This window comes from Homo sapiens, chromosome 15 (assembly GCF_000001405.40).
Source record: "Homo sapiens chromosome 15, GRCh38.p14 Primary Assembly".
NCBI classification, from domain to species: Eukaryota; Metazoa; Chordata; class Mammalia; order Primates; family Hominidae; genus Homo; species Homo sapiens.
The window spans coordinates 97,186,788-97,728,627 of record NC_000015.10 but is presented as its reverse complement, the minus strand read 5'-3'; the positions used below and the strand labels follow the sequence as shown (position 1 = coordinate 97,728,627).

The 541,840-nt window shown below is 37.1% G+C and overlaps 5 long non-coding RNA genes and 2 pseudogenes across 9 annotated transcripts, besides 9 other annotated features; 4 read left to right on the top strand and 3 right to left on the bottom strand.

Moving 5' to 3' along the window:
* Window positions 35,276-35,775: an enhancer, noted in NCBI's record as "H3K4me1 hESC enhancer chr15:98236083-98236582 (GRCh37/hg19 assembly coordinates)". NCBI's record gives its function as "activates a minimal SCP1, AML or CMV promoter by ChIP-STARR-seq in naive H9 embryonic stem cells {active_cell/tissue: H9 hESC(naive)}" and the evidence as "EXISTENCE:reporter gene assay evidence [ECO:0000049][PMID:30033119]".
* Window positions 35,776-36,277: an enhancer, noted in NCBI's record as "H3K4me1 hESC enhancer chr15:98235581-98236082 (GRCh37/hg19 assembly coordinates)". NCBI's record gives its function as "activates a minimal SCP1, AML or CMV promoter by ChIP-STARR-seq in naive H9 embryonic stem cells {active_cell/tissue: H9 hESC(naive)}" and the evidence as "EXISTENCE:reporter gene assay evidence [ECO:0000049][PMID:30033119]".
* Window positions 35,776-37,288: a biological region, named in NCBI's record as "P300/CBP strongly-dependent group 1 enhancer GRCh37_chr15:98234570-98235769".
* Window positions 36,089-37,288: an enhancer, noted in NCBI's record as "P300/CBP strongly-dependent group 1 enhancer chr15:98234570-98235769 (GRCh37/hg19 assembly coordinates)". NCBI's record gives its function as "activates an origin of replication core promoter dependent on BRD2, BRD4, P300/CBP, MED14 and CDK7 cofactors, with strong dependence on P300/CBP, by STARR-seq in HCT116 cells {active_cell/tissue: HCT116}" and the evidence as "EXISTENCE:reporter gene assay evidence [ECO:0000049][PMID:35650434]".
* Window positions 99,535-99,747: a silencer, noted in NCBI's record as "fragment chr15:98172111-98172323 (GRCh37/hg19 assembly coordinates)". NCBI's record gives its function as "represses an EF-1alpha promoter that drives an FKBP-Casp9 reporter gene in an ReSE screen in K562 erythroleukemia cells {active_cell/tissue: K562}" and the evidence as "EXISTENCE:reporter gene assay evidence [ECO:0000049][PMID:32094911]".
* Window positions 163,005-174,501, bottom strand: LOC105371007 (uncharacterized). 2 transcript variants are annotated; one of them, XR_001751696.2, is made up of 7 exons: window positions 174,208-174,501; window positions 171,291-171,367; window positions 170,672-170,819; window positions 167,720-167,881; window positions 166,796-166,887; window positions 166,631-166,704; window positions 163,005-163,161 (listed from the first exon to the last, which is right to left on the bottom strand). It is a non-coding gene; the product is annotated as an uncharacterized LOC105371007 (long non-coding RNA). The 2 variants fall into 2 exon arrangements; XR_007064804.1 differs by lacking the exons at window positions 163,005-163,161; window positions 166,631-166,704; window positions 166,796-166,887; window positions 167,720-167,881 and adding an exon at window positions 169,637-170,246.
* Window positions 167,930-175,344, top strand: LOC101927310 (uncharacterized). The gene is made up of 4 exons (NR_110756.1): window positions 167,930-168,569; window positions 169,530-169,727; window positions 174,126-174,309; window positions 174,970-175,344. It is a non-coding gene; the product is annotated as an uncharacterized LOC101927310 (long non-coding RNA).
* Window positions 175,345-206,816: 31,472 nt separating this feature from the next.
* LINC02254 (long intergenic non-protein coding RNA 2254) lies at window positions 206,817-358,257 on the top strand. Its single transcript, NR_120324.1, has 5 exons — window positions 206,817-207,047; window positions 213,204-213,341; window positions 300,676-300,977; window positions 330,888-330,971; window positions 357,287-358,257. It is a non-coding gene; the product is annotated as a long intergenic non-protein coding RNA 2254 (long non-coding RNA).
* RNA5SP401 (RNA, 5S ribosomal pseudogene 401) lies at window positions 256,376-256,502 on the top strand (annotated as a pseudogene).
* Window positions 296,538-494,336, bottom strand: LINC02253 (long intergenic non-protein coding RNA 2253). 4 transcript variants are annotated; one of them, NR_183855.1, is made up of 8 exons: window positions 494,144-494,336; window positions 492,309-492,407; window positions 438,818-438,918; window positions 394,766-394,819; window positions 317,350-317,436; window positions 299,424-299,579; window positions 298,739-298,858; window positions 296,538-296,837 (listed from the first exon to the last, which is right to left on the bottom strand). It is a non-coding gene; the product is annotated as a long intergenic non-protein coding RNA 2253 (long non-coding RNA). The 4 variants fall into 4 exon arrangements; NR_183853.1 differs by lacking the exons at window positions 394,766-394,819; window positions 438,818-438,918; NR_183854.1 differs by lacking the exons at window positions 299,424-299,579; window positions 394,766-394,819; window positions 438,818-438,918.
* Window positions 309,486-310,052: an enhancer, noted in NCBI's record as "NANOG-H3K4me1 hESC enhancer chr15:97961806-97962372 (GRCh37/hg19 assembly coordinates)". NCBI's record gives its function as "activates a minimal SCP1, AML or CMV promoter by ChIP-STARR-seq in primed H9 embryonic stem cells {active_cell/tissue: H9 hESC(primed)}" and the evidence as "EXISTENCE:reporter gene assay evidence [ECO:0000049][PMID:30033119]".
* Window positions 340,828-342,027: an enhancer, noted in NCBI's record as "P300/CBP strongly-dependent group 1 enhancer chr15:97929831-97931030 (GRCh37/hg19 assembly coordinates)". NCBI's record gives its function as "activates an origin of replication core promoter dependent on BRD2, BRD4, P300/CBP, MED14 and CDK7 cofactors, with strong dependence on P300/CBP, by STARR-seq in HCT116 cells {active_cell/tissue: HCT116}" and the evidence as "EXISTENCE:reporter gene assay evidence [ECO:0000049][PMID:35650434]".
* RN7SL677P (RNA, 7SL, cytoplasmic 677, pseudogene) lies at window positions 374,813-375,131 on the bottom strand (annotated as a pseudogene).
* LOC105371006 (uncharacterized) lies at window positions 409,307-456,456 on the top strand. Its single transcript, NR_188334.1, has 4 exons — window positions 409,307-409,392; window positions 410,932-410,984; window positions 416,578-416,656; window positions 456,104-456,456. It is a non-coding gene; the product is annotated as an uncharacterized LOC105371006 (long non-coding RNA).
* Window positions 432,018-432,659: an enhancer, noted in NCBI's record as "OCT4-NANOG-H3K27ac-H3K4me1 hESC enhancer chr15:97839199-97839840 (GRCh37/hg19 assembly coordinates)". NCBI's record gives its function as "activates a minimal SCP1, AML or CMV promoter by ChIP-STARR-seq in primed H9 embryonic stem cells {active_cell/tissue: H9 hESC(primed)}" and the evidence as "EXISTENCE:reporter gene assay evidence [ECO:0000049][PMID:30033119]".
* Window positions 432,660-433,303: an enhancer, noted in NCBI's record as "OCT4-NANOG-H3K27ac-H3K4me1 hESC enhancer chr15:97838555-97839198 (GRCh37/hg19 assembly coordinates)". NCBI's record gives its function as "activates a minimal SCP1, AML or CMV promoter by ChIP-STARR-seq in naive and primed H9 embryonic stem cells {active_cell/tissue: H9 hESC(naive and primed)}" and the evidence as "EXISTENCE:reporter gene assay evidence [ECO:0000049][PMID:30033119]".
* Window positions 494,337-541,840: the final 47,504 nt, after the last annotated feature.

The following is a 541,840-nucleotide window of genomic DNA, read 5'->3' as shown; positions in this document are numbered from 1 at the left end:
ATTGGGAGATCATTATTCATCCTTAATTTCCAGACTTAAAAAAATAAATTAAGGACTGCTAGTTTCGAGCACTATATAAAAATATTAAGCAGATCTTATTGTCACTCTAACTAGCTTTTTCACAAGCAATGCAGCAAATACTTGTAGTATGTGATCAAATGCCTCCTTTCTCTTAATTATGTCTCATGGCAATATGAGGGGATGCAATTAGGGTCACTGATAGAGAGAAAGCTTCAGATAACAGATAATTTTTTGAAAACTTCTCAGTTTCCAGCACCATGACAGGTACCGATCCTCTGAGTCCAGACTGCTCACAATATGCACCAGAGGTACTGCCATCAGGTTTTTCAAATGTGATAAGCTCAGATAGGTGGGGAGGAAATGGACGGCAGCTTCAAGGCTAGATGATTGTTAAGTCTTTTTTGTTTGTTTTGTTTTGTTTTTGAGTCGGAGTCTCGCTCTGTTGCTCAGGCTGGAGTGCAGTGGCACGATCTCTGTTCACTGCAGCCTCTGCCTCCTTCAGGTGATTCTTATGCCTCAGCCACCAGAGTAGCTGGGATTACAGGCACGCACCACCACACTTAACTAATTTTTGTATTTTTAGTAGAGACAGGGTTTCGCTATGTTGGCCAGGCTGGTTTTAAACTCCCGATGTTAAGTGATCTACCTGCCTCGGCCTCCCAAAGTGCTGGGATTACAGGTGTGAGCCACCACAGCCAGGCTGGTTAAGTCTTATTGTCAGATGATTCCAAAACTCTGCTGAGAAGGCTTATTAATTTCTCAATAATGAAGGAGAGGAAGAAATGTAAAGTGGAAAATTCTGCATGGTAGGGGGAGAGTAATGTTTTCTTAAAACAATATTCCAGTTTTTTATAAGGTAGGTGAGGTAGAATTATGCCATGGAAGAAAATCTCTTCTGGCATTTTGGATATGAAATATGTTTTAAGGAGAAATAAAATGAACCCAGACATTGGTTTTGGAATATGTCTGGTCTTCCATTTTAGACAGTCCTTTTGTTCACTTTCATATTGGCATATTTTCCTAAGTTCTCAGAATTTAGATACTTGGTGGTCTTATGACTGTTACTGAGATCCTACACAAAGTCACATCCTTGGGAAAACAACAGAGAAATCCAACCACTCATGGCTGGGGGCAGCCTCTTGTCTACAGGTAAGAATGAGAGCTGAGTTGGAATTCTGGACTTGGAGAATATCTTCACTGGAAATCTGAATTTAGAGACAGTATCGTTAGCTCTCAACAGTTCAGATGTGTTCTTTCCTTGAAGGCAAGAAGAATGAAAAAATATTTTTTATTGCACGTGACCACTGATTGATCAATGGGGGTTACCTAGCGTACAAGGTTAAAGGGAATGCTAAGATTGCACCTGGACTCAATGGCAAAGACGTGATGTTAGATTATTGACATCTGCTCTGTGTGCCTATGTTTGCATATTGACAGGGATAGTGGCATGCACACTGCATTTTTTTTATTCCTGGATTGGGTTATATAAAGAATTCTTTCATTCCCTGAGATCCCAGATACTACAGGGCTATTATTGACTTCTATTTTATCTTGTAATTAATAATAAGGTGGCTCTTGTGATTCAGCCTCGGTATAGCAAACACCGCTGGTCCTATCTTCGTTGACTTTATCTGCTTAGGAGAAAGCTACGTTCTGCCCAGTTTTTGTGGAGAGGGAGTTCATTTTGCTTAATGTGTTGGTGGTAGATCTATTATCCTGGCAGTGTTTTGAAAAAGGGCATGCAAGGCAATTCAGATCAAGAAAGTCTCTTCCCTAAGTCACAATTTGCTCAATTTTATTAGCTTTAATGAGGGATTCGAAAGAAGAGAGCATTATCTTCTGGTCTTTGTTTTGTGAGAAGGTAATGATTAGAGCTGTTCTATCCATGATAGGACAAGGCTGAGGGGAAAATAATAGCATGCTGAGTGCAGCATTGCAAAAAGATAGAGAAAATCTGCTTCTCTGATGAGGTTGTTGAGCTCTGAAAAAGCCAAGTTGGAACTGCACTATCTGCAGACTTCTTGATCTGTGAGCTAAATTCTACTTATAACCCAACTCAAGACAGGTATAAAACATCAGTGGAAATCTGCTGGGTATGTGCCCATGAGAAAGGGAGGAGGTTCTGAGAGGAACTTGTAAAGAAAGGCACACTGGAAGAAATAGCACTTGTTTGCCTTTGGCCACTGTTCTGTTAGAATGTGATGCTTGGAGCTTCTCTAGCTGTCTTGTAACCACAAGATAAGAAGCCCAGGTATAGATGCCTGGGCTCTTACCAGCACTCTGAAGTGCTGGTAAGCTGACTTTATTGAACAGTAAGATCAACTGTCTTTAAAACTAATGTACCCTTTTTTATTTTTTATTTTTATTTTTTTGAAATTGAATGTTCCTTTAATTTTCATGGGGCAATGAAACAAATAACAGGAAAGGTTTTAATATAGAAATAAGCATATGTCTGTAACCTCTGAAGGCTAAATGATATGATGAAATACTATACAAAAGATGGTTTCACCCTAACTTTGTAAGTTCATTGAAGTCTATATAATGTTCATTAAGCTGAACATATTAACAGTGCATAACTTGATCAATTTTGACATCGCTATACACCTGTCAATACTGTTTTCAGTGTAAGATCTTTTGCAGGTAGTTGTAGTGGTATTATTTGGTAAGCTTCAGTTTCTAATTAGTCATTGCTAGTATATTTTTCTGTATATAATTTCTAATAATATCCTTTTTATATTAGTATTGTATCTGCAACCTTTTTAAACTCATTTATTCTGTATCTTTTTTGCAGAAAATGACAGATTTCTAAATAGACAATATATGATCTATAAATAAACTCAGTTTTATTTATTTATTTCCAATATGGATGGCTTTTGTTTGTTCTTCTTGCCTATTCCATTGGTTAGAACTCCCATATAATATTGAATAGAGATTGTGAGAACAGACATTCCTATCTTACTCCTAATCTGATAGGAGGGGACATTCAGTTCTTTATCATTAAATATGATGTTAGCTGTAAATTTTTCATAAATTTCCATTATCAGATTAAAAAATTTCCTTCTATTCCTGGTTTGCTGAAAATTTTTATCAGAAATATTAAATAGATGGATTTTACCAATGTTTACGTTTGCATATAATGAAATAACTATAGAGTTGATCAATTTTGGTTTGTTAATGTGGTGGATTATCCTGCTTAATCTTTGAATGTAAACCAACCTTGCTTTCTTATGATAAACTCCACTTTTTTATAATATATTATAATATCATTTGGATAAATTGTTGGATTCAACCTACTAAAACATTGTCTAGCATTTAGGCTTCTATGTTCACGATGGATATTTTCTTTTTTCTTTTTTTTCTTTTTTTTTTTTTTTTGAGACGAAGTCTAGCTCTATCGCCTAGGCTGGAGTGCAGTGGTTCCATCTTGGCTCACTGCAACCCCGGCCTCCCTGGTTCAAGGGATTCTCCTGCCTCAGCCTCCTGAGTAGCTGGGATTACAGGCATGCACCACCACGCCCAGCTAATTTTTTGTATTTTTAGTAGAGATGGGGTTTCACCATGTTGACCAGTCTGATTCTCGAACTCCTGACCTTGTGATCTGCCCGCCTCAGCCTCCCAAAGTGCTGTGATTACAGGTGTGAGCCACCGTGCCTGGCCTAGAAGAATATTTTCTTTATTTGTTATTATAATTTATGTGCCTGAATTTGGTATGCATGTAATATTAGCCTCGTAGATTACATTGGGAAGTATTTTCTCACGCTTAATTTTCTGAAAGAGCTTACATAGAATTAGTATTTTATCTTCTTTAAATGTTTGTTAATATTCACTCATGGAGTCATCTCAGCCTGGGGTTTTATTATTTAACAAATATTTAGCCATATATTTAATTTCTTCAGCAAATATAGGGCCATTCAGATTATCTGTTTCTTTTTGAATGAGCACTGGTAGTTTGTATCTTTCAAGTGATTGATCCATTTTATCTAAGTTGTGGAGTGTATTGACATCATGTCCTTAATATTTCTGTATTAGATCCGTAACATCTGCAGAGTTTAAAATGATGCTACCGTCTCACATTCATGGTATTTATAATTTATGAATTCTGTCTTTTTCTTTACTGATAAGGCTAGTTAGAGGTTTGTCAGTTTTGCAGATCTCCTCAAAGAAGCAGATTTTGCTTCATTGATTTTTCTATTGTTTTTATGTTATCTATTTTATTTCTACTTTGACCTTTCTAATTTTCTTTCGTCTTTTTACTTTCGTTTTATTTTGCTCTTGTTTTCCTTCTTTTTCTTAAGATGGAAGCTGATATTAATTTGATAACTTTCTGCTTTTCTAATTTAAGAAGTTTCTTGCTATCCATTTTTTGGTAACTCTTGCTTTAGAAGCATCCCACCTATTTTGGCATGTTGCATTTTTGTTTCCATCCAGTTCAAAGTGCTTCCTACTTTTCCTTTTAAACTCAGTTATTGGGTTGTGGGTTATTTTTATGTGTGTTATTTTGTTTGCAAATCTTTGGAGATTGTCTGGATATCTTTGTGTTAGTAAATTCTAATTTGTTTCCTTTCTAGTTAGAGAATATACTTTGTACCATTTGATTTTTAAATTTTATCCGCATTTTATGGCCCGTAATACAGTCTGGCTTAGTAAATGTTCTCTGTGCACTTTTTATATGCATTCTTCTATTGTTGAGTAGAGGTTTTATAAGTTTCAATTAGGTCGAATATTTTGAGAGTATTGGACATCTTCTATATCCTTACTGGTTTTTTGTCTAATTGTTTTATCACCTATTAAGGAAGGTTGATTCAATCTCCAAGTATAATTGGGAGTTTTGAATATTTCTCCTTGAAGTTCTATCAGTTTTTATTTTCGTATTTTGAAGCTCTGTTATTAGGTACATAAACATTTAGGATTGTTATCCTAAATATCCTAGGATTGAAATATATCCATTTATCATCAGGAAATGTCCACCTCTATCCATAGTGATATATTTTCTATGAAACATACTCTATCTGATATAAAATAGCCACTCTGACTTTATTTGACTATTATTAGCGGTGTGTAACTTTCCCTGTTTTTTTCTTTTAACCTATTTGTGTCTTTATATTTGAAATTCATTTCCTATAGGCAGCATAAAATTGGATCTTGCTACTTTATTCACATAATAATTTCTAGCTTCTTAATCAACTTTTTAGACTATTTAAGTTTAATGATTATCAATATGATTGGATTTACATATACCATGCTTCTATATGTTTTGATAAGCTACATCTCTTCTTGGTTCCCTTTTCCCTCTTTTTTCTACGTTCTTTGGGATTAAAATTTTTGTATGGTTCCCTTTAACTCCATCATTAGTTTATTAGCTGTCGCAGTACTGTTTGTTAGTGGTTGCTTTAGGGTTCATAGCATGCATTTTTGAATTATCAGTGTTGACCTTCAAACAGTAGCACATAAATTGATACATATTACGGAAACCTTACTGTGTTACTCTTCCATGTCCATATTACCTTTTCTTTATTATTATTACTTCTACATGTGTTACAAACCCTTTTAAAACATTATTATGTTTTAAATAATCACATTTCTGTGCAGAAGATTAGAAATTATGATCAAGCTTATTTAAATGAAAGAGAAAAATTATGTATTTACCCATGTAGTTGCTATTTCTGGGCTCTTCATTAGTTTATGTCTGTATTTCTCTCTGGTATAATTTTCCTTCTACCTGAACAACTTTTAACATTTATTGTAGCATTACTCTGCTGCTGCTGAATTCTCTCAGCTTTTGTGTGTCTGAGAAAGCCCTTATGTTTTGCTGGGTATATAATTCTAGGTTGAGAGACTTTCTCCATGTTTAGTACTGTAAAGAAATTTCTTCACTGTGGTCTAGCTTGAATTATTTCTGAGAAATCTGCTGTCATTTAGATGATTGTTCTACAAATAATCTCTTTCTCCCCATCTCTGGCTGCGTTTAAGATTTATTTTCATTACTTCCTTTAACAATTTCATCATGATATATTTTGGTGAAGTTTTCATCACTTTTCTTTATGCCTGGAGTTTTTTGAGATTCTTGGATCTGTGGGTTTATAGTTTTTATCAAACTTGGAAAAATTTCAGCCACTATTTCTTTAAATAATTTTTCTCTTTCCCTTTCCTTTACTCTCTCAGGGACTGCAGTTACATGTATACTAAGTCTAAATTGCTTAAAGTTGTCCTATGCCTCACTGATGCTATGTTTACTATATTCAGTCTCTGTGTGTATGTTCTTTTTATCGTGGATTGTTTTGTGTATTTAGTTCAATAATCTTTTCCTTTTCCATATCTAATCTACTGTTGGTTCAATCCATTGTATTTATCACCTTGTATATTATACTTTTTATTGCTGTAAGTTCAATGATCTATTAAAACATTTATTTGTATGTTTCTTGTTAGTATGGACAATCTTTACTTTCTTGAATATATAGAGTATAATATAATAACTTTTAAAGTGTTCTATTATCTTTGTCATTTCTGGGTCTATTTCTATTGATTTATGTTTCTCTTAATTATGGGTCACATATACCTAATTATTTATATACCTGTTAATTTTTTATTGAATTTCAAAGTTTGTGGAATTTTCCTTATTCATTCCTGGATGTTTTTATGTTTTGGTAACTATCCTTTTGCTTCGTAGTGTGATTATCTCATTCAATTTACCTGGAAGTGTCTTTTTTAAAAAACTAAACATCCTGCATCCCAGGAACCTTTCTATCCAGGGAATAGTTTGATGATTATTCATCCTAGTTATTCAGAAAAATTTTGATCCAGTACATCTTGCTTTTAAACTTTATTAACTGGATTCAGGGCATCATTATTCTAAGGCTAAACTTGCGCCACTAGTGAGGCAATATGCTTCTCAGTTGTCTGCCTGATTATTTTTGAATTATGATATTTTTTTGTGTGGCAGTGAGAGCAATAACTGTGTAAGCTTCAGGGATTATTCCTATTGCTCCTTTTAGGTGGTTCCTTCTCTGATCTTTGTCTCTTTTTTTTTCACAAACATGTACCCAGGAGTACTTAGCTGAAGCATCAAGTGTGACCCTTTGCTAATGTCTGGAGCTATCTATGCAGCTCTTTCTTGTCTGGTCTGCTGCCCAGTATACTTTAGCTGATTTTATCTCTCTAGAATTCTAGTATTGTCTCCTCAGCTCCTGGAGACCAGTAGACTGACAGGTTCTCTTTCTCTGCATTGTGGCGTGGCAGATTTTTATAGACTACCGTCTACACAAGTACAATATAGTGTATCTACATTTACTGATTCTTTGTGTGATCACACCTTTCAAGTTGCCATTTAAATAGACACTGTGGATTGCTTATTTGGTAGCCCTTTACATCCTTTCTTACTGGCAGAGATCTGATTTTGTTTAGATGTTCACCTGACTTCCTTCCTCCAACTTGGGTAGATTCTGATTAGAGTAAATTAACACAGACATTATATTTGTAAAATTAATCCCCATTGAGGCATGCAACTCTAAATCAGTTCTTTCCCCACTGCTGTGAACATTTCATTGTGTAAATACAAAGGAACTTCAAAAAATTCACAGAAAATGTGTATTATGAAGAAACTGTGCATGGATTTCATTTTTTTGCACCAAAATAAACTTGTACTAACTTGTTATAACATGTCTGAAGGGGATCTAGTTTGAGGTACTAAGAAGGATAAGACATCAGTTTGAAAAGAGCCTCTATCAGAGCAACATAAGTTCTGAAACAAGAACAAACAACAAATTTTTGGTGAAGCTTGGGTGGAGAAGGGTGAAATCATTGATACTTTATGAAAAGTTCATGGATACTATGCCCAAAGTAAATCAGTATTTACAAATGAATAACTCATTTTAAGAAGGCATAAGACAATGTTGAAGATGAAGCCTGTAGCAACAGATCATCTACATCAATTTGTGAGAAAAAATTTCATCTTGTTCATGCTGTAATCGAAGATGATCCTATGGTTAAAAGCAGAAACAATAGCCAACACTATAGACATCTCAATTGATTCAGCTTACACATCTCAATTGATTCAGCTTACACAATGCTGACTGAAAAATTAGAGTTGAGCAAGCTTTCTATTCCATGGATACTGATACTGTTATGACCAGATCAGCTGCAGACAAGAGCAGAACTTTCAATGGAAATTTTAAACAAGTGGAATCAAGATCCTGAAGCATTTCTTTGAAGAATTGAAACAAGTGATGCAATATAGTTTTAACAGTATGATCTTGAAGCCAAAGCACAACCAAAGCAATGGCTACCAGGAGGTGGAAGTGGTCCAGCCAAAACAAAAGCAGACCAGTCAACAGCAAAGATCACGGCAACAGTGTTTTAGATGCTGAACGTATTTTACCTGTTGTCTTTCTGAAGGGCCTAAGAATGATAACATCTGCTCATTATGAAAGTGTTTTGAAAAAGCTAACAAGAGCTTTAACAGAAAAACAACCCAGGAAAACCTCATCAGTTTTTCTTTACCATGACAACACTCTAGTTCATTCCTCTCATTAAACAAGGGCAATTTTGTGAGAGTGTTAGTAGGAAATCATTAGGCCCTCACCTGAAGGTTCTGATTTGGCTCCTTCTAACTTCTTTTTGTTTCCTAATCTTAAAATGTCTTTAAAGGGCACCCATTTTTTTTCTGCAAATAACAATGTAAAAATGATTGCCTTGACATGGTTGAATTCCTTGGATGCTCAGTTCATTAGAGATGAACTAAATGACTGTATAATCTCTTATGAATATGTTTTAACCTTCATAAGGCTTACAGTGAGAAATAAAGAGTTTCTTAAAAAATCTTTTAATTCCATTTTTCCCCAAACTTTTAAAAGTCCCCTCTTAAAATGGATCAATCTATTTTCTTTTCAACGGTTATATTGATACTTTCTTGCTTTTTTTTTCATCTATGATACTAATACCATGAGCATCCTTGTGCATGCCCTTTGAAGTGGCAAATTTTATTGTTTATTTCTTTCTCCAAAGAAACAACTTTCACTTGTATTCCTATATGCTATGTTTCTGTTTCTTATTCTGTTTTCTTTTTCTTTCTTTAATTCTATTAAACAGTGTGCTAAAGAGGCAATTCAGAGCATTAAGAAAAACAAAAAAAACAGAAAAAATCAGTCATTGTCATTTACTTGGGGTTGTATTGACCATTTTAATTTTAGTCTTATGTATTTATGTTATTTTACAAATAATTAATAGAATAATAGAATTAAGAGAGAAAGGATAGTGAAAAACAAGTTTATTGGAAATTTTAGTAAGAGTATAAACATAATAAATTCCAAGTTTTATTCCAGATTTTCTTTAAGTATAAACACATATTAACATATTTATAAATATAAATATTATGCCCCAAACAAGCAATGTTTTTAATGCAAATAACTGCTCATCAACTGTGAATATTTATCTGGCTTGTATATACTGATTCCGGGTATCAAAACATCTCTAAAACTCCAGCTTAATGTTATCAGTTTCTTCTTGTATTTGCATTGTCAAAATAAATACTTTTGAAAAATCTGATGGCTCATCGTTTTGTTGAAGGGTTGACTACCTTCTTTGCTCTATTATGGAAAATGTTTTCTTATTTTGACTAATAAACAAATTATTATAATCAATTCAATAAGCTTTTATATATTTCATATCATCTATTCCTTTCTAATCATCTAAATACCTGCCTTCAGCATATCTCTATGTAAAAACTGTATTTTGGAGGTAAAAGCTGTAGATACCTGCTACAAGTATCACTGACAAATATAGGGATGTCAGGCAAACACAGCATATGTTTGAGAAGGGAGCAAAGAAAGGGTGATAAGGTGTTATTTTGAAAGCACCTTGGCTGGGCATGGTGACTCATGCCTATAATTCCAGCACTTTGAAAGGCCAAGGTAGGAGGATCACTTGAGGCCAGGAGTTGAGACCAGCCTAGGTAATGCAGAAAGATCCCTATCTACAAAATATAAAAAATAATTATCCAGGCATGGTGACATGCACCTGCAGTCCTAACTACTTCAGAGGTTGAAGTGGGAAGACTGCTTGAGCCCAGGAGTTCAAGATTACAGTGAGCTGTGATTGTGCCATTGCACTCCAGCCTGATTGGCAGGAGTGCAATAATAATTAATAAATAAAATAATTAATAAATAAAAATAAAAATTATCTCACATATATTACTCTTAATTTTCATTCTAAATGTTGTTTTATGACATCTTCCATATTTCCTAAGAGATAAAATTGTTCTAAATTTAAAACTTATTTTTCTGTCAAGAAAGGGCTAATTAATATTACGAGAGTTGAGATTTAATATTATTTTATTGTATTAATAATGATCTCAATTATTTCTTTTGATTTTACTCCTTCTAGGTCAGTAAACTTTGTAAAGAAGAAGTATGATTTCATCTGTGTTTAATTTAAGATAATTTTGTTGCAAAGAAGAGAAATACACTAAAACTTTCTTAGGTGGAGGGGTTTATGAAAAGGGATGATGAATGGAATCTTGTGAAAAATCCAAGAAATGGAGTTATACCAGAATTACAGCACTGAGCCTCTATCTTTTGTAGCTATTGCTGCAGAGTGCTGTGTAACAAACTGCCCCAGGCTCAGTGGCTTAAAATAGCAAACAATTATTTCTCACTCCCAGGTCTATTGTCTAGCTGTAACTCTACAGGGACAGTACAGACTCTCCAGGCTATCAGAGGATTCAAGTGTGCTCTACCAGATCTCATTCTGGGGACAGACTGAAGGAGCAGTAACTACCAATGGCATGCTTTTCTCAAGGTGACCTTTGCAGCATAAGAGACCAAGGAGGTGACATAAGCACATCAATGGCTTTGCTACCATCTTGACTGCTGACATTCTACCGGCCAAAATGATTCACGTGGCCGAGACCAATAGCAGCGGGATGGAGAATTAGATTCCACTCAAAGTGGGAGGGTATCGCAAAGTTCCATGACAATGCGTGTGAATATATCCTTATTATTCACTGGATTCGGGTATTGGGACCCATAATTCAATCTCCCACAGCTTTCTTGGAGGCTGACATGGGACTTAAGGCTATTCTGAGGTTCTTAGCAAAGAATTTTGTTCCTTTAATTTGAGATTACTATCTCAGGAGTTTAACATGTCATGCTCCCCTCTTTGTAGTGTCCTTGACAGTCGAGGTCATTAAGACTGTAGTCAGTGACATGATCCCATGCCTCTTCTGCTGCACTAAAACTTGAAAGAATCCACAATGGCCACGTGGCAGTAACAGCTTTCAATTTAGGGGAACTACTATTTGATACCATGATGGAAGCATCTCACTCTTACATTTAAAACCATGAGATATACAGAACTAGAGTCTTTATTAGAATAGCTGACATTTTGCTTGCAAATCATGTGTTGTAATTCTGCATGGTGGCACATTTGTTTTTATATCTTTTTATGCTTTTGACTGTGGGAGAATCATCTCTATATGTCAGTAACTGATTTGTTTCATATGCCATATACTACAAGACAATATTGTGACAATGATATTCAATAATTAAATCTACAGCTGAATATTCAACTGGGCATTTGTATTAGTTTGTTCTCACACTGCTGTGAAGAAATACCTGAGACTGGGTAATTTATAAAGAAAAGAGGTTTAATTGCCCTACCGTTCCACATGGCTGGGGAGGCCTCAGGAAACTTACAATCATGGTGGAAGGCACCTCTTCACTGGGCAGCAGGAGACAGAATGAGTGCTGAGCAAGGGGGGAAGCCCCTTATAAAACCATCAGATCTCATGAGAACTCACTCACTATCAAGAGGACAGCATGGGAGGAAACTGCCCCTGTGATTCAATTACCTCCCACCGGGTCTCTCCCATGACACGTGGGGATTATAGGATTACAGTTCAAGATGAGATGTGGTTGGGGACACAAAGCCAAACCATATCAGCATTCCAGTATTCTATTATGTCCACTGCTTATGGATGATAAGTACATGGTGTGACCAGGAAATACCATTTCAACCTCCCTAGGCAACTGCAATAAGAGTGGGACTATTTCCAGCACACTTAAAAATTGCTTTGTTTCCTGCAAATGATGCCCTTAACGTTTCACCAAAATTAGGTGATGCATTAGAACTTAACGTTTGAGGCCCAGTCTGTGTGTTGGATATATCACTTTGTGTCAGTTAATTTCTCGGTGGTATTCTTTGTTACTTACAAAATAGAAACAAATAATCCTAGTTGCCGCTGCAGATTGAATACCTGCAATGCGTGTTTCTTGTTAGGGTGGGCTACACAGAATGGTTGGAGGATAGAGCAAGGCAGCAGCCATATAGTAGTAGTACACACCCTCTCTCAGTTATTCTGTCAAACATGAATCTAGGTGCTACTGCGAATGTATTCTGAAGATGTGAATGAAATATTTAATACATTGACTTTAAGTTAATCAAAAAATAGATCATTCTGAGTAGCCGTGCCCAATAAGGCAAGCTCTTTAAGAAAGGGCATAGGTCTTTCTTGGGTCCAGAAACTTCAAACAGCTGTTGGCTATGCAATTGCTCTCCCTACCCTCTGGGTTTTCCTTCTTGACTGAGGCATGTGGACAAAAAATTCAGCCTGTATGCCTAGGGTTCCAGTCTGCTTGTGATCTGCCCTTCCCAATTGCCTCGTCTATGAACTTTGAATTTCTCTAGCTAGCCCCAACAATTGCATGAACCAATGCCTTGAAATAAATCTCTTTATTTATGTACATATAGACATATATAGATAAAGATATAGACCTATATCTATATATTTATTTCCATCTAGATACCTATATCTCCTACTAGTTCTAATTCTCTGGTTGAACCCTGACTTATAGAGACCATCAGGATTCTTCTAATTTAGCTTCCAGAATGCCAACTGGCATTACCAATTGGATGAAGAAGGATGTTCCACAACATAATTTTTGAATCCTCAGTTATTTCATGAGTAAGTCTTACCAGTCAACAATGTCTTTAACCCCAGATAGATCTTTGATATTTTAATCAGACTGTATTCCGTATTAAATAGGACTGGAAAGCCAAAAATCACAGGACATTTAAGGAACACATCCAGAATGAAGGCAAACTGAAATAAATATAGAAAAGGAATCCAGAGAAAAAGGAAAGTAGAAGAAAACTCCTCTTCATTCCGCAAAAAAAGTAAACAAAGAATTCGTATCCTAAGACAGTTAAGAATAGATATCTCACTCATGAAAGAACAATTTGAGATGAAAATAATTGAGTTGAGAATAAGAAGGGACTCGTGGAAACTAAAAAATGTTTCAGCCAAAATAAAATCTCAGTAATCAGGTTAGATGTTAAACAAAAAATATTAATAGAGTACATATTACACGATTCAATTATATAAAATTCAAGAATAGGCAAAACCAATCTATGGTGATAGAAATCAGAGCAGTGATTATTCTACAGAGTATGGGTGGAACTGTCCAGATGGGGTCATGGAAATGCTCTATATTGTAACTGTGTGGTCACATGGGCCACACAGGATGGTCACATAGGCCTACAGGCTTCCCTCGCTTATTCTCAGGAAGTAAGTTCCAAGGCTCCTGGTGGATGCCTGAAACCATGGACAGAACCAAATTCTATATATAATATATTTTATCCTACATGTAGATGCCTATCATAAATTTATGAATGAGGCACAATAAGAGATAATAATAACTAATAATAAAATAGAACAATTATAACAATATACTGTAATAAATGTTATATGACTATGTCCTCTCTCTCAAAATGTCTTATTGTACTGTACCTTGGGTAACTAAGACTATGGAATGTGAAACTACAAATAAGTGGTAACTATGGTATACACCCTTCAAAACTCATTCAACTGTACATGTAGAATCTTTGCATTTCACTCCATATACCTTTTACTTTGATTTAAAAAATCCTGAAAAAATGGAAACAAAAAGTGAGAGATAATTATTTTAAAAAATAAGAAATTCAATATAAAATCCAGGAGATTCAATATTGAACTGATAGGATTTTCAGAGTAAACCAACAGAATGAAATTATAAATTAAACAAGTTACTTCTAAGAATCCAAGGCTATGGATTCCCAGATTCAAATGCCCCCACTAAGAATTCAAAGTAATGAATGAGAAAAGACCAGCATCCAGGTAACATATCATGCCATTTCAGGAATTCAGGAATAAAAGTTTTAAAGCTCTCAAAAGGAAGAACAGATCACATATACATACAGAGTAGGAAGAATCAGAATGTCTTTGGCCACTTCAAAAACAATATGGAAGAGAAGAAAGTGAAAGAATGTTTTTATAATTCTGAATTTTTTTTTTCAACCTAAGACAGGCCTAAACTATGGATCCGTTGTGAGGAGAAATAAAGACATTTTCTTCTAAAAGTTCTCAAAGTGTTATTCTTTCATGCTTCTTTCTCAGAAAGCTACCAGAGGATATGCTCCGTCTAAATAAGGAAATTAAGTCAAGGGAGTGAAAGAGAAAGCAGGGATGTGTGCCACCAGACTAGGGCAGGACATGCCTAGATGACAGCTGTGCACTGGGCCTGGAGACAAAACTGTCCAATCTGGGACAAGAGGCGGCCTGAGTATTTAGAAGAATGTATGTTTGTGTGTTTTTTTTTTTTAAATACCATTACCTAAAATATAAGATCAAATTGAGAGGAGTTTGGGATAAGATTCTTGACAGGTACCTAGGAAACTAAGAAAAAATATTACATTTATTAACTTCAGGGGAGAAATAAAAACAAGAAGTTGAACAAAACCGTGAAATACAGACAGGAAATTTAGTACTTTCTGCTGTAACTGTAAACAATATTTAAGTGGTCATGGTAATGTAAACACTAAATATTGACTATTGTTTTATAACTCTAGTGAGAAATTGACTAAGAAAGTATGTATTTGTGTGTGTGAGGGGTGGGGTTAAGAGCCCCACAGTAGAAGTCAACAGGTAATATCTAAAACTGAACAATTGGGAAATAGCAATGCAAAGTTATTATTTATAAACATGGGGATAAATACCAGAAGCAATAAATAAAAGAGTTGAAAATGGTTTGTTTCGAGGGATGAGGATCTCGAGGGTGAAAGGTCAAGGAATGGCTGTTTTTCATTTTATTGTACATTACAAAATGTGTCCATTTTGCTTTTATACAAATATTAGGAAAAAATAGAACAATATAGAGAAGACTCATGGGGCTGCCCTGAAAATCAAACGTGATAACATGACATACCCCTGTTAAACTGTAATTTGCTATATAAATATTTGTTATTATTGTCACCATCATAGAAGACAACATGGATAGATCACTATAATAGGTATCAAGAAAATGGAGACCTTATCACAATCCTGTCACTCACTGCCTGTGTGAAACAGGACAAATCATTCATCAGCTCAAAACATCAACTTGTTCATTTATAAAATAACCTAATTTCTGCCTGCTCACTCTATAGAGTGGTATGAAGCTCAAGTACATGTGAAAGTATTTCACTAGCTATAATTGCTGTTCCTTGATGGATAATGATTATTATTTCAAAGATCTGACTCAATAGGCTAAATATGTGGGAAATTTTAGATTGACTTAAAATCACATTTGCCAAAGTGATTTAATTCTGCTTCCGGAGACAGGCCATGTAAGAGTTTTCATTCATTCTTTCACTCATTCATTTCCCCGATAAATAAGAGTATAAGAGCATGGGGGATGATCTGAATATTGTGCCCACTGGCTTTTCTTGTTCTAAGCCAGTCTGTCACCATGGCTTTTTGACTAACATGGGTTTACTCTTGCTTTCTGTGTCAGGCAGGAAAATGAGAGCATAAATATTTAACCTTCAAAAGGGGACTCGTTTACTGGAACTTTGACTGTACGAAACACGGTTATAAATCTTTCTGAGCTATTTCAATATGCGTAAGAGAATGAGACCACATGAATGACGGAGTGAACCTTAACCTTTGACTGTTTAAAAGCATAGTTTTTTTTCCTCTCTCTTAAAAAAAGGGGGCCTGTGAATGTATATATGTTTGTCAGACATACATGATGAAATTTATCTCTTAAAGTGGCCCCTCCTTTTTTTCCTGTGCTCTGAAATTTATAACAAGTCTGTCAAGAAGCTGAAAGGAAATTATATTTTATAGCTGCCTATAGGTTTTGTTATGCTGGGAGAAAATCATTTCACTTTGCTCACAATAGACTGAAAGGCAAATTCTCATTCTTTGGCTGCCTGTCAATAAGAAGAGAGCAGAGGATTGATCTTCAGTGCAAAGATAGGCGACAGATTCCTGTAGACTGAGGTCCATTGTGGTACTTATATGTGTTTCTGAGGGTTTATATTTGATTAAAATAAGTTGTTAACCAGCAAACAGAAACAGTTCTTTCTCTATGCATGATACTGTCTTAGATGCTAATACAAGATGTAATCTAAGTAGATGCAGAGGTTGTGCAAAAACGCTTACACACTCAAGCTTGGGAGCAAACTAGAGCTGAAGCTGTAGGAAGGAAGAGGAACAGAAGTTTGCCGGTCCCATGTGCAGATGGTTGTACATTTGCATGTAATATTTTATTTAACCATTATGGTCTCCTTTACAATCCACATTCCACACATAAGAATATTGAAATTCCAGGAGTTTAACTTTCCCTCAAGTCACTCAGGTGAGATATGGTGGAGCCTGGAAAAACCCTATTATGTCTTGTCTGGGTCCTTTTCACCTCTTACCTTCATTTTGATTTATTTCAACAAACAAAGATTTACTAAACACCTAGTATGAATCAATCATTATCCCTGACCTCAGGGCATTTTGAGATTTTTTTAATTAAAATAGATGTTTTATTATCATCTTACCAAACATCTAATTTACTGTATCATATTTATAGATGGCTAGTATTAATGTCATATTAAACTTAGCACAAGCCTTGATTCTGAAGACAGTTTTTCCATCGGGTGAAATACCTTATGTATGTGTTGTTAAAGCTCTAGGTTGTGACTTATTCTCCCATACTTCCTCTCTCTTTAGCATTCCCCATCTTAAACCATAGCACCATTTCACACCCTGTAGCTCAAAACAAAATGCTACAAACCACCTCTGACTCCTTCCTTTCCCTGTTCCCCCACTGTGATGCATTGCCAAACCTTGTCTGTATTTATAGTATCTGTCAACTTCTTGTTGCTGCTGCTTCCTCTCCTCTGGCTCTACCCAGTTCCCAGACATTATCTTTCCTCCATAGGCTTTGTATTAGCGTTCCCCAGAGAAGTAGATCTAATAGGATAGATGTAGATATAGATGCATAGGAGATATGCCGGAGGAGAACGAGGGAAAGTCCATATTGCAATTCAGTCTGAGGCCAAAGGCTTAACCCTGTGGGGTTCACCAGTGTTAAACCATGCAGTCCAAAGACCCGAGAACCAGGAGCTCTGATGTCCTAGGGCAGGAGAAGATGGAAGTCACAGCTCAAGAAGAGAGAGAACTCACCCTTCCTCTGCCATTTTTTTTTCCATTTGGGCCCTCCGTGGGTTACATGATGACCACGCACATTAGTGAGGCTGGATCTTCTTTACCAGTCTCCTGATTCAAATACTAATCTCTTCGGGAAACATCCTCACAGATATGCCCGGAAAGATTGTTATTCCAGTTCTCTGGGCATCTCTTAGCCCAGGCAAGTTGACACATATAAATAAGCATCATCGACCCTATGGCAACACCTTTCCTGCTTCTACTGTTACCCTAATCGATTTATCTTCCACATGCAATTTGTGCCAACCTTTTTCAAACATAGATGATCCACTGCTTTGAACTCTCCCAGGATTTCTCATTTCTCTTAGCATAATCTCCAGAATCTTTGCCATGCGCACTAGCTCCTGCACTGTCTGGCCTCATCTCTCTCCACCTCATCCCACATCGCTTGCCCCTTGCCCAGGAGGCTCTTCCTCTGCTGCCCCTCCCTGGTTGGTGAGTACGCCAGAGCCTTCCCACATCTGGGCCTTGACACTGGAGGTTGCGTCTGCTGGAAGTTCTCTTCCCTCCCTAGCTCCGCTGCATAGATGGATCCTTCTTAATCCTCAGGTCCTTGCTCAAATAACAACTCCTTAAGGAGAGCCGAGTTTCCTAGTGAAATTGACCACCCGCCCAGTACCCTACGCCCCAACGAGTCTTAATAGCGCTATTGACAATCTGCAATTAACTTGATTATATCATCTTGTTCTTATTAAAATACTCTGTCTGCTAGTGTTCTGCTGTCGTTCTAGCACTGAGAACAGTGCGTGGCACCAAGGAGTTGCAGCAGAAATATCTATTTAATGGATGCATAAGCCTGAGTGAGTTGCTCTAAACATTGTAACTGAGGAGAATAATGAACCTGTGAGCTCACTTGGAACCTGTCCCTATTCTTGCCAATTGTTCTTTGTTGAATCCACCTGCAGGCTTTGCCTTGCTAGGGCCTGAGATTGGCTCCTGCTCTAACAGAAAACAGAACCATCTGTGCAATGCTCCCTCTCTAAGGCAGAATGCCTCCCTTAAACCCCTGGAGTTGATGCTTACTTTTGTTATCATGCAGCTTTCATACAACAGACATGTGGTTAGTGCCTGTTCCGTACCAGCCATTAGTTGAAGTACTAGACATAGACATGAAAGTGTAGTCTTCCCCCAGTGTGGTGCAGTGGATAAGAAGATGAATGCAGCAACTGGGATGCCTGGGTTTAAATCCCAGCTCCACCTCTTACTAGCTGTGTAATGTTGAGAAGATATTTAATCTGTGCTTGCCTTAGTTTCTTCATATGCTGAGTGGAAGAAAATAATAGTACCTACCTCATAGGGCTGTTTTGTAGATTTAATGAATGTATGTTTGTAATTTCTTAGTGTTTCATGTAAAGTAACTGCTATGTAAATACCAGCAAATAAATATACTTGTAAATAAAATATTACCCTTTTCCTAGAAGGTGATAGGCTTTTGGCGGCTTATCACTGCCATGGTGTTAAGCTTCATCAAAAATCCTCTTCCCTAACTCTTCTTGCTCACCCTTCTTGCTCAGTACCGGGGGTATTGGTGGTTCCTGGGCCTCACTGGCTTCACTTTTGGTCTGCTGGTAGTCCTTGCACATAGCACGGCGTTTCACTCATGATAGATGTGCAATGCAGAAAAAAAAAGAATTAATAAAATGAACTGTTGCATCTTTTAAGGTCAACCTGACATCCGGGACTCTGCAGCCCCTGTCTTCTCTGACCTTCACTTCCTCACCAATCCTTTAAAACTTCCCTTAGCATTTGTGATCCATGAATTTCATGCCATCTCTTTACTGTTTTAACTGTGCAATTGCTTCTGGACACCATTGCACTCCTTCCTTAGAGCTTATTTAGCTCACTTTTTATTTGAATCGATTTTTTTTTGTTACAAGAAAGTTCTAGCAGCTGACCTGGTAGCATACAAGTCCAGCTTTCTTCTGGTGTGTTTGTGGTCTCTCTGTAAACTTAATTTTTTTTCAGTTTTTGAAAGCAGAAACAATATTTGGGAAGTCTCACTTTTAATCAGTGAAGTTAACATGAAAGTGTGACCTCTAAGCCAAACCTTTAAACACTTGACTTGACAATTTATTACTTTGGCAGTTATTGTTATTAGACCAACCCTAGGAACAAGTAACTCATCTAAAACACGTTTTTCGCCTGCTGTTGTTATTAAGACAGGTGCAAACCTACATGGCATCAGGCAACCAGTCATTTACAGACAGCAAAACATTACAACCTGGAGTTACCGTCCACACTCCAGACACTTGGCATTGTGACCTCCTTGTGCCTCAATAAACTGGCCATAAAAATTGACCTTTTAGTGAAACAGATCTTTTCTTAGAGATAGGAATGGTTATATATGTTAATTATATCTCTGATCTCTCAAAGGCACATATAGCCGTCATTCAATGTGAATCATCAAATGTGGCCCAAACACTTCAAAAGAAAATCAAATGGAAAAAAATTAAAGTGTTTTTCTTGCATTTGCGTATGTATCAGTACAATTGGATTTCTGACTAAACAGACAAAACTGTTTGCTTTTTATAAATGTACTTAAATAAGTCGTAATACTGATATAGCTATTCCAGTTCTAAGTGGGATCTCAAATTTAACTTAAACATCGTAAAAGTCTCCACACCCTAAGTCTGGATTAGGTTCAAATGAGCTAAGCAGCTGGCTGTTTCATTTTCATTGTTTTTCTGAGTACATGGTGTGTCAGACTTTTCTCAAGAGTGAATGAGGGGGCCACATTTCTCTTATTATAAGCTAAACATGTTCTTCCAGTATAAAATGTCTTTAAAAGAGAAATTGTACTGATAGGAATTTGGGGAAAGTGGGAATAAAAGCTATATAAAATACATAGCAGAAAATACAGAGACTTTACTCATGGCGAAGGTTATCCTTGAAATCTTTACTATTCCTTTAATAAACGACAGGGTTATCTCCCGCTTTTCTAATTCGCAACATTTTAACAATAAAAATAGAAGTTTTGAGAAGTTCCTAGAGGCAGGTAAACTCACGGCCACATGGACTGCCAACTGAGATCCTCAAAATAGAGGATCGAAAAATAGTAACAACAGCGTTATTGAAAGTAACAATTATAGAAAAAGAGTTCTTTGGGGCCACTTAGGATAGGGATAAGTTGTCTTCCTGGAGACACTCCTATTGCACCCTAAGGCTAAATTTAATATTCAGTATAATGATACCTTAGAGGCAATTCCAATTCTTCTAATATGTAAGTATGTGTTAATAACAGATCTCACTGTTAGCAAGAGTTCCATCCAAAAATATAAAAAAACGGGTATGTGTGACTGCTCAAAGTATTAAGCCTTAATCACTGGAAAATTCACTTATGAGACATATATTATCCTCAATGCTTCATAAGAATGGCAAAGGAATAATCATTAATAATAAAGGTAGTAATAATTAACCACCTCCCTGCCAGGCTTTGTTTGAAAGACGTTGCATGATGGTCTCACATAATTCTTACAATAACCTGTGAAGTAGCAACTACTGTCATCTTCATGAGGGCATTGAGGCACAGAGAGGGTATGCATCTTGCCCAGCATCACACAGTGAAGACAACATTCAAACCTGTATGCCTGAGGTAGAAGCCCTACACCATGTCACCTCTCAGGTCTCAGGGCAGTCAAGTTCCAAGGTTCCATGATCTCAGGGACTCCCAGTGAGTTCCAATGGGGAAAAAGATAAGTGGCATAATATTAGCAATCTATAATTTTACTAAAAACCTAAAAATAAAAATAAATATGTGCTATGAAATTTTAGTGTAAACACCCAATTTGTTATATTGTACACTGTCTAATCCTATACAGCTTTGGCGATCGAATCAGCTTTCACAAATGAATACATGATTTAATAAAATAACATTTTAGACACTGTAAGTGAAGCAAACATCCTACGTAAGGAATACAAAGAGAAGCCAAATACTAAGAATCCTATGGGTGCACACTTTACATCTTAAAAGAAGAGTTAAAGAAACCACAGTTCAGTGCTTTTGGGGACCTACTACAGATTCAGATACTCATGGAACTGGGTTTCGAGTCTCCTACCTAGACAATAGGAAATCCATTTGTGAATTCTAAGGACTAAAATAGTTAAGAAATATAAACTCACAAGAAACACATAAATTCTTGATAATTTATTCAGTATACAGCAAGGATTGGAGATCAGTGTAATATACAAGATCTCCTGCCAGAAAGCTTATGTTGAGTAAAACGAAACAGACTTTATTCGTATTCTTGTGCTTTTCTTTTCTTTTTTCTTTTTTTTATTGAGATGGAGTCTCTCACTCTGTTGCCAGGCTGGAGTGCAGTGGTGGGATCTCAGCTCACTGCAACCTCTGCCTCCCGGGTTCACATGATTCTCCTTCCTCAGCCTCCCTAGTAGCTGGGACTACAGGTGTGCACCACCATGCAATACAATTTTTGTATTTTTAGTAGAGATGGGGTTTCACCATGTTGGCCAGGATGGTCTTGATCTCTTGACCTCATGATCTGCCTGCCTCGGCCTCCCAAAGTGCTGGGATTAGCTCTTTTCAAGTCCAAATTTCCCAACCGTGACTCTTCAGTGCCCACCTAATCTGGCCCTGCTCACCCTCCATCATGCTTTCTTGCTATGCCCATGCTTGTTTGCTGGGCTCCTCAAAGTTCCTCCAGTTTTTCTGAGCACTTACTCCCCTCAGGCCTTTGGACTCACCCTTCCCTCTGCGGATGATGCTGCTAAACAGAGTAATCTCAGTTCTAAGTGTCATGTGCTACTTCCCTTGGAAAACCTCCCCTGGCCTAGGTGCCACCATGTGATCCTTTGGGACCTGCCTCCTGTCCTTAGCACTTACCCTTTTGACCTGTGACTGTTCCTTTGGGTGTACCTCTGGTCCCTCCCTTCCTAGGCTGTAAGCTCCACCTGTGCAGGGACAGGGTTTGTCCTGTTTGTCTGTCCCAGTGCATACCACATGAGAGGCACTGAATATGTTTCTTGACTGAATAAACAAATATATGATTTTATTATAATCTTGTTTTTCTACAGAGGGTTCCACTGACAAAGTTTGCTCACCTGTGTCATCTTATTTACCATCTCGACCACACTGAGCCCCTCTGAGACATCAGCATGGGGCCTGGGACTGCCAGCCCACCTTTAGCACACGTGAACTGACAAAGTAGGGTTCCCCCACCCCTATTTTGTAAGCTTATTCATGTGAGAGGTTTTCTAAGAAATTTTAAGGAAAATTACATTTAATCGGATATTTGATGAAGATCCATTTATAAAGATAAGAACATTTTACGAGCTGCCTAGGAGACGCCCGGAGCTGGGGCCCCATATGGACAAAGCTCTCGTTTGCCAACAAAAGCAGTTCTTCCCTATCCCCAGGCAGCAGCTCTAGAAAACGATCTACTGTCATTTGAATCCTTTTTACTGACAATCTCCCTTTACCACATGGTTTTCAGTGCGCTTGACAGAATTTTTTGTTAAATCATATTTCTAAGCTTAGAGTGTGCGTTTTCCCTATTTATCATTCTGTCCTTGGTCTAAGTTTCTCCTCAAGGCCACTTTCACTTTTCCGACAGGCTCAAGCATATCTGAATCGAGAAAAGCAGACATGATTGAAGCGCATTTATCTCCACTAATTAAGAGGTGAGTATCAGTTCTAACAGCTGGGCCCTGAGAGTGTCACTACAGCAGTTAAAGCAATGGGCTTTCCACAATTTGACATATTTCTTTCGCATCCTTCCCAGGAAAGCTTACCAATAAGGTCCCAGCTCCTTGTCTTGGCATTGAAGGTCTTCCGTCTCTGCCCCAAGCTACCTTTTGGACATTTGTCTCCTTTTAGTTCTGTGCACACATTAGATGCCTGTGGCCCATGCAATACTCCTTGTCTGGAACTTTGCTCCTAATGTCCTCTCTACCTAATGGCTTTTATCTACCTGTGGGAATTACATTAACTCTTAATTCAGCAAATGTAATAACACCATGGCTTACCTACCTATCCTAGGCATTAGGAAATTCTGTGTTTTTGTTTTGTTTTGTTTTTTGTTTTCTCTGAAGGGAATGGTTGTCCCCAGTAAAACTCACCTGAGAAAGAAATTGCTCCTGGGAAAGGAGCAAGAGACAAGGAGAGGAACAAATATGTACCTCTCTCAGAATGGGGACAAATTGGTCCAAAGTTCAAGTTGTGAAGATTCCCAGAGCCTTTCTGGAAGTATCTACCCTTGGAAAATTTGAAGGAGGTTAGGAGCAAGCAAAGCAAGTGGTCTTCCCAGGAAGGCCCTATTAATAGATTGGCTTGGGCAAATAGTTCAAGTGGTCTGGGGCCAGGGTAATACAGAATAATTGCATCTGGGTAAATAGCAGTGTTTTTGCTTGCCACCTTGGAGAGGAACACGAAGTTTCTCTTTGTTCAGGTTTAAAAGAGCTGTTGGAGATCCGAGTTGGTGTTGGAACTTCCACTTGTTCTTCAGCTAGGAGCCTGCTAGCTGTTCCGGGCACTCCCATGTTATAGATACTTTGAGAAAAAAAAAAAAACCCTTGGTTGTCTGAGGCCTTCTATTTCTAAGATAAACCATGCTGCCACTCCCGAAGGTGGTTTCAATGACAGAGTATGTCGTTGTCTTAAAAATGCTGTGTATCCCACCTCTTGAAGACAACTGGGGAGGAGAGGCAAGTGTGTACAGGGACCAAGTAATCTTCTGGAAGAGAAAAATAAATATTCAGGCACCCTGCCCTTTTGAAAATAACATGATAGAACATCTCCAATGATAGTGAAACCCTATGGGAAATGTGACTGGGCCCAGCCACCTCCCAGGAGGAAGTTTAAGATAGATAACCAAAGCTCAGTCCCAAGACTGAACTGGTTTTGGAGATGTAGCTGTTAGAAACAGAATGGAGCCGAGACCGGAGTCCTTTCCTATCCAAGCCAATGGGGTGGGCTTTGAAATCATGACTGTGCATTAAGCATATAATGCAGAAGTGTGCCATTTTGTGTCCAGGCTTATGCCAGGCTGAGCTGAGATTGTAACACCAGATGAGCCTCCATTTCATCCCGCTACACCTGGAGAAGCTCCTGTGGGAGGAAGACTCATGGAGACACTTTAAACTGGAAGCAAGAGACCCCAGGGAAGAGTGTTCTTAGGCAGAGGGAACATAACATGCTAACGTGCTATGAGGGGGTAAGTTTGGCTCACAGGCGCCAAACAGGTAAGTGACAGTTCCAGGTATCTTCAGTCTGTTTATGAAGCACATACTGGTGTACACGCAGCTACTGTTCATTTCTTTACGCATTTTTAATGTTATATTTTGAGACGATTGCAGATTCACATGCAGTTGTAAGAAATGATGCAGAGGGATTCCATGTACCCTTCACCAAGCCTCCCACAATGGTAATGTTTGCATAACTACAGTATGGTATCTTAACCAGAAAATCAACATTGTTATAATTCACCTAAAACATTTCTCCAGTTTTATATACCCTCATTTGTGTGTGTGTGTGGGGGGGGAGGTGTATTTAGTTCAATATAATTTTATTACCTGTGTAGACTTTCATGACTACTAACACAGTCAGCGTGCAAAACAGTTTGAGGACAATAACGCCTTGTTCTTGTTTTGCATTCCGTCAAAACGTATTTAAGCAAGCCTGTGTCAAATGGAACCCTGAAAAATATGGCTTTATTATACTGATGTCATTAGAGGTCTTCTGAGTAGTTTAAAGTATACAACAATCTGTTTAGTTGGGCTTTTTGATCTTAATAACAAGATCACTAAGTGGCAGTTCTACATGGTGTAAGGCTAGAAGACAATCTAGTCACAATTCTCGAGACTGAGTTGATCTAGAAAAGGTGTTGCATCAATTGCTTTGAACACCTAACACATAGAACCAATGCACGAATACCTAGCTCCCTGGACACCTGATCAGTGACCAGTGAGCTGGAATAACTAGATGAACATTTAGAAAGAATAAATTCATTTGGAACAGAATAGTCTTAGAAATACTGTACATTTCGTTCATTTGAAAAATATATAATATCAATTGTTTCTTCTTCCCATATCGACATGGAAACTAGATGTGGTTAATGACTCAGCTGGTAGTGATTACAAATAAGGAGAAAATGACCATGTTAATGCTATGGAGTACTAAGGTACCATGCTGGAATACCATGCTGGAATACTAGTATTGACAGTGATATATTATTGAAAGCGTGGTGGGGTCATTATTGTGTTGTATACTCCCACCTGATAGAGAGTCAAAGTCCAGGGCCAAGGTTCCCCTGTGCTTCCTATTGGAATTCTCCTCCCAAGAAGGATAAATGAAGAAGCCTGGAGGTAAAATTAAAGTTTTCCTAGGAGTGACTGCATAAGGATAGATATGGTGCTGGAGGAGAGTGTTGAGAAAGAAGACGGGATTAGGCTGTACTGGAAGAGCTGAAAATGGTGTCAGGGAGCCTGTCTGATCACTTTGTTGGTCTCTGACCCTAGATCCCACCACATCCACACTCTGCTCCTCTTTCATTTAACACTTCTATTGCTCACCCCACAAAAAGTAGATAGAGTAATACTAGTGTTTCTCTGGGAAACACTTCTCATTAATAAACATTACAAAAGATACTTAATCTTATTAATGACCTGGGAAATGGGAATTTAAACCAAAAGTATGATGCTTTGGAATGATAAATAATCTCGGTCAGGGAAGGATACTGAATAATTGTTTCTGAACGATAGACCTTTGTTTCTTTTGAAACGGTAAGGTAGAATATAAGTCTCTGGACACAACTGATATATAAATTAAAATAATATTTTGATACTTAAAACAGCATTGTGCAATGGAGTTGCAGTTATTAGACTTCCCCTGGCCAGCTGCACGTGGACTAGGATGCAAGTGGATGTGCCACATCACCTGGATTTTGAGGCTGCAGTTCTGGCTTTTGGTCTGGAATGCCCTTCAGTCTCTGCTGATGGCAACCCAGACTCCCAGAGGTGGAAGGCAGTGATGATGCCTTCTAAGCTGACCTCAAATCACTCACATCACACCCTGGAAGGAAAAAGCCAAGATTTGCTTGAAACTTCTTCGAGAAAATGTACCCAGTCCTCCCTGGTCCATTTATGCTTTCAATCCAGTATTTTTCTTTTATTGAAGTAAAACTCACTGCCTCATAACTTCTTGACAGCAGCTCTATGCTCCAGAGTACACAGAAAAGTTGAAACCTGTGTGCATATGACAGGCTTTTAAAAATGGGAAGACAGTCCTCATGTCTCCCTCCCAGTGCTTTTTCTTTCCCAGATGAAGTAACTACTTCTATTTAGTGGATGTGAGCTGTGCAAGGTACATCCTTGATGTGTTACCCACATCGTCTCATGAATCTTGTCAAGAGCATCACCAGAGAGACATCATTATTGACACTTTCAGATGAGAGAATTGAGGTTCAGAAAGGAAATGGCCTCAAGGTCCCCCAGCTGTGTTAAAGCTGAGGCTGGAGCCCCAAACGACTCACTGCAGAGCGGATGTTTCTTTTATGCAGATTAACTCCCATGGCTAAATGCCCACCATGCCTTTAATCTTCCCTTCATATCCCAGACCCTATATTATCCTGTTCTCAGTGAAACCTCCTGCAGTGTATAACTCTTGGTTTTTTCTGCCCTGCCCCTGGCTTCCTTGTGAATGGCTGGTCCCCACATTCTAATCAGAAAGTTACTGTAGGAGCATGTGAGACTCCGTGAACTTTGCTATATGGGATTTAGACAGGGGTGGAATCTTTACATAGGCCACATATAGGGTTCCCTGGGAGTTTTTTTTTTAAACTGGTACTTTGAGAGAGAGGTCATCCTTCTCTGGTGGGGGAATGGTAATATGTAAAAAGTGAGAACTGCTTGCAGCTGGTAATCGAAATTTTTACAGTTTTTAAATTCGTCAGTTTTCTACAAACTAACATCAATCTTGAAGTTTGTAAAGTGTTTGGGCCCTAAGCAATAGTAAGTAGTCAAATGATCCTTAGGAAAACTTGCAGAATGCCATAACTTAATAATGAAGATTACTCCATCCTTTCTGTTTGCCTTACTTGCAAGTATTTGACTTTTTAAAAAAATCTTACATAAGATGTCTATGAAGTGAAGCACTTTCTGTGTGTAATTCATGGTCTTTATAGAGCAACACATTTTTGCCTTACCCTAATATTAGAGCACTAATTTGGAAACCTGAAACCTTTAATTTTGAATGGGGATATCCCAGAAGAATCATCAGAATCACAGACAATCATGTCCCGTAGAAATGCCTATTCCTGCTAAACCCCTCTCTGACAAAGATTCCAGAGGACTGGCATCAGCTCTCTTCTGGCTAACCTAAAATATAGTTTCTCATTTGTACTCCAAAGCAGAGTCCTTAAGTCTTGGACTAAGAAACTGAAATGTAAATGCAAAGTCCAGATTCAAAGGCCATGGCTAGAGTATATATACAAATATATATGTATATAAGTATATTTATTTTTAAATATATTTGTAATTATATATAAATATTATAAACCTATACAAACGTGTATATATTTATGTTTATTTTACATACATTTTTATATAAAGTGTTGATTATTGGCAAGCTTAGAAAGATACCATATTCAGATTGATACACAGATGACTAAGGTTTAATCAGAAGAAGGGCTTTGATTGAATAACCCTTTAGTAGTAGTACTCAGATGTTACTGTGTATAAGAATTGACCAGGAATTGTGTTAAAAGATCAGTTGCTAAGCTCCATACTTAGAGATTTAGTAGGTCAGTGTTAAAGCCCAGTAATCTAGTTTTTAAATAATTTTTAAATGTCATGGATTCAAATGCTGGCTGTCTGGGAATACCACTCTGAAAGGGTCCTTCAAATCTATACTAGACACATGGCCTCACATTAACTGTAAATGCGAAGTTAAAAGTGTATACTTATTGTTAGAGGATTTTTTTCATTTTCTTTTTGTTGCCTATCTATGAAAGGTATTGAATCAGATATAAAAATATCACATGGGGCAAAGTATGGGTAATCCAGAGTGGCTGAGGAGTGAATTCACTTCAAAATTTAAAAAAGTGAATAAACTAATGGACACCCGAATGCTTTTTTGAGCCTATCATTTCTCTTTACATGCCTGATTAGAAGAAAATGACACACAATGGGACACTGAACACCATTTGATCTTTCTACTTTTCTCTTTTTCAAATGGGGATTTTACTGAGGCTTTTTCTGCCTTTCACCTACCATTATTCAAATGTTTTAGGCTTACTGAATTTAAAATTTAGATAATATATTTCAGATGTATAAGGGGCTACATGTAGTTCTCAACTCTACAAGGAACAGAAATACATTGAAGAGGAAAGAGTGGACCTATGACATTATCTCTGGATAAATTAATTAGCTTATTCCTATTTGGAAGGGCTGGAAAGAAATACATTCATGGTAATACATGATAATTTTTAAAAATCCAATACTTGAAGGATAAATACTCTTGAATATAATGTTGAAGTCATACTAAAGAAATCTATAACATTCTAATAAAATCATATATATGAGAAGAAGGACACTTGTCTACTGGGAAGTCAAGGGGTGGACTGTAATAGAAATATTTAAGTTAATTTAATGAATCAATTAATTAGTTAATTTATGTCCTCATCTTCTTCAGGTACATTATTTGTTTCCTTCTGGTGGCTGCATATCCCCCAATTCTAACAATAAGTTTCTCATTGTCGATTCACAGTATGTGTATTGTAGATATACTTCTAGGCACAGTAATTTGATCCATGGGAAAATATTCAAATGAAGCCACACAAATTATTCAGGTAAATAGAATATTTCCTTGATATTAAAAAAAATATATTAAAAAATGAATCAGGCAATCTCTCCCAGAGTTGAAAGATGTCAGTTGTTAAACGCAGGGTTTGATAGTATCATAGTATTTATTGGTGATGGAGGAAAAGAGTCAGAGAGATTGATTATATTCCATTACCTATCCTTTGGACTTGAGACTATTCTTTACTGAGAAAATGACTCTGTTAAAATGTGGTTAATTATTCAATTAAAAGGCAAGTTAAAACATAGAATGTGTGTAACAATAATAATGCCAGCTTTGGGTCAGAGGCACTGGGTGTGTGCCACGCATCCATGACCTACTGTTTGAGTGAACGTGGACAAATCATTTTAGCTCCCTGTGTGTTGAGGGTCTCATCTATATAAAATAAAAATTTACTTAAAAGTTGTTCTGAAGCTCTACTAAATTAATAAAAGAGCTTTGTAAATTGAAAATCATGCTACAAATAGAATGAATAAAAATATAAAATGAATAGGGTGAGGAAAATATTTTTGGCAGTTCTGTCTCAGAAAAACAGCTATGATTTACCCCACATTTAATATGCCAAGAACCATACCATACACTTTATGTATATTATTTATTTCATTTAACCTCACTTTTACCCTGTAGCCTACCTCATATTACCCAAACTGTAAGGATAAAATACATGAGGTCTAGAGAATTTGAGTAGTCTGAACAAAATCACACCTTAAGGTTTGTGCCTAGGATTAACACCAAAAAATATTCCATAAAAAGAAATGCTGATAAATTTGACTCATGAAAACAAAAAGTTTTTCCTCTGTGAAAAAATTCTGATTTGTTGATAAATTTGACTCATCAAAACTAAAAATTTCTGCTCTGTGAAAAGGATAAAAAGACAAGCTACAGACTGGGAGAAAATATTTTCAAATAACATATAGTCTCAAACTCAACTATAAAAAACCTCCGATTAGAAATGCACAAAAGATATGAACAGACAATTCATTGAAGGGGATATACAGATGGCAAATAAACTCATGAAAATACATTTAACAACATTAGCCATTAGAGAATGCAAATTCAAACCACAGTAAGTTAATACTACATACTTGTCAGAATGGCTAAAACAGCAAAATAATGATAACATCAAATGCTGGACTGAATGCAGAGAAACTTAATCACTCACACATTGCTAGTGGAAATGTAAAATGGTACAGTCATTCTGGAAAAAGTTTGGTAGTTTCTTACAAAACTAAACATGTGATTGCCATACAACTCAGCAGTTGCATTTTGGGTGTTAATCCCAGGTAGTTAAAAGTTATGTCATACAAAAGCCTGTATGTGAATGTTCATAGCAGCTTTATTTATAATAGCCCAAACCTGGAAGCAATGCAATCCTTTTTGATGGTGAATGAGCAAACTCTGGCACATCCATATCATGGAATACTACTGAGGAATAAAAAGGAGCAAACCACTTGTCTTTGTTCATGCTGTGCCGCTATAACAGAACACCACAGACTCGGCAACTTATAATAAACAGAAATTTATTTCTCAGAGTTCTGGAGTCTGGGAAGTCCAAGATCAAGCTGCTGGGATCTTGCAAGGGCCTTCTTGCGAAGTTGTAACATGGCAGAGGGCATGATATGGCAGAAAGGTGAAGAGAGGCTAAGAGAGAGAGAAGGAGGGGATAAACCCACTCCCGAGATAATGACATTAATCTATTTATGAGAGCGGAGCACTCTTGACCTAAACACCTCTTAAAGACCCCACCTCTTAATACTGCTACAATGGTAATTTGATTTCAACATGAGTTTGAGAGAAATCAAACATTGAAAATGTAACACCATTTGTGAGGTCCAGAGCAACTCCATCTTGGATTCTAATCTGCCATGTTGACTTCGGATTAATCCTTGTTCCAGGAAGTCCTCTAAGTTTCCAGTTTATCTATTGCTCCTTGTGTAACAGCGGGTACTTACTGTAAATCCTATAAATCCTACCCTTATGTCAAATAATCTTGATGTTACCCTACCTCAACTGTCCTGCACATGCCTTCTGAATCATGTAAAACGCTTCCTCATGTACATGATTCCTGGTTCTGGGGTGTTTGACGCAGGGGTTAGGATGCACTATCTTGTCTTGCCACTGCCAGAGTCATAGACGTGGCTTCTGTTCCCGAGTCCCTGTTAAATGTTTCTTTTTAAGAAACTGGAAGTGTCAGCCTCTTTCTTTGGCCTTTCAGCTTCCTCAGGTTTTCGGGCAAGGTTTCATAGACCTGCCCAATGTGAAACATCACTGATATGTGCAAAGAATTGGACGTATCACAACGGAAATGCATGGAGTGAAAACAGCCAGTCCCAAGATATTACGTACCACATGATTCTGTTTGTGTGACACTTTTACAGTGAAAAATTAGAAAGATGGAGATGAGATTAGTGCTTGTGGTTGTCAGGGTGTAAGGCACAGGGAAAAAGAGAAGGCGATTATCGCTACAGAGGGTAGCATAAAGGATTCATGTGATGCACCTGCTCTGTATCTGTATTGGGGTCACATGTATGTGACTATACATGGATAATATTGCACCAAACTCACAGACAACCTCTGCTGAAATATCAGCATGGTTTGCTGGGTTTCATTGGTGTCAACTTGTTGTATAAATTTCCTGGTTATGATTTTTTTACTATAATTATGCAAGATGTTATCAGTGAGAGAAACTGGATAAAGGGCACATGAAATCTCTCTGTATTATTTCTTACAGCTGCAAGTGAATCTGCAATTTCCTCAAAATAAAAATTTACAAATCCGTGTGTTCGGGCATGGTGGCTTATGCCTGTAATCCCAGCACTTTGGGAGTCTGAGGCAGGCAGATCACTTGAGGTCAGGAGTTCAAGACCAGCCTGGCCAACATGGTGAAACCTTGCTTCTACTAAAAAGAGTTACAAAAATTAGCTGGGCATGGTGGTGTGTGCCTGTAATCCCAGCTACTCAGGAGGCTGAGACAGAGAATCACTTGAACCTGGGAGGTGGAGGCTGCAGTGAGCCGAGATGGCACCACTGCCCTTCAGCCTGGGTACAGAGCGAGACTCTGTCTCAACAAACAAACAAACAAACAAAAAACAAAACAGGCACTGTGGAGTAAATTCTCTGTGTTCCCATCTGAGAATCTCTGTTTACTTTTTAGGTGACATTGGGCATTCTGCCTAACCTTTCATGGCGGCAGTGTGCTCGTTTGGAAAATGGGACTACCCTAACATTTAACTCAGACTTATTGATTAAATAGTTATAAGTATATACATATATGAAGTCAGCATAGTGCCTAGCACAGAGTCAGCAATCAATCATTGTTATTTATCATTGTTAATTGTAAGAGAATGCTGAGAGTTAAACACTAACCTGTCTAGTATAAATTTTATTATTTCATTCAAAATTAAAACGATAGGCCAGCTGAGTATTTTTTTCTCTAAATTCGTTTCAAAGTACTAGAATCACCCAAAGAGCCTTTAAACAGTATCAATACTGAGCGCTCATGTCCCTAGAGATTCCAATTTAATAGCCTGGGGTGCGGTCCAGCAATTATTTTTAATGCTTTTCAAGAAATTCTAATGTGCAGCCTCGGTTAGGCATCACTACAGTGTATGTGTTATTTTCTTATTCTGTCGTTTAAAAGTACCAAGCTGATTTAGTTCAAAACTTGGTGACATTGCCAGTTTTGCTCTCCCTGCTCTGGCAAAGGGCATCATTTATTAGAGGATAGCTCACCGAAAGGATTACAACTCCCCTGGATGCTTAATAATGGAGTGATTACTAATCTATAGATAGTCCACAGTCAGATGGAGGCAGCATTTTCCCAGGAGAATCTTGGAATGCCTCAAGGAATCAGCAGGCACTGGAGCATCAATACGTAAATTCGGCTCAGCTAAGACCCAGCACAGGCATGAATGGGAACATTTGGAGAAGAATTTCTTTTTCTAGTCACCTATGAATGACAATTTTGGGCCTCTCTTTTAGAGCAAATTATGCTTTTCAATTCTTGTTATTCAATAGCAGATAAAAGACATGGGAAATATTCTAATCGATACCACTTTGGTAGTTTTCAGGAGAAGAAAGATTTAAAAAGAAGAAAATTTGTTTGGTTTTTCAATATTCTATGTGTCTTAATAAAAGAGAGGACCATACTATTGAATTAAAAGGTTTTTTTTTTGTTTTTCTTTCATTTAAAAAAAGTTGTATGAAATTAATATAAAGGCATTCCAACTTATTTACTTGTTTCAGATACAATCTCTTTATTCCATGTCTGCACGCCCTCCAGCTCACACCGTGGGGCCTCTAACCTTCCACCATGGTCCTCCCCTGGACTCTCTGTGTGTGCAGATCCTCTTCTGGAGCAGAACTGGGTTGTCACAGGCCTGGAGCGTGTGTTTGGAAGGTTCTGACTTTGCTGTCTTGGGAATCAGTTGCCAACAAGGGTGACCAAGCTCCTCAGCTAGAGACAGGCCATGTCCAGAGGCCCTGCAGGAGGACATACCCCCTAGAGGGAGAGGCAAGGGTAGGAGAGCCAGCCTCCCGCCCCTAGAGGGAGAGGCAAGGGTAGGAGAGCCAGCCTCCCGCTGACAGTGAGCACCAAGGCCTGGATGCAGGATGCCTGCCTGGAGAACATCCGGCCCAGCCCAGCCCGGCTGCCCGCTGAACCCAGCCTCCTTGTGAATGGTGTGTATAGCGGAACTGTCCAGGCCAACGCAAAAGCATGGGAAATAGAAAGTCCTTATGGTTTTATGCCACTTAATCTGGGGGTCATTTGTTATATCTCAATTGATAGATGAAACTCATGCCAGCTTCCTGATTTTAGGAAGAGTTGATCCAATTTGTCTGGTGCTCAGGATCACAAATATCTCAAACAATGCTCATTGGTACTCAGTCTCTAAAAATTCTATTGATATTTTTCTTAAGAAACATAGTTCTTGATGACTATCTTCTTGAAGACATAGACACGCACCACTACCACATTCATTAATAATAATAATAACAACAACGACAACAAAACTAGTATATTGTGATTTGCTTGGAGTGGCCAGCTTCAGGAGGGAAATGAATAACTGTTTTCCAGACTCAAGGAAGATTCAACTCGAGATGTAACATTAGGCAGGCAGGCAGGCCAGTGTTGAAGCACTGGTTTACTGGGCCGGAGATGGGTAGTTCACAGACTCCATGCATGGTTTGACTATGAAAGAGGAGTCCATGAACACAGATTACATGTTCATTCTCTCAATGCAGTTTTTGGCTAGGTTGCATTAATACATATTCATCAATAGATCAGTAGAAAAACGCTGAGCTCTGTTAATCATACTATAGATCTGTAGTCAAAAGGTGTTTTTTTTTTAAAGGTGTTTTTGAGGAGAAGTAATGTGAAAAAGGGAGCAAACCATTTCATAACACAGATTAGATGCCACATAATATACAAAGCTAAGAGAAAGGAAACTTATTTTGGGCTCCAAAAATGTTGGGATGTGAGACTGAAATTAGTACTCATGTTTCTGATGAAAGGTCTCAAACTGAGTACTGTGGATTATTCTAGGCCATTAATAACCACAAACTGCTTGAAATAACCATGGCAACAACCAGTAGCTATGTACAGTACAATCACCCTGATTACCATAGAATTAGCACAAAACAAATGTTTGTTCTTTTCCTAAATAGATGTATTATGATGATGATAACAGCTTCCTATTTACCCCAGGTTTTCCCATCACCACTCCTACTCCAAACAATGGAAAGATGACATCTTTGCATGATATTTGTTTCCATTTCTTTTTTTCCTTAAATAAATTTTATTGTATATATTTAAGGTATGTTTCTGATTCTTTTCTAAAGAGCCTAGGACAGTGCAGAGGGGAATGGGTGCTAGCCTACCTTTCATTCCCATCCCCCTTTGGCTCAGTGATACACAAGAAAACGTAACACACACTTTGATTCATTGATCACCGTCTGGGCTCCAGGAGGAGGGATTATAACCTTTAAAAATGTGCCTGGAAGCTTTAAATTCAAATGGCCAGCCTGAACTGCATGTTAATTGAAATCATGTAATTTTGGTGTCTTTGGTATCCACAGAGCATGGGCCCCAAATTTCATCTGCTCCTGACACAGAGACGTAAACACACCCCAGCCTAGCGCATGTTAAGTTACCTGTCTCTGTGCCGCCATTGTGTACAACTCACAAAGACACAGCCAGACCAGGTATCATCGAGGTAGGCCAGCAAGTGAAGACTGAAGTCTAGTCTCAGCCTCTCAGCTTGCTGGCATTGTGAGCCGTGACGACAGCTGGCACTTGGCTGTCCCCAAAACCCCCTTTCACAGTACCCAGCACCACGCTTCCACATGCGATTGAAGCAATTAGCTGCCGTGCGGCTGATGTACCCCGCAGAGGACTGGTGGCTCGTCTGACACATCTGGGCACAGAAAGTAATTGAAACAGCTGCTTCCGCCCATATGGCAGCAAAAGCTGGTTGTGCAACGTCTGCTGCCTGGGCTGCACCAACCTCGGGCAAATTAGCCATCATTAATCCCCAGATCTGACCAGCATACACAGAGCCACTAATCAAGACAGCTGGGGGGTTGGGGGAGGTGGCTGAGAAGGACAGTCCCTTTAAGATTGCTAAATGGCATCCCAGGTTAAAAAATAAAACACACACACAAGCACAAATTGCAGTCTTCCTCTTCCAGAACACTTTCACTCCCTCTGCCTGGCGAGGACAGGCTGTGTCTGTTGGTGCTCCTCGTTAGGAGATTGCTAAAATAGCAGTGCGACTTTCTGGAAGTGTCACACTGCTCTATGCAAGCCTGGCATCCTGCAGTTATAAATAGCTGGTTGCGTGGAGAGTGAGAACACGGTATTGTGCTGTCGTGGTGAGCTGGCTAGCCATGAAGCCCAGAAAAACCACAGTAATTGGGGGCCTGCTTGAGAAAGGGGAACAGCACCTGACTTGGGTGGGGGAGCACAGGCAGCTCTGCCTCTCTTCTGCAAGGTGCCATGCATGGTTTGGGCAGGATTTGCCTTCCATCTGTCCACTGACCTCTCAGGGATGCGCCTTCTATTTATGACATGGAATTTTCAGGTAATGACTAAGAGTTAGTTGTTGCAAATGAGCCTTGTTGACAGGTGAAAGGTCACAGGCCATCTCGCAGGTAAAGGGTAGCTGTCTCACCTCTGACACAGACATTGATTAAAACACACGCTGCTGTAGCTTCAAAGGACTGTGTTGACTCAACTTCCACACTGTGGGATGGAATAGGCGGCTGTCTTATTTACATTCCAGAACTGATGTCATTATTCAGATGGCTCATCGTTATGCCTGACGGTGACCCATGTAGGTGGTGCAGTGCATCTGGGCAGGGAGTGGCAGGGGTGATGTGTCATCCCAGAGGTGTCAGAGACTCATCCTGAGTGGTAGGGGTACAAGCACAGGGTGGGTCTGCATGCCCCTGTCACTAACCCCTGAGGGCAGAGAGGCAGTCCAGACTTGGGGATTTCAGTTCTTTGAGAAATGGAAGTTTACATAATGAGTTAGATTTGAACAAAAAAAATTAGCTGCTATTAGAGTCATTGTCAATTACTCTGAGATAAGTGTTTTCTTCATTGGTAAGTCTGGACTTCAGACAGATAAGAAGACTTCAGAGAATAACTTCATCCTGTGCTTTGGAAGAGACAGAGGGGATGGAGAGGTCAGAGAGAACTTGATGCTTCTTTTTCAATTCAGCATGTCAAATAAATCACTAACTTCATCTTGAGTTCCATAAGGAGAAGGCTTTCCTGCAATAGAAGCTCTTGTCTCCACTGCACAGGCCCTGCAGACTTCTTCCTGGTGTCAGTGTGAGTTGATTCTACTTGCTTCTTTGGAGAATGTTTTGACTTTCTCCCCACTGTTGTTCACCTCTGCCAACCTGTTCTATGTGATAACTAACAAAAAAGGAATAATAAATAACCCTTGCAACATGAGACAGTTATTCAGATTGTTGCTAATCTTTCTCATCAGTGTTGAGGTCATTGTGATGACTGTTGTTTTCTGGCACTTTTGCTTAGGGCGTGAAGGGGAGGAGTGAAATCCTTCTGGAAAATATAACAGAATAGCAGTTTTTGCCGGAATAGCTACTTGCAGAAACGTGGTCAAAGGTACAGAAAAATATGTTCTGATATATTTTCAAACCCTTCCCATTGTAATTGTTATTATGTTGGGTTGACTTTTAAAGTAGAGGTTAGTTTTACCAACAGTAGGTGATGTGGTTTGGCTGTGTCCTCATCCAAATCTCACCTTGATTTATAATAATCACCTTGTGTCAAGGACAAGGCCTGGTGGAGACAATTGAATCATGGGTGCTGTTTCCCCCATACTGTTCTCCTGGTAGTGGATAAGTCTCACGAGATCTGATGGTTTTATAAATGGGAGATCCCCTGCACAAGCTCTCTCTTGTCTGCCACCGTGTAAGATATGTCTTGCTTCCCCTTCACTTTCTGCCTTGATTGTGAGGCCTCTCCAGCCATGTGGACCTGTGAGTCCATTAAACCTCTTTTCCTTTATAACTTACTTGTCTCAGGTATGTCTTTATTAGCAGCATGAGAACAGACTAATACAATAGGTTATTGTTGTTGTTATTGTTGTTTTGTTTTGTTTTGTTCTGTTTTTTTTGCATTCTTCCCCCTCAGATATTCCTTTAAGAGGATTCTTTAGCCCAATGGGCGTGTCTTCTTCTTTAGTGCATGTTCTGTGTTCTTGTCCATATTTCATATTTATTCCACTTTGGCTGCATGCTTTATGGGGTAGATAATTACTTACCACCATGCATAAATAATAGTATTTATTGCAAAGTAACAATTGCTCATATTTACTAATTTATTTTTATTAATGCATTTATTTGTCAAATATGTATTCAGTGCCCACTGTGTGCTAGGTACTGTGGTATAGCCACTGGGGATGTCATTGTGAACAAATTCTTGTCCTTGTAGAGCCCAAGGGAAAATGTCCCTTTTCCCTCCGAAGGTTTGCTGAAAGTCAGCTGACAAAAGGCAGATTAATAGGAGAAAAGGCACACAAACTTAATAACATGCACGGAAGGGGTGGGGAATCAAAGAGTGATTATCCCACCATGCAATGGGGTACAGATGGTTACATACCCTTTTTCTTAAAGGGAAGGGAGGTGGGGAAGTGTGGATGATTTTAGAGGGATAGTAAACAATTTATATGGGAAGTCAATGGGCTTGAAACACATACAATGGCCAGGGACAAAGTCTGTTTGGCCCATGCAGCAGACAATGCTTGTGACAAAACTCTGTCCTGGTGTGTTGACCGACTGCAGTCTTTCTTCCTGAGATATGAGTTCAGTTAATGAAAATTCCAAAAAGGGGCCAAAGGTAATTTCCTTCTTTGGTGAATCTGGACTTCAGGCAGATAAGGAAACTTCAGAGAGCAACTTCATCCTGTGCTTTGGGAGAGACAGAGGGGATGGAGAAGGTCAGAGAGAACTTGATGCTTCTTTCTCAGTTCAGCATGTCAAGGCACCCAGTTGTGGGGTATCAGCCTGAGCCCCAGCATCTTCATGGAGTTTGCAATCTAGTGATGGGAGACAAATGGGAGACAAAGAAGAAATGAATAAGTAAAATACACACACACATCATATATACACACACACACATGCATATGTATAGTATAGTATAGTATGCCCAATGGTGGTGAGTACTGGGGGAAAAAAGAATAAACATGGAGGAGGAGTGGCCATGATTGGGTGTCAAGCCCTCAGATTATCACTGAGGGGTGGACATCTGAGCAATGACTTGAGAGAAGAGCGGGCAAGAGTCAGGTGAACAGGACTGGGAAGAGCCTTCCAGTGGGAGAAGCAGCTCTCAAGGCAGGAGTTGTGCTCTGTGGGTTGGAGAGCACCAGGTACTCAGGGTAGCTGGAGGCAGGGGCAGGGGATGAGCTGTCGAAGTTAAAACCGGAGAGAAAGGGGTGATGAATGGGGGCACGGATGCTGTAAATCTTTGCAGTATTTATGTTTTTTCTAGATGAGATGGTAAACTACTGGAGAGTTTCAAGCAGCAGAGTGTTAAATTAAGCTTATCCTAAAGCTGCCTCCTTACATATTTCAAGTTCAGCCTGAAGGACTCTTCTTACATAGTGAGCTGTAAACTAACTGGATGTGTAAACAGACTATAACCTACTCTCGTGTCAATCACTGAGTTTCTGCCAATCACAGGTGGCCAACTGTTCAAACCGGGTTTAAATAAGGCGAACACTGAGCTGTAACCAATCCAGCTGTTTCTATATCTCACTTCGGTTTTCTGCATGTCATTCTCCTTTTTCTGCCCATAATTTTATCTGACTGTGCACAGCTCCAGGATCTGCCTGAACTTATTCTGGTTTGGGGGCTGCCCAATTTGGGAATTGTCCTTTGCTCAATTAAACTATTTTAAATTTAATTTGTCTAAGGTTCTCTTTTAACAAGAGTGATATATTCTGACTACAATTTTAGCAGAATATGTTGACTGCTCTGAAAATTGTTTGTAAAAAACAGGAGGAAGAAATAAGACCTGTTAGAAGGCTATTGCTATAGCCATGTAAGAGATGCCTCTGGCTTGGACCAGGTGGCCATGGAAGTGAGCGAGGGTAGAATCCGGATGCACGTTGAAGGCAGAGCCCAAGGATTGTCTGAGGAATCTCACGTAGAGTATGAAAGGGAAGAGTCAAGAACCACTACAAGGCTTTTGGCTAAGGTTCCTGAGTTTCTGCTCTGCACCAGACTCTGTGTTCAGCACTTTTCATTTATTATTTCACTCATTGAATCATGAAACCTTAGTGAGTTAGGCATAACTAAGATCTTCACCATGCTACAGAATTGAAGTGACTTGCCAAGGTCATGTTAGACGAGCAGTGACAGACACAGGTGGAAACCTGAGACTGTGTGACCAGTGCCCTAGAATTTCATCACTGCTCTTCTAGATGCCAAGGGGAGTGTAAAACTGGGAGCTAATTCTCAATGTTGGCTTGATTTTTCAGTCATTACTTGCCGTCAGCCATCCCCTTTTCTATTTCTGTGGCAGCTTCTTGTTTACGAGAACCGGGATGGAATGATTCTGATGTTATGCTTAGTTCACAGCCTCTAGTTAAGAACAACAAAAAACGACTTTGCCTGGATGGCTTTGTGTACCTTTATAAAACTGGGGTCCCCATCCCCAGTAAGTTCTTTATTTTTATTTACCGCACTGATTATATAATATCCCCTATTTCCTTAAATTTTCTTCCTCATGGGATAAAATTCCTGACCCAATCATGATAGAATGACTTCATCATTAGATAAATGTTTTCAAACATTATCTAGATAGTCACTGCTAGGACTTAGGTCTCTGAAATTTATTTTCTAGTGTGACCATATGTCCCCACTGAGCTTAGGGTGATGTAGTCAGGAGTCACATTTCAAAATTCATCAGATGCTTCTAAATGGAGTGTTCCTTGGGGAGTTACTTGACAGCATAGTATTTAAGAGTCCATGTTCTGAAGTAAAACTGCCTGCAGTTGATGGCTTGCTCTGCAATTCCTAACTGTGTGCCATTGGGTGAGTTACTTTACCTTTCTGTGCTTATGTTTCATCTTTTATAAAATAGAGATAAATAGTATCAATGTTAGAGAGTGGTTATAGGTATTGTTACCATGCATATGGTCCGTAGAATTACAGCCTAATAAATTCTTAGTAAATATTAGCAGTTTTAAAATCATCATCATCATCATCATCACCACCACCACCACCATCATCATTATATCACACAATCCTGGCTAAAATGTATCTCACCAAGTTTGGGTTGAATTGAAAACAGTCAACTGGAGATAAGTAATATTGACATTGCCTGCCTCAACCATTTAGATGTGTTTTCCATCTAAACACTGATATATTATTTGCATATATAGCTTAGACAATTACTAAAAACATATGCTTTTAAATTATGGATTTACAAGCAATTTGGAGACTATGACTAATTGTGATCCAGAGTCAATTACCGTCAGTCCAACTAAAAATTATGAAGCACTTTCCCAAACCCACCGGTAACATTTGGGAGGCCCAGGGAAAGAGCACAGACGGAGGATCACATACCATATATTTAAATATTTAAAATAGATTGCACCCTGGACTGTGTAGCCCATATCTGAGAATGACTGCTCCCTCCTGGACTCTGGATTGGATATATGATCATTGGAACTGAACTTTATGCTTCATTCTCCCTCCATGCACTAACAGTCCATTTACCTTTTGCCCCTGAAACCAGAATGACCTTGACGGCAGGTTCATAACAATGAGTTATCTCATGAAGGCAAGAAAGGAGTCTGATGGTTTCAGATAGCTCTGGTGGTAGAAGCCCTTGGAAAAACAGGTCCACACAGCCCAATAACATGCCCCAGCATCGCTAACATAAAAGAAATAGTCTTCATGCAGACCTCAAAGAATCTTATCTATTTGGACTTGCTAGAAATGAACTGCAAATGAACTTTGGGAAAAAGAGTATATTGTTCTTCCTTTTCAACCTAATTTTATGTTCCTAGAATGACTCTTTTCAAGAATGAGGGCTAGAAAAATATATAGAGAGAATTAAAATAGTACAGAAGAAAGACCCACAAGAAAACTACCTTTACCTTTCATAGGTCTAAGGTTTCTTTGACTTCCATCTCTTTTGTAATAAATAATGGATGACATTTTCACTAGACAACATGCTTCCCTGTTTTATCTCCAGGATAGACTTCTATTTTGCTTACTTGGCATTTGTTGATTCATCAGAGAGTTTTAATTGAGTTATCATCGGGATAGAGGAAGGAACTAACTTCCCCGTCACATACAACACACTTTACATATTCCAAGAGTGAAGAAAGACCTCATGTTCTACATGAGAAAGATTGAGTCAGACCCAATTATCAAACCCCATTCTGTTGGCAAAGAGCATCTTCATTTCAACTGCTTCTTCAGGGTGTTCGTGGATAAAACTTACTGGTCAGGTGTGTAATCCCAGCAATTTGGGAGGCCAAGGTGGGAGGATCACCTGAGCTCAGGAGTTTGAGACCAGCTGGGGCAACATTGTGAGACCAAGTCTCTACAAAAAATTTAAAAGTTAGCTGGATGTGGTGATGTATGCCTGTAGTCCCAGCTACTTGGGAGGAAGAGGTGAGAGAATCACTTGAGCCCAGGATGTTGAGGCTGCAGTGAGCCACGATTGCACCACTGCAAACCAAGCCTGAGTGACAGAGCAAGACCCTGTTTCAAAATAAAATAAATAAAATAAAATAAAACTTCTTTACCATCCAGCCCTGGAGGGCAGGGAATCACCTCCAGCGCGATATAATTTGCCTCTGCTCTGTGTGTGTGTGTGCGTTTGTGTGTGTGTGTGTGTGTGTATGAAATGAGGGAATCTCCCAAATCATGTTAAGAGTTTTTGTGGTGTAGTGGAATCTGAATCTGGGGATGGGAATGGGTGGGTTACAAATAAACATCTTTTCTTCTTTTAGTTTAATACTTCAGAAAAATGAATGCCTGCCTCAACAGTGCTAAAGAGGCGGATAAATTAGTTTTTTTTTTTCTCTCTTTTTCTACCAATATTTAGGGTTCCTTTTCTTTCATAGCATTGTGATAAATATGAGTCGGAAATTAATTCATAGGGTAAAAAGACACAGTCCAGTTATTTCCTCTTTTAGTTATTTGCATCTCGCTTCTATTGTACACCCTTTGAAAGGTGATCTTTATGGATACTTAAAAGAGGAGAGTAAGCATCCAATCACAAAGAACCTGATGTGCAGCAATGTATTCAGTATTATTTTGCAAATTTCCTCTATGAAAGCTGATAAGTAAGCAGTAGAGTTGGAAAATGAAATCCTCTATTGACTTCAGACTCAAATTTTGTCTCAATTGCTGACAAAACATAACCAATCTTTTAGTTATTGCCAATAAAGATTATATACTTTAGCAACAAATTTCTTCACTTATTTCCAAGTGTATTTTTAACAGCCTAATGGGACAAGAGCTCTTGTCGATATTTTTACTTATTAGAAAGTACTTATTTTCTCATTGACAAAAAGATTTCGAGCGCTCACATAGAAACAGTGGTTAAAATTTTTGATAAATATACTTATTACTAGAATTCTCTGAAATATGATGTGTCCTTATTCTATTTTCTTATGTTTCAGGTTAGAATTTTTTAGCTTCTGGTTACAGGCTGGTGTGAGACATACAGGGAAAAGGGTAGATACACTGTGATCTTTCTATGTTTGTTTGTTTTTTCTAGTGATCTATAAACTAATATCATAAAGATCTGAAATGAATATACTGTGTTTCTGAGTCAATGAAGAGATAATAATTTAGAACTGACTGCATGAGAATAATCATTAAACCAACACAGTTTTTTTCTTAAAGTGGTGTTTGTATTAGCTTTTCCTCTAGTTTTTGAAACAATCAGTGCTAAATATGGTCAGAGGAGAGCGTATATAAATTACTTTCCCCCGATGCTTCTTGAGTAAATGCTAACTAAAATCATCATTTCCCTAGGCACTTTTTAATTGGAGGCTGAGGAGAAAGAGGCGAATGCAATGCCAGTCATACGCGTATTGGTTCCCAGCTTCCAACACACCTTTTGTGGTATTGAGAGGGAGACTCTGAAACCACACTTCTGCTTTGCCAGCTGCCCATGTTATAGGCTCTGCAAATAGCGGGCGATAGAGAGTGAGGCTAAAGGAGGAGGAAGGCACCACCCAGTCTTGCCTGTTTGCTTCCTGTCCCTTTCAGCATCGTTCCAACTATGGCAGCTGTTTCCTGCCCCTCGTTCATTCTCGACTCACAGAACAGCCTAATTGTGTCCTTTCAGAAGTTTGAGTAGCAGCCTAGAAATGTTTCCTCATTGGAGGTCTGAGCCCAAGCACCACGAAGTTCCTCCTCTTTGCTCCCAAGATCTGATAACCACAACCACTTCCCTTTTATTCCTCCAGGTATGATCTTTGGGTTATTTAACTTGGTGCTGTCTTTTTGTTCTTTAAGCAGCCCAGCACTCATAATGTCTGTTCCTTATATATTAAATTCTGGACACTGGCAGACAACAAGTTCGTATATTCCTGATAGTGTGGAGGCGCTGGGAGATGTAGGGGAGAAAAAAACTTCCTTTTGAGGCAGGAGAATAGGGTGTGGAGGCAGGGAACCTAAGGCCGATTCACACTGACTTCCAGGAACTGAATCTAAAGGGGAACCTCAGCTTTCCACACCTAAGTGACAAGGGGGAAGCTACTCCCTTTGCAAACCACACCACCCCCTCCAGCCCCACCCCAACTTTTTCTGCATGGCAGCTGGAAAATTGAAAATACCTCTGATTGGTTGCTTCTGCAGAAATGCTTTTCTGGATATGTCCTGTGATAGTAAATCACCTTCTTCTTCTTCTTCTTCTTCTTCTTCTTCTTCTTCTTCTTCTTCTTCTTCTTCTTCTCCTTCTCCTTCTCCTTCTCCTTCTCCTCCTCCTCCTCCTCCTCCTCCTCCTCCTCCTCCTCCCCCTCCCCCCTCCCCCTCCCCCTCCCCCTCCCCCTCCCCCTCCCCCTTCTCTTTTTTTTTTTAGATGGAGTTTTGCTTTTGTTGCCCAGGCTGGAGTGCAGTGGCGTGGTCTTGGCTCACTGCAACCTCCTGCTCCTGGGTTCAACTGGTTCTCGTGGTTCTCCTGCCTCAGCCTCCCGAGTAGCTGGGATTACAGGAAACCACCACCATGCCCGGCTAATTTTTTTTTGTATTTTTAGTAGAGACGAGGTTTCACCATGTTGGCCAAGATGGTCTTAAACTCCTAACCTCAGGTGATCCACCTGCCTCGGTCTCCCAAAGTGCTGGGATTACAGGCTTGAGCCAACGTGCCTGGCTGTAAATCACCTTCTTATATAAACTATTCTGCAATTGGTCTTCTTTTACTTTCATTCAGTGGTATCTCAATTGATTTACAGATTTATCAGTGGAGGTCCAGATTCAGTAGGGGTGGGGTAGAGTATTCCTATGAACTTCTGTATTTGATAAGCTCCTCCTGAGTTTCTCATGGGCAGCCTGGAGACTGGCCTTGTAATAAGATGTATTAACTTGAGTTGAAACCAGAAGTGTGACTTTGTACCCCAGATTTAAGGAAACATACTTGAATCATAGATGGGCATGGTTCCCTTCTCCTCTTTACCTAAATATGTCCCTGGCATTATAATTAGATTTTTGGTAGTGAGGGTTGGATGGGGACAGTTGGCCAAGAGCTCCAAATTCAAAGGCTTTAATCCGATCTAGAGCACAGAGCTGTTCTTTCATCCACTCTCCTCATCCCATTCTGCTCCTCCTGTGCCTCTGGCTGCGCTTCTGCTCCAGCATTTGAAGGGTCAGATCCCTTGAACACCATGTTTGTTTGTTTGTTTGTTTGTTTGTTTTTTGAGACGGAGTTTTGCTCTGTCATCCAGGCTGGAGTGCAGTGGTGCAATCTCTGCTCACCGCAACCTCCACCTCCTGGGTTCAAGCGATTCTCCTGCCTCAGCCTCCCGAGTAGCTGGGATTACAGGCAAGCGCCACCATGCCCAGCTAATTTTGTATTTTTAGTAGAGACAGGGTTTCTCCACGTTGGTCAGGCTGGTCTCAAACTCCTGACCTCAGGTGATCCCCCTGTCTTAGCCTCCCAAAGTGCTGGGATTGCAGGCGTGAGCCACCACGCCCGGCCAAGACCATGCTTCTTATTCAGAAACTATGCATATCTTCTTCTTATAAAATGTGTCTTTTGGTTGGGAATTGTGGCTCATGCCTATATCCTCAGCATCTTAGGAGGCCAAGGCAGGAGCATCACTTGAGTCCAGGACTTCCAGACCAGCCTGGGCAACATAGTGATACCATATTTCTACAAAAAAAAAAAAAAAAAGAAAAAAAAAAGAAAAACATATGTCTTTATACAGTACATTTTCCTAACAATCCTTAGATACATTGTTTTTCTTGAGAACTTAAACACGGATTGTTAAATCCTGATAGAACAGAAATAATTATAATATAGAGCTCATGTCCTGAGACTAAGCTAAGACAGAATTTGCAAATGTACCTCAACTGTTTTAAGTCTGTGGTGGAATGATGTAAAAATTCAGCCATTCTTCATCAAGACCATCTTCTCTCATTTCAGCCTTTACAATCTTCTTCCGTGCCCTTATGGTTTCCCGATTTTCTAACCTCTTTTTGGACCTTCAAATTTGGACATTCTATTCCAGCTCAATGTGGCATCCTCTTGGACTTAATTCTGCTATTCAGTAATTGGCTTCAGCAGCATATTTCTCTCTTTTTCTGTTCATTGTGAAGTCAGGTGATATAGAGTTATTTTTCTTAGAGGGTGTACTTGGATGGCAGGCAAATTGCAAGAATGGAGACACTAGAGCTTAGGACAATCTCAAATACATATGGCTTTCAGAATTGTGCATGAGCCCCAAAACCTTAAGACAGATGTCTATATCTCCTTGACCACTATTAAGAATATTGGCTATATTTACAGAGTTCTTGAGAATTTTCGTAGCAGGTTAGCATTTATTCTTGTAGGGAGATGGGATTTTGTCAACAGCCATTCCATTTCTCAAAGCATAAGTAGAATCTCAGGAATGGGCCAAGAGTCACCCAAAGCCACATCGCTTGATGAGGCAGAGTGAGTAGAGAGTCCAAGTCTTCCAATTCTGGAGGCTCCACCAGATCACGCATAGGGAACTGAGACAGTTCGGAGCCAGTCAGGCCAGTGTTCTAGTTTCCAAATTTAGTTTCCCTGACCAATGCAGCCTAGTTCAGGAAGAAAAGAGATAGAAATATATTGCCTGTGCATTGCATATTTAATTTACGTAAAAATATATTTAATTTAAAGAAGTTCCTGTAAGGTGATAGACTAGTAACTTCCTGTAAGGTGATAAACTAGTAACTGTCACTGTGTCCATCTTTCTACTGTATTACCATGAACTTTGGTAAAAGTTACAAATAGGGATGGTATGTCTGCTTCAAATATTCAAATCCAATTTAAGAAATAGTTTGTCCCACCAACACATGCATGGGTTTTCCCAGTTCAAATTTACCTTGTAGCTTATTCTCAGTTATCAAATGAAAATTGTATTATAGGTGCTTTTTCTTATCATCTGTTGACTTAGGAATTGTCCACCTGTGTAACAGATGGAATGCGCACTGCCTCAGCCCCATCATTAGTCTGGGCGGGAACCTAGCTGTGCAGGTGGATGACGTCACCTGCTGATCCCACTTACTTCTATTACTCCTGCGGTAGCCCAGGGCTGTTTCTGGGCTCTGTATTATCTGTAGTTCCACCACTCAACATCCTCCCTACCCACTCCCTTCTGTGCTTCCCACACATTCAGCATTCAGCTTGCATCTAAGAATGCAGGACCTTGACTCTGACAGGCCTCTGGGAGTCATGTTAGAGGTGAAACTTTTCTCCTCCTCACCCTCTGCTCCCAGCTCTACCTCCATATTTGCATTTGCTGAGTGCCTGTGGTTGCCTCCTGCACCCGAGACTGATTTTGACTTCCTCATTTTGAACCATGTTATTCCTTAGGCCAAGGCTTGAAGTTACCCTCTGGCTCTTTCTTGCTGCCCCAGGACATAGTTACATTCCATATGGGTCCAACTCATAAGCTCATGGTTTCTGCTCAGAATTAATAAAATTTCCTGCTTGGATGACGACATTCTCCCTGGCCACATACACTCTATCCTTCTTCTCTCCTACTATTTTGCAGCTTAAAAATATCTCTTTTTCCATCTCTTTAATGGCACTAATTTTCTTGCTGGTGTAACATAAAACAATATTACATACTGTATCTATCTGTCTATGCTTATAAATTAATGTGAAGGATAGGTAGAGATGTGCAAATTGTTTTAAATCAGAAACATAGCTTTTGTCACTTATGTTCCAGATTTTTCGTTTGGCATGTATCTCCTCACTGCTATGTGCATTGACTCTTCATTTCTGTATGCCATAGTGACTTGGCCACTGTAGCTACTCAATAAATGTTTATTGATACTGACTGGTAAGGGTGAGATGTTTAAGTCTGAAGTTCGGGTAAATTCATTTTCATCGTATTTCCCCCCTTTGGAACCAAAATATTCGTAATGTTAAAGTGTTTAGTTCTGGAGATATGAAATTCAGTTAGAAGATTTTTAAGAGTATGTAAGTGAAGGAAAACAATTATTTTGGGAATAGCTGGTTTAAGTGGGAGTTAAATGAGGTGCAATTTGGGAGAGAGAAAAGAACAGTGTAAACTCGAAGAAACTATGCTTAAGATTAAGAGATACTCAAGTAAATCTGAATACACTTGAGTAGTCTCTCCAGTAAAGTTTCATTTGTAGATTAATTTTGCAGTTTACTAACTTAGAAAAAAGACATAAATTATTCTTTGATACTAATAATATGTTGCTCCTTTTCTGTTCTCTTATAGCTTGTTTGCTAAGACCTCACATTTTCTCTTCATTGATTAATATTGTTTTACATTTCTGGCACTGTATTTTTGATATGATAGTAGATGTACAATGGTATTTTGGTAGGCCAAATACTGATATAAATACTGTTTTCACCTCACATTTTTTTGAAGCTAATATTTTTATTTTAAAAATGTAGGAGACACAACATTCCATAACAAAAGAAAAAGGTGTGTTTATTGAAGTAGGTTGTAAGAACATTTACAATGCATGCTAATCTCCAATTCAAACAATTTTTTTCTATCCATTCATCCTTCTTATGTGACTGTTTATAAGTCTGCTTTTATATCTCTGCTGGGTTATTCTTATGTTAGCTTTTATCTCTATGCTTATTGCCCAGAGGTTGCAGGAAGGCTACTACAACTCCAGATAATATGTCTACATTCCAGACAGAACAGAATAAAGGCTTTTCGTTAAGCTCCATTTAGGAGAATTCCCTTATCCCTCGTCAACCATATCTAGGCCCCATGGCTACCATGAGACCTATCACTCGCCAAGGGAAAATAAATTACCCACGTTTAGTCCAGATACTCTCGGCAGCCACTGAAGTAGATACCGGCCTTCTCCAAGATCAAGAGATTTCCATGGCTACCTGAACAAAATAGTTTTGTTTTGATTTATTTTATTATTTTTTACTTTGTAATGAAGTTGAGGGATAAGTGTAGGTGGTATGAAGAGTTTAGCCAACTGCAAAGTTAAAGGGAGCAGTCCACACAATTTCCCTTTTATTTCTCACACAAATTGCAATTTGGGGGCTCCCCATAAAGCATGCTCATGTTTGATCATACACTAACTAGAAAACTCACAGAAATCACCGAGAACTGTTGTACTTCTTGCAAAGATTTATTACACTGAAACCAATAAAAGTTAAAATTAGACAAAGGAGGAAGCACACAGGGCAAAGTCTAGGGAAGCACCTAATGTGAAGTGTCCTCATTGCCCTATCTCTGTGGAGTCAGGACAGTATTACTCTCCTGGTATTGACGTGTGACAGCATGCACACAGGATTGCCAACCAGAGAAGCTCACCTGAGCCCCATCACTACAGGTTTTATTTGGGTTCCATTATGTAGGCATCATTGTTAACTCAAATGGCTGTTCCTAGTGTCTAGTTTCCAGCCTCTCTGGGTGGGACCCAAAGTCCTCACCATAAATCATATTTTTTGAGTTTCTCATTTGGCTAGCTCCCTTCCTAAGACTATGGGGTATGGCCAGCCTCATTTGAAATCACACGGTTAAACAATCTAGTGTGTCCCAAGACCTACAAGGAAACAAAGATATTTCCATCAGGTAGGACATTTCAAGGACTTAGAGGTTACTTCTCAGGAGCCAAGAGTAAAGGTCAGACCTTTCTTTGGGCAAGGTTAATTTCTTTCCTACATATGTGGACAAAAGATAGTATTCATCACAAAGACAATTTTGGCTAAAACATTCAGGAACACTGGGGGAAATGATAAAACTGAATGGGATGACTTTTTTTCAAGATCTAGGGATTTGAAGATTTAGTAATTTAAGAATTACAAGAGGTAAGATCATTCTCTGTGCAAGAATTTTCCCAACTCTGCCTTACAGAATACATATTTCTAGAGATAAGGACACTGCATGTGAAAGTAAAGTTTGATCAAATATATTTGAAAAAGACTGGGCTTTACCAAAGTTAAGCCAGTCTCTATACCACTGGACTCCCCATGGTCTTTAATATGTTAATATAGCAGTTCTCAAATTTTTGGTCTTAGGACACTGTACATTCTTAAGAATTATTGACAACTCCAGAGAACTTTTGTTTAGGTAGGTTTTATCTGTTGATATTTATCATAATAGAAATTAAACTAAGAAGTTTTATATTTATTTAGTTATTAATTCATCTAAAAGTAAAAATAAACACATTAATGTTAACATAAATAATTTATTCTTATGAAAGTAACTGTTTTCCAAAACAAACAAAAATTAGTAAGAACAGTTATATTGCTTTCTATTTTAAAAAATTACATAGTGTTTAAACGAGTAGAAATCAGCTAGGGCCAGGCGTGGTGGCTCACACCTGTAACCCCAGCACTTGGGATGCCGAGGCAGGTGGACCACTTGAGGCCAGGAGTTTGAGACCAGACTGGCCAACATGGAGAAACCCTGTCTCTACTAAAAATACATAAATCAGCCGGGCACAGTGGCAGCTGCCTGTAATCCCAGCTACTCGGGAGGCTGAGGCAAGAGAATCCCTTGGGCCTGGAAGGCGGAGGTTGTAGTGAGCCAAAATGGCATCACTCCACTCCAGTCTGGGTGACAGAGCAAGATTCTGTCTCAAATAAATAAATAAATAAATCAGCTATATTTTCATATATGTTTCTGTGTATAACCAGTTAAAATATATTATTTTAGTTAAAATATATGAAGAAAATCTAGCCTCACACCTAAATGTAGTTTGGACAAGACAAACCATTTTAATAGGCTTAGAAGATAATTTCAGATATGATTTTTAAATAATATACTAAAACTTTATAAGTCATGGTTTCTTAAAAATTAGTTGCAATGTAGAATTTTTTAAAAAATCAATGTAATATTCATATTCTATACTATTAAAATCTATTATTTTATCTTGCACTTTCAATGGTTGTTTTACACATGCATGGTTTTGAAACATTATGTGTTGGTTGTTTGAAAAAATATTGTGTTACTAAGTTATATAGATCATCCAAATATTAACACATTTGAGTATACAATATCAAACACTTATATTTCTTAATATCAACACCAGTCTCATCAAAAACTTTTTAAAAATTGAGAAGCTGTCAAGATCAAGAAACAAGGTTTGCAAACTTATGTTTTTTCAGGAGCAAAATTATTGCACTATTAGTTGTCCTTGAAAACTACAGGCTCACTTATTTTATCATCAAGAAAGTATCTGCCAAATATCCATGGTGAATTACCAGTAGTTTTTCTATCTTTTGTTTATGAAAAACTGATGTTCCATTTAAAAAATGGTTAATTCAGCTTGCGAATCAAACAGTTCCACAAGTGATTTTCCTTAAAAGCAAACAATAACAATAACAACAAAATGTTAGGGAAGCAGGAAGCTAGGAAAGCCACAGTAACGCTATTTGAAAATCAAGTCCATCTTAAAACTGACAAGGTACATTCCTGCCAGTCATGACCCATGGATCCAAGATGTTTACAGCTAAAGGATCAGCTTTGTAATGCTTGCAAAAACAAACTCCTGCAACAAAGGAAAGTCCAGATATCCCAATACACATAACAATATATGCTTTCAAGAAAATTACAGTTATGCTTTGATGTACTTACATGATAAAATGTCAAGGATAGTTTTCTTTAAATCAATAGAATAACAAATTTTGTCATGCTGTCAGCCCACCCACATGTAGTTTAATCTCACAGCCTAGTTTAGTCTTTATATAGACAAGACCCCTATGTACAAAAAACGTAAAGCAAAGACAGTGCATTCCTTCACTTGTTTCCTGAGGATGTGCTACTATGTAATGGAATAGCTTTCAATAAACTACCCTCTCTTGGAGTTTGGATTGGGACCTCAATTTTTTTTTTTTTTTTTTTTTAAGACAGGGTCTCGCTCTGTCAACAGGCTGGAGTGTAGTGGTGTGATCTCGGCTCACTGCAACCTCCACCTCCAGGGTTCAAGCGATTCTCCTGCCTCAGCCTCCCGAGTAGCTGGGACTACAGGCAGGTACCACCAGCTAATTTTTGTATTTTAGTAGAGACGGGGTTTCACCATGTTGGCCAGGATGGTCTCGATTTCTTGGCCTTGTGATCAGTCCACCTCAGCCTCCCAAAGTGTTGGGATTGCAGGCGTGAACCACCGCGCCCGGCCACACGTTGTATTTAATATGTAGAAGTGCTTTGGAGTATGTCCCATTTTGTCATTTTTTAGTATTAAATATTAAAAAGACATATATTGAATTTGATTTTTCCATACCACATGCAAGGAGCTTGGAAGTGGCCACTGTATCCTAACAAGTAAAAAGCTGAACAAACTGAAAAATCATGTATCTTCTTAGGTCTTAAGAGAAGTGAGCTCAGAGGGCAAACTCCTGCTCTCCCAATTGGAGAAACATGCAGGCAGGTGAAGAGAATCACAACGTGCTGGAGCAGAAACCTCCTTGGGAAACAGTACTGGGGTAGGAAAGGCTTAACTGTAATTGACGAATTGTTTCTTGGGGACTCAATGTGGACAAGTCTGAGTTAAAAACTCCAGGGGGACCCCGTTTTGGGGTGGGGTGCACGCTTTTGTGACCCCTACCTCCAGGAGCACAACCAAGTTCCCACAATAATATATCAGGGAAAATTCCCCTCATGTTTCCAACAGGGAAAGGGAAAAAATAACTATTTTGAAATACACCAGAGAGGAACTATTTAACCAGAGCTTAAACTGCTGGGGTTTTACTAGATCCTAATTGACCTGGGAAAAGGAAAATATCAGTTGTAGCCAACTCTGGATATCTTGTCCTATCTAAGGAGGGAGAAAATAAAATTAGAAAAACAAACAAACAGAAAGAAATATTTGTGAAATTCAAAGTCCAGAGGCACAGGTTCACCAAAAACCTGGGACCTAATCACGGCACTATAGAATCCTTCCCCTCTCCCAAACTTTAATGTCCCTCACCCAGTACATCATGTTTGGCTTGAAAAAAAATTAGAAGGCATACTAAAAGGCAAAAAAACACAATTTGAAGATACATAGCAAGCACAGAGCCAGACATAAATGCTTCCTCTCCTCCAAACTTTAATGTTCCTTTACCCAGTACATCATGTCTGGTTTAAAAAAAAATTTACAAGGCATACTAAAAGGCAAAAAACACAATTTGAAGAGACAGAGCAAGCACAGAGCCAGACATGGCAGGGATGTTGGAATTATCATACCTAGAATTTAAAACAGCTTTGATCAATGTGCTAAGGGTTCTAATGGCTAAGTAGATAGCATGCGAGAACAGCTGGGCAATACAAGCAGAGAATGGAACTTCTATGAGAAAAAAAGAAATGCTAGAGATTAAAAACCAACTATAACACTGTAATAGGAATGAAGAATGCTTTTGATAGGCTTATTACTAGACTGGACACAGCTGAGGAAAGAATCTCTGAGCTTGAGAATATCCATAGAAACCTTCAAAATGGAAAAGTAAAGAGAACAGAGACTGAAAAACAGCCCTAGAACATCCAAGCACTGTGGGACAGCTACCAAAGGTGTATATATCTGCAATGGGAAGATCAGAAGGAAAAGAAAGACAAAGGAATAGAGACATATCTTGAGAAACAGTGACTGAGAATTTCCCCCAAATTAATGTCAGACACCAAACCACAGATCTAGGAAACTCAGAGAACAACAAGCCAGAAAAATGTCCCAAAAAACTACTTAGATGGATCATTTTCAAACTACAGAAAATCCAAGATAAAGAAAAATTCTCATAAAGAAGCTGGATAAAAAACACCTTACCGAGGCAGAGCAAGATGGCAGCATAGAAAGCTCTATCAATCATCCCCCCGGAGGGATACCAAGTTAACTACTATCTACACAGAAAAGAACACCTCATAAGAACCAAGAATCAGGTGAGCACTGACAGTGCCTGGTTTTAGCCTCATATTGCTAAAAGGGGCACTGAAGAGATAGAAAAAAACAGTATTGAATTACTGACCCCACCCTTCTTGCATCCCCAGTAGCAGCAGGTTGGTGTGCAGAGTATCTCAGGGCACTGGGGGAGGGAAAACACAGCAATTGTGAGGCATTAAACCCAGTTCTGTCCTGTTAGAATAGAAAGAAAAAATGGACCAAACTCTGCTGTCAGCCACTCATGGAGGGAGAATTTAAACCAGCTCTAGCCAGAAGGGGATCACTGATCCCACTTGTCCAAACTTGAGTGCCTGCAAATCTTGCCACTGACGGCTACAGCAGCCTGTGTCTCCACATAAAGTTGAAAGGCAATCGAGTCCATAAGGACTGCAACTCTTAGGCAAGACCTAGTGGTGAACTGGGCCGAGACAGTGGACTGAGGGTGCATACAACGTGTTAAGACACCAGCTGGGACAGCCAAAGGAGTGTCGGCATCACACCACCCCCTGATCCAAACCCAGGCTGCACAGCTTGAGGCTTCAAAGGAAACCTCTTCCTTCTGCTTGAAGAGAGGAGAGGGAGAGTGCGGAGGAATTTGTCTTGCGTCTAAGATACCAGCTCAGCCACAGTAGGATAGGGCGCCAGTCAGAATCGTGAGTCCCCCATTCCATGCCCTAGCTTCCAGATGGCATTTCTAGACACACCCTGGGCAAGAGGAGAACCCACTGCCTTGAAGGGAAGGACCTAGTCCTGGCAGCATTCATCACCTGCTAACTGAAGGGCCCTTGGGCCCTAAATAACCAGCAGCGATACCCAGGTTCTACATTGAGGGACTTGGGTGAGCCTCTGAGACTCGCTGGCTTCAGGAGAGACTCAGCACATTACCAGCTGTGGTGGCTATGGGGCCAAACTCCTTTTGCTTGAGAAAAGCATATGGAAAAGTAAAAGGGTCTTTTTCTTACATCTTAGGTACCAGCACAGCCACAGAGGAGTAGAGCACCAAGCAGGCTTTTGGAGTCCCTGATTCTAGGACTTGACTCTTAGATGGCATCCCTGGACCTGCCTTGGGCCAGAGGGGAGTCCACTGCACTGAAGGGTGAGTCCTGGGCCAGGCAGCATTCAGAAGAATCTGACTTAAGAGACCTTGGGCCTTAAGTGAACATCAGCAGTAGTCTGACAGTACTTCCTGTGGCCTGGGGTGGTGGCAGCTACAGAGTGAGGTTCCTCTGCCTTTGGAGAGAGGAGGGAAAAGTGCCGAGGGCTACATCTTATGATTTGAGTGCCATCTCAGCCACAAGGCAATAGAACACCAGGTAGACTTCTAAGGTCTATGACTGTAGTCCCTGACTCCTGGATAGCACTTCTAGAGCCACCTGGGGCCTGGGTGACCTCACCACCCTGAAAGGAAAGACATGGGCCTGGCTGCCTTTGCCACCTGCTGACTGTAGAGTCCCCAGGACCTTAGGTGAACACAGAGAGTAACCAGGTAGTGGTTAAAGCAGGTCTTGGGCGAGACCTAGTTCTGTGCTGGCTTCAGATCTGACTCAGCATAGTCATATTAGTGGTGGCCACAGAGGTGTTTGTGTCACTTCATCCTCCAGCTTTACTTGGCTCAGAACAAACAGTGAGATTCTGTATGTTTAGGAGAAAGTAAAGGAAGAGAACAAGAGTCTCTGCCTGGTAATCCAGAGAATTCTTATAGATCATGTCTAAGATCATCAAGGCTGTACCTCTATGAATCTGCAAGAACCACAGTGTTCTTGCAGATTATAGGGGGCTTGGGATGCCCCCTATAACAGATAAAGCTTAGATCGCAATACTCCAGTATTTTCAAATAACTAGAAAGCCTTACCAAGAAGGTTGCCTACAAATAAGCCCGGACAGTGAAGACTGAAATAAATATCTAACTCTTCAATGCCCAGACACCAGAGAACATCTACTAGCATCAACACCATCCAGAAAGCATGACCTCCCCAAGCGAACTAAATAAGCCAGCAGGAACCAATCCTGGAGAAACAGAGATATGTGACCTTTTCAGACAGAAAATGCAAAATAGCTGCGTTGAGGAAACTCAAAGAAATTTGAGATAACACAGAGGAAGAATTTGGAATTTTATCAGATAAATTTAACAAAGAGATTGAAATACTGAAAAAGAATCAAGCAGAAATTGTGGACATAGAGAGTAGAAGGATGGTTACCAGAGCCTGGGAAGGGTAGTAGGGGACTGTGGCAGAGGTAGGGTGGTTAATGGGTGCAGAAAAAATAGAAAGAACGAATACAACTTACTATTTGACAGCACATCATGGTTGACTATAGTCAATAATAACTTAGTTATATACCTTTAAACAACTCGAAAAGTGTAACTAGATTGTTTGTAACTCAAAGGATAAATGCTTGAGGGGATGGATATCCCATTCTCCATGATGTGATTATTTCATATCACATGACTGTGTCAAAACATTTCATGTACCCCTTAAATATATGCACCTACTATGTACCCATAAAAATTTTAAAAATTAAAAAAAAAATAGAAGAAAAATTGAAGGAAAAAACCTTAGCTATAGAGGAATACACCTACTGTGGAGAACAGTTTGGAGGTTCCTCAAAACACTAAAAATTTAGCTACCATGTGATCCAGCAAGCCGACTGCTGGGTATATGCCTCAAAGAAAGGAAATGAGTGTATCAAAAATATATCTACACTCCTGTTTGTTGCAGCACTGCTTACAACAGCTAAGATTTGGAAGCAACCCAAGTATCCATCAACAGATGAATGGATAAAGAAAATACATATACACAATGGAGTACTATTCAGCCATAAAGAAGAATGAGACCCAGTCATTTGCAACAACATGGTTGGAATTGGAGATCATTATGTTAAGTGAAATAATCCAGGCACAGAAAGACAAACATCACATGTTCTTACTTATTTGTGGGATCTAAAAATCAAACCAGTTGAACTCATGGACATAGAGAGTAGAATGATGGTTACCAGAGCCTGGGAAGGGTAGTGGGGGGTTTTGAGGGGGTGGGTCGGGATGGTTAATGGGTATAAAAAAATAGAAAGAATGAATAAGAACTACTATTTGACAGCACAACAGGGTGACTATAGTCAATAACAATTTAGTTATGTATTTTAAAGTAACTTAGAAACTGGAACTGGATTGTTTGCAACTCAAAGGATAAATGCTTGAGGGAATGAATACCACATTCTCCATGATATGATTATTTCACAAAACATGCCTGCATCAAAACATCTCATGTACCCCTTAAATATATGCACCTATTATGTACCCACAAATATTTAAAATAATTTGCTTTTTTTTTTTTTTGAGACTGAGTCTCACTCTGTCGCCCAGGCTGGAGTGCAATGGTGCAATCTAGGCTCACTGCAACTTCCGCCTCCCAGGTTCAAGCGATTCTCATCCCTCAGACTCCTGAGTAGCTGGGATTACAGACATGTGCCACCATGTCCAGCTAATTTTTGCATTTTTGGTAGAAATGGGGTTTCACCATGTTGGTCAGGCTGGTCTTGAACTCCTGACCTCGTGATCCACCGGCCTCAGCCTCCCAAAGTGCTGGGATTACAGGCGTGAGCCACTGCACCGAGCCAAAATTTTTTTAAAATTTAGAAGAAAAATAGAAGAAAAAGAAAAACTTGCCTATAGAGGAACAAAAATAAGAATTACATTTGAGTTCTCAGAAACTATGTAAGCAGGAAGAGAATGTCGTGAAATATTTAAAGTGTTGAGAGAGAGAGAGAAAAAAAAAACCCACCAACCTAGAATTCTATAAACTGCAAAATTATCATTTAATAGTGAAGGAGAAATAAATGCTTTCTCTGACCAACAGAAACTGAGGGAATTTATTGCCAGTAACTTGCCTTGCAGGAAATGTTACAAGACATTCTTTAGAGAGAAATAAAATAATACAGATCAGAAACTTGGATCTACATAAAGAAGACAAAAGCATCAAAGACGGAATAAGTGCAGGTAAAATGAAACTTTTAATTTTTTAATTCTTAACTAATCTATCATATAAGAGCTTGTTCAAAATAATAATGGCACCAATGTATTTAATTATACTTTCACAAACAAAATCTGTATTAATCTCTTCCCATATAATGAATGACACCAAAATTTAGTACTTAAGGCAACAAACATTTATTACCTCACAGTTTCTGTGGTTCAGAAATGCAAGCTTTGCTGGGTTACTGTGACTTAAGTTCTCTTATGAAGCTGTGGTCAAACTCCCAGGACTGTATCTAACTGAGAGCTACGCACCAGAGGATCGGGGGGTATTTGCCTAGAAACTCACTCATGGGTTTGACAAGATTCCGTTGTTTCCAGGTTGTTGGCTAGAAGTCTCTTTCTGTTGCTTGCCATGTGAGCCTCACCAAAAGGCAACTCACAATACAACACGGCAGTTGGCTTCTTTCAGAGCGAGCAAGAGAGCAAGAGACAATGAGTGCCCAAGCCAGAAGCCAGTCTCATTGTAACTAACCTTGGAAGTGACATCCTTTTACCTTTGCCACAGTATGTTCATGAGAAGGGAGTTTTAAGACCAGGCGTGGTGGCTCATGCCTATAATCATAGCACTTTGGGAAGCCAAGGAGGGTGGATCAGTTGAGCTCAGGAGTTCAAGACTCGATTGGGTTACATGGTGAAACCCTGTATTTACCAAAATACACACACACACACACACACACACACACACACACACACATTATCTGAGCGTAGTAGCGCATGCCTGGGGTCCAGGCTACTGGGGAGTCGGAAGGTTGGGGTATCCATTAAGCCCAGGAGGCAGAGGTTGCAGTGAGCCTTGATTGCACCACTACACTCCAGCCTAGGCAACAGAGCAAGACCCTGACTGGAAAAAAAAAAAAAAGGGAGTTTTAGAAGAATTACTTCAAGGTGATGTAAATGGTAATTACCCTAACTTGACCATCGTACAATGAATATATGCATTGAAACCTCCCACTCTACTCCATAAACATGTACAATTATTTTGTATCAAGTTTAAATAAAACAATTAATGAGTAAAAATGAAGAGATTCATTTGTTCTAGTCACATTCAAAGGAAGGGGACTGCACAAAGGCATGAACACTAGTCAGTGAAGGCTATCTTTGAAGTGTTTATATTCACGTTTATGAATGTAATCGTGAATTCTCCTTTATGTAAATGTAAAGACAAAATACATTTAATAATTCATGAGTTACAGGAGAAATCTTAATGGGACTTAGTGATTTAGCAATAAGCAGCAAACTAAGCAACAATAATTGTTTTATATAATAAAACTTGCAAATGTAGCTGTAAGAGTATCTTTTGAATGAAATCTAAATGGTATATGCTTATATTAGAAAACAAAGGGCTAAAAATGAGTGAGTAAATACAAGCTAAAAATTTCTTACATCAAGAATGATTTTTTTAAAAAAGGGTAAATGAAAACAAAAACTAAACAAACAAACAAAAGGAATAAAAAAACAAACAGTAGATTCTCTGAAGGTATCAGGCTCAGATGGTTTACCAAAGCTTAAGGGAAAAATGTAATCTTTATATTTGCAATAATTCAGAAACTAAATTAGAAAGATAGCCAAATCTAGCAATGTATTAAAAATAATTTATCACAAACAAGTAGAGTTTAACCCAGGCATGAAAGAATGGTGCAATGCTAGAATGTCTATTGATGTGATTACTAAATTACCAGATTAAGGAAAAACATTAAAAGCTCCATAGATAAAGAAAAAAGTCATCATATAATATTCAACCCTATTGATGATAAAAACTTTAAGTTCACTATAAATGGAAAGGGACTTCCTAACTTGGTTAAATGGTTTCTATTAATACCATAAAACAAGTAAAATTCTTAAGATTCAACTACTTGAAATCAGGAACAAGACAAGGATCCCTGCTATTACTGCTACTAGTCATCATAGTGTTGGATGTTCTAGATAATGCAATAAGACTAATAGAAGAAATAGATATTAATGTTAGAATGGAAGAGTTGACATTATTCGGAAATACAGTATATATTTTTTGAGACAAGGTCTCTCTGTTGCCTAGGTGGGAGTACAGTGGCATTACCATGGCTCAGTGCAGCCTTGAACTCTCAGGCTCAAACAATCCTCCCACCTTAGCCTCCCGAATAGCTGGAACTATACACGTGCACCACTATGCCTGGCTAATTTTTAAAAATTGTTTTGTAGTGATGGGGTCTCACTTTGTTGTCTAGGTTGGTCTCAAACCCCTGGGCTCAAGTGATCCTCCTTCCTTTTCCTCCCAAAATGTTGGGAATATAGGCATGAGCCACCACATCTGGCCAACAATATGATTTTCTAATACAGAAAAATACAAAACAATCTAGTCAAACTATTAAGATTATTAAGGAAGTTCAGCAAGTTTGCTAGCTATAAGACCATCATAACAATAATACAAAACCTTGTAAGTGTCCTATATACCCCAAATTACCAATGAGTTCCTTAGTCCCAAATCTAACAAAAGAAAAATTCTAAATTAAGAAAAATTATTATGTTTGAACGGGAAGTATTAGCAGTATAAATAGATAATCCTATCTAATTAGGTTTATAAAATAAATTATATGACAGCTAAAATCCTCAAAGGATTTTTTTATTGGATTGGACAAATTGATTCTAAAATATTAGAATAAATAAACCAACAATAGAAATCCCAGGAGCAGACTCAGGTATACATATGACCTTGATATATGACAGAGGTAGCCCTGCAAACTAGTACAGAAATGATGGACTATATCATATGTAGCATTGGGACCACTGGATATTCACATTGGAAAAGTAATTAGATGCAACAATACTTTCAGATGGATTGCAGTTATAACTAAAGAAAGCAAATCTTCCAAGCCTTCAGAAAATATAGAAGAATCTATTGATAATATTTGGATAGAAATCATTTTTAAAATAAGATACAAAAATTACAAAGAGAAATTAGGATAAGTTCAACTCACAAAAAGTATAAAATTCAATGTAACAAAACCATTAATAAAAGTTGAAAAAAGCATTATGTTGGCAATATCTATTTGCAACACCAATCACAAGTAAATGATTAGTGGGGTCAGGTGCATGAGAATACTTAGTATTGAAGAAAAAAACAATAAAAAATAAGCAAAATAATATAAGGTTATAAAGATATCTGCAGAACAATGCTTGTAACTGTGGAAAATTGCAAGTAAGCTGAATATCTCTCAAATGGATGGTATAATACACAGCAATCAAAACAAATAGATCATGCATATATATGTCAACTTTAACATCTTAAAAAGCAAATCGATACATTAACAACCTAAACAAACAAAAACATAGTATTGACTAGAAATGCCAACCTGTAGAATGAAACATGCAATATAGTAAACTTATTTATATTAAAATACATAACCAATATTAATGTAAATTCAGATGTATTAAAATATTTTTAAAAATACATGGGCAAGATAAATATCACATTACTTTTGTGGAGAAAAAGAGGACTAAGAACAGGGTGGGGCCTCTTCTTGCTTTGACTTTGATGTAGGAGATAATTGAAGGAGCGTGTCCAATTACTCATATCAGTGGTTCAGCCCATGCATACCTTTGCCTGTTTTTCAGGGATCCTCCAAATCAGGGGGAGAGAGGATGGGTGGTCCTAGGACATCAGACGGGTGCATTCAGATGGTGCATTCAGATGGTGGTGCTTTTTGTTCTCCACCTCATCTTAGAAGCTTCATTCTAGATGGCTGGGTGGGAATTCACCCTAGACATAGTTCTTACTCAAACACACCATGAATCTAAAGTGAGACAATTTTCTTGAATTCTCTGAATATCAGCTGTGAGTCCCTCATCTCTTTGGAACCTACATGAGCAATCTTCTCCCTATATCAGGCTTCCACTGACAACCTGTTTATTGACTTCTCAAGGATTTTCCAATGATCAAAAATATATTTTTGTATTTTTTCAGGAATTTTCTATACCATTTTTATGGTTAACCATCATGGGAGATTAAAAAATAACTTTTCTGAGAGAGATCATCTATAAATTAGAACATGCTTATATGTATATACTTAAATTCCACTGGGGCCTCATGGAGAGGGGAAGAGTGAATGGGTAGGAAGGTGGAGAGTACTGCCAGCATGCTTTGATCTTGAGCATCATTAAGGTGTTGGTAGAAGAAAAGTCCAAGTCTAGCTGATATGGAGTTTACCTTCCCGTAACACACTTTTCTGTATCAATAACGTACATGATAAATAGATATGGCCAGCCACACATGACTTAGTTTCTCTGTTAAGCTCCTGGTATGATACTTCCATTTCAAAGAGAAGACTGGAGATTTACCACTATGAAGGGAAACAGAGGAAGGTGATGGCATAGGTCAGGGATGGGCAAACTTCCATTGTGAAGGGCCAGATAGTAAATATTTTAAGTCTTGGGTCATTTGGGGGCATCCAGGCTCTGAAGGAGGGAGTGAATTTGCTCTTTGTTTGACTTTTTGTTCCATTCAGGACCTCAGCTGATTGGATGATGCCCACCATATTGGGGGAGGATCTTCCTCACCCAGTCTACCAACTGCCATGCCAATTTCCTCCAGAAACACCCTCACAGACACACCTGAGTAGCCGAATCATTCTAATTGAAAGCTAAACCACCTGGATTTTCCTTACAGCAGAAGAGGAACAAGGTCAGTGCCTACTGAAGCACTGAGAATAATGAATGTTTTCCCAGCTACCTGGGTATCCCTTAATTCCGTCAAGTTGACACTTAAGTCAACTATCACAAAACTTAAGAAAAGCAATTTTTCTGAGTTAGGGAATGTAAAGAGAAATTGTATAAAATTAGCTTTTAGTTTTAAAAAAGGACGCAGAAATAAAAGAGCCTATCTCCAGCTGGCTGAAGGCCTGGGAAGAAAATTATCTGACAATGTTATTTGGGAACTGCAGCACAAATGGTTTCTAGAAGGACTCATTGAACATTTGCAGGAAGAGAAGCACGTAGAAGTCAAATCGTATTTGTAAAAGGAGTAGAGTGAAAGACAGAGCTTTACTTTTTTGTCATGCAACAGGATTCCATCTGAGATGAAACTTGGAGCCATCACCTTTCCCACTCAGACCTGTTCCATTTTCACAATGTGACCTCTTCAGAGAGCAAAATCAATAATGTGTCTGTCTCAAAAGCTCTGGTTGTGATACTTACTTTTAAGGCTTATCATGACTTTCATAAAAACAGCAATAAATGTCCTAATAAATGTGCAATTCTAAATAACATAAGGATATTTTCTTAAACTGGCTGAGGGCAACCCCCTATTCGGTCATTTACCTCTGTGGATCAGATAGATCGTGACTAATATCAACTCTAAGTCTTAGTTTACCAAGAACAGCTTCAGCAGACTAGAGAGTTATGATGCACAATTAAAATGAGAATTACAGTCTGTTTAGTTTTTTCTCTTATGTGAACAAGTTCAGTCAATATAGCATTTTTGTCCTTGCATAATTTTGGCACTGAGAATCATCTCATGATTGCTAAAATCCCTGCAGGAACTTTCATATGACTATGTGGTACATACTGAATGCAGATTCAGAATAAAGTCAACAAAGGCAAGAAGAGGCAAGCTGGAGGGACGCTGCGAAAGGGAGAGAGAAAAGGACAGGTCTGATGACCTTATTTGAAGTCCTAGACTTGGATATCCCTAAAACCAATTTAAGCCTTGGTATTCTAGTTATATGCACTAACACCAGTTATTGAGGTATAGCTGACATTACAACACAAAACACCCAGATATTAAAGGCACGATTTGATGCATTTTGGCAAATGTATACACTCTTGTAACCCACAACCTCTTTTAAGACACAAAATATTTCTATCATCTTGTAGAGTTCCTCCATGAACAACAATCCTCCTGCTATGCCCCAGAAGCAACCATTGTTCTTATTTCTATGTTCTTGGGTTATTTTTGACTATTCTTTAACTTCAAATAATAGAATCATTGAATGGTTCTGTTTCTATTTTCTTTTGTGTCTATCTTCTTTCACTCAACATGTTTTTGAGGTTCATATATGTTGTTGCATATAGCAGTAGTTATTTTTATTAATGAATTTTAACTTATAGTATGAATATGCTGCAATTCATTTATTTGTTTACCTGTTGACTGACATGGAGCTACTTCTGAGTTTTCATGATTTTAAATGAAGTTGATGTAAACATTCTAATATCCCTGTACAAGACTTTTGGTGGACATGCTATTTTTATTTGTGAGGAACGTAAATACCTAGTGGTATAATTTCTGTTTCATGGGTAAGTATATAGATTTATTAGAAAGTGTCAGTTTTCAAATGAGTTGTACTATCTTACACGTCTCTGTGTCCGGAATTAGCTCCTTCTGGTGGGTTCTTGGTCCCACTGACTTCAAGAATAAAGCCGCAGACCCTCATGGGGAGTGTTACAGTTCTCAAAGATGGTGTGTCCAGAGTTTGTTCCTTCAGATGTTCAGCTGTATCTGGAGTTTCTTCCTTCCAGTGGGTTCGTGGTCTTGCTGACCTCAGGCGTGAAGCCGCACACCTTTGCAGTAAGTGTTACAGCTCTTAAAGGTGGTGCGTCCGGAGTTGTTTGTTCCTCCGGTGGGTTTTTGGTTTCACCAACTTCAGGAGTGAAGCCACAGACCCTCGAGGTGAGTGTTAACAGCTCATAAGGGTAGTGTGGACCCAAAGAGTGAGCAACAGCAAGATTTATCGTGAAGAGCAAAGGAACAAAGCTTCCACAGCATAGAAGGAAACCCTTAGCAGGTTGCTGGGTGGCCAGCTTTTATTCCCTTATTTGGCCCCACCCACATACTGCTGATTGGTCCATTTTACAGAGTCCTGATTGGTCCATTTTGCAGAGGACTGATTGGTCCATTTTACAGAGTGCTGATTGGCCCGTTTTTACAGAGTGCTGATTGGTGCTTTTACAAATCTTTAGCTAGACACAGAGTACTGACTGGTGCGTTTTTACAGAGTGCTGATTGGTGTGTTTACAAACCTTTAGCTAGACACAGAGCACTGACTGGTGCGTTTTTTACAGAGTGCTGATTGGTGCGTTTACAAACCTTTAGCTAGACAGAAAAGTTCTCTGAGTCCCCACTCCACCCAGGAAGTCCAGCTGGCTTCACCTGTAACTTCCAGCAACACATACTTGCCAAAATTTGGTATTGTCAATGATGTGGTTTGGCTGTGTCCCCACCCAAATCTCATCTTGAATTGTAGCTCTCATAATTCCCACGAGTTGTGGGAGGGACCAGGTGGGATAATTGAAGTATGGGTGATTTCTCCCATACTGTTCTCACAGTGAACAAGTCTCATGAGATGTGATGATTTTATAAGGGGTTTCTCCTTTTGCTTGGCTCACATTTCTGTCTTGTGTGCCGTCATGTAAGACATGCCTTTTGACTTCTGCCATGATTGTGAGGCCTCCCCAGCCACGTGGTACTGTGAGTGCATTGAACCTGTTTTTCTCTGTAAATTACCCAGTCTCAGGTATGTCTTTATCGGGGGCATGATAATGGACTGATAGAGTCGGTTTTTATAATTTTAGGTATTCTGTCTATAAAAGTTATTTGCCTATTTAAAAATTTTTCATTTTTTGTATTTTTGCAATGTTTTGTGAAACTCTTATATGTGATAGATATAAGCACTTGGTCAGACACATGAGTTACAAACATTTTTTTTTAGTATGTGACCTCTCTGTTCATTTTCTTAATGAAGTCTTTTGATCGTTGGAAGCTTTTACATTTGATGAAGGACAATGGTAGTAGACACTGTTGGTGCCTAACTCAGGTCTTCTTTGTTAATGGTTCTCCCATTCCTCGGGTAATGTGACTTTGGCTGTAAAAGGCTTATTGCAATAGCCTTCTCAGGAGAACCGGCCTCAGTCAATGGGAGCCATCTCATCTAGAAACAGCTGGGAGTCCATGTGCTCTTCTGGTGTGGCTTAGACAAATGACTGCATAATATGAGGGTATAAACGGCATGTCCACTGACCTCCATGTGGAATGACTATGAGGTGTCATTTTTGTTCTGGAACTCTCTATGGGATTAAACAGAGGCTGGATGCCAGCTGACCCCACTTCTTTCCTGAGCTTCTTCCTCTGCCCTATCTGCTTCCCTTACTTTCACAGATTTCTCTTGCAGTCACTCAGTAAATGTCGCATACAAGAATTTCTGTCTCTAGAGAACTGACTCTAAAACGCCAACTCATCGATTTTTCTGCCTCTAGAGAGCTTACTCTAAAACACCAACTCATCAATTTTTTTTTCTTTTATTTTTTTCTCTTGAGACAGGATCTTGTTCTGTCACCCAGGCTGGAATGCAATGGTGTAGTCTTGGCTCACTGTAACCTCCACCTTCTGAGCTCAAGCAATTCTCCTGCCTCAGTTTCCCAAGTAGCTGGGACTACAGGCACACACCACTGCACCCAGCTAATTTTTGGATTTTTTTGTAGAGATGGGGATTGCCATGTTGCCCAGGCTGGTCTCAAACTCCTGAGCTCATATGATCCACCCACCTCAGCTTCCCAAAGTCCTGGGATTATAGGTGTGAGCCACCATGCCTGGCCTCCAGTTTTTTTTTTTTTGTTGTTTGTTTGTTTTTTTATGCTTAGTTTCTTGTTTACAGCCTAAGAAATCTCTGCCTACCCCATGTCATGAAGCTATTCTTTTGTTTGCCTTGAGGAGCTTTATCATCTTACTATTTATATTTATTTCGGCTGAGGATCTATTTTTAATTAGTTTTTGTGCATGACATAAGAATCAAGTTTTATTTTTATTTTTTCTTAAAAACATTCAGGTGTTCCAGCACATTTTTTTCCCTAAATAATTGTATTATCACCATTGTAAACAATCAGTTGACCACATACTTCTGCAACATTTATTTTCATTTTCATTTTAACTAGTTTGGAATGGGTTTCTATTTTTTGGACTGAAAAGTCCTGGCTAATTTAAGGTATCCTTTTTATTTGGCTTTCCACTAGGGCTGCTAGATTTAGCAAATAAAATGTAGGACACTGCCTTATTCTGTTTTCTGCTGCTATATCACCACAGACTGGGTCATTTATAAAAAAGAGAGTTTATTTGGCTCATGGCTCTGGAGAATGGGACGTCCAAGAGAATGGCACTACATCTGGTGAGGACCTTCTTGCCACATAATTCCATGATGGAAGGTGGAAGGGCAAATCAGTGCAAGAGACATTGAGAAAAAGTGGATCTAACACCCACAATAACTAACCTGTTCTGGTAATAATGACACTAATCCATTCATGAGGGCAGAGCCTTCTTGACCTAATCATGTCTTAAAGGCCCCATCTCTTAGTATGATTACAATGGCAATTAAATTTCAACATGAGTTTTGGAGGGGGCATTCAAACCAGAGCAGATACCAAGTTAAATATGAATTTCATGTATACAACAATTTTTAATAAATATATTCCACAAAATATATGGGACATACTTGTACTAAAAAAGTATTAATGTATAACTGAATATCCCCTACTTTGTGAATATTTAATATTGCATCTAATACAAATGGGCATCATGTATTGTATCTGAAAAGCCTACTTCCACCTGACTTACTGAATTCTGATGTTCTGCATCTTGTCACTGCCTTTTGTCTGACCTTCTCCTATCTCATCTTTCCAACTACCTGCAAGATGAGGCTTTCCAAACCTCTTCACTCTGATGTCTTAGTTCTCCTGTCTGGAAAGCTGGAATGGACAATTCACACTCTTATCACAATCTTCGACTCTCTTGGCTGTCAGCTACCAAAGAAACTTGATTATTTTTAAAATAATGTTCCACTTCTGAGGTGCAAATTCGATGTTATTGACCTGTCAGAACAGACAGAGAGGTGTTATGACTTCCTGACTCTCGTCAGCAGTGGGAGTGGGTTTAGGTCAATCAACTCATATCCTTACACCTGAAGCTCGGTACTAGGACTCCAGCTGCCACCTTTGACTACTAGACAGTGCCAAACTATCAGACTTTGGGGAAATTTAATCTGTGATTATGACACCATGAGGATCAATTTGTGAGCCGCTGAGAACACACCTCCCCTAACCTGCACACAGGCATTACAACCCTCAGCCATGGAGTGGGAAGACTGTGGAACTCTCCATAGAGATTGTGAGAGATGCAAAGTGAGGAGGGCAGGCATGGAGGGAAGATCACAAGCCCACAGCCTGTTCCGCAGTAACACTTTCTTTCCTTACCAGGAGACAAGGATTTTAAAAGTGCAGATGTTGTCTTATCGTGAAGTATTGCCTGACTCTCTAAGATGAGATGAATCAAATGCAGAATCACAGACGGTAACAAGCTAAAGCCTCATTATGGATTCTTGGTGACAGAGGCAAATTTCCTGCAAAGCCAGTGAAACACAAGGCCCTCCTTTGATTAATTACAAATTTTGTATTTTTAATTAATTTGTTTTTCTATTTTTAAGAAGATCTCCCAAAAGGTGTGAGTTTTAGGCTCCACAAAGCCTGAAGCTTACCCTTCTCATTGCTATGAGGGCAAAGACAGGGATGTGCAGATTGGAAATTCATGGCCCATGGACATGGTGGTCCCTCTCTTGGCTCATCTATCTGTCTCACAACCTTCAGGCCAGTCCCCAGTAATCTACACCGGACAACAGCTCTGAGACCAGGATTTAGTTATAATTTGCTTCTGTAATCTCTCTGAAGAGAGCATTCCAAGAGTACCTCTTTCTGCCCTGCTCTGCTCATGCATATTCTTTTCCTTCCCAACACATTTTTAACCACCCTCCAAGGCAGTAATTTAGTTCACATACTTGTGAACCAAAGTTACTTTGTTTCTGTAAAAGCAATGCAAAAGTAAGGCTGCATAGGCTTGATTTTGAATAAAAAACACATGAAATAAAAATTTTGATCTACTCCCATTAATGCAGTATTGCAAAGGCTAGTACATTCTGAGTGTTTATTAACTAAAGAACAAAACAGCAACGATTGATGTACAAAAATATGTAAAGTTATGTCCTACTTTATGAATATTTAATATTGTATCTAATACAAACTGTTATGTAAAATCTAAACTTAAAAAATCTCTTAAAGAAGTAAATTCTTGAATGACATTTGGCAGAGTCTCTAAATTGAGCTCCCTTAGTTCTTTTAACAGATTATTCTGGTTGATTATAAATCTATTTCTGATAAATTTCTAGAACAGTCTTTATGAGTAAATAGTAATGTACTTACATTTAGCCCCTCTAAAAATGTTTGATTTATTATCACCAGAATTAGAGAATTATACATTTTACCTTGTTCTGGCTAGAACTATTAGATAATTACAGAAGTTTAGTAGCTTAGTTGTTTAAATTTTGCTAAAAGCTTTACTGTGATTCTGATTCTGTTTGTTTCACACACATACCTGCAAATCATTCCACTAATCTATAATTATTTTAAACTATGCTTAGTACTTAGGAAACAAAGTAGAAAATATCTTGGAATATCATTAAATTTTTTTCTTATGATTTACTTATATACACTTCTTTATTCTACTTTATAAAATGTATTTTTATATATCATTTAATCTTTATAACACTCTTATGACACAAGCTGAGCAGGTAATTTTTTCTTTATTTTAGAGGTCAAATATCTTAAAAGCAGACACAAAGTTGGTACGTAGATTTATAACGTGTATCTTGGAACTCTTTCTACTGAATTTTGTATGCCGCCTCTTCCTTTCTTTATCCTCCTCTTTATCTGCCTGACCAATTGGTATGTACCTGCTTACTGTGTGCTCAAAATTAGAAAAGTTATATGGACATTGACTTCAATGAGATTAAAGTTTAGTTGGCAGGATATATACATATGTACACACATACATATATATATACACCTATATATGCATGTATGTGTGTGTGCACAAATTTACATATATATGCGTATATAGATACTATTACAAATATATGCATATACAGACACTAATTATTTTAAGAATCATACAAAATGGCATATCAACAGCTGTCTCAAGATGTGATTTATATATTTATTTTGAAAATTTATTTAGGGCCCTACTGTGTAAGAACCAAATGAAAGCTTCTGATAAAAGCTCTTGCTGACATTTAGAGGGAAAGGGACATTTGGGTTGGTCAAAGAGAAAAACATAACCTTCCTGAATCCTTATGAATCTTCATGGATCTTTAAGGAGAGTGAGACGAGGATAGGCAGAGAGAAGATGACAGGTCATTAAGGGGAAGAAGTCTGGAGGCAAGAAAGAACAAGAGTACCGTGGGCACTGGTGAAGCTATTTGACTGCTCAGAGAAGAAGGATTTGGTAAAATAGTATGTATTTGCATACAGAAATGGGCACAAATTGTGGAAACCTCATATTCAACATGAACATCAATTTCTTAACTATTGATAATGCTCATAGTTCCACCATTGACTCTCTTATTGTCTACAAAGATAGTTTTTAGAGGGTTATTGATCCTTTGAGAATTTGTTTTACATAACAAATTTTGCCTTATTAATGTATATATAAGAATGCATAATTTTATGAGGTTAAGGACCTTAAATGCCCCTGAGGCTGATCTGAAGACTTCTAGGGTTAGAAAATCTTCCTGCACACTCTAACTAGAACCTAAATCTCTTTCCTAAACTCCAGATCTACATATTCAGTTACCTACATTCTGATGCCCCAAATGCAACTAATTATGTATCTTAAATAATCAATTTATCTGATATTTCATGACAGAATAATTCAGTACCCCTACCTACAGTAAATGGCAGAATGGTAGATCCTACACATAGGCACCGAAGCCAGAAATTCAGGAGACACTCTTGGCCCTACCTCCTCCTTTCTTACCACTTGTTAATTTCTCAGACAATGCTTCTTCCCACCCAATAAGCTCTTTCGCTATTTATGGGTTTTATCATTTCTACCCTGGATTGTCACAACAGCCTTTTAACTATGGTCTCTGCCTCCAGTCTTGCTTCTCCCTTCCAGTTTATTCTCCCTATTGTTAGAGGAGTAACTTTAGTAACACTAATAAGAAATCTGATCACATCCTTCACCTGCTGAAGATTCTTCAATGATTCCCCCAATGTCTTAAATAATACAATTGATACTCTGATATCGTACAGATATTTGTCCCTGTCCAAATCTCTTGTTGAAATGTAATCCCCAGTGTTGGAGGTGGGGCCTGATGGGAGGTGTTTGCGTTATGAGGGCAGATCCTTCATGGCTTGGTGCTGTCCTTGCCACAGTGAGTGAGTTCACTTCACAGGAGATCTGGTCATTTAAAATGTGTGGCACCTCCCCTTTGTCTTGCTCGCACTATGTGACATGCCTGTTCTTACTTCATTTTCTGCCATGAGCAAAAGCTCCCTGAGACCTCCTAGAAGCTAAACAGAAACTGGTGCCATGATGCTTATACAGTTTGCAGAAACATGAGCCAATTAAACCTCTTTTCTTTATAAATTACCTAGTCTTGAGTATTTCTTTATAGCAAACAAGAATGGCCTAATACATCCTCCTCAGTAGGACGAGGTTCAGCCTCTATTTTCTTTGCTGGCCTCGTGCCTTTCACATGCCCACTCTTAGCTTCACATCTGTGCGTTGCTGTATGTTTTCTCCTGCTGAAAATGTGCTAAGATTGTCTTCTTTCCCTGGCCAATACCAATTCATCCTCAGAGATGCAGCCCCTGAATCATGCTGTTGTGCACCCTTTTCTCACCTCTCAAATCCCAGAAAGGTGCCGGTCCTCTGCATAACCATAGTGCTCTGGTCTTAAATCTATTAGGACAATTTTTAACATCAGAATTTCCTGTTTCCTGTCTGTCTCTTCCTAAAGTTGTGACTCCTCTGAAACTTGGGGCGGTTCATTAGTTTCCGGTGCAGTGTCCCCGCATGAATATCAGAATGAATAAATGCTGTAGGCCAGCGGTTTTCAAACTGTTCCCAGGTGCTCCAGAGAACACTTCCATGATGGCACAGACATGAAATGTTTTCTTAGAAACAAAAATTTAAACCATCCAAAGAAATTATTCATGTCTAATTGGCAATTTCCTATTTCTCAATTCCTATAATATATTTGCCAAAAAAAGTTACACTCTAAAAAATATTTTTGCAGGTAATAATGACAAATTTTTGAATTAAGGACTAATAGGATAATACTGTTTTGATAACAATTACTTGGCAGAGTGAGCAATAGGTATTGGAAAATGGCAAATAATTGATCTAGTGAGAAATATAGATTAACACAATTCGTTTCTAAGTCCAATAAAATGTACATTTATTTTTTAAACATTTCTTTTGTTTCTAACAGGGGGCTTTGGATTTTAAAACATTTCTTTTCTAAGAAATGTTAAAACTAGTGCCATGATGCTTATGCAGTTTGCAGAAACATGAGCCAATTAAACCTCATTGGCTGTTGAGGTTTAGCAGGAGGCTTTGCATTTTAATAGCAAGCACTTTTGTTCAGCTCCCTATCTTGGTCATATATGGTAAAGTTCAACATTCTAGAAGTCGACAATGCCACACATTCAGTATTTTCAAATCCTAGCAAAAACAGAAAACATCCACTATGTATGCTCTAAAAATATGATTTCTACTTTTAAAAAAACTGAATACTCACCTGTGGTTTATTGTCCAAAAGTTTTTAAAAAGTAGAAAAGACTTTGCATCCTGAATAAAATGCGATTGACATTTCATATTCCTTACTTCTGAAGTACAAAAAAAGTGAAATGGTCTTCCCCAAAAGGAAAGCTCTCTCTTATATTTATGTTTAAAAATAAACAAAAATTCCCTATTGGATGATCATCTAAAAAGTCCCAGTCTATAGAAAATATATACTCTGACTTTTAAATGTCGACCAGCCTTGGAAATCTATATGACATAAACTTTTGCCAAAAAAATCAATCTTGAGTTATGATTTGATTAGCAGAAAATTGCTATCACATTTGTTTCTACATTTGTCTACCTCATGTCCTTTTCATTCATAGGCTGGCTGATTCAAACCTTCTTTAAAAACTCCCCGAGAAAGTCTGTGACATTAAAATGTCCTTTGATGCTCTTTCGCTAAGCAGTGAATATTAACAGTTATGGTGACCCTGTTCCCTAATGTGTCTCAGCAGGATCAATAGCAGTTAAGTGCCACTGTTTTACAATTAAAAAGGGGATCATTTTAAATTTAAAAGCTCGTAGCTAATTTTCTTCTTGGCACTTAATGGCATAATTCATTTTTGAAAAACCTCATTGGGAGAACATAGACTTTTTTTTTTTTTTTTTGGTGGCAGCACAGGAAGAGGCTAGTTTCGCACCCCTTGTTGCCTCTGACATGATTTGTAGTGTTCCTTCATTAAGCTGTCAGCAGGGCATCCGTAAAATTCTCTCCAAAATAGGGACCCGGATGGAGAGCATGAGCAAGCATGGCGATTCTCTGTAAAACTGTTCAGCAGCCAGTTTTCTTGGAACTTTCTTTCTGAATGCTGCTGTTTTCAGCCAATCTTGCATTTTTGTTCACAATTTTTTCCTCATTTTCACTATTCTTTTTGGCGACTGCCTCCTGTTCCCTATTAGGAACCTAGGCACATGACAGGTGGTTCAGAGCAGTGCATACATATTTCCAACATGTAATTGGCCAACATTATGCTGGAAATGTCATTCTGATTCTACCTCATTGACATTGCAGAGAGCCTCAGCTTCTTTCCACACAACGATGGCTTTCCTTTTCCCCAATTACAACAGTAACAGAGGCATCAAGTTACATATACACTATATCCCTGGGGATAAGCACTTATATAGATCCACTTTGGGGTAAGTCTCATGTCTGCTTATGGAATTTACATTATCTTGAGGCAAATGAGAGAGATACTGTCATTTATATTTGTTGCTTGAACTTAGAAGAATATATTAATGCACTTAGTCCTTTTTTGAGGTATTTTTGAATGTCTATTTTAAAAGTCAAAGATATTTACTTTTCTCCTAAATAATACTACTACTCCTAGGAATTAAAAAAGGGAAGAGTTGAATACAAGGCACTGTGCTTAGAGCTTTATACATCTTTTTTCTATCCTTCTAACCTTACAAAATGGACATATTTTTCATAAACTACAGATGAAGACAATCTCAGAGAGGTTAGGTTAGCGGCTTAAAGTCACACAGCTTACAAGTATTGCAAATGAGACAAAAGTCTTGAACTGCCTTGCTTCTAAACCTCTCATCTTTCAACCACAGTGTCTATCACATTCAATGAAACTGCTTTAGGTTTACCTATATATCCTTAGACTTACATTCAAAACTAAACTCCTAAGAATTCATAGGTTTTTCAAGAACATTTCCAGGATACTAGTAGTTAGAAAATTAGGACCAGTCAAAATATATTACATTGTTATTCATGTAAAATTTAATCTATTTTTACAATTGTTTTTGACTTTTGTTAGTTTAACACAGTATGTCTATCACAGACCACGAGCTGTTACTCATTAAAGACTAGATGAAATATTCCACCTTATTCAGTTTTTTGTGTGTGTCTGATAATTGCCTCTGTAAATATAAATTTTTGGTGGAATGCTAATTTTCCAGGGGCATATGCATATTATATTAGAGTTTGGAATGGAATATTAGAGCATTCAAGGCCCAATGTTCTCTGAGATTTGAATTAATTTCTACTACAGAAGTTTATATCCAATTGAAATTTTCATAAATGCCCCCCTCCCCACTATTATTCTGTAAAAATATTATTTTAAGAAATAATATTATTTTTACAAAATAATAATAATTGTGGGAAGGGGGACATTTATGAAAATTACCATGCCTTATAGAAAATAGAAGTGATTGTAATTTAAAAAAACGTATGTATACAAAACTCATTTTCCCTCTTTCTTCTTTTTCTGTCCTTTTCCCTTTCCTCCTTTCCTCCCTCCCTTTCTTCTTTTGCCTTCTTCCTTTTTAAATATTTTTCGAACATGTTAAAATCTAATATAGCCTTTGAATTCATTTTTCTTCTTTTCACCAGACATTGGTGTGCAAGTGGCAAAAAGAGTCCTGTCCCAGCACTGCAAGGGGAAGATAAAGGCTCGTCATCTGTGCGTGCGTCCATCTGAGTGGAACGTGTGTCCCGGGGGCTGCTGCCACCGCGCCGGTCCCTCCTGTAATCCGAGCCCGTGTCAGAGGACGCGGCGCCTGCAAGGCAAGTGCGGTGGCTCGGGTTGCCCTTCGCGCGCTGGTCTAACACGCCACCTTAAAACACAATTAGCCGCTGACACCAGGTGCTGCCCGGTTCTTGCCACGCTGCACTTCTCACGTTTCTCGTAATGGTGTTTGTAAAGTGCTCCCCCTTCTCAGTTAGCAGGGCTGCTCCTTCCACTTCCCCGTTCACCTGTGCAGTTGCCGGGGTCTCAGGGAGCCCGCCGCTGGCAAACAGGCTCTGCTAAGCGCAGCGTCCGCGCCCAGTGGTGGCAAAATAGCTGAAAGCCTGTCATCAGGCAAAATTTATTCCACATGCTGTTGATGAAGCCAATCAGTGCTGTGACTCTCCCCTTTTGTTTATGTTTAAAGAAGAGACGAAGGAAAGCGTCTATAAATAAGCTCAAGCAACATCGTCGCTGCGTGTGTCCGTTTCTTACTGTTGCGTGCTGGGCATGGAGGGGTTCGATCCCCCGGTTTCACACTCTGCCCCTCTTTGAAGTGGCTGCAGGTTCCCGGGCTGCTTTGTACATCCAAAGCCCCGCTCCTCTGCATCCCTGCAATAAGCAATACCTGCTTCATTTTTTTTTCCCCGTGGTAATTATCCTTTTATATTTACATAAAGGGGCTGCCCTCTGAGTGGGCATAAATGCTGACGACCATAGGAGTTAGTTACTCTGTGCCTGCCTGAATTGCATTAGCTGCTAATTACTCTGAGGTCTCCCTAATGTCTCTGGTCTTCTCCACTAAAGCACACTGTGTAATTTAAATTTACATTGTGTCATATTACACTGGGGTTATGACACAGCCAAGTGTATTTTGACATTACACTTTGTTTTCCCCCTAACGGTGCTTGCAGGAAGAAGGGTTGCCGCAGGTGTGGCCAGATCCTCTAGGCAAGAGGTGTGGATTCAGGTCCTACTAGTCTTACTCCTGATGAAGCTGGGCAAATCAGTTGGCTCTGGAGTAATTAGTAGCCCCTTCCTCACTGACCATTGCAAGGTAAGTGTTTTTGCATTCTTTCTGTTCTGGTGAGAGATTACGTGTTTATGAAATGCTAGTTCGGCGATTTACATTTATTTCTACAGCACCCCATGAACTGGGCGTCATTATTCTCGTTTCACTGCAAGGAAAATGGTACTACTCAGCTTTATGAAGCAAATTCTCTCAAGACCATCCTCTCAGAGAGTGGGTGCAAGGCCCGAATGTGAATCCTGGTCTCTGAGTCTCCTAAGTACTAGTGTGCACCCCTACACCATAGGATTAGGTGATACATTGGAAAACCAAAAGAGTTACATTGTTGTAGGGTTGAGGTGTGTTTATATGTATTATGCAGATGTATCTTCATTGATATAATTTTTATTTATTTATTTTTTTGAGATGGAGTCTCGCTCTGTCACCCAGGCTGGAGTGCAGTGGTGTGATCTCAGCTCACTGCAACCTTCACCACCTGGGTTCAAGTGATTCTCCTGCCTCAGGCTCTCGAGTAGCTTGGACTACAAGCGTGCACCACCTGGCCTGGCTAATTTTTTTTTTTTAAGACAGAGTTTCGCTCCTGTTGCCCAGGCTGGAGTGTAATGGCGTGATCTCGGCTCACCACAACCTCTGCCTCCCGGGTTCCAGCGATTCTCCTGCCTCAGCCTCCCGAGTAGCTGAGATTACAGGCATGTGCTACCACTCTTGGCTAATTTTGTATTTTGAGTAGATATGGGGTTTCTCCATGTTGGTCAGGCTGGTCTCAAACTCCCAATGTCAGGTGGTCTGCCTACCTCAGCCTCCCCAAATTTTGGGATTACAGGAGTGAGCCACCAGGCTGGGCCTAATTTTTTAATTTTTAGTAGAGATGGGGTTTTGCCATGTTGGCCAGGGTAGTCTTGAACTTCTGACCTCAAGTGATCCACCCACCTTGGCCTCCCAAAGTGCTGGGACTATAGGCATAAGCCACCATGCCTGGCCAATTTTAAATTTATTTTATTTTTAAAAATAAGAACAGGGTCTTGCTATGTTGTCCAGGCTGGTCTCTCTAATTCCTGGCCTCAAGTGGTCCTCCTGCCTCTGTCTTCCAAAGTGCTGGGTTTATAGGCATAAGCCACCACACCCAGCCTGATATAATATTTGATTAACTGATCTTCACAAACACCATACACAGTAGGTCAGACCTGTTGCTCATGCAACATTGCAGGTCATTCCACAGGTTCGAGGTGAACAGGCAATCTGCCATGGGCCAGATTGCCAGAAACTCCCATCGGCCCTTTGTCCAACAAAGCACACGTTACCTCTAGCACATTTTAAAATTTGTTGTTGTTCTACCAACTTGATCACTAAAATTCAGTGTTCCAAACTAGCTCTTGCTTTTATTGGATACTTTTGAGTGCTATAGAACTGTATGACACATTCTCAGGAATGGAGGTTCAGGAGTAGCAAGACACGAGTGCAGTACCTTTTCTGTTATGTCAGTTCAGGGGTATAACTTCTATTAAAAAACAGAGTTAGTCTCTGCTGCTCCAAGCAGGGAATCATACTCAAAAGACATTTGACAGTAATCAGAGCAAAATTTCAGGCTAATGCTAAGACTCTCTGAAGTTAACATGGTTCAATAAAAGGTATTAGCCTTTTTCATAGTTAGCCCAGTCGTTCTGGGATGAAGCTGCCATATCATGAGCAAACAGAGGGGCAGAGAGTTGTAGTAGAGTAAAGGGCATGATTTGAAAGCTAGCTCCACTCTTCACTAGCTCAAGGGAACAGGCAAGTTACCAATTCCTCTGAGGCTCAGTTTTCTCTTTTGCAAAGTGGAGATAATAAATACACATCTATTTTTTGGAAATACAAGGACAAAGTAAAATGGGGATCTAATAGCTTCTGGTACAGAATAGGAACTCAAGGCAAATCTTCCTCTTCTTCCTTCTTTTTCTCTTCATTGTCTTCTTTCCTTACTTATTCTATATCTTAGATTTTACTACTGCATTCCAAAGACAATGGAAGCTGACTTCTCCCTTTCTTACACCGCTGGCATTTCACTGAACAACCTCCTGTCTCTTCCGCATTTTTGGTGTTTCTCGCAGCCTTGTGGCCATTCCCATGGCCTTTCTCACTTTCTGTGTTTTTTCCGACCTTCCAGCCACCTTTCCCAATGCTGGCGGACTTGTCCTTCTGAAATTTAGGCCAAGCCATGTCATTCCATTTTATTTATTCAATACTGACTTCTTCAAATCTTCAAAAAGTAAAGAAGCCCAGTTTTTTTGTTTGTGTGTTTTTACTGATTTTTACTCAAGTATATTTGATGATGGGGTAACTATTAACAGTTTATGGAGTATTAGAAATACAAGAATCACAATTTGAGAATCAAAAAGCTACACGGTAGCCTCCCCCTTATCTGCAAAGGGTAGCATTAAGCCCCATATATACTGATTTTTCCTGTGTATACCTAGCTATGATAAATTTAATTTATAAATTAGGCACAGCAAGAGAGTAACAAGAAAACTAATAACAAAGTAGCAGAATTATAACAATATACTGTAATACAAGTTACCAATGTGGTCTCTCTCTTTTTTTCTCTCTCTCTCAAAATATCTGATTGTGTTGTACTCACCCTTCTTCTTGTGATGATGTGAGATGACAAAATGCCAAGTAATGAGTTGAGGTGAGGTGAATGACTTAAGCATTGTGGTACAGTGTTTAACACTTGTGAATTATTTATTTCTAGAATTGTTTATTTAATATTTTCAGACCACCATTGACCTCAGATAACTGAAAATGTGGAAAGAGTAACTACAGATAAAGAAGAACTATGATATAAAGCTTTTTGTTTGGCTTCATGGAAGCATTTCTTCCTCTTCCATTATTACTTTGTTGATGACAGTAAAGAGAAACATTGTCAGTAGGTCCATTTTTAGGCTCACGTTTAATGAGCATTTACTCTATGGCGGGCACTGTGTTAGGTATTTTACATGTACCATATTGCTTTAATCTTTCTCAACCCCTATTAGGAAACAGCTATTAATATTATTTTCCAGAGTGAAAAAGAGGCTGGATAACTCTTCTAAGCAGTTAGGTAGGCTAGTTGAGCTGGGATATAAATGGAAATTGGGTTGATGCCATTTTCAAGCAGGCAGACCTATTTTGGCGTTCTGTTTGCACCCAAGGACTATTTTAAAAGTTTGGCACACATCAGGACATTTGCCAATCCAAATTCTTCTAAGATGCACTTGCCTTGTTGTAATTAGGGAAGGGCCTCTGACACTCACATCTGAAATACAGGGAAGACATTTAGATGAAACTTTTAAAAAGACTACATTTGTTCTCTCAACTCTGTCTTGTTTTAGATCTGCTTGTGCCTCCAGTCATGTTGTAAATGAAATCAATTATTACCCCTGCTTTCTGATTTTCCACCAAGAGCTAAAATTTCTACCACTCTTTTTTTTATTATTACTAAGGGGTTTGTAGTTTAAGATGATTTATCTCCTTTGGTTTAATAACAGGAGGTTGGGATTTCAATCCTGAGTTTGGTTCAGAAATAAAGTAAAACCACATGGTCTGCAGGTTGAGGGGAGAAGGCAAATACCCATGCTAGAGTATAAAGAGAACTTGTGGGGAATCACAACAGCTATGAACATCCTGCTGCATGGTTTCTTGTCTGTCCCATTAAACAGTGCACACTGCAGCCTCAAAACTGAGTGGAGGGCCTCCTTTGGATGACATGAGACTGCTCATCGTCAAGAGAACAATTGAGTTTCTATCTGACCTATCTGAAAGTGGATAGTTGTGCGACCTCAAGCAAGCCACTTCTTTCTTCTGGATTTGGAGTTTTGTAATCCATATAGCGAACCCACCCCAGTGACCCTGGCATCTTGCTCTTTCTCAAACCCTGTAGGAGTCCTCATGCCTCTGCTTCCAAGGCTCCTTCTATCATGTTCCCCTTCCCTCAGATATCTGCAGCCTCACTTCTTTATGCCAAAGCGTGTATCATTGTTTAGCCTATTTTACTTTTTTAAAACTTTATTTTTAGAGCAGTTTTACATTTATGAAAGATTGCACAAAAAATAAAGTTCCCCTATAACCCTTCCTCCCCATCCCCCCTCCCTCAGTTTCCCCTATTATTAACATCTTGCAATAGTGTGGTCCATTTGTCAGAATTAATGAGTCAATGTTGATACATTATGGTCTACTAAATCCCATAGTTTACATTAGGGTTCAATCTTTAAGTTGTGCATTCTATGGATTTTAACAAATATATAATGATATGTATCTTTCATTACAGTATCATATAGAATAATCCCTTTGCCAAAAAAAAAAAACCCACACACAAACCCTGTATTCCATCTACACATTTCTCCCTCCTTTATCCCAAACCTCTGTCAACCACTGACCTTTTTACGGTCTCTTCACAGAATTTCAAATAGCTGGAATCATACAACATACAGCCTTTTCAGACTAGCTTCTTTCATTTAGTGATATGTATTTAAGCTTCCTCCATCACTTTTAATGCTTGATAGCTCATTTCTTTTTATCATTGAATAATACTCCACTATATGGATATTTTTCTTTATCCATTCACCTATTGAAAGGATGTCTTGGTTGCTTCCAACTACTGGAAATTGTGAATAAAGTTACTATAAACATGATGTGCAGATTTTCTTTTGGATATACATTTCCAATTTATTTGCATAAAAAACCAGCAGTGCAATTGCTGGAAGGTATGGTAAGCCTACATATAGCTTTGTAAAAGACACCAAACTGTCTTTGAAAATGGCTGTGTTAATTTACTTTTTTACTCTTAAAAGTTTAACTATATGGCTCACCAATTATGAAAGTGCCTCTTTTTTTACAGTTCCCTCAATGGAACCTGTTGCCAAACTTTCAGATTTTTGCCATTCTGCTAGGTGAGAAATTGTATTCCAGGGTAGTTTTCATTTATGGTTCTCTTTGTGTGAGATCTTGGCATGTTTCACGTGTTTGAGGGTTACTTGGTTTTCTATTTCTGTGAACTGGCAATTCATATCTCATGCTCATATTTCAATCAGGTTCTTAGTGGGTTTTTTGGCCTCTATTTTTAACAGGTCTATGTATACTAAGGGTGTAAATCTTCCATCCGTGGTATAAATTAGAAATATTTTCCCAAATTTGACATTTGTCTTTTTACTTTACTTTTTTTTTTTTACTATGACACATTGTCTTTATTGTAGTCAAATTTATAATTCTTTCCCTTATAACTTACTGATTTTGAATTATAGTTAGAAAAACATTTCTCTTCTGAGGTTATGGAAGAATTCATCTACTTTTTAAAATCTCTGATCCATTTTGGAATGTTTTCTGCTGTAAACTGTGAAAGAAAGATCAAATTTTATGTTATTCCATATGGTGATCCATGATCCTAACATCATTTATTAAAAGCTCGACTTTTTTCCCACTGATATTTCAGATGTCATTTTTATATAAGCCAAATTTCTATTTGGAATTGTAGACTCTTTCTGGGTTTTGTAATTGTTCTGTCCACCTGTTCATTTATGCAGGCATCAAAACATACCATTTTCTTTATAGTTCATTTATAATATTTTAATATCTGGTAATAAATATTTCCCAGTATTGCTGCAGAAGAATATTTTTATCAATTATTAAGATATAATTTATGTGCAATAAACTTCATTCATGTAAATTGTACAATTCAAAGTACTTTGATAAGTGTATTCACTGTGAAACCACTGCTACCATCACAATGCCAATAATTTCCAAAACCAGCGTACATTTCCTGTTGCCCCTTTGAAGTTCATTCTGCTCCTAGTAAATGAATGATCTGCTTTATGTCAATGTAGATTAGTTTGCATTTTGTAGACTTTAAAGTAAATGGAAACATGCCGTATTTATTCTTTTATATATCACTTCTTTGACTCAGCATAATTATTTTCAGAGTCATATTATGTGTCAGTAGTTTATTCCTTTTGTGATCAAGTAGAATTTCATATTATATGAGTAAACTACACTTTATCCATTCACCTGTTCATGGACATTTGGGGGGTTCCACTTGGCTCTTAAAAATGAAACTGCTATAAACATTTCTGTACGATGCTTTGTGAACATATACTTTCCAACCTTAGGTAGATACTTAGAAGTGGAATGCTGAGTCATGTAGTAGGTGTCTGTTGAATTTTTTTAAAACTGCAAACCGTTTTTTAAGGTTAATGTTCCATTTTACATTCCACCAAAGTTCCAGTTGTTGCATCTTTCATCAATGTGTGGTGTTGGCAGTCTTCTATATTTTGACTGTTATAATGGATATGTACTGGTATCACTTGGTGATTTTAATTTGGATGTATCTCATGATTCATAAAGTTGAGCATCTTTTAATGGGATTATTGGCATTATTATTTCTTTTAAGATGAGTATGTTCAAATTTTTGCCTTCTAAAATATTGTTTTTTATATTGGTGGATTATATGAGTTCTTTATGTATTCGGGATATATGTATTACAAATATTTTTATCATTCTATGCTCTGCTTTTAATTGTTTAAAATGCAAACTTTTTTACTTCATTACAATCATATTTATCATTTTAAATGGTTTGTGTGTTAAATGCCCAAGCTAAAAAATATTTGTCTATCCCAAAGTTGCAGAAATTTTTTCTACTTTTTTTTAAAAAAGGTTTCATCTTTGACATTATATCTATGCGTCATCTCTTATAAATGCTGTATATCATGTGATGTACGGGTCACTTTGTTTTTCATTTGGAAGTCTAGTTGTTTCGGCGTGATATGTTGTAGAGGATTCTCATTTCTTATTGCCAAGAATCAACTGGCAACATATGTGTGAGGCTACTTCTAAACTTTATTTTGTTCTATTTATCTGTATGTTTGTTCTTTCTCCAATACCACGTGGTCTTGAAATCAGGTAGTGTAAATTTTCGATCTTCATTTTCTATCTTGATTCTTTACTCTTAGAGCTTGTTTGAACTTCCACACAAATTTTAAAACTGCCTTCACAAAGTGCTAACATTTTTTTTCTACAAAAAAAAGCCTGGTAAATTTTTAATTAGCATGAAGTTGAACATTTAGATTAATTTGGGAAGAAACACTGTTTTTTAATTCAGGAAACCAGTATTTCTCTGTATCTATTTAGGACATCTTTCATATCTTGTAACAATATTTTGTAGTTTTTAGTGTAAATTATATACAGCTCTTCTTAAATATTTCTAAGTATTTTGTGTTTTTTGATGTTATTGCAAATGGCAATTTTTGTTTTAGTTTCTTTTTTTTGTTGTTATACTTTAAGTTCTAGGGTACATGTGCACAATGCGCAGGTTTGTTACATAGGTATACATGTGCCATGTTGGTTTGCTGCACCCATCAACTCGTCATTTACATTAGATATTTCTCCTAATGCTATGCCTCCCCCAGCCTTCCACCCCTGTGATAGGCCCCGGTGTGTGATGTTTCCCACCCTGTGTCCATGTGTTCTCATTGTTCAACTCCCACCCATGAGTGAGAACATGCAGTGTTTGGTTTTCTGTCCTTGTGATAGTTTGCTTAGAATGATGGTTTCCAGCTTCATCCATGTCCCTGCAAAGGACATGAACTCATCCTTTTATATGGCTGCATAGTATTCCATGGTGTATAAGTGCCACATTTTCTTAATCCAGTCTATCATTGATGGACATTTGGGTTGGTTCCAAGTCTTTGCTATTGTGAATAGTGCCACAATAAACATACATGTGCGTGTGTCTTTACAGTAGCATGATTCATAATCCTTTGGGTATATACCCAGTAATGGGAAGGCTGGGTCAAATGGTATTTCTAGTTCTAGATCCCTGAGGAATCGCCACACTGTCTTCCACAATGGTTGAACTAATTTAAACTCCCACCAACAATATAAAAGCATTCCTATTTCTCCACATCCTCTCTAGCACCTGTTGTTTTCTGACTTTTTAATGTTTGCCATTCTAACTAGCATGAGATGGTATCTCATTGTGGTTTTGTTTTGCATTTCTCTGATGACCAGTGATGATGAGCATTTTTTTTCATATGTCTGTTGACTGCAAAAATGTCTTCTTTTAAGAAGTGTCTGTTCATAATCTTTGCCCACTTTTTGATGGGGTTGTTTGTTTTTCTCTTGTAAATTTGTTTAAGTTCTTTGTAGATTCTGGATATTAGCCCTTTGTCAGATGGGTAGATTGCAAAAATTTTCTCCCATTCTGTAGGCTGCCTGGTCACTCTAATGATAGTTTCTTTTTCTGTGCAGAAGCTCTTTAGTTTAATTAGATCCCATTTGTCTGTTTTGGCTTTTGCTGCCATTGCTTTTTGTGTTTTAGTCATGAAGTCTTTGCCCATGCCTATGTCCAGAATGGCATTGCTTAGGTTTTCTTCTAGGGTTTTTATGGTGTTAGGTCTTACATTTAAGTCTTTAATCCATCTTGAGTTAATTTTTGTATATGGTGTAAAGAAGGGATCCAGTTTCAGCTTTCTACATATGGCTAGCCAGTTTTCCCAGCACCATGTATTAAACAGTGAATCCTTTCCCCATTGCTTGATTTTATCAGGTTTGTCAAAGATCAGATGGTTGTAGATGTGTGGTGTTATTTCTGAGGCCTCTGTTCTGTTCCATTCATCTATGTCTCTGTTTTGGTACCAGAACCGTGTCATTTTGGTTACTGTAGGCTTGTAGTGTAGTTTGAAGTCAGGTAGTGTGATGCCTCCAGCTTTGTTCTATTTGCTTAGGATTGACTTGGCAATGTGGGCTCTTTTTTGGTTCCATATGAACTTTAAAGTAGTTTTTTCCAATTCTGTGAAGAAAGTCAATGATAGCTTGATGGGGATAGCATTGAATCTATAAATTACCTTGGGCAGTATGGCCATTTTCACGATATTGATTCTTCCTATCCATGAGCATGGCATGTTCTTCCATTTGTTTGTGTCCTCTTTTACTTCATTGAGCAGTGGTTTGTAGTTCTCCTTGAAGAGGTCCTTCGCATCCCTTGTAAGTTGGATTCCTAGGTATTTTATTCTCTTTGTAGCAATTGTGAATGGGAGTTCACTCATGATTTGGCTCTCTGTCTATTATTGGTGTATAGGAATGCTTGTCGTGTTTGCCTATGACATTATTATATATTTAGAAAACCCCATCGTCTCACCCCAAATTCTCCTTAAGCTGATAAGCATTTCAGCAACGTCTCAGGGTACAAAATCAATGTGTTTTAGTTTCTAATTCTTGTTAGTATACAAAAATACATTTGATTTTTCTATATTTACCTTTAAGAGTTTTCTAAATTTACTTTGTTGTTTTGTAGAATTCTTAGGATTTTTGTGTAAACAATTATGTCATCTTCAAATAAGAGTTTTATTTCTTCCTTTCCAATCTCTATTCCTTTTGTTTCTTCTTCTTGCCTTTTAATAACAGGATACTTAGTATAATTCTTTTTAAATTTTTTTTAATTTTTAATTTTTATGGGTAAATAGTAGGTATAAATGTTTATGGGGTACATGAGATATCTTTATCTGTATCATACACTATGCATACAATGTGTAATAATCACTTCAAAGTAAATGGGGTATCTTATCACCTCAAGTATTTACCATTTCTTTGCGTAACGATAAATCATTCCAATTATGCATTTTAGCTTATTTTTAAATTTATAATAAATTATTGTTGACTGTAGTCACCGTATTGTGCTATCAAATACTAGATCTTATTTATTCTATCTAATTGTATCTCTGTACTCATTAACCATGCCCACACCCTCCTTTCCCACTACCCTTCTCAGCCTCTGGTAACAATCATTCTACGCAGTATTTCCATGAGTTCGATTCTTTTAATTTTTAATTCCCACAAATGAGTGAGAAGATGTGAAGTTTGTCTTTCTGGCCTGGCTTATTTCACATAACGTAATGTTCATCAACTCCATCCTTGTTGCGAATGACAGGATTTCATTCTTTTTTATGGCTTAATGGTACAATTTGAAGTCAGTAAATGTGATTTCTCCAGTTTTGTTCTTTTTGTTCAGGACAGCTTTGGCTATTCTGGGTCTTTTGTGATTTCATATAAATTTTAGGATTGTTTTTTCTATTTTTGTGAAGAAGGTCATTGGTATTTTTATAGAAATTGCATTGAATTTGTAGATTGCTTTGGGTAGTATGACCATTTTAACAACATTGATTCTTCGAATTCATGAACAGGGAATATCTTTCCATTTTTTGTGTCCTCATCAATTTCATGCATCAATATGTTATAATTTTCATTACAGAGACCTTTCACTTCTTTGGTCAAGTTTATTCTTGGGTATTTTATTTTATTTGGAGCTATAGTAAATGAGATTTCTTTCTTGCTTTCATTTTCAGATTGTTTGCTGTCGTCAGATAGAAATGCTACTAATTTTTGTATGTTGATTTTGTATGCTGAAACTTTACTTTTTTTTAATCAATTCTAATAGTTTTTTGGTGGAGTCTTTAGGTTTTCCCAAATATGAGATTATATCATCTGCAGACAAGGATAATTTGACTTCTTCACTTGCAACTTAGATATCCTTTATTTCTTTCTTTTGTCTGATTGCTCAAGTACTGTGTTGAATAATGGTGGTGAAAGTAGGCATCCTAGTCTTGTTCCAGATCTTACAGAAAAGGCTTTCAGTTTTTCCCCATTCAATATGGGTCTGTCATATATGGTTTTTATTGTGTTGAAGTATGTATATAAATCTCTTCATGATACAAACTCTCAAAAAACTGGGTATAGAAGGAACATACTTCACATTGTATTTCTAATATTATTATTATATATAATTACATATTATATATTATATAATTATATATATTATATAATTACATATTATATATTATATAATTATATATATTATATAATTACATATTATATATTATATAATTATATATATTATATAATTACATATATTTCTATAATTATATATTATATAATTACATATATTTCTATAGTTATATATAAATATATATAATATTTAACTATATATTATATATAATTATATATAATTATTATATATAATATATTATTACATATAATATATAATTATTATATATAATTATATAATATATACTGTGTAATATAATTATATATTATATAATATACAATATATAATATGTAATATAATTATATATAATATATAATATAATGTAATACATGATAATATATATGGGAAATATATTATATAGGATATACATAAATATAATATATAAAATATATGGGATAAAGAACATATTTTTAAACAAATATGGGATTTAGTTTTATATATATTATTTATATATATCATATATATTTTTTAATATGTTTTATCAACCTTTTAAAAGTGTTTTCAACATTTTTTTGTTGTCAGTAAATGCAGATATACTATCATAATTTACCTATTAATTCTCTGATCATTGCTTGTTCAGGTTGTTTTAAATTTTCCTCAATTATAAGTTACATAGCAGTAGATACCTTTATGTGGACAAACTAATAATATTTAAACAAAATTGAAGAGAATTTTTTCTAACATGCAAAATATGATCATGTTTCAATAAATAAGCAAAAGAATAGTGAAAAATAAAATTGCTGCCAATTTTACAAAAATTCACGTATTTAGTTTTCATACCATTTAATCAATATGAACCTCTTTAAAGCCTGATAACTAGCCAAAGAATGTGAACATAGACTAGAAAATGCATACTGGAAAAAAACAGAATAGTTACATATTACATCTCATGTAAAAACAAATTTTAAAAAATAGAATTTCTGTACTCATTAAGTGGACAATTAAAATGAAAATCTTCAATTTGGAAAATGTGTAATGAGACAGGGATTCTTATGAATCACTGATGGGTATCCAAAATATCCTTTGTAAAGAACTTTAGCAAAATATGTTACAAGTCTTACAATATTTATTCTCTTTGACCTAGTTCCACTTCCTGGAATCAATCTTAAGAAAACAATCCTTTGTACAACATTTTGTGGAAAACATTTAAAAATAATAATAATTGTTTAATTCCATTAAATATGGAAAACAAACCTCAACATAATATTATAGGGACATTGAGCTAATTAATATGAAAAAATGCAGAAATTAATAACAATTTTGACAAAATTACTTCAATAGTTGAAAAATGCTTCTATTTTAAGAAAAAGTGAGCAAAGTAAAATTCAAATTCTATATATAGAATATGAGATAACAATATGAAAAACAATATGTATAGATAATAACTAGATGAGAGTTCACAAAAGTACCTGTCTTTGAAGACTAGTATGAAAAGTAGCAATTATTTTAACAATTATTTCTTTCTTTCTTCCACAATAAGGATATGTTAGATTTGTAATTGGAAAGTAATCTTTATTTTCAGTTTTATGTGATTTCTTGTTTCATTAATTTGACGGTATATTTTTAAATGTTCTAATGTACACATGGGGCATAGCCCCTAGATTCAGAAATTAGATAAGGATGCTTGCTAGCTCCACTATTACTCAGCACTGTTATGGATACCTTACACAATAAAATAAGAAAAGGAAAAGAAAGATGATGTTTAAATATTATAAAGAAAGAGTGAAAAAATATTTGTAGATTATCTGATAGCTACATAAAATTGGAACCAAATTTAATACAACAGAAACAAAGAAAAAAGCAAGAAGAGAGTTTGGTGCTCTTTACAAGATAAACATATCAATAGTCCTTTCTGTATTGTACCAACGTACAGTAGGAAAATGGGAGGACAATCACATCTACATACGTAAGTCTCTAGAAATGAAACTAATGAAAGTGTTCAGGACCTAGATATGAAATAAATGTTAACAAATTACTAAATAGCTAAGCAAATGGAGATATATTTTTCATGTTTTTTAATGAGAGAAAATTGTAATAATAATGAAAATAATGTTAGTTAACTATATACTAGGCACCTTTAAGAGTGGTCATATAGCACTCATTTTATACTTATAACATTTTCCATGAGGCTTGGGCTATTAATTTCACCATTTTATGCATATAAAGTTGAGAAAGAGTAACCTGCGTGGGCTGAGCCACTCCTGCAAGGTGCTTTTCTTTTTTTTTTTTTTTTGAGATGGAATCTCGCCCTGTCACCCAGGCTGGAGTGCAATGTCGCGATCTTGGCTCACTGCAACCTCCGCCTCCCGGGTTCAAGTAATTCTCCTGCCTCAGCCTCCCGAGTAGCTGGGATTACAGGCACCTGCTACCACGGCCGGCTAATTTTTTGTATCTTTAGTAGAGACGGGGTTTCACCATGTCCTGACATTACGATCCGCCCGCCTTTGCCTCCCAAAGTGCTGGGATTACAGGCCTGAGCCACGGCACCCTGTTGGTACTTGGTTTTAAATCCAGCTCCCAATAGAATATTTTAATAAAATGTTGCATCTTAAATTTATCTTAAATAAAAATGGTGCTAATACATACAGTACTATTTTGAAAGCAGTACAAATTTTGAAAAACTATAGTCAAATAGGTGATGTTGGAAGAGAAGGGACAATTTTGTCAATGAGATAAAATAGGAAATTTAGTTTTTGTTGCAATCTCAAGAGTGGGGAAAGGTGAACAATTCACAGTGGCTGCTGTGCCAGTTTCCATCTCTATGATATAAATAACATTAGACATTACAAAATGTTTGTAAAATAAATTCCATATAGACCAAATAACTACATTTGAAAGATTATGAAGTGTTACAATTATTCTATATTAGGAAGATCTTTCTAAGTAGGACATAAAACTTGGAAATCTCTCAAAGAAGACTTCCTGTTTTGACTAAATATAACTGAACATCCTCTTCGTGAAAAAGACACCTCCAAATTCAAAACCAAGCAAAAAATCAATGTGATAACATACCTTGAATATATACAAATCTCCCATTAATCACTAAAGAAGTAGAAAGAAAGGAAATAAAATGCAATTTTCAGAAGAAGAAATACAAATAACTAAGACATACATGAGAAGACACTCAGTCCCATTGACAATCAGGAAAATACAAAATAAAATAGCTTCTTTTTATTTCCCCATAAGAAGAATGAACAAAACGAAAGATTAATGTCAAGTGTGGGTAATATTGTGGAAAAACTGACAATTGGATTGTAACAAGTTAATTTTTTGATGACAGTTTAGCAGTATGTATTGAAATTCTCAATTTGTGTACTGTTGGACTAAGCAATACTACTTCAAAGAAATTGTCTTACATAAATACGTCCATATATCTTTGTAATAGTAGAATTTGGACACAATCTAAAAAAGAAATCAAAAGCAAATTTCTTCGGCAATAATAATACATCAGTATCATGGAATACACTGTAGCAACTAAAAAGCATGAGGCATTTATGAACATTTTTAATGTCAAAATAAGCCAAGGCATATTTTAAAATAAGACAAGCATGTCTAAGAGAAGATGGTATAGTAGCATCTCATTTAAGTAAAACTAAACACTAAACTAAACTAACTTCTTGTCATCTGCCATCCTGCCACCCCCAAATATTGCTGCCTATATGTACATATTAAGCTTGTCAATTTGTTTGTAGTCTCTTTCATATGCAAGTATTTTGGAAAGTTCCCATGTTAAGCATCCTCTGTTGGCTCAGGCAAATCAGCTCAGTTTCCAAACTTACAGATCCCACTCAGCAAAACAAAAGTCTTTGTGGTTAATCAAATAAAAATGCCAACTAAAAGAAGCAGTGTTCAAAATGTTATATTTATTATGATTCCCAATATTTATTTTGCATTACTTAGTTTTCTGATAATTAGAACAATTTTGCCACAGCTTTACTTTGAATGTATGTCCTTTATTCCTTGGCTCCATAGAGGCTGTACAGACGCCTTAAAGATGAATGCAGGTATAGTGAGATATTGTAGTTCCCACCATTTTGCCTGATGAGTCACCCTTCCTTTCTAATAATACAGTCATGTTTCAGAGAACTGATGGCTTCAACTTTAAATATAATATATTAATTTGAGGGCAATTCTTTATTATCACTTACAGATATTTTTCCTTTTTAAACAGCTTAAAATATCAATGAATGGTTAAAAAATAAGTGTTAGGCTTTGTCTTTGGGCTCATATTTATAAGCACTTCCAAAGACCTGGTTGAAATTATATGTTAACGAAGCATATTCTTCTTGCATTTCAGTTCCTTGAGCTCAAACACACCTACCTCTTAAATTGACTGTCTTTGTGATCTTGGCCAAGTTACTCAACATCTTTGGTCCTCATTTTTCTCTTTGGAAAGTTCAAACATCTAAAAATATAAATAAGGTCTCTTCTACCTCAAATAATCTATAAGCGAGTAAGTCCAGGAATCAATATAATTTTATGTCTATGACTGAATTATAATAGCAATAATTAAAATCCATTTAAAAGAACCAAGATGACAAATAACTCAATGCAAAGTTACTTATTTTTTAAAGGTCTGTGAGTTATCAATACAACATAAGTGGGACCAATATTTGCATGTGTCTCAGATACTTTATTTGATATACACCAAAATATAGCTTGAACTTCATTAACATGTGAGAAAAAGTCAATAGCAGAAGATGGGTCTTGTTAGGTGACTTCTTGGATACAATCAGCATTTCAATTGTCTTACATATATCAACCAGTTAACATTGTTTATACAATGTGGAATAAGTACCACATTAGAGTGTTACAACATCACACACATAGGAATAATTAATCTATTATACTTTCAACATGAAGGCATGCTTTTTCTTTAGCTTGTCATTTAAACAAGGCATTCTAAAAAGAACTCCCTGGAAGAAATTGGGAGCTAGAGGTGAACATAGATTGAAAGTACAGTGGTCAGATATACCAGATAGTTGTAATGTATGGGTATAACTTAGAGAGACACCAGCCTTTCCATAACACCATAGAAAATCTCTGACTATGGGCTGATGTTGTATTCAGAGCCAGTTGAGACAGAAAGCCTTCTGCTACAAAAGCCTAGAATTTGTTGAATTCCTGACCAATGTATAGGTGTATTAACACAGTTATGGATTTATTAAGTGGAAATAGGTAAGGGATGCCAACCACTGCATGTCATTTAACAAATTTCAACCTATGGGCTTGGGATATATGTTTCAAAGGGAGTACAAGATGAGATAAAAGAACCCTACCCTGGTATTGTTAAATGATGAGGGCTCATGAAACCTTGTGGATATTTACATATTGACCAATGTAGTTAATTAAAAAGGTGAGTGAATAAGGAGTGAAAACCTGCCTGAGGTTGAGTGGGATGATCACCATCAGTAGATCTAATTTTAACTCTGCAACGTTTTATTAGATGGATTCACCATCACCAGCAAAGAAATGCAGAGCAAGCGTGAGGCAGAGGTCTCCATATTTGCCAGACCACAAAATGGGGGTGGTTGTAGCCAAGAGACATGGAAACTGGATATTCTAGGGTATTTTTTTTTTGTATTTGATAAAGTGCTGATTATTTGAATCAAGATCTTTAACAAGTTCTTGACATCATGTGTTGGAGACAATTGTTCTTTCTTCTGTTTCTCTTGCCTCATATTAATGCTTTTTGTCTGAACTTTTTTTTTTAATGATGATCTGAACATCTTTGAAGAGCGGTTGTCACTTCTAGGTGGTTGAAAGGGCAGGATGTGTGCCGCATGGGTGGCATGTTGCACCAGTGTCCTCGCTTGTTGGGCAATTATAAGCTGTGACCATCTAGTCCCGCCATCCTGAGAGGTAATCCTTAACTCTATGCTGTCGAAGTCTCCCTCTGAGTATTCAGTTGAGTAAAAATTAGCACACATCTGTGAAGAATGTGTACTCAAGGCAGGGGAAAGAGCATCTGAAAGGATTAGAGTGAACAACGACCAACACTCTTGTGGGGAGATTAGTGGATGTCAGGGGTGGAAGGAGAAGGAGGAGGGAGTGGCTGCCAATGGCTACTGGTTTCTTTTAGGGTGACGAAAATGTTCTAAAATTAGATGTGGTGAGGGTCACACAGGAATAAGTTAAAACCCACTGAATTATATATTTTAAAATGTTAAACTTTATGCTACATGAATTACATCTCAACAAAACTTTTTCTAACATGCTGTGATTTTGTAGAAAAATTGGAGTGGCTATATTAATATCAGAAAAAGTGTATTTCAGTGCAAAAATATTTTCAGGCATAAAAAGGTAAATTCATAATAATAAATCTGTTGATTCATCAAGAGCACATAATGTATCTAATAACAGATTTCAAAACACGTGAAGAAAAGCTGATAAAATTGCTAAGAAAAGTAGACAAATTTACAACTATTGTCAGATAATTCAGTACCATCTGTGTAATAATTTATAGAATAAGTAGCCATAACATCAGGAGTAATAAAGATTTAAATAACATAATTAACCAAATAGACCAAATTAATATTTACGAAATATTTCCAGCCAACAACAGCAGAATACACATTCTTTTGAAATGTACATGGAACACTCACTGAGACAGACCATATTCTGGGTCATAAAACAAGCTTTAAATTTAAAATAATTTATGTCATATCAGATAGATTATCTGAACATCATGGCATTAAATCAGAAATCAATGATAGAAAGATATATTTAAAAAATCTCCAAATATTTGGGAGCTAGGTAACACATTTCTATAAGAAAAAATTACAAGAGAAATTAGAATTTATTTTTATCAGCATGAAAATGCAAACAGAAGATATAAAAAATGTTTGAGATGCAGCTAAAGTAGCATTTGAGGAAAACTTATAGCCCTAAACAACTTTGCTACAAAATAAAAGAAGTCTAAACTTAATGATATCAGTTTAACCTTAAGAAACTATAAAAAGAAAAGTAAATAAAGCCCAGGAGCAGAAGAAAGAAAACAATATGGATCAGAGTAGAAATCAATGAAATAATACAGGGAAACAATAGAGAAAAATGCGAGAAATGAAAGGCAGGTTTAATTAATCTCTACCTAGAGTGATGAGGAAAATAGCAAGAAGACACAAATTGGCAATATTAGAAATACAAGAGGTAGACAGACACGATGGAGTTTAGAGATTTAAAAAAATGATGAGAATATTATGTACAACATTATGCCAATAAATTTGACAATTTATATGAAGTGGGCAAATGTTTTGAAAGACATTAACCACCAAGTTCACTCAAACAGAAATATGTAACCTGAATTTCCCTATATCTGTTAAGGAAATTTAATTTTTAATAAAAGCAAAAAGAAAACAAACAAAAACTTCCCACAAAGAAAACTCCAAGCCCAGGCAGCTTCAAAAATTTGACAAAATATATGGCTTTTAAGTAAGAAATAATACAAATTCCATATATACGCCTCCAGAATATTAAAGAGGAGGGAATATGTCTCAACTTATTCTATGAAGATTGTATATCCCTGATACAAAATATAGACAAAGCTGTCTCAAATAAAAAAGAGACAGAAAAAAAGAGAATAAGAAAAAAAATCCTATGAACGAAAAAGTCACAAAAATATAGATACAAAAATTCTAAACATATTTTTAATAAGTTAAATACACCAAAAAATTGGATAATAAAGAATGATGTTTTTCCTAGGCTTCCAATTTTGGTTAACTTTCAAAAATTAATTAATCAATGCAATACACAATATTAACAAGGTAATCTGATGCACATCTCAATCAATGATGACAGAAATTTGGCAAAATATCACATTCATCACTGTTATCATCTCTAAACAAACCAGAAAGAAATAAACTTAGTCTGATGGAGTATACCTGTGAATAAACATATAGCTGGCATTATACTTAACAGTGAAAGAGTGAATACTTTCACTTTAAGATTTGAAAAAAAAAGACAGGTATGTTTGTTCTCACAACTTTTATTCAATATTAGATTGAAGGCTACTCATCTGCACAATATGACAAGAAAAATAGAGAAAAGGTTTTCAAATTGGAAAGGAAGAAGTAAAACTCACTTTATTCCCAGACAATATGAGTATCTACATAGAAATTCCTATAGAATCTAGGAAAAAGCTACTATAACATCTAACTATTTAGTTAGAGAATATAAGATCAATTATAGATTAATTATAATTCATATGTTAATACTAACACAAGATAATTGCAAATTAAAATGTAGAAAACAATGCCATTTATAAAAGCATAAACAGATTTAAAAATTAGAGATAATGAATTTGTGCAAGGGCTAAATACTGAAAACTACAAAATATTGCTAAGAGAAATAGAACAATATCTAAATGTGTGGAGAGATATACCATGTTCATGGCTCAGAATACTTGATATTGTTAAGATGTCAGTTATCCCCATATGCATTTGTAGATTGATGTTCAGTCCTAATCAAAATCCTAGCTGGCTTTATTTATTTTTTATGTGTGAAAATTGGCAAGTCAATTCTAAAATTCACAGGAAATGTAAAGGCCAAAATAACCTTAGAAAAAAAACAAAGTTGAAGGACTTGTAGTGTCTGACTTCATGACTGATTATAAATCTAAAGTAATAAAGACTGTGTGGTATTGGTGTCATGATACAAAATTAGATTAATGAAACACAATAATGAGTTTCAAAATAGATGTGCATTTATGGTCAATTAATTCTTGACAAAAGTGAAAAAGCAATTTAATTGAGAAAATTATTATTTCAGTAAATGTTGCTGACAATTTGATATTCATCTACAAAAATGGACTTTGATACAGAAATGATATAATCTCTTGGAAAAATATCTCAGTAATTTCTTAAAATAAATGTTACATATAGATGTACCATGTAACCCAGCCATTCTCATCTTAGAAATTTTTCTAAGATAAATGAAAACATGTGAATGTCATAAGGGGGTATAATAGTCTGTTTTCACACTGCTATAAAGAAATACCTGAGACTGGGTAATTTATAAAGGAAAGAGGTTTAATTGACTCAGTTCCACATGGATGGGGAGGCCTCAGAAAACTTACAATCATGACAGAAGGGGAAGCAGGCACCTTCTTCATAATATGGCAAGAGAAAGAAGGGAATGCAAAGGGGGAAGAGCCCCTTATAAAGCCATCAGCTCTCGTGAGGACACACTCACTATCATAAGAACAGCATGGGGGAACCACTTCCATCATCCAATCACCTCCCTCCCCCAACACATGGAGATTACAGGCTCCTCCCTCAACACATGGGGATTACAATTCAAGAAAAGATTTGGGTGGGGACACAGAGCAAAACCATATCAAGGGGCAAGAGAAAACGTTTGGATGTGATGGATATGCTCATTATCTTATTTGTGGTGATGCTTTCATTGGTATGTACATATGTTGAAATTTATTAAATTTTTCACCTTAAGCATTGCATGTTAATTAACACTGCATGTTAATTAGACTTCAGTAGAGCTATTTTGAAGAATGATACATAATGGGGGATATATTTTAGGTTTAAAACCTATGTACAAAATGAAGGTATACAGGTTTAACCAAAGCATAATAGTAAAAAATATAGAACCTTCTATTAAATATTTCACATGCCTCATTTCATTTAGATTTTCATTAGTGCTTTGATGTAGATAGTATTATTTTATTTTATAACAGAATAATTTGAGACTTATGTGTTAAGATGATTATTGGGAGGAGAAGTATGGTTATGAACTGTTAAAATGATTATTGGGAGGAGAAAAAGAAGGGTTATAAAGAAAGATTTTGCTGCGGTAAGTACTATGCTTGCTTGTGGTTTATGAGGGTGATTAGGGATTTTTTCTTGACTTTAATTATAGACCTACATATAGTATGAGGGCTTGCATTTACTAATGAACTCTTAAATTACTTAAAACTGGAAGTAATAGTACTTACAACGATGGAACAGATACACTAGTATTTTGCAATAATCTGTGTCTGTTTGATACATTGGGCTGGGTTCTGTTCTTTGTACTTTAGGAAATACCAGTGAACTTGAGTTTCTCCAATGAAGGTGATCACAGTGATGAATGACTTGGCTTCTGCACAGCAAAAGACATGATCATCAGAGCGAACAGACAACCTACAGAATGGGAGAGCATTTGTGCCATCTATCCATCTGACAAAAGTCTAAAATCCAAAGTTTACAAAGAACTTAAACAAATTTACAAGAAAAAAACAAACGACCCCGTTAAAAAGTGGGCAAAGGAGATGAACAGACACTTCTCCAAAGAAGACATTCATGCAGCCAACAAAGATATGAAAAAAGCTCGACATTACTACTCATTAGAGAAATCCAAATCAAAACCACAATGAGATACCACCACATGCCAGTCAGAATGGCAATTATTAAAAAGTCAATAAACAACAGATGCTGGTGAGATTGTGGAGAAAAAGGAACACTTTTACACTGTTGGTGGGAATGTAAATTAGTTCAAACATTGTGGAAGACAGTGTGGTGATTCCTTAAAGAACTAGAAGCAGAAATACCATTTGACCCAGCAATTCCATTCCTGGGTATCTACCCAAAGGAATATAAATCATTTCATTATAAAGATACATGTACGCGTATGTTCATTACAGCACCAATCACAATAGCAAAGACATGGAATCAATCCAAATGCCAATCAATGATAGACTGAATTAGAAAAAAAAAGTAGTACATGTATACCATGAATACTATGCAGCCATAAAAGGAATGAGATCATGTTCTTTGCAGGGTCATGGATGGAGCTGGAAGCCGTTACTTTCAGCAAACTAACACAGGAACAGAAAGCCAAACACTGCATGTTCTCACTTATAAGTGAGAGCAGAATGATGAGAACACATGGACACATTAGGGGGATCAACACACACTGGGGCCTGTTGTGGGGATGGAGGGAGGGAGAGCATCAGAAGAATAGTTAATGGATGTTGGGCTTAATACCTAGGTGATGGTTTGTGATATGGTTAGGCTTTTTGTCCCCACCCAGATCTTATCTTGAATTGTAATCCCTGTAATCGCCAAGTGTCTAGGGAGATACCTGGTAGGGGGTGATTAAATCATGGGGGCGGTTTCCCCCATGCTGTGGTTGTACGGAAAAGAAAGAGAGATCAGACTGTTACCGTGTCTATGTAGAAAGGAAAGACATAAGAGACTCCATTTTGAAAAAGACTTGTACTTTAAACAATTGCTTTGCTGACATGTTGTTAATTTGTAGCTTTGCCCCAACCACTTTGCCCAAACCACTTTGACCCAACCTGGAGCTCACAAAAACATGTGTTGTATGAAATCAAGGTTTAAGGGATCTAGGGCTGTGCAGGACGTGCCTTATTAACAAAATGTTTACAAGCAGTATACTTGGTAAAAGTCATTGCCATTCTCTAGTCTCAGTAAACCAGGGGCACAATGCACTGCGGAAAGCTGCAGGGACCTCTGCCCTTGAAAGCTGGGTCTTGTCCAAGGTTTCTCCCCATGCGATAGTCTGAAATATGGCCTCGTGGGATGAGAAAGACCTGACCGTCCCCCAGCCCGACACCCGTAAAGGGTTTGTGCTGAGGTGGATTAGTAAAAGAGGAAAGCCTCTTGCAGTTGAGATAGAGGAAGGCTACTGTCTCCTGCCTGCCCCTGGGAACTGAATGTCTCGGTATAAAACCCGATTGTACATTTGTTCAATTCTGAGATGAGAGGAAAACCACCCTGTGGTGGGAGGCGAGACATGTTTGCAGCAATGCTGCCTTGTTATTCTTTACTCCACTGAGATGTTTGGGTGGAGAGAAACATAAATCTGGCTTACGTGTATGTCCAGTCATAGTACCTTCCCTTGAACTTAATTATGACGTAGATTCTATTGCTCACATGTTTGTTGCTGACCTTCTCCTTATTATCACCCTGCTCTCCTACTACATTCCTTTTTGCTGAAATAATGAAAATAATAATCAATAAAAACTGAGGGAACTCAGAGACCGGTGCCAGTGCAGGTCCTTGGTATGCTGAGCGCCGGTCCCCTGGGCCCACTGTTGTTTCTCTGTACTTTGTCTCTGTGTCTTATTTCTTTTCTCAGTCTCTCGTCCCACCTGACTAGAAATACCCACAGGTGTGGAGGGGCAGGCCACCCCTTCAGTCGTCATGATAATAAGTGAGTTATCAAGAGATCTGATGATTTTATAAGGGGGTCTTCCCCCTTTGCACGCCACTGTCTTGCTTGCTGCCATGTAAGATGTGCCTCTTCCCCTTCCACCATTATTTTAAGTTTCCTGAGGCCTCTCCAGCCCTGTGGAACTGTGAGTAAATTAAAGCTTTTTTCTTTATAAATTACCCAGTCTTGGGTATGTTTTTATAGCAGTGTGAAAACAGACTAATACAGGTTGATCTGTGTAGGAAACCACCATGGCACACATTTACCTATGTCAAACTTGCACATCCTGCACGTGTACCCTGGAACTTAAAATAAAATTGATTAATAAAAGGAAAATATAATTGTACGAAGATACAATGTTATTGAGCCTCAGTAAGAGAACTATTGGCACAATCATAATTTAATATCTTAATTACTGCTATATGGCACAATACCGTAGTTCTCCTGGGCAGCTCCAAAGGTAAGGATTAAGACTTGAACAGGCAGACTTGAATATGAAAAGGTTTCCCTGCTGACACAGTAAAATGGAAAAATGTGTTTGCTTTTCGTGGGTGGTGCTTGCAGTGGCTGGATGGCACTGTAGAGAAGATCCTAACATTGGGCTTATTTTGAATCAGTAAACATTAAGGTCCCTCTCTACTCAATAAGATAAAAATAAAAGTGAAACAAACAACTTTGACAATCAGTATGAATGTATATGTAAGTATACATAAGGAGAGAGTAATGAATGATACATGAAATAAGTAAAAATAGTCAAATTTATCAAGTGTTTAATATTAATCAAGGAATCATACATAATATCAGCTGATCATTACTGCCACTCTATCAGATAGATACTATTTTTGTCTTCCATGATTTATAAGGTAAATGAAGGTAAGAAAATTTAAGTTATTTGTCCAAGAATACACAGCTAGCAAGTAGTGGAATTTGGTTTTGAACCCGGATCTCCCTAAGTTCATATACAGAGCTCTGAATTACCATACTGTATTAGGAATTTGTTGATAAGTGTATGAATTTCTTGATAAATTTGAGTTTCCACGAATGTTTATCCCACATATATAATGTAACTGAAATGAAACACTAAGGAAATATAGTAATTCCTGGCTACCATGATGATGGAAGCACTCAAGAGTCTGTTATTTGGATTATCCCTTAAGGAATAACCTGAACAAAGCACAACTTCAAAAGGTATAAGGCCAATAGAATACAACATTGATATTGTAGAGGGATGAGGAGTGATCCTGAAAAATTTGCTGACCACAGATTTTTCTTGTTTTTTGAATGAGGGAATGTAGATGTTGGCCTGGTATCTATAAACTGGTTTATATCTAAAAACACTGGTCCATTGGGGTTATTTTGAGCAAAATATAGACGTGATAAAAACAAGATTTCAAGTGATACACATCACCATTTTTCACATTCTTATATACTGCTAGTATGTAGGAAATATTTCAAATGGTGTTGGGTATACTTGCCATTAGAAAGGTCTGTACTCAAGGGCTCCAGATCCCAGAGTAATTGGGCAGTAGCAGAAGTAAAAGAAGTTTCAAAAATCAGGAAAGGAAGCAGAAGGAATTCTTTTAAAGCTTCATATTGAAACTCTGGGAAGGCTACTTTAGGTTGGTATTTTTCTTAGAGAATAAAATAATTTTAGGGTTGGAGAAGTTATTGGCCTCAGCCTTACCGTTGAGGCTGGGATCCCCTAACAACCTTGACCAACCTCAATTTGATCATCCAGAGGTCCCCACTTCTCAAGGCTACCCATCTGTCAAGAAGAGATGGCCAGCTATCTACAAAATTCCTGTTCGCCTTCTTCCCTAGAAGAGTTATCCTGGCTATGCGCATGGCTGCTCAGTTCATTGTCATATCCCGGCCTCCCCTGCAGTCAGGTGTGGCCATCTGACTATGCTATTTCCCACGGAAAGTAAAGTGAAGACATGTGTGCTGTTTCTGAGTCTCAGATGGAAGACATTTCAGGTATTGATAATAGATAGTGATAGAAAGGTAAGTGGAAAACACTTCTTCCTGCCCTCCACTCTTGGCTTGGTGGGGAGCGCGGGGGCAGCAGGAAGAGGAAAGTTCAGTTAAATTTTATTTGTGAGTAGAAAAGAGGAGGTATCACCTACAGACCCTTCCACAAGTCTTCTAGCCTTCTGAATGTTAAGATTTAGTATTCTTTATGAGACTTTTGAGCATCTCAGTTTCTCTCCCTGCATTAAACAATCATTGCAAAACAATTACATCTCTATTTTGATAATGTGGACATACGTATATTTATTTTACTATTGTCCCAAGTATGATGTTGCATAGAAGCCACAGGGGCTGCACTTACTCCATAGAGGAAGGGGGTTTGTGCTACAGGGTGACCAGATGGAAGGCAAAATAATAATAATAATAATAATAATAATAATAATAATAAAGGAGTGACTCAGATTCTTCTTCACCCCTCTAGAAAGACAAAATTGCAACAAATTTAGATCTAAATGGCTTTTATGCAGAATTTATGATTCAGGACAGACTCCATTCTACAAAATAGAATGAGACCTCTCACGGGGCAGTGGCAGAACAGTGAGGTCTGTAAGCGGGGAGCAAGGAAACAGAATAATAGAAAAAAAAGCTGATTGGTTAACATCAAATTACTTTTTTTTTTTTTTTGTAAGGGTTAAAGCAGAGAGAACTTTCTTAATACTTGGACTCAGGTAGACTGGAGTCTCCTGTTTTCAAGAAAACTATTCTGTTTGGGGATCCATCTACTTCCTTAAAGCTTCAGTTTGATCATGTGGCATTTAGCATGAGTGACTTCATTTTGGTTTGGTCTGTTGGGGCCTAGTGCAGGAGCTCAGTCCCAAGCAATGGCCTCCTCCTGTGCCCCAATTAAACAAATTTTGCCAAATAACTGTATTTCTTCTGGAAAATATGATCAGTTATATGCATATTTTAATATTGTCCCTAACATGAAGTAGCCTAGAGGCCCCAGGGGCCACATTTACTCCACAGAAGAGGAGGAGTTATGCTAAAAGGTGAAAAGATGGAAAGCAAAATTTTAAAATAATAATTAAAAAGTGGCCCAGATTCGTCTTCACCCCAAATTGCTGAGATGTGGGGTGATAGAACACTTGCCTCTGCATGAGTCTGTGCAACTGTCTGCTAGCTCCCAGTGGGTAAGAACTCTCACAGCACACTTGCTTGATTTCATGCATTCAGGGATGACCCCAAATTGTTCAAAACGGTGGAAACATGAAACTGAATTTGGCGTGACTGAAACGAGAACTGCATTACAGCACATTTATTTTTAATTTTTCAATATTCTGAGAAATGCAAAGTATAAATGAAGGAAGAAAATGGCATTTAATTGAATTCACCTTTTATTTTGATAGAATGGCAGAAAGTCTAAGTAGAAGCAGGGCTTTGTGTATTCTGTAAAGTTAACCTACCTCCATCTGCAGCTGACTTTGCTAGGAGGAATACACAGAGAAGTCTGGCATCCTTAGAAATGTGCTGTTGTGACACAGTTACCTGAATAACTAAACACACTGGAATCTCCCCTAAACACAGCTCAGGTGGCTAATGCTAACAATTATAGGGTTACCTATAGGGAGAAACTAATGACCATTTCAACCAAAATAATGAATACTGATAATAATAAGAATAACACATCAGCTGGCATTTAAGAGCGTGTGTCCCTACTGTGCTCCTTCTTGAGGATGTTGATTATCATGCCATTAACTTAGAAGAACTCAAAATCTCTGGTTGTAGTGGTCACGCTCCCTAGATTTACATGTATCTAATTTACATTATCTCATTTCATGATCTTTAACCATTCTATTGCTTAGAAAGAAAAACTCCTGAGATCAAATAATTTGACTTTGTTACAATTGTTAAGAACAAACAAACAACAAAAGAATTGTCCCTCACTTGTCTTTGCTGCAGGCAATGGGTATAACACATGCCTTCTTTTCCAGCTTTTAGAATTCCAGCCCTAATTAAGTAGCAGGTGCTTCTCAAAGCATCAGACTTACCTGGAAACCCATTAGACACACACATTCTCAGGGCCCCACCTTGGATCTACTGGATAAGAAACTCTGGGAATGTTTTTGTGCTGTAATGAGGCCTCCAGGTGATTCTGATTGACCCTCAAATCTGAGAACTGCTGTGATAGCCTGATGCTTACGAAATGCTATGATGATTGAAGACTCACAAAAATGTATGGACAGCTTTTAAAATACCACATCTAGGTAAGCAGACTGCTTATCTACACTTAGCTCTCAAAATGAAATAATATTTTTTCTCTTTTAATTACCGATGAGTCCTTCTAAGAAGACTGGGGAGTAGAGGGGAAGAATGAATGAAACTAGCATTTATTTAATGTCTGGTATCTGCCCAACACTGTCCTGAGCTTTTCCAATCTATATCTCTAATCTTCATGAACAACCATATGAAACAATCAGCCTTAATCTTATTTCAAAGATCAGGAACCTGAGGGATTGCAACTTATCCAAATAACAGAGCTAGTGTGTTTGTTTTCTGTGGTCAAAACTCAAATGCTTAACACATGGGTAATATAAGTAAGTGAAATAAAACCTAGAGTAAATGAGAAAAGATACGATTTTCATGGTAAAGGACAACTGATCCTCAGCATTGATTTTCAGGAGAAATAGAGCGAGTGGGGAATGACACATCTTTTAAAGACAGCAGCCGTTTTTCAGTTCTTCCAAGTTGTGGCCAAAATATTATGCGCCCAATGTTGTCTTATTAGTTTTTTTTCTCCCAAGGAAGCCTAAAATTAAGATTTGAACCTAAAATCTCCTGTTTTAATGATGATTTTAAAAAAATCTCCTTTTTTAATGATGACTTATAAAATATGTGCATGAAAAGAATTTTGAATAACAAACTAAACACACCTGCTAGTTGAGTTTGGCCAGGTAGTGACCTCTGATATACTGTAATGTCAAAAACAGCCTGCTTGTCCCCAAAAGCCTATTTCTTTCTGATGTCTCTGCTGAATTCCAGCTTGATAGAAATAGTATGGAAGATCTCTACCCCCGGTATTTATTTTAGCATTTGTTCAGGCCAGTGTGTCTAGTATTTTACCCCTTGGGGAAGAAATACAGACTTCTATGTCTAACAAAGCTCACTAGGCTCAGTATATCAGAGGCAGTGAGGCTGCTGTCATGGGGCAGAGCATCTCAGGGGATCCCCTCTTAAGTCCCTGGACCTGCAGGGCGTTTGTACTGGGGTGAAGGTCTCCACACTGGCAGGACACAGGCCTGTCTTCCTGTCAACTGGCAGGAGCAGCAATCAATATTTCTGTAATTACTAAGCCTCCTCTTTGGCATAGCTAAAAAGGCAATTCAATCGTGTGCTAGTTCTGCAAACAGAGCTTTTCTAAATTCTTCTTTTTATCCTTCTTTACATATTTATTAGAACATTTTGGACGGATCCATGCAAAGTGACTGAGAGTAACCGGCAGAATGAGCCCCACTGATGCCTGCTCTCCCCAGACTATCAAACCATCAGTGGAGATTGGACAGGTCTTGATGAAATAAATGTTGGCTGCTGACTCGTCCAATTTTGCTGCACTCCTTTATGTCACTGGCACAGCCTTGTCCAAGATTGAGATATTTGCAGACTGTCATCTTTCATAAATATCTGCCTGAGTGACACTTTCTCCCTCCAACACTTCTCTTTGAAATGCACCTGGCTGACTCCTAGCCTGAGGAATTTCATTGCTTGTGATGGGTGATTAGCAAAGGGATGCTTCTTCCTCCTGGTGCCTGCCTCTTCTCTTCTGCTCCCCTTAAGTCCCAGCCTCCTCACATCCCCACTTCCATCCCTTCCTTCCCACCTTTTCTGGGAAGGCCTGAGTCATAGTTCTAAAATGCTAAAGACAGCAAATTTGTCAGAGGTGTTATGAGCCTACTGCAAAAAATACTTTTATTCAACTTGCTAAAATCACAGTGATTAACAACCAACCAAAAGTTTGTCATAGCTTTTCAAATGAGTTTAACCTCCTCTTAACACACAATCCTCTAAAATTTCCAGGAGGGATCTCACAATGTTAATATGCTTACAGAAATGGATATGGCCTTTTAAAATGCCCTTGGCTCTAACGTCCAACAGCAATGGAAACAGCAATGTTTAAATGACAAAGTTAGTAACAATATCCATTATCATTTCCATAGCCTGTTTTTTTTAAAGGATTGATGTAAGAGCCCCCTGAAGCAGCCAATACCGCCACTGCACAAATGAATCAATATGCTTGCACATAAATGTTGGAATTAATATAAGCACTGAGATATCAAATTCAAATCTCCAACTGGAAAAGGATCACTACATTAAATGGAATTACCCCTTATTAGAAATGAATATGTAGAGATTATAGGATAATCAACATTCTCAGTTCCTAATGTATCTGATCAGATTTCTCATGCATAATTTATCTGAAAGAGATTTAATACCCTAATGTAGGATTATTTTTATAAATTTGGATGGAAGAAATTTTAATCAGTAAGATTAAGGGAAATTCTTATTTAAGGTAAAATCTTGGTAGATTTTTAATACCCATAAATAATATAATCTTACATGTAAAACCCTTAACAACCTTATTTTGCTGCATTTTTTTTCAATTTTTCAATCTAGTATCAACTGAAAATTATTTTAAATCTAGCATTCAATGAATAAATTATCTCTCTAGGTGATATGAAAATGTATCCTAGAAACAAAAATGCAGTTTTGCTCAGTGTACGGACAGTATGCCTTAGCATTTCTGATTTTCATTGCAAAGCTATCCCGAAATCAATGTGATTAATGTAATGTAATATAATACTATACTACACTATCCTATACGGTAATATGACATGACAATATGACATACATGCTGTTGGCTTGAATTTCCATTAGAATTTTTATGTACTACATAAGATTTATAGTACTTATATAATGTGATTGGCATCTAAGTTTTATAAGCTCATGTAAGTCTTACAATATACATTTTAAAATTTGTTCTTTTAAAAATTTTACAATATTTATGATACATAATTATATATTTATTTTATGAGATGCACTGTATTTTAGTTACACTTTTTGACACATTGGACAATGATGGATTTAGAGTGAGCAATTGATAGAAACTTAGAGGGTCTCTCATTCCATCTCAGAAATACAATTTAACCATGCTACATGAATAAAAATTGTGAACATAACTAGAGAAGAAAAGTTGTCAAATTTAATTAATTTTCACATATCTCCTTGGTTAAAGAGATGTTTTATCACATTCAATTAACATTTCCATAATAAAAGATTATTTTTTCTCTTTTAATGCTATCTATAACAGATACAGCAAAAATGAGACCCCAACTATTCAGTTACATTCACTGGCAGATTTTGGAATTTTGATCCTGTACCAATCACTGAACAATTCTAAGCATTTTTACAAATTTTATCTCATGTATTCTTCACAATCACTCTGCAAGAAAATTAAACGTTATAATTCCCATTTTGCAGATATTTACACTTGACTTGAGAGACATTAACAAAACTTTTCTCCAAAGGCAAGCGAGTATTTTTCTGGCTAGTGGTGGGCACCTAACCTGGTTCTCCTGACCACACCTGTTTTCACAATTCTCAACGTGGCTTGTTTCTCATTTTCTTTTGGGTAATTGGCCATCATTACTGGGCAAATTCAGCACAGTACAGCAACCTAGAGCTCTAGCAATTGCGAACCTTGTGTAGATATGAAGTTTTTTATTTTAAACGAAAGTAAGGCTTTCTAAAACCTGTATAATTTGACCTCTTCAGGATTTTGTGCTTGAGACTTTTGATGGCTCTAGAATACAAGCTCTAGCTAAACCCCAAATAATGCAAGACATAAATATAATTTGTTTTGAATGTACTACAGCTGAGCTATTGATAGTTATTTTTGGTTACTGGACATATATGATCAAAAGTGAGAGCACAATGATAATTTTGCATGGGTTGTTAGTGAACATTGAGAAACGTATTTTTATCTGTATGTTCTTCACAGACTCAAAGAGTACCAGAAAAGAGTCCTGCATTGATAACGAGGGACTATTTTAGACATAGATAGCTTCTGAAATATTTCCAACTCTAACACCAGAAATCTACAAGAGCTATACTTAATAATTTTTGTTAATCAATTCCTTAATAAAACTTGCATTAATGTATCTTTTAAAGCATTTTCCAAAGATTCAGTTGAGTTTTTTACATTATCGATTTGGATTTCCGATAGAAGTTTGTATACTTAAAATATTTAATCTCCATTTATTTTCCTGACTTGGAAGCACTAATAGATCCTGAAAAAGGGTGGAGCAAACTTCTACCTCTATAGTAAATCAATAATAAACCCATTGAAGAGATTATTTTTTAAGTTTTTATGTCTTCCCATTTGATTATGAGATTTCCTATATAATTATTATCTTTGTATCACAGAAAGGTTATGTATGAACTCAGCGACTAATTTCCACCACCAATGAGCCAAATATTAAACACGACTTGAATATACCCTTGAGTTATCATCAGCCTAATTCATACGTATCCACTGCTTTCATTGGTGACTTTTAATTAGTCATTTTGTAATCCTGTTGTTCAGTATTCTTGGAAGTTATTTAATTTACTTTTTAAAACCGGGGCACGTTTCTTCAACTTGAAAAGCCAAATGAGGAGGAAAACATCTCTTTCAAATCAAAACAAGGTATTTTCTTATTTATAAAGCACCTTATAAAGATACATATGACAACATTAGTGAGTGCATAAAGCGCTATAATCTCATTAGCAGGTTATTAATATATCTACTTTATTGACACTTGCTATTTCTAAGATGATTTAAGAGGGTGAGACTACTATAATAATTTTGCATGGCTTGCTAGTGAATATTGAGAAAAGTATTTCTGTCTCTACTGTCTTCACAGACTCAAGGAGTGAAGGCAGTAAAGCCTCAAATATAATACAGATGCATTATTTCTTTCAAATGCTGTTTGTCAACATTAATCAAATTTACCTAAAATATTTATGTAATAACAAACTTGTTTATTGACTAGTAAGTCAAAGAACTGGAGTCATTGACATGGGAAGAATATCTTTCCCACCTCTGTCATCCAAGAGAACAATGTAAGAGTTGGGTAAAAAATCTCAGTCCTGTGCCTAGCACTTTGGTTGACCCAGAGTAGATGCTTGTTACATATTAGTTGAACCAAGAAATAAATGAATCAACTAAAAATACACTGGAATTTCTGATTAATCCAAAAAACCTTAGCTGCCATTCCATTGAATCTTTCAGTAGCATATCAATTTCACTTTTGATTCATGGCCATGTTTATTAGTAGTGTGTCTACTACATGAAAGCCTTCTCGGCCAGGAGCAGTGGCTCACGCCTGTAATCTCAGCACTTTGGGAGGCCGAGGCGGGCACATCACAAGGTCAGGAGTTCACCGTCTCTACTGAAAATACAAACCCTGTCTCTGCTAAAAATACAAAAAATTAGCCGGGCATGGTGGCAGGTGCCTGTAATCCCAGCTACTCGGGAGGCTGAGGCAGGAGAATTGCTTGAACCCGGACGGTGGAGGTTGCAGAGAGCGGAGATTGCACCACTGCACTCCAGCCTGAGTGACAATGTGAGACTCCGTCTCAAGAAAAAAACTAAAAAAACAAAAAAAAAAAACAAGACTTCTCACTATGTGTAATAGGAGACATAAGAATAAATAAGACAGTTTTTGACCTCAGGAAGCTTACAGAATAGCATTTTTTTCTTTCATAGGATTTAGTTAATCTTGAAAAGCGCTCAAATTCTATTGCAAAAAACATAGTAGTTGTAATTGCAGGATAGAGATTCTGGACATATGAGTCTGCAGCATGTTTCTTTTGTGAGTTCACTGCTATCAAACAGAACATTAGATATTTACTTTGAAGAAACAGCCTTCAGTGCATTGCCCACATTTGAAAATTGTGTTTGCATATGGGGCTGCCTGGTTTCCAATGGCCAGATGGATCCTGACTACATGCCAAGTAATGTTTTGGGCCCATGAAATTCATTAGTACTATTACTTTTGGCATGAGTTTAGGGAAAAAAAATCATTGCCCTGAAATAAACATAATCTCCTGCCTTTTTCTGGCTTTCTAAGCTACCCATATAAAGTTTTGAGTATCCTGTCTGAATAAATGGGGGGCCCCAGCAAATTCCAAGGTTGCTTCCTGATTCACATTTCAAGACACAAATGCGTCCACGTGCGTTCATTGTTTAATTTAGTCTGCTTGCATAAAACTGCAGGTATACTCCTCTTTCCTTGCTATCTCTCTCCTAATCGTGCTCTGTACATTGATGTTGGCTTTGATGTAAATGGGTCACTTTATTAAGGCTGGACTCATGTCATTGTTCAAAAACATGCACTCCTAGCTTTACATTAGTATAATGATGTGCCCCACATTTATCTCTGTATGTGAAGAGGCACTTCAAAATCTGAACACCACTTCCTCAACACACAAACACAGATGTACACAAAGACACCTATGTATGCCATTTCTCCTCTGAGTTAATCAAATGTAAAAGGTTTATTAGGAACTAAATTCAACATTATGAGAGAAATTCTGGACCTTGGCACACCAAAAAAGACTGCTCATTTGCAGGACATGTGGAATGAGTCCCCAGAAACTAAATATCAAGCAACAGTTCACCCATTACCATTGTTAGTCTTGAACCTTTGTTTCATGTTTCCTTTGTATTCTTCCTGGGTTATTTTCTCACTCGTGATGAAAATAAACATAAAAACAAGGAATACAGATATAATGTAATATTTTTCTAATGTTTTCAATTAAGCAGCAGCTGCTATTACCAAGCTGTCATCTCTGTTGCTAAGGGGGTTTTGTGTGTGTGTTGGTGCAGGACTGGTAACTTTAATATACTTATCCCATTGCTAGGACTCTTATAAAGTACCTCTGTTAACACTGTTAATCTAATAGGGGCTTGAAAGCAGCACCATTTTTTCTATTAAATCTACCTGTGGTTGATAGCTCATCTTTATCTGAAACTAGTTAAGATTCTCATGAGTCAGATGAGACTGCTAGGACAAAGAGAATCCAAAAGTTAAGAATTTTTTTTTTTTAAACCAAGTCTCCCTCTGTTACCCAGGCTGGAGTGCAGTGGAGTGATCTCAGCTCACTGCAACCTCTGCCTCCCAGGTTTAAGTGATTCTTGTGCCTCAGCCTCCGAAGTAGCTGGGACTACAGGTGTGAGCCTGTAGCCTGCCTGGCTAATTTTTGTATTTTTAGTATAGATGAGGTTTTACCACGTTGGCCAGGCTAGTCTCGAACTCCTGACCTCAAGTGATCTGCCCGCCTCAGCCTCCTAAAGTGCGGGGATTACAGGCGTGAGCCACTGCACCGGGCCTAGAGTTAAGAATCTTGTTGGCATTTTGTGACTAACTGAATCAGCTATGTTTCTTCAGTTTCCCCAGTATAACTGAGCAGATCCTAGGTAACAAAAGTAAAGTCTCCCAGCATGCAATGGATGGAGAGTTGTCACTTCATGCACACAGGGCCACCCTGCAGTAATGAACCACTCAGAGAACAGACTAAATTCAAGAGCTAAACCCCACAGATCCAGCTCCTGGCATCAAGTCTGGCATACAAGAAGTATTGGAAGGGTCTTTGCTGAATGAATGAACCCATTCAATGAGTATCTTCTTATTACCCAGCCTTTCAGAGTCTTTGAAATGGAGGGTATAGGAATTTTCTCCCATCTTCAAGCCTTTGCCTCCTCATCTAGACCTGTAAAATCCTAAGTAGAAAATTGCTACCTTCATGAATGGAGAGACTTATTCCTTTGACCTGGCATAGTTTTATCCGACAATATATTTTAAAATCTGCAGGGATATTTCCTGCATATTCCACAGTGATGTGAATCTCTTCCTAGTCTTGAGGATGCTACTGAAATATTTTGGTTGCAATATATGTGACCTGGTCTATTCTATCCTTTAGCTGAACAAATCAAATAAGCTAAAACTTCAAATAAACTAATAGGAAAAATAGCATAATATATTCTACACTTGCTATCTTTTTGCGACCAGGTTGTCTTCTCATTGAGAACAGGAATTATATCTTATGTTTCTTTCTATACCTTGTGGTCTTGCATGTAATAAACACACCTATTTTGAGAGATTAGAGAAGAGACTGCAAAAGCTCATCCTACACCATCTGCCCCGTCTTTGTCATCACAGCCATTGATATTACTCTGGGTTTCTCAGCCTTTCTTCCAGCCATTTAAAAATACCTCCTATGCATTTTAAAGTTTTCTTTCTGTTTCAAGGCTCTTGAAGACCAAATATAACTGTATCCTCAGAACAAATCTTGTGCCCATAAGCTTTTTTTTTTTTTTTGAGATGGGGTCTCACTATGTTGCTCACGCTGGTCTTAATCTCCTGGGTATACACAATCCTCCTGCTTTAGCCTCCTGAGTAGCTGAGATTACAAGCATGTGCCACCACGCCCAGCTCTTATGAGTATTTTATGGACAAATGGCTTATTGATGTTTTGGGGGCTAGAACTTAGGTTTCCTGATCATGCTGTGGGCTGTGAGTGAGAAATAAACCTTTGTTGTGGTAAAGCACATTTTAGGGATTGTGGGTTTCTGAAGAATAACCTATACCTTCTCCTGACTAATACAGCTTTCTTTCCACTACACTGTTGTTTTATTTCTTCATAATATGTGTATATCTTTAGTTTTGTTTGTTTGTTTGTTTGTTTGTTTTTTGTCTCACACTGTCGCCAGGCTGGAGTACAGTGGTGCGATCTCCACTCACTGCAAACTCTGCCTCCCATAGTCAAGCGATTCTCCTGCCTCAGCCTTCCAAGTAGCTGGGATTACAGGCGCCGGCCACCATGCCTGGCTAATTTTTTGTATTTTTAGTAGAGATGGGTTTTCACTATGTTGGCCAGGCTGGTCTTGAATTCCTGGGCTTGTGATCTGCCTGCCTTGGCCTCCCAAAGTGCTGGGATTACAGGCGCGAGCCACCACACCCGGCCTATATCTTTAGTTTTATAGCTCTATGTCTTCCATGTATTTACTGCCATCCTTGCCTGGGAAGTATATGATCATTAAGAATAATGATCACTTAAAATATCCCTGTACTAACTAGAGGTAAATAGATGTTTTTCAGCAAAACTCCTCTATTATATTTTGTACCTTTCAAATATATGTATATATTTGAAAATTATATATATTATGTAATATACGTATATTTCATTTATAAACTTTATTTTGTCCTATTCTCTTTCAAAGCAGTAGAGTGAATTTGGAAATAACAGAAATAGAGGACAAGTATGGTGGCTCATGGCTGTAATCCCAGCACTTTGGGAGGCCAAGGCAGGAGGATTACTTGAGGCCAGAAGTTCAAGACAAGCCTGGAAAATATAGTGAGACCTCCCATCTCTATAAAAAAATTTTAAAAATTAGTTAGGCTTTGTGGGGTGTGCCTGTACTTGCACCTACAGGGGAGGCTGAGGTGCAAAGATTGCTTGAGCCCAGGAGTTCCAGGGTACAGTGACCTATGATCATGCCACTGAACTCCAACCTGGAAGATAAGGGGAGACCATGTCTCAAAAAAAGAAAAAGAGGAGGGGAGAGGAGAGGAGAGGAGAGGAGAAGAGAAGAGGAGAGAAGACGAGAAGAGAAAGAAAGGAAAAGGAAGGAAGGAAGAAAGGAAAGAAGGAAGGGAGGGAGGGAGGAAAGAAGGAAGGAAGGAAGAGGAAAGGAAGAAAGAAAGAGAGAGAGAAAGGAAGGAAGGAAGGAGAAGGAAAGAAAAAAAAGGAAGGAAGGAGAAGGAAAGAAAAAAAGGAAGGAAGAGAAAGAGCAATTATAGTTATATTCTGGTTATTAATTCCTTGTTAGATAAATAGTTGGCAAATATTTTCTCCCATTCTGTGGGTTGTCTCTTGGGTTTGTTGTTTCCTTTGCTGTGCAGAAACCTTTTACTTGAAGTGATACTACAGTTGCATTTTTGCTTTGGTTGCCTGTGCTTGTGGGGAATTATTCAAGAAATCTTTGCCCAGACCAATGTCCTGGAGAGTTTCCCAATGTTTTCTTGCAATAATTTCCTAGTTTGAGGTCTTAGATTTAATATTTAATCCATTTTGCTTTGATTTTTGTATGTGGTGAGAGATAGGGGTCTCATTTCATTGTTCTGTATATGAATATCTTGTTTTCACAGCCTCATTTATTGAAAAGACTTCCTTTTCCCCAACATATGTTATAAGCACCTTTGTCAAAAGAGAGTTCATTTTAGATATAGGGATTTATTTCTGGGTTCTCTGTTCTGTTCCATTGTTCTGTGTTTCTGTTTTCATGCCAGTACCATGCTGTTCTGATTAATATAACTTTGTAGTATAATTTGATGTCAAATAATGTGATACTTTCAGTTTGTTACTTTTTCTCAGGATGGCTTAGTCCATTCTGGATATTTTTATGATTCCATATGAATTTTAGAATTGTTTTCTCTATTTCTGTGAAGAACGTCATTGGTATTTTGATAGAGATAGCACTGAATGTGTAAATTGCTCTGGGTACTATGAACATTTTAACAACATTGATTCTTCCAATAATGGACATAGAATATCTTTTCATTTTTGTGTCCTCATCAATTTTTTTTGCATCCATGTTTCATAGTTTTAATTGTAGAAATTTTTAACTTCTTAGGTTAAGTTTATTCCTAGGAATTTATTTTATTTGCAATATTGTAAATGAGATTACTTTCTTGCCTTCTTTTTCAGATTGTTTGCTGTTGGCAGATAGAAATGCTACTGATTTTTGTATGTTGATTTTGTATGCTTTAACTTCACTGAATTCATTTATCAATTCTAATAGTTTTTTGGTGGAGTTTTTAGGTTTTTCCCAAAATAAGATCAGATCATCTGCAGACAAGAATAATTTGTCTTATTCCTTTCCAATTTGGATGCCCTTTATTTCTTTCTCTTGTCTGACTCCTCTGGTTAGGACTTCTAGTATTCTATTGAATAATGGTGGTGAAAGTGGGCAGCCTTGACGTGTTCTGCATCTGAGAAGAAAGTTATTCAGTTTTCCTCCATTCAATGATACTAGCTGTGGGTCTGTCATATATGGTTTTTATTGTGTTGAGGTATGTTTCTTCCCGTTTTCTTTTTGAGGATTTTTAATCACGAAAAGATGTTGAATTTTATCAAATGAGTTTTCAACATTAATTGAAATGATCATATGGATTTTGTCTTTCATTCTGTTGATATAATGTATCACATTGATTGATTTGTGTATGTTGAAACATTCTTGCATCCCTGGGACAAATACCAGTTGCTCAAGTTGAATGATCTTTTCAGTGTTGTTGAATTCAGTTTCCTAGTATTTTATTGAGGATTTTTTGCATCACTGTTCATCTGAGATATTGGCCTGTAGTTTATTGATGTGCTTTGGTCTGGTTATAGTGCAAAGATAATACTGGAGACATAGAATGAGTTTGGAAATATTCCCTCCTCTATTTTTTGGAATAGTCTGAGTAGGATTGCTATTTCTTCCTCTTTAAATGTTCAGTAAAATTTTGCAGTGAAGCCATTGGGTCCTGGGCTTTTATTTGCTGGGAACCTTTTTATTATGGCTTCTGTCTCTTTACTTGCTATTGGTCTATTCAGGTTTTGGATTTCTTTATGGTTCAATCTGGGTAGGTTGTATGTGTCTAGGAATTTATGTATTTCTTCTAGGTTTCCCAATGTATTGACATTTAGTTGCTCAGTGTAGTCTCTAATGATCCTTTGAATTTCTTAGGTATTGGTTGTAATGTCTCCTCTTTTTTTTATTTGAGACAGAGTCTCGCTCTGTCGCCCAGGCTGGAGTGCAGTGGCACCATCTTGGCTCACTGAAAACTCCTCCTCCCAGGTTCACGCCATTCTCCTGCCTCAGCCTCCCGAGTCGCTGGGACTACAGGCACCCACCACCACGCCCGGCTAATTTTTTGTATTTTTAGTAGAGATGGGGTTTCACCGTGTTAGCCAAGATGGTCTCGATCACCTGACCTGGTGATCCACCAGCCTCGGCCTCCCAAAGTGCTGGGATTACAGGCGTGAGCCACCGCACCCGACCTCAATTATGTCTCCTTTTTCATCTCTGATTTTGGCTATCTAGTCTTCTTTGTTTTTTTTTCTTAGTCTGGCTAACGGTTTGTCAGTTTTTTTTTTTTTAATGCAGCTTTTTGTTTCATTGATCTTTTGTATTATTTTCATTTCAATTCCATTTACTTCTACTCTGATCTCATTTTATTCTACTAACTTTGACTTTAGATTGATATTACTTTTTTACTTTTTTAAGATGCATCATTTCATGGCTTATTTGAAGTTTTTCCATTTTTTGATTTAGGCACTTATGACTATAAACTTTCCTTTTAGTACTGCATTCACTGTATCCCATAGGATTTCTATATTTTGTTTTCATTGTTGTTTGTTTCAAGAAAATTTTTAATTTTCTTCTTAATCTCTTCATTGACCCACTGGTCATTCAGAAGCATATTGTTTAATTTTCATGTATTTGTATAGTTTCCCAAATTCCTCCAATCATTGATTTTTAGTTTTATTTCATTATTGTCAGAGAAGATACTTATTATTTCAATTCTTTTGAATATTCTAAGACTTGATTTTTCGTCCTCACATATGTTCTATCCTTGAAAATGACCTATGTGCCGAAGAGAAAGAATGCGTATTCTACAGCTGTTAGAGGAATTCTTCTGTAAATAGCTATTAAGTCCATTTGGTCTATAGTGCAGATTAAGTCCAATGTTTCTTTGTTGATATTTTGTTTAGATGATCTGTCCAGTGCTGAAAGTGAGGTGTTGGAGTCTTCCGCTATTATTGTATTGTGGTTGATCTCTCTCTTTAGCTCTAATATTATTTGCTTTATTTATATATAGATATATATATCTGGGTGTTCCAGTGTTGGCTATATTTGTATTTACATTTGTTATATTTCCTTGCTGAATTGACCCCTTTATCATTATATAATAACCTTCTGTTTCTCTTTTTATAGTTTTTGTCTTGAAATCTATTTTGTTTGATGTAAGTACAGCTTCCTGCTCTCTTCTGGTTTCCACTTGCAAGGAATATCTTTTTCCATTCTTTTATTTTTACTTTGTGTGTGTCTTTATAGGTTAAGTGTGTTTCTTGTAAGCAACAGGATCATTGTGTCTTATTTTGTTTTGTTTTGTTTTTCATCCATTCTGCCACTCTGTCTTTTGATTGCAGAGTTTAGTTCATTTACACTCCATGTCAGTATTGATAAGTAAGGCCTTACCCTGCCATTTTGTTATCTGTTTTCTGGTGTTTTGTGGCCTTCTTTTCCTTATTTTCTTCCTTTCTGTCTTTCTTTCAGTGAAGGTGATTTTCTCAGGTGGTAAGTTTTAATTTCTTTTTTATTTTTTGTGTATCTATTGTATTTTTTTTCAGATTGCCATGAGGCTTGAAAATAATATCACATAACTTATTATTTTAAACTGATTACAACTTAACACATTGTATAAACAAACCAACCAACAAAGAAACCAAGAGAAAACTAACAACAACTGTACACTTTAACTTTATCCACCCACTTTTTAAATTTTTGTTGTTTCTATTCATATGTTATACAATAGCTTTATTAGTTGCCATTGTTATTATTTTTGATAATTTTATATTTTAGTCTTTCTACTCAAGATATGAATAGTTTACACACCACAGGTACGGTTTTATAATATTCTGTGTTTTTCTGTGTATTTACTATTACCAGTGAGTTTTGTACCTTCAGATGATCATTTACTTCCATTTCTATCAGATTGAAGAACTCTCTTTAGCATTTGTTATAGCACAGGTCTGGTGCTGATGAAATTGCTCAGCTTTTGTTTGTCTGTAAAGCTCCATGTTTGAAGAATATCTTCACTAGATATACTATTCTAGAATATAAGTTTTTCTTCTTCAGCCCTTAAATATGTCATGCCGGAATTACAGAAGAATTACCTGATGGAGCCTCTTGATCTCTTTCGTTACTTTCCCCAAAACAAACGGAGACTCTCTCTCTCTCCTGAGCTACCTGGAGCCGGGGGAGGAGTGATACAAGCACCCCAGTGGCCACCACCACCAGGACTGTGCTGGGTCAGACCCAAAGCTAGCACAGCACTGGGTCTCACCTAAGGCACACAGTAACAACTCTTTCCTGGTCTGTAAGGTTTCCACTGAAAAATCTGATGCTAGTTGTATTTGAGCTCCACTGTATGTTGTTTGTTTCTTTTCTCTTTCTGCTTTTTGGATCTTTTCTTTAAACTTGACCTTTGGGAGTCTGAGTGTTAAATGTTTTGAAGTACTCTTATTTGGGTTAAATCTGTTTGGTGTTTTACAACCTTCTTCTACTTGAGTATTGATATCTTTCTCTAGGTTTGGAAAGTTCTCCATTATTATCCATTTGAATGAACTTTCTACTATGATCTGTTTATACCTCCTCTTTAAGGCCAATAACTCTTAGATTTGCCCTTCTGAGGCTCTTTTCTAGAACTTGTAGACATGCTTCATTTTTTTATTGTTTTTTCTTTTGCCTCCTCTTACTGTGTATTTTCAAATAGACTGTCTTCAAGCCCACTAATTTTCTTCTGTTTGATCAATTCTGATATTAAGAGACTCTGATGCATTCTTCAGTATGTCAATTGCATTTTTTAGTTCCAGAATTTCTTCTTGATTCTTTTTTATTATTTCAACCTTTTTGTTAAATGTATCTGATAGAATTCTGAATTTCTTCTCTGCATCACCTTATATTTCATTGAGCTTCCTCAAAACAGCTATTTTGAATTCTGTCTGAAAGTTCGCATGTCTCTGTCTCTTGAGGATTGGTCACAGGTGTCTTATTTAGATTGTTTGGTGAAGTCATGTTTTTCTGGGTGGTCATAACGCTCGTGGATGTCTAGGCATTGAAGCGTTAGGTATTTGTTGCAAGCAGCAATGATACCTGTCCTTTTTAGGAAGGCTTTCCAGGTATTTGAAAGGACTTCGACATTGTCTTTTGTCACCACAGCCATATCTGCTTTAGGGGGCACCCCAAGGTGAGTAATGCTGTGGCTCTTGCAGACTCACAGAGGTATCATCTTGTTGGTCTTCTATAAGATCCAGAAGAATTCCAGAGGAATTACCTGATGGAGCTTCTTGATCTCTTTCCTTACTTTCCCCCAAACAAATGGAGACTGTCTCTGTGCTGAGCTACCTAGAGCAGGGGGAGGAGTGATACAAGCACCCCTGTGGCCACAACCACTGGGACTGTACTGGGTCAGACCCAAAGCTAGCACAGCACTGGGTCTCACCCAAGACACACAGTAACAACCACCTTAATACCACCTATATTCACTCAAGGCCCAAGGGCTTTACAATCAGCAGGTGACAAATCCAGCCAGGCTTGTGTTCTTCCTTTCATGGTGGAGAGTTCCTCCCAGCCCCAGGTGCATCCAGGGATGCCATCCAGGAACCAAGACCTGGAGTCGAGAAACTTAGGAATCTACCTGGTGGTCTATTGTACTGCATCTGGCTGGTACCAAAGCTGCAATACAAAGTCCTTCCCAGTCTTCCCTTCCCTTTCTTCAAGCAGAGGAGTCTCTCGGTGGCCACCACTGCCTTAGGCCCATGGCAAGTACTGCCTGGCTATCATCGATGTTCACAGAAGGTCCAAGGGCTCTTCAGTTGGCTTGTGGTGAATGTTGCCAGTCCTGAGTCTCTCTTTTCAGGGAAGTGAGCTCCTCTCTGGCCCAGAGAAAGTCCAGAAATGCTATCCAGGAGCTAAGGCCTGGAATCTAGGACTCCAGGAGCCCACTTGGTGTTCTACTCCACTGTAGTCAAGTTGGTACTCAAGCTGCAAGACAAATTTCCCTTTACTCTTTCCTCTCTTTTCCTCAAACAGAAGGTGTCTTCCCCTCTAGCCATCATAGCTGGGAGTGTTCTGGGTTATACCTGAAGCCAGCACAGCTCTGAGTCTCACCCAATTTCCATGTCAAGTACTGCCTGGCTACCACTGCTGATTTTTTAGGGCTCAAATTGCTCCTTAATCAGCAGATGATAAATTCTGCCAGGATTGGGTTCTTCTCTTCAAGGCAGTAGGTTCCCTTCTGGCCCACGGTATGTTTAGAAATGTTCAGCTAGGGCCTTGAATGGGGGCCTCAGGACTCTGCCTGGTAACCTGTTCTACTGTGGCTGAGCGGGTATCCAAGTTGCAAGACAAAGTCCCCTTTATTCTTCCCTCTCCTCTCTTCAAGTGGAAGGAAGGAGTCTCTCCTGGACCTGCGAGCTGCACTGCCTGGGCTTGGCGGAGGGGTGACACAAGCCCTCCCTTTGTTGCCCTGGCTCGTGTCTCTCAGTAGGTCAGTGCACTCCATGTCCACTGGCCCTGAGCCCAGCACAGCACCAGAACTTGCCCAGGAATTAAAGTCCTTGTAGCCTAGACTGCCTTTCAAGTTTATGACCCCAGACCACTTTAACCCACAGTGTCAGTCAGGGCTTATTCAAACTCAGGTTCCAACCTAGGATGGATGATTTGCCTCTTGCTAGGGCTGGTTTAAACACTCTCTCCATGGGCTCAGGTTGAATTCTGCCCTATATTGCTTTCTGCTGTGACAAAGCAGTGCTTAATTCCAATGCAAAGTCCCACAATCACTGCACTTTCCTTCCTCCAAGAGCACAAGTTGTCTCTCTGCACCCCATGGTCCCTGCTGGGGGATGAAGGAGAAATGCTGTAGTGATTCAAGACTACCTTTCCTACCCTCTTCAGTGCCTCTTTCCTTAATATGACGTTAAAATCAGATATTGTGATTGCTTACTTGATTTTTTTGGTTCTTATGAAGGTACTTTTTTTGTATGGATAGTGGTTCAATTTGGTGTTCCTGCGGCAGGATAATTGCTGAAGGCTTCTCTTCAGCTATACCACCTCCCTCCAGCAAATTCAGTATACATTTCTAAAAGACAAAGATCTTTAAAAATATAAACACAATACTATTACAGCACTTAAGGAAATCAGTAGTAATTTCTTCCCATTCTCAAATACCTGTTATTGTTCATATTTTCTTGATTTTATACTTCGTAAAAGTTGGCTGACTCAAATAGTATTTCCCCAAAAGGTATACAGCTATAAAGTCTCTCTCTCTTGCTGGGTGTGGTGGCTCATGCCTGTAATTCCAGCACTTTGGGAGGCCGAGGCTGATAGATCACCTGAGGTCAGGAGTTTGAGACCAGCCTGACAAACATGGTGAAACTAAAAATAAAAATATAAAAAATAGCTAGGCGTGGTGGTGGCAGGCACCTGTAATCCCAGCTACTCGGGAGGCTGAGGCAGGAGAATCGCTTGCACCCAGAAGCAGAGGTTGCAGTGAGCCAAGATCATGCCATTTCACTCGAGCCTGGGTGACAGAGCAAGTCTCCATCTCAGAAAAAACAAAAACAAACAAACAAAAAACTCTATCTTTTTTTTTTCAGCTGGAACAAGAACACTTAATATGAAATCTACCCTCTTAAAATTTTTTTAAGTGCACGATATAGTATTGTTAATGATAGATCCAATGTTGTATATCAAATTTCTAGAATGTATTAATCTTGTATAATCATGCAACAACATCGAGGAACCTTGAGGAAGGAAGTAAAATAAGCCGATCACAAAGGGACAAATACTGCATGATACCAGTTATTGAAAGTGTATAACACAGTCAAACACATAGAAGTAGCGTGGAATGGTGGTCTTCAGGGGCTAGAGGGACGAGTGGGGAGCTGTACAGTCTCTTTTGATCTGTATATTTCCACTCTATGTATTTTTCCCTTGTAATTCACTTTTTGACAAACCTCATATATTTGTTTTTCTGTAAAATTTCTCACTTTCTGAATTTTGCTAATTTCGTCTTTGTTCTGTCATGCCTGCATTTCTTCCTAACAGGCTGTTGGATCAGAGGTGGATCAGCTTCAGGTTCAATCATTTGGCAAAAATATCTCATAAGTGGTGGTATGTTTTTCCATCAGGAAACGCTATCTAGCTCTGTGTGTGGGTGTGTGTGTGTGTGTGTGTGTGTGAGAGAGAGAGAGAGAGAGAGAGAGAGGAGAGAGAGAGAGATGTTTGAGTTTACCCAGTTATTTAAAATTCCCTATCAGCTCTCACCTAGGGGCAAAATTACCTTCTTGGAGAATAAGAGCCTTTCAAATCTCATAGCTGATCTTTGTATGGCCTTTTCCAACAAATTAAGTGCTTGGGCCAAATGGAGTCATCTCTTGTAAAACTAATCATGAAATTTCCCAATCATGGGAAAAATAATCATGCCAATGTATCAGCAGCCACTCTGGGTACTCTTTTGCTATTAATTAAAAATTATAAGTAAAAAAAAATCAATAATAATGTGAAAAGATACCATTTATTGAGCACTCAATATATTCTAGTGATTGTTCTAAGTTCTTTATATGTATTTACATTTATTTCCTTTAAAATTCTGATAAAGTTTTCCAGTCAGGGTTTCCTCATCTATTTACCAAAACTTATTGAGCAGCTACCATCAATGAGGCACTGAGCATGAGCTTGGCTCATAGAGGTTAAATCACTCGAGATCAAATTTAGACCCTAAGGCATTGATTGAATAGCCTAAAGGTATACCTACACAGTGGAATATTGTGTAGCTATAACAAAAATGGGAAATATCTTCATGTTTTATGTGGTTGATCTTCAGCATGCTTTTTTTTTGTTTTGTTTTGTTTTGTTTTTGGGATGGAGTCTCACTCTGTCACCTAGGCTGGAGTGCAGTGGCGCAATCTTGGCTCACTGCAACCTCTGCCTCCCTTGTTCAAGTGATTCTCCTGCCTCAGCCTCTTGAATAGCTGGGATTAAAGGCACACACCACCACGCTCGGCTAATTTTTGTATTTTTAGTAGAGTTGGGGTTTCACCATCTTGTTCAGTTTGGTCTGGAGCTCCTGACCTCATGATTCGCCCAGCCCGGCCTCTCAAAGTGTTGGGATTACAGGCGGGAGCCACCGCACCTGGCCAGCATGCTTTTTTAAATGAAAAAAAAAAAGCAAACTGGAGAAAAGTATCTATGGTAGTTATATAGTATTTATGTCATAGACATTGTAGGATTGTGCATGCGTGTGTGTGTGTGTGTGTGTGTGTGTGTGTGTTTGTGTGTACACAAAGGAAGGATTAATTAAAACCAAAGAAAGGGAAAACATTTGTTAAAGCTGGAGGAGGGTTGGAGTGAGGTGAAGGGAATAAGAAAGGTAGTTAGCCTTCTTTGATCACATTCCTTGTTTTCCAGATTTGTAAAAGAAGGAAATTACCTCTAGAGGCATTATCATGGAACGGAAGGAAAGGGAAGAAACTATGAAAAACCAGAGCTAATTATATAAATAGGACTCTCAGAAAATATAAACAATTTTTATCACTTAGAAGAATATAAATATTATCACTTATATTAATTTCATTTATATTAATTTCATTTACATAGATATATAAATAATTGTCAATATTATCAGAAAGATATGAAATATGGTAAATCCACAGAAACACAATCATCGATATGCCTTAGAAATTTAATATTTGATTATTCAGGTAAAATAAAACACTAAGTAAACAGGCCAAATGGCAAAAGGGCATAGCTGAATGGAAATTAGTGAGCTCAAAGGTCATTCTGACGAATATCTACTAGAAGACAATGCAAAAGAACAAAGAGATACAAAAATGGTAGAGGAAAATGTAAGCGACATGGTAAACATACCACGAAATCTCCATGTCTTTTAATAAGGAGCTCAAAAGGAATAGAGATGCAATTGGATGGAGAAAGGTTGTACTTGAAACAATGAGAGAATATTCCAAGAAAAGATGGCCTTACACAGAAAGAGCTTCCCCAGCTCCAGAAAGAAAGAACAAGAGGTAGAAGACCCACCCAAATACCCTATAATGAAACTTCGAAACTTCAAATTTTATGATGGAATTAGCTGAGGAGGAACACACACATATGCAGACACACATACATACATATATACCTCTAATCACACATTCTCTCATACACAACAAATAATGCACAGAAGAAAATGAATCCATTATTTGTGTTTGCCTTTTCTTACAAGACAAATAGAGAGCAAGTCTTGGTCACTGGTGTCTTACCACAGGGCTCAGCATATAACCTGTCATTCAGCAGGGGAGAAATCAGTTTATTGCAGGAAATAGGCATATAAACAGGAGGTTGAAGGTCCGAAGAGAGCTGCCATGATTTACTGTGCAGAGGGAAGATACTACACTTAGGATTAGAAAGCCTTAGTGTTGGGCTCAGTCTTCCCATCAAATAGCTGTGTGACTTTAGGCAAATTTCTGAAGCTTGTTAAGTTCCCGCCCCCCCCCCAAACTTTTTTTTGCCTATCAAGGTAAGAGTTAACTTTAGTGATCTCCAAAGCCTATTCTAGCTTTATTTTTCCATCTCCAATGAAGCTCATCCACTCCAACTAATTTTTGACAATTTTATCCACTATTGAAGTTGCTTCATATGGCTGGCATCATGCTTTCTTTAAATTTCAAGGAATTTTCCACTTCTTATTTTATGAGAAAATCTATGTTGTTCCTGCTGACTCTTGTTAGATAAGTTTCAAGCTTTTTCCTCAAAATTCTGTGTTAAAAAAATGTCTTTATCTCATGTAACATGAGGATTTCTCCATGGACAGAGAAAGGAGATTTCTGTAAACTGGATGCAGCTTCTGGTATCTGATGATTTCCGGGTGCTGGCCACAAGGCCTGGATTGTCATGGAGCAAGACCATTGCTTCAAGTGCACTAACCTGTGCATTAGGGACCCCCATACCCAACTTTGGCTGCATTTCCATCTAGTTATTATTCCAGGTTTAGCAGTCTAATGGCACACTATCTCCTAAGGGCCGTATTTCATGCTGATATGATACTGTAGGAATAGAGAAAATTATTGAATGATTGCTTACTGAGCACCTTCTATGTGCCAGACGCTTTCATTATGAAACCCCTCAGCAGCTCCGGGAGGTGTTATTTCTTCTTTACAGGTGCTGAAATGAAAGGTCAGAATACTAGTCATTTGGCCAACCAAAATCTCTACTCTATCCTGCCTCCTCAGAGTTACAGAATTGCAGCACTTTCTCGTAATAATAATACCCGGTAGTGGAGCCTCGATTTTTAACACTTAGGAGTAATGCATTTTGAAAAAAGCAAAGCTCTGAACTTTAATAAAACAACTTCCTCTTGTATGATTTCTTACATAGACTATAGCATATTTTGTTTTTTTAATTTAAAACTTTTTTGACCAATATCAAGATGGCATTTAACATAACAAGATATAATTATGTATTGCTTTTTACGATCAAATTAGGCTAGCAACAAATTTCTTCCTAATATGTAGTCATGGATGCAAGACTACAAGGGGTCCCTATAGAAAAACTTTGGCATAACCATGCCCTTATCTGTAGTTTTTACTTTCTGAATGATAGCTTAATTTGGGGACCCAATCTTCATTTACAAATAATTTTTAGGAGCTATTGAAATGATGTGCTTATAGACTTCTGCTTCAAATTTCTTAACCGTGGATCGTGTTTCATTAACATGCTGGATTCTTAGTGCTTTTGTTTTAAAACTGAACATCTTGTCTTGACACTTTGATGAGCGGTGCTATTTTGTGGCTGATTAATGTGTCCCAGGCATTTCTGCAGGCCAGAAGCAGGTTAGAGTCAGCGCTCAGCATCCTGCAAGAAGGTGATCTTAAATTTTTGTCGATGTTGGTGAAATAGAAGTGCAAACAGGTCACGTTAAATTTCTTAGCTGCAGAAAGACATTAAAAGAGGTTTTCAAAGTTACCTCACCTTTAATAAAATGAAGTCATCTTATATATTAATATATTAATATTACAGCTGGGTTTAAACTCTAGTAGACCAAGCTTTACTTAATAGTTAAATCAAATTGAATCTCAGATTTTATGAGCGATAAAATGACAATAAAATAGGTCTGGTCAGTAAAGATAATAACTTGATTCAGTACTTTGGATGTAAGTGTTTAAGGTTTCCATGATAAAACTGTAATTTTATACCCCAAAGTGTGTTAATAACATTAAGTGAGGTAATAAGCAAAGTGCATTGACAATGCAATACCCGCAGGACCACAGTAATAGAAATAATTTATAATATATCAGCAATAAAATCTTCAGTGTTATCTCAATTCAGGCCAGGCACCATATCTGGGGTTTCAGATTACACATGCCCCCTTTCCTCCCCCTGCTATGGGCACAAGTGTTAACCTAAAATAATTAAGAAGATGGTTTTCAGAGTGCAGAAACCTCTCACAATTATGGACATAATGACTATCCTATTAAGTACTTCCACCCTGATCCATTTATGTTTGATTGATAGAACTTACTCTAAAGTTAATAAGTAAGCATTTCTAAAAATAATCCTGAGAGACATTTGAATTCACTCTTGGTTTTCTGTATTTCAAACAGAACCAATTCCTAATTTTTAAAATATACCAAGGACTATTTTTCAGACAAGAGCCAGTCATTTGTATGGCTGTCCAAGTACTTTACTTCGTAAAATCTTTGTTCCATGGTTTTATAGTTCGGAAATGAATTCCACAGGTTTTATCTTTTTTGAATCATCCTAAAAGAATGCTTTCCTAATGATATAAAGTTAAACAATTTTATTGGGTGACTTTACTTACTGTCACTGAAATCATCTATTGGCCTAGGTGCATTTCAGCTGATAACAACTCGAATTGCAGCACACAGGAAGAAGGCCACATTTAAAGAGCTAATCCATAAAGCACCACCATTTCATAGGACAACAGTTTTCTAAATGGTTTAAAACTACACGTATGAATATATGGAGATGCTTGAGCTTCAGCCCCTGCAGTTTCATCCTGGTTTTTAAAGCCTGTTCCAAATATTCTTCTCATTGACTCTAAAATTCATGGAAAAAGACAGATATTTTATGCTTGGGCATTCAAACTAATTATAATAATGATAATAATCATCATAGCCTACATTTACTGAGTTTACTATGATTCCAATGTTAAATTACATTTAAAATTAGTTTAATTTCATAACAACTCAATCATTATCTCATTTAGTATGAGAGGAAACTAAGAGAAGGAGAAACTTAAATTACTGCACCAACATCCCTGGGCGGTAGGTAGAAGAGGGCTACTAGTGGAATAAGACTGTCCAACTCTAGAGTTAATGTTCCTGAGCTACCCATCACACTACAAGGCTGTATCTAACAAAAGTTGTCCATAAGTTCTTTCTGTAATTTTTTTTCATATAAGGTTGTTATGCCTAGAGGTAAAAATAGCTTTCAAATATCCTATTTCTAGGAAGTAATTCATAGCATCTCTGAATATTACTTTGCCTGATGATTATCCACAAGGGACGTAAAATGCACAGAAATGATATGGAAGGCCAGGGGAAGATCTCAAGAAACAAATTCTGTCATCCTTCTTGATTCCTTGTTCCTATAAAATCTTTTACTTCCAAAGGCCTTCAGGTCCACCCAAGTGTGGGCTTTGATCATGTCTTGGGTTGGTCGGGGCTCAGAAATACAAAGTCCATTGCTCAGATAGTTCAGCAGTAAGTTCAACCTTCCTAGCAATTGTCCTCTGACTTTAGTAGGTCCCACTCTCACCTCACCCTGTGGCCTAGTTACTGGAGAGACTTCTACTCATATATCCGCAGATGCTGAGTTTCTGCCTGGAGAGCTTTCCTGGAACTCCTTTTATACATGATAGCATTTACTCACTCTCATACAATTCCCTCTTCTCCAAAGAACTAAAATTCAGCTTCTGGATCTGGGGGCCAATAACTTACTGCCTGTTGCAAGTGTCTCCAATTGTTGCTTGGATAGATATTTTTGCATGTTATCTAGAGAGGTGCTAATGATAATAATAACTTCTATTTCTGATTTGATCATGTTCCTCACATTTTATCTGGATGAACTTTTCTCTTTAGTCTATAGCTGGGCCTTTTTCTGGAAGGTGAAGGAATGGGAGAGAGGCCTGATGGACTCCAGTTCCATTAATGAGAGTTAGCTCAGAGGAGTCAAATGAACTTGGTTTTGGTCAGGTGCATGGGCTCAATCTTTGAGCCGCTGCTCACTTACTAAGGGACCTTGACAAACTCTGAATCTTAGTTACTGCCTCCTTAAAACAGGGATAATACTGCTTAGCTTTGAAGGCTGCTTTGATGTTGACATGTTTGAGTACTGACTATGGGTGAATTATAGCCATCGTGGAGATCCTGGTCCTTTTCCTACAGTTTTCCTGTTTCTCCTGGGTTGACCCTATCCATTGGCAATTGAGTTCCTAGGCACTGTTGTAGAATAAAACCCTTTCACTACAGAGATGGTGATTTTGAGCGTACCCTAGAATACCCCTGGGATGTGGAATCTAGAACAATAAGATATAAAAGCTCATGTCATACAATTTGTTCATAAGCCTCATCTTAATGAAACTCTCCACATGAAAAACTACAATGAAGAAAACAAATAATTCAGTGCTATCACCTCTTTTTAAAATCTTGTGGCCTGAACTGAAGCTCAAAATGCTGGTTTGCAAAAACCCAGCGTTGACTATGCAGTGGCCATCCCGCATTGATTCAGGCTTCTAGGAAACTCATAGGCAAGTTTAGAGAGGATGCTGTGTGGTTTCGGAACTGAAAAACCTCTTACCACACGTCAATTGGATCTGGTTGTTGTCAGTCTCTGTCTAATTTATCATGCCTGCAGATGTGTCTACTGAGAAAACTTCACCCATCAGCCTGGGAGTATTTGCTCCAGCGTCTGAGCCATCTGGAGAGAAGCAGGAAGTTTATCAGCAAACTCAGCATCACCATATTGTGGGTTTTAGAATAAAAACTGGTGAATGTTTTGCTAGGGTGGAGCTGAAACATCCCCTCTACAGGGTGTTTCTGTTCTACTCCATAGGCCACTGATCAACTGGGCTTCATTTCGGATTTTCTCAATTGATAGGCTATGTGAATTCTCTGAAGAAAGCCCAGAGAACATTGGATAAAAAGGGACAGATTTTTGGTTTTATATTCTTGGGGAGCTGCAAGTAAAACTGTGCAGATAGATTATCACTGAACAACAGGAATGTGTGTCCTTCACGTAGACTCTACTGTGACTTGCGCTCTATGGAGCTGGGCAGGACACAATCTGCCCAAGCTTACATGATAATCCAATTAGCTCTAACCCAGCGTCTGGTACCTAACAGAGGTAGACGTGTTCAAAGAAATTTTGAGTGACACCTCACTTTCTAATTAGGTCTCACATACTGACTCCCTCATACCAATAATAGTTGCTTAAATTCTGTTTGAATATTTCGAGTCCTCTGGAGATTTTTCATGTGCCAGTTCTGTTTTCTTATGCTCATATCTGTCCCATTTGGGTGGCTTCCTGCTTCTTTCAGGCACACCTTACTGTAATCCCAGCCTGCCTTATTGTTGAGCCTGCTCCTAAAAAATCCCTTAATTTATCTAGTGGATCTCACAATGTATGTTGCCAATAAACAAATTGTTTTATGTCAACATAAAGACAATAAATGTATGACTCAAGTAGCTATATGTTCAAGGAGAATATCTAGAATTTCTTGGATCTGAGAACACATTCCTAACTGCAACAAGCTGGGAGGCAACATTATTTAAGAGGGAGCGTGTTGCAGAGTATAACCCTTTATTAAACTCTGACACCACCATGGCTACTTGCAGGAATAGAATAATTTTCAGTTGAGGCTTTCTTTCATCTTTTAAAAAGACTTTAGTCTTTGTTCTAACTTGTATACCACAAATTCTGATCTGTTAAATTATTTCCTACATATTTAGAAACAGAATCTCTTACAGTCACTATCTATCCCATGTGCCTTCCAATTCCATAGGTGCATTTCACATTCTTACTGCTCCAGCAGTCTATACCGCCAGACAACACAACTCTTGATCTGTCTCTTCAGGTGGCTCAGACTAGCTAAGCAAAAATAATAATCTTATCTTCTCAAAGCTCCTAAATGCAAAAATAGTCTGGCTGTTTATTGCATCAGGCTTTTAGACCCAGGTATATCAGCGGAGTGGAGAAAGTGGATTATCACTTCCTTGGCTGGATATGGCAGCTTCAAAGGAAACAAAGAGTCATAGATTAAAGGGAGTGTAGCCATACCCAGCCTTTCCCAGGAAGGTTTAAAGCTTCCACACTTAGGGCCTTATCAGTCTGGAAGGGGGATCCAGAAGATAAACATTAAAAATAAATGTCCCAAAACTCCCGATTATCTTTTCTGCCTCCTTCTCCATGTCTGGTCAGCAATGTGTTAAGTGAATTGAAACTAGATCGTAGGGAGACAGTCACAACCTGGTTATCAGTGGCAGTAAATGGAAGATAATAGCCCCACTAGAGACTTATGAAATGGCTTGTCTTTGAGCTGCCAAGTGTTTAGTCTCTCTTTTATTAAATTCACAGCAGTAATCCGATATGTCCTGACTTCTGTCATCTGTATGTAATGCTTATCAACTCTCTGTCAGTGATTCACCCTCTTGTCAGGGACAATTATTCCTCAAAGTGCCGAGGTTATGACTGAAGTAATATTATGACTGGAAAGAAAATATGAAAGGTGTAGCACATCACAGCAAGCAATCTGGGAGCTGACGTCAAAGTAAAGGAAAACATTGCCGATAAAAGGAGAACAGAAGCCCAAGTTTTGTTCTCTGTGCTTGGGGCACGGCTGGCATGGCTGAGGCCAAATGGGCAGAAGACCCCCGTTGCGAAGATGCTTTACTAATTCATGATGGTGGCACTGCGTACTTCTGCCCTCGCCGCTGTGTCACCATTCCCATTTCACATCGCCATTTATAGGGGCTTTGAACGAGGTTGCTAAAGTGCATGCTTGGTGAAGAAAGTTGAATGGAAATAGGGTAGCAGAGAAGCTCTGTTTTATAACAAAGGATGGAAGCCTGCTGCTCTGTGCAACACCCTTTGTGCTCGAAGATCTTTACTTACGCTTGGGACATGTTTTAAAGGATCTCACATCATCCTTGAGAAGGCAGTGACGGTGCCCCAGGGAGAGCTGGGGATTAGAAGGAACCAGATTAAGCCAGATGGTAGGGAGGGAGGATAGTGGAATGATCAGGAGAATTAGATGTTAAAATACTGAAGAAGTAAAAGTTGTAAAGACAGACAGGATTGGTTTTGAATGCCTTATGAAGCTTCTGATGCTTCATGGTCGTCTGATCATGAACAAGCTACCTCACAGCTCTGAGCCTAACACCGTCTTATAGAGGATAAAATAGCTGTTGATAATACCTGTCTCACGGTGCGGTTGGAGAATCAAGAGATAGTGTATATAAAGTGGTTGGGTTAATGCCCGACAGATACCTTATGATAAATAGTAGCATGTGACTAGATATAAGATATTGTTTAATCTCCTAGAGTCTCATTTCCTCATGTGCAAATATTTCATGGTTCCCCTGACATAAGCCAGAGCACCTCGACATAATCTAACATAACATAACATTCGGTAATGAAGACCTACGCTTTGGTTCATGCTCCATGTGGTGCCATATGAAGCAGCTCCCCGATCATTTCCATGGAGGGAGAGCAGGAATGCCGTTGAGGACCCTGTTGATTATATTACCAGAATTCCCTGTGTGAGGAGTCCTGGTTGGGACCAAGACGGTGACAATAATTTTTTTTTTAACTGGGGATACAGTTTCTGCTGAGCAATTGGTTTGTATTTTATTTAAAAATCTAGAGGATTGCCTAACTTATGTCATGCAATTGGATTACTGCTGAGGAATTCACAGGCAAATATGAGGCAAGCGCATAGAGGAGGCTGATGTTCAAAAGATTTAGAAACCAGCAACACAAGGGCCTACCTACTATTTAGAGTGTGCCCTGGCTTTAGAGTTGGAGCAGTCTCCTAGCCTTGCTGCTTAACTGGCCGTGAATCCTAAATTGCCGATGAAGTTTGGTTGCCTAGAAAAGGGGCTCAGCAGCTTGAGTACTGAGTACTGACTGGAGCCACTTGAAGGTTTAGGAAGCAAGCAATTTCTCTAATACAGAAATATTTCACTCTTTTAACAACTGTCTGGCTGTACTGGTGGATACCTGACAACTGCCAGCCCTACCTATAGGAAAAGCATAAACTCCATGGCACACATTTTTATATTGGTCTCTATGTTGTGTTCTTAACCTCATTTTTCTTTCCTTTAAAATTTATTTATAAATTATTATTAAAGGGTACATATGGCAACATGTAAATATTTAGAAAGTAGAGACCATCTAAAGAAAAAAGTAAAATAAATGATCTTTTCAAAATCTCTGGGCCGGGCACGGTGGCTCACGCCTTTTAATCCAGCACTTTGGGAGGCCGAGGCGGGCGGATCACCTGAGGTCGGGAGGTCGAGACCAGCCTGGCCAACATGGAGAAACCCTGTCTCTACTAAAAATACAAAAATTAGCCGGGTGTGGTGGCGCATGCCTGTAATCCCAGCTACTCAGGAGGCTGAGGCAGGAGAATCGCTTGAACCCGGGAGGTGGAGGTTGTGGTGAGCTGAGATTACACCATTGCACTCCAGCATGGGCAACAAAAGCAAAACTCCGTCTCAAAAAAAAAAAAAAAAATACATATATATATATATATATATATATATATATCTCCCTACCCTGACATCACCACCACCAACTTCTTTGGGCCTCCATCCATGTGTATAAATCTTGACATGTTATTGATTTTAATGAGAACACACTTTGAATTTTACCATTAGGCATGAAAATTGTGGTTTATTTCAGAGAGAAATTCAGTAGGATATTTTGGAGTATAAGTACTTAATATCAGTTCTTAATGTCAGTAATTAATTAAATAGTTTTTCTTTTTTAAATTAGGAAAGAATGTAAAATGTTTCAAAATAACTTTTTGGCAAATATTAAGATTAGCACATAGGATTTCTTTTCTGAACTTATGAATTATTTAACTTGGATATCTAATTTTAAACCATCGTCATATTTCTTTAATAATCCCCAATTAATCCTGGTGTAATAATTAAAATGACTAACTTATTTTAGAAGTTGTATATGGGGAGCGTCTGCTGTCTTTGATGCCAGGGTTGTCTTAGCTTTGGAAAAAGACATGGAAGGCTTCCTTTTCTTATAGTTTGGACAAGTTCATGGGACATGAACATGATCTAATATCTAAGTACCTAAATATTTGAAGGTGCTAAAAACAAAATCCAAAGCTGAGCTTTACAGAAGTAGCTGTGACTTTTTCAACATATTTTTATAGCTACCGGATTATTTGTGTATTTTTTCTTTTTAGTAAAATTTTGGCATTTATGTTTTTCCACAAAGCTTTATATTATGTCCACATTTCCATATGTTTTAGGATAGAATTGCACGAGTGGCTCTTATGATAAAATGTCCTCAGTAACTGGTATTGTTTTCCGTTTCTTTCTCTGATTACTGTAAGTCCTCTCCCTCTTCTTACATTTTCTAGGCCAAAATATGTCTTTTGGTTGATATTTTTAAAGAGGAAACAAACTAATTTTTGTTTGTCATTTAAATATTTTGTTACAATTCATTATTTTTTACATTACTGTATATTTTTTCTTGCTTTCCTTGGACATCTAGTTGTTCTCATTAAAGTGTTTTAAATCAAATGCTCTGTTTCTTTATATTTTTTGTGCAATAATAAAAGCATTATTTATTATGTAAAATTTATTCTAAATATAGGTGGAGCTGCGTGTCTTAAAAAATCTGATTATTACCATTTATCACTATTTTCTGTTCTTCTGATTTCCACTATGACCCAGAAATTATTTTTATGAAGGAATACCTTCTAATTTCTAAGTGGATGGGATTTCCACTGAAACTTTTGATACCATGTTCTAGTAATTTTATTGTGTCCAGTGAATGTGACTAGTGCACATTTTACTTTGGAAAATTTTTAAGACTTTGTTTTTGAACCGTAAGTGGCTTTTGCAACTAACCCCTTTGCTTCTGGGAAAACAACAATAGAATTAACCGCAACAGCAGTGGAAATCCAAGCCATACTTCCTATCACCTTTCTTATTGATGTTATTTTGGTCTGTGTTATGTTGGCTTTTAAATGGGGAAACCAGTTAATTTATCATCCTAATGGGAACACTTTTGAGAGTGAAAGGGACTGTTAATTATTTCTGGACAACAAGCTACACTAGGTTATCCTGGATGAAATGGGAGATACGTTCACCTGCCTCATAATACACCTTAAATTATTTCTGAAATAATGCGGGACATTAACTCAATAACAAACCTTGCACGTATTATTTGTTGTAAGATTTAAACATTGGGATATTTGTGGCCTAACATATGATCACTTGTAAAAAATCCATGAGTGACGGAAAAAATGTCCTTACTTTCCAATTGGGCCATTTGGGCACATTTTATATGTCACTGAAAACAATTAGAAATCCTTCAAATTGGAAAAGGTCCAATATTAAATAATTAAGAACTTCCATAGCTTTTATAATGTTTGACTAGTCAAATGTGCAAAAAAACCAGACCGTGTCTGGTCCGTAATAGATACTGATGTTACTCTACATGAGACTTTGGTAATATATAGGGGTATGTGTGTGTATGTGTATGTATACACATTTATACTTTTTTATATATTTCCTACAGCAAAAGTATACACCTAATGTACAACATAAAATATATCTAGTTATGGTCATTTTGTGTTGATATGATTTAGAATTTTAGAAGTGGCCGAGTCATGCTTTTAAGATTCTGGGATCTCCTTTCATTCTTTACATGGTCTTAAATTCCAATAAAATATGCTTTTGGAACTAATTAAAAGAAGATTTATATTTCAGTTGTAGCAAACCTGTATTCATTTCCTCAGAAAGTATTTAAGTGAGGTTTAAAAGGTGTAATTTTAAAATAGTTTTAAGCTATTAAATATAAAATGTGGCCTTTAAAAATATGAAATGAAAAGTAGCTGAACAAACATGGAGGATGAAATGGATAGCAGGAAACATGGCCTCCATGCTCCTTTTCCTTTTTAACAGCACTAACAATATATCTTGAGATTCAGGCCTACTCCAAAACAAATTTTAGAAATTAGTCAAGTTTTTTTCTTAGACCAGTACGTCTCTACCAACTGTATATTGTTTGTAAATAAATATTAATTTCACCGAGGATTCAGAAATTTTTTTTCCTTGAATTTTCCAGGTCGAATTGGGAAAATATTTTTAGGGGATTCAAATATTACAAAGACATATTAAAATCTTCCTGACCATCAAATAATTAAACATGAATATACATCGACATATATTATATTGATTTATATACTTTATATATATTGAGGCCTAACACACACATAAGACACACATGTGATGCAATGTGCCATCATTGCCTTTATAACTGCGATAGTGTAATTACGTAAAAGCACAGGTAGAAATATGTTTTTCTTTATGGGATTTGGGGATCAATTTGGATAATCACTTGTGAAAAGTGAAGAATGGAAAAACTGACTGACTCTAATCATTAATAAAATAGCTCAAGTGAGATTTCTTAGAATGCCTTTCAGGTCTGATTAGAAATTTGAAATATTGCTGTGCATATCTATGGGCATGACAATTCTTTTATTTATTATTTTATTTTATTTTACTTTAAGTTCTGGGATACATGTGCTGAACGTGGAGGTTTGTTACGCAGGTATATATGTGCCATGGTGGTTTGCTGCACTTATCAACCCATCATCTAGGTTTTAAGCCCCACATGTATTAGGTATTTGTCCTAATGCTCTCCCTCCCCTTTCCCCCACCCCGTGACAGGCCCTGGTGTGGGTGTGTGATGTTCCCCTCCCTGTGTCCATGTGTTCTCATTGTTCACCTCCCACTTATGAGTGAGAACATATGGGCATGAGAATTCTTGAAGAGACATAAACACTAAGGAGGGTGTCAGAAGAACAGCTCGCAGAGGGCAGGCAGTGCTGGTGGGTACCCAGCCACTATTTTATCCTGTCCCTTGGTTCTCTCTGAACACCAGAAAAAATGCAAGACTGATAACAACAATGGTGTCATAATCCCTTCCTCCCTGATGACCTCACTCCACAGTGCCCCATTTGTCAGTTTTCCTAGCTCTGAAGCTCTGCGTCAACAGCAACGCTAACCATGCAGAATCCCTTCTTCCTGACTGTTGTCATAGCCAGAATTGGGGGACCCGCAGCTGCAGGTTGTTGGGGTTTCTATGGCAACTGACTAATCCACAAGTAAGTGAAGATGGGGCACTTCAGACACCAGAATTCCATTTTGAAAGATGTTTGTCACTCTTCTGTTCCGTGACGTGAATTAAATGTGCAATATCACTCACAGTGGGTGAAAAATCATTACAGCCTGGTATAGTCTTGTACCCTTAGCAAGTGAGTGCATGTGGTGCTTTTGGACATCGACTACTATATATCCATCAGAGTTCTACCAAAGAAACAGAACCTGTGTGTGTGTGTGTGTGTGTGTGTGTGTGTGTGTGTGTGTGTGGTGTTTGCACCATCGTTTAGAAATTTTAGTTCAACGAATTGGTATATGCCATGTGATTGTGGGGGTTGACTAGGCACATCTGAAATCTGCAGGGCAGGCCAGGAGCAGGCAGGAGCTGATGGCGCAGTCCGCAGACCACATTTCTTCTTCCTCAGGGCAACCCCAATTTTGCTTTTCAGTCTTTTGATTGATTGGATGAAGCCCACCCAGATTATTGTGGATGATTTCTTCTCAGTCATCCAACCAATCTGTGACCAATCTGTGATTTAGTCAACAGACTGAGGTGTTAATCACAGCTACAAAATACCCACAAAGCAACAGCTATTTTAGTGTTTGATTGAATAATTGGATATTATTGCCTAGCCAAGATGACGTAAAACTAACCACAACACCAGCCATAAAATATTCTGAGGTTCATTTATTAGAATGTTTTTGGATTATTATCAACAAGCATGACCATCATCAGCTCTGGATGATTATATATTAGGGACAGGAAGACTAGACTTTTTTTTTTTTTTTTTCTGAGTCATATTGCTTCTGAAGATGGACTGAAGGGTTAAACACTGCTTCTCTGACGAGACCACAGAGGTCTATGCATTCCAAGCAGTCACCTTTGATTTTGGACAAGAATTGCTGCACCACCTTCCAGCCTGAAGAATGGGAAGCAAAAATGCTCTTTAAACTTTGTCACATCCAACAGCCCTGCACCCCAAGTACAGCAAGAACCGTGGTTGTCTGCGGTCATGTGGGACCTGGGTCATATGAACTTATATCAATATGCAAAAGGGAATGAAAGTACTTACTGGAGAGGCAGAAACTGCCCATTAGCTACCGAGCTAAAGTTGTTTGTGAGGAATGGATGAACAAAAAGTAGAAGGGGTTCATGGTACTTTACTTTTTGCTTTTCCTGTAACTGATTAAAGCTACCCTTCATGTACCTGATGGCTAACCCCAGGACTCTGGTGTTGGACAGCCTGAGTTAGCACACTGACACCTCCACTTAACCTGTGTCAGCATAGTGATCTGAAACATGGAAAGCATGAAAGCACACACTTCAAAGGTAATTGTGAAACAGGCATGAGAAAATACATGCAAAACTCTTCCAACAGTGTGAGACACATGGCAGGTAAGTGCACACCCAGTGCTAGCTGGTAAGGCACCGTGCACATGTGGCATATGTTATGTCTTCAGAATACTCTTACAGGATTTTTCTAGTTGAAGGAACTGAGTATCAGAGAGGTTATTAGCTTCCACAAGGTCACAGAGGTGGCAAGCGGAAGCATTTAAATAGCAAATAATTTCAAAGCTGAAGATCTAAATCACTAGGCTATGCTATTTTCCTAACAGAAGAACTGAAATATCAGGAATAAACTGAAAATCAACAGAAATAAACAGGAAAAGTCTGTAACATACTAATTTCGAGCCCCTATTTTTCAGTCTTTGTTCATTGTTATTATATACAATCTCTGTCTGTCTTTAACTGTGTGCACTAATACACACAGGGTCACTCTCTGGGGAAAGAATCTGTTCCATTCATTATTGCATCTCCAGAGCTATCTATGTATCTGGCTCATATTAAAGGCTTATTTAAAAGATGATTGAATATGATATATATGGCATATGCTTTTTTTGTAGTAAACCAGAATATTAATAAAGATATCATAAATATACTCTTTATTAGATAGTCCATAGCTAGTTTTCATCCTGTTAACAGGGAGCGCTGTGAAGTCCGCTATCATGTGAAGGAGGGAAGATGGTGCCACATTTGTAATGGGAGAGGAACTGGGAGCAAACTCTCTGACAAGTGCAGATTTTCAAGCACGCTTCTTAAAAAAATGGAGTGATGAGATAAAAACTTGGGAGTGACAGCAATCGACCGATTAATACCTAGAGAGATGAAATTCCACATACACTCAGGAATGAAAGTGTAGGTTAAGAAAAACCAAACATTCAGTCTCCTCAGCTATTTTGTTCTATTCAGGCTAGGCAATGGGGCTGCTGTTTACACTGTGACATCCTCAGTGGATGCAAGGCACATGTCAACTTTCATTTTACATCTGCGCTCTCTCTGAAAAGCATTAGAGTAAACTTGTGTTGAATGAGTGAAAATCCAGGAGAACCATCTCACACAGTGGGAACAACAAGTAGAATGTCTCCAGAAAGATGAAATGAAGAAGCTGTAGTAATGTGAAAGACTTTGAGCAAGGTTGACATGGTCTGGGGGTCCCTGGTCTTTGAAGAATGGGGGAACAGGAAACAGGCGGGATGGCAAAAGGAGGAAGAGAAGGGCACAAAGGAGAGACTAGGAAAACTGATACGGACTCAGAGCCAGATTCTGGAGATAACAGTTTCAGAATCAACACAGATTGTAGAGGAGGCACAGTCTCATAAGGCCTTCTTTTTGTTTTATGTTACTTTTTGCAGAGCCACTGTGACAGCCACAATATAGATGGGTGTCAGTGAGTATATACAAGTCTTCTCCTAAGACACCCGTGAACAAAGAGAGGCATAGGTGCAGCTGTTGAAGTTAGGAGATTGAATTATTGTATCACAGGCTGCTGGATGGTAAATTGAGGTCCAAATTGAAATGTGATTTCTAGCTGTATGTTACAGGGATATCTGTTTAATGTTGTAGGGAATAATTGAAAAAAAAATGGAGAAATCAAAACAGAGTTCACAAAACTTGAAAAATTAGAAAACATTTCCAAATAGATCCAGGGCCTTATAAGTTCATAATCAACTAATCAGTGGGCTGAATAAAAAGTTAGGAAAATTTAATGGGAATCAGTGTAATAACCAAACTTTGGGCCCAAAAAGTCAACAGCACAAACCCAAGAAGGAGATGCGGTGATTTTATGATACCCTATATAGCTGACCCTAAGTTCATGCATAAGAAAGCAAAATAGTAATCTGGATGCAAAATTCCTGACTTGGACTTCAGCTCTTTTAAAGAAGTATAAAGTCTGTCATAAGTAGTGAGAAAGCCACTTAGGCCTATGGACTATGTGGATCATCTCTGGAATTTGGAATTAATTTCTGTACCAATAGCTTTTAGTCATAAAACACATTTATAGACTCTGGAGTCCAATATACAAGAACTTGAGTACTGACTCTTTATTTATTATGATTTTTCTTTCTCTTTGTTTCCTTCTCTGTAAAACAGGAATAAGACAACATCGCTCATGCTATCTTTGTGAATATTATAAATATGTTAAATCACCTAACACACAGTAAACAGCCAATTAATGTTAGCAAGGATGTGACTCAAGAGTAATATTGTTTTTTCAAATATTTACACATTGACATAAGATGGGAGCTTAGACTGGGGCTCCCAAAGAGGGATCCTAGTCTGCCTTAAGGTCAATGTTAACTCATTGGCTGTGATCACACTCCATGCAATTCCCTCTTCCTCATAATCACACTCTTACCCAAAGTTGTAGGAAGGAAGAGATAAAAAACAAAAACAAAAACCAGAAACCAGTCAGTTGATTTAGTTGATCTAGAATAGAAGTCAACTATTCAATAGCATGTCACCAGATGTATGCCACTGAATCCAGAATTTCATGGCTAGAATCACTCATGTCACTGGAACTGAAAGTGACTAGTGTCTGTTGAGGGAAAGGGTGAAGATTAGGGACGTGGGTTTCTGGGATGGGATCCTGATTTGGATTCACCAGCTTTTGCCTTAGTCTTTTCCTGAGCTCTTGCTTTTTCTCTTCATGCATTGTGCTTGCATCTCTAGGGGCACAAGAGGTTATCTAAGCTCTAAAACTTTCATGGAAAATTTCTTTGGATCACTAAAAGGAAGAGCTGCTCAAGCATAAAATGAGCCACCTCATAAAGTAGTGAGTTCTCTGTTTCTAAATGTGTGTGAATAGAGGCTGGATAATTACTTCACTCAGGCATCAGAAAGGAATATGTACGGGCAATAATGGATAAAGAATTTCCCAGGATGGAATTCTATGATTCCAGTACATCAGTGAGCATTATGCTATCTACACTGATTCATGGCATTAGCATTTTAAAATCTGAATTGACAGAATATTATTTAAAATATATTTAATATTGACATATAATCTTTCTATATTTTAAAAATAGCCATAGAGTTGTTTTCACTAGTTAAGCTATTGTATACTTTAACACATATTTTTATACTACCTCCAAGTAGACAAATCACTGGTAATCACAACTTTTATTTAAAACCATTGTTTAATTTCTTGGTCACCTTAATCACATTTTAAAGCAAATCACAGACATCATGTCACCTCACCCCTATATGTATCCATATGCCTCTGTTTAAAGAAAAAAAGTTTGTTTTTTATGTAGTCGTAATGCCATACTTATATCTTACAAAATGATCAATAATTCATAGATATTACCTTGTACCCAGTCTATATTTAAATAACCTAGGTTTTCTTAAAATATAATTTGAGTTGATAATATATTAATGTACTGTAGTTTATTCAAACATTGCCCTATTGAAAGATATTTGGATTGTTTTCAATTGCTTGCTTTTAAAAATAATGCCACAGAGAATATTCTTGTGCCTAAGCAATTTTTTTTGGCCAGGTAAAATTGGGATAGATTTCTAAAATTTGTACTATTCAGTCAAAAAATTTGTTTGTCATTTTGCCAGGTATGATCATTTCTTTTTCCATGTGTCTACCATTTTGCATTGCCACCATCAACCCATGAGAGTGTAGGTTGGCCCACTGCTCTTCCAACTGAGTCTTGTGTCAAAACTTTCATGAGATGTCCGTTTAAATTTGTATTTTTCTTATTAAAATTGAGGTTGAGCAATTTATCCACAACCTTGTTAAAATTGTTATCTTTTATTTATTTTTAAAATAATAGTCATCCTAACAGGTGTGAAATAGCTCTTTGTGGTTTTGAGTTGCATTTCCCTGATGATTAGTGACCTTGAGCACCTTTTCGTAGACCTGTTGGCCATTTGTCTGTCTTTTGTGGAGAAATGTCTATTCAAGTCTTTTCTCAATTTTTAATTGAGTTGTAGGAGTTCCCTATATATTTTGGTTATTAGCTTTTTATTGAATATGTGATTTGTGAATAATTTCTCACATTGCTTAGGTTGCCTTTTCACTGTAGAGTGTTTTCTTTACATGTAGACGTGTTCTAACTTAGTATAAGCCCATTTGTCTATTGTTGCTTTTGTTTCTGGTGCCTTTGATGTCATACCCATGAAATCATTGACAAGACCAATGTCATGAAGCTTTGCTCCTATGTTTTCTTTGAGGAAATTTACAACTTCAGTTCTTTCATTTAAATTTTAATCCATTTTGAGATCATTTTGGGGTATGGTGTAAGATAGGGGTACAACAGTTTGCTCGTTAGCAGATAGGAGCATAGCAACCAGTTAACATTCTTTGGCATGTGGATGTCCAGTTATCCCAACATTATTTGTTGAAGATACTCTTCTTTCCCCATTGTGTATTCTCAACATGCTTGTTGAAGATCAGTTGACTGTACGTGCGTGGGTTTCTTTCTAGTTCATGCACTCTTGTATCCCCAAGCCTTCTTGTGTGATATTCCTTTTTGTTGGAATACCACAAGCACTTTCTGACAGGCTTTTGTCCATTAGGAAGATTTCCACTCATCCCACAGCATCCATTCAGATATTACTTCCTCCCAGAAGACTTCCTGACCCCCAATTCTGAGGAGACTGTTCTACGATAACATCTACTTCATATACTATGGCATTATGCTTTGTTCAAACTGCTTATTTAATTTCCATAAATACCATGGGGATAGTGATTATACCTGCATTGTTTGTTCTAGTGCCCAGAACATTATTCTATGCAGGATAAATGTTCCACCAACATGGGCAGAATTAAGATTTTCCATTACAATGCTATTTACAATAGTAAAAGATTGAAACTCATGTATATTTTCAAAGATAAGAACATGGTTATCCATATTATGGCACATGGATATGATGAAGTCCTATGCAATAATTGAAAAAGCATGTTTTGAAGCACTTTAATGACAAGAGATTTTATGAAAAACATAGGTTAAAAGCAATCTGAAATATATTCTCATTTTCATAATGAAGATAGCTAATATTTTAGAGATTACATTTGCAAACATTTTGCTAAATCCTTTAAGTTAATTATTCTGTTTAATTATGCTAGGTATTCTAGGTAAGTGAAACGCATACTATTATTATCCTCATTATAGAGTTGGGGGTAACCCAGGTAGAGAGTGATAAGTCAAAGTAGTTTTATACCTTTTTTTTTTCTTCAACATGTATTTTAAGTTCCGGGGTACATGTGCAGAATGTGAAGGTTTGTTAGATAGGTAAACGTGTGCCTTGGTGGTTTGCTGCGCAGATCAACTCACTAACTATGTATTAAGCCCAGCATTCATTAGTTATTCTTCCTGAAGCTCTCCATCTCTTCACCCACACCAGTGGGCCCCAGTGTGTGTTGTTCCCCCTCATGTGTCCACTTTTAAGTGGGAGCTGTATGTTATCACCATTCTAGTTAGCTGCTCCTCTAACCTTTTATCAAGGTTATCTATAATGATTTATATATCTTTCCTTACTGGTGGATTAAAAACCAGGTTTTTTCTGACTTTAAAATGCATACTTTAAAACTCTAGGAAGACACAGACAGACAGAACTATGAGTGCAGTGGGTGGGGCCAAGATGGCCGACTAGAAGCAGCAGTGGTAGGAGGTTCCTGTTGAAAAGAATCATAATAGCGTGTGAATCCTGCACGGGTAACTGAGGTATCCAGGTTCTCTCATCAGAACTGAGGAGGTGGCTGGCATGACCCACAGAGAGGAAGGAAGAGCAGTGTGGTGCGGGGGCTCATCTAACAGCCACACGGGACAGGGGAGCCCCCACCCCCACAACCAAAGGAGGTGGTGAGTGAGCGTGCTTCCCAGCTGGGAAACCGCTTTTCCCACGGAACTGTGCAACCCATGGATCCTAAGGTCGCACTAGTGAACCCATCCCGCCAGGACCTAGGTTCCCAACCCTGGAGCCGCGCAGATTCTCAACAGCCTCTCAGCTAGAACCTGGTTAATCCTCCGGGCTCCTGGAGGGAGAGGCAACCAGCACCACAGCTGCAGCTGCCTGCTGTCTAAGCCATTTGAGCTCCTTGTATTAGGGGCAGCAACCAGCACTGGAGCTGATAGCTGCCTGACATGCTAAGTTCCCTGGGCATAGGAATGGTGGTGGCAGCCATCTCCATAGCTCCAGGCTGTGCTTTCTCCCTGCTGGCACCAGCGAGGCTAGACACTTGGTCCCAAGTGGTGTCCCCCACAGCCCAACACACCTGCTGTGGCAGACTGTGGCTAGAGCACCTCTTTAGGCCTGACCCTGACCCTCCTCCTCACTGTATGGGGCCTCCCTGCAGGAACTCCAACTCCAGCCAGGGGCTCAGAGACAGAAGTCTAATCTCCCTGGGCCTGAGCTTCTAGGGGAAGGGGTGGCCGTAGTCTCTGTGGACCAGCTGACTTAGCCTTTCCTCCCGCTAGTTCTTAGGAATCCAGCAGCCCAGATGAGTGGGTTTCCTCCCAGCTAAGCACACCCTCTCCACCAAGGGACAGTCAAAGTGCTTCATTAAATGGTCCTGTTCCCCATGCCACTCAACTGGTTGAGACCTTCCAACAGGGATTGTCAGGCACTCTATATAGGAGCCATCCTACTGACATCAGGTTGGTGCTCCTTGAGGTCAGAGATCCCAGAGGAATGAGCAGGCACCCATCTTTGCTGTTCTCTAGCCTCCTTAAGTGACATCTCCAGGTGCAGGAGTGAACCAGATGAGTAGGGTCTGAAGTGAACCCCCAGCAAACTGCAGCAGCCCTGCAGAAGAGGGACCTGACTATTTAAAGAAAAACAAACAGAAAGCAACAACAAGAGCATCAAAAACAATAAAAAAGTACCCACAAAAATCCCATCCACAGTTCAGCAGCCTCAAATATTGAAATTAGACAAACTCGTGGAGATGAGAAAGAATCAACAAAAAGAAAGCACTGAAAACCCAACTGGCCAGAGTGCCTCTTCTCCTCCAAATGATCGCAACACCTCTCCAGCAAGGGCGCAGAACTGGACAGAGGATGAGATGGACGAATTGACAGAAGTAGGCTTCAGCAGATGGATAATAACAAACACCACTGAGCTAAAGGAGTATGTTCTAACCCAATACAAAGAAGCTAAGAACCTTGATAAAAGGTTAGAGGAGCAGCTAACTAGAATAACCAGTTTAGAGAGGACCATAAACGACCTGATGCAGCTGAAAAACACAGCATGAGAACTTTGTGAAGCATACACAATTATCAATAGCCAAATCGACCAAGCAGAAGAAAGGATATCAGAGATTGAAGACCACCTTACTGGAGTAAGGCATTCAGACAAGATTAGAGAAAAAAGAATGAAAAGGAATGAACAAAGCCTCTGAAAAATATGGGACTGCGTAGAAAGACTGAATCTACAATTGATTAGAGTACCTGAAGGAGATGGGGAAAATGGAAAAAGCTGGAAAATACACTTCAGGATATTATCCAGGAGAACTTCCCTAACCTAGCAAGAGAGGCCAACATTCAAATTCAGGAAATACAGAGAAAACCACCAAGAAACTCCACGAGAAGATCAACCTGAAGACACATAATCATGAGATTCTCCAAGGTCGAAATTAAGGAAAAAATGTTAAAAGCAGACAGAGAGAAAGGTTGGGTTACCCACAAAAGGAAGCCCATCAGACAAACAGCAGACCACTCAACAGAAACCCTGAAAGCCAGAAGACAGTAGGGGGCAATATTCAGCATTCTTAAAGAAAATAATTTTCAACCCAGAATTTCATATCCAGCCAAACTAAACTTCGTAAGTGAAGGAGAAATAAAATCCCTTCCAGACAACCAAATGCTGAGGGATTTTGTCACCACTAGGCCTGCCTTGCAAGAGCTCCTAAAGGAAGCACTAAATATGGAAAGGAAAAACCAGTAACAGTTACTGCAAAAACACACCAAAATATAAACACCAATAACACTATGAAGAAACTGCATCCACTAGTGTGCAAAATAACCAGACAGCATTGTGATGACAGGATCAAATTCACACATAACGATACTAACCTTAAATATAAATGGACTAAATGTTCCAATTAAAAGACAGATACTGGCAAATTGGATAAAGATCAAGGCCAACCGATGTGCTGTATTCAGGAGGCCTATCTCATGTGGAAAGACACATATAGGCTCAAAATAAAAGGATGGAGGAAAATTTACCAAGCAAATGGAAAGCAAAAAAAAAAAAAAAAAAAAAGAGAAAGCAGGGGTTGCAATCCTAGTCTCTGACAAAACAGACTTTAAACCAACAAAGGTAAAAAAAGACAAGGGCATTACCTAACGGTAAAGGCATCAATTAAACAAGAAGAGCTAACTATCCTAAATATATATACAACCAATACAGGAGCACCCAGATTAAATAAAAAAGTTCTTAGAGACCTACAAAGAGACTTAGACTCTCACACAATGATAGTGGGAGACTTTAACAACTCACTGTCAATATTAGATGAACGAGACAGAAAGTTAACAAGGAGGCCGGGCGCGGTGGCTCACGCCTGTAATCCCAGCACTTTGGGAGGCCGAGGCGGGCGGATCATGAGGTCAGGAGATCGAGACCATCCCGGCTAAAAATGGTGAAACCCCGTCTCTACTAAAAATACAAAAAATTAGCCGGGCATAGTGGTGGGTGCCTGTAGTCCCAGCTACTTGGGAGGCTGAGGCAGGAGAATGGCGTGAACCCGGGAGGCGGAGCTTGCAGTGAGCCGAGATCCTGCCACGGCACTCCAGCCTGGGCAACAGAGCGAGACTCCGTCTCAAAAAAAAAAAAAAAAAAAAAAAAAGAAAGTTAACAAGGATATTCAGGACTTGAACTCAGCTTTGGATCAAGTGGACCTAATAGACATCTACAGAACTCTCCACCCCAAATCAACAGAATATACACTCTTCTCAGTGCCACATGACACTTATTCTAAAATTGGCCTCACAATTGGAAGTAAAACACTCCTCAGTAAATGCAAAAGAACTGAAATCATAACAAGCAGTCTCTCAGACCACAGTGCAATCAAATTAGAACTCAGGATTAAGAAACTCACTCAAAATCAAACAAATTACATGGAAACCAAACAACCTGCTCCTAAATGACAACTGGATAAATAATGAAATTAGGTCAGAAATCAAGAAGTTCTTTGAAACCAATGGGAACAAAGAGGCAATGCACTATTATCTCTGGGACACTGCTAAAGCAGTGTTAAGAGGGAAATTTGTAGCACTAAATGCACACATTAGAAAGCAAGAAAGATCTCAAATTGACACCCTAACATCACAAATAAAAGAGTTATAGAAGCAAGAGCAAACAAATCCAAAAGCTAGCAGAAGGCAAAAAATAACTAAGATCAGAGGAGAATTGAAGGCAATAGAAACACAAAAAAACCCTCCAAAAAAATTAATGAATCCAGAAGCTGTTTTTGTGAAAAAAATTAATAAGATAGATAGGACTTTAGCTAGACTAATAAGAAAAGAAAGAAGCATCAAATACACACAATATAAAAATGATAAAGGGGATATCACCACTGACCCCACAGAAATACAAACTATCATCAGAGAATACTATAAACACTATGCAAATAAACTAGAAAATCTAGAAAAAATGGATAAATTTCGGACACATACACCCTCCAGATACTAAACCAGGAAGAAGTCTAATGCCTGAACAGACCAATAACAAGTTCCGGAATTGAGGCAGTAATTAATAGCCTACTCACCAAAACAAGCCCAGGACCAGACAGATTCACAGCCAAAGTCTACCAGAGGTACAAAGAGGCACTGGTACCATTCCTTCTGAAACTATTCCAAACAATTGAAAGGGAGGGACTCCTCCCTAACTCATTTTATTAGGCCAGCATCATCCTGATACCAAAACCTGGCAGAGACACAACAACAACAAGAACTTCAGGCCAACACCTCTGATGAACATGGATATGAAAATTCTCAATAAAATACTGGCAAACTGAATCCAGCAGCACATCAAAAAACTTGTCCACCACGATCAAGTTAACTTCATCCCTGGGATAAAAGCCTGGTTCAACATATGCAAATTAATAAACATAATCCATCACATAAACAGAACCAATGACAAAAATCACACGATTATCTCAATAGATGCAGAAAAGGCCTTTGATAAAATTCAACATCTCTTCATGTTAAAAACTCTCAATAAACTAGGTATTGATGGAACGTATCTCAAAATAATAAGAGCTATTTATGACAAACCCACAGCCAATATTATATTGAATGGGCAAAAACTGGAAGCATTCCAAATCAGTACAAGACAAGAATCCCTTCTCTAGCCACGCCTATTCAATATAGTATTGGAAGTTCTGGCTAGGTGAATCAGGCAAGTGAAAGAAATAAAGGGCATTCAAATAGGAAGAGAAGAAGTAAAATTGTCTCTGTTGCAGATGACATGATTCTATATTCAGAAAACCCCACTGTCTCAGTCCAAAGCTCCTTAAGCTAATAGGCAACTTCAGCAAAGTCTCAGGATACAAAATCAATGCGTAAAAATCCAGAACTCATAAACATCATGCTTTATTTTACTGAGCTAGAAAGAGCAGAGGTACAGGGAAGTCAAGAAATGAGGCACAAGGTTGTGATCAACATATAAGTGTATAGCAGTTCCTGTTTTCATAATTTTAAACATCAGGAAGCATAACTAAAAAGTCTACGGCATTTTAGAATTTACAAAGCACTTTCACTTGGATGGTCTCAAAATCAATATAGGAACCTAGATAATCAGGTTCAGTGTTCAAAGACCTAACAGAATCAGCAAGGTTCTGTCTAGGATGACTTGAACATTAAGCTATCCTTAAAAAAAAATCTGCAAGAATACACAGGAGAAAGTTTTTAAGACCTTGGATTAGGCAAAGTGGTTTTAGATATGACACCAAAAGCATGAGCCCTAAAATAAAAAATTGTTAAATAGGGCTTTTTTAAAAAACACCTTTTACTCTGTGAAAGACAGCGTTAAGAGAATAAAACAAGTACATTAAACAACATGTATATTAATCTATTTTCAAATCACATATCTGACAAATGACTTATATCCACAATATGTACAACAAAAACAAAAACAAAAAACAAATCCTTCAAAACTCAACGTTTAAAACAATCATCCAATTTTTGGTCAAAGATTTGTTTTTAAATGCTTCACCAAAGAAAATATACAAATGGGGCTGGGCGTGGTGGCTCACGCCTTTAATCCCAGTTCTTTGGGAAGCCGAGGTGGGTGGATTGCCTGAGCTCAGGAGTTCGAGACCAGCCTGGGCAACATGGTGAAACCCTGTCTTTACAAAAATACAAAAAATTAGCGAGGCATGGAGGCGTGCACCTGTAGTCCCAGCTACTTGGGACGCTGAGGCAGGAGAATTGCTTGAACCCGGGAGGCGGAGGTTGCAGTGAGATGAGATTGCACCATGCACTCCAGCCTGGGTGACAGAGCGAGCGAGACTCCCATCTCTCTCTCTCTCTGTGTATATATATATAATGTATACATTATATATATTATATATATAATATATATATAATATGTGTGTGTGTGTGTGTGTGTATATATATATATATATATATACACACACAAATGGAAAATAACCTCAATGTCATTAGTCATTAGGACAAAGAGAAAATTAAAACCACAATGCAATGCAACATACATCTATTTAAATAGCTGAAACCGATAGAACGAACAGTCATAAGTCTGGCAATGATGCAGAGCAACTGGAACTCTCACACATTGCTGGTGGGAATGTAAAATGGCACAGCCACTTTGAAAGCGGTTTGGCTGTTTCTTCTAAAGTTAAACATACACTTACCATATGATCCAACAATCCCACTCCTGTTTATACAAGAGAAATAAAAACTTAGGTTTACCAAAACACTGTAAGCAAAGTGCTTTATTCATAACTGCTAAAAATTGAAAACAACCAAAATGTCCCTCAGTTAGTGAAACAGTTGCACATACATTCAGTGCAACATTGCTCAGCAATGAAAAGCAACTACTGATATGTATGACATGAACGATCTCAAATGCATTATGCTAAGTGCAAGAAACCCCACTCAAAGACTATGCACTGTATGATTTCATACACCCCCACCCCGAGAAAAGTTTGCTGTAAATTAAATAAAGAATAAAAAATGTCAAACATATATCACAACCATTCCTATACATCCACAACAGACAGGCAGAGAGCCAAATCATGAGTGAACTCCCATTCACAATTGCTATAAAGAGAATAATAAAATATCTAGGAATAAAGTTAACAAGGGATGTGAAGGACCTCTTCAAGGAAAACTACAAACCACTGCACAAGGAAATAAGAGAGGACACAAACAAGTGGTAAAACATTTCATCCTCATGGATAGGAAGAATCAATATTGTGAAAACGGCCATACTGCCCAAAGTAATTTATAGATTCAGTGGCATTCCAATCAAACTACCATTGACATTCTTCACAGTATTAGAAAAAATAAAACTACTTTAAATTTCATATGGAACCAAAGTAGAGCCCATATAGCGAAGGCAATCCTAGGCAAAAAGAACAAAGCTGGAGGCATCACGCTACCTGACTTCAAAGTATACTACAAGGCTTCAGCAACCAAAACAGCATGGTATTGCTACCAAAACAGACACACAGATGAATGGAACAGAATAGAGAACTCAGAAATACGACGGCACATCTACAATTATCTGCTCTTCAACAAACCTGACAAAAACCAGCAATGAGGAAAGGATTTCCTATTTAATAAATGCTGCTGGGAAAACTGGCCAGCAGTATGCAGAAACTGAAACTGGATCCCTTCCTTACACCTTATACAAAAATTAACTCAAGATGGATTAACGACTTAAATGTAAAACCCCAAACCATAAGGACCCTAGAGGAAAACCTAGGCAATACCATTCAGGACATAGCCATGGGAAAGGACTTCATGACGAAATGGCCAAAATCAATTGCAACGAAAGCCAAAATTGACAAATGAGATCTAATTATAATAAAGAGCTTCTGTACAGCAAAAGAAACTAGCATCAGAGCAAACAGGCAACCTACAGAATGGGAGAAAATTTTTACAATCTACTCATCTGACAAAGGTCTAATATCCAGAGTCTACAAGGAACTTAAACAAATTTACAAGAAAAACACAACCCCATCAAAAAGTGGCTAAGGATATAAACAGATACTTCTGAAAACAAGACATTTATGCAGCCAACAAACATATGAAAAAAAGCTCCACATCACTGATCATTAGAGAAATGCAAATCAAAACCAAAATGAGATAACATCTAACACCAGTCGGAATGGCAATTACTAAAAAGTCAAGAAACAATAGATGCTGGAGATGTGGAGAAATACGAATGCTTTTATACTGTTGGTGGGAATGTAAATTAGTTCAACCATTGTGAAAGACAGTATGGCAATTCCTCAAGGATCTTGAAGTAGAAATACCATTTGATCCAGCAATCCCATTACTGGGTATATACTCCGAGGAATATAAATCATTCTACTATAAAGAAACATGCACATGTATGTTTATTGCAGCACTGTTTGCAATAGCAAAGAGATGGAACCAACCTAAATGCCCATTAATGATAGACTGGATAAAGAAAATGTGCTACATATACACCATGGAATACTATGCAGCCGTAAAAAGGAACTAGATCATGTCCTTTGCAGGGACATGGATGAAGCTGGAAGCCATCATCCTCAGCAAACTAACAAAGGAACAGAAAACAAAACACTGCATGTTCTCACTCATAAGTGGGAGTTGAGCAATGAGAACACATGGACACAGGGAGGGGAGCAAGACACACTGGGGCTTGTTGGGGTGTGGGGGGGAAAGGGGAGGGACCCTAGAGGACAAGTCAACAGGTGCAGCAAACCACCATGGCACACATATACCTACATAACAAACCTGCACATTCTGCACATGTATCCTGGAACTTAAAGTAAAATAAAAAAAAAAAGAACTGTGAGTGTATACACACCTGTGCGCATGCAGACACAAACGCATACGCACACACACACACACACACAGTGTCAAATACAATGTTTTTCTATTTATACCACAGTGGGTGGGAGCATAGCAACCAGTTAACAGTTGCTGTATCTAGATAAGAGAAATATCAGTGACTACAACTTTGATTTTCTCTCCCTCTTACTTTTCCCATGGAAAGCATGCATTATTTAAAAAGGAACTAAAATAGTACTTTCAAAGAGAAATCTTTCTGTTATTAATCCTCTAATCCACATGACTTCTCTAGCTCATTTGCAGACCTACAAAGGAGGCCCTTGGGATACAAAGGTGAGACTCCCATTTCCTGGTGCATTTTATTTGTTCGTGGACACACCTATTCTCTGATGGCAAGCATGTGACTTACAAGCATCCAAATCGTCTGCACAATACAGACCTTGTCCCTATATATAATACTGGGCAAGCTGTTGCTCTATGGACAGCATTTGAGTCTCATTCATATGGCCAGAGACAAATATTTGTTTCTAAAAATGGGAAATGAGATCTTTTTCATTTGAGTGTTTTCATTCATTTACAATAATTCGACCAAATATTTTTGAATACTTTCTACACACCAAAAACCATCCAAACATCTGGGGCATCTGTAGATGAAAGACAGATTTCTGCCTTGGGGAGAGGGAACTCACAATAGGGTTAGGAAGAAAGTCATAAAAGCAGAGATGAAAACAGTGTAATGATTGGTGTGGAGGAGATACGAGTAGGAGGATGGAGTGTACGGGAGCAGGGTCCTCATCTCAGACATTGGTATAAGCTTTGGGGACTTGCTAGTGACTGAAGTCCCCATCTTGTATGTAACATCAGCACTTTCAGAGTACCTTCAATGAGATTCATATTTCATTTCAGGTGATCTTCTCAACATATACCTCAGTTAACATTGTGCGGATGGCTGCCTTCTCCTCTCCTGGAAATATGCAAATTGACAACACATTTGTAGGTCTCACTGGTTTGTATCAGAGTTGGCGTAGAGGTTAGTTTTTACCTGTTGCTCTTTCTTGCTCATGGCCCTTTGGACCTTTTGCAGACTTAATTGTGTCCAGCTGGGTCTACTTTGCCTTTTCCCCAAATTGGACAAAGGAATACTTACCCTGACCCATTTTCAAAGGTTTTACCTTTTCCCTTTGGATTTGTGGGTCAGCAAACCACACCTTCCTTGACTCAGCTCCCAAATTACCTTAATCACCGATAGCATCGAAAGGGTGACCTCCACCCTGCCCTGGCTTCTTTGGTGCCTTTAAATCACACTTGGAGTCATTTAAAACAGTATCAGCAAGCTGTGGTCAATTCCTGACACCAGCTGGAATTCAAACCTTTCATTCCTTACTGGACCAAGGTGTGATTTATAATTAAAAGAGTTCTTTGTCTTCCACTTTCAAACATTTAAAAAAAAATGCTCTTGAACTAACTCTGTCTCTCTCTCTTCCCTGCATCTATTGACTTCAAAATCTAGGGTTTCATCCCCACATCAAATAGTTCTATTGTCACCTCAAAACCTCCATTTCTTCACTCGTAATATAAATAACCATTTATATTTGAGGGAAGAAACAGAGACAACGATGTATAATTTTAAGAGTAACAGACACTAAAAATAAAAATAAACGTAAAAGGATGAAGAGTACTGATTGGTGGTTAGTTTCAGGTCTAAAGGTCAGGGAAGGACACTCTGAGGAGGTGACATTTGGCAAGACACCAAAGAGAGTGAGGGAGTCAGAAAGGAAAATATCTAGAGAAAGAGTGTTCCAGGCACAGAGGATAGCAAGCGTATGTGACTTGACTACGGGAAGCTTGCTTGGTGTGCTCAAGGGACAGCAAGCCAAGAAGTGTGGCTCAAAGGCAGGAGTGAAGGAGGGAAGTAACCAGATCATATGTCACAGCGGCGTACAGCCAAGGGGATGGTTTTGGATTTGGAGATTAAAAGCCATTAAAGTATTTTTAGCAGAAGTTGGGGGTAACATAATTATATTTTCATTTTATTATTGTTTTCTTTTTCTTTTTCTTTCTTTTTTTTTTTTTTTTTTTTTTTTGAGATAGGGTCTCGCTCTGTCACTCAGGATGAAGTGCAGTGGCATGGTCTGGGCTCACTGCAACCTCCCCCTCCCTGGGCTCAAGGAATCCTCCCACCTGAGCCCCCTGAGTAGCTGGGACTACAGGCGCGGCACCACCAAGCCCAGCTAATTTTTAGTGTTTTTTGGTAGAGACAGGGTTTCGCCATGTTGCTCAGGTTCATCTCAAACTAACTCGTGGGCTCAAGCGATCTGCCCACTTGGATTAACATGGACTTGGATGGGGTCCTTGTCGTGACAACCTGAAACAGTTTAATTCAGAACAGGGGTATAAGAGGAAGAAATAATAAAAAACTATGATGCTTTTGTCCTGAGCAATGGAGTGGATGGGGTTGCCATTTACTGAAATAGGTAAAACTAAAGGAAGGTTCATAGGGGAGTGCAAATCAAGAGGTTGGTTTCAGATACCTCATATGTGATAGGATTAACAGATGCCCGATTGGAGATTTTGAGAAGGGAAATATATATGCAAGTTCAGCTTAGGGGGTGATGGTGGAGATGGAAATTTGGATTTTAGTGTATATACCAAATGCTGTGAGGCCATCTGGTAAGACGGGCTCAGAACTTGAAACTTGCCATAGAGGGCTATTGATAACTGCGATAGGCATTTCAAATGAAGTGGTGGAAACAAGCCCAATGGGATTATGTTCTGCCCCAAAGGAAATCTGTGTAGAAACAGGAAGTATGGACAACTAAACTGAGAAATATTGAGATAAAAGAGGAGTCAGAAAATGATGCCCATTCACAAGGCAAAACTTTGCTATATTAAAAAATAGGTGATACAAAAATACAACGTAACATTGTAACAATAAGTAGAAATGTCTGATAGCATTTTTCAGACATTCTGATCACAGGTAGATAAAAATATGCAAAGAAAAGACTCCAGAAAAAAATACCTCCCAAGTATCAATGGTGGTTTTTAAAAATTTTATAGTAGCATTATAGATGTTTGAAAAAAATCTTTATTCTTTTTTGTATATATCTTATCACGCATATATACTACTTTCAATTTTTACTACTTTTTACTAAAATTCATGAATCCATCTCCCTTTTTATATTTAAATTATTGCAGTTCAATTTAATTTGGTCAATAGGTGTAGTCCTCCCTGAAAATATATTCCAGGATTCTCCCCAGATATTCTCATTATGATGGGTTCGGGAAGTATTCAGTTCAGAATTTACTCAATATTTATATCCTATATCTGAGCAAACTTTTCTTTTCTGTGCTCACCTCACTCCTTTCATAGGCATTTTACCCCTTAGTTTATTGTGGAATAAATTTTACAAGTGATAAAAACTTGATAGGGCTTTAGATATTTATTTGTTTAAACTAATTCTTGTATATTCCCTCTTCCATTTTTATTTTTGAGTACATTCTCTTATGGTTATTTCAGAGAAGTTCTATAAATTGTAAGGTTTCTATGTCGGAAAGAAACTTTATTATCCCCTTCAATCTCCAATGATAGTTTGGCTGGTTTGACTGAGTATAGCATGCTAGGTTTGAAATACTCTTTCTCAGAATTTTGATGTCACTTTGCTGGGTTTCTTTACTCCATACTGCTAAGGAGAAATCTGGTGTCAGTCTGACCTCCCTTTCCTTCTAGATAATCTTTCTTTTTCTTCTGGCATCTAAGATTACTTCTTTCAGTATTAGTTTTATAAAACTTGATTTTATTGTTGTCTCAATGTGAGTTTTTGGTTAGCTTGTGATTAAATTTTGTCCACTCAGTACCATGTACTCATTCAACTTGAGGACAGATGATATTTATTTGTTTATGAATATATTTATTATGCAACATTTCTGGGATATTTATTGCTACTGTTTTTTTCAATCTTTTCCTCTCTTCCACTCTCTTGTCACTCAATATACAAACGGTTTTACATAGACATTGAAAATTTGGATCTCTCTTTAAAATATTTAGACCTCATTTTACACATTTATTTCTCTTTAACTTTTTGTGCTGTGTTCTACAAATGTCTCCCAATTTGACCTTCTAGCTCTTCAATTTGCCCTTCATTTTATCTAATTTGCTATTCTGTACATGTAATGTGCTTATTTATACATGTACGACAATTATTACAGGACTAACTTTTCCTCCCCAAATCTCTATTTTGTTCTTTTCACTACTACTGGTACTTGTTTCCTCACATATATTCTTTTATTTTTTTAATGACAATCATAATACCCCCTGTAGCTCCTATTTTAAGATTTTTTTAATATATATTTGCTCTATTACCTTTATTATCCTGGGTATAAGTTATTCTTAATTTTGGATTTTCTATTTCTCTTTCATGCGCATCACCTCTCTCAAATATTTGGTAAATCTTGATTCTATACTCAACTTCTGTGATTGATTGACTTCTGCATATTTCCTGGTCTATGGCAAATACCCATTCTGGGGGAACCTTAGCTTATAGCTATGGCTGGTCAACTGTCTTCTCCAGGTGACGGCTCATGGCTTTATTTTCATTGTGACTGCCTTTTCTTTTTTCAAATTTGTGTATTATTGGCGTGTTTTCCTATCCAGTTTATTATTAGCAAATTTCATATATCTAGTTTATATCTTTTTTACTAATGTTATGAATCGACTCTTAGTATCTTAAAACCTTAAAGAGCTGGACATACCCTTGGCGGGAGGTGGTCTCATCATTGGTTGATTGCTTCCAGCATTTGTTTAGGTACTTCTGGAATTTTGATGGTCTTTATCTCATGATGTCAAGATGGATGCCTCAATCTAGTCTTCCCTTCTGCCCACCAGTATCCTTCACAGGAAACAACAGAGTGAGGACATAACAGGACTCTTCTTCCCAGAAACTTCTTCTCAGACTTCCACTCAGAGGTCACTGGCCAGAAATGATGACATATGGATTCCTTAATTTAAGAGAAACAGAAAAATAAGCATCATCTGCTAAAAGAGAATGGAGTTATACTGACTGGCTGAGGACAATCATGCCCGAGCCACTAGGTCTGGGCAAATTGGGCACTTCCAAAGTGCATCATGAAAGTGCTCTTAAGAAAAACGTGGGGTATGTGGATTCTGGATAAGCAAAGTATCTGCCACACTGAAATCCTTATCTAGTTTCCTAAAATCCTAGATTAGAAAATTCAAACGGCTTCACTTGTGTGATTATTATCTCTGCTATATGCTTCAGAAGAAAATAAAAGTATGTTCATAACGTTCATTTTAAATCTATCAGCATGACTATAAGTTTCTTAACTTCATATAATGTTCATTTTTATTTGGCAGAGGAAAAGGAAAAAAAAACTTTTGATTACGTGGAGAATGATTGTCATAATAAGGGTTCTATAAATGGAGAAATTCTACTCTACCCTTAAGCCTGCCTCCCTTTCCAAAAACAATGGAAAACAAAACAACAACATTTATTCCTAAACATTGGGATATACAATGTTGATAAGGGTGTGCTGAAACAGATACACTCACAAATTGATGGTGTTGGTACAATTATAAAAAGCTTTTAAGAAATCAGCTTGGAATTACAAATTAAAAGCTTTGATTGATGGTGTTTCTGTATTTTGATTCAATCATGTCCTTATTGGGAATTTATGATTAGAACATTTGAAATCCAGGCAAAGTTTTATGCATAAAAATAAAATTATAAAAATGAGGCATCTACAAACTTGAATAATACAAGGTTTTTAAATTATACATATAGAAAATTTTAAAGACATAGATTGTTTTCATAACTAGTAAGTGAAAAATCCAGATACAAAATTATTCATAAAGTATCACCTCATTATGTAAAAGATAATTTGGAGAGACTAAACCCACAATTCTAAATCATTTCTCTCTAGTAATTTCTGCTGGTTTACCTGTATTTTTCTGCTGGTTCTAACATTTCTACTTTAAAGAAAGATGGCTTTGACAAACTGTAAAAGCCAAATAATAATAGCAACCCCAATATCTGTGGCTCTCCCTTGTGAACCACATTACATACTGTAAAATCCTCCCACATTTATTTGGTTTTCCCAACACTGTGAGGATGAAAAGACAAGCATACTTTCTCCATATTCAGTTAAAGAATGTGAGGTTCTTGAGTTAATTTTTTTATACAGTGTAAGGAAGGAACCCAGTTTCAAATTTCTACATATGGCTAGTCAGTTTTCCCAGCACCATTTATTAAATAGCGAATACTTTCCCCATTGCTTGTTTTTGTCAGGTTTGTCAAAGATCAGATGGTTGTAGATGTGCGGTGTTATTTCTGAGGCCTCTGTTCTGTTCCATTGCTCTATACATCTGTTTTGGTAGCAGTACCATGCTGTTTTGGTTACCGTAGCCTTGTAGTATAGTTTGAAGTAAGGTAGTGTGATGCCTCTAGCTTTGTTCTTTTTGCTTAGGATTGTCTTGGCTATTTGGGCTTTTTTTTGATTCCTTATGAACTTAAAAGTAGTTTTTTCCAATTCTGTGAAGAAAGTCAGTGGTATGGGCAAATGGGCAGTGGATGGGCAAAGACTTCATGACTAAAACACCAAAAGCAATGGCAACAAAAGCCAAAATAGACAAATGGGATCTAATTAAACTAAAGAGCTTCTGCACAGCAAAAGAACTATCATCAGAGTGAACAACCTACAGAATGGGAGAAAATTTTTGCAATCTACCCATCTGACAAAGGGCTAATATCCAGAACTACAAAGAACTTAAAAAAATTTACAAGAAAAAAACAAACGACCCCATCAAAAAGCAGGCAAAGTATATGAACAGACACTTCTCAAAAGAAGACATTTATGCAGCCAACATATATATGAAAAAATGCTCATCATCACTGGTCATCAGAGAAATGCAAATCAAAACCACAATGAGATATCATCTCATGCCAGTTAGAATGGAAATCATTAAAAAGTCAGAAAACAACAGATGCTGGAGATGCTCTCTGTTTTTACACTGTTGGTGAGATTGTAAATTAGTTCAACCATTGTGGAAGACAGTGTGGCGATTACTCAAGGGTCTAGAACTAGAAATACCATTTGACTCAGTGATCCCATTACTGGGTATATACGCAAAGGATTATAAATCATGCTACTATAAAGACACATGCATGCGTATGTTTATTGTGGCACTATTCACAATAGCAGAGACTTGGAACCAACCCAAATGTCCATCAATGATAGACTGGATTAAGAAAATGTGGCACTTATACACCATGGAATACTATGCAGCCATAAAAAAGGATGAGTTAATGTCCTTTGTGGGGACATGGATGAAGCTCGAAACCATCATTCTAAGCAAACTATCACAAGGACAGAAAAACCAAACACTGCATGTTCTCACTCATAGGTGGGAGTTGAACAATGAGAACACATGGACACAGGGTGGGGAATATCACACACTGGGTCTTGTTCGGGGCTGGGGGCTGGGGGAGGGATAGCATTAGGAGAAATACCTAATGTAAATGATGGGTTGATGGGTGCAGCAAACCAACGTGGCACATGTATACCTGTTACAAACCTGCATGTTGTGCACATGTACCCTAGAACTTAAAGTATAAAACAAGAAAAAAAAAAAAAAAGAATGTGAGGTTCAGTTGTTCCAGTCATGGTGAGCGACTTCCCCAAGGTTATCTAGCTTGTAAGTAGTGGGACCTCAATTCCTGGTTTCTAGTTCAGTGTTTATTCCACTCATCAAGACGTTTCTTTCCTTTGTATGCAGTGCCTAATTTCTATCTTGAAGAACTCATTGTAGATTACTTGGATTTGGTAGATAATCTGAATTCCACTTCTGGGCTCCAAGTAAACACTCCTGAATAATTCCAGGAGTCCTTCCAGTAACAGCTGAGAAAGATAAGGTTTTCTGTGACAAAATAGCACAGATAATATGGAGTGGGTCCACAGTACCAGGTTTACAATAAATACAGAGGAACACTCCGGGTCGGTGGCCACCCTGAAACCCACTGTGAAGTCATTTGGCAATTTGGAGAAAAGTAAACTGTTGCAGGTCAGAAACACTTTCTTTCTGTCACCGTGACCTTAACAACTGTGTGCTCTATTCTCTCTAAATTGGGCAAAAATTCTCTTCATCTGGCATTCTGGGATGGCATGAGAATTAATCATACTTTTTACTTAAAATTTCTTCTACAAAACAAAAACACCTGTGCATGCAATTAAATATAAGGTTATGAAAGCAATTGTTTTCACTTAGTCTTTGTGATTTAATGACTACCTTATTAGCACATGCCATGTGGGACTACTAGCCCTGTGTAATACATTAATTCAAGAAAATATAACTATAATAACTATATCATGAGTAGAAAAAAGCTCTTGCTGTATTTCATAAAATGAGGAAAAGATAGAAATACAAATAACCAGCAATCATTCTGAATTTTGTTAATTTTCACTATTTTAACTTGAAAATATTTTTAAAAAATAAGTGTCTCATCCCCACTTTTTTTTTATTTTTTATTTTAATTTAATTTAATTTTATTTTATTATTATTATACTTTAAGTTTTAGGGTACATGTGCACAAGAAATGCAAATCAAAACCACAATGAGATACCATCTCACACCACTTAGAATGGCGATCATCCCCACTTCTTTTGAGTCACTGAGAAGGTTAGTTTGTCTTTCACAGCAGGGCTATTAGTAAAAATTCTCAGTGATCTGGCACTTTCAGCATATTTTTCAATCCCAAAACTAATGTAAATTTCATCTATCTAGCAACTTTCTCGTGTCCTTGCCCAGGTGCCCACCTGGGATCCCTCTAAGCACCCTTCATGCACTAGCATAAACGTTGATTTCTCCCTGGAAATTTCCCTGATCTTCCCTTGCTCATACGACCTAGTACTTAATAAACAGTTCATTTAGTGCAATTATCTCATAGTATTATAGTTAATTGCACACACAACTGGTTTTCCTACTGATCGTGAATTCTTTAGTAGCATGGACACTATTTGGGAGCTCTTATTGCTAGGAAAGTTAAAAGAACTTAAAAATTATTATTGAATAAAAATGAATTCAAAGACCCAGTATCTCATACTCTGGTGGGCTCTTCAAAGGGTTTTCTCTCATGAAACATGAGAATATATTAAATAAAAATATTTCAAAATATAGACATGAATATGATCAGAGTTTTTTCTATATTCCAAGGACACGAAATGGAAATTGATTCAGGTTGTTCGTTCCAAGTTAAAATGAACCTCTTTATATTTTAAGAGCAAGCAATGTAATTTTTGTTCCTCAAAAAGTCTAAAGACAACTTAGTCTTTATGAGCTAGTGACTGCTTTAGAAAACCTCAATAATGCATAATGTACATATAGTTTCATCTGCCTATGGAGAGGATTATGACCTAATAGTGGTTCTTAGTGTTGATCGCAGATTGGAATCACCTGGGAGCTATATAAATCACTGATGTCGGGGTCCCACCCAAGTGCTCAGAGGTGTAATAGGTGTGGATGGTTGTGGCTAATAGCTCCCCAGGTGAGACTAATGTGCAGTGGAGGTTGAAAACTCTTGCCTTATAATAAAATAGCATCCAAATGTCATACGAGCCACACCTGGACCCAAAATGGACCCTGCTGATAAATTAGCTTATAGAATCTTGTGAATACCTACGTCTTCTCAAACATTATGGAACTGAAGCTGAGAAGTATACCATCTGCCTCCAAATAAAAATCCCCAACATAAGATAAAACCTTCTCTTACTCCAAGTGTTGAATCATTGGAATACCAACAGATCCAGAGCACAGAGCTAGAGCTGCAGCATGGGAATACCCATGCACATATTATAGACTTAGGACAGGCTGTGATTGACTACCCTGTTACGTCAGTCCTGGGGGTAGTACTTTCTGTATTCATGTGGGTGGATTGTAGACAATTGTCTGGAAACTCCAAAATTCATAATTTCCCATCTAGGAGTTGAAAAAGAAATTCATGTGAGAAATAGGTTCCTTTCTGGCTAGGGCCAAAATATCCAATAGATACTGCAATGAGGAGAAAACAGGGATATATCCAATGACAATTTTAAGTAGCAGCGCATGATTTCTATTTTGCTGTGGTATGCATTTGTTTCATTTCACATCCCCACATCCACACCCACACACATATACCAATAAATCACAATTAAGCAAGTTTGGGAACAAAGAATTAGAATCAGAACACAATGAACTTTTCCCACAAAATCCAGATATGTGTTTTGCTTCTATTTGCAACAAGCTGTGATTCCCATGTGAAAGGTATCAGTGTATTTCCTCTTCCTGTCAATCATGCCAGGAAAACTTCTGGTATGTTGGGTTATGACCTTTCATCCTGGACATGAGCCAAAAGCCACCAGTAATTTGACTGCTGTAATTATTTAGGCTGTTTCTAATAAGCCTAAAAATGTGATGTTAACATTTTTCACATGTTTGTAGGCTTCTGGCTTTCATGCTATACTCAGCATGCCATTATAAGCTTTTGTTTCATTATATTGGAAGAAAATATAATTTTTCAATAGCTGAATTCTGATCATTGTTTACTGCTAGAAAATATCTTGCCTACAGGGCCATAAGATATTATTTCTTTAAAATTTTGGCAATTTTCTCATGTTAGGCCAAACTTTTAACAATAATAAAAATCCATGCAACATAAATTTACTGAGCAGGTACTATGTGCTAGACATTGTACTAGGTTCTGTGAATGAAAAGATAAATAAGACCAAGTTCAGATCCTTAAGTAGATGAACTGGTAAAAATTAAATTAACATTTAATGCAACTAGCAGAGGCACAGAGTTTAAGTTCCAGCTCTATGGATTGTGAGTATGTCACTTTTAAATATGTTATTATTGTATAGACTGGGAAACTGAGGCACAAGTTCACACAGATGCTATGCAGCAGAACTGAGAGCTAGACCTAGGGATTTTGGCTACACACACTGTATGGAACCCATTATGTCATCATGGTTCTGGAGTCTAAGTTGATTCGTTGTTCGGTTTAAACAGAGAAGAATGTTAAATACCATCGTGAGGAAGGGGAAATACATATATTATATATAATATATATAATATAAATATTTAGACACTTTACAAATTTACTTATTTTTTTATTTATTAATTCATATTTTATAATATATATTTTTGTATATATATATATAAATATTTATAATTTTTAAAATATAATTCAGTAGCATGGAAAGAATCACATGACCTTAATCTGAGCCAATGAGTCCCTCTTGTCTCTTTAGAGAAGCTTATCTTCAGGGTCAAATTTCAAATACTAAACATCCTGGAAGACTTCATGCTTCTGAATGCATTTCGTAGAGCCAGGTCTCCATCATAAACATACTCTAGAATGGGTCATCCTGCCTGACTTGGAGACATGGGTAGTCTGGTAGTCATACAGGTAAATATCCTTAGCCTGTCATAAGCAGCACAAAACAAAGTCAATCATTAGGAGTTGGACTCTGCAGTTGAAGGAGTTGGACTCCATTAGTTTGAAAAATATTTATTGAGTGGAAACTGAAAAAAGATGCCAACTGGGTTGTACAAATAAGCAAGGATTCCTGTTTTATTTTTTATTTTTTTTTATCTGCCGCCTTAGTAGAGGTACAAATGGAGAAAAGGTAATGCAGGCAAAGTTGGATGTGCTGTGCAAAGGGAGGCTCAGGGGCCAAGTAAAGACTGGCAAGGAAATTATGCTAAAAGTTGATGTTCTCCTTCAGTTAAGAAAATATAGACATCCAATTGCAACACGAAGTTGAAAAAGGCTGCCACAATTACCATTCTCTTTACATCTTTTTATAAAATCCTTTAAAAGAAAAGAAATAACTAATTAAGACACGTAGATAGTTTAAACACTAGTGCTATTCTCTGGCTCATCCACTTTCTAGCCATGTTATTTTGAGCATGCAAGTTACTTACCTGTGACTCATTTTTCCCTTCTCTGAAATGGAATGAATGATTGTTGTCTAACTTGTAGAGATACTATGCGATAAAACAGAAAAAAAATAAGCTTTTACATATAGAGACTAGCAAACATTGAAAGCTCAATAATTTAGATTTCTTACTGTATTCTTAATATGATCACAAAGAAATGTGGTTTTTTGAGGACACAAATACAAAAACAGAACAAATGCAAGCTATTGACTTTCTCTATGGACAGGCCAAGAGAAGCTAGCGGATTTCTGTGAGATGATTTCAAAGCTACACGCAAAAAAAGGGGGCTTATGAACAAAATGGCCTGTCTTATACGGTGGCCCTTCTAATCATCCTTGGCCCCTACCCTGTGCCCCACGACCCCTACTTATTTCCTCTATTGAAATCTCATAGGTACAATTTTTGTGAGAATGGGTCACTAAAAAAAATGAGTCTAAGTTCAAAGAGACACTTTGGGCCTGAAACAAAAATATAAATTAGCAGAAGGCTCAGACTGTTGCTCCCAGCAACTAATGCAAGGACTGAAAATGCACTTGCCTTAATATTTCAAGTTACTCTTAAAGAGGGTACCAGACGCAATTAAGTTTCCTTGCCTCTTGAGTTTGAATATTTCAAATTTATCTGCAAAAGTGAGTGAGATGACCTAATTGTACCTCTGCTTTTCACTTGAATTTATCTTTTTGAGTGACAGGAGGTTGCTTCTTAGGCAGATGCCTTCCTTTTAATAATTCAGTAATTAGATGCAACGCTGTCAGCTGTGAAATTTCCGACAGCTTTTCAGTGACAACATATTGGAGGATTTTGTCGTCCTCCAAGGTCTTTCTCAGTTGTCTTTAACAGGAAGGACAGAGATACAAGACAGCATCCTCACTCAGGTGTGTGCAAACCCAGGTGTGGAGGTGGCTGAGCATTTACATCCAAATACCTTCATTTCCTCACTTTCAGATCACATTAGCTGTAAAGGGTCAGGTATGGCCTGAGGAAGTGCAAAAGAGTAAAAATAAAATGTCTCATCATCTGTGCACTCTGATTTTGCAGAGAAGTTAACCTATGGTTCATTCAGTGAGCATCACCTTGCTGAAGAAAAGGGAAAGATATTTTAGAACGCCATTGTGTAAATTCTGCCTACACAAAGTTATGGCTTTGGTTTGAATCTCAAAAATTATTTTTGCAAGTAATCTAATTTTTTTCAAGAAGAAACCTACCAAAGAAACAAAAAAAGGTGAAAGGTGCTAACAGCAGCAAACTAATTAGCAAATACAACCCAGCCATTTTGCATTAGCAGACTTAGTCACATTATGTTTTATGTCTTTGTTCATTGGCAAGGACTTCCAGTAGCTTAATACTTCACTCTCAGACCTGCTTTATCAAGAAGACACTGTGTTTTAGAAACTATAAAAGATCATTTAGAGCAGTAACAAATTACTGCTTTTAATAAAATGCTTTTTTCACTCAATAGGATACCGTAAAAAAATAGTCTACAGAGAAGTAGTCTATAGAAAAGGAACATTTTTAGCTTTGAGAAAATAATACTGGGAAAATGATAATGTAGTCATGAATCATGGTACAAAAGAGGATAAAGAGGCTCATTCTCTGACATCTCTCTCTGTGGCTGCCCCATCAACCTGTCGGATCATTCCTTTAGAGTCTCTTTTTACAAGCTCCTCTTTCTCCAAGCTCGATCCTTAAAGCTGGGTTCTACAAAGACCAGTATCTTTGCCATTTGCTCTTTACACAGCATTCCCCAGTGTGGCCCAATCCATTGGTTTCCAAAACTGGACACACGTCAGATTTCCTCAGGGGGCTTTCTAACCATGCAGGTCTTGGCCACCTTACCTGACATGCTGAATATAAACCATGATGGAGTGGGCCAAGGAATCTGTGCTTTTACAAGTTTTTCCAGGTGATGAAAGATCTGAGAATCTAGGTTGAAATTCACTTGCATCACTGAAGCAGCTAGTAGCTATAAAGATCTGTGTTTTTAGCTCTCATTTCCCTTTTAGTAGCAGGCATGGCTGTATAACTGCCTGATAAATGCCTGTGTCTGTAGGTCACTCATATTCTTCACATGCAATGTGCCCGAATCGGCTTCTCCCATAGTATTCATTTGGGCGACCCTTGTATCCGCCCATGCAACTAATACCTTCAACTCTTGTCTCTCCCTCGTCCTCTCTGTACAGTTATCAAGCCGTAAGACATGCCCTCGTTACTCCATTTTACTCTCTCTGTCGTAGTTTAGGATTTCCTTACTTAAATTTTTCCTGTACTAGAGTGGCAATGACCAAGTCAAGAACTGCTGATGGGTGGGATGTGAGGAGACAGTGAAGGCAGGGAGCCAAGAAAGGCGCTAAGAATTTTGCCTTAAGCAGCTGGGGATACTGGCACCCTTTATGGATATGACTAAGCCTGGGACGGAAAAGTGTCCTACAGAAGAATAAAAATTCAAATATTGGACATATTAACTTTGAGATGCCTATGACATGTCCCAGTTGAGATGCCTATGACATATCCCAGTTGAGATGTCAAGTAGGCAATTTTATATATACATATACATATACGTATACACATACATATACATATACATATATGACTTCAGATCTCTTGGGAGGTGCTTAGGAGATATAAACTTGGGTGTCCCCTGCAAACAGATGACATTTAAAGCAGTGAGAAGGGAAGAGACTATCAGAAGAAGAGAAGAGGGGGGTGGCCAAATTTTTGAGAATGGCAAGCAATTTTCCAGGCTTTTACTGCTCACCCTAATCCATCACCTATGTTCCAGCCACATCAAATCATTCTCTATGCCCCAGATAAATACAGGCAGTGGGGAGCCAGATGTACTATCCCAGACTGATTCTTCCTGTATCTGCCCATTGCAACTTCTACTCTATTGCAAAGAGCCCTAAGCCCCAAATAGGAGGTGAATTACCTCGTCACCATATCTGAACATGGGATTGCTCTTCTTTGAAAGGACTCAGAAAAACATCTTAGCCTTAGACTTGTGCCTCTAAATTACTCCAAGTTCCTCCCAGCCCCAGCAAGCTTTCTCATTCTGTTTGTTGCAACGTTCTTTAGGTTTCAATGGCTTACAGTAAACCTCTGTAGTCAGTCCCCAGAGCTTCTCTAGGGATATGCTGAAAGATGTTCCTTGGGATTTAGAAATCGTTTATTAATTCAACAAAGCTAGGCTTTTAATATCATGAACTTAAAAACAAAGTTAGTTTGAAATTCTAGCTGAGCAATGACTTCTTTGTCCTAGATGGCATCTGAAATCCTCCTGAAACAATTAATGCCATTGATCCAGTGAGTGAGAAACATCAGTGCAAAATGATTGGCAATGAAGGAAAAATACATTGTTTTCAATTTCACCCCCCTCCCCATCTACTTTCTCTCTCTTCCAGACCTTTGCACCTTTGAAGAGCACATTTGTTTTCATGAAACTGCTCTCCACTCCTCTTCCCAGGAAGTGGGTTGTCGGTTTTCTGTGTGGAGCTGCCCCCGGGAAGAAAGCCTTGCTCACCCTCTGAGATATTGTTGAGCCTCATCTAGGTTGAGCAGACACCCATCTTCTAATGCAGGGCAGAAATAAATTATCTGAAATGAACAACGAGTGTTTGTCAAGCAGAGACAGCAAAAGTAGCATGGCCATAGAAATCCTTCCCACCTGGATTGCAGGCGTACTTACTTTGGAACCCATTGTGTGTGAGTTTGTATTTGTCCACAATGCCTTTACCCATAAGAATTTCAGTTGTCAGATCTATTCCTGTTGGCTATAACCTGAAAAGGGAAGTGAGAATTGAGAATAAAAAGGCTGGGGTTGGGGGTGGGCAGAGGCAGAGAAGATGGCTGAGGTGAAGCCAGATATTTTTGCTTTTATTTTTTTCAAAGAAGCCTTAGGCAAAATGATACTGAGGGGGTGAAATTTAAATTTTAACACCATTGTCTCTTAAGAAGGGAGCTGAAACACACATATTTATTATGAGCCAAAACAAAGTACTTTGTCATAAGTTTATCATGAGTAAAATTGAGACCATATAACCTTGCATGTTGAGTTGGTTAAATACTCAAGCTAGTTCTTGATTCTGAGACCACAGTCACACACACACACACACACACACACACACACATACACACCCCCACATGCAACAGGCCCAAAGTGGAGAGAATGAAACTCAGAAAACTTGTTGTACATACTTACATACTATGGGACAAACAAAATTTATAAGTATTAAAAATGCTAAAAGTTTAGGTCCTCAAACTATTTCAAGAAATTAATGAAGATAAGTCATATTATTTGTTCTAAATATATTTATTCAGACAGAATTATAAAATATAACAGGCATTATGTCGTAGACTGGCCAGATGTTTTGTTTTAGTTATATTTTCTCTGCATTCATAAATCTATATAGTCAGTCTCAGAGCTACGGCATGTGCAAAAGACAAAGTTTAACGGAACAGCCTAATTAAAAAGAAACTCCTTATTTTACTCACAGGGCATCAGAATATGAAGTACTTAGAAACATTAAAAAAAAATCTCCTTTTTCTGGCTGTTCATCTTTCTTTGATCCCAGAGTTACTCTAGCACGTCTTTTCTCAGGTCATTACTTACCAAATTCTCTCCTTAACTCCCCACCTTCTTCCTCTCCACATGATTCCTCTTTCTCTCTATTCTTCCCCTTGAAACTGTCATTACTTTATGGCTTGTAGTGCTAGGTCATTTCCTTGACATTCTTCAGTCCCTTTCTTCTTTGACTTTCTTGGTCTCTAAGTTCTGCGTCATAAAAATTCAAAGAACAGAACCTTGACAATAACGTTCTGTACTTATCAAGCTGAACATATCCTTAATCAGACCACAGTGCTTGGAGCACAATGGGCCCTTAAAAATGGGGACAAGAGGGAAGAAGAAAGGAAGGCTGGGGCAAGCAAAAAGGAGAGCCAGATTTCTTTGTCAAGTTTTAAAAGTATCGCTGTACGGAAATTTTACAGAAGAAATTTTGAACACCACAGATTTTTGCCTTTTGAGTTATTATTTGCATTAACGTAATATTAACAGGGCAACAATGTTTTTCGATTTATCATGTGGTTAAGCAAATTGTTAAACACATTTGATTACCGAAAACAGGGAATATGGTAGAAGATCAAAGACATGCCAGAAATTTTTATTTTATGTGGGACACTCGGAATTTAGTTGAGCCTGACAGAGTCCTGCTGGCTAACACCAAGGAGAGACTATTGCTGGCCCCATGCAAGTGGCTGGAATAATGGAAGTCAAGAAGGAAATCTCCACATGGTCGACACTTTGAAGTTGGTCATAGATAGGAAGTTAGAACAAACTCCAGTGGGTGAGGGGTCATGAGTTTACCAGGAGAAGGTAACTTAAGACTGAATGAACAAAAAGAATTTGTGGTCACACGAAAATAAGGAGCAAAACTTCAGGAACAGTCTGAGATAACAAGAAGGTTGGTCCCCCAGGGCTCAGTCTTATGTCCCCAGTGCCATTTGACTTTTTGAAACCAAGTCTCGCTCCATCGCCCAGGCTGAAGTGCAGTGGCATGATCTCGGCTCACTGCAACCTCCAACCCCCAGGTTCAAGCGATTCTTCTGACTCAGCCTCCCAAGTAGCTGGGACTACAGGAGTGTGTCACCATGTCCAGCTAATTTTTATATTTTTAGCAGAGATGGGGTTTCACCATATTGGCCAGGATTGTCTCAAACTCCTGACCTCATGATCTGCCCACCTCGGCCTCCCAAAGCCATTTGACTTTTATTTCAGGTATAAACATATGTTTATACATCATAATAAATAAATAATATAAGTTATTTATTTCACATATGTTTATACCGAAGTAAAAGTCAAATACATTTCCTGAAAAGAATAGTGGGTCCTTGTCACCCAGAAGATGTAGAAGTGGTATGGCAGGAGAAATTCCTATTGCCTGTGTTAATTAATTGTTGCTTTACTTCTAGTGCAACAAGTGAAGTACTTCTTCTTTGTCTAAATATTCAGATAGACTTTATATTGCCTATTTGCTCTTCATTCCCAGAATTTCTTAGATTAGAGTAAGGGTGCTGATGGGTATTACAATCTTACAAATCAAGTTTAAGATTATGGGCACTGTGGAGTTCACATGTAAATGAGAGTTGCTTAACATGCCTCAGTGACAGTGAAACATAGAGGTGTTGCCTAGATTTGAAAATATTTCCGCAAATTATATACTGTTTTGTCATGAGCGCTTACTAAATATCTGCATACATTTGTGTGTGTTCTTTTATGACCACCTCAATGGCTTCTGTTGTACTTGTTATTTGCTGTCTTTACTATCTTTGCCACGTGTATGTATGACATGTTAGCCATTACTGAGTTGACAGACACTCCCAAATCTGTACATAAATGCAATCTCCAACCTTTTCCTCTATAGCTTTATTTCCAATATATGGGTCCCATCCCATTGTAACACTAATTGAGAACTTCCCGTCTGGAGGAAAGAAGAGAATGAATGACATGCAACATTGGACCCTAAACAGAACCAATGACAAACCTGTGAGCTCACAAGCACACTTCTGGAGAACCTGGCTACCAGAGAAGTGTTACTTCCAAGCTGTAAAATCACTCAGCAGTAAGTCCGATAACCCAGACTTGATTTCCTCTCTTCACTTCATTCCTTTGCTCGCACTGTTCCTGGGGATTGAAATGTTCTTTCATGCTCTCTTTACCGCATTAACTCCTGGTCATTCTTAGACCCCTTTTACATAAAATTCTTGTATGTGTTCTTCCTTGTGTCAATATCCTCATATTGAATATTTGATTCTTCCAGTGTGTAGTAGCTAGTCCCTCTGTCACTCCAAAGAAGTACATGTCTTCTTCTCCAGAACTTGTGAATATATTACCTTACATGGCTAAGGGAATTCAGGTAGCAGATGGAAGCAAGGTTGCCAATCAGCTGATGTTAAAATGAAAAGATTACCCTGGATTTTCTGGGTGAGTCCAGTTTAATCAGAGGGTCCTTAAATGGTGAAAGGGGAGGCAGAGGAGTTGGAACCAGAGAAATGCATCATAAGAAAGATTTTCGCAGAATTGCTAGATTTGAAGATGGAGGAAGGGGCCACAGCCAGAGAATGGAGGCAGGCTTTAGAATCTGAAAAAGGCAAGGTAACAGATTAGGTTTAGTCTCCAGAAAGGAATGCAGACCTCTATCACCTTGGTTTTAACTTGTGAGACTCAGGTTTGACTGCTGACATCCAGAACTCTAAGAGGATAAATGTGTATTGTTTTAAGCCACTAAATTTGTGGTAATTTGTTACAGCAGCAAAGGGAAACTAGTACACTGTCTGTGGATAAAGACCATTCCAAAGGGTTTGCTTGTATGTTTCTTCCACTAGGCTGGGAGCTTCCTAAGGTCAGAAACCAGGTATCGTTCAGTCCTATACCCCTAAAGACCTATTATAATATGTAATTAATTCCTGAGTAAGAAGAGACATAGACAAGAGAGAGGAAAGTCAAAATTCTAACTGTATGTTTAAATCTGTGATCCACAAATACTCTTCTTACAGGCTAAACTACCTGAGAGTATCATCTGTGGCTTGTGTGGTTGTCAAAATGGTGAACAGCAATCTTCTCAATAGTGGTTTGGCTCCTCTGTTCCTCATGAGCCCAAATGATTTACCTTCCAAAAATCACCAAGAAGATAAGGCTCAAACCAGCTGCATAGCTAGAAGGATTTGAGAAAATACAATTACGGGATAAGACCAAAGCCATACTCTAGGATAAATCATAGCAACCAGTGATTTTATTCTTCAAAAAGAGAAATAATATCAAATATTGCAAAAATATTAAGAAGAAAAACAAAAAATAGGAGGACAGTAAAGAAAAAGAAAATATTATCAAAACCAAATATAGATATATGCCACTGATCAATAAATAAAAGTTTTTAGCCTATAGAGCCAATCAAAGAGACAAGACTTAAAGCATAGATAAGCAAAATTAATTGAGAGAAAGGCTGTAATGCTGAGTCTTTGGGGAATTGAAAAGCTAGGTAAAGAAGGGATTAAGAAGGTATTGAACAACCAGAAAAGATCAATGAACATAAAACAAATTTAAAAAATATTTTCAAATTTTATAAAATATAGGTTCTAGGACCATGAATTATTTTAGACTTCCATGGAATATATAATTTTCATACCATTTAAGTTGTCTGTAACAAATATGGAGAAATTCAAAAACCATTTCCTGAAGCTGGCACAATCTTGTTCTGAAAACCTGAGGGATGACATGAAAAGACAACTATGTATTATTATATCTTATAAGAGTAAACTACAAAAATTCTAGGAAAAATACCAATTCTCCTACAACTACCACTACCATTGTTACATTATTTATTGTGTTCTTGTTATCTGACAGACAATGGGTTAAGAATGCTTTATCTCAGATAATTTTTATATCCACCTGTTAGTAGATGTCATTATTATTCCCATTTTACAGAAGACAGCTAAATGTTAACAATATTAAATAAATGATTCAAGGTTACAAACAAACAAGGAAAGAGCAAGATGTTAATATAGATTTTTCAAACACCAGAGCCATTCAATAATAATAATATTGTAAAATAATCATCATTGAAAATAAACAGTGGTGATCCCAGGAATATTTAAGAGGCTTCATATGGGTAAACACATACATACCTAAAGACCAAACAAAAGCTATGAGAACCTCAACAGAAGCCAAAATCCATAGACTTTATCACCAACTTATAATAATAAATAAGTAAAACAAAAGAAAGCAAAAAGCTATACACAGAAAAATGAAACTCCTATTCAAAACCTACTACTTTAAGAAAAACATAACGTTCTTAACATAAATGCATAGAAATACCAGCCAATATAACGTATTAAATGGATGAAATTTTTAAAAATTTCCATCAGTCAGAAACATAACTATAATACATACTACATGTTAATTACTGAATTTTTTCATAACTTCTAGTCAATATGCTAATATATTAAGTAGAAATGTTTACAAGGTATAGTAGAAAGAGACAAAAAACGCCCTCATGATTTGAAAATAATTTGATAATGTACCTAACGATTCTTTGGAAAGCAACTGAAACACTAAGAGCTAACAGCATTTTGTAAAGCAACAGGATAATTGGTAAGTACAGAAAAATCAATATCTTTTGTATAAGTTCTCAATACAAATCCAAAGAATTAGAAAAAAAATGTAAGATTGCACAGGAGTCTGAAACACATAAGATACTTAGAGCTAACCTAAGCTGAAATATATGTAAACACGGTTAAATAATAGAACCTTACAAAGAGAGACAAAAGAAGCTTTAATAAATGATATATATGTATATAAATACACATGCATATACATATATACTGATGTTCCTGTATTTCAAATTAGTTTATAGGTTTAATTCAATTTCTGATAGAGTGTTCTAAAACTTGTAAAATCATTTTAATCTAGAAGAATAAATAGATGAAAATAAGTAAGACATTTGAAAAAGTACAGTAATAGAAGCATACTTACTTTACAATATATTAAAATATAAAACCACAATAATTAAAATGAGAAGTTATCAGGGAATATATATTTTGAATTATTTTTAAAAAGGGTTTATGATTCTAAAGTAGAGGTATTTCTGTCTGCTTGTGTGTGTACGTGTGTGTGTGTGTTTCAACCTGCAATATAATAGTGAAAGCATTTCAAATACATGGAAAAGTGACCTATTATTCTAAGATTCATCTTACAAACATCAAATATTATTTCCAAAGTAAGTTAAATATTTGTATTGCAGTGATACATGGAGTAATTCTTCCACTAACCTGAGACTTAAGAGAAATTGTGTTATTTAGTCTCAGGATAGAGAAATAATTGCTAATATATAAAACAAGTGGAAAAAGTACAGATAGTATACAAATATATACAATTTTATTATTTTACATAACCCTAAGAAAAAAATGACACAAATGACAAAATGGGAAACATATTTACAGTAAACCAAAAACAATAATATTATTTATATTCAGAGAGTTACTAAAAACCAGTGCACAAAATTGTCAACATTCTAACTGAATATCCAAAAGATATTACAGAAACTTTGCATATGAAGGGCTGTAAGTGTTCAATAAACAATTGTTTAATGAATATATTTTCAACTGAACAGTAGATTAAAGAGGAAACAGGTTAAAAAAAGAGTGCAATAACTTTTTTATTTCCTAACAAAAGGGCAATGATACATAAAATTATTTAATAATACTTGTCCAGATATGGTTGTCTTATCTATAGGTGGAAGTGTAAATTATCAAAAATATCTTCAAAGCAATTTTTAAAACTATTGTCAAAAGGTCAAGAGCCAAGAATATACATGCATTTTGATTTAGTAATTCTATTTTTATAAATTTACCTTCCTGAAATAAGCAGCATGCTTACAAACTTTATACACAGGATGTGTATTATATAGTGTTATCCTTATAAGAGCAAAAAATGTTAGCAATTTACATGTATAAACGTATAATGGGTTTTATGCAATAAATAAATGAAAGCTTGAAGGAATATTTTCTGCACAGAAACGTTACTCAATATAATTTTAACTTAAAAAAGTAGCATGATCCCGATTTGGCATATATTATATATATGCAATGAAAAAGCTACAAGGAAGTATGCTGTATAATTAATAGTAGTTATCTCTGGTTGATAAGAGAAGAAAATTTTACTTTTATATTTTCTTTTTTAAAAAAATTTAATGCAATCTTTTTCATTAGCTTTATATGAAAACATACACACATATATTTCTAAACAAACCACTGAAAACTCTATTACTAATATTAATTGCTAAAATAATGAATCAAAAATTAGAAATTTAATTTTGGCACATATTTTAATAAGAATCATTCATATTCTCTATTTCCCTCCCAATTCCTCAAATAGAATTAAATAGGATAGTAAAGAAATATACAAACTAAAATTTGTACTATCAATTTGTGAGTTCTAGCAGACTTTTCACTTTTACTTCTAGGTCCCTGCAACTGATGCAACCTTTACTTTAAGAGAATAGGAGGACATCATGTTCATAAAGAAACCTTGGATCTCGAACGTACCTAAAAAGCAGCTTAAAGTCCTTGGAGCAAACAGTACAGCTGAGAAATGTTACACCAGTTGGGTGTCAATCCATAAAACCCGTTCTAGAGAAAATCGTGGAGGTAAAAATAAAGGAGGAAGAGTATAGGGCAGGATGGTAGCTTTACAAATGAGTATAACACCTGAATGGAAAAAAAAATTAAAAAGACCTTCTTGGTAGTTGGAATTATTTGTTTAAAATGTTACTGTGTAAGAAAGAACAAGTCATTCTGAGATTTGAGCATTATGTTCAGTTCTTTTTCAGATGGTGCCCAGTTTAACTCAGTTGAGGTCTTAGACGCTGAAAGTATTTGAATTTAGAAGGAATGAAGAAAACAATTCAAAATTTACAAAACCTCACACCCATTAGAAAATATGGCACATGTTTCTCTCATTCAGTCTAGCACCCCTTTTTTTTCTCATTGCATCTCAAATTTCCCAGTTGGTCTTGGATTCTTATAATGATAGTAGGCATACAGGGAAAACGTAGAAAATCGGTAATTTAGGCAGGAAGTGGAATTTTCAGTTTGTGTTTTCTAGCTTCTCCCTCATTTAAGTAAGTTGTTAATGTTTAATGACATAACTGTGACTCTGAAGTTCAGCAGTCACAGAGAAATTCGACTGAAGAAAAAGAACTTTGGAATATTTTTCTTTGTCACTTCCTTGAAGAGTGTTTCAAAGATTAGGGGCCTATGTACTTTGCTTTTCTCCAAGTTATAATAAAGATTATTTCGTTTTTGCAGATGTTTAAAGACATGAAGGCAAAGACAAATTTTTCAACCAGAACCCTCAAGAAATGTCACTTCTCTGTCTTGCCAAGAGAGATCCAGCATTTTTTCTACATAAACATCTGCTGGAAACATTTTAAAGGGAGGCATTTTAAATAATGACGTTTATAGCTTCTTGGTCTTTAATAAGTCTGAAAAAGAAGAAAAATGAATTTGTGATACATTCCTTCCCAAAGCAACTTTTCTTCACTGATATGCATCATATTAGATGATCTAAAAGCGAAAATATTAACATTATGTTGGGGGAAAATGATTAAGAACATTTCTCTGAACTGTCTGTATCAATCATACCTGAGAGTCAGTCATAAATCACAGGTTCCTTAAACTCCAGAAACTCCATCAGTTCATTGTTTCGCCTCTTGTTTGTGGCAATTATACTACATTTATATTTACATAATAATTGGATTTTCTATTAAATTAAACAAAAAACCTCTCAAAAAAGAGAGTCAGGGAACCATAACTTAGCTATACAACCTGAACAATGCAAACTCATTTGTAGTTAGAATGGAAACTTCATCTTGTACAAACTAACACGGATGTTTGGGGATAATTCTCTGTAGGAAATGCAAGATATATTGCCAGGCTCTTTAAGGTTCCATGGAAAAGACACACACACATTGCCTTTGGTAATAGGTGTTTATTGCAAAGATACACAAAGATGTAATTTAGCAAGAAATGTTATCTCATAGTTACTTTGGGTTTCACTGTTCTAAAGAATCAAGTGTACTGCAGGCATCATGAAGAAGTGAGAAAATGGCTTGGCACCTTTCAGATTACAAACTAAGCTCAAATGATATGTCTGTTTTTCCTTTACCCAGCATTTTAACTTCCCCAAACAACTGATTTGATTGACAGCTTTGCCACCATCAAAAACCTATTGTCATGAATTTCACCCAAGTCAGCTCAGGGTACTTATGCACTAGTACTTAAGTAAAAGGTTGTTTCTCTTGACACATGGAGTTCAAGCAATTAATGACCAGTTCAATGAAGTGCTGGTTTTGGTCCTTTTAGAAATTAGCAATGGCCATGGCTGAAACAATTTTCCTGGAGTTCTTCTGCAGCATGTTCAATAAATTAGATAAAATGGAAAAAAGTGCATAAGGCAAGGATTCAGTATGTATGCCTTCAAATGAAGACAGGTTATCACCTGAAAATAGCTTTGGAGACTGACAGTATACTGAAAAACATTATTAGTAATTACTACTTTTAGGATGGTGGAGTAAGATCCTCCATCAAAACATGAGTTTCCTAAACTCTGACATCAGCCTCCAAACCACATACACCCATCCAATGAAACAGGTAAAAATCTGTCTGGCTACTAGGTGTTAAATGCAGCCTTTGAGGAATAAGTATCTTATATGAACCAGGGACAACACGTAACTAATCAGGTGTCAAGATGCAGACATGGGTTAAAATTTGAGCAGGAACAGCAGAAATTTAATGCTATAATGGAAATAGACTATAGAATTACTTCACCAAACTTACTAAACAAATAAATAAACAACCACATACACAGCCAAAACAACCCTTAGTGTGTGTTGGTGAGGGGAATTAGAATAGGGACTTGCTAGAATATATTATTTTTAAAATTTCAGTTTTCAACAGCAACAACAAAAATGTCATCTACGAAGAAATAGGAAAATGTTAGACAGAAGAAAGGAAGTGGGCAATGGAAATATTGCTTTGGAAGAGGCCCAGATGGTGAATTATAAAACACCTCCAAGCAATTATTACAGATATGTTCAAAGACTAAAGAAAAACCGTATTTCAATAATTAATGATTATAATGACAATGTCTTATCAAATGTATTATATATCAATACAGATAGAAAAATATCGAAAGGAATCAAATGGAAATTCTATATTAGAAGTAAAATAAAAACAAAATTAAAAGTTTACTAGCAGGGTTCAACAGTAGATACAAGGAAGCATGAGAAAGAATGTGTAGATTTGAAGATAGATTCAAAAGAGATCATGCAATCTGAAGAGTAGAGAAAAAAATAATAAAAACATGCAGGCAGCCTCAGAAAAATGTGGGATAACAATAAATACATTAACATACATATAATGGAGTTACCAGAAGTATAGGCAAGAGAGAAAAGGACAAATAAATATTCAAAGAAAAAATGAATGAAAACTTCCAAAATTTGATGAAGACATTATCTAAACATCCAAGATCAATTAATGAACTAGAAGGAGGATAAATGCAGAGATATATCAACACCCACACACATCATAGTCAACACGTTAAAACCCAGAGATAAACATAATATTTTGAAACTGGTAAGAGGAAAAGTACTCAAGTACCAGGAGATTCCACTAAAATTAATAGCTGACTTTGCAACAGAAACAATGGAGGTCAGAAAGCAGTGGGGTGACATACTTAAAGGGCTAAAAGTAAAAATAACTGTCAGCCAAATATACACACATTGAAATTATTTTTTAAAAATGAAGGTTCAGGCCAGGTGCAGTGGCTCATACCTGTAATCCTAGCACTTTGGGAGGCCCAGGCTGGCAGATCACCTGAAGTCAGGAGTTCGAAACCAGCCGTGACAACATTGAGAAACTGCATCTCTACTGAAAACAGAAAAATTAGCTGGCGTGGTGGCACATGCCTGTAATCCCAGCTACTCAGGAGGTTGAGGCAGGAGAATTGCTTGAACCCAGGAGGCAGATGTTGCAGTGAGCCAAGATGGCACCACTGCACTCCAGCCTGGGTGACAGAGCGAGACCTCCTCTCAAAAAAACAAGCAAACAAACAAAAAAAACAAAAAGAAAAAAAAGTAAGAAGGTGCAGTGAGTACCTTGCGAGCTAAATAAAACCCCAGATAATTGTTTCTATAAGAACTGCTTTTCAAAAATACCAAAGGAAATTAATCAAACTGAAAGCAAGTTAAACCAGTCAGTAATCAAATCCACAGAGAGAAAAAAAAAACACTCAAAAAGGCAATTAGGTAGGCAACTACAAAAAATGAGATAATTTCCTATTTGTTTTTTTCTTCTCGTAACCATTTTAAAAAGCAATTGTTAAAAATATGTAAATAATTATATTATTGAGCCTATAATATGTAGAAATGTAATATATTTGAAAATAAGAGCATAGAGGAAGTAGGTAGAAATAAAGCTATATAGGAATGAGAAAATGATACCACAACTCAAATACCTAGGAAGAAATAAAGAGAACCAGAAAGAGCAAATAAGGAGATTAATATAGCAAAGTCTATAATATGTGATTTATCTCCTTTCTTCTCTTAGCTTCCTTAAAAACCTTAAAGTATTATAAAGCAATGATTTTATCAGTGTATTTTGGGGCTTGTAGCATACAAAGACATAATTTATTTAGCAATAATAGCACAACAACTCAGGGTGGGAATTGAGCTATATAGAAGTAAATTTTGATATTTCACTGGAACTAAGTGACTGTAAATCTAATGTAGATTCTGATAAGTTGAGGGAATATCATAGTCCTTCAGGAAACCACTAAGGAAATACCTAAAAATATAATTAATATTATTAAAATATTTAAATATTCCATTAGAAAATATTCATTTAATATGAGAAGACCAAAACAAGTAATCAAGGCAGAAAAAGACATGAGGCATATAGAAAGCAAAAAGCAAAATGGCAGAAGTACATACAATCATGTCAATAACATTAAATGTAAATAGATTAAATAGTCCAATCAAAAGGAAAAGATTGTTAGATTTGAGCTACAAGAGACATATTTTAGATTGTAATATGTAAACAACCTGAAACAACTTGCAGACTACAACCACAAAAGAACTGAGATGGTTATGCTAATATTATAAAGGAGAAACATTAAAACATAAAATGTTACTAGAGATTAAGAGGAACATCTTATAATAATAAAAGGGCCAAGCCATCAGAAATATATAACAAGTATAAACATATACTCACCTAATCAAATAATCAACTAAACATATAATATAGTATTTGGAGACTTCAATACTACACTTTCAATAATGAATTGAACAACTAAATAAAAAATCAACAAAGAAATAGAAAGCTTGAACGACACTATAAATCAACAAAACCTCACAGAAAACTGTACAACCCTGCACCCAACAAGAATAATATACACATTCTTCTCAAGTGCAAATGAAGCATTCTCCAGGGTCAACTATACGTTAGGCCATAAAATAAGCCTCAACATTTTTTAAAATTTAAAATTAATACAAAAGTATGTCCTTAGTCCACAACAGAATGAAAGTAGAAATAAATAACAAAAGAATACTTGGAAAATTCACAAATATATGAAAATTAAAGAACACGCTGCAAAATAAACTAGTAAGACAGAAAAAAGATCATAAAAAATTTATATAAATAAATACTTCAATATGAATGGGACTGAAAGCAACACATACCAAAACATACAGTATGCAGCTAAAACTGTGTTAATAGGGAAATTTATAGCTGTAAATGCTATAATAAAAAAGTAGAAAGATCTCAAATAAATAAATTAATTTTCAGATAAAGAAAATAGAAGATAAAGAATAAACTAAATATGTAGCAAACATAACAAAGGAAATACTAAACAGAGAAAAAAATTAAAGAGTAGAATAAAAGAAAATCAAGGTAAGCAAATATTAATTCCTTCAAAAGATCGACAAAATTGACAAAACCTTAAGTAGTCTAACTGAAAAAAAAAACAAAGAAGAGTCGAATTATGAAAGTCATACACATGAGAATGGACATTGCTGCCAATCTTGCAAAAATAAAAGTGCTTATAAGGGCTGGTTGCAGTGGCACATGCCTATATTCCAACCTACTTGGGAGGCTGAGGCAGGAGTTGCTCAATGAATTCTCGAACTCCCAGGAGTTCTCCCAGGGAATTGCTTTCATTAAATTCCTGAACTTCCAGGAGTTGAGTCCAGCCTGAGCAACATAGTGAGACTCCATTTTCAAAAATAAATAAAATAATAAATAAATTAGATGTATTATGTGCTGTTAATTATTATAATGGAATAGTATGAACAATTGTATGCTATTGTATGCTAATAAGATAACGTAGGTGAAATACGATATCTGGATTAATGTACCAAAATACCCATATTCTCCTAAATTCGCTGAACCTACAGAAGTAGCACAGTCTTCTCTATTATGTGGTAGTGTTTCCCTTAGCAAGAAGATAATGAAGAGACCTCTTCTATGCAAAATAGCATGTATCAACCTTTGTATCAGTGCAAAAAGAGAAAAGCACCATATTTCTGTTTTGGTAAGGAGCTGCAGTCTTAGCCAAAATATATTGCAGAAATTGGGAGAGTATGTATGAAACTAGAATTTGAGGTCCATGAGGGTGTAAGATAAGATGGAATAAGAGAAAGTTATCAATTTGGGAGTACTCTCCCCAAATACAGTATTCAACACCATTGAAAGAAGCAAGTGAAATAGTGCAAACATGCTGCTAGCATGGCTCCTAAAGGCAGAGAGAAAGTGATGACTTAAATTAAGCAAAGTGGGCATACCAGAATTACTATGGCAGGTGCTGGAAAACAGGGATTTAAAAGTCCGAGAAATGAGCATGCTGGAGGAGGTATACAATGAAAAGTAGAAACACCCATCAAATGACTGTTCCATAGAAGGGCTTGATTATTTTTAAAAATCATTTAGGAGGAAACTAGCATAAGGGGCACTAGTATCACTAAGAAGCTCAAAGGTGTCTCCCATCTGTAGGCCAGAAACTGTTGATGGGAAAGTTCAATAGAGAACAAGGCTCAGTGATAGCAGTGGACATGAAGAACGGACAAAAGAAAAGAAAACAGAAGAAAACAGGTGGCATCGCGCGATCATCAGAAGCTGATAAACTTTGGGTGTTTGTCCCACCCAGATCTCATGTTGAAATGTAATCCCCAATGCTGGAGATGGAACCTGATGAGAAGTGTTTGGGTCTTGTAGGCAGATCCCTCATGTCTTGGTACAATAGTGAGTTCTTGCAAGATCTGGTTGCTTAAAAGTGTGTGGCACCTCCCCGTTTCCCTTGTTGCTTCCTCTCCCCATGTGATGTGCTGGCTTCCCTTCACCTTCTGTCATAATTGTGAGTTTCCTGAGACACTCACCAGAAGCAGATGCCAGCACCATGCTTCCTGTACAGCCTGCAGCATCGTGAGCCAATTAAGCCTCTTTTCATTTTAAATTACCCAGTCTCAGGTATTTATTTATAGCAATGAAAGAATGGTCTAACAAAGAAGCCAGTTGAATGTAATTATTATAATTATCAGTATGGTCAAGTGGAAACCAATGGTCTTGACCTGTAGAGAGCCATAGGTAACAAAACTTAGTTTCCACAGGGTCAAAACACTTGGATAGCAAAGGAGGATCCTTCTCAATCTGTAAGATCAAAATAAACTAAGGAAGCATAATTTGTAGATAAAGGCAGCCACTTCAATAAGTCACAATATGTTATCCAGTTTCTGCAAGTTTTCGGGTCCAGACTTACTGGCTTAAGTAGTGCCTAGGTCTCCCAGGAATTAAGACTCTGCAACAGTATGTGTATATGCAAACTTTCCCATTCCTTTCCTAAATAAACACATGATTATTTACTCAGGTAACAGTAGACTGGGCAGAGAAGAACATGGAAATATTTTGAATACTTTTGAAGTTGGGTCCTAGTTGATATTGATGTATAGAGACTTGAAGTATCATATGAGCTTACTGTTGGAGTGGTTGCATATGGGCATATAGAGTAGCTATAGTGGTAAAGATTGATACTAAGCATGGACCCAACAGTATGAACTTGTACTTGCCAAATCTGATCTAGCTACTTCCCCTGCTAGATATCAACTCTGCCAAAGACACCAAGGCTAAGTTCCTGACACAGAACCATCCCTAAAGGAGACCAACCACCAACTTAATTATAAATTATCTACATTGGACATACCTCCCCCTGGAAGGATGTTGTTAATTTTATGTGCTAACTTGACTGGGCCATGTGGTGCCCAGATATTTGGTCAAACGTTATTCTTGGAGTAATTGCAAAGGTGTTTTTGGATAAGATTAACATATGAATAAGCAGACTGAATATATCAAGTTGCCCTTTCTAAGGTTAGTTGCCCTTATCCAGTCACTTAAAGGTCTGAATAGAACAAAAAGCCTGATCTACTTATAAATAAGAAGAAACTTCTCCTGCCTGAGTATTTTAAGGTGAGATATTTGTCTTTTCCAGCCTTTGGACTTGGACTGAAGCTTTAGTTTTTCTTGAGTGTCAAGTCTGCTGTCCTTCAGACTGGAATCTATACCATAGGTTTCCCGCCTTGCTGACTAGAGATCTTGGGACTTCTCAGCTTTCAAAATTTCATGGGTTAATGTCTTAAAATAAATTTGTCTATCTATCTATCTATCTATCTATCTATCTATCTATCTATCCATCCATCCATCTATCTACCTGAAACCAGCCCAATTTTCCCATAGAACTGATGTTTTGGGTTTTTTAAATAAACATAGGATTTAACCCTCACAGTCTTAAGCCTTGAAACTTAAACTTGTCTTATCTGGGTTCCTTTCTCAGGAAACCAATCCTCAGGCCTCCCAGAGAGTATCAGGGAACTGAAACTGACCAGATCACGGTCTTACCAGACAATGAGATGCCAGACCCCTTATCTGTCATGATTGCCTAACTCACCATCTGCTTCCTGTTGACCAGTGCCTCTTTCTTACCCCTCACAAATTCCTGTTTTCCTGTGTGTAATTACATTCCTTCCTCTCTATATAAACTCCTAATTTTAATCAGTTGGGGAGATGGATTTGAGACTTATCTCCCATTACCTGGCTGACATCACCAACATTAAAGCCTTTCTTCCCTGGCAATACTCATCTCAGTGATTGACTTTCTGTGCTGTGAGAAAATGGACCTTAGATAAACCCCTGGCATTTGGCAATCTGTCTATCTATCTATCTATCATCTATTGATCTATTGATTCTGTTTCTCTGAAGAGCACAGATTAATACAGATTTTAATACTGAGAAACCAGGTGCTGCTGCAACCAATACCTAAGCACCTGGAAATGGTTAATGGGTAGAAGCTGGAGAGTTTTCAGTACATCCTGGAAATATGGATGTTAAAGGAGATTCTAGTAGGGTCTCAGATGAAAATTAGGAGCATATGATTAGGAATGGGAGGAAGATGATTCTTATTATAAAGCAGCAAAGAACTTGATGGAAATGCATTCTAGTATTTAATGGAAGGTAGAAATTGTGAGTGATGAGAGTTGTTATTTAGCTGATAAAATTTTTAAGCAAAGTGTTGAAAAGGTGGTTGCTTTCTTTTGATTCCTTATAGTAAAATGCAAAGGAAGAGATAAAGAAGGAATTGTTAAGCAAAAAGGAACCAGAACTTGAAAATTGAAAATTCTCATCCCATCCATAATGCAATAAATGAGAAAGCATGTTCTGAAGAGAACACCAACGGTGTGACTACTAGACTGTCCTTCAATAAAGAACTATGGAATTATATGAGCACAGACACTGCCAGTTGGAACTAAAAGGGATAAAGATGGGATAATTGGACAGAATGAGAAGATAAAGCTATTTGGCTGCACACATGCACTATTTTCCAGGAAGAGGAAGAATGCCCCATTTATTGCACTATGGATGGGCTCTGAATTATCCAGGCAATTCAGAGATCAGGGATACTTCCTTGGTTTCAACAGGCCAAGAAGCTTCTGCCTAAAGCATTGGGGGTTAGGAGCATGCTGCAGAACCATTGGAATGGGACTTCCATGAGCTTTGGGAACAGGAAATTGACCCATAGTGTGGGTGTGATGCTCCTATCTCAGTGGTCCTGGAGAAAAGACTATTAAACTAAAGAAGAGTGCTCTTTAGCCTTAAGATCAAATGGAACAATTTGACTTGCCTGGTTTTGTACTTGTTTTAGATCCCTTGAAATTCATGTGTGAAAACCCTAAACCTCAATGTGAGTATATTTGGAGATAGGGTTTTGAGGATGTAATTGAGGTTAAATGAAATAATAGTGGTGGAGTCTTAATCTGAAATAATTAGTGTCCTTATAAGACGAGAAGGGAAAAGGCCAAACCTATGACTGTTTGGAGTACCTGAAGGAGATGGGGAGAATGGAACCAAGTTGGAAAACATACTTCAGGATATCATCCAGGAGAACTTCCCCAACTTAACAAGATAGGCCAATATTCATGTTCAGGAATCCAGAGAACCCTAGTAAGATACTCCATGGGAAGATCAACTCCAAGACACATAATCTTTAGATTCTCCTAGGTCAAAATGAAGGAAAAATTGTTCAGGGTAGCAAGACAGAAAGGCCAGATCTTCTATAAAGGGAAGCCCATAAGACTAACAGCAGACCTCTCAGTAGAAACTCTACAAGCCAGAAAGATTGGGGGCCAATATTCAACATTCTTAAAGAAAAGAATTTCCAACCAAGAATTTCATATCCAGCCAAACTAAGCTTCATAAATGATGGAGAAATAAAATCCTTTTCAGACAAGCGAATGATAAGGCAATTCATTACCACTAGGCCTGCCTTGCAAGAGCTCCTGAAGGAAGCACTAAATATGAAAAGGAATAAACATTACCAGGCACTGAAAAAAAAACACTGAAGTACAAAGACCAATGACATTATGAAGCAACTACATCAACACGTCTGCCAAATAACCAGCTAGCATCATGATGACAGGATCAAATTCACACATAACAATATTAACCTTAAATGTAAATGGGCTAAATGCCCCTATTGAAAGGCACAGAATAGCAAACTGGATAAAGAGTCAAGACACATTGGTGTGCTGTATTCAAGAGACCCATCTGATATGCAAAGACACACATAGGCTCAAAATAAAGGGATGGAGGAAAATTTACCAAGCAAATGGAAAGCACAAAAAAGCAGAGGTTGCAATTCTAGTTTCTGACAAAACAGACTTTAAACCAAAAAAACATTTAAAAAGTCAAAGGGCATTACATAATGGTAAAAGGTTCAATTCAATAAGAATTAATTCTAAATACATATGCACCCAAGACAGGAGCATTCAGATTCATAAAACAATTTCTTAGAGACCTATCATGAGTCTTAGACTCCCATACAATAATAGTGAGAGACTTTAACACCCCACTGTCTATATTAGATCATTGAGACAGAAAATTAACTAGGAAATTCAGGACTTGAACTCAGGTCTGGATCAAGTGGACCTGATAGATATCTACAGAACTCTCCACCCAAAACAACAGAATATACATTCTTCTTGGTGCCACATGACACTTGCTCTACAATTGATCATATAATTGGGAGTAAAATCCTAGAAGAAACTCTAGGTATTACCATTCAGGACATAGGCATAAGTAATGATTTCATAACGAAACATCAAATACAATTGCAACAAAAGAAAAAATTCATAAATCAGATCTAATTAAAATAAAGAGCTTCTGATGATAGCAAAAGAAACTATCATCAGAGTGAACAGACAACCTACAGAATAGGAGAAAAATTTTGCAATCTATCCATCTGACAGAGGTCTAATATTCAGAGTCTACAAGGAACTTAAACAAATTTACAAGAAAAAAACAAACAACCCCATTAAAAATTGGGTGAAGTACATGAACAGACATTTCTCAGAAGAAGTCAGTTATGCAGCCAAAAACCATATGTAAGAAAGCTCAACATCACTAATCAGTAGGGAAATGCAGATCAAAACCACAATGAGATACCATTTCATGCCAGTCAGAATGGCGATTATTAAAAAGTCAAGAAAGAACAGATACTGGTGAGGTTGTGGAGAAATTAGAACACTTTTACACTATTGATGGGAATGTAAATTAGTTCAACCATTGTGGAAGACAGTGTGGCAATTCCTGAAAGACCTAAAACCAGAAATACCATTTGATCTAGCAATCCCATTACTGGGTATATACCCAAAGGAATATAAATTATTCTATTATAAAGAAACATGCACATATATGTTCACTGTAAGGCTATTCACAATGGCAATGACATGGAACCAACCCAAATTTCCATCAATGATAGACTGGATAAAGAAAATGTGCTACATATACACCATGGAATTGTATGCAGCCACAAAAAGGAATGAGATCATGTCCTTTGCAGGGAAATGGATGGTGCTGGAAGCCATTATCCTCAGCAAACTAATGAAGGGACAGAAAACCAAACACTGTATGTTCTCATTTATAAGTGGGAGCTGAACAATGAAAACACATGGACACAGGGAGGGGAACAACACACCCTGGGGCCTGTTGGGGAAGTGGGGCGGGGAGAGCATCAGGATTAATAGCTAATGCATGTGGGGCTTAATACCTAGGTGATGGGTTGATAGGTGCAGCAAACCACCATGGCATACGTTTACCTATGTGACAATCCTGCACATCCTGCACATGTATCCCGGACTTAAAATTAAATTATATTTTTTTAAAAAAAGAGAGAGGTAAAGAGAGATATATTCTTCTGTATCCATAGAAACATACTTCACATATGAGCACACAGTAGAAGGCAGCCATCTGCATGCCAGGAAAAGAATCCTCACTAGAACCTAACCTTGCTGGCACCTGGATTTGGGACTTCTAGCCTCTAGGACTATGAGAAAATAACTTTGTTTTGTTTAAGTCACCCAGTCTCTCCTATTTTGTTATGGCAGCCAGAGAAGACTAAGACAAGAGAGCAGGGATAGATACATATTCTAGTTATTAGTTTCTTTTTCTAACCACAGAGGCACATCACCACTGCCTGAGGGCTCATAAAATGTTTGATATGTCATTATAAAATCAAATACAACATTGTGTAAGACCAAGGGAATCATTTGCAGTAGAAGAGTTGCAGGAGTGAGACATGACCCGGGATCCACTGCTCACATCACATTTCACACCCCACAGATGCTGCTTGCCTGACAGAGGAATGGAATGACTTGCTGAAGGAGTAGCAGAAACACTGACTTGGAGGTGATGACTTGCAAGAGAGGAGAGTCATCCTCCAAGATGTCAGGTGCAGTATAAATCAATGATTTTCAAAGGGTACCTTTCTGTAATAGGAGAAGACATTCATCTGGGAATTAAAGGGTGGAAGCAGGACTGTCTCCTACGTATTCGATTAGGAAACTTTTCCTTCATATCCCCGTAATTATTGGCTCTGTGAGTTTAGATATCTTGGTTTCCAAAGGTATATGCTTTCACTAAGGAATGCAGCAGGAATCTCACTAAATTATAAGTCATGATTACTGCTTGTGAATTTGGGGGATCTTTGCGGCAAGGGGACAACAGACAACAAGAGGAATCACCATCCTAGAATAGCAGCTGACCCTGAAGATCAGAAGCTAGGGCTGTCAAGACACAATGATGAATATGTCTGACAAGCAGGAGACCCACTTGAATGCTTCTCGGTGTTCCCTTGTCCAGTTTTGTTGGTAAGTGGACAGACCAGCAGCCCCAAGCTGAGAAGAAAGAACACAATACACAGAGCTCAAACCCTCGAGGAGTGAATCTGTGTCATGTCACCAAGTAAGCTATGAAAGACAGCAGTCTATAAGGAATCTAGGTTTAAGAAGATCTGTGAATTGCCAGGAGACCAACTTCAGTGTTGGACCCTAAAGTTTGTTCTTCAAATCTTCCTTTTATAAGTCCCCCTTAGAAACAGAGTCTCACCAGCATCCTGAAAGAGCTGCTTCCAGAACTTACATGAAGAAGTGAATACAAACAATATGAGTGCTATACTGTAGTGGATTATATAATATGCCACTTACCTCTCCCTTCTTTTTCCAGGTGCTGAAGTATTTATCTCAGGCCACTCTTAGCTGCCAGTCCTCCTTATGAATTACCTAAAGCTAAGATAATTTTTTCATCCAAGGTCACACTCCCTTGCTGGGGAAGCCCACATTCAATTACTGGTCAGTGTGGGAGTATAAAAGCTGGTTCTTTCCCTTCAATTTGGTACAATGTGAGGGGCCATCTTTGCTTCAGCTCCTCATATAAGTTGGCTGAGACTTTCATGGAGGTGATGTTGTAGCCCAGTTGCTTTGTGTCCAATCCTGCTGCTCTTTTTCTATCTACAGGTGTTCATCTTAAGAACACTCCCTAAAACTTCATGCTCACTAATCCCCTTCTCAGAGTCTGCTTGCCAAAGTACCTGACCAGCAACATTCTTAGCACAATGACTTGTACAGAGTATGGTTATTAAAAAGAACTATTAAACTTTTAATAAAAAACTTGGGGGAAATTATATGTATATATGTATGTGTTTATGTGTGTTATAAATACATGTATGTATGTATTTATGTGTGTGTGCACTCTCTCTCTCTGTCTCACACACACACACACACACACACACACACACACACACACCTGGCTTTGCATCATGTAAAAAAACAAACTCAATTTTAGGCAGAACATAGCTATTCTAATACGTGTAAAATATTTGCATGTGATTTTGGAAGTTTAGTTCCCAGGTCAATTTATATAATTTTTATGTTAGGGCCTAACTCGAATTAAAAAATTTGTAGAATAAATTATATTGCATTTCCCAGAAGCTTGAAAATACAATGTTTTAAAACACAGCCCTTACCCTTTTAGAAGAATCTCAGAGTTTGGTAAAAACTTCAGATTTAATGACCATGTGGAAATAGAGTGGCAGGATTTTTATTCTATCATCATATTGGAGAATTCCTCATCAGAGTGATTGGTGGTACACCTTGACAGAGTGAGTTTTCTTTTTTTTCTTTCTTTCTCTTTCTTTCTTTCCTTTCTTTCTCTCTCCTTCCTTCCCTCCCTCCCTCCTTCCCTCTCTCTCTCCCTCCCTCCCTCCTTTCTTTCTTTCTCTTTCTTTCTTTCTTTCTTTCTTTCTTTTCTTTCTTTCTCTTTCTTTCTTTCTTTCTTTCTTTCTTTCTTTCTTTCTTTCTTTCTTTCTTTCTTTCTTTCTTTCCTTCCTTCCTTCTTTTTTTCTTTCTTTCTTTCAAGACAGAATCTCACTCTGTTGTCCAGTCTGGAGTGTGGTGGTGCTATCTCGACTCACTGCAACCTCTGCCTCTTCGGTTCAAGCAATTCTTCCTCCTCAGCCTCCCGAGTAGCTGGGATTATAGGCCTGTGTATAGGCATATAACCATGCCTGGCTAATTTTTGTGTTTTTAGTAGAGACGGGGTTTTACCATGTTGGACAGGCTGATCTCGAACTCCCAACCACAAATGACCCTCCTGCCTTGGCCTCCCAAAATGCTTTACAGGTGTGAGCCACCACACCTGGCCAAGAGTGAATATTTTTAAAAATGAAAATTATGTCACTCTTCTGAACCCACACTTCCCATGGCTCCCCATCACACCTGGAATAAAATCAAAGCTCCTATTCCAAGGCCACATACAACCTGACACTTGCTTCCGCTGAAGGTCCACATGTTTCTTCTTTTGCCTTGACTTAGTGCGTTCAGCCTCTCTGGCCCTCTCCCATTTGCAGGGATTCACCATGCTCATTCTTTTTTTGATGTTGTGCTTGGTCTTCCCCCTTCTTGGAGTAGGTCCTGCAAGATACTCCCATTGTTCTCTGACCTCATAAAGTTGCTGGCTCAGGCAGAGCTGTGAGGACAGCTATGCATGAAAGGACAGCTCTGCCTGAAACAGCCCCCCACCTCCGCTAACTCAGGAGCTCCTGGAACTGCTTTATCATGCTGCAGTGCACTTACCACCATCTGGAATTACATTGCACATGCACTTATCTATGTAGTTACTTATTTTCTCTTTCTTCCACTAGAATGTAAGCTCTTTGAGGACAGGGATTGTTTTCTGTTTTATGAGGACAGGAATTATTTTCTGCTTTTTTTTTTTCTTCCTCCTCAGATCTAGAGGAATACCTGATACAATATAGGCACCCCTAATAAATATTCAGTGAATGGATTGCATTGATTTTCCTGTTGAGTTTGTTGCATATGAATGGAGAGTTCAAGAGTTTAACAATTCTTTTTCTGATTTGGTGAGCTCCACTTTTATCAAATGGCATGAAAACCTGAGATTAGTGGGATTGAAAATTTAGAAAATATCTCTTGGGAATTGATGTAGTATCTAGTATCTCCTCTTGGGTTAAGAAAGGTGGTCCCAGAGAAAAGGTTCTGGTAGAGAAACAAGAGGTTTCATAAAAGGAGTAGCGTTTTATTTACTATGAAATCAAATCTATGTCACTACTGTTTTTATTCCAGGCATGTAGAAAACAAACAAGCAAAACACCTAAAATAATTCTACAAAAAGACCCTCAAAGGGCGTTTTATTAGATTAAATAAGTATTCATACATGTGTATGCATAATCTCTCTCTATATATAGATACACATGTACCTCTCTCTCTATATATATATTCTTGAATATAATTAAAGACATGTTATCACAGTTCTTCGTTCCCACAGTGGGATAAAATACATTTGTTTGGTCCAAGTCTAGTCCCTGCCATTTCCCCATTGCTTGAGCAAATTATTTAATTTCAGAGAGACTGAGTTGGCTCATCTTTGAAATAGTGATCAAGCCTAATTCACTGGAGTAGTGCAAAGACTAAATGTTGTAGTCAATGTTAAGTGCCTGGTACCATGCCTTGGATTGAATGCTTACAATGTATGCATTCCATAAAAGATAATTCTTCATTTTTCCTGAGGAACCTTCTGAGTTTAAGTTACTCTTTATTTAAATCCTCCTCAGCTTTATAAAACACATCATCATTGAATTTGAATCTTCCAGAGTCGTGTTTCTAACTCACATTTTTCTCATAAGCAGTACAAATTTACCTGAGATGTGACGGATACATAAATTTGTTAAATTAGCCCTTCCAAATGAAATAAATAAATGAAAGGAAAGGGAATAAACTATCAAAATCCTCATGCGTCTATTTGTGGCTGAAGTGTTTTATTAGATTTTATAACAAAGTTTAAAAACAATATCAAGTAGGAATGTGTATGTGCTTCTTAGGTAGGTAACCGGATGAGCCCATGTTACAATATGTTGAATTTTGTCTATATGGGAATGCCTTTAGGATGCCGTCATGGTGCCAAAACTTAAGGTGGACAGAGAATGAGAGGAAGGCCCTGACACGCAGAGCAGGAACTGTGATCTGCTAACCAGGGTCCAGATGCTGGCCAGGAAAGAATTTCATTTCACAGTCTGCAGGGAAAAAAGGGAAATCTAGAAATTCCTTAAATTGAATATTGTTCCTACCACACTGTTTCATTCAGATTCACTTACTAAAAGCTTCAAATGTGTTTAGCATAATACTCTTATTAGTACAGGCAAGATTACAATAAGTTGTCATTTCCACCTTCCTGGATCAAGTGGGATGAAATAATTCTCAGGTCTTTCCTAGGTATAAAACACCTCTGCAGAGGAAAGAGAAAATTCACCCAGGGTTTCAGCATGCTGGAGCATGTGGAATGCAAGTCTTGAAGCTTTCCAGCCATGGCATTTAAAAATAAAAATATGAATTGAGACAATGCCCAAACTTTCTTATCTCAGACAACAGTCTTCTTCAGAAGACCTACCAGGCTGAGAAAATAGCTTTCTTTGAAGGAGTAGACTATTTGTAATTCCCTGGGATCTATCTCTCATAATTTTAAGAGGTTTTTTGTAAGTCATGTTTTTCTCTGTTTTCCCTGTGACTCTTTACACCTCTATGTCTCCATTTTCTTGTACAACCTCAGCAAAAAAATAGAAAAAGAAAGAAAAAATGTGCTGTGAGCATTTAGCAAGTTGTTAAAATGTGCATTAGAAAATCACTAATGGAATAGATCCACCCCTGCTTCACTCCCTGATCTTAGATAATTGAAGCTTTAATCCCAAAGATGCACCTTCTCCCTGGAAAAGTTCAATTTGATCTCAAGAGTAATTCTTGCTTGAGAGATTGAGAATGCTGAATCCACCAAAGGATCTGCAAAGTGTGCCTGTTCCCCTCTAGGTATTGAAAGAAGTGCCCTGAAGAGAAATTTACTAGGGCCTAAAGAGCAAGATTTCAGTCGGTATCACCTGTCGAGATGTCAAGACCCTGTCTTCTTTGCCCCTCCCCTGTGTGTGTATGTGTTCATGGATACGTTTATCTATTGGATAATTCTCTGGGGTTTCATGTTGAGCAAATGCCTCTCCGGGAAGAAATTCCTATGTATTTAATACAAATTGGAATGAATCTTTCATATATAACCAAAAACATATTTAGAAAACACAGTACTTAAAATTGTGTATCACAGGTTTTATGGCCTATACAAAGCCTAACATCCAGAGACAACCTCAACATCATTATTTTGGTTTAGAAATATGGAAAGTCATACTTTAAATACCTGCTTACCTGAAGACATGTCAATATATACAGAATAAAAATGAGTTAGGACTTTGTAAATATTGTTTTAATATTAGTCCATGTTTTGTGAACCCCTTCTAGAAAACCCCTTTCCTTAAAGAAATAGTCACTCATTTAAAATATTTTGTACCAAATAGATTGCCATATAATCATTGAGCCACCTAATTTTTTTAGTTTACAATAAGCCATATATAATCACTGTCACATATTAAAATAAAACAAACAATTTGACTATAAGGAACCAAAAACTTTTCTTAGAAATTCTACAGTATAAATTTTGGATAGGTTATTGTAAACTTCAGGCTGTGGGTAGGTTATCTTTTACTTGGTGGAAGGGATGTAGAAGAAACAAATAAAAATATTCCTTTTTTTTAATTCTTCCTTTGAATTGAGAAGAAACCATGTTCAGAAGAAAGACAGTTTCTTTCAAAAGAATTTGTACAGATATATATAAAAATATGTTTACCTTTTCCAGTAGATGGTCTTGAATGGTGGATCCTAGATTCAATAATAGAGCCACTATGGCTTATACATAAATATTTTCTATAAAGAAGTCTAAAGATAAAATCAAAGGAGAAAGGTCAACATGGAAGTTACCAAAATTTTAAAAAAATTATGACCAGGCTGGGCGCGGTGGCTCACGCCTGTAATCCCAGCACTTTGGGAGGCCGAGGCGGGCGGATCACGAGGTCAGGAGATCGAGACCATCCCGGCTAAAACGGTGAAACCCCGTCTCTACTAAAAATACAAAAAATTAGCCGGGCGTAGTGGCGGGCGCCTGTAGTCCCAGCTACTCGGGAGGCTGAGGCAGGAGAATGGCGTGAACCCGGGAGGCGGAGCTTGCAGTGAGCCGAGATTGCACCACTGCACTCCAGCCTGGGCGACAGAGCGAGACTCCGTCTCAACAACAACAACAAAAAAAAATTATGGCCAAATCTCTCCAAATGTATTGATATTCTTCAGACCTATAATTATAGAAAGCATTACATACTTAGTTCCAGAAATTCTCCATTTCCATTATTGCTGGATAAGCCATCTAAAAAGCACTTGAAGTTGATGATGTATGTTGTTTACACTCTTGAAAAAACATCCTCTCCAAATAGGGGGAAAGGTTAGAAATGATTTGTACTGCATTGATCAATTTATCTGAGTTGTCTTTCAGCAGATTGTATTAATGGAACTTCATTTTCTTTTATTCAGTAGACGGCCAATTTTTTGTTGTCTCTTAAAAAGATCAATGAACATGTCTCGCCATCTTTTCACAAAACAAGATGATTTTTCCCTTAAAGTTTCAAAAAGACTTTATTATTTTGTTGTAATAGATGTTTGTTCCCCTCTTTCTTGCTTTCAAACCCCTGCAGTGAGTTTTCTAATGCCTGTCTATTCTTTCATATCTCTTTGTAGTTCCGACTTCAATACCTTAAATTTCCCTATTTTTCCATCATTCTGGGTCTACAGATATCTTCAGGGGCAGCAGCTTCTCCACTCTTTGGCCTGCAGTGGGTGGAGAGGCTGATGGTATTCACCACCGCAATGAATAAACACAATCAAAACGAACATCCACAACAAGAATGCACTTTGATTGGGGCATTATGCACCACATCTTTCATAGTTCATAAAAAATGAAAGCTTGCTGCTTTTTACCAAGGCTAGGTAAAAACCGTTGATTCTTTTTCTCTGCAAGGACGGTAGGGTGACTAGTGGCCCCCATATGTCATTTCTTAACATACAGGGTATGTTTCTATGAATGTAATTGCTTCTTTCTGGCTGGTGGAATAATTCATTTTTATTATTTTTTTATTGCAACGGAAAATATGAAAAGCAAGGAGACAGTAAAACTCAATTTATCTACTTGTCTCTTTATTGTGCATAGCTGATCTCTGGTTCCTTCTGTCCCTCCTCTGCCCTTCATTATCTTCACAACCCCTCTGGGCCTAACACATGCCCAGACTATTGACATCTGTTAGGGGTCGCCACTTCTGGAGAGAATTGGTGCATTCAATAGGAGATTTTTTATTGAATAGCAGTGAAAGCCATGTGATATATACTAACTTCTCCCAACCACTCACCACAAAAGAAAAGAAAAAAAAAAAAAGACAAACACACAATGAGCAGCTTCAATACATATATTAAGCATAGTAGTATAGATATCTACATGTTGAGGATGGTATTGCACTTCTTCATTAAACACTCAGAAGCATTTTTGAAACATATTCTGGGGAGAAAATAAAAGAAAAATGAAAATCAGTTTTGGCATATTCATGCATGCATTACTTTGCAAAGTCATGATGGCAAAACAATGTTAAATTTTGATAGGACCAGTCCTAAATTATGGCTTCCTGCGGAATGGGTTACCCATGGGTTAGGAGCAATCACAAATTACCCTTCACTCCCAGGATCCCATAGTATGTGGAAGAGGATGAATGAAGACTGAAACTGTGGTGTTTCAATGGGAGAAGAAAGGACAGAGGTGTTTCCTTTATCTTGAGGATTATCATTACTCTCACCTAAGTGGGACATCCAGGCATTAGTCCATATTCCTCCCTCTTACTTAATCAGTCACCAAGTCTTACAGATTATCTTTCCTAAAAGTCTCATATCCATCACCTTTTCTATTCATTCTGCCAGTTTCTTAGTTCAGGTTTGCATCATTTCTCACCTGGATGACTAGGTCAGCCTCCCAACTTGTCTCATTTCCTCCAGTATGGCCCTTGAAATGATCCCCCACACTCTGCCAAAATAAACTTCCTAAACTGCAAATATGATCATGTCATTATACTCCCCAGACTACCCAAAAGCCCCCGCCTTAGTTTCAGAACAGAGCTCATATCATTGCCATTTCTCCTTTATAGCCCCCCCTCCCATCTCCCTCCTGCATATGCATGTGACCCTGCAGAAATGGGGACTATCTGCAGTTTCTTTCTTCATCCTGATATTTGACTCCTCAGAACTTTCCCTTTACCAAGAAAGAAAAGTTTTTTTTTCATCAAGCAATTTCCTACTTAGTTTCAAAAGTGAAACAATATGAAAGCAAAAATGATGAATCTATCAAGCAGAAAATGCAATCTCAAATAAAATATTACCTTCTCAGAAGTCCCACCCCGACTCCTGAGTAGGATAAAATGTTCTTTTCATAGGAACCTCTGCTACCTCTTTATAAAACTGACCACAGTTCTGTGATCATTGATTTAGTTGATACCAGACGATTGTGGCCGTTCCTTTAGCTTTCATTTCCTAGTGTTGAGTGTTTTGCATAGTAGACACTCAATAAATATTTTTGGTATGTTAAATGAGAAATTTGGACTAAACATCTGTACTTGACATGCTCTTTGGGTTGGAAATCACAGGAGCATTCCAAAGCAAATAGAGTGATAAAGGGGCATTGACTTTTGAGAAACCTCAGGTATTACAGAACCCAAGGGCAAGAATTAACTGCTCCTGTGAAGGTGACTCCCAATGACTGAGCACTGAGTAGTAAACTCTCCTTCCTCAATCTCTTTAAGGATATGTGCTCTCTTGTCTCTTGTCTCTGCTTCTCTTTGCTTACTGGCACCACTCTTCTCTACCCCTAAAGGCCAAAATTTGAAACTGCCCTGGTTTATATGTGTTCTAGCCCAGTCCTAGTCTTATATAACATTCTAATTCAGGCACTTATTAGACATTACTTGTAGTTCTGAGTCTCTAACCCAAAGTCTCAATTGAGAGAGACAAATTACCCCAACTTGGGTAAGTATCCATCACTGGCCCTGAATGAGCTGGATCAGATAGTTAAAAATGGAGTCAGTGGCCATTCCTATGGGGAGGGGTAAGAAAGAAAGGGCAGTACTTATAGAAGGTCAATTGTGGTCTACTTTCAAAACAACCAACGGCTAACCCTCATCCCAATTCTCCAATTTATTGTAGAAACTTCATAGGGTCCATGATCAGAAAGTCATGCTTATCATTATGCTTAATGATGTGCTTTCCTTGGGTCCACTTAGCATTTTATGAAGAGTTGATCCATGAGATTCCTTCCCAGTTGTAATATCTGGTGATGCTAATTCTCCAGGATTACAGAGCACAAATTCCTAGGGACAAAACTGACTGGCAGAAGGCAGAGAAACATCCAATCAGATTCATTCTTAATAATTCAATTTTAAAAATGAATAAAATAATGCAGTCCTAAGCAAATTTGGCTTATTAGTGTTGTTGTTAATTAGTAATCATGATAAGGACCTCATTTAAAATGTGATTATATTTTGATGGTTCTCCTGTAAACATCTATTACTGCGACTTGCACCCATAAGACAAAGAAAGACACCTCTTGCTTAGGTACTGTGCTTTCACTTAGAAACAAACAAACAAAACAGACTTCTAAAGCATGCATTATGGGTTGAATAAATTCACACGTTGATGTGTTAACCCCCATTATTTCAGACTGTACCTTCCTTGGGAATAAAGCCATTGCAGACATAACTAGGTAAGATGAGGTCGATCTGGAGTAGGGTGGGCCATGAGACCAATATGACTGATGTTCTTATAAAAGGGGGAGCTTTAGACACAGCTACACACAGGGACGATGCCACTTGAAGATAACAGCAGAGATTTGTAGATATTTCTACAAGCCAAGGAATGCCAAAGATTTCAGTAAACCACCTGAAGCTAAGTGAGAGGCATGGAATTCATTTCTTTTCACAGTCCTGAGAGAACCAATCCTGCTGACGCTTTGATTTTGGACTTTCAGCCTCCAGAACTGAGACCATCAATTTCTGTTTTGCAAGCAGCTCAGTTTGCGGTACTTTGCTATGGCAACCCTGGGATATGAATACACACAATAAAATGAAACAGTCTATAAGCTTGAAAATTGTACAAATATTAGAAAATATAGGAAATTCCAAGATGGTCACTAACTCTTCCAGAAATAGAAGTACATTTTTGAGATTAGCATTCAAAGTGTTCAGTTCACATTGTAGTCTAGGGTTTGGAAACTCTCTGCTTCTGTGAATCTTTCTTGGAACTTTTTTTATTCCAAGAAAGATCACCCTCATTACATTTTAATCAACTATAGGTGTCACATAATTACCACTCCTGGAAATCTTCTAAATTAAGACCATGTATGTTTTCCTACCTCATTTTCCTTCTTTATAAATCGAAGATGTAATGGACAAATATCTCCTAGAATTTATGTGAAGACTGGGTGAGAAAAAGCATGTGAATTGCTTAGTAGCCCAGTGCCTAGGACAGATTAAATGCATGATAAAATTTATCTATTTTTCTTAAAGTTAGAAAATATTTATACTCCTCAATTTGTATTTTGATACCCATAGCTGGGATGATTACCTATCTTTTTCTGTTGGTTAAGGCCCATCTTTCCAAATGGATCATATTTAAAGTAAACCTTTAATATAAACAGATCACTTTTGGAAAAGGGGATCATAATTTTACAGTCTATGTTTCTTCCCCATTCTCCTCAAAATCTAGCGTAGTGCTGAGCACACAGCATATGCTAAGATAGTGAACAAATATGTGATGTATGAAGAGACAGATGAATTTTTCCAAGCACAATTGGAAATTGAAATGAAAAATAACACCATTTGTAATATTAAAAACCTATGAAATACTTAGATAGAAATCTGACAAAAGATGTGCAAAACCTATGTAATAAAAACTTTAAAAACCCAGCTGAGACAAAGTATCAAAGGCATAAAGAAATGAAGGGATACACTGTGATTATCTCTGAAGGACTCAATATTGTTAAAATGCCAATTTATCCCAGTCATTTACAAATTTAACACAATCGCACGCAACATCTCATGGGATTTTCATAGGCCTTGAAAAGATGATTCTAAAATTTACATAGAACTTCAAAGGACTAAGAAGAGCCAAAACAATTTGAAGGAGAACAAAATTGGAGAATTAACACTACCTGACTTTAAAATCTATAAAGCTATTGTCATCAAGACAATGTGGTACTGATACAAAGATACAAAAATAAGTCAGTGGAACAGAATAGAGTCCAGAAATTTCCAGCTAAATATATAGGCAAACAAATGATTTTCAGTGAAAGTGCAAAAACAATTGAGTGTAGAAATAATAGTCTTTTTTAAATAAGTGGTACTAGAACATGTGGAAATCTATAAGAAAAAATAAAATCCTAAGCATACCTTACGGTATATATAAAAACTCAAGCTGTATAAAAGAGCTAAAGAACAACTTAACGCCATGAAATTTCTAAAATAAAATATAGTATGAATCTTTGTGACCAGGAGTTAGGCAAATATTTCTTAGCTGTGACAGCAAAAGCATAATTTAGGAAAACATAAATTGATAAATTGGGCTTCCCCAAAATTCAAAGTTTCTGTTCTTCAAAATACATCATTAAGAGATTGAAAAGATAAGCTACAGACTGTAAGAAAGTGATCTCAAATTATGTAACCCATAAAGGAATTGTATGCAGGATATATCAAGAAGTCTCAAAATTCAGTAAGAAAAAAATGCAATAAAACTATGGACACAAAGTTTGAACATACGTCTCACCAAATTAGATGTAGCCAATCAGCACATAGAAAGAGGCCCACCACCATTAGTCATTAGGGAAACGCAAATTAAACCCATGAAGAGTTACTACTACAAGTCTATTAAAATGACTGAAATTAAACAAAAAACTGACTATACTAAGTCTTAGAGAGGTGTGGAGAAACTGGAATTCTTATTCATTGCTGGTGAGAATGTAACATGCTGTTCAAACTTTGAAACGTGCATCAGCACTTTTTGAAAAAGTAAAACACATACCTACCATACGATTCAGCCATTTCCACCTTAGGTATTACCCAAGAGTAATGAAAGCATATGCCCATCCAAAGACTTGTACATAGATGTTCAGAGCAGCATCGTTTGTAACAGTCAATAACTGGAAATAACTCAAATATGCATTAACTTGTGAATGGGTAAACAAATTATGATATATCCGTATAACAGAATATTACTAAATAATAGAATCAATGAACTATTAATAAATGCAATGACATGGATGAATTACAAAATATTTTTTCTGAGTGAAAGGAACTAGACAAAAGTGCATATTGTATCATTTAATATATATACAATTCTGGAAAATGCAAACTAATCTATAGTGGCAGAATACAGAGCAGCTGTTGCTCAGCGATGGTAGGGGAGGGCAGGAAGGAGGGAGGGACTTACCAAGGGTTGGAGAGGGAACAGATATGTTCATTGTCTTGATTGTGAATGATCATTTCACAGGTGTAAACATATGTCAAAACTTCTAAAATGATATACTTTAAATAAGTGTGGTTTGTTGTATGTCAATTTTGTTCCTCAATAAATTGGTTAAAATACCCCAAACAGTAACAATAAAACAAATAAAAAGAAACAGAAATAAGGGAGCCGGGCCCACTGAAAAATATTCTCCATATACGTACATTTCCTTTACATAACGTTCTTGAATAGACAAAACTTATCCAAAGTGATAGTAGCCAGAATATTGGCTCCTTTAGGGGAAGATGACGGGGAAAGGGTAGGTGGGGAACTTCTCAGGGGAGGATGTTCTGTATTGTGATCTTTGTAGTGTTATGTATGAAAAAATTGAAAAGATGTTTAAATGATAAAAAAAAAAACCCTCACCTTTTAGAAACGTTAAGATACAATACAATGGGGTGGAACACATAAAACTTGACTTCCCAAATTATTTTGTTTAAAACATTGATGCTTCCTGTTCGTTCCCAAGTCCCTTGGAGATTTTTATACAATTAGCATTTTCAAGGCTGTGAAGATTTTGCAGTAAAGGGACTTGCTTAACTTTGTTTTAAACCAATGTTTCCAAGACTTATTGGACTGCTGAAACATTTTTTTTTATTTAACACTTTTAAACATCTGATGGAACAAGTGTTCCAAAGGGATATATTTTAGGAAACGCTAAACAAGCCAATTAAAAATATACCATTTAGAATCTATGGAGGTTTAGAGAGGTTAATTGTTTTTGTCAGAGCTCACACTGCTTGCAAAGGGTAGAGGAAGGATTGGAAACGCAGAGCCATTGGACTGGAACGCCATTGTGTATTCCTCCCATCCTTTCCTGCTCCAGGCCTCAGTTTTCTCATCTATAGACTGAGGAGATGAGAACATACATAGCATGAGATAGCAATTGCTGCCGCCACTTTGTTCAACTGTGTTTTGGGGTAGCTTAATGAAACATTCTGAGCTTCAGTTTCCCTCCCGTAAAATGAGAAGAATGATACCTCAACTGCTTTTCTTCTTTTCATTTTGTAACTTAAAAAATAGCCAGGTAAAATAAGATGCTTTTAAAGGTTGCCCAGATCCACCGCTTACCACACCTTGATGCTTGATTTCTGTGTGTCAAAGTCATTTGTGTGTGAACAGTTATTCTTCTGCTTTGGGTTTCTGTCAATAAGTACCTTCAGGCTTGGCACACACAGAGAATCATTAAATGTTCCACCTCACCCAACTAGATTTACAAAAAGCATATTTTAATTTGAATATTTGATGTATTTATCAGCAAAGAGAATAGGCATCACTTATGCATAATGTGCCTATGATCATGCTACTAATGAGTTTCTATAAAAACATCATTTCATTTAATCTTAATAAAACACTCAGAAGAAAGTATTATTATGTCGATTTGCACATTAGAAAAATACATTCCAGAGTATTCAATCAACTACCTAAACTTTGGCATTATCAAGAGGTGAAACCACAGGATAAATCGGGTCTGTCTTCCTCCCGAATCTTTCTCTTTCTCCCTAGATCACTGCTGGTTTGAGCACATTGGTGTGGTTTAAAAGGGGCTTACGAACCAGGCGTCTCTCTAGGGCTTATTGCTGTGCTTATTTTTTATCTTACAGAGATAAACAGAACTCATCTACGGTGCGTCTCTGAAGCCTTGTCATTTGGGATTTGGAAAATTCAGTGTTTTTCATTCTACCTACTTACCATTTATAGAGTTCTTGAGCTCTGTCCAAATATCTCTTTGATAAAAACAAAAACAATGTCAAGTTTGATATGGAAGTGGAATAACAAAAAGTGCAGAAATCTGCCCCCCAAATAAACAAGCCATATAGTTTTTGCCTTTAGCATTATGGAAGAGGACTGTGTTAGTCCCTTTTCATGCTGTGAATAAAGACGTACCTGAGAGTGGGCAATTCACAAAAGAAAGAGTTTTAATAGACTTTCAGTTCCACGTGGCTGGGGAGGCCTCACAATCATGGTGGGAGGCAAGAAAGAGCAAAGGGAGAGTTTGTGCAGGGAAACTCCTTCTTACAAAACCATCAGGTCTCATGAGACTTATTCACTATCACGAGAACAGTATGGGAAAGACCTGCCCCCAAGATTCAATTACCTCCTATTAGATCCCTCCCACAACACATGGGAATTAAAGATGAGATTTGGGTGGGGACACAGCCAAACCATATGAAGGACATTATCAAAACATGGTCTTCCAAATTATCAGGAAATAAATGTGTGCCCATAACAAACTAATTCATAATGCAAAACACACATGTAATGATGAAGCAAAACATAACATGTACATTAGCTTAACTATGTGAATAACCAGATGTGGTCTATTGGAATATTTTCTAAGTAATGCTCTGCAAACGCCAATGTTTTGTACAGATTAGCCAGTAATATTTACTAGTCATTTATTTATAAACAAACTCCTAGTTTTGAGTGTCTGCCATATATCATATCCTGTGGTAGGTGGATGTGGAAGATAAAGTCATTCTTGATTCCTTTCCTATATAACATAATATTTTAAAGGAAAATTTAAAAACTACAGGGTTATTCAATAAATCAACTAAGCTGAAGAATAATAAGTATTAATTAAAATAATAAAATATGAATAAATACAAGCAGTTATGACTCAAAGCTCTGTTCCATCTGATCCTTTGGAACCTATCTCATCCAATGCCATTCCCCCCTATATGTGCTCCAGTGATATTGGTATCACATCACTCCTTATCCACTTTTAATTTCCTTTGAATTATTAATATATTATATAGTTTTAAATATTTTTACTTTTTATTCCTATAGTTTTTTTTCTTTTATTTTTATTATTTGTGTCATATACAGCTAACAACCATGGGCAGAGAGGATAGGCTTACTAAAGGCAGCTGTGAGAATTCCTTGACCTAAGCATTTATTCCCCAATATTTACTGAAAACTGGCTAGCTGCAGGCACCAGGTTAGGGGCTGGATTAGAGATGAGCTCTCTAGTTGGGTGACTCTGAGGCTGCTTACCAAAGATCAGTCATGCCCATCAGCTCTCTTCAAGAGAACACCAGGTATACTGATGAAATACTCCTATTTTTAAATATTATGAACCATCCAGTCCTATGAGTCATGCCTTTTTTTGAAGCATTGCACTTGGCATAGACTGCATAGTATTAATAGTTTGCATGTTGGTAGAATGATTGGTACATTCAAATATATCATTATCTCATTTGATTTTATTCAAGTTGTAATTTTCCACAGCATGCTGCTATAAAGGTGTTTCCTTCTTCTATCCTTTTCCCCTTCTCTTTCTTTTTTTCCTCCTTCTATCCCTTCTTCTTTCCTTTTTTCCATCCTTTCTTCATTTCCTTCATCATTGCCTAGGCTACAGATGATAGGCAAGTAGCTTACAATCTACAGTGGGACACAGACAAACATTAACAACACTGATGTAGTGAATTCCATCATTCCAGAATTACAATGAGTTATGAAAATATGAGATAAAGGTAAGGGATAGGAGAAGGTCACTCTAATTAAAGTTCCATTCTTGAGATCTGATGGGCTTTTTTTTATAAAAGCGTTACCGGCAATGATGGGATGGCTACCGTATTTTTATGTTCACTAGTCCATGGATTTCAACAAGAAGTAAATTTTTCAAGGGGACAGTGGTAGTTAGTAATAGAACATATCTGACACATGTTATATAGTTTCCCAGGCAGAAGCACCTGGTCCATAGGCTGGATTATGCTAAGCCACCTATGAATTTGAAGTCTGAGTCCTTTTATGAAGAGCATGATCAGGACACAACATACTAAAGCTGAAGGATGTCTTGTTGAAGAGAAACAAGTGATTCTGCTGTTAGCATTGATTGCGAATTGACTAAGAGACTAAGTGCAAATCTACACAATCCCTCCAATGAAGAAAACAACAGACTAATGGCTGCAAAATATTTGCTTTCATCTTGTTTTATGAGATATTTCTTAGGAAGGAGTATTCTGTCCAGGAGAAATGAACCCTTTATCATAAAGTGATGCTTATGCAAATAATCTAGATGTGAGAAATACAAAATAGCATTTCTTATAAACCTGGAAAGAGCTAAGAATCTTCACTGTGGAACTATACTGATCATTAGGTTCACATCAAGCAATGAATCTAATTAACTCTTTCAAAATAAATAAATTTTATTATGGCCATGAAGCAAATTTCTAATGTATTTTTGAAACTCAGAAAACTGTTTTGACAATGCCATATAGAGCTGAAGAAAAATAATCATTGGCTCCCTCAGGTGCAGTGGGCTCAGCAGTGGGCCAAGTGTATGAAGGCCGGCTGTTATCTTCATCATATAATCTCGATCTGAGTGAGAAGAAAGAAGCAAATAGCCCAAACATTTATGGAATGAGAGAAGCATACAAGTTAATGTTCTCTTCACTCGCCAGGTGAGTGAAAGGACGTAGGTTTTCTCTCATGCCCTGGAATCCAACACATGAGTTATAAAAGACCAAACAAAAGAGAATAGATGCCACCAGGAATCTTTTTGGAGGAACCGTTATTTTTTACAAGGCGGGTAGGGGAGTAACCTAAGTGCCCATCAATAAAGGAATGGTTAAATACATTATGGTAAAGAGAAAGTGAAATACATCTAAAGAATGAGATATTTTCGTTATTATTGATATGGGAAGGTGTTCAATATAATTACAAGAGAATGAATATGGAAAAATTCTCTGCTATAAAGAAAAAATATATACACACAAGTATCTATGTGTATATATGGTTCTATACATTTATGCGTATATTTGTGTGTGTAGGTATAGAGAGATATCTATAAATAAGAACGCTTCGGGAGCAACAAGCCTATTGGGCTGGAAGCAGAGGGTGAGGCTGGCTCTGGTGAACAGGAATTGCACTTATAGTTTCTCTGTGTATATATATTTATGTATATTAGTGTGTGTATTTGTGTAGTTTGTGTGGTGTGGGTGTGTATGTGTGTGTGTGTCTGTGTGTGTTTCCAGAAAGCCATTAGGATCAATCACCCTTTGGTTAATTTTATGATTAAATAATATTAAATTTGGGTGTCTTGATCCAAAACATAAGTGAAAATTAACTGCTATGAACTCTAAACCTATTTTAGATTTAAGGGAAATTATAATCATTCTCCTGATAATGAGTAGCAACATAAGACCCACAAATGTTTTGAATTAACTCTGATGACAGCATAGGATTTCTTCTGGCTGTTGCTCTCTTGTTAAATCATGTCTGAGGTATCCCTTATACAAAGGTATTCTCAAACATTTGCAATTTTAAATCAGCTTAGACATACCAATGTGAAACCAACTTAGAAATGAAGTCTGTATTCATTTCTCTTTAGATAGAAGACACATAAAGTCCCAGATAATATGTGTTAGCCAGGTGTAATCGAGATCATATTTTATCTTTCTCATTCTTTGTACCTGTGCTAAACCTGGCCCTGGTTAGCTTTCCCCATCTTGTAGGACTTCTAACAGTATTTCAATAAAACCAATATGTGATACTGATTTGCTCCTTGATCCCTGAACAGTGGTACATTTTTAACCATATTTCACTCCAGGCCATCTTGTAATTCCATCACTTGACTCCATGCCTAACTCTAGCTCTCCCTGTCTTCTTTGTCCATGTTCCAGGTAATGTGATTGGTACTACCACTGATGTATGGAACCCACAGTAGACAATGTCATGTTGGATTCTCAAGGCAAAGTGGAACTGGGTATACAGCTGTGGTGATTTTTAAGGGTCAACCTAGCAGAGCTGGAAATATGATTTCCAGAATTGCCTTCCTGTTATGGTTTGAATGAAGGTTGCCTGCAGAGGAATTTGTAAATGACTGGGCAGGTGAAGTAAAACAGTCGTCCTAAGGTTCAGAGAGTTGGAGTAGGGCTCCCAGCCTCACCAGAGCTGGGGCATATTGTCACTGACCCACTGGCTCTTCTTGCTGGGAAGGGCAGCCACTTGGACCCCCTCTCCTCCAGCTCCTCCTGTCTCTTCAAGTCTTAGGCCAAGTCCTGTTCAGAAATGTGGCCTAAGGTGTCACTCCTTCTTCAGATCACCCATGCCATCAAACTTGCAGGCAGTGAGAGACAGAAACAGTACCAATTTGTGCTCACAGGTTCCCATTTGTCTCTACGGGTTCCAGTATGTCCTCACGGATTTCAACTTGTCCTTGCGGTCACCACTTTCTGTCCAGCTTTTCTTCCCAGCCACAGGTCCTGCTGACCTACAGTGACTGGAGCCTCACCACATCCCACAATTACATAAGATGCAGCCCATCATAATCCCCACAGTCTGTGTCACTCTTAGTGGAACTACTTCCCTGACTGAATCCTAAATAACACAAGAGCAACAACGTTTCTCCATTGTTTCGTATGTCGGCTAGGTCTGAGGGACGGGACGGAAGCCCCCGGGGCTGGGGCTCACTCACTCTGTTCTTCATGTAACGCATTCACACCATGTGTATGAGCATTCAGCTTGGCGGGTGGAGCAGTTCGGCATTACTTGCTGGAAATAATTCAGAGCACTTATGACCAGGCTTTGGAACCCAAGCCAAGTGTTCTCGAGCACATCCGTACGGGGAACAAAAGTTTTGTTTTGTCCCCATCGTTCCCTCACCCGCTTCGGATGGGGAAATATTTGAAAAACGGAAGTGCCTATAATATTCTGCTTGTGCTACCAAAGTTCTAATGGTGTTTACCTGAAATGTTTCTATCATTCCCAAACTTTCAGGGTTTCTGTTGGTGATTGGCGAGGAACAGATTGCACTTTCCTGAACTGAAATCTAATGAATGCCACAAAGTGAAAATAAACTGGAGACACTTCAAAAAAGAAAAAGAAAAGAAAACTCACTTCAAGAAACCGAAGCTTTCCTACCCCCCTTCTTTTCCCCTCACTTGCAGCCAACTAAGCTCCCCACACATTCTGATCGTCTCCCTGCACAGTGTCTGTGGTGGTGACAACTGATTCATGTGTTCATTTGCATATCCCCCGGTGCCAGCAGCAGAATACAGAACGGGCCTCCTGTGCCGGCAGCCAACACAGCACTGGCAAATCAGGGAGCTGTCAGAAACAGCTGTCCATTAACGGAGTTTGTGGAAACAACCAGGAGCTGTTTGAAAATGCTAGGTGGTAGAATTTAATTGGAGTAGCAACTGTTCAAAATTAAGATTAAAAGGACCAGTCAGTCAACGTGGATTTCGTGACACCTTAAAAATAACGTTTCAGGTTTGATTAATGCTGCAAGAAGTTTGCACATTTCTCTCCTTTGCTGATAGGGCCTGCGTGCTGATAGTTGATTCAGTGAATATATGTAGCAGTGATAGCTCATGGGCTCCAGAGGTCAGATATCTTATTCTCTAGGCTGAAACCCTTGTTGCTTTAAGGAAACAGGATTTTAATAGGAATCACATGCAGATTGACTACAGGGAGCCAAGCGGTAGTGGAAGAAGCAAAGTTGGCGGTTTTGGAGACGGACGTCTATCTATCCACAGTGTGAGTACGTCTCAGCTCTGAGCGGCCCACCCTATCCCCTAAGCCCTCCTGGCCAGATACAGGAATTTACAGAATACACTCGCTTCCCAGCGGTGAGTTGAGAAGGAAAAGAGTTTTCATGGCCGGTTTAATCCTTGGCTTCTCTCCTGAACATGCCGAAAAGGGTGTCAGATGTTGCCAACATTGAAGCAAAGCGGGGAGTGGGTGGATGGGGTCACTGAAATACGAGGATCCGTAATGGTTTCCTAAAAAGACTTTTTATCCTTCTGAAAAATCTCAACTTTAGCATTCATTAAGATCAGAAAACAATCCTAACATGCCAGGCACAGCTACTTGTAATTTGAAACAGAGTTTGTAACCCCAAACACCACATTTTAACGATTTTTAATTTATGATTGAACTCTAGGTACTCAAGTCAACATTCTCAGTTCCACATTGATGATTCCTATTGTGGTCATTTAGTTTAATTCTTTGACTTTTATTCTTAAATAGATTGTCATGCTACTTCTTATAAACATCCATTTTAAAATTGAAAAGAACATTGAATGCAATTGAGAATGACAGCACATTTAGAGTACATTTAGATGTAATTGAGAGGGAAGGGGGTAAACTTGTTTTTCTAAGAAAACATCAGAGCGGATATACAGTAGGGTCAGGGCAATGAGTGCAAGGCGACAGTTCCAGATAGGTAGTGCACGACAGCCAGGAGAGGAAGTGACAGCTGGTGGCTTTAGTAAACAGATTTCAGTTTAGGATTTTCTGAACATTTTAATATGCTTCTCCACTGTACCTTTTGTTCCCAATTCAATAACAAAGCCGTTTCTTATTTGTTGCCTTGAAGTATCAGATTGGTTAGAAAACAGATATAGAAAAAAAAGAAAGTCACTTGGTATTAAAACAAAACATTTCTAAATATCTGACGCAATGTTATAGTAAAATGGGGGAGGTGAAGGGAAGGGAAGTTCTCCAAAAGAGAGCCTGGTGGGAATGCTTGCAAATGGAAAGACGTGGCATTTCATTCCTCGGAGGCTTTTTGCTTAAATTATGATCTCCTCCCAAACAATGTATATCTCCCAACTTCTACCCAACTGATCAAGAGGCCCAACTGACTGGTAGGGTCTTTAAAGAGAAAATAAAAGCTGTAAAGAATGAAACTGAGTAACACTGAAGGCATTAGTCTTATTAACAGCCAAGCTCATTTCAAAGATGCTGGACATTGAAAGAGATGGTTGTCCTTGAGTCCTGCTGTCTGTGTGGCATACACTGCCTGTCTCAATGAAAAGCACCAATTTGTGTTTGTTGTGAATATCTGTGAATACTGTCTTATGGCAGCTAGTTTTTAATTGTTGTCAGCCTCAAGGGAAAATGTGATTGAGTCCTCCATGCTGCAATAAGGCAAGAGGAGCTGTTCTTTGAGTGAAAACGTTCCCATTCAGCTATAGGGAACGACAGAAATGCTTCAGAATTCAGCATTTCCCTTGCTATTTTTAGTTAAATTAGGCTCACAATCATGAGACAGCGCTGCTGCATTGGCCCATGATATGACCAAAGTAAGCTGCTAACATTTCTGTAGCTTACAGAGATTCTAAGGGAAGTAGTTGTTGGAAAATACTAGTTTTAAGTAAAAAGATAAATGAAATCGAGGAAGAATTAAACATAACGTGATGGAAGCTATCCTTTCATTTCACTAAATTCTACTGAGGGGATCATGGAAAGAATTCATGTTTCAACAGCATCCTGGTCTCGATTTTCAATTTTCTCAATTCTAGTTTGAACATTCAGGAAGAATGCAGATTATGCCAATAGATTTATAAAATGTATGGTTAAGACTTACTCATGCTAGCTCAATTAAAGAGTGGCATATAGTAAAAAATACTGTGAGGATTTTAAGAAAACAACAGTGAAGTAAGTGGAATCAAGACAGGTTCATGGTCTCTCTTAGGACTTTTCCTCTCTTTTCTTCCCTGAGCAACGCGGCCATCTCTTTATGTCCCTCATAAAGCTGGGCCTTGAACGTGACTTGGCTTGTTCCTGTAGCAGGTCACCAAAAATCTGTCTTTCCACACAGGCAGCCCTACTAATTTCCAGGCTTGCCTTGCTATGAAGGGTGGTCCCATGATGTGTTTTGGTCAATGGTATCTGAAAAGAAGTAGCAGCTTCAGAGCCCAGGTTTGTAAGAAGTGGAACCCTCATGCTAGTGGATGGCCAAGCCACAAATGCGCTCGGGGATAGTACAGCCACAAACGGGAAGGATCCTGGGTCCCTGAGCCACTGATGGAGGAAAGCTACCCATGAACTAGAAGCATCTAATTAGACTGCCACACAAGTGACCATAAACTTGTCTTTGAGGCATTAAAAGTTTTCATCAGTTAGTTATTGCATCCTGTCCAAAGTGAACTTCTGCACATGATCCTGAACTTTATAACCCAGTTTCTTTCTGCCACCTGCCATTATTCCTCCAACCCATCTATTCCCCACTCCCACTGATATAATTGACCAGCTCATAGTTTTATTTTAGGCCTGGCAGGCAATAGGTTTCCGACCAGCCGATGCCTCAGCTGCAGTTGCTTGTTCACACTTGACCTAACCAGCTCTGGTCATTGTGTCTAGTCACAGCTGTGGGCCTCACCTGTCAGAGGATAATATAAGTACCACAGGGTGGGAGAGTGAATCCTGGGTGGAGTTGCAGTAGAAACAGTGGGGAGCACTGCATGTCCCTGCTGTTATGAGCTTCCAGCAGAAACCAGACTTTCACAGCTCTAATGTGTAAGACTTTGTGAAGTCAAAGATATCACTGCAAGCTTATAGGAATGTGTTTAACTTCTTAAGGTGAATTCTGAGTTAAACCTGCATGTGCCAAAATTGTAAATGGACCACTACTGCTGTCATCCTCAAATTCCTTCTCATTCCCAATAATAAGTCTCCTTCTCCTTCCAAATGAAGGTGTTATTTTGTCATATATTCACACAAGGAATGTGATCTTTGTCCTTCAGAAGCTTCCAATGTAGGAGGGGCTGTCGGGAGCCAATATCACAATGCTAGGTTTTGTAGGTATAAAGTTGGATGACATAAAGTATGATTTCTGTTCATAATTCATGCATATGACAGGCATCCACAGGGCATGTGCACCTTGCAATCTGCACAAAATGTCATGGAATCCCATGGGTAATGTGCACATATTCAGAGCTATAACTGGTCCATATATCTATAGAGTTTTAGCTCTGGTTGATACATATATATGTATATATATATGAGTATATATGTATATATATATATGAGTATATATATGAATATATGTATGTATATGAATATATGTATATATATGAGTATATATATATATGAGTGTATATATATATATATATATATATATATATATATATGAATGTTCATGTAATGACATCAAACAATTTTTATCTCGTTTGACCAAAGTATATACTACACTTCCTGGAGAAAGGTAGAAATGTTGGAATAGCTTGGATAGCCCTAATCAGTAGAATTTTAAAGCTGAGAAAGTTTTCTTCTTAGCAGTAGAGACAAATGAAAGCAAGAGCACTTTCCTCTGGGCTGACTCTGCATTGCCTAACAACTCAACAGAGCATTATGAAAACAACTTATTTTGTAACACAACTACAAAGGAATTTTATAAGTATTTTTTTTGAGACTCGGTTGCATCATGCTGCCCAGGCTGGAGTTGCTATTCACAGGCACGATCATGGTGCACTACAGACTCAAACACCTGGCTCAAGCAATCCTCTAGCCTCAGCTTCCCAAGGAGCTTGGACTACATGCAGGTGCCACCTGGCTTAAGTGTATATTTTTTGGACTGAATATGAACATTTTAAGATTACCTGTGTACAGACATTATGTGATTCTTTCAAAAGAGTATTTAGCTAAGTAACTTGTTTCTGTTGAGGAGGTATTCTCGTTTACATGATCAGTAAATCTTTTTTGTATGGCTTTTCGGCACATCTTCAGTGATTTTACACTGTGTCACTTAAACTATTGCTCCAATATTACCATATTTAGACAATGGAGTTTTTTGGGTTTTTTTGTTTTTTTGTTTGTTTGCTTTTTGAGATGCAGTCTCGCTCTGTCACCCAGGCTGGAGTACAGTGGTGCGATCTTGGCTCACTGCAACCTCCAACTCCTGGGTTCAAGTGATTCTCCTGCCTCAGCCTCCTGAGTAGCTGGGATTACAGGTGCACGCCACCATGCCTGGCTACCATTTTTTAAATTTTATTTTAGTAGAGACAGGGTTTCATCAAGTTTGTCAGGCTAGTCTTCAACTCCTGACCTGGTGATCCGCCTGCCTCGGCCTCCCAAAGTGCTGGGATTACAGGCGTGAGCCATTGTGCCCAGGGTTGGAGGTTTTTCTTTAAAAAAAGGTAATGGCTAGAGAAGAGAATGGTACCATTAGTATAGGGGACTAGGCAATAGGGTGTACCTGTAAAACACAATGTGACCTATTGTCTAAATTCATGCTTCAGCTGAGTCTTTTAAAAAATTGTCTCTGTTTTGCTTAATTTTATACAAATAATTTGAACCACAGAAAAACAGGAAAAGGAAGAAGAAAAGAAAATTCAAAGGAGTGATGTAGTGTAGTGTTTTAGAGCTCTGCCTCAGGAATCAGAAAGGAAAAGAGCCAATAATGACTAGAGCCATAATCAAGACTTTGGATAACATGGCGGACCTCCCCTCTGAGCTTCAGTTTACTCCTTGTTATAATGTGAATACCATGTTTTCTTGGGAGAAATGAATAAGTTACTCCATGCAAAGTGCTGCAGATGGCACCTGGCACATAAGAGTGATCAGCCCATCTAGGGGTGATGCTCTTAGGATAAGCATTACCATTGTCATTGTCATCACAATTTCCCACATCCCAGCCCTCTAACACATTGAGGTTTCTTTCTTTCCCATGCTTTATATTATGCCTATTTGTCTTCCATATTTGGATCAGACTGTATATCTGTAGCCCTAAAAGTTGATATTACTATGTTTTAAAATAAATGTTTTTCAGTTGTTTTTAAAGAAAATATAATACTGTGCAGCTGTAGTACTTTGTTGTCACATATTTGTCACATTAATCTTTTGTTTGCTAGCATTGACTAATTATGTTCTGATAGGTAATCAGTACCTAATGGTAAATGCCATACTACAGGGTGACCTCATACAAAAAGTGTCATTCTTATTCTGTAATATCTGAATTAGAAAAAGATGCACTGTATTTTCACAGAGCCAGTATTTATATTCTCCCAGCAAATGATTTCCAAATTTGTATAGTCCTGCCTCAACTTTTTCAGTGTTTATCATCACATATGCACATGATACATACACACATGTCCTTTGCTCTAGCACAGTTAGAATAATGCACAAATATGCAACTTTCTTTAAATGAGCCGGATAATCTATGTTTATTACTAGAGAAATTCTTATGACTAAGCAGAGCCTCCAGATTTGAAAATAAATACACACATGAACACTATCTACACCTGTAACCGCATGGGTCACATTGCCTAGCCTGGCAGCAGAAATCTTAGCTAGAGCTGAGACACAATAAATAGAAATGTAAATTTCAAAACAAGGAGAGGCAGGCCAGAGAGAAAGGGGCTGTCTTCTAAATGGGAGGCTGCAGCAGGTCACCTCGCCCACTCCTCTGTGTGTGTGTGGCGTGACTCTCATTCAGTCCGGTAAGATTCTCAAACAAAGTCCAGTGTCCTAAAAATATTTGGAACTATTACAAAGCATAAATTATAAATGTGTCAGGAAAATGGGAAAAGGTGTCTTGGGCCTACTTAAAACACAAAATGATCTCAACCATTATTCAACAATGATATGAACATCTTTTATTTCATTTCTCCTTAACCATTCCTTCTGTTTGCTATCATTTCCTGCTCAGCACCATGTCAATAATTACTAAATTAGCGGGACGCCTGTACAATTTCAGCTCAAGTGTTATTACTGACAAGTCAAACAATGGGGCTGATGGAAAAGATGGGACTCCATCTCCTTATTTAAATGGACCGTGTTCAGAAGGAAAGATTGAAGCCCCCTTTTTCTTCAAAAGAAGGAGGGAGGGAATGGTTTACATTTTGTGCAGCTCAAGGACACAGAGTCAGAGGAAATGCCTTTTTAACAGAAACCTCTTTTCATTTCCAGGGGACAAAAATGAAGGTTATTGAAAAGAATCATGCTTGGTGGAAGAAGTAATTACATTTTTTTTTCAAATCTCAGAGGAATAATGCTTTTATATTTCCTGCGATGACCCAATTTGCACTACGATATGCTCCCTTAAATGTAAGTGTGCGGACACCCTCGCCCTGTATTGTTTTTCACTGGTAAAGATGCCCTGTCGTACCTCAGATTAATTTCTGTACTGGTCTCCCAATACACAAAAGCAACTGCACCATGGTTGTCCGTTTTTACAATGATGAGTAAAAAATGGCAGACTTGGCCAGTTGTCCCCCCAAAAAAAGTCAGAGAGTCAAGTAGCTGCAGCTATAAATCATCTTCTCAAATTGTGTGATTCAGGGCCACTGACCTGTCTTGAGCGGGAAGGAAGTGGCCTGAGTGCTCCAAAGGAGAGCTGGGGCTCTAGCTTCAGCAGCCAGGTGCTGGTTAATTGGACTGGAAGAAAGGGTTTCTTACTCCTAGTCCTTGTTCTCCAGCCTTACTGTATATGCATCTATCTCTAGAACTCTGCTATCCACAGCTATACAGGAACAAGCTTCAGAAATATCTTTTCTCTACAATGAGAGGTAGTATTTTAAAAACTGTATTAAATATTTGTTAAAATGTGTGTATCTAGCAACATGATTGCTAAGAAAGACTCCAAAATAGTGTTTAATACCTCTGAGCCATTCTTTGATTATTTTTATTAAAATGCTTAAAGCACTTTCTGGAAATTTATTTGTGTTTGATATAGATAGGAACTCACTGTGCATAAAACTAAGCTTAGTTTTGAAATGTCAAACAAACCTTCTATGACCTTTGGCTTGCAGTGAGGTAAACATTTATTTGGGAAATACGTATGTGTGATTGCTTCTCGCTATTTTGGCTAAGATCAAGTGTAGGAAATATATGTATGTCGCCTGTTCCAGTTTACTTACAAACAAATTCTTGATTTTCGGAAAAAAATGATCACGCATTGTGTCATTTAGCATGTTAGAAGGCCCTAATCTTAACTCTTTTCAACCTCCAAAAAAGATGGGTGCTTAAACAATGTTAATGAGGAAAATAAATGAAGATGTTAATGAGGTTTCTACCTTTCTTAAGGAAATGTTTAGATTTTTATTTCTTATACTCATTTTCTCATACTAGCTATGGAAATAATGATGAGGATAATTTGGGGTGATTTGTTCTGAGAGCTGACAGGGAGGTAGGGTTTCTATCACCTGCAGTAACTCAAAGGGAAGTACACACGAGCCCTAGACTACCAGATATTCAACAAACACTTGCACTGTATGACTAAGAAAAGAGAATTTGCTTCTGTTTCACTAACATGGACTTCTGACACTTTACATAAATGATCATAATGTTGATGTTTAGTGGTTAATGGACATTTATGGCCTCTGAGAAGGCCTGTGCCACCAGATAACTCATGCTCAAGAACACGACTGTAGATTTGAGTAATCTTGTAATGAATCATTAGGTATAAAAAGACCCTTAATATTGCTCTCTTTTCTTTCTTTATTGTACTTTAAGTTCTGGGATACATGTGCAGAATGTGCAGGTTTGTTACATAGGTATACACATGCCATGGTGGTTTGCTGCACCCATCAACCCGTCATCTAGGTTTTAAGACCGCATACATTAGATATTTGTCCTAATGTTCTCCCTCCCCTGGCCCCCCACCCCTGGACAGGTCCCAGTATATTTTGTTCCCCTTGCTGTGTCCATGTGTTCTCATTGTTCAACTCCCACTTATGAGTAAGAACATGTGGTGTTTGGTTTTCTGTTCTTGTGTTAGTTTGCTGAGAATGATGGCTTCCAGCTTCATCCATGTCCCTGCAAAGGATATGAACTTATTTTTTATGGCTGCATAATATTCCATAGTATTTATATGCCACATTTTCTTTAGCCATTCTATTATTGATGGGTATTTGGGTTGGTTCCATCTCTTTGCTATTGTAAATAGTGCTGCGATAAACTTACGTATGCATGTGTCTTTATAGTGGAATGATTTATAATCCTTTGGGCATATAACAGTAATGAGATTGCTGGGTGAAATGGTATTTCTGGTTCTAGATCCTTGAGGAATTGCCTCACTGTCTTCCACAATGGCCAAACTAATTTACACCTCCACCAACCATGTAAAAGTGTTCCTATTTCTCTACAGCCTTGCCAGCAGCTGTTGTTTTCTGACTTTTTAATAATTGCCATTCTGACTGGTGTGAGATGGTATCTCATTGCGGTTTTGATTTACATTTCTTTAATGACCAGTGATGATGAGTTTCTTTTCATATGTTTGTTGTCTGCGTAGGTGTCTTCTTTTGAGAAGTGCCTGTTCTTCTTCACTCACTTTTTGATTTTTTTTTCTTGTAAATTTGTTTAACTTCCTTGTATATTCTGGATATTAGCCCTTTGTCAGATGGGTAGATTACAAAAAATTTCTCCCATTCTGTAGGTGGCCTGTTCACTCTGATGCTAGTTTCTTTTACTTTGAAGAAGCTCTTTAGTTTAATTAGATCCCATTGGTCAATTTTGGCTTTTGTTGCAATTTCCTTTGGTGTTTTAGTCATGAAGTCTTTGCCCATGCCTGTGTCCTGAATGGTATTGCCTAGGTTTTCTTCCAGGGTTTTTATGGTTTTGGGTTTTACGTTTAAGTCTTTAATTCATCTTGAGTTAATTTTTGTATAAGGTGTAAGGAAGGGGTCCAGTTCCAGTTTTCTGCATATGGCTAGCCAGTTTTCCCAGCACCATTTATTAAATAGGGAATCCTTTCCCCATTGCTTGTTTTTGTCAGTTTTGTCAAAGATCAGTGTTGGAAATGTATTGGCAATGTCTAAGCTCTGACTAGTGATTGAGGAGATTCATAAGAAAATGGAAGAAGGAAAAAGAAAAGAAAAAAGATACAATTAAAATAAAAATATTTCTAACATTTGAATGTCATGATTTTACCTGGATATGTTCATGGGTCTCTTACTCTGTCAACTGATTTTTCTTCTCACTGAATTGACTGGATTCTGATTGTGTTTGAATCCTTCAGCATATGTTTTATTGTACAGGATATGTAGAAACATTTTTTGAACCATCAGTTATTTGAGTTTATTATTTATCCCAATAGGGTTTATTTCTTTGTTTACCATTAATATTTTTTGCAAGATATTTCTGAATTTTGAGGCACTGACTAGTAATTTGGGTAGATTTTTAGATGATAATCTTAATAGAAAAATCATAGATAGATGTATATAATAGGTATTTCAATATTCTATTAATGGGGATTGTGGTGTTGCGAAAAATATGTTAGCAGACTCTTCAAAATCACATTTTGCAGGGAGTGTAGAAGATGATGTTGATTCCCCTGACACTAAGGGCTGGTAGTTTTCTCAGTAGGGCTTAACATCATGCTTTTGAGTGGGGCTCTCTGTTTTCTGGAGTTCCACAGACCCACACTTCCATTCGTCACAGTAGAGCGAAAGGACCTTTTCAATTAGAGGTTCCTATTAAAGAGTAGCTTAATTAGATATATTAATTTGGAAGTTCCTAGCATGCACATGTCCAAAATAAAGGATTAATCTGCTAAGAAAAGGACAAGTTTCCCAGGATTATTTTATGTAAAGCCTGATATTTCACTCAGTGTGGTCAGATTGCCTGGAGTCAATGTGTAGCTCTGCCATATCAGAGCTAGGGGACTTTGGTCAAGCTTCTTAACATCTTCCCCCTTTGTAATGTGAGGAAGACCATTCAGTAATATTCACTGCCTCATAAGATGATGGTGAGAGTTGAATGGATTAGTTAGATTTGAATGACAGAGCTCAGAACCATGCCTAACACAGAGTATATGCTTGCTTGCTAATGGGGAGCTATTGTTGTCATTACCATTATCATTGTTATTATCATTATGGCAAAATTATTCTGAAGTCTGTCCTGGTTATTTCATTTTTTCAAATTTATGAACATGGACTTTCTAAATCAAAATGGAATTGTCCTTTGTCACTTGCAGTCTCCATTAGGCAAATAAACATTTCTATCAACAGAAACCATAGAAAATGGTCCACTGTCAGGTACTGACACAACCGATTTATTTATCATCCGTTCACTTAACAGATATTTATCAACTTCACGTAACGCCTTTGGTAATCAGATATTTACCAACTTGCATTATATGCAAGACAGCTTATAAAAATGAAGGTGTCCCAGGTATGGGGTTGATAGTGTAGCTGGAGAGAAGATAAGAGACATGATTGCACACATGCATGCATATTCATGTGTGTATTTTTTTATAGAGGAATTAGAGAAAATTTTTGAGAATTTTGAAAAAAAAAAACATGGAACATTAAAAAAATTAATTTGTGGAACACATTTATCAAGCACCTAGGTGATTCCAGTAATGGAGCCTAGTCCTGTGAGGTAAAATATATGTCTTGGATGATAGTTAACACCCCATAATTCTAGAGGGGCTAAAGAAGAGGCTAATGACTGATGTATGTACTCAAGAGGGAATAATGCCTGTAATTCAAAGAATTATTATATAGTGTTAAACCTAATTTACAAAATGTATGTTAAGGTATGTGATTAAATTATATTGTAGAGAAAGTCTTGCAAGTCAAGGAGTTTCACATTTCTTTTGGTTCTAGCAGTGCCAAAGGCCCCTTTCATATAACGGCTGCTATTAAAGGGGTAGTTCAAATGCACAACAGCTCTTAAAAGCTCCTATCAGTCCCTATGTCTAAAATGAGGCAGCGCTGGTTCATCCCTGATGCTGTCCCCAAAAGGCAGCCCTTTTTCTTGTCATTTACCATGTTAGTTCTTTCAGAGGTCATGGCTATATATTTAAATTATATTTTTAGTGACTATTTATTGATAGGCTGTATTTGGGCCTTATTTATTTATTCATTACCTGTTATATTTTCCCTATTTACTATCTTCTTGACTCCCTAATTTGTAACTCATACCTTTCCCTTGCCATGCCCCTTCACCTCTGAGAATCTATGCTCTTATTTTTACTTTAACATTGCCAAGGTTGATAAGCTTTCCATTCTCCATGGCATCCAATTAACCATAGGTAAATTATGTTTTTCTCATTATCCCTTGTGTTCTTAAATCTCACAATTAATATCTTAGGTGTGGTCTTGTCCTATTTATTTTTCTAAGAATTTGTTGGTCCTTTCAATTATTTTTCTGAGAATTCGTGGACCCTTTCAAGTATAAGTTTCATGTAAGGAAATAACTTCTCCATCATTAGTTCCTTTATTAATCCGACTGATATTCATGGAGTTCTACTATGTAACAGACCCTATTTTAGGCACTTGAAATTTGTCACAGAATGAAAAGAGAAAGAATCCTTGCCCTGGGGGAGTTTACATTCTATTTGGGTGAAGACAAACAATAAATAATAAATATAATAAATATACACATTTATATAGTAACTGTGAGTAGGATGCCTGGGAAGGAAGGAGAAGTTGCAATATTTAATCAGTTGGTCGAAATAGCTTTGTTAAGAAGATAATATTTGAGGTAAGACTTGAAGAAAGCAAAAGAATTAACACAACAACAACAATTTGAAGGAGAAGCATTTCAGGAGGAGGAAACAGAAAATTATCCAAAGAGAGGACATGGCTGGTATGTGGTTGGTGAGGCTGCAAGGGCTTGAGACCTGAGGGGAGGAGAAGGAAAATACATGGTCAGGGAGGTAAGAGACAGTGCAGAGATCTATTTTAAGGTCCAAGAATTTTACTCTGAGTGAAATAAGGGGATATTTGAGGGTTTTGGAAAGAGGAGTAATATGAACTGGTTTGTATTTTTAAAGAATCATTTTGAATGTATATTGATAATGGGCTGCAGAGGAGAGCAAAGGTACAAACATGGAGGTTGTACCTTAGGATGTTGTTGTGGTAACCCAAGTGAGCAGTCATCATGGTTGAGGTCGATGAATGTGGTGAGAATGTGGTGAGAGGTCGATGTGGTGAGAATCATCATGGTTGAGGCAGAAGTGGTGAGAATGTACATCCACATATACTTTCTGGATATCTTTATACACAAAACACCCAGAACTTGCTGAGGAATTGGATGTGGAATATGAGAAAAAAGATCTAAAGGAAACTTTTGACCTGAGCAATAGGATGAATGGTGTTGCAATACTCTGATACCAGGTCTGGGTGTTAGACATTATAGTTAGACATTATAGTGGGGCGGCAAGTAGGGTAGGGATAACAACACAAGGTGTAACAACACAAGTCATCGACATACAAGGGAGTATTAAAACATTGAACCAGAACGAGACAACCAAGGGAGTGAGAATGAACAGAAAAGCATATCAAAAAAATAATAATGCAAATTGGGCCTCCAAGTAGATGAAGTCTGAGAAATGTCTACTGAATCTAGCAGTATGACGGTCATTGGTGAACTTGGTGAGAGCAGTTCTTCTGGAGATGTGCAGTGAAAAGCCTGGTTGGAGAGTCTTCAAAGAGAGTAGCAAGAGATTGATGGAAGGCGATGCATATAGACAACTCTTCTAAGCACTTTTACTGTGAAGAGAAGCAAATAAATGAAGCCAATATTGGAGGAAGAAGTGAAGACAAGGACATAAGCGTATGTTTGTGTGTGTGTGATCTTTCAAATGAGAGAAATAACAGATTCTATATGATGTGAAAAAATCCAATAGAGAGCAAAAATTTGGAGTAGGACAGAGGGGAGAATTGCTGGGGGGACGTTCTTGAGTAGGCAAGAGGGGATGGTATCTAGAGTGCTAGTGCAGGGATTGTCTTGGGTGAGAGTAACAAGCCAAGTGTGAGAGCACGGAGGCTGACACTGATAAATGGTGCATGTCATAGTGGAAGACGGAAATTATCTTCTGTCGTTTCAGTTTTCCTGGTGAAACACGAAGCAAGGTACTAAAGAGTGAATAGGGAGGGAGAAAAGGTATTTGGGTGAGAAAAAAGAGAAGGTCCAAAATTGGCCTTTTTTAAATTTTTTATTATTATACTTTAAGTTTTAGGGTACATGTGCACAACGTGCAGGTTAGTTATGTATGTATACATGTGCCATGTTGGTGTGCTGCACCCATTAACTCGTCATTTAGCATTAGGTATATCTCCTGATGCTATCCCTCCCCCATCCCCCTACCCCACAACAGGCCCCAGTTTGTGATGTTCCCCTTCCTGTGTCCATGTGTTCTCATTGTTCAATTCCCACCTATAAGTGAGAACATGAGGTGTTTGGTTTTTTGTCCTTGCCATAGTTTGCTGAGAATGATGGTTTCCAGCTTCATCCATGTCCCTACAAAGGACATGAACTCATCGTTTTTTATGGCCTCATAGTATTCCATGGTGTATATGTGCCACATTATCTTAATCCGGTCTATCATTGTTGGACATTTGGGTTTGTTCCAAGTCTTTGCTATTGTGAATAGTGCCGAGAACAGTGCTGCTCCAAGTGTGTGCAAACTGGACTCCAGGTCAACAGTCTCTGATTAAATAAGTAGTAGCCAATGAAAATAATTATTCATAAAGTTTTACAGTAAGTTCATATTGCCTCAATGTCCAAGCTCATGATTCATATCAGTAAATGTGGTTACATGCCTATTTTGTATATGAGTATATTCATTTGATGGCACAGCTGCAATGCAAGGTAAATATTATTTTTTATTTTTTGAGGCAGGGTCTCGCTCTGTTGCCCAGGCTGAAGTGCAATGGCACCATCTCGGCTCACTCCAGCCTCCACCCACTGGGTTCAAACGATTCTCGTGCCTCAGCCTCTCTAGTAGCTGGCACTATAGGCATGCGCCACCACGCACAGCTAAGTTTTATATTTTTAGTAGAAATGTGGTTTCATCATGTTGGCCAGGCTCGTCTCGAACTCTGACCTCAAGTGATCCACCCTCCTTGGCCTCCCAAAGTGCTGGGATTACAGGCATGAGCCACCACGCCCAGGTGGAAAACATTATTAAGGTGTTACCTAGATTAAGGTACTTGAACCAGAAAATAAATCAATAAACTGCTTCCTTCACTGAGAATGTTTTGATATGAAAAACGATGTCAGCTGAACTAAACAGTGACTTAGTAACTTGGTAAAAATTGTGAATTACACAAAGCCTAGTGTATTGCATTTCAAAGTGTTTTCATTTTATGGGATAATATGGAAACTGATCATGAACAATGATTTTTTTGCTGAGGTACAGATTTTGAAGAGAAAAATCTTTGTTTCAAAAGTCTAAACTGGAAGATTAATTATTAGTGTTTCTGTAAGAGAAGTCACCAGTTTGGACCCAACTTTTTAAAAGATGCTAATTGGACAACCAGACCTGCTTGTTTCTGTCATATCTTTGGTATTTTAAATTAATAGTAATGTTCCCACGCAAATAGAAGGTAAAATTGAAGGGCAAAAGCAAATATTAGAACCTTGTAAGAACAGAGTTTCTACAGATTGTTTTAACATATTTCATAATTTAACAATGATTTTTAATAAAAAGTTGATGGTCTTGATCTTGCACATTTATAAAAGGTCATAATAGTACAAACTACAAGTTGGTGGACAGTTTAAAATTTTTACTTTCTATCAAAAGTTGAATGACACATAGGAAATTTAGGGATACAAGCTTCATCTTTTCAATCAAAACTCAGATTTATGTAGGACATTAGAAGATTGGAACTTGCTACCAATGAAGAATTAAAAATAAAATTTTATAATATACCATTATTTGCTTCAGTATGAATAAAAGAAAATAAAAGAATTTTCTGAGCTTGCTTTAAAATCTCCTCTTCTAGTCTCATAACATACTGTAAGATTGCTTTCTCTCCTTTGAGTATTGTTAGAAAAAAAACTTGGAAACAATTCAGGTATACATTATCAACCACAGGTAGGGCTGCCACAATTCAATATAGATTACATGAGTTAACAAGCAAAAGCAAGCAAATTTTTCACAATTATGATTTACACATGGACATATATGAGTATTGGTTCAAAATATACTTATAAGCATTCAATATGGGGATTAGCTATTTTCTTTAGTTTTTTTTTAATTTTTGATTACAGAACAACAGAAAATTATGAGTACAATAAAGATTTTCTCTGTATATTGTCTGTACTTATATTTTCAGTGACTAAAGCCATTCAAATTCTTTTGTTTTCCATTATTTTATCCTGAGTATAGTAATTAAAGTATAATTTTATATCTGCCAAATCTAACAATAAACTTGAACTCCATTTGTAGCTCCCATTTTTCATTTATTTTTAATTATGTTTTACACAAATATCAATCTGAGGTAAATTGGGGGAGAAGCTACTACTTTACTATAAAATATTTAAGAAGCAGTGCCTTCAGTAGTGAGTAATTTAAGGTTCTCAAGCCAAGGAGTCACATGGTTAGAAATATACTCGAACAGTACACAAGAAGATGGATTGATGGGTGTCCATAAAATCATGTAATAGCAACAGAATGAGTTAGTAGTAAAGGCCAGCTGGCCTAGAATTATAAGTCAGAAATAATACTAAGGAAATGTTTGCAATGACGTTGTGGTAAAGGGAAGGGAATCTAAGGTCTTGGGTGCTAAGAAGACTTCAAGGCAATTACAGGAGGAGAGACTATCACGAGATTTTGAATATTTTCAGCTGGAAGTTTTGTTGTTGCAATGAATGACTAGAGGAGGATTAGATTAGTAAAGAGAAAAAGACTCCATCATACAATATTCACTCAACAAATATTTGAGTGCCTATGGAGTACTAGACACAGTTCTAGAAACCAGGGGGAGAACAGTGCACCAAAAACTTCAAAGTCCTTGCCCTCATAGAGCTTATATTCTAGCTGCAGAAAGATAGACAATAAATAGTAATTAAATAAGTTGCTAAATGTAGAATACGGCAGATAGTGATCAGTGCAAAGTTAAAAAGCCAAGCATAGTAAGAGAGATTCGCAGTGTTGACATAGGGACTGGAGTGATTATTAGTGTTTTAGAGGGTGATCAAGGAAGCCCTCACTAAGCTTTTTCTTGGGCAGAGACTGGGGGAAAGTGAGAGAATGGGTAGTGAAGCTATTCGAGGGAAGAATGCAAAATACCTGAGGCAGAAGTTAGTTGGGAGGGAGGAGGGATAGCATTAGGAGATATACCTAATGTAAATGGCGAGTTAATGGGTGCAGCACACCAACATGGCACATGTATACATATGTAACAAACCTGCACGTTGTGCACATGTACCCTAGAACTTAAAGTATAATTTAAAAAATGTAAAAAAAAAAAAAGAGAAAAATAGCCAGGAATCTAGTTTCAGGGTATTGAGCAGAGGCAAGAGATGTAGGTAGGAGATGATGTCAGAGTCATGGGTCAGGCCACCCGGGCCCCTGGAGAATAATATAAGAATTTTGATGTTTGTTCTATGTGACAGGGGGTACACTTGGAATATATCAAGAGGAAAAATGACATGAATTAGACGGTGATGTTTTAAAAGGATCACAGTGACGTTATACTTATAAACTGTGGAAGCAGGGCAAGACTGAAAGAAGGCAATCCAGTTTTGAAATTATTGCAATAATCCAAGCAAGAAATGATAAGAAGTTTGTTGCTAAATGACAGTAGAGAGAAGAAGAAGTATTTGAATTCAGTATATATTCTGAAAATGGAGACATTGGATAGAGTGATGAGAGAAGTTTTCCCTGGCAAGGTGACATTAACCTGAGAATGAAATACAAGAAGAAAAAAAAAGGGGGTGGAAGAAGGCGGGAGAGCATTCCTGTCAGAGGAAGGATTCAGCACACAGTCCATGGGATAGAAACAAGCTTGGTTTATTTCCGACCAGAGAGAAGGCCATGAGCTAGAATGCAGTGTGCTGTAGGGAGAATAATATGTGAAGTCAGAGAAGGCAGGACCCCATAGGGTAGAGTATGTTTGGATGTGGAAGACTTTGGGATGTGTTCCTAGATTGTAAGCAGATGAATGACCTAAATTTAGCTTTATTTTTAAATGAACTTTCTGAACACTATGAAGAACTAACCATAGAGGTGGAAGACAAAGTAGAGGTGGATTTAGTTTTCTGACGTATTGAAATTTAAGCAGATTGAGACTTCTAGTCATGTGCAGATGTTTCAAATGTGGGGGCCAGTCAAGCTAAAACCAGTTTGAAGCACGGGATACCAACAGCTATGAGTCACTGTCATTTCCCATCTATATCATGAGGCTATGACTCACCAGTGTCACAATTTCTTTTCTCTAGAATATATTTCTTCCGTAATTAGATTTTATATATGTCTGGCCTGTTTCTGATAAGAACGCCTTTCAATGATGCTTTAGGGATAGTGTTTGCTTTGGCAGGAAACAGAGTCTTTGCTAGTTAAGGACTTTTTTTGTTTTTTGTTGACTTTTACATCCATTACATGGAATTTCAGCAGCTCATAATATTCCTAATAGAAAGAAAAATCATGGCCAATTTTGAAAGCCAAAAACTTAACCTGTTTGTTGCCTCTAGGTCAAATCATTTAATTGAACAAGTAAAAGAGAATGCACTTCTGCCTGTTGGAGACACAAACTTTTATATTATTTTCCAGCACCCTACTCAGAGCAATGGAGGCTAACAGCACCGGGAGAACGATAACAGAATGAACAAGGGCCAACTTCCAACTCACATCTACATTTTTCATGTTTCAGTTTGGTTTCTGACTTAAATGTTAAGGAAGACAAAGATTTTGTTTTGAGCGATGACTACACTGGTTTTAAAAGTGGAACACTAGGATGGCCCATAAATATCCTTGAGATCAGACCATGTGGATGGTCATTTGCCTCTTCTACTTACTAATTGGAATTTTAGTAAATTAAATTTTCTTCGGAAATTTATTCTTTCTGGTCATAGTGTTAGCTAAAATACAGATAATACAACTGTTGTTAAAATGTTACTGAAAAATTAAATGTACTGATGTAGGTAAATTGGAAAGTGCTTCATTAACAGAACACTCTATAGGAAGAAAATATAATTGCTATTCATGTCAGTATTTATATCCAGATATAAGAATTTCAAAATTCATATTTTGGATTTTGTCTCTAAGTAAATAGAAATATAATATAATCAATAGTATCTTTAACAATACCATCACAGAAAATATACAGCAACATTTACAAGGCTAATCTTTATAAAAGTCTTCAACTTTAGATAGAATCTTAAAAAGAAAAACTTTAAGTAGAAATCCAATCAATGGCCTGCCATAGCCTATAAGCACAACCTTATCACAACCCTTTGTACTCTCAGAGGTATATTGGGTAAAATGCATTACTAGACTGAATGATACTTAGGAGGGAATATACTATGCTTTTGAAAAACATTTCTTGTAAACTTTACAAGAACAAGTAAAGAATAATAATTTCTATGCCTTTCAATATTTGTGATATGTTTCCCAGGAACTCATTGTGATTAAAAGGAGAATCAATTTCATAGCCTTGATCCCAAAGATCTCTTTTTTACTCTCATTCCATAATCCAGGTGATCCACGGACATGCTCAATCATATGTTCATGAATTAACAGCTAATTGACTTGATACTGGTTAGTTAAAGGAATGGTCTTCTTTTTTTTAATTTTATTATTATTATACTTTAAGTTTTAGGGTACATGTGCACAATGTGCAGGTTTGTTACATATGTATACATGTGCCATGTTGGTGTGCTGCACCCATTAACTCGTCATTTAGCAATGCTATCCCTCCCCGCTCCCTCCACCCCACAACGGTCCCCAAAGTGTGATGTTCCCCTTCCTGTGTCCATGTGTTCTCATTGTTCAATTCCCATCTCTATGAGTGAGAACATGCGGTGTTTGGTTTTTTGTAAAGGAATGGTCTTCTAACCTGTGCATACTTTCAGGGGGATAGTGCCCTTTCCAGAATTAAGGTATGTAAAACAATGATTACTGACAAGTGAGCACTCTTCTTTGCCATTTGCAGAGCCAGGCTACCCAGCACTGATTTTTGTGTGTGCATGTGTGCAATTCTTTGTCCATTTCTAAGTCTTGTAGATCAGATCTTTCACATCTTACATGAGAATTCTAAAGAGAAAAATGCAGATTTTTCAAGATCTCTGATGGGTTTACTTTAGAGCGGGGAAAATGGCAGCTTATGTGTACATGCCAAAGTTCCCAGAGTCCTGATTGTTACTGAGGGCCTAGTATGAGTCACGTCCTGTACCAGGCCCTGGAAATTAAAACAAAACAAAGCTAGGTGAATAAGCCATAAATCCTCTGAGGACAGTGCCTGTCTATGGACACACATGGACAACTTTAATTTATTTTCTAAGTGCTCAGGTAACTGTTGTAGGAGTGAGTTTAATTCTTGCACTGGGTATTTTGCAGTCTGAATGATAATAATGGAAATAATGACAAACATTTATTAAGTGGTAACTATGGGTAAATGGCCAGTATATTATTTCTAATCCCTAGAATAGTTCTAAAGAGCAGGTGTTGTTATCCAATTTCCATTATCCTCCCTTTAAAAAGCAGAGGATCAGAGAGGTGTAGCAACTTGCTCAAGGATATATGACTAGTAAGTTTCTGAGTCAACATTCATACCCAGATCTAGCTTCAAAGGCTATCTATCTATTTTCTTTGCTGGTTCTCTAAATACCATACAATCTATTATTATAAAATATCGTCTAGGAATTAGGTAGTCTGGGTGGGTCTTGCATGGTATAGTAGTTAATACAAGGCAATTAATGTAGAAGAAAAATATTTTCCTTTATATGCTTAAATAAGTTTGCATTAAAACATCATCTTATTTTTTACACATCATGGAACAGAACCATCATACTGTTCCTATTGTACAGAAGCAGAAAGGGCTAAAAAGATGAAATGCCCTGCGTAAGGACATACAACTAGAAATTTGCAGACCTGTGGCTGAGATCTGCTCTGCACATCCCAGTGTCACTTCCCCTGTGTGGTTCTGAGCTAGCACAATAGGGATCAAAGAGGAACTTGCTGAGCTGCAGAAGCAGAAGTCAAGTGGTGGCTGTTGTTCTCAGATGGTTGTCTCAATCAACCTGGAGATGAAGAGAGAAAAGTCACCCACTGGGTATGAATCCAGCTTTCCTCTCTCTCCTCCACTTCATATCCAACTCATCTTCTTGACTACTGGCTTTGTGGCCCAACTGCAACCATAGGCCCACCAGTAGATGTTTTACCATAAGCCTGCAGAGGCAGTAGCTACACAGAGACCACAACTTCTATGTAACCCTTTTGTGAACTCCCTCTTCATGGTTCCAGTTGGATACTAGACATGCTTGAAGTCTCATATTTCTCTTTAAGCTTTAATCTTTCATTCATGCCAGCAATTCAGGAAAATTTGTTAGTGACTCTCTGGTCTTTGACTATCCCTTCTAGAGCTTCATTTTTCTATGTCTGCATTTGTGTAAGGTCTAGTTTCTATAACACATCTCTTATTCTCCTAAAACTCATAGTGGCTCTACTATCTTGAGGGGACCATGACTAATGCAGTAATTGTTCCAAGAAGAACCTTAAAGTTGGAGTTGGTTCTCTGATCTGACTAGACGTAGGAGCATTGAAGACCTGATGTCACTGATAAACAGGACACTGGTAGTCCCTGGCATGCATTGGCAAAACATTCTTTAGATTATCATCTATAGTCAGCTGGAGGCAAGTGTTCTTTGAAGGCAAAGCTTTGGGCAAGTAACTAATAACAAATAATGTTTTAATGATGATAGAGAATATAATGTCTCTTGGTCTTGGTTGCACAGGATAACTTGAATAAAGAAAATGAAAAGTTCAGGCTTTAATTCTCAGCTTCTTTTCTAGATCAAGGGCTAAGAAGCTTTTCTGGCTGCCCTAACATAAACTCTTATCCCCGTAGCCACAATGGTAAGATTTCTGAAAAACAAACCTCAAAGCTAATCCTGATGGTGGCTAAATAACAATGCAAATTAAATTCACAACTTTTAAGAATCTCAACTTAAAGCTGGGGCATTCATTGGGAAGAGGGAGAACCTATAAATTTAGGATGGAAACATGTGGGGAAATTCCAGTGAAGCTGAAGACATTACACTTTAAATTCTGGCAAGCCTCCTTTGCCAGTAGAAGCAGCCATATTGTCTCCATCCAAGGAGGTGACGATTTTTCCTGAATAACCTGTAATAACCTTTACTTAGGTCACCGTCTTCAGGGTACTGATGATCTTCAGGATTTACCCACTGTCTCTCATTGCTTTTGGACCTGAAACCATAATCCAGTCCCTGAGGACCTAGAGGTATAAGTACATGCACCAACAGACTTGTAAGTTGTTGCCAATTTAGATTAACAGAAACCTGTAGACAAGTTATGATATTGGCCCATAAAAGTGTTGGATCAAGTTAGAAGGGATATAATATTGAATCAGAAAAAAATTGTATTTTATTTTATTTTAATTTGAGACAGGGTCTCACTCTGTTGTCCAGTCTGGAGTGCAGTGGTGCTATCATAGCTCACTGCAGCCTTGAATTCCTGGGCTTATGAGATCCTCCTCCCTCAGCACCCTGAGTAGTTGAGGACCACCATGTCCAGCTAAATTTTCTTTAATTTTTTTTTTTTTTTTTTTTTTTTTTTTTTAGAGACAGGGTCTTACCGTGTTGCCCAGACTGGTCTCAAGCTCCTAGGCTCAAGTGATCCTCCTTCCTCAGCCTCTCGAAGTGTTGGGATTACAGATATGAGCCATCTCACTTGGCCAGGAGAATATTTACTAACAGAGATGTAATAAGTAGAGAGTTTGGATTCAATGCAGTAGAGCAAGAGGTGGGACCGACTCTATTCAATTGTGCAATTGCTTGACTAGAGGCTGAACTAAATAGTAGCCAACACTATTAGGCTACTAGTAGGTAGGTAAGAATCCTGAGCCTCCTTTACATACTGAAGAGAAGGCTCCTCAAGGCTTAGGATGATAGGGGTGTCTTTGTGTACTCTATGTAATCGTTCCTCGCTTAACTCTAGCTAGATTGCTATGCTACCCTGGAAAGTTCAGAGAACACTGCCTCTACAAATTTCTCAGTGCGTTGAGAGAGACACTGCTAAGAGAAGCATTGTCTTCAAGAGTTCTGTGGTGGCTGTTCTGTTTAGGTCAAGATTATGAGCGGGAAATGCTGCTATAGAACTGGACCCTTGAAGATGGGTTGCTCGGGAGACAGGGGCCAAGGGAAGACAACTACCAGAGACAGTTCAAGTGGTGATTCTAAATAGGCAACAGAGCAAGAGTAGTAATCAGAATGGTTTGACCTTCAGAGATCTTTCTGTTAGGCCAATTGACTGCAGTGTCTTTAAAACTGAAATAAATGAGGAGTCTTCAAAAACCTTCCATATTTGTGTAATCAGCAAAGTTTTAGGTTTGTTAACAGAAGTTTCACTCAAATCACCACATTTTGAAAGTCTTGGTTCCTCAGCTAGCATCCTTTAAGTGGATACAAAGTCCAATCCTCATGAGAGATAAACCTGCAAGTCTGCCAGCAATTTATATAATATTCTTCCTTGTATTCCCATAAGGGACGTCTAGCCCTTAAATAGGGTAACTATGCTTTGGGAAAGGGGACTTATTCAGACTTTTCATGGATTACTGGGTACTGGCTCTGTCATAAATTCTTTCTGGAGTTCTCAGATATTGCTGTTGTCCACCCATCATATTAGGGATTTATAGAGACCAGGCAATTAATTAACAGAATTTTGATTCAGGCCAAGTGGGTCCTTCAACTTGGCCTTTTGTTATTTGCTCAGTTCCAAAATGAATAACATAAACAGGCATATTTAATAACTCACCAAATCTTTATATTATTTCAGTGAGCTTTCTAGTAAGGACTATTACGGAAGCCCATAGTACAGCTTCTACCTACCAAAACAGTAATCCAAGAGCAATATTGCTTTTATTTTATTATTTTATTTATAGAGGAATTCCAGAGATTCAGTACTGCTATGAAGCACTTGAAGAATGTAGAGGTGAATTGCTATTGTATTCCCTTTCGATTTGCCTATTTGACCATGCATACAAAATATGGATTTTAGAGAAGCTAGGAAATTATCATAGACTTAATCTAATGATAATTTAAATTGCAGTTATTCTTGATTTACTGGAGCAAATCAATGTATCTTCTTGTACCTAGTATGTGGTTACTGATTTGTAAAATGTGTTTTTTCCCTCTGTATCTGTTAATGAAGACTACTAGAAGCAGTTTGCTTCCATCTGGAAGGAACAACAATGCACTTATACACCGTCTTATTTTAATTACCTAGCCCTCTGTAATATTATCCAGCAACTAGAGAACTAGCTAGTAAATATTTTACACTTGCAGTCCCCATATAGTCTCTGTTCCATATTATTATTTGTGTTTTAAAAAACCCTTCAAAATGTAAAAACCATTTTTAACTCATAAGCCTTATAAAAACAAGTCACAGGCCAGGTTTGGTTTATGGTTTATAGTTTTCTAACCCCTGATCCAATCCACAGGACCTCAATCATATCTGTATTACATAAGACCCCATATTAGCCCACTACATTGATAACATTATGTTGACTGGACCTTGTAAGCAGAAAGTTGTAATTATACTGGAAATCTTAGGAAGGCACAAGTGTGCTAGAGCATGGAAAATACATCCCACAAAAATTTAGTCCTAATTCCTTGGTGAAATTTCTAGGAATCTAATGGTCTCAGCATATAAACATATATCTTCCAAGGTAAGGGAAAATTGCTGCATTTGGGTCCTCTTAGCACAATGGAAAAAAAAATGAGTTTCTTTGGATTTTGGAGGCAACATATACCAAATTTGGGCATGTTAATCCAACCCATTTACCAAGTAATCCATAAGACTACCAGTTTGAGTGGGGCCCAGGGTAACAGATAATCCTCTAACAAGTTCAGGTTGCCAGGTGAAATGTTCTGGGATTTTGGCCCATATGACAAAGCAGTTCTATTGGTGCTTTGAAGGGTCACTGGCAGAAGGGATGTCGTACAGAGCCATTGACAGCTTTTGTAGGTGAACGCCCTCAATTCACTATGCAACATAAATCATCAGAATTTTGAAACAAAACTTTGCCATCTTCTGTGTGTATTTACTCTTCTTTTGAGGAACAGCTCCTGTTTATTACTAGGTCCTAGCAGAGATAAAACACTTGACTATGAATGACAGTATTACCAAGCCAGGTGACCTAGGCTACTGATTTAAAACTGCATATTTTCTGATCCACACAGTCATAAAATTGGCCATGCACAGCAGTACTCCATCATTAAACAGAAGTGATATATATAGGATTCAACATTGGTATGTCCTGAAGCTTCCACTCCTGCTATATTCCCTTCTCTCTCTACCTCTCTTATGACATTATGGGGGGTTTCTGGTGAGTAAGTATGAACAATATTCAGATCTCATTACAGAGAGTCTGCGTAAAATGCTGGAACCAGCCAAAAACAATGACAACTGCAGCACTGTAACCTTACTCAGGGGAGGTGCTGAAGGGCAGTGGTAAAGGAATATTTTAGCAGTGGGCGACATTGAGCAGTACACCTCTTTGTTTATTTTTCTCTGCAAAGAGAAGTGACCAGAGATACAGATCTACACTGATTCATTTCAAGTAGCTAAAGGTCTGGCTGTGTGGTCAGGGCGTTAAAAGGAAATGATTGGAAAATAGGTAACAATGAAGCCTAGGAAGTGTTTCTTCTTCAGGGCACAATATGTAAAGATACTTATGTTCCATTTGAATTATGATGAAAAGTCATCCACTTCAGAGGAGCTTGTCTTAAATAGATGGTCTCTTCTGTATATGTCAGTCAGGTCCTTCCCCCAGCCACTGCTGTCCTTGTCTGATGGACTTGTGACTAGGGTAGAAGAACAGTGATTTTGCATAGGTTTATCTATGTGGGCTTCCACTTGCCAAGTTCAATCTAGTTGTAGTTACCTGCTTTTCAACAGGAAGCAGCAACAAATATCTGTTATGGCATCATAACAGCGGATGCTGGCATCATAATAGGGGATGATCACAGGGGAGTAATCAGCCTCCTCTGCTTTCTAACTTAACCTAAAACACCTTGTTTTCACAATACATCCTTCCAGTGTTAATGACTGGAAAATATTAATTTGCATTTTTAGCAATTCAACAGCTTGGGAAAATAGCCTATCTAAAATAATCTTACTTACTTTGAACTCATTTAAATTGATTTTTTTTTTTTTGGTGAAGGAGTGATAGATTCTAATTCTTATCCAAGACTTCATATAAATACAACAAATAGTTCTCCTACATAGCCATGTGGATATTGCCATCAAGTCATTTAGCTATGCTCCATCATAACTTCATGATTTTTGCTAACGTTCTATAGAGAAGAGAAAATAAGCAAGACTAGCTGATTTAAAGCTTTCTACTGTCTAGAGAGTGTCTTGCAAACCCTCAGGTATAATATTTATTCCCCTTCCCCATCATGATTTACTCTACAATTTATAGTCACACTTGAACTGCCAGTTCTAAATCAAAGAGCATTTTTGAGATGGTAACACAATTCTGTAGAGGACTACTAAATCTCTCCCTACAGCATACTTGAACTTTCCAGGACTCCTTGGGGAAGACTCATAAGATGCAACACCGTGGTATTCAATTCACTCGTGTGAAAATATTACAATTTTTGCTAATTGGACCATTAAAGCACAGGTTTCAATAAAATCTGAACTATTCCTTGAATAAACTTAAGTATGATAACTTGAAATAAATACTTTTTCATACCGTACCCTGCAAAACTGAACCTATCATTTCATTCAGCCAGGCAATAGACAGATGCTAGACATGAATGACTAACACAAACCAATATTGGCTATCTTGTGCCCACTCACTGGACTGACCACCAAAATTAAGCATTTTTACTATTGAAGTTTCTAGACTAAGACTGAGGCATTGGTGAGTAAAAAAGAAATTAGAAATCTGTTTCTCAGATGAAGCCTCAAGGTTGGATGGTAGAGAGGTGTGTAAAATCAGGGAGAGGAAGGAACTGAGGATGACATCATTGTCTGTCTCATTCTCTATGAACCTATAGCACCTTTGCTATGCTTCTATGGTGAACTTTCTTTCCCCTCAACCTTGTGGTCAGAATTTATGCTACTATAATTTGTGGAAGAAGAAGGGACATCTGCAAACCTCTCCTTATTCTTTTCAACATTACTTTCCTTTTGAAACTTAGGAAACCCATGATCAGAGTTGAAAAGCAAAGGTGCTGACAACTACATCTAAATTGAAAATAATTGGATGCTTGTGTGTCAAAGCACCAAGGCATAAAGCCAAGTATCTGAACATCAATGGAAAGGCAAGTGGGTCAGAAGATAACCTGTATATCCTGTATCCCTCTGTATCACTATCTTCTGAAGGCTCCTTTTGGAATACATCGTGTTCTCTTGTAACCCAATGAAGTCAAAGCCTCTTATTATAGTATGTTAATAGTGCTGGACAATTCAGACGAGACCTCTCGAATGGAAAGGAGTCATCTTTAAAGGCTTGAGAGAAAGTAAGGACCTAAAATAAACCTTGGCAAATCCCTACACTATAAAGTAAAATATTTGAAATATTCCTAAACCAAGTCTCTGAACATAAGCATCTTTTCTAAGCTAAAAAGAAGGTAAAGGCAATGATCTGACAATCACAAATCAGTCACTTTGATGCAGTAATTAGATGACAAATTCTTACATGTAATTCGTACAGAAGAAATTTCCAAATTTCACTCGATTTATTCCCCAAAAGATATTGAAATAAAAGACGTTTATTAATATAGAAATTAGTATTTTTAATTAACATGGTATACATTTTTATTGGTGTGTAAAATAAATTTCTCAAGGAGTAAAAATATTTTATAATAAGAAGCTTCACTTCTTTTTAGGCTTTTGATGACACTAAACACTGGTATAATACATTTTGGACTCTGGGCGCTGTGAAATGATTCTGCCCTCCACCTTGGTAAAAACCAACTTTTAATAGAGTTCCAGTAGGCAATGCTATCCCATCTAGATGAGATAGATAATGGTTTGGAGTTAGTGAACTTGGTCAAAACTAAACTCGGTCATGTCCTAGTTATATAAATTCAGAAAAGGCATTTAACCTTTCTGAATGTTAGTTTCTTCCTTCTTAATATGGTAATCATAGTATCATATTGTTTGCTGTGATCATTAATTCCAATAACCCACTTAAAGCAATAGTAAATGTTCACTATACATTCATGTATTTTTCTCTCCTGACCTTCTTCTCTTTTTCTTTCATAAAAGAGTTAGTACTACATTAAACTGCAAGTAGCTGAACACCTAAAGTAACAATAGCTTAGACCATATAGAAATTTATATTTTTATCTTCTGAAAATATAGGCAGTCCAGGGCTACTAAGATGGTTCTGTGATCACCAACTCATGTCCTAATATAGCTCTCCAGGCCTCTCTATCACAGTTATATTTGAAGGGAAAGAGTTGGGGGATGACCATATACCCTTGCTCCAGGGACACTCCTTAGAATCCAGACTCAATGTGTCCACTTGTATCTCACTGGGCAAGTCTTACTAACAAGACTTCTGTGATGGTTAATTTTATGCATTAACTTGACTGGATCATGGAGTGCCCACATATTGGGTTAAACATTATTTCTGGGTGTGTATGTGATGGTGTTTCAGGAAGCAACTGGCACTTGAACTGGCAGATTGAGTAAAGCAGATGACCCTCTCCAATGGGAGGGGCAGCATCCAACCACTGAGGCCCTGAACAGAACAAAAATGCGGAGGAAAGGAGAATTCACTCTCTCTGCCTGGGTACACGAGCTGGGATGCTGGTCTTCTCCTGCCGTCAAACTGGGACTTACATCATTGGCTTTCTGGTTTTCAGGCTTTTGGTCTTGGACTAGAATTTATACTCAGTTCTCCTGTTTCTCAGGCCTTTGACCCAAGACTGGATCTATAACACCAGCTTTTCTAGATCTTCTGCTTGCAGATGGTAGATCATCAGGCATTTCAGTTTCCATAATCCTGTGAGCCAATTCCTTATAATAAATCTCTCTCTCCATATGTAGATAGGTAGATATAAATATATATCCTATAGGTATGTATGTGTATTTGTGTACAGGTATATGTATATACACATATATACACATGTATGTATGTGTGTGTATATATGTGTGTATGTACCTATATATGTGTATATGTGTATATATTTGTGTGTGTGTGTGTACGTGTGTGTGTGTGTGTGTGTGTGTGTATGCTCTAGGTTCTGTTTCTCTGGGGAACTCAATATGGCTTCAAAGAAAGCTTGGAAATGTAGTCTTTATTCAGAGAGTCATATTTCCAATTAGAAACAGCTTGTTTTGTTTTTTTATAACAGATACGTAAAAGAAAAATACAGAAAAATGGAGAATGGATAAGATTAAAAACTCTCAGCCTCTAATATACCTCCCCCTTCTATTCTTCCCATACCACCCAAAGGGAGTCAAGAATTCCGATGGAATTACACCAAGTAGTAATTTTAAAGATTACAGTTGTATCTCTATAAAATCAAATTATTCTTTGATTCAATGGACAAATTTTAGTGAAAGATTGACTGGATCAGTTGCTTTGACATTATATAGAAGGAGTCCAAAATGGAATTACATCTTTTTTAGTAATCCAAATAGCAGATGACTTTACTTGAGTCTATATTTACACTGTCAACTGAGAAATTTAGAAAATATTGAAGAGAAATGATTATAAAAGGCTTTATTTTTAGGAGAATGAGTTATTTTAATAAAACAATCACATCACTTTTTCACATATTTCTACCAAATGAAAAATAAAAAGCAAAAAATAAAAAATAAAAAGTAAGATGTGGCTTTGCAAGTAAGAATCCAATTAACAGATGAAAACCACCAGCTAAAGCAGTTTTCTGCTTTCATATGGAAGAGAATTGGCTGGATAATCAATTTAATTGTACATAAATGGGCCTGTTGGGAAGTAAAAATAAATTTGGCAGAAATATATTTCACTCAGGGGTTTGGGTATGTGAGTTAGAGAAACAATGTTGGTTTGAAATGAAATTACACACACTTAAGTCTATAGATGTAACAGGTTTTCAACACTTCTGTTTCTTTCTGTCTCTCTGTCTCTCTCTGTCTCTCTCTCTCTCTCTCCAGACATTTAGCTGGAAACTTTGAACTTTTATCCTCTGCATCCATACAATACGCAGCCTTTGACTCTCGGGAGTGAGCCTGATCAGGCCTGGAGTTAGGAGAGCTGGGCTCTAGACTGGATCTTCTCCAGGAAATCTGGCCTTGGGGTCTTCCCTGTGAGATCATGAAAGAGTAGATGATTTCAAGATGATTGTTTCTAGAAAAATCTTTCTAGCTCTAGGATTCTTCACCTCTGTGCCTGCATGACTTGAATTTACTGACAATTTACCCAATGTTTGGTGTAGGAAAAGTGCATTTTGTCCAAGGTGACCCAAGAGTGCTATGGCATCTTTACTTGGTAAGATGCCTTCTCACGTTTGAAAATCTTTTCCTGTCATGAATGCAGTGTTGCTTTGAATGTGCACGATTTCCCACTGCTGCTGTTTAAATGATAACAGCAGGTTCAAGTGATTTGCAAACTGTCAGGAAAATGACCTCAGACACCCCAGTTATTTTCAGTGACTGTAGATACACCCTTAGGCTAAAGCCACAACAGAATTTTAAATAAAGCAGGATAAACCCAAACTGACTACCTTCCCCACTTCTGACACTTTGAATGGTTAAGGACCCTTCAGCCTGGCTCCAGTTCCTGTTCTGTTAGAAACACCACATTACCTGCAGAGGGGTGCCCAAGAACTGACATATTCTAAGGAGAAAAATGTATTATAACATTTGCTTTAAATCTCAATTATTAATCTCCTCTCCTAACTATCTGAAGGGCCTCTCTCCTCCCTCACCCCCAGTTTATTCCAGATATTTTCAACACACTTAAACACAATTTGGAATTATTTTGTTTCTTTGTTTTATTTTTTATTTTACTTTAAGTTTTGGGATACATGTGCAGAACATGCAGGTTTGTTACATAGGTATACATGTGCCATGGTGGTTTTCCTGCACCTATCAAACCTGTCATCTAGATTTTAAGCCCCGCATGCATTAGGTATCTGTCCTAATGCTCTCCCTCCCCTTGTCCCCCACTTCCCGAGAGGCCCCGGTGTGTGATGTTCCCCTCTCTGTGTCCATGTGTTAAAATCTGACCCCTTTACCAGAATTTCCCATATTAAAGGGAAGGGACCAAGCCTATTGCATTTGTCATTATTTTCCCTGATGCCCGATACTGTGTCTGGCTCATAGTGGGTGCTTAATAACTATTTGCTAAATGAAAGAATCAATAAATAGATGAATCCAAACTCAGAAGATAAGTCTATGCAAAGTAAAGCAAGTAGCATGGTTGGGGTTAATAATTAATCTATTTAATCAATGCTAGTGCATTATTCTGACATAGCCGTGACCTTATACCAGGCTGGGCAAATTTCTGCCCACCAGTAAGTTCTCTTGTTAAATTTTGTTTCAAAGCATATCATTTTTCTTTCTGTGCTAATGTACTTTTTACCGTTATAGATTTTCTAAATGTATTCAAACTGTACCCAAGATGGCTCATTTTGTTATCAATTCCTCAAGTGCTGGCTCCCTAATCATTAACTAATTGTCTCTGTGCTCTATTGACAACTTGGCCACCTTCTTGCTAATTTTTGCTGACATGATGGAGGCCCCCAAGAACTGGGCTAACCTTTGGCTGTTCACACAAGAGCCACAGGTGGTAAAACAGTCGATCAGACGGGCCCGTATGTTCAGGAAAACCTCATCAGCATTCCAAGTGATTTGTCTAATGAGGCATCATTAATTGACAATGGGCGGGTAGATGAAGAAGTTCCTTTACTGAGATTACAATGTTGCTAAAATAGACCAGAGGCTTAGGGAAACAAAACCATGAGTAAAGGCAGAACTAGTGGTGGAGGTAAAGACTATGCTTTAGGCTAAGATAAGAAACAAAAACTACTGATCACTTCATCAAACTTCCGGTCTTGTAAACGTTGTAAAAGATGGATGTGCTATAAATCAGCCACCACTAGTATTTCACAGTTATAACTTGTGAGATGATTGCACAAGATTAGAGATATTGGTATTTACTTATTTAAAGAATAGCTGGGGCATGCTAGTGATATCGCTGTGAAGGAAATGGCAAGAGCTGGTATTGAACTTTAAATATGATATGGCCATTTAGCCTGTGCAGCCCAGGTATGCTTACACTTATATATCAGCCAGTGGTAACACTCATTCACCCAACCTATATGTGCTGAGTACTGATAGAATGCAGGGATGTTCTGATGTATGTGGATAACTGGGATGTGATGTACACATGGGTAAACATCAGTTAACAATGGAAATACAAGAATATCTGCCCACTAGGAGTGTACCTTCTAAAGATGAGAGAGAGATGATAAACAGGAAAGTTAATACATGAATAAACTATATAATGTTACAAGGTTATAAATGTTCTATATTGACAAAAGAGAAAAGAGTGGAGTGAAAGGTATCAGAGTTGGGTGGGTGGAGGAGTATGGCAAATTTTTTAATTTTTAAAAAGGAGTTAAGGCAGTTAGGACAAGCCTCGTGGAATCTTGAAGAAGTTGAGGAAATTACCCAAGATGGAAAAAGAGCCAGCCTAACAGGCAGGCAGAGACTTTCTGTGGGAGCCAACCTGGCACATTGAAGTAACCTGTTGTGGAGGTGTAGCTGGAGTGGAGTGAGCAAGGAGGAAGGAGATGAGCTTAGAGAGGTAGGGGTGACCAATATGAATGAGAGAAGCACATCACAGTCTTTTGAACTATTGAAAGAACTCTGGATTTCAGGTGTAGCGTAACTACAAATCATGGTAGAGAATTTTAACAGAGTCAATAAACTGATCTAAGCTGTGTATGAAGAATTCTCGTTGCTGTATTGAGAATAGAGACTATGCGCATCACTGTATGCTTTAATAATTTAAAAAACATTGAGTTGGACATGCACCTGCATAATGATTCATTTGCACTAATTTGGAGTTCTTGGTATTCCTCTACTTGCTTGTTTTCTGGGAAGTTGTTGTGGAAAGGCTTTGACTGGCTTTAATAAATGAGCTTATTGTCTTTCACAAGTGCACCTGTCAAGGGAACACTAAGGGAGAGAAACCTGCACTGACAAATTACGCCACTTAAATAACTAAATGTTGGGGATCTGGTGTGAAAATGCCATGAATCTGCAGGACCATGGGAAAAGGAGCACCCATTTTGGCTGAGCTGATCCTGTTACTAGTTTCCAAAACCAAATAAATAATCTGGCATCTAATATCCAAAAAGGAATAAACTTAGTGGACAATTCAGTTTCATGAAAGTTTCTCTGTCCTTGGCTACCCAGCCCACCTTGGGACTGAAGTGCAGCATCAGGGCTATCATATGCTATTGGGACACCACATAGCTATTTCTCGTTGCGCATACCCTTGGGAAAAAATTAGGAAGAATATAAAAACTACCATTATTTTTGCTACCCAGAAAAGAATATTGCTTACATGTCTTTATGCCTCCTTCCAGATTTTAAAAACAATTGAGTTCATTGTGTATTATTCTGAACTAGTTTATAAATACATTACACTTAATATGTATGCATTAATAATTATTCAGTGAACACTGGTTCAATGTGTATGCCATGCATTATTTTATATCTCACTGCCCCATCATGCTATTTTCAGGTTGTTAAAAGCAATTTAGAAATATAATTTTGATTAGTTACACTTACTGGTCCATTACATGGAGGCAGTACAGTGCAATGGTAAGCATGCAGGCTCTGGAATAAGATGTGTCTGGTTTGAATCCTGAACCAGCCAGGATTTGCTAGGCTTGTTAGGAAAGTCACGTAATTTTTCTGAACTTCCATTTCCTCATCTTCAAAATGAGGAATATCATAGTATCTACTTCCTAGGGTTTTTTAGGAGGTTTGAGGTCATGTAAGTAAACCCTTTGGCAAATTTCCAGACAACTAACAATCATTTAGTAAATAAATGATAGTTTTATTATTATTTTATTTACCTGTAAAACATTAACTATTGTCTGGAATTTGTGTTTTTTTTTCTAGTTGTTTACTATTAAAATAATTCCACAATGAATATTGCATTAGTCTGTTCTCATGCTGCTAATAAAGACATATCTAAGACTGGGTAATTTAATTTATAAAGGAAAGAGGTTTAATGGACTCATAATTCCACATGGCTGAGGAGGCCTCACTATCATGGTGGAAGACAAAGGAGGAGCAAAAAGATGTTTTACGTGGCAGCAGGCAAGAGCGAGCTAGTGCAGAGGGACTCTCCGTTATATCCACTATCACGAGAACAGCATAGGAAAGACGCACCCCCGTGATTCAATTACCTCTCACTGGTTCCCTCCATGACATGTGGGAATTATGGGAGCTACAATTTGAGATAGGACTTGGGTAGGGACACAGACACACCATATCAAATATATTTGTGGTAAAGTTTGTTCTCATTTATAATTCTTTCTATGAGGGTTAATCCTTAGAATTAGTAGATAAGATTATCTATCTATATATATATATATATATAAAATATAAGAAATTTTAATCATTGGCATTGAGTATCATAGTCTTTATTTGCAATGTTAGAGAAAACAAATAAAAAACCTCAAACTATTATCTTGTTATTGCTTTAGTTCACATCTATTTCCTACATTAATAGTACAAAACCAACTTTTGTTTTTCTTAGCCATTTTTGTAGATTGCCTGTCCATGTTCTCTGCACTTTATTCTATGGTGGGATGGGGTGGGAAGAATTGTTGTTATTTTTTCCTACAGATATAAGTGGATTTTGAAATTATTTCTGAAAAGATCATTTCAAAATATGAAATTTATATTTAAATATTTTACAGCAGATGATTTTACTTTCTATGATTGTTAAATGAAGTTGAATTACTTTTTATTTTTTTTCCTCTCTTTGGAAACTTCACTTGTAAAAAAAGTTCTAAAGGTTAGCTCTAACACTTTTTAAAATAGTATTTATTATACCATACATTGATGCAATTAATATAGATACAGAATTACACACCAGGTCTAAGTGCCACTAATATTCATTGCTAGTAACACAGAACATCAAGTACTGTAACACATCAATAGTGTAATGGAAAAAATAATCAGAGAGAAGGAATTAAATCTATGCACATCTTGGCCTTGTGGTGTCTGTACTAGAAAGGGTGACCTCTTGAGAATACCTCCATATTCTTGGAAATTATTATTTTGTTGTTGTTTTCTTATGTATTCTGCACTATTCATTTCATTCAAATTTTTTAAAATAATAACACTGCAATCAAATTTCAATGAAATGACAAAATATGATGATGTGGAATTTAGTAAGTTTTTATTGCATTTGAGAGAAAAAAAGCGACTAGAGGCTAGATTCAATACATAAATAATTTTTATTTCTGTTCCAGTCTATCCCTGTCCCAAACGAACCTACACTCGTGCTATCATCACATTATGATTCCCACGCATTTGGCTAACTATCAGTCTGTAAGGGCCAATCAACATCTTGTGCCTGCCCCCAGTAAGGTAAAAGACTTAGTGTTGTCAAAATTTTCCGTCCCTACTTTATTTCTTCTATGGTTTTGTTCCAACTTTTATTTTAAGTTCAGGGGTACATGTGCAGGGTGTGCAGGTTTGTTACATAGGTAAACGTGTGCCACAGTGGTTTACCGCACAGATCATGCCATCACCCAGGTATTAAGCCCAGAATCTATTGGCTATTCTTCCTGATGCTCTCCCTACCCCTAGCCCCCTACAGGTGCCCAGTATGTGTTTTTCCCCCGATGTGTCCATGTTTTCTCACCAATCAGCTCCCACTCATAGGTGAGAATATGTGGTGTTTGGTTTTCTGTTCCTGCATTAGATTGTTGAAGATAATGGCTTCCAACTCCATCCATGTCCCCGCAAAGGACATAACCTTGTTCCTTTTTTATGACTGCATAGTATTTCATGGTGTATATGTCCCATATTTTCTCTATCCAGTCTATCATTGATGTAACCCCCACTTTAAACAGAAAAGTCAGCCTTATCACCACTTCTTTTTTTTTTTTTTTTTTGAGACGGAGTCTCGCTCTGTCACCCAGGCTGGAGTGCAGTGGCGCAATCTCAGCTCACTGCAAGCTCTGCCTCCCGGGTTCACACCATCCTTATCACCACTTCTGTGTGGTGTCATAAGAAGACAAGAGCTTGTGCTGGAAGATCTACATGACTCATCAGTGGCACCGAAATATGGGAGAAGTGGGTCAACCTGGGATACTGCTGCTCATCAACAAAAACTCAGATTCAGATAATCCACAAGACATTATTCTATTCTGTTGTTTGCATTTGAATTATTTATTGTTTTTATCTTGGCCAAATTTTTCAGTATCTTCACTTATAACACAGAGAATAATATTAGTAACTTCCCTTAAGTGGTTTTGTGAAGAGTAAATGAGTTAATATGTGCAAAGCACTATGAAGAGTAACTAGTGCATTATAAGCATTTGGTTAGTTCCATTGTCAGAGTATTATTATTGTTTACTATTGTTGTTATCTTGACTTTGGCTTTGTGTTAAATGTAACTTCATTTTTTTCTCACTAATTCATTATTCCCAGTTATTCAACTATTTGAATTCAATTAATCTAGACAATCAATCAATAAAAAAGCAATTAGAAAATTCACAGTTTTTATTGAACTGTGTTATCTTTTTGGTAGCCTCAGCATAGATTTATTAAAAGATACAATCCTATTGTAATTTAGGTTACTTACTTAACACTCAATTAAATCCCTAAATTTGTAATATAATTAATTTATGCCTTAGAAAGAATGTTTTGTTACACACAACAATGTCAATAGCACCACTGAGACTGGATAGCTACTCTAGATATTGTGAAGTTTTAAATAATCCCTTCTGGGGGTAAACATCTTAAATAATTGGACTTCAGATCAATAATTTGGCTATTGCCCAGTAAATACTAGGTATATTTAATTAAGAAGAGAAAATACAACTGAATGGATTCATAAAATAATGAAATATTCTGAAACTCAAGGTTAACAAAATTAGCAAAATTAGCAAACATAATTGGCCTAAATATTATTGCTGATTGCTTTAAGTGGACATCAGGTCTAAGCCTTAAGTAGCATCTTTTGCACAGACTGTTCATTGAGTTTGACAAGGGGTCATATTAATTTTTATTATTAATTTACTTCTAGGAGTCAAATTAAGTTTCTGGTCTTTTACTCAAATCCCATATAAGTTATATTTTCTTTCCTGTCCTTGATATTTCTCATTTTACCAAAAGGATAATTTACCTCTTCTCTGACAACTTATTTTCTAATCACCTGATCACTCTGAGTCACAGTCATGATAATTTGGTTAAAAATGTTTACAATGCAATATCTTGACCAAACCACTGACAAGAAGCTTCCTCTGCAGTCCCCTTTGTTGCTATTCTGAGATGACATCTATTTATTTCTATCCCTGGGTTTCCATGGAAATAATTTATAATTGTTGTCAAAGATGGACAGTCCACACACATTTTAAATAAGAAGAATATAGCAACTTTTCATTGAAAAGACTAGTTCTGTCATTGCCTCTGAGAACCTAGTTCTAAGCAGCAGTCCATGACATTGCAGTTCAATAGTGGGTACCATTAGCATTAAACTTCCATGAATGTTTTCAAGAATATTTAAAAATGTAATCCATCGTTTTGAAACTCTCTGGTTTTCTATCACTTCTCTAACAAATCTAATATTGCACAAACTGGGAAACGATTGCATATATTTATATTTTATTTTCATTATGCACTATAAATCAGACCATAACTAAACACACATGTTTATATTGGGTAATCAGTTGCTTTCTCTTTTGAATAACATCCTCTTGGTAGAATATACTGGACAGAATATAATCAGTTACCTTCATATAGACCAACAAATACCTATATTCAAAATTATATAAGATTTCCCCAACAGTAGGTGTGTGTGTATCCATGTGTGGTCACCAAATTTTTTAGGTGCACTTGGTAACTTTAATTTCCTTTTTATGTAATATTTTGGGAGCCCTGTGAAATGAACTCATATTTGGAGATGCCATTCTAATTTTTTCAGTTGTGCGGAATCTCCATGTGTAGACAATTGTGGCAAACCTTAAAATCACATGGTAATGACGAATTTCTTGGCTTGGCCATTTTTCCTGAGCACTTGGTGATAACAAAATATTGCACAGGTACTCACCAGAAAATGTTGTGCTCACTCAAAAAGTTGTTCTCTCCTGCAGTAAAGGAAGACAAATTAGATTTCCTTAGAATTTCCTACTCACAACATTTCAGTCTCTCTCCCACAATGTGCTATCATTCATGTAAATTGAATTTTAAGGCATTGCTCTTTTAGGAAGCTGATAACATAGAAGAGTAACCAACTCAACCTGCCTTGCTCAAGACTGTACTGTTTTTAGAATGGAGAATTCCATACTATCCCAGAAAACCCCAAATCCAGGCAAACCAAGGTGATTGGTCATCCTATAGTATACTTAGAAGTTCTATTATCTGTCTCTTTATCTCTCTCTCTATCTCCCTATCATGTTTTTACAATGCGTGTGTGTGTGTGTGTGTGTATATACACGTATATGTATGTGTATATATACATATATGTATATATACACGTATATGTACGTATATATATACGTATATGTACATATATACACATATATGTACGTATATATATACATGTATATGTATGCATATATGTACGTATATATACACATGTATATGTATGTATATATATACACATATACATACACACGCACATATACACGTATACATACACACACATATACACGCATACACACGCACATATACACGCATACACACGCACATATACACGCATACATACACACGCACATATACACGCATATATACGCGTATATGTAGGTATATATACGTATATGTACGTATATATATACACGTATATATGTAGGTATATACATACACGTATATATATACACGTATATATGTACGTATATACATACACGTATATATATACACATAATATGTATATGTATATATACACGTGTATATATATACGTATATATATATATACACGTGTATGATTGCCTTAATACTTATGGCTTATTTTTTATTTTAAAGGATAGCAAGTGTGAGAACACTACAGTTCATGCTGTTCTTCTAACCTGAATACTTTTTCGTAAAGAGTCTCCTTTAAAAGGAGACTCTGGGCCGGGCGCGGTGGCTCACGCCTGTAATCCCAACACTTGGGGAGGCCGAGGCGGGCGGATCACGAGGTCAGGAGATCGAGGCCATCCTGGCTAACACGGTGAAACCCTGTCTCTCCTAAAAATATTAAAAAATTAGCCGGGTGTGGTGGCAGGCGCCTGTAGTCCCAGCTACTCGGGAGGCTGAGGCAGGAGAATGGTGTGAACCTACCTGGAAGTTGGAGGTTGCAGTGAGCCGAGATTGCGCCACTGCACTCTAGCCTGGGCGACAGAGCAAGACTCCATCTCAAAAAATATAATAATAATAATAATAATAATAATAATAATAATAATAAAAAGGAGGCTCTGAATTCATTTAACCTCAGAAGCACACCATGCAGGACAAGACCTGAAGCTGGCCTGACATTCTCCTGCCCCTGGCACCCTGTAGGTGGAGCCCTCTGCTAATTCCTAGGGTCTCCCACACAGATTGACTTTTTTAGGGTTGATGATGATTGATTATGGTGGTTTCTTCATTACTTTAAACCTAATCAGTGCTCGGAGTAATTTGGGTAATGATTGCTCATTATTGGCAATTGTGAAGTTTAAGTCTTTCTTTATTTTGCATCACAAGGCAGCCAGTCGGGAAATACTGGGAAACATCCCAGTTTGCACACATCTTCAAGGAGAGAGTGGGACTAAATGATTCACAAAGCTCAGTGATGGACAGGAAGTCGTGGAGGTTTTGCAGAAGTTATATTACATATTTTCTTGGCAGGAAACAATGACATTTCCCACTAGATCAAAGTGATAATCAAAGAGACAGTTCTTACTGGATTTGAAAGCCATTCAGCCTTTTACTGAAATTCCCAAGTTCAATAAATCATGCTATTTCATATCATATTGTTATATCACTCTGTCTTATAAATGAAGATCTATGATTCTCCAACCAATTTGCTATTGTTGAAACAAGATAATTAATGATACTAACATATAAACCAATGCTGGTTTACATTACAACTGATTAGATACTGAGTTTTTAAGGTGTTTCCCAATCTCTCTTCAGTTAAATCAAGTTTAAAAGTAAGTTTGCTTGTATTGGTTGATTGATTTACAGCCTGAAAATTGGCTACACAAAAGGGAAACATTTTAGGCTGTTCAGCAACTAAATAATTTACAAAGTCATTGGATACCTAAGGCTATTACATACACATAGTGGGTTTATTAAATTATGTTCCAATAATGTTTGAAGACCCATGTAATCACAAGAGAAAAAAAAATTTAGAGACTGCATTCACAATGTAAAATTACAGATAATGCTGCTTGTTTGTTTTGTGTGTATATGGATGATGGGGCTAACATTCTAATAGTTGTAATGGCTTTTACAATTTTAGACCACCATAAACAGAGCTATTATACCTTAGAAAAGTTCTCAATTTGATCTTTTCATTTAAAGTATGTCTGTTTTTATGTCTAAAGTGTATATTGGGAAAATTTTCAAAAATTCCTTTAAAGATATAAAAGCACATTTGAATGCCTGTTTTTGGATAGGATATTCAGAAAGATGTCATTTCTTCCAAGGTAAAGTTAGGAATTTAAGCCAATCTCAATTCAAAATCATAATTTTATTCTAGTGATATATTTGTTGTAAATTTTGTGTTAAAGAATAGGAAAGCAAAAAGATAAAAATGGAAAGGAAGCCAAGTCTTCACAGTCATCAAAACATACTATAAAGCGAGGTTTACAATTAAAGCAGTATGGAAATGCTATACTAATAAATATACAACCAAAGAAAGAGAATAGAAAATTGAGACAGAAACTTAATTACATATAGAAATTTATTGCAAAATAAAATGTGGCATCAAAATTAAGTAGAGAAAGATGGACATTTTCACAAAATGTCTTAGGGTATCTAGAAAGCTTTTTGGATTAGATCAATATCTCAAAATTTACGCTAGGGTGAATTTTATGTGAATAGTGTACTAAAGGAAAACATGGTTGAATTTCTTTATAACATGAAAGGGGGATAAATTTTTATAACTGCAACTTTAAATCCAAAAGCAATGAGGAAAGATTGATAAATTTGGTTACTATAAACACACACACACACGGCAAAGTGAAAAGTGAATACCAAACATGACACATTTACAATTTATACCCCAGACAGAGTTCACCTCACTAATACATAAATTATATGTGTGTAGTGTCTGTGTGTGTGTATATATGTGTTCGTATGTTATATATATGAATTATATTAAATGTATATGATTTATAAATATATAAATGGAACTATAAATGACCAATTACCCTAAGAATGGGCTAGTAATATGAATAAAAAGTTCACAGAATAAGAAATGCAAATAGCCCTAAACCATATAAAAATATGTTCATACTAAATGAATATTAAAACTAAATTGAGATATTCTTGACTCATCAGATTAGCAAAAATCAAAAAGTTTGAATACGCTCTGCTGAAGGGGCTGAGAGTAAATAGTCACTCTCATACCCTGACTGTGAAAATGTAAAATACTCAGCTTGTGTGAAGAAACATTGGCAACATCTAGCAAAATTCCACGAGCATTTACCTTTTGACCCAGTAATTCCAATTCTCAGAATCTATGCATCAGCCATAACAAAACAAAACAAAACACAAACCAAACACTCACAAGGCTATTCAATTTAGCATTATGTAGTACTATTTGTGTGGTTGTGTGTGTGTGTGTATTTGTGTGGTTGTGAATATGCAGAAACATGTTTATACTGAGAAGGACACAGCTCTCCCATCAGGTGACACCTAGTTAAAAAAAATCAACTCTGATTTAAGCATGAATGCAACAACATTGTGGAGATACTTCCACTGGTTTAAAAATCATTTATTTCAATTCTTATTTTAGGTTTAGGGGGTAAATGTGCGAGACTATTACGTAAGTAAGCTATATCTCACTGCGGTTTGGTGTACAATTGCTTTCTTCACCCAGGTAGTGAGCATAGTAACTGACAGGAAGTTTCTCTACCCTCTACTTCCTTCTACCCTCCCCACTCAAGTAGGCCCCAGTGCCTGTTATTCTCATCTTTGTGTCCATGAGTACCCAATGTTTAGTTCCCACTTTTAAGTGAGAACATGCAATATTTGGTTTTTCTGTTCCTGCATTAATTGACTTAGGATCATGGCCTCTAGCTGCATCCATGTTGCTGCAAAAGACATGACTTCTTTTTCAGGGTGGTGTAGTATTCCATGGTCTATATGTACCACGTTTTCTATATCCAGTCCACTGTGGATGGCTACCTAGGTAGATTCTATGTTTTTGCTATTGAGAATAGTACTGCAGTGAAAATACACGTACAAGCGTTCTTAACCCAATTTATATTCCTTTGGGCATATACCCAGTAATGGGATTGCTGGGTCCAGCGGTAGTTCTAAGTTCTTTGAGAAAATCTCTGCACAGCTTTCGATAGTGGCTGAACTAATTTAAGTTCCCATCAGCAGTGTATAATCATTCCCTTTTCTCTACAACCTTGCCAACATCTGTTATTTCTTGACTTTTTAATAATAGCCATTCTGACTGGTTTGAGGTGGTATCTCATTGTTGTTTTTATTTGCATTTCTCTAATGATTAGTGATGTTGAGCATTTTTTCCTATGCTTGTTGATCATGTGTAAGTTTTCTTTGGAGAAGTGTCTGTTCATGTCCTTTGCACATTTTTAAATGGGGTTGTTTGTTTTTTCGCTAACATCATAACAAATGGGCAAAAGTTGGAAGCATTCCCCTTGAGAAATGGAACAAGACAAGGATGCCCATTCTCACCATTCTTATTCAACATAGTACTGGACATCCTAGCCAGAGCAATCAGGCAAGAGAAAGAAATATAAGATATCCAAATAGGGAGGGAGGAAGTCAAACTATCTTTCTTCATGGAAGATATGATTCTATGCCTAGAAAACATCATAGTCTCTGCCCAAAGTCTCAAAGAACTGATAAACAACTTCAGTAAAATTTCAGGATACAAAATGAATGTACAAAAATCTATAGCATTTTTATACACCAACAATGTCCAAGATGAGAGCCAAATCAAGAATGCGATCCCATTCACATTAGCCAGACAAAAAATAAAATGCCTAGGAATACACTTAACCAGGAAGTGAAATATTTTTATAATGAGAATTACAAAACATTGCTGCAAGAAATCAGAGATGACACAAATGGAAAAACATTCCATGCTCATGGACATGAAGAGTTAGTATTGTTAAGATGGCCAAACTACCCAAATAAATGTATATATTCAATGCTATTCCTATCAAAATACCAATGTCACTTTCTGCAATTAAAAAAAACTATTCTAAAATCCATGTAAAACCAAAAAAGTGCCTGAATGGCTTAAGCAATCCTAGGGAAAAAGAATAAAAGCAGAGGCATCATGCTACCCATCTTTAAACTATACTACAAGACTATAGTAACCAACACAGCATGGTACTGATACAAAAACAGGCACACAGACCAATGGAACAGAATAGAAAACCCAGAAATAAAGCTGTATACCTGCAGCCATCTGATGTTCAACAAAGTTGACAATAACCAGCAATGGTAAAAGGACTCCCTATTGAATAAATGATGCTGAGAAAAACTGGCTAGCCATATGCAGAAGATTGAAACTGGACCCCTGTTTTTCACCATATAAAAAAAAATCAACTCAAGATGGATTAAAAACTTAAATGGAAAACATAAAACTATAAAAATCCTATAAGAAAACCTAAGAAATACCATTGTGGACATAGGCCTTGGCAAAGATTTCAAAGGAGTCTCCAAAAGCAATTGCAACAAAAATGAAGATAGTCAAGTGAGACCTAATTAAACTAAAAAGCTTCTGCACAGCAAAAGAAACTATCAAGAAAGTAAATACATAAACCAGAGAAAAACTATGCATCCAACAAAGGTCTAATATTCAGAATCTATAAAGAACCTAAGGAAATCAACAGGTAAAAGTACTTTTGCTTGTATTATTCAATTTAACTTAATGTTATTTATTTATTTTTAATTTCTTTTGAATGAGGCAAAATTCACATACATAAAATTTACCATTTTAAAGTATGCAATTTAGTGTCAATCACTACATTTAAAATGTTAGGCAACTCTCACCTGTGTTTAGTTCCAAAACCTTTTAGCACCCCCAAAATAAATACCTTACCCATTAATCAGCCACTCCCTACTGAGATTTTTAAAAAATAAAGAAAACTGAGCTGGGAAGAGATTGTTGCTGGAGATCATTCAGTTCCTATGTGCTGACTCCTTATAAGTAAAGAGCAAATGTTTGTGTAAAGAAATAATAGCTGAAAATAAATGTCCTGAAATTTGATGGAAGACACGAATACAGTAATCCACCCATTTGTGGTTTCACTTTCCATAGTTTCAGATACCTGCACTCAATCATAAACCAAAAATAGGTGAGTACAAACGATAAGATATTTTGAGAAAGAGAATGTTCATATAATTTTATTACAGTACATTGTAATAATTGTAGTTTCTTACAGTATATTGTTATAATTGTCCTAGTTTATTATTAGTTATTATTGTTTATCTCTTACTGTGCCTAATTTGTAGATTAAATTTTTGTAGGTATGTATGTATAGAAAAAAGCACAGCATAGTATATATAGGGTTCAGTAGTATCCATGGTTTCAGGCATTTACTGGGGCCCTTTGAATGTATCCTCCAAGAATAAGAGGGGACTATTTTATCAACATCCAGGAAGTTCAATGGGCAATAAGTAGGATGAACACAAACTGAGACATATCATAATCAAACTGTTAAAAACAAAGGACAGAGAACAAATCTTCCAAGCAGCCAGAGTGAAGTGAATCTTTACATGTAAATGATCCTCAAGAATATCAGCAGATTTCTCATTGGAAACTTTGAAAGTTAGAGTCGATGAGCCAATATATTCAAAGTTCTGAAAGAAAAAAAAGGACTATCAACCAAGAATCCAATATAAAGCAAAACTGTCTTTCAAAAGTGAGAGAAATTAGGATATTCTCAGACAAATAGAAACTGAAGAAGTTTGTTCCCACTAAACCTACCCTGCAAAAAACACTCGAGGGAGTCCTGCAGGATGAAATGACAAACACACAACACAGTAACTCTAAGCCATATAATAAATACATAGACAATTATAAAAACTAGTATTTTTGCAAAAATGGTTTTTAATTGTACTTTTTGTTGTTTACATGATTTAGAAACTTGTACATTACAAATATTAGTCTAAAAACTAGTTTTTATGTTTAATTTGGTTTGAAACTCTACATTTTGGGTATTATATAATTTATGAGAAGAATATTATATATGTCAAATATTGTTAGTTTATGTTTGGGGACACAGAATTTAAAAAAATGTAATTTGTGACACCAACAACCAAAAGGGGTTGAGAAGAAGCAATAAAGAAGCTGAAATTTCCTACATTATTGACATTAAGCTGATATAAATTTAAATCAGAGTATTTTAATTTTAGGATATTAGATGTCATTCTTATGGTAATGAAAAAGAAAACAGCTATAGCATTTATACAAAAGGAAATAAGAAAGAAAATTGAAAGTTTCACTAAAAATATCAACTAAACAAAAGAAGACTAATTCAGGAAATAAGGGTCAAAGAAACCATAAGACTCACAGGAAACAAATAGGAAAATGACAGAAGTAAATCACTCTATATCAATACTTACTTTTAATGTAAATAGATTAAAAATTTTAATTAAAAGATTGACAGAACTGTTCTAAAAAATGTGGTTCAAGTATATTCTGCTTACAACAGACTCATTTTAGATCCGAAAGACACAAATAGATTTAAAGTAAAAGGGTGAAAAAATATTGCATGGTAATTATAGCCAAAAGGGACCATGGGTGGCTATGCTAATATCATACAAAATGGACATTAAATCAAAAATAGATTACAAGAGAGAAAGCACTTATATACAGTATTAATAAAGTTTCAGTACAAGAAACTATAAGAGTTACTGATGTTTACACAAATAATGACAGACCACCAAAATACACTACGCAAAAACTGACAGAACTGAGGAGAAAAATGGGAAGTTCTACAATAATAATTGCAAACTTTCATACTCCATTATTAATAATGGATATTATATCCAGACAGAGAACAAGTAATGAATAGAGCAGCAGTCCCCAACCTTTTTGGAATAAGGGACTGGTTTCATGAAAGACAATATTTCCATAGACTTATGGGCAGTGGGGATGGTTTTGGCATGATTCAAGTGCATTATATTTATTGTGCACTTTATTTCTATTATCATTACATAGTGATATATAATGAAATAATTATACAACTCATCATAATGTAGAATCAGTGGCAACCCTGAGCTTGTTTTTCTGCAACTAGGTGGTCCCATCTAGGAGTGATGGGAAACAATGATAGATCATCAGGCATTAAATTTTCATAAGGAGCATACAGCCTAGACCCCTTGCATGCACAGTTCAAAATAGAGTTTGCACTCCTATGAGAATCTCATGCTACCACTGATCTGACAGGAGGCAGAGCTCAGGCAAGTGATAAGGAATGGCTGTAAATACAGATGAAGCTTCACTTGCTTGCTGGCTGCTCATCTCCTGCTATGCAGCCCAGTTCCTAACAGGCCAGGGACCAGTACTAGTTCATGGCCTAGGGGGTGGAGACTTATGGAGTACAATATACCAATTAGATTTAACAAATATATACAGAACATTCTACTTACTACCAAGTGTACACACCTTCTTCTCAAGGACACACAGGGCACTCTCCAGGATAGACCATATGTTTGGTTACAAATTAAGTCTCAACAGAATTAAAAGACAAATATATACTAAATATCTTCTCCAACCACAATGGGATAAAGTTTAAAATTAATAACATAAAGTTAAAAGTAAAGTTGGAAGGTTCACAAAATTGTGGAAATTGAATAGCATACTCTTAAGCAATGGATCAAAAAAGAAATAATAAGGAAATTAGAAAATACTGGTGGATTAATGAAAATGAAAACAGAATACACCAAAACTTATGGGATATAGCGAAAACAGTGTAAGAGGGACATTTATAGCTATAAAGGTTTACATAAAATACAAAGAAAGGTCTTTTGAAAAGTATCTGTGCCTTTTGCTCACTTTTTAATGGTTTTTTTTTTCTTGCAAATTTGTTTAAGTTCCTTATAGATACTGGATATTAGGCCTTTGTCAGATGCATAGTTTGTAAACATTTTCTCCCATTCTGTAGGTTGCCTGTTTACTCTGTTGATAGTTTCTTTTGCTGTGCAGTAGCTCTTCATTTTAATTAGAACCTGTTTGTCCATTTTTACTTTTGTCGCAATTGCTTTTGGCATCTTGGTCATGAAATCTTTGCCTTTTCCTATGTCCTGAATGGTATTGCCTAGGTTGTTTTCCAAGGTTTTTATAGTTTGGGATTTTAGATTTAAGTCTTTAATCCATCTTGAGTTGATTTTTGTATATAGTATAAGGAAGGGGTCCAGTTATAGTCTTCTTCATATGGCTAGCTAGTTTTCCCATCACCATTTATTGAATAAGGGGTCTTTCCCCATGGCTTGCTTTTGTCAACTTTGTTGAAGATCAGGTAGTTGTAGGTGTATGGCCTTATGTCTGGGCTCTCTGTTCTGTTCCAGTGGTCTATGTGTCTGGTTTCGTTGTTTTTTTTTTTGTTTTGTTTTTGTTGTTGTTTGTTTTTTACTAGTACCATACTGTTTTGGTTACTGTAGCCCTGTAGTATAGTCTGAAGTCAGGGAGCATGATGCCTCCAGCTTTATTCTTTTTGCTTAGGATTGCCTTAGCTACTCAGGCTCTTTTTTGATTTCATATGAATTTTTAATTTTTTTTTTTTAGTTCTGTGAAGAATGTCATCGGTAGTTTGATAGAAATAGCATTGAATCTGAATTGCTTTGGACAGTATGGGCATTTTAACAATATCGATTCATCCTATCCATAGGCATGTAATGTTTTTCCATTTTTGTTTCATCTCTTATTTCTTTGAGCAGTGTTTTTTAGTTCTCCTTGTAGAGATCTTTTGCCTTCATGGTTAGCTGTATTCCTAGGTATTTTATTCTGTTCATGGCAATTATAAATGGGATTGCATTCCTGATTTGGCTCTCAGCTTGACCACTGTTGGTATATAGAAATGCTAGCAATTTTTGTACATTGATTTTTGTACCCTGAGACTTTGCTGAAGTTGTTTATCAGCTGAAAGAGCTTTTTGGCCGAGACTGTGGGATTTTCTAGATATAGGATCATGTTATCTACAGACAGGCATAACAAAGGTGACAGGGAAGAGCAGAGGTAAACATAGATGGACTGGGAATATCAAAGGTTAAGAGAAGGCAGGCACTCCCAGGGTATTTATGAGCAATTCATAGCAGTAGAAGCATATGACATCAGCTAGAACAGAGGGGAGGTAGAACTACAGGCAGTGGCACACATGTATTCCTCCCCTTTCTTGGAAATTTCTTTAGAAACTAGTGAAAGAATAAGGTCCTGCCACTCAATGGCTGGAAGGTATTAATCCAATGGATTTAGGGGCCAATTATGAAATTGTTTACCTTAATACCTCAGACCAGTGGGGCTGAGTGAACCTCTAGATCTTACCATTTTAAGTATACATAAATTAATTCATCTATTAAGTTTCATTTGTTGCATCAATCAATATATGTCATACAGCTACTATTTGCCAAGCAATCTTCTAAGGCATGGTAATGGCATGATAGTAGACATAGAGATCAATGGGAAATAAAGGAATTTAGAAACAGGTTCAAATATGTGACCAATTTTTTTTTATCAAAGAAACCAAGAGTAATTCAATGGGGGAAAGCATAGTCTTTTTAAACAAATGGTGCTAGAACTACTGGATAGCCATATGAAAGAAAATTTAACTTTGATCCTCTCCTTACATCATTTAAAAAATGACTGCTAAATGAATCTTGGATCTAAAGGCAAATGCTAAAATATAAAATTTTTTTAAAAACTTAGGAAAAATATTTAAGATCTTGGGATAGGCAAATGATTCTTAAGACATGAATAAATATAAACTATTAAAAAAGATATTACACTTCTTTCAAATTAAAAATACCTGCTCTATGAAATATATAATTAAAGAAATAAAAACATGAACCATAGACTGGAAGAAAAAAATATATATATATGAGATACATGTTTTCAGAATATGTAACACTTACAACTAAATAATACAAATACAGACAATTCAATAAAAATTAGCAAAACATTGAACAGACACTTTATAAAAGAAGATGTATTAACTGCTAATAAAGACATGGAAAGATGCTCATTATTGTTAAACACCAGAGTAATGCAAAGTAAAACCATAATGAGATACCATTACATACATACTAAAATAGCTAAAATTAAAAAGACTGACATTATCAAGCGTTGGTGAGGATGTGGAGCAGCTGAAACTCTTATGCATTTCTCTTGGATATGTAAAATGCTAAACCCACTTTAGCAAACAATTTGGCAGTGTTTTTCTAAAGTTCAACATAAATGTATTACATGGTACAGCAATTTCACTCCTTGCTATTTATGCAAGAGAAAGAAAATGTGCAACTACATGAAGACTTGAACATCAATATTCACAGCAGCCTTATTCATAGTACTGCAGTACTGAAAGCAACCAAAGTGTCCATCAATGGGGGAATACAGGTACATTCATAAAATAGAGTATTATTTAGTAATAAAAAGAAATAAATATTAATATATACAACATCATGGGGGAAACTCAAATATATTATACTGAGAAAAAAAAAGCCTGGATGCAAAAGAGTGCCATATTAGTCATGATTCTCCAGATAAATGAAACCAATAGGAGATATATATTATATGAATAATTTTATAATAAGCATTTGGTTCATGTTATTAGGGAGGTTAAGAAGTATCATGATCTACAGCCTAATCACCCTGAAAGCAACAGATCTTGTCTGATTTTGGAAGCTAAGCAGGGTCTGGCCTGGTTAGTACTTGGATACAAGTGCCATTATTTTCAGTCGGCAATCTGGTGACCCAGAAATGCCAGTCATGTAATTCTAGTCTGAATCCAAAGTCCTGAGGACCACAGGTGCCCATTGTGTAAAATCTTGGTCCAAGGAATTGTAGAAGAGTTATGTCCTAACTCAAACAGGCAGGCAGACAGCAAAACTAGTGCTTTCTTCCTTCCTATGACTTTTTGTCCTATTCAGGTGCTCAAACACTTGAAGGATGCCCACCTACCCAAGAGAAAGCAATCTACTTTATTGAGTCCACTGATTCAAATACTGATGTGATCCAGAAACAACCTCATGGACTCAGCCCTTAATAATATTTAATCTGGGCACCGCTTGACACACTTTAGTGGACATATGACAAGTACAGACTATAATTACAATTACGTGATACTGCAGTGAAAAGAAAATCTAATTCATAGAGTCAGGCACCAGATCAGTGTTAGCTGGGCTTCAGTATGTTGGGGAAAAGAGAAAGTTTCAGGATAATGGAAACATATATCTTGATTGCATGGTAACTATACAAAAGTATATATTCATCAAAAATTGAATTGCATGTTCAGAATGGGTATATCTTACTATATGCAAATTATACTTCCAATAAGTTTATAAAACAAAACATTCTTACACTTTAGCAATGCTGATAATATTCATGAGTAAAATTCTCCCACCCAGTGATCTCACTTTTGTATACACAGCTGAGTTCACTTTGATCACAATAAAGTAAGTTTTTGAATTTTGGTACTTTCTAAGTTATTGGCTTCTCTTGCTAAACTCTCATCCTTATAAACCATCCATATAAACCATTATTTGATAGATGAATTGTCTGTCAAATAACTATATTTTCCCATTGGTTGGAGGCTATTATCCTGTTTTAAAAAATCAACTTAAAATGCAAGTTTTAGAAATGCTTATCAATCAAATATTAAAATAGAAAATAATTATTGTGATGGTTCTTAAATTGATTTTTATTACCCATTGTTTTATGAAAATAATATAAGATTATGGATTAAAATAGTTCACAGAGCTTTTACACATTAACCTGTGAAAATAAACTCAATTAAAATTTCTGTATATTTTATATTAAACCTATATTTGTTATCAAATGTCCACCAAAAATGTTTCCATGAATTCTTTAATACACTTATCTTTTAAAAATAATAACTATTACAACTATGTTGTCACACAAATGTTTATGATGTAACACTAAGATAGGAGAAAACGAATATATAAATAGTATGGGCAGTATAATTATATAAACTTACATGTACATTAATAAAGACTTAGGGCTTACACAAAGGTAAAAACAGTCTTTCTACTGTTTGATGAGTTGTTGATACTTTGTTTTCTTTCTCTAAACTTTACTTAGCATTACATAATTTTTATCCTAAAAATGATACTGGAAGCAAAATTGTTGGTATATAGTGAAGCTTAAATTGCTTCCTTTCCACTTTCAAAGCTTGGAAATATAAACCCAAGTCTGATGTCAATCAAGACTAGGTTTGACTTCTTCTTGAGCAGTTTAATGACTCTGTGGTTTTGGAGTATGTTATCTAAACTCCTTAATTGTCAGTTTCCTGCACTGTGGAAGGAGCCTAGTAATTGCATCTACTACTGAATGCTATTGTGAAGATTAAATGAGGTACAGTGCTTAGAAAGGTGCATAGCACTCAGTGAGTGTTTAATAATGTTTCCTAAGAGCAATAATATTAATAGCAATGGTAATAATGAGTATGAGAAAGATTTTAAAAATGTACCACTCTGCTGGAAATTAAATAGGGGTGAAGGATATTGTAATCACAATTTCCTTCAAAGTTTAACTTTAATATTTAATTGCTGTTTATGAAGAATCACCTGGTGGCTTCGGTTCAAATGTATTTGATTAGAAATGGGCATAACAATAAGCCTGAATGCTGAATGAAATTCAACAACCTCCCTGTAAATTATTCGACTGAGAAAGTTATAATAGGCTACCATTGACAAAAGAGCTCATGTAATTGCTCCCTTAATGGCATGATTTTTATTTGCATTAGATGCTTAATTCTGGTCAATTATTTAGGTGTAAATTTGTTTCTTGGGCAAAGTAGTTTGACTTCTGGGTCTTGGCCACAATGATGTAAATTTCCAAATGGTAAGTGCTATGATTTTTTAATTTATTTTTTATTTTCCAAACTTAGATTCTCTTTGTTGAAATGAGGTCTCTACTGCCAGCCAATGATCAATATGTCCCATCTGCCTTTTTGGTCTTTAAAAATTTCCTCTCATCTTGACCAAATTTGGTGCTTGTACACAATAATAAAACCCTAACAGAAGAAAAGATCTAAGTGATCCAATAGTATCGCCCTCCCATTATTCAGAGACGTTTCGTAATAGTTCCCAATCATACAGGTGGCTCTGGCTTATGACTTCTGTCCTGGCATTCTTCCCATCACACCAAGTTGTGCTGTGCTCTAGAAAGGCAACATAAACTTACATCGTGATTGAGTCCTTTCTCATGAATCCAGAAAGACCAGCAGCAAGCCAGGGTTCCCAGTGGAAATAATGTTTTGTCATTTGTAATGAATTTCAACGGAGTTTTGTAGAAACTTAATGACTTAAATGTTTCATATTGAAAAGTGGCTACCTATAATTTTTTTTAAAAAAAGCTTTATATTTAAGATTAGTATATGTGGTCTGAGTGTCACTCAAAGTGGTTTCATAAATTTTTATGGCACTTGGTGCAAGTGCACTTACATATTTACTGTGTTATATGTTTCATCCTCCACTACAGCTCTGGCCAGGCTATTTCATCCCCATTTGTGATTCAAAAAACTAACGCACATGAGGTTGAATTTCAGAGTCCAGAGCCCTCAGTTGTTGGAAGGCTCAGTGTTCTCCTGCTTTTACAGGCAGAGAAAAAACTATTTAAAACTTAAAACTACTTAAAAATGATTAACTGTTCTTTATCATCATCATTATCCGTTTATTATGACTACTTTTGAAAGAAGATGAGGAACAAATGCTGCCATAAATACAAGATCCCTCCTGCCAACGAGTATCTTGATGTGACAACTAAAATTTAAAAACCAGTTAATTGAGATGATTGTGGCTCTTGGTCTTATTGAATGCTATCAGCAATAAGGAAGAGTCAACTGAGAGAAGACATGTCTTACTCACGAGCAGAATTTATATCTGTTTTTTCTTTCCAACTCCAAAAGAAGTCTTCTCTAAACATTACTTAGATACGAATATTTTGGTACTGTAAAGTTATCCTAAATATGGGAAGCTTTTTGGAGTGGGTGGCCATGTTGACTTATCCAGGAAGGGATGTGAAAATTCAGACTTTCCTAAGGAAGTCAGTGAGAGACAGGAGACGTCCGCTAGGTTTTGGTTATGCTGTGTTCTGAATCAACCCTTATTACTCTTGGAGTGGGGGTGCCTAGGTAATTGCCAGTTAGTGTTGAGTTTTCTAATATTTGTAAGAAGATAATTCTAACAAACAGAAACATGCATAGGAAATACACTGTTAAGAAGTATACCGGCATGATACCAATGATTACATTTGAATTTTTTTATTGTTTGTTAGCTAATACTCACATTTCTTACTATATTCAGTAATATTTCATTATCAACATGTTTAATTTAAAATGTATTAAAATTATTAATTATCAATATAATGATATTAATAAGCTTTCATTTATCGGCAACATAGACTCTGTGTTTGTGTGAGTGTGTGTGTGTGTGTGTGTAATGTTCAACAGTTTTGTTCCTGAAATTCTATGTTCAGGGCCTCAGAGTTATCTGAAGGACCATTCTGCAGTTTTCACATCTCATCTGCATAAGCAGAGGTTATAAAGACAATGTCACTGGGGAGAGAACAAACTTGTATGCAAACTAAAGTTAGTTTTAATCAAACATGTTTTTTCTTTAAAACTAGCATTTTCTCTTCGCTTATAACTACTCCCTTTTTTCTTTGTTTCAATAAAACAAAGAAAATATGGAAAATATTACACAAGCCAAAGTTAACAGATAGTTACCCATATTCAATCACTTAGAAATTTAGTTTAATTAATGCTAAATAAATAAATGTGCTGCACACAACATGGCATAAGCAGAATATTTCCATTGCCAGCATGCATATCCAGGGAATTTACATATCTTCTCTACCCCTTTCCTGCCCATCCCCCTCCTGCAGATACATAAATGAATAAATAAATAACCTGCATAGAATATATCAAGTTTTGACTCTCGCTTTAAAGAAATTAAACCTTCAAACTGTTTGACATTTGTCTGTCTCCCATCTTGATGAGAATAAGCTGTGGGGAGCAAACTTCCTACCTCAGGTGTATTCAAGGACATTGACTCAAGCCATTTTTGCATCATCATTATCAGCTTTAGCCAAAATGAGCTATTAGTGCTTGCTATGAAGTCAAAGAAATCAGCCTCTGAGAATGACAGAATACTGCACAATATGTCACAAGATTCCATACTAGGACTAGTGTGCTGCTAATAACAAATGGCAACAAAACTCTTCAACATTCAAAAATTGTTTGGATTATCAAAACTGTTTTCTAGTCTTCTTTCTTAATTCCTAGTTGATTGATGCAGAGCTCAAGTTTAAGCCTTGATGCACTCAGAAACCACAAGGCACACAGGCTGCCTCCTCAAGAGAATTGAGGCATTTTTTTTTTGGCAAACTATTTCCAAATGGTGCACCTCAGTTAACCCTGCTCAAAATGCAACCCATCTTAGCAGGTGGAAGTAGTTTAGTAAGGCACCTCCTCTGTCAAGTGTCAGAAAAATGATTTTGAATAACAAATGCCACAAAGCACAATCAATGTCAACAATTGCAGATTAAAATATCACATTCAACAGATGTTTGAGTGTTTTCCTGACAAGGGTCTAGAATTTTACCTGAGATGAAACTTCAATTTAATCTCATCACAAACCGGTGACAATTGTCCGCCCCCTCCCAGAGGGAGACTTTGGGTTCTGTGGATTTTTATCCTTTTTCTAGAGGTACTGCTTACTCCATCTTTGCCAGATTATAAGATTTGCCTGGAACACCTGTTAATAAACATATTCTCTCTGGACTACTCATATGAAAATCACTGGGGGATCAGTCTGGGAATAGGTATCTTTACCAAGAGCTTCAGGAGACATATCTCAAAACATCATTGTCAAGGATCTCTCCCTTTCTTTTTCTTTCTTTCTTTCTTTCTTTCTTTCTTTCTTTCTTTCTTTCTTTCTTTCTCTCTCTCTCTTTCCTTTCTTTCTTTCACTCTTTCTCTCTTTCTTTCTTTTCTTCCTTCCTTTCTTTCTTTCTTTCTCTCTCTCTTTCTTTCTTTCTTTCTCTTTCTCTCTCCCTCTCTCTCTTTCTTTCTTCTCCCCCCCTCTCCTCCCCTGCCCTCCTCTTCCCTTCCCTTCCCTTCCTTTCCTTTCTTTCTTTGACAGAGTTTCACTCTTGTTGCCCAGACTGGAGTGCAATGGCGCGATCTCAGTCCACTGCAACCTCCGTCTCCTGTGTTCAAGTGATTCTTCTGTCTCAGCCTCCCAAGTAGCTGGGATTATAGGTGCCTGCCAACATGCCGGCTGATTTTTGTATATTTAGTAGAGACAGTGTTGAAATATGTTGGTCAGGCTGGTCTGCAACTCCTGACCTCAGGTGATCCACCTGTCTCGGCCTCCCAAAGTGCTGGGATTACAGGCGTGAGCCATGGTGCCTGGCCCTGTCAAAGGACTTCTAATTCAAAAATGGGAAAAGACTGTTCGTATCCAATCCCAATAAGAATAAAAGACTTTAAATTGCAGCAAGAAAAATGACAGTTACAGATGAGGAAGAACATCTTTAACATTATTTTTGAAAAGTGAAAACGTGGAATCTATTTAGTGGATAGGATAATCATTCAAATGTGGATATTTTACATACCAGGTCTTAGTTCTTGAAACTATACGATCATCAAACAGTGATAGAGTTATCATAGAACCAGAATCATTAATTTGCAATGAAATAGTGCAGCAAGGTCTGCGCTGCTTACACACCACCTTCAAAAACGGGGAAAAAAGAATAAAACAGAAGATCAAAGATTTGTTTTGTTTTATTTTGTTTTAAATCACAAATGCAGGAAAGAGAAGGAGATTGACAACTGGTAGAACTGGCAATAAAAGAGCAGAGTTGTCGAAAGCAGAGGAAATAACTCTTAGAGTACTAATGCATCAAGACATATGAGATGATATTGGTACCTATAAAAGCACAACAATAGGCTGGGTGCGGTGGCTCACGCCTGTAATCCCAGCACTTTGGGAGGCTAAGGTGAGTGGATCACCTGAGGTCGGGAGTTCAAAACCAGCCTGCCAACATGGAGAAACCCCGTCTCTACTAAAAATACAAAATTAGCCAGGTGTGGTGGGGCGTGCCTGTAATCCCAGCTACTTGGGAGGCTGAGGCAAGAGAATCACTTAAACCCAAGAGGCAGAGGTTGCAGTGAGCCAAGATGGTGCCATTGCATTCCAGCCTGGACAAAAAGAACGAAACTCCATCTCACAAAAAAAAAAAAAAAAAAAAAAGGAAAGCACAACAATAGATTTTAGAGATTAAAATGTAAACATTGATATAAAGGGCAATTAATTTCAGGGTTAATGTATAGTTACAAGATGGAGCTAAAGTAATTCTAAGAAGCAGCAAGCAAAACTTTTAAAAAGATGCAAAATACAAAATACAAGAGTTATGGGGGACAGTTCCTATTTCTGACATCTATCTCATAGGAATTGGAGAAAGGGAATCTAGAGAAAATTAAAGTAAGGGAATGGTAAAATAATGATAGAAAAGTTGATCCAGAACAGAAATAATACATGAATCCCAAGTTTGAGAACAGACATCTAGTATCAAGCAGAACGAAAAAACAATTTGATTCTAAACAAACAAAAATGTTCATGGACCTGAATACATTTAGATGCAATTTTAGAACACTAATCAAGAAGGAGGAGAAGATAAATTAAAAAAAATTCAGAAAAACAACATGCAAAGGTAATCAAAGTGTCTTAAAGTGAACAAGAATTCTCTCGACATTAGACTTTAATCAGCAATTAAATCACTAAATGCAAGAAAAGAATGGATAAATATTATCAGAGTCCTTAATAAACCTAACTTGGAACTTATTATTCTATGTCCTGCCAAGATATTTATCAAATATGAGTGCATAGTAAAATAAAATAATACCAGGGATATGGACATTCATAAGCAATATATCTATAGACCCTGTCTGAAAGAAGTACTGGAAGATATAATCAATAAGATGTTAAATGGAACTCAGAAGAAGATATGATTTTTGAAGCATTGAATATTGAAGAACTCTAAGTATAAATAAATGTTGATTTTGGGGAAAGAGGTAATAATCTAGCATGAAAAGACAGAGAGCAGCAATAGGGTAGAGTGAGTAGAAGTACGAATTCAGTATATATAATTGGGCGGACAGTCTTGATTGATGGAAAAAATTTGTCTAGATTAACTATAAAATTTGTGAAAAATATATTTGTTTCTTAACTTTCTGAGTGGCTGCTAAAATAGAAATAAAATATTTCCTAATTAGTGTTTTTTAATTGAGAGAATGAGCTAAATTCACCTGTGTAGAAACAGAAATTGAGTAATAAAATCCAGCTATACACCAAACAACTATTCTTTATACATCTAAACAATGTAAGGCAAAAGAAAACACATACAAAAAAAGCAAAATAGCATAAAACGACTAATGATATTTGCCTCTGAAAAAATTAAAATTCAAGATATCTAAAGGGTACAGTAGTAATATTTTGAATGGATGAAAGGAACAATCCACCAATAAAAATTAGATATCTATTGACAAAAAGAAAAAAAGATGATCTAGAATGAATACTTAAAAAATTCAATTCTAAATAATTAATGGATTAAAGACACCACTTAAACATAATTTAGAATTGATTTAGAAAAAAAAAAATGAGAACATTACCTGACACAGGCTAGTGGAAAGGGACCAAAGTAGTACTTAAGAAAAGTTATAGGATTTTGTATGTCTTTTTTACAAAAACAGAAAGATCAAAGTTAGATGAATACTGTACAGAAATGATAAAAGGAGTTATTGAAAACTATGCATATCAGTGACTCTCATGAACAAAATGTTGAGCAGAAAAAAAGACAGACACATAAGATTACATATGGTATGATTCCATGTACACAAAGAACAAAGCCATCAAAGTCATCTAAGCTGTTAGAAAGTCAATATACTGGTTGCCCTTTGGTGTGTGCGTGTGATGGGGTGGGGAGTGGATGGTTGTTAGTGATTGAAATAGGAAATCAGGTGGAATTTTGGCAAGAGTCCAGTTTTTCATCTGCTTGTTGGTTACGCAGGTGCGTTTAGTTTGTGAACGGTAATCAAGTTGTCCACTTAGAATGTGCATGCTTTTTTGATATGTATGTGTTATATATAATATTAGTAATATATATCACTAACATCCAATTAAAATAAATTTAATTAGCATTCAACTCATGAGGCTTGGAAAAGTACAACAAAGTTTACATTGGTGTTACAATCTAGGCAGACAAAAGGCAAAAACTTTCAAAATTAAGGAAAAAGTACCCAGTCTCTTCTTCCTAGCCATTCAGTTCCTCTCTATATACTATACAGTACACTCATTCATCTGCATAAGGAGTAGGTTCTCTAGATAAAGAATGGAGTGCCAATTAAATGTAGATTTCAGATAAATAATAATTTTGTATTATAAATAAGTCCTATACAATATTTTATTTGCTAAATTGACAGCCTTAAAGATGATGTCCATGAGCATTCCTTGCAGCATTATTGGTAATAATGAGAAGAACTTATATCAAGGTCAATGTTTATCAGTAGCAGTAGGTTATATGGCATAGACGGCATGTTCATACCATTAAATGTTATGAAGAAGGAGGCTGCACCATAGGTACTATCACAGACAAAATCACCAAGTCATTTTTAAGCTAAAAAAAATTAAAGATAAAACCCACACACAAAACAATAATACATATTTGTTTCAGTTCATTTCTATGATTACATACCAATAGCAAAAGGCTTGAAGGATACACAGACTGCATTGGTGACAGTGGTTTCTTCTCTTGAGGGAACAGTGGTGATTGGTGGTTGAGGAGAGGTGGATCGGGGGTGATACAAAGGATACTTTAGCATTATTCTTAGAAAAATGGATTGCATCTTGTGATTAACAGAAACACAAATCAAAGCAATAGATTTATTAAAAATGCATCTTTAAAAGGCAGCCAAGTAACATGTAACCTCATAATGATAAAATGGTGCTTCAAATAGTGCACTCCTTTAAAGCAGCAGCATTGACTCCTGAAGAATAAAACGATGATAATATTCCTTCCCAGTGTTTCACTTTTTGCAATTCACATTTCAGTGTGAGAAACTAGGATATGGCTAGTGAAAGTAATGTGCTACTTTGAATGTGACCTGGGAAACTCATCAGGGATAGTTCAGTCTACTAAAGTACCTTGTGTCTTTTTCCACATATGTGGGTAGCTGTAAAACATTAGAAGAATCAGAAGGCTGATGAGAATGAATTATCACCACTCAAAAGTAAAACATCCAATGAGGAGAAGATTTACACAGTTGGTCAACTGTAGACAAATAAGATAAATGCAAATTATTTATTGATAAACCATCTTGAATCAGTGCCAATGTTGTAAATAAGCAGGGAAGAAAAGCTTCAAGATTTGAAGGAGCAAACTCGATGGCTCAGAGGACTGTCCTTTCCACACTGAGCTTTGAACATGTACAGTATTCAGTCTCCCATCCTTTCTTTCAGAACAGTTTATTGACTGTTCACCGTTAAGTGCTGAGGACTCTGTCTGTGTTGTGGATTCAGCAGCAGAGTCAGGATGAGCACGTCCTCTACTTCCTGAAACTGCTAGTGATGATGTCTTTCTAGTAAATATTACATATGTTAATAACAATTTTTAAAGACTCACAAGTCAAGCTAATCTGCTTCCACAAAAGGAAAAACTAAACTCCAAATTGAGAATACTAGTCATGTTTGAATTGTCAGAATTAAAGGGGAGTGCCAGAATATCAGAGCAGTTAAGGAGACAGATCTTTTTAATCCAAACCTCTGTTCACATGGGCATAGCTTAGCACTATGGTATTTTAAGAAAGCAGTAATTTTAAAGCCAAAAGACTACATCTGACCTGACACAAGTATCTGTCCATTTACTGCTGTAGGTTTATTATCTGGGAACAAAAATGTAAATATTCAGTGCTCTTAATGTATCAGGAATGGGATGAATTCAGAAGAATCCACCTTCCATTTAATAAATGTATTAGTTGTGTAAAGACTGAGATTCAAATGTACTCTCTGTGTAACTTCCCAGCACATCCTTTGCAAAGCCTAAACTTCTTGTGGAAACTCCCGACTTGAAGGTTTATTGTGAAAACTGGCTTGTGATAATGCATACGAAATTACTCTGAAACATATAAAGAAGTATACAGAAGCACTGAATTGTTTTGAATCTGTGAGCTCTCTTCCTAAGTCATGTTCCTGTCTAAATCTGAAACTTTTAACTAGTCTATGGGTTGTACACAGAAATGTATCTACTAGCAGAAAGATTTATAAAAGTAAGTAGTTAATTTTTTAAACTTACAAGTTATGGCAAAACCCTCTTAAGATGTGGTATCTGTTGAACTCCAGCTGTGCACTTATATTTAAAAGGAATCTGCCCTGAGGATTGTGGTTACATAAGACATCTCGTGTTTAATGTTTATTTATAGGTTCTTGGCAAATTCTCATGGAAACTTTTCAATGCCAACTCTACATTGCTGAACCAAAGATTCATAAGATGCTTTTATTTAGATAAATTGTGTAATTCACTGGTAGGTACAAGAAATTTCCTTTCCAAATTAAGTTTTTTTAGCATGAAGTATATATGGTCAAACCTCTAAGGCACTCAGCTGATTTTATAAATAACATTGATACTTCCTCTCACAAAAACATTACCACACATATCATCCACCTATTTAGGGTCCTAAAATTCTATTTAAGCATAAGTGCCTAGACAAGAACAATTACTAGATGGTGGAGGTATTCAATAGGCTCCATTTGATCACTGTGAGCCAAGTCTTCCCCCTCCTCCCTCTCCCCAGGAATGTATATGGATTGTGAGTTAAAAGAGGTATGTTTTCCTTCTGGGTGACAGAACAGGTGTTTCCCTGCTGAGCTAGGTTACCACGCTATATTCTCAGGTTTTGTAATAGCAAGTCCAGAATCGTAACATCCCGCCCTCCTCTTTTTTTTTGCAATACACTGGCTGTTCTTGAAAATTACTTTTCCACAAGAAGCTGAGGCTTTGCAAAAGATGAACTGAAATATTACATTGAAGGTACATTTGAATCTCAGTCTTTACACAATTAATACAATTATTAAATGTAAGATGGGTTCTTCCTGAACTCATCCTGTGCCTGATCCATTAAGGGTACTGAATATTTACTATGTAAAAAAATGAATTTAGTTACTTGTAGTTTTATTTAATGCATTTTATGTGCCTACTAATTGCCATGGGGAGGTCCTGAGGGATTTAAAGATGAATAGAAATGAATACAAATATGAAATAATGTGCCTAAACAAGGGTATCATTGTATTTCCAGAAACTCAGGAGGCTGAGGCAGGTGGATCATTAGAGCCCAGGAGTAGAAGCCCAGCCTGGACAGCATAGCAAGGTGCTGTCTCACAAAATAAAAATGAATAAACATCAAATGTGACACTGGAATGTAACACTTTGAATTTGATTTGATTATGATGTGGAATGACATTTGAGTGTTTTTGTGATTTTTTTTTTTTTTTTTTTTTTTTTTGCTTTTAATAGGGTCCTACCTGAGCAAAATGCCTTAAGGGTTGAAGGAGATTTTCAGGTCTGTGTACAGGTGCACGGACTCAGAAAAGAGGAGGCATGATCTTTGTGCTTCTGAAAGGCACAGCAGACCTGTAAATTAAATTCAGAAGACACACTTGTTGTCTTCCTACCATTACACAAGCAAAACCTAATTTGTGGAAACCTTCCATTAGTATTTGTCTTGATGAGTAGTTGACATACTATTACTTAAACTAACTCCCCTGCCAGGTCTTTGGGAGAATTCTACTCAGTGCCAAACAGTCTGTTAAAATCTTGCTTCCTAAGCCTGTGCATTCCAAACTGGAGAGTGTGAGCAGCTGCTTCCCATGGCTGAGGAGAAGGGACTGCCTTCTGCGTCCTGGCTGCAATTTCATGTTGTTTGCATGGACCCAAAGCCCTCTCATCAGACCAATCTCCTAGCAATTTTCATAAGCCCTAACATATCTGTAGAATGTGAATAGTTCCTCATCACTTTCACATACATTATTTCATTGGAGACACTCCAATGGCCCAAGGAAGGTAAGCAAAGCAGATATTTTTATCTTCACTTTACAGCTGAAAAAACTGAGGCTGGTGGACATTGAGAGTCTTGCCTATTAAAGCTGATCTAAAACTCAAACCCAAAATCTAATTTGGGATTAGAATCAAGGGCCATTCCATTATATCACACTGCCTCTGCTTTTAAATTTGAATTAGTTTGTATATTATACCTTGAGACCTGAGGTAGAGGACAAAGACAATAGAAGATTTTAGAGTGTAATCTGAATCTTTGTAATATCACAAAAAATTCCAGATATAATTTTATGTTATGGGGATACACACACACACACACACACACACACACACACACACACACACACACGTCTTGTTGCTCTATTTCTATTTTATCTACTTCCAGTTTGCCTCTTGAGTCTGGTAGTGGTTTTGACAAAACAAAACAAAAAGTCTTCTAGTAGCCCTGAAATGGAGAGAAATTACCTTAAAGTCATCATTTCTCTGAAAGAGTCACCTTTCTATGAGTTAGGCAGATCAAATTCAATTGAAACTTTAAAAACAGCATTTGATCTTGTTGCAGATTTGTTGCTTCATGAGTCATGTCTTATCAGACGTTTGCTTTTCACTATTGAAAATCACATTTATAAATTTCCACAATTTTAATTAAATCTTTAGACCCTCCTTGTTCCAACATGTTGTTGAGTCTTGAGTTTCTCATCTGTAAAAGGAAAAGTTCAAGTGATGACCTCTAAGGTCTCTCTCGTCTTTACATATCTGCAACTTTTCCCTGTCACTCTTCTACCATAGAGTAGCCATGGCCAAATATTTTACAGACAAAGTTAGTGTACATAATGTCAAGTATTACTCATTCAGAGAATCTTGTTTAAGAGACATCATCTAACAGCTATGTAATAAAAAGAACATAGCTATATGTGTTACCACAAATAATTTTTCAATAAATTTGAATATGCATATATGCCATACAGACCTATGGATGTTTTATACAGCCATTATCATCGTAGGCAATTTAGCTTGTGACAAGTTAAACAGCTCTTTATTAACTAAGTAACCTCTGATTTTTTTTTTAAAAATTGATCCAGTGTTAGATATAGCCTTTCTGTTGAAACATTTATGATATATAGATTTAATGTATATAAATCTCTTCTATTATTCATATACTTTGTGCTGCTCATAGATTTTTAATTTTTTTTATTTTGCTCTCTGGAGAACTCTTCAGTTGACTTCTAAGCTTTTAAACCTTCTAAAGAATCAGTCACATTTTCTTTGGTTATTTTTCTACATTATGCTATGATTGAGTCCAGTCCAATAAGGGAAACACATTCTTTATGCCATTGTACAAGGAATAAATTCAGACATGAAAAATAATCCCATAGCCAATATCTTAAGTAAATAATGTTATAATGTTATCTCATCACCAACAAAAATATCCTAGCATAATCTAATAATTTAGGTCACAAAAATCCATAGATAGATAGATAGATATCAGGGTGTAGAGTCATTTGGGTTTTCTTTTCTCTTTTGTTTGTTTTTAGATAAAAGAATGTATCCTGTAATAAAAGTTAAAAGCATATTACCTATAAAAATGACTTCCCAGGTAGTATCTATTAATGGAAAGCTATGGCTAATACAGGAGAATGCTAAGTAGAGATAAATGTTATTGTATAATTATTATAAGTCCTGAATAATGAAGTTACATATGAAAGGAACCATTTAACACTCATCACAGGTAAAAAGACACATCAAGAAAATATGCTGCTTCATTATGAAAAGTAGTTGCGCAAATATACCAAAATCTGGACCAATATCAGGTTCTAATTCCAAGTCTTATTTCCAGGTAAGCATGACTTGCAATCATTGGCCAAGGCTACTGATCAGGACTTGAAATGTGAAAGATGGCTTAAACATGAACTAGCAAAGAATGATCTGAACAGTTCACATATCTCTTTTTGGAGGTAGAATTGGAAATGTCTGATGTGTTGTATTTACAGCACCAGGCTTCTCTCTAATATTGTTAGCAATTCAAGATAGCATTTTTTTTTCCTACTTCACCACATTTATAAACCATAGTGCATTTTGGTGCCAGGTGCAAGGGAATTCCAACTCTGAGATCCAAGTTAGAGGGTTTTTTTGGTTGCCTTTTATTTATTTATTTATTTATTTATTTATTTATTTTTTTCCTGGCCAGGCCAAGAAACTAAATAAAGCTAATCATTTAGGAAGAGGATCTTTTGGATCTGTTTCCTTTAAGAGTGCGGTATATATGATAATGACTTCATTGTCATCAAATAGAATACAATTAATTTTATTTTTTAGTATGTTATCAGCAAGCAAACCACCAGTATTAGCTCGATACCATCTGGGAGTGACAGTTTCCTTATTACAAAATATGTAAAAATATGGATTCCCTTAAGGAATCTGTTGCATTGCATCTGCTCAGATTTTTGTTATATGCTAATGGTTTTAACCCAGCATATGAAGCATGCAAAAAAAATAACTGAAATTTTTCAGCTAAATTACTCGTTTCACATTTAAAGTGTTCAAAGATGGGGAAAGCTACATATGCGGCTTTAGCTACAGGGGATTGAGCAGAAACAAAGAAGGAAGGAGCGAGCATGTCTCCTCTTACCTGATGTTTAGTCATCCCCATCTTTGTCTCCAGAGAGAGTCTGACTGCCCACATAATTAAGGCCACTTGATATGTGAGGGAGGTGTGGGGAATGGAGCTATCTGATGCTAAATCCCAAATGAGCACTGGTTGTAACAAAGAGATGGTGACTGATAAGACAATTATTTTCTGTATAGCTCTGTGTTCATAATATATTAAACAATCACAGTGATTAAAGCGAGCGATTATAATTATGAAACTATTCTCTGGGATAGCGTTTCTTTTCTTTCAATCCTTGGCCTTTTTGTATTTTCTCACCTTTATTTTACTTGGATGTGGAAAATTCATTGGAATGAATTCTGCCTATTGATGAAAGAGTGTGCTTGGGTGTGAGCCAAAAGCATGTAGCAGATTTCAAATGCTGGCCTCTGAGTATCAACCATTTAGGGGAAAGACCTGTTTGTGAACGAGACCATAGTGACAAGCTGAATTTGGTTTACAGAGTAATTCCAGGCCAGAAGTTTTATGTTGGGGTGTTGTTTCTTCTGTCTGATTGTGAAGCTATTGCTTTCAGCTAGCAGAATTTTCACACGTGTGAAACAATTTGGTATGAGTTGCTTTCCCATGTCTATAAGTCCTCAGGCTCCAGAATGTGAAATATGCTAGGTATTACTTTGTTAACAGCATCATCACAAGATATATCTATGTATTAAGTCTTAAAATTATTATCAATGATTTATAATTTACATGTATTTATCACAATTGATATTTTCTTTTTCTGATAATAACAATGGCCCAATATCTCTTTGTAAGAAACATAATGGACATAAACCACTATAGTCCATAATAACTCTTTAATTTCTTGATAATATAAGCAGTGTTGGTTCCCCATATAAAATATTATCCAAAAAGCTGGAGTACATGAGAAGCACATTGATACTCCTAAACAAAGTGATGATTCAGTAAGAAAGTACCATATATTGTTACATCCATCTTTTTCAGTACTTCCAGGCTCCATGGAGTGAATGTTTTTTTGGGATTGTACTGATGAAAAAGTCTGAAGCACATTGAGCAAGTATATATTAACACCTCCAGCCTGAAAAGACTCCCATAAGGTCTATTGATTATACATTTTTCAAAAAGACAGCATAAAATAAACTAGCATAAAATAAATAGACTAGCATAAAATAAAACATCAATCCATTTCTTTTTTAGCTGCCCATCTTGAAACTACTTTTTTCTTTTCCCTTATTCACTATAGCTCCTTATCCTGTTGCCTGCTGTTTTCAGTATTGTTTATGTGGGTTACATAGATTGACTTAGGGTAATCAATACTTTTACACACACAAGTGCCGTCACAGGAAATAATGTTTTATAGTGTAATTTGTAGACTAGTTACTGCCAATATGCTCCTCCCAATAGGAAAGTTGCTCCAGTTTCCCTGCAGAGTAAAAATAGCTACTAAAATGATAAGAGATGGTATATAGTTGTGATCAAAATTAAAATTTTGCAGGCCTTAAGATAAAATAATCCTTGAATATCCAGAAGGGGAAATGAAAGAAACAGAGACATTAATAAAGAAGAAATATTACATTGGCTGTGTTTGAGTCAGCACGTACCAAGAGACAAGAATCTCTTTCTCCCAAGAAGTCATTTAGTAAGCTACACATCTCCTAAGGAAGAAATGTCACCTGCAAACATTTTATATATAACAATCTTGGAACCTATTTCCAGTCTTAAATTTCTCTTTTTTTTCTTTTATTTTACTTTAAGTTCTGGGATACATGTGCTGATTGCGCAGGTTTATTACATAGGTATACGTGTGCCATGGTGGTTTGCTTCACCTATCAATCTGTCATCTAGATTTTAAGCCCCACATGCATTAGGTATTTGTCCTAATGCTCTCCCTTCCCTTGCCCCCAACCCCCTGACAGGCCCTGGTGTGTGATGTCCCCCTCCCTGTGTCCATGTGTTCTCATATTCAACTCCCACTTATGAGTGAGAACATGTGGTGTTTGGTTTTCTGTTCCTGTGTTAGCTTGCTGAGGATGATGGTTTCCAGCTTCATCCATGTCCCTGCAAAGGACATGAACTCATTCTTTTTTATGGCTGCATAGTATCCCATGGTGTATGTGTACCACCTTTTCTTTATCCAGTCTATCATTGATGGACATTTGAATTGGTTCCAAGTCCTTGCCTTTGTAAATAGTGCTGTAATAAACATATGTGTGCATGTGTCTTTATGGTAGAACCATTTCTAATCCTTTGGGTAGTTTTCTCATTTCTTTAATGTCACTTTGATTTAGTGAGAGCTTGAGAAACATCAGGGTCTGTGCTGTATGTTTTAATTATATTTTCTCATTCAATGCTTGCAATCACCCTTCAGGCTAGGCATTATTTTAATCCCATTTTGCTGATCAGAAAAGTGAGAGTTAGAGAGCTGAACAAAGTTCCCTGATTCAACTGGAATTTAAGACTAGGCATATACATAAACATAGCTCAAGCTCCTAACCACAGCATGGGACAGGGAACTTATTTGAGTCTTTGGTTACAACTTCTGCTGGAAAGAATTGAGTGTATTAGAATGCTTGTTAAAAGTGGGGAACCTACTTAGGATCTGTTAATGAACATTAAATATTCCATATAGAGTTTTTCTTGTAGTATTTCTTCTTTACCATATCTAGAGGAGTTACCACTTTGGCACTTAAATCTTTGCTAAAACTGACCTCTTATCAAATATCAGTCCTCCAATATTAATAGCATTTCATAGCAGCATTCTGTCCTAGAAGTCCCCTTGAAGTTCCTTGAAGCTTGCTTTCTACTTTCATACCAAAGATTTTTTAAAATCTTACAGCTAGGCACCTGTGTGGAGGTGCTGCCAAAGGGGAGTTTGTAATGGATCCCAATGAGGTCAGAGTTAGAGGATTCTTCCAGTATATTCCTGATGAGGTATTCAATAACAGATTTAAGTGGTACTTAATGTTTCCCCACTGCATGCTGTCAGTAGACTTTAAACAAAATCGACCTGGAGTGTAGCTTTGAACTTGGTAAGCCAGGGGAGCTTAGTAGAACTTTACTGATGAGCTTGCAAAAGATAGGTTGAGTTCATAAAGATATAATTAAAAACATGGCAGCATGAAACTTGATAAAATCCACCTTTTAAATAATTCAGGAGATGAAACATTACTCTTTCTTCTGCCCCTTGATGGTATGTTTCTATAGCTACCAAGGCCATTGTATTTAACATTTATTACTATACTTGAAAAGAAAATTTAGTCCTATGCTGTTATAATTTTATTTAAAAAAAAAAACTATACAGGAAGGATGTGCAGAATGAGTTACTAAGAAAGTTAAAAGGTTCATAAAGTAATTTGTTTGGAATGGTGTGTAATAGCCATTTGAAAATTCAGAAAAGTCATTTATTTGATGGGCAATGTTGGGTAAGAGCACTTCATATTTTGCTCCTTATCAGTCCAATTTCAGACCTGGAGGTGAGGGACAGGTTCTGGTCTTGCTGGTCTTGCTACTCAGCTGACCTGGATTTTAGGGTTTGATTCTGTCCTGGCCACGTGGTGATTAGGGCTAGAGACGCTTTATCATTGGTCCAATTAAAGTTAATCATTAGATTTCTGAGTAAACAATTGGCAAGGGGCAAAAAACGGGCTCCCTTTCCATAACCTTACTGATTTGATAATATGTCAGATTGATGCTGTTGGTTTTGCCCAATGGGAGGGTCCCTGGACCAAGAATGAAGCCAGCATGAAAGAAGGCAGAATCTAGTGACAGAGATGGAATCTTAGCTTTCTTGGTGACTTGACAATAGCCATTCCTGGAACATGTTCCTTAGAACTCTTTAGTAATGTAATTAAAGCAAATCTATTTGTTGACTAAGCCAGGTTGGTTTTTGTTACTTGAAACGAAATTAATACTAACTGCCAAAGTGAGCCATCTCACTTTCTGTCCTTCTAGCTCTAACATCAGTATAAAATTCAATGCACTCTCCCTGTTGGTGTGGCTCTACCAACCACTTCTCTGTTTTGCCCAGCCCCTTCTCATTCAACAAAGACCCTTGAAGATTACACACCTCATTTAGCTATTGCTCATGAGTATCTCCTTATCTGATATTCTGTCCACGGCAGGGTCATCCTTCAATGGATCCCTGGAAAAATTCACCTCCTTTCGAACGCCTTCTCTGTGACTCTTCTTTACTCCTTCTTTTGCTTCTCTAAGTGTTTTACACTGATCATAGCACATAATTGGCACTTCATTATCTACTGTCATTCTGTAAGTCAATGTTTATTATTATTCACTTTATAGATAATGTTCCTCTTTCACTGAAGAGGTAAATAGGCACTTTGGTCATACCTGGGTCTCAGGTCATCACATTCATCAGGACGTCTCCTCTTATATTAATACTATATTTGAAAGTCATGCATAAATGCCACTTGAATAAAAAGATGAGAGGTTTGCTGGTAACATATAAGTAGAAAATCTGTAGTTCCAATTTCCTTACATGAGGATACTTATCTTTTCAACTCCATTGTGTGGTTCTTTTGTACAGTTTCTGTATTCTAACATCTTTGTGACTTAAAGACCCTAGTAGAGCTTAGACACATAGCAGGTACTCAGTGCTAATTTTCCTTTCTTTTTCTTATTGTCCCTTATTAACATGATTTCAAGATGAAAGTTTTAGTCCTTAAAATGGCCCACAAAGCCTCAGTCTTCCTCTCATTACTTTTCTGCCTTCATCTCCTACCATTCTCTCTACATCCATCCACTGAACTGCTCTGACCTTCTTGTTATAATGGAAATGTGGCAGCTGTGCTCCTGCCTCAGGGCCTTTGCACATTCTATTATTTCCTCAGCCTAATGTACTCTATATGTGACTCTGTCCTCCACCTTTTCAAATCTGTGCTCCAATGTTGCTTTCTGTCCTACTTAAAATGTCATGCTATGTCCCTACCTAAAAGCTCTCCTCATCTCCCCTATCCTGCTGTTCTCTGTAGCACTTTTCACTTTTTTCAGACCATGTGATTTAGTTATATTTACTGCCCCACTACAATATAGAGAATAGGGGCTCTGTTTCCCTCTCTCTCTCCCTGTCTTTATTCATTGCTGTACCACCATTCCTACAAAAGTGCCTGGCATATTTGAGATACTCAATAACTTTCTAATGAATATATTTTAAAATTATGTTTATTTCTTAAAGTTTATATACTTACCCCACTCACCTGTCAAGCAAACCTGGCTCTCTCCTAGTTTTCTGTGTCCTGAGTGACCTGCTTCCACACTACCACTCACAAAAACTCATGCCTCTTGTTTGCGAAGTCCTCCTGCCCATCTTTACTTAATTGTTTTAAAACTTTGTAATTGACCACTCTCTGAAGGTATTCCCTTTCTCTCATTTCCCATGATATTTATGATTTGTACCACTCCTCTGAAGATATGTGTAGCCTTGTTTTTCATATAAATTTTGTGTGTTATCTTGTTTCCTCTCAATGTTTATGTTTCATTCTTGAGCATAAGAAAGAACAATTTGTACAATCACTCCTTTATAATTATGTTCTGGTCATTTAATCATTAACGATTTAATTAGGAATATAATTAGTGAGTGCATGATGTAAGACAATACTGGGCTAGGATTTGGGGAATACAAGCTCCCTGCTCCCTGTCCTTAGTGAGTTTATAGACTGGTGGTAAAGAGAGTCAGAAAAACAGGTAACTACAAAATATGATGTAAGAAGAGGGAAAATAAATGTAGCAATGTGAGAAGGGCTATACCGTGACTAGAAGAATTCTTAAGGAAGGGATGCATCAGTAATGTCTTCTGGGGAGAGAAATGACTTAAGAATTAAGAGCGAAGAGAATGAGAAAAATGTAGCAGGCAGAAGAACCAACTCAAAGTTTGGCCAACTCAAATTCTTTTCAAAGGCGAAGAGAAGAAACAGCATAGTTTCGTGTGTGTATGTGAGATGACAAGCGATGGTAAATGGGAGAGTGAGAGAAGGGAAAATGAGTTAGGAAAGCAAACAGAAAGTCTTATCTGTTTGCTTTCTGGCATATATATATATACACATATACACACACACATATACACACACATACATATACATGTATAAATGCATTTATGTTATTATATACATTTTATTGCATATTTATTATACATATTTTAGCCATATGTATGCTATAAATAGATAATTAAAATATATAATTTATATATTATATATATATAAGCTAGGACTGATTTGGGTTGCAAGTAGTAGAATATTTGTGACAGCAATAATAACACTCCGAGACCTCACATAGGGCTGACCACATGTCCCACTGTGCCATGTTTGTATTTGTGCTATTTCTGATAGTACCCACTTCCATTCTGAAAAGGATCCTGGTTTGGGTGATAACTCAATCAATCCCTAACATAGCCAGAAGTCTGGCCTTAGAAACTGATCTGTAGCTCAGCCGTATGGTCAGGATCCAGGCTTCCTCCTGGCCTTCGCTCTGCCCTCCTCCATGTCTTCTTATCCTCAGGCTTGTCTCTTTAAGGTCACAAGATGATTGATGCAGCTCCAAACGTCACATTCTCCCACGTTCAAGGAAGCTAGATGTCAATATCTTTGCCAGCACCTTCGTTTATTAGGAAGCAGAATCCTTCCCCAAAGCAACTTCTCTGTTCCTGAAATCCTGTTGGCCAGAACTCTGTCACATGCCCGTCCTTAAATCAATCACAGTAAAGAGAAATGGGGTTACCATGCTTAGACCAACAGGATTTTAAGTTCTCATAGAAGATAAGAAGTAGCTACTAAATAGGCAACAAATTGCCTGCCACAAATATATTCTTGGTTTCCCATGGAATAGCCATTAACTTTCTACAGGGCCCTGAGAAGAGTTTAGATGGCAAGAACAAAGAGCTTAATAGTCACATTTCTTGCTTTTCCCTAGCAGAATCTCTTCAGATAAACAAATTTATGTCATCCTCATCTCCCTATGAAGAAGGGGTTATGGGGTCTGAGAAGAGTGATAATGGGGTACCATAGATCCAGATTTAAGTTGCAGCTCACTAACCATATGATATTAGGCTAGTTACTCATTCTCCTTGAAAGTTATTTGTCTCATTTCTAATAGATGATGATAACTCTATTTCAGATTAGTTTCAAAAAGTAATAGCAATGACTGGGAAACACTTTGCAGGGTACCTGGTATAGGTGCTTAATAATTAGAATACATTATTATTGGTCAAAGGATTTGGGACTTAACCTGAGTTTTAACAGTGATAAAAACATAATCTGCAAAACATGAGCAATGCTCTACTTCAAAGACCTAGGCAGGGTAAGGTTGGTTTGTGGACTTATGAGCACCAAATTTTCAACCAGCAGAGCTGTCTATCTGGTCAGATAAAAGCTACGAAATTACAGTCTCATGGTAATGCTTCCCACACTCTCTTCTGCACGGCCAAATATTGTTAATCTGCTTCAGGTTGTTTGTTTTTAAGTATGCTTATCTTGTATCTACTTTGCTTAAAGCCATGAGGGCCAGCAGTATGCACCTACCTTCACGTATCTTCATTGCAATGCAAAACCTCTAAAATGCTGAGCATATTTTTAACTTTCAATTTCTGCAAGTAGTCAAAAATAGTTAGTGAAATCTACATGTTTTTCATCTATTTCTAAAGTAAAACAACTCATGTACCCTTTTGATAGGGCTCGGTGTTCATATTCCTACTGAAGCAGGAAAATTTCCCTGACCCCTTGGCAGGTGGGAACTGGAGTGCACAGGTGCTAGAAGTAGCCAGCCACTTGGATGCCGGCAGAAGACTCCACTCACTCTGTCCCATTGCGTTCAACCCCTTGCAGGAGGGGGGAGCATGGGTGAGTGGGTGCAGGAGCCAGGGCAAGTGCTTTTGGGCACTGGCAGGAGCAAAACTCTGTGCGGCTAGGGGGAGCACCTGCGAGCCCGGAAGCCCCAGAGGGCGTGTGTGACAGTGCTCTTTTAGCTTTGCCATCCATGGACAGCTTAAGTGTAAAACACCTCAGTGGGCCCTCTGCCTTTTTGCATGAGGCGGTTGCTCTCCACCAGCGAGGGCAGAGAATCAGTGTGACAGCCTTTAGTATCTGCACCCGTGGCACCTGAGCTCTTGTTCAGCGTCCAAGAAAAATCAGGTTGCACGAATGAATTGAAGGGTGGTGACACAGATGATTTTATTGCTGATGAAAGGGGAGCTGGAAAGGGGATAGAGTGGGAAGATAATCTTCCCCCAGAGTCTGGCTGGGAACGGCCAGACTCCTCTATGAAGCAACGCTGTCAAGCTGTCCCTCTGGAGTCAAGCTGCTTCTCTCCAAGGTCCATCCATAGTCTCTGAGGTCCCGCCGCTTCTCCTCTTCTCTGCAGGCGAAGCCTGGAGTTTTTATATGCGCAGAATTGGGGGCAAGGTGGGCCATGGGTGGTTTTGGAAAACGCAACATTCTAGCAGTGAAACAGGCAATGCTAAATGTTCTCACTTTAGGCTGCGGTTCCAGGTTTGAGGGTGGAGCCTTTGCCGGGGACCTGCCCTCTTCCGCCCAGAATTTCCCTGCCTCCTGTCCCTATCACTACTCTCTAGCTACCGCCACCCTCAGCCACCTGGACCTTCCACTGAGCACTAAGTGTGGAAGGAGATCCTGATAGGGAAGACGTGAGGAGGCAACCTGGAGAAAGAGGGTGACTTCCTTATGTGTCAGTGTAATAAATCACTCCAAAGATTAAAAAAAAAAAAAAAAAAAAAAGATGTCACTTAGTAGATCAAAGGCACTCATTAGAAAGTGTGGGGTTTCCTGCAAGTTAGTTGGCTTGAGATTTCTAAAACTCCCAAATCAAGTCAGAAATAACCCTTTTCCTCATCCTCATAGTACATTTCTGGCTTTGGTTTGCAGAAATCAGATTTGTTTTTCTTGATCTTCATTTATTATCAGAATGTGAGAGACATACTTTTCTGAAGAGCAAGGTTATTCAGTGTGATATTTCTACCTTTAACTTTGATTAAACAAAAGACTTTACATCCTAACTTTATTTATGTGTTTAGAATTCAATAGCAAAGAATTCTTACTATTAATTCAAGGCTTTTCCATGCAGTCTGCATGATGGAAGAGAATCATCCAATGTCTGATTTAGAAATAGGAGCAGATATTAGTTACTTCTTAAAAGAAAAGGGGGAAAAGTCCTGATCTCAGATATTTGTTTAAAATTTGTACTAGCATAAATATGCTATAAAATTCAGATTGATAATGTAACTGACATAACATGTAAAATAAGGTATCAATCAAGTAGCAGAACATTAGTATTTAAACAGAGTTAATGTAGCAGGCATTTGACTTTGTATGTACGTATAGAATCCTTATTAGTTATTATGTTTTTAAAGAGTCAAAATTTGATTCCTAAAGTTTTAAGTGACCTTTCCCAGATGAACCAAAATGATTAAAATTTTTAAGTTCTGTGCACAGCATATCAACATATATTTACTGAGAACCATATATTTTCTTGTAACCCTAACACCGATTATGTTATATGAGCTTCATAAATTCATAAGTTAATCAGCTAATAATTACCTTAATGAAACAGTCATAGTAGATGAATGGAAACACACACATTATAGGAAATATGGAACACTGCAAATGATGACATAAATAAATTCAGAAGATGGGACTTCATAATTGCCTATTTGCTCGTGAACACATTTATTAAAATGTTTGTGTCACAAGTAAACTCACCTGTTCACTATGTCTCTGCCATCCCTAATCAAATTGGCTTTACTTCAAATTCAAGTTCAAAAGTCGGTCAACATTGCATGGCAATTCTGTGATTTCCTGGTAAGCTTATTTTTCCACTTTGGTGTGATTATTTCATAGTTTATTCTCTATTCCCAAATCTTCATATCCCTACCCACTTTGTACCATGTACTGAGTAAAAAGAAACTGTCATCACCATCATTCAATCTTACAATCAGTCCTCCCTGCACATGTATCCATCTTCTTTCCTGTGACACAGTACAGGATGTGTTCCACTTGGTCTAACTTCTTCCTATGATCTTCTCAAATGCTGAGCAGCTGTGTCCTTTGCCTGTCACTCTGGATGATTAGACAGTCTCTCCCCCTGTCCTTAAAAACCTCATCAAAAGTAGAACATGGTCTATCCTTTCCCTTTTCCATGTTGAAAGTAGCTTTTCTTGACCACATATGAAGTTTCTGTTTTCCCTTTGGGCTACACACTTGAATGTGTATCCACACATGTGCCATATCATTTGAATGTGTCAGAAACCTCATCATTAATATGTATACAAACAGAAACCTCATCATTAATATGTATACAAACAGAACTCTCATCATCCATCCCACCACTCAATCACTCCTGTCCCCTCATCTTCACTATATGTGCCATAAGCACCACCATCCAAGCATTCATTCAAGCCAGAAGTCTAATCATTCTTAATTCCTCCCTTTCTCATCTTCTTGACTTTCAATCCAAAAAGTACTGTTGATTTCCATTACCAAAATATATATTCTATCTTTCCATTTTTCTCCTTCTCTGTTGCTACTGCTTTAATTCAAATTATTATTTTCTATGAGCTACTAAAATATTTTTCTAACAGAAGAAGAAGGTATTATATCCAGGATGCTAATTTAAAGTCATGTGGCAAAAGGAGGTCTAAATTTGGCTTAGTGTTAGAGTTGAAAGTGCTATAATATCTTTCCAATGAGCAAAAATAAGGTCACGTTTTTCTGTGAGCATGGCTCCTTAGCCTGCTGCTTTCCTTATCTGAAGGATCCCAAGGGGGCGTGGCCTATGAGGCCACTGGGGATGATGAGAAAAGCTGGTGATGAGAGAACTCACAGGCCTGTGGAGAAGGAAGATTTCTGAAAGCTCTGTTTTCTAGCTCATATAGTCAACTCTTCAAAAGAGCATATTTGACAGTCAAACAATTAATACACATTTATCTAGCAAGGCACCGCAGTCTAATAGGATTGGGCATTTTTCAACACAAGAGTATTTTGAAAACATATATTTAACCCAAAACACCTTGTTTTATCTTGAAACAGCTTTTAACTTCAGGCTATTTTCAGTAAGGCTGCAGTATTTCTCAAATACTCCTTGTCAAACTCGAAAAAAAAAAACATGAAATAAATCAGAAAATTTGTGATTTAATTATTTGTAATTTTCTGTCTATTTATTGGGAAAAATACCCTAATTTAATAGCACTTTTAAAGCTTATTTTGTATTTAAGATTTTTTTGGACAGATATTGGATCAAATCAAATCAATTTATGTCTCTACAAGTTGCCCTTCAAAGATATTATTGGCTGCAACAGAAGATAAGGATTAAGTATCATACATACAAAAATGGTTTTCAATCAAGAACTTCTTTAAAAATGATGTATGTAATTATTTGAAAGTATATTATACTTTATGAATTTTGTGTAGGACCAGGTTCAATATAGTAATGGTTGTCTCCACAGGGGCGTGTGGTAATTGTTGACTGCATATTTGCTTTTATTTATTCAATACTTACCTTTTTGTTTTCTTGTTTTCTGGGGGATTTGGGGCATTAAACTGACTTATTTCTAGAGTAATCTACCAAGTGACATTTGGGGTGGCAAAATGATTTTAGGAAAAAGTAGAGCACACATAACTAACACTGTTAGACTTCAGAGATTAAAGATTTCACAAACTCTGGTATTACTGTATTAATCTCCTAGTACAAAAACTGTAATTGTTTAGATTATTTGACACCAAGCTTATCTTCAGCTACTTTTGAACTTTGTTTCTTTAAATTTGGAATGTAATCTCCCATAAGTACCTGGTCCATTTTCCTTTGGGAAGAGCATACACTTGGTCCATGTCAGCCTCCAAGTTCGGTCAATTACCCCCAGGAATCATCTCTGATGAACCTTTCCAGCATCAGTGATTACAATGATATTCTTACTGTTTGGGGATTTTAAATAACAGCACAATCAGGACATGTTCCTTTTCATCTTTGCCTCCCATAATTTTCTTTGGTAGAGGTCTTATCAAACATGCTTGATTTTTTCCCCTAATTATAACTCTTCAAAGGAGAGAAAATGAGACTTGGAGCCCGGGTTTTCTAGCAAATGCTTCTAGGCCCACAGCTGCTCCAGCTTTTGAAGTTCCCTCTGCTCACCTCTTGATGCTGCAACCCTCTTAATAGCAGCATTAGCTATTTCAGCTCCATTTTTCTGACAGTCTTGGTGGAGAGAGTGAGGGAAAGCCTTTCATGTAGGACTTTGTTGCCCTGATATGACGCTTGAAAAATAAAAATAATTCTGATTTATCTAGTCCTGGCACATACATGTAGCTGTAGTCTCCTTGCTTAGTAAGCAGGAATGGCTTTCACTAAGTCTTTATTTGCCATTAATAATGGAGATTAGAACCCTATACAATCAATTTAAAAGACAATGACTCAAGGATACACCTATTCAATACAATGGAGACATAAGATCCAAATTAAACTACCAACACTCCAAATAACAAACTCTGTTTCCAGTCAGAAATGGCTAGTGAATAAGAAAAAATGTTACTAAAATCCTTTCTTCTCGTAGCTAGAGAGGAAAAAGTAAAACATATATTGATGTTACAAATTAAAAGAAGAAGAACAATGTGCAATACAATCAATCCTGTCCTTTAGTGGAAGGCGATTGTAACATTTGTAAGTTTAGTTGCATAATGCAGTCAAACCATACATGAAGTCATTTTGCTCCAACACCTGACAATGCCACAGCTCTGGATACCTATTTTGCTTTCCAGATACGGCAGAATACAGTCATAGGGAGGTTCTGCCCCTTGTTGAAAAAATTGTTGAAGTTGTTGATAGCATTTGCATTCATCAATTTCAACGTGGATGTTGAGAAAGAACCACATGTAAGCACGTGCCTTGGCATATACTGAACACTAACTTATTCCATGGAACTATTAAACCCTTTTAACTCTTCACAAGCTTTTTTTTTTTTTTTTTTTTTAACTTTTTTGGATCTTATATGAAAGTATATTTGAATATACTTTGATTCTTGGGGGAGAGGGGACAGAAAAAACTGTGTAAATTTGAGGCTGGATTAAAACGGTTGTGCTTGTCCTTTTTGTTATGTATGAGAAAAACAAGTATAGCCCAAAGAATATCTGAAGTCAGAGTAAATTGGAATACTTGTGCTTTGAAGGAAAGTGAAGTTTTTTGTACAGTCAAGTTAATTGGGCACATCTTTTAACAGACCTAGGTTTCTGCAAATCATTTCTGTTGCAAGTACAGTTTCAAAGTATGCTTTTCAATCATATTTCGTACTTGTTCTTTGAGAGTTAATTAATATGTATATTTCCGGAGTTGCACGATTGTTGGAATCGTGTAGCTGGAGCTTCAGAGCAAGGTGCTATAGGAATATAGACAGAAAACAAAATGGGTTGGTAACTGGTACATGGTGATCTGCTCTTCTTATTGGAGTTCTGTTGGTGTTATTTGACAGTGTATATCCTAGAAACCTTACTATGGGGCTACCATGGGCAAGATTCCATTTTTCGGTAGATAGATTTATTCCTGAAGGTTGTGAGAAAACTCAGTGTTTATCTATTGGGACTTGATGCATGAATAGTTAGGTTTAAGGAAAATATTTACTCCTGTTTCTGCGAATTGGGAATTCAGGGCTGTTTTCTGAGGCACTGAGATTCTTGAAGCTCTCCTGCTGGTGGTGAATGACTACCTTTGCCTCATATGACAGCTGGAATTGCTCTGGCATTTCCTGTAGAATAGTTTTAGTTTATCTTCCATCTTTTGATGGCCTTGTTCTACCCTAGAAAGAAGTTTAGAGAACAGAGTTCTCTTACAGCATCATAACTGCATACCTCTACCTTCATACCACATTAGTGACCACAGCAGAAAAGTGTAGAGAGCTCTGGCCAGTGGAGCAACATCTTGGGAATCTCACTAGCTGCTACAGCTTAGCATGGTAAGAGTCCAGGCAGAGGGGCTCTGGGGAGCTTGTACCTGACAGTCCTCTAGGGGACTCAGAAACAGATGGGAGACATTTGAAGAGAAGGAGAGTTGCCAAATAAACATGGAAAGTCCTGAGTAAACATTGCAGAGCAAAATCAATTCCCTAAATCTCTGTCTGAATACCACAAAATAATAAAACAAATAAGCAAAAAGTTGGCCAGCAAAAACTAAGTAAAAAACAAGATTTATCCCTCCTGTCATATGCTTCTAAAAGATACAACCAAGAGAAATTTAAAAAAAAAATTAGTGAAGTTCTTAATTGCATCTCCCTTCCTAAGATGTGGCACCAGACATTAATGAGTCACCAAACTTCTGAGAGCTCTTATTCATATCCCACAATCTTGGGACCATCAAATTAAGGATGTTCAATTGAATCTAGAGAAAAGCAAGGAATGATTCCAGCTATGGTGGAAGAAATGTTGATGGAAGCTGAAGGAATTCACTGTGTTCCTAGAATCTGTGGTGAATTAGGGCATTGAACTGAATTCTTCAGGCATTCCTTCCATTAAATATGTAACAGGCGCAACAGGTTGGAGAGTACCCTGATAGAAAGACATTAAACCATCTCTTGGATACCAGGGGCTGCCAAACTTTGGGCTGTGGGCTGACTACTGATCTTGTGAATAAAGTTTTGTTGGAACACAGCTATGCCCACTTGTTTATGTATCGTCTATGGTTACTTTTATGCTAAAACAGCAGAGTTGAGTAGTTGCAATAGAGACCACAGTGGCACAAAGTTCACATATTACTGTGTATCTTTTTATGGAAAAAGTTTGCCCATTCTTGTCATAGAAGAAAGTGGGGAGTTTAGGTTTGCCAAAACACAATATCACAATCAGATAAGATCAATAGTGAAAAAGACATTTTACTAATTGCATTACAGAATATACAGAAAGGCTAAATAGAGCTATCTACATTAAATATATTAAGTTACAAATAAGAAAGAGAAAAATGGCATGGTGTTTGTGTCAGCAAGCCACACACACACACACACACACACACACACACACACACAACATGCATGCACAGAAAAGAAACAACCATAAAATCTACTTTGAGATAATACGTAACTTAAGGAAAAATGGAAATAGTGCTTTCTACCATGAAAATTACTAGAGTATAACTTAAGGAAACATTTCAAAGACAAGTTGATAAACCAACATAAATTGATGAACATAAATATAGAGCTCAGTAAATAATTGGATATTTACAAAGCAATATACAACAAAGCAACCCTCATCTTCATGTGACTACTAAATAAATTAGAAAGAACTGGAAACAAAAGAGATAGGGCTAAAAAGTCAAATCATGGAAATGGACAAAAGCCTTGAACATAAATATAAATTCAGAAAAAAGGGAAATGATTTAAAAACTAATGAAAAGCTGGAAATAGGCAAATATGTCCTGACAATGATATCTGCTGTTCCTATAGTAGATAACATGAAGCAGGGTAGATACATTTTCGTGAATTAAAGGAAGAAATAATGTTCGAATGGAATGAATCCACCATATTCCAGGAAAATCTGACACAGAGCAAAAGGGCTCTTTTTAAAGTTGTCTTTTAAAGTGTCTGGGTATTCATCAAGAAAAGCAAGTCATTTATAATGGGGAAAACAAAATCGGGCTGGTCTTCGCCATGACAACTTTCAATGGCAGAAGGTAACGAGATAATAACCAATAGTTGCTGAGGGAGATGAAATGTAACTCAAGAATATAATAGTTGTTCTTCACATATGAAGGCAACAGATAAATAGGCTAATTCAGAGAAGAATTTATAGACTAAAAGACCTACAAAATCTTCTGAGAACTTACTGCCCCAATGCAAACTCAAACAAAACTTCATGGAGCTTAATCATTCAAAAGAGGAATGAAGGAACCCTACTAAAAAGATGAGTGCAGCATTAAATGTCAGAAGAGAGCATGGTGGTGTTTGCAGTGCACTGAGGAACAAGCTAACACAGGCATATTTTATACACAGGTTATCTTGCTAGCTGAAAGGCACCACACATTCTCACACATGCCAGAATGTATGAATGAAGGAACCTTCCGTCCAGAAAACTGATACAAGTAGATAAGTACTTAGATCATTAAAGAAAGAAAAAGTAATGATACCAACAGAGGCATTTAGTCAGTCAAGATCCAACAGAGATGTAAATAAATACCACAAACTCAGAAGTAGCCTCGCCATAATAATAACTAGTGATATCATTCATGGCAATTATTGAAACAAACAGAATAGAGTTGTAGGACATAATTTAAAAAATCATCAACCTTGAAACAGAAAAAGAGATGCTGAGTCAAGGGAACTAGATGTGGAAGAAAATATGTTAATTTTATAAATTTTTATGGTTTGGGGTCACTACAATTGAGAACCATTTTTTCAGAAAAACAGAATTATTCCTATGCATTCAATTTTTATGGTTATCTGTTTCTATAATCTTTAATATCTCTTAGGAACAAATAGTTCACATGGGGATAAAATAGTTCCCTAAAATTGAGTGATTCTATTAGTTTTATCACAATTTTAATTTATCCTATAAAATACAAATAATATTAAATGCTCTCAAACTTAAAATTGCACAGATGCATTTTATCTTATTTATATGTATCCATTCATCCACACACATTTATCCATTGTTCCATCCATTAGTCTCCTTGTTTCTCTCTTTATCTGTTGTTTTATAATCACATTTATCTTTGTCGTTATATTTATATGTATATGTATATACATGGATTAAAATGTGTAAAGTAACATTTCCCTAATGTTGGCAGTGGCTATTTCTGTGCAGTCATGTTTTTCAAAATTATTTTTCTTTCTTTGTTATGTTTATTGCTTGTGTTAAAATAATAGACATGTAAATTCATTATTTAAACAAAAAATGATTTAGCTCATTATTCATAAGCCCTAAGAACATTTGGATTATATACGTGAAATAAAAAACTCCTGAAAGATTTAATGTATCATTTACAAACAGCATTGTGAACTTCAGAAAGCAAAATAATTTTTTTTCAATGCAGTGGACCTATCTGGCTTATGAAAAATCATAAAGTGGACAAAGCCCACTTGTCCTGGATGCGTTCTTTCTCCTATGTGATGACTCTCAACCTGTGAATGGTATCGATTTTTTGAAAATCTATTAGCATAGGAATCCCATTGAGGGCACTATGCAGAGTATGCTTAACTTTGTGGTTTCCCACACTTTCTCTAAGATAACTTTTTTTTTTTTTTTTGAGAGGGCGTCTCGCTCTGTCGCCCAGGCTGGAGTGCAGTGACACCATCTCGGCTCACTGCAAGCTCCACCTCCCGGGTTCACGCCATTCTCCTGCCTCAGCCTCCCAAGTAGCTGGGACTACAGGCGCCCGCCACCACGCCCAGCTCATTTTTTGTACTTTTAGTAGAGGCGGGGTTTCACCGTGTTAGCCAGGATGGTTTCAATCTCCTGACCTCGTGATCCACCCACCTTGGCCTCCCAAAGTGCTGGCATTACAGGCGTGAGCCACCACGCCCAGCCGATAACATTTTTTTTTTTTTTTTTGCTGTTTCCTGTAGCCGTTTAGTAAGATATGGTTGCCAAGACATTGCTATCTGACCTGTTATCCTATTATGTAATACTTTCTACACCACACTTGTGAACAACTCCATCCAAAGAAGTGAATAAGGCCACACAGCAAATGAGAAAGGCGTTTATGAATACAGATACATCGGGATGCTCCTCAAATCCCATATCCCTTTTGCTGACAAAAAGGAAAGGGATTGAACCACTAGTTAAATATCCAGCATTACAATCTTCCCATTTTTTTCCCATAAGATTAAAGAAAGCTTGACTCATATGTTATTTAGAAAGTCAAATGAGTAAAAGTGAGACTGCAAGGAGCTTAGAAAGTATCCAATGAATTAGTATGCCTAAAGAAACTGAAGATCAGAAATAAAATCCATTGTTTTGGTCTTTGAAAAATATGATTGATTTTAATGATTAGCCACATCCCTAGAAATTGGATTCACATCTATTCCCTTTGGAATATTGCCACATTTCCTAAGGATAATCCAAGCAGATAATCATAAACAGCAACAATGATAATGCAAGAGCCTGAAGGTACCTGGAGGTGGGACGGTGAGTGGAACACGGTTTGGGTCCCAGCTTGTTTAACTTTTTTTTTTTCCCATAGTATTTACATTGTATTATGTATTATGAGTAAACTGTTTAATAGAGGTGATTTGAAGTAGACAAGGGCATGTGTGTAGGTTATATGCAAATACTGTGCCATTTTTTAAAATTATTATATTATTATTTAAGTTTTAGGGTACATGTGCACAATGTGCAGGTTAGTTACATATGTATACATGTGCCATGCTAGTGTGCTGCACCCATTAACTCATCATTTACCATTAGGTATATCTCCTAATGCTATCTCTTCCCCCTACCCCCACCCCACAACAGGCCCCAGAGTGTGATGTTCCCCTTCCTGTGTCCATGTGTTCTCATTGTTCAATTGCCACCTATGAGTGAGAACATGCGGTGTTTGGTTTTTTGTCCTTGCGATAGTTTACTGAGAATGATGATTTCCAATTTCATCCATGTCCCTACAAAGGACATGAACTCATCATTTTTTATGGCTGCATAGTATTCCATGGTGTATATGTGCCACATTTTCTTAATCCAGTCTATCATTGGACATTTGCATTGGTTCCAAGTCTTTGCTATTGTGAATAGTGCTGCAATAAACATACGTGTGCATGTGTATTTATAGCAGCATGATTTATAGTCCTTTGGGTATATACCCAGTAATGGGATGGCTGGGTCAAATGGTATTTCTAGTTCTAGATCCCTGAGGAATCGCCACACTGACTTCCACAATGGTTGAACTAGTTTACAGTCCCACCAACAGTGTAAAAGTGTTCCTATTTCTCCACATCCTCTCCAGCACCTGTTGTTTCCTCACTTTTTAATGATTGCCATTCTAACTGGTGTGAGATGGTATCTCATTGTGGTTTTGATTTGCATTTCTCTGATGGCCAGTGATGGTGAGCATTTTTTCATGTGTTTTTTGGCTGCATAAATGTCTTCTTTTGAGAAGTGTCTGTTCATGTCCTTCGCCCACTTTTTGATGGGGTTGTTTGCTTTTTTCTTGTAAATTTGTTTGAGTTCATTGTAGATTCTGGATATTAGCCCTCTGTCAGATGAGTAGGTTGTGAAAATTTTCTCCCATGTTGTAGGTTGCCTGTTCACTCTGATGGTAGTTTCTTTTGCTGTGCAGAAGCTCTTTAGTTTAATTAGATCCCATTGGTCAATTTTGGCTTTTGTTGCCATTGCTTTTTGTGTTTTAGACATGAAGTCCTTGCCCATGTCTATGTCCTGAATGGTAATGCCTAGGTTTTCTTCTAGGATTTTTATGGTTTTAGGTCTAACGTTTAAGTCTTTAATCCATCTTGAATTAATTTTTGTATAAGGTGTAAGGAAGGGATCCAGTTTCAGCTTTCTACATATGGCTAGCCAGTTTTCCCAGCACCATTTATTAAATAGGGAATCCTTTCCCCATTGCTTGTTTTTGTCAGGTTTGTCAAAGATCAGATAGTTGTAGATATGCGGCGTTATTTCTGAGGCCTCTGTTCTGTTCCATTGATCTATATCTCTGTTTTGGTACCAGTACCATGCTGTTTTGGTTACTGTAGCCTTGTAGTATAGTTTGAAGCCAGGTAGCGTGATGCCTCCAGCTTTGTTCTTTTGGCTTAGGATTTACTTGGTGATGCGGGCTCTTTTTTGGTTCCATATGAACTTTACAGTAGTTTTTTCCAATTCTGTGAAGAAAGTCATTGGTAGCTTGATGGGGATGGCATTGAATCTATAAATTACCTTGGGCAGTATGGCCATTTTCACGATATTGATTCTTCCTACCCATGAGCATGGAATGTTCTTCCATTTGTTTGTATCCTCTTTTATTTCATTGAGCAGTGGTTTGTAGTTCTCCTTGAAGAGGTCCTTCACATCCCTTGTAAGTTGGATTCCTAGGTATTTTATTCTCTTTGAAGCAATTGTGAATGGGAGTTCACTCATGATTTGGCTCTCTGTTTGTCTGTTATTGGTGTATAAGAATGCTTGTGATTTTTGTACATTGATTTTGTATCCTGAGACTTTGCTGAAGTTGCTTATCAGCTTAAGGAGATTTTGGGCGGAGACAATAGGGTTTTCTAGATATAGAAGCATGTCATCTGCAACCAGGGACAATTTGACTTCCTCTTTTCCTAATTGAATACCCTTTATTTCCTTCTCCTGCCTAATTGCCCTGGCCAGAACTTCCAACACTACGTTGAATAAGAGTGGTGAGAGAGGGCATCCCTGTCTTGTGCCAGTTTTCAAAGGGAATGCTTCCAGTTTTTGCCTGTTCAGTATGATATTGGCGGTGGGTTTGTCATAGATAGCTCTTATTATTTTGAGATATGCCCCATCAATACCTAATTTATTGAGAGTTTTTAGCATGAAGGGTTGTTGAATTTTGTCAAAGGCCTTTTCTGCATCTATTGAGATAATCATGTGGTTTTTGTCTTTGGTTCTGTTTATGTGATGGATTATATTTATTGATTTGCGTATATTGAATCCACCTTGCATCCCAGGAATGAAGCCCACTTGACCATGGTGGATAAGCTTTTTGATGTGCTGCTGGATTCGGTTTGCCAGTATTTTATTGAGGATTTTTGCATCAATGTTCATCAAGGATATTGGACTACATTTCTCTTTTTTGGCTGTCTCTCTGCCAGGCTTTGGTATCAGGATGAGGCTGGCCTCATAAAATGAGTTAGGGAGGATTCCCTCTTTTTCTGTGGATTGGAATAGTTTCAGAAGGAATGGTACCAGTTCCTCCTTGTACCTCTGGTAGAATTCGACTGTGAATCCAACTGGTCCTGGACTCTTTTTGGTTGGTAAGCTATTGATTATTGCCTCAATTTCAGAGCCTGTTATTGGTCTATTCAGAGATTCAACTTCTTCCTGGTTTAGTCTTGGGAGAGTGTATGTGTCGAGGAATTTATCCATTTCTTCTAGATTTTCTAGTTTATTTGCGTAGAGGTGTTTGTAGTATTCTCTGATGGTAGTTTGTATTTCTGTGGGATCAGTGGTGATGTCCCCTTTACCATTTTTTATTGCGTCTACTTGATTCTTCTCTCTTTTATTCTGTATTAGTCTTGCTAGTGGTCTATCAATTTTGTTGATCCTTTCAAAAAACCAGCTCCTGGATTCATTAATTTTTTGAAGGGTTTTTTGTGTCTCTATTTCCTTCAGTTCTGCTCTGATTTTAGTTATTTCTTGCCTTCTGCTAGCTTTTGAATGTGTTTGCTCTTGCTTTTCTAGTTCTTTTAATTGTGATGTTAGGGTGTCCATTTTGGATCTTTCCTGCTTTCTCTTGTGGGCATTTAGTGCTATAAATTTCCCTCTACACACTGCTTTGAATGTGTCCCAGAGATTCTGGTATGTTGTGTCTTTGTTCTCGTTGGTTTCAAAGAACATCTTTATTTCTGCCTTCATTTCGTTATGTACCCAGTAGTCATTCAGAAGTAGGTTGTTCAGTTTCCATGTAGTTGAGCAGTTTTGAGTGAGTTTCTTAATCCTGAGTTCTAGTTTGATTGCACTGTGGTCTGAGAGACAGTTTGTTATAATGTCTGATGTTTTACATTTGCTGAGGAGAGCTTTAGTTCCAACTATGTGGTCAGTTTTGGAATAGGTGTGGTGTGGTGCTGAAGAAAATGTATATTCTGTTGATGTGGGGTGGAGAGTTCTGTAGATGTCTGTTAGGTCCGCTTGGTGCAGAGCTGAGTTCAAGTCCTGGGTATCTTGTTAACTTTCTGTCTTGTTGATCTGTCTAATGTTGACAGTGGGGTGTTAATGCCTCCCATTATTATTGTGTGGGAGTCTAAGTCTCTTTGTAGGTCACTCAGGACTTGCTTTATGAATCTGGGTGCTCCTGTATTGGGTGCATATATATTTAGGATAGTTAGCTCTTCTTGTTGAATTGATCCTTTTACCATTATGTAATGGCCTTCTTTGTCTCTTTTGATCTTTCTGGTTTAAAGTCTGTTTCATCAGAGACAAGGATTGCAACCCCTGCCTTTTTTTTGTTTTCCATTTGCTTGGTAGATCTTCCTCCATCCTTATTTTGAGCCAATGTGTGTCTCTGCATGTGAGATGGGTTTCCTGAATACAGCACACTGATGGGTCTTGACTCTTTTTATCCAATTTGCCAGTCTGTGTCTTTTAATTGGAGCATTTAGTCCATTTATATTTAAAGTTAATATTGTTATGTGTGAATTTGATCCTGTCATTATGATGTTAGCTGGTTATTTTCCTCGTTAGTTGATGCAGTTTCTTCCTAGTCTCGATGGTCTTTACATGTTGGCATGATTTTTCAGTGGCTGGTACCGGTTGTTCCTTTCCATGTTTAGTGCTTCCTTCAGGAGCTCTTTTATGGCAAGCCTGGTGGTGACAGAATCTCTCAGCATTTGCTTGTCTGTAAAGTATTTTATTTCTCCTTCACTTATGAAGCTTAGTTTGGCTGGATATGAAATTCTGGGTTGAAAATTCGTTTCTTTAAGAATGTTGAATATCGGCCCCCACTCTCTTCTGACTTGTAGAATTTCTGCCGAGAGATCTGCTGTTAGTCTGACCGGCTTTCCTTTGTGGGTAACCCGACCTTTCTCTCTGGCTGCCCTTAACATTTTTTCCTTCATTTCAACTTTGGTGAATCTGACAATTATGTTTCTTGGAGTTGCTCTTCTCAAGGAGTATCTTTGTGGCATTCTCTGTATTTCCTGAATCTGAATGTTGGCCTGCCTTGCTAGATTGGGGAAGTTCTCCTGCATAATATCCTGCAGAGTGTTTTCCAACTTGGTTCCATTCTCCCCGTCACTTTCTGGTACACCAATCAGATGTAGATTTGGTCTTTTCACATAGTCCCACATTTCTTGGAGGCTTTGTTCGTTTCCTTTTATTCTTTTTTCTCTAAACTTCCCTTCTGACTTCATTTCATTCATTTCATCTTCCATCACTGATAGCCTTTCTTCCAGTTGATGGCATCAGCTCCTGAGGCTTCTGCATTCTTCACATAGTTCTTCGAACCTTGGCTTTCAGCTCCATCAGCTCCTTTAAGCACTTCTCTGTATTGGTTATTCTAGTTATACATTCGTCTAAATTTTTTTCAAAAAGTTTTTAACTTCTTTGCCTTTGGTTTGAATTTCCTCCTGTAGCTCAGAGTAGTTTGATCGTCTGAAGCCTTCTTCTCTCAACTCGTCAAAGTCATTCTCCATCCAGCTTTGTTCCTTTGCTGGTGAGGAACTGCGTTCCTTTGGAGGAGGAGAGGCACTCTGCTTCTTAGGGGAGTTTCCAGTTTTTCTGCTCTGTTTTTTCCCCATCTTTGTGGTTTTATCTACTTTTTGTCTTTGATGATGGTGATGTACAGATGGGCTTTTGGTGTGGATGTCCTTTCTGTTTGTTAGTTTTCCTTCTAACCAACAGGACCCTCAGCTGCAGGTCTGTTGGCGTTTGCTAGAGGTCCACTCCAGACCCTGTTTGCCTGGGCATCAGCGGCAGTGGCTGCAGAACAGCGGATTTTCATGAATCGCGAATGCTGCTGTCTGATCGTTCCTCTGGAAGTTTTGTCTCAGAGGAGTACCTGGCCGTGTGAGGTGTCAGTCTGCCCCTACTGGGGGGTGCCTCCCAGTTAGGCTGCTCGGGGGTCAGGGGTCAGGGACCCACCTGAGGAGGCAGTCTGCCCATTCTCAGATCTCCAGCTGCGTGCTGGGAGAACCACTGCTCTGTTCAAAGCTGTCAGACAGGGACATTTAAGTCCGCAGAGGTTACTGCTGTCTTTTTGTTTGTCTGTGCCCTGCCCCCAGAGGTGGAGCCCACAGAGGCAGGCAGGCCTCCTTGAGCTGTGGTGGGCTCCAACCAGTTGGAGCTTCCCTGCTGCTCTGTTTACCTAAGCAAGCCTGGGCAATGGCAGGCACCCCTCCCCGAGCCTCGCTGCCACCTTGCAGTTTGATCTCAGACTGCCGTGCTAGCAATCAGTGTGACTCTGTGAGTGTAGGACCCTCTGAGCCAGGTGCAGGATACAACCTCCTGGTGCACCTTTTTTTAAGCCCATCGGAAAAGTGCAGTATTAGGGTGGGAGTGACCCGAATTTCCAGGTGCCGTCTGTCACCCCTTTCTTTGACTAGGAAAGGGAACTCCCTGACCCCTTGCACTTCCCGAGTGAGGCAATGCCTCGCCCTGCTTCGGCTTGTGCATGGTGTGCTGCACCCACTGTCCTGCGCCCACTGTCTGGCACTCCCTAGTGAGATGAACCTGGTACCTCAGATGGAAATGCAGAAATCACCCGTCTTCTGCGTCGCTCACGCTGGGAGCTGTAGACCAGAGCTGTTCCTATTCGGCCATCTTGGCTGCCCTCAAAAAATGCTGTGTTTCACTTTTAAAAGACCATGTATTTCTTGCTAGACCATCTTCTCTGTCCTGTGCTTTTGTCCCAACTCTTCACAGTTCAACATAGGAGCCAATTACAGAGGCTAGAATGGATTCTTTGGCTCCCTTTGTCTTTACCCTGGTGTTTCTTGCATGCTATCTGGACGAAAAGCTCAAGGCCTTTTTTTTTTTTTTGTCTTTAATTGATTCATAGGAGAGGCTTAACCCCTCCCACCTCAGAGCAGTTATATTTATATGGGGGTAAACATTTAAAATATAATCAAGGGAAAGTGGTTCAAATCTATTTCATTAGAGGATAAAAGTAATTGCCAAGTAGGCTTTAAACCCATTCAAAATATGAATTGCAGGTCTGGGGGGACCACCAGAGGCAGCACTGGCCTCCCAACCCGTATACGCCAGGGCTGTATCTTGAGTTTCATGTCTGCCATGTGGACCAAACCTACCCCTGTGACCACAGAGAGAGAGAGGCAGTCCTGAGATGCTGAAGAGACCTCTAATCCTTGACTTCTCCTCCTCCATTCCCCTTCCCCTCATCACTACCCCATCCCTCCAAAAGCACAAGTGTGTAAAATGTATTCATTTGCCAGAGGCTGTTTATTCTGTGTAATAGACACTTGTTGTCCCCCCATCCTTTCTTTTTAGATTGTCTGAACGGGCACAAAGCAAATTAGTGCAAAATGCTTTCAGCCAAGTGTCAGGTGGAATCATGGTGAAGAATGCTCCACTCTTGGGCTTTCTAACTCTCTTGGTGTCGTCCTGACAGCTTTGTCTTCCTCAATTATAGCTTCCGTGATGTGTTCTCTGTGTGGAGCCCCAAAACCAATACTGTAACTTCGGGAGGTTCTGTTTCAACAAAGACATCTTGAGCTCACTGTGAAAGAAGAAATCATAAGGATTAGAGAAAGGAGCTTTGCAAAGTCTCAAACATATTTTTCTGAATGGGGCATTTCCAGGCTTCTTTGGTTCTTGTAAAGATTAGGAAGTTCTACAACCATGCCACATATGAATGATATGTGGCATGAGCAGGAGACTCATTAATGACCTTTGTTTAAAACAAGCCTTTGGAGCCAGGAACTACTGGGAGCCCTTAATGTCCTTACACAAAATGTGTCTGTTCAAGTACTTCCGATATTACGGGGGAGCCTTAGCATGCAACGAAAAGGCAACTACTATTATGTATTGATAATGTTTGTAGTTCTCAGCTCAGCTTATATAGAAATAAGTTTAATTGGAACTTACATGATAATCTTCCAAGTCTAATTATTTTTAAACCATTAACAAATTTTATTTTTTCGAGATGGAGTGTTGCTTTGTCACTCAGGCTGGAGTGCAGTGGTGTGATCTTGGCTTACTGCAACTTCCACCTCCCAGGTTCAAGCGATTCTCCTGCCTCAGCCTCCCGAGTACCTGGGATTACAGGTGCCCACCACCACATCTGGCTAATTTTTGTATTTTTAGTAGAGACAGGGTTTCAGCACATTGGCCAGGCTGGTCTCGAACTCCTGACCTCAGGTGATCCACCTGCCTCAATCTCCCAAAGTGCTGGGATTACACGCATGAGCCACTGCACCCGGCCCCATTCACAAATTTTAGAAAAATTATCTCCTTCTAGCTCTCTATCTCCATTGCTTCAGCTCTCTCCCTTTCTCTCCTTCTCTCATCTGCTCTGTTTCTTTCTATTTTTTTCTATGTCTGATGACAGCATACTATATTTACTCTAATATCATCTGGAACCTAAAGCAATTATCAATTATCACTAAAGTTATCATCATCATCCATCCACCTATTTATTAAAGCCTGTGGAATATAATCCTTTTAGTAACTCAAAATGTGGAAAATACAGTAATAGATTCATGTCTACAATAATAATTTAAAATATATGCAAACCGTCTAATTGCCTCTAGTCCAAATGGTACCAATTAGATGACATCTACTGGGATTGCTTTCCAACATAATTGCTCTGATAATCCAAGCTCCACCAACAAAGTGGGCTTTAGAAGCCAATTGCTGTTGCAAGACTCCTGGAAAATTTGGGTAGACACCTAGACACCTAACTTAAATCTGAGCCAATCAGATCCCAGAAGTATTAGGGATCTGAGTATCAGGCAGCCATCTCTGGGAGGCAGAAGGAACATCCATGTATAACTGTTGCTGAGATTCCTAGGTTGGATTTGGCTTTCCAATTTATTAAATTGTTCAACCTTTTCTCTGATTCTATGCAATGCTTTTCTTACAGATCTTTTGAGGATAGCCACCATAGTTACTTGCGACAAAAATAGTCTTATGGAATCAGATTTGGATAGCTAAACATGAGCAAACTTTAAATGAGATATTGAGTGTAAATCTATAATCATCTTTTACTCTCAGTGTAATCTCTAAGGCATGGTATTCTGCCTGGCAACCTAGGTTTTAATAATGGATGATGATATTAAGTGTGTAATTTTTCTTTTCTTGGCCTTGATTTCTGTTTTTCTTCTTTTGACAAAATTTAAAAACAGATGAAATTAAATGGAATTTATTGGGAATATAGATAATTTATTCCAAATTAGATGCATTTAGATTCATTAGATGAAGAAAAATATTCATTCAGACAAGTCAAAATGAAAAAGTGGAAAAGTGGAAATGTATTTATAGGTGTTACTTTTCATCTCTTCAGTTTTAACCGATCGTTTTATTTTATGACATACCTGCATTTCCATGTTTAGGATAGAACATGGAACATGTATGTTCCTGCCTATATTAGGCAATTCTTGCATTGCTGTAAAGACTTACCTGAGGTTTAATTGGCTCAAGGTTTTTCAGGCTGTACCAGAAGCATAGCGCCAGCATCTGCTTCTGGGGAGGACTTGGGAAGCTTTTACTCATGGTGGAAGGCAAAGCTGGGGCAGGCATCTTCACATGGAAAAAACAGGAGCAAGAAGGGGAGGGAGGTGCTACAGATTTTAAATGACCAGATCTCATGAAAACGCACTATAGTGACCCAAACACCTCCCACCAGTCCCCACCTCCAACACTGGGGATTACAATTCAGCATGAGATTTTGAGGGGACATCCAAACTATTTCACTGCCGTGGCTTTTTCAAAAAATTTCAAATCACCAATTATAGAACTAGTTTAATTTTTATTCAAATATCTTGCTGCCCATTCCAGTTCACAAATGGTAATGAATTCTATACCATATGATTTCCAACACTTGAGATGATTCTTGGTTTTCGATTTACTTGCCCCCAGATAGACAGTTGTATGTTTACTCACATATATCAAATCTTGGATACAAAGGGCACAATATTATGAACCAGGGTTATATATTCCTGGAAAGACATCTTACAAAAAATAAATAAATGCTAACACATACTATAAACTTTTAATACATATGTAACAATTCAGTTAATATAATAAGTATGCCTCGAATGTTCTTTCATGGGGAAGGGAGAGTGGATTTTCATAATGGACTGACCTTGGCTGAAGATGTATGAGGCAAGAGTCCAGGGAAGCTGACTCAAAGGTGAAATTATTACTTTTCCAGAAAGATTTCCCTATAGCAAATAGCATTTTTTTTTCTTCAAAGAGTTCTAGTGGCTCTCAAGAGTAAGATCATCTTTTGCATACATACCTAGAACACAGAATCCTACGTAGAACGTCCATCATTTATTAATGATTGTTTGCTCTGTTTCATTGCTGAGTGACTATGAAGGAGAGTCTATAAATTTCATCACTTATTGAGAATATAATCTAAAACAAATCATTATCCCTCAAAAGAACCTGACGGCAAATAGGATATATAGATAGGTAGATATTAACATTCGAGGAATGTAATCTCTGTGCCTGCAGACAAATTTGGTGCCATATTTATTTTCCTAAAATGCAAGAAACTTACATTTTAGTGAAAGATAAAAGCCAGTAGTCTTTATTTTTTCAATTCATAGAATAAAATATTTTCAACTATTTCAGCTATAAGCATGAAGACAAATCTATATAAGTAGATACAACTATTTTAAAAGCAAAGACAATAGAGCAAAGCAAATTAACAGTTTATTTATGTAAAGTCATCTTCATACATTATTTTACTTAATCTTTATAATATCTCAGTGTGGTGAATATTATAATATCCATTTTGCAAAAGCTGAGAAGCATTTAAAAAATTACCTTAATGAAAATATCTGATAGGTAGAACAACCAGAATTTGAACTCTGGTTGGTCTAATTCCAAAGCCTTGGGCTACCTCCATTATGCCATGTTTCTATTATGAAAGTCACATAATAGGAGGGGAAAATGAGATAATTAAAATGTGTGTTTTCTTGTACATAGCCAATCCTAGCCATCTAATTTCTGGGATATATGTTGAACATTGGTTCCTAGTTTTTTCATTTGTGAAATCCCTTTTGCCCTGTGGAATAAAATTCATTATGCCTAATGCAAAGCTATTAATATACAAAATAGCCTGCTTTCATTATTCTCATTAGCTAATAAATAGTTTTTGTTTGAGTGCTAACCTTAGTCTAGAATGAGACAAATGAGACTAATGACTGACTGAAGAAGGGAAAAAGTATTTTTTTCCTACAGTTCATCACAAAAAATACAATAAATATTGATGATATTATAAGCCATAACAACATTCAATATTGAATGTTTACAAAGTGAACACACTGGCATTTATAACATCTTAAATACAATTTGTCACAAAGCCTTATGTTTTTTTTTGAGTACAGGTGATTTAAACAGAAGAGAGGACCACCCCGCCAACCAAATGTCCAGGTCCTATTCCATGGAACCTATGAACAGGTTGTCCCACATTGCAAAAGGGACTTCACAGATGTCGGTAAGTTAAGGCCATTGAGACGAATGATTCTGGATTGTCTGTTGGGCCCAATGTGATCAAAAGTTTCCCTAGAAGAGCTAGAGAAGATGCGATAATGGAAGCGGAATCAAAGACAGATTTGAAGATGCTGCTGTCTTTGGAGAGAATGGCCAGGAGGCAAGGAACACAAGCAGCCCCTAGAAGTTGGAAAAGGTAAGGAAATAGATTTTTCCCCTAAGAGCCTCTAGAAGGAACTCAGGTTTGCAGACCATCACCTGGAATTCTTCATACCTAGTGAAACTCATTGCTGACTTCTGACTTCCAGAATTGTAAGCTAACAATATGCATTGCTTTACGTCACTGTGTGTGGTGATTTGTTACAGCAGTGATGGGAAACAACACAATAGGTAAAATGGAAAGGTAGAGTCTTGGGTCCTAACTCTTCCAGTTGCATCATAAGGCTCAGTATGATGAATGCCGCAAGAACCACAGAATAATATTAAATGACTGTGTTTTGCAGGGCATTTAGGCAGGTGCATCCTGTGGCTATGTATCTCAGTAACCTATTTGGGGAAAAGCTCATGTGGCAAATATATAAAAATCAAAATTAAATAAAAACCATGAACTAGCCTTTAGGTTAATGTTTTTGTTTTAATAATACATATTCCATTATTTCAAACCCATGTTTTTTGTTTTACTTGGTGAATCTCTTATTCTTGTTCTCTGCCTTCAGATTTCACATATTAATTCTCCTCTTTATGATGTGAGCATTTTTGACAACATTTGTAATGTGAGTGTATCTAACACAATGATGGGACAAGGTAGAGATACAACAAACACTTTTTGAAAGCCTGTAAATAGCCAGATGCAACTTGGAAAGCTGAGGCAGGAAGATCTTCTGAGGTCAGGAGTTTGAGTCCAGCCTGGGCAACTCATAGCAAGACCCCATCTCTATAAAAAATTTTTTAAAAAAGAGCTGGGTGCGGTGGTGGGTACTAGCTGGGTAGCTGAAGTGGGAGGATGACTTGAGGCTAGGCGTCCCGGGTTGCAGTGAGCTATGATTGCACCACTGCACTCCAACCTGGGCAACATAGTGAAACTGTCTCTCTCTCTCTCTCAAAAAAAAAAAAAAAAAAGCATGAAAGTTAAAACAAGCAGCTTTCATTTTTTTCTTTATTGAGTTAAGCATAGTAATGATTTAAAAGGGGGCAATGAGAGTCAATGCAAGGCTATAAACTGGGACACTTCTATTCTCTTCAGTTACACTTTAAGAGTTAACAGAAACTCTAAAAATCAGTTTGACAATATGTACCAACATCTAAAAAGATGCTATATCCTTTTTCCTGGCAATCTCATTTCAAGGAATCTAGCTTAGAAAACAATAATCAAATATATAACAAAATAATTATGTGAGTGACGATGATTAACAATGAAAAATGTCAGGATAATGACTATTATGTCAATTATTTTTTAAAAATGGAATACCCTAGGAAATGGGATACAGAATTCTATGTATTAATAGAACGATACAATATTTTTTGCTTTCTTAAATGTTTTTCTAATTTCTAAAGTTTACACACTTTTTCATATCTATCTCTTATGAATAGAAAAGTTTGGTATAACATTTATGTATCCTGTGTATTCCCAAAATAAAAGGAAAATGACTAGATGATTCATTTACTGAGAGCTCAGACACACAAAATGCTTGTTTTAATGTCAGAATCATACCAATTGTCAACTAGCATGAATCAAATCTGGTGTGTGACTCTCTAATTATTTACACCTACATAATAACCACCAGATGCTCACTGCGACACAAGAGTTAGCTTTAGTACTCAGAGCATTTGTATGTAAATGAAATAGATATTGATACAGTACACCCAGGCCACTGGTTTAACTGTTTTTAATGGAACTAATTCATATGAAAGTCAAGCAACAAAAATTTACCACATTTCCTTACAAAATAGATGGCGAGCTATTTGACTAGAATGGTTAAATCAACAAGAATCACCACATATGACTGCTTTTTTTCAAGTGATCAAATTACAGGAAGCAATATGGCTCTTAGAATGGTGCACAGAGCCTACCGTTGTCGCTGACTCATACTAGGTCCTCACGGATAGTTCTTGAATCAATGTTTTAATAATTTATTAATGTCTATCAAATTCTTATCACATTTTTTGCTATTTTGACTTTTAAGCAAGTACTTCCAACATTAAAATGCCTTAGTCTGTGCTACTAATACACTCTGAGATTAGTTCGTGTCAGGCTGGTATTAGAATTATAATGCAATAGAAATTAATGAAACCCAAGTTTGAAGCCTTGCATATTATTCAAACCATATTTTTTCATGGATTTCCCTTTTCCTCCAAGGACCCTGTCTCCACAAACTTTGAGGTGAAAATCAAGGAGGAATGCTTTCCTTCTAAATATCTTCGATATTATTTGACAGTGCTTATTAAGTTTCCAGTGAGCCCCAGAGACATTGTGCCGTAGGGTCTTTCAGAGCAGACAGACACATTCAAGTCAGCTATAAAGCTGTGCTCCACGTGCTACCATCAGCGTAGCCCATGTGTCTTATGGAAATACTTGAGAAGAGTGTCTGCTCTGGGCAGCAGACACCACTGACAGTAATGGACGCTGTGGTTCTGCCTGAATACAAATGGTTTCCTTCTTCTGAAAATAGCACCTTGATTCTCTTTGGGCCCATTATTGAATGCATGGACTTTCAAACTACACTGCCATGTTTGAATCTCAACTCTGTGAGATCACAGACAAGTTACTTAACATCTCTGTGCATACTGCTAGTCATCTGTAAAATGGGGATATTATGAGGATGAACTGAGCAATTAATCACAAAAGCAATTAGAACAGTGCCTGACACATCATAAGCCCTACAAATTATCTGTTAGATAAATAGACAAATCTTCTCTCTTGCATTCTGTCCCCATGAGATTCTCTGCACTCCCTTGGCCAAGAAGTGGCACTTGATCTAAGTCAAATCCAGTCAGGCTCATTGTTAATAAACATCCTTGTCACACGTATCCTGGTATGTAAGTCTAATTATTATTCTTTAGGGTAGATTCTCTGAAATGAGATGGCTGGGTGACATATAAAAATTGTTAAGATTCTAGTACAGATTGTCAAACTGCTTTTTTTTCTTTTTTCTTTAATTTTTATTTTTCCTTATTTCTTCTAAAAAAATAAATGGGATGCATGTGCAGAACATGTGGGTTTGTTACATAAGTATACGTGTGCCATGGTGGTTTGCTGCACCTATTGACCCATCCTCTAAATGAGGGGAGTCAAACTGCTTTTTTAGGGAGTTTCTATTACTTTTAGAAAGTAACTGGAGTACACTGAAAAGAAACATTTTGACAGTGAAGCCCTAGAGAACTTCTTCATTAGTTTCTGCTACCTAAAGCCTTAGAGTTGCCGGCTCCTGTATTTCATATAAAAGAAACGAGTATTTCTCTTCTTATGAGAAGGTTGAATACTTTTAAATACGTTTAAGGGTCCTTTGTATGTCTTTCTTTTTATTTACTTATTTCGTATCTTTGATAGTTTATTATTGGGTTGTGGATGTTTATCTTATAGAAGATTAGCTTTTTTTTTTTTTTTGTCTATGAAATGAAATGACTGACATCCTTCCATGCAGAAGATTTATATTTTCTACCTAACCAAATTGATCAATCTATTTTATGGCTTCTGGATTTTGAGTCATCATTAAGTTCTTCTGCACTTTAGATAGGTAATGTAGTTTCTCCATGTTTAGTTAAGTACTTTCACATGTACATTCTTGACTTATTTATTCTACAATTCTACAATCATTAATTATAGACTAATTTATGCTGGATTATGATGCTTGCCCAGATGGATATATTTATAAAAAAACTCTTCAATGTTTTCTTCTAGTGTTTTTATGATTCATTCATTTTTGCTTCAATCTTTGATCAATTTGTGATATATTTTGGTGCACAGTGGCAATGCACTAGACTTATGCCATTAATTAGTTTAGGAAGCATATGCTCAAAAATCCAGAGCTCTAGGTAGAAAGTATTTTTACTTCCTGTATTGAGGTATTTATTCTGGCACTACTTAGTAAAAAAAACTATCCTCTCACTGATGAACTGTCATAGCATTTTTATTTCCAAAAGCAGTTGACTATAAACATAAATGTTAATTTCTGGTCTCTCAATTGTTTTCCATTTTCCCATATTGCCATTTTTCTGCCAAAACTACAGTCTCTTGATTTTTTAATTGCAGCTCCACGGTAAGTTTCAAAACCGGATGGTATCTGCCCTTCCACATTTTCTTCTTTTTCAAAATTGTGTTTGATCTCTTAAGTTTTTTGAACTCTCATATAAACTTTAGGATCAGATTAAGAATTTCTGCCAAAAAAAATTCTCCTAGAATTTTGATAGTGATTGTGAATTCATAGAAGTATTTAGAAAGAATTACCATTCAACCAATATTTACTCTTCTATCAATGAACATAAAGTATCTCTCCATTTATTTTGATCCTCTTCAATTTCTCTAAGCAATGATGCATTATTTTGCTAAGTTTATTCCTAAGTACTTTAACTTTTTTATCCTATTGAAGATACAAATATTTTACTCTCTCTCTCCTTCTGTGTGTGCGTGTGTGTGTGTGAGAGAGAGAGAGAGAGACGGTCTCACTCTGTCACCCAGGCTGGGGTGCAGTGGCACAATCCCAGCTCACTGCAGCCTCCACCTCCCAGGCTCAAGTGATCCTCCCACCTCAGCCTCTTGCGTAGCTGGGACTACAGGTGCAAACAACCAAGCCTCACTAATTTTTTGATTTTTTGTAGAGATGACATCTCAGTATGCTGCTCAGGCTAGTCTCAAACTCCTGGGCTCAAGTAATTCTCTTGCCTTGGCCTCCCAGTGTTGAGATGACAGGCGTGAACCACAGTGCCAAGCCTGAAATTTTTTACTTTTCTATTTCAAATTCAAATTTTACATTTCAATTTCAAAATTTCAAATTGTTCATTGCTAGTATATAAAAGTTCAATGACTTTTTGGTATCTTTTGGCTTTGTTAAACTCATTCATTAGCTCTACTAATTGAATTGTGTATTCCTCAGGATTTTCTAAATACAGAATCATGTCATTTATAAAAAGACAGTTTTGCTTCCTCCTTACAAGTCTGCCTTCTTTTCAGTAATTTTATTTTTCTCACAGCAGTGTGTAGAACATCCATTCTATTCAACTTTGTTGAATAGAAGTGTGAGAGTGGGCATCCTTGCCTTGTACCCATTTTTAGGAAGAAGCATTTAGTCTTTCACAATTAAGTTTGATATAAACTGTAAGTTCTTATAGATTGTTTATATCAGGTTGAAGAAAATTCTTTCCATTTGTAGTTTCTTGAGACTTATTATCATTGTTAGGTATTACATTTTCTCAAAAAGTTTTTCTATATCTACAAAATGATGAGGTTAAATTTTTTTCTTCATTCTATTAATATTATAGAAATGCCATATAATAATGACATACAATATTTTTAGGTGTTGCTGAATTCAGTTTGCCAAAAATTTAATAAGAATGTTTGTATTTATATTCATGATAAATATTGGTGTGAAGTTTTATTTTCTTATGATGCTTTTCTCTGGTGTTGGTGATAGAGTAGTACTGGTTTTATAGAATGAGTTGGGAAGTGCCCCTTCCTCTATTTTTTGAAAGAGTTTATGAAGGATTTTTATTATCTCTACTTTAAATATTTGATAGATCACACCAGTGAAGGCTTATATGCCTGTCTTCTTTTATGGAAAAATTTTTAATTACTATGGTAATGTCTTATTATAGTTAACTCGGGTTTTCTAGTTCCTTTTGAATCAGTTTTGATAATTTACGTCTAAGTTTTATTTTATGTAAATTATCTAATTTTATGGCATATAGTTTTGCACAATATTATACTTAATTCTTTTAATTTCTTTGTATTTGTTAATAATGTTCCTTTTTTATTCCTGATATTGGTAATGTGTTCCTTTTGTTTACTTTTTGTCAGTATAGCTAAGGGTGACTCAATTTTATTTTTGATCTCAAAAAAGCAACTTGGTTTCTTTTACTACTGTTACCACTTTCCTGTTTATTTCTTTTGTTATCCTTCTAATGTTTAATATTTTCTTTCTTCTAGTTTTGTTTGGTTCCATTTCCACTTGTTTTATTAGTTCCTTAAGGTGGAAACTTAAATCATTGATTCTAGAACTTTCTGATTTTCTTTAGTTGTTTTTTGCTATTAATGTCCTTCTAACCATTGCTTAACTGACCCCCATAAATTCTGCTAGACACTACTTTCATTTTTGTTAATTTCAGGATTTTCCTAAAATTCCCTTCTGGATTATTTAAAAGTATGTTGTTAAATTTCCAAATATTTGAAAAAGTGGCTATTTCTACGATTTCTGTTTCTTGATTATCTCTAATTCCATTGTGGTAAGATAACATATTTATAGGACAAAAATACTTTTAAAATGTTTTGAAGCTTATTTTGTGACCCAGAATATGCTCTATCTTGGCGAATTCCCTATATGTGCCTGAAAATAATATCTATCTTCAGTAGTTACACGAAAGGGTTTATATATGACTGACAATTAGGTCAAATTGTTTTATAGTCCTGTTCAAGTCAAGTCTTTAAACTTGCTGAATTTCTATCTTTCTTATTAATCATTGAAAGTAATTCACTGAATTCTTTCACCAGTTATTGTTGAATGGTTGATATATCATTTCAATTTGCTAGTTTGTTGTTTCATGTGTTTGGGATTCTCTTGCTAGATGTGTATACACATTATAGTTGTTATGTATTTCTGATGTACTTAAATTTCCCTCTACAAATTGCCCCCTACATATTTAGGCACTAAAAAAAATTCAGTCAATCTATGTCTTTGAATGCAAAGTGTTTTTGGTAGAAATTATAGAATCAGGTTTTAAAAAAAATCTAATCTGGCAGTCTGGTTTTTCACTAAAGAGTCTTTACATCTATTATCATTTGTATATAGTTAAAATTTTATTTGCCAATTTGCTTTCCATTTGAATGCTACCTTTTTTATTTTTTTATTCCTCTCTTACTGTTTTATTTTAGATTACATAAATATGGCTTTACTTCTGTTATTTCTTAATATATTATTTTGAGGGTTCTTTTTTTGTAGTTGTTGTAGGCATAATATTCCTCTAAACCTACTTCAAAATAATACTAATTTAAATCCATTAAATATAGAAACTGCTTCACTATATGTCCCTTTTCTACCTTCTCCTTTTTGTTATTTTCCTGTATATGATAAACCCCTGAAACCGTTTAAAATTGTAATTTAAAAAAAATCATAAGAAGATATGTGGCTACCTTATTAAGAATGATTTGGCTATTTTCCAGAACTCCCTGTTAAATCCTTGAATAGTCCTGTATTCTACATCTCACCTCCAATCGACCTTCAATCTCAGCCAAATGAAGCCTCTGAACTCCCTTGTTTTCTTGCCTCTGAGATTACTTTGACCACATTCCAAGTCAAGGGAGGCCTCTTCTCCCATGATGGGTAACTTCCTATTTTGAAAGCCAGCCACACCTTGACTGAACTAAGGCTCTGACAGAGCTGGCAGGTGGGATGGAGGATGGGAGCAGCCTTACTCAAAAATGTCTCAGATGACCACATTTAATACCAGAAGTTTGGTAGTTTTCATGAATAAACCCTTCTCTCTTCTATGCCTTTGGTTAAATACCAGGTTGCTGAAATGATTTTTTTTTTATCATCTTATCCAGATTTATCGTTGCTTTTTTGGGAATAGGATTTGTTGACCTTCTCACTCTGTCACACGGGCAATTGCTCTCTGGACATGTTTTATTGTTAAAAGACACTTCTAAAAATACAATACAGCCTAAAGATCTTAACTGTTCTCTTGACAAAATTTCTGCATTGCCTGTCAAGTTAAGCCTAGACTCTCCTGCCCAAGTTCATGGCTCATTTGTTTGGCCCCAGGCTGCCTTTAAAGCCTGTCCCTGACCTTGAGTGTGGCTTGGCGGAATAGCCTACTCAACATTTCCCTTTCCTCTCCAAAATGCTTCCTTTTCTCTTACTAACCTAGACAACTCTCTGTTCCACCACATGGACACTTCTTAGAGACTCTGTTATTAGTCACTTTTATACGGAGTATATTCCGCCACAGTGAGATAGTATCTTTTTTAAAGCAGAGGCTATGCATTATATATCTTCTTTGTTTCAAATGAGTCTAATTCAGATCCTTAAGCAGGAAAAGCATCACTGAATATTTGTTTCATAAAATAAGGAATAAAAACATGATATATTTCCCTCTGAGGGACAGTAATTAGCATCAGGCAGAATAAGAGAAATGCTGAAAAAAGAGATCTTAAGAAAGAAATTCGGTGGAGCCAAGATGGCCAAATAGCAACAGCTCCGGTCTACAGCTCCCAGCGTGAGCGACGCAGAAGACGGGTGATTTCTGCATTTCCATCTGAGGTACCAGGTTCATCTCACTAGGGAGTGCCAGACAGTGGGCGCAAGACAGTGGGTGCAGCGCACCCTGCACGAGCCGAAGCAGGGTGAGGCATTGCCTCACCTGGGAAGCGCAAGGGGTCAGGGAGTTCCCTTTCCTAGTCAAAGAAAGGGGTGACAGACGGCACCTGGAAATTCGGGTCACTCCCACCCTAATACTGCACTTTCCCTACAGGCTTAAAAAACGGCGCACCAGAAGATTATATCCCGCACGTGGCTCGGAGGGTCCTACGCCCACGGAGTCTCGCTGATTGCTAGCACAGCAGTCTGAGATCAAACTGCAAGGTGGCAGCGAGGCTGGGGGAGGGGCGCCCGCCATTGCCCAGGCTCCCTTAGGTAAACAAAGCAGCAGGGAAGCTCCAACTGGGTGGAGCCCACCACAGCTCAAGGAGGCCTGCCTGCCTCTGTGGGCTCCACCTCTGGGGGCAGGGCACAGACAAACAAAAAGACAGCAGTAACCTCTGCAGACTTAAATGTCCCTGTCTGACAGCTTTGAAGAGAGCAGTGGTTCTCACAGCATGCAGCTGGAGATCTGAGAACAGGCAGACTGCCTCCTCAAGTGGGTCCCTGACCCCTGAGCAGCTTAACTGGGAGGCACCCCCTAGTAGGGGCAGACTGACACCTCACACGGCCGGGTACTCCTCTGAGACAAAACTTCCAGAGGAACAATCAGGCAGCAGCATTTGTGGGTCACCAAAATCTGCTGTTCTACAGCCACCGCTGTTCTGCAGCCACTGCTGCTGATACCCAGGCAAACAGGGTCTAGAGTGGACCTCTAGCAAACTCTAACAGACCTGCAGCTGAGGGTCCTGTCTGTTAGAAGGAGAACTAACAAACAGAAAGGACATCAACACCAAAACCCATCTGTACGTCACCATCATCAAAGACCAAAAGTAGGTAAAACCACAAAGATGGGGAAAAAACAGAGCAGAAAAACTGGAAACTCTAAAAAGCAGAGCGCCTCTCCTCCTCCAAAGGAACGCAGCTCCTCACCAGCAACGGAACAAAGCTGGATGGAGAACGATACTGACAAGTTGAGAGAAGAAGGCTACAGACGATCAAACAACTCCGAGCTACAGAAGGAAATTCAAACCAATGGCAAAGAAGTTAGAAACCTTGAAAAAAAATTAGACGAATGGATAACTAGAATAACCAATGCAGAAAAGTCCTTAAAGGAGCTGATGGAGCTGAAAGCCAAGGCTCGAGAACTATGTGAAGAATGGAGAAGCCTCAGGAGTCGATGCCATCAACTGGAAGAAAGGGTATCAGTGATGGAAGACGAAATGAATGAAATGAAGCAAGAAGGGAAGTTTAGAGAAAAAAGAATAAAAAGAAATGAACAAAGTCTCCAAGAAATATGGGACTATGTGAAAAGACCAAATCTACGTCTGATTGGTGTACCTGAAAGTGACGGGGAGAATGGAACCAAGTTGGAAAACATTCTGCAGGATATTATGCAGGAGAACTTCCCCAATCTAGCAAGGCAGGGCAACATTCAGCTTCAAGAAATACAGAGAATGCAACGAAGATACTCCTCGAGACGAGCAACTCCAAGACACATAATTGTCAGAATCACCAAAGTTGAAATGAAGGAAAAAATGTTAAGGGCAGCCAGAGAGAAAGGTCGGGTTACCCACAAAGGGAAGCCCATCAGATTAACAGCGGATCTCTCGGCAGAAACTCTACAAGCCAGAAGAGAGTGGGGGCCAACAGTCAACATTCTTAAAGAAAAGAATTTTCAACCCAGAATTTCATATCCAGCCAAACTAAGCTTCATAAGTGAAGGAGAAATAAAATACTTTACAGACAAGCAAATGCTGAGAGATTTTGTCACCACCAGGCCTGCCCTAAAAGAGCTCCTGAAGGAAGCACTAAACATGGAAAGGAACAACCGGTACCAGCCACTGCAAAATCATGCCAAAATGTAAAGACCATCGAGGCTAGGAAGAAACTGCATCAACTAAAGAGGAAAATAACCAGCTAACATCATAATGACAGGACCAAATTCACACATAACAATGTTAACTTTAAATGTAAATGGGCTAAATGCTCCAATTAAAAGACACAGACTGGCAAATTGGATAAAGAGTCAAGACCCATCAGTGTGCTGTATTCAGGAAACCCATCTCACATGCAGAGACACACATAAGCTCAAAATAAAAGGATGGAGGAAGATCTACCAAGCAAATGGAAAACAAAAAAAGGCAGGGGTTGCAATCCTAGTCTCTGATAAAACAGACTTTAAACCAACAAAGATCAAAAGAGACAAAGAAGGCCATTACATAATGGTAAAGGGATCAATTCAACAAGAAGAGCTAACTATCCTAAATATATATGCACCCAATACAGGAGCACCCAGATTCATAAAGCAAGTCCTGAGTGACCTACAAAGAGACTTAGACTGCCACACAATAATAATGGGAGGCATTAACACCCCACTGTCAACATTAGACAGATCAACGACACAGAAAGTTAACAAGGATACCCAGGACTTGAACTCAGCTCTGCACCAAGCAGACCTAACAGACATCTACAGAACTCTCCACCCCAAATCAACAGTATATACATTTTCTTCAGCACCACACCACACCTATTCCAAAATTGACCACATAGTTGGAACTAAAGCTCTCCTCAGCAAATGTAAAAGAACAGAAATTATAACAATCTGTCTCTCAGACCACAGTGCAATCAAACTAGAACTCAGGATTAAGAAACTCACTCAAAGCCGCTCAACTACATGGAAACTGATCAACCTGCTCCTGAATGACTATTGGGTACATAACGAAATGAAGGCAGAAATAAAGATGTTCTTTGAAACCAACGAGAACAAAGACACAACATACCAGAATCTCTGGGACACTGCTTTGAATGTTCAAAGCAGTGTGTAGAGGGAAATTTATAGCACTAAACGCCCACAAGAGAAAGCAGGAAAGATCCAAAATGGACACCCTAACATCACAATTAAAAGAACTAGAAAAGCAAGAGCAAACACATTGAAAAGCTAGCAGAAGGCAAGAAATAACTAAGAGCAGAACTGAAGGAAATAGACACAAAAAACCCTCCAAAAAATTAATCAATCCAGGAGCTGGTTTTTTGAAAAGATCAACAAAATTGATAGACTGCTAGCAAGACTAATAAAGAAGAAAAGAGAGAAGAATCAAATAGACACAATAAAAAATGATAAAGGGGATATCACCACTGATCCCACAGAAATACAAACCACCATCAGAGAATACTACAAACACCTCTATGCAAATAAACTAGAAAATCTAGAAGAAATGGATAAATTCCTCGACACATACACCCTCCCAAGACTAAACCAGGAAGAAGTTGAATCTCTGAATAGACCAGTAACAGGCTCTGAAATTGAGGCAATAATCAATAGCTTACCAATCAAAAAAAGTCCAGGACCAGATGGATTCACAGCCGAATTCTACCAGATGTACAAGGAGGGAGGTGGTACCATTCCTTCTGAAACTATTCCAATCCATAGAAAAAGAGGGAATCCTCCCTAACTCATTTTATGAGGCCAGCATCATCCTGATACCAAAGCCTGGTAGAGACACAACCAAAAAAGAGAATTTTAGTCCAATATCCTTGATGAACATTGATGCAAAAATCCTCAATAAAATACTGGCAAACCGAATCCAGCAGCACATCAAAAAGCTTATCCACCATGCTCAAGTGGGCTTCATCCCTGGGATGGAAGGCTGGTTCAATATACGCAAATCAATAAATGTAATCCAGCATATAAACAGAACCAAAGACAAAAACCACATGATAATTTCAATAGATGCAGAAAAGGCCTTTGACAAAATTCAACAACCCTTCATGCTAAAAACTCTCAATAAATTAGGTATTGATGGGACGTTATCTCAAAATAATAAGAGCTATCTATGACAAGCCCACAGCCAATATCATACTGAATGGGCAAAAACTGGAAGCATTCCCTTTGAAAACTGGCACAAGACAGGGATGCCCTCTCTCACCACTCCTATTCAACATAGTGTTGGAAGTTCTGGCCAGGGCAATTAGGCAGGAGAAGGAAATAAAGGGTATTCAATTAGGAAAAGAGGAAGTCAAATTGTCCCTGTTTGCAGATGACATGATTGTATATCTAGAAAACCCCACTGTCTCAGCCCAAAATCTCCTTAAGCTGATAAGCAACTTCAGCAAAGTCTCAGGATACAAAATGAATGTACAAAAATCACAAGCATTCTTATACACCAATAACAGACAGAGAGCCAAATCATGAGTGAACTCCCATTCACAATCGCTTCAAAGAGAATAAAATACCTGGGAATCCAACTTACAAGGGATGTGAAGGACCTCTTCAAGGAGAACTGCAAACCACTGCTCAATGAAATAAAAGAGGATACAAACAAATCGAAGAACATTCCATGCTCATGGGTAGGAAGAATCAATATCGTGAAAATGGCCATACTGCCCAAGGTAATTTATAGATTCAGTGCCATCCCCATCAAGCTACCAAGAACTTTCTTCACAGAATTCGAAGAAACTACTTTAAAGTTCATATGGAACCAAAAAAGAGCCCCCATGGCCAAGTCAATCCTAAGCCAAAAGAACAAAGCTGGAGGCATCACGCTACCTGGCTTCAAACTATACTACAAGGCTACAGTAACCAAAACAGCATGGTACTGGCACCAAAACAGAGATATAGATCAATGGAACAGAACAGAGCCCTCAGAAATAATGCTGCGTATCTACAACCATCTGATCTTTGACAAACCTGACAAAAACAAGCAATGGGGAAAGGATTCCCTATTTAATAAATGGTGCTGGGAAAACTGGCTAGCCATATGTAGAAAGCTGAAACTGGATCCCTTCCTTACACAAAAATTAATTCAAGATGGATTAAAGACTTAAACGTTAGACCTAAAACCATAAAAACCCTAGAAGAAAACCTAGGCAATACCATTCAGGACATAGGCATGGACAAGGACTTCATGTCTAAAACACCAAAAGCAATGGCAACAAAAGCCAAAATTGACAAATGGGATCTAATTAAACTAAAGAGCTTCTGCACAACAAAAGAAACTACCATCAGAGTGAACAGGCAACCTACAAAATGGGAGAAAATTTTCACAACCTACTCATATGACAAAGGGCTAATATCCAGAATCTACAATGAACTCAAACAAATTTACAAGAAAAAAACAACCCCATCAAAACGTGGGCGAAGGATATGAACAGACACTTCTCAAAAGAAGACATTTATGCAGCCAAAAAACACATGAAAAAATGCTCATCATCACTGGCCATCAGAGAAATGCAAATCAAAACCACAATGAGATACCATCTCACACCAGTTTGAATGGCGATCATTAAAAAGTGAGGAAACAACAGGTGCTGGAGAGGATATGGAGAAATAGGAACACTTTTACACTGTTGGTGGGACTGTAAACTAGTTCAACCGTTGTGGAAGTCAGTGTGGTGATTCTTCAGGGATCTAGAACTAGAAATACCATTTGACCCAGCCATCCCATTACTGGGTATATACCCAAAGGATTATAAATCATGCTGCTAGAAAGACACATGCACACATATGTTTATTGCGGCACTATTCACAATAGCAAAGACTTGGAACCAACCCAAATGTCCAACAATGATAGACTGGATTAAGAAAATGTGGCACATATACACCATGGAATACTATGCAGCTATAAAAAATGATGAGTTCATGTCCTTTGTAGGGACATGGATGAAACTGGAAACCATCATTCTCAGCAAACTATGGCAAGGACAAAAAACCAAACACCTCATGTTCTCACTCATAGGTGGGAATTGAACAATGAGAACACATGGACACAGGAAGGGGAACATCACACTCTGGGGCCTGTTGTGGGGTGGGGGGAGGGGGGGAGGGATAGCATTAGGAGATATACCTAATGTTAAATGATGAGTTAATGGGTACAGCACACCAACATGGCACATGTATACATATGTAAGAAACCTGCACATGTACCCTAAAACTTAAAGTGTAATAATAATAAAAAAATTAAAAAAAAAAATAAAAAAGAAAGAAATTCAAGATACGTAGTCTTGATTTCCTTAGAAAAATGATTACTTCATTAGTTCTAAGTGAGCATGGGATAGGAGGGATGGGGGCTTAAGGATTAAGGGTATTTAAAGCAGCCGAGGTTGAAGGCTGAGAGAAAACCAGGTTTGGGTGAGAGATTAGAGATGGGAGTAAGAGAAGAGAGAAAAGCAGAAATGCCCTGTGTGGGGTGCCCTCACAGAGCTCTGGACATAGCTTAGAGTAATTTTCAATTGAATGAAACATGGTCAGACTAGAGATATCCCTAGCCAGAAACCTAAGTGTGGGCTTCCTTCATCTCTGTGCACAAAACGTAGATACATCTTTGGTCTTCAAATGCCTTTACAAAGTCAGGCAGTGTTCTCTGTGGAGAGCTGGCTCGATTTTCTTTCACCTGGTCATAACCATTCAGAGTGTGCATACAGGATTACAGGAAGCTTTCTCTTCCCATACTAAGGCACAGCTATAATTGTCTGTTGCAAAGTAGAAGCCTGAATTTTTTTTTAATAGGAAATCAGAGTTAAGACCACTGTAACCACAGATTTATATGAAATAGAAATTACAACTGTTCATGATCTTTTAGATGCAAAGTTATCAATGAGACCTAATAAAGACTAGTGTTCTTTTTATGTCAATAGGCAAAATAGTACTATTTATTTCAGAAATTTCTCTAAACTTTCAGTGGTTTACATTTTTACCTGCCTCAGATAATGTATTTACCATTTTTGTTTTTTTAAAACCAAATTCATATGATGAATCAGTCTCACAATTTATAGTAAGATTAATTTTTTTTTGAAACAGTCTTGCTCTGTTGTACAGGCTGGAGTGCTGTGGCACAATCTTGGTTCACCGCAACCCCTGTCTCCTAAATTAAAGTGATTCTCCTGCCTCAGCCTCTAGAATAGCACCATGCCCAGCTAATTTTTGAATTTTTAGTAGAAATGGAATTTCACCATGTAGGCCAGGCCGATCTCGAACTCCTGATCTCGGGTGATCCACCCACCTCAGCCTCCCAAAGTTCTGGGGTTACAGGCATGAGCCACCCCGCTGGCGAAGATTAAAATCTTGTTATTATGTTTCCATATTACTGAATTTAATTGAACTGTTTTAGGGTCCTTTCTGCCTTCCCTGATAGAATAATTGTGTACACTGGAGAAAATTTCCTGGTTTATTACTGATTCTACACTAACTCAGTCCATTCTATGCTACCGTGAAGGAAGTCACAGCTCACACTTGTGAAAATGTACCCATTGACATTAATCACCATTTTATACTGCCCTAAATATATCAGATTAAACTTGGATGATTTTTTTTCTGCTATAAGGTAAAAGTTGTGTCCTTTTCACAACTTTTCACAACTGAAATGCTTAGTTCAATCTTATTTGTCCCTTGTGAAAAAAATGTAGAATTTACTACTCACAACATCCCTCACTGAATTTACGGCTTGCATAATGTTTCTGCTGTCTTACAATATTTCACAATAGTCAATTTAAAGATCTCATCAGCTGATGTAGCCCATTCTTACAGCTTGTTGTTAAAAACACTCAATAAACCACAAGTTGGAATAGAAGTCAGTGATATGCACTTCTTATAGAATAAAATAGCAACAGTAAAATATGTTGTCCTTTGCTAACATAATTCCTTCCTATTATCTCCACCACCCTTGTTTTCCTCTCTATAAACCTTATTTTGATGTCTTAAAATGTGGATAATCCCTAACTTTGGTTAGTACTCTTTGGCTCAAAAGAAATAGTTAAGGGCATAAATATCTGAACATTTGAAATACAGATTATGTTCAGAATCGAGTCTATGACTTAAAAACAAAATTTTGTGCAGCTATTCCACTATTATTCTGGAAAAAATGACACTGTATCTAGTAGGAAGCCAGAAGGGGACAAGCGCAGTACTGGCAGTGGGCCAGCGTTTTGTGTTAACTTCAAGAGCAGAGGTGATTTTTAATGCTTCAACATCATTCATGAAATATTATATATATAATTTGTACTTACAATAACAAGTGTGCTCTCCAAGGAAACATTAAAATAAATAGCTTCTTTAACTCTTTTGTACCTTGATCATATCTTATTTTGATGAACCTATAAAAAACGAAGATAAGATTGATGTTGGACAGATCAGTAGGGCAATCATGTAGTTTATTACATATTTATGACTCTGAAAGATCAAAGGATGTTTTTATGCACATAACTTGGCAAATGCATTTTGCCACGTTCAGATATGTTCCAAGTGACTTCAGTGGGGAAGTGAAAAGATCTGGCACTATGCCTGTAATGCTATTTGGCAAGACACTGAATGATGGTGGGATTCAAGAACACAATAACATACTGTATTACATGTATATGTACACACACTCTATATATGTATGCACACATTCACTGGTATATAGGAAACGTGTGACTGTATACACACTCTATGTAAATATGCTCAACTCTTACATAATCAAAGTAATTAGATGAAATAGTTATATCTGTGTGTATAGTAATATTTTGTACACTGAAAATGTTGACATTATTCTTCCTTATTGCAACAATTTCAAGAAAATTTTAATTACCGTTAATACATCACAGATGATTAACATAGTACTGCACACACTATAACTAATATTTTTGTATTTTTACTAGAGATGGGGTTTCACCATGTTGGCCAGGCTGGTCTCGAACTCCTGACCTCAGGTGATCTTCCCTCTTCGGGCTCCCAAAGTTCTGGGATTACAGGCGTGAGCCACCGTGCCTGGCCCCTACTTCCTGCCTTTAAAGTTGATTCTTCAAAGGTTGATTTACATTTGCAAAACATCATGGCTAAAATAATCAGAGGACAAACATTAAATGCTGACCAAAATAAGAAAACATACTAGATGTTATGTTAAAAATAACCAGAGGCCGGGCGCGGTGGCTCACGCCTGTAATCCCAGCACTTTGGGAGGCCGAGGCGGGCGGATCACGAGGTCAGGAGATCGAGACCATCCCGGCTAAAACGGTGAAACCCCGTCTCTACTAAAAATACAAAAAATTAGCCGGGCGTGGTGGCGGGCGCCTGTAGTCCCAGCTACTTGGGAGGCTGAGGCAGGAGAATGGCGTGAACCTGGGAGGCGGAGCTTGCAGTGAGCTGAGATCCCGCCACTGCACTCCAGCCTGGGCGACAGAGCAAGACTCCGTCTCAAAAAAAAAAAAAAAAAAAAAAAAAACCAGAAAGGTTTGCCATAAAGACATGTAACTTGGTCTAATTTTACAAAAACAAGATGACTGTTTGCTTGATTTTTCCTTTTAGTCTTTTTTATAAGTGAGTAATTTGGGAGGGCAGCTTGAACACCAAGTGGAACAGCACCTAAACACTGGTACTTCTTGCCTTGTGTTGGTACTCACACATGTGAAAGGTACAGGTTTGCATGAGATTTCCTACAATGCACACTGCATACATGTATAGAGACTAAGGCTAAGACAATGCTATTAGTTAGCCCCAGGGGTAAAAATTACTTCTTGCAAGTCATTCTGTGCATAAATGATACTCCAAGGTGTGAAAGCAGAATCTGTTCTTCAAATAGGATAGGTAAATGCAGATATTTGTGTTTGAGCTTCATAAGCTTGAAAATAAAGAATAATTCCAGATTATAATTTTATACTAATTGATTGACTCACACAGTTGAAGAAGGAGGGTATCAAAACGTCCTAATAAAGAACCTGTCAACATCATGGAGGGGAGTATCAGTATTACCTGGAGCTAGGGTGACTCAGGGCTTCTCGTTGCATGACTGTTGTTATTATGCATATATGTGTTATATTTGAATATGCGAGTGTGTGATGTGGTATAGTATAGCATAATTAAAATGTGCTTCATGCTCTGATTATCTGTAGAATAGTTTTTTATAAAAAGCTTAGTTGTTACTATTCACTGATAGAATTTGTGTTGCTCCAAAAAAATTATAATTTACAGATATAAATACGTGACTGTAGGTATAACAAAATATGTGCTCCAAAAACCCTAAAACATTTATTAGTGCTGTCACAGAATTAAGAAGACATTCTATAAATGAAAATTTGAACTAGAAAAGTACAAATTCCTCAAATTTTTATGACTTGAAATGATATTCCTTAATGTTCTTACTAGGGACTTTTTCCTTTTTTTTTTTTTTTCTTTTAGGCTTACTTGCTTCCACTTTTGTCAAATCCCAGTGAATCCCAAACTCTTTGTTAAACATAGACAGAAGTCTAGGCTTTAATGAAGAACCACATCCCCTCCCCACTAAATCCTTTCATTTAACATGCGCTCATATGATTATCAAGCAGTTGAGAGGGTATTAGCACTTACAAAAAAAACCCAGATTTTATTTTTACGTTTTTCACATATTTTATGGAGTATAGACCACACACCTATTAAAGGGCTTCTCTTAATATGATTTGAGATTTGTAGTCTTTCCTTAGGAGACCAACTCAGACTATGTCTTCCTACCTTTCAAAAAGCAATAGGCCACAGTGTTTAAGAGCATGATCTCTGAAGCCAGATTGCCTGGATTTGAATCCTGACCACTTAATCACTGTGCAAGCTTGAGTGAGTTATTGAACTTCTATGTGCCTCCATTTCCACAGCTGTAAAATTACGATGATCATAGTTGCTGCCTCAGAGAGTTGCTATGAGAGTTCAATGAACACTATATCTAAAATATCTAGAACAGTGTCAAGCAAATTGTTAACACAGCATGATAACCATGTCAAATTAATGCAGTTAGCTATAGGGTTCTCCAGATAGTGACATTCCCGGACCACTTCCCCTTCCTGCGTCCATCAGATATGTATTGAGTGCCTTCTGCATGCTGGATTCCACGTCAGATGGACCACACACACAGACTAGCAGGAGCCTATGCTCAAGGATACTGTTACGTCATGCTCTTCTTCTGGGATCTGGAACTCTAAATTCTTATACTGCCCCCTCTCAACAACAAAGAATAACTTTACAGTGATAAAGCCTGACAAAAAGTACCTTAGCCATGTGATCAAGGTTAACATCATCCATTATAAGCAATGTAGATAGCATGCATTCTTGTTATGTGATGAGAATCACATTTTACACCTGTGGTTTTCTCCCCAAAACCCATCACCACAATCAAATCATGGGAAAATCATCAAACAAATCCGTATTGAGGGACACTCCACAAAATGCCTCACTGCTACTTTTTTTTTTTTTTTTTTTTTTTTTTTTGAGAAGGAGTCTCACTCTGTTGCCCAGGCTGGAATACAGTGCTGTGATCTCGGCTCACTGCAACCTCCGCCTTCTGATTCAAGCGATTCTCCTGTCTCAGCCTCCCAAGTAGCTGGTACTACAGGTGCACACCACTACACCTATCTAATTTTTCTACTTTTAGTGGAGACGGGATTTCACCATGTTGTTCAGGACGGTGTCAATCTCTTCACCTCGTGATTAGCCCATCTTGGACTCCCAAAGTGCTGGGATTACAGGCTTGAGCCACTGCGCCTGGCCACTGCTACTCTTTAAACTGTCAAGGTCATCAAACACAAAACCTGAGAAATCGTCACAGCCAAAAGGAGCCTAAGGAGACATGATAGCTAAATGTGATATGAATGATAAGAATCTTGCATGGGACTTGGAATGGAACAAAAGGACAAAATAAATCAAACAAAGAAGGAGGTAGAAACTAAGCAAATCTAAATATAGATTTCATCTGAGTTTATTTAGTTAGTTAATACTGCATCAGTATTGGTTCATTCATTTTGACAAATGTGGCTATAATAATTTAAGATTTTGCCAATAGAAATAGTGTGGGATATATAGGAATTCCTTGTGCTATCTTAGCAGTATTTCTATAAATCCGAAACTATTTTAAAATTTTAATTTATTTATAAAATACCCCTCTCTGCCCCAGAATTCTGGTCATAAAATTATCTCAAATTCCAGGGGACCCGTGAATGGCCAAACCCTTAAACAAGAAAATAATCCCTTTTCTGTTCAAGGACTTTAGAAACAGACCCGTCCAAACAAAAATCACTGTCAATGATGCAGCTTTAACATTCTCCTACACATTAGTAATGGAAATGTAAATGGAGCTAAAGATTCAGGACCTCCATTTTAGAGTAATAATAAGAGCTAGCATCCACTGAGCCTTTATTATATACTAGCTCCATGTGAAACTCTTTTCATGGATTAGCTCTTGGAAGCTGTTCAACATCCTCCACAGTAGAGACTCTGATTGCCCCCAGATGGGAAGACCGTTTGCTCTTGTATCTGTGACAGGCTTGCCCCTGTGATGGTGCAGTTTTAATTCAATGCTGGGCTTCTAGAGGTCTCTCTGCTTTCCTTAAACTGAGTGCCCCCGTTCAGATGACTAAATGGCTATTCAACAAGTGCCTCCACTGGGCTTCCTGGCATAAGCTGTGTGACACTGTAACATTGCACAGGGTCTCCAGTGAGACCATTCACCTACAATGGAGAACAAGAACAGTCAGTCTTAATCCTACAGGCAAGAGTTCATAATACTATCTGCATGCCCCCACAAGGCAACAGAAGCATTTATCTAATGATTGTGGATACAGAAATAGCAAGATGGGGTCTACGTAGTTAGTGAATTCTGGAATTTTGAAAGTACACTGGAAACAAATCTCTGTTATTTCAATTAATAAGTCTCATAATCACTCTTAGTTGGTCCTGCAGAAAACACTGAGGAAAAAATGACTACACTGAGTCAAATCACCAGTTTACTTCAAAGCTAGACAAGAGCACAGTGTCCCACACTCAGAAGGAACCCCAGCTCAGTCCAATGCTCTGTGGGCATCATTTGGAAATTCCTAATAATTTTGGAACAAGGGGGTTCTGCCTTTTCATTTTGCAATGGACCCCACAAATCATATAGCCAGTCCTGTGTGTAAGTTTTACGTTTGTTTTTCTCAAATGAAATCTCAAGTGCTGCTTTTTAAATTATATCTACCAGTGTAGCTACACAATTTCGTCTTTGCTGAGTCTTCTTCCAAAAGACAGAGCTAGTCTTAAGAAAGTAAGTTTATTCTAATTCCTACATATAATGTCTCAAATCAAGCGGTGAAGTAACAGGACTCAACTCCTATCTTTCTATCTTTCTGTTACCTGTTTGCAAACACTGAGTTCAAAGCCTGGGCAAGTAGACACATTGAACCTGTGGTGAGATCCTAATCACAGATACAGACACTGTCAAACAAACCAAGAGAAAGTCATCAATGCACGGCTATTTTCCTATCTGGCCTGGTCTAGAAGACTGAATGCCCCAGTGGTTGGCCTACAATCACAGTGCAAAATTACAGAACTGAGAGTGGTTCAGGAGAAAGTATCCTATACAATCATGTGGCAGAAATATTTTAAGGCCATTTATCTGCAACTGACTTTATACCCACCCGAGCCAGGCAAATTCTGATCTCCAAATTTGCCAAGAGATGAAAATAAATTCCCTTTATTAAAGAGAAGTTATGGACAAACATTAGCAAAGGATTATTAAACGGAATCACACATAGACTTTGTACACACCGAAGGAGCCCAATACTAGTAGTTTTGAATTTAACCAGGCAAAATTCTCATCACACCAATGAAAGTGTTATTTTTTGTTTGTTTCCTGCAGAAAAACTAAAACCAGGAATAGATATTTCTACCAGTATTTTTACAATGCTTCATCATCGAGAAAAGTATAAAGAAATCTACTGAGAATGCCATCAGAGTGAAATGTCTTCCTTAAATATAAGAATTTTCTGAGTGCTGCTAATGCATTCTATTTAAAGAAGCCGATTTTAGAATCACCTGCCTAATGGAGAGATTTGGTTATTTCCACTCTGAATTCAACTACAGAATACACTTTTTTTTTTTTTTTTTGCTCTTGGCTTTGGCTTTACAGCAGCCTCTAATTCTTACTCCTACAAATATCCCTACTGCCTTCTTGGGCTTTCTCTCTCCCTTCCTATTGTGTCCTCCTGAGGTCTCTGCCTCTCCCTGGAGAATCTCGGGGCCAGGGCTTGCTTTGGTAGCCGAAGGCCCCTAATGAGAGTAGCACTGACATCCCAGCCTCTAAGAAAGTGCCTTGTCTGCGTGGTCATCTCAGAGTATGCTTGCAGAGGGTATCTTCTCACCCCTGTCAAGAGCTTTTGTTGAGTTCAAAACCTTATTACAATTAGACTGGAAAAGCCTCACCGGGTTATTTAGATGTTATCTCTGCTGGCAGAGAAATTTTCTGCAACATAGCCTGTAAAACTTCTTGTAAACTAAAGCTAATTGGCAGAGAATCCTCTGGTGTTCTAGAGATAATTGTGGGACACTGTCAGGAGGTTTCCTTTGGGTTTACAATGGGATAATAAAATATTTTTTTTCTTAGCTTGCTTTCTTCTTCTTTTTTTTTTTTTGGTCTCGACTCTCTCTATTTATCTTGATTCTTCCTCTATGAGATTTTTCAAATGTCCTACCACAGAACAGAGACCAATTTCACTCATTTGTAAAAATTAACTAGTTTCATGTTCTACATGTGTCAATGTATCTGCCAAGCTCAGCTTCCACTTCACCCCTAAGCAGATAGTCTTTTGGGCTGTTGTCTACAGCAGATGGATTTGATGGGATTGCCTATTACCAATGGGAACCAATTAATAAGCTCATAAAGGGCCCAGGATACATACTACTCCTCCTGAAAGGGAGGAGTGACTTCAATTAGATTTTCTTTCTTGGAAGTTTGAATTAGAAGATGCAAAGGAACTAGATGGTAGTGGGGGGAGGTGAGAGATCCCCATGCAGAATTAAAGGTGCTGGCCATACATATATATGCAAGAGAAAGAAAAGAATAGACACTTGTGGGGAGAAAATCAGAACTGTGAATAACCGTGAGAGACCCAGAGAATAGCCACAGCTCTTCTCTTTCTGATTATATTGTGTAGAAGTTCTACCGGTTGTTTATTTCATGTCTTTCCATTCAATATGATCTTTACGGAACCAATGTGGAAGAAGCTTGTATAATACTCTATCCTTCTTAGCTGAGCTTACTCAACTGAACTATTTTTAAAATGTTTGACTATTTAACTGGGACACTGAGACACAAGGTAGGAGTAGAGGTCCTGTCCTCATTTTCTGCTGAGAAACAGGGAAGAAAAAAATGAAGACAAGGTATGGATTTCCTGTTGGGAACACGATGCATGTGGTGCCATAATCAAATTTACTTCTCACACAACCTTAGAACGGGGGTGCAATTATACCCCTACTAGGTGAGATTGGGTGTGTTCAGGGTGGTATAGGTGAAGAACATGCCCCTATTTGATGTGAGGAAACTGAGATTCGAAATGTTAAATTATCTGTCCAAAGTAATTGAAGAGTCCAAGATTTAAACAATTTTTTTCCAATTTTAAATCTCACAGTATTTTCATTATGCAATGTCACTTAACTACAATAACAAGGTAAATGCAAAAAGAAGAGAGAAAGAAAAAAAAAGGAAGGAAAGACAGAAGGAGAGAAACAAGCACTGACTGAGTCCTTACTACATGCAGGATGCTTTACATGTTACTTAATTCAGTCTTCACGACAACATGTAGAACAGAACTGACATTTGTATTTTTATATATGAGAAAACTGAAGCTAAGAAAAGTCATGAAAATTACATAGCAAAGGGTGGAGCCAAGATTTATGCTAAGCCAAATTGACTGCTATACATCAGCTTCCACTAAACTGTGGCTTGGTCCTGGAGAAGCATCCATGCCAGAACAACAGAACAATTATAGATGCATGCGTACCTTGAACAAATATAGAGTGAACAATGTAGATGTAGGTACAAACAAAATGTGAGTTTGGAGGGAGCCATCATAACACAGACACATTCAAAACACTTATGGAGTCTGGAAACAATGGAAGAGCATGGATGCCCAAAACAATGGAGGAAGCCATGGACTGTGCCCACCCAGCGGACACTGCAACACACAAGCAGCCAGTGGACTAGCAGGACTCCCAGAATGATACTGAGATGACAAAGGCAGCACGTGCTAATGTACAATGTGCTCATCACTTCTACACATTATTGTATATTTCCCTAGGTTTTCTGAGGAATGGGTAAATCTGATAGCTGATAGGGTTTGGATCTGTGTCCCCACCAAATCTCATGTCAAACTGTAATACCTAGTGTTGGAAGCGGGGCCTAGTGGGAGGTGATGGAATCATGATGGGGCGGGGGGTGGTGGTTTCTCCTGAATGGTTTACCACCATGCCCCTTGGTAGTGTCCTCAAGATAGTCAGTGAGTTCTCCTGAGATCTGGTTGTTTAAAAGTATGAAAGTGTGTAGAGCCTCCCCCCTGTCTCTCTTCCTCCTGCTCCAGCTGTGGAAGATGTGCTCGCTTTCCCTTCACCTTGCACCATGACTGTAAGTTTCCCGAGACCTCCTCAGAAGCAGAAGCCACTGTGCTTCCTATACAGCCTGCAGAACCATGAGCCAGTTAAACATCTTTTCTTTGTAAATTACCCAGTCTCAGGAGTGCGAGAATTGATTAATAAAATGGTATATTTATAATAAAATGTTTCTTTGAGTATAAGTCTGTTTCCATTCACTAATACAAATTATAATGACCAGATTGACAGGTGTTGAATGTTATCTATGTGCCAACCTCTTCAAACATTTATTGTAATTTATTCTCATCAGGATTGCTAGTATCCCTATTTTTAGAAGCAACAACTAAAACTCATAGTGGTTGGAGAACTTCTCTAAAAGCATGTAACTATTACACATAGAGACAGGGTTCCAGCATCATCAGACCTGACTTCCAATCTAGTGCTCTTTCTACTATTCCTCAATTATTATCACTGCTACTAGGCACTAGACAGATGACAGACATTTCCACCTTCTATTGTATGGTGCATAAGCCATGCAATGTAATAAGGAGTCAGTATGAAAGTTTTGCATTTCTAGGTTTTCATTAACATAAAAAACATCATGCCCTTCTACCTTAACTAACTAAATAAAATAAAGTGTGTGTAAAACCAAAATAAATTCAGCTGCTTGCAGAGCACTTGGCACATAGTAGGGACATAATAATTACTTGCTGAATAAATGCATGAACAATTCAGAGAACTCTTGACTGAATGTTTCTTTTCTTTAACTTGCCTATTCAGCATAATCCCACAGATTTTGAGCCAATTATTAATGTTGGAAACGCGTTTAAGGGAACAATGCTTTTGAACACAAAGAACCAAGTCACTTTGGTGTGTAGTGGTGAAGCCTGAGCCTTTTGTCCCTCTGCAGGCAGTTTACTATTAAGCTTGCTGATTAGCTAATCAGCAATTAATTTAATTATTAATGCTATTTACATATTTGGATTTTTGCTATCATTGAGCAAACCCTGCTACCCTCCCCTTGCTTTGAATTTTAAAATTTAAAAAAGGGTTAAGAAGAGAGAAGATAAGTGACAAATGAGGCTATGAGACGCCAAACAAACCAGAGTGACTTGTAATGAGAGATTACACATAAAGGCGAAAAGGAATTACATGGAAGCTGAGTGAAGGATGGACTATTTCTCTGTAGGGACTTCTAAACTTTGAGGTAGAGACTATGTATAAATGCACATCTGTACATAATTTATAACAAAACCTGGGAGCAAGCGCAGCTGCTGGCTAAAGCCCACATGTCCCCATAATTTCCATGGTAGTTGGTGGCAGTAGGGGAGGGGTCACAGAATTTTTTAGCATCTTTGATCTCAGTTTTGTTTAGCCTGAAATTCAGCTGAAAATGCTGCACTTCAACTAAATATTAACGTGCACTCTCCAGTAAGAACAAAAAAGGTATAAATTATGTCTGATTGAACAAACACAACCCCACTGTTGAACAGCCAGTCAATGGAGAGGGCAGGGAGAGGCAATGGAGCAAGGTAATGTGTAATCTCACCAGTCAATGGACTGTGGGCAGGCCTGGGCAGCCCATCGCTGGAGGTGTCAGGGAGATAAATAGCAGAGTGTCCTCCTCAAAAATATGATTAATACCCTACTCGGTCCACTGCTGAAGATGCAGTGGGTGCAGCTGGTCTGGACAGCAGTTGCATAGAGGGAAAATCCAGGATGATCGCAACAGAGCAGAGAGGGCAAAGAGGAGGACAAACAGCCACCTGACTGGGGATGCTGAGGCCTGGAGGGTGGGGCGGGGTCTTCACTGGCCAAAGGTCTTTGCAGGCTGTGGCTTAAGTAATGCTTAGGGCCCTGTCATGCCTGTGTGCCTGAGCCCCAGAGGCCATTGCATTGAGGGAAAAAGACAAGCTGGAGTTGAATGTTTGTGGAATAAACAATGATCTTGAAGAACTGTGATATTTATGATATAAGTGCTGTGTGAGCAACACGCTGTCTTCAAACTATTTAATTCTCACAGATTAGTGTGAGGTAATGGGAGAGAGAACTCCTCTTCTTCAGGTGGAGAGACTGAGGTCCAGAGAAGTGAAGTAACTTGTTCAAAGCCATGTCTTCAGTAGGTGGGACAGGGATCCAGAACTCACAAACTTTCTCGCCAAACCAAGCTGACTCCCCAGAGATTTGAAAACAAAACAAAATCAAAAAACCCTTTGATCAGAGTTCATCTTTGGCCATTTACTGCAGTTTCCTCTTATCATCTCTTCTGCCCCTTCCTTTAAAGGGTTTTGGTCAGACTTTTTTTCTGATTTTCTGTTTCTTTATAGACAAGGATGTCAACAAAGGATTTTCTAAAGTTTTTAGCTCTATGGTCACTTAGTTTGTTACACACACACAATCACACGATGGTAGTGACAAGCAAATCGATATGTTCTCCTATTTCACTGGCAGAAGACAGGAGAACTTTCTGCTCTGGGGCAACTATGACTGCCATATTTTCCTCCTCAGGTAATTCCTCCTGAGTGGTCAAGATACTACAATGTTAATAAGGCCAACACAAAACTTGTCCTGGCGCACTACAACACCAGGATGGTGTGAGACAACAGGAACACAGAAGGGAGGTCTACTTAAACCTGGAATTATTGGTTTACTGCCTGCTGTTCTTAAATGTAGTGAACTGAAAGCAGAGTTCTACAAAACTTAATATTGAAATTCCAGAAATGAAAAAAATAAAGACAAATATTTGAAGTCCAATCCAAGTTAACTCTAATCAAGAATTGGTCTTATATTACACTTTATAAGTGTGGGATGAATCCCAAAGAAATGGGTGAAACATCAGAAGGTGAGAAGGAGTAACAGAAAAGCTGAGGTATCAAGTTGACAATACAATCTAATAGACAGTGATCACTGTGTATCTGTTTCTGAGGAAATGGAAAGATGTTGGAGGGAAAACATTATCCAATAATCCAAAGGGTTTCAATGATTTGATCTCAGTAATCAGAATTGTTATGATAATGTATTTATCATGTGTCATAGTTTATATTTTTCAAGGTCCCTCCACAAGTGACTTCCAGTATATCTTTATTGGTTTCATATCCAATACGGCTTTCCATACTGTCATGTACAAAGTGGTACTTTGTTAAATGCTGATTCTTATTTATTAGTGGGGCCTGAGATTCTGCATTTCTTAAAAGCTCCCAAGGCATGTGGATGTCACATGTAATACATTTTGAGTATCAAGGCTCCATCATACCTCTTGGATGGTAAAACTGAGCAAACACACAAGTAGTAGTAGGTAGCAGAGCCAGAATTTGAACTCAGAGATGCTTGACCAGAAAACTCATACCTCCCTGGCATATCACTGCCCCTCAGATGACGGTATGTCACTCAGTTCCAAAAGAGTTTTGACCTCAGTTGCAAAAGCAGTAGGAAATAGGAAATTAAGTTTCTGAAGTGACAATGTTCATCTCAGGTCAGAGTGACCTCTTTGTAAGGTCTCCAACATCTCTTTGATGTTGTGCCTCTTTGTGCCCTCTGAAGAGATGTTTAAACAAATTCCCTGCTATAGAGATAGCCAGGTAGGACCACCACTACAGAGCAGAGTAGTTCCTCCTGGACACACTCATAGTTGTTTAGAGTCAAAGTGTTTATCGACACAGTCTAGAGGGCAAGAGCTTGCCCAAGCGCCCCTAATCTGGCCATGGTGGAGATCTTCATGCACCCTACATTTCTAAAGTTGGTTTCACACCACGCTCCCCCACAATCTTTTAAAGCTTTACCAAAACAGGAAATGAAGGTTATGCTGACGTGACCCTAAAGCCACCACTCCACCAAGGCCACCAAGGTAACTGCAATACATTCATTAAAGGTAAAGCCAATGGCCACCATTTCGTGTCATCTTCTTGTTCTGGACTTAGTCAGACATGTCTGCATATTGCAAACAGCCAAAGGATGGAAATATAAGTAATACATTATCTGATCATAAATTATTTCTACTGTTTCACACTTTGTATCACAGCAATTCTTGCTAGATTTTATATCTATCATTAGATTATTCATTTTTTCATGCTTACCACAAATATTTCTTAATTCTCCAGCCTAAGCCACAATCTTGAAATGTGATAAAAAATTATGTATCTATTACTACATATGCATAAACAGATATATAATAATATGTAGTAAAATATAAATACACATTTATGCATGTTTGTGTACGTACAATTATTTTCCACTCAGTTTTAGTATGAAAAAAGAATAAAATAAATAAATGAGTGGTTTTGTTGCCAAATTAGTTTGGGAAGTATGCTTTATACCTTCTTAAAAAATCAAAACAATGTGAAAACTCTTATGGTAAAGAAATTTATTTAACATTATTTAGTTTTGCATTTCTAACAAGTATTTAAGTTTTGTTTGTTTGTTTTTACTTCCTGTTTATAAAAGGCTCACAGAATAGTGCTCTGTAGACCCTTCCTCAGGAAATGAATCTTGTATCAATGAGTCTATTTCTGGTTTATGGTATATGTAGTATAATACAGTAGACACACTTGAATTTGGTTTTGATCAACTGCAATCTTTTAGATCGTTGCAACAATGAAACATTTTATTTGTAGAAGTGTGAGATAAATTGTATCCTTTCACATTTTCTATTTTGGACATTCCCTGAAATAAGTGTGTTTCTAATCAGTTGCTTCCTTTCACCAAAAAAAAAAGGAAAGAAAAAATACGTACGATGTTCAAGAGACTTTAAATAAAGTGTAAGGTAATTTTTTTTCTCAGAATTTAGCCTGATACGTGCATCACATGCACATCACACAAATGACACAATACATGATTAACATGACACCATACATGATTAACATGACACCAAAGATGAGTTACCATTTTTAGAAATGTAAGAAGAATTTATTTATCATGATACAAGGTATCATATGAGAAAATTATGTAAATATTATCAGAACTGTTCATTGAATTCATCTCATTAATGTCACAGGTTTGGAGCGATCATCTAACCTAGCCTTTCAGTTCCCAGGTGTCCAAAGACTAGAAATGACACACTCAAAGTCACACAGCTGGTGAGCTGAGTAATGTGGACAGAAACCCTTCCTTATCTTTAGGCACCAAGAACTCGACTCTGCCTCAGGAGCCTCAGGAAGCTCCTCGAAGGGGTCTTACTAAGGCCATTTCCTCCTCTAATTTCATGTGTTCTTAGGTTTCAAAAGGACTGGTTGAAAACTAAGATCTTAAATCAATTCATCGTGTTGGGAATGGAGCAGGATAGAGATCGTTCCTGAAGGTAAATATAAATTTGACATTTTCCCAAAATTTTACATAAACAAAATAAAGTGAAAAATTCTGAGGACAAGGTATTGAAACGAAAAGTATTTTGAGTTTAAGAAATAAAAAGGTGGTCTGTTAATTGACTTGTACAAATCATTTTCTTGATTTATTATGTAAGTAGCCACACATATTGAAATAGTTTTTAGTATAGTTTGGAAATTACATTTTAGGACTCTGGGGGATGGGGAAGGCTTAGTATGTGGAGACATCACCACCACATTAAGGAGAATTTCATTCTATAGTGGAGATGAAGAAAATACAGAAAACTGACATCATCCTTGCACTTTCTTCTCCTGAATACATAATCTCTCTTTAAGTAAAACACTAAATAAATTCATGGACTCAAGACTCAGGCTAAAACTAGATGCTTTCAAAGGCCCTGGTTAATGAGGAATCTTTTAAATGTGACATCTACAGTGCAAATTAACCAATATTGCATAGCAAAAATCTCTCACAAGAAATCTGGTCAATGGTTTATGACAAAAAAATTAATGCTTTCTGTCAAGAATAAGGGTTAAGTTTAGTATTAATCATAAAATGACCTTTAATTGCCAAACAAAAGCAATTTGTTATTTCACTACAATCCTGAACTCACCCTGAGCATTAAAAAAAAGTCATAATTTGCTTAGTATAAATATATTAAAGTATTAAGCCCACTCTGCTACTCAATTAGTAAACATGTCAAGGGGTGGGTGAGTTATTCATGGTTCAGAGGGCCAGCCCCTTTTTACAGGGAACTTTTTTCACTCTAATGAAATGATGGATAATCTGGAAGTAGGTGCCTTAAGAAGATATTAATCATTCTCTGTGGTAATGTTAATCATGCGTTCCATCATCTCCAGATGCCATGGATCACCTTCCTCTGAGACAAAGGGCACCTAAGCCAGGAGAGTCCTTTTGATCACCTTTCTACAGAGACCCTTACATGCGGCTGACATTAAGACAGCTTTAGATTTCAGGGCATCCTTAAGATAAAAATGGCTAATGTCGCATAAAACTCCTTCAGCTGATTTTTGAGCAACATAAGCTGAGATCTCTCTCAAGCCCTAATTATTTACCTTTTTTTACGTTGCTCATATTATAACAGGAAGAGACTTAAGCTATAGAAGTGGAACACAGAAGTCCATCAAGTAAAATCCATAAATGTACGTCTTGGCAAACTGCTTTTATAGTCTAGGCTTCTAATCTTACAAAATGTTAGTGTTCAGCGGGTCAGATTTATCTCTTAAAATGTCTCTGATGTCTCCTTGAGTTAATGAAACAGCATGCCTCCAGAGATACTTCTGGCCAATTAAACATTTTTATGGCCAGTGTTTCTTTAAAGAGAAAAAAATGTTAAGTGTAATCTGAGGGCATATCTTATGAGGCTAAAATAGCTCCCATCACAGACTAATTTTGAATGCTTCATAGACCCCAGTGCCTGAAGAAGAAACCTGGAATGATTCCTAATGCTAAGAGGTTGCTCCATATAAACTGCCTCGGAAAGATGAACCTGAGGGAAACCAGTAATACTCCCGTCATCCTGCAGAAGTATTAAGGACTCTAGAGGTTAGATAATATCTTCAAATACAAGAGGCAACATTTTCTTAAATCCACATGTGTACATGGCCCCATCTGCAACTGTACAAGAGGGTAACTGATGAGATTGTAAGATCTCCTTTGAAGGGACAACTTTACTTGCAGGCAAACACTCTCTGTATGATGGCTTATGATACTCAGACACAGTCACTAAATATTTTGATCAACATGTGTGTACACAAAGAGCGGGGGACTCACTTCTGGCCTGCTGGAGAAAACTGGTTACTTTGTTCTTCTCTCAAATTTAGCCCTCTAGTCACCCTCCCTGCTTGGTTGGTGTATCTCAATAATCCACCAAAGTAGCAAAATACGTTTATGTAGGTATATTTGTGATTTGCCTAATGGCTTGTTTTATTGGGTTTTCTAACTCCAAATACTTTTACCAACATTTTATTTCACCTCCAATTTTCCTCTACCCCCGTAAATAGGCCATATTCTAAACTTTGTCTGGTACCAAAACAGAGATATAGATCAATGGAAGAGAACAGAGGCCTCAGAAATAGCGCTGCGTATCTAAAACTATCTGATCTTTTGACAAACCCGACAAAAACAAGCAATGGGGAAAGGATTCCCTATTTAATAAATGGTGCTGGGAAAACTGGCTAGCCGTATGTAGAAAGCTGAAACTGGATCCCTTCCTTACGCCTTGTACAAAAATTAATTCAAGATGGATTAAAGACTTAAACGTTAGACCTAAAACCATAAAAACCCTAGAAGAAAACCTAGGCACTACCATTCAGGACATAGGCATGGGCAAGGACTTCATGGCTAAAACACAGAAAGCAATGGCAACAAAAGCCAAAATTGACAAATGGGATCTAATTAAACTAAAGAGTTTCTGCACAGCAAAAGAAACTACCATCAGAGTCAACAGGCAACCTACAAAACGGGAGAAAATTTTCGCAACCTACTCATCTGACAAAGGGCTAATATCCAGAATCTACAATGAACTCAAACAAATTTACAAGAAAAAAACAAACAACCCCATCAAAAAGTGGGCGAAGGACGTGAACAGACACTTCCCAAAAGAGGACATTTATGCAGCCAAAAAACACATGAAAAAATGCTCATCATCACTGGCCATCAGAGAAATGCAAATCAAAACCACAATGAGATATCATCTCATACCAGTTAGAATGGTAATCATTAAAAAGTCAGGAAACAACAGGTGCTGGAGAGGATGTGGAGAAATAGGAACACCTTTACACTGTTGGTGGGACTGTAAACTAGTTCAACCATTGTGAAAGTTAGTGTGGCAATTCCTCAGGGATCTAGAACTAGAAATACCATTTGACCCAGCCATCCCATTACTGGGTATATACCCAAAGGACTATAAATCATGCTGCTAGAAAGACACATGCACACATATGTTTATTGCGGCACTATTCACAATAGCAAAGACTTGGAATCAACCCAAATGTCCAACAATGATAGACTGGATTAAGAAAATGTGGCACGTATACACCATGGAATACTATGCAGCCATAAAAAATGATGAGTTCATGTCCTTTGTAGGGACATGGATGAAACTGGAAATCATCATTCTCAGCAAACTATCGCAAAGACAAAAAACCAAACACCGCATGTTCTCACTCATAGGTGGCAATTGAACAATGAGAACACATGGACACAGGAAGGGGAACATCACACTCTGGGGACTGTTGTGGGGTTGGGGGAGGGGGGAGGGATAGCTTTAGGAGATATACCTAATGGTAAATGACGAGTTAATGGGTGCAGCACACCAGCATGGCACATGTATACATATGTAACTAACCTGCACATTGTGCACATGTACCCTAAAACTTAAAGTATAATAAAAAAATTGAAAAAAAAAACTTTGTCACCTCGTAAAGCAGCCCTACCTTGGACATTTAATTTCAATTGCCAATTGCATGATAAAAGATGAGTATCTTTCTTTCTCATAACCTCAATTCTACTGAATTTCTTTATTGGCCTCAGTGTGTTTTGCCTCTATACTTTCCTTGTCTGGCTCATGGAACTGGTCAAAACCCTCTATTTCTGTATATCTTTATGTCCAATGCAACCAGCCAAACCTCAAATATGTAGTGATTTCACAAAATACACTAGGTTATTAAAGCAAATCTTTGACTCTACGGCCTGTTAAGTCAACTGGCCTCACTAATTTTCCTAATTTATGGACAACTCACTCAAAGTCTCCCATGAAGCTTCTTCACTCTTCTCAAGCATTGGCCCTGACTTTGTTCCCCTTTTTCTCAGCCAATGTTCTTACTGCCTTCTTATTGGAAAGAGAGAGGCCCTCAGAAGAATTCTCAATATTCTATTGCCTCGGGCACCAAAAATATGCCCTTTTCTATGTTCTTCACTTTTGTCTTCTTAAATGACAATATGTTCTTCTTTCTTTGTTAAAAATTCACTTGAGATCTTGATTTCATATTCTGCCTTTTCTTCTGGAATTGTGCTCCTGTACTCATGCTTTCTTGCTCCAGAACCTATAATTTATCTCAGTCATAAACAAACCCAAGGCTCTCTTTCTCTCTAGAATAAAAATGTTTCCTTCATTTCATGCCTCCTCAATCTCTCTCTCTCCCAATTATCATATAAAATTCTTAGAAGTAGAGTCTATACTTCTAGATCCTGTACTGATTTACATATATCTTCTCTCAAATCCATCTGGCATTTGATTTCATTGATGTATTGAAATTTAAATTTCTAAGGCCATCAGTGACTTCATAGCAAATATTCAGAGCTTGTTATATACCTGGTTTTATTCTAGGTGCAGGACACAGTAAGAAACAATATATTTAAGAAGAGACTAATAATTTTTTCAGAGCTTACATAATATTATATTGTCAAATGTAATGATTATTTATTTTTCTTGACTTTCTGGATCTCGTTAATTGCTTCATGTACCATTTGCATCACTTTAACAAATCATTCCCTATCCCATCCTTGTGTATTAGCCTGAAGTGTTAGTATTCTCTAGAGTTCTTAGTTTTTCCAATGTTCTTTACGACCATGCATTTTGTAGTTAATTTTATCCACTCTTATGTGTTCAATTACCCTTATATGCTGATTTCTCTTATCACTATAGTCTAAACTCTTCCTCTAATCATCAGACCTATACATCTCTGTGCTTCTGAGTTTCAAACACTTATATAGAGCAGAGACCGTCAAATTCAGGATGCCCAAATTTAACATGTCACCTGCTTAAGGTCAGCCATTTCTTCTTTTCTTAACTTAGTTATGGCACCAACAAAATCTGTCAATTCAAACTAAAACATTGAGGATCATGCTGGATTCTTCTTTCTCTATCCTTTTATCTAATAAAATATGTCCTCAAACATTCATTTTCTGAATATTTCCTGTTGAAATTATATTTCCTAATTATTTTACTCTGCTTTAAACCCTAAGTTCCCTCATGGGCATTAATAACTGCTTATTATCCTCCATCTCAATTTAATCATTCATAGAGCAAACACAATTTGACTATGATGAGACTTACAAGTTACTTAATGAGAGAATAAAGCCAAAGTCTTCAACATGGCATATAATATCTTGTATAATAGTTTCCATTGGCTTTGCCAGCATTATATTTGATCATTTTATGACTCACCACTTACATTTTACCACAATGAACAACTTTTATTTTCTTTTGCACACACAATACTTTTTGCTTATTTGTTGTGGTCATCGTTTTTTTTAACCTTCACGTTTTCACTTATGCTTTCCTATCTGCCTGGTTGTTTTTCTTCAGTGGTTTACTCAAATTCATGCTTATTCATCTCTCTCTCTCTTTTTTTTTTTTTTTTTTTTTTTTTGAGATGGAGTTTAGCTCTTGTTGCCCAGGCTGGAGTTCAGTGGCACGATCTCGTCTCACTGCAATCTCTGCCTCCCGGGTTCAAGCCATTCTCCTGCCTCAGCCTCCTGAGTAGCTGGGATTACAGGCACACACCACCATGCCCGGCTAATTTTCTGTATTTTTATTAGAGATGGGGTTTCATCATATTGGCCAGGCTGGTCTCAAACTCCTGACCTCAGGTGATCCACCCGCCTCGGCCTCCTAAAGTGCTGGGATTACAGGCATGAGCCACTGGGCCCAGCTGCTTTTTTTTTTTTTTTTTTTTTTTTTTTTTGAGACAGAGTCTCGCTCTGTTGCCCAGGCTGGAGTGCAGTGGCATGATCTCGGCTCACTGCAATCTCTGCCTCCCAGGTCCACGCCATTCTCCTGCCTCAGCCTCCCCAGTAGCTGGGACTACAGGCGCCCGCCACCACGCCCGGCTAATTTTTTGTATTTTTAGTAGAGACGGGGTTTCATTGTGTTAGCCAGGATGGTTTCGATCTCCTGACCTCGTGATCCACCCTCCTCGGCCTCCCAAAGTGCTGGGATTACAGGCGTGAACCACTGCGCCCGGCCTGCTTATTCATTTCTTAAGGCACATTGCACATGTCATATCTTCCATGGCAATATATTCTCATTATCTGTCACCTCCACACTATTGCTGAGTAGATGTCCATCCTGTATGTTCTCCAGCACTCTGTGCTTACAGTAGCATTTTATAATTATCTCTTCACAGGACAGGTCAATCTTACTAAATTGTAGTTACTCTACGATAATATTTCTAAATCCTCCTTTTATTCTTACTCTCTAACTCAGTGCCTGATATAGAATATTTCATGAAGATTTGAAAAGAAATTATTTGAAAAAAGGAAGAAAAGGAAGTTACTCATTATTCACCTTAAGAACTTGAAGCAGTGGCAGTTTGTGTTTTCCAAAGAGGCTACATCCATGCATACCATCCTACTTTCTCTTCCACAATGAAGGTGACCTTCATCCTTTAAGGGATGTGGGTATTTATTTTATTCATAAACATTTAGTGAATGGCAATGGCAACTACAAATATGGGCTTTGGGGATGCAAAGATTATTACCTTATGGTTTGTTCACTAATGATATCAGGAGAGGATATACATATAAAGACATAACTATATTACAGATTATAGTGAGATTAGAAAGGGCAGAGGTTCTTTAGGAGGAGCACAGATGAAGGTGTTTCTTTTTTAGGAGTTTGGAAAATGATCATAGAGGAGATGACATTTAAGTAAAACTTGGAAAAACCATTAAAACTTGGCCAAACAAAATCCAGGGAAAATATATTATGGAGAAGACTATGTGTGAAATTACAGGAAGTTAAATATGAGAAATTCGTAAAACCAGATGTAGTTCAGAAAGGCTGGGATGCAGGGTGCCTTTTTGGGGAATGATGGAAGATGCATGCTAGATCTTTCTTTCTCTGAAAAGTGAACTTTCTTTAAAAGATTAGTGTCAGGGGTCATTGGTACCCACACAGTTTTCCAACATCAGCTCTCTTCTAGCAAGTACTCAGAGATATGTCAGAGTTGGATCACTCTGGTGAACTAAACAAAACTGCATACTCACCCTTTCTTATTTTTTTGTCTGAAATATTCATGGTTGAACAATGTTTCTCCCCAGGGACTTGAATGATGATATTACTGAAGGCTCAATAGTGGTCTTGTCCTTCTTGTGCGGCAGGAGTCATTTCAGGAACAAATCTGCCCATGCTGAGGCCACTGGAACTCATGTGACTTTTTAAAGCAAGAGTCAGAATGTGCCCTTGGACAACCTACTTTGAGATGACCTCTACAAATATCACAGGCATGAATTGCTCTCATCCTGCTTCCAAGGCAGATGCTTTTGCTATTGTTTTCCTAAGATTGGGTCTTTCCTGAGGACTTACTGCACTGGCACAAACAATGCCTTTCCCCCAAGTCTGATAATGTCCCATGGTGGTGGACTCAATCACATTCCTTCAAGGTCTTCTCACCAGGAGAAGCTAAGCACACACCTCCTTGTTCCTTCAACTCACAGCCAGTAACTGTTAGAAACATACACAAACAGGCCTCTTATAAGGGTAATTATTAATGTTCACATGTAGTTTAAATGCATAAAAAGAAAACATTTCCAAAGAGCCTCTTAATTTGCATATCTGCCTTGCTCACAGTAAAGTTAGTACTTCTTTTCTTTTCTTCTTTAATTGACATATATATTGTACATATTTACGGAGTATATAGTGATGTTTCTATACATTTAATGTATAGTGAGCAGATCAGAATAATTAGCATGTCCATCATTTTGAACATTTATCATTTCCCTGTGTTGGGAATATTCAGTATCCTCCTTCTAGCTATTTGAAACTATCTAATATGTCTTTTTTTTTTTTTTTTTTTTTTTTTGAGACGGAGTCTCACTCTGTCACCCAGGCTGGAGTGCAGTGGGATGATCTTGGCTCACTGCAACCTCCGCCTCCTGGGTTCAAGCGATTCTCCTGCCTCGGCCTTTTGAGTAGCTGGGATTACAGGTGCCCATCGCCACACCCGACTAATTTTTTAAACTATATTTATCCTACAGTGCTATAGAATTCTGCAGTTTGTTGAGTCAGTACTTCTGTTCCTCACTTGAGCAACTATATAAAGATGTTGTTGATTATAAACACATTATCAGTTAAAAGTAGCAAGGAAATCCTACCACATGAAATAGCCATTTCTCAATTAAAATGTGCTGGCATATATTAGGATTAAATATTTATATGTATAATATAAGATAATAAAAAGCCTATCTTAGAACTTTAAGATAGGCTTTATCTCTATTTCATACACCAGTTGAAAGTTAAGTAAAAGATTCATACCCAATTTAGCAAAATTCTAACTCACTCTCAGGTTTCCTTAATGGCTTAGTCTAAAGACTTACCATATTTCCTAGGCATCATTCTTCAAAGTGATACTCTGAATGAATGTAAAAATTATATGCTAACTTTTTTGAATTTTTGAAAATTTATTTTTAATTTAGTTTTGTATCAGTGGTAGTGGGTAGTTGGCAGGAATACTGGAATCTCCTACATATTATAAAGGTATGGTATCTAGTAGCTGAATATTTTTCCTGCTACAATCAATTATGTTAGTGTTTTTTGGTCAAGACAAGTTAATGAAAATAATTATTTTTTCCCATGGATATTCACCAAAATATAGACTACAATAAAAATTATGTGCAATATTGAGGATGAGAGAAAATAAGTTTTCTAAAATTACATATAGAAGTTGAAAAAAAGATTTTTACTAGTTTGTGTTGATCTTTCTATGCCAAGTAGATATGAAAAATACTTGTTGTTTGAGTACAGTGCATCATAGCACAACTTATTACCCTAAAGATTTGGAAAGGTGACAGGTCAAAGGATGCTCTCCCATATGCCTGAAGCAAACATGTTTCATAAAATAGTCACAAAATTTAACTTAAAATATTGGCAGTTTCTCCGCTATGTCATACCAATAATCGAACAATTTTCGAGTTTTAAAATTCTCTTAGCATATTAAGAAATAGGTTACCTATGTCACTACTAAATAATAAAAGTGCCATCTTCTCCTTATATGCTGACAATAGCCTATGAGGTCAAATTTATAAGAGCAAAATGTGAAGTGGCTGGCAGGATGTTAAGGATACCTGGACTTATTGTGAATCATGTTGGCCTTGTCAAAGGACACCAGTTGCTACCTGGGACCATGGTCACACAAGGAAAATACCATGGGAAAACAATTGCCTATATTATCTAGATAGAAACACTTTAGTTCAGTAATTGGCAAAAGCACGTCTCCTATAGCCCCATTTTCTTTTGCAAACTTCCAACTTAATCTGCTTAAGCCCATTGCTTTTCCTGACATTCCCATGTCCTGAAAACCATTAGCCTAACTTGTATTTGTCGGGACTATCTATATCCTTGGACTATTTATAAACGCAAGCTGTAGTTAGAAGACAAACCAGGTTGATATACTCTGATTCTTCCTTTGTATTTGTTGTTAAAAAGTGCACTCTTTGATGTGTTCACACTCATTTCACAGGGACGTGCTGATACAGCTTGGCCAGTAAATAAAAGGCATCATGGGATAAGAGAAAGAAGTAGACCTTGAAGTGAGGCTGGCCTACACTTAAATTGTGACTCTATCACAGCTATGTGGATGACCTCAAGCCAGTTATATGGCCTCTCTGGCATTCAGCTTCCTCATCTGTAAAACAGAGATATTCATAAGTGTAAATGACCAGTTATGGGCCTGTTCTGGGGTATCAGCTCAGTAATTTATAGCTATTGAGTTTTTCTGGAAATACAATCCTCTAGAGGGTGAAGAATTAGTTACATTCTGCTCTCTTCCCTCAGGTCACACCTGGAGATTTTTTCTTTATTTCTGGAGTCCACCTTTAAGGAAAAGGGGTTTTTATGAATGAGCAAATGCACCAGAACAGTATAGAGAATCAAGATTTTGTTCTGTGAGCGATGGCATGGAGGAGAGACTGTGTGGAATGGGTAGGAAGTTTTGTAAAATAATTGCAGATATATAATGTGTGAGAAAATGTAGAACTATTCACATGATCCCAGGGAGCAGGACTGAGACTGGAGTGTAGAAACTTCAAGTAAGCAAAGTTGTAGCAATAGAAAGGAGAACTTGGTCATAATCCAATAGCTGACACAAGATGTACATCTGTCCAGACAGAGGCTGGCTAACTATTTGGTCAGTAGTCTCTACAGGCGGGCTGAGTAATAGTAAAGTGAATTGTACTATTTGGTATTAAGAAGATGTCTGATCCTAAGAGTTTATTTCAATTCCATGTGAATTACATAACTTACAATGACAATTTAGTGGTCAATTTCAAAAAGTAGTATTCACCAAGTCCAGTGAGGTAGAAACCACCAGACACGGTCACCTCCTCCTTCTTTAATCATCCTCTTTCCATTTTTCACTTAAACCCTCTCCTCTGCCACCAAGTCAATCTAGGCCCTCTGCCATCTGGTCCTAATATATGTTCCCAGTCTCACAGGCTGCTTTCTGCTAACTGGCATTCCTAGCTGTAACCACACCCAGGCTGCTTATTCATGCAAATGGAAGCCATGACTTCTCTAGCCTCCATGCCTCTGTCCACGCACGCCATATACCTAGAAAACCTCCTCTCCTCCCTTGGTCCTAACAATTTCTCTTCTTGTCAAACCCTAGCTGCGGTTTTAGGATCATGACTGTTTCTTTAACAATACCAAGACAGCCCCGAGGCCAGGACCATACCTCCATGTTTGCCATTGTCTCAACAATGTCTTGTCAATGTGAGGTCTTTTCGATGTTAAAAGATATTGATTTACCAGAAGCATTTTTCCTTAAAATAAATAAAAATTAAAACTTAAAGAAAGTTATGGGATTTTTGCAGGCATTTTCAGCTGTAGTCATGTTGGCTAGTCTTTAGTGAGATATTGTTCTACCAAAGTTTGGATACACAAAAACAATAGAAGATCTACACCAAAATTTTAAATAAAATATAGATGACACGAGGCATTTCAGGCAGCAGATTTACTGTAGATGATGATTTTCCACATTTCCCAGAAAATTGTAACCACAAGCTACTCTGATTGATGGGGTCAGGCTCCGACTGAGAATCCGATTGGAGCTTCTCCTGGCTTTGACAAGGACGCCTGCACTCCTCTAAATTAGACAGGGCCTCTGCTCTCTGTCGGGTACAACCCAAGCCCACATTGCCTGTTTAAAGAAACAGCGATTTTTGTTAAGATCCAGGACACAGACTTTGAGGACACAAATGCATACTTTTTCCAGCTTTTCTCCCCCTCTAGTAAAACAAAGGCTTTGAAAGCATTGCATATGCATGCTTGCAGCCATTGCATTCTGACTGTCTGTTGGTTGATGATGATATGAATATCCAGCATCAATTGTTTCCAGGTTATTTTATGAAGGGGATCTATTCTAAGTTACCTTTTCCAATAAGGTAAAGACATCATTTCTTTGAGGGTCATAGTTGCAATGTACAAATACTTCCCAAAACAGTCATCTCTATGGCTGCCTTCTCTGGTTGATCTGAGTTTTATAAGATGACTCAGCATGCAATCTTAATCTTGCCTTGACCTCCAGTGCCCACTTTGCCTTGTAAGCCCTCATCCAAGGAGGATGTAAGATCTTTGTTGCTACCTGCTGCTTACTGAGAGACCATCTTCCCTTCCCAGTATTGTTTCCATCAACTCCATTGAGCTCCAACACTGCTTTCTTCTTCACCATGTAGTTCTGTGCTGAAGCTAGAGCCCAATACATTTGGTTGCCATCCTGATTTGGTAGCTCCTTCCTCTTGGGCTCCAGCTGTACGTAATGGCTCAGTTCCTCTTTTGAACGGGCCCACCAACTGGCAGTGGCTATTTGTCTTTGTGAGTGTCCACTCGCAAATCCTACCTCTGACAAATCGTTGGCACTTCCACTGCAGGACTCTGCCCCATCAGGGATCCACCAAAGGATATCAATAACACTAAGACCTTGCTAGTTTTCTCTTCACTCAATAGTGAAAATGGAATTTGGGGATAACCATAGGGAACTGAGCCAGGACACAAATGATTTAATCATTAATATCTTAATGAAATATTGGTTGGAAATCTACCATATAACAGGGACCATACTAAACACTGCAAATATATATAGGCAGTCAGTTTCTTAAAGAGTCAGAGCCCCTAGAATAAGATGAAGCTGAATTTTTCTTTGCATATATTTAAATGTTAATAAGATAAGCCCAAATAAGCCAGAAAATACAACAAAACAATACAAAAACAAAAATACATCAAAGCCGTGAGAATGCACAAATACACTTGGGGAGCAAACCAGGCTTAGCGCCCTCCTTGAGAACCTTTATATCTCTGTTCATCAGTCACCTTCAGATTCTCAGGGTGCATCAGAGACCCTGAATGAATGACTTCTGATGTACAGAAAATTACATCTTCCGAAGTTTGATTAACAAACTTAATCAAACTAAACTATGTTATAATGTACACTTGAAAGGAAAGCAGAATCTCTCCTTTAACAAAAGGCACTAGAATTAGAAAGAGACTCATTTATTTATTTGAATGTTTGGTGCTATGCTAGGCAGGATAGTGGCCCCTCAAGGATGCCTACACCCTAATCCCCAGAACCCGTGAATGTGTTCTGGCAAAATAAATTTTGCAGATATAATTAAATTAAATATATTTGGATAAGAAGATTAACCTGGGTCATCTGGGTTGGCCCAATGTCAACACAGGGTTCACATGCAGAGAAACAGAAGGGTCAGAGAGAGAAGGAGATGGAGGAATAGAACCAGAGGTTGCAGTGATGGGTCATGAGCCAGGGAGTAAGGGCAGGCTTATTCCTCAAAAGCTGGAAAAGCAAGGATCAGATTCTTCCCTCGAGCCTCCAAAGGGTCACAGCCCTGCCAACTCATTTCAGATTTCTGATTCTCAGAACTACAAGGAGATAAAACTGAAAACTTCTGTTGTGTTAAGCCACTAAGCTTGTGGTAATTTCAGCAGCAATAGGAAACTAGCATAGGCATATAAGGCATTAAATCAACGAATATTTCATTTCCATTGGACTTCCAGGAAGAAATTATCTGTATGTGTTAAATTGGAAAACGTTGCTGATAATTCATATGGAGAAGAAAATCTACAGCTCATCTGAATTTGATGTGTTCAGGTGATTCACAAATAATGTGAATAAAATAGATGGAAAACAGCACAGTGCTTTATGATCTTAGTGTTACACTTGACTCTGGACAAGCACAATCAGGAAAAACAACAAAGGGATTCCTGGGAGCAGATGCTCATTAATATGATGGTTACATAGAATTTTGTAATAATTCTTTATGAAAGTAGAGACATTAACAAAATATACACATTATCTGAACTCTTTTTTTTTTTTATCAGTTCAGTTACAGGGAAGAAGTATATAATTTGGAAACTAATGATTTCAAAATAAGTGACAATTTAGAGAAGAACACATCGAGGCTCATGTCTCAAGCTTAACATCAGTGACTCTGAAGGTCCATAAGTAACTTCCTGAAACTGTTGGTTAGAATCATTTAAGGAAACTACATTTGTAAAGGATTGGGTCAGTGGTCAATGTCAATACCAAAACAAATAAAATCAGTATCACTGGGGGTAAGGAGGGGAAAAAGAAAGAAAGGCAGGCTATAGTAAAACCTCAGACATTTCAAACTGCTCAGTAATGCACCTGCCTTTAATACAAATCATTAAAACACTGAAAAGCCGTTATCTTGTCTTTCTTAAAGTTTCTGAAATTTGTAATATTATGGTGAAAATGTTGGTATTATTACTTAAATTTCTACTTTTCTTTAGGGAGGAAAAGCAGTAAGGACTGTTCATTGGCGTCATTGTGTCCACCTCCATATGACTCGCATACCTGCTCCACTGCTCTGGTTCAAGACAATTAATCCTAATATCCAACCCCTCCTGTGGTAATTTCTCATCTTGGCAGGTCTCTTTCTGTAATAGCTAAAGGGGAGTGGCGAGTTCCCAAAGCCTGAGCTCAGCCAGATGCACTTTTCCTCATAGACATGAACAGCCTGTTCTGGTCTCACTCTTTTTCTCCTTCTTGTCCTTCTCTCCTTTCCTTGTTTCCTCTTATCTTTTCCCCCTTCCTTTTCATCTCTCCTTTCTTTTCTTCCTCCCTCTTTTCTTCCCTTCCTTCATTCATTTTCCCTCCCTCCATTCCTTTCTCCCTTCTTCCTTCCTTTCTTCTTTCCTTCCTTCCTTTCCTTCTTCCTTCCTCACTCCTCTCTACCTCCCCTCCTGCCCTCCATCCCTCTCTCCCTTCCTTCCTTTCTCCCTCAGTTCCCTAAAAAACAGTTTGACTTCAAAAACAAAGATAAAGCAAAGCAAGTCCCACAGAAATCTCACCCAGGATTTCTGCATAGCGGAGAACATTTGCTGTAGCCCCTTCTACCAAATATAATTAGGTGATTGACAAATGGCAGGTAGCAATGCAGATGGAAATAACCTCTATTATCATGCCTTCCTGACTCAGGGAAAAAGCTCTAGTGCCCTAATTTTTTCAACCCAATTCCAATTTCATATTTATGAAAAGCTAGTGTCTGCCACTCCCCAGCAATCTGCTTATTGAACATACTTTTCTGCAAGCATAATTATGTCCCCCATCCCTTGATATTGCACCCTTTTATTTCATTTTCCTCTCCACCTCCTGCTGTGCTGACTGCCATCTCAACACTCCATGCTCTGACCAGGAGAATAGGTCATTGATTTTTTTTTTTCCCAAAGCCAATATCACTCTAAGAATTGGTCTTGATCTCCAGAGACAGTGAGTGTAAGAGAGAGAGAGAGAGATGGGGAGAGTATGATAACACTGCCATAGGACACTGGGTCGAAGGTCCCTATCCACTCTGGGGCAGCTACATTGTGTTTCCTCCCTCCCCTGACGCCATCTCCTCTAATGACAGATGCTCCTGTGTGAGTGCTTATACTGGAAATTGGATGTCATTTCTGCCTGGGCATATGATTATCATATGTACACATGAGCTTTAGCCAAGATCTGCATTTGGAAAGCAAGTGAGCAACAAAGACAATATCCGTTATCAGTCTACAATTTTGGATAATCTTTTTAACCAGCTTAGACAGACTGCGCATCACTTATTCACATTTTAGATAGCTTGGGCAGACTGAATATTTACCAATGACTTTGCAAACTAACACTCTTTGTAAAGTTATATGTTACTCCTAATTTGAAGGCAACAAAAAGGACAGGCTGCTGGGTGGTGACTAGGATTGGTAGACACCTCTTTTCTTCTATGATTCTGAGATTTGACTTATAATACAGCCTGAACATATGCTTTATTGTACTAGTGAAGAAACAACCAGCAGTTAGTAATTGACTGAGAATCTATTTCATGCCAGGCTCTCACCTAGGCACATGGAATATGGTGAGAGGCCAAGCAGACAAACATAGTTTTTTCCAGTAGAGGGGAAGAAGGTGCAAATAAGATTGTACTCTTAACTGTATGTGAACTTGATTTGACTGCTATCTTCAAATGATCACTTTGATTTTACTTGTATGTGAGGGAACTGCTCTGAGTATAGTTAGACTTAGCTTAATACTTTTATCCTTTTGACTATATTTTGGGTCTTGTATCCATACATTCTTTTATTATTTTTAAAAGCATTAGAAACCAGTTATTTCTATCATATAAAGTAGATCACTAAAAGAAAAACCTTTCCAGATATTTTTTGTGTAACCTATAACCATTTTACAAAAATATTGTGTTCCCATTCTCCCCCCTTTTTATTTTCTGTAGGTGTTTGTGTGATTGGTTTTGTTTTGTTGGTTCAGTTTTGGTTTTTGAGCGCCCCAATATCTGCATCATCTGAAAGGATTTTTTTTTCTTGGACAAATCATGCAACTCACCACCCACCATGCACCTGTTTAGCTTTAATTAATATGATGAATCCTTGCCTCCTTACCTAAAGTGAAGTGTCTAAGGCTAATACATTAAAGATGCCACACACAGATAAGTATGACTGTTAGAACAATTCTGATATTATAAACAGGAATTATTTTGTGTATATACATAACACCTTTTTCTTCTACCTCATTTTTTTCATCTTTTTCCAAATTCATCATATTACATCTCCATTAATAATTAACTATGCCTTTGAAAAGTGATGACTATTTCCCCTGGTTCATATTCTAAATATGAATGCTCATGTTTTACTATTTTTAACATAAGTTTTCTTCATTATCTAAAGATAATCCTCCATGTTCCTTCAACTTCCATATATTTTCTGAAAACATAATAATTAGTTAAATGTTTTTATTTGACCATCTAATTTTCTGCATATGTCAGTTCAGTTTCTCATATCTGAGGCTGAGACATCTTGAATACTGCATCATAGTATGGATTCTGAAATTATGTACTTAGTAGATAGCATATGTTGATGGTTTTTTATGTATCCATATACACACATTCAGGATGCTTTGACAAAAACTTGATAATGTGGATCACAGATCAACTAGGTAAAAAGCAGTTCTTTTATAGTGGCATCATTTATAATTGCCAGAAACTGGAAGCAACCAATATGTCCTTCAAATAGATGAATGGATAAATTCAATTCTTCCTATCCATGAGCATGGAATGTTTTTCCATTTGTTTGTGTCTTCCCCGATTTCTTTCAGCAAGGGTTTGCAGTTCTCCTTATGGAAATCTTTCACCTCCCTAGTTAGCTGTATTCTTAGGTATTTTATTCTTTTTGTGCCAATTGTGAATGGGAGTTCGTTCCTGATTTGGCCCTTGGCTTGCCTGTTGTTGGTGTACCGGAATGCTAGCTATTTTTGCATATTGATTCTGTGTCCTGAGACTTTGCTAAAGTTGTTTATCGGCTTAAGAAGCTTTTGGGCTGAGACCATGGAGTTTTCTAGATACAGGATCATGTCATCTGCAAACAGAGATAGTCTGACTTTCTTGCCTCCTATTTGGATGCCCTTTATATCTTTCTCTTGCCTGATTGGCTGGGCCAGAACTTCTAATGCTATGTTGAATAGGAGTGGTGAAAGAGGGTATCCTTGTTTGGAGCTGGTTTTTAAGGGGAATGCTTCCAGATTTTGCCCAGTTAACAGGCTTTTTAAAGTATCTTTTGGTGTTCATCTTCTCAGGGAATTATTCCATAAAAGTTTTTTGGCAATCTATCATCATACCTGAGAAAGCTTAATAGTAATTGTCTCTTCTTGCTCAGCTAGACTATCTGCAGCCCTTAAATGCAAAAGGTATTTTGTTTTGTTTTGATTTTCCCTCTTTTCCTACACATCTCTGTCTTATCCTAAGTCTGGACCTTTAAGTAATTTTTTCCTCTCTTTTAAATTTAATTCCCTTGTCTCTAATCTCACCCTAGCTAATCCTTCAGGAATGATTAATGTCCATTTTGACAGATATTTTTTGAGTCAGTGTTAGAGTTTTCATTTATGGTTTTTTCTTTGGCTAAAAATCCCTGATACTGGGTAACAACATCAAGAATGAACAACAAGGTTGGTTCAAAGTGAATGATGACCTGATCTTCTCAGAGCAGATTAAAAGTGATCTCTTTTCTTTGAAAAAAGTGAGCCCTTTGGACACTTTACAAATACATTCTATGGTCTTAGCAATAAGGTCATGTATTGTTGATTGTGAACATTCCTGTCCAATGAGGCTTTGAAAAGAGTACTATTACCACTTCAAATAAAAACTTAACAAGGCTTGAGTTTGCAAAGAGGAAAACTAATAGTAACTCTTATAGAAGAGAATCAATTCCGTGGTGTGCCACATAGTCATATATGAAATTTGAAATGAGTTACTGTGAACTCATTGTGGCTCTTCCTGAAAACCCTCTTAACTGTTATGGTTAAAACAGCTACATGAGTTTAAGAGACTAAATAACCAAGACTTTTATATCCTAACCCTGCTTGTGCCCCAGGCTGGCCAGTTTAAAAAGACCCAGTCTGATCAATCTATTGCAAACATTGTCGAAGAGGGCCATGACATATGGGATTCTGAACACTAGTAACAGGATTGTCATAGACTTTCAAGGGAGCTAAGAAATTATTCCTAAGTATTGTAAAAATAGCATCTTACAAACAGAGCACTTCATATTATAGAGTGGCTCTCATGTCTCAACAGCAAAACAAAGACTTTAAGAAATCTAACAAACTGTATGCCCAATAAAACCAAGCATAATTAATTGAATTATATAACTCCATAAGAAAAAAATAAAACAGTAAAAAATTAGACTTAATGAAAATAATTATTGGTTCTACTATTTATTGTATGATCTAAAGCTTTCTAAATGCAGGTGACTGAATTATAATTAATAAAATTAATTGTTAGGTAGTTTTTTGGTTCAACTGGGGATTTTCTCCCCAACATTTATTTATGCGTATTTAAAAAGTGTTAGCTCTATTCAATAAATGCCAAGCATCTAATAAAAATAAAATAAAATCACTACACTCACCTTTGGAGAAATATATTTACAACATTTTATAGAGTCATGTTAATAACTTAGTAAGTTAATAAATGCCATTTATTGAGAGTTTACTTGTGTTAAACACTGTCCTTATTTCCTTCAACAAAATAACATCTGTGTTATTATTTTCTCTGCTTTACTGATGAGGAAACTGGGTTTCAGAGTGTCTACAGGATTTGCCCAAGGTCACTCAATCAGTGACAAAATTCTAATGACAATTTTGCACAGGCTGATGAGTAACTAGCCCCTGAGCTACTTCATAGGAGCTCTCACTGCCCAACAGGCCAAAGACAGAGAGGGCGATGTTAGCAGCACGTGGAACACTGAGGGAAGGGCAGAGGAGACCTCTAAGATGAGGCTGACTGGGGAACCTAAGTTAAAAGTTGTAAAATGAACTTTGGTCAGGGATTTGGTGGGGGTATATGTCCCATGCTGGGGTGACTCCTCCTCTAAGGTGCAAGTTACTTGGAGGTAGAAAACCACTAGGCAATTGGAGCCCAAGTTTCAAAAGAGGTCTCTGAAAGCCTCTCTCTCACTACCAGCCTTACCTCCAAGAAGGCCAAAGCCTGCTCCTTGTTTGAAGATTAGTGGGATTATTTATAATCCCACTTCTTGTTTGAAGATTAGCAGTTTGTTTAAGAATGACGCCAGATAAATGAATAGCCAATGCATATGACCAGCCTAGACAGTCCAGACAGATATATGTACACTGAAATGGACACACTGACCATCTTCAACACTTGAGTTAAGTCCCATCTTTGACCCATAACTCCAACCCAGAACCTCCACATTTTCATGCCTGGACCACCCATGGTGAGTGCATGGAAAAGGGTCAAGATGAGATTGCCCGGCATTCTCTGCAGTCCGCCTTCTATCTTCTGCTTCTATGTATGTTAAACTCCTGAGGTGTGCTTCCACAAGGTTTAGTGGGGGTGACTGTCTTTCATGGTAACTACAGCATAAGAATGAATCAGCATCTAGTGATTACATGGAAATCAGGCCATTTAATTTATCAGTTTAGATACTGATTGATTGGTAATTACTCTGTATAAGATACTGGTTTTTAGAATCATGTGCATTCATGAACCTATATTTATTTAAATTTTAACTAAATATTTATACTTCTATCACTTGAAATATTAAATACATGTCAATTATTTTGAGCTTAATAAACTGGATAAATGTGCTTATAAGAATTGAGTATGTTCCTCAGTTTACCACAGAAACAGTTTTAGGCAAAATACTACCTTTAGAAACTAGTATTTAATAAAAGACACCTGCATATTGCTTGCTTAACGAAATAACCTTATCTTACAGTTACAAAAGGCTGCATCTGACAAGAATGAGGTTTATCACTGTATTTATAAAGAAATGTACAAACAAATTAATAATGTGTGTTAGTATTTTATTAATCACACTTCGGATCTGCAAGAAAACTGATATTACTGTAGGTACAAGTGAGCATCACATACCAATCAGTTAGGCAAAATACAAACTTCATCTATTAGATGCTGGCCTAATCTGTACATCACCATCATCAAAGAACAAAAGTAGATAAAACCACAAAGATGGGGAAAAAACAGAGCAGAAAAACTGGAAACTCTAAAAAGCAGAGCGCCTCTCCTCCTCCAAAGGAACGCAGTTCCTCACCAGCAACGGAACAAAGCTGGACGGAGAATGACTTTGACGAATTGAGAGAAGAAGGCTTCAGACGATCAAACTACTCCGAGCTACAGGAGGAAATTCAAACCAAAGGCAAAGAAGTTAAAAACTTAAAAAAAAATTTAGACGATTGTATAACTAGAATAACCAATACAGAGAAGGGCTTAAAGGAGCTGATGGAGCTGAAAGCCAAGGCTCGAGAACTATGTGAAGAATGCAGAAGCCTCAGGAGCCGATGCCATCGACTGGAAGGAAGGCTATCAGTGATGGAAGATGAAATGAATGAAATGAAGCTAGAAGGGAAGTTTAGAGAAAAAAGAATAAAAAGAAACGAACAAAGCTTCCAAGAAATATGGGACTATGTGAAAAGACCAAATCTACGTCTGATTGGTGTACCTGAAAGTGACGGGGAGAATGGAACCAAGTTGGAAAACACTCTGCAGGATATTATCCAGGAGAACTTCCCCAATCTAGCAAGGCAGGCCAACATTCAGATTCAGGAAATACAGAGAACGCCACAAAGATACTCCTCGAGAAGAGCAACTCCAAGACACATAATTGTCAGATTCACCAAAGTTGAAATAAAGGAAAAAATGTTAAAGGCAGCCAGAGAGAAAGGTCAGGTTACCCACAAAGGGAAGCCCATCAGACTAACAGCGGATCCCTTGGCAGAAACTCTACAAGCCAGAAGAGAGTGGAGGCCAATATTCAACATTCTTAAAGAAAAGAATTTTCAACCCAGAATTTCATATCCAGCCAAACTAAGCTTCATAAGTGAAGGAGAAATAAAATACTTTACAGACAAGCAAATGCTGAGAGATTTTGTCACCACCAGGCCTGCCATAAAAGAGCTCCTGAAGGAAGCACTAAACATGGAAAGGAACAACCGGTACCAGCCACTGAAAAATCATGCCAAATTGTAAAAACCATCGAGGCTAGGAATAAACTGCATCAACTAACGAGCAAAATAATCAGCTAACATCATAATGACAGGATCAATTTCACACATAACAATATTAACTTTAAATGTAAATGGACTAAATGTTCCAATTAAAAGACACAGACTGGCAAATTGGATAAAGAGTCAGGACACATCAGTGTGCTGTATTCAGGAAACCCATCTCACATGCAGAGACACACATAGGCTCAAAATAAAAGGATGGAGGAAGATCTACCAAGCAAATGGAAAACAAAAAAAGGCAGGGGTTGCAATCCTAGTCTCTGATAAAACAGACTTTAAACCAACAAAGATCAAAAGAGACAAAGAAGGCCATTACATAATGGTAAAGGGATCAATTCAACAAGAAGAGCTAACTATCCTAAATATATATGCACCCAATACAGCAGCACCCAGATTCATAAAGCAAGTCCTGAGTGACCTACAAAGAGACTTAGACTCCCACACAATAATAATGGGAGACTTTAACACCCCACTGTCAATATTAGACAGATCAACAAGACAGAAAGTTAACAAGGATACCCAGGAATTGAACTCAGCTCTGCACCAAGCGGACCTAATAGACATCTACAGAACTCTCCACCCCAAATCAACAGAATATACATTTTTTTCAGCACCACACCACACCTATTCCAAAATTGACCACATAGTTGGAACTAAAGCTCTCCTCAGCAAATGTAAAAGAACAGAAATTATAACAAACTATCTCTCAGACCACAGTGCAATCAAACTAGAACTCAGGATTAAGAAACTCACTCAAAACCGCTCAACTACATGGAAACTGATCAACCTGCTCCTGAATGACTACTGGGTACATAACGAAATGAAGGCAGAAATAAAGATGTTCTTTGAAACCAATGAGAACAAAGAGACAACATACCACAATCTCTGGGACACATTCAAAGCAGTGTGTAGAGGGAAATTTATAGCACTAAATGCCCACAAGAGAAAGCAGGAAAGATCCAAAATGGACACCCTAACATCACAATTAAAAGAACTACAAAAGCAAGAACAAACACATTCAAAAGCTAGCAGAAGGCAAGAAATAACTAAAATCAGAGCAGAACTGAAGGAAATAGAGACACAAAAAACCCTTCAAAAAATTAATGAATCCAGGAGCTGGTTTTTTGAAAGGATCAGCAAAATTGATAGACCGCTAGCAAGACTAATAAAGAAGAAAAGAGAGAAGAATCAAATACACTCAATACAAAGTGATACAGGGGATATCACCACTTATCCCACAGAAATACAAACTACCATCAGAGAATACTACAAACACCTCTACACAAATAAACTAGAAAAACTAGAGGAAATGGAAAAATTCCTCGACACATACACTCTCCCAAGACTAAACCAGGAAGATGCTGAATCTCTGAATAGACCAATAACAGACTCTGAAATTGTGGCAATAATCAATAGCTTACCAACCAAAAAGAGTCCAGGAGCAGACGGATTCACAGCCGAATTCTACCAGAGGTTCAAGGAGGAACTGGTACCATTCCTTCTGAAACTATTCCAGTCAATAGAAAAAGAGGGAATCCTCCCTAACTCATTTGATGAGGCCAGCATCATCCTGATACCAAAGCCAGGCAGAGACACAACCAAAAAAGAGAATTTTAAACCAATATCCTTGATGAACATTGATGCAAAAATCCTCAATAAAATACTGGCAAACCGAATCCAGCAGCACATCAAAAAGCTTATCCACCATGATCAAGTGGGCTTCATCCCTGGTATGCAAGGCTGGTTCAATATACGCAAATCAATAAATGTAATCCAGCATATAAACAGAACCAAAGACAAAAACCACATGATTATCTCAACAGATGCAGAAAAGGCCTTTGACAAAATTCAACCCTTCATGCTAAAAATTCTCAATAAATTAGGTATTGAAGGGACGTATCTCAAAATAGTAAGAACTATCTATGACAAACCCACAGCCAATATCATACTGAATGGGCAAAAACTGGAAGCATTCCCTTTGAAAACTGGCACAAGACAGGGATGCCCTCTCTCACCACTCCTATTCAACATAGTGTTGGAAGTTCTGGCCAGGGCAATTAGGCAGGAGAAGGAAATAAAGGGTATTCAATCAGGAAAAGAGGAAGTCAAATTGTCCCTGTTTGCAGATGACATGATTGTATATCTAGAAAACCCCACCGTCTCAGCCCAAAATCTCCTTAAGCTGATAAGCAACTTCAGCAAAGTCTCAGGATACAAAATCAACGTACAAAAATCACAAGCATTCTTATACACCAATAACAGACAAACAGAGAGCCAAATCATGAGTGAACTCCCATTCACAATTGCTTCAAAGAGAATAAAATACCTAGGAATCCAACTTACAAGGGATGTGAAGGACCTCTTCAAGGAGAACTACAAACCACTGCTCAATGAAATAAAAGAGGATACAAACAAATGGAAGAACATCCCATGCTCATGGGTAGGAAGAATCAATACCGTGAAAATGGCCATACTGCCCAAGGTAATTTATAGATTCAATGCCATCCCCATCAAGCTAGCAATGAATTTCTTCACAGAATTGGAAAAAACTACTTTAAAGTTCATATGGAAGCAAAAAAGAGCCCACATCGCCAAGTCAATCCTAAGCCAAAAGAACAAAGCTGGAGGCATCACGCTACCTGACTTCAAACTATACTACAAGGCTACAGTAACCAAAACAGCATGGTACTGGTACCAAAACAGAGACATAGATCAATGGAACAGAACAGAGCCCTCAGAAATAACGCCACATATCTACAACTATCTGATCTTTGACAAACCTGACAAAAACAAGCAATGGGGAAAGGATTCCCTATTTAATAAATGGTGCTGGGAAAACTGGCTAGCCATATGTAGAAAGCTGAAACTGGATCCCTTCCTTACGCCTTATACAAAAATTAATTCAAGATGGATTAAAGACTTAAACGTTAGACCTAAAACCATAAAAACCCTAGAAGAAAACCTAGGCATTACCATTCAGGACATAGGCATGGGCAAGGACTTCATGGCTAAAACACAGAAAGCAATGGCAACAAAAGCCAAAATTGACAAATGGGGTCTAATTAAACTAAAGAGTTTCTGCACAGCAAAAGAAACTACCATCAGAGTCAACAGGCAACCTACAAAACGGGAGAAAATTTTCGCAACCTACTCATCTGACAAAGGGCTAATATCCAGAATCTACAATGAACTCAAACAAATTTACAAGAAAAAAACAAACAACCCCATCAAAAAGTGGGCGAAGGATGTGAACAGACACTTCCCAAAAGAGGACATTTATGCAGCCAAAAAACACATGAAAAAATGCTCACCATCACTGGCCATCAGAGAAATGCAAATCAAAACCACAATGAGATATCATCTCACACCAGTTAGAATGGTAATCATTAAAAAGTCAAGAAACAACAGGTGCTGGAGAGGATGTGGAGAAATAGGAACACCTTTACACTGTTGGTGGGACTGTAAACTAGTTCAACCATTGTGGAAGTTAGTGTGGCAATTCCTCAGGGATCTAGAACTAGAAATACCATTTGACCCAGCCATCCCGTTACTGGGTATATACCCAAAGGACTATAAATCATGCTGCTAGAAAGACACATGCACACATATGTTTATTGCGGCACTATTCACAATAGCAAAGACTTGGAATCAACCCAAATGTCCAACAATGATAGACTGGATTAAGAAAATGTGGCACATATACACCATGGAATACTATGCAGCCATAAAAAATGATGAGTTCATGTCCTTTTGTAGGGACATGGATGAAATTGGAAATCATCATTCTCAGTAAACTATCGCAAGAACAAAAAACCAAACACCGCATATTCTCACTCATAGGTGGGAATTGAACAATGAGAACACATGGACACAGGAAGGGGAACATCACACTCTGGGGACTGTTGTGGGGTGGGGGTAGGGGGGAGGGATAGCATTAGGAGATATACCTAATGCTAAGTGACGAGTTAATGGGTGCAGCACACCAGCATGGCTCATGTATACATATGTAACTAACCTGCACATTGTGCACATGTACCCTAAAACTTAAAGTATAATAATAATAAAATAAAAAAAAGAAAAGTAGAAATACATGCAATTAACACTTTACGTGCCCCAGCATTTACCCTAACAGGGAGCAAATCCTAAACCTCAGACCACTCACTCTATTCGTTGAGCATGGGGATCCTCTATGTTTCTCCATCCTTTCTCCCAGACGTTAATTACCTCTTGGATAAAAAGAAAAGGGAAAAGTATTGGAAGAGTCCAATGTATTTTAAAACCTGTAATGCTCAAATGAAACCAAACAATACTTTGCAAACTGTAAATTGTCATAGAGGTGTAGATTATTATTTCCATTGCAAAATTATCCTAACTGAACCTAGAAAAAAAGAGAGACAAGTAAATATAGTAAAATAATAATTATTTCTAAAGGAAATGATTCCACAGTATCAGCATAAAATTAAAGGTCTGGACCAATAGGTTTCTATTTACTCTAGGCAGAGAATCTTATCTGGAACAAATAGATACTCAACTAGCATCTTGTAGATAGATCCTCATGAATGATAATGTTGTCACTAAAGGTTTTGTTTTACAAGACTTTACCACCCTTGAGAGGCAATTGCGTTAAGATAGTATTGACATTTCTCAAGATAGTATTGAAAAGTCCACATCGATTACACAAGGCAACTGATCAGTAACAGCACCTTGCAAGTACCTACTATTTTGCCTTCTAATAGAGTAGCAAGTTCTGTGCTGTCAGTGTGTCTGAATCGGGTATCAATAACAAGAGTTGTGTGATTTTAGAAGGACACATTCCAATATCTGAACCTCTGAAAGATGGAAAAGGATATATCTTACCCTCGTTAAGTCTTCTGATACTTGCTTAATCAGAAACATAACTCTCAGATCCTAACTCTTAATATATGGCCCAGCCTCATCCAACTTTTCAAGTGTTTCCTTTTTCCCGTTGTACAGTTTTATTGCATTTTAATGGTGATGAGTGATATACTGTCATAGGAGAATATATTTTCATTCTGTGTCATATAAAACTCTGGCTCTAGTATCTAAATGTTAGACACATCTGTTAATAGGCCAGAGATTGACCCTCTCTCTCCTTTTTTCTTTTTGAACCTGAGATTTGACAAATTTTAAAACAAACATGTACTCAATGGCAAATTTATTATCATATTAATTTTTTCTTTTATTCATATAGATAAAAATACATGCAAGCATATGCACTTGTGCATACATAGTGCTGCTTAATGAACATATGTCATTGTGGAAGGAGAGGAGAAATCCGGGCTTGTTCATTGTTAAGAGGACCCTTCTGCTGAGTGGAACCTGGCCATCTTTGATCAATGTGGCTAAAGCTTGTGAACTGACTCTTCTACTCCTGGTACTTACTTATACCATTTTTTCCCACCAAGGAACAACCTTAATGGATTTTAGTAGAATCGCCTCCTTTCACTCTTAGTGGTGCCATTCCCACTCTGTCATAGACGAGCAGCCTTATTAGTCACACTCAGGACCAGTACTAGCAACAATCTGTCACTGTGGCCGACGGCACGCATCATCCATGATAACTAAACATTCACCCCAAGACCTGATGATTTGTCTTGGCACTGCATCCTGTAGCACAAAGCAACAGAAACCAGTGGTTATGCCTGTCCTTTCTATCTTTTATTCTTTCTTTCTTTTTTTTTTTTTTTTTTGGTCATAGCTCAAAGCTTATTGAGTGTAAAAGACATTTTCCCTTTAAAAAATGCTTACTCGATGTTATCTCCTTCACGCTCTGGGTCGAGCTCATTTGGTGAAGGGTCATCACACACTCCCTTTGTGATAATGTCAGTGAGTCAATAGAGTGGATTGGGGATTTCGGTTTCTATCTGAATTTTGACGATCTGCTTTTCTTGCAATATTTAACAGGAAAATATGGATTGCAGCCTGTGCTTGCCTGCCAAAGTGACTCTTCCATTTTATTATCGTTTATTTTCCTTTATTTCTAGGATGAGTTCTACAATAGACATAGACAGGGAATAGAATTAGTGTGAGCCAATCAGATCCTACTAGCATAAGCAACCCCCATAAGGTGATCATGATGTACAACGCCAATGCTAGTACTCTTGGGTGCAATAATTTATTGCAATCATAAAATGTATGTAAAATAAATAATATTTTTAATAATTACTGTTTATTGTGTGCTTACATTTTGCCACGTACGTGTCGAGTATTTTAGTTTGGTGGATTATTTGCATTTTCTCATTTTATTCATGTTAGAACCCTATATGGTGGATGCAGTTTTTATCATTTTACAGATGAGGAAACTGAGACTATAATGGATTAAAGACTTTGGTCAAAAATACACAGCCCACAATAACAGAGCCAGAATGGCATTCAGGTTTGTCCGCCACCAAAACCTGAGGTCACCAGCAACAATTCACAATAAATCGACTTAGAAACACCGTGAGGATTCTGCAAAAGATAAAATGTACTTTTAGTATCACACCTCCTAATAAGCAAATAAGCAAATAATTTTAAAATATACTTTTAGTTAATACTTTGCAAGGTACTATTCAGATGTCTAGCCGCCTCAAACATCTTCTCTGCCTTCCATATATCTGTAAGCAGATGAATAGACATATTTACATGATACTATCCTGCCCTCCATGCCTCTGGCAAAGCTGACTAGTTTCAGGGCTTCCACTAGTGTCAACCTAACTGAAGCAGCTGGATGAGCTCTCTCCAGATTTTGAGAATGGTATTCAGAGAAAACTAGTTAATCTTGTGTATTAGTCCATTTTCACACTGCTATAAAGATACTACTTGAGACTGGGTAATTTGTAAAGAAAAAGAGGTTTAATTGACATACAGTTCCGCATGACCAGGGAGGCCTCAGGAAACTTACAATCATAGCGGAAGGCGAAGGGGAAGCAAAGCACATCTTACATGACAGCAGGCATGAGACAGTGAGAAGTGCCACACTTTAAAACCATCAGCTCTCGTGAGAATTTGCTCACTATCACAAGAACGGCATGGGGGAAACGGCCCCCATGATCCAATCACCTTGCACCAGATCTCTCTTTCAACATGTGGGGATTACAATTTGAAATGAGATTTGAGTGGGGACACAGAGCCAAACTAACATCTTGAGTGTAGCTGATGGTGAAAGACTGATGCAATTTGGACACATAGGTTAGCTATCTTTCACCATGAGGACTGAGAGGCAAAGACAGCCAGTTTGCCCAGACAAAAGAAAGAAGTTGATGCAGACAAGAAAGAGTCTGGGTTTTCTAATTCCCAGTGGCAACTCCTTTTGAGATCATGCTGCATGCATCTTCAGGATTCTTTAAGACACCTTGATTTCAATACTGAATACTCAATTATCATACCCATGACCTTATTAATCTTATTAATACTTTTTAAGTTAAATGAAAACCCTTCAAATTGAAAAAGGTTCAGCTAATGCATATATTTGTTTTTTGTTTGTTTTTGTTTTGTTTTGTTTTTTTGTTTTGAGGCAGAGCCTCACTCTGTCGCCCAGGCTGTAGTGCAGTGGCGTGATCTTGGCTCACTGCAACCTCCACCTCCCGGGTTTGAGCAATTTTCCTGCCTCAGCCTCGTGAGTAGCTGAGATTACAGGTGACCATCACCACACCCCGCTAACTTTTGTATTTTTAGTAGAGACAGGGTTTCACCATATTGGCCAGGCGGGTCTCGAACTCCTGACCTTGTGAGCCACATGCCTTGCCTTGGCCTCCCAAAGTGCTGGGGTTACAGTCATGAGCCACTACACCTAGCCCGTTTTCTCTTTCTTTCTTTCTTTCTTTCTTTCTTTCTTTCTTTCTTTCTTTCTTTCTTTCTTTCTTTCTTTCCTTCCTTCCTTCCTTCTTTCTTTCTTTCTTTCTTCTTTCTCTTTCTTTCTTTCTTTCTTTCTTTCTTTTCTTTCTTCTTTCTCAACTCAGATTACAATGCATGACATATGTGGACCAATATCAGTGACTGTAAGGCAATCTGGGCTTCGAGCACATAGATATCCTTGGTACAATAGATAAAGCATCCTCTTATATACTGTATTTACTAGGCAGGAACTGGGATGCTTTAATGTTTCCAAAAACAGAAAGCCACCCCTTCACCCCCGAAGACTTCGGCTCTCACTGGGTCACTGTAACAGATGAGGAGGTTACCTTACGCTCTCTCCATCCTGAGAAGCAATGTTGCTCATTAAATTCCCCATATCTTCCAAGAAATGATGGTGGCCCCAGGCTCTTAATGTTTTACACTTGTGTTATTTATCTCTCTGCAGTCCCAAGGGATCAAATCTGAGACACCACAGTCTGCCATTCAAAATGTGTGATTTTACTAGAAAATAAATATTTCACACACAATGTCTACTAATCCCTTTTTATCTCTCAATTAAAAGAGGAAGGAATTGTCTTCTAAGAGAGTTGAAATAATGTTTTTCTCCCCAGCATCAGAAATTAATCTTTCCAGTAGATGTTAACCACCAGCCATTGTCTTTTGCTTCCGTCATACCACTTGCCAGGACATGGATATATCATGTGTTTTCAGTCTCCTAAACCCAAAATTTCCCCACCACCAACTTTTTATGGAACCAATAAAATCCTAATTAAGTCCATTTCAAGACTTAGGTGAATTTCAACATGGGTGAGATGGCTCCTCTTTCATTCAGTCCTCCCTCATATGTTCCCATGCCCAAAGCTCAGTATTTGCATTTCCATTGAACAGCTGTGCAATATGTTTTATATCACAGGTAAGAACTCATGTGCCTATCTCCTGCACTAATTTAAGTTTTTTGATGCAGACTTGGTCTAACTTATTTTTAATTATTAAAATGTCCCGTAAATAGGCAAATTTATATAATAGAAATATAACAAAAATTGTTGTTTGTCACATGTAAATAAACCCAAGTACAAGTTCACATTTCCTTAACAGAAACCTTCTTTAGAGTGTGTTATAAGTTTAGAATATATATATATGTGTGTATGTGTGTGTGTGTGCACGTGTGTGTGTGTATTCTAAACTTATAACACACTCTAAAATGTGTATATATATGTGTGTATATATATATGAAGGGTATTAAAGTGTACCTAACTGGGCTTCAGGCTGCCCCCTGAGTTAAATACATTAATATTGCAGGCTGTGGAGCACAACAATAGTCTTAGCAAATAAAACAGAGAATATTAAGTTGTCCCAGTTTACTGTTTAACAGTTTTATGAAAAACAAAACAAATAAACAAACAAAAGATAGCAAAACTTTTGGAGTTCAACGAATTTTGAATTTCAGAATTACAGGTAAGGGACAGCAGATTTAGAATTCCATAAGGACTTTCTAAAAGAGTAAATGAAACTGTACCCATAATTATGTTAGACCCTTTAAGACGAACTCTTTCAGTCCGTACATCTACTAAAATGCCGGTTATCGCATGGTTCGGGCTTCCCTAGATGATTTCAGGGCCAATGATAGTAGTGTGTTATGCACACTCATAATTCTCCAGGTGTGCAAGGTAAATTACATAGTCAACCTAATAATACTTAATATTTATCCAGTGCTTAATTCATGCTGGGTGCTGTTATGAAGTGCTTTACATGTACTCACACATTTAATCCTTACAATAGCCCAATGAAATAGGCACTATTTCCATATTTACCAAAATGGGAATTGAAGCAGAGAGGTTAATTGACTTGTCTATGTTCTCACAGCTAAAAATAATGGAGCCCGAATTTTGATTCAGACAGAATGATTCTAGAGTCCTCTGAGTTCCCCCATCTTAACAGTTACGCTGTGTAGAAGTCTCCTCAACTGAACTGCTTAACTGTCTTTGACATAAAATGCTAGATTCATAGCCTTAGATATTTCATTTTAAACCCTGCTGCTCTCTGAATTATAACTCTAAATTTATAGACTTATGATTTAATTGATTTGCTGATAATTTCCAAATTGCTGAGAGACACCTAGACTTAGGAAATGGAAATGTAGCTTGTTGAAATGCACAAATTACTCTTTAATTATACTTAATAAAATAGGTACACAAAATTAAACACAATTTTTTAGGACAGAGACACACAGCCCATTGAATTTTATTTATTAGAAATAACCCACCTCATTCCAAAAAGAAATTGAGGGGCCAATTGACATGTTCACATTTCAACTTTTTTTTTCATAATGAATAAGAAAAAAACATGATAATATCTCACCTGAGAGTATTTAGAATATTCATTGCCTAGGACTGCTATAATAAATACCACAAACTTGGTGGCCTAAAATAACAGAACTGTATTCTCTCATACTTCTAGGGCCAGAAGTTCAAGATCAAGGGGTGGGCAGGGATGATATCGTCAGCAGGCTCTGAGGGGAATAAAATCCCCCGCGCTCCTCGGCCTGCATCTCTATCTGCGTCCATCTCATGCAGCACATGCTTCTCGGTGAAGCAGAGTATACAGCTCATCAGAATCCTTCATTTTTAACAATTGTTGTAGTTTGTATCTTTCAAAATATTTACTTTTAATAAAGTGGGTTTTTTTTCAGAATGTATAGACCTTATAAAGAAAAATATTCTTCAAATACGCAAGGATTCACTGAAATACATTTTCTCACCCCAATCATTTCCCTTGAGTAAAACAAGGAAGGGGCTGAGCACTGTGGCTCATGCCTGTAATCCCAATGCTTTGGGAGGCCGAGGCAGGAGGATCTCACATGAGGCCAGGAGTTTGAGACCAGGCTGGGCAATATAGAGAGACCCTGTCTCTATAAAAGTTTTTAAAAATTAGCTGCACATGATGGTGCTTGCCTGTAGTCTCAGCTACTTGGGAGGCTGAAGTGGGAGGATTGCTTGAACCCCAGAGTTTGAGGCTGCTGTGAGCTATGATCAGGGAACTGCACTCCAGCCTGGGTGACAGAGACTCCATATCTAAAATAAATAAATAAATAAAATTTTAAAAAGCTCTGGTTAAAAAAGAGGAACATATATATTTGGAGTGGAGGCACTGTTGTAACAAAATTGCCATATTAACAACTGCATATGAACTTTAAAGTAGTTTTTTCCAATTCTGTGAAGAAAGTCATTGCTAGCTTGATGGGGATGGCATTGAATCTATAAATTACCTTGGGCAGTATGTCCATTTTCACGATATTGATTCTTCCTACCCATGAGCATGGGATGTTCTTCCATTTGTTTGTATCCTCTTTTATTTCATTGAGCAGTGGTTTGTAGTTCTCCTTGAAGAGGTCCTTCATGTCCCTTGTAAGTTGGATTCCTAGGTATTTTATTCTCTTTGAAGCAATTGTGAATGGGAGTTCACTCATGATTTGGCTCTCTGTTTGTCTGTTACTGGTGTATAAGAATGCTTGTGATTTTTGTACGTTGATTTTGTATCCTGAGACTTTGCTGAAGTTGCTTATCAGCTTAAGGAGATTTTGGGCTGAGACAATGGGGTTTTCTAGATATACAATCTTATCATCTGCAAACAGGGATAATTTGACTTCCTGTTTTCCTAATTGAATACCCTTTATTTCCTTCACTTGCCTAATTGCCCTGGCCAGAACTTCCAACACTATGTTGAATAGGAGTGGTGAGAGAGGGCATCCCTGTCTTGTGCCAGTTTTCAAAGGGAATGCTTCCAGTTTTTGCCCATTCAGTATGATATTGGCTGTGGGTTTGTCATAGATAGCTCTTATTATTTTGAGATACGTCCCATCAATACCTAATTTATTGAGAGTTTTTAGCATGAAGGGTTGTTGAATTTTGTCAAAGGCCTTTTCTGCATCTGTTGAGATAATCATGTGGTTTTTGTCTTTGGTTCTGTTTATATGCTGGATTACATTTATTGATTTGCGTATATTGAACCAGCCTTGCATCCCAGGGATGAAGCCTACTTGATCATGGTGGATAAGCTTTTTCATGTGCTGCTGGATTCGGTTTGCCAGTATTTTATTGAGGATTTTTGCATCAATGTTCATCAAGGATATTGGTCTAAATTTCTCTTTTTTGGTTGTGTCTCTGCCAGGCTTTGGTATCAGGATGATGCTGCCCTCATCAAATGAGTTAGGGAGGATTCCCTCTTTTTCTATTGATTGGAATAGTTTCAGAAGGAATCATACCAGTTCCTCCTTGAACCTCTGGTAGAATTCAGCTGTGAATCCATCTGGTCCTGGACTGTTTTTGTTGATAAGCTATTGATTATTGCCACAATTTCACAGCCTGTTATTGGTCTATTCAGAGATTCAACTTCTTCCTAGTTTAGTCTTGGGAGGGTGTATGTGTCAAGGAATTTATCCATTTCTTCTAGATTTTCTAGTTTATTTGCGTAGAGGTGTTTGTAGTATTCTCTGATGGTAGTTTGTATTTCTGTGGGATCGGTGGAGCCTGCATCGCCAAGTCAATCCTAAGCCAAAAGAACAAAGCTGGAGGCATCATGCTACCTGACTTCAAACTATACTACAAGGCTACAGTAACCAAAACAGCATGGTACTGGTACCAAAACAGAGATATAGATCAATGGAACAGAACAGAGCCCTCAGAAATAACGCCACATATCTACAACTATCTGATCTTTGACAAACCTGACAAAAACAAGCAATGGGGAAAGGATTCCCTATTTAATAAATGGTGCTAGGACAACTGGCTAGCCATATGTAGAAAGCTGAAACTGGATCCCTTCCTTACACCTTATACAAAAATTAATTCAAGATGGATTAAAGACTTAAACGTTAGACCTAAAACCATAAAAACCCTAGAAGAAAACCTAGGCATTACCATTCAGGACATAGGCATGGGCAAGGACTTCATGGCTAAAACACCAAAAGCAATGGCAACAAAAGCCAAAATTGACAAATGGGATCTAATTAAACTAAAGAGCTTCTGCACAGCAAAAGAAACTACCATCAGAGTGAACAGGCAACCTACAAAATGGGAGAAAATTTTTGCAACCTACTCATCTGACCAAGGGCTAATATCCAGAATCTACAATGAACTCAAACAAATTTACAAGAAAAAAACAAACAACCCCATCAAAAAGTGGGTGAAGCACATGAAAAGACACTTCTCAAAAGAAGACATTTATGCAGCTAAAAAACATGAAAAAATGCTCACCATCACTGGCCATCAGAGAAATGCAAATCAAAACCACAACGAGATACCATCTCACACCAGTTAGAATGGCAATCATTAAAACGTCAGGAAACAACAGGTGCTGGAGAGGATGTGGAGAAATAGGAAGACTTTTACACTGTTGGTGGGACTGTAAACTAGTTCAACCATTGTGGAAGTCAGTGTGGCGATTCCTCAGGGATCTAGAACTAGAAATACCATTTGACCCAGCCATCCCATTACTGGGTATATACCCAAAGGGCTATAAATCATGCTGCTATAAAGACATATGCACACGTATGTTTATTGCGGCACTATTCACAACAGCAAAGACTCAGAACCAACCCAAATGTCCAACAATGATAGACTGGATTAAGAAAATGTGGCACATATACACCATGGAATACCATGCAGCCATAAAAAATGATGAGTTCATGTCCTTTGTAGGGACATGGATGAAATTGGAAATCATCATTCTCAGTAAAGCATTGCAAGGACAAAAAACCAAACACCGCATGTTCTCACTCATAGGTGGGAATTGAACAATGAGAACACATGGACACAGGAAGGGGAACATCACTCTCTGGGGACTGTTGTGGCGTGGGGGGAGGGGGGAGGGATAGCATTAGGAGATATACCTAGTGCTAAATGACGAGTTAATGGGTGCAGCACACCAGCATGGCACATGTATACATGTGTAACTAACCTGCACATTTGTACATGTACCCTAAAACTTAAAGTATAATAATAATTAAAAAAAAAAAAACCTGCAGCGTTAATGCCTCCACTCCATCAGAACTGAAACTCCCTGGACCAGCATGCGCCTGAGACCCTCGGCCCTTGATCTGGAGATTGGAAGTGGGGTAGTGTGGGCTTTTGAGGCCAGAGGCCAAGCTTTATTGGCAACAAAATGAATTAACCATAACAATAATCATGAAGGTACAATTTGCTGCCATCGATTTAAATGAAACTCTTTTTACATGTTTTTGCTTGACTTTGTCTTTAATAGATGATATCAAAATCCCAGAAATTATGTTTTACAGGGAGTGACAACTATAAAAATCTTGATTCCACTGCTTTTATTTCTCTGAACTGAATTTAACGGGCACCACTTCATGGGCAGATTCACTTTGGGGTAAATACATAGGTGTTATCCTGTTATTATTTCCTAAGGCTCATATTCTTCATGTATTTCTTTTAACGTGACATTGAAAGTAAGCCACTGCATTGTGTGACACTTAGCAGCACTTCTTATATGTTTAAAATTTATTGAATAACAAATAATAAATCCTGAAGTCAAGAGGAAGCCTGATGATTGTACCAGTATATTTCCTCAGCCGGCCCTAGGACACTACTTGAGCCTACAAAGTTGTTCACTGCCTTTTGTCTTTCTCTCTTTATCCAAATTCATGAGGGAATCCCTGTGGTAATTCCATGTGGAAGAACCTGAATTCATTTTAGACACCCTTATTTAGACAATTCCATTTCGGATATGCACAGGACTCTTTATGTGAGGTCCCAGAGACAAGGTGATTCCTATCCTGTGGGAAGTGGACATTTGTATTCGGTCAGTGGATGGAGAAAGGAACCAGGGAGCAGCCAGGTCATTCCCTGGAGGTCACGGAAGGAATCAGCATCACGCGCGAGGTGTATAATTCTAGCTCCAGTGTTCAAACCACTGCACTCACCTGTGTGTTAGACATGAGACAATTTGCAATGTCTTTAGAAATTGAGTTTGTTGCCAAATATGAAAGTTTTAGCTTATTTAGCAAGTAGGAATTTCTAAACCAAATCTCTAGTGTGGAAAATGTGATTTTTAAAATTGTCTTTAAATCCAATTAAGTATGTTTCAGAGTCCCTTCGCATTCAGTTGGTGGGAAATTCAACCTCAGAGGGGACTGGTTCTCCTCAATGTTCCAGGATGTTGCAAAGGTCCCGCTGTCTTAGAACATGTGGGGCATTTCTTTCTTTATTCCACCTAGGTGTTTTCCCAGTACAATGCCCAAGTATGAGAATTGTTCCCACAACAAAAAAGAGTTTGCCCAGCTCTCTTCTCCCTTCCTGAAGCCCTCCAAGGAATCCCCCTGTCTCCTCTCTCTTTGGACCATCTAACTTAATATCTTCAATCAGTAGAGATTTTCTGAAAGATTGGGAAATTCCATTGACTGCATGCATCTACTAAGCAACAAAGGAGAACAAATTCTGGCTATTTGATTTAAATAGGGAAAGAGGAAAAATACTAACTGCTAGCGCATCCATCACTGAGCCCCAGGCACCATTTGTAACACTTTACATATGTTTAATTAATATGGCAACAATATTGTGAAAAATGCCACCTTCTGTATTTTCACGACGAGAAACTGAGGAACAAATACATTCATTAAAATGCCTATGTCCACCCAAACAATTAAGTGGTGGAGCCAGGATTCTAACCCAGGCTGCCTGGCACCCAAGTCTATATTGTCTTACATTTTATACTGTTATCATAATACAATATCATAATACAATAAATTATCTTGCCACACTTGCAGTCCTAAACCACTGCAGAGGAATTTTTAATTTGACGTGAGATTTAGGAAACATGGATATATTTATTAGCAAAATTATAATATAAAAACTGGATTTTAATATATACTGTATATAAAAAGACAAGCTAGACCCTAAAGAACTTCAATGCTAAAAGAGATATCAGACCGCATAGCATAAACAAAACTAAATACATGGAATGAATTTCTAGTATTGTCAATTAGTGCTGTGCTGTAATCCTTCTGAATTTTGTTCTCTCATGTTTATAATCAGCAAAATACTATATAACTTGTGGAATGTCTGTTGCATGAATAAAAATTACAGTAAGACAATTTTGTGGTATACTATGTAAATTGTCAAGCACGAAATTTTTGTTTAATTTAGGCATTTTATATATTTTTAAAGGGAATAACATTTGTACAATACAATACTAAGCAGGCATTAAAAATCATCTGTTCTCTTGAGCCAGAGAGGCGGAGGTTGCAGTCAGCCGTGATCATGCCACGGCACTCCAGCCTGGGTGATAGAGGGAGATCTCGTCTCAAAAAAACAAAAACAAAAACAAACCAAAAACAAACAAACAAAAAGCTTTTCAAAGACTAGCAAATTAAGAATTGTTAAAAAAAAAAAGGTACTTATAATCCTTATTTTGTTAAAAAATAGTTTTGTATACTGCATATATTGTTGAATACTCCAGCCAATGCTCACCAGAAATATATCTGCAGTTTAAGTTAGGTTTATAAACTTTCTGTAGTAAGGGGAAGCACGCCCAAGGTATATCTCAGCAAGAGGCTCTTGGGACAGGCTTGTTGTGGGATTCAAGCTTCTACTGGGTGTTTTTGGTGAGGGGTTTAAGGAAGTGAGAGGTTGACAATAATTTTAGGTGCTTTCTTGAAAGAGTGGCATTTGGAGATTGGATATTTTAAAGATTTTTATCTAAAAGTCAGAAGAAATGAAGCTGAGCTAGAATGGTCAATGATGAGCTAATTACTGATGTTGGCCAACAGAGGAAGACATTTGGTTGTTTTTGTGGTTGTGTGACATCCTTGTCTTTGCCTTCTGGTCAGGCATGATTCCAGTGTGGCCTTGTTTTCATCCTATTTTACCACAGTCACAGAGTCAGCTCATTTAATTATTTGGGACATTCTGTGAAAAAGTTTATGTTCAGGCCAGGCACGGTGGCTCACACCTGTAATCCCAACACTTTGGGAGGCTGAGGCAGGCAGATAAAGAGGTCAGGAGTTCGAGACCTGCCTAACAAACATAGTGAAATCCCGTCTCCACTAAAAATACAAAAATTATCCAGGCATGGTGGCGCGTGCCTGCAGTCCCATCTACTTGGGAGGCTAAGGCAGGAGAATTGCTTGAACCCAGGAGGCGAAGGTTGTGGTGAGCCGAGATCGTGCCACTGAACTCCAGCCTGGGCAACAGATTGAGACTCTGTCTCCAAAAAAAAAAAAAAAAAATTATGTTCAGTAGGGAACATTACAACCTAGCTATTAGCTGCCAGGGTCATTTTGGCTTGTTTGTTTGTTAATCAATATATAGTGAAAAGACCAGGTAATTTAGTTGATTTTCTTCAGAAGTGAATTAGCTTTTAAAATTTCTACTAGCAACAAATATTATATTTACAATTGTACATATAGAATTTTATTGTTACCTATAATTATGTATAATTATATATAATTTAAATATAAATTATGTAATATTTTAATCTATACTATATATGTACATATGTGTGTACATATACACAGAAAGGGAGAGAGATAGGGACGTCTTTTCTGTTACTCACTGGGATGCATGCAGCTCTTAGCAGCAGTCAGATTAGAATTTGTACCTAACTCAATGACTTTTCCACAACTTTGATGGCTTTAAGAGGACTAGATTTTTATTTACTGCATTCTTATTGCAAATTTTGGCCTTATTGCTATTTGCCTTGAGAGGGCAAAGAGTCATTTCACAAGAAACAGCCCTAAGTTGCTTTTTCATCTTTGATGAAATTAAGTTTTCCTAAATCTGGGCGATATATTACTCATTGCTTTGCAACCAGATGGGATTCCTAATTGCAAATTAATTCTAAAGTCCTGGAGGTCACGGCCATATTTTATACATCCTTATGTGATGCTCTCCAATATGACTGACAAAAGTTATCAATGCTCAATAAATAGTTGCTGATGAGTAAATCACACACACTTGTGTGGGTGCGCACACACAGGCGCACTCACAAGTGTTTCTGGTTGGTCTTGACATTTTCATCGATACTCATTTTCTGACATCTCAAAACTTTCCACTTCTCTGTGTATGATATCATAATAATATAATAAACATAGTTAACCAATTAGTGTTGAAGATTAGAACAGACAAGAAGGAGAACTGCTGTGTCCTTCCCTCTTACTTCAAATACATACCCCATGTCACATGGAGTGATTTGTACAGATGGTGAAGAAGCATCTGTACAAGAGAAAAGAGAAGGCAACAGGTGGAAAGTCTCTGTGCAGCTGGTAAAATGATGTTCCTCTCTTTGGCAAGGCAGAGGAATCAGTGCCTACAGACCAGGGAGAGACCTGTGGCTTCAGAGACACAATTTCTCACTGGCCCCTGATACTGAGGTGGCTCCAGCTGAGAAGCTGGAGGAATTTGGAAGCAAAGTGCAGTACCGGTTTTAATGGACTAGAACTTTGTCAGTGATTAGAAGATTAACATGGGCATGCAATTACTAAAAAAAATAGTGAAGAGAGATGAATATTTTTGTGTTTTAAGGAAAAAACTCAGAAACCAGAGTTTTCTGCAGAGCAACTGGCAATACAAGTCTGGTACATTTACTGAAATATGAGAAAACTGAAAACATGGAAAGACGGTCCATTAGCTAGCTAATCAGCCCTGGAAGATGAAGTGAGGGCATTGAGATCCTTATTTTGAAATCAGGAGAAAAGAGGGGCAAGTTTAAATGATGAACTCAGAGGCATCCTGAAGGGAATGCCTGGCCCACTTCTATTGCAAATGTCAAAGTGTTTTTGAATGTTAATGTCCCTGAACCTACCCTGGGCCCAATTTCATAATTTTAATTGACTCTTGTGTATAAAGAATTCCCACTGCTGTCAATTTAAATTGTGCAGTTAGAACTCCAGGACTGGGTTCACTGTCTGCCAAGAGTATATTCTTTTAATACATTTTTATTTTTATAAAACCACATTGTGAGTCCAGAGGGAGAAATTGGGTAGAGGCTAGGGAATCAAGCCTGGCCTCTCCCTTAAATCACTTTCTGCATTTGGAAATGTCAGCCACTCGGAACACCCTTTCCTTCAAGTGAAAAATAAAGAGAATACTACTTATATCACAGTAGACATGGGAAAGGATTAAAGTTTGCATAGTCGACCAGGGTAGACAGAAGTGAAGATCTATGCAGAAAGAGAAAAAAAGGGGACTTAATCCTGATATGTGAGTGCATTTCATCCTGAATTCAAAACCAAAACCAAACAACTAAATTCAACTAGAAAAAGACATGCAAATCTCAAAAACTAGGACATAAGTGATTAAAATCTCCACTAGAATTATCTAGCTCACCTCTGTCTAGGAATTCCAGTGAAGACTGTCTCCTTGTTAGAAAGACAAAAAGCCATTTGTTGATATCATGGTGCTGGCAAGTGTAAGTAGCGACAGCCACATCATATTAACTTATAGCAGGGATCTTCCTTTCAGCACTGAGTCTTGAAAAATTAGACATACTGATTTCAGTAATTTGTTGCACGGTAGTGATGTCTTTTTTTCCCTCTTTTAACAGGCATTAATTATTGCATTTCAAGTAATGTAAAATATAGCAGCCTTGCCTACTGTCAGGTCAGCACGGGCTGGTGAGGTGTCCAAGTATGCATATGTGTGAGCATCTGACAGTGGGTGGTTTTGTTGCTTGCTTTATAAATATATTTGAATAAATGGCTTTTGAGTAAAGTGGTTGGAATTTAACAATTTAACTGGATTGACATATGAATTCACAGGAAGGGCTTAATTCCTGGAAAGACAGTTGTGCTTTGCCATGGCTTTGTCAGACGTGCACGCCACAATTCAGAGTACCTGGTGCAGTCAAAAAGGAGGAGGAGTCTACTGCAGAAAGAGAAGAGAAACCAGGAGTGAGGCAGAAATGGAAATGATAAATAATCTCTCCCAACTCAACCCTGACTCAGTCTCATTTCTCTCAGAGATCTAAGTAACAATGTTCAGATACTTAATCAGGGATACATATATATTTGTGTAAGTGTGTATATATAAATACATTTGTGTACGTTGTGTTTATATATATATACGTATACGTATATCTGTATAATACATATACATCGATATCTGTATAATACATATACATCGATATCTGTATAATACATATACATCGATATATGTATAATACATATACATCGATATATGTATTATACATATATCTATACATATATCGAGATATGTATAATACATATATCGAGATATGTATAATACATATATCGATATATATGTATAATACATATATCGATATATATGTTTATACATATATATCGATATATATGTATTGTACATATATATCGATATATATGTATTATACATATATATCGATATATATGTACAATACATATATATCGATATATGTATGTATAAACATATATATCGATATATGTATGTATACACATACATATACCCCACATACACAAATGTGTATATACACGTGTATATACATACACATATATATACACATGTATATACATACACGTATATATACACGTGTGTATACATACACGTATATATACACGTGTATATACATACACATATATATACACGTGTATATATACACATATATATACACGTGTATATATATACACATATATACACGTGTATATATACACATATACACATGTGTATATATATGCGTATATATACACATGTGTATATATTTATATTTGATTGCAAGCAAAGGAGTATAAATATATATTATATATAAATATATAATTAATAGATTTAATACATAATATATATAATTAAATACATATATACGTATTTATATATTTAATGTATGTATTTAATTGAAAGCAAAGGAGTATTTCTTTAAAATGCTGGAGAAAAAATACTGAATTTATTCACTTAAAAGGTTTGAGTTGGTCCCAAAAGCGTTTTAGATGGAGGCTGGGGTGGAGGGGTAGAAGCTTATTTTCTTTTAATCAGAATAAAGTTATTAGACATAAATGTCTCCTTACTGACCCAGGAACAATAACCTCAGGGGGAAATATCACCTAAATAAGGTCCCTCCCCTCCTTTATGGCTGGGTCAGGTCCTTGATCAGTTGCAAGGTATTTTCCTTGAAATGGCCATGAAAGCCTTTTCCTGGGAATAGTTCACTCTTGTAGGGTTATGGTGAAGCAAACTATGTAAAGTTTGATGCTCCTTGAATTCAGGAGCAGGTCTTTTAACTTCCCCTTGTTAAGGTGGAAAGATGTGGTGAACAGAAATGTTCTTTTCAATTTGAAACTTCATGGAGGACGATCTCTTTGTGGGACTGGTACTACACACCATGGCTCCACGTGACCTTTTCGAGGATCCCATGGTGGTTTTATCTTGATTAAAATGGTTCTGTTCACAGGAGGGGAAGGGCTGTGCCATCATCCTCCAAAAGAAGGTGGAAAAGGCAAAAGATGGAAAGAAGATACCACTTTCTCGTGGAAAGGCGGGAGGAGAAGAGAAGGAGTGAGCACAACAGAGAGGCATGTTGGAGAATGAGGGAGAGACAGAGAGAAGGAAATAAAGAGAAAAGCCAGAGGCTCAGGAAATGGCAGGGAAAGTGATCTAACTAATTGTATGAAGAGACATTCTGTCCATTTCTTCTTAGTGCAAGGCAAGAAGGAGGCACTATCAATCCCAGTTTGCAGATGGGGAAACTGAGTCCCAGTGTAAATTACCGTGCCCAAGTTCACTGGGATCATGTGTAGCCAAACCAAGATTCAGTCTTAAGTTTGCTAGACTTCAGACTCTGCCCTTTCCATAAGAGAAGGAACACCTGTGTTTCATTTTGATGAATTCTCAACAATACCTTTTAAAGTAAATAATGAATGTCCCCCTCCCTGACCTAGACAAGAGCCTACTTTGCACTTTCACCCTCAGGTTCCCCTAAGAAACACCACAAGCATTATATCTCCGCTAACCAAACCCAATCATCTGGTTTCCCAACAACACCAGGATTTTTTTTTTTTTTTTTCTTAGAGACGGACGGTAAAGGCAAGAGAATGATGGTGGAAATAAAACTGTTGTAACTCCATGCTGCCTCTGGGATTTATTTACCGTTGATCATGGCTGGGGAACTCTTTGAACCTTACATATGTGTAGGATTGTGAAGGTCGGTGTGCATATGTCAAAAAAGAGGGAGGACAGAGCGAAGCCTGATGAATAAAGAGGAAAATTCCAGAGAATGAGTAGGCTCTGTGGGGTGAAGAGGGGATGCGGCATTGTAACAAAGGAATAGAAAACTCCAGGAGAAATTATAGTTATATGATCTGTACCCAAGGAGGAAGTATATACAAGAACACTTCTTGCCCACAAAAATGTATTAGGTGGTAATGGTTCCTTATGGTGCTGTGTTCTCTGACCGAGCATGACACGTCATGTTTTGAGGCAGGCAGGAGAGAGACATGGAGGAGCGGGTTCTCTATACTCACTGCTCCCTGTGCAGTTACGCAGAGAGCTCCCTATACTAAGACAACCATTTGAGAGGGCAAATGGGGCCTGGAGTGCAACCTGAGTTTCATCACCAAAGCTGTCGGCCCTGAAAGCGATTATTTTTGCCCTGAGGATGCACCTTTTTCTAATTTTCATAAGTTTGTAGTGTGGATTGGGTCTGCCCTGCCTGCAGCCTAAGGAACCCAGAAGTGTCAGTAAGATTATGTTTGAAAATAAAATTCATCTTTCCTGTATTCTTTTGCTGTACCAGGTTCCCCCCTGCCCTATTTATTTTTTCTCTCTAGAATTCACCAGTGGTCAGACTCTGATGATTTATAAGGCTCAGGGGGAACCAACGCTTTTTAAAGCACGTGTCATAAAGGAACAATGAAATGCTCAAAATTTGAATAGACCCAGGAGGCAGAGGCAATTCCTAAAATAGTGGCTCAAGCAGCATGTGTCTGCTTCATTTTCATCTTATAGACCATAATATTTTATGTGGAAAATCATTTGATCAGCACGGGAGTTTTGATCTGTTCTGTTTCTGACCTGGGCCGGTTCATCCCTCCTTAGGCAACCTGGTGGACCCCACTCCCAAGAGGTCACCATATTGATGAATAACTTAGTGCAGATACCCAGTCGGCATAGCATAGCACACTACAGCCCAGAACTCCTGGGCTCAAGTGATCCTCTTGCCTCAGCCTCCCAAGTAGCTGGGACTACCGCACCACCGCATCTGGCGGAAAAGTCATTGGAAAATCAGAGTTGCTCATTGCTACTAATTTGGAGAACACTTACATTGATCCCTTGTGTCTGAGGAAGATGCTACTAAACTGAAGAGATGTTCTTAAGCCCTCTCTGCATCAGAGGGCTCTTACTTGCAATTCCCCACTGGACATAGATGCCAGGGAAAAACTATATTTCTATTTACAATCTTAATTATTTGCAAAGCCAGCTTTCTCCTCTTTCTTCCTCTCAAACAATTATACAATATTTTGACCCAAGTTCAGAGACTAATGTCTGCTATAGAAAGCAGGCAGACAGAGTGATATGATGGCCAAGAACCTAGAGGCCCAGACAGTAGTCATGGTAGAGTCACTATTTGGCTTCATGATCTTGGGCAAACCACTTACCTCCTGTGATTATGTAAATTAGGCAAACATTGCAGTCTGTCAGTCCCATGGAGGTTTTTGCAACACTCAGTTGCATATTAAAGACCCTGAGGAGTTCTACAATACAAAACCCTGTTTACGAATTTGAGAATGTAAACTTGTTTTCCTTCATAGCACAAATATTGATACACAGAGCAGAATATTCCAGACAGAGAGAAGAATGTCAAAGAAGGCCTAGAAAAGCAGAAACAAACAAAGAAAACTTGACATAGTAAGTTCTACCTAGCCAGAATCTGAAGTGACATAAATCCTAAGCGGAGTAGGGAAGAGGTCTGGCCTCGATATGTAAACTTTGCAGAGCTTTGCAAGTCATGTTGTGAGCTGGACCCATCTCTAAAAACAGGCTTCACTTAGAAATGGACACAGCCCTGAACTAGAAGTTGTAGGGTCTAGGTACTAGTCCCTGTTCTATCCCAAATGTGGAGACTTAAGCAGACCATTTCCCCCTGTTTAAGCATCAGCCTCCACATCTGTAGCACAGGAATACTCTGTATGCCTTACATGGTTTTGTGTATCAATTAAGTAAGAGCTTATGGAAGCGTTCTAATCTACCCTGTACTCCCTAAGCATAAAAGGTTAACCCTGCCCCCTAAAATCTTATGGCTATACCTATACTTTTCTGCAAGTTATTATTTTTAAATTTACATTTTAAGTAAATATCAAAAAACAATGCATTTAGTTGTTTTGAATGCAATCAAATGGATACAAATAGATACTCTAAATAATTGAATTGGTACTATTAGATGGCACACTTGAACATTGGTTACTGCCAGAATCAACTGAAATTCATGATCTCTGGCTGACGGATTTCAGAATCTTTTTTCTTGACAGATGGAGAGATTTGAAAATAGTTTAAAACACATAAGCTTACTCACCGCAATTGATTTGAACATATTTACTGGATTGTTTTAGCTTAAATAGACAGAAGTCAAACCTAAAGACTTTTTATAAGAGTTGATCACCACATATAAAAGTTCTATTGTGAGCTTAAGACTGAGGATGAAAATTTATATCAGAGCTAAGGGGACACAGAACTTGCACCTGAGCAGAGAAAAGTTTTATAAGATCATTTAGAGACCTCGAGTTTTCTGCTGCAGCTGGACCAAGAAGACACTATTCTTCCAAAGGGAACAAGAAACATCTGAGAAGTGACTGAAATGTTTCAGTGTATCTTACACATAGACTGCCCCTTTTTTGTAAAAAAAAAAAAAAAAAAAAAAAAAAGGGCTCTCTCACTACCTGTTAGACATGCCAAGGGCGACTCGTTAGATGTCCCAGCTTTAGAAACAGATTTGCAAGCCAGAGTGTTCCAACCCTGCAGTTGGATTGTGAATTTTTAACCGTCACAAGTTTGGCCTTTGAGCGGGACTTGAGAAAGGAAGAAAGAAAAGAGGTAAAGAATGAAGAAGAAAAGCAAAATAAATCAAAAGCAGCTTTCTTGGTAACGCGGACATCTCCAAGGCCATGTGCAAAAGCACTGGGTCTCTAATGATATCAATTAGGCCCGACCCGCTGGGATATGGGAGATATATTGTATCCACAGAGTCTGCTCAAGTCCATATGTAAAAGGTCATTAACTGGGTACCGAACATTACAAATTATCGGCCAAGGGTGCCTCTCTATCCCCTATGCTTTGAACAGTTCTGAAATAAATTATAAACAGTAATGGTTTCATGTTGACAAGCTAATTCCACTGAAATTTTTCTTTCTAAATCAAGGAAAGTATTATTTTTTAAAAATATCCAGTGTGCGTTGAATGTGGATTCATACTGGCACGGACGCACACACATGTACACATAAGCACAAAGAAAGGCAACTGCCTGCTTTTCCCAGCTCCATTTCCCAGTTGGGATGGGGGATAGGTGACTTCTCCATCGAAGTGAGGATTTCCCAAAACATTTTCTTCCTTGGCTGATCTCTTTGCATCTCTTTCAAGGCACGGTGGGTGTCTTCACAGCAGTGGGTGCATTTGTTGAAGCAGACACTGTAAACTACTTAATAAAGGTTTACAATTCCATATTGGTGTGGGACTATTTTGGCAGCCTTTCAGGGAGATGTCATCTCTCCCAGGGCTGTGTTTAGGATGCTGTGGCCACCTGAAGGCATTCTCACAGGCTGACAACCAGCGGCTCCTTGCTGCCACCCTTCCTCTGATGCCCGGCCTCATGCTGAAGCTGCAGAGATTTCCCAGTCCTCAGAGAGAAACTTTGCCAACTCAAGCAAACAAAACAGAATTCTGCTACATAAGTCAATTTGAGTTGTGGTCCAACGACATCTTCAGCGTTTGGCAAAATGCTGAATTATCCAAGAAAGGGGCTTCCTCTGATAAGATCACATCTTATTTCTGTGCCCCAAGAAAACCTTGCTCAGAAGACTGATTTGGGGTGGCTTTTTTCTGATTTCTATACCTAATTTATTCTGTATTAGAAGGTAAGATCAAATAGATCTGAAACCTCTCTGCACTAATTTTAAAGTGACGACTTGAGTTTGTTTTCACGTTTTGGTTTCTGTATATTTTTTTTTCAATTATTCATGTTAGATACTTCAGAGTACTACAAATTTTGGCGGTGAATTTGAAGAGATTAAAAAGTATGTTTTTTTTAAATAAAAAACAGATTTCTACAAATGGAAATATAAGAGGGGGAAACTTGACCAAAATATATTCTCACCTTGCAGTACTATGCCACCATATGAGTGTGGAATTGTTCTCCATTCAATATGTTCTTCTAAATTCACAAAATAAGGCACAAGAGTAGCAACACGGTAATCCTGTGGCCCTTGCTGTAGGTTATGTTATTCTTTCTGTCTCTGAAACACAGCGAGAGTGACCAGCTCTTCCCATTTTGCACAGGACTATTCCTTGTTTTAGAACAAAAAGTTCCATGTCCTGGGAACTCCCTAGGTCCTGGGACACCAGGAGGTGTGGTCATTTCCACTCCCAGACTAGTGTTCCCTGCCCCAGGGTGCTGCAAAGTGAGCTCCCTTTCAGGATTTTTCTGAAAGACATCACCATAACAGCACACTTTAATTAAAAGTTAAACTTTCCATGTGGATCAAAATTTGTACCTGTGAGATATACTAAAATCATAGAAGCACAAATCCTCTCAAAGACAGTGTTTCTGATAGCACCCCTTCCGTATAGTTTAGAATGAAAAGCCCCTTCTGGGCAGGGAGTCCAGCATCCAGGTAATGCTTAGTGGCACCAATGCTCTAGAATAAAAAGTGCTAGGAGGCACTGCAGAATTTTCACTCACTAAATCCCAGTCCCAGAGGGAACACAGGCTTTTCCTAGAATGACAAACATCTGCTTTAGGGACTCTTAGAGGAAAAAGGCAGCTGCATATAAGACGTAAGTGGTTCCAAGTGGCTCTTTCATTCTCCAATATCCAATCTCAGTGACCTTTATAGTATCTGAATTTATGATCAGGTCTTTAGCTATACCCTGAGTTCATTTCCCCTTATCTTGCTTTACTGTTGACTTGTCTGACCCAAACTTTCTATTTGTGAAAGAAAAAGACACAGTCTTAGATTCACAGGGCCTAGCTTTGAGCTGGCTCAATTGTGTCCTCAGTCTGGCACTTTGAACGAGACCTTGAACTGTTCATGACTTCCATCTCCTCATCATTAACAGGCCCCATAAGATTGATGTCGTTGGGCTGTAAGTGTTTAGCGAAAATGTCTATGAATTATGGACCACAGCCCCTGAGAAATAGTAAGTGCTCAAAATATATTCACTGAGACCAAATTCCCCTTGAGATTTCTTCCTGTCTCTCTACTTAGTTCTCTGACAACTTATTTTCTGACCCTTTATTGACTTCTCCTCTTCGTTACCCGAAATTGAGTATGAGAACATTAAGTTGAGGATTTCTGAAATGTTGAAGACAAAGAGATTGCTGCTAGTGTGTGTGATTGGAATACTGAACTTCCAGCCTGTCTCGATGAAGGTTTAGTGACGGAGAAAAGCCTCATACATTTCCTTAGAGGCAGTGGAGAGAAGTGGTGAAGATAGTGAGCTTTAGAGATGGGTTGCCTATGTTTGAATTCCAGCTCTGCAACTCCATCACTGCATCCCTTGTCTAGGATTTATCCCTCTGTGCCTCAGTTTTCTCATCTCCAAATGGCAGCAATGATTGTAACTCATTCCTAGAGTTGTCATTTTAAATATACTATGTAAATGCATTAATATGCACCGAATAATGGCAAATAGTAAGTGCTCAGATAGTTCAGTGGGTTCAGCTATTACAACTTCTTCAACCTCCTCAGGAGCCCATATTACCACTGGTTTTTCCATCTGTCTCCACCTGTAGCATGCAGATACCCTCAACAATGCTCTGTATCCATCTTTCCTAGAGCATTCAAGCACTCATCTCTTACAGGACGTCAGAATGATTTACTGAATTGTGATTGGAACTCATTAAAATATAATATGTTTGGGTTTTGTTGATTATGTACTTAAACTGAGCTCTGAAGTTTTGTTCATCATTTAAAAACCTGGTAAATAGAATAATTTAAACATTTGCAGATTGTATACTCAGCTGCTGTGATTTGCTTTCACTTTTAAGTTTCTTTCCTCAATAAAGTGTGATGACTTTGACTATTCTAAAATGGGAGGTCTTCTGCTTGGTAATGTAAATTTTTTATTGTTATTGAAGCTTTTGTAGTTTTGTAGTTCTTGTAATTACCTGGTGACCCTCTAGCTTAGTGTAAATGAGCTATTTACAGGTAGAGACTTAAAATGGAGACACTACTTTGTATTTTAGGGATTAACTGAATTAGGAATTTAGGGACATGCAGAGAATACTAAAGGTAGTGAGTGTTCTAGTTCTTCCTTGCTGTGTATGTACATACTTTTATCATCTCAGTCCTCAAGGCAGAATAATATGCAATTTCTTTAGCCTTGGATTATTTGTAGTGCTTCCTTGTACCCTGATTACAGTCATGCTGAGCAATGATAGTACTTCTACTATTTGAAGTACAGGATTTAGGAACATTTCTCATCCTTCTTGTCCATCATGTGTGTCTGCCAATGGTAGGCATGTATGAATGAGCCGAGATGCATGGGCACTCCTCGAATAGGAGCTCAAACTGAGGCATTTATGTGTGCAACAGGGAAGGTCTCTCGTGCCAGGTCTATGGATTAGTGGCCCCAGAAGGCCAACATAATGATAATTTCTATTTGTTCACTTGACTGGGCTACAGGGTGCCCAGATATTTGGTTAAACAGTATTTTGCAGGTGTATGTGACAGTGTTTTTAAATGAGGTTAATATTTGAATAGGCAGACTGAGTAAAGTAGATTGCTCTCCCCAGTGGGGGTGGGCTCCTCACCTAATCTATTGAAGGTCTAAATATAATAAAAGACTTATGAAATACATTTCAACAGAGCATGTATTTTGTGTCACCTATGTGTTATTGGTTTACTTATTTTGTAATACAATTGGAAAGGTAGTATCAGCAAAGACTAAAGTCTTGTTTGAGAGACTACAGTTAAGAAGGAGAAGCCAGTTTCTTTATTCCTAAAATGTGCTGTCTCCTGTTATAGCAGCTTCTGTTATTTTTGTCTAAGAAAAACATAAAAACAAAAACAGAAGCAAAACTCTTGGTTAGCTCACATAAAAGGAAATTCTCCCTGTCTATCTTCGAGCTGGTGCCTAGGTCTTCTGCCTTCAAAATCAGATTGAGACTGGAATTTACACCATTGGCTCTCCTAGGTCTCCAGCCTGCTAAATACATATCTTGGACTCCTCAGCCTCCATAATTATGTAAGCCAATTCCTTACAGTAGAGATAGATATAGATAGAGATCTTTACGGTTTTGTTTCTCTGGAGAGCCCAAAGTAATACAGTCACCCTATTTTGTCTTTTCCCTTTCTTCACCCTCCACCAGCTTAGTTCCAATGAGCCGTCTTGTGCTCTAAGTCCATTTATCTGCACCCAGGAACCCATTTATGTGTATTTAGAAACTGTAGGATTGGCTCAAATTCAGTGTGAGCTCCACTGACGGCTTCACATGCTTCCTCAATCTCTGATCTTTGTCCACGGTTCCAGAGATCAAATAGCTTCTCTGTATTCACCCTTGCTTTCCCCTTCGGATCTTCCTCCTTCTTTTGTTCGTCTCATCAATTTTCAACATTTCTTCTTTCAACATGTCCCATATTGTCTCAGAAAATGCAGATAAACAAATTGTTACAGAAATAAAAAGCATAGTGAAAGCAGCAAGAAATAGATAATGCTACAAATATATCCATCAGTTCGGAAGACAGGCTTGAGACAAACAAAAAATTGTAAGAAAAAAGATAAAAATAACTAAAGATAATATAGAATCAGAGATTAATGACTGGTGTACTTACAAAAGGAGCAGAACTAACTAACACCCAATCAAAAAACCTGACCATTTAGTAAAAAATAGATAATCAATGGAATAGAAAATACAGGGAAAATGTTTTCAGATAAGATAATTAAAACCAAATATATATGTTTAATTAATACATCTTTGTACTATTAAAAATTTCAACAGAGCTGAGCACAGTGGCTCACACCTGTATTCCCAGCTACTCAGGATGCTGAGGTGGGGCAATCACTTGAGTTCAGGAGTTTCAGACCAGCCTGAGCAACATAGTGAGATCCTGTCTCTCAAATTTTTTAAAAAAATGTGGTTGCACAGGTAGTTCCAGCTATTCCAAAGGCTGACACAGAAGGATCACTTGAGCCCAGGAGTTCAAGGCTGCAGTGAGCCATGCACCACTGCAGTTCAGCCTGGAAGACAGAACGAGACGCCTTGTCTAAAAAAATAAGTAAAAATAAAACTTCAACAGAGAGTGTATTTTATGTAACTTGTTATTGATTTATTTGTGATAAAATTGGAAATTTAGTATCATCGAAAACTAACTTCTTGTTTGAGATACTGTTGTTAAGAAGGAAAAGCTAGAGTTTCTTCATTCCTAATATTGTGGTGAGACTTTTGTCATTGCATTTTCCATTGTTATTCATATATATGGAATAAAAATCTAAAACCAAAACCAGAAACAAAACTCTTTGTCAGCCCACATAAGGTCTCGTATGATATGTTCAGTGTGAACCTGCTCAGCTTTCTCATTTGTGGACACACATACAGAAATTATCATGAGTCCAACATCACCCTCTACCCTACCTCGCACATACTCTTTAGAGAACAGAGGTCACCTTCCATATTCCTAAACCAATGCTTCTCAGCTGAGGGCTAGGGAGGCACTTTTCCTTCCAGCAGACATTTGGCAATATCTGGAGATATTTTTGGTTGTCACGACTGGGGAGTGGTGGTGTGCTACTGGTGCCTAGAGGGTAGAGACCAGGGATGCTGCTCAATATCTTACATTGAACAAGACAGCCTCTACAACAAAGAAGTATCTGGCCCAAAATATCACTAGTGCCAAGATTGGGAAACCCTGTTCTACACTCCTAGCATTTGGCACAATAATTTGCACGTAGGTGGAGTGCTGCGTAGCTTGTTTATAATTGATTGACAGAGAGTGGATCTAAATAAACCTTTTCTCTCTCTCTCTCTCTCTCTTTAAGAATTAATACCTAAGGTATATAACTGACTGCCCAGGCTTCGTTTGTTCAAAACCTTTTCATATTTGCTACCTTATCTGATGAACAAATCTCACTATGTCAAGAGGAGAGAAAGCGTATAATTAGCAGAAATAGCACTGGATGTAGGGTCTAGGTTAAACCTGATTTCACTTATCAGCTATGTATCCACGGCAAAGTCAGGAAAACACCTTGGGTCTTAGTGATTTTTATTGCTAAAATGATAGTATAAAATCATTCTTTTTCTTTGTTTTAGTTTTAAGACTAGTACTTGGACTCAAGCAGTATGACAATATCCCTATGTTACACATCAGGAAATTGAGACTAAAATAAATTAGTTCAATTTCCCATCGTAACATGACCTATAAAATCCACGGAAGGGGATTCAGTCATCTCACCCACACCCAGCAAGATGAAATTTCAACCTATTAAAGGTTTTTTGCCTCATTATTATCATTAATTTTCATGGACATCTCAACATGACCACAAATATCAGGCACAGACAACTTACACTGAAATGGATCATTCACGTTCACCCCTTTTTAAGTTGACAAATGGCCATACCCAGGTGTAGAGGTGAGCCCATATGCACATCATGACCCTAGCCTGAAAATATAGTTCTTTCATTTTCTTGGCTGCAAAATATGATTTTTTCTTCCTTACACCTTCACTTTCTGAGCAGCTTTAGAAACACATCTGTTTTCTATATGTTGAGGAAGGAAAACATGAATGCTTTATTATGCCCTACATAATCTAATACATTACATCGCTTATGGGCTGTGTTATTTTGTAAAAAAAATTCCCAGAAATCTCTAGAGGTACAGAGGCACAGAGGCACAGAAAGACCTAGAAAAGAAAGCTTCCTTGAACAAGGAGATGCCAGGGCATCCCTCAGATCTTAAAGCAGCCACGCTCATGGGTCCAGTCCACTCCTTTCAAGATTGACAAGTGATCACTTAATCCCCCAATAAACTTTATTTATAGAAGAGCACTTGAGATTGCAGGCCACCTGTGCACATCTGCTTGGAAGAACCGTAGGGTCTGGACGGCAGCCTTGTTCTGTAATCAGTGAGATAAGTCAAAGTGAATAAGAGTTGGACTCAGACTCTTCACAGTGTGTTCCCTGGACACATAAGGGGCACTCTCACATAGCTGCACATGATTTCTTTTCAGACCAGAAGACCACTACTATCAAGGCAACCCCTCCAGTATAATTACTGACAGGAAAGAAGCCCTTCTCAATGCCCAATTTGTAATTAAGCAGGAATCCAAGTACTATTATGGTCCAGCAATGAATGTTACCTTAGTGTTTTTATCTTTTCAGAGAATAAGCAGTGTCTGGCCGCCACATTGAAGTTCACATTATATATTCTCAGTTCTATTCATGATGAAGACATGCTTTCAATTACTTTCTTTTGGAATGCTCTTTGAGAAAAATAATATTCTAAGGAGTAACCCAAACCTAATAGAAAACTGGGCAGAAGATTTGAAAAAGCAATTCATAGAAGAGAAAATGCAAATGAACTATAAATATATGAAAATATTCTCTACCACATGAATTTAAATCAGAGAAATAAAATAAAAAATTAATGAGATACATTTTTACCCCATTAAGATAAGAAAAAATGAAAAGTTAGACAATGTCAAGTGTTAACAAGGATGTGGAACAAAAGAACTGTTACCCATTGCTGGTGACATAAATTGATTTAAACTATTTGAAAAATGATTGGTCAATATCCAGTAAAGTTGAAGATGCCTATATTTTATCACCTAGCAATTTTGTTCCTCAGTACATATGCTAAATAAACTTTTGCATATATATATACTATTAATAGCAGGCATAACAAAGAAAGCTCAGTGAAGCACTGCTTATAAAATAATAACATTGAAAACAATACACATTCATCAGCAGAAAACTGAAAAAGTTGTGGTGGGTTCACAGAATAGGATGTTTTTAACCATGAAAATGAACTAGAGTCACAAGTACACACATGGTTGTGTATCAGAAAAAAAATTCTGAAAATTATTTGTGTGAACAAGAGCACATAAACCCAGTAGAGAGGTGATATATAGTATGTATCCGTATGTATACATAAACATTTATATGTATGATATATGTATATATACACTCTAGAACACATATGTATCATATACATATATGTTTGTTCTGGTATGTATATGACATATTTATATTTATACTTATATGTATATATACATCAATATGTATATATGCGTGCATATATACATACTACCTATCAACTCCCTATAAAATCTAGAAGAAACATTCATTTGGTGTGCTAAAATATATAATCTTATCTCATTTCTGTAAAGTTTTTATTTCCTCAAAGGAAAATCTGTCAAAATCAATCAGCACACTAAAATATAAAACACTCATCTCCTTTGTGTGCGAGACTCCGTTAAAAAAAAAAAAGAGAGAGAGAATATGTTATAAAAATATTTAGCAATTGCTATGGTATAGACACTGGCAATCAGAACAGATAGTAGCTACACCATTGTTTTGGCCATATTGGAGTTGAATGTCAGCCCTTTCCATATGCTTTCAAGGTTGCACAATGTGCAATGATAGATCCAAAATAAGATACAAACTTGCTATCAAGAAATTCCAAATCCTGAGAGTGCACTAGATAGAGACCATCACTTCTGTATTAAAATGAATCATCTGCGAGGGTCTCGTGCTTTGGATGTTTCTAGGCAGTTCTGATTCTGATTCTAGCTCTGTTAGTCGTTGGACTATTCTGAAATTCTGGCATTTCATTACATAACCTCTATTTCACAGACATCCTTTTACACTCAACAGTGGTATAGAAACCTTTGTCAGCTTTCAGATTTGTGGCTCAGGAGACAGAATCCCATAGGATAGATAACAGTGATTTAGTTTTTATCTGAACATGAACATATGTGTTTCTCTTTTTTTTTTTTTTTTTTTTAAGAGAATGGTACTAATGCATATGCAATAAATTTTAAGTAAAGACAGGGTTTCAAGTATCAAAAACTGTTCTCTGGACCTCTGTTGAATTTGAACCATTCTACATGACATGAATAGCTCCACTGCCCCACTAACCTGTGAGGCCACTCTTGGTTGGCAGGTGGGAGAAGAGATAAAATGAGACATGCAAAGAGTTAAAATAAAGAGAATGTTCCTCCTTGACCTTCAGATTCTCCTTATTTACTCCTGGGTTGAAAGAACATGAAAGTTACTGCAAAAGCATTTCAAACATCATCATGATAGAGGGAATCAAACAATTTAATTAAGAGTGAAACATCAATGTAAAATGCTGATGATTTCATCCTTGAGGTGCTGATGGTTCATATTAGTATGGAAAGAATGCAGGTAAGACATTTTCAATGCATGAAAACATCAAAATGTTTTGAAAGTTATTTTAAAGTCCAGTTTCCTTTATGGATTGAAATGTTATGGCCTTTAATCACTTGTTCTATCAGCAACTAACATTCACTAAATAATTATAAATTAAAAATTATAAAATTATAAATTATAAATTAAATAAGGAGGCAGTCAACGGCTTAACTAATTCATGCACTAAGCATTTCTGTACACCCACAGTGGGAGGAACATTGTAGCACAATAAAAGTGCACTAAATCCATAACATTCTTTAGTTTCCACACTGAAAGAAGAAAATGTAATAAATATAGTTTCTATAGGGTGTGATGAAACAGAATTTGGGGATGATAGCGTTGATAGGTAGAAAGGATAGAAGATAATATGAGGAAATTAAAATAGAGGGGAGGTAAATGAGCATAAGAAAATGTTCAGGGCAGTAATCATCTAGCACAGTCGGAAGTCTCAGGCTATCAGCTCCAAGGCAGCAAGGAAAATACTGGTTTTATTCTCAGCTGCCTGATACATAGAAAGAACTCAAAAACCTCTTGCTCAATGACTGAGTGAGACATAGCAGATTCCAATATGTAAGGAGGTAGTTATATAAGGGGGAAGTGTAAAATGAAGGTTAAAAATGAAGTTAGGGCCATATTGTGCAGAGTATGGAATGCCAGAGTGAGCAATGTAGCCATTAACTTATATGCAAATGATGGGAGTGGATATGTGAGAATTGCATCCAGTAATAGCAAATAGCTCTTATTAAGACAAACTCAGAGAAAATAATCATCAACTCTGGAAAAAAAATATGAAAAGCAACTACCCAAATACACTGGGCAGTGAATAATAGAGGCAGATGCTGGAGAAGAATTGTCACTTAAAAAAGGGAATAGTTCTCTATGAATATCCCATTTTCAGAGATTATTTTATAGAAGGCAAGTCCCAGACTGCATATCACATCAAGTATGTAAAACTCCAATAAGAAGCCTACAGTATTACTAGTCTGAAGAATGAGAGGATTGAGCTTAGGACAACTACAGCCAACAGAAAGTGGGGAGAAATCCTGGAAAGGATAAAACAAGAGACAGAAATCCCCAAGTTCCATGAATCAACTCTGCCCCAATATCTGAATGAATCCTGAATTATGCCTGTACAAAGTGAATTCCAAGCAGCACAGCTAAAGTTAAGGAACAAGCCTGAGAACAGACTATCAAACGCAAGGCAGACAGAGTTTCTAGTTTAAGTTCAGCCAAGTTAACTAACAGCTTTAAAAATACTCAGCATTCTTTGAAAGAACATAACAGAATCCAGAATCTCTACAACATGTTATTTAATATATTCAGAATAAGATATTTCACATAAAAAGAAATAGGCTTATAATACCTATTTTAAATAGAAAAGAAAATGATCGGTTTCCAATTCCCAGGTGACCCAGATGTTGGAATTAGCAGACACAAATTCTAAAGCAGTTTTCATAACTATGCTGAATAAAGTTAAAGAAAATATGCTTATAATAAGCTAAACGATAGTGAATCTCAGCAGATAAGTCCTAGAAATAAAAAAGTAAATATCTGAAATATGTAAAGAAAATTACTAGAGTGGAATGGATTTAATAGAAAAATGGAGATGACAGAAGGAATTCAGTGAATGTGAAGATAAATCAGTGGGAGGTATTCAATCTAAAGATACAGCTGATACTGAAAAAAAAATGAACAAAGCTTCAGAAATTGAAAAGGAGTAGGAACCCCCTTAGGAGCCTACTGGGCACCCTTCCCAACATTCTACCCCAAAACCCATGTCCCCAGCACAGAAATAATGGAGAATGTTGAGTTCCTTCAAGGGAAATTCCAGGCACCCAGCAAGCCTTGAGAAGTAAATGAGCAACCTGATAAGCAAGAAAGTAATAATAACTTAAAACAAAAGCCAAGGAAGTTAGAGTCATGAGATGTTTGGTTCTTGATAGAAACTAAAAATAATATCTTAACATATGTCCCACCTGTTTTGTTGTTGTTGTTTCGTTTTGTTTGTTTTTCAGAAACAGGAGTGATAAGGGGGAACTGAGGACTAAATTTTTCTAAAGGTCTTCCTAAGGTTCCTGGAAGAAGTCACGTTTATAAGCCAGAACTTACATATCTTTCTGCTGTCCCAAAATTTTTAAACAAAACTACTCTTCCTTAACCAACTGCAAATCAGAAAATCTTGGAATCTACTTATGACCTGTAAGCCTCCGCTTCAAGATACCCCACCTTTTTAGACCAAAGCAATGACTAACCTCCATGTATTGAGGTATGATTTTGCCTGTAACTTCTGCCTTCTTGAAAGTTACCCATACCTTTAAAGACCCTTGCTTGCAAGCCACTGAGAAGATGGGTCTAAAGTGTGCATTGCCCCATTCTCCTTGCCTGGTTCCCTGCAAATAAATGCCCTGCTTTCTGCAGTGGCAAACCTCAGTGTGGATATTTGGTTTTACCCCACTGGATGAGTGGACCCACTTTGGTTTGGTAACAAAACCTATGGGGGAATATAAAAAGCTTTAACGTACACATTATTGGTGTCCCAGAAAACAAAAATAAACCATTAAGTAGGAAAAAGTATTTGCGGAAGTGATGACCAAAAATTTCTCAAAGTCATAGTTTTCATAAGCTCAATGATGCTCATATAGGGTACATACAAATAATACCCCATCTTTTCTCATAAGCGTTAGACTGCTGAAAACCAAAGAAAAAGACAAACTCCTAAACCTGGCTGAGAGAAATGTCATCATGTTTAGAAAAAAAGACAAATTATCATTGGCTCTCTATTAGAAAAATTGGAGTCTAGAAAATCATGGAATACTGTCTTAAAAGTTCTAGAAGAAAAAAAAATACGTACACACACATATATATTTATATACATATATATATCAACCCAGAAATCTACAGGCAGTGAAAATATTTTTTAAGAGTAAAAACAAAATTAATACACTTCCAAATCAAAGAAGATTAAGAGATTAGTCACAAGCAGAATTATGCTATAAAAAAAGTAAAGCTCTTCAGGCAGAAAGGAAATTATGCCAGATAGAAAACTGCATATTTAGAGTTGAATAAAAAAGAAGTCACTGGAAATGTATAAATGGAAATGGTAAATACACAAGATGCAGGGAATCAATGAAGATTTTTGAGTATACGTCTGAATTATTCTGTGAGCTTGTTATTCATTTATTAATCTGTGAAATGTCCCAAGAAAATATAAAGAACATTTCAAAGATATATATTATATAGCTATGATATTGTAAAATATATATTTGGCCTTTTACCCTGTTTCTGGCAATACAATTTCTAAAATCCTTAGAATCTCCAAAGTGGTGTTTTCTTTACAGTAATGAGTTGACTGACAGCTGGCGGTCCCTGGGCAGCTTCAGGATGGGGGTTGGTCTTCTGAATGAATGACCTAAGCAGAGCTAGAGGATTGGGACATTCAACTCCAACTTTCAAAGAGGGGAGAGGGGCTGCAGGCTCAATCTTAAACATGACTGAGAAAAATGTCATCATATTTAGAAAAAAAACTATAATTTACTCTCCATTAGAAAAAATGGAGGCCGAAAAATACTGAAATATGGTCTTATAAGTTCTAAAAAAAAAAAACCACACCCACATATATAGTCAATGGCCAATGAATTGATCATTGTCTACTGGTCATCAATGCTAAATGATTTAATCAATCATGCTTATGGAATGAAGCCTCCATAAAACCCCAAAAAACTGAGTTTGGGGAGCTTCAGATAGACAAACAGGTGGAGATACTGGGAGGGTGGTGCCTGGAGAGGGCATGGAAGCTCTGTGCCCCTTCCCATGCCTCGCCCTATGAATCTCTTCATCTGTATCCTTTGTTATATCCTTTATAATAAACCAGTAGTTCCCTGAGTTGTGTGAAACACTTTAGCAAATCAATGGAATTGAAGGAGGGGGTCATGGGAATCCTGATTTATAAGTCAGTCAGTCAGAAGCACAGGCAAAATAACTTGAGGCTTGCAATGGGCATTGGAAGCGAGGGGATTGTGCGGCAGTCTTGAGGACTGGGCCCTCAACCTGTGGGATCTAACACAATCTCCAGGTAGACAGTGTCAGAATTAAATTAGAAGGCACTCACCTGGTGCCCAGTGCAGACTGATGGGCTGCCTGCTGGTGGGGAAAGCCCTACATATATTTGGTCACAGAAGTCTTCTATGTTGATTGTTGTGGGGTGAGAGCAGAGAAAAAACAATCTGAGTTTTTACCATTCAGTAGCATTTTTAAAAACCCATAAAATGAGTTGCAAGGGAAAATGAAGCTAGGTTAATAATTTGGAACAAAAATCTTATTTGTGCATAATATATTGATGGTGTCTTATGCACTTGACAGAAGCCACTTGCAGATCTATGAATTTAATCTACATTACGAAGAGACTTAAATGATCTGGTTCATTGCTAGGTCCTCAGCATCCACGGGTAAAAAGGTTAAGGAAAGGCATTCCGAGAAACAAATGAGGGGCAGATTATCAGAGCATAAGATGCTTTTGGGAAGAAGGAAGCACCACTGCTTACCATATCTATAGGTTCTACAAGGCAAGGACAAACCAGAGACTCAGGAAAAGAAGAGCTAGCTCTGATACCAATAAAATCAAAACACAAGATGTATAGCTGGCAGACATTCAGAGACAGTATAGTCCAAATTCTTGTTGTTAGCCAAGAAAACTACAGCCCAAAAATGTTTGTTAAATGACATCTCAGATGTAAAAACAACAAGGGGGGGGGTTTGATATCAGAATTAAGGGCAAGAACCCAGAAAAAAGAATTGAAGTTGGTGATTTATTAATTATTGTAGGTCATATAAAGGAATATCAATAATTTATTTGTCTAGAAGAAAACAATGGTCTAGTAGCAATATACTACCATTTAACTTATGCAAATTCTAGAATACACACTCTATTACTCTGTTATTTGTATCCGTTTCTCTCTCTTAAAAAATAAAAATATAATGGGCTGTACACTCAACTGCGTACTGTATACTACCATATACATTATATGTGAGCATATATTTACGATATATACATTACTATATAGAGAGAGATAAGGAATAGATCCTCTGCACTGACAGAAAAATGAATTTTGTCTTATTAGAGCCATTTCATCTTGTCTCCTTTTTGCAGCTGATTAGCTATAACCTAAATAATAGAGAAGTTGTAACCAGGAAGTAAGGTGCTGTCTTAACAAAAATCTAAAAACGTTTGGAATTTTAATTGTTTAGTGGTGAGCGGCAAAAACACAGATATCATAGCTTGGGAAGCTAGTGTCGAACGACTTAGTTACAACTTCTAGGGCAGATGGTAAGTTTTTCAAGACAACTAAAAATAAAATTGTTAAAAAAAAAAAACTCAAAATGGGGCAGGGCACTGTGGCTCACGCCTGTAATCCCAGCACTTTGGGAGGCTGAGGCGGGTGGATCACCTGAGGTCGGGAGTTCGAGACCAGCCTGACCAACATGAAGAAACACCATCTCTACTAAAAATACAAAATTAGCTGGGTGTGGTGGTGCACGTCTGTAATCCCAGCTACTTGGGAGGCTGAGGCAGGAGAATCGCTTGAACCTGGGAGGTGGAGGTTGCGGTGAGCCGAGATCATGCCATTGCACTCCATCCTGGGCAACAAAAGCAAAACTCCATAAAAAGAAAAAGAAAAAGAAAGAAAGAAAGAAAGAAAGAAAGAAAGAAAGAAAGAAAGAAAGAAAGAAAGAAAGAGAGGGAAGGAAGGAAGGAAGGAAGGAGGGAAGGAAGGGAAAGAAAGAACGAGAAAGAAAAAAGAAAAAAACTCACAGTGATTTTGTCTGTTGGATGCTCCTTGCCGCTTCTAGCAAAGTCTTAGAGAAAGCCTGAGTAAGAATATGCAGGCAAAATGGAATGACGTTGAGCTCTGGGGATTAACGAATACCTTAAACTTAAATCAAATAAGAATCCAGATTTTTGGGGGCTTTTAAGATGAAACAGCTCACTGCTACTGTAGCCAAAACAGCAAGTGATAAGCTTCCAGATCTCTTTCAAGTATTGCTCATTAAGGTTTGTCAGCCAGAAAATGGAAGTCAGTCCAAATAAAAGTCAAATGATGTTGTCTTTTTACTCAAGGTTGCTATTTCAGATGATCTCGAGGATTCGCCATTAACAGGAAGATAGGGAGACAGACCAAGCACAGAAGCCAGAAAATAGAACTGAATGCAGAGGCCTCAGAGGTTATGTCCAGAAGAGAGTTTCAAGTGTGGTTACCTACACCTGATGCTCACTGGAAGTAAATAGACTGAATGCCTACTAAGTCTGAGGAAGTTATATTGCCAAAGAGACTCCAAGCTGAGTCTACAAATGTGTGATTTTTCAATATCTGAAGTCAATCTGATCCTCTATCTTTAACAGTTACAAAACTGCAACTTCAAGAATGGGATACTTTTCCTCATCCCATTCAGAAGTGCTTCTAAAAGGTAATGAAAAAGAAAAACCTCTCAGATGGTGAAGCCAGAACTCTTCAACCCAAATGGAAAGGACAGTTCCTCCCAGAAAGTAGAATCAGGACCCAATCAAGGAACTTTGCTGCTAAGTCAAGGGTATTTGCAATGCTGCCCAGCAGGATTTGCTAATCACAATGAATCACTGACTTCTGTGTGTTTTTCATTTTTCTCAATGGGGGTTTTCTTCATTTTTCCCCCCACTATATTTTGGGTATTAGGGAGGGAGAGATTATTTGTCTGTTAGTTTATAGGTCACTAAACTGCAACAAATCACAGCTGGGCTTGGTGAAGAATAATCCACAGGTGGCCTGAGTCTTTGAACTGGTTGCAGTAACTGAATGAGACCTTGGGTTTTCCCCTTGGGGTCAAGGTAAATACATGTCTAAAGAGAAATTCATGGTTTGATTGGCTATGCAAGGCAGACTGGAGTAGAAGACTGGTTTTCTCTCAAAATCCATCACCTCTTATTCCATATAAGTAGAACTCAATAACCTAGAACTTTCCCTCTTACTAATCCACAGTCTCCTTAGGGTGGCCATAGCCAGTCAGCTTGAGGCTGTATTTCCCATCATTCATTGCACCTCAATGTAGCCATCTGACTGATCTCATCAGTGATATGTAAATGGAAGTAAGGGATTAAATTGCATATTACTTGCCTTAATTTTATTTTCTTCCATACCTCCTGATCCTGCCTTGATCATATGCAAAACCTGCAAGAGGAAAAGCACCTGGATCCCTGAGTGATTTCTGGGAACAGAGTTGCCAGGCTGGCTTAGCTAGCTTGTTCTCTACACCTGACCTTACTTGAAAGGGCCATTGTGATTTCCTTTTTTTTTTCTTTAACGACATGTGAGTCTACACTGTTGCACTCTAAGCCATACAAGGACTCATTTTGATTAATATAGTTCTCACCTTATTAGACATTTACATTAGGAACTAATTCACAGGCAAAGTGCAATGTTACTGTATTGTTAGTCTTTAGCAAGAGTTTGCTGGCTAAATGATCCTTATACCTGTAGTTCATCTCTTTCCACTCCCCTTACCCTCACTGTTAGAATTACTGAGGGTTGGCCAACTTGGAGATAGTGGGCTATGTCACCAATGAGCTGGTACGGGGAAAACTAATGATTCAGGCTATTTAATTTCCTCTTTTATTAGTAGATCTTCTCTCCACAGGATAAATTGGATAAGAAAGCTGGAGTGGGAGAAGTTCTAGTTTGCTCTCCCCCTCCTCTCCCTCCTTTCAGCCTTGAAGAGGGCCCATTTCCCTTGCCGGGTAGCACAGGAAACGTTTTTCTCTTTGATTCTCATTTGGTCTTCATTTTACATCCTTTTTGCTTCCACTTCTCTAAACTGGATATAGTTTTGTTGGTCACTTTTCTTTCTCTTCTTTTCTCCCCCTATCCTGCTTCTGTCTGGGCATTAAATCAATTCCTAAATCTTTTTTTCTTCTCTTTTCTGCTTTTTACTGGAGAATGGGAATACATTTCCTGTTTAGAATTTTGAATACTATGTTGACATATTTTTAGAGATATTTGGTATTCAATCTCTGGATAACTTCCTGTTATCTATGACCATAAGCAACCTCCTCTGTCCCATGGATTCATTTCTTCTCAGTAGCTTAGTATTTTCTCTAGAATTTCTTTTACAAAGGAGGTATGTAGTCTTCTAGCTTGGGCACTTCCAGTCTGTATTAATCCATTCTTATGCTGCTGTGAAGAAATACCCAAGACTGGGTAATTTATTAAAAAAAGAGGATTAATAGACTCACAGTTCTGCATGGCTGTGGAGGCCTCATGAAACTTACAATCATGGCAGAAGGCACCTATTCACAGGGCAGCAGAAGAGAGAATGAGTGTCAGCAGGGGAAATGCCAGATGCTTATAAAACCATCAGTTCTTGTCAGAACTCACTCACTGCCACCAGAACAGCATGAGGAAACTGCCTCAATAATTCAATTACTACCAGGTCCCTCCCATGACATGTGGGAATTATGGGAATTACAATTCAAAATGGGATTTGGGTGGGGACACAGTCAAACCATATAATTCCATCCCGGCCCATCACAAATCTCATGTCCTCACATTTGAAAACACAATTATGTCTTCCCAACAGTCTCCCCAAATCGTAAGTCATTCCAATATTAATCCAAAAGTCCAAATCCAAAGTCTCATCTGACACAAGGCAAGCCCCTTCGGCCTACCAGCCTGTAAAATCAAAAGCAAGTTAGTTACTTATTAGATACACTAGAGGTACAGGCATTGGGTAAATACACCCATTAAAAATGGGAGAAATTGGCCAAAACAAAGGGGCAAAGGTCCCATGCAAGTTCGAAATCCATTGAGGCAGTAATTAAATCTTAACGCTCTGAAATAATCTCCTTTGACTCCATGTCTCATATCCAGGTCAAAGTGATGCAAGAGGTGATCTCCCATGACCTGTGGCTTTGCAGGGTACAACTCGTTTCCTAGCTGTTTTTCATGGGCTGGCACTGAATGTCTGCAGCTTCTCCAGGCACACAGTGCAAGCTGTCGGTGGATCTACAATTATTGGTTCTGGAGGACAGTGGCCCTCTTCTCACAGCTACACAAGGCAGTGCTCCAGGGGGAACTCCAAATCCACATTTCCCTTCTACGCTGCCCTAGTAGAGGTTCTGTTCTCCATGAGGGCTCCACCCCTGCATCAAATTTCTACCTGAACATCCAGGTGTTTCCATATACCCTCTGAAATCCAGGTGGAGGTTCCCAAACCTCAATTCTTGACTTCTGTGCACCCATGGGCTCAACACCATGTGGAAGCTGCCAAGGTTTGGGGCTTACACCCTCTGAAACCACTGCCTGAGCTGTACCTTGGTCCCTTTTAGCCATGGCTGAAGCGGCTAGGATGTAGGGCTCCAAGTCCCTAGGCTGCACACAGCAGGGGGACCATTTGTTCCTTCTAGCCCCCTGGGAAGGGCTGATTGGAGGGGCTGCTGTGAAGGTCTCTGACATGTCCTGGAGACATTTTGTTCATTTTCTTGGTGAATAACATTCAGCTACTCTTACTTATGCAAATTTTTGCAGCAGGCTTAAATTTCTTCCCAGAAAATGGGTTTTTCTTTTCTATTGCATTGTCAGGCTGTAAATTTTTCAAACTTTTATGCTCTGCTTCCTCTTGAATGCTTTGCTTAGAAATTTCTTCCACCAGATACCCTAAATATCTCTCTTAAGTTCAAAGTTCCAAAGATCTCTAGGGCAAGGGCAAAATGCTGCCAGTCTCTTTACTAACACATTGCAAGTGTCACCTTTGCTCCAGTTCCCAACACGATCCTCATCTCCATCTGAGACCACCTCAGCTTGGACTTCATTGTCCATAACGCTATCAGCATTTTGGTCGAAACCATTCAACAAGTCTCTAGGAAGTTCCAAACTTTCCCATATCTTCCTGTCTTCTGAGCCCTCCAAGTCTCTAGGAAGTTTCAAAGTTTCCCACATTTTCCTGTCTTCTTCTGATCCCTCCAAACTGTTTCAACCTCTGCCTGTTACCTAGTTCCAAAGTCACTTCCACATTTTTGGGTATTTTTACAGCAGTGCCCCACTGCCCATACCAATTTACTGTATTATTTCAGTCTCACCACTGCTATGAAGGAATACCCAAGACCAAGTAACCTATAAAGAAAAGAGGTTTAATTGACTCACAGTTCTGCATGGTTTGGAAGGCCTCAGTAAACTTGCAATCATGGCACAAGACACCTCTTCACAGGGCGACTGGAGAAAAAGTGCCAGCAGAGGAAATGCCAGACGTTTATAAAACCATCAGATCTCTTGAGAACTCACTATGACGAGAACGGCATGAGGGAAACTGTCCCCACGATTCCATTACCCTCCATTGACTCCCTCCCATGACATGTGGGGATTATGGGAATTACAATCCAAGATGAGATTTGAGCGGGGACATAGCCAAACCATGTCACCATCTGTCCTGAATCGGTGCTGGGGCCTACCTATTGGCCTTTTTCAAGAAAAGATAGCTACATTGATTGCAGCTCTTGGTTTTCAGATTATAAAACAGAGCATAAATCTCTTCCCACATTGTCTTATTTCTCTCTTGAAATGGTTACCCCATATATGCCACAGACAGCCACTCTCTTCCCTGTCCCTGGACACTATATGGCTGTAAAAAATGTTTACTGTCTGTCATGTTTTCATGTCCCTTCCTTCTCACTGCCTATCCAAATTCAGCCCATCATTCTAATTTTTTAGAAGTTTTTTATTTTTATTTTTACAAATAATGAATTACAATATGTCTGTTTTTCTGGAACTTTGTTTTTCATACTCAGTAGTTTATCATGAATACTTATTAATCTAACTCATTTGTTAAACTAGCTGCACAATATTATACAGTATTAATGCGCCATGATTTCAGTCCACCCTTCTTGGATCCACCTCCCTCACAGAGTCTCCTCCGAACCCTGTGACCCACATGGGCTTTCACATCTGACACCTCTTACTTACACACAGGCTGGAACAATGTTTTATGTTAGGCTCTAATTGGTATGTTTGTATGAAATAGTAATCCCTTGAAACTTGGAAGTGTAACTTAATTTTTTTTACCCTCATGGTATCTAGGACAATAAGTATAAGGTTATGAAATACATTAATCCCCTTAGCTGCAAAACTACATGAAGCATATTTGTCTTCCCAATGTCTAATACAGTGCCTGGCATATAGGAAGTGCTCAATTCACGTGTATCCAGATGAATGAATGTAGGAATGAATGACTCAATTAAACTTGATACTCCTGTTTGGAGAAATATTTTAATCTTCTAAAACAGCAATATCTGAATTCAAATGTGGCACCTTTTAATCTCCTTTCTCTTTCCTCCCTCTCTGCTAGGGCTGTTCTTACAGAAAAGAATATTGCATGTGTATGATGTTTTGACAAGGGTTTCTATTAATAGAATCTAAAGAAAAAATGAAAGCAAAGTGAAAATCCTATAAATGATTTTTTTGGAAGGTTGGAAAACTACTTTAAAACTAAAAACAATCTTGCAAATTAATTCTCAGGTGATGGCAGCAAGGAAGACATTATCTCAGAGTTCAGAACTAACCCTGGAGCGGGAGGGAGGCAGTGGCAGAGGCCACACTTTAAGAATACTAGAAAAGATTTTATGACAAATTAGGCTCCAGATGAAACTGCTCCTGATGTTACAGGCCATCATTATGCACAGCTATGGAATGCTGGTATGCATTAATAATAAAGATCAGCATCGCCTTCTAGGGAAAAATAGAGTCTTCCTTTAATTAACTTAAATTTTTTATCAAATTGATTGAAAAGCTCTTATCCTTTTCAATTTTTTTTTCTACTTTCAAGTTTTTTATGCATGGGCCCAGAGCAGATTCATCCTAATCAGCTGGTGTTTTGTAAATGGCCTACTTGCTTTGTGGTTCAGAAACAGTGGAGCAACAAGGAAGAGGCAATGCAGGGAATGGAGTGGGAAAACGGAAGAAAACCTATGCAGTCCACTGCAAGAAAAGAAAATGTTATTTCCTTACAAGCAAGCTATGGGCACAGCGTTTTCTTACACTAAGGCACCGAAGGGCAGTTATGTTTTAGCAGATGACATGGCTACTATGAACTCTACATCTATACTTCTTAAATCAGGAGGACTGCGGTGGGCATCCCTTGGAAGACCATTTCTACCTACTCTTCGTGTGCATGTGTATACAAATATATGTTGATTTATTTTCTAACTGTAGCTGCTTGTGTGTAGGCCACTTCTTTCAGCAGAGGTCTTAAAGTCAATGGCAATTCACCTGTCAGGGGACATTTAAGGAGACTCCTCATGAACCCACAGGTGTTGGAGTCACTTGCATTTGAGCTGGAGCCGAAACCATGAAGGTAAATAAAATCATCTAGAGGGAACAGCAAGATGAGAAAATATTCAATGTGTCTGCATTTATCTTCATTTTTCTATGAATCTGGGATAAGCTTTACTTGATACATTTTATTTCATACCATGTCCTAATACTTGTGGTTCTCTAATAAGATTAAATTACGTGTATACTTCTGGGTTACAAATAAAAATTAAGCTCATTTTAGTAACAGTGGTGGTTAAAATGCTTAAAGTCATTATAATTGAACAATGGGCAATAATAATTTGGGGAGGCCATAGCTTAAGGATAAAAATGGTGACCCCCAAATAGTCATTCACCTCATCTACTTGCTCTGGTGTTAAATACAGTTTCAGGTGGGGCCCTGGTTATAAAACTCTTAAGTTATGAGCCACTGGAAACGTGATAAATGATATAGACCTTCTCCTCATAAAAATCATATATACATAAGGCTGGGTGTGGTGGCTCACGCCTGTAATCCCAGCACTTTGGGAGGCCAAGGCGGGCAGATCACGAGGTCAGGAGATCGAGACCATCCTGGCTAACACAGTGAAACCCCGTCTCTACTAAAAATACAAAAAATTAGCTGGGCGTGGTGGCGGGTGCCTGTAGTCCCAGCTACTTGGGAGGCTGAGGCAGGAGAATGGCGTGAACCCAGGAGATGGAGCTTGCAGTGAGCCAAGATCGCGTCACTGCACTCCAGCCTGGATGACAGTGTGAGACTCCCTCTCAAAAAAAAAAAATCATATATGCATATACATGTAACATTTTACATACTATTTAGAGGGCGCATTAAACTCCTAAATTCCATCTGTAGATTCCAAGTTAAGAAGTGCAATAATCTTTAGCAAGTTTCAAAAGATGATTTTTCCATCCTTCCTAATATGTGAGCTGAGTCCAGAAATGTATCATTGACAGTAAAAGAAGAGCCCTGTTCCATCCCTTGATTCCCAAATCCATGAGCCTTTGCTATGTCAGAAACAATATTATATGTTGACCAGTGATGTAGACCATCAAACACGTTGTGGACAACATTATCCTAGGCTTGGTGATGCTGCCTACCTTGCCTCAAAAGTCCACCTCACTATGGTAATAGGCCACCTGTTTCAGTGTGATGAAAAACATGGTTAAGACTAGTGAGTTAATGAATATGACTTTTTTCACTCTCTCTTTCTACACACACACACACACACACACACACACACACACACACACACCCCAGATATATTCCAAGGCATTGCTTCTGATCAACGATGATGCCTCAGAAGACACCGTGAAGCTGTATAGGACAGAGGCATCATGAAGCTGAGTTGAAGGGGATGAAATGGGAATCACCACCTTGGATAGTTCAAATTCTTGGTCATGTCAGGAATCTCTGTAATCACTCCAGAAATGTCTATTTCTGCTTAATACCATGGTAGCTAAAGGCAGCTTTAATGCCTTCCACTTTCCTCTTCCTATCATAATAAACTTCACTCCAAAGATCAGGGACCCAATATAGAAATTTTTCTAGTTTCTAAGTATGCCTATTTTAACTATGGTTTCTGAAACTGGGGAGTAACCCCAGCATGAAGCCATGGTCCTACTGAGCTCACTGTGAGAAGAACAGAAGCCAAAACTCCACTGATCTCCCAACCTCAATAAGCACCCATACCAATGGTGGTGTTTTGGGGTCTCTGTAATTAGTATCAGCTCAGTGCCCAGCAACCCCTGAAAAGTCTGGTTATTTACCCCTTGTTGGTGGACTTCACCCTGGTAAAGAGGTTCAGGTACCTCCGGAGAATGCTGGGAGAAAGGATTATGCTATACCTTTTTGGTAGTGTAGTCAGATCCTTCCTAAAGAGTACTTGATTCCCTTGTCCCCTACCTTTATGCAATTTTACACTGGGACTGTGAACTGGTTCATGTCTGAGGATTTTGTGGAAATGCCATGTCTCTTAAGTGGGTGATTCATTCATACTTCTTTTCATCAGACATGGAGATTTTCTACTTATAAGCATAAAGTAAAACAGTAGAGCGATGCACAACTATTTAATTTATAAGAATGCCTTGATCAATCAGCCAATACCAAAGATCTCTGAGGGTCGAATCCTTTTGATTACTACGATGGCTCTGCTGTCCCTTTTGGTCACCGCATACATCTTGTCTCTGGTGATTAAGTACTTTCACTTAAGCCCTGCAACCTTAAGTTTCCATCATCTTTGTTGAATTCTAGGAACCCTGTTTGTCACTCTTGTTTTTGGCCTGCAGGGAATAGCCACCAGAGAGCTCTTTAAGGATGCTGTCACTCTGCTCACAAATGTATTTCTCAAAGCTTTCATGAAGAAAAGCTTCTCTAGCCTCTTTTGGAGGACATAGGGGATTAGTAAGCAGGTCTCACAGAATAAATTTGCTGGTATTTCAATTTCATTCAGTCCACATATAGTTCCATATTTCAACCATCCAAGCAAGCAAACTGTTAAACACTTTAGTCACTCTGTTTAGTGCAACCTTATCTATAAATTGACTAGATCTGACATTATTTTTTTAACTCATAAGCAACCTCCCTAGAATCCATTTCTACTCATATATCCCAGGGTATTTCAATATAAATTGGAAAATCATGCAATTTTGTTGTTCTCTGACAACACTTCTCTGGTTATAGGTCCAGAAGGAATGAGAGGAGATTGAGTTAGATGCTGAGGAGTTTAGTACTCCCCTTCAAGAAAGCTACCAGGAAGGAGCCAGCTATAGGTTTTTCAAGGAAGGGAGAATGATCTACTGAGGAGAGGAAATATTGCTTATATTGGAAAGAAAAATTGGCAGACTTTAGACATTCACGGACCTCACCTTCATTGGAACCTGTCCATATGACCCTATCTTAAGTTTCAGGGTCTCATTCCTTCTCAATTCGTGTCCAAAGTTCATATGATTTTGCATGGTTGTGAAATCTATATCAAATATAATTAAGTTACCCACAGAAATAGACTTTCAGTTAGTTTTCATAAATGTAGACTCTGTGGGTCTTCAAATTCTCTACTACACTTAGAAAGTCAATCAAATCCCATTATCCTTACTTTAAATGAAATGTGCAATGGCAGCAGATACTTCACAACCCAAATCTCATACAAAAATCTCTTAAGAGAATTCTTAAGTGGTTACAAGAGGCTGTGGGCTGGGGGGTTAGGGGCATGTTAGTCAAATAAGGCAAAATTTCAGTTAGGAGCATTAAGTTTAAAGGATCTACTTACATCATGACATCATGGTGAGTGTAGTTAATAACAATACGTTGTATTCTTGAAAATTGCTAGGAGAATAGATTTTAAATGTTCTCACTACACACACACAAGATTAAGTATGTGAGGTAATGTATATGTTAATTTGCTTGATTTAGCCATATCACAATGTGTGTATGTATGTGTGTGTGTGTGTGTATATATATATATATATATATAAACACCATGCTGTATATCATAAATATATACAATTTTTATTTATCAATTAAAAATATCAATTGCAATGCAAAACAATTAAAAAAAAACAATCTTACATCTTTGGGGCTTAACAGCCTCAACTTCACTGAAGATAAAAAAAAAAAGAAACAAAATCTCTTAAGACCATCTCTAATACAGGTCTACACAGGGAAAAGAATCCTGGGAAATCTCGTTTTGGTTGCATTTTAGAGATAGTTAATGGGCAGTTAGGATTGGCACTCTCTACTGTATGACTCCAGAGCTTAGGGTAGAGTTGATCTATAAATTAAAAAAAGTAAAATCAGAAAAGCCCACTAACTTGCATCATCCCCTCTCAATCCTGGCACAATTTATTGAACAGCTACTTTGTGTCCAGCACTTCATTGCATGTTGGGAAGATAAAGAGAAATGTAAGCCAGTCTCTGTTATAGTTCTCATCTTTTTCTCAATTATTCTTCAGACAATTTATTTCATTACTGTTTTTCAAAGCTAAAAGCAGATCTACTATACCCTTGTCAGAAAATCTCTACTCATGTTGAGTCTGGTCTTCATGTATATACCAGAAGCGTATACCAGACCGAGGAGTAAAACTTCCCATCATGTATTCAACTCATACTGTAGGATCTTAAATCCATATTTAAAATCTCTGTGCTTTTATTTTACCTAAAAGTTTTTGATTTTGTCCTTTCACTGTATTTCTCTATATTAAGTCATTATTTCTAACACATTTTCCAATGGAACATCTGCCCTTGGGAAAAGAGTTCACTTCAGTCCTACCTCCCCACCATACATCACTGGAGCAAAATCTAAGACAGGAATAGAAAAAGCATTGAGACATCAAAGGCTTAGGTTTGTGAATCATATAATATTGTCAGTCATTTTGAAGGATCCCATTATGACACTGAAATAGAAATACCATGATTAGGTTATCAGAATTTCACTCATTTTAGTCTCTGTTATTAAAGAGGACAAAGAATTAAAGTATGTGTGTCAGGGATACATCAAATTGCAAATGTTCTTCAAGGGTAAATCAATATTATAGGGTGACCATTCTGCAGGAAAAGTAAAGAGATATGTAAATATGAATAAGTTATTTTTTGTCAAATAAACATTTAAAACTCCTTTTCCTGAGGCTGTGATCTCTTAGAAAATGTTTTCTGTCTAGCCATTTACTAAGTCACTACCCTAGGACCGTCCTCATCGTGGTTTGCTCCCATTCTTGTTGCCTCCAGTGGCACCTGTTCAGTCTCTTTAATGTAGAAAGCCCTACAGAATGCACCCAAGCAAGATTAAAGGTCTCCCCTGACGTGGAATGAAGGGGGAATTATACAGTTTGCAAGAGAAAAGATAATAAAGGAGTGAGTCTATAGACATACTTTGATGAATTATATAGAGACAATTTTCTGTCATTAGTAATGTAGGGCAGAAGACAATGTTTCTGATAGATAGATGTAAATTCATCATCCAGGCTCCATTAAAGAGAACTACAAAAGATCTGTTGATTTGAGCATTGCTTCCAAGAGCTATCAGGTAATGGTAGCAGGCCCCTTGCATGAAACTTGGACACTGCAGTAGTTGAAGGCTCATTTGGATGAAATAGCCACCTTTCCAGGAATGTTGTAAGTAGTAAGAAACCATATGGCAAATTCAGCCATCTGGATCAATGACTGTAATACCAGACCAATGGTTTGGCATTACATGGTAAAATAAATATTTTACAAATATTGCCTTTGACCACTGAATTAACTCGTGTTATAGTGAAAGGCAATGATTATGTCTTAAAGAAACAAACATTCATTGAAAATTTTCCTCTAAGAAATTACGGATCTGCCTGTCCTCCCCATACCCCATTCCAGAAAGGAAAATCCTAGATAGAAATTATATTTTACAAGTGTAATACAAAGAAGTATCTATCACAACAAATGTAAAAATGCCTTTTCTTTATTTCATTCTCATCAGGAAAAAAAAGAGCATTATCTCTGTGACTTCCTAATATTTTGTTGTATTTTATCTGCAACCTATAAAGCCACTATCTGCCATTATATATAATAATGAGAAGTCCTTCTATGCCCAGATGTTTGCTGTTTTACAGGAACCCAGTATCCTTTATCCACCTCCCATCCCACTTCTCTGCCAATCCTTATGGTGCTTGTCCATTTCACAATAAGGGAGCCCCAGGAGTCCATGCGAGAGCATCAGATTTAATCACTTTATGCAAAGTCAACATAGAAGTCCAGATAGCAAGTTGAAAACCCCATATTTCTTAATTCAGTATCTTGCTAATTGGTACACATTGTAAATTAGAACATGGGTGGTGGTAGCTGTTCTTTTCTTAAAGTTTCTGAAGAATGAGAACATTATAAACTCCTTTGAAATGACAGAGCAGTGCTCAGCATTCTTACCTCCAGTCTAAATCTGGGCCCCTTTTTCTTAATTTGTATGAGGGCAGTGAAGCTCTTTCATCCTTATCAGTGATGAAGGATCCCTCTGAGAGCTAAAGAGAAATTATGAGCCCTTTGCTCAGAAAAGCATCCGAGTCCACACACAAAATAAATACATTTGTGGCTAGGCGTGGTGGCTCACGCCTGTAATTCCAACACTTTGGGAAGCCAAGATGGGTGTATCACCTCAGATCAGAAGTTCAAGACCAGCCTGGTCAACGTAGTGAAACCCTATCTCTACTAAAACTACAAAAATTAGCGGATGTGGTGGCGCACCCCTGTAGTCCCAGCTACATGGGAGGCTGAGGCAGGAGAATTGCTTGAACCTGGTTGCAGTGAGCCAAGATCATGCCACTGCACTCCAGCCTGGGTGACAAAGTGAGACTTCATCTCAAAAAATAAATAAATAAAAAATAAACACATTTGCATACAATGTTAGGAAATATATAGGCTCCCTGGTGCCCACCCATTAACTCCCCATCCCTTATCTGTAAATAAGTACTGTGGAAAGTTCTGATGTTTCAATTACAACATACTTTTCAAAAAGATACATATTTATGTAGAAATTAATAATAAAACCTATTACAAGTAATATAGTAAAACAAGTGAGAAATGGCTTAGAAATCAACAAAGGTCAAGATGAAGATTTTTAATGGAGGAGAACTTAAAACCTAAGTAATAATAAAGCACTAACATTGTTTGAGTCCTAATTATTTCTCATCTGAATTGATAACTCTGCCTTTGGACTAACCATCATTTATTATTTTCGAAACAGTTGTGGGGATAATTTTTAATAAAATAGTGTCATTCTCAGCCTCAATATCTTCAGCCTCCCTTTTGCACGTGAGGAGAGCAGAACATGAATGAACTCTCACACACAGGTCCCGCTTTCCCTTGCAGAATCACACATTATCACTCCCTACAGCGCATTGTGCACTTCCAAGTAATTTCAGAATATTTGAAATTCACCAAGGCTGACAAATTATCTCACATTTCTGTTGATATTTTTAAATGTTACCCATTTATCCTGTAATGTTTCCTTGTCTTCCTCCACTGCCTGACAGGTACATATCCACCCAGAATAACTTCCTCTAGGAACTCTTTTATTGCTATTTTCACCATACTCTCAGTTTCCTTAATATTGAACGCTCACTGCTTAGTTTCTCATTCTCCAAATTTTTAATCATACAACACATCAATGAAGAGTTTTGATTATGCATCTTTATCACACAAACACATACACCTAAAACACACATGTATTACTACGTCAAAGCATTCTGTTTAATTAAAAAGTTCCACAAGAAAATAAATGTTAAAGGATTCATGAAAATGAATCAGAGGGAAATGCGAATCAAAACCACAATGTGATGCCACTTCATACCCATTAGGATGACAATAATAAAAAAGACAGGTAACTGCAAGTACTATCAAAGATATAGAGAATTGGAACCCTCATCCTTTGCTGGTAGAAATGTAAAATGATGAGGCCACTTGGAATATAATCTGGCAGTTCTTCAAAGGATAAGCATACAGTTATCATTCCTAAGTACACACATAAGAGAATTGACACCATATGTCCATACGAAAAGCCTTATACATGAATGTGTATAGAGATATTATTAGTAATAGCCAAAAAGTGGGAAAAAGTCCAAATGATCATCAACTGATGAATGAATAAATCCAATGTAGTATTTTCAATAGAATATTATTTAGCAATAAAAGGAATAAAGTACACATGCATGTTACAATGTGGATAAAACTTAAAAATATGCGAAGTAGAAGATGCTGGTCACAAAAGACCATATACAGGATGAGTTCATTTATGTGAAATGTCCAGTATAAGCAAATCTAAAGAAATAGAAAGTAGATAGAGGCAGAAAGTTGTTTGGAGGTTACCTATGTCTGTGCCAGGGACGGAGGTAGGGTTAAGGAAAATGAACAGCAGCTGCAAATGAGTAGAAAATGTCTTTTTGGTGTGAAAATGTTCTAAAATTGAGTGTGGTGATGGTTGCTTAACTCTGAATATACTGAAAATATTACACATTGAATGGGTGAATTACATGATATATGAGTTATATATAAAAATTATATTAAAAATAAATTAAGATAGGATTTCTATTATATCAACAGATCATCTTTTACAGGGGCCTCTGGAGTGTATATACCATAATCTTCAAATTTTATATTTAGTAACTGCTTCTTTACTTGATTCTTCTTCAGAGTATAAGACCCAGAGCACAGCAATTTTATCTCACACTTTAAATTCTTTATATTTAGCGTATCTAGTAATATAAATAATGAGTACAGAATGAATTTATTGATTGATTAATTAACCAAAGAGCTAACCTTTCTCCTGCCCTAGAATTCGTCAAAATCTAAATTGCAGCTTATTTCTAAAATTGTGTTAAAAGACACGTTACACAAAATTCACCATTTTAATCATTTTTAAGTACACAGCTCAATGGCATGAAGTGCATTCACAAAACTGAATCTCTGTACCCACTAAGCAATAAATTCTTATTACGTTTCCCCTAGTTCCTAGCTACCACCCTTCTGCTTTCTCTTTCTGACTTTACTCCAAATACTTCATTTGGTGCTATCATCCACATTTGTCCCTGGCTTATTTAACTTTTCCCAATGTCTTCGAGCTTCATCTACATTGTAGCATGTGTCAGAATTTCCTTCTTTTTTATGGCTGTATAATATTCCACTTTATCTACGATCACATTTTGTTTATCTATTCATCTTCTGACAGACACCTGGGTTGCTTCTACCTTCAGCTATTGCTAATAATGCTGCTATGAACACAGTGGTACAAATATAGTGTCCCTGATTTTAATACTTTTGGTTATGGGGTGAAAATTAGGGATCATGTGGTAATTCTAATTTAAATGTTTTGAGAAACCACCATACTGCTTTCCATCCCAGCTGTACCATTGTTCATTCCCAACAGCATTGCATAAGGGTTGCAAGTTCTCCATGTTCTCAGAAACTCTTGTTATTTTATGTGTTTTTTATGATAGCAATCCTAATGTATATGAAGTAGGATCTTATAGTTTTGATTTGCATTCCCCCATGATTAGTGGTTTTTGAGCATCTTTTTGTATCTTCACTGGCTGTTTGTATATGTTTGGAGAAACAACTAATCAAGTCCTTTGTCCACAAAACAGATCCACAGCCTAATTTAGCTCCTAAGAGCTAAATTATAAAAGACTTAGAAGAAAACACAGGGGGAAAGCTTCATGTCATTAGATTTAACAATGAGATCTTGGCTATGACACCAAAAGTGCAGGCAACCAAAGAAAAAAATAGACAGATTGAACTTCATGAAAACTTTTAAAAATTATACATCAAAAGACAATATCAACAGAGTAAACAGGCAAGCCACAGAATGGGAGATAATAATATTTGCAGTTCACACATCAGAAAATAGATTAATATTCAGAGCATATAGAGAACTCCTGAAACTCAACAATAAATTTTGTTTTAACTGTCAGAGCTAAGGATAACTATCAGAATATTTTAGTATCACTCCTCACAGCAGCTGTACTGCACTTTAAAAAAAAAAACAAACTATATTCTCTCAACTCATACTGGGAAGCCTGAACTTATGTGTTAGTGGAATCTAAATTCTGAAGGCTGGAAGTATTGAAGGCATAACTAGAATAAGAAGCTGTATTTCCTTTGAGTTTTTTTCTTTTTTATCATTTTTCATTTTCTCTCTAGTATTACAAATTAGCAGATGAAGAAAACAGCTCTCTGTGCTTATGTGTGTGCATTTAGAAGTAGAGCAGGCATTTTTATCAGCTAGACAGTGAGCTTTTAAAGCAAATTAGTAAGAAGAGAAGCAGGGAGGTCCAAATAAAATCTACTCAAAGTGGAGAGCAATTGTAATGGGGCTGGGGGTGGACTGAAATATTGATTCCTAATACTTACTCTCTTCGTTATTACACGCAGTGACAAAAACTATCAAATTATAACCAGAGGCCATTTTGCGGGAAAGGGCAAGAGAAGAGAACAACCACAGATGGAAACTGCCATCCAATTTTTGTAGCACAGTAGTGACGGCGACAAAAGGTCAGCAAAGGGGAAGGTAAATAATGTAGGAACAATGCTGAATCTGGGTTCTGATTCAGGCAACAGGAGCTCAGGCCTGCATGCCTACTTTTTGATTTTACCATGGCTGGACTTTCAGAAAGACAGCCCTAGTCACACGCCTCCTCATCCCACCTTTTTCATCTGTCTCATCCCTCCCATACGACTTCTGCCAGAGAGCACCTAGCAAAATGCCTCTCGTACACAACCAACAGTTACTCATCTACTAAGGTAAGGTATGCCAACATTGTATTATCTACTGAGTGAATTATTAAACAAGGGTGGAAGGGAAATTAATGAAGCAATGGAAAACCTGAAACTTAGAGTAATAATTTCCTTCCCCCCGACAAGGGGGAACAGGATGTTAGCGCTTAGCAAATCAGGTGTGTCCACACTTTGATCTTTATCTTGGAGATTCTTTTACATTATGAATTCTAGAACAGTGGTAAGTGGTAGCTTCTACAAACAGAAATTTACTGCCAATGAAATTAAATGTGTGGCTACAACATCAAACAACCAGAATTTAAGAATTATTACGTATGTTCTTTTCTTATCCTATATATAAGAAATAAAGCTTACATATTTACATAATATTCATGTTTTAATCTTTTAGCATTTAAACTAAATTCCCACTCAAATGAGTTAGTGAAAGATTCAAAAATTTCTATTTTGTCTCTTCATTTGTTAGTATTATTCATAACCAAAATAAACATTAAACACAATAGGCATCCTAATTTTTTTTTTTTTTGAGACAGAGTCTTGCTCTGTCACCCAGGCTGGAGTGCAGTGGTGCGATCTCGGCTCACTGCAACCTGCACCTCCCTGGTTCAAGCAATTCCCCTGCCTCATCCTCCCGGGTAGCTGGGATTACAGGCACACGCCATCAGGCACGACTAATTTTTTATTATTTTTAGTAGAGATGGGGTTTCACCATATTGGCCAGACTGGTCTCGAACTCCTGACCTCAAGCAATCTGCCTGCCTCAGCCTCCCAAAGTGCTGGGATTACAGGCATGAGCCACCGCAACAGGCCAGCATCCTATTTTTTTTAACGTAACTACAGTGTTGACATTCCTGATTATTATTTCATAACAAGAAAACTGAAGGCCACGCTAGTGTAAAATATGTGACCTCTTTTTTTTTTTTTTTTTCTACTAAGAAGCATTAAAGACGATGCAAGTTTCCTTTTGGAAGAAGAATCTTTTTGCCACCAAGCTGGTATTAATTTCCTGTTCAAAAGGGGCTACGTTGTCAATGTGACACTTTAATCAGCCCCCAATGTGACTGGGAAATGCCGACTTCACAATCAATGTCAATGTATTTCATGTCGTCTCGATACCTCTTAGTCATTTTGCTTCAGAAGTGCGTGAACAGGGTCAATATATTTCATTAGTTTGTTTCATCTGAAGGAGAGTACAACACGAGAACTTTGATTATATTATAAGAATTGCTTTAATGTGACACCGATTCCCTGATTGTGCTATACCAGACATTCAAGGGCTGGAGGGCAACAAAACCATCTTTCCCCTAAACATTCATCCAGCCACCACCAGCAAAATGTGCCGCAAATGAAAGAAGAAAATAAGATCCAACTCAATTTACATAGTGGAGATGAGATTATGCTGTCATAAATGCATTATAAAACAGAATCATGGAGATTAACTTTGAAGAATGCCAGTGAATAGTAACAATTCTTTTCCACTGTCTAATTGTAGCAGTAAAAATATTTATGACTCTAAAATTTAATAGTTATTTTCATAGTACTGCTACATAATTAACTGCAATAGAATGTTTGTGCATTCTTTCTCAGTGAATTTTACAGCTTCATGACTATCAAACAAATACGAAGTGACTGCATTAGTCCCATCTAATTCTTCCTTTAAAATTATTCAATGGCACTTTTATCCAACAATCCTTGTTGTTTACATCTGACCTCTTTCTAGATGGAGAGGCTACCATCCAGCTCCTCATGAAGTGGATCTTGTAGAGTAGCTATTCACTTTGACTTTTATTATAAGATATGGTATATATTTCCTTGTATTTTGCTTTGTTTCACTGTTTATCTCTACCATTTCAGAGAACAGAATAAAGTGAGGGTCTGAAGAATTATCCATAAAGCATGATCCTTTCGTAAGTCAATTTCTGAATGCAGAATTCCTTTTTGCTTAGACTGTGTTTTGTTATTGCACTCTAGCATGTTCATTTGCCATCTACGCGCCTGCAGATAGAATTATTCACAGTAAACATCCAGGACATACTTTCTTGTTTCTGACCTATACCCCATTCAAATCTTGTCTGAGGTTGGCCATGGCTTCTTGGAGAAATCCAGATGCCCCTGCCCTTATGCTATGTGCTGATTTTTGTGGCTGAGACTTGACTCTTCTTTTTCCAAAAGACTTGTCTGGGGTTTGCCATGTCAGCACTTCCTGTTTTATATCATCATGCTGGAGAGTACCTAGCCAGAACTTCTGGCCAAATCACTGCTCGGTATCCCTTCCAAAGTCTATAGGTATTCAGGAGACAGAAGTCAGATATACTTTTACTGAAATCACATTTTTTCTTAATATCTTCATTCCATTTCTTAAGAAAAAGACTGACATAAAATACATTCTATTATTTTAAAAAACAAGCAATGTTATTGACCTTTAATGAGTATTGTCTCTCCAAAATACTAAAAGAAACCCCATAAATGCAGCTTATCTTGCACTTAATGCATTAGTATCATAAAACACAATTTTAAAAAGCCATGTCATTATGGTCTTTTATGCTTCTTAGGCATTTTCATTTCACAAAGGAAATCAGCCTTTTTGCCAAGATAAAGAGAATTAGGGAGAATGAAATTTTATGTAGCAATATTTTACTCCTATTCATAAATATTTTTTGAATTTTAAAGTCTGTTATTAAAAAGTCATCAGTAGTTCTGCTAATAGCTATTATCTTTATTTTATCACAGAGTATAAAGACAGATATTATTCACTAATGGTTATAAGCGATCATAACCAAAGTAACTTTTAACACAAGATTCCAGTAAAAATGTCTGTTAGGTAATGCTATACTTTAGATGTTTATTCCCTCCGAATCTCATGTTGAAATTTAATTCCCAAAATTGGAGGTGAGGCCTAATGGGAGGTGTGTGAGTCATGGAACTGGATCTCTCAGTGACAGATTGATTAATGCCCTTTCTTGTTGGAGGTGAGTGCATTCTCCCGCTATTAGTTCTCTAAGTGCTCTCTAGAGAGCTGTTTGTTGAAAGGAGTCTGGCACCTAACCCCATCTCGCTTGCTTCCTCTCTTACCATGTGATCTCTGCACAGCCAGCTCCACTTTGCCTTCTACCATGAGTGGAAGCAGCCTGAGGCCCTCACCAGAAATCAAGCAGAGGCTGGTGCCATGTATTTTATACAGCTTGCAGAACTATAAGCCAAATAAGCCACTTTTTAAAAATATATTACCCAGATTCAGGTATTCCTTGATAGCAACAACAACAACAAAAAAATAGACAACAACACTCAACAAGTAAACAACTGCAAGAGTAATACAGAAAAATATGGTGTCTATCTTAAACAGATACAAAGAGCATATGCACAGTGCTTAGCAGTATGTTAGAGACATTGTCAGTTCAAATGTCTTTGCTAGTAACAAAATGTCCAACTAAAAGTCATATAAAGTTTATTTTTCACACATAACAAGAAATCTGGAGATAAATGAATGTGGAATTGTGACTCAAAGAGAACTTTGTTCCTCTTTTCACACAGACACCCTTATCATGCTATCTGCAGCCTTGTCACATCAAGGATGCAAGGTAGTTCCAAGCATTTCATTCACATGCATCTTTCAAAGAAATAAGATCATCATGGATTTCCTCATGCACACCATTTCATTTAGCTTTGAAAACAGTGCTTCCCAGAACTTTCCTGGAAGACATTCTTTTTACTGGGACTTGCTTGCTCACATAGCTAACTTCTGCCCTACAGGAATCTAGAGAGGAGTAGCCAGAATTTTCTGCTTCTATCATGAGACAAAGGAAATAAAAGGGGTAGGGGATGGCCATTGGGTAGACAACCAACAATATATTCAACAACATGAAAGTTTATGCTCAGTAAATCCTTAAATCTAAGAATAAAAATACAACTATTAGTTTATTCAATTTGGAGGGAGATCCTCTATAAAGATAGGGCAAACAAAATAATCATAGTCTTAATTTAAGAAAGACTGGATTTAGGGCAAGAATCATGAGACAAATGAAAGCACTTTAAAATACTGAGGTTATAGTTACATTGGAATGCTGTGCCAACTTTAAAAATAATGAGACAAATCTTTAGATTGTTTTAGGGAATCATCTCTAAAATCTGTGTCTATGATTACACACACATACACATTACTGAAAACTGTGTAATGCCTGAGAGTATTAAAAATGTATAAACTCACCTATAACTACATACACATTTATGCTTGCAAATGCATTGAAAGTTTTAAAAAAAATTATCCAAGAAACTTATGACAGTTTCTGGGAATCTGGATGCCTGGTGAGCAAGGAGAAAAATAGACTTATTTTCTAATAAATATCCTTTTGTATCTTCTAAATTTTATGCCACATGGATAGTTTAACTATTTTTATTTCTCATAATATATTTATATATAAATGTGTGCCTATATATCAATAAATATCATAAACAGATGTAACTTTTTATTTTAAAGGAGGGTAGTAAGAAAAAGAGAAAAGATGTATGGCACCAATAATAAGGAAACCATTAAAACTTCTAACTGTGCAAGATTAGAACAGGATCCAACCCAGACTATGAAAAAATCTAAGTGATGAAAACACAGCATTGCTCACATGCTATTTGATAGAGAATAATTGGTCTAAAGCAGATTAATGATAGATTTTCTTATTGATATCTTTAAGAGGATGTTGATTTCTGTTTGTATATGCAAGTCCAGTTTATTATAATAAATACCTGCCTAGGAGAAATAGAAAGCATAAAGAGGTCCTTTTATGATTTTATGCAGTGCTACTTCCTCCATCTCACCAGATAGAAAATAATGACAATGGTACTAATGATGATAATCAAAAATATTCTTAGTGGTGATGCAGTATTCCTCAATTTTGTAACCATAGATAAGTTTTTAGGATTAAATAACAATTATAAATTTAAATTGAGAGGGTACAAATTTTGACTATTGAACTACACCACAAGGAAAGCAACTTTCTTCATTTTTATGACTAGCATTAAGGGAAGCAATAATATGGCTGTGAAATAGCTAATCAAACTTATGGATACATTTCTGGCTTATGGGTACTTTTTCCTCTTTCCTTTCCTTTGCTATCCTCTCATTTCTTTTAAATGATTAAAGCAGGAGGTAATTTTAAACAAACTTTTTTTGAAACTGATCATGGACAGTGATTTTTGCCACTTGCAGGTCTTTCTATTCTAGAATTTAATCTAGTTATAAACTTGCCATATCTCAATAATATTGTCGGTACAGACAATAACACTCAGCAAATATATTTTAAACTCTCAGAAATTCAGTCACAAGATCGGTTACAACTTTTGCTATCAAGGGAACTTCCCAGGCATATTCCAGTTTGAAGATTCTGCCAAGAAATCTGAGCTCTGTTCAAAGTTCTAGCTGTCATTTCATGAAAGAATCCTGGAATTTTAACAGTTTAAACAAAAAGCCTTCTAACATCTTCCTTTCCCACTGGGAATACACTTCCAAAAGCCTCAGAATCTGATAAAACATTTTCTGGGACTTCATTAAATTTTATTTCAAACATATTATATGTTTAAATGTATATACGTGTTTTCCATGTGACCAATATTTTATATAACAGAAATATATGTAATGATAGCTGCAAAGAAGAATGAAATGGGCATATAAAATGGCCATACGATTTTATTTTTAAAACTGCTGCTTGAATGCCTGATTATTTAGTTGCATTTTTCACTCATTCCTCACTCCAATTCTCAGTTTGTTATTGTTATTACAACTTATTTCCTATTTAGTTACTCTGTAGTCAGCACTATTTTAAATCTTGGGAAAAAAATCTACAGTTTCTGTGACTTTGCAAAAGTAATTTAATTGACTCAGGACCTGACCTCCAAACTACAGCGATGCGATTAAACTGAAGCAGAGTACCAATCATCTGAAATTCCCTTATAATCCTCCACAGAGGCCAGGTTTGCTGGTGCCCATATTCACGTAGAGGCCAAGTTTGCTTGATGAATGCGAAGGATTGTTCAGTTGGCCAAGCAAGTCAATGAACACAATGTGCCTGTTACACTAGGATCTTCCGTCTAAGTCAATGGGGTTGTGTCTCCAACTAAAGGAAGGATGGGAACCCTCTTCTTGGAAAGACTTAAAAGTTATTACATTTTTTAGAGAAAAGTAGATGTATTATTTATTCATAAGGCCAAACTTATGATGAATGAGAGTAATTAATATGCTCCCTGGTTAGAATGGGTGGCAGAAAGAATTAGCTGAGGGGTTAAAAGAAAAGTTTATCTGTGTTTAGTATCTCAGGAAATAAGGTTACCTGTAGTAAATTAAGTGTTTTGGTGTCTCAATATTACTTGCTAGCTAAAGCATTTAGCACTAGCTTTAGCATGACAAGTAGGAAGAAAATCCTTAATATTTATATTGCATTGGTAGGAATATAAGGCTTAATGTAGAGTTCATAGAATTCCTTTTATAAAATGGCTTGTACAGCATATGATATATTTAGAACACTAAATGAATTAAATGCCTCCAGATGAAGGTTGCTGCTGAGCATGACAGTGAATGAGCCACAATGCAGATTCATTGATTATCTTAATTTTAAGAGTCAATAGCAGGCCCAGCCTACTCTGAATAGATATTCTCTACAACAAATGCTCTCAGTCCCCTCACTAGCATGTCAGATCACTTTTGTGATGGCATTTCGAACTCTGGAAAAGAAAGACACTGTGGAAATTCAAGGTCAGGTCTTATTGTAGTTGTTATTACTGTAAAAACATAACCAGCCAGAATAGATTACTTTAACTGAATTTTTAGTTTAACTGAGAGTCATCCAAAATGCCCTTTTTAAAAACATCTGTAGTTTAAACATGACTTATATGTATTAATCCTGTTTCCTCTCTTAGACACTGCAAGCAAAAGCGAAGTTTTTTAAATGGCTCATCATTTTGTAAAAGCTCTTTTTTTTGTTATTTTGAATGAAATAACATTAAATGAAGAAAGGAAATTGGAATAAAAACAAGATAAGCACTTTTCCCAATTTTGTCATTCGCTTGCTCTGTGATCTTGAGCTTTTCCTGTGTTGTGACTCAGTTCCCTTCTAACCAAGAAAGTTACACTTGTCCTAGCCACTTTCCAAAGCTGTCAAGAGGTTCACCTTTGCAAAGAAACATGCGTACACTTTGGTTAGCATAGAGCATTATAGAAATATTAAAGATTCTGTGGTTAGAGAAAGCAGACTGAGCTAAATATATACCAACCCTAGATTATACCCTAAGGGGGTGAGTTTCTGTTTGATTCATTTTCAGTAGTTCTTTGCTACAGCATTAAATTATTAATAAGTTGCATCTGTTGCCTAAAAATATAATTTGAAATCATATCTGCCAATAATCAATGATTTAACCTAGGCTCTAGTTTTTAAAAGTTTCTCTTGGCTGCCATGTAGTGAGTATCCTTTATGTCCTGGATATCATGCTACACGAACCTTTTGTAATTCTTATCCACAGTAGGAGATTAGAAAGAATCCTGATTTCTTGCTTCTTATCAACAATGTAGAACTTTCTTCTGGTTCTTTCCTTGTACAAGGTAAGCAGTGTGAACCTTTGAAAGGTCATTATGAACCTCCAGTTAACCTTCCAGCAACTGTCCTAGCCTTTCAATTTTATGTTATTATGTAAACAATAAAACAATGAAGATTAATTTATTTTAATAATAAAGAACTTCATTGACAACCTGCTTATGGTTAGACACTATGTCAATTGCTGAAGACAAAAATGAAGCTCACATCACTTGTGAGGCTGCCTTTGTCTCTGAGGAAGCAGAATGAGTAAGTAAATAAATACAATACAGTGAGCTAACAACGATGGCAAAATTATGAATACTGTACTAGGAGACCATGCACAAGGAAGAGACAAAGTCAGCTGGCAGTGTTAGGGAAATTCTTCCTAAACAAGAATATATTTGGTGGATGAAATAACATTGTTAGTTGGAGAAACGGGTGTCATATCCAGGATCAATTTCCATGTGGATAGAAGCATAGACATGAAAATGTGAATCTTTTCTTGAGAATAATTGCAGCTCTGTTTTGTGAGAGCTGTGGGCAGTGGGAAGAGGTACAAGATGAAAATGGGTTTGGGCCATATTATGAAGGACCTGCTATGCTGTTCCCAGGAGTATGGCTTAAGATGCTAAAAGCAATGGGAAAATATTCAAGATTTCCAGTAGGAGTATGATATGATCTATTTTAGAAAGTTATGTAATATATGGAATTGGTGGTAGAGTTAGGAAGATGTAGAAAAAAATCTACGTTTTGGGACAAAAAAACGAGGGTCTAAACAAAAGCAGTTCTGAGACATTTTAGAGTAAAGGCATAGTGATCCTTTTGTTCTAAGGGAGAGAGACAGGGAGAAGTTCACGTGCCACACAATAGTTTAAGTGGGTAATGAATGATAATGACATTAACAGTAATAATGAAGGCAAATATGGGAAAAAAATACTCCTTTGGGACTTAGTATCAGTGATGCTGTAAAACATCAAAGTGAAAATGTCCAGGAAGCAACTAGAAAACTGGATCGATAGCTCAAAAATAATAGATGATGTATCTTTGTTCATCAGCAGCAGCTGATGTTACTGAAACGGATGGAAGATACTGAAATCACCCCAAAACATGCTCCATTAACCTACAGAATTAATAGTTTCTCTAATATATCAACACTTACTTTCTTCTGTAGTCTTTCATAAAAATGGGTTTCATGACACTAGGTTATTATTTTATAGGTGTCAACTGTTACTAAGGTAATCCTAAAATTTAAAGTATAAATCAAATCAGGGATGCTATTAATAAATATGCTTAAGAAACAGGTGCAGACTGGGACTGTTCCTGACACACTGAAACATAGGATTATGCTAATTATTGTCCATCAATTTTTTTATAACCCTTTATCATTCTAGAAGATCCATGCATGCCATCATTAACTTGGATAATAGGAATTCAATTTTGCTCATCTCTGCAAACTGCATTTCTTTCCAGATACATACTCCTCTTGTCCCTTTTTAATAGCATCTTTTTGGTTTTAATCCCAGAACTCTAGGGCTTCAATTAGCATTTTGTAAACTGTGTCTTAATATTTGCAATTGGTAACTGTGTATTAGTCTGATTGTGGTGATTATGAAGATATTATTCACTAATTAATGTCAAAAGTGAAATATATATGAAGTTAATTTAATTTAAAAGTAACTTATGTATAAAGATTATTGAGCATAACTGCTTTCAAATGTTACCGAAAGCAAAGAGACCTTTAACTTAAAGTTTTATGGCTGGACTTTCTGGACCTGCATATTAGATGCTTGAAATTTGCCACACTATGCTAACAATAAGTTAAAAATAAACAAACTTTAAAAATGTTCAACTCTTCTTAAATACATCAGAGAGTAAGATCACAGGGAATATTGCTGCCTGTACAAATTAGAAAGGCAGACAGGCAAGTAAAGAGAATTGTAATTTATTAGAGGAGAAATCCATGAACAGAAACCTCCATGGGAACATGTGCCTGGGTAGGAAAACCTAAACTGTGATTGGTGGATTTTTGGAAACTCAGTGTGAATAACTCTGAGGGTTAAAAATCAGGGGATGGACTCAGTCATAGGAGGAACCCCACACAGTAAATATCAGAGAAAAATCCCCTTATGCTTCCAGCAGGAGGAGGGGAAAGGAACCACTTTGAAATATGCCAGAGCATCCTGTTCTTCTAGTCAAGGCCTGCCCTCCAAGATAAACTATTATTAGACTCTAAGCTGCTGTGACTTTCTCAGAGACTACCCTACCTCGGAGAAGAAAAATATCCAGTTCCAGCCTGCTACATCTTTCCACGTGGAGGAAGAAAGATACCCAATTTTAGCTCACTCTAGCCATTTGGCCCCACCTAAGAGGGGACAAATCTTGCTATTTACTAGTGAAATTCACAACCAGGGACATAAACTCATCTAAAGGCTGAAACCAAATCATAGGACTATAATATACTTTCTTTTCCACACATCTTACTACTACTTTAAAAAAGACATGTTTACTGCAGCTCCTTTTTTTCCTAAAACACCATGTTCACTTCTCAACAAAAAATTGCAATGCAGACTAAAAGGAAAAATAGATAGTTTGAAGAGATTGAACAAGCATCAGAACCAGGATCAGATATGGAAGGAATGTTAGCATTAACCAACCAGAAATTTAAACAAACAAACAAAACTATGAATAATGGGCTCAGGCTTTTTATTTAAAAAATAGACAACATGCAAGAACAGATGCATAATGTAAGCAGAGACACGAAAATTTTAAGAAATAATCAAAAATCCAAAAGAAATGCAAGAGATCAAAGACGTCGTGTCTACTAGTTTTTTGTTGCTATAACTGAATACTTGGAGAGACTGGCAAATTTACAAAGAAAAGTCATATATTTCTTACAGTTCTGGGGGCTGGGAAGTCCAAGGTCAAGTGGGGCACATTTGGCGAGGGCCTTCTTGCTGATGGGGACACAATGCAGAGGGCTGAGGTGGTACAGGGCAACATGTGGTGAGGAGGCTGAGTGTGCTGGCTCAGGTTTCTCTTTCTAGTCCTATAAAGCCACTAATACCACCCCTCCTCATGACCTCCTCTAATCCTAATTACCTCCCAAAGGTCCCACTTAGTGAATACCATAGTCGTATTTCCCACCCCTTAATTCTATTACAATAGAGATTAAGTTTCACCATGAGCTTTGGTGGAAACAAACATTTAAACAACAGCACACTGTGACAAACATAAAGAATCTCTTTGATGGGCTCATTAGTAGACTGGACACAGTTGAAAGAATTTATGAGCTTGGGGATATTGTAATAGAAATTTTCAAAACTGAAAAAATTTTTTTTGAAAAAACAGACTAGAAACTGTAAGACAGTTACAAAAAGTGTAACATATGTGTAATAAGACTATCAGGAGAATAAATAGAGAAAAGAATAGTAGCAATATTTGAAGTAGTAATGACTGAGAATCAAAAAGAAGTCTCAGCTATATGTTTTCTACAAGAAACCTATGTTAAATAATACACATATGCATTGAAAGTAAAGGTTGAAGAAAGATATACCATGCTCAACTATTTAAAAGAAAAAAGGCAAAGTGCAGTGGCTTATGCCTGTAATCCGAAAAAGTTGTCAGGCCAAGGCAGGAGGATTGCTTGAGGCCAGGTGTTCAAGACTAGCCTGGGCAAAACAGGGAGACCCTTATCTCAACAAGTACAACAGAATTAACTAGGCATGGTGGTGTACACCTGTAGTCACAGCTTCTCCAGAGGCTGAGGTGAGAGTATTGCTTGAGACCAAAAGTTTGAGGCATCAGTAAGCTATGATGGAACCACTGTACTCCACACTGTGTGACAAAGCAAGGCTCTGTCTCTAAACAAACAAGCAAACAAAACAGAAAGCAAACAGGAATACCTCTATTAATTTCAAAAATACCAGAAAGTGAGCGAAGGATATGAACAGACACTTTGCAAAAGAAGACATTTATGCAGCCAACAAACATATGAATTAAGAGCAAGGAAATTTATTCGGGATAAGTGGGGGTATTACATAATGGTAAAAAGGTCAATATAGTAAGAAGGTATAACCATCCTTAATGTTTAGGCACTTAAAAACAGAGCATCAAAAATATAAAATAAAAACTGATAGAACTATAAGGAGAAAAAGTTAAACCCACTATTATAGTTGGAGACTTTAAACCTCCTCTATTCAAAATGGACAGATCCAGAAAGCAGAATATTATTAATAGTAAAGACATAGTTAGAATCAACACTACCATCAGTCAACTAGATATAATTGTCATTTATGCTCTGCTATATCCAATAGCAGCAGATCACATGTACTTCTCAAGCTTGCACCGAGCATTCATCAACACAGGCCACATTCTGGGCAATAAAACACACCTTAACAATTTTAAAAGAATAAAAATCACACATTGTCTTATTTCAGACCACAATGAAATTAAGCTAGAAATCAGTAATAGAAAGACAGCTAGAAAATCCTCAAATATTTTGAGAGTAAACAACCCACTTCTAAATACCACATGGGTCAATGAAGAAATCTTAAGGGATATTAAAATATTTTTTAAAACTTTCTATAAAAATTAAATTCATAGAAACAGAGAGCAGAAGGGTGGTTACCAGAGGTTGGGGGTTGGAAAATGGGTAGATGTTGGTCGAAGAGGACAAACTTTGGTTATTAATATAAGTTGAATAAAAGAGACCAAGTATCTGTCATGGTGACAATAGTTAATAATAATATATTGTATACTTATATCTTACTAAGAGGGTAGATCTTAGGTATTCTCACCAGACTCACAAATACGAAAAAGATAGCTATTTAAGGTGATGGATATATCAATTAGCTTGATTTTGATAATCATTTTCTGTGTATACACATCCAAAAATGTCATGTTATACACTCTGAACTTATACAATAATGTTCAATTATATGTTGCTAAAGGTTTGGGTATAGTTTGACCCTACCAAAAACATATGTTGGAATTTGATCCCCAGTGTGGTACGTTGGGAGATGGGGCCCAGTGGTAGATGTTTGGATCATAGAGGCAGATTCCTTATACATAGATTAGTGCCCTTTTCTAGGAGTGAGTTGTCATTCTCATAGGACTGAATAAGTTACTAGAAAGTGCATCGTTATAAAAGTGAGTTTGGCTTCCTCTCTCATCTGCCATGTGATCTCTTTGCACGTGCCCACTCCCTTTCCACTTTCTGCTATAAGCTGAAGCAGCAAGAGGCCCTCACCAAATACAGATGCCCAATCTTGAAATCTGAACCATCAGAATTGTGTGCCAAATACATATATTTTATTTATAAATTACCCAGTCTCTGGTGTACTGTTATAGCAACATAAAAAAGATGACATATGTCAGTAAAGCTGGGAAAATTTTTTAAATATTTTGAACTAAATGAAAATGAAAATGCAACTAATCAACATTTGTGGGATACAGTGAAAGCAGTGCTTAGAAATTTATAGCATTGAATACTTTTACCAGAAAATGAGAAAGATCTTAGATCAATACTCCAAGTTTCTACCTTAGGAAATTAGAAAAAGAAGAGTAATTAAGTCCAAAGTAAGCAGCAGAAAGGAAATAATAAAAATTAAACCAGAAATTAATGAAACAACAGAAAATCAATAAAACCAAAAGCTGTTTATTTGAGTAGATCAATAAAAGTTATAAACTTTTAGCCATGATAACTGTGGGGTTGAAGGGTAAGAGAGAGAAAACACAAATTACTAATATCAGAAATAAAAGATAAGTCATTACTACAGATCCAATGGACATGGAAAGGATAATAAAGGAATACTATAAACAAATCTAATTGCACAAATTTAGAATTTCACAAATTTGAAAAACTAGATGAAATAGACCAATTCATACAAAAAGAAACAATCTGAATAAACCAATATCTATTAAAGAAATTTATTAAACATTAATAAACTTCCCAAACAGAAAGCATTGTATTCAGATAAGTTCACTGGTAAATTCCATTATATACTTCAGAAGAAAATTGTACCAATTCTCTATAATTACTTCAAGAAGACAGAAGAAGATGGAATACTTCCTAAATCACTCTATGAATTAAACATTACATAATATCAAAACCAGCCAAAGATATTTTAAGAAAAGAAAATAACAGGCTAATATCTCTCATAAACATAGATTCAAAAATCCTCAGTAAAATGTAAGCAAATTAAATCCAACAAAGTATAAAAGGAATTATACCCACAACCAGATACGATTTTTCCCAAGTATGCAAGGCTGGTTCATCACTAGAGAATCGATTATTATAATTAATTATATCAAAAAGCTAAAAAAGAAAAAAGAAGCACATGATTATATAAATAGATGAAGAAAAAGCATTAGAAAGAAATAAACTGTTTGCAGATAACATTATTTTCTATGTAGATAGTCTAGAAGGATCTATTAAAAAACACCTGGAACTAATAGGCAATTATAGCAAGGTTGCAGAATACAATGTTCATACTCCAAAAGTCAACTGCTTTTTTATAAATCAGCAATAAACAAATGGAACTTGAAATTAAAACACAATATTATTTACATTACCATCCTCAAAATTAAATACTTAGGTATAAATCTAACAAGATATATATACAATATGAGAAATAATACAAAACTCTGATGAAAGCTGTCAAAGACTAAATAAATGGAGAGAGAGTCCACATTTATCAATAGAGCAAATAGTCAAGATACCATTTTTTCCAAACTAGGTCTATAGATTCAACCTAATTGCCACCAAAATCTCTTCAAGTAATTTTCTGAATATCCACAAAGTGATCTCAAAGTTCATAGAGAAAGGCAACAAATAAATAAATAAATAAAACAGTATAGCCAACTCAAAAGTGAAGGAGAATAAAGTTGGATTACTGACACTACCTCACTTCAAGACTTAGTATAAATCTTTATTAATTAAGACAGTGAAGTATTGGTGAAACAACAGACAAATAGATCAATGGAACAAAACAGAAAGCCCAGAAGTACATCCACATCAATATATTCAAATGATCATTGATTCCATGGACATGGAAATGATAATTGACCAAGGAATAAAAGCAATGCAACAGTCATTTCAACAAATGGTGGGACAAATGAACATCTAAATTAAAAAAAAAAAAGGTGTGGGGACAAACCCACACCTCCACACCCTTCACAATAATTAGCTCATAATGGATCATAACTAAAGTAAAATGCAAAACTGTAGAATTCCTATAAGAAAGTATAGGAGAAAATCAAGGTGATGTTGGGTAGGGGAATGACGTTTTAGGTACAACATTAAAGCCATGACACAAGAAAGAAAACTGATAGGCTGAACTTAATAAAAATTAAAAACTTCTGCTCTGTGAAATAAGTGAAGAGAATGAGAAGAAAAGGCAAAGACGGGGATAAAATACTTACAAAATATGTATATAATAAAGGACAGTTGTCCAAAATATACAAAGAACTCTTAAAATTCAACAGTAAGAAAGCAAACAACCCAATTTCAAAATGGGAAAAGACCTGAACAAAAAATTTTCTCCCATTCTGTAGGTTGTCTGTTCACTCTGATGATAGTTTCTTTTGCTGTGCAGAAGCTCTTCAGTTTAATTAGATCCCTTTTGTCAATTTTGGCTATTGTTACCATTGCTTTTGGTGTTTTAGTCATGAAGTCTTTGCCCATGCCTATGTCCTGAATGGTATTGCCTAGATTTTCTTCTAGGGTTTTTGTAGTTTTAGGTCTTACATTTTAGTCTTTAATACAACTTGAGTGAATTTTTGTATAAGGTGTAAGAAGGGGCCCAGTTTCAGTTTTCTGCATATGGCTAGCCAGTTTTCCTAACACCATTTATTAAATAGGAAATCCTTTCCCCATTGCTTGTTTTTGTCAGGTTTGTCAAAGATCAGATGGTTGTAGATGTGTGGTGTTATTTCTGAGGCCTCTGTTCTGTTCTATTGGTCTATATATCTGTTTTGGTACCATCTTCCCAGGAGGCATTGCTTGCTTCAGCCCAGGTCCCGAGGGGTAGGGCACAGCTATAACTGGGAGAGGTAGACTCCCTGTTGAAATGCTACCTGAATTCAAGGCTTACTATAAATCTTTATTAATCGAGATGGTGAAGTGTTGGTGAAACAACAGACAAATAGATCAATGGAACAAAACAGAAAGCCCAGAAGTACATCCACATCAATATATTCAACAGATCATTGATCCCATGGACATGGAAATGATAATTGACCAAGGAGCAAAAGCAATGCAATAGTCATTTCAACAAATGGTGGGACAATTGAACATCTAAATTAAAAAAAAAAAAAAAGGTGATGGCTCCATTGCAACTTGGCCCCATGGAAGAGGATGTAGCAGCAGTTTGGCTCATTGATGGTGGTCCACCAGGCAGGGGTGCTTGAGCACTGGAATGGAAGGGTACTGCAGCCACTCATCCCTGGAGCAGGACACCCTCTAGCAGTAGTTCCAGTTCCAAGAAGGCATAATACAGTAGCTGTTTGACCACAGTGGGTGAGGTACAGTGTCAGCTCCTATTCTGGGGGAAGCACAGCTGTGTGGACTCAACTGGGCTTACTGCCTGTGAGGACATTTTCCTGCATGGGGAAGTCCCTCCTGGTTCTAGCTGCTCCTGGATGGGAAATGGGGTGGTGGAGGCCAGGTGTTTACTTCTGTTCTCTGTGGCCATCCTGGATTTCTGTTATCCAGAATCTACAAGGAACTTTAACAAATTGACAAGAAAAAAAAACAAACAACCCCATCAAAAAGTGGGCAAAGGATATGAACAGACACTTCTCAAAAGAAGACATTTATGCGGCCAACAGACATATGACAAAAAAAAAAGCTCATCATCACTGGTCATTAGAGAAATGCAAACCAAAACCACAATGAGATACCATCTCATGCCAGTTAGAATGGCAATCATTAAAAAGAAGTCAGGAAATAATAGGTACTGGAGAGGATGTGGAGAAATAGGAATGCTTTTATACTGTTGGTGGGAGTATAAATTAGTTCACCATTGTGGAAGACAGTGTGGCGATTCCTCAAGGATTTAGAACCAGAAATACCATTTGACCCAGTCATCCCATTACTGGGTATATACCCAAAAGATTATAAATCATTCTACTATAAAGACACATGCACACGTATGTTTTTTGCAGCACTGTTCACAATAGCAAAGATTTGGAACCAACCCAAATGCCCATCAATGATAGACTGGATAAAGAAAATGTGGCACATATACAACATGGAATAGTATGCAGGCATAAAAAAATGAGTTCATGTCCTTTGCAGGGACATGGATGAAGCTGGAAACCATCATTCTCAGCAAACTAACACAGGAACAGAAAACCAAACACTGCATGTTCTCACTCATAAGTGGGAGCTGAACAATGAGAACACATGGACACAGGGAGGGGAACATCACACACTGGGGCCTGTCGGGGGTGGGGAGGCTGAGGGAGGGATAGCATTAGGAGAAATACATGTATCCCAGAACTTAAAGTATAATAATAAAAAAGTGGTAAAAAATAAAATAAAATAAATACATGAACATACATCTCACCCAAGATACACAGATGGCAAGTAAGGATATGAAAAGATGTTCAATACCACAGGCCATTATGCAATTGAAAATTTAAATAAAAATGAGACATCACTACTCACCTATTAGAATGGCCCAAATTCAAAATACTGCAATTCGAGAGTAATGTTAGCAAGACAGCCAACTAGAAGCGCTTAGTTCTGGTCTTCTCACCCCAGAAAGACAGTCAAAACAATAAACAACTACATTTTGATTAAAGTAACCAAAGGAGAACACTTGAGTACCTCAAAGGAGTAGCAGGAACCCTGTAAAGCACAGAAACCCAGGATGGCCACAGAGAACAGAAGTAAACACCTGGCCTCCACCACCCCATTTCCCATCCAGGAGCAGCTGGAACCAGGAGGGACTTCCCCATGTGAGAAAATGTCCTCACAGGCAGTAAGCCAGTTGAGTCTACACAGCTGTGCTTCCCCCACAACAGGAGCTGACACTGTACCTCACCCACTGTGGTCAACACAGCTACTGTGCTATGCCTTCTTGGAACTGGAACTACTGCTAGAGAGTGTCCTGCTCCAGGGATGAGTGGCTGCAGTACCCTTCCATTCCAGTGCTCAACCACCCCTGCCTAGTGGACCACCATCAATGAGCCAAACTGCTGCTACATCCTCTTCCATGGGGCCAAGTTGCAATGGAGCCACCACATGTACCTCTCCCAGTTACAGCTGTGACCTGCCCCTCGGGACCAGGGCTGAAGCATGCAATGCCTCCTGGGAAAATGGTGCCCTGGCAGAGCCACTCCATCTACCTAGGCAATGGTATTGCCTAGGTTTTCTTCTAGGGTTTTTAGTTCTGGTCTCCTTACCTCAGAAAGACAGTCAAAACAATAAACAACTACATTTTGATTAAAGTAACCAAAGGAGAGCACTTGAGTACATTAAAGGAGTAGCAGAAATCCTGCAAAGCACAGAAACCCAGGACGGCCACAGAGAACAGAATTAAACACCTGGTCACACCCTGCCCCTTGTGGCTGAGCTGAAGTGGCAACCTGCCTCCTGGAAAAACAGTACCTTGGCCACCCAGAGCAGTCATGCTCCTCCAGTGTGTGAGTTGAATCTGTACCCTGCCTCCTGAGAAATGGTGCCTTGGCCATCTAGAGCAGCCATGCTCCCCTGCGCTTTAGCGGAAGCAGTGCCTTGCATCTTAGGGAAAAACTGGCTTGGCCACCCAGAGCAGTCACATCCCCTGGGTTTGAGCTGAATCAGCACATCACCTCCTGGGTAATTAATGCCTTGGCTAAGCCAAGCAGCTCTGCATCCTAGGGACGGTCAGATGTAATAATCTGTAACCTAGGGAAACAGCATCGGCTGAGTTGAGACACTCTGCCATACAGACCAAACAACCTTAGTGCTCTGTTTTTCTAGAACTGGACTAACTCCCTAGTGTCTGAACTGCTGTGATACCTCCTTTATAGAGACTGGAGTAATCACTGTGCTGCTCCTTACCCTCTAGGTCACAAGAGACAGCTATATTCCCCCATTCAGTGTTGCCACTCCACCTGGCCTCACAGAGTCTGGGATATTGATGTATTCTGTCGTCCCAGGGTTCAGAGTCACCATGACATGATGCCTCATTGCCAGAGACTGAGTTGCCACTGTGCCCTATTGGCTCTGGTTGCCAAATTACAACTGTACTCTGCCCCCTGGGCCCAAACCTCCAGAACATTCCTTTTTCTCCAAAGCTTGGCCAATGCTATAACTTGTTCCCCTGCCTCTCATGATTACAGTCACAGCTACTACCTGGGTTTCTAGGCCCAAGCTGCTAAGGGGTGCCTCAGAGTCACAGATACCCAAGTTCTGTGGGCAATCTACATCCACTTGTTACTCACAGAGTTAACCTGAACTCCAAGACTCAGGTGCCACAATTGGTTCACAAGATTCTGAGCCTTGGTCCCTGGCTCCACGCCACTCTAGCACCTGTACTCTAAAACCCAGAGCTACTACAGCTGCTTATGGCAGTGTCAGACCCAACACCGGAGGGATGCCTTTGGCTAAGTCTCCTTATAGGGAGGGAAATTGAGAATAAGAAGACCTCAAACATCTTTGCCATCTAGGACCCTAAAAACCTATGCTGCTGCTGCCACAAACTCATACAGCCTAGGCCACAGAGGCATTCACAGTCATCACTGACATTGATCACAGCTGAAGATGCTGCATAGAAGCTATTCTCCTGTATCTACTTGGAACGAGAGCCACCATACTTTTCCCCATTGGCGCATGAAGACCCAACTGCAGGTTAAAGTCCTTCTGTACAAAAGCTACTTGGTAAAGTTTGGAAGAAGTAATTTTTTTCATGAGATGCACATAAATCATTGCAGGGACAGGACAACTATGAAAAAGCAAGAGATTATGACACTATCAAAGGAACACAATGATTCTCCACAAAGAAAAGGAAGTTTACAAATTGCCTGAAAAGGAATTCAGAATAATGATCTTAAGATAACTCAGTGAGATACAAGAAAATACAAATGCACAATTCAAGAACATCAGGAAAAAAATTCATGATCTGAATGATAAATTTAACAAAGAGATATTATTAGAAGGAAACAAAACACTTGGAGATGCAAAATTTAATGATTGAAATAAAAATGCAATAATGAGCTTCAACAGCAGACTAGATTAAACAGAAGAAAGAATCTCTGAACTTGAAGATAGGTCTTTTGAAATTATCCCATCCTTCATCTTGGTAACTGCAGGACTTATCAAAGTACATTATATATTCAAGAAATGTTTATTGAATTGAATAAACTAAGATACCAACAACAAAATAAATTACCCAGTTGAAGAGAAAAAAAAAGAAAAAAAGAATGAAAAAGAGCAAAGACAACTGCAAGACTTATAGGACACCATTAAACAATCAACCTTTTGCATTAGGGAAATTTTAAAAGACTTAGACACGAAGATAAAAACAGCTGATTTAATAAAATAATTCCTGAAAACTTCCCAAGGCTTGAAAGTGAAATGGACATCCAAACACACGAACTGCAGAAGTCCCCAAACATATTCAACCAAAAAAAGAGATCATCACCAAGGCACATTATTATTAAGCTGTCAAAAGCCAAAGATAAAAAGAAAATTTTTAAAGCAGCAAGCGAAAAGTATCAGATCATATATAAGGGAATTTCTGTTAGACTATCAGTAAATTTTGTAACAGAAACCCCTACAGTCTAGGAGATAATGGGATAATATTTTCAAACAGGCAAAAGAAACAACAACAACAACTGCTGTACAAGAAAACAAATAGAAATACAAAGCCGTTCTTCAGAAACGCAGGAGAAATAAAGTTTTTCTCAGACAAGCAAAAGAAAATTTGTCACCACTATACTCGTATTACACAAAATGCTTAAAGAAATTATTTAAGTCAAAACAAAAAGATGATAATTACTAACATAAAAACATATAAAAGTATAAAACTTACAAGTCAAGATAAATATATAGTCAAATTTCAAATATCCCAATACTGTTATGGTGCTTTCGTTCACATTTTTCTCTAGTATGAAGGTTAAAAGTCAAAACAGTAAAAAATAATGATGGCTACATTAAGTTGTTAAGAAAACCATAATATAAAAAGGTATATATTGGGACATCAAAAAAATAAATTACAACGAGGAGGGTAAAAGTCTAGAGTTTTTGTATACAAATGAAGTTAAGTTGTTAGCAGCATAAAATAGTCTATTATAACTATAAGGTATTTTATGCAAACCTTATGGTAACACCGAAGCAAAAAACTGTATTCAAGGAAAGAAGGAATCAAAACTCAGTACTAAAAAAAAACAAGTGAAAAAGATAAACAACAAGAGAGGGAGGATGAAATAAAGGATTTACAAAACAACCAGAAAACAATTAACAAAATGGCAGTAGTAGTCCTTATGTATCAATAATGACTGAAAATAAATGAATTAAATTATCCAGTCAAAAGAAATAGAGTGACTGAATGGGTTTAAAACGGACAATATCCAATTATGTGCTTCCTATGAGAGATGCACTTTAGCCCTAAGGACACACATAGGCTGAAAATAAAGGGATAGAAGAAGATATTTCATGCAAATAGTAACCAAAATAAAGCAAGAGTTGTTATACTTTTAACAGATAAAATATACATCAGGTGAAAACCTGTTACAGGAAACAAAGAAGGTCATTATTTAATTATAAAGGGCTCAATTCATTAAGAAGACATAACAATTGTAACTACATACACACCCAAGATCAAAGCTCCTAAATAAATCTAAATAAATAAAAAATAAATCTTAATGGACATGAAGAGAGAAATAGATAGAAATACAATAATAATAGGTGAGATCAGTACCTCATCCTCAACAATGTACCCATCAACAAGAGAGAAAATTAATAAAGGAAGAGTGGAATTGAATTGCACTAGAGACAAAATAGAACTATGAGATATATACAGAATGTCCATCCAACAGCAGCAGAATACACATTCTTCCTTGATGTACACATGCAACTCTCCCCAGAATAGACCATATAACAGTCCACAAAATAAGTCTTAACACATTTTTAAAAATCAAAATCATATCAAGTGTTCTTTCTGACCACTATTGTATGAAACTAGAAATAAATAACAGGAAAGGCTTTAGAAAATATGCAAATATATGGAAATTCCACATCATGTTTCTGAACACCCATTAGTTCAATAAAGCAATTAAAAGTAAAATTTAAAAATTTCTAGAGATAATTAAAAATAAAAACACAACATACCAAAACCTGTGGGACCCAGCATACTCAGAACTCAGAGAAAACTTTATAGCAATAAATGCCCACATCAAAAAAGAAAAAGATCTAAAAAAATAAACCTAAAGTTTCACTTCAAAGAACTATAAAACAAGAACAAAGTAATCCCAAAATTAAGAGAAGGAAAACATAATAATAAAGATCAGAGCAGAAATAAATGAAATAAAGACTAAACTAATAGAAAAGATCAACATGACAAAGATTTGTTTTTTTAAAAAATAAAATCTAGAACTATAAATCCTTTAGCCAAAGTAACTACAAAAAAGGGAAAACTAAACGAAATCACAAACACAAAAGGAAACAATAATATACCACAGAAATACGAAGACTAATACAAAAATATTATGAACACCAATATGCTAACAAATTGTAAAACCTGGACAAAATGAATAAATCCCTGGACATACACAACCTATTAATATTGAATCATGAAAATAATTAGGAAACATGACCAGACTATTAATGAGTAATTAGATTGACTCAGTAATAAAAAGTCTTCCATTAAAGGAAAGCTGAGGGCCTGATGGCTTCCCTGCTGAATTCCATCAAACATTTTGAGAACAACTAATACCAATTCTTCTCAAACTACTCCTAGAAAAATAAAGAGGAGAAAATTCTTCCAAACTCATCTTAGAAGCAAGCACTACTGTGATACCTAGACAAGGACACAACAGCAACAACACTACAGGTCAATATCCCTGATTAACAGATGCAGAAATCCTCTACAAAATACTGGCAAACTAAATTCAATAGCACATTTTAATAAATCATTCACTAGGACAAAGTGGGATTCACCCCACGGATGCAAGGATGGCTCAACATACACAAATCAAAAAACATTTGCATGACATTAATGGAATTAAGGACAAAAACCATATGATAATTTTCATAGAGGCAGAAAAAGCATTTGACAAAATTCAACAACATTCATGAAAAACCCTCAACAAATTAGGTATAGAAGGAATGTATCTCACCACAATAAAGGCCGTATATAACAAATTCACAGCTAACATTATACTGGACAGAGAAAAGTTGAAAGCTTTTTCTATAAGGTCTGGAACTAGAGAAGGATGCCCACTTTCACCACTTCTACACAATACTGTAGTGGAAGTCTTACCCAGAGCAATTCAGCAAGCAAAAGAAATTAGATTTCTAATTACTCCATGAAAAAAATGAATAAATTCAATAAAGCTGCAGGATATGAAATCAACACACACAAATCAGTAGTATTTCTATATGCTAATAGTAAACTATCTGAAAAATAAATCAGGAAAACAATCCCATTAGCAGTAGCTACAACAACAACAACAAAATAAGATACCTGGGATTACAGCCAAGATGGACGAACAGGAACAGCTCGGGTCTACAGCTCCCAGCATGAGTGACGCAGAAGACAGGTGATTTCTGCATTTCCATCTGAGGTACCGCGTTCATCTCACTAGGGAGTGCCAGACAGTGGGCGCAGGACAGTGGGTGCAGCGCACCATGCGCGAGCCAAAGCAGGGCGAGACATTGCCTCACTCGGGAAGCGCAAGGGGTCAGGGAGTTCCCTTTCCTAGTCAAAGAAAGGGGTGACCGACGGCACCTGGAAAATCGGGTCACTCCCACCCTAATACTGTGCTTTTCCACGGGCTTAAAACACGGCGCACCAGTAGATTATAACCCGCACCTGGCTCGGAGGGTCCTACGCCCACGGAGTCTTGCTAATTGCTAGCACAGCAGTCTGAGATCAAACTGCAAGGCGGCAGCGAGGCTGGGGGAGGGGCGCCCGCCATTGCCCAGGCTTGCTTAGGTAAACAAAGCAGCCTGGAAGCTCAAACTGGGTGGAGCCCACCACAGCTCAAGGAGGCCTGCCTGCCTCTGTAGGCTCCACCTCTGGGGGCAGGGCACAGACAAACAAAAAGACAGCAGTAACCTCTGCAGACTTAAATGTCCCTGTCTGACAGCTTTGAAGAGAGCAGTGGTTCTCCCAGCACGCAGCTGGAGATCTGAGAACCGGCAGACTGCCTCCTCAAGTGGGTCCCTGACCCCTGACCCCCGAGCAGCCTAACTGGGAGGCACCCCCCAGCAGGGGCACACTGACACCTCACACGGCCCGGTACTCCTCTGAGACAAAACTTCCAGAGGAATGATCAGACAGCAACATTCGCGGTTCAGAAAAATCCACTGTACTGCAGACACCACTGCTGGTACCCAGGCAAACAGGGTCTGGAGTGAACCTCTAGCAAACGCCAACAGACCTGCAGCTGAGGGTCCTGTCTGTTAGAAGGAAAACTAACAAACAGGACATCCACACCAAAAACCCATCTGTACATCACCATCATCAAAGACCAAAAGTAGATAAAACCACAAAGATGGGGAAAAAACAGAGCAGCAAAACTGGAAACTCTAAAAAGCAGAGCGCCTCTCCTCCTCCACAGGAATGTAGTTCCTCACCAGCAACGGAACAAAGCTGGACAGAGAATGACTTTGATGAGTTGAGAGAAGAAGGCTTCAGATGATCAAACTACTCTGAGCTACAGGAGGAAATTCAAACCAAAGGCAAAGAAGTTAAAAACTTTGAAAAAAATTTAGACGAATGTATAACTAGAATAACCAATACAGAGAAGTGCTTAAAGGAGCTGATGGAGCTGAAAGCCAAGGCTCGAGAACACCGTGAAGAATGCAGAAGCCTCAGGAAACGATGCCATCAACTGGAAGAAACGGTATCAGTGATGGAAGATGAAATGAATGAAATGAAGTGAGAACAGAAGTTTAGAGAAAAAAGAATAAAAAGAAACGAACAAAGTCTCCAAGAAATATGGGACTATGTGAAAAGACCAAATCTACGTCTGATAGGTGTACCTGAAAGTGATGGGGAGAATGGAACCAAGTTGGAAAACACTCTGCAGGATATTATGCAGGAGAACTTCCCCAATCTAGCAAGGCAGGCCAACATTCAGATTCAGGAAGTACAGAGAACGCCACAAAGATACTCCTCGAGAAGAGCAACTCCAAGACACATAATTGTCAGATTCACCAAAGTTGAAATGAAGGAAAAAATGTTAAGGGGAGCCAGAGAGAAAGGTCGGGTTACCCACAAAGGGAAGCCCATCAGACTAACAGCGGATCTCTTGTCAGAAACTCTACAAGCCAGAAGAGAGTGGGGGCCAATATTCAACATTCTTAAAGAAAAGAATTTTCAACCCAGAATTTCATATCCAGCCAAACTAAGCTTCATAAGTGAAGGAGAAATAAAATACTTTACAGACAAGCAAATGCTGAGAGATTTTGTCACCACCAGGCCTGCCCTAAAAGAGCTCCTGAAGGAAGCACTAAACATGGAAAGGAACAACCGGTACCAGCCACTGCAAAATCATGCCAAGTTGTAAAGACCATCAAGGCTAGGAAGAAACTGCATCAACTAACGAGCAAAATAACCAGCTAATATCATAATGACAGGACCAAATTCACACATAACAATACTAACCTTAAATGTAAATGGGCTAAATGCTCCAATTAAAAGGCACAGACTGGCAAATTGGATAAAGAGTCAAGACCCATCAGAGTGCTGTATCCAGGAAACCCATCTCATGTGCAGAGACACACATAGGCTCAAAATAAAAGGATGGAGGAAGATCTACCAAGCAAATGGAAAACAAAAAAAGGCAGGGGTTGCAATCCTAGTCTCTGATAAAACAGACTTTAAACCAACAAAGATCAAAAGAGACAAAGAAGGCCATTACCTAATGGTAAAGGGATCAATTCAACAAGAAGAGCTAACTATCCTAAATATATATGCACCCAATACAGGAGCACCCAGATTCATAAACCAAGTCCTGAGTGACCTACAAAGAGACTTAGACTCCCACACAATAATAATGGGAGACTTTAACCCCACTGTCAACATTAGACAGATCAACGAGACAGAAAGTTAACAAGGATACCCAGGAATTGAACTCAGCTCTGCACCAAGTGGACCTAACAGACATCTACAGAACTCTCCATCCCAAATCAACAGAATATACATTTTTTTCAGCACCACACCACACCTATTCCAAAATTGACCACATAGTTGGAACTAAAGCTCTCTTCAGCAAATGTAAAAGAACAGAAATTATAACAAACTGTCTCTCAGACCACAGTGCAATCAAACTAGAACTCAGGATTAAGAAACTCACTCAAAACCGCTCAACTACATGGAAACTGAACTACAGGGAAACTGATCAACCTGCTCCTGAATGACTACTGGGTACATAATGAAATGAAGGCAGAAATAAAGATGTTCTTTGAAACCAACGAGAGCAAAGACACAACATACCACAATCTCTGGGACACATTCAAAGCAGTGTGTAGAGGGAAATTTATAGCACTAAATGCCCACAAGAGAAAGCAGGAAAGATCCAAAATGGACACCCTAACATCACAATTAAAAGAACTAGAAAAGCAAGAGCAAACACATTCAAAAGCTAGCAGAAGGCAAGAAATAACTAAAATCAGAGCAGAACTGAAGGAAATAGAGACACAAAAAACCCTCCAAAAAATTAATCAATCCAGGAGCTGGTTTTTTCAAAGGATCAACAAAATTGATAGACCGCTAGCAAGACTAATAAAGAAGAGAGAAGAATCAAATAGATGCAATACAAAATGATAAAGGGGATATCACCACTGATCCCACAGAAATACAAACTACCATCAGAGAATACTACAAACACCTCTACGCAAATAAACTAGAAAATCTAGAAGAAATGGATACGTTCCTCGACACATACACCCTCCCAAGACTAAACCAGGAAGAAGTTGAATCTCTGAATAGACCAATAACAGACTCTGAAATTGTGGCAATAATCAATAGCTTACCAACCAAAAAGAGTCCAGGACCAGATGGATTCACAGCCGAATTCTACTAGAGGTACAAGGAGGAACTGGTACCATTCCTTCTGAAACTATTCCAATCCATAGAAAAAGAGGGAATCCTCCCTAACTCATTTTATGAGGCCAGCATCATCCTGATACCAAAGCCGGGCAGAGACACAACCAAAAAAGAGAATTTTAGAACAATATCCTTGATGAACATTGATGCAAAAATCCTCAATAAAATACTGGCAAACCAAATCCAGCAGCACATCAAAAAGCTTATCCACCATGATCAAGTGGGCTTCATCCCTGGGATGCAAGGCTGGTTCAATATACGCAAATCAATAAATGTAATCCAGCATATAAACAGAGCCAAAGACAAAAACCACATGATTATCTCAATAGATGCAGAAAAGGCCTTTGACAAAATTCAACAACCCTTCATGCTAAAAACTCTCAATAAATTAGGTATTGATGGGACATATCTCAAAATAATAAGAGATATCTATGACAAACCCACAGCCAATATCATACTGAATGGGTAAAAACTGGAAGCATTCCCTCTGAAAACTGTCACAAGACAGGGATGCCCTCTCTCACCACTCCTATTCAACATAGTGTTGGAAGTTCTGGCCAGGGCAGTGGGGCAGGAAAAGGAAATAAAGGGTATTCAATTAGGAAAAGAGGAAGTCAAATTGTCCCTGTTTGCAGATGATAAGATTGTATATCTAGAAAACCCCATTGTCTCAGCCCAAAATCTCCTTAAGCTGATAAGCAACTTCAGCAAAGTCTCAGGATACAAAATCAATATACAAAAATCACAAGCATTCTTATACACCAATAACAGACAAACAGAGAGCCAAATTATGAGTGAACTCCCATTCACAATTGCTTCAAAGAGAATAAAATACCTAGGAATCCAACTTACAAGGGACGTGAAGGACCTCTTCAAGGAGAACTACAAACCACTGCTCAATGAAATAAAAGAGGATACAAACAAATGGAAGAACATTCCATGCTCATGGGTAGGAAGTATTAATATCATGAAAATGGCCATACTGCCCAAGGTAATTTATAGATTCAATGCCATCCCCATCAAGCTACCAAGGACTTTCTTCACAGAATTGGAAAAAACTAAAGTTCATATGGAAGCAAAAAAGAGCCCGCATCACCAAGTCAATCCTAAGCCAAAAGAACAAAGCTGGAGGCATCAAGCTACCTGACTTCAAACTATACTACAAGGCTACAGTAACCAAAACAGCATGGTACTGGTACCAAAACAGAGATATAGATCAATGGAACAGAACAGAGGCCTCAGAAATAACGCCGCATATCTACAACTATCTGATCTTTGACAAACCTGACAAAAACAAGCAATGGGGAAAATATTCCCTATTTAATAAATGGTGCTGGGAAAACTGGCTAGGATATGTAGAAAGCTGAAACTGGATCCCTTTCGTACACCTTATACAAAAATTAATTCAAGATGGATTAAAGACTTAAACGTTAGACCTAAAACCATAAAAACCCTAGAAGAAAACCTAGGCATTATCATTCAGGACATAGGCATGGGCAAGGACTTCATGGCTAAAACACCAAAAGCAATGGCAATAAAAGCCAAAATTGACAAATGGGATCTAAGTAAACTAAAGAGCTTCTGCACAGCAAAGAAACTACCATCAGAGTGAACAGGCAACCTACAAAATGGGAGAAAATTTTCACAACCTACTCATCTGACAGAGGGCTAATATCCAGAATCTACAATGAACTCAAACAAATTTACAAGAAAAAAACAACCCCATCAAAAAGTGGGCGAAGGACATGAACAGACACTTCTCAAAAGAAGACATTTATGCAGCCAAAAAACACATGAAGAAATGCTCACCATCACTGGCCATCAGAGAAATGCAAATCAAAACCACAATGAGATACCATCTCACACCAGTTAGAATGGCAATCATTAAAAAGTCAGGAAACAACAGGTGCTGGAGAGGATGTGGAGAAATAGCAACACTTTTACACTGTTGGTGGGACTGTAAACTAGTTCAACCATTGTGGAAGTCAGTGTGGCGATTCCTCAGGGATCTAGAACTAGAAATACCATTTGACCCAGTCATCCCATTACTGGGCATATACCCAAATGACTATAAATCATGCTGCTGTAAAGACACATGCACATGTATGTTTATTGCAGCACTATTCATAATAGCAAAGACTTGGAACCAACCCAAATGTCCAACAATGATAGACTGGATTAAGAAAATGTGGCACATATACACCATGGAATACTATGCAGCCATAAAAAATGATGAGTTCATGTCCTTTGTAGGGACATGGATGAAATCAGAAATCATCATTCTCAGTAAACTATCACAAGGACAAAAAACCATGCACCACGTGTTCTCACTCATAGGTGGCAATTGAACAATGAGAACACATGGACACAGGAAGAGGAACATCACACTCTGGGGACTGTTGTGGGGTGGGGGGAGGGGGGAGGGATAGCATTAGGAGATATACCTAATGCTAAATGACGAGTTAATGGGTGCAGCACACCAGCATGGCACATGTATACATATGTACTAACCTGCACATTGTGCACATGTACCCTAAAACTTAAAGTGTAATAATAATAAAATAAAAAAAATAAGATACCTAAAAATAAATGTGACCAAGAAGGTGAAAAATCTCTCCACTGAAAACTATAAAACACTGATAAAGGACATTGAAAAGAACACAAGTGCATGGAAAGATATCCCATGTTCATGGGTTGGTAGAGATAGTATTGTTAAAATGTACATACTACCCATACTACCCAAAGTGATCTACAGATTCAGTGTATCCTATCACAATACCAACAACATTCTTCACAGAATTACAAAATACTGAAGGTACCAAATGCTGGTGAGGAACACACAGTTATTTCTGGTAAGAATTCAAAATGGTATCACTACTTTGAAAGACAATTTTTTTTTAACCAAACTAAACATACTCTTACCTTATGATCCAGCAATCGTGCTCTTTGGTATTTACTCAAATGAGTTGAAAACTCATGCTCACACAAAAACCGGCACACAGCTTTATCTATAGTTGCCAAAACTTGGAAGAAACAAGATGTTCTTTAGTAGGTGAATGGATAAACTGTGGTACATCTGACAGTAGATTGAGCTCTAAAAAGAAATTGGCTATCAAGCCATGAAAAGATATAAAGGAATCTTAAATGTATATCACTAAGTGAAATAATCCAATACTGTATGATTCCAACTACTCTATGACATTCTAGAAAAGGCAAAATTACAGGGACAGTAATACGATTGTCAGTTCTCATGGATTGATCAAAAGGAGAAAACAGGCGGAAACTGGAGGATGTTTAGGGCAGTAAAATCATTCTGTATGATATTGCAATGGATATATGTCATTATAAGGTTGTCCAAACCCACAGAACGTACAACATCCAGAGTAAACCCTAATGTATACTATGGGCTCTGAGTGGTAGTGATATGTCAATGTAAGTTCATCAATTGTAATAAATGTACCACTGTGGTAAGGGATGTCAATAATGAAGAGGGTTGTCATGTGTAGGGACAAGGGGCATATGGAAACTTTATACTTTCTGCTCAATTTTTCTGTGAACACAAAATTTCTTTTAAAAAATCAAGTTAATAATCGAAAAGAAAAAATGTATTGCTGCTTCTTTATATATTTATCATGAATATAATTTTACTTTAAGAAATGCAAATAATAAAAAAAGCGTAAATAGAGAGAAAGAAACTTTAAGCACAGATTCTTACATCTTGCTTCTGAGCTAAGATTCTAATAGGAATGGCACTTAAATGAGAAATCGATACCTAATCATTTTCAAACTCTCCAAATTAGCACCTTTATCCAATTATAGGCCTGCAAGGCAATCTGTTCCAAAAAGAAACACAGTATAAATAGTCAACATGAGTTCAACAGACTAAAACATGTGTGTCCCAAATTGCTGGATTTAGGTCATTATATTTTTCCAGGCAGCTAATTTTCCCCTTTGAAGTGCTCACAGAAGGTCAGAAACAGTTTAAGCATCAAAGCTTTATGAATTAAACAGTTTCCTCGCGAACAGAGGAAGGCGGCTTTGCCTGCAGAAACACTATTGTGAAGATCTCTGGCTAACCTTCAACTAGGATGCATTCCACAATGGGGAGATCAATAGCCCACAGTCACCCAGAACAGATTTCAAGATTTTTAATACAACTGACCCTTTACACATAAAATGCTCACATCTTTAACTCGGAATGCTGCTGATTCCAACTATTTCATTTCTGCTTACTGATTACTTGGAGGAAAGCATGGTGGTAGAAGAGGTGAAGATAAGTGTGAATGAAAACAAGCCCCAGGCAATTTTCTCAAATAACTACACATATACACTGCAAAATCCTATGAAGTCTATTACATATATTCTTTTCCACACAATTGGCTGACCACAATACATTCCTTTTCTCCCTCATGATAAATATGTTTTATCATAGCACAGAATGCCTCCAATGTGAACCTTGCTTCTGCTCATTGCTAGATCTAGAGTATCCTGCAGCGTTCAATAAACACACCTGGTTGTGTCCATCGTATGAAAGAGTGGATTGAAAGCCAACGTTTTAGAGTTTTACTTGGTTAAATATCTGTATCTCCTGTCAACTGGTGATATTTCATAGTGGAGGGAAAAAAATAATTTAAAGGGGATTAAGTATCTTCAGATGAATTTTATTTTATTTTATTTTTTGTTTCACATATAACCTGGAGCCCACAATTAATAACTCTTCTAGTTTCTGTTCTGGTTCTAAGCATTTTTCCTAGCTCTTCAGTTTGCCACTTTGCCATTTTTTTCTTTCAGTGAAATTCTTTCTTCTTGAATCAACCTTTTTTCTTAGACACATCTTGAAGACCTACCTCAGAAGGCAGTCATCTGAGTGGAAAGGCCATGGGCTTTGGCTTGGGACAGAGATGGTTTCTGTATGGGCTGTGTACTGTCTGGGCCCTCATGGGTCTCAGTTTCCTGTCTCTAAAGTGGTGTGTTGTGAGGATTGTATCGTGCGAAGAACATTATATTGTTCAATGGGTGTTATCTTTATTATTATACAGTTTAAACCTTATCAGATGCTTTAATCTACTTCTCCAAATCTCTAACAAATGTTTCCCCAACTATAATTTGATTACCTCCACTGCTGCATTACCCCTGCACGCAGCTCAGATTATTAAAAAATACAAATTTTATAGAACTAAAATGTGCCTCCTACAAGCTTATGCCAATTGTTTCCACGTTTTCTCTTTAAATGACAGAAAAAAAGTCTATTTTTTTCATTTAGTGATATTTTGTAAGTATCAAATGTATATCTAATATATGAAAGATGTGATAGATACTACAGAGAGCTTCCATATACCCGACACGAGTTCCTCCTGTTGAACTAATAGACTAATATTAATATATTAACTAAAGTTCATATTTTATTCAGATTATAAATATTTTTTTCCTAATGACCTTTTTCTACCCCAGGAACCTATCCTGGAAAAAGATCATTAGGAAACTGCATTAGGTACCACATCACATGTTGGCATCATGCCTCTTCTCAGTTTTCCCTGGGTTGTGATCATTTCTCAGACATTCCTTGTTTTGGATGACATTAACCACTTTGAGAAGTACTGGTCAAGCATCTTATAGAATGCCCATCAGTGTGGGCTTCTCTGATAACTTTTTCATGGTTAGAGTGGAGTTGTATGCTTTTGGGGAGGAAGACTAAAGAGGTAAGGTGACATTTTTATCATACCATATAAAGATCCATGCTATCAACATGACTTATAATAATAGTTGGTGTTGACCTTGGTCACATGGCTGAGGTTTTTCAAGATTCTGTAGGGTAAATTACTTCTTTCTCTCTTTTGATGTGTACTCTTTGGAAAAAATGTTGGATGTGGAGCCCACAATTAAGGGATAGGAAGATACCTACCACATACCTGAGGGGCCAATAGCTACAGAATTTATTTGGAATTTACTGCACTAGAGATTTGTCTCTTTATCCCAATTTATTTATTTATTTATTTATTTAATCATGTAAAAATGGCTGTGTCTTCCTTTGTTTTGATTCTGACCTCACTATATTTGGCAGCTATTTCTTTTACTCCATGGCTTGTGGGAACTCCTTTCTAGTTTCATTTACCATGAGTAATTCCACTATGCTTTTATTTTTTCCAGTTGGCTTCAGAGAAGAGTGCGGGATTAAAAACCCCTTTAATTCATCATTCTTAACCACACATTCCTGCAATTTATTTTATTTTTAGTCATAGACCCATCCCAGGAGGAACTATTATTAATGCTTTACAGACAAACATTTGAAATGTTTTCCTGAACTGCATACACGCCTTATTTCAAAAACAATTAACTTACAATTTGCATAATATTCTATATATCTTTCATCTTTAAGCAATATATCTGGGACAATTTTTGATACCATGAATATATACATTAATCTCATGTCTAAATCATTTGCCTAACATTTCATTATATTGATTTGACATATTCTTTTATTGTTAAGTCCTTCAGATAGCCTCCAAGATGTTTTCATTATAAATATGTAAACAAATCTTGTGAGTTTTTTAAAATCAAGATTAATTTCTAGGTGGAGAAGGGTATACATATTTTAAAATTTGGTTGCTTGAAATAGAAATGTACTAACTGACACACCCATCGTTAGTAAAAGTAAGTATCAATTACCCAACACTTCACCCATTACAGTGTGAAATTATTATAGGAATCATTATAGAAAATATTACATGCTGCTATTTTTTTAGCATTTGCATTATTACTAATTATGTTGTACATTCTTCTTACATGTTTTTGGCTATTTGTATTTTTTTTCTGTTGTGAAATATCTATTTAGACTCTTGGCCATTTTTCTTTTGGGTTATTTGTCCTTTCACATATCTTGACAGGAAACATTCATAGATTATTTTTCCTTCTCTTGTAGTATATATTCATACATTTTGGCCTATGTAATTGAACTTTATTTGTGATTTTTTAACATTAAAATCTTTTTATTTTTTAGGATTCATAATTGACCTATAATATATGCACATTTGACAATCTTCCCTGTTAAGAGTTTCTGGGTTTCACATCATAATTAGAAAGTCTTTCTTCGTTTTAGAATTATATAATGTTTTCTAAATTACTTATTAAGATTTATTCATCTCTCCTAGAATTTATTTTGTTATAAGGAACAAACATTATGATTATTCCATTTATTCTGTTTTTACCTAATACTGTTACAAATTTTATTTTATCAGTAATTTCTACTATAAATTCCTGACTGAGGAGAATGACCTAAAATTTCTTGTCATCGGTCACTGAGCAGCTTTGCCCTTCACAGAATAGAACCACATTCATAAATCGTGACATGCAAGAGAACTTTATAACACAAAATATACAATTCACACTGAAGTTAGGACATGTATGCATACATTTTTTTCTGCATTAAAAAAATCACCAAATATTTATAATCCAAAGGCATAGAACAATAAATAATAAAAATCTTAGTAGAAAAAGAACTAATCTGCCTCTGTCCATGTTGGACTTAGTGCAAGCACACAAAAGATTATAGCCATAGGGAATTAAAGAATCATTTATGAGAAAAATAAAATGGATGCCATTCATAGCCTAAAACTACAATACACCTTCTTCTAAAATGTCCATGGAATAAAATATCATCTGATTTTACTAATATATTACACTGAAGATAACTTCAATAAATTATAAAAGGTAAAAATGGTATAAGTCAATATTCAGATCACAATAAAACAAAAATGAAAACAAAAACAAAACTGGAAAAGGAAGTAAACCAATTGCAGAATGGGAGAAAATATTTGCAAACTATGATCTGACAGGGGACTGATATTACGAACTTACAAGGAACTCAAACAACTCAACAACAACAACAAAAAACCCTCAAATAGCCTCACTAATATGTAAGCAAAAAACATGAATAGATATTTTTCAAAAGAAAACGTGAATGGCCAAAAAGCATATGAAAAAGTGCTCAACATAATAACCAGAGAAGTGCAAATTAAAATCACAGTCAGATACCATCCTACACCAGTCAGAAAGGCTGTTATTAAAAAGTAAAAATCAACAGGTGTTGGCAAGGATGCAGAGAAAAGGAAACACTTATATATTGTTGGTGGGAATCTGAGTTAGCACAACCTCTATCAAAGACAGTATGGAGATTACTCAAATAACTACAATAGAGCTACCATTCCATCCAGCAATAAAATACCACTACTGGGTATCTTCCCAAAGGAAAAATAAATAATTATATCAAAAAGACATTTATATTCTCATGTTCATCACAGTACTATTCACAATAGTAAAGATTTGGAATCAATCAAAGTGTCCACCAACAGTTGAATGGATAAGGAAACTATGGTATATATACACAATGGAATACTATTCAGGCATAAAAAAGAATGAAATCATATATTTTGCCACAACATGGATGGAATTGGGGGGCATAAACTTAAGTGAAACAACTCAGAAACAAAGTCAAATGCTGCGTGTTATCATTTATAATTAGAAAGTAAATAAAGTGTACACATGGACATAGAGTGTGAAATAACAGACACTGAAGACTTGAAAGGGTGTCAGGACATTGGGGCAAAAGGGAGAAGTTACTTAACGGGTAGGGCCTACATTCAGGTGATGATTACACTTAAAGTCCAGACTTCACTGCCATGCAATATATCCATGTTACAAAACTGGACTTCTACCTATTAAATTTACACAAATAAAAAATATTAAATTCTCAAGTTTTTGATAAATTGGAAATAAAATTCAAAATTAAAGAATATTCAGAAAGAAATATAATATAAACACTAAAATATACAAGTATATGGCAAATCCAAAAGTACTCAGAAGAAATTTCATAATCATTAAAGTGTGCAATTCTAGACAAGCAAAAGAAAGTATTATTAATAAGCATTTGCTTCAGAGGGTGAGAAAATATAATAAAGTAAACAAAGGGAAAGTATCAGGAAAATTTGGTATTCATACGTGTAGAAATTAATTAGAAGAGATGGGTAATTCCAAGGACTAATCTTTAAACTAATCAATAAAAGACAAATCATTGTCTACTTCTATGAAATGTGGGTCTTTATAAATAAGCAACAGAAACTAATGCTGATTATTTTAAGCAGATAGAGAAAGGAAACATTTTTAAAGGGCACTGACTAGTTACAAAATTAAAGTTAAGCAAATATGACTTAGGGAGAATAGGAGAGAAGACAACAAGAGTAATCTCAATACAGAAATTGAAGAGAGCTGCCAGGGCTCTGGCTTGGTGTTAGCCACCTCCTGAACACTGCACAAGGTTCACGTTTCTGCAAGAGTCTAATTGGCCTAGGTTGGGTAAGATGCTTACCCACACATGTGTCTCTGCCAGGTAAGATAATTTTCTATGATCGACTCAGTCCAGTTTAAATGCCTACTACTCTGATTAGGATGCATGCATGAGCACTTTTATCTTCAATATCAGCAGGCCCACAATGGAAAGGAAGAGCATATGTTTTGAAGAGAGAATGAGATTCTGTCACCAGGAGTAAAAATACTACACAAGGAAAAGTGATATATGCTTTTAAAATTCTATTCCCTTAGGTGCCTAGTATTAATATTAGCCCTCATAGAGTTAATTTTTGAGCACTTTTATGTCACAGAAACCCTGAGAACATATGCTCACATGCACAAACTCTTTGTATCACTCACAATTGGTTAAAGTTATATCGTAGTAATCCATAAATTAAAAACCACAGTGGCCTCAAACAACTAGGGTTATTTCTTACACACAGCACAAGTACATCACATGTTTATGTGTAGGTTAAGGTGTTTGTTCATGCCATCCTTATCAGGAAACAGGTTGATATAGCATCTACTACTCAGAACCCAGCCAATAGCCAGGGCAGAAAGAGAGAGCAGGAAACCACCAGCTGTTTAAGTTTTGCCCACAAATGACACATTTCACTTTTGCTTACATTTCTCTGGCCAAATCAAGTCACATGGCCATACCCAATCTCAAGAGGTTTGAGGATTGAAAATATGATTCTATGATATGTCTAGCACAAACACAGAGTTTTTAGGGCACTGGGACTATTCTACATGATACTATAATGGTGGATACAAGTCAATATAACTTTGTCAAAAAAAAAAAAAAAAACAACATAGAATATACACGTCCAAGAGTGAACCCGAATATAAACTATAGACCTTGGGTGATAATAACATGTAAAAAATAGGTTCATAGATTATAATGAATGTAACACTTAGGTGCAGGATGTTGATAGTGGGAGAGATTGTGCATGTGTGAGAGAAGATATATGGAAACCCTCTGTACTTTCTCCTCAGTTTGTAAACCTGAAATGGGTCTAAAAATAAAATCTATAAAGACTAAAGTCAATAAAATTGTACTGTATTTGGGATTTTTCTTAAATAAGTAGATTTTAGCTGCTCTTGTTGCAAAATGTATGTGAGATAATAGATATGTTCATCTATTTCACTATAGTAACCATTTTATTATCTATTTGTATTTCATAACATCATGTTGTAGACCTCAAATAGACATGATAAAATTTATTTTTAAAAACTAGAAAACAAAGTCTATTTAAAAACATCAGAAAATATACAGAAAATTAACAAAGACACAGTCTCAGTGAGGAACTAACAAAGATCTAACATTTATGTCAACAGAGTCCAAGAAAGAGAGGGAAGCATACAGATGAAGAATATTAGAAGCAATAATAACTTCCAAAATGTGATGAAAAACAAAAACTTACAGATTCAAGTAGCCAAGTGAATCCTAAACAGGATAAGCCTAAGAAAGTGTATGGCCAGACACATTATAACCAAATTTTATAAACCTAAAATAAGGAAAATACTTAAAAACAGCTAGAGAAAAATAACACCTTACCTGTAGGAAACAACAATTCAAACAAGGCAGATTACTCATCAGGACGCAGACCAGAAAAAAGTGGCACAAAATTTTTTCAAGTTTAATAAAAACAGGACAGTTGATACAAAATTTTAAACCTCTAAAATTATCCTTTAGAAATATGAGTAAAATAAATATGTTCACAGATTTAAAAAAATGAGGTAAATTAAAAGTATTTGTCAGCAGCAGACTTTCTCTGAGAGAATAAATTAAACCAAATTTTTCTGGCAGAAAAAAAAATAAAGGAAAATTTGGAACATCAGTAATCAAGAAAAAGCAGTGGAAAAAAGATCAATGTATATATTAAGAACGATTAAGGAAACACATGCCCATACACTTTCCACTGATCTTTCCTAATGTATACAAAGGAGTAGATATAATAAATATGACTAACTAAAAAATACAGATTATTCATCTCTTCTTTAGTGTTTTAAATTTTGTTTAAAGGTTGAAAGCAAAAAGCCATAATATTGGTGGTTTTATAAAATGTATATAAAAGTAACATTTAAGATGTTTATATTGTAAAGGGATGTGGGGAAAAGAAACTAAAGCTTTCTATATTACACATGAAGGGGTGAAATGTTTCTAAAAACAGACAGACATTTTAAGTATGGATTTTGTAATCCTAGAGCATATAGACACAAAGCAAAGTACAGAAAAATCAAAACAGAATACTAAAATATGTTCAAGCAACCCAGAGGTAGTCAGGAAAGAAAAAAGAGAAAAGAAAAACAGAGGTAAACAAATAAAAAACAATATCATAACAAATTTAAATTCTAGCATATCTATAATTACATTAAATGTAAATGATCATGTCACAACAATTAAAAGATAAAGACTGTCAAACTTGTTACCCAAAAAATGATCCAACTATATGCAATCTATAAGAAACTTACTTCCAATGTAAACAAAATTTTAAATGTAAAAGGATGAAGAAAGATATACCATACAGACTCTAATTATACTGAATGGGCAAAAACTGGAAACATTCCCTTTGAAAACCTGCACAAGACAAGGGTGCCATCTCTCATCACACCTATTCAATATAGTATTGGAAGTTCTGGCCAGGGCAATCAAGCAAGGGAAAGAAATAAAGGGTATTCAAATAAGAAAAGAGGAAGTCAAATTGTCTCTGTTTGCAGATGACATGATTGTATATTTAGAAAACCCCATTGTCTCAGTCCAAAACTCCTTAAGCTGATAAGCAATTTCAGCAAAGTCTCAGGATACAAAATCAATGTGCAAAAATCACATGCATTTCTATACACCAATGATAGACAAACAGAGAGCCAAATCATGAGTGGACTCCCATTCGCAATTGCTACAAAGAGAATAAAATACCTAGGAATACAGCTTACAAGGGATGTGCAGCACCTCTTCAAGGAGAACTACAAACCACTGCTCAAGGAAATAAGAGAGGACACAAACAAATGGGAAAACATTCCATGCTTATGGATAGGAAGAATCAATATCATCAAAATGGCCATACTGCCCCAAGTAATTTATAGATGCAATGCTATCCCCATCAAGCTATCATTGACTTTCTTCACAGAATTAGAACAAACTACTTTAAATTCCATATGGAACCAAAAAAGAGCCCACAAAGCCAAGACAATCCTAAGCAAAAAGAACAAAGCGGAAGGCATCACGGTACCTGTCTTCAAAAAATACTACAAGGCTACAGTAACCAAAGCAGCATGGTACTGGTACCAAAATAAATATATAGACCAATTGAACAAAACAGAGACCTCAGAAATAACACCACACATCTACAACCACCTGATCTTTGACAAACCTGACAAAAAGAAGCAATGGGGAAAGGATTCCCTATTTAACAAATGGTGTTGGGAAAACTGGCTAGCCATATGCAGAAAACTGAAACTGAACCTCTTCCTTACACCTTATGCAAAAATTAACTCAAAATGGATTAAAGACTTAAATGTAAGACCTAAAGCCATAAAAACCCTGGAAGAAAACCTTGGCAATATTCATCAGGACATAGGCATAGGCAAAGACTTTATGACTAAAACACAAAAAGCAATGGCAACAAAAGCCAAAATTGACAAATGGGATCTAATTAAACTAAAGAGTTTCTGCACAGCAAAAGAAGCTATCATCAGAGTGAATAGGCAACTTACAGAATGGGAGAAAATTTTTGCAATCTACCCATCTGGCAAGGAGCTAATATCCAGAATCTACAAAGAACTTAAACAAATTTCAAGAAAAAAACACACAACCCCATCAAAAAGTGGGCAAAGGATATGAACAGACACTTCTCAAAAGAAGATACTTACGCAGCCAACAAACATATGGAAAAAAGCTCATTATCACTAGTCATTAGAGAAATGCAAATCAAAACCACAATGATATACCATCTCACGCCAGTTAGAATGTAATCATCAAAAAGTCAGGAAACAACAGATGCTGGAGAGGATATGGAGAAATAGGAACACTTTTACACTGTTGGTGGGAGTATAAATTAGTTCAACCATTGTGGAAGACAGTGTGGAGATTCCTCAAGGATCTAGAACCAGAAATACCATTTGACCCAGCAATCTCATTACTGGGTATATACCCAAAGCATCATAAATCATTCTATTATAAGGACACATGCACACGTATGTTTATTGCAGCACTATTCACAATAGCAAAGACTTGGAACCAACACAAATGCCCATCATTGATAGACTGGATAAACAAAATGTGGTACATATACACCATGAAATACTATGCACTCATTTAAAAGGATGAGTTCATGTCCTTTGCAGGCACATGGATGAAGCTGGAAACCATCATTCTCAGCAAACTAATGCAAGAACAGAAAACCAAACACCGCATGTTCTCACTCATAAGTGGGAGCTGAACAGTGAGAACACATGGACACAGGGAGGGGGAACATTACACACTGGGGCCTATCAGGGGGTGGGGGGCGGGTAGGGGAGGGATAGCATTCGGAGAAATACCTAATGTAGATGACGGGTTCATGGGTGCAGCAAACCATCATGGCACATGTATACCTATGTAACAAACCTGCATGTTCTGCACCTGTACCCCAGAACTTAAAAGTATAATGATAATTTAAAAAAACCTGGAATTACAATATTAATATCAGGAAGAATACACTTTATATCTAAGAAAACTAGGAACAAAGAACATTATTACTTAAAGATAAAATGGCCAATTCATCATGCAGACATAATAGTCCTTAATATATAATCAGGAGTGTTTCCATGTACATGAAGCAAGAAGTAACATAACTGAAGGAAATAATAGACAAGTCCACTAGACAGAAAATTAGTAAGGATATAGAGAAACTGAATAGCACTATCGTTCAGTAAAATCTACCTGTATTTTTAGAACACTGCATCTAACAACAGATAAATACAAGGTATTTTTAATTTTATATGAAATATTTATCAAGATAACCCATATGAAGCCCATCAAAAGTAATACTAAAAAGAACTAAACTTATACCAAGTAGCAAAGTATTTTCTCTGACCATAATAGAATAAACTAGAAAACAATTGTAACAAAGTAAATGAGACAATCTCCATTCATTTCATAACTGAACAACACCTGTAACAATAACTCACAGGCAAAAGAGAAACAGCAGTAAAATTAGAAAATATATAATATTAAATATTTAAATGGAATCAAATTACATAGAACTACACACACCAACACCCAAGTGAATGCAGTAAATATTTATGAAATTAGAATAAAGTCTGTAATATAATTGACAATGTCGTGCTGCTATAATTTTCTGTATTGATATTGTACAAGAAAAATATTTTGTAAATTTTACCATTAGGTGAAAATGGAGAAAGGATTCAGTGATCTCTAAGTATTATTTTTGCAATTAACACTAAGCCATATTATATACATATATATATATTATATAGATGTGTGACAAAAATTAAAAGATTTACATATTAAAATCCATGGGCTGCAGTGAAAGCAGGGCTGTGAGGGAAATTGATAGAATAAACTGTTTATGTTAGAACCGAAGAAAAGTCTAAAACCAATAATAGGAGCTTCCACTTCAAGAAACTAAAAAAAGGTAGATATACATGTCAAGTAAATAGAATTAAAAAATTAGATTGTATTAGAAATCAATAAAATTCAAAATAGAAAAATAATAGAGAAAATAAATTAAACAAAAAGCTGATAACTCAAAATATCAGTAAAATAATTAATTTCTGGCAAGTATGACTAAGAAAAAGAGAAGGAATACACATATGACAAATATCTGGAAGGAAATATCGGATATCATCACAGAACCTAAGACATTAACAGGGTAAGAGATTATGGTAACAATTCCATGCATATGAATGAGAAAACTTATATGACATGGATAGATTCCTGAAAAACCATAAATTATTATAATTCAACCAACATGAAATACTCCTATGACTAATAAAGTAATTGAATTTATCAACAACCTTCCAAATAAGAAATCTTCTGGCCCAGATGATTTCACTTGTAAATGTCACCAAATATTTAAAGGAGAGAAAACATTAATTCTACACAGTATTGTCAAAGAATAATAGAATATAAATCTCAACTCATTTTATAGGGCCAGCATTACCTTGATACTTAAGCCAGAAAAAGACAGTACAAGAAAGAAAGAAAGAAAAGTAAAAAATATGTGTCTTTATATAGAATGATTTATATTCCTTTGTATATATACCCAGTAATGGGATTGCTGGGTTGGATGATATTTCTGTCCTTAGGTCTTTGAGGAATTGCCACATTGTCTTCCACAATGGCTGAACTAATTTATAGTCCCACCCACAGTGTAAAAGCACTCCTTTTCCTCCACAATCCACCAACATCTGTTGTTTTTTGACTTTTTAATAGTAGCCATTCTGACTGGTGTTAGATGGTATTTCACTGTGGTTTTGATTTGCATTTCTCTAATGATCAGTTATGCTGAACTTTTTTCATACGATTGTTGGTACTATGCAGCCATAAAAAAAAATGAGTTCATGTCCTTTGCAGGGACATGGATGGAGCTGGAGGCCATTATCCTTAACAAACTAATAAAGGAACAGAAAACCAAATACTGCATGTTCTCACTTATAGATAAGAGCTAAAATATGAGAACACATAAATACGTAGAAGAGAACAATACATACTTGGGCCTTTTGGAGGGTGGAGGGTGAGAGAAGGGAAAGGATCAGGAAAAATAACTAATCAGTACTAGGCTTAATACCTGAGTGATGAAATAATCTGTACAACACACCTCCAGGACACAAGTTTACCTGTGTAACAAACCTGCACTTGTACCCCTGAATTTAAAATAAAGGTTTTTAAAAGAAGAAAAAAATCAAAAAGGAAATCATAAACCAATATCCCACGTGAATGTAGATACAAAATTTTCAACAAAATATAAGCAAATTAAATCCAACAACACATAAAAAGAATAATGCATGACAACCAAGAGTTTTTTTGTGTTGTGCACAGTGTCAAGAGTTGTTTATTTCAGAAATGCAAGGCTGGTTTATTATTTGAAAAATCAATCAAGTATACAACCCTACGAAGAGTTTAAAGAAGAAAAATCATAATCATCTCGATGCAGACAAAAGACTGAACTAACAACCATACATGACAAAAAGTCTCACATAGTATGAATAGAGAACTTCTTCAACTTCATAAAGAGGATCTTGAAAACCAATAGTTAATATTTCACTTGACAGTGAAAAATTGAGTGCATTCCCCCAGACATCAGAAACAGAGCAAAGATGTTCATCCTCACCACTCCTATTCAACATTGTACTGAGAACCCAAGCAAGGGCAATAAGGCAAGGAAAGACAGGCAGACCCATGCAGATTAAATTGGAAGAGATCAAACTGTCTTTACTTGAAGAAGACATTATTTTTTTCTATATAGAAAGTCATAAGGAATCTAATGAAAAAATAACTCCTAGAACTAGTAAGTTCAGCAAGGTCACAGGATATGACATCAACATACAAAAATCAGTTTTATTTCTGTATATTACCAATGAACATAAAAACACAAAAATAAAAAACATACATTTTACAATAGCTCCAAAAATAATAAAATCCATCTATGTATATCTGTCAAATTATTTACAGCCACGGTATGCTGAAAACTACAAATGCTAATGAAATGAAACAAAGGATAACTAAATAAATTGACATACTGTAGTCATGATTTTGAAGACTCCATATAGTAAAATGTCAATTCACCCTAAATTTGTCTGTTGATTTAACACAATTCATATCTACATTTCAGCATGAGTTTTTTCTGTACTGTGAAGCTGAATCTAAAATATACACATAAGACAAAGGAAGTAAAATAGATACAAAAAAATTGAAAAAAGACTACCTATATTTAAAACATTCTGTATATCTACAGCAATCAAGAGAGACAGTGGCATTAGGAAGGAGAGACACATAGATCAAGGGAAAAGAATAGAGAGCTATAAATAGACCCCATATAATCACAGCCTTCTGATTTTATACAAAGTTGCAAAAACAATTTAATGTAAAAAGGATAGTTTTTTCAACGTATGTTGTTAGAGAACATGGATATCAGTTGGTGAAAATGTTAGCCTCAACCTAGACTTCATATTCTCTACAATGATTAATTCAAAATGTACCATAGATCTAAGTTTAAATATAAAACTCTAAGACTTTTAGAAGAAAACATTACAGAAAATCTACCACAAAGGGGCTAGTGACAGATTCTTGGACATGACACCAAAACCAGAATCCTTAAACATAAAAAATCATTAAATGGGACTGCATCAAAATTAAGCACTTTTGTTATGTAAAAGTCATTCTTAAGAGAACAAGAAGATAAGCCACATATTGGGAGATAATATTTGCAATAACCAGCAAATGACTTATTTCCAGAATAAGCAACTCTCTGAACTCAGTAGTAAGAAAACAATCAAATTAGAAATCAGGCAAAAGATTTAAAAAGATATTTCATGGAAGATAAAAGGATGGCAATTAATTACATGACTAGATCTCAATATTATTAGTCATTAGGGAAGTGCAAAGTAAAGCCATGAGGAGATACTACTGCTCACATATTAGACTGGCTAGAATAACATACTGGTAACATTGTACCACATGCTGGAGAGAAGGCAGAGAAAATGCATCTCTCATACATTGCCAAGTGGGAAGGTTAAATGGCATAGCCACTGTGGAAAACTGCTTAGTAGTTTTCTTATAAAATTAAATGTACACTTCCCATATGGCCCAGCAATTGCCTGGGTATTCACTGGAGAAATGAAAACTTATGTTCACACAAGAATCCGCACATCAATATTCTTAGCAGCTTTATTTTGTAATATACCCAAACTGGAAACAACTGAAATATCTTCCCCAAGGCAGAGTTGGCTGAATAATGACCCCAGAGGATATTAGATACTAAACTCTGGAATCTGTAAATGTCACCTTATGTGGAAAAAAAAGGGTTTGTGTGTACATGTGATTAAATTAAGAATCTTGAGCTGGAAGATTATCCTGGATTACCCAGGTGGATCTTAAAGGAGATCACACTTCATGATAACGAGGAGCTAGAGGTAGATTGGACAGATAGACATAAGAGGAGAGGGTGATGTGAAGTCAAAGGCAGAAATTGGATTGATGTATCCACAAGTTAACAAATGCCAGCAGCCTCCAGAAGTGGGAAGAAGCAAGAGATAGATTCTCCACCAGAATATCCAGAGGGATCACGGCACCATATCTCGGCCAACACCTTGACTTCTGCCCACTGGTACTGATTTTGGACTGCTGGCAGCTAGAACTGTGAGAGAATGCATTTCTGCAGTTTTAAATCATAAAATTTGTGCTAATTTCTTATAGCAGCCACAGGTAACTAATACACTGGATGAATAAATAAACTGTGGCACATCTATTCAATGGAATATTATTCAGCAATCAAAAGGAACAAACAATCGAAATGCGCAATACATTGGATAAATCTCAATGACATTATGCCTAGTGAAACAAGCCATTCTCAAAAGATCATATACTGTATTACTCCATTTTAAAAACTTTCTGTAAATGGCCAAACTGTGATGATGGAAAACACAACCATTGTTGTCAACAGAGTTGTGTGAAATGTGTGATATAAAATTGTAGTGTGAGGGAATTTTTGAGGGATGATATTATAACAGTTCCATACCCTAATTTTAGTGGTGGTTACACAAATCTACACATTTGAGAAAATTTCATGGAAGTGTTCACCAAGAAAATGGCAGGAAAACTGCCAAAATTATTTAGTCAATTTTTGGTTTTGATAGTTATTCTCTTTTGTGAGATGTTATCACTGAAGGAAGCTGAGTGAAGGGTACTTGGAATTTCTGTATACTATTTTTGAAGCTTCAATGTCAGTCTAAAATTATTTCAAAATAAAAAATTAAAATACAAACTAGCAATTATAGCTAATGTTTATGAAGGTTTTCGATATACAGGTATTATTAAGTCTACAAGTTTATTTAATCTTTATAACATAAAGAGATAAGATAGTGTGTGCCTCTAGTCCTAGCTACATGGGAAGCTGAAGTGGGAGGATCAGTTGAGATCAGGAGTTTAAGGCTGCAATGAACTATGATCATGTCACTGCACTTCAGCCTGGGCAACAGAGTGAGATACTGTCTTTAAAAAAAATTAAAAATTAAAAATAACTATAGTTTTGCCCATTTTCAGAAATGGGATCACAGAGAATTTACATAACTTTCTCACAGTTAAAATGCTGGGAAGTGTTAGAAGCAGATATGAAACAAAGACAGTCTGACTTCAGAGCCCATCCTCATAACCCCTATTCTCACTGTGCTAGGATAGTCATTGTGGCCAAACTGGTAACAGCAAAATCAACAACAGCAAATGGAAGCAATCTGCATATCCATCAATGAGAGACCCATGAATTATCAAACATATGATACAAAATATACTGGTTAAAAAACAAAAAAGGTGGTAAGATATGAAAATAATTCCAAGACTTATATAGTGAAAAAAGTGAGATACATAATAGTCTGTATAATGGGGCAATAATTCGTATGGAAGAAAATACAGCAAAGAGAAGGAAACAACAAAAAATATTTGTATATATTGATGAGCGTGTGCATGCGTGTATATGTGCAGACACATGCTGTGCTGCAACCGTGTTGTATATAAGAAATTGCTGAAGTTGGTTAACAATGGGAACTTCTTGGGAAATAGAACAGACCATGTATAGTGACAAGGGCTTATAGCAGTTGTTGCTAACTGAAACATGATGTTCATTTTCCCTTTTTCCTTTGAATTAGAGAACGCTGGGCTTTAACTGAACACATAGCTACCCAACTAAAGCATCTTTTGCAGCTAGAAATGGCCATGTGATCAAGTTTGGAGGAACTAGAGGGGTTGGCAAGTGATGAGTGTGACTTTGGACCACCTCCTTGAAGATGCAGCTGCTTCCCAGGACTTCTTTCCCACTTCCCACAGGCTGGAGAGTGGGCACCCAGGCTTTAGTCACAACCACCAAGATGACCCTGTGGGGAGGTGACAGGGAGAGAAGATGGACCTCTTGGAGAGGAGCAGCCACTTCTCCAGCTATGGACTGCTGACATAAGTACTATTTAGAGAGAGGAAAATAAACTATCCCGTGTAAGTCAGCCCATATTTGAGTGTCTTTGTATAATAGTTTAGCCTGTATTCTAATTAGTACAAATAATTATTATTGTGTCCTCTTTATTCATTCAACATATATATAAATATTAACAGAGCTTAGATTTCAGTAATATGTCGACATGAAATAAAGTAAATAAAAAATTGCAACTTGGTTATGAACTCTGAGGGGGATGAATGTGGTACAGCAGACGCCCATAACAGTTTTGAGCAGTCTTGGTGTCGGAGAATGTTGCATTGAGAAAGAAGTGGTTGGCCGGGTGCAGTGGCTCACACCTGTAATCCCAGCACTTTGGGAGGCTGAGGTGGGCGGATCACGAGGTCAGGAGTTCGAGACCAGCCTGGCCAACATGGTGAAAACCCATCTCTATAAAAATTAGCTGGGCGTGGTGATGTGTGGTTGTAATCCCAGCTACTCAGGAGGCTGAGGCAGGAGAATTGCTTGAACTCAAGAGGCAGAGATTGCAGTGAGGTGAGATTGCACCATTGCACTCCAGCCTGGGAGACAGAGTGAGGCTCTGTCTCAAAAAAATAAGTGAATAAATAAACAGGTGGGCCAGGGGGAGGAGCCAAGATGGCCGAATAGGAACAGCTCCAGTCTACAGCTCCCAGCGTGAGCGATGCAGGAGACGGGTGATTTCTGCATTTCCATCTGAGGTACCGGGTTCATCTCACTAGGGAGTGCCAGACAGTGGGCGCAGGACAGTGGGTGCGCGCACCGTGCGCGAGCCGAAGCAGGGCGAGGCATTGCCTCACCTGGGAAGCGCAAGGGGTCAGGGAGTTCCCCTTCCGAGTCAAAGAAAGGGGTGACGGACACACCTGGAAAATCGGGTCACTCCTACCCGAATATTGCGCTTTTCAGACCGGCTTAAAAAAACGGCGCACCAGGAGACTATATCCCACACCTGGCTCAGAGGGTCCGACGCCCACGGAGTCTCGCTGATTGCTAGCACAGCAGTCTGAGATCAAACTGCAAGGCGGCAGCGAGGCTGGCAGAGGGGCGCCCGCCATTGCCCAGGCTTGCTTAGGTAAACAAAGCAGCCTGGAAGCTCGAACTGGGTGGAGCCCACCACAGCTCAAGGAGGCCTGCCTGCCTCTGTAGGCTCCACCTCTGGGGGCAGGGCACAGACAAACAAAAAGACAGCAGTAACCTCTGCAGACTTAAATGTCCCTGTCTGACAGCTTTGAAGAGAGCAGTGGTTCTCCCGGCACGCAGCTGGAGATCTGAGAAGGGGCAGACTGCCTCCTCAAGTGGGTCCCTGACCCCTGACCCCCGAGCAGCCTAACTGGGAGGCACCCCCAGCAGGGGCACACTGACACCTCACACTGCAGGGTATTCCAACAGACCTGCAGCTGAGGGTCCTGTCTGTTAGAAGGAAAACTAACAAACAGAAAGGACATCCACACCGAAAACCCATCTGTACATCACCATCATCAAAGACCAAAAGTAGATAAAACCACAAAGATGGGGAAAAAACAGAACAGAAAAACTGGAAACTCTAAAAAGCAGAGCACCTCTCCTCCTCCAAAGGAATGCAGTTCCTCACCAGCAACGGAACAAAGCTGGATGGAGAATGATTTTGACGAGCTGAGAGAAGAAGGCTTCAGACGATCAAATTACTCTGAGCTACGGGAGGACATTCAAACCAAAGGCAAAGAAGTTGAAAACTTTGAAAAAAATTTAGAAGAATGTATAACTAGAATAACCAATACAGAGAAATGCTTAAAGGAGCTGATGGAGCTGAAAACCAAGGCTCGAGAACTACGTGAAGAATGCAGAAGCCTCAGGAGCTGATGCGATCAACTGGAAGAAAGGGTATCAGCAATGGAAGATGAAAGGAATGAAATGAAGCAAGAAGGGAAGTTTAGAGAAAAAAGAATAAAAAGAAATGAGCAAAGCCTCCAAGAAATATGGGACTATGTGAAAAGACCAAATCTACGTCTGATTGGTGTACCTGAAAGTGATGCGGAGAATGGAACCAAGTTGGAAAACACTCTGCAGGATATTATACAGGAGAACTTCCCCAATCTAGCAAGGCAGGCCAACGTTCAGATTCAGGAAATACAGAGAATGCCACAAAGATACTCCTTGAGAAGAGCAACTCCAAGACACATAATTGTCAGATTCACCAAAGTTGAAATGAAGGAAAAAATGTTAAGGGCAGCCAGAGAGAAAGGTCAGGTTACCCTCAAAGGGAAGCCCATCAGACTAACAGCAGATCTCTCAGCAGAAACCCAGAAGCCAGAAGAGAGTGGGGGCCAATATTCAACATTCTTAAAGAAAAGAATTTTCAACCCAGAATTTCATATCCAGCCAAACTAAGCTTCATAAGTGAAGGAGAAATAAAATGCTTTACAGACAAGCAAATGCTGAGAGATTTTCTCACCACCAGGCCTGCCCTAAAAATGCTCCTGAAGGAAGCGCTAAACATGGAAAGGAACAACCGGTACCAGCCGCTGCAAAATCATGCCAAAATGTAAAGACCATCGAGACTAGGAAGAAACTGCATCAACTAACAAGCAAAATCACCAGCTAACATCATAATGACAGGATCAAATTCACACATAACAATATTAACTTTAAATGTAAATGGACTAAATTCTCCAATTAAAAGACACAGACTGGCAAGTTGGATAAAGAGTCAAGACCCATCAGTGTGCTGTATTCAGGAAACCCATCTCACATGCAGAGACACACATAGGCTCAAAATAAAAGGATGGAGGAAGATCTACCAAGCAAATGGAAAACAAAAAAAGGCAGGGGTTACAATCCTAGTCTCTGATAAAACAGACTTTAAACCAACAAAGATCAAAAGAGACAAAGAAGGCCATTACATAATGGTAAAGGGTTCAATTCAACAAGAGGCGCTAACTATCCTAAATATATATGCACCCAATACAGGAGCACCCAGATTCATAAAGCAAGTCCTGAGTGACCTACAAAGAGACTTAGACTCCCACACATTAATAATGGGAGACTTTAACACCCCACTGTCAACATTAGACAGATCAACGAGACAGAAAGTCAACAAGGATACCCAGGAATTGAACTCAGCTCTGCACCAAGTGACCTAATAGACATCTACAGAACTCTCCACCCCAAATCAACAGAATATACATTTTTTTCAGCACCACACCACACCTATTCCAAAATTGACCACACAGTTGGAAGTAAAACTCTCCTCAGCAAATGTAAAAGAACAGAAATTATAACAAACTACCTCTCAGACCACAGTGCAATCAAACTAGAACTCAGGATTAGTAATCTCACTCAAAGCCGCTCAACTACATGGAAACTGAACAACCTGCTCCTGAATGACTACTGGGTACATAACGAAATGAAGGCAGAAATAAAGATGTTCTTTGAAACCAACGAGAACAAAGACACAACATACCAGAATCTCTGGGACACATTCAAAGCAGTGTGTAGAGGGAAATTTATAGCACTAAATGCCCACAAGCGAAAGCAGGAAAGATCCAAAATGGACACCCTAACATCACAATTAAAAGAACTAGAAAAGCAAGATCAAACACATTCAAAAGCTAGCAGAAGGCAAGAAATAACTAAAATCAGAGCAGAACTGAAGGAAATAGAGACACAAAAAACCCTTCAAAAAATCAATGAATCCAGGAGCTGGTTTTTGAAAGGATCAACAAAATTGATAGACCGCTAGCAAGACTAATAAAGAAAAAAAGAGAGAAGAATCAAATAGACACAATAAAAAATGATAAAGGGGATATCACCACCAATCCCACAGAAATATAAACTACCATCAGAGAATACTACAAACACCTCTACACAAATAAACTAGAAAATCTAGAAGAAATGGATACATTCCTCGACACATACACTCTCCCAAGACTAAACCAGGAAGATGCTGAATCTCTGAATAGACCAATAACAGACTCTGAAATTGTGGCAATAATCAATAGTTTACCAACCAAAAAGAGTCCAGGACCAGATGGATTCACAGCCAAATTCTACCAGAGGTACAAGGAGGAACTGGTACCATTCCTTCTGAAACTACTCCAATCAATAGAAAAAGAGGGAATCCTCCCTAACTAATTTTATGAGGCCAGCATCATTCTGATACCAAAGCCGGGCAGAGACACAACCAAAAAAGAGAATTTTAGACCAATATCCTTGATGAACATTGATGCAAAAATCCTCAATAAAATACTGGCAAACCAAATCCAGCAGCACATCAAAAAGCTTATCCACCATGATCAAGTGGGCTTCATCCCTGGGATGCAAGGCTGGTTCAATATACGCAAATCAATAAATGTAATCCAGCATATAAACAGAGCCAAAGACAAAAACCACATGATTATCTCAATAGATGCAGAAAAAGCCTTTGACAAAATTCAACAACCCTTCATGCTAAAAACTCTCAATAAATTAGGTACTGATGGGACGTATTTCAAAATAATAAGAGCTATCTATGACAAACCCACAGCCAATATCATACTGAATGGGCAAAAACTGGAAGCATTCCCTTTGAAAACTGGCACAAGACAGGGATGCCCTCTCTCACCACTCCTATTCAACATAGTGTTGGAAGTTCTGGCCAGGGCAATCAGGCAGGAAAAGGAAATAAAAGGTATTCAATTAGGAAAAGAGGAAGTCAAATTGTCCCTGTTTGCAGATGACATGATTGTATATCTAGAAAACCCCATCATCTCAGCCCAAAATCTCCTTAAGCTGATAAGCAACTTCAGCAAAGTCTCAGGATACAAAATCAATGTACAAAAATCACAAGCATTCTTATACACCAACAACAGACAAACAGAGAGCCAAATCATGAGTGAACTCCCATTCACAATTGCTTCAAAGAGAATAAAATACCTAGGAATCCAACTTACAAGGGATGTGAAGGACCTCTTCAAGGAGAACTACAAACCACTGCTCAACGAAATAAAAGAGGACACAAATAAATGGAAGAACACTCCATGCTCATGGGTAGGAAGAATCAATATCGTGAAAATGGCCATACTGCCCAAGGTAATTTACAGATTCAATGCCATCCCCATCAAGCTACCAATGACTTTCTTCACAGAATTGGAAAAAACTACTTTAAAGTTCATATGGAACCAAAAAGGAGCCCGCATCGCCAAGTCAATCCTAAGCCAAAAGAACAAAGCTGGAGGCATCACACTACCTGACTTCAAACTATACTACAAGGCTACAGTAACCAAAACAGCATGGTACTGGTACCAAAACAGAGATATAGATCAATGGAACAGAACAGAGCCCTCAGAAATAACGCTGCATACCTACAACTATCTGATCTTTGACAAACCTGAGAAAAACAAGCAATGGGGAAAGGATTCCCTATTTAATAAATGGTGCTGGGAAAACTGGCTAGCCATATGTAGAAAGCTGAAACTGGATCCCTTCCTTACACCTTATACAAAAATCAATTCAAGATGGATTAAAGATTTAAACGTTAGACCTAAAACCATAAAAACCCTAGAAGAAAACCTAGGCATTACCATTCAGGACATAGGCGCGGGCAAGGACTTCATGTCCAAAACACCAAAAGCAATGGCAACAAAAGCCAAAATTGACAAATGGGATCTAATTAAACTAAAGAGCTTCTGCACAGCAAAAGAAACTACCATCAGAGTGAACAGGCAACCTACAACATGGGAGAAAATTTTCGCAACCTCCTCATCTGACAAAGGGCTAATATCCAGAATCTACAATGAACACAAACAAATTTACAAGAAAAAATAAACAACCCCATCAAAAAGTGGGCGAAGGACATGAACAGACACTTCTCAAAAGAAGACATTTATGCAGCCAAAAAACACATGAAAAAATGCTCATCATCACTGGCCATCAGAGAAATGCAAATCAAAACCACTATGAGATATCATCTCACACCAGTTAGAATGGCAATCATTAAAAAGTCAGGAAACAACAGGTGCTGGAGAGGATGTGGAGAAATAGGAACACTTTTACACTGCTGGTGGGACTGTAAAGTAGTTCAACCATTGTGGAAGTCAGTGTGGCGATTCCTCAGGGATCTAGAACTAGAAATACCATTTGACCCAGCCATCCCATTACTGGGTATATACCCAAATGACTATAAATCATGCTGCTATAAAGACACATGCACACGTATGTTTATTGCGGCATTATTCACAATAGCAAAGACTTGGAACCAACCCAAATGTCCAACAATGATAGACTGGATTAAGAAAATGTGGCACATATACACCATGGAATACTATGCAGCCATAAAAAATGATGAGTTCATGTCCTTTGTAGGGACGTGGATGAAACTGGAAACCATCATTCTCAGTAAACTATCGCAAGAACAAAAAACCAAACACCGCATGTTCTCACTCATAGGTGGGAATTGAACAATGAGATCACATGGACACAGGAAGGGGAATATCACACTCTGGGGACTGTTGTGGGGTGGGGGGAGGGGGGAGGGATGGCATTGGGAGATATACCTAATGCTAGATGACGAGTTAGTGGGTGCAGCACACCAGCATGGCACATGTATACATATGTAACTAACCTGCACAATGTGCACATGTACCCTAAAACTTAAAGTATAATAAAAAAAAATTAAAAAAAAAAAAATAAACAGGTGGGTGACCTGAGACTTGAGGAGTGGGAAGAAACTTCTGGGACTAAAGAAGGAGCCAGGAGTACTTCAGGCTGTGCAATATATAAAAAGGTCCCAAGAAAAGGAAAGCAGGCTTAGTAGAAGGATGGAAAGAAAGGGAGTCTCATTGGGGGAATAGTCGATATTCAAAAAGGAGAATAGTACATAGGAAAATCCATACAGAATCTTAGAAATCATGTTATGAAATTTTATCTTTACCCAAGAGAAGCTCCTGAAGTGTTTTTAAGTAATCAAATTTATATATTTAAAATATCCTGTTTGCATTGTGGAAAGTGGATTGGAACAGTGAATGCAGGTAGATAGATGAGGAGGCATTTTCATGGACTGGACAAGCATAGGTGGACTAAAGCCTCTGTGGTGGATATGTCGAACACAATATAGATTCAGAGAGGGGTCTCAACAACGAATCAGTGGGAAGTTAGGGAAGCAATAGCATTACTGGTGACTCCTAGGTATATGGCCTGGGCAACCAGTTGGGAAACACAGAAGAAGAGAAATCCCAGTGAGGGACTGATGGGAAATAAGACCAGGCATTCAGCTTTGAATATGTTAATGTTAAGGTTCCTTCGAGCCTACTTTAGTATCGACTGGACTTTTTAATACATAGCTTATGTTATATTCGTATAATTCAAACGTGAATCACAGAAACTATCTTGTCCTCTAAATGTTGCACTGCGAAAATCTTGTCTCACTGTACATTTAAATACATTGAAGGCAAAAAAATTTCAAACATCTTTAGTATCCCCAGATTATTTGATAGAGTGATATTTAAATTTGAAAAGTTGCTCTCCACATATTTGGTATTTGATTAAACATACAAGTGTAAAACACTAATAGTTGTTCTTGGATAGAGGGATGAGAATGTACCACAAAATGGAGTCTGTGATCTGTTTTTCAGCTGTCAAAGGAGCTTCCACTTAGGAAGGGGAGGATGCGGTAAGAAAAAATACTTACATAAATTAAGACAATCAACAAAGAGCAGGCAGGTGGGGCAGAGTGGAGCAGCCTGAAGGTGTGGAATAGTAGTTAGGTTCAGAATTATAAATTGGAGCACTAGTGCTGATTGGAAACCATGTGCAAGATGGACCAATTAAAGTTGGAGACATTCACAATAACCCTCAGATCCAAGTTCTTAAGAGAAGACCTGTGTCTGCTTTACCGTTTTACCCACCAAGCACAGAGTACTGGGAGTCCTTTGCACAAAACTGATGATCAGAAATGGTTTATTCTTAATTATTTAATTTATTTATTAATATTCCCTACTTAAGCATACATCAACACATATAGATATATAATGGGCATGTTGATGTTGTCAGGAGAAAAATCTTCATAGTAAATTAAGTATATTTCAAATAGTCACCAAAATGTATTTTAAATTATCGATTTACAAATCTATTGGATCTGTTATGGGTTGAATTATGTTCTCCCAAGAAGAAATGTTGAAATCCTAGCCTTCAGAATCCTCAGAATTTGATCTTATTTGAAAGTAAGTTTACAAAGGTAATGAAGTTAAAACGAGATCCTTAGGATAGGCTCTAATCCAATGGTTATTATCTTTATAAAAAGAGAAAATGTGGACACAGAAACAGACATGCATAGAAAGAAGACGATATGAAGACATACAGGGAGAAGATGGCCATGAGAGACTGGAATGATGTATCTACAAGCCAAAGAATGCCAATAATTGCTGGCAAACATTAGAATCTAGTACAATTGAGAGAAAGATTATATCCTAGAAATGCCAAAGAAAGCACAGCCCTGCTGACACTTTGGTTTTTGACTTTTAGCTTCCAGAACCAAGATAATAAACTCCTATTATTTTAAATCATCCAGTTTGTGGTGCAGTATTTTGTAATGGCAGCCCCAAGAAACTACTATCTTTCTTTCTCTTTCTTTCCTTCTCTTTCTCTTTTCTTCTTTTTTCTGTCTTTCCTTTCCTTTCCTTCCTTCCTTCTTTCCTTCCTCCCTCCCTCCCTCCCTTTCTTCTCCTTTCTTTTTCTTATCTGTTTATCTATCTGTCTGTGTGTCTATCACATTTCTTGTTCTTTATTTGAGGATATACATTAAATATCAGTTATGTTGTTTTATTTTCCAGTTTTGTCACAGAGGAATTAATGCAGGGAAACCACATATATCCTTTAAAATACATAGGAAGAAACTCACAGGCACAACATACTACTGCACCTAATTTTTAAAATGATATGAATAACGCCTTTGGAGACTTGTAGCTCTCTCTGTTTGCCTCCCTGAATTTGCAGACATAGTGGCTAAAACACTGCTTTAAACTCCATCTTTACTGACCTCCTGGATGAAGATCCCCTCTGGAATGTGAAGATCAGAAATCCCACTGTGATAATGTCACTCTTCAGCTTGTTGAAAATCACTGTAAAATGTACTTGTAGTAAGGCATTGTGACAGCAAGACACATGCCCTGGAGTGGCCCACAGCCTAAATGATAGATCCTGGAAAGCAGCCCAAGTGGAGCGTGTGAGGAGCAGAATATTTGCACTTAGATGAAGCAACTTACTGCTTGCTACAATATTCACAGTTTTTATTCTCGCAAATATAGACCCACTGCATTATCTTCCAAGTACTCACACGTTTCTATTCACAGAAAATGGTAGAAAAGTTAAAAAACAGAAACACAGAAAGTCACACATTATTGATAAACATCTTTAAAAACTACGGTGAAACAAGAGTATTTTTTCTTTAGGCAAACCCAATATACAAAAGTAAGAATTTATGAAGTAGAATTACTGAGGGTTCAAGGGAAAGGGAGATAAGTATGATGAATATTTTTATGAACACAAAGCCACAACGGACCCAAAATAGGTTAATAAGAGTCAACTCAGTCACATGAAAAAAATAATTTAGTTCATCTCATTTTGGTGTTTGTTTTGTAAAAGAGAAAGATGCAAACATTGTATCATTTCATCACCTTTTTTTGCATCGATATAGAGAACTCAATTCATTATTACAATAGACTAAAACAGTGTGAGTGTGTGTTTACATCTCTGACTTCCCCTATTTCATTGTTTTTTCCTTATCAATATCAACCCATATTTAAATTAATTGTGTGTGTGTGTGTGTGTGTGTGTGTGTGTGTGTGTGTCACTCAAACCAAAATGCTGCATGAATGTCATGATGACCAGACCAAGGATTTGGTACTAAAATCGCTCAAGACACAGCCATATACACACACACACACACACACACACACACACACGTGTATATGTGTATATATGTGTGTGTGTGTGTGTGTGTGTGTGTGTGTCACAAAAAGAATCTTCCTAAAGTCGCAAGTGCCATAAGGGATACCTACCCATGCGAATTCAGAGGAGGTATAAATTATTGTTGACAGGGAAGGAGTCAGGGAAGGCATTTGACCTGTGCCTTGAAAGACAGGTGGGGTTTGCTCACATGAAGATGAAGGAAACGGCACGGGAGGCATAAGCATAAGAGACAAAGCCTAGGACATTTACGGGAAACAGAAGGAATTCAATTTGGCTGGAGCATAGGGCATAGAAGAGCCAGGGGGTTGGGGTTAGACATTCAAATCATGATTACTACATTCAGTACCAAGAAGGTTTTGAAATTTCAGAAGCCTCAGAATGGCCTGGTCAGAACATTTTTCCAGGACAATGACTCTAATAGTATATCAGAAAGATTACAGGGGGCAGAAGGCACAGAAAAATCATGAGACTACTACTACAATGGTCATGGTGAATGGTAAAGGGATTTTGGCTTTAGCAGTGTCAGTGTGATATGGTTCCTTAACCTTTATAATCTGTGTAGGAGGAATTTACAATAGCACTTAACTAAAAGTCCTAAAAATTCTGGGAAATTGGTCATGACGAAACATGGGTAAGCTTTACAGGGTCTTACTAGCAGATATTTTCACTGTTTTCTTGATTTTCATATCCATAGGCATAAATTACATTGCAATTGCAGGAGGGCTTCATAAAGGAGGTGTTTTGTTGGTTTTGTTCATCTCTGTGTTTCCAGTCTGGTGAATAGCACTAAGTGAATCGTAGATTCAATATCTTTTGCTTGATGGGATTGCCATATTCTCAAACTTGAATAGTTAAAAACTGAAATTGTTAAGTGGTCCTTAACAATGTCAAAACAATGACCCATGAGGAGTTACTAAAATAATCTATGTAGTCTGGAGCCAATGAGGATTTAATTACTCATGCATCCCTTACTCCCACTTCTTATAGCTGTGAATGATTTCAATATATGTTTAAAGAATTAATAAACCACAATGAAATAAGATTACGATAAGTACTCAGGTCAAAATCTCTGTTATTTAAATGACTCTGTTCCTTGTCAATTCAATATTAATTTCTAATGTCCTTCTCAGGTGTGATATGCTGTAAATATATGAAACAACAACACTAATACTACTGTGTATTAAGCACTACAAATTCAGTAATAATAACTACTATTAATCAAGTGCTTGAAAAGGGACAGACCCTCCTCTGAGTATGTGATAAATATCATGTCATTTAATCCACACAATAACCCCATTGCTTATATATGTATGTATGGTTTTGTGCATATGTTTGTGTATGCATTCACACACATATATAACCATATATGTGTAAGACCATTTATGTCTGTATTAGTCCATTTTCACTCTGCTGATAAAGACATACCCAAGGCTGCGTAATTTATAAAGAAAAAGAGGTTTAATGGGCTCACAGTTCCACGTGGCTTGGGTGGCCTCAGAATCATGGTGGAAGGTGAAAGTCACATCTTACATGGCAGCAGGCAAGAGATAATGACAGCCAAGCAAAAGGAGGAACCCCTTATAAAATGATCAGATCTGGTGAGACTTATTAACCACCACGAGAACAGTATGGGGGAAATCATCCCCATGATTCAGTCATCTCCCACTGGGTCCCTCTCACAACACGTGGGAATTATGGGAGCTACAATTCAAGATGAGATCTGGTTGGGGACACAGCCAAACCATATCAATGTCTTACACATATGTGGTTATCTACATTTATATCTATACCTATATCTACATCTATGTCTATCTATCTATCCATCTATCTATACACATATGGTTATATATAGGGTTCTATTTTAAGGTGAGAAAACTGACCTTTAACGGTGACAATTAACTTTCTCAAATAAGTGGTCTGTATTAGAACTGGAACTGTTTCTCAAAATCCATCCAAGAGAAGAATCTACCATCAACTCAATTGAGCCAGTCAGAAAAGGATGCAATACATTTTGTCTGTTATCTTTGAAGAGACTTGAAGTTGTGTTATTTGGAGTACAGATCCCTCACCACCTAGCAATGCCAAAATTCTGAGGCATGTGATTCATCCTGGGAGAAGATTTCCAGGCAGTGCCAAACAAATTTAATGCTCTTTTTCATGTTAATGCGGAGACTACTACAAGGAACCGCAGTGATTCTGAGGAAGGCTGGTGAACGCACAAGCAGATTATTCAGCTGCATCTGCTCCTGATCTTCCTCTGTGAGCTGTGGAGCCTGCCCACCTCCAGGCTCTCAGTTAACCCCATCTTGCTACCTGGCTTCTGGGAGACCCCAACTCTCTCTCCATGAGGTCTCTCTCTCTCTCTTTTTTTTTTTTTTTTGACTTTTCAGTTCTCCCCTTACCTTGCTGTAAATCCACTCCAGCTAGGTGTTTGACCAGCATTCTCATGGAAGTCAGTAAATGTATGGAGCTTCCAGAAAAAGTCAGTTTAAAATATAATCCCTTTGTTAATGTATACAAAGGGCTTTGAGTCAAATAAAATTGGGAAGTGTGTAATTCAATTCTCCCTTAGAGATTTATGAGTCAGTGAGACACAAACTGAGAAATTCTCTGGTGAAGGAATCTGTTTAATTTTGTTTAAAGAGTTCTCCAAAGTCATGCAACCCTTTGTTCAGGAACACTTCGTTGCTAATCTGCGGCCAAGGACACACCTTAGAAATGCTGTTGAAGTGATGTCCAATGTGCCTCCCAGGTCCTGAGGACCATGCACCTACTGACAAAAACCACAGTGAGCTTTTGCATTTACTCATGGAGGGCTGACAATTGTTTGTTCAGAGGAGCTGATGAGATTTTTTTATCTTTTTCTAGGACTAGAAGGAAAGTTACATTAGAAAATACCAGATGAATGATTTAGATTTATGTTCAATGAAAGTTTTAGAAGAGACAGAGAACATCTTAAAGGCAGCAAAAATGGTAGGTTAAAGGTATCAGTAAAGCTCTGCCCAATTCCTAGATTCTGTGGTAGGTCCCAGCTTACTGAACCAACTTTAGTTTTATCAAGTATAAGTATTTATGCCTCCTAAATCCCTATTTATCAACGCTTTTCAAAGGATAGGAAGAGAAGATCTACTCCTCTGATCTCTTTTACACCACGTCTCCTCCTCTTTCCCCTCTTCGTTTTTTAAAAAATATGTAGTAAATTCATTTCAGGTTTTCCAATATGAAACTAGATTAGGTGTACTATCTACTATATGCAAAACTTTTATTGAAGACGTAAAAGAACCAATCATAAATCTACACTCAGCAATGAATTTCCTTAAGATTTTCATGTATTTCCTGTTAATGTTCTTTAGTTATCTCTAATTGAACAATAACTTATGTCCAAATGTATATTTTTAACTAATGATAGAAATATACATTTTATGTTATTAAAAATTCCACATAAAACTCCTAACAATGACATATTATTTAATTTTATATCTGTGCTATGGTATGCATTATTAAGTCTTTAAAGTAGGAATATAGTTGTTGCAATGTTTTGTCATTTTAAGTAATGTGTGAAACGAACACTTTTGTGTCAGAAAATGTTGCTCTCATTTTGTTTATTTATTTATTTATTATTTATTTATTTTGCTCAGGCTCCTAGACTTTGTAGGACTGTGTATAAAGAAGAGATTAAATCAAGCTATATTAAGCATCTCAGTGATTTGTAGCATATTTACTCACTAAAAGTCACAGGTCAAGGTTGATGGGCACATACAATGTAGAATTTTTCTTAATAATTAAAATGTCTTTCCTAATAAACTTCGATCCAATGAGAAGAGTGAAAAAATAACAGATGTTAGTTCAGTCTGAGCAAATGTAGTCCCATGTAAAAATTTAAAAAGAACTTTAGCCCCATAGAACCTCGGTTATTTAGGTACAATGTCCAGTGTCTTAGATTTTCTATCCTTTCCCTTGCTCCCTACAAAATTGTTGGAATCTGGCATATATGGCCTTCTGGTATTCAGAATTAGGGAAAAGTGAGATCAAATTAAGCCCTGTGGAGCCTCACTGCCCCTGCATGACTGGTCTGGCCCCCTGCTTAGCCTGGACACCATGAGGACTACTGGCCCACTTAGCTTTTCAGAACGACAAGCCTCCACCCACTAGTAGTGCTGCAGCTTCAGCCATTTGGCTCTGGACACAAAATCTCTGTGGCCTCCTCACTAGGATCCTCGGCCTCTGAGGGGCCACCTGCGAGCTTGGTGGCCTTTTCTCATGACCTTGCTGAAATATACAGACACCCCTGGATACTGCTCTGTGAGCACCAAAGACAGGCTTCAAGGAAACCAGGACCATTCTCCTAAGCTCATCTACCATTCTGTTCTTTTCTACTACCTCCTGCCAACATTTCTATATTATGTAGGAAGTGGCTATGTGTGGAGTATCCCCTTTAAAAAGTGCCATTTTTCTCTGTAGTGCTCCTATAAAAATGTGTCCTATACATATTAATACATGTTGAATTCAAAGTGCTATCCTTTCTCCTTGCACACAGTGAAGTTTTGGAGAGAAATAAGATCTTCCTATTTTTCCCTTCTTTGACCCCCGGTCCCCTAGCTCAGATATGATGAATGGAGGATTTTCATTTCCTTTGCTATGTCTTTTGTTCCTCTACTCATAGTGCACAGGAAAACTCTATGACCAAGTCTGTCAGGTTGCCCTTTGTTCAAGGTGAAGAGAATAGAACATCTTCCCCACTCCCCACTTTTGACTTAAGTCAGGTTTTGGAGCACACTGCTTTGTTATGGAGACAAAAATCCCAAGTTCCCGTGTTGGATGGCAAAGAATGAACATGAATGCTTCTTTCTTTTCTCATTCCTGTTGTAACAATTCTAATCCTCTTTCACTACCAGGCTGACAGATAGCTTGAACTGATTAGGGAAAAGGGAAAGTACACAAAACCGCATGAAAGAAAATCTCAGTAAAATGTAGGAAAATATTACCATCATTACAGTCAATCCCTCAAGTGCTCTCTAGGAATGTTCATGGCTCCCTGAGCTCCTGGTTTATTTTGCCAGTCCATGTTTCAGATGTCTTATGCTTCGTGTGCAGACGAGAGATGCTTCCTGCCTCTGAGTTTTTGCTGAAACCTATTCTCCCGCTTAAAATCCCCTTCCCTCCTATGTTCAGCACTGCTTTCTCCTGTCCACTTAGTATTTCATCCATGAGTTCTTTTCGGGTGGCTCTGGTTGCACTAGCCATTTATTCTACTTGTTTAACTGTACTTAATACTCTGATGTAATACTTAATTGCACTTATTTTTAATGAGTTGTTCTTCCCCTAGAAACCTCTTGACATCAGAGATCATCTCTTATTCCTCTGTGTATCTCCAATGCATTAACAACGGTTCACTAAATATTTGCTAAATGAATTATAGAACAAGTACAGATTGTGACAGAAGAGGAATCCTAAATGGTAGAAGTCTGTAACATCTTTCTGCGTTTTGACATTTCGGGGCAATGTCCTGAGCAGCCCCCAAATGATAACAATGACAGGAAAAAAAAAAGGGCAACAAAACGTGTGCATGCTGCCAAGTACCTACATGCAAACAATCCCTCAGGCCAAGCATGCTCATGGCTGGGGTACATGAACCTGCCTGAATCATTTCAGCCCATCTCTAATGGAAATCTAATGGAAATCATAAATTACCAAAACAGGTCCACAGGTGCTGAAATTTACTACTGTGTTGACTGCTGGCAATGTCTGAAACTGAAGAACACTGCACGATGTGCTACAAAAATGAAATATTTATTACATTCATATTCTCCCTCAAGCGTTTTTTTAAGCCTTTTTCTTGGTGGCAAAAATAACAAAGCACCAGAATTTCAAGACAAACCAATTTGCACAGGCATTTTTAGAAATTTTGTTAAATAATTCCCTTTAACGGTTCAAAGCTTTTCAGCACAGACACAACTTCATGAATTCTAAATAAACCTTAAAGCCAAAGGGAAAAGGGTAGAAATGTTCTATCTCACAAATTAATCTGCACTTATCTCATCACCAGATACTATAGACCGTTGCCTTAGCCTCACCAGTTCTTAACCTCTCAGAACCAAATTAGTCATTGAGGAATTAAATGTGCTTGGTTAGGGCCGCCTTAATGAACATAAGAGGAGCCAATATCCTGAACTAGTGCATAAAGAAAGAAAGATCATGTGGCTTGGAATAAGGTCATGGAGAAAGCCCTAAATAAAAACACTGAAAGAAAAGATGTTGGAACACATGATTTCAGAGCATAGGGTGGGAGGGAGTTCACAGGAGCATCGAAGCTTCATTTCAGGATGCCTTTCTCCACTGCAGGAGTCCAGCCATCACCCATCACCAGTGGAAGCTGGTGTTGTCCTCCTGGCTGAAAATGGATTAAGTTTCCCAAAACGTAGGATGTAGACATTGCAGCTATAAAAATTATTTAAAATGATATATCAATAAGAAATTCAATAAATGATAAATCACCAAGTAAACAGCAATTCTCTCTTGAAAGGTCTGTGTGTCTTTCTTGTTATCTCAAGAAGGAAAGTTAAGTTCGAGGCTCCTCTTCTTAACACTCTATTCTCACCCTTTTTAAACAAATGGAGACAGGCTCAGAGCCTCAGGCATGCCATAACATATAGTTCACATTTAGAAACTTTGCTTTGATTTCACAGCATTTTCATAGCTATCTAGTTTTTATTTCAAATGGTAGTAGTTGTTTTCCATTTCACTTACCACGCAAACTTTTAAAAATACATTTAAATACTGTAAAAAATGACTCTATATCTTACATTCATGCAAACTGTTAAGTAAATAAGAAGGTAGGTGGTACTGATAGATCAAAATCATGATTGAACATTGGGTAAAACTGGCTTAGTGGATACATCTGTGTCTACTCTCAAGTAAAGGACAGCAGGCTGTCTGAGAGAGAGCCAGGTAACTGCCTGCAACCTACAAACTGGGAAACACAGCTGGCCAGGTTCTAATTTCCTGAACTGGGCCAGGATGGAAGACGTAATCAGATCCACAATTTACACCTTAGACCCAAACTCTCAGCTGAGGGTCAGGCTCTTCTAAAGGGCTCAGTTAGCCCTACTGTGAACTGGACCTCAGTGAAATTATTCACAAGCAACAGATGGAAACCACATGGGAAGAGAAAGAATAACAACACTGAGTGTTGGGATGCTGATGGCCCTTTTTACCCCATTAGTTTATATATAACCCTTTCTTAGGATTTTTATAAGTATTCTTCTAAATTATTATTATTATTAATCTCATTTACTTTATTGCCAACACTAATGTACATATATTGGTAAGACAAAGCAGTAAAACTAAAGAAAAATGACTAGGTAGCAAAGTTTTCCCCTGATAGGACACAGAAGATAAGAATGACTAATGAACATGTCATCTAACCTTAGAAAATCAACATTACTTACTTATTTATTTATTTATTTATTTATTTATTTATTTATTTATTTATCGAGATGGAGTCTTGCTCTGTCACCCTGGCTGGAGTGCAGTGGTACAATCTGCAACCTCCACCTCCTGGCTTCAAGAGATTCTCCTGCCTCAGCCTCCTAAGTAGCTGGGACTACAGAGGTGTGCACCACCACGCCTGGCTAATTTTTGTATTTTTAGTAGAGATGGGGTTTTACCATGTTGGCCAGGTCGGTCTCGAACTCCTGGCCTCAAGTGATCCACCAGCCTCGGCCTCCCAAAATGCAGGGATTACAGGCATGAGCCACTGCGCCCAGCCTAACATTACTCTTATACCTTCAAGGACCCACAGATTGTGGAGGAGGAAGTTCTGGAAAGTTAGATACTTGCCCATTGAAACTAATACTGGGGTAAAAAAAAGGAAAGGTACAGATGGAATTTTTTATATTCTGTCCACATGATATCCCACAAGTAAATGTGGTTATGGAATTCCTTTTTCAAAGCAATGGTTAATATCAAAAATGACTTTGAGCTCTGAAAAAATTCAAGATTAAAATGAAGATAATGCCAACATTTTTAAAAATAATACATTGCCTAAACACTAGACATCACTAATACATTATTTAATGCTAGAAAAAGAAAAATCTCCACGGAAAATTAAGCTTGACCATTTGAAATAAATAAAAGGATCTAAAATGGACATATAAGCCCTTGAAAAGATAATCTTCAATGGGAAAATAAACTCTTCTATATACAGAAGGCCACCTAAATGACTTGAGGCAGTAAAAATGAGTGGAAGAATATTCCCACAATATATTCATTCTACAAACTTCATTTTGACTATGGGATTGACTTGTAGATACCAGTGAAAGAAATTTGAGAAATGCAGAAAAATTTTCCAGTATTCAAGAATGAGTTTATGGCCATAGATTAGAGAAGTCAACTGACAGACTCCAGGGCCCTTTGCTATGTCAAAATAATGACAGCCATCTGATGCTGTGTCTTTTTTATTGACACAAAGGAGGAGTCTCTGAAAGCCTTTACATTAAATGCAGTCTTCTCAACAATGCCTTTCCGTATCACATTCTTTTGTCATACCCTCCCACACTAATTCTGTCCTTGGTTATGTGTCTTGTGCCAACAGAACAGAAGCAAATTTCATATAAACAGAGTCTTCAAAAGTAATTCTGCATCTCTACTCCTCTTGGTCTTCTGCAATTGTCACGCAGACAAATCTCGTCTATTTTTTTTTTTTTTTTTTTTTTTTGAGATAGAGTTTCGCTCTTGTTGCCCAGGCTGGAGTGCAATGGCACAACCTCAGCTCAACACAACCTCTGCCTCCCAGGTTCAAGCGACTCTGCCTCAGCCTCCCAAGCAGCTGGGACCATAGGCATGTACCACCACACACAGCTAATCTTGTATTTTTTTTTAGTAGAGACAGGGTTTCTCCATGTTGGTCAGGCTGGTCTCAAACTCCTATCCTCAGGTGATCTGCCCGCCTCGGCCTCCCAAAATGCTGGGATTACAGGCATGAGCCACCGCGCCTGGCCCAAATCTAGTCTATTTTGATGAAAGGATGTATTAGACAAGTGGAGAATTCTGAATCATTGCAGTTGAGGCCAACATAAGATAGCTGTCTCTGATGTGTCGCTGACCATGGACAAACTGAGCTCAAACGAGTACCTTCCAATTAGTAGAACTACCCAGCTTACCTGCAGACTCATGAGAAGTAATAAATGGTTGTTGTTTTAAGCCAACAAGGTTTTGTGTGGTTTGTTACAGCATTACTGTGCCAATAGATAGGAAATACAAATGCCAAAAGCAGTATTTTGTTCACAATGATCTAAAACATGATTTTGTAAATTCTAAAGATTCTAGAACAATGACAGTTTACAGTGAAGAGGTGTTTACAACACATAATCTCACCATTAAACAGATTCATTTACAATACCCAACCCCACAAACAATGACTTCCATTTTTAGGGATAATAGTGTCATTCCTCTAATTTGTTCTAAGCTGTCCTTAAGAACTTCAAAGTCTCAAGTCCTATTGACTCTCATTTCAGTATCCTTGGTTGTTCAGTTCCTTTTCTTTAAACTAACTGCTTTCAGATCCTAAACATCTCATTTCTGGTCTCTAAATAACCTCCAAATTGTAATCACTGAAACATTAGATATTACTAACACATTATTTAATGGTAGAAGAAGAAAAATCTTAAGGATTATACACATTAACCCTTATAAAGATAATCTTTAATGAGAAAAGAAACTTGTATATACAGAAGAACTCCTAAATTTCCACCTCAGTGTTACATTGAAATTTATCCTACATTATAGAATAGTTTTTCTACTATAATGGTATTGTCATGGTAATTCTATATGCAAAAACCATTGATGAGTCCCCATTTTTCTATAGGATTTAGACACATTTTGAAACAACTTGCATTTCTACAATTCTCTTCTCAAGACTTATACCCAAATCCAGAACTGTGATACAATCAAATAAAGCAAAACTGCATAGGAGCCAATGATGGTTTAGAGTCATCTGTCTCTCTATATTCCCTATCCAAACCATTTTTTACCTGTGTATTACCACCCAATCTGCCATACCACCCGTTATTAGTCCATTTTCATGCTGCTGATAAAGACATACCCAAGACTGGGTAATTTATACAGAAAAAAAGGGTTTAATGGACTTACAGTTCCACGTGGCTGGGGAGGCCTCACAATCATGGCAGAAGGCAAGGAGGAGCAATTCACATCTTACATGGATGGTGACAGGCAAAAAGAGAGCTTGTGCAGGGAAACTCCCATTTTTATAACCATCAGATCTCATGAGACCCGTTCACTATCAGGATAACAGCACAGGAAAGACCCACCCCCATGATTCAATCATCTCCCCCTGGGTCCCTCCCACAACATATGGGAATTATGAGAGCTACAAGATGAGATTTGGATTGGGACACAGAGCCAAACCATATCACCTCCTCCGCCCGGGTGTTCTCATTAGCATTTGTCTCAACCCCCAGGACACCTAGTTGATCCTGCTGCTTCTAATCTTACTCTAAATTCTATCTGTTTATAGGACTATGCTTGAGCCATCATGTTGTACAGATACAAAGGGCTACACTTACACTATACTGCACAGAACTAGTGTCCCCTGAAATTGTTTAATGATGGTGGTACTGAAATTCCCACTCTACCATGAAGTTTGTTTACATTCTTAACATTTTCCTGGAATTGTCATCTACACACTATGGCATATGTTTGACTTCATGTTTATGATGTCACTTAACAAATATCCTTTCTGATAGTAATTTTTTTGGCATCTCCCTGGTTCCTGCTTCCTCATTAGTTCTTTTAGGCCACTGCCCTCCCATCACCCTTGTCCAAAGTGTTTTCAAATCAACAAAAATATGTAATGCTTGAATTCGTTACTGAAAATGCAATTACTTATTGTATTGTGCTTATTTTCTAGAAGAGAAAGAGGTTTTAGGGTATCAAAAATTACTTCTCATTATGAGAGCTTTGGTGTGTAATAACTAGGTAGAAAACATGCTATAGGGGATGCCTAATAGTAGTTATGAAGGGACACTTGACTCTTTGCACACTTGGATCAGAGAAGCATGCTCTTGACCACCTGGAAGATATGGAAACATCCCCACCCCCCACTGAGAGATGAGACTCCCATGGGTGATGGTCTAATTACAAAATGGGCTGATTAGCTTTGGGTTGCCTTGCTATGAAATGCACCGTCGGTAAAAGCACCACACTGTCTTCTCCCGTAATATTTCCCTCCTTTTGGGGATCCAGGATCCAGTATAAAATGGCGCACTTAACTCTGGGGGTTTGTCTTTGCCTTCAGCTCTTTATTTGCTGCTTATTTGGCCCCAGAAATGCTTTCCTGGCCCTCTTCCTCCAAGGGCTCCACCCTGAAGCCAGTGATCCAATTAAGAAACTGGCAAATGAAAAATCTTGCAAATGCCAAATCTTCTACCTGTATGTGTTGTGTGTGTGTGTGGCATTTATATATAAAAGAGCTCTGATTAATTGGCTTAGAAAGATAAGCACTTAAATATTTTGTCACAAAAATAGAAACTTTAATGCCTTTTGTTCTCGTGACTTTAGTAATCTTTTGGAAATAAAGACACTTTTAAAGATTATTGGTAAATAAAAAGCCTTGAAAATGTAGACATTTGGTCTAAATTAAGGTCAGAGATCAGATTTGCTAAATGCTTTAAGGTCAAATTATTTCTTTGACTTTTGAAAATTGTTCGATTTACCTACTTTGGAGCATTAGATTATAGATAAGCCTGGGGACATATGGAGAGCCATCCCCTCTAGATATGCTAAAAAGAGTCAGACTTTATCTTCATTTCTGTCTGATTTCCTAGGCTCCATCCCTGGTACATAATTAAAATCACTTACTTATCAGGTTTTTCACTAAAAATAAAAGTTGCTAAGAGTTAACATTGTAACATGCAATTGAGACCACTGGAGAGACAATTTTACAAACAAGGTGTGTAGGGAATGTGTTTTTGGTAAAAGATTATAAGAAGGCATAGGAATATGGCTTTTGTTAAAGGGAATGTAATTTTGTCTAGTTCAGAGGGTTTTAAAGATTGTCTTAACCTAAAAGAGTAACGGAAGAAAACTGAAGGTTTAAGCAAAGTAAAAAGGATTTGTAAAAAGGATTGATCTGATAAAAAAATTCTGTGGGTATAAACAAATTGGCTAAAATTTAAAAGAAATTATTTAGCTTTTATCTGCAGATTAAAACATTAAGATAATGATGTTGTAAGGCCAGAATCTGGGCCCATGTGTCCGAAAAACAGGGTTTTCTTAGAAAATTGACCTGCTGTTTGATGGAAAATTGTAAAGGGATCTAAAAAGTGTATTGAAATCTTATGTTCAAACTAATTAAAACTGGACAGAGATACAAAATTTTATTTAAAAAACTAGCTTTTACGTTAAGGATGCACTAATGCAAACATGAAATTTGTTTTTCTCTTTTGAAGACGATTTTTGTGTAACATTAAAAGATAATGAAAGACTTTTGCTTTCTCTCCCATGGGTAAATGGCAGGGAAAAAAAGGAGGAGAGAGAAAAGACAAATTTAGCCTCATGCTACCTTTATTGGATGTTGCTTGGAAAGCTAAGTCTCCTCTACTAGAGTAAAGGTTTTCTTTTTTAAAGCTTATTTAGAGTTATCATTTTGGCCAAAATGAATGACTTAAGGTAACCTGGGATTCTATTTTGTGATATCAAGTGTTTTAAACCTTTGATATTTGACAAACTTTCCAAAATCAAATTATAAAGTATGTCTCTTTCTGGACTAATCTTTTAGATATTAGGTTCTCTAAAGTCCAAAAATGACATTTGGCTCATTTTGTATAGAAATCATACAGGAAGCACTGCCAAATATGAAATGGTGTTTGGCTTTCTTTGGGTTATATTTGTGTAAATGTGTTATAGGCGTATGTTCTGAAATTAAGTAAAACTCCTATAATTCTAATATGACTTAGTATATGTTATCTATCTGTAATAATTATAATTATTATGTTAAATGACTGTGTGCCACAGAGGTAAAAAATTTACTTGTCAACCATGTCTTTAACTGCAGCTGGCCTAAAAGTGTTTTTGTCATTCACAGACAATTGTTGTCTCATTTTCATCCTCTTTAAAAGATGGTTTTATAATCAGCTATAAAATTTAACAGGTGCTCTTAAATGCAGGATTCTGACTAATAACTCTGGAGATTGTGACATTAGAAGAGAGGGAAAACTTTCAAATAGAAGAGTGAATGGTGTTTGGTTTTCTTTGGACTGTATTTGTATAAATATTATATTATTAGTATGTGTTCCAAAATTTATGGGAAACTTCTATAATTCTGATATGATTTAATGTACATTATTAATAATAATTGTTATATAAAATTGTTGTATGCCACAGAAGTAACCAAAATTCCTAGTCACCTGTAGCTTTAATAGGGGCTATTTACTTGTCATCCACAGACATTTTGTCTTGTTTTGATCCTTTTCAAAAGGCAGTTTATAATCAGATATAGGACTGTGAGTGCAGGTCTCAGACAACTTTAAAAATTGTGCTATTTGAATAGAGGAAAAAATGAAACTTCTAGGAGTCTCATGGAGATCTGATGTGTTAAACGTTGCTGATCCTTTTGTTTTCAGAGTCAAGATAACTTATTTCTTTAAAGCTATTTGCAACTTTAACAAGTGAGTAAAATATACTCCTGTGAACAAAATTTGGAGCATATTTGTTCCCCTCTACCTGATTTCTCCAGAATTTGGAAACTATTTGTGAGTATTCTCAATTTATGGCAGTACAGTTAATTGCATAAGTGCAATAAGAATCTGTTTTCTTTTGTAACAGGATATAATTGGAGAAATTGGTTATTTTACCAAGGCTTTGACTGGAATGGCATGCCTCCTTTAAAGAATCAAAGTTGACTTATAGAGCCAATTAAAGCCCATTGGGGCATCTGGCCTCATACTTTGTCCGCATAGAGTACCTGTACAAGATACCTGTACAGGAACCTGTACAAGGTTCCTGACCTGTGGTAAGTAAAGAATGTCACTTTCTAACAGGCCCAGGAACCCCAAGTTACCTTGGGACCTCAAGAGGAGAGGAATTTGCCCAACTCATAGGTACTTGAGGGTACAGACCCATGGCTGGGCTCGGCTTTTAATAAGTGTTATCTGAGATTCTTCATGGAACAGAGTTCTAACAAAGCCAATTTAAAAAACCTAAGTAAAAAATAATTATTCTTGCTGCACTTTATGCAAATAATCAGGCCAAATACAGTAAGACTAAAGTTTCTTTTGTAAACAAATCAGTTCTATTGTGATTTGTTTTTAATAAAAATGGGGACTGGAGGGAGACAAAAGTATGCTTCAAAAGAAAAACTGAAGTACACTGTTGTTAACCGTTCTTAAGGTTTTTTCTGCAGTTTAGACTAAATTCTAAATTCATTGTGGGTTAGAAGTCTCCAAACTAATGTTTTCAAATCTTTGCTTTTAAAATTGGGAATTGTAGTCCTCATCCTAGGACTCGTTATTTATCTTATAAACATGCTGTTTACTTAAATATCATCCTGAAACATAAATAAAAGTATATTTTTACCACACAAGCCTTGCAAGCCCAGCCAAGCCTGCATAAATACACTCAGACAGTTGTGAAGCAGGTCTACTCTTCTCTCCTTGGGGTTCACTCCCATTCCCGCTATGTCCCCTGTAAGCAGGAAAAATCTAGAGTGATCAACAGCCTCTTCCCATCTTCATAGCCTACACCTAAAGATTAAGGTGTTATAAAACCCAAAGGGAGGGACCGAAAGCGCAATAGCAAAATGATGACTGAGACAGTGAGAGATCTAACTTAATTGACTCCATCTCGCTTCTAACCTCCAAACTGTCCTTGTTCATTCCTGGGCATAGGCTGCACTAACTTCGGGAGAAACATAGTTTATAGTTTAAACAAAGACGGTTAGAGTCCTTTCTCAAAGCAGACTTCCTTCTTGCCTGGGGACTAGATTGCCTTTGTAGGACTAACATTAGCCACAAGATTAGAAATTATAGTTCAGGAGTCATGCAGCTGGAGGCTACAAGATTCTGACCCTCCCTAAACTGCTTCTAAGATCAGTGCTTGAGATATTTGGCAGAGCCTGCACTTGATGGATCAGCTGGCACCTCCCAGATCAATAAACTGGCTCATCTGATCTTGTGGCTCCCACCCAGGAACTGACTCAGCGCAAGAAGACAGCTTTGACTCCCTAAGATTTCATCCCTGAACAATCAGCACTCCCGGCTCACCGGCTTCCCCCAATCCACCACGTAATCCTTAAAAACTCTGCTCCCCTAATGCTTGGGGAGATTGATTTGAGTATTTAAACAATTCTGGTCTCTCACACACACACAAAGAAAAAAAGAAAATCGAGGTTGCAAAGAATAAGTGACCTCTGGATATTTTTGTTCACTTCTAGTTCCTTATCATGTTTATTAAGATGTTATTTTAAATATAACTATAGCATTATTAAACTGGATATTTCCTCAGAAAAATATTTAATGTGAACTTAAGTGATACTTCTGAAGCAGTGGAATTCTGGTTTCTTTCACTATATTTGATACACTAAGATGAACATTTTCTCCATATTTACAGAAATAATCTGGTTTGTACTCAAACTACATTCTCAAAACAAAGCAGAATATAAAATGGATTTTTTAAATAAGTAAATGTGTAGTATTTTTTCAAGTTTCTATTTCAGGAATCTATTTCCAAATCCATTAATGAAGTGAATATATTTCTCTAAAAATATTTAAAATATTCCTATATAAATTGTAACCTGAAGCAACTAATCATCTTCTAATTTAGCTTAAAGAAAAAAATACAGGAATAGAAAACGTGTGTGTGTGTGTGTGTGTGTGTGTGTGTGTGTGTGTGTGTGATTTTTGGAAGGTTGTCCAAGAGACTGGTATTTTTTTCACCTGACTCAGAGTACTGATATAGAACCAAAATACTTTGGATAACTGGTAGCCACTTAGTACAAAAGAGAGTTCAGTGGCTTCTTGCAGTGCCAGAAGTGCCAGTACTTGTCACACTGTAGACAAAGGCCAAAACAGCTCACCACAATTGGGAAAAAGTATCCTGCTAATGACTTTTACAATGAGATGGAAAGAGAAGAATCGAATATATGTCCAATTTTTTAGCTTTTTAAGAGGCTACCTAAGGGACTGATTTTTGTCTCATGTGACTTAGGGCACTGATGAGGAGCTGTCATAGTTTGAATGCCTGGGGACTGCAAAGAACAAAAGAGAGCTTGGCATATAGTTCTGGAGAACCTGCAGTACCACAGACAGACACAAGAGAGAGCAAGAGCCCACAAACTCCTAAAAAAGAAACCAGCAAATCTCTCTAATCTGGAAATTACATGCACAAGCTCAGAGAAAATGCATTTCCATAACATGTTTGAGAGGCCCTCTGAATCTCTAGTCATGCTGACTGATGAAGGTATTCCCCTGTATGAAATCAGTCTGTAAAAACTCGAAGTGTTAGTTGTTTTTTCAAATAAAAAAATTACAACAAAAAATAAGAAGACACATGAAGAAACAGGAGAACATGACCCAATTAACGGAACAAACTAAATCTCTAGAAACTGACTCTAAAGAAATTGATATTTACAAACTATCTAAAAAAGAATTCAAAATCATTGCTTTACAGAAGCTCAGTGTGCTGCAAGAGAATGCCAGATAGACAACTAAATGAAATCAGAAAAACCACAAATGAGCAAAATGAGAATATGTACAGAGATAGAAACTACATGAGAAAAAGCGAAGTAATTTTAGAGCTGGAAAATAAAATAGGTGAATTGAAAAATTCACTACAGCAGATCAACAGCAGATCTCACAAAGCAAAAAAAAAAAAAAGTCAGTAAACTCTAACACAGGTCATTTGAAATTATCAAGTCATAATAATAAAAAGAAAAAAGAATGAAGAAAAGTAAAGAAAGTCTAATTGATGTACCAGCACCCACGAGCAGACCAATATACACATTATGTGAGAGTCTGAAAGAGAAGAGAGAAAGATTAGAGCAGAGAGTTTATTTGAAGAAATAATGGCCAAAATTATCTGAAATGTGAGGAAGAAAACAGACCACATTAAATTCAAGAAGCTCAAATAACTTTAACTAAGAAAAACCCAAATAGGTACAAATCAAGACACATTATATTCAGACTGACAAAAGTGAAAGGAGAGACTTGAAACTAGTAAGAGAAAAGCAACTCATCACATGAAAGGAGCTGCCATAAGATTATCAGTGGGTTTTTTAGCAGAGACTTTAGAGGCCGAAGTGAGTGGGACGATACATTCAAAAGGCAAAAATAAATAAAAATTGCAGCCAAACATAAAAACTGTATCTGTCAAAACTATCTTTCATAAACCAAAAAGAAATAACTTCCCAGATGAACAAAAGTGGAGGGAGTTCATCACTACCAGACCTACATAAAAACTACCAAAGACAGTCCTTGGCGTTGAACAAAAAGGACACTATGTAGCAACATAAAAGCACAGAAAAACATAAAGCTCTCTGGTAAAGCCAAATATAGAGATAAATACAGAATTCTATAATATTGTAATGGTGTTGCATACAGCACTTTTAATTCAAGTAAAAAATGTAAGCAATATAAGCATAACTACAACTGTAAAACAATGTTAATGAATACAAAATATTTTTTAAAATGTAATTTGTAACATCAGTAACAAGTATGTGGTAAGGAGATCTGAAAGAGTAGTTTTGTATATAATTGTAGCTAAGCGGTTCTCATTTTAAAATAGATTGCTACAATTCTCGATGTTGTATGGGATCCCCATGATAACTACAAAGAAGATACTTATAGAAGATGAACAAAATCAATTAAGAAAGAAATAAAAGCATGACACTACAAAGGATCAATGAACCCAAGGGAAGACAGCAAGAGAGAACAAGAGGGACCAAACTAATACCATACATACAGAAGACAATTAACAAAATGGAAATAATAATTCAGTAATTAAGTATAAATGGGTTAAACTCATCAATCAAAAGACACAGTGTAGCTAAATAAATTTTTAAAAAATCAAGATCCAACTATATGTTGTTTATAAAAGACTGACTTTAAATAAAAAAGACATGCATAGGTTGAAAACAAGAAGATGGAAGATTTTTCCATGCAAATTTTAATCAAAAGAGAGGAGGGTTGGCAATACTTATATCAGACAGAATAGGCCTTAAGTCAAAAACTATCACAAGAGACAAAGAAGTACAATATATTGTTATAAAGGTTTAATTCACCAGGAAGATATAACAATTGTAACTATATATGCACCTAATAGCAGAGCACTTATATATATGAAGCAAACATTGACAGAAATAGAGAGATATATAGACAGCAACATAATAATTGTAGGAAATTTTAATACCCTGTTTTCAATAAGAGATAGGCCAACCAGAGAGATCAACAAGAAAATAGACGACTTGAACAACACTATGAACAAATTAGACCAACAGACATATATAGAACACTAAACCCGAAGTTTGCAGAGGAAGGAAATAATGAAGAATAGAGCAGAAATAAACTCAACAAAGAATAGAAAAACAATTTAAAAATCCATAAAATGAAGTGTGTTCTTTGAAAAGTTTAACAAAACTGGCAGATTTTTAGCTGGACTACAAGTAGAGACCCAGTTAGCAAAAGTTAGAAATAAAAGAGGAAACATTACAACCAATGCAAAAGAAAGAAAAGGGATCATAAGAGACAACTATATGAACAATAGTAGGCCAACAAATTAAATAACATAGAATAAATGGATACATTTATAGAAACATACAACCAACCAAGACTGAATCATGAAGAGATAAAAATAAAAAATCTATAACTAATGAGATCGAACGAGTAATTTATCAGTAATAATAATAAAAATTCCCCCGCAAAGAAAAGCACAGGACCAAATGGCATCACTGTATTAAGCAAAGTTGAGGATACAAGTCACCATTCAAAAATCAATTACATTTCCATACATTAACAATGAATAATCTGAAAAGAAAATAATATTCATTTATAATAGTATCAAAAAGAAAAAATACTTAGGAAAAACTATAACCTAGAAGGTGAAGCACCTGTACACTAAAACTACAAAATATTGCCTAAAGAAAGTAAAGACAATATAAGTAAATAGAAAGACATCCTGTTTTCACGGATTGGAAGACTTCATATTCTTAAAATGCACATAGTACCCAAAGTCATCTACAGATTCAATGCAATCTCTGTGAAAATCCCAATGACATTTTTGCAGAAATAAAAAAAATGACTCCAAATAGCCAAAACAATCTTGAGAAAAATTTTAAAAACCTGGAGCCCTCGTATTTCCTAATTTCAAAACATATTACGTAGCTACTATAATCAATATAGTATGGTAATGGCATAAAGATAGACCAATAGGTCTATGAAACAAAACAGAAAAAAATGCTTTACAAAAACTGTTAACATTTATAATGAAATGATCTTTGACAAACTGCTAAGGCTTTGTAATGGAGAAGAATAGTCTCTTCAACAAATAGCTGTAGGAAAGTTAACGTATATTCGTAATGCTTGAGTTTGTTATTGAAAATGCAATTGCTTATTGTATTGTGCCTGTTTTCAAGAAGAAAATGGAGTTTATAAAGGATAAGTCAACTCTAGATATTTTTGTTCATGTCTAGTTTCTTAATGTGTTTATTAATTAATGTTATTTTAAATACAACTATAGTACTATTAAAGTAGATATTTACTCGGGGAATATTTAGTGTGAACTAAAGTGATACTTCTCAAGCAGTAGAACTCACTTGCAGAAGAATGAATTTGAACCCTACCTTACACCATATTCAACATTTATCTCAAAATGGATTAAAGGCCTCAAAACCTGAAACCATAAAACTCCTAGGGAAAAACAAAGTTGAAAAAAAAGTTTTGTAACATTGGATTTTGCAATGATTTCTTGGTTACCACATCAAAAGCACTAGCAAGAAGGCACAAATAGATAAATGATAGCACCAAACTTGAAAACTTCTGTGCAGCAAGCAAAACAATCAACAGAGTTAAAAGGCAACCGACAGAATGAGAGAAAATTTGCAAACCACATATCTGATAACGGATAAATCTCACAAGTACGCAAAAACTCCTATAACTCAACATCAAAAAACACCAATTAGTCAAATTTAAAAATTAGCACTAGACTTAATAGACAGTTTCCAAAGTAGATACACAAATGGCCAATGAGAATATAAAAAGATGTTCAATATCACTAGTCCTTAGGGAAATAAAAATCAAAACCACAAGAAAATTTTACCTTATACCTGTTAGCATGACCATTATGAAAACAAAACAAAATGGAAAACAACACAAGTATTGCTGAGGATGTGGAGAACTTAGAATTGTTTATTGTAATGTAAAATGCACTGTTGATTGTAATGTAAAATGATACGGTTGCTATGAAATACAGTATGGAGGTTCCTCAAAAAATTCAAAATAGAACTACCATATGATCCAACTACCCCATTATTGAGTATATATCCAAAGGAAATGAAATCTGTACATTAAAGAGATATCCACCTTCCCGTGTTTATTGCAGTACTATTCACAATAGCCAAGATATAGAGACAACACAAGTGCCCATTGATGAATAAATGGATAAAGAAAATGTGGTACATACACACAAAGGAATACAATTCAACAACAACAAAAAATAATGAAATTCTGCCATTGGCAACAACATGGATGAACTTGAAGGACATTATGCTAAGTATAATATGCCAGGCACAGAAAAACAAATACTGCATGATCTTTCTCATATGTGGACTCGAAAATAGTTGATCTCATAGAAACAGAGTGTAATTATAGTTATCAGAGACTGGGGATTTAGAGCACACGGGAGGATGGGAAGATGTATGTATTTGTTACTTGGATAGATTTAACCATTCCATAATGTATAAATACTTCAAAACATCATGTGGCTCACAACAAAAAATACAATGTTATCTGTCAATTTTTTAAATTAAAATATTTATAAACCTTTAGAAGATAAATTTAAAAGAAATTTAAAAATAAAAAGAAAAATCAACTGGTATTCAAAGCTTTCCAAACATACTTGAAAATGAAAAGTTGGTTGATGATAAAAATATTAATATTTTGCTTAATGATAGTGCATTATAGGGAAATATTGACATATGGTAATACACTTATTACAGACAGGAAAATCAGAATCTGAAAGCCCCATACCAACATTTTCAATGATTTGGAGAAAAGGTTGTCAAGAACATAAAGAAAATGAGAAAACTCACTGTAAATGGTTTAAAATTTTAATTCAAGAGATAGATTACGTATAGCATTTACTTATTAGCAATTCCTTTTGTGGCAAATAGTTCATAAAGAAATATTTAACTTATTTCTTCAAAGAAAAATGACAATGTAAGAAATCATTTGAGTGTACAAATCTTCCATTTTGATTGTGGTATTTCTAACTCTCAGTTTTTGGAGTATTCAACTGGTATATTATTATATATAACCTGCCATTCTTGCATATGTATTTTCTTTCAATTGTCTTGATCAATACAGGGAAAAATGCTATATAAATAGGGCAATTGAGCTTTATTAGTGTTTGAGGAAAAAAAATTCATCCATGTATAATTTTTGTTTATTTAGAACATTTTTTTAAAAGAAGTGAATGAAAGGAGCTATTTTTAAAGGTCATAATGAATGTTGTAGATGAATCATAGGTACACCTATTTAGCTCTCAAAAGCACAGGGATTCAGGAACAATATTTTTCCACAGTCTTCCTTGGCAAAGGAAGAAAATGAAAAGCATGAAATACAAGATCTGATCTGGGATTTTCATCTGTAATTTATTTAACAAATTTCCAAAGGCTATGATTACACAGAATAAGTAGTTGTGACAACTGTTTTTGGAGTCAGATCTAGATTCATATTCCAGAATTAACTCTTACTAGCTGTGTGAGTTTCAGTACGGACTTCAATCTTCTGTATCTCAGTTTTCTCATATATATCACGGGGTTAATAAGTTGGCATGTTTTATACAACAGTTATAAGAATTACATAAGATAAACAGTTAAATGTTTAATACAGTTCCTGGTGCATGATTAAATCTGTTAGCTATTATTAATGTTATATTATCAAAACAGAAGGGACAGGGAAGTCTTCGTAAACCACATCCTTAACCAGCATGTGGCTGAGAGTAGTTAAGGGCAACGGATCTGGGTCAGACTGCTTGAGTTTGACACTTACTAACCCTATCCAGCCCCAACTAAGCCTAACTCTAATTAACTCCATCTTACTCTAACTTACCTAGTTGTAAGATCTTGGCATACTATTAGTATTTAACCTATGACTCAGTTTTCTTATTAGGAAAACAAGCATAATTGATAGCACTTGTTCTGAGATTGTTATGAGAATGACATGTGCAGATAGGTTGAAGGTGCTTGGAACAGTCCCTGACACATGTGACTACTCTATACACATCCACCTTTTATCATTCCTTGAGCATCTACAGGTTTCACTACAGCTCAGTATCTGATAACATCATTAGAATAACAACCATTGCTGCACTTCTATACTCTTGGAAGCTCTTAAAAATCTACATGGACAAGTGCAATATTTAGAAAAATTATTTTCTGGGGAAAAGTCTGGAACCTTCAGAATCCACAGCTGCAAATATTAATTAAGAGCAACACATGTCTGAGCTCCCCAAGGCAGCCTTAGTTTTTACTTGGGCTCACAACTCCTGTTTTCCTCTCGTGAGGTGCCATATGTGCTCAAAAACCTTTGAGAGATTTTGCTTAGTGATCTACACCAGCTTCTTTTCTTTGTTCTCTTTAATACTCAGCAAGATTAAAATATCAGCCCAGTACTCCATAGAACCTGTAGAGTGCAGGTTACTTCCAACCACAGTGTTTGGACTAATTCCAGTATAACATCATTGCAAAGCGCATGCTTGCTGACTATGTAAACCAAGAAGGGAGTGTATAGTGTTTGTTTTGACAAGTTTGGCCCCACAGGGTTTGAGAATATGCTACTCTTGCTGTCTCAACCTTGGAAATTGGAACTATCATTAAAATAATAGTAAAAAATCATCTCCCCTTGCAAAGAGCTTCGGTGGCTTTTCCTTGCCTACAGGATCAAGTCTATCTTACCTAGCCTTTAAGGGCTCCCGTCCATTAGCTCTAATCACCTATCCTCTTGGCCACAGTGTTTGTTACAACGTGTCTATAAGCTTTTTCTCACAGAGTTCTATAACAAAATTAAAATTGAGGTCCAATTAGATCGAGAAACATATTCTAAGCTTCTCTAAGTATTCATACTGTACTTAACATAATAAAGGCTCTGAGAAGTCCTGCATTAAAGAAACTGGCCTGATTTCAGTTAATTCGAACTTATCCAACCAAATGAAGTGAACAACCAACCCAACCCCAAAGCAACTTTTGCCATTTGAGGCACAACCAACTGGAGAGACACTGTCGTAAAAGAAAAAATTATTCAATGAGACTAATTTATTTTCTCTTTCCAAATAACGTATGCCCCCACCCCTATTTCCTGAGTGTGTGCCTGTGCGTGTCTGTGTGTATGCGTGTGCATGAGTTTTCTCAAGTTGACCACATCCCTGGTCCTCCTTCCCCTAGGAATCCTTTTCTCCCACATTTTGACACACCCACACTGTGCCATTTGAGCCTCTCCTGTCATGTCTAGCAGACGATGACTTTCTCCCTGACCGAGATGGCTTCAGCCCTTACTATCTTATATGTCCTGCCGTTTACACCTGGTATCACATCAGTTCTCATTTTTACATATGCAAATTGCCAGTCTAAGTTCTTGAAATCATCAATCACTGTTCAGTTCTTTAAAAAATGGATCAACTTTGTAGTCAGGCTGTCGGATGAGGTCTCACAGCCCAACCTCTTCTCACTGGTGGCCTTGCTTTGGGCAAGTCTTTCCCCTCAGGGCCTCAACATCACAGTCTGAACATTCCTTATGGATTTGCTATCAGTATAAAGTAAGATACTTTTTTTTTTTAATGAGACAGAGTTTCGTTCTTGTTGCCCAGGCTGGAATGCAATGGCGTGATCTTAGCTCACTGCAATCTCTGCCTCCCAGGTTCAAACAACTCCCCTGCCTCCGCCTCCCAAATAGCTGTGATTACAGGCACCCACCACCACAACCAGCTAATTTTTTTGTATTTTTAGTATAAATGGAGTTTTCACCATGTTGGCCAGGCTCGTCTCTAGCTCCTGACCTCAGGTGATCCGCCCGCCTCGGCCTCCCAAAGTGCTGGGAAGTAAGATACTTTATGTGAAGGATCTGGCATACAGAGGACACTCAATAAATATCATTAATATTGTTGTCATGTCGCTCCCATGATGCCTAGCCTTTTATAGTTACTGAACGATTTTAGTCATTGGTTTAATTAATGGAATGATACTGTTTGCTCTCTGTAAAGTTCCTCAGCTTCTGTTATCCCATCTGTAACACACCAAGCAATAGGCATAGACAACGCAGTGGCGATGGGAATGTGCAAAGCATGTTGCAGGGATGAAAAGGGTGAGGGCTCTGGGACAGAAGCTGCAGGTGAGAGGGTCGAGAGGAGGTGGGGTTATAGCCAGCAAAGGGCTTTGAGGGTTAGCGCTGCCCCACTACACAGGCCACTCGGTCGTTTCTCTAACCAAGCGCCATGAGAATGGCACATGAACACCCTCTCGTCATTTATAATGTTTCTCTTTCTTGATCTAACAGGCCTGAACAATACGCTGATTTGATATTACACCATTCTGACAAAGAAAACGATATCGATTCTAAAAGGAATAGCGTGTTTTGTAATGTTAATGGCTTGAAACCTCTTTTTTCCCAATGCAGAATCTCTGTGAGAAAACAGTGGTCCTCATTAATGCCTTGCGCACAGACTCCTCATTGTTTTTACTTGTGCTATTTCTTTGCACTTGGATGCAGAAGCAATAAATTTCCAGGGAAATGAAACTCACTTATCAGATTTCCCAGCATCAAGTTTCATATTAGGAGTGAAAAAATCAGTCTAACTGGACTCAATATAGCTGTAAACCAATATATGTAAGCAGTATCAGAGATTAAGCCGTCATCGTTGCATTTGTGAGCTTCCCATTTCAATCTGGAAGGAATAACCATTTTCCTAGCTGTTATTTAATGATGTAAAATATTCCTTAAAACAATAAATCAAATCAATTCAGGCAACATTCAAAAGACCAAATATTGTTCTCTTTGAAAGAAAAGCATGAATCACATGAGCACATTTTCCCTCTAAAATGTTAATTTCTTAAATTTTAAAGGGAGTAATACTTTTACTCTTTTAGTGATGCTATCAAAGGTACTAAAAATCAGTTTATAAGGCAATCTGAAGATTCTCATTTAGCAAAAAAGTTCTTATTCCAAAGTCTTTGCTTTTTTAATTCAAGATCAAGTTCTAACCAATATAATTTGCTTAAAATTATTTTAGTTTACTATAAGGCACTTCCCTTTTTACCAAGAAAATATTCAGAGTCTCATATAAAAATATAAAGTTATTATTAAAATATGCAGCAATAACCGCGAATGAATTTATGTTTATCATTGCCCTGCTCGTTTGGTGAATGGGGAATGACTGAGATGCACTATAATTATTGGTTTCTCTATTTTATGTTTGGATTTTTACAAACATGCACATACAAACACAAATGCACACAATAAATGTATGTACAAGTTATTGCATATACTATGTATACTTAAAATTCTAATTAAAGCAGTTAGCTATGACTCTCATTTAGCAGCACGTAAAATGAGTAATTATGCTTGTTGAAAGAGGCTACGAAACAGCCTTAGCAACTGTGAAAGAGCATCTCATAGATCTGCAACCTTTAAACCAAAAAGTTGGTAGAGAGAAAAATCAGAAAGTAAAAACCAAATGTGATATCTTACCAGTGCTCTCTCTGCAAGTGTGCTGTGATGTATTGTTTATAAGCGATGTTTTCAACTTATAGTGCAAGAGTCCAGCGTCCTTCCTGCAAAAGCACATGCCTGCAGATTTAACCAAAATTTTCAAAGATTCAAAACGTGATAGCCATTTTATGAATACCTTCAATCCAGAGCATCTGCACAGTGTCTAAATTGAACATTTAGACAAATAATTTTAATTTTAAACTCCTCTTTAAGGAAAAACTTTGTTTAAAAAAAAAACACTTAAGGACCTAATTGTACACAAAAGATACTGTTCACAGACATTTATGCATTTGTAGTTTAGAAGAATGTTTTAAGATCATATATAAAATTATTTTGTACAATGGAATAAAAGAGAAAATAAGAAAGAAAAACAAAAACGAAAACAAGAAGATCCGTGCTGTGGCGAAAGAGGAAATAGAAACGGTTGAAGTTCTAACTCACTGGGCACTTGCAGCTCACCTCTGTTGAACAACTGGCCTTGAGAACTTTGTCAGTTACGTTTTATTCCACAAGTTTGTTGTTTCTGAATCCTCATTTTCACTTTTATAGATGGTCAGACAAGGCTTAAATAGTGCATCGATTTATTGCTATATATCAATTTCTAAAACAACTTAACCAAATCGCACTTATTGTCCTTTAATTAATATGTGCTCTTTAAACTTTATTTTTTTCTTTAAATATAGTCATTGCAGTTACAAATCTGCCCAGATCTCCAAATTCACCTACAGAGTGCCCAGAAAGTCCACCGTTCCCTTTCTGATCTCTGCCACTAGGAGGCACTGCAGCCTGCTTTATGAAGGGGATGAAATCTGGCGAAGTGAATATTCCACACAACTATGGCTCCGGTGTCATTCCCTATTTAATGGCTGTCAGTGAGGGGGAAAGACAACGCGGCGGGTAATTAAAACCAAATTGCAGGCAGGAGATGACTGCACAAGAATGATATTGTCATTAATACTGATTTAACATGCACCTGGGTAAGGTGAGGGAGTGCGGCAAGGGAATTCACACTGAAGCCAGGGTTGCCTGATTTAAAGATGTAGTGTTTCCAGCTGAAGCATGTTTAAAAACTGAATAAAACCATCATATTATGACAGCAGAAATAAAATGGAAACAAATGTTCTACATATGTCTGTAAAGAAAAAAAAACTTCTATTTGTTGTAGCTTCGTGGACGGAGCATGTGCCTCCTCTTCTGAAGTTCAAAAGTATTTTTGCAGAAGGCTTTCTTCCCCTGTTGTTGGCTTCTCCTGAATAGGTTTGTAATCTGCTCATGTAGTTTTCTGTTTTCACAAGACTGTGGAGCTAGAACATTTTGGGAGAGATATTTACCCCATGGGACTCAGGATTTTCCAATCATGAACACCTTGCTGAGGCCATTGAAATCTAGGACTGAAAGCTTGTCAAAGGTGTGGGCAATATTGTTAATAGTATGAAGCAGGTGGCTCACTAAAGTGAATTCCAACCCCCCCCCCCCCAAAAAAGAAGAGGATTTCTCATCTTAGCATCCCTGAAATCTCTTTAAAAATTTTAATGATAAATGGCAAAACCCAGGAAACAACCACTAATCTAAGTTCAAATTAAGTAGTCTATTTTACTTAACATACGTAAAATAATCTAGCTAATATCTTTCCATATTCACTAAAAATTTCCATATTATGGCTTAGGCTAAATTTTACATTTGTTGTCAGAGGAAAAATATCGTGGTCTAGATCATGTACAAATTAAAAGCAACCTCCTATTTAAAGGGTTATTGGATGTTTCAGGCAGAAAATGTGCCGAAGATTCGTTTACAATGGTTGCAGTTCACCCTACCATGTCCAGAGTTTGCTCCTTCCGGTGGATTCGTGGTCTCGCTGACTTCAAGAATGGAGCCCCGGACCTTGGCTGTAAGTGTCACAGCTCTTAAAGATGGCATGGACCCAAAGAGAGAGCAGCATTAAGATTTATTGTCAAGAGCGAAAGAACAAAGCTTCCACAGACGGGAAGCGGACCTGCGCTGTTTGCCGTTGCTGGCTGGGGTAAGCAGCTCTTATTCCCTTATTTTTCCTGCCCATGTCCTGCTGATTGGTCCATTTTACAGTGTGCTGATTGGTCCATTTTACAGTGTCCTGATTGGTGCATTTTACAAACCTCTAGCTAGCTACAGAGCACTGATTGGTGCGTTTTACAATCCCAGCTACAGAGTGCTGATTGGTGCATTTTACAATCCTCTTGTAAGACAGAAAAGTTTTCCAAGTCCCTCCACCCAGAAGTCCAGCTGGCTTCACCTCTCACGACATTGAAAACGCTGTTCTGATTGATAAATCTCCTTCTGGTTTCACCTTAAATGAAATGTGTGCATTATAGAAATTGTTACCCTTCTGCCCAGCTCCAAAAGAGATGAATCATTAGGGATGTCATGAAGATTTTTAATCACATCATAAAGAAAGTAAATTCAAAGAGCATTCGTTCGGCAATAAAGAACATATTATTGAGAAAGAGCTCACTAAACAAGGTCAGGTAGGGAAAAATGATCAAATGTCATGGCTGCTGGATCTAGACCATGAGAGTTTTTTTCATGCCCAAATCATGATTTACAGAACAGTGATCAAATCTTCTAAATTTATTCCACAATACTTGGCTATTTACATTTTTAACGGGTTTTACATTTACAGATCTTTTATTTATCTATTTGTTGGTTTGTTTCATTTCTTCATTTTTGGAGATGGTCGCTGGACTCAGGAGCAGGTAGACATATAAAAAGCGCAAGTAAGCCTAATAACATTGAAAAATGGATAAAAGTTGGGACTTCTGCCTTTATGAAGCAGTACACATATTCTGTTCTATCACGGGATCCACTACTGGCTACTGAGATTTTAGAGGATTAAGTGAGAGATGGAAGAGAAAGTTTATTTCACTTGCCCTTTATAAAATGTCAAAGACAATTTTCTCCAAGAAGGAAATTTCTGGAAACTGTGACACTTCCTGGATGATCCAACCTGCCCATTCAGGCCAGGGGCTCTTTGATACCGGAAACCCAAGGCAGAAGAAGCTGCCCTTTGGATGCCAGACAGAATTTTGTTTTCCAATTCAGTTTTCACATTTGCACTGAAGACATCAGTGAAGCTCATCTCCACTCAAGTATGTGAATTATCTAGGATCAGTGGCTCTTATTGGGGAGTGGTGGAAGAAGATCCCAGTGGTCTCAATGGAGAAATAATTTTGGAAATGATGAGTATCCTCACATTTCAAGCTGTACAATGACTGCACGGTACGTGAAAGCCCAATTGTTAAGGAAACTTGCTGACGTGAGTGAAAGGGACAATTATTTGGACAGAAAAGGATGCTTTGCTATAATTAATATTGACTTAGGAACAGCTACACGTGGCAGGTCCCCTTGTTCTGACTGGTCTGTACCAGGGCACATGTGTTGGAGACATGCACAGTTACAAAAGGATCAGCATTTAAGCTCTCTTTCCGATTTTCACCCCATTTACTTTTGGATGAAACCTGGCACTCACAATCTCTTGAACTGTTCTCCCAGGTTGACGGTGTAACAAATATAATTTTTCAGCAAGATGGCTGCTGCCAGAAGCAGGCTCAGAAATGTCCATTTTAATTAAACATTTTACTTTCAATTACATTTCACAGTTTGCACATGGTGACACACGCTTTCATCACAAGGACTTTCAGATTGCTACATTAGTACTGTCTTCCTATGCAGGGAAATGTGTGTCAGTGAAAATTACTCACATATGAAAAACACACTTTTTCCTTTGACTCGATCTATGGGAATTTATTTACAAAAAGAGAATAGTAGTAGCTATTTCTAGACTTCTGGCCAGATTTTGAGGTGTTCAGTAGCAGGGAGCCCCCAAACTGATAAAGGGGCAATGGTGTGATAACTTATAGCAGAAGAAACCTGTGTTTTGTTATGTATACTCTTTCTTGATATGAGAAAAATATATGGCTATGCAACTTTACTGATGTTTCTGTGCCAAGATAAGTTATTTTAAAAAACAATTTTCACTTAAAAGTATCCAAAATTTATAAAGTACCCCTAAAAGCAAATTAACCAGATTTGATTCCTATCCTCCAGAAGCTTATAATACAAAGCATACACTCACACAGACATGTATTTTTTTTCAAAATGATACATAAACACATATTTCAAGAACCTTTTTAGATGTCTCCAGATTAGGAAAATATCTTTACTGCAACAAGATAGTAAACTCATTGGTGGCTCTTTCCGGAGCACACCACTTGAATAATTTATCATTCCAAGAACGCAGGGAAGAACTTTTTGTCAGTGTGCAGGTTATACATTTCTTTTTAAGCAGGTAAAATTGGGGAATAGTGCAGCCCAGGCATCGTTTTTTAAGTATTCATCTGAGATGGGAGTCCTGGAGAGAAAACAGTTTGCGAGAGACCTCTTCACATTGTTTTAAGTGAAATATCTTGGGCGATCGTCCCCCCATCTTAGAGATTTAACTAGAAATTAAGCAAGAGCTGAAATTCTCCTGGACCAAATGCTCTCTGCCGATTCCCCTACAAATAAGCCTCCATGGCAATTTCTTGGTTAGAGTAAGCCTAGGAGGGAACTATGTAGAGGAAAAGAAAGGTTTAATTTGGTTCTTTCAGTTTCACTTTTGAACACTGTTTTTTCTTCCTTTATAAATGTATTATTATTAAATTATATTAAATGTGTCAGTCTGCCTTTCTTTCCTTCTTTCCTCCCTCCCTCCCCTCCCTCCCTCCCTTCCCTCCCTTCCTTCCTTTCTTCCTTCCTTGCCTCCTTCCTTCTTTCCTCTCTTTCGTCTTTCCTTCCTTTCTTCTTTTATTTCTTCATAAAAAGTAGGCTCAGAAAAATATATTTGTATATGATTTAGTTATTTGTTTCACATGATTTCCACATTAGTAGAATTATCTCAAAGAGAACTGAGAGGTCAGCTTTTACAGGATATTATATTATAAAATTCATATTTTTGTCATGGAGGGGGACGCATGCTTGCATTTAATTCTGAAAGGAACACATTAAGAAAATATCTTCACAGAATGTAGATATAATAATTCTAAAGTTAGAAAAGTATTCAAAAAACTTACCAGTATAACTGTGAATGATGCTAGGACTAAATTCAAGATTAGCCCACTGCATAGAACAGATAGTTTTTCAAAGTTTACCTTCGCAAGACCGTTTTTTTTTAATAATTGCTTGCATGAGCTAAAACTCATGACAGCCACGTAAGACAGGAGATTATTATTTCTCAAATGTAGAAACTGAAGTACTTAGGCAAAGACACACATTTGGAACGCCCGTGTTGAGATAATGTTTCACCTGACAAGCTGATGCAGTGAATCCCCATGCTCCCACACAGTTATATGTGGAATGAAGAGCCAAGCATACATCCCATTTAAGGAAATGAGGTGTGCTCCTCCTGCACTAATCTCCAGAAAGACGAAGCCTTAAAATATCAGCTGGACAAAAAGACTCCCCAAAAAAAGGCTGTGGGCCACCCACAGAAAGCAGGCAGGACTAGCTGTGGGATGCAGCCCATATTCAGAAAAGTGATCACCCATAGAACCCATGTAAAGTATATAGCTACATCCTTTGAACAATTGTACATATATATGTGCACATATGTGTAACACATACATGCCACTAGTGTGTTTTATTATCTGGATGATGGTAAAAGATGTCTTTGCACATAATTACTCAATTTTGAAACTAACCCACCCATCAACACTGAAAATATTAGTAATCTACTAGTTAGATTTTCTTATTATTGTTAATATTATATTATTGTTGTTGTTATTTTATCATTCTAATGACTAACACAGGGCTAGCATCTGAGTCCTTCTCCCATCATTTACCCCAGAATGACCTTAACCAAGTAACTAACTTGCCTCTTTAGTTATTATTTTTTTCTTTGCAACATTATAATAAAAATAATAATTGGCTTATCTAGGCATACAACAATTAAATAAGTGAATGTATGTAAAGTACTGAGCCTAGGATATAAAAAAGAATTTATACTCAATAAATGTTAACTAATTATTATTATGCATAAACAGATACAGCATTTCAACTTCTAAGGAAATGCAGATATCGTAGACCAAGTTATTTATGAGTTTACATTATTAAGCCTGTCCTAAGTACTGACTACAGAGCTTAGTACCCAAGAAGTACCCAAGAAGTGATTTTCAATTAATTAAATATTTATCTTGACCGTGTTTTAAAATACGCTAATCTTAGTATGCAGGATAAGGTTTACACTTAATACGGGTTCCCTGAAGAGAGTTACACTGCCCTCTCATCTCTCCTTATCTTTAAAAAATTCTTATAGAATGTCTTTCTCCTAAATTGTTTCCAGGTTGTTGGCTATTATGGTTAATGCTGCCATAAATATTTGCATGTATGCCATTGAAATGAATATATATCTTTTGATTTCTTTTGGGCAGCTATCTAGAAGTTGAATTTCCAGATTATATGGTTAGTTTACGTTTAACTTTTTAAGAAGCTGCCAAAGAGTTTTCAAAATAGCTGTACTATTTTACATACCCCTGGGCAATGTATGAAGGTTCCTGTTACTCCATGATCTCACCGATGCTTGTCATTGTCTGACTTTTGCATTATGATGATTCCAGTGGACATTTAGTGTTGTCTCATTATGGTTTAAATTTGTATTCCCTAATGACTAATGATGTTGAGCATTTTCTCATGGGTTTATTTGGTCTTTGGTGAAATTTTATTGAAGTTGTTGCCCATGTTTTAAATTAGATTTTACTTTCTTATTATTAAATTGTAAGTGATATTTATGTATTTTAGATCTACGATTTTTTAAAATCAGATATATGATTTGAAAATATTTATTCTCATGCTTTCACTTCTTTTTATTCTCTTAACACTGTCCTTTTAAGCAGAACTTTTGAATGTGGATGAAGTGAAATGTATCCAACTGTTCTTCTATATATCAAGACCTCAGTGTCATATCTATCAACTCTTTGTGTATTGACAGTTAGGAAGGATTTTCTCACAAATCTTTAATCTTGAACTTATATTTTTTATCCGTTACGTTTAGGCTTATTATCCTTTTTGAGTTAGCTTTTGCAAATGGTGAGAGATAGAGATCAAGTTCATTTTGTGCATGCAGTATCTACTTGTCTTAACTTCACTTGTTGAAAAGACTCTTCTTTTCCTGATTGAAATACCTTGGCACCTTTGTTAAAGATACCAATTGCCCACAGATGTACAAATTTACCTATGGAATTTGAAATCTGTTCCATTAATCTAAATGCTTATATTTGCATAATCACAGCACCTTTTGATTAATCTGGCTTTACAGTAATCTTTTCTATAAGGTAGTTTGGTAGGCAGCACCTTAAAATTATCTTCTAGATTTCCCACCATAATCCCTGGGACTATGAATATGATAAAATATTATGCCTAGATTATGAGACACTACTTGGTAATAGTGACTTTGCATGTGTGATTAAGGTTACTAATCAGTAGGCTTTGAGTTAATCAAAAGAGAGCTCTTGGGTTTGGTGGCGCATGCCTGTAATTCCAGCTACTCGGGAGGCTGAGGCAGGAGAATCACTTGAACCAGGGAGTCAGAGGCTGCGGTAAGCCGAGATCGTGCCATTGCACTCCAGCCTTGAGACAGAGTGTGAGACTCTGTGTCAAAAAAAAAAAAAAAAAAAAAAAAAAAGGCTTCTCTGCATGGACCTAATCTAATGACACCAGTGCTTTGACAGCAGACTTTCTCTGACAGCAGCAGAGAATATCTAGGAGAGATTTTGTGTGTGAGAAAGATGTGGTACACTGTTGCTTCCTTAAGGATGGAGGAAGCATTATGAAAACAAATGCAGGAGGGCTCTAGAAGCAAACAGCAGCTTCTAAGTGATAGCAGCATGGTGGTAGGTGCTTCAGTTCTGCAGCAGGAAGAAGGCAATTTTTTCCAAGAACAGGAATGAGCTTTGAGATCAGTTGAGAACAAAGCTAGCTGACATTTTTATTTCATTCCTGTGATACATCGAGCATAAAAATCAGCCCTGCCATGCTGCACTTCTGATACACGGAACTGTGATGGACTAAATGGTTTTTGTTTAAATGGCTCCATTTGTGATCATTTATTTTATGACAAAAGTAAACTAACGAAGACATTGTAAATTCTTCAACTTTATCTTTTTCAAAATTGATACGGATGTCCTAAGCACTCTTCATTTTCATACAAATTTTGAAATTTGACTTGTTAAATTCTACAAAGAGGTCTGCAGGATTGCACAGAATTGGTAGGTCATTTGAGGTAGAATTGCCATCTTAATAATGTTAAGCCTTTCAATCTATGACATTGAATAAATGTTCTTTTATTTAAATCTTTTTCTAATCCCTCTCAACAATGTTTTATTTTTCTTAATATACAAATCTTGCAATATTTTATTAAACTTATTCCTAGGTGTTTTTTCTTTCTATGATATTATCAATGGAGTTATTTTCTTAATTTTAGTTTTGAATTGTTCCTTGCTAGTAAACAAAAATGCAATTGATTTCTGGAGAGTGAATTTGTATCTTCTGCCCTTGCTGAAAATGTTTGTTTTAGTAGTTTTTGAGGTGATTCCTCAGGATTTTTTACACAAAGTATCGAGTTAGGTGCAAAAAATGACGTGAAATTTTCCTTTCCAAACCCATTGCTTTTTCTCCCCCACTATGAAATATACTTAGATATCAAGGAAAATGTTGAACAGAAAGTGGTGAGACTGGACAAACTTGTCATGTCCCCCATCTTAGCTAGAAACACTAATGGTTCAGTCTTTAACCGTTAAGCTTGATGTCAGCTGTGAAGCATTTTTAATAGATATTTTTATTAAATTGAGAAGTTCCATTTTATAACCAATTTGCAGAATGATTGTTAAATTGGTAAATTGTTGAATGTGTGTTAAACTTTGTAATATGCTTCCTTAATCTATTAAAAGGATACTATTTTTGTTTGTTATTCTATCAATATGGTACATTACATTAATTTTTTTGGATGCTAAACTAAGCTTTGATTCCTAGAGTAAACCTCACTTGTCATGATATATGATGCTTTTTTAATATGTTGCTCGATTTCTCACTAATTTTTTTAAAAGATACCTGTGTTTCTGTTTATAAGGGTTCCTGGTCTGCAGTTTTATTTTATTGTGGTGTCTTCATCAGGCCTCAGTTTCAGAGTAATCGTGAGTCCTTAGAATGAGTTGGGACAGGTTTTCTCTACCTCTATCATCTGAAAGAGCTTGTAAAAGATTGGTTTGGTTTAAATATTTTATTGTATTCACCAAAGAAATCTTCTGAGCCTGAAATTTTTGGGAGAGAGGGATATTTGTTATTACATACTTTCTATGCTTGTTATCAGTATATTCAAATGTTCTATTTCTTCATAAGTCAATTTTGGTAATTTGCGTCTCTTAAGGCACGTGCCATTTTATCTCTCCTAATTTTCTGACATATCAAAATATAAAATATGAAGAAATGTTCATCATATTCCCTTATAATCATATTCATTTGTTAGAGTTAATGATGATATCCATTTTTTCATTCCTAGTTTTGATAAGTTATGTCTTCTTTCTTTTTTCTGTTAGTTTAGCTAAAGGATGATCAATTTTCTTGAAATTTTAAGAAACCAATTTCTGAGTTAATTGATTTTCTTCATTTTTTTCTTTTCTTTTATTATTCTTTTTACTCTACTTGTCTTAAGTTTAGTTTTCTACTTTTTTTCTAATTATTTAAGGTGGAAGCTTAGATGATTACTTTGAGACTTTTCTTGGCTAATATAAGCATTTGAAACAGAAAAGTCCCATCTAAGTTCTACTTAGCTGTGTCCCATAATTTTTCATACAATGTACTTTCATTTTTATTCAGTTCAAAATATTTTTTAATTTTCTATAGGCTTTCTTCTTTGACCCATAAGTTACTTAGAAGTAGATTATTTAAATGTGCAAGTATTTGGATACGTTCCAGACTTCCTTCTTTGCGGGGCGTCGGGGTGCGGGGGCAGAGACAGAGTCTCTGTCTCCCAGGCGGGAGTACACTGACACGATCTTGTCTCACTGCAGCTTCTGCCTTCCAGGTTCAAGCGATTTTCGTGCCTCAGCCTCGCCGAGTAGCTGGGACTACAGGTGCGCGTGCCACCACTGTGCCCAGCTAATTTTTGTATGTTTAGTAGAGACGGGGTTTTGCCATGTTGCCCAGGCTTGTCTCTAACTCCTGACCTCAAGCGATCTGCCCGCCTCAGCTTCCCAAAGTGCTGGGATTACAGGCATGAGCCACAGTGCCCAGCCCAGATTTCCTTCTGTTTTTGATTTTTAACTTAATTACATTATAATCAGATATTACATTTTGTGAAATTTTAATGTTTTGAAAATCATTGAGACTTATTCTGTGGCCTAGTGTATGATACATCCTGAATAATATATTCTGTGTGCATAAAATATTATAATCTATATGGTCTCTCTCTAGAGAGTTTTATATATGCCTGTTAGGTCAGATTTGTTGAAACTGTTGATAAGATGTTTTATATTTTTGCTCATTTTATCCATAGGTATGCTATCAATTATTTTCAATGGGATGCTGAAGTCTCCCAGCATTAAAATTGAAATGACTATTTTTAATTTGATTTTGTCATAATTTATTTCATATATTTTGAGGCTCTGTTATAATTGTTTTCCTCATACATTAAACTATTAGCAAAATATATTTTTTGACTCCAATATTTTGGTGTCTAGTATTTACTATCTCACTATAATTGATTCTGATATTACTATAATCACTCTCTCTTATGTGTACTGAAGTTTGTTACTGCTTTTGTTGATGTATTTGTTTCTTTAACTTTCCTAGGCTAAATCTGAAATTTCTCTCCCCTATATTATGTGGTTTCTGATACCTCTGCTCATTTTCATTCTTGTTCTACCCTGGAGCTTCCCCATGTTGATAGCGCTTAGTGATCAGCCACCGCAGGGGATCTACATGTGGCTAGGGGAACGTGTTCAAAGCTTCAGCCACGGTGATGTCTGTCTCACCTTATCTTCTCTGCTCAGCCCTTTCACTTCTTCTCTATGCATGTACACACTCCAAGGTTGGACAAGACTATGTGGATAGTTTGGGTACCCTCTCATCTCCATGGCATATGCATCAACCAGGGATGTGCTTACCACAACCACAACCCCAAACTGGTAGAGCCGCTGTCCCTCTGTGTCCGGAATTGGTGGGTTCTTGGTCTGGCTGACTTCAAGGATGAAACCGCAGACCCTCGCGGTGAGTGCTACAGTTCTTAAAGATGCTGTGTCCAGAGTTTGTGCCTTCAGATGTTCAGATACGTCTGGAGTTTCTTCCTTCGGGTGGGTTCGTGGTCCCGCTGATTGGTGCGTTTAAAATCCCTGAGCTAAACAGAGTGCTGATTGGTGCATTTACCTCCTTTAGCTAGACACAAAAGTTCTCCAAGTCCCCACTGGATTAGCTAGACACAGAGCACTGACTGGTGCCTATACAATCTTCCAGCTAGACATGAAAGTTCTCCAAGTCCTCAGTCTCAAAAAAAAAAAAAAAAAGTTTTCCAAGTCCTCACCTGACTCAGGAGCCCAGCTGGCTTCGCCTAGTGGATTCCGCGCCGGGGCCGCGGGTGGAGCTGCTTGCCACTCCAGCGCGGTGCACGCGCACTCCTCAGCCCTTGGGTGGTCGATGGGACCCGGGGCCGCAGAGCACGGGGTGGCGCCCGTTGGGGAGGCTGGGGCCACGCGGAAGCCCATGCGGGGTCTGGGGGCTTGGGCATGGCGGGCTGCAGGTCCCAAGCGCTGTCCCGTGGGTAGGCGGCTAAGGCCCGGCAAGAATTCAAGCGCGGCGCAGGAGAGCCGGTAGTGCTGGGGGTCCCGGGACACCCTCCGCAGCTGCTGGTCCGGGTGCTAAGCCCCTCACTGCCTGGGGCCAGTGTCACCGGCCAGCGGCTCCAAGTGCGGGGCCCGCCCAGCCCGTGCCCACCCGGAACTCGCGCTGGCCCGCCAGCGCCGGGCACAGCCCCCGTTCCCACCCGCGCCTCTTCCGCCACACCTCTCCGCAAGCAGAGGGAGCCGGCTCCGGCCTCGGCCAGCCCAGAGAGGGGCTCCCACAGTGCAGCTGGGGGCTGAAGGGCTCCTCAAGCGAGGCCAGAGTGGGCGCAGAGAGCGAGTGAGGGCTGCGAACACACTGTCACCTCTCACCGCCTGCTTACCTACCACTGAGATTGTTCCTGCCACTGTCAGTGATGCTGAATGAGTGCTTCAACAACTGTTGGGAAAGGAGAAAACCCATTTAGCTATGTCAGAAGATCTGCCAGTCCTCACTGTCTGTTTCACTGTGGTAGAACCTTCACACCGGAAGAACTAGGATGGGAACATCTCCAGGTAAGAAACTCACAGATTCACACTTTTACTTCTTTTACTTGCAATTCAGCAATTTGTCGAGCATAAATGCTTCTTGGGTTGTTGTATGGTATCAGCTGATTTCCAGGGTGCTGAAGTTGTGGGGTTTTTTTTTGTCAACTTTGTCCACCTTTATATTTGATTTGTTGTGGAGAGGGTTGAATGACCTTCTCATTTGTCATTGGTCAGAAGTCTTTTCGGCATATAAGAATGTATAGCAGCTGTTATAATTACAGTTACCAAGGTCATAATATTCATGTAATAAATTTTTAAAATATGAAATATTAGGAGAGTAGAAATAGGAAAAGAAACGAAATGAAAATTATAGAACTAAGAAGAACAGTAACTGAAGCACAATCTTCCAAGGATGTATTTTAACAGCACAATAGAGCTAATAGAAGAGTCAATGAATTTGAAAATAAATCAATAGAAATAAACCTACCTTACAATCAGAGAGGTTTTTCTAGAGCAGTCACTTAAAAAATGATGTAGATTAAGCCAATAGAATAAATAAAATGAAATAACTAAAATATTCAATACAAAAGAAGAAGAAGAGGGGGAAAGCAACAATGACCCAATGGGATGGATAATAGCAAGATTGGAGGCTTAAACTCATATAAATTGAAAATTACATTAAAAGTAAATTGTCTAAACACTTTAATTAAAATCCAGAGAATTTCAGGCTCTAAGAAACAAGGCCATTTATGTGCTGCTTATATGAAACACAACATAAATAAAAATAGGTATTTAAAAGCAAAAAATGAAAAAAAACAGACATAAGCATTCTATGAAAATATCATAAAAGTGAGATAATGGAAATTAATGTAAGAAAAGATAAAGGATTTAAAAGTATATACCATACCAAAAGATATCGTTTGCTGTGTTTAAAGAATAATACCAAGGTATTGGTTATGCTGTCTATTCACACCTTTTTGTACTCTAAAATATGCCCTTGGGCTCAATGAGAGCGAGAGAGTTCAGTGAACTGTAAGGTTGGGAATATGCTCTGATAGTGTGTCACAAGCCTGTATTTACAATATGATGAAGAACAATCCTTCTCATTTCCTTTTAGGTATTTATTTGGAAGATAATATGAAAGGTTTTCATGGAAGGCTATTAAATATTTTGGAGACTGAGAATTTAGGGGAAGTTTCTTTATTTTCTGTGTTTAAATAGCAGTTATTTTTACTTCTTTTCCGAGCAATTGGTTTATTTTTATCATAGAGTCATTCTAAGTACAATGAATAGCCTATCAGGTATTGATGTATCTGAATGAATTGGAACTAACTTTAGGAATGCTGAAATAGATTGAAAATATAAGGCTGCTGGCATAACAACACTTCGCTTAGTGAAGAAGAGCAAATCTATCAGTCTGAGAGTGGACAAGAAGTCACTGTCATTCAGTCCCTGCTAACATTTAACAACTGGACCTGAAACTTACTCTCACCCAAACAGAAAACTGGCCACAATCTGCTTTTCTTTTTTATTTTTTTACACACTGTATGATTTAATTGTTATGAAATTTAGAAATAGGTAAAACAAGCCTTTACTTATAGAAATTAGAACTCTAGTTGCTTCTGGAACAGGTAAGGGGACTGTCTGTAAAGGAGCACAAGGGAATTTCAGGAGTGATGAAAATGTTCTACAAGTTTATTTCTGTAATGACCACATTAGTGTATATATATTTGTCAACACTCATTGATTGGTATATTTAAGATATATTAATTTTATTATATATAAATTATATCACAATTTTTTTAAGTTCTCTTTTTAATTATTATACTTTAAGTTCTAGGGTACATGTGCACAATGTGCAGGTTTGCTACATATGTATACATGTGCCATATTGATGTGCTGCACCCATTAACTCGTCATTTACTTTAGGTATATCTCCTAATGCTATCCCTCCCCCCTCCCCCCACCCCACAACAGGCCCCAATGTGTGATGTTCCCCACCCTGTGTCCAAGTGTTTCATGGTTCTGTTCCCACCTATGAGTGAGAACATGTGGTGTTTGGTTTTCTGTCCTTGCAATAGTTTGCTGAGAATGATGGTTTCCAGGTTCATCCATGTCCCTACAAAGGACATGAACTCATCCTTTTTTATGGCCACATAGTATTCCATGGTGTATATGTGCCACATTTTCTTAATCCAGCCTATCATTGATGGACATCTGGGTTGGTTCCAAGTCTTTGCTATTGTGAATAGTGCCGCAATAAACATATGTGTGCATGTGTCTTTATAGCATATGATTTATAATCATTTGGGTATATACCCAGTAATGGGATGGCTGGGTCAAATGGTATTTCTAGTTCTAGATCCTTGAGGAATCGCCACACTGTCTTCCACAATGGTTGAACTAGTTTACAGTTCCACCAGCAGTGTAAAAGTGTTCCTATTTCTCCACATCCTCTCCAGCACTTGTTGTTTCCTGACTTTTTAATGATCGCCATTCTAACTGGTGTGAGATGGTATCTCATTGTGGTTTTGATTTGCATTTCTCTGATGGCCAGTGATGGTGAGCATTTTTTCATGTGTCTGTTGACTGCATAAATGTCTTCTTTTGAGACGTGTCTGTTCATATCCTTTGCCTACTTTTTGATGGGGTTGTTTGATTTTTTCTTGTAAATTTTTTTAAGTTCTTTGTAGATTCTGGGTATCAGCCCACAATCTGCTTTTCAAGAGCCAAAGTGTGGCTTACTTCTCCTGTCACTACCTTTCTTTAAACATGTTGTCAGATGGTAACCTTCAAAACAACTAAACACAAAGAGATAGATGTGAATGAAGAAATGAACAATGGAAAACTATCTAAGAATTTTAGGCATCCCTCAGAAAAGTGAAACAGAAGCAGCAAATGAAAACATGGTATAGTGAGGAAAACTGTCTTCAGATACCACTTTGCCACTCAAAAGAGAAATACGATCTAAGTGACATATCCTCTTTCCAAATGCAATGAAAAGAAAATTACATGTTATTTATAAAGGAAAAATTACAGTCACATGGTTAAGAAAAATATTCTCTGATTTACAGCTCCACTAATAACCACAAAATAGGTTAGACTCAGACATTTTTTGCAGCACTGAATGACGAAACACATTTGGAAAATGCTATACATTTATGAAGAGGAACGGTTTTGATATACTATATTTCTAAATAGCCCACTTTTCTACTGTAAATTTCAAGTATGTAATAGCTAAGAAAATATACAACTTGTGCAATGTTCGCAATATTACCTGAAGAATATAGTCCAGTCAAAGAAGAGATAAATACAAATATTGAACATAAAATTCACTATAAAAAGGACTGAATTTATATAAATATAACAAATTTTGATAGCAATTCTAGATAGTTAAATTTGATTATAGTATTAGATTCTAACATCAAAGATTATGCTCTTAAAATGTTTGTAAAGAATAAAATGATTGAGCAACAGTAAATAAAACTAAGAACATATTTCCAGGAAAAATTACAAGCACATAGAATGCTGGTGGGGAGAATAAGGATATGTTTGATTCCTCATTTTCATTAGGAGAATGTATTTTAAACTTCGATATTTAGAAAAATAAAAATTAAGTAATATCTTTGTAAAGTTCAAAAGTAATTATAAACAAGTTTAGAATAAGATGATTAGCTTAAAAATACTGACACAGAGGGGAGCAGGGGAAGAAGGATATCAAAGAAAAGTGGAATAAAATTGTCCAAACAAAATCAATCAAAAAATAAACTGACTCTCAGTGACTAGAAAGCTAAGCTAAAAGTGCAATAATAAAACATTTAAAGAACTTAAAATGATATTGCAAAGAGTAAAAATTAAATATTAGTGCTACAAAGATAATTTCTGATAAATCATCCAAAACAAATAAGTAAACAAGCAAACAAAAAAACCAAATCACGACTAAATGCGATTTACAGGACATGCACAGAATAGAAGAAAAAAAGAAAAATGGGGAAAAAAGGACCAAAGATTTGGTAGGAAAATTCAAACAAAAAATAAGGCCATGCCATTATTGCAAATATGATTTCACCAGAAGCCATTAAGCAGGAAAAAAAGTCATTTTCTACTTATATAGAAGGTATAGTTCATCATGGTGATATAAAAGCAGCAGATGTTCATATGAGACATAACACAGAGCAAAAATATTAGTAATCCATTATCGGAAATACAAGGAAAGGCCGGGCGCGGTGGCTCATGCCTGTAATCTCAGCACTTTGGGAGGCCGATGCGGGTGGATCACCTGAGGTCAGGAGTTCGAGGCCAGCCTGACCAATATGGCATAACCTCGTCTCTACTAAAATATAAAAATTAGCCAGGCACGGTGGCATGCACCTGTAATCCCAACTACTCGGTAGGCTGAGACAAGAGAATCGCTTGAACCCGGGAGGCAGACGTTGCAGTGAGCCAAGGTGTCACCACTGTACTCCAGCCAGGGCAACAGAGTGAGACTCTATAGGGTGAGAAAAAAAAAAAAAAGGAAAGAAAAGCAATACAAGAAAAATGAATAGAAATACACTTATTGTGGGAGATGTGGAAATTTTTTTTCAGTATTTCAAAAGTAGACCGTAGAAAACATAGATATATTCAAAATATAAGAAATATGTGGCTCACGTTTGTAATCCCAGCACTTTGGGAGGTCGAGGCGGGCAGATCACGAAGACAGGAGATCGAGACCATCCTGGCTAACACGGTGAAACCCCGTCTCTATTAAAAATACAAAAAAAAATTAGCCGGGCGTGGTGGCAGGTGCCTGTAGTCCCAGCTACTCGGGAGGCTGAGGCAGGAGAATGGCGTGAACCCGGCAGGTGGAGCTTGCAGTGAGCAGAGATCGCGCCACTGCCCTCCAGCCTGGGTGACAGAGCAAGACTCCATCTCAAAAAAAAAAAAAAAGAAAAAAGAAATATAATAAGGTTGACTTGTATATTTATTGTTCTTACTACCTATAACAATAATGGTTAAGACTGCCTAACAGTTTACTCAATGCGTGTTTAAATGGGTTATCCAAGACGGTGCATATAACATTTGAGAGTGTTACTTCTGTTATATATTTTACAGATGAAAATAAAACATACTGAGACTGGAGAAATCAGTTATTTTCCTGGGTCTGGTAACTAATAAATTCTATAGTGATATCAAACTTAGATCTGTCTATTCCAAAACTCACATTCTTAACCAAATGGTCACAAAGCACAATTTATACAGCGAATTTATATGAACTCATTAAAAATAAAACCCTAGAAACTATTAACTTTTTTCTAAAGTAAAAACTATAACTTTTCAAATGTTTAAATACAGAAAATTTTCTAAATATCTAACAAATCAAAAGGATATGAAGCCTACATTTGCAAATGTAAGAAAAAGCAGGCTAAAATAATTGAAAAATGTAGAAACAAAACTATACACAAAATAAGTTTATTATATTTAATATATTATTATGAAATATTTTATGTGAATTAATTATTTAGCTTTGAAATTAATTATTTAGCTTTTCAAAGAACTTTGAAAATATCTTCACAAGAAACATAAGGTGAACAGGAAGATTTCAATTAAGAGAATAAAGAAAATAACTTCACTCATTAAAATTCAATAGTAAATACAAGAACTTGTTCAAAAAAATAAAAAGGTGACATTTACAAGTTTTATCATTACAATTCTAATTTTTTTTTAAGAGACGGGTTCTTGCTATGTTGCCCAGGTTGTATTTGAACTCCTGGGCTCAAGAGACCCTTCCGCCTCAACCTGGCAGAATTTGGATACCCTGACAAAACATTCTTTCAGATGAATAAACAATGGAAAGATCCAACAATATATTGAAAAGGGATAATAATGATAATAAACTTCCACTAACATACTCTAAAGCACATGGCCCTGAAATAAGCCAATCATTTATGGGAATCTCATGCACAATGAAAACAGTTTATAAAACATCTGAAAGAAATATAGATTAGTTGATAAATGCAATTTTTCTTCTTTAGAGAATTTGTTTGCATTTTATGTATTCAAGTAATCAGTACTAAAATTTAAGAGAAACAAACCTGGAAAATAAATTTGCACCACAAATGATAGCATTAAAACAATTCATTCTAATTTAGAAATATATTTTACTAATCAGTCGATAAATAATAAGCTTCCCCCACAAGAAAAATGAACAGAAACATGTATGCAATATGAGAAATAAAATGCACAGATGATTAATAGATTTAAAATAGAATTTTAGTATGACTAGTAATTTTTAAATGCATGTTAAAATACTAAAACATCATGGTTCAATTACAGACTAGTCAAGTATTACCATCCAATTGAAAATGTGCATTCTAATGACAAGTTTCAGATAGTAGCTTTTTACAATAGCTATGGAGATCTGATAGTATTTATCACAATTTAAAGTATGTGCTGTTTTGATGCAATAATTCCACTTATACGAAATCATTCAAGGAAAGAAAGAATGCCAGTAATTTTCCAGAGAATAAAATGAGTAAATATTCTCTAACTTATTTAATGAGACTACCTTAACTTTGATTCTAAACTTGACAGAGACATTTCAAAAGGGGAAAATTCCAACTCAGCTATCATATAACTGGATTCACAATGGCAAAATGAAATATTAGTAAATTGAAACCAGCAATACATAGAAGATAAATAAGGAAGATCAACTTTAGTTTATTCTGGGAATCCAATGCAAGATTGATTTAACATTTAAAAACTGTCCAATATAATTGATGCAGACAAGACAAAAAAAGAAATAAATCATATTGTATAGTCACCCTGATAAAAGCTCTTGATAAAATTTAGGATTCTTTTAATATAAAAGCCATGGGCAATTTAGAAATAGAAAGGCAATCTAGGGCAGGTGCATTGGCTCCTATCTGTAATCCCAATGCTTTGGGAGTCCAAGGCAGGAGGATCACTTGAGCCCAGGAGTTAAAGGTTACAGTGACCTATGATCGTGCCACTGCACTCCAGCTGGGTGACAGAGCAAGATTCTATCTCTTAAAGAAAATAAAAAGGCAATCTAGGCAACTATGCTCTTTCTAAATCTGATCAATGGTATCTACAAAACCTGTAGCAAATATACTTCATGATAAAATGTTAAAAGTTTCCCTCTGGAATCTGGGGAAAACAAGTATGGCTGTGATCAGAGCATCTATTAAACATCACACTGGAAGCTCTACCCAATGTTAAGTTACAGTATAGAAAAGGAAAACAAAAGTCAGTGTTTGCAGGTTTATGTTGAAAACATGAAAGACAAAAGTAGACATGACAGTAATAAAGAATAATAAGTATTTTACCAGATAGCAAGACATTACGAAATTGTAGTGATTAATATACTGCAACATTAGAAATAGATAAATATTGAGCAAAATAAGTCAGATGAAAAAGAATACTTACCATATGAACCTATTTATATAAATTTCAGAAAACAGATACAACTTAATGATAGTGGTATATAGGAAAATAAACATTTGCTATTAAAACAAAATATCATAGTAAGGTGAAAACACAGTGTCTCGTTCTTTGTATTTCCCAAACATTGGTTATTAAAATAATGTGCAGAGTGATCACCCCCTCCTGCTAAAGATAGGCTTCAGGCAACAGTAGAAACTCTACAACTCATGTGTAATGCTGGGTATAAAGATGAGACAAGTGGTTCCAACATACCCAGTCTCAGCTGCCTTGAAAGGTGTACTTAAAGATGAGGGTAACAGAACTTATTAAACTTGACAAATCAGGAGTAGGAAAAGTAGATTTTGCTTTCTCGTCCATATCAGTTATTTTACTAAACACTTCTCAATATGTGAAGGCTAAAGGAAGGGGTAATCATCAAAATAATTGTCACTGTTTTTAAATGAATAATTAATTTTATGTACCAATAACTGTTCTGGGGGCTTAAAATAAATGGTTGCTTTGTGACTCACAGCAACAAATACAACAGTTACTATTACATCTCCAGTCAAAGGATCATGGAAATAAATGCCAACACTCTAGTTTCTCTCACCTGAGGAGTGGCCAGGAGCTGAAGGCCATTGCAAAGGTTGGTGTAGCTGAGTGAGCACTCCTCCAGGCTGAAATGGACTGACTCACCTCCTTTTGAGGAGCTGACAGATTTACTACATGGAGTGGGGGACCTTTCCCAGTATATTATTCCTATTCTGATTATTAGTTTCAGTCATGAATTAGATTACTCACTCAAAACATACTTTAAATTCCTTCTTATGTATGAAAAACATCCAATGTTTGAAATAAAAATGACTCAAATTGATGTGATGTTTTCTGCTTAATTATTGTTTCTTAAAAAGTTCTCTTTGAGCACTAAGAAATGCGAATTTCAGTACCAAAGAGGAAAGTGCATATATTTTTGGAGCTCCCTGATGATCAGGAGATATAAGATTGTTTTAGCATTTGCTATGGTGTGGGTTGCAGCATCGATCATGCTGCTTATTTATAGGCCTGACTGTGACACAGTATCACCCATTTAATTATAATGAGGAGGTTGTTCATATCTAAGGGAGCAATACACCAGGAGCATTCATAAAAATAAAAAATAGTTTAACTTCCTAACAGTATTTCAATCTCTTAATGAATCTTATCTTTCCAAGTTTTTTTTTACCTTTTTTGATGTAAACTCAAACTTAGCCATAATCTATTATTTATATTTTTATCTTAGCCTCTAAATTTGGTGATCAGCTGCTCAATCATTATAAAAGTGAACAGCTTGAGATTAGCATGCAAGGTTTTAGTCAGAAAAGCTTAACTCTCAAATACCATATTATAGTTTAGCTATTTATCCATAATCAAATTTATAGTAATTAAATAAAATGCTCAAGGATTTTAAATCCATCTTACAAAGTAATCTAATTTATATTTATAACTTCATAATTATATTATGTTCCAATGATTACTAGAATCTTACATATTGAGAGTGAACGATATAGATAGACTTATTTTTTCCTTGGTTATTTGATCTCACTAATTATACGTTTAATAATGATCAATTATAAGTTAATGTACATAATTGTTTTATTAAATCTAAATCATAGTTAAACACTTATTTAATAATCTAAGTTAGTATTGCCCTTTAACATTTCTCAGTAAATTAGAGTTACATTTTCTCACCTAAAATTTTAAGAGTTTTAAATTATCTTTTGTTCTACCAACTGCTTTCTTTTCTTGAATTATGGTTGATGCAAAAGTAACTGTGATTTTTGGCATTGAAAGTAAGGGAAAAGATCACAATTACACTTGCACCAACCTAACAGAATAAACCAACATACTTATTCTAACACAACGAGATCATGAAGAGTAAAATCTTAGACTCTGAATGATTGAGCCTATTTTGTTTGCTGGTTTGTCTGAATGCTGGTATTGAAGAGATAGGATTAATTTTATTTTACATGGAGCGGTATAGTAATAACTTGGAGAACTGGTAACTTTCCCTTAGCCAACCCCTATTCTAAGCTCTTTACATCAACGTATCATTTAATCTTCAAACAACCTTGAATGGTAGTGCTATTATTATTCTCTTTAAGGGAAGAAGAAACTGAGACAGAGAAGTTACCTAAACTTTCTCAAAGTCAAACAGGTTGTGAGTGAGAGAGCAAGGCATCTGGACTCTAAAGCTTAGGCTCTTAACCACTATTCTTTCCCCGACATCAATATCCTTGGCTTCAACTTATAGGAGCTTAAAGACTGAGAGTTGCAAACATAGCTAATAAGTTATTTATCACCTCCATGTAATATTTTCCTATTGGGAAAGCTATGAATGTCTTTTTGTTATATAACAAATGTTTCTAATTAAGGCATGTGAGAGGGGAATTTTCCATTTATTAAACTACATATGGTCCTTGAATTCTATTTATGTTACTGACTATAAGCTCATCAGAGTTGTGTTTTTCTTTTGTTTCAAATACAATTAGGAAACCCAAACAAATTTATTTTAAATGTTTGAAGTAGATATCTGAAGTAAGAATGAATCAACATAAGAAAGCGAATCACTAGGAACAGGGAGGAGTTCTGAAGTCTGCATATGTGTGTCTGCATACCTGCAGGTTGGAAGCAAAACCAGGTCTCCTCCTTTAAGATTTGAAAGTAACAAATGTACATGTAATATTCATAGTGATTGAGTAAAATACATTAAAGCAGTCCTTCTTAAGAAACCAATGTCACAAAGCTATGGAGATAGAAGCCAAAATTGGTGAGAACTCTTTATTGCCAAATGCTGTGCATGCCACTTTGTGTACATTCTTATCTAATTTTCCTAACGGCCTAGTGAAGGATGTATTATTCCATGTTAAAGTTGAGGGTCTCAGAGCCATTCAAATAACGTCCTTAGTGAGGAAGTAGCATGGTTCCATTGGAAGCCACATCTTATCTAGTGCCTAAAACTGTCATTTTCCATGTTCTCTTTTAAGAAACTTACAGCCTTAGACTGGGCACGGTGGCGCACACCTGTAATCCAAGCACTTTGGGAGGCCAAGGTGGGCAAATCACCTGAGATCGGGATTTTGAGACCAGCCTCGCCAACATGGTGAAACCCCATCTCTACAAAAAATACAAAAAAAAAAAAGAGGAAAATTAGGCAGGCCTGGTGGCGGGCACCTGTAATCCTGGCTACTTGGGAGGCTGAGGCAGGAGAATCGCTTGAACCCGGGGGTTGGAGGTTGCAGTGAGTGGAGATCTTGCCACTGCACTCCAGCCTGGGCAACAGAGGAAGACTGTCTAAAAAAAAAATCTTACAGCCTTAGAGAACTGTTACTATTAAAATGGCCACAGAGGGTCACATTTCTATCTTTGTCTTTCATGTCCTAAACATGCTATATATTTATATATATAGAATAATATGTAAGTAGGTATGCTTTTATAATATAGCATTGGTGCATGCAAAGACCATAGTCACTAATCTGCTAATACAAAATAAGACATGCAATCAATTAATATTTGAACATTACTGATTACTAAAACAAAACTTCCACATGTGAGCTACAAAATTGATCTCCCAAATTGGTCTCATTTTAATTAATTTTTGCAAAGGGGTCCTAGTTTATATTCAGATATTCAATATTCTGTAATATGGGCATATAAATTCTGAAGGTTATTAAGAGTTTTCCTAAGTTTTTAAGTTTATAGGTTGGCTTCAGAGTCAAATTGGTTGATTACAGTTAAACCCACAAAATAAGCTTCCATCCTCGAATATCATAAATTTTAAAATGTTTAAGATAGTAATTATACTTTTAAAAAGCACCAAAAAATTATAAGCATAATTTGAGACACTTGATAGATACGATCACATTTGACAGAATCGTTCACATTCCCTACAGGGGACAGCATTTTTACACTAAACAAGCCTGGATTTATGATATCGGCTGCCTTCAAAGCAATGCCTTCCAGGTCTCCAGACTCCACAGAAGATGAATTCAGTTCACCGCCTCAGGCCTGGAGATTTGGCCCCCAATGAGACGCATTGATGCAAGTTTGCTTTCTTGCTTAATATCTTCTCTAGGTGGCAGACTGGAGAGATGGTGTCTGGAAGGTGATTTGGTGAAAATGGTGGTAATTTAGCAGCAATTTTTGTAGCTAGTATACCCCAGTGGGAGTCATTCTGTTCCCTAGAAAGTAAGAGCTTTGATCAAACATCCATGTAGGGAGGCTTATGGGCTCAACATGGAGTTAAGTTGAAGAAATGGGTAAAACACACAGAGCTGATTCCAACCTAACAGGCAAGGCTCTGCACAAGATGTGCTGTGGGTATCCACTGAAATGCAGGACTGTGGTGAGAGTTTAGATTAAATCACATCTGCTGCCACCATCAGTGTTCTTTCTCTTTGCTGTTTTCCTATTTGGAAGAGAGCTCATATATGGACATGAGTACAGAATGATGAGTGAGATAAGTGATAAATAAAGACAAAGAAAATAAAACTCAGTTCTCTTTCTCGCCTTTTCTTATTGTTCTGAGCAAAATGGGGAAACACGTTGATATCCAGAGCCTTATGGTGAGATAATCACATTTTTATGTGTGATTCTAATAACTTTTTAAAAATTATTTTGAAGAGCAATGGGAAAAACATTTTTATTAACCTTTCTTTAAGAGCACATAGAGGAACAGTATCAACCTTGCTGAATGTGATCACAATAATTAAACCTTGATTTCATGAAAACCATGAAATGCTTAATTCATTAGCTAATTAACTGTATTATTTATTCAACCTAATTTAATGGGCATATACTGGGTGCCACCTTGGTTTCCCTAAAGAGACTGGAAACTCATTGGCACAAAAAGACATAAAGCAAGCAGAGGTGGATTTACTATGGAAAGAAAGAAACAGACTTCAGAATCATTCATATACAAGGCTCTCCCAAGCCTCCGAAGAGATCAGCACAGTGTCAATGTGGCCATAATTTTCATAATATTTACTAAAGATACTAAATCACTTTTCAGTACACACATTCTTCCCTCCATTATATTTCTCCATAGCTGTTGAAACACTGAGGTGGCCTTGGTCATTTTGAGCATCTCATTAAAGGAAAGTTGAATTACAGTTTCATTTAGATTGTGTCTAAATGAATAGAGAGGTACTTTACAGCTACCTCTTCGTCTAGGTTTAGTTGTTCTGGTATAGGGAAGACTTCCAAGAGTACTTCCACTCCCTATTTTGTCAATTTGCCCAGCTTTGTGACACCAAGATCAGTCCAGAGGCCTGTGTTGGTATAAACATGCCCTATGCCATCTAAAATATGTGGCTACAGCAAGGGCATACAGTTTGAAGCGTACAAAGCTAGAAGTTACTCTATGAAAAATTCTTCTCATCAGTAAACACAACTATAAGTAGAAGATTTTTTCTTATTAATGCGTACTCAGAACAATATTTCTATCTTGTCAGTTATATAATTGATAATACTGTGTATAGGATTATCAATGCAGGAACGATTATTTTTCTTTTTTTGAAGATTTCCACAAAATGAAATGTACCAGAATCCTTGTGTTGGTAGAACATTGACCCATAGCAGGGCTGTTATGGGAATATCGGTGACAAAACATATATGACATAAACTTGGTATAATTTTTCTCATTTTGACAACATTCCTGAAAATTACATGACATGACCAAAGATATTCTTTCTGTAAATCTGAAAGAATATCTCTAAGCCATGCAAAGCAATTATTGAGCAAACATGCTAAAGGAAAGTACAAATTATTTCTCTATTTTATCTGCAGAAATATAATATTATAAAATGGCTACCATATAAAATTTTTTTAATTCTGCCAAAAATGAAGAAAAATCATACTATAGAAATTTGCCAAAGATAAAATTATTTTTTTATTTTATAACATATGTGCTATTTCTCAGGTTTTTAATATTCATAGTTTTTTGAAATAAATATTCATTTTATTCACCTATTTTTGCATTCACAACTTTAATTAATTAATTAATTAATTTATTTATTTATTTATTTTTTTGCTTGCTTGCTGGCTTGCTTGCTTATGGTCTTCCAAATCTTACAAGCCAAAGATTCTGGAAGCAAGAATTACTTAGAGCTCTGGCATCAAGGATTATATTATTCCCTGTCTTGCATCAGTAAGATACAAAGGAATATCTTCAATCTTACCACTTCTAGAAAGCATGTGCTTTCGAAAGATTCATTCTTTTATATGGCAAATTCCATTGTCATGCTCACCAATAAACAACAGTGCTCATATCCTGATTGTCCTCAGATATCTCTAAGGGCTATTTTGGTCAGATTTTATCTTCTACCTGTAAAGATTAAGGCATAGTCTTCATTCAGCCCAGAAGACAGAAAGCTTGACTAAAATAAATGTTAATGTGTTTCAAATAATATATATTTCTGGGGAAAAAAGAAATTATTAAGTGTTTGATGATTATGCCACTTTTACTCATAATTTCCTGAGTGTTATTTAATAATTATATAAATATCTGTTTAAAAAATCCTGACACTGGGTCCTGTGCAAGGCCCAGGCGTTTAAAAACAAATAAACAGGCCAGGAGCCGTGGCTCATGCCTGTAATCCCAGCACTTTGGGAGGCCGAGGTAGGGGGATCACCTGCGGTCAGCAGATGGAGACCAGCCTGACCAATATGGTGAAACCCTGTCTCTACTCTCTACTAAAAATACAAAGATTAGCTGGGCATGGTGGTGCACGCTTGTAGTCCCAGCTACTCAGCAGGCTGAGACAGAATTGTTTGAACCTGGGAGGCGGAGGCTGCAGTGAGCTCTGAGATTGTGCCATTGCACTCAAGGCTGGGTGACAACATGAAACATACAAACAAATAATAATTACATTTCTGTTTCACAGTGAGGAAGGGAATTAGGTAGAAGATTTCTTACTGCAACACATTAAGTACTTTAATTCCTCCGAAGAAAGTGCATGTATAAAGAAGGTGTGTTTGAGCTCAGGAATGTGGTAGGATCCTCTGGAGGGGTACATTGGGGGAGCACTATGGGGGACATTGCATACACCTGTAATTCATTCTGATTTTATTGTTTAATTAGCAGACCATGATCACAGGCATTCAAGAAGGGGCAAAAATATTACATAGCTTTTGTTTTAGAACAATTACCATGGTGACTATGAGGAAGACTGAAGTAGGACAAGGAGTAAAAAATGTGTTCTAAATATTCAAGAGATCACTTGGGATCAATGGCCCCAAACTCTATGCTGGAAGCATCAGCAACAAAGAGACAGTGAGGGACCCTATGACATACGAGATATTGAAATATTGTTTACAAGAAGACTCAGGTAGCTTGGAACATGACTAGCTGGCACAATGATGCTTTGTCTGGAGGCCCAGACTATAGTATGGCTTTCTGATATCTGAGAATTTGGAAGTCTGCAAAACTTCCAAAATTTAAAAAAATACAAAATTTCGGGATTTATTTTATAACTATGGGATTATACACTGCACAGTTTTTATTGGTTTTAAAAGGTCAATCTGACCAGCTCTATTTTGTGAACTGTAAACTATTTTGTGTAACTGAATTCAAACTTTCCCTTGACTTGTGGAAATTACTTAGCCTGTGAGATGAAGAGGGGTTTGTAAACTGTAGAAAATATCATGGATGTGGAAGGACTTGCCCTGCTCCTCATTTAAGTTACTGTTTTTCTTCCTCCAGCTTCTGCATCAGACATATAATTTCCTCTTCTCTGTAGACTAGCTCAACAGAGGTATGCAGTTAGAGCTGACAAAAACAGCATAGTAAAGGTGAAATATAATGAGATACACTATTGCAAGATGTTTGGGTTGTCAGTGGGTACAAATTAGTCTCCATTCATTCATTTATTTTTATTTATTATTTTATTAATTCCTCATTAAATATTCCTCAATTCATTAAACATATATTGCATGTATCTGTACTGTGTTTAGGACCAATAATACAAACTTTGAGAAGATACAGAGATTTTTGCCTCCAATATGGTTGAGTAGCAACAACAGCTAACAATAAATTCTGGAGAAAACAGAAAAACTTCCACATGCAGGCACTGAAGAATGAAAAGAAGGCAGAAATTTGAGGAGAGTTGCCACTAAAAGAAAAGGGAAAAAATCTGGGTAATTTTCTTATTTTTATAAGTTTTCACCCAGTAAAAGTCCCTTGTCTATACCACAAGAGGTAGCTAAAACTCCAGTGGGAAACCCACAGTCCTACTGATTTGACAAACTGTATGACAGAGATTGAAGCAATGACTAATGATGGGAATCAATGGGCAATGAGGGGTTGGTGGAAATCCTGGAAAAGGAAATGCTGTAGAGAATCAGCCCCACATTCTCTGCATAAACTCTGCTCAAGTCTTTGGCTGAACCCTGAAACATACATATACAAGACAGAATCCAATCAGGCCAGTTAAATCTAAAAAGAACTCAAGAGGAGTTAACCTTCCATTTTCTTAAGGACAAAACAGAGATTATAGTTTGAGTTCAGATTATAGTTTGAGTTAACGGGTTACTTTTTAAAAAAGTTTTTCTCTTCAAAAGAATGCAAGATGATGAAAAAGCTTCTGTACAGTATTCTTCAAAATGTCCAGGATACAACTGAAAATTTTGGAATACATGGAAAATAGAATAAAATGATATTTAACAAGAAAAAATGAATAGAGATAAGCCCTGACATGGCTCAGATATTTGAATTAGCAGAAAGGATTTTAAAGTAATTGTTTTGATGGTACTTAATGATGTAAAACAAAGTATGAGGAAAAAAATAACATTTCAATAGACAAATATAATGGGTGAAAGAAAACCAAATGGAAATTTTAGGACTGTTAAGTGCAGCTTCTATACACTCATGTATTACATCTATCTATTTATGTATATCCATATCTATGTATATGTCTAATCTAGCAATCTATCCACCTACATTGGATGAGCTTACCAGAAAAGTGAAGATCACAAGACAAAACAAAAAATCACTGATCTTGATATTAAAATGATAGAAATTATGTTAATGAAGGAAAATTGATTTTTTAATGGCAGAAAAATTTAATAAAGTGGTAGAGACCTATGGGAAAATGTTGAAAGGTCTAATATATTGAAGTGCCAGATCAGAAAGAGAATGGGGCTTCCAAAAAATCAAAGAACTGTTGACCAAAAATATCCAAATTTTAGTTGAAGACATAATATTACAAATTCAAACAACTTAGTGAAACTCAACCAGGCTAAATGCAAAGAAAAACATACTAAGTCCATTATAGTCAAAATGTTTTCAAAGAAAATCTAGAAAGAGGCAAGAGAGTATATTAAATACAGAACAGTTATTTCAATCACCACAGACTTCTCATCAGAAACACTGGAGAGAAGGCCAAAGGGAAGCACTGAAAAGTAAATAAACTTTCAACCTAGAATTCTACATCTGGCAAATATAACCCTCAAGAGTGAATACAAAATAAAGGCATATTGAGTTAAACAAAAATTAAGAGAAATCATTGCAAATAGATTTGCACTACTTAGAAATGCCCAAGGAACTTCTTCAGGATGAAGGAAAAAAAAAATAAGACAAGATGGATATGCAGATCTTCTGTATATGAGGAAACTCAAAATAGTAAATAATTGTTTTTTTAAAAAAACTGCCTATCCTCTAAATTTCTTTAGAATTCATATAGCTGCTTAAAGTTCACATTCTTATATAGTGTTCTGGAACTTTTAATGTATGTAAATAAAAACTATAGTATAAAGGATAGAAAGAGGTTGCAAATGGAACTGCATCATCTCAAGGATTCTATATTTTTCATAATGTGGCATAATAACAAATCTTAAAGTTGAGGATGTATACTTTAATCCATAGAAGATAGTGAATCTTCTATTTTTAGTGAAAAATTAATGCCAATATGTAGACATAGGAATCCAGTGCATACATTAAAATGAAATCTTTAAAGATTTGCATAAAATTTAAAGTATAATAATAATAAAATAAAAAATAAAAAATAAAAAAATAAAAAAATAAAAAAAATCAGGAAAGGAAAACCTGATAAATTTTAAAAAAACAGAGGAAACACAGCAAAGCAAATGGTAAAATGACATCAAATATTGCATTAAAAGATAATGAACTAAATAATCTAATTGAAAGAGATTTTCAGAATGGATATAGAATGAAGAACTAACTAGATAGATGTTGTCCACTATAAAAGTATTATACATATAAAGATGCAGATAGATTGAAAGTAAATAGAAAAAGAAATACAATGTAAAGCATATTCATAAGGATGTTGGAGTGGCTGTACATCATGTTGAATAAAGTAGATTTCACAGTTCTGAAGGTTGGAAAGTCCAAGATCAAGGTGCTGATAGGTTTGGTGTCTGGTGAGATTCTTCATAGAGAATTCTATGAGTTGTAAGAGTTCTTATATTCTGGGTGAAAGTCCTTGTAAGATATATGATTTCCAAATATTTTCTCCCATTATTTGGATTGTTTTTTCACTTTATTATGATGTCTTTTAAAGCAGAAAAGTTTTTAGTTTTGATGAGATCTAACATAGTCTTTTTCATTTGTGCTGTTGGTGTGATATCTAGGAAGCCATTGCGTAATGTAAGGTCACAAAGATTTAGTCCTTTGATTTCTACCATAAATTTCATACAAACTTGCTGTTACATTTAGGCATTTAATATATTTTGGGTTACTGAATATGATGTGACAAAGATGTTTAACTTCATTCTTTTGTATGTGGATATTTACTTGTCCTAGAACGATTTATTGCAAATGTTACTTCTTCCCTTTTCAATTATACTGGAACCCACTGAAAAATCAATGTAAGGGTTTATTTATGACCCTCAATTACACACCACTGATCTCTGTGTATATCCTTAAACCAATACCACACTGTCTTGATTACCACAGCTGTTTGGTAAGTTCTGAAAACAAGAAATGTGAGTGCTCCAACTTGTTTGTTTTTGAAAATTATTTTGGCTCTTCTTGATGCTTTTAATTTCCATATGAATTTTAGGAAGAGCTTGTAAATTTATGCAAAAAGTGTAACTTGGATTTTGAAAGAAATATTGTCTTCCAATTCATGAACATGTATGTCTTTGTTTAGGTTTCTAATTTCTTTCAATGATGTTTGTAGTGCCCAGTGAAAAAAGATTTCACTTCGTTTGTCATATTTATGTCTAAGATTTTATTCTTTTTTGATGCTATTGTAAAGTTGTTTTTTTTATTTTGTTTCTGGATTGTTCGTTGCTAGCATATAAAAATACAATTGATTTTGTTATGATGATGTGATGATGTTTTTCCTGTGACCTTAGTGAACTTGTTTATGAGTTCTAATGTTTTTCTGGGGAAGGGAGGGGTCCTTTATAATTTTTTACATAAAATAATATCTTCTGTGAATAAAGATAGTTTACTTGTTTCCTTCTATCTTTTTCTTGTAGATTTGTTCTGGCTTGAATCGCCAGAAAATACTGAATAGAAGAAATGAGAGTAGACATTCTTGTCTATTTTCTTATTTTAGGGAAAAGCATTCAGTTTTTCACCATTAGCATTATAATAGCTATGGGTTTTTGGTAAATGGCCTTTATCAGAATGATGTAGTGTTCCCTTCTATTCCTAGTTTTGAGTGTTTTATAATGAAAGCATTGTGCATTTTGTTAAATTATTTCTCTATGTCTATTGAAGTAATTATGTGTTTCTTGTTCATTATTAAATTATGAATTACACTGATTAATTTCATATATTAAACCAACCTTGAATTCCTGAGATAAATTTCACTCAATCATTGTGTATAATTCCTTATATACATTGCTGGATTCAGTTTGTTAGCATAGTTGACCCTTGAACAACACAGAAGTTAGGAACTTCAGTGCCATTTAACATCCAAAATTCATGTATAACTTTTGACTCCTCCAAAACTTAACTACTAATAGACTACTGTCCACCAGAAACCTTACCAGTAACATAAACGGTTAAGTAACACATATTTTGTATATGTATCATATACTGTATTCTGTCAATAAAGTAAGCTAGATAAAAGAAAATGTTAATAAAATCATACAGGAGAGAAAATATATTTACTATTTATTAAATAGAAGTGGATCATTATAAAGGTCTTCATCCTCATCACCTTCACATTGACTAGGCTGAGAAGGAGAAAGTGTTGATCTTGCTATCTCAGGGGTAGCAGAGTTGGAAAACATGGAGAAGGTGAAAGTGAAGCAGGAGAAGCAGGTACCTTTGGTGTATCTTTTATTGAATAAAATCTGCATATAGGTGGACCTGCATGGTTCAAACCCTGCATTGTTCAAAGGTTAACTATTTTATTGAAGTATTGTGTCTATATTCATAAAGAGTATTAATTCATAGTTTTCTTGTCTTGTAATATCCTTGTCTGGTTTTGGTATTTGGGTAATACCGACCTCATTAAATGAACTGAAAAGTGTTTCCTCAAATTCTAATTTTTGAAAGAGTTTGTGAAAGAGGATTTGCACTAATTCTTCTTTAAACATTTGGCAGAATTCATATGTGAAGCTATGTGTGCCAAGGCTTTTCCTCATGGCAAGATTTGATTACTAACTTTATATTTTTAAAAATCGATTCATATTTTATGTTTTTACATTAGGCAGTTTTGGTAATTTTGTTTTTCTAGAAACTTGTTCATTACATCTAGCTTGTCTATTTTGTTGACACACAATCATTCCCAATATTTCTTTATAATTTGTTTTATTTCTATAATGTTGGCAGTAATACCCCTTATTTTACTCCTGATCTTATTAATTTAAGACTTTTATTTTTTTCCTTGGTAAGCATAGCTAAAGGCTTGCCAATTATATAATGATCTTTTCTCCAAGAACAAGTTTCAATTTTGGTGTGTTCCTATACTGATTTTCTATTCTCTGTTTTGTTAATTTACACTTGATATTTCTTTTCTTCCTTCTGCTTGCTTTGCATTTCATTTGCTGTTCATTTTCTAGTTCCTTATAGCGGAAGTTGAAGTTAATAATTATAATTTGGGCTTTTTTCTTCTTTTTTAATATAAACATTTTGAGGTATAAATTCACTTCTAACTACTCTCTTTAGCTGCATCCAATAGCTTTGCCATGTTGTGTTTTTCTTTTCATGTGTCTCAAAATACTTTATAACTTTTCTTGTAAGTTCTTTTTTGAATCATTTGTTATTCAGTAGTGTGCTGTTTAATTTCTATATATTTGTGAATTTCCCAAATTTCCTTCTGTTACTGATTTCTAATTTTTTATGCTATAATCAGATAACAACTTTGTATGATTGTAATCCTTTTACATTTATCGAGGCTTATTTTGTGGCCTAATGTATGGTCTATCCTGGAGCATATTTTATGTGTACATGGAAATAGTTTGTTGTTATTGTGTAGAATGTATTAAAAATGTCTACTAGTTCTGTGGATTTATAGTTTTTTTCAAGTCTTCTATTTTCTCTTTCATCATCTTCCAAATTGATCCATCCATTATTAAAAATGGGTGTTTTAGTCTCCAACTATTATTGTTAAATTGTCTATTTCTTTGTTCAATTTTGTCAGTTTCCTCTCATGTATTTGAGTTGCCGTTGTTAGGTAGAAGTATGTTTATAATTGTTATGTTTTCCTGATGGAATGTCTTATCTAACAGTATAAAATGCCATTTTTTTCTATTAATTTTTCTCTTAAGGTTTATTTTGTCATTAGTATAGACACTCCGGGCTATCTGTGTGACTTGAGGAGAAGCAAAATTTTCTTAGGACACAAACGGTAAGAGTCATGAATAGAATAATAATTTAAATTTCATCAAGGTAAAAAGTTCTGTTCATCTGAAGGCAACATTAACAAAATAAATCATGAGAACAGACTTGAAGAAAAAATTTGCAAAACATGTATCTGACAAAAACCTAGTATTCAGCATATGTAGCTTATCATTATAATTCAATAATAAGAAAACAAACATTCAAACACAGGCAACAAATGTTAATAGACATCTCACAAAAACAGATACATTAATTAGCTAGTAAGCAACCAAAAATGTGCTCAGCATCATTAGTTATAAGGGAATTTCAAATTAAAACTAAAAAGAGATATGAGTATACACCAACTATAATTGTCAAAATTTGAAAAAGACAGATGACACCAAATGATCAAAAATATGTGGAACAACAGAACTCTCATAAATTATTAAGAGTGAAACCATAGAACCACTTTGGAAATAATTCTGGCAGTTTATCCTAAAACTATACATCCACCTACACGATGCCAATCTGATTCCTAGTTATTTATCTGAGAAAAAATACATATATAGCCACAAAAAGCTTTTTCAAGAAAATTCCTATCAGTTTTATTCATATTAGCAAAAATTGTGAAACAGCTCATAAATCCATCAATATAAGAATGCGTAAACAAACTGTGATATATACACGCAATTTTTTACTACTTCTCCCCCAAAACAAATGAACTTATACGTGCAACTTGAAACAACATGGGTAAATCTCAAAAATAGAGAATGAAAAAAAAGAGATATAAAGAATTGATTCTGTGTAAAGTTCTGAAATTGAAAACAAATATATTTTGGGGAAAAAAGCAGAACAGAGGTTAATTTTGAAGGTGTTGGGAAGGTGCATGGGGGAAGTTTTTCTGTTGATAATATTTCATATCATAGGTATTTGATTTGCACAGATGAATGCATTTGTCAGAACTCACCAAATGGTATACGTAAGTTTTGTGGTTTTAATATGTTATGTTTACTTTAAAGAAAAAGAATTCTAAACAAATATTCAACTCTATTTTGTGTGTATAAAGTGAAGTTTACTGATCAAAAACTTACTTTGATATTCATAAAAATAATAAAATGGATTGATGGCTGGAAGGATGGATGGATAGATGAATAGACGTTACTAAGCAAGTACATTAAAATGTCAAATGTAGAATCACTTTGGGATAAGGGGTATTCACTATAAAATTCTTTCAACTTTTACGTATGTTTGAAAATTTTCATAATATTTTTGGAGATAAAACAAAATACAGATCAGGAATCAATATGTTCACAGCCTAGAAAGATGGACTTTCAAGCAAATAACTGTAACACAGTAATGAGTGCAGAAATAGAAGTGTGTTCCTTAAACAGTGGTGGCACAAAGAGGAGATTTACTACGGTAATAAGTCAAATACTATGGTCTAAAATTCTGACTAGAGATGGCTCGAGGTCAGAGATGGGCTAAGGAGTTTGGACTCTATCCGCTGGCGATGTGGAGGTATTTAAGGGGTTGTAAAGACATTTCTTCCACGTACCAGCTGTCTGGAGGGACTGGGATGTGACTATGATGGCAGTATCACTTCTGCAGCCATTGGCGTGCCTATCTTGAAATGAGCATTGCTCACTGTATTCTTTGGGGTTTTTAGAAAGGATCAGCCAAATGCCCCAGGGCACATTCTGGGCCATACTTCGCTAGAGAGGGGCTTGACTAGCACTGCAAGGGCATGTTGCGGCCTCTCAGCAGGACTGTGAGCAAGCTTCCACCCTCACAGGGGAAGGAGGCCAGTGGGCACTGCTTCAGCATCATGATTTTATTTGATTTTAAAAGAATGTTCACATTTACTTTTTCCTCCCAAAATTTCCATGATGGCTTACTATGTACTTTTGGAAAAGTCCAATACAAATGACTTGGAAGCAATGCTAATGTTTTTAAATAGAGCACTCAAATTCTTACCTTAAAGCCAAGTTCCGTGATGAATTATCTAAGATTCACCTGAGTGTAGGACTGAATTAAGAACCCGTATCACTGATGATGCATCTTTAAACTAAATGAGCCAATTTAGGAGCAAAACAGTTTTTTTAACCATATTACTTAAATTATAATAAGTACAAATAAATTTCAGAATGACAACGTGGGGCTATCGAGTACCAGTAGTTGAATGTGGGTTATTCAGATACTAATCGTGTATAAACACTCAAATGTGAATTAAAGCTAGATTAAGCACTATTTTCAATTTTTCAAAAGTTAAGGAAAACTCAGAGACACTGGTGTTTGGCCTAATTACTCCTTAAGGAAGAATAGAAAAATACATGTGACAGTAACCTTGATGACTAATCTTGAGGTTACAAAATAAAGTGACCGCAGAACATATTCCAGGAAGCATCTTGCTATATAACACTGTCTTAAACAATTCCAGAAAGCATGTCCAAGTTACACAGGGAACTACTTAAACTAGCTTATGATCCCAAGCCATCAGTAATTTTGAAGACTCCATCATGTACATATTGTATTCACTATAAATCCTACCTGAGTTTTCAATGTTCTTTCTCATTCCCAAATAAATTCATTACACTAACAACTATAAAATAACAATTATCATTCATTATTTAGGAAATCCATCTAAACTTTTAAAAGAAACACATTTGTTTCAGAGATGGGAAACAAATTGTGTTTCTTTTAAAAGTATGGAACTCAGCGGCTCTTTTGATAATAGTGTAGATGGGACTGAAGTGTCTGTAGCTCCTAGATTTCTGAGGATGCACTTGACTGATGGGAAGGCTGCAAACCATATGAGCCATCTCCTTGGAAATGCATCTTCCCTTGGGGGCTGATTCCTACATCCACACTGAAAAGTTAATCATTTGCCATTGGCAAGAAACAAATGCAGCCATTTTCACGCTGACATATAGTGTCTATCACTCTATAGATTTTTCAAAGGAAATAGATTCAAGCTCTATCAGACTGAAGGATTAGGAAATAATAATCACAGATTCTTCTCTTTAGAGCCATTTGTCCTCTTGCTCCTGATTTTCATCAATTCTCTGTAATTTTCACCCACTCTGTCTCAGGATCATGAGTTATCATTGGTTGCCACCAGAACACTCCACAGCAATTTGTCTTATTGAAACATGGGCTGGCCTCATGGCTGTGAATAATCATTCACTCCCTAATATATCATATATTCTCTAAAATTCTCTCCCCTCCTAAGGACTGCATAATGTTGTCCTAGGGCTGATGAGGCCAGAAATTGTTTTCTTGCGTTTTGAAAAGTGCTATAGTTACAACATGTTCATTTTTAAAATTTGCATCAGGTTGAAGGCATTTCCAGAAAATCAGGTAATTAAACTATCCCCTTGTGCATGAATAAGGATCACTTTGGCTTAGAAGGTATATGTCATTGGAATAAACAAACCTGAATTGGGCACTTTCACCTTTTTCCTTTTTTTTTTTTTTTGACTGGGTCTAGTTTTGCTGAGAATTAGTTGATTTGAAAGACTTTAGATTTGTCAGTTCTATAAAGGTATAATGTGTTTTCTATTCTGCTAGAAATTTCATATTTAAACAATGATCTATCCAAAATTTTAATATGCCTTAAAATTACATCCCTTTATTTCAATATGTGGCAGCAATTCCAATTTCAATAGTAACAAAACTTATTAGTAATGCAGGGAGATGAGTGCCAGCTTGAAGTCCTTCTTGGAGTTTTGGTGGTGCACATATAGTGTTTTCTTTTGATTCATTTTCTTGGATGATAGCATTATAAAAGGAAAGACACTTGTAAAATAATGTTTAAAGGACTTTTGGACATCAATATAATTCCCATAAGGCAACAGTTTGGTGAGTTAAATGTAAACACACCAGGAACATATGGATTCACTATTTCTTAAAAGTACACATGGGCTCAAGAATTAAGGGAGCTAGTGTTTGCAAAACCCATCTTTGGTTTTGCCAAACAAAATATTTGAAAAGTTATGCGATATATTTTCAGCAACATTAATTACTAGGCAACAATGACAATGGCCATTTTGATTATAAAAAGCACTACCAAATTGACAATAGGCAAATTCAATTCCAACACTTAGTCACAATGGATATTATATTTATCAGAATCCACTGCTGTCGCCATGTAGATAAGTCCCCTGGCAACTACTAAGAGCCACCAATAGAACTATAAGTCCACAATATCCATCATAATCTGCATTGAGTGGAGGCAGCTACCAGTTCTTTAATGTTCAGATCTTCATAGGAAGCCTTCTGTCTTCACATTGAGGAATTCAGAGGAGCTGGAAGCAGTGCACAACTACAGTGGCTGTTCCCTAATGGAGTAACTAAATGTGAAGATAGACACAAAGCGCTGCTCTAGAGAATATTACATTTAATGTTATATAGGATTAAGTCGTACTAAAACCTCGATCAACAAATTCTTATTGTCATTGTGAAATGCACAGACCCAGATTTGCTATTAGGTTGGTACAAAAGTCATTGCGGTCTTTGCTGTTGAAAGTAATGGCAAAAACTGCAATTACTTTTGCAACAACATATATATATAATACTGTAACAAAATTCACGCCTAGATCTTCTGCTTTCTAGCTCTATGCCCTTACGCTAGTTACGTAAACTCTATGAGTTTCACTTGCTTACCACCAAATAAGGGTAATAATCCAAATAAAACATGGTTTTGTGAGGTTTAGTGATGACATGTGGGCTGTGGCTAGCATGATGCCAGGTCATATAGAGTGCTCAGCCATGTCGTTAGAAGAATTAAGATTATATAGGTTTAAAATAAATAAGCCAACTTTAAATTTCCTAAATTGAATAAAGTATTCTAATTATCAATAATAATTACCTATAATTTAATAATTATTACCAATAAAGTATTAGTAATGGTTATATTGTATAGATTATTAAAATAAGTTAAATTAACTTATTAAAATTATATGACAAAATTATAGTGATGATTTTCTGATAAGAACTTTTTTCAGATTGTCACTTTAATCATGATCTGTTTTTTAGCCCCATCAATGAAAATGAGTAAATATTCCAAATTAAGTATTTATCACAGGGGCTGAAAAGGGAGGCAAATTTGTAATTGCTGCAAATATTAACATTGATATCATAGATTATTCCTAGATCCCAAAGATGTTTCATATTTACATAAATTTATATGTTACATCTCTACGTATACTTGTTAGGCATTTAGGCATTCCTCAATTGAGATAAACCTTTGGTTTCTACAGTACAATATAAGCAAAACACATACACTCACACACACACACACACACACACACACACACACACAACTTCATTTCCTGTTTAGAGCCCTCATTGATACACCAAGTAAACAGCTGTTACAGTGATTTACAATATACATGAACTGAGCTAAAGAAAATGCTTATTCTTCCAACCAGTGTTTACATGACTGCTATATTACTGCAATCTTTAGTTTTAAGAAATAGCTAAAGAAATTATCTGCAGAGAATGTTTAACCCTCAGAGGGTTTTACGTGTGAATTATGCTGGAATCGGCGTATAATTATTGTAGTACTCTTTTCCCTTCTGAAATCCTCTGATCTACAACACAGTTTTGATCCAAGATGGCTTAATTTATAGTTTTTAAAAGAGAAGAAAATAAGAGAGTGAAAATGACATCTTAGATTTTCTTGTATTCACTCATTTGGGAACCAATTGATTCAGATGCAATTGAACTGAATACACAAATGAACGGGGCCTAACATGGCTTATAGGAGCACATTTAAAAAAAAATGTGTCTCAGTGTATTGAAAACGTTTTAGTGCAAGGTAGGGGGTTCTCAGCCTTTTTCAAACCATGACCCTACATTCAGGCACACTCAACCAGCCCTCTTCAGATGTGCCGAAGAATCTTTTGTTCTCCTTGCTCTTGGAAAGACCTGCTCACAGAATCCTACAGTGAGACACAGAGGATGTCATGGGAATTAGCACAAAGGTTATGGGGTGCACCTGACACATGAAGAGGTCTTCGCTGCACGTGACAGAACAAATCCATTTCAACAGAGGGGAGGTCAGCGCCTGGGAATGGGTTTCAGCCCTGTGACACCCGCACCCTGGCAAGTTGCAGCCCGAGGACCCTGAGATTGAGAATCCTCACGTCAGTGGCACCAGCTCCCTGGCTCTGGCCCTTGTGATGGTCCCCCAGCATGTGTTTAATTGCTGTTCAAGAAACACTTTGCAGCTGGCAACTCAAAGTGTATGGGATGATTCTCCATTCTCCCATGTTAACTCTCTTGACGTTTTGAAGAGAAGTAAGCTTGGGCTGTCTGTGAGGAAGGCCCCTATGTGTAATTTGCATCAGATAGAGGCAGCCGGGGGCATGTGTTTTGGCTTCCTGCCTTCTTTTCATTCATATATTTATTTATTCATTTTCTTTTCTAAATAGGATTTCTCCCGAGAATTAAGTCTAACACCTGCTGCGTCTCAGTATTTCATCACGATGCGTGGGAGTGATCTGGGCTTGGGCAGTGGGAGTGGGAGGTCAGCTCTGAATACTTTTTCTGGTGACTGATTCTGTATAAGATCATCCCAGGTTGCATCTCAACAGTGCTTATCTCTAAACCAATCATGTCCCCCCTGATATTAGCAGTATTTATAGAGGTGTTAAAAGCACGTCTTTATGTAAACTCAGACTGGTAGAGCAGAAAGCCAATCTTAGATTTATTCTGTGTATAATCAAAGCAAGCCCTTATTTGGTTGCTAAAATAAACAATTTCATTTCCCATATAGTTTATTACTATACTCAAGGTTTCCCATCTCACTTTTTCTATAATAATAGAGAATCTTTTATCTCCTCTAAGAATTAGGGCATAAAAACAAAACAAAAACAAAAATAAACTCCCTACAGTGGAGAAGTGCCTAGAGAGAAATTTTTTTTAATTATAAATTTTTGCATTAGGATTATGGCTCCATACAGAATTCTTGGAAAGGAGGCAAATTCTTCTGCCTTGTTCAGGAGGTATGAAAACAACTCAAAAATACCATGCTGTGCCCTTTTGCGTACTAATATCCAGAATGTTTTTTCTTCTGAGTGGTGGCTGTTTCCTAGCAATTTTGTATTGTTTATTCATCTCTATACTCAGAAATCTCCTTTCTAGATCTTTCCCTACGTTTTATGGGTAATCCAGATTTCAAATTTAGTATGTTATTAGCAACCATATTAAGCAAGAACCACTTCACCAAAACTGGCAGTGGAATTATACGATGATGTATTTATAGATTCATTGTTAGGTCTAAAAATTGGGGTCTAAAGTGACTGCATAAATCACCAATTCTTATGATAGCTGCTATTCTCTGCTTCATTACATGGTTGTACAAATATATTTACTCAAAGGAAGGATTTTCCTACCAGTTATCTCAAAAAGTAAGTCGTAAAATATAAAAATTCAAAGAAATGTGGCCATTAGTAATTGAGTAATTTGCTTCATGCTGACATTGAAGATTACTCATTATATCTATCTGGCTTTTCTGGAAACCACGACAGATAACATGATTCTTGCCCAGAAGCTCCCATGTTTTGAAAATTTTAAAGTAATGGCAAAAACCACCATTACTTTTACACCAACCTAGTACTACTTTCTGAAATGTAGAAACATATTATTTCCTCTTTATGGTAATAAATATATTAAGAATGGAAATGTTTCATCTGCTCATCGCAACACAGACATTATGACCAAAGTTTCTTTACTTGGGGAGAAATTCCTAGGACTTGGTTTGTATGTGAATATTTGCATTATCAGCAAAAGTGAAATGTTCACCATTATAGTGGACTACATGAAGACTGACTGACTTAGATAAGATAAAGGAATGCATAAAAGAAGATAAAGTGTTATTAAGAGATTACTGTTGTACAAGCAATATTCTAAATCTAGAAGCAAACAAAAAATTGCTTAACAACACAGTTTATGGCCAGGCACTGTGGCTTATGCCCATAATCCCAGCACTTTGGGAGGCCGAGGTGGGCGGATCAGGAAGTCAAGAGATGGAGACCATCCTGGCCAATATGGTGAAACCCCGTCTCTACTAAAAATACAGAAAATTAGCTGGGCGTGATGGCGTGTGCCTGTAGTCTCAGCTACTTGGGAGGCTGAGGCAGGAGAATTGCTTGAACCCAGGAGGCAGAGGTTGCAGTAAGCTGAGATCGTGCCACTGCTCTCCAGCCTGGCAACAGAGCGAGACTGCATCTCAAAAAAGAAAAAGAATAACAACAACAACAAAAAAGCCATTTTATTTGCAGCTGGTCATTTGTGTTTACATTGTAAAACTACGTTCATATCTTTAAAAACTTGATTGTCTTCTTAGCAAATAATATATGTATAAAATAAATTTATTTATATGCCAAGTTATTCGGTCACTAAATTATTTAAAAAGTGGACCTACTTTGTGAAAATGTAAAATGGGTCATTGCAAGCATATTGTGAAAAGATATACAAATATAATCACCCTCATCATTATTCTTATTCATTATTTCTCATGTGTTACAAAGCCTTTTTCTGGTAACATTTTCTTCCTTAGTAATTATTTACTTGATAAAGAATGTCTTGGGGTTTTTGTTTCCAATCAGGAGAGAGTAACTGGAATAAAATTGATCCTCCCACCGTGAACAACCAAAAATAAGTAAATAGAAAGAAAAATGGCTTGAATCAGTGGTTTTTCAAGACACTGGACATTAGAAAAGAAAGAACAGTCATCCCTGAGAAATGGTAAATAATGAAGGTGAGCCCGATGACTGCCCCAGATTCCCGCCTTGAATGAGTTTCTGGGCCATGGCACAGGGAAGAGGGCTCCCGGAGTTAAGGAGATTGGCCTGAGATACCAACGTGGTGAGAATTTTCAAGACAAAATCATCCCCTTAAGTATTCAGCTGACTGCTAATCTGTATATGACGTTATGAAAAGAACCATCCAAAGAGAGTAGAAAGAACAATGCTTGGTGCCCAGATGGAAACAGAAACAATTCCTGTTTTCATCAGCCAGAATGGGCATTGGGTGGATTATTCAGAAAGATCTTTACTCAATCATGGGAAAGAAGTAGCTGTAGACAAAACCCTAATCCCATGTAACAAATATTAAAATAAAGAGCTGAAAGGGTCAAATTGTTTTCAAATGACTGCATCCCAGGAAAAAGCTAAAAAAATGTTTATAAGAATACAAAAATATCAAGAAACAATGAAGGTAAAGTTCACAGTGCCTGGCATCCAAACAAGGTTTACCAGTCATAGAAAGAACTAGAAAATATAACCATAAATCAACTGAAACTGACCAAGCACTGATCGAGATATTAGAATTGGCATACAAGAACATAAAACAATGATTACAGCTGCAGTACATATGCTAATAAGGTTAAATAGAAGCATAACAAATATTAAAAATATTTAGATTGAATGTCTACAGGTAAAAAGTACAGTTACTGAGGTTAAAATTATACAGGATGGTAATAACAACAGATTAGACTTTACAGAAGAAAAGATTAATGAACTTGAAGACATACTAATAGCAACAATTCAAAAGAGAATACAAAGAGAAATATAATACAAATTTAGAAAGAGTATCAGTAAGCTGTGGGTCAATTTCTAGCAGGCTAATACATATATAATTGAAAATCTGTAAAAGAGAGAAGGAGGGGGATACCAAAGAGATATCTGAAGAAACAATGAAATTACATTTTTTGTTATGTGATAAAAATTACAAACCCAAAGATCCAAAAAACTCAATTAATGCCAAGAAGAGAAAATTACACCAAATCATATTATATTCAAGTGCAGAAAATCAGTGATAAGAATGAAAGCATTCGGAAAAAAAGTCACATCAACTTCAATAGATGAGACAAAAATAAAAAACATAGTGATATGTTAGATTTGATCTAAACGTGTCAACAATTAGATTAAATATAACTGGTCTAAGCACCTCCTTAAAAGGGAGAGAGTGTTCAGTTGGGTCAAAAAGCAAGATCCAACTATAGGAAACATAGCTGACTATAGGAAACAGAATTTAAATATAAATCCATAAATAGTTTATAATTAAAAGGATTTAAGAAGACATACTATGCTAGCACTAGTAAAAAGAAACCTAGAGAGATTATATTAATATCTGACAAAATATATTTCCAGTCAAAGAATATTACCAGGGAAAAAGAAAGCCATTACATAATGATAAAGATGTCATTTCATCAGTGAACATTATAATACAAAATTTCCATGTACCTAATAACAACACTTTAAAATACACAATGTAAAGCCTTATAGAGTTGAAAGGAGAAATAGACAAATCCAAAATAATAGCTGGGAACTTCAGTGTTCCTCTCTCAATAATTAATAGAAGAATTATAGAGAAACCAGTAAGGGTAAAAACAGAATAAAACTATCAACTTAGGCAGGGCGCGGTGGCTCACGCCTGTAATCCCAGCACTTTGGGAGGCCAAGGCAGGCAGATCATGAGATCAGGAGATCGAGACCATCCTGGCTAACACAGTGAAACCCCATCTCTACTAAAAATATAAAAAATTTGCTGGGTGTGGTGGCAGGCGCTTGTAGTCCCAGCTACTCAGGAGGCTGAGGCAAGCGAATGGCGTGAAGCTGGGAGGCGGAGGTTGCAGTGAGCCGGTATCGTGCCCTGCACTCCAGCCTGGGCAACAAGACTATCAACTTACTTGTCCTAATTGACATTTCAAGTATGGTGGAATACACATTATATTCATGCACAAATGGAACATTTATCAAGGCAGACTATACTTTGAACCTTAAAACAGTAACAATAAATTTAAAATAAGTCAGGGCTTATAAAATATGCTCTCTAGTCACCATAGAATTAAATAAAAAATAACAAAGAGATCTCGGAGAATTCCCAAGTATCTGAAAACTAAACAACACATTTCTAAATAGCCCCTTGATAAAAATAAAGCAATGGAGAAACTAGAAGTTATTTTCAATTAAATGAAAATGAAAACATATCAAATTTTGTGGATTTTGAAAGTCAGTACTTTTGGAAAAATTTGTAATGTGAGAGGCTTCAAATCAATGACTACAACTTCTTTCTTAAGATATTAGAGAAATAGGAAATAAAACCCAACAGAAGCAGAAGACAGAAAATAATAATAATAATAATAGAAGAAGAAACAATAAAATACAAATTAGAGGCCGGGCATGGTGGCTCACATTTGCAATCCCAGCACTTTGGGAGGCCCAGGCAGGAGGATTGCCTAAGCTTAGGAGTTCAAGACCTAGCTTGGGCAACATGGTGAAACCCCGTCTCTATTAAAACACAAAAATATCAGCGTGGTGATGCGCAACTGTAGTCCCAGATACTCAAGAGGCTGAGGCAGGAGAACTGTTTGAACCTGTTGCACCACTGCAATCCAGCCTGGGCAACAGAGCAAGATTGTCTCCAAAAAAAAAAAACAAGAAAAGAAATTAGAAAAACAATAGAGAAAAGGAATAAAACCAAAAATCTTTTTTCAGAAGTAATAAATAAAACTGTTAAGCCTCTAACCATACTGATCAGGAAAAAAACTGACAAGACACCAATTATCACTATCAGGAATGAGAAAAATTATAGCACTACATATTTTATATATATTACAAAGATATTAAAGGAGTAATATTAGCGATTATTATGTCAATAAATTTTACAGCAAATGAAATAGACAAACTCCTTGAAATATACAAACTTTGTCAAAACTCACTCAAGATGAAATAGAAGACTTAAGTAGCCCCACATCTATAAAGAAATTATAGTAGATCGAATCTAACAACAAATATAAAGTATAATATATCCTGACCAAGGAGGTTTGTTTCAGAAATGCATAGTTGGTTTAGCATTGCAAAACAATCAATGAATTCACCACATTAACTAACTAAAAAATAAAATCTGTAAATCTGTATGATTTTCTCAATAGACCAAAAAAAAAATAAATTGACAGAATCCAACATTTATTCCTGATTAGAAAAAAAAATACTATCAGCAAACAAGGAATAGATGGGAACTTTGTAAACCTGATAAAGCACATCTATGAAAAACCTAAAACAAACGTTTAATTAATTGTGAAAGACTAAATGCTTCCTGATTGGATCTGGAACAAAGCCAAAATTTTCATTCTCACCACGTCTTTTCAATATTGTATTGGAAGCACTAGCCAGTGTAGTAATGTAAGAAAAATAAATAAAAGGCATCCAAATGGGAAAGGAAAAAATAAATAAGTCAGTAATCTAACTCTATTATCTGATTACATGATTGACTATGTAGAAAATTCAGTGGAATTCACACAAAACTCCTAATCGTAATAAATAAGTTTATCAAAGTTGCAAGATACAAGATTGTTAAGTAAAAAACAATATTTCTGTATGCTAGCAATAAATTTCCAAAATTGGATTTTTAAAAAATACTACTTACAATAGCTTCACTCAATTTGAAATATTGAGGAATAAAATCTGACAAAAATATTCAAGACCCTCACAACGAAAACTACAAAGCTTTGCTAAGGAAAATTAAAGAATAAATGGAGAGGCATACCCCTTGTTCCTGGGTAAGAAGATTCAATATTTCAAGTTGTCAATTTTCCCCAAATCAGTATTTAAACTGAAGAATCCCAGTTAAAATGGTAGCAGGCTTTTATGGTAGAAATTTAAATGTATGTGGAAATGTAAAAAGCTTCTGAGAACAAAGTTAATTTTTTTTTTAAAAGGACAAAGTTGGATAATTAACACCAACTGGTTTTAAGGCTTCTTATATTGTGAGATTAATAAAGACAGTGAGGTCTTGATGTAAAGCTAAACAAATACACTGAGGGGACAGAAGAGAATCCAGAAACAACACACATATATATGGACGGCTGACTTTTACAAAGATGCAAAGACAATTCAGTGAAGAAAACATGCCTTTTCAACAAATGATTCTGGGACAAATGAATATCCAAATGTAAAAGATAATAGCTTTGATCTAGTCCTTCTATCATAGACAAAAATACATTTATAGATCACATGAGTCTAAATCTAAATGTAAAAACTAAAACTACAAAACTTCTTGGAAAAATATAGGATGGAGGAAGTAAGAGGAGTGATGGTTTCACAGTGTATGTGATGTCAAAATAACAAATTGCAACACTTAATTATGGGCAGTTGGTTGTATGCCAATTATACTCCAATAAAGCTGTGAAAACATGTTTCTTTCCAATGTAAGACAGAAGAAGTCACAGAGAACAGAGGCGCTAACAATTATTAAGCACGTAGAGATGCAGTAAATGCATCCAGCCCTTGCATCATCCCACATCAACCTTATAGATGACAACCTTAAATATATCATTATTATCATTCTTTCATGCATAAGTAAAGTAGGGTTCTAAGAGAGAATATTTTTCTCAAAACTCATCCACTTATGAGTCAGACAGTTGGAATTGAAATCTGCAGTTCTTTAATAAATTCAGCCTTTACTCCACTAAGCTGGGATAAACAAGGTTCATGGTAATCAGAGTAATAAGACCTGGGTTCATTTCAGAGTTATCCACCTGCCAGCTTTGTAAACTCGGTCAATTAATTAGAAACTAAGCTTCCTTTTGCCACCTAAAAATGAAAGCAATAATATGTCTCTCATACAATTTCTCTGAGAATCGTATAAATAATAGTAAATATATACCAAAGTACAATAATACATGTATGCTAGTCTGCTTGTGCCACCATAATGAAATACCAAAGACTGGGTGAGTTCAAGTGATTGAACTGGATGGGCTTCAACATATACAGTTTGGAGGAACACAACTCAGTTCATAATAATATGCAAGCAAATTAGAAAATAAGTACAGAATAACTCTTGCTTTTTGACTTTCTTTTGCCCCAGAAGATTATTATTTATTTCTGGTTCTATTCTCACATCCCCTACAGGCTACTCCTAATTGTTATTAAAACAGTTACAATCTACAGCCAATTTGCAGAGAGTACATTTTGACTTCTTCTGGACTAAAGTCAATTCTAGGCTACCAAACCAGGGGCAGAACATGTGAGACAATGTGGATTTTCAACTACTTAATTTATTGGCACTGGTTCTACAAAACAGAAGGGAAATAACTAATGTAATATGCACAGAGGCTCTGGAATACATAGGTTTGGGTAATGTTTTACATATAACTCCAGTGTTCCCCTTATGACCCTGGCTTTGGTCAATACACAGGTACCTGCCATACTTCTCCTCAGATTCTCCTTCAAGTTTCAACTATCTGGAATCTGTGTTACATTATTCGAGTTATTATTTCTTCTTTTGCAGGTATTATTTTTCTTTATCATTTTATTAACTGACATTAAGCAAGGAAAAGTCTCACAGCTCAAATCTTCTTGGTCAAACTCAGTCTCTGGGCCGGGTTCAGTGGCTCACACCTGTAATTCCAGCACTTTGGGAGGCCTAGGCGGGCGGATCACCAGGTCAAGAGATCGAGACCATCCTGGCCAACATGGTGAAATCCCATCTTTACTAAAAATACAAAAATTAGCTGGGCATGGTGGCACACGCCTGTAGTCCCAGCTACTCCAGAGGCTGAGGCAGGAGAATTGCTTGAACCCGGAAGGCAGAGGTTGTAGTGAGCCGAGATCACGCCACTGCACTCCAGCCTGGAGACACAGTGAGACTCCGTATCAAAAAGAAAGAGAAAGAGAGAGAGAGAGAGAGAGAGAGAGGGAGGGAGGAAGGAGGGAAGGAAGGAAAAGAAAGAAATAGAGAGAAAGAAAGGAAGGAAGGAAAGGAAGGAAAGGAAAGAAGCTCAGTCTCTGTGTTTGATTCACCTGGTTTTGTGCTCATAGGAAAGAAAACATTTTATAATTCTGCACTGTACGTTTCTGACACAGCCATTTTTCCAAGTTCTTGTCAACCAGGGCATTTTCACTTTTTTTTTTTTTAACTTAACTCATTTTACTTCTAAATAGCTGTGATTCCAGTCTCTCCTCTATGATAATAGATTTCCATTCTCATCAATGTAGCTCTTTCAAAGTCCCTTCATGGGTATTGGCAACAAGAAACTGGCAGCTGTAAGGACTGAGAGCAGACACACCTCGTTTTCCTGTGTTTTGCTTTATTGCGCTTCACAGATAATTGTGTTTTTCACTAAATGAAAGTTTATGGCAACCCAGTGTCAAGCAAGACTGTCGGCCTCATTTTTCTAACAAGGTGTACTCTATATGTGTCTCTGTATCACAAAAATGTGATTTGGTAATTGTTGCAATATTTCAAACATTTTCATTATTTTTATATCTGTTATAGTGATCTTTGATGTTACTATTGTACTTGCTTTGGGGCACCATGAATTGCACCTATGCAGGACTGCAAACTTCATTGGTAAGTGCTGAGTGTATTCTGACTGCTCCACCAAACAGCCGTTCTCCCATCTCTCTTCATCTCCTCCGGCCTCCCTATTCCCTGAGGCACAACAATAGTGAAATTAGGCCAATTAATAACCCTAAATGGGCTGGGCGCGGTGGCTCACACCTGTAATCGCAGCACTTTGGGAGGCTGAGGCGGGCAGATCACTTGAGTGAGGTCAGGAGTTCGAGACCAGCCTGGCCAACATGGTGAAACCCTGTCTCTACTGAGAAATACAAAAATTAGCCAGGCGTGGTGGTGGGAGCCTGTAATCCCCGCTACTCCGGGGGCCGAGGCAGATCTCTTGAACCCGGGAGGTGGAGGTTGCAATGAGCTGAGATCGCGCCATTGCACTCCAGCCTGGGCAACAAGAGTAAAACTCCCTCTCAAAAAACAAAACAAAACAAACAAGCAAACAAAACGAAATAACTCTAAATGATCTCTAAGTTTTCAAATGAAAGGAAGAGTTGCACATCTCTCACTTCAAATCAAAAGGCAGAAACCTTTAAGCTTAGTCATAGTCAGAAAGGCATGATGAAGGTTGAGACTAACCAATAGCTAGG